The following is a 576,716-nucleotide window of genomic DNA, read 5'->3' as shown; positions in this document are numbered from 1 at the left end:
CCAAATGTTGAGCAGATTTACAACATTAGGAAATTAGGTACTTTGTGCGAGACATACGATAAGACAAACACTTAAATAAAAATAAAGATTGCTAAGCAGAATGATATATACATGAATGCAGGTGATCAGTGCAAAAATGTAACAGGTGTGGAGAACACAATACAGGGTCATGGGAATCCCCCAGCAGCCTACGCCTATTGCAGCATAACTAAGGGAGGATTCAGGGTCACCTGATCCAGCCCTAATTATAGAAAGGAAAGTTTTAAGCCTAATCTTAAAATTTGCAATAGTGTGTGTCTCCCGAATCCAAACTAGAAGCTGGTTCCATAGAAGAGGGGCCTGAAAACTGAAGGCTCACCTTCCATTCTACTTTTAAATACTCTAGGAACAACAAGTAAGCCTGCAGTGCGAGAGCAAAGTGCTCTAATATGGTGATATGATAATATATATATATATATTTTTCTTTATCTTAGGAAGGCTTTGCACCTCCAGATGATGAAGACCTCGATGAGCAAGCTCACCTGGACCAGGATGAATACTGAACCCATCGTGTCCCTCCCCTCAAGCATCTCCATCTTTCTTCCCCTCTTCTTTTTTCCCTCCTTTTTTTTCTCCTCTTTGCACGCTTTCTGTAAATACTCACCATCATCCCAGCTTTCTGTCTGTGTTTTCCTTTCTTTCTCATGTGTATATCTGTTGGTAACCTCCCCCTCCATCCTCTGGCCATCTACACACTCTTCACAACATCTCCGTATCATCATTTGCTGCTCCTCCCTGCCTCCATTTACACAGTAACAATAACAGTAATGTATGACACATCCCAGTTATTTCAGCATGAGTAATGCAGAAAATAGAGCCGAGAGCTGGCTGGCATGGAGGTTGTTATGGCGAGCAGTTGAGTTTAAGTCTGTAAATATTACTGACATTTTGATTACTGAAGGAACAACGTCTTTGCTCTTTATGGAGTAACTTATTTGCCTTTGGTGCGCTGTTAATACTACTGTTAGAGCACAGAACAACACTGCTCCAATGTGCAATCAGGACACTCGCTGAGCTACTAAAACTGTAACAAAACTGACTTTTTATTAACACTTTATTATTTATTATTTATATTTCATTTAACTTTCTGTAGCAAAATTGGTGCAGACCTACTGTACGTGAACTGAAAGCTGAGGCCATGTGTGTTACTCATATCGGTTTGTGCTTCAGTCAAGCTTTTGGTTTCTGCGATGGTGGGTCCATGGCATGTAGAAATGCTGAAGGAAATTCTTTGGTGTAATGACTCAAGACTTATGATAAGTGCTCTGCAATTATTCATTATTGATCAGCAACATATCTGAGCATGAGAATGTTACACATTGACTGTGAATGAGTGATATTTTGTATGTGTATTTTGTGTGCAGATTTTCTTGGATGTCGCACGATCCTGGTTAATTGCCATTGTATCTTTTTAGGCTGACATACCGCAGTCTATTTAGGTGTAAAATGTAAACGTCGAAAGGCACCTGGATTCTGGCAACTTGGTCTTGAGTGTAGCAGATCTAAAGGTTTAACTCTACAATATGAAGAAGCCTGACACTGAATTAAAAACAGAGACATTTTCACATGTTTTACTGCTAATCCTGCTGTGTTTATACTTTAAATTTGCTGTAAAGGGTTGCCCAGGGTTTTAGAGGTGTCTCAGAGAAAGTTATTATTTAGAGATCTAAGACCAGCTGACTGGTCATCAAACAAGGAACTCTCCTTGTCCTTCCCTAGCTATTTTTACTTTGCAAACTGGCTGTTATCTACTCTGGAACTTGCATTCATCGACCATATAAACATCTACAGAACACTCATCTTTTGAGTTTTGAATAAATAAACAGTTGTGAAACAAGTTGTTTTTGGTGTATTTGGGGTGATGCATTGTTGGTGAATGAATGGGATTATATTAGGAAAGTTAAAATGTGTTAACGTAGCTAAATTAAACCTTGCAAACTATACGTTTTTTTAGACTTTACCTGAAATTAGAAACTAATCAGCCAAGCCGTTAAAGGTGACTGATGAAGTGAATAAAATTGGTCACCTTTCTGTGCTGCTTCGTGACCTGAAATACAGCCCAGGGAAATCACAGTATACGTGTCAGAGATAATTATATCACAAAGTGTGCATTGGTTGTATAACTATAAAGCAAGGGTGTTGCTAGGATCTTGAAATCTCTGTGCGTCACAAAGGTTGAATTCATAGAATGATCCTGAAATAAAAAAAATCAGTGCAATTTGATGTCTTGGGAGCTTGGAAAGAAAGTCACTGGACTTCTGCAAGTTTGTTGAAGATGAGTTTCCTCTCATCAAAGACGCTTCTTCAGTTCTAAAACCAAATGGTGGAGAGCCCCAGGTATTTACACCCTAGTGGGAGTTGTCCCTTAAAAGGTCATGAACCACTATTGATCGTGTGCCTCATCCTCTTGACAGTTAATAGAATTATCCAAAATGTCAATACATAAACATATTTTTTTTAATATGGAATTTGCCATGTTTCCAGTCTTTAAAAAAATTTTTAATATTTTTTTCCTCAAGTGTAGTAAGTCATACAATCAAATTGTGTGTTAATAAAAGTTAATGTTCATAAGATTATTTTTGCAACATTAAAATGGTAAAAATTGATCACCTTCCCATTGATACTTTTACCCCTAAAATAACAGTTTAGTCATTAATCCTAGTGCTTATAATCATTGAGGCATGACGCTACAGTGCATGACAATACATTTACATTTAATAGAATTGAATGTATCATATAAAAACCAGTAGATGAACATTAGTGAATGTTTCAGAAAGATACAGGGACTCAAAATGGGTGCTACCAAGAACACCAGTGAACTGAAGTACAAACAATTTCCGGTATGAAAATACTGATAAATCACAGATTGGTGGATGGAACATTTGTATACGCACGATTTGTGGATATTTAACTATTAGTAAATATGGTCCAGTGACACTATACATTCTTTTAATGGCAGGAAAGAAATCTGCCACATTGTTTTCTAGCTGGTGCTTTTCCAAGGAGATATGATTGTGAAAATATGCACTTTTCACAACAGATGGCACTTCAGTGATTATTTTAACATTTATCATTCCTTTCATTTAGATGAGATAATTTCAGGATCCTGGAAGTCTGCAGAACTAACTTCTTAGGAATTCTGGTATAAAATGATAAAGTTAACCCTGTAAAGCCTGAACCACAAAACAATTGCCAGAAAATTCTAATTTGTTTATTTATTTTTGAAAATGCAGTGGTTATTGAATCTTCTGACAAAATAAGTAAATAAATATGTACTTTCCAACAAGTTTTGCTACATTTGGTCATTGCTTGAAGATATATTGTGCAATTTGTTTATTTTTTTTGGGGGGGGGGAGGGTGGAATCACTCTGATGACATAGCGATCTCAAAAACCCTAAAAAACCCGTGTATCAAATAGGATATTTTTGGCATTAGAGGGTAAAGGCTTGCTCAAATCATGTGATTTGTGAGTAGATGTCATAATACAGATGGAAACCAGAAAACTACTGATATCAGAAATCTTGCCTTTGACTACAGATTCTGTCTATTTATATTGAGATATCAGTTTATACTGCTTAGGGTCCTTCTGCTTGGCGTAATGGTTGTCACACTCATGGCTAACTGAGGTAAAACTGAGACATCACTAGTGAAATTTATCTCACTGTGCTTTAGTATCACATGTACCTCGATAAGGAGACATCATTTTGAAGGAACTGAACATGATTTATTGAAATACAGCTATTTAGCAATTACGCCCCCATAGTGCTATGTAGAACAGGAAGTAGAACAGGACCCCTGGAGTCTAGACGCTGGTGGTGGAGATGAAGCAGGTGGAGATAAGGGTGAAGATCTCTATCCGGCCAGAATGAGGTAGGGATGGGAAAGAGGCAGGAACTAACAATGATAGTCTAAAAGGCAGAATGACAGAAAAGCAGTGAGATTTAAAGATCATCAGACAGAGGCTGATTGGTTTGCAGAAGGGGGTCAAGAAAATGACCGGAGCAGAGTGATGAATACGGAGTTAAGTTAGACAGCAAGGGAAAAGTGAAAGTGTTGTAAGGAATAGAGCAGCCTGACACCCAGTAATGATGAAAGATGAGTGAAACTTGATCTTCCTTATTAATCTTGTGCATAGATTAATTCTAGGAATATTCAGGTCTTTTGCTTGTAGTCTTTTTTTGTGAATGAAACGTTTTCATTTTTTTTAATTGGAAGAAAAATGTTCTGAAGTTCTGCGTTTCAGCCCTCTGGTTGTAGTTGGAGGTGTAGCAGGTTTCGGTATTTTGAACAGCTCTTACTATGCACATGATTGTTTTATTGGTAAAATGAACACGACAAAAGAGGATTTCTGGGTTTTTTTGCGCATTCTTTTTTCTTATTCACCAACTCATCTTTGGTTTCCTGAACTATGCAATATGCACTAAAAAATCACAATATAATGATAACCCTTAGACACATAGTATTATGAAATTAGTGTTTGTTTTAGTCTGACTGGAGTAACAGATGAGATTGTTTAAATTTTCCAGAAACTTTAGACAATCACTGCAAACACTGAAACTTGTTGATGTATTTACTCAACAAGTTTCACAAATCCTTAGGACACAGTAATATACATCATTATGTGTTTTTTTAACACCTGTTCCAGTTAGAAATATGTGAGATTGAAAAGAATAATTTCTGGAACTGAATAAAATTTAGACAAGATGTAAATTGTAATTAAAGCTTGGCCTCAGAGATTTGGATCTCAATTAATGAGATGCATGGATAAACTGTTATGTTAAGTGACTGTCACACTTCAAACAAAGTGACATTTTTTGGCTACTCGGAGGTGAAAAATGACCATAAAAGGATGCAATAAAAATAAGTATGAAACAGGAAAAAATGACTACAAAACACTTCAAACAAATATGAGGTGTGGAAAAAAAAAACACCAAAAGGAAATAATTATGCATGTTAAGTGATGCAAAATACTGTAAAATAATATATGTAGATGCAAAACTGCAAAGAAACACAAACTCTCAACAAAGATCTTTACAGCAATTATTATTATTATTTTTAATATAGATGACTAGAAAGAGGCAGGGCATTTTTTTAAGTCACTCCTGTAATTTTGTGTGTCTTTCAGAGTCGCTCCGATGTCCAGTCTGCTTTTTGTATCAATTTGGTGGATTTAATTTTATGTGTATTCTCTTTTTATGACACAAGAGGGCACTATTTGTTTTCATATAAACAGAGGGGTATAATTTCCCATGCAGACTCTCCAGGTGCAGGTGTGTTCACTGACCTATGCTGTAATTTGAATATTTCCTATATATCCCATATTATCATCCCATAAAAAAACATTTTTGAAAAAAAGTTTTTATTATGCGATAATAAAAAAAATTTCTTTAAAAAATATATTTTTAAAATATTTTACTGGACAGACAGCTAACCTAGCTCTGATTCTGACACACAATTATCAAAGAAATCAGCTCAAACCTGTTGGGTTTTCATAGATTTATGCTATCATGAGTTGTGTAGAACTGAACATCTTTCTGCACATAGAAAAAGATAATATTACATCAGTTTAATATACCTTCCTTTTAATTGATATTCATGTATTTAAATTTTTTCTAAGTAAATATAGATTTGGTTTGTCAGAATGAGCAAAATGAACCAACCAGTATCTGGCGACCAACTAATATGGGCCCTGTTCCTCACATGAGCTCTGTGTTTTCTGTTTCATTGGAAGAAATGGGTGGTTTCCTCCTACAATGGGTTTTGCACACTTTCATGCATCACTGCTCCTCACAGTTTAAATTCTGCTGTCACACATGCTCTCATGCACTTCCACTGAAAACTGAGTCAGGATGGTGTTTCCAATGTTGGTGGTTCTTTTGTTAGGCTTTCTGAGTCAGGGTGAGAGAGTTTTGAAAACGTTTCTGACATATAAAACAAATTTTATGTTTGGTGACATGTTATCTGCTCTTTCTGTGTACATTTGTACAGTTTGAGAGTTTAAAATGCCTTCATGATGTTTACTATTTGAAAGTTAAAAGATGCTGTTAAAGTCTTTGTTTTATTTCTTCATTTCAGAGTCATTTGCCAATAATTTTCTGACTCAGACTGATAAAGCCAAGTCTGTCAGTCTTGGTGGGACTGTGACCATCAGCGCCACAGGGAGTTCAAATATTGGTGCTGATCTCAGTTGGTACCTTCAGAAAAATGGAGAGACCCCCAAACTACTTATATACAGCGCATCAACTCGCACCTCAGGAGCTCCGTCTCGATTCAGTGGCAGTAGATCTGGTTCTCAGTACACTTTAACCATCAGTGGTGTTCAGGCTGAAGATGCTGGAGATTATTACTGTCTGGGTGCCCATGGTGGTGGAGTGTTCACACAGTGATTTAGAGCTGTACAAAAACCTCCTTCAGCAAGACTGAAGGCTGCAGGTGCAGATAGTTGGTGCAGAGGCTCTGATGAGAGTTACTGGCCCAGTGAACACAAAAAGAGCACAAACACAATGAATCTAAATGAAACTGAAGAAACTAAAAGCTTAAATATGCTGATTTAACTCTGCTGAATAACAGTAAATGTAGTATCACAGGGTTGTAATGATGACTGCATTTTAATGTTTAGTCCTCTAAACTGGCACATTGACTCCTGTGGAGAGACCTTAGCTGAGTCCACTCTTCTCCTGAGTGAAAGCCAGACCAGATTTTGTTTCTCTTAGTCTGAGAATCCTTTAGATGCCTTTTACTATTTTTTCTGTACCCTTCCTCACAATAAGACTGTAACATACAAAATGTGGAAAGAAGTTGTTCCAAATATGTAAAATGACTACAAAAGGATGGTGTGCACAAAAATATGTGCAGATATATCAAATGGTATCAAATAGAAAAAGAAATAATAACAAAACTGATCCATGAGATTTTAAAATAACCACAAAAAGCAGAAAATCATGTAAAAAAAAATACAAATGACGTAAAACAGTGGAGGATATTTGTGTCTTGGTCATTGTGTATCATGGTTAAATTAGTACTGATAAAAATGCTAACAGTCATTTTAAGGGTGTTAGTGTGTTTTGATGTCTAGGTGAAGAACTAACCACAAAAGAATGGTGTTCACAGTAAATCAGTGCAAAGACAATAAACAGGAGTGTGAACCAGGAAAAACCCCCACAATGAAAACATGACAAAAAATATGAAATAACCACAAATAGCCTGCAATTATATAAAAAAATGCAAAATGGCATAAAACAATATAAGGAAATGCAAATAAGCAAACTAATAACCAAACAAGCCAAAGTATAAAAACACACTATAAAGAAATACATTGAATACAAAAGTCACAAAATGACAACTGAGACACAGACAGACAAAAAGGGTAAAAAAAAACCTTAAAAGAAATTAATTAAAAAAAAAATTACAATTGGCCAAAAAGAGACAAAGAAAATGTGTTTTTTCAATCAATCGCATCAATGTCCAGTCTGCTTTTTGGATCCATGTATCAGAGTCAATTTTATGTGTATTCTCTTATTTTGACATAAGAGGGCACTATTTGTACAGCAGCAATGTACAATTTCCACCCGGACTCCAGAGGTGCAGGTGTGTGCTCACTGACCCATGCATTAATTTGAATATCTGTCGTGCACCCTGGATGCAAAATAGTTTTCTATAGTTTCAGTATCACACTGAAATTTTTGTCCTTCTGTAAAATGACAGTTTTAAATGTTTTTCTGGGTGGACAGCTGTCTATAAGTCTATAAGGCCGTCTCTCTGAGCCGTACAGCCAGCACTGAAATCTGTAACCTCAACTCAGAACTTATGAAGACCTAGATTACTGCTGTGTTGAAACATATGTGTGAGAATAAGCACATTAGTTATACTAATATCAAATTAAACTAGGGACCGATGTGTTGCAGCGATGATCTCTCGGAGGAGATTAGAGACAGCACTGTTCCATAGAAACTCCCTGATACTCATTAAGGGGTAGTGAAATTGACATTTGTGCTCCTTTCAGCTTCACACTTCAGTTATGCAAACAGTTTCCTTCTGCAGAAACAAAGGTTGTTCACAGAATCTATAGCTCCAAAGAACAAGGTAATACTAACTCCAGAATACTGGGTTTTTTCTTTGGATTAGATTAATTTCATACCATAGACAGAAACCTGACTTTTTAAGTAAACATGCAGTAACATGTACAACCTGCTAGATTAGGAGTTAGTATGTTAAAACAAAACAAGTTTTACCTCACAGTCTGAGGATTTGGTCTTTTTGAGCTTCAATGATTATTATCAGATGAGTTTACAATCAAACAGCTCTGTGAGGTCTGAGCAAAAATGCCAACATCATCATGCTAATGCAATAATAATGCAGTTATTTTCAGGAATTCAAAGTGCATCTGAAACTGCAGAGTGTGTTATAAAAAAATATAAAATATTAAAATATGTTACTCATTCTTTCTCAGTAAAATTTGAGGTCAAAAAAGGTGGTTCTTTTGTTAGTTAGTTTTTATTTTTTTTTCATTTCAGGCTCATTTGCCAATAACTTTTTGACTCAGACTGATGAAGCCAAGCAACATTTCAAGCATGATGTGATGCTTTGTCTCTCATTTATTTTTGTTGATAAATGAATGATTTGTTTTCTAAGCTATTACCACTCAATTACCTGTGGTAGTTCCATGTAATAAGCATGGAAAATGCAAAACTGCCTGTTTCTATATAATAACATATTATTAACCTATTAAAAAACTTAATTGAATGAACTGGAAAAACATATGCAGAATCCTAATAATTAAAATTGAATGAAGAATACACATGAATACATTAGATTCACATATGCATGTAGAGGATACTCTTTCACAGCATAATTAATATCTAGATGACAATACATAAAATGGTAAAAATATTTCAGGTAGGAAAGAAAGTAGAACATATTCAAAATGTCCAATAAACAAAAATAAGATATATAAATTTCCTTCAGTGTGTTGAGAGCAGAGAAATCATTTCCATAGAGAGGAGGCTTTGCATCATCAGCGGATCCTCCAGAGAACTGAGAAGGTTTATAGTCCTGTCAGTTCAACACTGCAGGACTCACATCTGTCAGTCAACACAGCAGAAAGCACAACCACCATGACTCTCATCACCATCCTCATCTGGACGCTGACCTGCTGCTGTTTTACAGGTTCATTCACTCAGCAACATTTCAAACATGATGTGCTGCTTTTTCTCTCATTGATTTCTGCTGATAAATGAATGATTTGTTTTTGTCTGCAGGATGCAGCGGTCAGGTGACTGTGACTCAACCTCCAGTAGTGACATCTACTCCTGGAAACAATGTGACTCTGACCTGTAGGACCAGCCAAGCTGTTAAGAGATGGTCTGATGGTGACGCCATGTTCTGGTATCAACATAAATCTGGACAGGCTCCAAAGCTCCTAATAAAATATGCAAAAACACTTCAGTCAGGAACACCATCTCGATTTAGTGGCAGTGGAAGCAGCTCTGACTTCTCTATGACCATCAGTGGAGTTCAGGCTGAAGATGCAGCAGTTTACTACTGTCAGAGTCAACATTACATAAACAGTGCTTGGGTGTTCACACAGTGATTTGTAGTCATACAAAAACCTCCCTCAGTCAGACTGCAGAGACACTGAGCTGTTACAGCAGGAACTGACTGCAGCTGCTGAAGACGAAGAAACTCTGACACAGACCACTGAACACAGAGCTGACAGTAACCTCACCGAGCAATAAAAACAGTCAAGGGCATTTTAACACAAGGATTTAAATAAATAAATAATAACATTTTTAATTAAAATATTACAACTACTTTTTGGTTAGATTTCCTGACTGTAGTCACAACAAGAGTAGTCGTTCATATGAACAAATGAAATATATATTTATTACCTTTGTATTCATATCAAGTTTGCTCATTACGACACAAGAAAACAACAAAAACCAACTGTCTGTTTCAAGTTTTTTACTACTGTGCTGTGTCACATCATTTTCATACAATTCCTCACCATTTCCTAGCTATTGACACTCTACCAGGAGAATTATCAATTGAAATCATCTAGTAGATAGTTTTAATTGTAAATAATAAATTGAACCCATTGTGCTTGTCACTATATCTAAGACCCCCCCCCCCCCCCCGCCCCCCCAAACAAACAAAACCTAAGATATCATAAAGAGAATTTGTGGTTATTGCAAAAAGTTTGTGCTATGCTGACAAACATGAGTCAACCAGAGATTAAAGTGAAATTTTGAAGGAGGGGGATCCCTAAGAGTGGGTGTTGAGGTGCAGTGTGGGGAAAATAATTACTTAGAAATAAGTCACAACATAATTTGTGTTGTGAGCTCCAGTAGATTGCTTTTGCTTGTGTGTATGTGTGTGTAGCTGTGGTCAGCTGACCTGAACAAAATGTAAGTAGAGATCCATATGACTGATTTCCAACAATGCAGAGGCTATAAATATAATATAAAAGAGAAATTTGCGATAGCACTTATATTAATAAATGGTGGTAGTAGTAGAATAATAAGGCAGAAAAAGAAATTATCCATCCATCCATTTGCTTCCGCTTATCCTTTTCAGGGTTGCGGGGGGTGCTGGAGCCTATCCCAGCTGTCATAGGGCGAGAGGCAGGGTACACCCTGGACAGCTCGCCAGTCTGTCGCAGGGCTAACACATAGAGACAGACAACCATTCACACTCACATTCACACCTATGGGCAATTTAGAGTTACCAATTAACCTATCCCCACTAACTGCATGTCTTTGGACCAGTGTTGGTCAAGTTACTTGAAAAAAGTAATCAGTTACTAATTACTGATTACTTCCAGAAAAAAGTAATCCCGTTACTTTACTGATTACTTATTTTCAAAAGTAATTAATTACTTAGTTACTTAGTTACTTAGTTACTTTTTAAAAACACGATTTACAACCTGAATAGGTGATAAAGTGATAGATCTTTCAGCCCAATTCTACTTTTTCTGCATAATCCATCATACAAAATGTAATCAAATGGAAATGTTTCTTTTTAAAACTTTGAACTTTAAATCTTTTAACTTTATGCATCAAGCAAAAACTTAATTATATGCAACATTCTCTGACTGGAAGAAATTTGTTTAACATTTAAACCTATTTTCTGCACATTCCAGCATATAAATTAAAATATTTTTTTGTGTTTACACTCAGTCTTTCAAATAGATGCAAGTGAAACACAGCAGAAAATAAATAAAATCAAAGACTAGCGGTCCTGTTGCTCTATTTTCACCTGTAAAGCAGGAGTAGGTTAGGCGGAGGTTTACCCTGGTGCAGGTGTTCCGCAGCGGTCAGTTGAAGAATCCGCGAGTTTCTCTGTGAATTTCACATTACGTCGTAGCGCACTCGGTGCTTGCTTGGAAGTTTAGGGTTTTTTTCGCTGTAAAAAGAAGTTTTCTTCCCACGCACAACGGACACTAATGTTTTTGTCACTTTTTATGGAATCAAACTCAAAGTAAGGTCAGTACTTCCACGCTTTAAACGCTGCATGCTACACTCTCTCCCGCACTCGATATATTATGATCTGCAGACAGCTGTTGTCACGAATGTCGCACTTGCTTACGTCACTGTCATGAGACGTTCTCGCAAAAAATCACGGTTTTAGTAACGCAGTAACGCAGCGTTCCTACGTGAAAGTAACGGTAATCTAATTACCGTTTTTGCAATAGTAATCCCTTACATTACTCGTTACTTGAAAAAAGTAATCAGATTACAGTAACGCGTTACAAGTAACGCGTTACTGTAATCTGCGTTACTGCCCATCTCTGCTTTGGACTGTGGGAGGAAGCCAGAGTACCCGGGGAGAACCCACACAAACACTGGGAGAACATGCAAACTCCACACAGAAACACCCTGGCCTGGTGGAGGAACTGATCTCAGGACTTTCTTGCTCTGCAGCAACAGTGCTAACCATCGTTCCACCGTGCTGCTCCCCCCAAAAAGAAAATAATAATGTCATAAATTAAAAGCTATTACCACTCAATTACCTGTGGTAGTTTCTGTGTAATAAGCATGCAAAATGCAAAGCTGCCTTTTTCTATATAATAACATATTAATAACCTATTGAAAAAACTTAAATGAATGAACTGGAAACAGTTATGCAGAATCCTAATAATTAAGTTTAAATCAAGACTACACATGAATGCATTAGATTCACATATGCGTGTAGAGGATACTCTTTCACGACATAATTAATATCTAGACGACAATACATAATATGGTAAAAATATTTCAGGTAGGAAAGAAAGTAGAACACATTCATAATGTCCAGTAGACAAAAATAGGACATATAAATATAATGAAAAGGTTAAATGATCCTCTCCTCACATGAGCTCTGTGTTTTCTGTTTCATTGGGAGAGGTGGATGGTTTCCTCCTACAGTGTGTTTTGCACACTTTCATGCATCACTGCTCCTCACAGTTTAAGTTCTGCTGTCACACATGCTCTCAGGCACTTCCACTGAAAACTGAGTCAGGATGGTGTTTCCAATGTTGGTAGCTGAGTCAGGCTGAGAGATTCTCACATTTAAGACACAGACTATTTCATTTTTGATGAGATTTTCTTTGCTATTTTTATGTTTGTGTCTAAAAAACAAACTTGTCATTTCCCCCCTCATTTCAGAGTCATTTGCCAATATTTTTCTGACTCAGACTGATAAAACCAAGTCTGGCAGTCTTGGTGGGACTGTGACCATCAGCGCCACAGGGAGTTCAAATATTGGTGCTGATCTCAGTTGGTACCTTCAGAAAAATGGAGAGACCCCCAAACTACTTATATACAGCGCATCAACTCGCACCTCAGGAGCTCCGTCTCGATTCAGTGGCAGTAGATCTGGTTCTCAGTACACTTTAACCATCAGTGGTTTTCAGGCTGAAGATGCTGGAGAGTATTACTGTCTGAGCTACCATGGTAGTTCAGGGTTCATACAGTGATTTAGAGCTGTACAAAAACCTCCTTCAGTCTGGCTGCAGGTGTACAAAAGGTGCAGAGTGACAGACTGCAATGAAAAAAATTGGTACATCAAACACAAACACAATGAATCAAAACTGAAGAACTACATTGCTGGGATTATAAAGATTTTAATTAAATATTCATACATGAATAAGCCAAAAATGAGCAAAAAAAAAAATAAAAAAATGTGTAGGTTGGTTATTAGCATAGGTGCACAGATAGAAACTATATATGATATCTTTACATGCATAAAATACTAACCTGGTACATGTTTTTTTTAAATGAAAATGTTATGCTCATTTAATATTATTATATTAAAAAAACTATAAAATGTTATGTAACATTTACTGGACTTCAAAACTGTCCATATTTCAGATAGAAATATGATAGTTTAATAAGCATTTATGTATAAGAAAGTATTGGCAAAAGGATAACACAAAATTTATTTTTCAAAATCTTTTATTTTGTTATGACTTGTTTTTTTAAAACAGCATATTTTTAAAGCAGAATATTGATAAGATTGGTTGGTGAAATCTGCATGGATATCAATAAAGAATCAATTTTCTTCAGAAATATTGCAACAGAGGAAATAGTATTATTTGGAGACAGGAAGTGTTGCTGAAGCTCTACTCTGAGCAGTGGTCAGGGTCCAGGCTTTGAGTGACAGGGCTCTGTCCACTCAGGCTGGCCTCACAGCTCACTGAGCCCGCCTTCCTCCACTGGTCTGCAGAGAGGCTCAGGGTGCTGCTCCAGCTGTAGAGGCCGTCTGTCCCCAAGACCTCCAGGCTGGTTGACACACCTGAGGATGTTCTGGTGCTCTCCACCTTCCAGCCCAGCTTCTAGTTTGAGGGGAAGCCCCCGGTGGCCGGATACACCACAGTGGCACTGCACTGCTTCTCTTCCTCTTTGGATCAAGGGAGGACAGTGAGGGTGGGCCTCAAAACACCCACTGGAAGAGAAAAGGTGGTGGAGACGGGGAAAACCAGATACAGATGTAAGACTGAAGGCTTGTACAAACATTTGAAAAGGTGAAAGTGACAGTGACAATTGGCAAAACCTTCACTGCTAATAACACGTGTAAGTTTGTGTATGTGTTGAGATGATGTAATGATTTTCTTACTGTAGACAGACAGAGCTTAAACACTCTTAATACTACAGTTCAAATTTCCCATCTGTTCATTTCAGTTCCTTTAATCTATGTAAAATAATTAGTTAAAACTTTACTATCACCAAACATTAGTTTCATTCCATTTTAACTGAAAATATTTATAGAAGCTAATTTGACAAAAAAAAAAAAGTTTTCAGTAAATTTGGTTCTGTATCCAAAACTAAATAAATAATGATACCTTTAGCGTTACTTCTGAGTTTGTGAGATAAACATAATAATAAAATGGTCAATAATAAACAATACACTTGATCAAAGTTCTTTTCGGTATTAAAAGAAAATGCTTTATAAAGACTAAGTATTGTGAAAATAAAAATGTCTGGTACTCACAGTCAATGATGAGTTTGGTTCCTCCACCAAAAATGTACCACAGTGATACAAACTCACTAAGTGGCCGTACAAAAACCTTGTGCACTCTGGACAAACATTTTCTGGTATCAACAGAAATCTGGACAGACTCCAAACCTCCTAATTAAATTTGCAAAAACACTTGAGTCAGGAACACCAACTCGATTTAGTGGCAGTGGAAGCAGCTCTGACTTCTCTATGACCATCAGTGGAGTTCAGGCTGAAGATGCAGCAGTTTACTACTGTCAGAGTCAACATTACATAAACAGTGCTTGGGTGTTCACACAGTGATTTGTAGTTGCACAAAAACCTCCATCAGTCAGACTGCAGAGACACTGAGCTGTTACAGCAGGAACTGACTGCAGCTACTAAAAAAGGTGATACTCTGACAAAGACCACTGAACACAGAGCTGACAGTAACCTCACCAAGCACTAAATACAGCATTAAATTGAGATATTACATGTCTATTGGGGCATTTTGAAATAAGGAAATTAAAAACATCTGCTATGATCAAGTCTTTTTCTGTTTACATTACTTGAAGAGATTTGCTGTCTATAAACAGACTAATCATAAATGTTTATATTTATATTCATATAAAGAAACAATTTGCAATATAAAGCAAAAAAACAACAAAAACCCCAACAATCTTTTTTAAGATTTGTCTGAATATAAAACAGATTTTTTCCTTGATCATTGTGAAACTATTGAATCTACTGTTGGAATCTTTTTCATTTCAACTAATTTATCTGAAAGACCAAACATAATGTTACTCATCATTAAAAGCTGTATTTGCAGTAATAATCATACTATTACTAATTAAGAACATCTAGGCTAAGTTACACATCACTCTCTAAGTTGATGCTGCCAACTCTGTACATCAGGGTTTTTTTTTAAACCTTACACCACATATTGCTAAGAGTAGCAGGTTGCTTGTCTCACATTCATCTCCTGTCCTGACCATTTGTCATCACTGGCTCAGTACAGAGTCCTGCTGAAGGTGAGAGCAGAGACAAATGAGGACTTTGTTAGTTCATCTTAGAATAAACACTGAAAATGGATCTGAGGTTTGTCCACCTCTCTCCAAAACTTATAAATAAATAATTTTAAAGAAAAAGTTTGGCAAGAATGAAAAAATGAAAATTTCATTTGCATTTTTCTCATGTTTTTTTTTTGTTACTTAAGTGATTTTGTAGAAGAGCGTATTTGAAGGTATAAAATGTCTCTAATGTATTTCTGCTCATCTTTAAACTGAAGTGCAGCACTGCTGAGTCCACAGAGAGCTGCTTGGAGGAGGAGAGAGCAGAGACATATGAGGAGCCTGTTGTGTCAGTTTACAGTAAAAACAGGAAACAAGTCAAACATTTGCCCATAACCACAGCAAGATTTAAAGTTCACTAATATTCAGATAGTTGTTCATGTTGCTGGAAGCCAGCAGGAGAAGTTGCTGACAAGTTGTGGTTATCACAACAATCACATGACTGACTTTCATTACTGTCAACCTAATGTACGAAAGGAAAAATTCATGTGGTAGGTTAAAGGACCTTAGGCTACATATGTTTATTCATTTTTATGTTATTCCAGCATCCTTTCTAAGTGTAATAGATAAAATTAATGATGATAAAATTACATGAATAAACAAATAATTATTTTTATGCCTTACTACTCCTCTGATTTTAAGTTTTTTTAATGGACTCACACAGAAAACCTCATCAGGATGATTTTTCCAATAACTCTGTCATGTTGGGTTATCTTAGTTGCTGCAGATTATTAGTGTCTGTGTTGGCATGATGGTGGAGTGTTCACACAGTAATTTACAGCTTTACAAAACACATTGTTCACTTTGACTGAAGGCTGCAGGTGTAGATTGTTGATGAAGACTAATGAGAATAACTGGTCCACTAAAGACAACCAGAGTCATCAAGCAGAAACACAATGAATGAAAGAAATTAAATCAAGTCATGGATTTTAGATGCAGCATTTACTTGAATTTAAATATTTATGTAACTTATGTAAGTTTTTGTTCATGAATAAATTTAACAAACCCGGTAAAGCTGAATAAAAACCTTATTTGTCTGCAAAGATGTTTTAAATAACATGAATGTAACACAATGTTAAAGTGAAAGCAGTGAACTGTTGATTTATTTTGGTGTTAAGTTTTGGCAGACATCATCTATTTATATAGATTTATATAAGTTCTGATACTTGAGACTAAATGTCTTGTTGCTGCAGTTATATTCTTGATCGATTTGTGTACATATAACCACTGATTAGTTTGGTTCCTCCACAAAAAGTCCACCACAGTGATTCAAAGTCATTAAGTAGCCGAACAAACACCTGCTGGACTCTGAACAAGCATCTAACCACTTTTTTTGAGTAAAGCTAACATTTTACAACCTCTGTGTTGAAAAAAACTGTTTACCACCAAATCATTTTCATTTCTTTTCAAAATGTTTCTATAATAATTCTTAATATTTATTTAATATTTCTTTATGTTATAAAAATGACTTTGAATCCTGATAAAAAAAGAAGAAACTGCATATGTGCCAACCAAAGTGCCATTTTAATTCAGATGAATAAACAAGTGATTTATTTTACATTGCTCATTCGGGATCTTAAAAATGTGATAATAAAAATGAAATAATACAAATAATGTAATAATAAGAATGATGTAATATTAATTAATGTAAATCTAAATAATATTGTCCTTCAGAGAAATAGTTTGTAGTCCTGAAGATGGAGAAGTTTACTCCTGCAGAGCGACTGGGACTGTCTGTGGTCATGATGGTTGAACCTCCAACCACTTTCCCAGCTTAGCCTCAGAGTGCTGCTGCTACTGTAGCTGCCGCTCTTCTTCTCTGTACTCGTCAGAACATGCATTGTCACATCTGGGGATCCCAGGCCCTGCTGGAGAGGAGAGCTTAGCCTTGATGCTGACCTGCTGCCTGTAATTATTAGCCTTTTTCAAGCTCTTCTCCACATGATGCCTGTCTTTTTCAGGGACAATCTTCATCCAAAAATTCATAAAGTCCTTGTGAAGGGCCAGTTTCTTGATGATTGTTTGCCCATGGTACCTGTGGAAGATTACAGTTGTCATTAATTTTCATTAATTGTGTAAACTCACAGAAAATAAAACAAGACTCGTGCAGTAATGCACTTCCAAACCCTTTTAAAAGTACCCACCTGGCTTCAGGTGCAGCATCCCCTGCCATTCTAGAGGCAGCAATTAGAAAGCGTTCAGTGAAGCTTCCTGCTTTCAGGATGACGGCTGCTCCAAGTTTGTCAGCCAGCTGGTGCAGGTGTTGAGCCGTGCTATTCCTCACTGCCACACAGCGATGGCTGAGAAAGGACAATATTAGACACACAACTCAGTGAACATGATCTCTCTTTCATGTCTTCTGATAAAATCACTACAGACTCTTCTCTCCTCTTACTTCAGTCCTGTGTTAAACAGAGCGCTCAGAATCCGTCCATGGCTACAATTTTCCACCATGGCATCAAGCGCCAGATTGACCTCCTGATGAAGAAAGTTGTTGTTGGTCTGTGCAAGCTTCAGCAATAGAGCTCGGCCTGTTGTTTCAACTTCTGGGTCCATTGTTTTCTGGAGCTGAATGTAGAGCTCATCGATGGTATGTATGGCCTCACAGGCTACTGCTGAGCGTTGGTTTTTCACCTAAAATGTGAGTGATGATCATCAGTTGAGGCTGTAGTATGCACGTGAAGGGAAAGTAACTGCATGAAACACATATAAGAAACATAAAGTGTGCAATACCTCCTCAATGAGGACCAGACACACTTCATGCAGTTTAGTCTTCAGGATGTCCGAGTGGTGCTTTGCCAGAGACTGAATAGTTTGCAACCCCTGTCTTTTCTTTATCCTGTATTTACACGACACAACATTGAACATGACTTCAGGAACACCACAAATAACACAGCCTCATTATGCAGCACTGTTTCTGTGCAGTATTTAATGTCTCCTTGCTACATTTCTTACCAGTCGTCTGAAGACAGCAGACTAAAGCTGTGGGACAGGCTCTCTACAGGTGTAGCTAGAGGCGGGAGTTTGACCCTGCCCTCTCTTGGATTATTCTGACTGCACTGACTGTCTGCTTTCTTGTCTGATAATCAACGAGGTTAGTAAAAAGAAACTGTAATTTCTTCTAATTCAAAGCATTGTACATGATGCAGTGATTAATTGTTCATAAAAATCTTTTTAAAAAATCCCTTAATTTAAAGTTTGAGTACTCAGCATCTTCTACAGTTACTGAGGAAAACCACTTACCGTCTATAGGGACGACTTTTGCACAGCGCAGCAACGTCCCAAGCCGAGGTCCTCGTTTATGTGCTTTGGGAACTGTTGAAGGTTTTGGAGTCAAAGGCTTTACTGCAGTAAAGGTTTTGGTTGTTCCTGGGTGTCCAGGTGAGGTTATAATGCCATCCTGGAAATGCTGCAGTTTTTCCAAAATAGGCCCAAGTTTGTCTTTTGCTGTCAAGACTCTTATTCCACGAATGACCTTCGTGTCTGTTTAGACAAAAAAAAAAGTAAATAACTACAAATTGACATCTTAGTCAAAAAACAACAATAAACATTTTTCTTCCTGCTTTGTTTTTTTTTTTTTTTTTCAAAAAAGCACATTAGAAAATTAATGGATAACAAGAATATGTATAATTTAGCATTAAAACAGATAATCTACAGTGTAAAATTTTAAAATCTCAACTAACAGCAGGTGTAACCACTAAAGAAAAGCATCACCATTAAACTGACCTGCTCCTGATTGTTTAGTAGAGAAAACAGGCAGTTGAGATGGACGAGCTGCTCAAGGAGGTGGAGGAACTGGAGTGAGCGGTGTCATCTCAACAGGACTATTAATGAAAGAGATGGCCCTCAGATCACTGCGTGTGTCTGTGTCTGCAGAGCTGAGGCTACACAGACTTCTTTTAAGGTCCTCCTCATCCAAAAAAGGGTCATCATAACAGGGACTTAAGTTCTGTCTTCTCTGGACTCTCTGTGGAGAGTCTGCGCATCGCGTAGGTAAAGGTGGGATGTCTAAATCAAAGGCAGCTTATAATCTTTAATTATGATTTTCAATCACCAAATTTAAATCGACGTCCTAATCACACCCATCTAAAGCTAGATAACACTATACTCATATAAAATTATAAATTCATATTGTCAGTGGTAAGACATTATAAAACACATTGAAGGAATACAAAAACAGTCAGAGTTAGTTCGCAGCGCTACGTGCACGGGTGAGTGATCGGGTGATACTCACACCGAGGCGTTGTAGTCAGCTTTATTTATACTCAAGCATGTTTGCGTCACAGACACATGTAGGAAGAGATAACATACAACTCCTTACAAGGTGATAAGCATAAAACATATACGTTCAACTGCTAGTAAGTAACTGGTCAAGCCTATCTTAAGGGAAACAGAAGCCAGTTGGTTCCTGTTCCCAACGGCAGACTCAGCAAACTCAGCAAAGGTGAGGTTTCCTGTGGCAACCTCCTTATGCCAGTCATTTTCTTAGAAGTCAGCAAGGCTCACGTGCATGTGTAGTGACAAGATACATGTAGTATAAAATATATGAACATCATTGTACATTCACAAGTCTGTTTGGGGAAAAACATTAAGCAGTTGATTAAATAAAATCTTTTAACATTCCCTGCTGTTGTTCAAATATTTTCTACCTACTTCAACTTCCAGTCACTTGTGTATACTTTTCAACCAGAGTATCATTTAGCAAAATTAATATGATCAACATTTAGGTTTGTTTTCACTTTGTTGACAATAATTAAAAATTGTCTTCTTCTTCAAAGTCTGTGTTTCGGTCCTGATGTGTAAGCAACATCATCGTCTCTTGGTGGAACGTAACATGTGGTGTGATGGCAGTGGCTATGAATCTGTTGATTAATGCTCTAATGCAGGGAATACAACAACATCCACATAGAGTGAGTATTGCAGCAAATACAGCCATGGACACCAGAATTGATGACACCAGAGTACGGTACTTCCCGAACATGTCCATCCAGCTGTCCTACATCGAAGTATCGACTCCCGAATGTTCTTTCATTTTTTCATTTAGGGTCTTTAAACCCTCCAGGGCTCTGGTGAGGCTTCCATCCGCCGCTGTATTGTTGGGTATGAATGTACAGCATTGTTCTCCAAACATTGAACATACCCCATTCTTTTCACTCAGAAGCATGTCCAGTGCGATCCTTTTCTGAAACGACATTAAGGATGTGGCTCTCAGTTGCTCAGCTACTGCGTGGAGTCCGTTTCGTTACAGGGGTTCAATCCTTTCACCTGGCTCTTGATGGCCACCAACCACAAGAGTGTACATAGTACTGTGATGACAGGTGTCATTGTAGCACTTTTATTGTCTTTAAATATTCTTTTGTTTTGTGAGTGAGTTTCTTCTTGACCCCTTGTCACTCCCAGGGCCCCTGGTGAGTAGACCTCAGCCAGAGGAGTGGGATCCCAAGTGTTGCCACTGATCACCCTACTCCCCACCGAGCGAACACCAGAGGTTAGGGAGGACTGGAATCTAGGCTGTTGCTCACTTTAGTCTGACGTCGATGAATCCTGGAGTAGTTCGACCTTCTTCGTGTGGCTTTGGTGGATCCAGGAGGACTTGGTAGGGTCCTTCCCACCTCGGGGAACTCCAATTTTTCTTCTGGAGCACTTTTATCAGGATCCAATCACCTGCCTTCAACCTGGAAAATACTGGAGAAGAGTCACACAGCAGTTTGTTGTTCAACACAGTTTCTGTATTTTCTAGCAACTTTGCCATCCACTCTGCTAGAGTAGTCTCTCTAGCTGATTTGTTTACTGGTTCACTCAGTATTAGTAGTGGGAAAAGGTCTTCCATGAATTATTTCAAATGGCGTCAATTTTTGTAAGCCTGCCATTCAGGCCATGGTCTCCCTGTTACTTCCATGCATTTCCTCAGTCTCTGTTTTATCGTGCCGTTAGTTCTTTCCACTAGTCCGGCACTTTGTGGGTGGTAAGCACAGTGGTGTTTGATGCTGAATCCTAGTGCTTCAGAGACCTTGCTGATTACTTCATTTACAAAGTGTGTTCCATTGTCTCATCTTATTAGGGACGGTATGCCATATGTTGGAACAAAATGGTTGCATAGGCATTTTGCTACAGAGATTGCATCTGCCTTTTTCACAGGATAAATTTCCTGGCCATTTTGAGAACACATCTATAATCACTAGAGCGTCTTTTGAACCTTGGCTTCATTTAGCTCAATAAAATCCATGTGAATGGTATGAAATGGGTGAGGTGGTGTGGGAAAGGATGTGGCGGCGTTGGGAAATGGCCTCTCTTTGGCCTTAAATTTCCCTGTGCATTATGTTTTTGGCATATCATGCATGTTCTTATATATGCTTTGGCTGAGTTTTCAAAAATTTTTTGAGTAGAATTGAATTGTTTAGAAAGAATATCTACCTACCCTCCCTGCTGTTGACAAATGGCAATGCCCATGTGTCACTAATGCTGCTGTTTTATGTATGGATTTAGGTAGAACAGGTTTCCCATTACACGTCATAATATCATCTTTCAGAATTGCGCCATCTTTTAACCACGAGGATTTTTCATTTTGTGGTGCCGCCTTTTGTTCGTCTTTGAGGACTTCTATCGGTATCAGGGAGCACGAGGTTAATGTAAGAACATTTGTTTTTTGCTGTGCAGCCTCTTTTGCTGCTTTATCTGCAAAGTTATTTCCTTTAGTGATGTAAGAGTCATCTTTTGATGTGCAGCACATTTGCATAGTGCTAACTGTTTTGGCAATGTTATCACTTCCAACAGTGCCTTTAAAAGATTTCCGTGTTGCACTGGATTGCCAGTAGAAGTAATCATACCTCTATTCTGCCAAATTCTTGCAAAATGATGTACTGCTGAAAAAACATACTGACTGTCTGTGTGTCTCTCTGCCTGTCTGCGTCCTTGACACAGTCAGCTCCTTTTATGGGCATGTAGTTCCTGTTACACACACGATTTCCTGTCACAGACATACCACAGGCACACATATTTCCCGTTTCTCTAGACTAACCAAACTCTTTGTTGAACTTTCCATATAGCGACAATAAGTTTCCAACATTGAGAGTTGTCTCACATGTGTCAGGTAAGACAAATTGGCTTAGATTTACAATTGAAGTCACTGTATGGGGCACTTTGATGATTAAAGTGTGTCCTAAAACAATGTCAGCTGACTTTTTACTGCCTCTGTTGCGGCTACACCGGTTCACACACATGTGGGCAGGCCTGACGCAACAGAGTCTAATTTACAGAAGTAAAATGCAAGCATACGTTGTTTTTCTCCAAATGCCTGTGTTAAAACAGCTTTCATGTAACCTGCACTTCCATCTACATGTAAATAGAAAGGCTATTTCCAAGTTACTGAATGCTTCTTCTTTTTTCCCTTTGTAGATACAGCACTACATATTACTTAAGGCATTTTAGACAATTTCTATTTTGTTTTAAAAGAATTCATGTATCTCATACATGTTACATATGTCAAACTTCTAAGTTGGGAAAAACTTTGCATTGCTTACAGCTCATAGCTCCCAGCTCTAAAACTAGGCATTAGCAAATCATATGCTTAATCATTATGTGTCATTGTGATCCAGAGGCATGATCACAAATTTGTTTCCAAAAAAACAAAATAATCAAACCAAAAGAAAACATACATGAGTCAGGACACATAAAAAGAAAAAGCTGCTGTCAGAAACAAAGCAGAAGTGTAAGGAAAAAAACTGAGCTCACAGACAGCTGCATGTGTGAGCTTTAATATCATGCAGCTTCTGCTCTGAAAAACAAAAAATTAATACAATATAAAAAGTGTGTAACTTTGCTCATTAGCTTGGTAGTGTCCACATATTTAATTCAACTCCTCAAACCTGTAGCTTTAGCTGTTGTATACAGGGTTTGGCTTATTAGTTGTTAGTATAGGTTTGCTCTTCATCTTAACAAAATCTCATATATCATTATACTGAGTTTGAGCAAACCTTAAGCTTGATTCAGACTACTTTCAACAATTATCCACCTCACATCATAACTGAATAGGATGCTTCATCTCATTAATATTATGTCATTATTAATATTATTATTAATAATTATTTTCTCTTATTTCTATATAACATCAATAGTATATTACAATATACTACTATACTACAAATATACAATAGTCTATTATAATATTTCATATATATTTTATTATGTATCCATCAAGGGCTGGGGGTGATCTGCAGTTTCACCCCCACCCAAGCCGGAGACACACTTTCCTTAGCTGAACAATGACACAGCCATAATATACCTTATGGATCTCTCTTTTTTTTTTTTGATATACTTTCGTGTGAATTATCTGGATTTATGCATTCTATTCATTCTAGGCACGTTCGTCATGCCAACTATATTTCATTGTTAATACCAGTATACAGGTTGTTATCCTTCCTATTATTAGTTGGAATACATCAGATAAACTCTAATTTACTTTAACCTTTTGTTTATTCCACTACATTCCTCTTTCCATGCTTTAAAATATTACAGCTCTTATGTACTCTTTGGTTTCTTTTAGGATTATTTTCAGTATTTATTTCCGCTTGGAGGGTTTCTTTTAATTTAGTCAATGCGGAGGGGCTACATTGTCCCTCCCATGTAGGACATTTAGTTTTCTTTTGGATTTCTCCATCTACATGCACTAATTTGTCCGGCGCCTGGACATTCTTTCTCTAACCACTGCTCGTTAGCAGTGAGTTTTGAAGCTTCGTTACCCATTTTAATTTTATTTAGTCGATACAATATTTATATTTTATTTATTAATACTATTTTATTGATTTATTAATACTGCCAGCACACACTGTGAGACGTTCTGGTACTAGAGTCAGAGGAGGTTTATTAAGTCAGCCTTCTACCCTGAACTAAATTCAGGGCGGACTTAATTTTATGCGTTGATGCGCAACCTTTCTCTTCCTCACCATTCAGTACTCACAGGAAAACATTAGGAGTAGTGCAGGAGCCTAGAGTTCCTATTCAATGAAGCACTTACTCCTCAACAAACATACAGCGCGCTTAGAAAAATCCTATTTTTATTTGACACTCTCGTTACCTTTCACTCCCGGAGTGAAATGAAACCACGAGCTACCAACCTCTACTTTTGTTGCGGAATGGGCCCACACAAGGCGAATTATCCCGTCTTACACAGGCGAGCGTTTACGTGCGGGTCCACACAGGGCCCGGTCCACACAGGACGTTTTACAATAGGACACGTCTGTCCTTTTGGTCCACAAAGGACCCTTCTACTTTGAGCAGTGTCAATCTAAAAATCGATTATTCAACGCAAAGTGTTTCTGGCTGCTTTATATTCACCTTCAATGTTGCGCTGTGTTCTTTTTTCCGGCGTCACCGGGTCCTGGCGTCGTGGACCTGCATACGACACTGGCCAGTAGGCGAATCTACGACTCTGGGCTTTTCCTCGCTTCGCTGGAAGCGGTGGTTGCAGTGCAGGTACTAACGACGTCAGGATCCGGTGGCTCCGTCTGTGAATAGTTAGATGATATAATAATATCAATCAACCATCCGGCTCGAAGGACCAATTAAATGTCAGTGGTAAGACATTATAAAACACATTGAAGGAATACAAAAACAGTCAGAGTTAGTTCGCAGCGCTACGTGCACGGGTGAGTGATCGGGTGATACTCACACCGAGGCGTTGTAGTCAGCTTTATTTATACTCAAGCATGTTTGCGTCACAGACACATGTAGGAAGAGATAACATACAACTCCTTACAAGGTGATAAGCATAAAACATATACGTTCAACTGCTAGTAAGTAACTGGTCAAGCCTATCTTAAGGGAAACAGAAGCCAGTTGGTTCCTGTTCCCAACGGCAGACTCAGCAAACTCAGCAAAGGTGAGGTTTCCTGTGGCAACCTCCTTATGCCAGTCATTTTCTTAGAAGTCAGCAAGGCTCACGTGCATGTGTAGTGACAAGATACATGTAGTATAAAATATATGAACATCATTGTACATTCACAAGTCTGTTTGGGGAAAAACATTAAGCAGTTGATTAAATAAAATCTTTTAACATATAAAACAGCAAAAAGGAGATAAAAGCACTGTCATAAATAGAGAAGTAAGTACAGTAAATAAATAAATACAGTTTGAAATTTAAAAAAGAATACAGAAAGAAACATGTGTGCCATTTGCTACAACTTCTAGCAGGTTGGACAAAGCTGTTTCTTTAAGCTTCGTCTGCATTTAGGGGCCGCAAAGCTCCGTCTCAAAGGAAGAAGCTGAAATCCTCCAATGAGTGGGAGTCATTTAAAGTAGAGTTACTCATCCTCTGCAACTGCTTAGTATTCAAGGACTCTATGTTAACATGCTCTAACATGGTACAGTACCTTCAGAAACTCCCCAAATTTCTTATATACTGAAAATTAAAGCTCTTTTCAGGAACCTTATCACAGTTCAGTAGAAGTAGCTCTGGCTCTCAGTCCACTTTAACCATCAGTGGGTTTCAGTCTGAAGATGTTGGAGATTATTATTATTTGGGCTGTTGTTGTAGTCGAGTGTTTACACAGTGATTTATTGCAGTACAAGAACCTCCTTCAGTCTGGTTAAAGGCTGCAGGTGCAGCGTGCTGGACTGTGATGAGAATAACTGATCCACTAACACAAGAATCATCAACCACAAACACACTGAATAAAAATAAAACTAAAGAAGTATACAACTATGTTTACAGTGATTAAACCTTTATATTTATCATTAAATATGAGCAAAAGTTCATGAGTATGTCTTTTTTTTAAGTGCAATGATAGAAACTGATGTTTATGTATTTAATTACTTTCATAAATTGCATTTTTTGTAAAAGTTATAAATTATCATAGATATAGAATAAAAGGTTAAAACATTAGTGATTTTTCATGAACTGGGATTTCATTTTGTGATGCAGACTTGTTTTTTATAGCATGATTTCAAAGCACAACATGAACAAGCAAATGAAATCTGCATGCATAACAATAGAGAGTCAAATGTTTGCAGAAAAATATGAACAAGCAAAACCTGTAGCTTCATCTAGCACATCATATGCAAACAGGAAGTGTTGCTGAAGCTCTACTCTGAGCAGTGGTCAGGGTCCAGGCTTTGAGTGACGGGGCTCTGTCCACTCAGACTGGCTTCACAGCTCACTGAGCCCGCCTTCCTCCACTGGTCTGCAGAGAGGCTCAGGGTGCTGCTCCAGCTGTAGCGACCGTCTATCCCCAAGACCTCCAGGCTGGTTGACACACCTGGGGATGCTCTGTTTGTTTTCCTCTTTGGATGGAGGGAGGACAGTGAGGGTGGGCCTCAACACACCCACTGGAGGAGAAAGAGGGGAGAAGAGCAACCACAGACATAAGAATGAAAGCAGGAAAGAAATACCTACATGGTCTTTATTCATTGTTGATTGATGATTATTATTATTTCTATAAAGTTTTACAGTCAATAACTCATCTATTTGATAATTTTGAAACACTCATGTACAGTTTAAACTTTGTCATCTGCTTCTTTCACTTCCTTTAAACTACAAGTACAATCAATCATCCATGAACTCAAAGCTGGTCTGTGTTTACTGACACTTTTTTGTTTTTGGAAAAATCCATAAATTAATGTCTGAAAAAAGTTATTTTCAAAATATAAACAATAAAGAAATAGATCAACAAACACTATATTTCACAATTAAAGCTTGAAAATAACCAAACCTGAAATATTATAACTGGAAAATACTTAAAATATATTAATTAACATTTCAGAGAACCTTAAAAATGAAAAGGGAACAAAATATTTTTTGTTTTTTTAACATAAATTCTGATATTTGTAAAACTGAATGAGTTTTCATCTTAGGGAAGTTATTTCGCAGACTGTGAGATGTTTAAGTCTTTTTCATAATTTGATCTAAGATAAGATAAGATAAGATAACCTTTATTAGTCCCACACGTGGGAAATTTGTTTTGTCACAGCAGGAAGTGGACAGTGCAAAAGTTATGAAGCAAAAATTAGAATAAAATAAAATAAGAATAAATACAGTACACAACTGTACATTAGTGTTATTGCACATGTGTGGATGTGTGTGTTTGATCAGTTAAAGTCTTTGTTGTGCAGTCTGACAGCAGTGGGGAGGAAAGACCTGCGAAATCTCTCCGTCCCACACCGTGGGTGCCGCAGTCTCCCACTGAAGGAGCTGCTCAGTGCTGTCACAGTCTCATGCATGGGGTGGGAGATGTTGTCCAACAGGGATGACAGCTTAGCCACCATTCTCCTGTCACTCACCACCTCCACTGGGTCCAGAGGGCATCCTAGAACAGAGCTGGCCCTACGGCTCAGCCTGTTCAGTCTCTTCCTGTCCCCTGCAGAGATGCTGCCGCCCCAGCAGACCACACCATAAAAGATGGCTGAGGCCACCACAGAGTCATAGAAGGTCTTCAGGAGTGGGCCCTCCACTCCAAACGACCTGAGTCTCCGCAGCAGGTACAGTCTGCTCTGCCCTTTCCTGTAGAGGGCGTCTGAGTTATGAGTCCAGTCCAGTTTGCTGTTCAGATGAACACCAAGGTACCTGTAGCTGTCCACAGCCTCGATGTCCATACCTTGGATGTTCAGTGGTTGCAGTGGAGGATGTTTGTGCCTGCGGAAGTCTACCACCAGCTCCTTTGTTTTACTGGCATTGATCTGGAGGTAGCTCAGCTGGCACCAGTCCACAAAGTCCTGAGTCAGTCCTCTGTACTCCTTGTCGTCCCCATCAGTGATGAGGCCGACTATTGCAGAGTCATCAGAGAACTTCTGCAGGAAGCACTGGGTGGAGTTGTGGGAGAAGTCTGCAGTGTAGATGATGAAGAGGAACGGAGCCAGAACCGTTCCCTGTGGGGCCCCCGTACTGCAGACGACCCTGTCCGACACACAGCCCTGAGTCCTCACATACTGTGGTCGGTCGGTGAGGTAGTCCAAAATCCAGGTAGTGAGGTGATGGTCCACTCCAGAGTTCTCCAGCTTGTCCTTCAGGACCGAGGGAAGAATAGTGTTGAAGGCACTGGAGAAATCAAAGAACATGATTCTCACAGTGCTTCCAGCGGTCTCCAGGTGAGCGAGGGAATGATGTAGGAGGTGAATGACGGCATCATCCGCTCCAATGCCAGGCTGGTAGGCAAACTGAAGTGGGTCCAGTGATGAGCTCACAAGGCGCCGAAGGTGAGCCAGGACCAGCCGCTCCAGGGTCTTCATCGGGTGGGATGTCAGAGCCACCGGCCTGTAGCTGTTGAGGTCCTTGGGGCGTGAAGTCTTTGGCACTGGTACAACACAGGAGGTTTTCCAGAGCTGTGGGACTCTTCCCAGCCTCAGGCTCAGGTTGAAGAGGTGCTCGATCACACCACACAGTTGGTCCGCGCAGGACCTGACGACCCTCGAGCTGATGCCATCTGGACCTGCTGCCTTCTTGGCTTTAATCCTCCTCAGTTCCCTCCTAACCTGGGTGGTTGAGAGAGACAGGCTGGAGCCTTGTGTTGACTGTGTATTGGATGCTGTTGTTGGGGGTGGGGAGGAGTGAGCAGGGTGAATAGAGGAGGTGTGAAGTGTCTGAGGTGTCAGAGGTGGAACAGCAGCAGTGGGGGTGGGTGAGTCTGCAGCTGATGTTGGAGACTGGCTGAATCAAATCTGTTGAAGAAATGATTCAGTTCATTTGCCCACCTCACATCCCTCCCAGGCAGAGAGCTCTGATGTTTGTGGCCTGAGATGGTTCTGAGGCCTCTCCAGACTTCACCAACGTTGTTTTGCTGAAGCTGGTTCTCCATCTTCTGCCTGTAGCTGTCCTTCCCATTCCTTATCAGTCCCCTCAGCTCTCTCTGCACCCTTTTCAACTCCTCTTTGTCTTTGGATTTGAAGGCCCTCCTCTGCTGCTTGAGGACGGCTTTAATTTCTGTGGTAATCCAAGGTTTGTTGTTGGAGAAACACCGTACAGTCCTGGTAGGTACGGTGTTATCCACACAGAAATTAATATAGTCAGTTATGCATGTAGTAAGGCTGTCGATGTCCTCTCCGTGGTCGTCACAGATCACCTCCCACACAGTCGACTCAAAACAATCCTTAAGAGCCTCCTCGCTCTCCTCCGACCATCTCTGCACTGTGCAGGTGGCTGGTGGCTCCCTGCGCACTAAGGGCTCATACACAGGGACAAGGTGCACCAGGTTGTGATCAGATCTGCCCAGGGGAGGGAGAGGTGATGAACTGTATGCCTCTTCAGCATTGGCATACAGTAAGTCCAGTGTTTTATTGTCTCTGGTTGGGCAGGTCACATACTGGGTGAAGGTGGGCAGTGTGGAGTCCAGTGAGGCATGATTGAAGTCCCCTGATATTATGAGGAGGGCTCTCGGAGATTGTGTTTGCAGTCTGCTGACCACTGAGTGGAGAGTGTCACAGGCTGCGTCCGCGTTGGCTGAGGGGGGGACATACGCTGTTATCACGATAACATGCGAGAATTCCCGGGGCAGGTAGTACGGACACATGCTAACGGCTAACAGCTCAATGTCTGTGCTGCAGAGTTGTTCTTTTACAGTGATGTGCCCAGGGTTACACCATCTGTCATTCACAAACACTGCCAGTCCCCCTCCTTTCCTCTTACCGCTCTCTCTCGTCCTGTCCGCCCGCAGCAGCTGGAATCCCGGTAGTGTCACGCTCGTGTCCGGAGTTAGCGGTGTTAGCCACGACTCCGTTAGCATCATGATGCTACATTGCCGGTACTCCCTCTGTGACCAGGTTAGTGACGTGAGCTCATCCATCTTATTGGGCAAAGATCGTACATTTCCAACAATTACAGAAGGAAGAGAATCTATTACCAATTGAAAGAGAAGGGCAGACATAAAACAAAGTTATATTTAAAAAAACAAAAGAAGCAAAACAAAGAAACTGGAAAATGCTTCTAAAGCATGAATTATGAGATTTTGGCAATAGAACAGCTATAGAGGTGTAATCTCTGTATGAAGTAGAATAGAATAGAATAGCTTTTTATTGTTTATTATTTATTAAGTATGAAGTTCAACCAAACTGCTGTTTTGATCCAGATATCGAAAATGCTGATTTATATTTTCTTAATATTTTACTCTATTCCATAAAAAGTCAGTGGTATCATTTGAGTTTTATGTATAATAGTATTAATTCAAACATCTTTTCTTTTGATTTTGTGTCCCTCGTTTCCTTCAGTGTGTTGAGAGCAGAGAAATCATTTCCATAGAGAGGAGGCTTTGCATCATCAGCTGATCCTCCAGAGAACTGAGAAGGTTTATAGTCCTGTGAGTTCAACACTGCAGGACTCACATCTGTCAGTCAACACAGCAGAAAGCAGAACCACCATGACTCTCATCACCATCCTCATCTGGACGCTGACCTGCTGCTGTTTTACAGGTTCATTCACTCAGCAACATTTCAAACATGATGTGCTGCTTTTTCTCTCATTGATTTCTGCTGATAAATGAATGATTTGTTTTTGTCTGCAGGATGCAGCGGTCAGGTGACTGTGACTCAACCTCCAGTAGTGACATTTACTCCTGGATCCACTGTCACTCTGACCTGTAGGACCAGCCAAGCTGTTCACAGATGGTCTGGTGGTGAGGAGGGTATGTTTTTGTATCAACAGAAATCTGGACAGGCTCCAAAGCTCCTGATAAGATATGCAAAAACACTTCAGTCAGGAACACCATCTCGATTTAGTGGCAGTGGAAGCAGCTCTGACTTCTCTATGACCGTCAGTGGAGTTCAGGCTGAAGATGCAGCAGTTTACTACTGTCAGAGTTTCCACTACTTAAACAGTGCTCGGGTGTTCACACAGTGATTTGTAGTCATACAAAAACTTCCCTCAGTCAGACTGCAGAGACACTGAGCTGTTACAGCAGGAACTGACTGCAGCTGCTGAAAAGAAAAAAAAATACTCTGACACAGACCACTGAACACAGAGCTGACAGTAACCTCACCAAGCACTAAATACCAAAATGAAAGCTGTTGTTGTTGTTTTTTTAGGGGGCACTTTGAAATAAGGTTTTTTTTTTTAAATATCTGCTGTGACCAGTTCAATTTTTGTTTACATTACCTGATTGAATTCACATCAAAAGTGTTGATGTTTCTATAAACAGATGAATTACAAATGTTTACATTTATATTCCCATTAACCTTCTTGATCGTGTTGAAAAAACCCTGCTTTTCAATTTTTTTCCCACTGTATGTTGTCACCTGTATTATAAATATAAAACACATGTATTTCTTGATCATTGTCAAGCTTTTAAATCTACAGGAATCATTTGATTTCTACTAATTTTTCTCAAAAACTAAAGATAATAATACTGGTAATAAAAATGCTTTATTTGCAGTAATAATCATAATTCCAATTAAAAACATCCATACCCACCACCTGAGCTACGTATCACTCATTGACAGCGTGGAAAAGTGGGAGTCATGTGGAGAACAGAAAAGTTTGAACCCCCAGGAAAGCACGCAGATAAGTGATTACATCTCTTCCTTACCCAATGCACAGCCTTCATATTACTGTCTAAGAAGTTGTTGTTAGCACTGTTCCCTCAAACTTTACTATTTATGGAAGTAGCAGGCTGCTTGTTTTATACTGAACTCCTGTCCTGGGCTTCAGGTTAATCATTTGTCATCACTGGGGGAGCACAGAGCCCTGCTGGAGGTGAGAGCAGAGACAAATGAGGACCCTGTTAGTTTAATTTAGAATAAACACTGAAAATGGATCAGAGGCTTGTCCATCTCTCTCCAAAACTTATAATTAAATAATTTTAGGAAAAAGTTTTGCCAGAATGCCGAAATGAAAATTCCATTTCCATTTTTTTTGTGTTTTTTGTTATTTAGGTGGTTTTGCATAGGAGGAAATTTGAAATTATTAAATGTCTTGAATGTATTTCTGCTCATCTTTAAGCGAAAGTGCAGCTTTGAGTATGGATACCGGGCCTGCAAGGCTACTCAGGTTTTTCAGCTGTCAGAGGAATCTGGGTAGACATTTGGAGGACTTCAGGGCAGTAGTAATGGGCTTATTCCCTCACCCATTGCTCCATCTAAGCTCTATATTGGTTCCTGGGTAAGAATCATACAATCAGAGATTTAGTTAGACTGTGAGCCGATTCAGCCACCCTGTACTGGGGTGCTAACAGTGTTGTTCTGTCACACAAAGTTTTTCTTTCCTTCTAAAAACTTTGCAATTCATATTGATCCGAGTGAGCTCATCTCACACTGAGGTCCTCACCTGGGCTTTAGCAGCCACTGCACCCTGCACACTGTCTCCTGCAGAGGGACTGTCAGTGGTCATGATGGATGATTCTGATTTCAACCAGCTCTACCAGCTTAGCCTCAGTGTGTTACTGCTGCTCTTCTCCTTCGAACTGATCAGGATCCTCTCTCTCACATTTGGGGGTCCACAGGCCCTACTGGAGGTGAAAGCGGAGTGAAATGAGGAGCCTGCAAATTTAACTCATAATGAACACTAGAAATGGGTAAAAAGCTTAACAACCTTTCACTCAAGAGTCATAGCAGTCAACCACAGTAAGATTTAAAATTCATGAATATTTAGATTATTGGTTATGTTGCTTTAAGTCATTAAAAAAAAACCTTAAGGATGCAAAAAGACAAGTTGCTGTCCATGTTCTCTGATTTTAACTGATTCATTCTCTGTGATTCTTTCCTCAAGACTGAAATAATATTATTTGTTATTTCAGTCCTTTGACAACTTTTTTTTTTACTCAAACCAATACAGCAAAGTCTGTCAGTCTTGAAGGGACTCTTGCCATCAGCTCAGCAGGGAGTTCAGATATTGATAATGATCTCAGTTGGTACCTTCAGAAACCTGGACACCCTCCAAAACTCCAACCACAAAACTTTGTACATACTTGGCATTAAATTGCTTCTCAGGAACTCCATCTCAATTCACTGGCAGTAGATCTGGTTCTCAGTATTCATGAACCATCAGTGATATTCGGGCTGAAAATGCAGGAGATTATTACTGTCTGGGCTTCTATAATGATGACACATTCACACAGTGGCTTGGAGCTGTGTAAAACCCCTTCAGTCTCACTATTATGTTGAACTGTGACCAAAAAACCCCAAAGAGAGTCACTTTCTTCTTCAGTTCATAAGGAAAATCATCAGACCCTTCATTTCAGCAACATGGAAAGTTTTATAAATCCAAATAAGAATTTATCAGAAAACATCAACGATTGTTGATACATATGCATACCGAACCGAAAGCACTGTATCGAACGGTTCAATATCGATACGAGTATTGTTGCACCCCTAATATATATCTATATATATCTATCTATCTATCTATCTATCTATCTATCTATCTGTCTATCTATATATATATATATATATATCTATATCTATCTATCTATCTATCTATCTATCTATCTATATATATATATATATATATGTATATATATATCTATATATCTATATATATATATATATATATACATATGTATACACATATATATATCTATATATATATAGATATATATATATTAGGGGTTCGGTATGCATCGAACAATACAAAATTCTTTATTTATTTTATCAACTTTTCTTCTGACGATGCTGTCTGTGTTGAGCGCTCAGTGGATCTGCGTTCGACTACTCTGCCTAGGCTGCACTGTTGAGTGCAGATCCACTGAGCGCAGCGCAAGCTAGCAAGACAGAAGCTAAGCTCGTTGCAACATGGCAACTGCCTCAACGCTAGCCGAAATTGAACCTCCCCCACCCTCATTCAGATCTGGCGTTTGGAACTATCTTGGTTTTCATGTGAAGCATGACCCTGATGGTAAGCGCGTCATGGACAAAAGTAAAACAGTATGTCGGATGTGCCACGCAATGCTCAATTGGTGGGAACTAGTGCGTTAGCGCAGTTAGCTTGTTCACGTGTTGACGTCGTCCATCCCCAAGCACGGAACGATCCGCGGTAACTTGTTAATGGAGATTTGCGGCGTTATGGCGTTAATGTCATTTTAACGAGATTAATGCTGACATGTTCTTGCTTTTTTGCCATGAGGAAGAAGACAAAAAGTAAAATGCCTTCATAAATGGGGGCGATCGTGGCTCAAGAGTTGGGCGTTCGCCTTGTAATCGGAAGGTTGCCGGTTCGAGCCCTGGCTTGGACAGTCTCGGTCGTTGTGTCCTTGGGCAAGACACTTCACCCGTTGCCTACTGGTGGTGGTCAGAGGGCCTGGTGGCGCCAGTGTTCGGCAGCTTCGCCTCTGTCAGTGTGCCCCAGGGTGGCTGTGGCTACGATGTAGCTTACCAGTGTGTGAATGTGTGTGTGAATGGGTGGATGACTGGATATGTAAAGCGCTTTGGGGTCCTTACGGACCAGTAAAGCGCTATATAAATACAGGCCATTTACCATTTACCATAAATGATTTCTTTTTCATATTAAAGCTGAATGTGTAAGGGGTTGGGTACTCCGCCGCCGCCTTCCACGCGGCCGACCTCCGGACCTGCTTTGCCACAGTCACCAACACTGGCCCCGAGGCCGGACTCCTGAACTGTTTTTTCATGGACTCTGGTGCTGTTTGACCTCTGGAACATTGTAATTACGGATGCTTGTGCTGGAGAACTGTTTAATCTTGGACTTTTGTTCTGTCGACCTCTGGGTCGCCCCCCTGACCTGTTTGTTTTGGTCTTGGTCCCTCCATCCTGGACCCCCACCATCCGGATGGGGTGGGTTGTCTTTGTGTTTTGGGAGGGTTGTTTTTGTAAAAGTTTGGGCGTCTGGAATCAGCCCCTTGAGATGGGAGGGGCTTAGGATTTAGTTGAGGTGCTGGAGGTGCTGGACAGCCTCCCAGACTTCCTATTTACTTGGCATCAACTCCCTTCTCAGTTCAGAGGCAGTACATATGGTTCTCACTATACTTTATCCATCAGTGATATTCAGGCTGAAGATACTGGAGATTATTACTGTCGGGCTTCATACAATGATTTATAGCTGTAAAAAAATGGTCTTCAATCTGGCTTAAACACAAGACAAGTGCACCCTCCACCCCTAACCCACAGACTTCTTCTCAATCAAAGAGAAAGATTTAGAAAGTCAAATGATATAATACATGAGCAATTAGCAATATCCCATCAACTCAACCCTAACCCACTGATGAACAGTGAGCCTGCTTTTGAAATAAATTAAACATCACTCATATTTTGTGACTGCAATAAAATGTCTAAACAGTTTGAAGCTCTAAATGTATTTATATTTAGTATAAACTTGTAATGAACCACTGGTATCAGATGGCAGTTCGTCTATGACTCAGTCTCTTGTATTTAAGGCTGCTGCTTTGGGGCAGACGGTCTCTCTGAGCTGTACAGTCAGTAAAGGAGTTGACGATGATCTCAGCTGATATCTACAGAAACCTGGACAGCCTCCCAAACTGCTGTTTCACAAAATCAGCAGATTTGAATCTGATACTCGAAGTCATTTCAGCAGCAGTGGATCTGAGCCTGAATTCTGACAATCAACTGAGTTCAGGCTCCAGATGGAGGAGATTACTACTGTATGGGAGTGTATTCTGACCCAGCATGCACACACTGATATCAAGTCATGGAAAGTAAAGCACATCTTTTCTTCTTTTCAGTTATTAAGAATATTTAAAATGAAGTGGCACAATTTATCAGTTTATATTGTGGTGGCAGATTTCTTTTCTCATGTATTAATCACATATTTTAATCATATCACTTTAGTATAGCAAGATCACTCCTGTCACCAGCATGCATGCATGTGGAATGTTATCATAAGTGGGCCCCAGGTTTTATTGCACCTTCACCGAGGGTTCATTGTAGACTTGAAGATCTCCAGACATCCTGGTCTTAGAGAGGTGACGACTAAGCAGAAAACAAGGTCATAATTCTCTCTGTGAGGAAGGGGGTTTAAGAATGGGGCTGATGGTATAGCCGCCCCCCGTGAGATGAGCTAACATGTAAGAGTTTGTGGAATGTCTTTGTGTGTCTCTGTGTATAAAGGTGCAAGGACGACAGCCAGGATTCAGAGATGATCCTAGTGTTCTGGCTGCGATGTTTCTCTGCACATTGCAATGTGTTTATTGAACCATTTCAAAACGCTCACTGGGTGTGTTGCAGGTTAAAATTTCCATAACAATATTTACCTCATAACATCACTGTACATAATGAGGTAATATAAAAATAAAATGATTTTGTAGAGTAAATTGTATTATTCACATCGTTATAATGAGAAATAAAAAAATTGGAATAATTGGGTAGAAGTTGCTGATTTACATATTTGATTATGAGCACACTAACTAAGATACATTCTACACTGACATTTTTGAGCTTTTATTTTTTAGATCTCTTCATGGTTTTCATTTCAAGTGAAACATTTATTTACTGAATCAAACTGAAGTTATTTATTTTTCCACAAGAGTAAAGTTTGGAGATATTGTCTTCCTGCTAAAAGAAATAAATACATGACCACAAGCTTCTTTCAGCTTTTCTGTTAATTTTAAAAGATCAACACATATTTAATTTGTCCCAGATGTTCAGGCCAAATGCAGCCCTGCCATCTTCATCTCCTCCCAGTCTTGATTTTTCATGTGTTAGGCAAACAGGCTCTAAAATTATAGAGCAACTATATTTAAAAATGAAACAAAAATACTTAATAATATGGATCACTGCAAGCTTTATTGGCAAAAACATGAATCATTAATATGGCAGTTATTAGGCACACTCACATCCAGCTGATACACATGTCACTGTTTAAATTGTTGTTATCAAATAATTTCATCGGCAAACTTTCAAATTCATATTGATCAGAGCAGCAGGGATGTATCTCCTGCTTCCTCACACTAAGCTCCTGTCCTGGACTTCAGCAGCCCCTCTAGCCCTCACACCGGTTCTTGCGGAAGGACTTGGCCTGCCGGTCGTCATGATGGTTCACCCTGCAGGAGAACACCTCTGCGTTCATCCAGTTTTCTTGGCTCAGCATCAGCGTGCTGCTGCTGCTGTAGCGACTACTCTTCTCTTCTTCTAAGCTGTTCAGGACCCCCTCTGTCACCTCTGTGCCATCTACTTCCCATCTCACTTCAGCTCCCTGAGGAGAGTAGCCGGTCAGCAGGCAGGCCAGTGTGACTGGGCCTCCAGAGAGCTTCTCAGAGGAGGGTTGAAGCAGAGAGACTGAGGGTCTGACCATGGGGCCAGCTGGAGGGAAGATCACAGACACACAAGGAGTAGATTAACTTCTACTTCAGGACAGAGAGCTGACACGAGACAGTTATGATACATGACAGAGATTAACAGGCCTGTGGATTAACTGTATGATGATACTGCGATGAAACAAAGCAGAGAAACTAAGAAATAGTAAGATATTAGGCTTTGACAAAGTATAAATAATGAGTTAACGTGCCGCTGTATTTGATTTCTTGATGATAAAAATTGAAATGTCTTCAGGAAACATTAAAGTTTGTCATCTGTTTGTTTCACTTCCTTTTCATCACATCAGAGTAACGAACTGTAAAGTCACCCGTTAAAGTGCATCTGTACGAAAACTAATTCATTTAGTCAACAGCATAAAATGTTATATCCAACATGGTGTCTCATATCATATTTTCAGCAATACCCAAGTATTACACAGTTATGATACACGACAGAGATTAACAGCACCGTGGATTAACTGTGTGAATTATACCTTGATCAGACTGAGGAGAGGAGGTAATAAATAGGAGAACATAATGCTTTAATTAAATTGTGTTTTTACACTCAAGTAAAATCTTTGCAAAAGTTACAGTAATTTAGAGTAAATGTCTTGTTATTCTTGATGGAAAACAAACAGAGCTGGACTTTGTCATGTGTTTGTTTCACTTCCTTTTTACTACATCAGACTAATAAACTATAAATTCAGCAATGAAACTATTAATCTGCAAATAATAAAATGATCTTTATTAGATGAACGATATAATTGTGTTAACTGTTTGTATAAATAACTAAAATTCCTTGTGCTATATTTTCAACCTCAGATTTTGAGAAAAAAAAATATTTATTCACAGATAAGTACAAACCCCCCCCCCCCCCCTTACTTAAAGCAGATTAACTCAATACATTATTTCAATTTTCAGTACTATTTAAACATGATATATAAACATGATATACTGTATACTTATATGATAATACTGTATTATATATTTAAACTCTTCTGATAGTTTTCTGAAGTTTTCAATATCAGCCTCTATCACCAAACCCAATCACATCATGTAAAACACCCAGAATAAAATCTTGTTTAAATACATTCTGATGACATATTTCAAAAACTAATATTATAATATTTTGTAGTAATGAGTAGATTTAGATACTTACAGTGAATGATGAGTTTGGTTCCTCCACCAAAAGTGTACCACAGTGATACAAACTCATTAAGTGGCCGTACAAAAACCTCCTGCTCTCTGAACAAACCTCTAACCACTGAAAATGAACCTTTTTTCATGTAAAACATCACAGTACACCTTATTAAATACAGAAGATGATTTAACTAAAGTGACTTAAAATTATTTAATGCATTTAAATCATGATTATCATTATTGTATTTTTAGTATTAAGAACTGAAAGACAAAACTTAATTTTCACATTACACATATTTATTTTTTAAAAATACACAAAAAACTGTTTAAAACAGCAACAAGAAAGGCTTCAAGAAATCATGAATTATGAAACTATGACAAATACTTAAGAACGCTATACAGGTATATTGTATTTGTTGATACCAAAATCAAAAGTAAGCATACAAACCAGAGTGCCATTTTAATCCGGGTGTTAAAAATATGTAAATATGTTTCCAAATATGTTTTTCTCTATTGCATAAAATTATTAATGGTATTAATTCAAACAATTTTTCTTCTGATTCTGTGCACCACATTGCCCTCAGTGTGTTGAGAGCAGAGAAATCATTTCCATAGAGAGGAGGCTTTGCATCATCAGCTGATCCTCCAGAGAACTGAGAAGGTTTATAGTCCTGTGAGTTCAACACTGCAGGACTCACATCTGTCAGTCAACACAGCAGAAAGCACAACCACCATGACTCTCATCACCATCCTCATCTGGACGCTGACCTGCTGCTGTTTTACAGGTTCATTCACTCAGCAACATTTCCAACATGATGTGCTGCTTTTTCTCTCATTGATTTCTGCTGATAAATGAATGATTTGTTTTTGTCTGCAGGATGCAGCGGTCAGGTGACTGTGACTCAACCTTCAGTAGTGACATCTACTCCTGGAAACACTGTCACTCTGACCTGTAGGACCAACCCAGCTGTTTTCAAATGGTCTGGTGGTGAAGAGCAGATGTACTGGTATCAACATAAATCTGGACAGGCTCCAAAGCTCCTAATAAGATATGCAAAAACACTTCAGTCAGGAACACCAACTCGATTTAGTGGCAGTGGAAGCAGCTCTGACTTCTCTATGACCATCAGTGGAGTTCAGGCTGAAGATGCAGCAGTTTACTACTGTGAGAGTGAACATTACATAAACAGTGCTTATGTGTTCACACAGTGATTTGTAGTCGTACAAAAACCTCCCTCAGTCAGACTGCAGAGACACTGAGCTGTTACAGCAGGGACTGACTGCAGCTGCTGAAGTAGAAAAGACTCTGATAGAGACGACTGAAAACAGAGCTTACAGTAACCTCACCAAGTAGTAAATACAGAATTATGCAGATATATTCGTTTTGGGGTGATTTTCGAAAGGATAGAAAAAACCCAGACAAATCCACAAAGTCACTTTCTCATTGCATTTCCAACTGTATTCACAGGAAGAGTTGGCAGATTATACAAATAGATCAGATTTTCTTTACATTTATATTGCCTTTAAGCTTCTTGGTGATTATGAAACAAAACGATCTGAGTTTTTAATACTGTATGATCCCACGTCTATAATGATTTTAAAAAAACAAACAAAAACCAAATTTCTTCAGCAGTGAAACTATTGACTGTCCACAAGAAATCAGCTGAAACCAAATTAATTCTCCTGATTTATATCAAAGACCAAACACGTAATATTGCTGATCATAAAGCATTTTATTAGCAATAATAATCATATTAATTAAAAAATGGTAGGTACAAATACAGCGCATCTGGAAAGTATCTACAGTGCTTTACTTGTTCTGTATTGTGTCACATTACAGCCTTATTTCAAAATCAAATTAAGTCTTCGATGTTGAAATTCTACACACAACACTCCATAATAAACAAGTGACAAAATTTATGCTTGTAATTATTACAAATTTACTTAAAAAAACAGAAACAGCCTTTGGCATGACACTCAAACTTTAGGTCAGGTGCATCCCGTTTCAAAAAATAATCTTTTAGATGTTTCTACAACTTAGAGTTCAAATGTGGTAAAAATTTAGTTGATTGGACATGATTTGGGTGTTATAGCATAGGCTGTGAATACTTGTTATATTTCTTTCAATTTCAAACAAACTTTTTTTTCTCCACATTTTCGTTAAGGAATATTGTTTCCTTTTTATACAGAGATACATTTTCACACGTTCCTGTACTAGGAGTGCCTGAAATTCCACACAATTTAATTTACTCCATCATCCATAAAAGAACAAAGTTAGGAACCACCAGGACTCTTCTTACAGCTGGCTGCCTGGCCAATCTGAGCAATCGGGATAGAAGGGGAGGTGACCAAGAACCTGAGAGAGCTTTGTCAGAGGATATGGAGAGAGAACCACCTTCTACAGCACTCGACCAATCAGGCCTGTACAGAGGAGCGGTCACATGGCTGATGTGAATGTTCAACTTCCAACAGGACAATGACCCTAAGAACACAGCCAAGATAACAGGAGTGACTTCAGAACCACTCTATGAAGGTCCTTGAGTGGCCCAGCCAGAGCCCAGGCTTGAGTATCTCTGAAGGGATCTGAAAATGCCTGTACACTGACAGTACTGATCTAAACTGATTGAACTCAATATTGAAATTGAGGGGAAGAATTTGAGAAACTGATCAAAATACTACATCATTACACAAAAAGAGTAGTGAGCAAAGGCTGTGAATATTTATACATTTCATATTTGCTTTTTTATTTTTTTAAATTGCAATTTAATGCAGCCTTTTCTCACTTCATCATTATGGGGTATTGCTTAGAATGTTAAGGTGAAAATGACAAAATATGGAACTGAAGCGCTGATTACTTTCCAGATTCACTCTGAGTCTCCAAGTTGTTGTTGTCAACACTATAGTAGTGTTGTACCCTGCACGCTGGCTCATGTAGAGGGACGGGACTTCCTGTGTTCATTTTGGATGCCCCTGCAACTACCGTCACAGCATAGCTTTTTAATACGTTTTATTGAAAAGGGATTCACTCAAAGAAAGAGTTAGACCACTTTTTCAACCAAACCAAAAAACAACCACATCCTAAAATATCCTGGGAAAAGAAAACAAGATACTTAACCAAGTTACAGGTTTACTTCTGCAGCCAGCACAGAGCAGATACTCAGTAGGCACTCAACACCCAAAGCTGGACCACTCGCTGAGTCAGCAGTGCTTCACTGGCTTCTATACTTCTGGGTGGCTGATTGCTGAATGAATACAGTAGTGCACTGGCTCCTCAGGGGCAATGGGTGGCAGCTGAACTCCTAACACACAAAACTGCTAGAGCTGTAACAAGGAGAAATGGGTAAAAAGCAGGACAGCCTTTCACTTGAGAGTAATAAACTCCAACCACATGAAGATTTAAACTACAGCGATATTAAGATAAAACCCATTATTCCCGCATTCTGTCTAAATCTATGTGTGACAAAGAGGAGAAAAAACATTTTTTCACTTTAAGACTTTGGACAGTATGCTTTGCCATGTTGCTGCTTATTTTACCATTAGGAAGAAGAAGAAGACAAAAGACAAAAGTGAAACTGTATCAAGGAGAAAAAACACAAAAATAATATGTTAGCTCAATCACATGAACATTCATAATATCTACCTTTTCTGTTTTACAAGAACAGATGTGTGTTTGGCTCCTTAAATGTGTTTTGCATGATTTTTATGCCTCATTGCTTCTCAAAGTTCTTCTGTCACTGAGCGTCTGAACTGTTCATTCACTCACACTGAAAACTACATCAAAATCATGTTTTATATAACTCAGATTGTGATGTTGGGTTTTCTGACTCAGGGCGTGAGACATGAAAATTATATTGTTAGAACAATAAAATGTTCATGTTTTAACATCATATAGCTCTATATTTCTTTTGCCTGGGTGGCAGCTCTACACTTCCGTAATTTTCTATTTTTATTTTTCATAAGATTGAAATCAGTTTCGGAGTCATTTGCCGGCAATTTTCTGACCCACACTGATAAAGCTAAATTTGTCAGTCTTTGAGGGACTGTGACCCATGACTGCACAGAAGTGCAAATATTGGTGCTACTCTGAGTTGGTACCTTCACAAACCTGGACAGCCTCCCAAACTAATATACTGATCATCACATCGCTTCTCAGGAACTCTGTTTAGATGATCTGGTTCTCAAAAGACTTTATCTATTTATTAATGTCTGGTAGTGGAGAGTTCACACAATCATTTATAGCTGTAAAAAAAAAAAGCTCCTTCAGTAGCTGAAGGCTGCAGGTGTAGAGTGTTCAACTGCAATGAGAATAATTGGTCCACTTAAACACACCACAAGTGTACCCCCCTTAACCCCACAGACTTTATTTCAGCAACAGTGAAAATTTTATTAAGTCAAATGGCATAATAAGCGAGCAATTACCAATGTCCCATTAAGTTACTTCTCATTAAGGTGCCATAAAAACATATTAACATCAGAGTTACATAAATAACAGTAACTCCAGTGTGAGGGACCAAGCAGCCAAGGCATAGAGGACACAAGAAAAAAATGTCTTCAAAAATGGTTTCCTTTATTTTAACCCTCAAAAAGTTCAAAAAAGACAAAAAAAATAAAAATAAAAATAAAAAATAATAATAATTAGCAGGCCCATAAAAACGGTCAACTAAATATAACTCTACAAAAAGTAATTTCCAGAAACTTGAACAAACAAAGCGGACACAACTTAACTCATAAACTGACCTAATTACAAAGACACAAGTGGGGAGCTTTTATAGTGGTTTGGCCAAACCATTTACACACAATAGGAGGAAAACAAAAACACACTAATATTAACTAAGCACAGAATAACACACGTAAACCTAAAACACCCCTGTTCCTGATGAGCTCACGGTTGGTCCTTCTGAGCAGGCATTTTGTTCTCAGAATCCTCAGCCACGCCTTTTGCCCAGACAGGAAACAGCCACCGTCCAAAACCAGGTAACTCAAAGAAAGAGAAACATAATTAATATAATAGAAAACATTTTTAGAAAAACCACACAATGCTATTATGCACACGCCTCATAATATCAGTGTTAGGTTTAAATAAAATGATTAATGAATTATATTAATGAAGAAAACTGCAAAACAAACTAGTAAAGTGAACAAATGGACTGATTTACCCATTTATTATTTTTTTCACTCTTATTTATTTATTTATTTTGGGTAATATTTTTTTCAACTTATTCATGTATCATTTTTGACATGCAGAATATACAGCACTTTGTGTTCAGCTGTGTTGTTCTGAAAGTGCTATATAAATAAATTGCTTGCTTGCTTGTATGTGTGGCTGATGCCATCACAACCAGTGATGGTGCATGATCTTGTTGTTTGTTGGATACAATTCAAACATAACTGATTTTTGTTACTGAAATTAAATGTCTAAACAGTGTGAAGGAGCTTGTTACAGCCTCAAAAGACTTAAAACAGAAACGGATCAGATGATTGGAGAGACTGACTGCAATAAGAAGCTGGTAGCAGTGGTGGTGCATAAACAGGGGCCTGACCATGAAAGGCTTTAAATTTAATTAATAACATTTTAAAATTTATTCTATATTTTGTTGGAAGCCCACAAAGGGAGGCAAGAAAACATCCACAGAAAATACGTCTAGTAATCAAAACCAACTATTGAACCCAGACCCTGTACACAGTTCTTACTTAAATAAAAATCATCTACTTTGATTTGAATCAGAGAATGATTTGGTTTCATGTATCAAAATCTGTCCTGCACCAGTCCAACAGAGTTCATCAGTGTAAACTGCATTTACTGTCTAATAAAAAGTTTGAGTAAAGTGGAATATGTGTCATTCAATTTGCTTTCAAAAACATTTTAGAATATGAAAAACCCAGATAACTAACTACATTTTCTTATTACTATTGTTATAAAGAATTACTCATCTCATCTTTCAGCTTTTATATTTTCACCCCTGGTTGCAATGATGATTCATATTTTCTTTCTTATATTATTTAAAATTGTTTAATAAACCAAAACTCTCATTTGCTACCATTAAGATAAATAAACAAATAAATGACCAGAAGTTTCTTTCAGTTGATCTGCTAATTACCAAAGATCAATACATATTTGATTTGTCCCATTTTGTGTTTCTTTATTCCTGTTTTGGATCTTTCATGTGTTGGTAAATAGTTTAATCTACAGTACACTACAGTCCAGTTATATTGCTACTACATTTAAAAATAATTCATATTTGATAGCTGAACATGAGACAGTTATGATACATGAGAGAGATTTAAAGGCCTGTGGATTAACTGTATTATGATACTGTGATGAAACAGGGGAGGAATTGAGAAGTGAGATGATGTAAGGCTTTACCAAAGTATAACTAATCAGTAAATGTGTCGCTACATTTTTTTTCTTCTTATAAAAATTAAATGTGTAAAATTCATCATCTGTTCATTTCACTTGTTTTTCATCACATTAAAATAAACAAATGTAAACTCATCCGTTAAAGTGCATTTGTATGAAAGCTAATTAATTTCATCAACAACATAAAATGGTATATCCCACAGGGTGAGTGTCAAAAACTTCAAATATCAAAATATGTCATATTATATTTTCAGTGTCAGACAGCTGGGCATTAGGCAGTTATGTTACACGACAGAGATTAACAGCACTGTGGATGAAATGTGTGCACGACACTGTGATCAAACTGAGGAGAGAAGGTGATAAAGATGAAAATGTAAGGTTTTAACAAATGTTACTAAATTGTATTTTCACAGTCAGTTAAAAATGTAAATCCGTTATCATAATACAGAGATACTGGATGTTATCTGTCATGGTCCTGGATCGTTGACTCAATATTTTGGGCAACACAGTAAGGATATAATATAAAGCAGAGTACTGCGGTCTCACTCCAGAGGAGTCATTGTACCTGTTTCTGGGATTAGCTGTCTCCTCGCCACCCAGTTCACCCAACAGTTTGTCCTATTAACTAAATCCAAGTGGTCATCTCCGGAGAGCTAATAAAACTGTGTTTCCCACTTTTCAGGTGGCAGGAATTAACACTGAGTTTCCTGTTTCTGAGCGGACTAACTATAAAACTGGGATCACTGCTCCTGTGCTGCCTAATATTAAAACTGTTTTTTTTTCTCGTCAACCAGTTAAAAATAAATCTGGGTTTTGTGCTGGTAAGCTGCCTGAAAATAAAATTTATGTTGCTAAAAAAATAAAATAAAACAGTGATTCAACCCGTAATTGCAAAGACTGTTTCAATCTTCAGAGACCGAATCATGGCCACTAAGCCTGTAGAGGCTGACACAGATATTGGATTTGATGTTGCCAAAGCCGTTCTGGATGATGAAGAATTTTGTTTAAGACTGAGTTTAGTGTTTTCGCATGTGATCAGTCTGAACCTGCTCATTGTGTACCACCACCTGTTTGCAGAACAGCCTAACTAGTTAACAAAGAGACTGTATTTAGCTGCCCTGAAAAGCACCTGCAGAAACGGCTGCTCCAGTTGGAGCCTCCAGGAGACTGGGTTTTTTGTGGGTTTTTTCCAAAGACTGTGGTGCTTCTCCCTGTTTAGAGAGACTGGTACGGGTTTGATAAAGCATTTATATTTAATAAAGTATTGTGAAAAGGATCAGTTGAAAAGTGATTTTTCTTAAGCTGTGATTTTATTTTGTGATTTAGACTTTTTTTTACAGCACGGTTTTAAAGAACAACATGGATAATATTAGCTGATCAAATTAGCATGCACATCAATAGAGAGTCAAATGTTTGCAGAAATATTGCAAGAAAAGAAACATGTAGCTTCATCAAACTATCAAACACATCATATGCAAACAGGAAGTGTTGCTGAAGCTCTACTCTGAGCAGTGGTCAGGGTCCAGGGTTTGAGTGACGGGGCTCTGTCCACTCAGACTGGCCTCACAGCTCACTGAGCCCGCCTTCCTCCACTGGTCTGCAGAGAGGCTCAGGGTGCTGCTCCAGCTGTAGCGGCCGTCTGTCCCCAAGACCTCCAGGCTGGTTGACACCCCTGAGGATGTGCTGGTGCCCCCCACCTTCCAGCCCAAATTCCAGTTTGAGGGGAAGCCCCCGGTGGCCAAACACACCACAGTAGCACTACTCTGTTTGTCTTCCTCTTTGGATGGAGGGAGGACAGTGAGGGTGGGCCTCACCACACCCACTGGAGGAGAAAAGGTTGAAGATAATCAAAAAAATGTGAAGACATAGCAATAAATACATTGTCAGTGATTATTGATTGATCCTTTCTTTTTTTTTTTTTAATGTATTACAGTTAATAATTCGACACTATCATCATTTTCTTATTAGAAACATTTTTTTCTTATTTGAGCACAAAGCTAAAGCACTCATGAGAATACAGTTAAAGCTTCACATCTGTTTCTTTCACTTCCTTTAAACTTAAATTAAAATTGATCAACCATGAACACAAAATTGGCCTAAACAAACTGACAAAATTATTTTTTTTCTATAAGAAATCCACACAGAATAATTCAATATTTTTTTTATTTTAAAATTCATAAGTAAAGATTTTTTTTTAAATCAAAGTGAGCTAAAACTTCACAATCACAATTTTTAAAATCTTAACCACATAATATTTAAAGAAGCAAAATTAACCAAAAAGAATATGAAAAATTGTTTTCTGTAAGTTCAGTTCTTTCAAAGACTGAGTATTGATTTAAGAAATGTTTCTCCCGAAACTGTGACATCAACTTCATAATAATCACTGAATTTGATCAAAGTTCTGTTTAGTAGATTTTAAAAAATTCTTATTAAATACTTTGGTTTTAAAAAATGACAGATTTCTGGTACTTACAGTCAACGATGAGTTTGGTTCCTCCACCAAAAGTCAACCACAGTGATACAAACTCATTAAGTGGCCGTACAAAAACCTCCTGCACACTGAACAAACCTCTAACCGCTGAAAATGAACCTTTTTTCATGTAAAACATCACAGTACGCAGAAGATGATTTAACTAACATGACTTAATATTATTTAATGAATTTAAATCATAATTATCATATCTGTAATTTTAGTATTAAGAATTGAAAGACAAAACTTAATTTTCACATTACACATATTTATTTAAAAAACACACACAAAACTGTTTTAACACAGCAACCAGAAAGGCTTCAAAAAATAATGAATTATGAGACTATAAAAATATAATTAACAACTACACATATATATATCAAAAGGTAAGCATACAAACCAGAGTGCCATTTTAATCCAGGTGATATAAATACGTAAATATGTTTCCAATATATTTTCGTCTATTCAATAAAATCATTAATGGTATTAATCGAAGCAATTTTTCTTTTGATTTTGTGTCACAAAGTTTCCTTCAGTGTGTTGAGAGCAGAGAAATCATTTCCATAGAGAGGAGGCTTTGCATCATCAGCTGATCCTCCAGAGAACTGAGAAGGTTTATAGTCCTGTGAGTTCAACACTGCAGGACTCACATCTGTCAGTCAACACAGCAGAAAGCACAACCACCATGACTCTCATCACCATCCTCATCTGGACGCTGACCTGCTGCTGTTTTACAGGTTCATTCACTCAGCAACATTTCAAACATGATGTGGTGCTTTTTCTGTCATTGATTTCTGCTGATAAATGAATGATTTGTTTTTGTCTGCAGGATGCAGCGGTCAGGTGACTGTGACTCAACCTCCAGTAGAGACATCTACTCCTGGATCCACTGTGACTCTGACCTGTAGGACCAGCCAAGCTGTTTACACATTTGTTAATGGTGATGCTGCTATGTTTTGGTATCAACATAAATCTGGACAGGCTCCAAAGCTCCTAATAAAATGGACAAATACGCTTGAGTCAGGAACACCAACTCGATTTAGTGGCAGTGGAAGCAGCTCTGACTTCTCTATGACCATCAGTGGAGTTCAGACTGAAGATGCAGCAGTTTACTACTGTCAGAGTTACCACAGCGGTGATGGGGCAGGGATAGCTCAGTAGGTAGAGTGTCTGCCCCATGATCGGAAGGTCGGGGGTTCGACTCCACTGAACGGCTACCCTGAGGTACCCCTGAGCAAGGTACCGTCCCTATACACTGCTCCCCGGGCGCTGCATTGGTGGCTGCCCACTGCTTCACTGGGTGAATGGGTTAAATGCAGAGGAGTAATTTCCCTTCGGGGACTAACACAACACACTTTACTTTACTTTACTAATGTGTTCACACAGTGATTTGTAGTTGTACAAAAACCTCCCTCAGTCAGACTGCAGAGACACTGAGCTGTTGCAGCAGGAACTGACTGCAGCTGTTGAAAAAAAGACACTGACACAGACCACTGAACACAGAGCTGACAGTAAGCTCACCAAGAACTAAAAACAACAATAAATTGAGATATAATTTCTTAAGGAACATTTTGAAATAAGGATTTCAAAACTATCTGCTGTGATAAAGCTGAGTTTTGCTGTTTCTATAAACAGATGAATCTGAAATATTTATATTTATTTTCATATTAAGCTTCTTGATCAGGATAAAAAAAACAATCTGTTGCAAGATTTTTATCACTGTATGTTTCCACATTTACCAATATAATATAAAACAGATTTATTTACTTGATCATTGTCAAACTATTGAATCTACAGTTGGAGTCATCTGTTTTCTACAAATTTATCTGAAAGACCAAAGATAATGTTAGTCATCATCAGTGTTGGGTAAGTTACTTTAAATTAGTAACTTAGTTACATTACTAGTTACTTCCATCAAAAGTAACTCAGTTACTTCAAGTGCACTGTGCCACCTACCAATAGAAAGGAAAAGATAATGTGCATATTTCCATGAGAGAAATCCCACGCCTGGACCGTCGTTGACCGCCGCCATGATTCTAGCCTACGTCACAGTGTCATGTGCGCTTTTTACATCCAACACAAAAACTGCAGTCGTGGTGCTTCTGATTGTACTCAGAACTCAGAAATTCTGCCTTCTGAATAGGAAGATGTAGGTAACACCAGACTGCAGATGAGCTGCATACAGAGCTGGACTGGGACAAAAAATCGGCCCGGGCATTTTGACTAGAGACCGGCCCACCATTATAGGAAAAATCATAAAGCCTTTGAATGAAAATAAACACTGTTGTGACAGTGATGTACACTGTCTTGATGGTATATATGTATCAATCTATCAATCGTTTGTTGTAAGACTCAGATAATTATTTATTAAAAGCTAGACATTTTAAATGAGAATAAGAAAGTATTTCTTTGTGCCCCCCTCTCCCTGTTAATGCCCTACCTGGCCCCCTGGCAACACTTTGCTAGACCCGCCCCTGGCCCCCTGGCAAAACTTTGCTAGACCCGCCCCTGCACAGTTACCAGCTGTCAGCTACATAGAAAAGGATCCTGGTGTTATTTGTCTCTCAGAAACAGTTCATAACTTCCCTTCAACTCATCCATGTCACCTAAAAGGTAAACCTGTTTCTCCATCACCTGTTCAGCTCTGATGATTCAGTAAGGACATCTCCTGGTTTCATCTTCATGTTTCCCACTCACCAGATAACCAAACCAATATCATGACCAGCAGTTTTTACAGCTGTGGCTCCAGCAAACATCAGCTGATACTAGAAATTAATATTAAATAAATTCTAACAATAGCTGATCAAACGTGCTGCTGTTGTTTTAACGCGACATCCGCTGGTTTCCTCTTTCTGGCACGAAGTGGGCGATAAACAAACAAGGGAGAAAAAGCCGATCAGCTGATCATTGATCAGTTTCATGATTGAAGTAGAAACAGGAGAGGGAGGGGAGAGAATGAGAGAAGAAGAGGCAGCTGTGCAGCAAAGACACAGAATAACTCCAGCTTTGTGTCTTTTTCGTTGTAGCTGAAGTCCGGGACAAACTGTGTTTCTTTTCACCTCAATACGAAACGCATAATGTTTTTTGTCTGAATACGAGACAATTCCGTTTTTTAGGGGACGGTTGGAAACTCTAATAATAAACCTTATGAACAAAATAAAGTTCAACATCAGTAACATAGCACCCACCCAGCTGTATAGAAACTCTGTCATGCTAGCTAGCACGCAGTACGAAAAAGTCAGCATAACGAAAATAAACTCCACCTAAACTTGGTTTATATCTGACTCAGATAGACTGCAGGTCATAACTTCTTACCTGAAGTTCAGTTCACCTGACACTCGGACCGGTGGCCGCCTCGGGTCTCTCCTCTTGCCTCCCCTTTCTCTCATCCACCTGCTGGCTTCCACCACTTGCTAATGTTACTGAATCTGTGGAAGCTCCGCCATAGCCACCACACGAAGTAACGAATAACGAGCCTATCTAAATCCCAGTAACGGGTAACAAGTTCCTGATTTTGGCATAATAACTAGTTACCGTGCTCGTTACCACAATAATAACGTAGTTACTGTAACGCGTTACTTAATAACGCGTTAGTCCCAACACTGGTCATCATTAAAAGGTTTATTTGCAGTAACAATCATACTATTACTAATTAACAACATCCATACCCACCAGCTAAGTTACATATCACTCTCTAAGTTGATGTTGCCAACTCTGTACAGCAGTGCTGTTTTTTCAAACCTTACAGCACATATTGCTGTAGCCTGAGTAGCAGGCTGCTTGTCTCACACTAAAATCTTGTCCTTCCTGGGCTCCCACGTTTACTTGGAACCTCTCTCCTTGTACCTGCGAGACAAAGTCCTGAATGCATCCTTCAGTCTGAATGTTCAATCCATCAAGTTCCATCTGAAATGTGAAGAAAATAAACTCATCGTTTCCTTGGATTTTCAGAGTACCGTAATTTCCGCACTAAAATCCTTTAAAATCCCAATTTTCTCAAAAATCGACAGTCCACCTTATAATCCGGTGCACCTTATGTATGAATTCTGGTTGTGCTTACTGACCTTGAATCGATTTCATGTGGTACACGGTGATCAACAGGTAAGCTGGTAAGCTACGACAATCCATCAAGCTGCACTGCTTGATGGATTGTCGGAGCATTACGGCTACCGTCGTCAGGAGCCTCGCGGATTGATCTGGGTCTGCTTCAGGTCCTAAAGTCAATCGAACACTGCAGCATCACTGAGAGTTAAAAACTGTCTAAACCTCTCCTCTATTGCAAGGGGTTACTCATGGTGGTATGGAACATAGGGTTGCTCTATATGCAGATGATTTATTATTATATGTTACAAAACCAACAATTCATTTATCTTCTATAATGAAAATACTTCTAAATTTTGTCCTTTTCTCTGGGTTCAAGATTAATATACAAAAAAGTGAATGTTTTTCTATAAACCCAGCTGCACAAGAGCTTAGACAAACCGATTTTGATTTCCACCTAGCTTCTTCAGGCTTCAGCTATCTAGGAGTACATATTACCAGCTTTGGAAACTACAAATTTTAATCCTTTGCTGACATTTGTAAGGTTGGCTTTTCAAGGGTGGGCAAAGCTTCCTGTATCACTTCTCGGTAGGATTAATTTTTAAAAAATGAATATTCCACCCAAATTTCTCAATCTTTTTCAGTCTATCCCACTGTTTTTACCTAAATTCTTTTTCAAATCTGTGAATCGAATGATTTTATCATTTATATGGGCAAACAAGTCCCCCAGGATTAGTATGACGTCACTACAACAGGGTAAGTTCAGTGGTGGTCTCGCGCTGCCCAACTTGATGTTTTATTATTGGGCAGCTAACATTCAAAAGTATACCTATTGGCTGAATGATCCTCAGGCTACTTGGTGTTGCCTTGAGGCTTAGTCTTGTCTCTCTATCTCATTTTCAGCACTATTATTTTCATCCCTTCCTGTTTCCCTGTTACAATTTACAGATAACCCTGTTGTAATTGCCACTCTAAAAATATGGTGTCAATTCCGGCGTCACTTCAATTCAGTCTCTGCCTCTGTTCTGGCCCCAATCTGTAACAACCACCTCTTCCCCCCATTTCTGGTAGACTCCTCCTTCTCTATGTGGCCAAAAAAAGGTATTATATGTTTTTATGATTTCTTTGAAGATAACACTTATCTCAGCTTTAGTGACCTGTCTTTTTTGTATGATTTGCCCTCGTATTATTTGTTCCGCTATTTTCAAATAAGACACTGTGCATCTTCTATCTTGCCAGAGTTTCCAAGTCAGCCTCCCAAGCCTTGGTGGGAAGATTTATTTCAGTTGAAGCCTCACAGTAAGGCTCTAATATCACAAATATATACTTTAATTATGGCATCAGGTAATTACTCAACCAAAAAAATTGCTTCCAGTTGGAACTGGGTCTTAAGTTTGGGGAAGGTTACTGGGACAAAGTAATTGACAAAATGTATACCTCTTCCTCAAGTGCAAGAATCTCCCTTATCCAGTTTAAGACAGTATACAGATTACACTTCTCAAGATCTAGACTATCTAAAATATACCCCGGCATTCCTGACCTATGCAACAGATGCAACATCCCCCTGTGAATTAACTCATTATTTTTTTTTACCTTCCCCACACTTCAGTTATACTGCACTTTTTATTTTGAAGAGCTCTTTCATGTTTTGAGTGTTACACTCAAACCTTGCCCACTAGTTGCCATTTTTGGTGTTTCTGAGGATTCCACCGTAAACCGACTGTAAGCAGCTGGATGTTATCGCATTCACTTCACTGCTGGCACGACGTAGAATTTTGCTGTCTTGGAAAGCTCCTCACCCTCCAGGCCAAACACATTGGCTGGAAGATGATATGTTCTTTTTAAAAACTGAGAAAATAAAATTCAGACTCAAAGGAAATGCTAATAGGTTTTCACAGATGTGGGCATGTAAAAACTCTATAAATAACGAGGAAAAAAAATTTTAACTTGACCAGAAGGAAAAAAAGTGTTCATGTCCAGTCTGCTTTTTGGATCCGTGTATCGGAGTCAATTTTATGTGTATCTCTTGTTTTGACATAAGAGGGCACTGTTTGTACAACAGCAATGTACAATATCCACCCGGACTCCATAGGTGCAGGTGTGTGCTCACTGACCCATGCATTAATTTGAGTATCTGTCGTGCACCCTGGATTCAAAATAGTTTTCTATAGCTTCAGTATCACACTGAAATTTTTGTATTTCTGTAAAATGACATTTCTAAATGTTTTGCTGGGTAGACAGCTGTCTATAAGTGTATAAGGCCGTCTCTCTGAGCTGCACAGCCAGCACAGAAATCTGTAATTACCTCAACTCAGAACTGACAAAATAAGTTACTGTCAGTTTGGTTTGTTAGTTGTTTCAGCAGAATCAGATTTTTCCCTGAATTAACACTAACAATCAGTGGAGTTCAGGCTGAACATCTAGATTATTGTTGTGTTGAAACATATGTGTGAGAACAAGCACATTGGTATAGTTAAAACTAATCAAATTAAACTGGTTAGGGATTATTGTGCTACAGCGATGATCTCTCACAGGATATTAGAGACAGCACTGTTCCATAGAAACTCCCTGATACTCATTAAGGGGTAGTGAAATTGAGATTTGTGCTCCTTTTTTCAGCTCCGCGTGTTCAGTTATGCAAACAGTTTCCTTCTGCAGAAACAAAGGTTGTTCACAGAATCAAATTTCATACCATAGACAGAGACCTGACTTTATAAGTGTACACATGTACAACCTGCTAGATTAGGAGTTAGTATGTTAAAGAAAAACACGTTTTACCCCACAGTCTGAGGATTTGGTCTTTTTGAGCTTCGGTAATTATTATCAGATGAGTTTACAATCAAACAGCTCTGTGAGGTTTGAGTGGGGTCAAAAATGACCAATGACCAATCAATGCATTTTGCTATAAACTCGGTTGTTATTCTTCAAAATCTTTAAAACGAAGAGTTGTAATATTTTCATATTTGAGGTATTCCTCATAAAACATGTTTGTGACATGAGGCCCTTTGCATTTTTATCAATGTAAAGTCAATCAAATGAAGGCATCAAGCAGAAACACAATGAATGAAAGAAATTAAATCACATTAATGGATTTTAGATGCAGCATTAACTTGAATTTAAAAAATGTATTATTGTATTTAAATACATGATTATGGTTAATGTAGCCCAGTTGATATAATTTTCATATTATTGAATTTAATTAAATGTTTTACTTTACATATTTTTACCATTACCATCAAAAACAGTCTAATGTAAAGTAGGTATTTAATGTATTTTTATATTAATAAGATGAAAGTTCTAATACTTGAGAGTAAATGTCTTGTTGCTGCAGTTATATTCTTGATAGATTTGGGTACTTATAATGACTGATGAGTTTGGTTCCTCCACAAAAAGTCCACCACAGTGATTCAAAGTCATTAAGTGGCCGAACAAACACCTGCTGGACTCTGAACAAGCATCTAAACACTTTTTTTTTTTTTGAGTTAAGCAAACATTTTACAACTTCTGTGTTGAAAAAAAAAACTGTTTACTGCCAAATCTTTTCATTTCTTTTTTCTTTAATATTTCTTAGTTGGTTATGTTATAATAGTGACTAAATGTAATAATATTCATGTAAATCTAAATAATATTGTCCTTCAGAGAAATAGTTTGTAGTCCTGAAGATGGAGAAGTTTACTCCTGCAGAGCGACTGGGACTGTCTGTGGTCATGATGGTTGAACCTCCAACCACTTTCCCAGCTTAGACTCAGGTTGCTGCTGCTACTGTAGCAGCCGCTCTTCTTCTCTGTACTCGTCAGGACTTGCATTGTCACATCTGGGGGATCCCAGGTCCTGCTGGAGAGGAGAGCTTAGCCTTGATGCTGACCTGCTGCCTGTAATTATTAGCCTTTTTCAAGCTCTTCTCCACAGGACGCCTGTCTTTTTCAGGGACAATCTTCATCCACAAATTCATAAAGTCCTTGTGAAGGGCCAGTTTCTTGATGATTGTTTGCCCATGGTACCTGTGGAAGATTACAGTTGTCATTAATTTTCATTAATTGTGTAAACGCTCAGAAAAAAAACACAAGACTCGCACATTAATGCACTTCAAACCCTTTTAAAAGTACCCACCTGGCTTCAGGTGCAGCATCCCCTGCCATTCTAGAGGCAGCAATTAGAAAGCGTTCAGTGAAGCTTCCTGCTTTCAGGATGACGGCTGCTCCAAGTTTGTCAGCCAGCTGATGCAGGTGTTGAGCCGTGCTATTCCTCACTGCCACACAGCGATGGCTGAGAAAGGACAATATTAGACACGCAACTCAGTGAACATGATCTCTCTTTCATGTCTTCTAATAAAATCACTACAGCCTCTTCTCTCCTCTTACTTCAGTCCTGTGTTAAACAGAGCGCTCAGAATCCGTCCATGGCTGCAATTTTCCACCATGGCATCAAGCGCCAGATTGACCTCCTGATGAAGAAAGTTGTTGTTGGTCTGTGCAAGCTTCAGCAATAGAGCTCAGCCTGTTGTTTCAACTTCTGGGTCCATTGTTTTCTGGAGCTGAATGTAGAGCTCATCGATGGTATGTATGGCCTCACAGGCTACTGCTGAGCGTTGGTTTTTCACCTAAAATGTGAGTGATGATCATCAGTTGAGGCTGTAGTATGCACTTGAAGGGAATCTAGCTGCATGAAACACATATAAGAAACATAAAGTGTGCAATACCTCCTCAATGAGGACCAGACACACTTCATGCAGTTTAGTCTTCAGGATGTCCGAGTGGTGCTTTGCCAGAGACTGAATTGTTTGCAGCCCCTGTCTTTTCTTTATCCTGTATTTACACAACACAACATTGAACATGAGTTCAGGAACACCACAAATAACACAGCCACATTATGCAGCACTGTTTCTGTGCAGTATTTAATGTCTCCTTGCTACTTTTCTTACCAGTCGTCTGAAGACAGCAGACTAAAGCTGTGGGACAGGCTCTCTACAGGTGTAGCTAGAGGCGGGAGTTTGACCCTGCCCTCTCTTGGATTATTCTGACTGCACTGACTGTCTGCTTTCTTGTCTGATAATCAATGAGGTTAGTAAAAAGAAACTGTAATTTCTTCTAATTCAAAGCATTGTACATGATGCAGTGATTAATTGTTCATAAAAATCTTTTTAAAAAATCCCTTAATTTAAAGTTTGAGTACTCAGCATCTTCTACAGTTACTGAGGAAAACCACTTACCGTCTATAGGGACGACTTTTGCACGGTGCAGCAACGTCCCAAGCCGAGGTCCTCGTTTTTGTGCTTTGGGAACTGTTGGAGGTTTTGCAGTCAAAGGCTTTACTGCAGTAAAGGTTTTGGTTGCTCCTGGGTGTCCAGGTGAGGTTATAATGCCATCCTGGAAATGCTGCAGTTTTTCCAAAATAGGCCCAAGTTTGTCTTTTGCTGTCAAGACTCTTATTCCACGAATGACCTTCGTGTCTGTTTAGACAAAAAAAAGTAAATAACTACAAATTGACATCTTAGTCAAAAAACAACAATAAACATTTTTCTTCCTGCTTTTTTTTTTTTTTTTTTCAAAAAAGCACATTAGAAAATTAATGGATAATAAGAATATGTATAATTTAGCATTAAAACAGATAATCTACAGTGTAAAATTTTAAAATCTAAACTAACAGCAGGTGTAACCACTAAAGAAAAGCATCACCATTCAACTGACCTGCTCCTGAATGTCTGGAATAGAAAACAGGCAACTGAGACGGACGAGCTGCTCGAGGAGGTGGAGGAGCTGTAGTGAGCGGTGTCATCTCAACAGGACTATTAATGAAAGCAATGGCCCTCAGATCTCTGGGTGTGTCTGTGTCTGCAGAGCCGAGGCTACACAGACTTCCTTTAAGGTCCTCCTCATCCAAAAAAGGGTCCTCCAAAAAGGGACTTAAGTTCCACCTTCTCTGGACTCTCTGTGGAGAGTGTGCGAATTGCGTAGGTAAAGGTGGGAGTCGCACAGAATAATCCCTGGGTCTCTGTGTGATATGCAATGTGTCTGCCTGTTGAAAGAACACATTTGTCTTATTTATTTGAGCTTTGTGAAAGTCCAGGATCCTGGACTCTGTGGTGAAGTGCTGACAGTTGCAGCAAAATATAACACATCTCTCAGAAGCTTTGCAATTTGAACAGCAGAGAAATCAAGATTGAGTATGTTTAGTTACTTACATCTCCACCTGTGCGGTTTCTCTGGATCAAATCTCGAAAGCGATGGACAAAGTTTTTTGACATCTTTTCAGGCATGACTGACATAAAAATTGAACAAATTGTTTAGAAACAGAAAGTTTGTGAGTGCTTCTCAGTGTGTGAGTGGCAGGTTCTAACTCAGCTGCTCAGTAAATCACTGTTATGATGGAACTCACAGAGCATTCTGTGCATTGTTTGAAAATATTCATACATATACAATATTTTGTGTTTTACAAAAATATCAGACATGTCTAAATCAAAAGCAGCTTATGATCTCTAATTATGATCTTTAATCAACAAATTTAAATAGACGTCCTAATCACAGCTTCTAAAACTAGACAACACTATACTGATAAATTCATATAAAACGGCAAAAAGGAGATAAAAGCACTGTTATAAATAGAGAAATAAGTACAGTAAATAAATAAATACAGTTTTTAAAAAATACAGAAAAAAACATGTGTGTCATTTGCTACAATAACAACAACGACAACAAAATAGCAGGTTGGACAAAGCTGTTTCTTTAAGCTTCGCCTGCATTTAGGGGTCGCAAACCTCTGTCCCAAAGGAAGAAGCTGAAATCCTCCAATAACGGGTCGGAGTCATTTAAAGTAGAGTATCTCATCCTCTACAACTGCCTAGTATTCAAGGACTGTATGTTAAGATGCTCTAACATGGTACAGTACCTTCAAACCCCCCCCAAATTTCTTATATACTGGAAATTAAATCTCTTCTCAGGAACCTTTTCTCGATTCAGTAGAAGTAGATCTGGTTCTCAGTTCACTTTAACCATCAGTGGGTTTCAGTCTGAAGATGTTGGAGAATATTACTATTTGGGCTGTTGTTGTAGTCGAGTGTTTACACAGTGATTTATTGCAGTATAAGGCTGCAGGTGCAGCGTGCTGGACTGTGATGAGAATAACTGATCCACTAACACAAGAATCATCAACCACAAACGCACTGAATGAAAAAATAAAACTGAAGAAGTATACAACTACGTTTATAATGATTCAACCTTTATATTTATCATCAAATATGCGCAAAAGTTCATGAGCACGTCTTTTTTTAAGTGCAATGACAGAAACTGATATTTATGTATTTCCAAACTTTCTTAAATTGCATTTTTTCTAAAATGTATACATTCTGATAAATATAGAATAAAAGATAAAACATTAGTGATTTTTCATAAACTTATTTTGTTCCACAGACTTTCTTTTTATAGCATGGTTTGAAAACACAATATGAATAAACAGATGACATCTGCATGCACATCAATAGAGAGTCAAATATTTGCAGGAAAATTAGAACAAACAAAACATGTAGTTTCATCAAATACATCATATGCAAACAGGAAGTGTTGCTGAAGCTCTACTCTGAGCAGTGGTCAGGGTCCAGGGTTTGAGTAACGGGGCTCTGTCCACTCAGACTGGCCTCACAGCTCACTGAGCCCGCCTTCCTCCACTGGTCTGCAGAGAGGCTCAGGGTGCTGCTCCAGCTGTAGCGGCCGTCTGTCCCCAAGACCTCCAGGCTGCTTGATATATATATATATCTATATATATATCTATATATATCTATATCTATCTATCTATCTATATATATATATGTATATATATATATATATATATATATATATACCGGTAAGAACAAGATCCGGGCCATCAACACCTACGCCCTGCCCGTGATCAGGTACCCTGCTGGGGTAATAGGCTTGCCAAAGGAGGAGATAGAAGCCACTGACATAAAGACAAGAAAGCTCCTTACCATGCATGGAGGGTTTCACCCCAAGTCCAGCACCCTGAGGCTGTACGCTAAGCGGAAGGAAGGGGGCCGGGGACTGGTGAGTGTCAGCACCACAGTCCAGGATGAGACAAGAAACATCCACGAATACATCACGAAGATGGCCCCAACTGACAGCGTGCTCAGTGAATACCTCAGGCAGCAGAAACCCAAGAAAGAGGAGGAAGGCGAGGAACCATCATGGAAGGACAGGCCCGTGCACGGTATGTACCACCGGCAGATAGAGGAGGTGGCTGATATCCAGAAATCCTACCAGTGGCTGGACAAAGCTGGACTGAAAGACAGCACAGAGGCACTAATCATGGCAGCACAAGAACAAGCTCTGAGTACAAGATCCATAGAGGCTGGGGTCTATCACACCAGGCAAGACCCCAGGTGCAGGCTGTGTAAAGATGCCCCAGAGACAATCCAGCACATAACAGCAGGGTGCAAGATGCTAGCAGGCAAGGCATACATGGAACGCCATAACCAAGTGGCCGGCATAGTGTACAGGAACATCTGTGCCGAGTATAACCTGGAAGTCCCGAGGTCAAAATGGGAGACGCCCCCAAGGGTGATGGAGAATGACCGAGCTAAGATCCTGTGGGACTTCCAGATGCAGACGGACAAAATGGTGGTGGCTAACCAACCGGACATAGTGGTGGTAGACAAACAGAAGAAGACGTCTGTAGTGATCGATGTAGCGGTTCCGAATGACAGCAATATCAGGAAGAAGGAACACGAGAAGCTGGAGAAATACCAAGGGCTCAGAGAAGAGCTCGAGAGGATGTGGAGGGTGAAGGTAACGGTGGTCCCCGTGGTAATCGGAGCACTAGGTGCGGTGACTCCCAAGCTAGGCGAGTGGCTCCAGCAGATCCCGGGAACATCGGAGATCTCTGTCCAGAAGAGTGCAGTCCTGGGAACAGCTAAGATACTGCGTAGGACCCTCAAGCTCCCAGGCCTCTGGTAGAGGACCCGAGCTTGAAGGATAAACCTTCAAGCTATATATATATATATATGTGTATATATCTATCTATCTATCTATCTATCTATCTATCTATATATATATATATATATATATATATATATATATACACATGTATGTATGTTTATTAAATATAAATATAAAATTCAATTTACAGCCTATGAATGATAATGAAAAGTTATCTGCATCACATTACAGAAAACACTGTCACTCTGACCTGTAAACGTAGCCAAGCTGTTACAAATTCTGATAGTAAATTGTGCCTATGGTGATATGAACAGAAATCGGGAAAGCAAACAAATCTCCCAATAAAGCAAAGGAGCATGAGTCAACTCTGACTGCAGCTCCTAAAGAAGAAGAGACTCTGACACAGACCACTGAACACATGTAAGATGTATTTTTGGAGCATTTTTGCATCAGGATTTTAAAAATAAGTAGTTTGACCAAATCACTTTCTCTCTACATTTTTCTGACTCAGTGTGCTCACATCACACTGAGCTCCTGTCTCAGACTTGAGCAGCCCCTCTAGCCCTCACAATGGGGTCCTCCTGCAGATAGACTGGGCCTGTCTGTGGTGATAATTGATGACACTGCAGAAGTACACCTCTCCTTTCAACCAGCTTTCTCAGCTTAGCCTCAGTGTGCTGCTGCTGGTGTAGCATCTGCTCTTCTCTTTTGAACTTGTCAGCAGTGTTGGGAAGGTTACTTTTAAAATGTATTCCCCTACAGATTACAGAATACAGTGTTGATCCGTGGCACAAGGACTGTTACAGATGAACCTGCATACTGGGTTTTGCTGGGTAATATGACCAGGATACAGTCAGAGGTTGGCCATAAGATGGACTTCTCCTCTTTAGCTGTCCCCCAAAAAAGGCTCTCAATCAAAACATAAACAGACCATCTGTAGTGACAGGTAAAAGAAGCCGTCCTCAAAAAAGTTGGAAAAATTCCACCTGCTACTATGGAGGAGTTGTCTCAACTGATGGGAAAATATTTCTCCAAGCATAGTTCTGTTCTGAATAACTCATAATGTTGTATTTAGGGGGTCTAGATTTATGCGTGAAGTGCACTGCCATGACAATAATTTGCATTTATTGAATATGTACTGACTGAGTACCACTGTTCAAAAGTTGAATAAAGAAACAAACTAATGTTTGCCTTTTTTAAAATTAAAACCACTTTGTAGGACATCACATCAGTTACAATGTAGAATCAATTTCATATACAGTTTAAAAGTTACAAAATAAAATCATGACAGCATTTAAATAATATCACCCACTACTAGCATTCTGTAATTTACTGTCTCTTTTGAAAACTTATCATACACATACACAGCACCAGACTTTAAAGAGTATTTAACAAGAGCATTTTCCCCTGGTTTTACTACCACACTGTGGCACATGTTCACCAAAACGCAGCAAACCTTCACAATCTTATCCAGAAGGGTCACCTCTTCAGCCTCACATGGAGAAAGTAATCTGATTGGCATGGTGGTATATAGCATGTGGTTTGAAGCAGGGATTTTGTAGTGCCCCATGTGTAGGAACCCAGTCAGGATTTGTTTCATTCATTTCATAGGCTGGTTTGCCAGCAATAATTAAAAAAAACATTTGCAACTCTATAAATAGAACGTAAATCTACAAAATCCCTCATTAGGATGTTTGTTTTAATTTGCTATGACCTCAGAGCGCATTAAAAATAGAATAGGCTATAGAGAGTAATATGAACTTATCTGAATGAAAATGTCTGGCGCACACCAACAGATATCTGGGGATGGTAGAGAACTGGATATCAGCTGTCTCACGGCTGCTATCCAGGCTAGACGCCTTCTCTTGGTCTTGTCTTGGTCTCGCTGTCTCAATCGTGCTTTCTTATAATGTTCAGGAGATTTGGAGTCAACCATCAGTGGAGCGGGGGGATGCCTTACTGGGCTTCTGTCATTTTTTCAGAAGTATGGGGTCTTTTGGAGTGTAATTTGTTTCATAGTTAGATGCCTGACTGACAACTGTATAAAACAAAAACTACACACAATATTCGAAGCACATAGTGCACAGTCGTAAATTCCCCCTAATTTTGGTATGATCCGAGCTCAGGCACCAGGCGTTTGCTGCAGACAGAGGAGAGCTTAAGTTTGACCAGGTACCAAAGCAAATCATTCATACCGTACAAATAATGTAAATTTGACGGTGTATCACAAACTGATCACTTAGCCCATATTACGTTACTTGCTCTTCGAGTGAATCAACAGATGGTGAAATGAAATGCCAAAGAACAATGCAAGCCTTAGCTTACATGTGTGTTTATTTCATATTTTCAGTTGTTACCCTCCACGGCTAAACAAAGCACTCTAAATTGGTTTCAGTTATGTACTGATGAACACAACAATGGACATAAGAAGCTTCTTTCAAAGAAAAAACTCTGGTAAACATTATTTTATATATTATGCTTTGTATGTTGTTCAGTATATTTCTATGCAAAACAAGAGGAATTTCAATACACAGCAGTATATTCACAGTTTAAACCAGATATTTACATACACTTTAGGGAGAAAACATAAAAACATTTTTTTTACTGTTAAACATCAATTTAGAGTAAACTTTTTTTGTTTTAGATAAATAAATATTGAAATATCTTTTGAATTAGTTAAATGTCAGAATAAAGAGAGAGAGAGCTGTCTCTTTTTTATTACTTTCATCAAATTTAGGAGTACATGTACACTAAGTTTATTGTTAATTAATAAGAAAACACCAGACGATTCCATTCTGAGCTTAAGAAGCTTCTGATAGGTTAGTAGAGTCCATGTGAGTAAATTCGTGGCACACCTGTGGATGCATATAAGGTAAGCCCAAAACACAGAGCCTGTTTCTTTGACATTGGAAAATCAAGAGATGTCAACCGAAACACCAGGAAAAGAATTGTGGACCTCCATAAGTGTGGAGTGTGCAGTTCTGGGTCTGGTTGAATTGGGGTTTAGTCCACATGTCTTTATATAGCCCTGATTTTGTTCTGCCTTGCTGCTTAATTAAAAAAAAGTTAATCTAAAGTGTCTTGTATATGTGATATATATTTTTTCCTATATGAAGTCATTCTTTTTTTTTTAAACAAAACTCAAAACAGAGCCTATTAATCTTTCAGTCATTTCTTAGAATAAAGACTGGAAATGGATCCGAGATTTGTTCACTTCTCTTCAGAAACTATAAATTAATTATTTTTTTATAAGTAATTGTTCGCTTGTTTTTTTTATATCATACCTGAAATTTAAGTGATTTTTCCCCAAGACTTCTAATGTCTGTGATTCAAGAAGAGGACAGTTGGAGGTTTAAAATAATGTATTTCTGCTCATCATCATCAAACAAGACCAGCACTGCTGAGTCCACAGAGAGATGCTTGGAGGAAGAGAGAGCCGAGACTTATGTGGAGCCTGTTGTGTCAGTTTAGAGTAAAAACTGGAAACAAGTCAAATTTTTCCAAAACAACAGCAAGATTGAATACTCAATTATTTTCAGATTGTTGAAGAGAGAGGGAGATAAAACAAAAGATTACCTGTAAATGTTTTGTGTTGAGCATTACAGTTTGAAAACAGCCTTACATTACAAACATTTTTACTGTAACATAATAAAGTAAATAAATAAATTCCAAAAAGAAAATTGGCATGACAGCTATTTTCCAACTCCTCACAATCATAAAACTGCATTTTAGCTATCTCTCTCACTTGCTTAAAGGGATTAGAAGTTGTTGACCTATGTTTGAGCTTTCATCTTCTAGACTTCTTGTAATTTTAGCTTCAAGTGAACAATACATTTACTTGATCAATTCCAAATTATTTATTGTCCTGCAAGACTGAGGTTTGGAGATATTGTGTTCCTATTCACCATTAAAATAAATAAACAAATAAAGGACCAGAAGCTTCTTTCAGTTGCTTTGTTAATTACAAAACATCAGTACATATTTGATTTGTTCCATTTTGTGTTTCTTTCTTTCTGGTTTGGATCTTTCATGTGTTGGTAAATAGGATAATCTACACTACACTACACTCTAGTTATGTAGCTACTATATTTAAAAATAAATGATAGCTGAATACGAGACAGTTATGATACATGAGAGAGATTAACGGGCCTGTGGATTAACTGTATTATGCTACTGTGATGAAACAGAGGAGAGGAATTGAGAAGTGAGAGGATATAAGACTTTACCAAAGTATAACTAACCAGTAAATGTGTCGCTACATTTATTTCCTTATCATAAAAATTAAATGTGTAAAATTCATCATCTATTTGTTTCACTTTTTTTCCATTGCATCAAAATAAAGAAATGTAAACTGATCCATTAAAGTGCATTTGCATAAAAGCTAATTAATTTAGTCAACAACATAAAATTGTATATATCTCACAGGGTGAGTGTCAAAAACTTCAATCAAATATCTCATATTATATTTTCAGTGTCCGACAGCTTGACTCATAGGATCAGAGGTTAGAACTTTTTTAACAGAGAACAGAACCAGACGTCCTATATAAGGGTTGTGGGTCTCGCAGATTGACATTTGGCATCCAATATGCTCGGACGTTAAACCCAGGACCCTGAAAGTTGACATCTGGATCCACACCGTGTTCCCGACGTGTTTTGAGAAGAACTGTGTTTGGACCCTGAAGATTTGTAGTCAAATAACTATTATCTTATTTACTTTTTTACCAGCTTTCACTTTAACTCTTGTTTTCTTGCCCTACTCTACTTCCTCTCCCTCCTGCCACTCTCAACTGACTTATATTAAAAACAGTCATGTACTTGAAAACACAATAATTGTGGTGATATAAATTAAAGTAAATGCTACTATGAGTTTGCTCCAGTTCATTTAGATTCATTGTGTTCTGCGGGCCAGTTAATCTTAAGTTAATCTTATCACAGTCTCTTCACCAACACTTTGCCCCTGCAGCCTTCAAACTGAAAATTTAGAGGAGCTCTAAGTTACTGTGTAAACACTCCACCACCGTGAAAGCCCAGACAGTAATACTCAGCATCTTCAGCCTGAATGCCACTGATGGTTCAAGTGTATTGTGAACCAGATCTACTACCAGTGATTTAAGAAAAAGATCCTGAGAAGAGATTTGATAGAAGTCCTAGGACGTTTTTTTTGTTTTTTTTTTGCATATTTGTCGCACTTACTTGTTTCACATCACCAAACATTAATATGAATGGAATCTGACTTTTGGGATTTCCTTACTTGGATGATTGATCTTGCATCAAGACATAACCCAGCTAAATTAAAAATGCATTTTTAAATGATGATTTCATTTAATAAGAAAAAAGTTATCCAAACTGACATGGTCCTCTGTAAAAGAGTAATTTCCCCCTAAACCTAATAACTGGTTGTGTCACCCTTGGCAGCAATGAAGTGTTTGCAATACCTGGCAATGTGTCTTTCACATCACTGTGGAGGAATTTCTGCCAACTCTTCTTTTTGATTTGTTTAAATTCAGCATCACTGCAGGGTTTTTAAGTATGGATGACTGGTTAAAGGTCATGACAAAGCATATTAACTGGATTTAATTCCAGATTTTGACTTGGCCACTCCAAAAATATTCTTTTTAAAATCTTTCTTAACTGTTGTGAGGTGGACTTGCTGGCGTGTTTAGGATCATTGTCCTGTTGCATAATTTGAATTTTCTGGAGCTTCTGGGCACAAACTAGCTGGGCAATCTTCTTTAGGATTTTCTTGCAGAGAGCAGAAATCATTAACTATGACATCTCATCCAGATCCTGAAGCAGCAAACCAACAAAGTAGACCATCACACTACCAACATTGTATTTGACTGTTGGGTTGGTGCTTTTTATGAAATGCTGTCTTAGTTTTACTGCTATGCAAACTGGCTAAAAGTTCAACTTTTGTCTCATTAGTGAACAGAATATTTCCCCAAAAGTTTTAAAAGGGTATCAAAAAATATTTTTTGGTAAAGTTGAGCCGTTGAGTTCTTTTTGGCAGAAAATATTTTTTCAACATCATCAAGAAGCTTAATATGAATATAAATGTAAACATTTATGATTCATCTGTTTATAGAAACAGCAAAACCTTTGATTCAATTCAATTCAATTCAATTTTATTTATGTAGCGCCAAATCACAACAAAAGTCACCTCAAGGCGCTTCATAGGTAGAGAGAAAAACCCAACAATCATATGACCCCCTATGAGCAAGCACTTTGGCGACAGTGGGAAGGAAAAACTCCCTTTTACAGGAAGAAACCTCCAGCACAACCAGATTCAGGGAGGGGCGGCCATCTGCTGCAACCGGTTGGGGTGAGAGAAGGAAGGATGTAAATACAGTCAAGTAATGTAATGTCAACAGAAAAGGACTTGATTAGAGCAGATATTTTTAAAATCCTTATTTCAAAATGCCCCAAAAGACATCTAATATCTCAATTTAGTTCTGTATTTAGTGCTTGGTGAGGTTACTGTCAGCTCTGTGTTTAATGGTCTGTGTCAGAGTCTCTTCTTTTTAAACAGCTGCAGTCAGTTCCTGCTGAGGGAGGTTTTTGTACGAATACAAATCACTGTGTGAACACATTAGCACTGTTTATGTTGTGGATACTCATACAGTAATAAACTGCTGCAACTTCAGCCTGAACTCCACTGATGGTCATAGAGAAGTCAGAGCTGCTTCCACTGCCACTAAATCGAGTTGGTGTTCCTGACTCAAGTGTTTTCACATTTTTTATTAGGAGCTTTGGAGCCTGTCCAGATTTCTGCTGATACCAGTACATAGTAGACATGTCAACATCAACTAATATGTTAACAGGTTGGCTGGTCCTACAGGTCAGAGTGACAGTGGATCCAGGAGTAGATGTCACTACTGGAGGTTGAGTCACAGTCACCTGACCGCTGCATCCTGCAGACAAAAACAAATCATTCATTTATCAGCAGAAATCAATGAGAGAAAAAGCAGCACATCATGTTTGAAATGTTGCTGAGTGAATGAACCTGTAAAACAGCAGCAGGTCAGCGTCCAGATGAGGATGGTGATGAGAGTCATGGTGGTTGTGCTTTCTGCTGTGTTGACTGACAGATGTGAGTCCTGCAGTGTTGAACTGACAGGACTATAAACCTTCTCAGTTCTCTGGAGGATCAGCTGATGATGCAAAGCCTCCTCTCTATGGAAATGATTTCTCTGCTCTCAACACACTGAAGGAAATGTGAGGCACACAAACATGAGTCAGTTATTCTTCTACCTATATGTAAAACCTTGCAGTTCCATGGTGTCCTGTTTGTACTGCTATGACCTTCTTATAGGACCTACTTTGTACCATCATCTGATCTGTTTACTTTAGATGAATATATAATTTACTATTAATAGTTATTAATTAATTAATTAATTAATTAATTAATTAATTAATTAACTAAGTAAGTAATTAAATATTTTATGATATGAAATAAAACACAATTACCTGTATTTTATTTGACCTAAGACTCATAAGAATACACTTTAAAATCAGGGCTTGCAGTTGTAGAAATGTAAAACTAAACCACATGATTAGGAAAACTGTAGAATAACATAAAATAATTATTTTGTTCATTTAATAGGAAAATCTGAAATGTTTTCAGTGGTTAGAAGATTTTTGCAGGTGGTTTTTGTACGGCCACTTAATGTGTTTGTATCACTGTGGTGGACTTTTGGAGGAGGAACCAAACTCATTGTTGACTGTGAGTATCAGAAATGTTGTGTTTTTTTTATTTATTTATTTCTTTTTCATATTAGCTTCTATAAATATTTCCAGTTAAAATGGAATGAAACTAATGTTTGGTGATAGTAACGTATCAGAAATGTTTATTTTTCACAACTACTAGGAATTACAATACAGTTTATAAAATTTTGAAAGATATTTGATCAAGTTCAGTTGTTATTGATGATTTTCTTTATTTATAAAACAGTTGATCTCACAGTCTTTGAAATAACTTAACTCATTCAGATTTACAAATACCTAAATTTATGTTAAAAAAAAGAAAAAAAATATTTCGTTCCCTTTTCATTTTTAAGGTTCTCTTTAATGTTAATATATTTTTAGTATTTTCCAGTTAAGATATTTGAGAGTAAGGTTTGGTTTTTTTCAAGCTGTAATTGTCAAATATAGTGTTTGTGTATTCATTTCGTTATTGTTTTTAATTTGAAAATAGCTTTTTAAAAAAAAAAAACAAAACCCATTTCAAAAGATTTATGGAATTCTCCAAAAAGTAAAAAAGTGTCAGTAAACACAGACCAGCTTTGAGTTCATGGATGACTGATTGTACTTGTAGTTTAAAGGAAGCGAAAGAAGCAGATGACAAAGTTTAAACTGTACGTGAGTGTTTCAACTCTGTGAGTGTAGCATTGAAAAACATTACAGAAATAATAATATTCATCAATTATCAATAATTAAACACCATGTTTTTCTTTCCTGCTTTCATTCTTATGTCTTTGGTTGCTCTTCTCCCTTCTCTCTCCTCAAGCGGAGGAGCTGGAGCAGCTGTACGGTGGTACAACAACACTTCCTGTCTGCATATGATGTGTTTTATAGTTTGATGAAGCTACATGTTTCTTTTGTTGCAATATTTTGGCAAACATTTGACTCTCTATTGATGTGCATGCTAATTTGATCAGCTAATATTATCCATGTTGTTCTTTGAAACCGTGCTGTAAAAAAAGTCTAAATCACAAAATAAAATCACAGCTTATGAAAAATCACTTTTCTTTGGTCCTTTTCACAATACTTTATTAAATATAAATGCTTTATCAAACCTGTATCAGTCTTTTAAACAGGGAAAAGCACCACAGTCTTTGGAAAACCCCACAAAAAACCCAGTCTCCAGCAGGCTCCAACTGGAGCAGCCGTTTCTGCAGGTGTTTTTTCAGGGAAGCTAAATACAGTCTCTTAATTAACTAGTTAGGCTGTTCTACAAACAACTGGTGGTACAAAATGAGCAGGTTCAGACTGATCACATGCGAAAACATTAAACTAAGGGTTAGGGTCGCAAATGCGATTTCAATTTTTCAATAAGAAAATCTGTTCGGGTAACAAAAAATAAAATAAAATAAAATAAAAATCTCTGCAACTCTCCGTGTAGTCAACCACAGACACACATCATGCCCCTATGGTGGACTAAACCAATCAGAGATAGTCAGGGGCGGGACCTCTCTGATTGGCCGTGGTCCAGTTGAAAGTGCAGGTGGATAAAGAGAGGTGAGTAGCTTGAATAAAGCGATATCAAGCAACTTAAAGAAGTCCAGACACTTTTCTTTGCAAGCTCCTTTGACTACGATGACCTGGATGACTGAGAACCTTCACAGAAATAAAGCGATATCGATTCATTAAATCATGAATCGACTTTTAAATATAACTGTGTTTTGCCAGAAACGCTAGATTCTCAGATTAAAGCTCGCAAAACTATTCCAACAACCACCAAACAGCAAATGAGAGCAGCTACACGGATTCCACACAAAGACCTAAACACAGAGCGGATCTGACACGTCAGAATCAGCTTTCTCTTTCTCGGCTTTCTCACCCGATGGCACGTAGACGGACACGCTGTCGGAGTTCACCAATTCTGATGCATCAGGTCAGCGCTTTGTGTTTACGTCTTTTTGCGCTAGATTCTGAGCTGCAGATTTTGTCTCTCTCCAACCAAAATTCACCGAGCCAGCAGCAAAAGAAGCAGCGCTTCACATTTGATAAATGTCGTCATGAATCCCCTCTTACTTTTGCTATTTTGCTAATAAAAATTACACTTCATGCACAGCGCTCTCTCTCTCGCTCGCTCTGTACTTCAAGAACAGTTTCCCGTCTCAAATCTCTGTTTTCTGCATTATTCAGTGGCTTATTACGCACCAGTCTACCATTGTTTACAGCGCTGTCAGCCGCTGCCTTTTTCTTTTCTTTTCTTTTCTATTTTACTTAAATGACCTCGGACAAGAAAGTCTAATTTCTGCTGTTCAATACTGAAGAAATTTAAACTTTTTAAAATTATGCAAAATTGCAGAATAGTGCAGAATATTTTTAAGGTTATCTGCTATAAAAAGCCAGGCCAGGAAAATCTCCTTCATGTTTTCTGTGTTTTATTCTCAGTTACTTTTACACAAAGGCATGTGGTTAATTATGGAGTTCCACAGGGTTCAGTGCTAGGACCAATTCTGTTTACATTATACATGCTTGCCCTACGCATTATCATTAGAAGACATAGTATATATTTTCACTGCTATGCAGATGACACCAAACTCTATCTGTCCATCAAGCCAGATAACACACACCAATTGGTTAAACTGCAGGAGTGTCTTAAAGACATAAAGACCTGGACGGCCACTAACTTTCTGCTTCTTAATTTAGACAAAACTGAGGTTATTGTACTCGGCCCTGAAAATCTTAAAAATTTGGTAACTAGATTCTTACTCTGGATGGCATTACCTTGACCTCCAGTAATGCTGTGAGGAACCTTGGAGTCATTTTTGACCAAGACATGTCCTTCAATGCACATATTAAACAAATATGTAAGACCGCTTTCTTCCATTTGCGCAACATCTCTAAAATTAAAAACCCCTGTCTTAGAGTGACGCTGAAAAACTAGTTCATGCATTTATTACTTCCAGGCTGGACTACTGTAATTCGTTATTATCAGGATGTACTAAAAACTCCATAAAAAGCCTTCAGTTAATCCAAAACGCTGCAGCAAGAGTACTGACAGGGACTAGAAAGAGAGAGCATATTTCTCCTGTTTTGGCTTCCCTTCATTGGCTTCCTGTTAAATCCAGAATTGAATTCAAAATCCTGCTCCTCACATACAAGGTCTTAAATAATCAGGCCCCATCTTATCTTAATGACCTTGTAGTGCCATATCACCCTATTAGAGCACTTCGCTCTCGCACTGCAGGCCTACTTGTTGTTCCTAGGGCAATGGTCCCCAACCTTTTTTTCGCCACGGACCGGTTTATGCCCGACAATATTTTCACGGACCGGCCTTTAAGGTGTTGCGGATAAATACAACAAAATAAAACTAGTACCGGTACCGAAAAAAAGAAGATTTATTCATAACACATGTGAAAAAACCCAGGAAAACTGAGTTAATGATAAAAAACGATATCAAAATAACGCTGAAAACCGATAAAAACCCTGAAAACCATACATTTCACATCTGAGCCTCAACTCTCGCGGCCCGGTACCAAACGACTCACGGACCGGTACCGGTCCGAGGCCCGGGGGTTGGGGACCGCTGTCCTAGGGTATTTAAAAGTAGAACAGGAGGGAGAGCCTTCAATTTTCTGGCCCCTCTTCTGTGGAACCAGCTTGGATTCGGGAGACAGACACTATCTCTACTTTTAAGATTATGCTTAAATCTTTCCTTTTTGCTAAAGCATATAGGGCTGGACCAGGTGACCCTGAATCCTCCCTTAGTTATGCTGCAATAGACGTAGGCTACCGGGGGATTCCCATGATGCATTGAGTTTTTTTCTTTCCAGTCACCTTTCTCACTCACTATGTGTTAATAGACCTCTCAGCATTGAATTATATCTGTTATTAATCTCTGTCTTTCTTCCACAGCATGTCTTTATCCTGTCTTCCTTCTCTCACCCCAACCGGTCGCAGCAGATGGCCCCGCCCCTCCCTGAGCCTGGTTCTGCCGGAGGTTTCTTCCTGTTAAAAGGGAGTTTTTCCTTTGCACTGTCGCCAAAGTGCTTGCTCACAGGGGGTCATATGATTGTTGGGTTTTTCTCTGTATCTGTTAATGTACGTTCTACTGTACAATATAAAGCGCCTTGAGGCGACTGTTGTTGTGTTTTGGCACTATATAAATAAAATTGAATTGAATTGAATTGAGATTTCATATCACATTGAAACATGATGATATAAATAATTTCATGCTTCATCCATTTTTTGTAATTTTACTGAGATTAGATTTGTCCTAATCACATTCTGACATAAATATTTAATTAATTTTTGTTAATAATATTTGTTTGATATTTGATATTAGGTTTTAACAAAGTAAAGAAGATTTCAGTCAAATTCCTCATATTATGATATATGACAAATTAAAATTGAATGTGTAAAAGTTATGATAGTTTAAAGTAAATGTCTTGTTGTTACGGTTATATTCCTGATGGAAAAAAATCACAGCTGGACTTTGTAATCTGGTTGCTTCACTTATTTATTAATAATATCTATTATTATTTCATGATGTTAAACAAACAATGAACTCAACAATTACATTTTATCAGAATTAAAACTGTTTAAAAAAGGGTTGTTTTTATCTTTTGCACAATTTCAGTTCATTTTCTTCACTTTTATTTTATATTTAGAATTTATTTAGAGACTTGATGGAATTTAGAGTTTTAATAGTTACATTCAAATTAACTTAATGAATAAAACAAGCAAACTTAACAGGATGATAATAATGAAGGTTAAAATGTATTACTTTTTATTGATCTAAAAAGTCAATTTTTAAAAAAAAACAACAACCAAGAGGGCCATTTTAATCCTGATGTGAAACGATCACTTTTCTGATGTATTTTTCATTATTAATATTATAATAATGTAATAACAATTCATGTAACTGTATTTGTTCTGACTTTGTGTCCCCTCATTTCCTTCAGTGTGTTGAGAGCAGAGAAATCATTTCCATAGAGAGGAGGCTTTGCATCATCAGCTGATCCTCCAGAGAACTGAGAAGGTTTATAGTCCTGTCAGTTCAACACTGCAGGACTCACATCTGTCAGTCAACACAGCAGAAAGCACAACCACCATGACTCTCATCACCATCCTCATCTGGACGCTGACCTGCTGCTGTTTTACAGGTTCATTCACTCAGCAACATTTCAAACATGATGTGCTGCTTTTTCTCTCATTGATTTCTGCTGATAAATGAATGATTTGTTTTTGTCTGCAGGATGCAGCGGTCAGGTGACTGTGACTCAACCTCCAGTAGAGACATTTACTCCTGGAAACACTGTCACTCTGACCTGTAGGACCAGCCAAGCTGTTCACAGATATTCTGATGGTGATGATGCCATGTCCTGGTATCAACAGAAATCTGGACAGGCTCCAAAGATCCTAATAAAATGGGCAAAAACGCTTCAGTCAGGAACACCATCTCGATTTAGTGGCAGTGGAAGCAGCTCTGACTTCTCTATGACCATCAGTGGAGTTCAGGCTGAAGATGCAGCAGTTTATTACTGTAAGAGTCTCCACAAGATAAACAGTGCTTGGGTGTTCACACAGTGATTTGCAGTTGTACAAAAACCTCCCTCAGTCAGACTGCAGAGACACTGAGCTGTTACAGCAGGAACTGACTGCAGCTGCTGAAAAAGAAGAGACTCTGACACAGACCACTGAACGCAGAGCTGACAGTAACCTCACCAAGCACTAAATACAGATTTATATCTGTATATTAGATGTATTTTTGGGAGCATTTTTATTTATTATTTTAGTTTTAGTTGTTCATCATCCTATTTAAACAACACATGTGACAAACAAAAAACAAAGTTTTCAGATCATCAGGATCTTTCACCAGACGCTTTAACTTTTTCCTGCTTTTCTTTCCCACAAGAAAACAGAAAAAAACGCTACTTGCTGTCATGGAATTTTTTTTTTCTAAATAAAGCTGAATGAGAAAAGGATCAACTTACACATTACCTGTGTAACAACAACAGATGTGTGTTTGCCTATATTTCATATCAGTTCCATGTCTCTCTCTTTTAATGTCTCTGGTGTAATGCAGGTCCAAACCTAGCGGTGACCAAGGTTAGCACAAACTGTCCTACACCAGGCCAACAGAATTCATCAGTGTGAAATGTCAAATGACACAGAAGTAGTTTGTGTTATATATATATATTGATCTGGCTGAAACTCTGAATTTGAAATGAGCTGCAATGTCAAAAAAATGTACTCTCATTACACTCAATTTACTTCTAAAGTGAGAACCTAGATTTGATTACTCATTAATTAAGCTGCTGGTTGTGACTGAAACTTTCTTAAAAATGTTATAATGCAGCATAAAACATTTAGAGAAATTAGCTATTTCTAATTGTCTAGGTCTCTTGGTAGTTTTAATTTAAACTGAAGAGTTCAGTAACACTAAGATTTGGAGATACATGAATTGATTTTTTTGTGTTAGGCAAACAGGTTAATGTATTGTACCATATGCTCTAATTATCGAGCCACTATATTTAAAAATATGACAAAAATACTTAAGAATATGCAGCGGTCAGGTTACTGCGACTCAACCTCCAGTAGTGACAATTACTCCTGGATCCACTGTCACTCTGACCTGTAGCACCAGCCAAGCTGTTCGCAGATGGGATAGTGGTAATGAGGGTCTGTACTGGTATCAACAGAAATCTGGACAGGCTCCAAAGCTCTTAATAAGACATGTGAAAACACTTCAGTCAGGAACACCATCTCGATTTAATGGCAGTGGAAGCAGCTCTGACTTCTCTATGACCATCAGTGGAGTTCAGACTGAAGATGCAGCAGTTTACTACTGTCAGAGTTACCACTATATAAACAGTGTCATGATGTTCACACAGTGATTTGTAGTCGTACAAAAACCTCCCTCAGTCAGACTGCAGAGACACTGAGCTGTTACAGCAGGAACTGACTGCAGCTGTTTAAAAAGAAGAGACTCTGACACAGACCATTAAACACAGAGCTGACAGTAACCTCACCAAGCACTAAATACAGAACTAAATTGAGATATTACATGTCTTTTGGGGCATTTTGAAATGAGGATTTTAAAATGATCTGCTGTAATCAGGTCATTTTCTGTTGACATTACATTACTTGTCTGTATTTACATCAAGTGTTTTGCTGTTTCTATAAACATATGAATCATAAATGTTTACATTTATATTCATATTAAGCTTCTTGATGATGATGAAAAAATATTTTCTGCCAAAAAGAACTCAACAGCTCATCTTTGCCAAAAAATATTTTTTGATACCCTTTTAAAACTTTTGGGAAAATATTCTGTTGACTGATAAGACAAAAGTTGAACTTTTAGCAAGTTTGCATAGCAGTAAAAATAGGACCGCGTTTCATAAAAAGCACCATACCTATAGTCAAATACGATGGTGGTAATGTGATGGTCTACTTTGCTGGTTTGCTGCTTCAGGATCTGGATGAGATGCAACAGTTAATGATTTCTGCTCCCCGCAAGAAAATCCTGAAGAAGATTGCCCAGCTATTAGTTTGTGCACAGAAGCTCCAGAGCATTCAGATTATTCAACAGGACAATGATCCTAAACACGCCAGCAAGTCCACCTCCGAACAGTTAAGAAAAATTTTAAAAAGAATATCTTTGATGTGGCCTAGTCAAAATCTGGACTTTAATCCAGTTAAGATGCTTTGTCATTGTCACAGTCCTGGGTCATTTTGACTGAGCATTTTCAGTTCTTATATTCCTTTGAATTATGGTTTCTATTCTGATCCTTTTGTTATGCATTGTTTATTAGTATTATTCTATGTTTCAGTTATTCTTTGTGAGGGATTAGTTCTTAGGTTATGTCTCTTGTTTAGTATAAATTCAGTTCAGTGTCAAGTCTGTGTCTGTTTCTTGTTTCCTGTTTTATTGTGAAAGGTTGTGCCTCATCTCAGTGTGTCTAGCTTTGCGCCCCGTGTCTCGTTAGCCCAAACCCTCCCAGCTGTGTCTCCCTCCTGTTTTCCATTCCCTGATTACTCCCCTGTGTATATAAGTGTTAAAGCGAATTGTTAAATGTTTGTCATTTTTATGCTTACCATCTCTACATTGTTTTAACTCTGTGATGAAAGGAATTCTTTCTGTCCTCTGCTCCCCAGATTCTCGAGGTTCTGGGTGGGGGGCTGTAGTGTTTTTATCACAGGCAACATCCTTGTGAAGGTTTGTTTGATGTGTGGTTCCTGCCCTTTGTATGGTTTCACTTTGTTATCTATGGTAAACCATACATTGGGTGTGGGGGAGACTACCCTCTTTATGACCAAGGATGTTGCCTGCTGCACACACACACACACACACACATATACATACAGTGCCTTGTCTTTGTAACCAAGGGGGGTTACGAGGGGAGGTGTTTGTAAACTATTGTTTGAACGTTTTCAATAAAAGGCAGTGAGAGGAGGCCATCGTCGGGGTCATTCGTAATGAAATTCAAAGTGCGTTTCTGAGATACCGACGAGGCCTCTCTTGCAAGTAAATGGATCGATCACTGTTGCCTTGTTTTTCTTTCACGGGAATAAGAAGGAAAAAAGGTGCCCTGATTCGATGTCCAGTCTGCTTTTTGGATCCATGTATCAGAGTCAATTTTATGTGTATTCTCTTATTTTGACATAAGAGGGCACTATTTGTACAGCAGCAATGTACAATATCCACCCGGACTCCATAGGTGCAGGTGTGTGCTCACTGACCCATGCATTAATTTGAATATCTGTCGTGCACCCTGAATGCAAAATAGTTTTCTATAGTTTCAGTATCATACAGAAATTTTTGTCCTTCTGTACAATGAGATTTTTAAATGTTTTGCTGGGTAGACAGCTGTCTATAAGTCTATAAGGTCGTCTCTCTGAGCTGTACAGCCAGCACAGAAATCTGTAATTACGTCAACTCAGAACTGAAAAAAAATAAGTTACTGTCAGTTTGGTAGATCTTTGTTGTTTCAGCAGAATCAGATCTATACCCGAATTAACACAAACAATCAGTGGAGTTCAGGCTTAAGATCTAGATTATTACTGTGTTGAAACATATGTGTGAGAACAAGCACATTGGTATAGTTATACTAATACCAAATTAAACTGGTTAGGGATTGATGTGCTGCAGCGATGATCTCTTGCAGGAGATTAGAGACAGCACTGTTCCATAGAAACTCCCTGATACTCATTAAGGGGTAGTGAAATTGAGATTTGTGCTCCTTTTTTCAGCTCCACATGTTCAGTTATGCAAAAAGTTTCCTTCTGCAGAAACAAAGGTTGTTCACAGAATCGTATTTCATACCATAGACAGAGACCTGACTTTATAAGTGTACACATGTACAACCTGCTAAAATTAGTAGTTAGTGTGTTAAAGAAAAACACGTTTTACCTCACAGTCTGAGGATCTGGTCTTTTTGAGCTTCAGTAATAATTATCAGATGAGTTTACAATCAAACAGCTCTGTGAGGGTTGAGCAAAATGCCAACATCATCATGATAATGCAATAATAATGCAGTTATTTTCAGGAACTCAAATTGCATCTGAAACTGTTATGAAAAATATATAAAATATTAAAATAAGTTACTCAATCTTTCTCAGTAAAATTTGAGGTCATTGAAGTAACGGCAATACAGTCTGAGTGTAAGGAAGAGGACTCCCTTACTACATTTATTTGTATTATATTCTCTGTATAGCACTTTAGAGCACACTTTTCACTTTATTAAAAGCACCTTATCAAGCACTTTATTTAGCATTGCACTTTAGGCATGGATTTGCACAGTAAAACATTTGCACACAAGAAGTTTAAATATTTATTGATTATTTATTGGGAATTTTAAAATCAGTTGGTAGCCTTGATTCAGATCCTGCACAGCTGCTCCTCATCAAGGAATGTGGTGGTTGTCTGTCAGGAGAGAAGAATGGTGATTGAGATTATGATTAAGGTTTACCAGTAAGGAAAACTAATGCAAATGTGTGTGTGAAATCTAGGAAGAAAAGTGGCGCAAATAAGTGTTTGTAAGATAATGATTACTCACCTTTCTTGCCTGTGTCCTCTTCAGGGTGTTTGGGCAAATGTTTCCCCGGGGGTCCAGACACCATTTAAAGGTTCCGGGAGAGACCATTGGTAAAGAGAGTGTGGTGAATCTTTTTGTGCTTGGGTTTCTGGGTTTTTATAATATTGGGTTTGGTGTAACATTAAAGTGTGAACTATTTATTAATATGAAAATGTGAAATGTATTTATGTATTTATTTATTCTAATTGATATATTGTATACTGTGGTGGAAGGTTGGGATTTAAGAATTTACCTGAGAGTGGAATAATGGTTAAGTCGGTGACAGCTGAACATATTTAAGGCTGCTGGTTGTCATTAGAGGAGGATATATTGTGCTGTGAAGAAGCTCGACAAGTGAATTGTTGTAAGGAGAGCTGTATGGGAAATAAATACTTTTGTTCCACTGCACTTGCCTTCGTCCCTCTCGCTGTGTTTCCAGCCGCTAAGGGCTGCCCTGTTACACTGAGAAAAAGAAAAATAGCTGTGTGCAGGAAATTAGAGGAAAAGTTATGATATCATTAGAAAAAAAGAGAGTGAGAGAAAATTATTATTTGTTTTTTATTTTTTTTGTTTAGAAAAAATACAGTTCATCTGTACATGGTTCAAAATATCAAATACGTGGTTTATGGTTTTTACTATGGAGTACATACCCTTCTTCTCAGGGCTTTACAGAGCTGTACAGGACTAAACTTTTCAGAGAATTAAATAATCTTAGACCAGCTTGCTATTCATTCCTTTAAACCATTATTCATATGTGTCTCTTTTTCAAAATAAATGTAGATCCAGTTTGTCAGAATAATGAAAATCAATCAGTGTCTTTAGTGTCAGATGTATGACAGTAGGGGAACCATGCATCTGTTAATGAGACAAATATAATGAAAAGTTTTAATGACCCTCTCCTCACATGACCTCTGTGTTTTCTGTTTCATTGGGAGAGGTGGGTGGTTTCCTCCTACAGTGTGTTTTGCACACTTTCATGCATCACTGCTCCTCACAGTTTAAGTTCTGCTGTCACACATGCTCTCATGCACTTCCACTGAAAACTGAGTCAGGATGGTGTTTCCAATGTTGGTGGTTCTTTTGTTAGGCTTTCTGAGTCAGGGTGAGAGATTCAAAAAACTAACAATAATATTTCAGGAGAATGTTGTTTGGTGAAATTTACTCGGCTCGTTTTATGTGTACATTCATTCTGAAGTTTAAACTGTCTTCCTGATGCATGTTTTTGGGGAATAAAAATACATTTTAAATTTTTTTCCCTTCATTTCAGAGTCATTTGCCAATAATTTTCTGATTCAGACTGATGAAGTCAAGTCTGTCAGTCTTGGTGGGACTGTGACCATCAGCGCCAGAGGAAGTAGAAACATTGGTGCTGATCTCAGTTGGTACCTTCAGAAACCTGGACAGCCTCCCAAACTTCTTATATACAGAGCATCAACTCGCTCCTCAGGAACGCCGTCTCGATTCAGTGGCAGTGGATCTGGTTCTCAGTACACTTTAACCATCAATGGGTTTCAGGCTGAAGATGCTGGAGATTATTACTGTCTGGGTGCCCATAGTAGTGGAGTGTTCACACAGTGATTTATAGCTGTTCAAAAACCTCCTTCAGTCTGGCTGAAGGCTGCAGGTGCAGAGTGACAGACTGCAATAACTGATCAACTTCACACCGCAATAGCAAAAACACAATAAATCTAAACAAAACTGAAAAAATACACAGCTTTGTTTATAAAAATGTTACTTAAAGAAGTTTCAATGAATTTGTGCAAAATGATATATATATATCTAAGAGAAATATGGAGGTTTGATCAAGTATTTATATGCAAAGCAATGGAAAAACAATAACACAAAAGTGAATTTTCATAAGCTGCGATTTTATTTTGTGATCCAGACTTGTGTTTTCTTTCTTACAGCATGGTTTTAAAGCACAATATAATATGAATAGCTGATGAATTCTGCATTTAGATTAATAGAGTCAAACATCTGCAGAAATATCGCAACAGAGGAGACATGTAGCTTCATCAAAATATAAAACGCTTCACAGGCATGAAATATTGTTGAAGCTCTACTCTGAGCAGTGGTCAGGGTCCAGGGTTTGAGTGACGGGGCTCTGTCCACTCAGGCTGGCCTCACAGCTCACTGAGCCCGCCTTCCTCCACTGGTCTGCAGAGAGGCTCAGAGTGCTGCTCCAGCTGTAGCGGCCGTCTGTCCCCAAGACCTCCAGGCTGCTTGACACCCCTGAGGATGTGCTAGTGCCCCCCACCTTCCAGCCCAGCTTCCAGTTTGAGGGGAAGCCCCCGGTGGCCAAACAGACCAGAGTGGCACTACTCTGTTTGTCTTCCTCTTTGGATGGAGGGAGGACAGTGAGGGTGGGTCTCACCACACCCACTAGAGGAGAGAGAGGGGAGAAGAGCAACATAAGAATGAAAGCAGGAAAGAAATACCTACATGGTGTTTAATCACTGATCAGTGATGAATATTATTATTTCTGTAATGTTTTACAGTCAATAACTCATCTATTTGATAATTTTCAATGTTACACTCACAGAGTTGAAACACTGATGTGCAGTTTAAACTTTGTCATCTGCTTCTTTCACTTCCTTTAAACTACAAGTACAATCAATCATCCATGAACTCAAAGCTGGACTGTGTTTACTGACACTTTTTTATTTTTACCTTTTGGAAATCCATAAATTAATATTTGAAAAAAGTTATATTCAAAATAAAAACAATAAAGAAATAAATCCACAAACACTATATTTGACAATTGCAGCTTGAAAATAACCAAACCTGAAATATTTTAACTGGAAAACACTAAAATAAAACATTTCAGATGAATTTAAAAATGAAAAGGAAACAAAAGAAAAAAAAGGGAGATCAATTTTGTTTTATAAATAAATAAAATGATCAACAGCAATCCCCAAACCTGATCAAATATCTTTTCAAAATTTTATAAAATGTTTTGTAATGGTAGTAGTTGCGAAAACTATATATTTAATTTTAAAAAAACAAAAAACAAAAAAAACACATGAAAACTGTTTAAAACAGCAAAGAGAAACGCTTCAAGAAATATGAATTCCCAAAGTCTGACAAAATAATAAAGACAGTTTTACGGGTATATTGGATTTGTTGATACAAAAATCAAAAGTAAGTATACAAACCAGAGTACCATTTTAATCCAGGTGTTAAAAAAAAGTAAATGTGTTTCCAATATATTTTTCTCTATTCCATAAAATCATTAATGGTATTAGTTTCAAACTATTTTCTTTTGATTTTGTGCCTCCCGTTTCCTTCAGTGTGTTGAGAGCAGAGAAATCATTTCCATAGAGAGGAGGCTTTGCATCATCAGCTGATCCTCCAGAGAACTGAGAAGGTTTATAGTCCTGTGAGTTCAACACTGCAGGACTCACATCTGTCAGTCAACACAGCAGAAAGCACAACCACCATGACTCTCATCACCATCCTCATCTGGACGCTGACCTGCTGCTGTTTTACAGGTTCATTCACTCAGCAACATTTCAAACATGATGTGCTGCTTTTTCTCTCATTGATTTCTGCTGATAAATGAATGATTTGTTTTTGTCTGCAGGATGCAGCGGTCAGGTGACTGTGACTCAACATCCAGCAGTGACATTTACTCCTGGAAACACTGTCACTCTGACCTGTAGGACCAGCCCAGCTGTTCGCAGATGGGATAGTGGTAATGAGGGTCTGTACTGGTATCAACAGAAATCTGGACAGACCCCAAAGCTCCTAATAAGATATGTGAAAACGCTTCAGTCAGGAACACCATCTCGATTTAGTGGCAGTGGAAGCAGCTCTGACTTCTCTATGACCATCAGTGGAGTTCAGACTGAAGATGCAGCAGTTTACTACTGTCAGAGTGTGCACAGTGGCCCAGTGTCCACACAGTGATTTGTAGTCGTACAAAAACCTCCCTCAGTCAGACTGCAGAGACACTGAGCTGTTACAGCAGGAACTGACTGCAGCTGTTTAAAAAGAATAGACTCTGACACAGACCACTGAACACAGAGCTGACAGTAACCTCACCAAGCACTAAATACCAAATTGGAATTTGTTGTTTTACTAGGGGGCATTTTGAAATAAGGATTTTTTAAATATCTGCTGTGACCAAGTCATTTTCTGTTTATATTACTTGATTAAATTCCTATTAAGAGTTTTGATGTATTTATAAACAGATGAATTACAAATGTTTACATTTATATTCCACTTAACCTTCTTGATCGTGTTTGAAAAACAACAACAAATCCAGTTTTTAAATTTTTTTCCCACTGTATGTTTGTCACCTTTATTATAAATATAAAACACATGTATTTCTTGATCATTGTCAAGCTATTAAATCTACAGGAATCATTTGATTTCTGCTAATCCATTAATAATCATAATTCCAATTAAAAACATCTATACCCACCACCTGAGCTACGTATCACTCATTGACTGCGTGGAAAAGTGGGAGTCATGTAAAGAACAAAAAAGTATGAACCCCCAGGAAAGCAGGCAGATAAGTGATTACATCTCTTCCTTACTGAATGCACAACCTTCATATTACTCTCTAAGAAGTTGTTGTTATTACTGTTCCCTCAAACTTTACTATTTACGGAAGTAGCAGGCTGCTTGTTTCATACTGAACTCCTGTCCTGGGCTTCAGGTAAACCATTTGTCATCACTGGGGGAGCACAGAGCCCTGCTGGAGGTGAGAGCAGAGACAAATGAGGACCCTGTTAGTTTAATTTAGAATAAACACTAAAAATGGATCAGAGGCTTGTCCACCTCTCTCCAAAAGTTATAAATAAATAGTTGTAAAGAAAATGTTTAGCCAGAATGCCGAAATGAAAATTCAATTTGCATTATTTTTGTGTTTTTTGTTGTTTAAGTGGTTTTGTAGAAGAGGAGATTTGGAAGTATAAAATGTCTTGAATGTATTTCTGCTCATCTTTAAACTAAAGTGCAGCTTTGAGTATGGATACCGGGCCTGCAAGGCTACTCAGGTTTTCCAGCTGTCAGAGGAATCAGGGTAGACATTTGGAGGACTTCAGGGCAGTAGTAATGGGCTTATTCCCTCATCCATTGCTCCATCTAAGCTCTATATTGCTTCCTGGGTAAGAGTCATACAATTAAAGATTTAGTTAGACTGCGAGCCGATTCCGACACCCTGTACTGGGGTGCTGGAAGTGTTGTTCTCTCACACACAAAGTTTTTCTTTCCTTCTAAAAACTTTGAAATTCATATTGATCCGAGTGAGCTCATCTCACACTGAGGTCCTCACCTGGGCTTTAGCATTCGCTGAGTTTATTTCTCCTTTCAACCAGGTCTACCAGCTTAGGCTCAGTGTGTTACTGCTGCTCTTCTCCTTCGAACTGATCAGGATCCTCTCTGTCACATTTGGGGGACCACAGGCCCTACTGGAGGTGAGAGCAGAGAGAAATGAGGAGCCTGCAAATTTAACTCATAATGAACACTAGAAATGGGTAAAAAGCTTAACAACCTTTCACTCAAGAGTCATAGCATTCAACCACAGTAAGATTTAAAATTCATGAATATTTAGATTATTGTTTATGTTGCTGTAAGTCATTAAAAAAACACCCTTAAGGATGCAAAAAGACAAGTTGCTGTCCATGTTCTCTGATTTTAACTGATGTATTCTCTGTTATTCTTTCCTCAAGACAGAAATAATATTATTTCTTATTTTAGAATCCTTTGACAACATTTTTTTTACTCAAACCAATAAAGCAAAGTCTGTCAGTCTTGAAGGGACTCTCACCATCAGCTCTGCAGGGAGTTCAGATATTGATAATGATCTCAGTTGGTACCTTCAGAAACGTAGACACCCTCCAAAGCTCCAACCACAAAACTTCGGATTTTGTGGCCCCTCTTAGTCTACGAAGTTCCCATCTCAACAGTGGAAGGCTTCGAGATGAGGATCAGCAGGTTTCTGTGCAGGTGGTTGGTACTGCCACGAAGCCTGAGCAGCATCGCTCTTTATGGTCATAACAACAAGCTGAAGCTCCCCTTTAGCAGCCTAAGTGAGGAGTTCATGATGAGTCGGTCCAGGGAGCTGCTCCAATATCGGGAGTCCAGTGACCCCCGGGTTGCCCTGGCTGGAATAGAGGTTAGGACAGGGCGGAAGTGGAGAGCTGCTGAGGCTGTAGACATTGCAGTATCAAGACTACAGCAAAGGGTGCTGGTGGGTACAGTGGCCCAGGGGAGAGCAGGCTTGGGTAGCAGTAGAACACCTAACTATGACAAGGCACATGGGAAAGAGAGGCGGTCGCTGATCCTTGAGGAGGTGTGAGCAGGAGTTGAAGAGAAGTGGGCCAGCCAAATGGTGCAATTGAGGCAACAGGGGGCTTGGACAAGATGGGAGCACGAGCAAGCTGTAGAGCGCAAAGTCACATGGAATGAGCTGTGCAAAGCTGAACCCCAGCAGACAAAATTCCTGATCCAGGTGGTATTTGATGTGCTACCAAGTCCATCGAATCTCTTCACATGGGGGAAGGTGGAGACACCAGGCTGTGTTCTCTGTCAGAAGAGAAGAACCCTAGAGCACATTTTAAGCTGCTGCACAAAAGCCCTGGGCGAAAAGCGATGTCGCTGGCGAGACGATCAAGTCCTGAAGGCGGTAGCAGATTCCGTCTGCAGCGGGATCAGTCTTAATAAGAGCGTCTGCCCAGTAAAGAATACAGTTATGTTTATAAGAGCTGGGGAGAAGCCAGCAGCACCAGTCCGAAACATCTCGCCTGGCCTGTTGGCAACGGCGTACGATTGGGAGCTGAGAGCTGCCCTGGCAAAGCAGTTAAAGTTCCCCGAAGCAGTAGCCAAGGCAACTCTAAGGCCAGATATAGTTGTTACATCAGTTGTCTCCAAGCAGGTAATCCTTCTGGAGCTTACTGTGCCTTGGGAAGACCGTATGGAGGACGCTCATGAGAAGAAGAGGGCAAAGTATTCCGAGCTAGTGGAGGAGTGCCGGAGTAATGGCTGGCGGGCAAGATGCCAACCCACTGAAGTGGGATGTCGAGGATTTGCGGGTCAGTCCCTTTGCAGGGCATACAAAATGCTAGGCATCGTAGGGGCTAACCAGCGAAGAGCTATCAAGGTGGTCACCAACGCAGCAAAAGCGGCGTTGAGGTGGATGTGGATCAAAAGAGGAGAGGCGTGGCATGTAGGGAAGCGCTACCTGGACACAAGCTGGGGCTTGATCAACCCTGGCTGGGTCACCTGGGAGAGGGGGTGTGATTGTTGAAAGACCCGAAACCCCCAATGACCCCAGGTTACATCACTGATAATGTGTCCAGGGGCACAGGAGGGTGTATCATCAACTGTACATACTTGGCATCAAATCACTTCTCAGGAACTCCATCTCAATTCACTGGCAGTAGATCTGGTTCTCAGTATTCATGAACCATCAGTGATATTTGGGCTGAAAATGCAGGAGATTATTGCTGTCTGGGCTTCTATAATGATGACACATTCACACAGTGGCTTGGAGCTGTGTAAAACCTCTTCAGTCTCACTATTATGTTGAACTGTGACAAAAAACCCCCCAAAGAGAGTCACTTTCTTCTTCAGTTCATAAGGAAAATCATCAGACCCTTCATTTCAGCAACATGGAAAGTTTTATAAAGCCAAATAAGAATTTATCAAAAAACATCAACGATTGTTTGGAACTAAAAGAATAATAATAAAATAAAATTGTAAAAAAATTCTATGGAGTGTGATACTGTAATAAACCAATGAGCGCAGAGCTGAGGGATGATTTCACTTTGCAACTCAAACACTTTATCTCCCCTTACAAAACACACACACACACCTACACACACACACACACACACACACACACACACACACACACACACACACACACACACACACACACACATATATATATGTGTGTGTTCTCAACACACTTTATCCATCAGTGATATTCAGGCTGAAGATGCTGGAGATTATTACTGTCAGGCTTCACACAATGATTTATAGCTGTAAAAAACATGGTCTTCAATCTGGCTTAAACACAAGACAAGTGCACCCTCCACCCCTAACCCACAGATTTCTTCTCAATCAAAGAGAAAGATTTAGAAAGTCAAATGATATAATACATGAGCAATTAGCAATATCCCATCAACTCAACCCTAACCCACTGATGAACAGTGAGCCTGCTTTTGAAATAAATTAAACATCACTCATATTTTGTGACTAAAATAAAATGTCTAAACAGTTTGAAGCTTCAAATGTATTTATATTTAGTATGAACTTGTAATGAACCACTGGTATCAGATGCCAGTTCATCTGTGACTCAGTCTCCTGTATTTAAGGCTGCTGCTTTGGGGCAGACGGTCTCAGCAGATTTGAATCTGATACTCTGAGTCATTTCAGCAGCAGTGGATCTGAGCCTGAATTCTGACAATAAACTGAGTTCAGGCTCCAGATGGAGGAGATTACTACTGTATGGGAGTGTATTCTGACCCAGCATGCACACTGATATCAAGTCGTGGAAACTAAAGCATATCTTTTCTTCTTTTCAGTTATTAAGAATATTTAAAATGAAGTGGCACAATTTAGGGTCTGTATCATTTGATATTGTGGTGGCAGATTTCTTTTCTCATGTATTAATCACATATTTTAATCATATCACTTTAGTATAGCAAGATCACTCCTGTCACTAGTATGCATGCATGTGGAATGTTATCATAAGTGAGCCCCAGGTTTTATTGCACCTTCACAGAGGGTTCATTGTAGACTTGAAGATCTCCAAACATCCTGGTCTTAGGGAGGTGACGGCTAAGCAGAAAACAAGGTCATAATTCTCTCTGTGAGGAAGGGGGTTTAAGAATGGGGCTGATGGTATAGTTGCTGATTTACATATTTGATTATGAGCACACTAACTAAGATACATTCTACACTGACATTTTTGAGCTTTTATTTTTTAGATCTCTTCATGGTTTTGATTTCAAGTGAAACATTTATTTACTGAATCAAATTCAAGTTATTTATTTTTCCACAAGAGTAAAATTTGGAGATATTATCTTCCTGCTAAAAGAAATAAATACATGACCACAAGCTTCTTTCAGCAATTCCCTTAATTTTAAGAGATCAACACATATTTGATTTATCCCAGATGTTCAGGCCAGATGCAGCCCTGCCATTTTCATCTCCTCCCAGACTTGATTTTCCATGTGTTAGGCAAACAGGTTAATTTATAGTACACGACACTAAAATTATAGAGCAACTATATTCAAAAATACTTAATAATATGGATCACTGCAAGCTTTATTGGCAAAAATATGAATCATTAATATGGCAGTTATTAGGCACACTCACATCCAGCTGTTACACATGTCACTGTGTAAGTTTTGTTATCAAATAATTTCATCTACAAACTTTCAAACTCATATTGATCAGAGCAGCAGGGATGTATCTCCTGCTTCCCCACACTAAGCTCCTGTCCTGGACTTCAGCAGCCCCTCTAGCCCTCACACCGGTTCTTGCGGAAGGACTTGGCCTGCCGGTGGTCATGATGGTTCACCCTGCAGGAGAACACCTCTGCGTTCATCCAGTTCTCTTGGCTCAGCATCAGGGTGCTGCTGCTGCTGTAGCGACTACTCTTCTCTTCTTCTAAGCTGTTCAGGACCCCCTCTGTCACCTCTGTGCCATCTACTTCCCATCTCACTTCAGCTCCCCGAGGAGAGTAGCCGGTCAGCAGGCAGGCCAGTGTGACTGGGCCTCCAGAGAGCTTCTCAGAGGAGGGTTGAAGCAGAGAGACTGAGGGTCTGACCATGGGGCCAGCTGGAGGGAAGATCACAGACACACAAGGCGTAGATTATCCTCTACTGCAGGACAGATAGCTGACACGAGACAGTTATGATACATGACAGAGATTAACAGGCCTGTGGATTAACTGTATGGTGATATTGTGATAAAACAGAGCAGAGAAACTAAGAAATTTTAGGATGTTAGGCTTTGACAAAGAATAACGTATTAGAGAAGGTACCGCTGTATTTGTCTTCTTGATGATAAAAATTGAAATGTGTACAGGAAACGTTAAAGTTTGTCATCTGTTTGTTTCACTTCCTTTTCATCACATCAGACTAACGAACTGTAAAGTCAACCGTTAAAGTGCATCTGTACGAAAACTAATTCATTTAGTCAACAGCATAAAATGTGATATCCAACATGGTGTCAAACATTTCAGTGAAATTCCTCATATAATATTTTTAGCACAGTTATGATAAATGACAGAGATTAACAGGATTGTGCATCACACTGTGATCAGACTAAGGAGAGGAGGTAATACATAGAAGAACATAACACTTTAATTAAATTGTGTTTTTACACTCAATTAAAATCTTTGGAAAAGGTACAATAATTTAGAGTAAATTACTCTAAAACACGGGCGATCGTGGCTCAAGAGTTGGGAGTTCGCCTTGTAATCGGAAGGTTGCCGGTTCGAGCCCCGGCTTGGACAGTCTCGATTGTTGTGTCCTGGGGCAAGACACTTCACCTGGTGCCTACTGGTGGTGGTCAGAGGGCCCGGTGGCGCCAGTGTCCGGCAGCCTCACCTCTGTCAGTGCACCCCAGGGTGGCTATGGCTACAATGTAGCTTGCCATCACCAGTGTGTGAATGGGTGGATGACTGGATGTGTAAAGTGCTTTGGGGTCCTTAGGGACTAGTAAAGTGCTATATAAATACAAGGCATTTACCATTTTTTGTTGTTACAGTTATTTTCTTGATGGAAAACAAACAGATCTGGACTTTGTCATCTGTTTGTTTCACTTCCTTTTTACTACATCAGACTAATAAACTATAAACTCAGTGATGAAACCATTAATCTGCATATAAATAAAAATCTTTAATACAAAAATATTTTTAATCTGCTCACTGTTTGTATAAATAACTAAAATTCCTTGTGCTATATTTTTAGTCTCAGATTTTGTGAAAAAAATATTTATTCACAGATAAATGCAAAAAAAAAAAAGCCTTGCTCAAAGCAGATTAACTGAATGCATTATTTCAATTTTCTGTACTATATAAACTTGATATATAAACATGATATACTGTATACTGATATGATAATACTGTATTATTTATTTAAACTCTTCTGGTAGTTTTCTGAAGTTTTTAGTATCAGCCACTATGACCAAATCCAATCACATCATGTAAAAAACCCAGAATAAAATCTTGTTTAAAGAAATTCTGATGACATATTTCAAATAGCAATAGTTTAATATTTTGAAGTAATGAGGAGATTTAGATACTTACAGTGAATGATGAGTTTGGTTCCTCCACCAAAAGTCCACCACAGTGATACAAACTCATTAAGTGGCCGTACAAAAACCTCCTGCTCTCTGAACAAACCTCTAACCACTGAAAATGATCTTTTTTCCCCAGTAAACTTCACAGTTTACAAGGCAAAAGCATTTGCTATCAAATACATGCAACTATATATATTTTAAAAAATTTATGATCATTTTCATCATTTTTTTTTTTTTGCTGGTTGATCCAAGAAAGTAAAATATAGCATTTTAAACCAAATGTTAAAAAAATGCTCTTATCTTTCCTGAACTATTTAAATGTATTCTGTTAGAATCATAATTATATCATATTCATTCATTTAGATATCAAAAGTATTTCTTCTCACATTGTTTTGTGGATGTTGAGAGCAGAGAAATCATTTCCATAGAGAGGAGGCTTTGCATCATCAGCTGATCCTCCAGAGAACTGAGAAGGTTTATAGTCCTGTGAGTTCAACACTGCAGGACTCACATCTGTCAGTCAACACAGCAGAAAGCACAACCACCATGACTCTCATCACCATCCTCATCTGGACGCTGACCTGCTGCTGTTTTACAGGTTCATTCACTCAGCAACATTTCAAACATGATGTGCTGCTTTTTCTCTCATTGATTTCTGCTGATAAATGAATGATTTATTTTTGTCTGCAGGATGCAGCGGTCAGGTGACTGTGACTCAACCTCCAGTAGTGACATTTACTCCTGGAAACACTGTCACTCTGACCTGTAGGACCAGCCAAGCTGTTTACAGAAATTCTAATGGGGATTTCATATTCTGGTATCAACAGAAATCTGGACAGGCTCCAAAGCTCGTAATAAGATTTGCAAAAACGCTTGAGTCAGGAACACCATCTCGATTTAGTGGCAGTGGAAGCAGCTCTGACTTCTCTATGACCATCAATGGAGTTCAGGCTGAAGATGCAGCAGTTTACTACTGTAAGAGTTACCACAGCGGTGGGGGGTTAACACAGTGATTTATAGTCGTACAAAAACCTCCCTCAGTCAAACTGCAGAGACACTGAGCTGTTACAGCAGGAACTGACTGCAGCTGTTGAAAAAGAAGAGACACTGACACAGACCACTGAACACAGAGCTGACAGTAACCTCACCAAGCACTAAATACCAACTTGAAAGTTGTTGTTGGTGTTTTAGGGGGCATTTTTATTTATTATTTTAGTTTTAATTTTTCAGCATCCTATTTAAACAACACATGTGACAAACAAAAAACAAAGTTTTTCAGATCATTAAGAGGTTTCACAGGACACTTTGGCATGTTTCTGCTTTTCTTTCCCACGAGAAAACCAAAAAAAAAGCTGCTTGCTTTCATGGAAAAAAAAGTTTTGTTTTTTTTTCTAAATAAAGCTGAACGAGAAAGGGATTGACTTACACATTACCTGTGTAACAACAACAGATGTGTGTTTGCCTATATTTCAAATCAGTTCCATGTCTCTCTCTTATAATGTCTCTGGTGTAATGCAGAACCGAACCTAGCGGTGACCAAGGTTAGCACAAACTGTCCTACACCAGTCCAACAGAATTCATCAGTGTGAACTGAAACACAGCACTGCAAACTATCCAATATCTCATTGAAAAACTGATTGAAAAATAATAATAATATAATTATAATATAATTAGAACCCTACATATACGCTTTGCGTTTCTAGTTACTCAAATGACGCTTGATAAGCAGCCTTTGCCTTAGAAAAAAAATTCTAATCTCATCTTCACACTAATTATGTGTCAAATGACATTGAAGTAGTTTGTGTTATATATATCGATCTGGCTGAAACTCTGAATTTGAAATGAGCTGCAATTTCAAAAAAATGTACTCTGATTACACTCAATTTACTTCTAATGTGAGAACCTAGATTTAATTACTCATTAATTAAGCTGCTGGTTGTGACTGAAACTTTCTTAAAAATGTTATAATGTAACATAAAACATTCAGAGAAATTGGATATTTCTAATTGTCTAGATCGCTTGGTAGTTTTAATTTAAACTGAAGAATTAATTTGCTGAATCAAACTCATGTTGCACCCTCACAGAGGCATGACTCCATTCTCCTTTTGGCAACTTTATTCTCCTCAGTTTGGACAGGCTCCAAAGCTCCTAATAAAATTTGCAAAAACGCTTGAGTCAGGAACACCATCTCGATTTAGTGGCAGTGGAAGCAGCTCTGACTTCTCTATGACCATCAGTGGAGTTCAGGCTGAAGATGCAGCAGTTTACTACCGTCAGAGTTTACATGAAATAAGCTCTCACAGGACGCTTTGCCATGTTTCTGCTTTTCTTTCCCACAAGAAAAAAAGCTGCTTGCTGTCATGGGAATTTTTTTTTTTTTCTAAATAAAGCTGAATGAGAAAAGGATCAACTTACACATTACCTGTGTAACAACAGCAGATGTGTGTTTGCCTATATTTCAAATCAGTTCCATGTCTCTCTCTTAAAATGCCTCTGGTGTCTCTGGTGTAATGCAGGACCGAACCTAGCACCAGTTCAACAGAATTCAGCTGCGTGAACTGAAACACAACACTGCAATCTATCCAATATCTCATTGAAAAACCGACTGAAAAATAATAATAATATAATTAGAATATAATTAGAAACCTGCATATAAGCTTTGCATTTCTAGTTACTCAAATGACGCTTGTTAAGGAGCCTTTGCCTTAGAAAAGAAATTCTCATCTCATCTTCACACTAATTCTGTGTCAAATGACATTGAAGTAGTTTGTGTTATATATATCGATCTGGCTGAAACTCTGAATTTGAAATGAGCTGCAATTTCAAAAAAATGTACTCTGATTACACTCAATTTACTTCTAAAGTGAGAACCTATATTTGATTACTCATTAATTAAGCTGCTGGTTGTGACTGAAACTTTCTTAAAAATGTTATAATGCAACATAAAACATTCAGAGTAATTGGATATTTCTAATTGTCTATGTCTCTTGGCAGTTTTAATTTAAACTGAAGAACTGAAGAGTTCAATAAGACTAACATTTGGAGATACATGAATTGATTTTTCGTGTGTTAGGCACGCAGGTTAATGTATTGTACCACATGCTCCAATTATCGAGCCACTATATTTCAAAATAAGACAAAAATACTTAATAATATGGATCACTGCAAGCTTTATTGGCAAAAATATTAATTGGCAGTTATTAGGCACACTCACATCCAGCTTCTACATATGTCACTATCTAATTTGTCGTTATCAAATAATTTAATCTCCAAAGTTTCAAACTCATATTGATCAGAGCAGCAGGGATGTATCTCCTGCTTCCCCACACTAAGCTCCTGTCCTGGACTTCAGCAGCCCCTCTAGCCCTCACACTGGTTCTTGCAGAAGGACTTGGCCTGCCGGTGGTCATGATGGTTCACCCTGCAGGAGAACACCTCTGCGTTCATCCAGTTCTCTTGGCTCAGCAACAGGGTGCTCTTGCTGCTGTAGCGACTACTCTTCTCTTCTTCTAAGCTGTTCAGGACCCCCTCTGTCACCTCTGTGCCATCTACTTCCCATCTCACTTCAGCTCCCTGAGGAGAGTAGCCGGTCAGCAGGCAGGCCAGTGTGACTGGGCCTCCAGATATATATCCAACATGGTGTCAAACATTTCAGTGAAATTCCTCATATCATATTTCAGCGACAGACAGCTGAGTATTACACAGTTATGATAAATGACAGAGATTACCAGGCCTGTGGATTAACTGTGTGCATCACTGTGATCAGACTGAGGAGAGGAGGTTAATAAAATTGTGTTTTCACACTCAATTAAAATCTTTGTAAAAGTTACAATAATAGTAAATGTCTTGTTGTTACTGTTATATTCTTGATGGAAAACAAACAGAGCTGGACTTTGTCATCTGTTTGTTTCACTTCCTTTTTACTACATTAGACTGATAAGCTATTAACTCAGAGATGAAATTGTTAATCTGCAAATAAATAAAAGATCTTTAAGGCAAGAATATTTTGATCCTGCTGACTGTTTGTATAAATAACAAATTCCTTTTGCTATATTTTCAGTCTCAGATTTTGTGAAAATCTGACCCCTGTTCCTGATGAGCACATGGTTGGTCCTGCTGAGCAGGCATTTTGTTCTCAGAATCCTCAGCCACGCCTTTTGGCCAGACAGGAAACAGCCACCGCCCAAAACCAGGTAACTCAAAGAAAGAGAAACATAATTAATATAACAGAAAACATTGTTAGAAAAACCACACAATGCTATTATGCACACGCCTCATAATATCAGTGTTAGGTTTAAATAAAATGATTAATGAATTATATTAATGAAGAAAACTGCAAAAAAAAAACCAACTAATAAAGTGAACAAATGGACGGATTTACCCATTTATTATTTGTTTTCACTCTTATTTATTTATTTATTTTGGGTAAATCTTTTTTTTTTTAACTTATTCATGTATCATGTTTGGCATGCCAAGTGTACAGCACTTTGTGTTCAGCTGTGTTGTTGTTAAAGTGCGATATAAATAAATTGCTTGCTTGTATGTGTGGCTGATACCATCACAACCAGTGATGGTGCATGATCTTGTTGTTTGTTGGATACAATTCAAACATAACTGATTTTTGTTACTGAAATTAAATCTCTAAAAAGTGTGAAGCACCTGACCCCCCAGCCCCAATAATTTTAATAAAGTAACATATTTTAATTTCCAGGATCAGATGCCAGTTCATCTGTGACTCAGTCTCCTGAATTTAAGGCTGCTGCTTTGGGGCAGATGGTCTCTCTGAGCTGTACAGCCAGTCAAGGAGTTGATGATGATCTCAGCTGATATCTACAGAAACCTGGACAGCCTCCCAAACTGCTGTTTTACAAAATCAGCAGCCGTGAATCTGATACTCCGAGTCATTTCAGCAGCAGTGGATCTGAGCCTGAGTTCGCTCTGACAATCAATGGAGTTCAGGCTGCAGATGCAGGAGATTACTACTGTATGGGAGCGTATGAAGGCCCAGTGTTCACACAGTCGTACAAAAACCTCCCTCAGTTACTATTTGCAGTGTTGCAGCTGTGAGCTTCTGATACAGACTCTGACATGCATCACTGGTTCACTGAGTCCACTTTCAGAGGTGGGAACTAAAATATTTATTCATTCCTGATCACATCATTAAGAAGATGATGTGACACTGTTTAGAATCTGTAACATATTATGCTTATCTCACTACATTTTGTATTACTTCTAATTTCCTGTGCATAATAAGTTAACATAAAAATAATTTTGTTTGTACAATACATTTTAAAACATAAAGTTATAAGGTGCTTCACATTTTAAATAAAATATAGTTAGATGTAATAAGTTTTCATATCACAACATATCAAACATAAATACATATTTAGATACAAGTAACTGGTGACAACAAAGGCCAAAATTAAAAAGCTACATGATCAGGATAACTTAAACAAGCAGAAAATGCATAAAAATGTATTTGCTACAGCCTCAAAAGACTTAAAACAGAAACGGATCAGATGATTGGAGAGTCTGACTGCAATAACAAGCTGGTAGCAGTGGTGCTGCATAAACAGGGGCCTGACCATGAAAGGCTTTAAATTTAATTAATAACATTTTAAAATTTATTCTATATTTTGTTGGAAGCCCACAAAGGGAGGCAAGAAAACATCCACAGAAAATACGTCTAGTAATCAAAACCAACTATTGAACCCAGACCCTGTACACAGTTTTTACTTAAATAAAAATCACCTACTTTGATTTGAATTAGACAATGATTTGGTTTCATGTATCAAAATCTGTCCTGCACCAGTCCAACAGAGTCCATCAGTGTAAACTGCATTTACTGTCTAATAAAAAGTTTGAGTAAAGTGTAATATGTATCATTTAATTTGCTTTCAAAAACATTTTAGAATATGAAAAACCCAGATAACTAACTACATTTCCTTATTACTATTGTTATAAAGAATTACTCATCTCATCTTTCAACTTTTATATTTTCACCCCTGGTTGCAATGATGATTCATATTTTCTTTCTTATATTATTTAAAATTGTTTAATAAACCAAAACTCTCATTTGCTACCATTAACATAAATAAACAAATAAATGACCAGAAGTTTCTTTCAGTTGATCTGCTAATTATAAAAGATCAATATATATTTGATTTGTCCCATTTTGTGTTTCTTTCTTTCTGTTTTGGATCTTTCATGTGTTGATAGGTTAATCTACAGTACACTACACTCCAGTTAGTGTATAGCTACTGTATTTAAAAAATAATCCATATTTGATAGCTGAACATGAGACAGTTATGATACATGAGAGAGATTAACAGGCCAGTGGATTAACTGTATTATGGTACTGTGATGAAACGGGAGGAATTGAGAAGTGAGAAGATATAAGACTTTACCAAAGTATAACTAATCAGTAAATGTGTCGCTACATTTATTTTCTTATTATAAAAATTAAATGTGTAAAATTCATCATCTGTTCATTTCACTTCTTTTTCATCACATTAAAATAAACGAATGTAAACTCATCCATTAAAGTGCATCTGTATGAAAGCAAATTAATTTAGTCAACAACATAAAATGGTATATCCCACAGGGTGAGTGTCAAAAACTTCAAATATCAAAATATGTCATATTATATTTTCAGTGTCAGACAGCTCGGCATTAGACAGTTATGTTACACGACAGAGGTTAGCAGCACTGTGGATTAAATGTGTGCACGACACTGTGATCAAAGCGAGGACAGAAGGTGATAAAGATGAAAATGTAAGGTTTTAACAAATGTTACTAAATTGTATTTTCACAGTCAGTTAAAAATCTAAATCTGTTATGATAATACAGAGATACTGGATGTTATCTGTCATGGTCCTGGATCGTTGACTCAATATTTTGGGCAACGCAGTAAGGATATAATATAAACCCATCCCCATCTCCAGCTGCCTCCCTCTTCTCGCTCCACCACAGTCACCCACACATGCAGGGCCTTGGGGTAGGGGTGTGTCACCAGGGTGCAGGGGAGGCATCCCCCCCCTCTGTCCCCTTCTGGCTGCCTCTGCCTCAATTTTATCCCACAACTTAGACATTCACATTACTCACACTCTCATTACACATACATATAGGATCTTGGGGGTGGGCACGCCACACAGAATCCAAATTACCATCAGGGTGTACACCTCACCCCTGGCGTCGTTGCCCACCTCTCAATTTTAAATACACGTAGACATTGAGGGCTAGCAGGAGGGGCTATGCGCCTACCTGCTGCTCTGGCAGGTAGCTCCATGCCCTCCTGGGTTTTAAATGCACCTTAGAACACACATACATCAACACTACATATGAGCGGGTGGAGGGAGGTTTGGAGTCTTCACACACCCCCGTTCTCTGCGGCTTGCTGGAGCGGGGGGGCTAGGAGGAGGAGTTGGCCGTCCGACTGGGGTCTGGAATGTGGGGCCTCCCTGCTGCTGCGGAGTCGGGGCGGTCTGCTTCTCCCCACCGCAGGGAAAAGGGTAACACCACCTGGGTCTGGGTGCAGTTTCCCCCTCCAGGGGCAAGGGTACCCGGACCCGGTTCTTAGAGTACGCTTGGGGAGAGTGATTGTGTGTACAGCGTCTCTTTATGTCTGTCTCCGCGTTGGTTGAGTGTGGAATATTGCCTATGAGAGCATGAGGGTGGGAATGGATGTTTGTATCTGTGTGTGCCTGTATGTCTGTGTCTATATGTCAGGTTGGGTATCAGACGCCACCTCTCTGGGGACATCTCAGGCCCTCCAAGGTTTGGAGGCCTATCTCCCCCCACCACTTCCCCTGCCGGTGGTGGACGCCCTCAGACATCGGTGCGTTGGTGGTTCTCTGTGTCCGGGGGTGGGCGCCCAGGTACACACCGGCTCACTCCTTGGCGGCTGCTTATCGGGGCCTGGAGCCTGGGGCTCGCTCGGGCCACTTCGGAGGCGGGGTGCCCTCGGCCTCTCGGCCCGGGGCTCGGTCACTCAGGCACAGCTGGCTGCCGGCGGAGCTCACGGGCACGTCAGTGCAACCCCCCCGGCTTCTGCTCCGCGGCTGCTGAGTGACCCCTCATCTGGGACTCTCCTCAGCTCTTTCTGGGATAGTGACGCGGCTGCCCCTCTGTTGGTCTTCCTTGGTCTCTTGTGTTCTGGGGGCCTCTGGATGTCTGGAGTTTTGATCTCCTCCATACCTGCTTCATGCCCTGGAGGACGGGGCAGTGGCCCCCCAAACCCTCTAGCAGATCATTACATGAAGAAACCTTTTAAAAACAAGCGCGTTCATGCTCACAGGTGTACACACAGGTGATCACACACAAACTACACCCTTTTTGGCTCTTACCTCAAAGCACACTGTGCGCTGTCGATCTTACGTGCTGCACAATAATGTCTAACATTTAGTATTTACTGTCATATTCCCATAGATCATTGTGATGTTGTTTATTACTCTCGTTTTCTGCTTGCTCTCTCTTTCTTTCTCAACAGGTGAACCAGATGATCGATATATGTATTTTTTTGTCTGCTTATTTTGTTGGTTTTTGGTTTTTTGCCCTTTTTCCCCGTCCCTCTTCCCCGCTGTTTTTTTTTCCCTCTTTCTTTCTCCCCTTTCTTTCCCCCAGTTAAGTCTGTCCCGTATTCAGCAAGTGAAAATAAAATAAACAATAAAAGGTAAGTAAGTAAGTAAAATTTTATTTATATAGCACCTTTCAAGATAAAAATCACAAAGTGCTTTACAGAGGCAGAAAACAGACATTAAAATCCAAAACAAAACAAAATTAACCAAAAGCGAGTTTAAACAGAAAGGTTTTTAACTGCTTTTTAAAAGACATGACTGAGTCCACAGATCTCAAACTCAAAGGGAGCGAGTTCCAGAGTCTGGGAGCCACTGATACAAACGCTCTGTCACCTTTTGTTTTTAACCTTGTATGCGGGACAACCAGCAACCCCTGGTCACAAGACCTCAGGGACCTGCTGGGGTGATAAGAAAGAAGAAGATCACTTAAGTATGTTGGAGCTACACTGTGCAGGGCCCTATAAGTCATGATTAGGATCTTAAATTGGACCCTGAACTTGACAGGGAGCCAATGCAGCTGAATCAGCAGGGGAGTGGCATGGGAGTGTTTGTGATGCTTTGTCAGAAGCCTAGCAGCAGCGTTCTGAACAACCTGCAGCCGTTCCAGGGAGGCATTACTTAAGCAAGTAAACAAGGAATTACAATAGTCTAAGCGGGATGAAACAAAAGCATGAATAATCATTTCCAATTCGGAACGTGACACAATAGGACTCAGCTTAGCGATATTTCTTAAATGGTAAAAACAAGAGCGAACCAAAGATTTAACATGTGTGTCCAGCGTCAGAGCTGTATCAAATGTAACACCAAGGTTCCTAATGGATGATTTAATATAAGAAGCAAGAGGGCCTAGATTTTTAACCACATGGGGAACAAATTTCTCAGGAGCAAAGACAATGATTTCCGTTTTGTCAGCATTTAGTTGAAGGTAGTTACCAGCCAGCCAATCTCTAACGGAATCTAAGCAGGACTGCAAGATTTGGAGATTAGAAAAATCAGGTGGCCTAAAAGAGATATATAGCTGAATATCATCTGCATAACAATGATATGAAATATCAGAGAAAGAGCTAAGAAGTTGCAGAAGAGGGAGTAAATACAACAAAAACAATAACGGTCCCAAGACAGAGCCCTGAGGCACCCCATAGGCAAGAGAGCTGACAGCGGATTTGAACTTAGAGGTAGCCACAGAGAAAGATCGATTAGACAAATAGGATTTAAACCATTCCAATGCGGTACCCGATACACCCACCCAGTGGTTTAATCTATCTAACAAAATAAGATGATCAACGGTGTCAAAAGCAGAGGTCAGATCCAGCAACATCAAAACAGTGCACTCTCCAGCATCATAATTCATCAAAATATCATTAGACACTCTAAGAAGTGCAGTTTCGGTAGAGTGAGCCTTACGAAAGCCAGATTGAAATTTATCAAGAATGTTGTGTTCATCTAGAAAATTCGTGAGTTGCTTGGCCACAACCTTTTCTAAAATCTTGGCAATAAAAGGCAGTTTTGAGATGGGTCTGTAACTGGAAAGCAAAGAAGGATCAAGTTTAGGTTTTTTTAAAAGTGGGTGAATGACAGCACTTTTACAGTAACCAGGGACTTGACCAGAGAGTAGAGATGCATTAAGAATTTTAAGAACACTAGGACCAATAGACTCAGAAACATTTTTAAGTAAAGACCCAGATAAAATATCAAGGGGGCAAGAGGATGATCTCATTGAAGAGACCAGCTTCAACAACTCAGGTAAAGACACTGGTGAAAATCTTTCAAATATGACAGGCTTAATTAAAATCGGAACAGGCAAATGGTACATGGAGGGAGAGATGTTACTCCTTACATTGCTAACCTTTTCAACAAAGAAGGAAAGAAAATTTTCACAGTCTTCATTCGAAGAAATAGGGACAGCAGCAGAAGCCGGAGCAACAATATCCCTAATTGTGTCAAATAGAACCTTAGGGTTACCTCTGCTCCTAGAGACTAGGTTTGAAAAATAAGCAGCCCTTGCATCACGAATTGAAGAGTTAAAAGAAACTAAAAGGTCTTTTAAATTAAAGAGATGAACCTGTAAATGAGTCTTTCTCCACAAACGCTCAGCTTTACGACAAACACGCTTTAAGCAGCGAATGCTGTCGTTTATCCAGGGCGAGGGTTTTGTAACAGGTGCTAGTCTAGTTTTAATAGGACAAATATTATCAATAATAGAAAGACAGTAATTATTAAAAAGATTCGTTAATAAATCAACATCATTAGAAGCAGGCAGAACCAAATTAAAAACTTCAGAAAATTTAGCAGCAGTAGAAGAATCTAAGACGCGCGAGCTAAGAGCACGACGCTCAGGAGGAGGAGGCAAATAAAAAGACAAAATAAATATAATACAATGATGGTCCGAGATAAAAATATCCTCAGAACTAATACAGTCCATGGTTAAGCCAATAGTAAAAACAAGGTCCAGAGTGTGCCCTTTGGTGTGGGTGGGGCCAGATACATGCTGTGTGAAATGAAAAGAGTCCATGATGCTGAGAAAACCTCTGGCAAAGAGGTCAGAGTCATCATCAATGTGCATGTTAAAATCGCCAATTATTAGCAATCTGGACAACTTCAAGATGGAAGATAAAAAGTCACTGAATTCCTTTAAAAATTGACTTTTAGGTCCAGGTGGACGATAAACTACAGCACAGTAACACGGATCTTTAATTCCAATTTTAACCAGCTGTAGTTCAAACGTTGACATTTTTTCAACCATCAATGAGCGACAGTGAAACCAATTTCGATACACCACAGCCAGACCTCCGCCACGACCAGAAGTCCGCGGCCGACTGACGAAGGAGTACCCGCCTGGGCAAAGTTCGATAAGAGAAGAATAGTCACCATCACGCTGCCAGGTTTCAGTTAAAAATAATAAGTCCAGTTTTTTGGAAAGAATAAGATCGTTCAATAAGAACGTTTTATTTGTCATAGATCGGGCATTGAGAAGCGCCATGCTCAACGAGGAATAAGTCAAACCATTATCAACACTGACCCGTTTTAGGGGGCGTAGAAACTGGGGGTTCGATCCGTAACGATCATAAATACCGCTCGCTGCTGGGGCAGCGGGCCAAATAATAGGAGAGTCTGGATGAACACTCCTAAGAAAACACGATCTCATAAGTCCAGGCTTTGCACAATCCAGCAGGGACGGGGGAAACAGATTCACCTCCGAACAGGTAGTCTGAGCACAGGTAACCAGAAACGCTTGACGTCGCTTACCCGCTAATCCTCGTCTGAAGAGGAGTCTAAATTTCACCTGGACACCTGCTCTTTTACCTCTCCTCCTCCGAGATTTGCGTTGACCCAAAAGGGTGCTGTTGGCGACATCTGTCAAAAATCCAGACACCGGCGGCGGAGGAGGGAAGAAGCCATTGTATGAAGGAGCGATATCCAGGCCCACCATAGAGGAGCGAATAGACAGTAGTGTCAGACGATCATAGACAAGTGCAGGCAGTACATCAGAGACAAAGAAGGAGAGCAGGACAGTCAGAAACAGCAGCATAACGGAGCGAGGGAAATTGCAACCAGCAGCGGCAAGGCCGAACACAGGCGCCATCATACCGGAAGCGTTACTGAGTGAATCAAATGGACCATTACGGCAAGGCTGGGATGGTCAATTTGGTAAAGTAAATCCGTTGGGCATCTTTCTTCGCCTTTAGACAATAATTCTGATTGGCAAAAGAACCAAACGGGACAGGTTAAAAAAAAAAAAAAAAAAAAAAAAAAAAAAGGATATAATATAAACCAGAGTACTGCGGTCTCACACCAGAGGAGTCATTGTACCTGTTTCTGGGATTAGCTGTCTCCACGCCACCCAGTTCACCCAACAGTTTGTCCCATTAATTAAATCCAAGTGGTCATCTCCAGCGAGCTAATAAAACTGTGTTTCCCACTTTTCAGGTGGCAGGAATTAAAACTGAGTTTCCTGTTTCTGAGCAGGCTAACTATAAAACTGGGATCACTGCTCCTGTGCTGCCTAATATTAAAACTGTTTTTTTTCTCGTCAACCAGTTAAAAATAAATCTGGGTTTTCTGCTGGTAAGCTGCCTGAAAATAAAATTTATGTTGCTAAAAAAATAAAAATAAAACAGTGATTCAACCCATAATTGCAAAGACTGTTTCAGTCTTCAGAGACCGAGTCATGGCCACTAAGCCTGTAGAGGCTGACACAGATATTGGATCTGATGTTGCCAAAGCCGTTTTAGATGATGAAGAATTTTGTTTAAGACTGAGTTCAGTGTTTTCGCATGTGATCAGTCTGAACCTGCTCATTGTGTACCACCACCTGTTTGTAGAACAGCCTAACTAGTTAACAAAGAGACTGTATTTAGCTGCCCTGAAAAGCACCTGCAGAAACAGCTGCTCCAGTTGGAGCCTCCAGGAGACTGGGTTTTTTGTGGGTTTTTCCAAAGACTGTGGTGCTTCTCCCTGTTTAAAAGACTGGTACAGGTTTGATAAAGCATTTATATTTAATAAAGTATTGTGAAAAGGACCAAAGAAAAGTGATTTTTCTTAAGCTGTGATTTTATTTTGTGATTTAGACTTTTTTTACAGCACAGTTTCAAAGAACAACATGGATACTATTAGCTGGTCAAATTAGCATGCAATAGAGAGTCAAATGTTTGCAGAAATCTCACAAGAACAGAAACATGTAGCTTCATCAAACTATAAAACACATCATATGCAGACAGGAAGTGTTGTTGAAGCTCTACTCTGAGCAGTGGTCAGGGTCCAGGGTTTGAGTGACGGGGCTCTGTCCACTCAGACTGGCCTCACAGCTCACTGAGCCCGCCTTCCTCCACTGGTCTGCAGAGAGGCTCAGGGTGCTGCTCCAGCTGTAGCGGCCGTCTGTCCCCAAGACCTCCAGGCTGGTTGAAACCCCTGAGGATGTGCTGGTGCCCCCCACCCTCCAGCCCAAATTCCAGTTTGAGGGGAAGCCCCCGGTGGCCAAACACACCACAGTGGCACTGCTCTGTTTGTCTTCCTCTTTGGATGGAGGGAGGACTGTGAGGGTGAGTCTCACCACACCCACTGGAGGAGAAAAGGTTGAAGATAATCAAAAAAATGTGAAAACATAGCAATAAATACATTGTCAGTGATTATTGATCAAATCTTTCTTTTTTTATAATGTATTACAGTTAATGGTAAATGGTAAATGGTAAATGGCCTGTATTTATATAGCGCTTTACTAGTCCCTAAGGACCCCAAAGCGCTTTACACATCCAGTCATTCACCCATTCACGCACACATTCACACACACTTAATAATTCAACCCTATCATCATTTTCTTGTTTGAAACATTTTTTTCTTCTTTGAGCGCAAAGCTAAAGCACTCATGAGAATACAGTTAAAGCTTCACATCTGTTTCTTTCACTTCCTTTAAACTTATATTCAAATTGATCAACCATGAACACAAAATTGGCCCACATATACTGCCAATTTTTTTTTCTAAAAGAAATCCACAAAGAATAATTCAATATTTTTTTCATTTTAAAATTCACAAGTAAAAATAAAGTTTAAATCAAATCACAACTTTTAAAATCTTAACCACATAATATTTAAAGAAGCAAAATTAACCAAAAAGAATATGAAAAACTGTTTTTCTGTAAGTTCAGTTCTTTCAAAGACTGAATGAGTATTGATTTAAGAAAAGTTTCTTCCAAAACTGTGAGATCAACTTAATGATAATCACTGAATTTGATCACAGTTCTATTTAGTAGATTTTTAAAAATTCTTATTAAATACTATGTTTTTCAAAAATGACAAATTTCTGGTACTTACAGCCAACGATGAGTTTGGTTCCTCCACCAAAAGTCCACCACAGTGATACAAACTCATTAAGTGGCCGTACAAAAACCTCCTGCACTCTGAACAAACCTCTAACCCCTGAAAATGAACCTTTTTTCATGTAAAACATCACAGTACACCTTATTAAATACAGAAGATGATTTAACTAACATGACTTAATATTATTTAATGAATTTAAATCATGATTATCATATCTGTAATTTTAGTATTAAGAACTGAAAGACAAAACTTAATTTTCACATTACACATATTCATTTAAAGAAAACACACACAAAACTGTTTTAGCATAGCAACCAGAAAGGCTTCAAAAATAATGAATTATGAGACTATAAAAATATATTTAACAACTACACATATATATCAAAAGGTAAGCATACAAACTAGAGTGCCATTTTAATCCAGGCGATACAAATACGTAAATATGTTTCCAATATATTTTCGTCTATTCCATAAAATCATTAATGGTATTGATCGAAGAAATTTATCTTTTGATTTTGTGCCACAAAGTTTCCTTCAGTGTGTTGAGAGCAGAGAAATCATTTCCATAGAGAGGAGGCTTTGCATCATCAGCTGATCCTCCAGAGAACTGAGAAGGTTTATAGTCCTGTCAGTTCAACACTGCAGGACTCACATCTGTCAGTCAACACAGCAGAAAGCACAACCACCATGACTCTCATCACCATCCTCATCTGGACGCTGACCTGCTGCTGTTTTACAGGTTCATTCACTCAGCAACATTTCCAACATGATGTGCTGCTTTTTCTCTCATTGATTTCTGCTGATAAATGAATGATTTGTTTTTGTCTGCAGGATGCAGCGGTCAGGTGACTGTGACTCAACCTCCAGTAATGACATCTACTCCTGGATCCACTGTCACTCTGACCTGTAGGACCAGTCAAGCTGTTGCTACCTGTAGTGGTGAACAGTGTATGTTCTGGTATCAACAGAAATCTGGACAGACCACAAAGCTTCTAATAAAACAGGGGAACAAAATTCAGTCAGGAACACCATCTCGATTTAGTGGCAGTGGAAGCAGCTCTGACTTCTCTATGACCATCAATGGAGTTCAGGCTGAAGATGCAGCAGTTTATTACTGTATGAGTATCCATGTAATAAACAGTGCTAATGTGTTCACACAGTGATTTGCAGTAGTACAAAAACCTCCCTCAGTCAGACTGCAGAGACACTGAGCTGTTACAGCAGGAAATGACTGCAGCTCCTAAAAAAGAAGAGACTGTGACACAGACCACTGAACACAGAGCTGACAGTAACCTCACCAAGCACTAAATACAGAATTAAATTGAGATATTACATGTCTTTTGGGGCATTTTGAAATAAGGATTTTAAAAATGTCTGCTGTAATCAAATCATTTTCTGTTGACAATACATTACTTGAGTCTATTTATATCAAAAGTTTTGCTGTTTCTATAAACAGATGAATCATAAATCTTTACATTTATATTCATATTAAGCTTCTTGATGATGATGAAAAAATATTTTCTGCCAAAAAGAATTCAACGGCTCATCTTTACCAAAAAATATTTTTGATACCCTTTTAAAACTTTTGGGAAAATATTCTGTTGACTGATGAGACAAAAGCTGAACTTTTAGCCAGTAAATCTAAGACAGCATTTCATAAAAAGCATGTTACCAATAGTCAAATACAATGGTGGTAGGGTGATAGTCTACTTTGCTGGTTTGCTGCTTCAGGATCTGGATGAGATGCCATAGTTAATGATTTCTGCTCTCTGCAAGAAAATCCTAAAGAAGAATGCCCAGCCATTAGTTTGTGCCCAGAAGCTCAAGAGCATTCAGATTATGCAACAGGACAATGATCCTAAACATTCCAGCAAGTCCACCTCTGAACAGTTAATTTTTTTTAAAAAAGAATATTTTTGGAGTGGCCTAGTCAAAATCTGGATCCAGTTAAGATGCTTTGCCATGACCTTAAACCAGTCATCCATGCTTGAAAACCCTGCAGTGATGCTGAATTAAAACAAATTGCAAAGAAGAGTTGGTAGAAATTCCTCCACAGTGATGTGAAAGACTCATTGCCAGGCATTGCAAACACCTGATTGCTGCCAAGGGTGAAACATCCAGTTATTAGATTTAGGGGGAAATTACTCTTTTACAGAGGACCATGTCAGTTTGGATAACTTTTTTCTTATTAAATGAAATCATCAGTTTAAAAATGCATTTTTAATTTAGCTGGGTTATGTCTTGATGCAAGATCAATCATCCAGGTTAGGAAATCCCAAAAGTCTGATTCTGTTCATCTCAATGTTTGGTGATGTGAAACATGTTAGTGTCACAAGTATGCAAAAAAATGTCCTAGGACTTCTATCAAATCTCTTCTCAGCATCTTTTTCTTAATTTCTTAATTCACTGGTAGTAGATCTGGATCACAATACACTTGAACCATCAGTGGTATTCAGGCTGAAGATGCTGAGTATTACTGTCTGGGCTTTCACGGTGGTGGAGTGTTTACACAGTAACTTAGAGCTCCTCTAAATTTTCAATTTGAAGGCTGCAGGGGCAGAGTGTTGGTGAAGAGACTGTGATAAGATTAACTGGCCCGCAGAACACAATGAGATCAAGCACAAACACAATGAATCTAAATGAACTGGAGCAAACTCATAGTTGCATTTACTTTCATTTATATCACCAAAATTATCATGTTTTCAAGTACATGACTGTTTTTAATATAAGTCAGTTGAGAGTGGCAGGAGGGAGAGGAAGGGGAGTAGGGCAAGAAAACAAGAGTTAAAGTGAAAGCTGGTAAAAAGTAAAAAAGATAATAGTTATTCGATTACTGGTAAAATCTTCAGGGTCCAAACGCAGTTCTTCTCAAAACACGTCGGGTACCCGGTGTGGATCCAGATGTCAGTTTTCAGGGTCCTGGGTTTAGTGTCCAAGCATATTGGGTGCCAAATGTCAATCTGCGAGACCTTATACAGGAAGTCTGGTTCTGCTCTCTGTTAAAAAAGTTCTAACCTCTGATCCTATGAGTTTTACTCAGTAGGTAGTGCAGAGGTGAGCCGGAGCCGATGTAGATGAGGGGATTCGCCCCAGTGTCTTCCCTGTTTGCCCTGATATGAAGAAACCTGAGTAATCTTTAAGGTCAAATCTTAACACCATCGTCACACCTGTTTTGGCAGCTCCCCTCTAGATCGTGGCACTTCTTGTTTCTGGGAGCCTGGACAGCAGGCTCCAAGGAAGGATTATTTTAATAAGGCTTGGATAACCTGTAAGAGCAATTTTCACTAATAAAGAATAATGCTCAGACTTTTATCTTTACTGTTTCATTAAAGGTTAAAAAGTAAATGTCATAAACTTAGACATTAATTGCAGGAAATTGTATTAAGGCAATTTAGCAGGAGCAAAGTAAAATCAAAATCATTTATCAATAATCACAAAATAATAATCACTTAAACAATTAAATGGTAACTTAAATTATACTGATCTAACTAACCTACTCTGAACTAATGTTCCGTTTGTTCTTATCTTTGGTGAAGAGAGGTTGGAGGAAGGATGAGCACAACTGAGTTGATGATAATCACCCAGCAGGAAAGCAGCCAGGCATCCAGTGGAAATGTGATGTACATCAAAATCCTTCTGAATTAACCATTGTTGGGATTTAGAGATTCTTTTATTGCTGCCATATAATCTGCCTTATGATAAATGCATTAATAACATGTTCTACAGTATTATTTTATCAGTAATATTGTTTACAGGGTTCATATTGCATTGAATATGTTTGTCATCACATTCATTTTATTCACAGGTTTAGTTCATTCTATACACAATGCATAACTGTGCTTGTTTAGAGTTGATGTTCTATCCAAGAGGGTTTTAAGCTTCGCTGGTGAGAGTGTCCAGGTGATACATGTTGAGGGAAGATGAGAACATAGCAGGTTAATTGCATGCATGCTTACAATACACATAAATCTAGTAGCAGGCCTGAGCGAAGGCCCAAGTGTCTTCTGCTTCTTATTTGAGACCTGCGCCAATTCAGTCTACTTAGTGATTGAGGACGAGGGTCCATTATTAGCCCTTAGAGGCCCTGAAGCTTGAAGTTATTACCTTAAAAGGAAGGTGTTATCAAAAAGAGAAGTTATATGTCTGTTCATAGTTATTAGAGATGTACAAGATGTACCCTTGTCTGTAAACAATGACTGGACATAATGTATTTTTGACCTGTATTGACGTGTATGTGGGGGTGTGATCCTCTATGCTATAAAACCAGAACTCAGTGTATTTTTGTCAGAGCAAATAAGCCATATGCTGATGGTTGTTCTCCGTTGTCAATAAACTCATCGTTTGATTGCACTTTTCTGGGCCTCCGTCGTTTGTTGTCTGGTCTACAGTTGATTGATCTCGCTTCACCATCTAACACGGCAAAAATGAGCAGATGAAAAGACAAAATTTATTGTTACAAAGAGAATTCACATTACATTGAAACATTTAATCACATGTTCATATATATATTATTTTATGTTTAATCAATTTTATATAATTTTACTGAGATTAGAACTGTCCTTTTCACATTCTGACATAAATATTTAATTAATATATTAACTAATATCATCCTAACAAAAGAATGTCTTTTAGAATAAAATTGGGCCTCAGATTAAACTGCTAATACAAATCCTTTAATTTTTTGGGGTAAATCTGCTTGCATACATATTTGATTATGATTTTATATGTTTTTTCTAAAAATACTATAAAAACATGTCAGCTATTTTTCTAGACCTCTGTGTAACTTTGTTTTAAATGGAATAATAAAATGTCCGAAAAATGTCGTCCTTCTCACCTCTGAAGAAACAATACAAATGCATGAAATGCACAATCACATCCAACTGCTGAGCTACATATATCACTCAAAGTTGTTGTTGTTTCAGAACATGTCTGTGCAGGTTCTCAGTCATCCAGGCCATCGTAGTTTAAGGAGCTTGGAAAACTGAAGAAGATTCTCGGATGAGAGGTGAAACGTCTTCAAGCCACTTAAAGAAGTCCAGACGCTTTTCTATCCAAGCTCCTTAAACTTGTTTCAGAACAGTGTTGTTCTCTCACAAACAAAGCTTTATTTTTATCTACGAACACATAAAGATCAGAGAAGTAGGATTTTTGATTTGTCCCAGATGTTCAGGCCAGATGCAGCCGTTCCATCTTCATCTTCTCCCAGTCTTGATTTTTCATGTGTTAGGAAAAACAGGTTAATTTATAGTACACTGAACTCCAAGTATAGAGCCACTATATTTAAAAATAAGACAAAAATACTTAACAATATGGATGACTGCAAGCTTTATTGGCAAAAATACAAATCATTAATATGGCAAGTATTGGGTACATTCACATCCAGCTGCAACACATTTCATTCTCTATCTTGTTGTTATCAAAAAATTTCATCTACAAACTTTCAAACTCATATTGATCAGAGCAGCAGGGATGTATCTCCTGCTTCCTCACGCTAAGCTCCTGTCCTGGACTTCAGCAGCCCCTCTAGCCCTCACACCGGTTCTTGCAGAAGGACTTGGCCTGCCGGTGGTCATGATGGTTCACCCTGCAGGAGAACACCTCTGCGTTCATCCAGTTCTCTTGGCTCAGCATCAGGGTGCTGCTGCTGCTGTAGCGACTACTCTTCTTTTCTTCTAAGCTGTTCAGGACCCCCTCTGCCACCTCTGTGCCATCTACTTCCCATCTCACTTCAGCTCCCTGAGGAGAGTAGCCGGTCAGCAGGCAGGCCAGTGTGACTGGGCCTCCAGAGAGCTTCTCAGAGGAGGGTTGAAGCAGAGAGACTGAGGGTCTGACCATGGGGCCAGCTGGAGGGAAGATCACAGGCACACAAGTAGTAGATTAACCTCTACTGTAGGACAGAGAGCTGACACGAGACAGTTATGATACATGACAGAGATTAACAGGCCTGTGGATTAACTGTATGATGATATTGTGATAAAACAGAGGGGAGAATCTAAGAAATTGGAGGATATTAGGCTTTGACAAAGTATAACGAATTAGTGAATTTGCTGCTTTATTTGTTTTCATGATGATAAAATTGAAGTGTGTACAGGAAACGTTAAAGTTTGTCATCTGTTTGTTTCACTTCCTTTTCATCATATCAGACTAACGAACTGTAAAGTCAACCGTTAAAGTGCATCTGTATGAAAACTAATTCATTTAGTCAACAGCATAAATGTTATATCCAACCTGGTGTCAAACATTTCAGTGAAATTCCTCATATCATATTTTCATTAACACCTGAGTATTACACAGTTATAATACATGACAGAGTTGAACAGCACTGTGGATTAACTGTGTGCATGACACTGTGATCAGACTGAGGAGAGGAGGTCAGAAAAAGAAGAACTTAACACTTATACCAAACTTACAATAATCAAATGATCTTTTATACAAGAATGTTTTTATTCTGCTAACTGTTTGTATAAATAAATAAAATCAAAGATTCCTTTTGCTATATTTTCAGTCTCAGATTTTGTGAAAAAATATTTATTCACAGATAAATGAAAAAAAAAAAACTTATTTAAAACAGATTAAATCAATACATTATTTCAAATTTCTCTACAATATAAGTATCATATATAAACATGATATACTGTTTACTTATATGATAATACTGTATTATACAGTATACATCACTGATAGTTTTCTGTTTTCAATATCAGCCTCTATGACCAAACCCAATCACATCATGTAAAACACCCAGAAAAAATCTTTTTAAATACATTCTGATGATATATTTAAAATAGTAATAGTATAATATTTTGTAGTAATGAGAAGATTTAGATACTTACAGTGAATGATGAGTTTGGTTCCTCCACCAAAAGTGTACCACAGTGATACAAACTCATTAAGTGGCCGTACAAAAACCTCCCACACTATGATCAAGGATCTAACCCTTGAAAGTGATCTTTTTTCCCCAGTAAACTTCAGTTTACAAAATAAAAGCATTTGCTATAAAATACATGTAACTATATATATATATATATATATATATATATATATATATATATATATATATATATATATATATATATATATATATATACATATATATATTAAACAATTTTCTTCTGCTGGGTGATTTGTATTATTTTAGAATCATAATTCTATCATAATAATTCATTTTGATATCAAAAGTATTCCTTCTCACGTTGTTTTGTGGATGGTGAGAGCAGAGAAATCATTTCCATAGAGAGGAGGCTTTGCATCATCAGCTGATCCTCCAGAGAACTGAGAAGGTTTATAGTCCTGTCAGTTCAACACTGCAGGACTCACATCTGTCAGTCAACACAGCAGAAAGCGCAACCACCATGACTCTCATCACCATCCTCATCTGGACGCTGACCTGCTGCTGTTTTACAGGTTCATTCACTCAGCAACATTTCAAACATGATGTGCTGCTTTTTCTCTCATTGATTTCTGCTGATAAATGAATGATTTGTTTTTGTCTGCAGGATGCAGCAGTCAGGTGACTGTGACTCAACCTCCAGTAGAGACATCTTCTCCTGGAAACACTGTCACTCTGACCTGTAGGACCAGCCAAGCTGTTGTCAGATTTTATGGTGGTGTGGAGGGTCCGGGCATGTATTGGTATCAACAGAAATCTGGACAGGCTCCAAAGCTCCTAATAAAATTAGCAAAAACGCTTGAGTCAGGAACACCATCTCGATTTAGTGGCAGTGGAAGCAGCTCTGACTTCTCTATGACCATCAGTGGAGTTCAGGCTGAAGATGCAGCAGTTTACTACTGTCAGAGTTACCACAGCGGTAACGTGTTCACACAGTGATTTGTAGTCGTACAAAAACCTCCCTCAGTCAGACTGCAGAGACACTGAGCTGTTACAGCAGGAACTGACTGCAGCTGTTAGAAAAAAGACACTGACACAGACCACTGAACACAGAGCTGACAGTAACCTCACCAAGCACTAAATACAGATTTACATCTGTATATAAGATGTATTCTGGGGAGCATTTTTATTTATTATTTTAGTTTTAGTTTTTCAGATCATTAAGAGCTTTCACAGGATGCTTTGGCATGTTTCTGTTTTTCTTACCCACGAGAAAACAGAAAAAAAAAGCTGCTTGCTTTCATGGAAAGAAATTTTGTTTTTTTCTTTCTAAATAAAGCTGAATGAGAAAACGATCAACTTACACGTTATATGTACCTGTTCTGTTTCACAACAACAGATATGTGTTTGCCTATATTTGAAATCAGTTCCATGTCTCTCTCTTATAATGTCTCTGGTGTAATGCAGGACCGACCCTAGCGGTGACCAAGGTTAGCACAAACTGTCCTACAGCAATCCAACAGAACTCATCAGTGTGAACTGAAATGCAACACTGCAAACTATCCAATATCTCATTGAAAAACTGATTGAAAAATAATAATAATATAATTATAATATAGTTTGTAGTTACTCAAATGACGCTTGCTAAGCAGCCTTTTCTTACATTTTTAAAAAATTTGTTACTTCTAAAGCGAGAACTTAGATTTAATTACTCATTAATTAAGCTGCTGGTTGTGTCTGAAACTTTCTTAAAAATTTTATAATGCAACATAAAACATTCAGAGAAATTGGATATTTCTAATTGTCTGGATCTCTTGGTAGTTTTAATTTAAACTGAAGAATTAATTTGCTGAATCAAACTCAAGTTTTAAATTTTTCAGTAAGAGTAAGATTTGGAGATACATGAATTGATTTTTCATGTGATAAGCACGCAGGTTAAACCTCCTGCACACTGAACATGCATTTACCCAATTAAAAGAACTCAATTTTTTCTAATAAAGGACTAAAATACATACCTTATGTTATTTTCTAAAGATTTAAATCATATGGTTTAGAAAATATTTCTTTCAATTAAGTTTATTCCACTTTTCATATACTTTTGCATTTCCAAAATATGAAATATCACAACTACAATCTCGGCCGTACAAAAACCTCCCACACTCTGATCAAGCATCTAACCCTTGAAAATGAACTCTTTTCCCCAGTAAAGTTCACAGTTTACGAGGTAAAAGCATTTGCTATTAAAATCATGTAACTCTATGTTTTTTTAAACACTTTAAGATCATTTTCATCATTTTTCTTCTGCTGGTTGATCCAAAAAGCTAAAATATATATATTTACCAACAACTGTGGCATTTTAATCCAGATCCAACAAACTGATCTCATCTTTTCTGATCTATTTGCCAGCATTCTGTCAGAATCATAATTATGCAATAATAATTCATTCACATATCAAAAGTATTGCTTCTTATATTGTCTTGTTGTTAGAAAAGTAGTATCATTCAAGTTTTATGTATAATAAAATAATTCAAACAATTTTTCTTTTGATTTTGTGTCCCTCGTTGCCCTCAGTGTGTTGAGAGCAGAGAAATCATTTCCATAGAGAGGAGGCTTTGCATCATCAGCTGATCCTCCAGAGAACTGAGAAGGTTTATAGTCCTGTGAGTTCAACACTGCAGGACTCACATCTGTCAGTCAACACAGCAGAAAGCACAACCACCATGACTCTCATCACCATCCTCATCTGGACGCTGACCTGCTGCTGTTTTACAGGTTCATTCACTCAGCAACATTTCCAACATGATGTGCTGCTTTTTCTCTCATTGATTTCTGCTGATAAATGAATGATTTGTTTTTGTCTGCAGGATGCAGTGGTCAGGTGACTGTGACTCAACCTCCAGTACTGACATCTACTCCTGGATCCACTGTGACTCTGACCTGTAGGACCAACCCAGCTGTTGTCAGATATACTGATGGGGATCAGGGCATGTTTTGGTATCAACATAAATCTGGACAGACACCAAAGCTCCTAATAAAATATGTGAAAACACTTGAGTCAGGAACACCAACTCGATTTAGTGGCAGTGGAAGCAGCTCTGACTTCTCTATGACCATCAGTGGAGTTCAGGCTGAAGATGCAGCAGTTTATTACTGTAAGAGTCAACATACCGGTAACGTGTTCACACAGTGATTTGTAGTCGTACAAAAACCTCCCTCAGTCAGACTGCAGAGACACTGAGCTGTTACAGCAGGAACTGACTGCAGCTGTTGAAGCTGAAGAGACACAGAACACAGATCTGAGGAGCGCAAAAAAACAAAACAAAAAAACCAAAAAAAACCCCACTAATATCATTAATCACTTCATACAGATTCATACGGAGTGTAAAGAACCTAAAGAGATCAAATTATTTTATCTTCACATGTAATCACCACAAATAAAACATTATATAATATACAATATAATATAACATTTATTATATCAAATATTACCACATACAATGAAGTGATATACATTTTTTCTTTTGCATTTCACACTATATTTTTGCACAGATTAGTTTCAAAATAGTTTTCAAAATAACAATCTTTTGGTGTACTGTGTATTTTTGTCAAAAATGTCAAATAAAGAAACAATAACAAATGTATTTCTTAAAGGAACACAAAAATCATTGTACTCATTTGAAAATCTCATAACTTTCAACGAATAATGCTCGTGTTCAATCAGCTCAGAGTTTTTTAACACTAAGATGCCAAAAATTTAACAGAGTTTCAATGATACTGGTATATGGTGATTCTGTCACATTTGACCTCTGAGCTCACTTTTATATTTCACATCTGCCTTTTCTATCCAATTTAACACCAAAAAGCATTATATCTTTTCAAAAAGCTTTGTAAAGAGAAACAGAATGAAATTCAAATATACTCTAGTCTAAAAAATTATAATAAGCTCAAGTTATTTATGTCCAATTATATACAAACAATTAACTTTGTATGCTTTGAATTCAAAGTAATAATAATAATAATCATAAATGCTATCCCCTTAATTGTAAATAGTTCCCAGAGAGTGAGCTGCCTTCTGCCTCTTGCCTTCTTATTTTTTTTTTGTGTCTGACACAAATTTTCCATCCTGATTTCACTCTGACAGTCTGTCTGTGACGGTTCTCAGTCATCCAGGTCATTGTAGTCTAGGAGCTTGGAAAAGGAGCTTAACAGTCAGTTCAGGCTGATGATGCAGGGGAATAATGTAGTATGGGAGTGCATGGAGACCCAGTGTTTACACAGAGAAAATATATGTTATATAATAAAAAAGTACTATTATTAAGAACTGTAATCAAAGTTAAAGATGTCCATAGCCAGGGAAAATTAAACAAGCAGAAACTGTTTGAAATATTAGAAAATGCTAAACTATAAAAATATGTTTTCAGCAGAGTTTTAAAAACAACTCACAGAGTCAGCCAAGCTCATTCAACTATTAGGTGCTACAATCTCAAAAAGTGTCAAAACAGAAACAGATCAGATGATGGTACAAAGTGGGTCCTATACAAACAGGACACCATGGAACTGCAAGGTTTTCATATGAGTAGAAGAATAATTGACTGACATTTCCAACGTTAATTGACTATTATATGTGATGCAGTTCTTTTATTTTGAAGTCAGTTAAAACAAAACGAAATCAACCAATCTTATTGTTAGAAATGAATCTCTTTAGAATAAAATTGTGCTTTAAAATTCAACTTTTTATGCAAATTCTTTCATTAGAATTGAGTAAATTTGCCTGCTTACATATTTGATTATGATTTCATAATGTCTCAGTGGTTTTTGTAAACATATTAAAACACGTGGGGTTATGTTTTCTAGTCCTTTCTGTCATTTTGTTGTAAACAGAATAACGAAATGTCTGAATACTGTCTTCCTTCTCACCATTTAAGAAAGACAAAAAAGTTTTATAATATTCTGGATAACTGCAAGCTTTATTGACGCAAACATGAATCATTAATATGACAAGTACAATCACAACCAGCTGCTGAGCTACACATGTCGCTCTTTAGCTTGTTGTTCTTGTCAACACTTTACATCAGTGTCGTTCTCTCACACACAAAGCTTTATTTCCTTCTACAAACAAAAACACATATAGATCAGAGAAGCAGGGTCTTTCTCCTGCTCCCCACACACTCGGCTCCTGTCCTGGGCTTCAGTAACTCCTCTAGCCTTCACACCAGCTCCTGCTCAGGGACTGGGACTGTGTGTGGCCATGATGGATGACCTTACAGGAGTAAAGCTCTCCCTTCAACCAGCTTTTCTGGCTCAGGGTCAGGGTGCTGCTGCTGCTGTAGCGATCACTCTTCTTCTCCTCTGAGCTGGTCAGGACCCCTTCTGTCACCTCTCTGCCGTCCACCTCCCATCTCACCTCGGCTCCCTCTGGAGAGTAGCCGGTCAACAGGGAGGCCAGTGTGGTCGTGCACCCAGAGAGATCCTCAGGGGAGGGTTGAAGCAGAGAGACTGAGGGTCTGACCATGGGGCCAGCTGGAAGGGAGAGCAGGGACACACAAGGAGCAGATTAACTTCTGCTGTAGGACAGAGAGCTGAACATGACACAGTTATGATACATGACAGAGATTAACAGCACCGTGGAAGAAATGGAAAAATAACAATGACAAGTAATGACAAAGTTGTAATTTCACATTTAAAGTTGGAATTTTCCCCTATGTCAAATATCTTTTTTTTTCTAAACTTGCCATAAAAGTAATTATATTGTACAGCATCTAGTTCCTACATTTATTTTCTCAACTGAAAAAATAAACCATCTGTACAGACTGCCATCTGTTTGTTTCTCTTCCATTTTACTACCTCAAAGTACTGAACCATAAACTCAGCGATAGAACCGTTAAATTGCATCTAAATAAAGATATTTTAAGACAAGAATGTGAAACCTTTTTATCCAGCTAACTGTTTGTACAAATAAATAAAATCAAAGATTCCTCGTGTTATTTTCAGTCTCAGATTTTGTGAAACAATATTTGTTCACAGATGAATACAAAAAACTTAATTAAAATAGATTTATTCAAAATATAATTCAAATTTTCAGTATTATATAAACATTCAATCATGAAACTGTATTATATATTCACACTTTCTGATACTAAGTTTTCAATAACAGCTACTATGACTAAACCCAATCATATACACATCATGTAAAATGTAAAAGACCCAGAATAAAATTTAACACACAATGTTTAAATACATTCTGATGACATATTTTAAATAGTAATAATATAATATTTTGTAGTAATGAGAAGATTTAGATACTTACAGTCAACGATGAGTTTGGTTCCTCCACCAAACGTGTACCACAGTGATACAAACTCATTAAGTGGCCGTACAAAAACCTCCCACACTCTGATCAAGCATCTGGAAATGATCTTTTTTCTCCCCAGTAACCTTCACAGTTTAGAAAATATTTATCATAAAAGTGTTTGTGTTCAAATGGCTTTCTTTCTTTCTTTTAAAAAAAACAACAAAAAAAACCCAATTTGGAATTGTTTTCATCATTTTTCTTGATTCAAAAAGTAAAATCTACACTTTCCAACCAACCTGCCATTGTAATCCAGATGTTAAAAAGAATCACTTTTCTGATGTATTTTCCAGTGTTTTGTTAGAGTCATAATCATGTCATAATAATTTATTTAGTTCTAAAAAGTATTGCTTCTCACATTGCTTTGCTGTTTGTTGAGAGCAGAGAAATGATTTCCATAGAGAGGAGGCTTTGCATCATCAGCTGATCCTCCAGAGAACTGAGAAGGTTTATAGTCCTGTCAGTTCAACACTGCAGGACTCACATCTGTCAGTCAACACAGCAGAAAGCACAACCACCATGACTCTCATCACCATCCTCATCTGGACGCTGACCTGCTGCTGTTTTACAGGTTCATTCACTCAGCAACATTTCCAACATGATGTGCTGCTTTTTCTCTCATTGATTTCTGCTGATAAATGAATGATTTGTTTTTGTCTGCAGGATGCAGCGGTCAGGTGACTGTGACTCAACCTCCAGTACTGACATCTACTCCTGGATCCACTGTCACTCTGACCTGTAGGACCAGCCAAGCTGTTTTCAGAGATTCTGTTGATGATGATTATATATTCTGGTATCAACAGAAATCTGGACAGGCTCCTAAGCTCCTAATAAAATGGGCAAAAACACTTGAGTCAGGAACACCATCTCGATTTAGTGGCAGTGGAAGCAGCTCTGACTTCTCTATGACCATCAGTGGAGTTCAGGCTGAAGATGCAGCAGTTTACTACTGTCAAAGTTACCATGTAATAAACAGTGCTCGGGTGTTCACACAGTGATTTGTAGTCATACAAAAACTTCCCTCATTCAGACTGCAGAGACACTGAGCTGTTACAGCAGGAACTGACTGCAGCTGCTAAAATGGAAGAGACTCTGACACAGACCACTGAACACAGGGCTGACAGTAACCTCACCAAGCACTAAATACCAAATTGAAAGTTGTTGTTGTTTTTTAAGGGGGCATTTTGAAATAAGGATTTTGAAATATCTGCTGTGACCAAGTCACTTTCTGTTAACATTAGCTGATTAAATTCAGATCAGAAGTTTTGATGTTTCTATAAACAGATGAATTACAAATGTTTACATTTATATTCCCATTAACCTTCTTGATCGTGTTGATCTCAGCTGGTATCTACAGAAACCTGGACAGCCTCCCAAACTGCTGTTTCACAAAATCAGCAGATTTGAATCTGATAGTCTGAGTCATTTCAGCAGCAGTGGATCTGAGGCTGAATTCTGACAATCAGCTGAGTTCAGGCTCCAGATGGAGGAGATTACTACTGTATGGGAGCGTATTCTGACCCAGCATGCACACACTGATATCAAGTCATGGAAAGTGAAGCAAATCTTTTTTTCTTTTCAGTTATTAACAATATTTAAAATGAAGTGGCACTGTTTAGGGTCTGTATCATTTGATATTGTGGTGGCAGATTTATTTTCTCATGTATTAATCACATATTTTAATCATATCACTTTAGTATAGCAAGATCACTCCTGTCACCAGTATGCATGCATGTGGAATGTTATCATAAGTGGGCCCCAGGTTTCATTGCACCTTCACAGAGGGTCCATTATAGATTTGAAGATCTCCAGACATCCTGGTCTTAGGGAGGTGACGGCTAAGCAGAAAACAATGTCATAATTCTCTCTGTGAGGAAGGAGGTTTAATGATGGAGCTGATGGTATAGCCCCCCCTGTGAGATGAGCTAACATGTAAGCGTTTGTGGAATGTCTTTGTCTGTCTCTGTGTATAAAGGTGGAAGGACGATGGCCAGGATTCAGAGATGATCCTACTGTTCTGGCTGCGATGTTTCTCTCCACATTGCAATGTGTTTATTGAACCATTTCAAAATGCTCACTGGGTGTGTTGCAAGTTAAAATTTCCATAACAATATTTACCTCACAACATCACTGTACATAATGAGGTAATATAAAAATAAAATGATTGTGTAGAGTAAACTGTATTAATCACATTGTTATAATGAGAAATAAAACATTTGGAATAATTGGGTAGAAGTTGCTGATTTACATATTTGATTATGAGCACACGAACTAAGATACATTCTACACTGACATTTTTGAGCTTTTATTTTCTAGATCTCTTCATGGTTTTGACTTCAAGTGAAACATTTATTTACTGAATCAAACTCAAGTTATTTATTTTTCCACAAGAGTAAAATTTGGAGATACTGTCATTGTGCTAAAAGATATAAATACATGACCACAAGCTTCTTTCAGCTTTTCCGTTAATTTCAAAAGATGAACACATATTTGATTTGTCCCAGATGTTCAGGCCAGATGCAGCCCTGCCATTTTCATCTCCTCCCATTCTTGATTTTTCATGTGTTAGGCAAACAGATTAATTTATAGTAAACATCACTGAAATTATAGAACAACTATATTTAAAAATAAGACAAAATACTTAATAATATGAATCACTGCAAGCTTTATTGGCAAAAATAGGAATCATAATTACGGCAGTTATTAGGCACACTCACATCCAGCTGCTACACATGTCACTATCTAAGTTGTTGTTATCAAATAATTTCATCAACAAACTTTCAAACTCATATTGATCAGAGCAGCAGGGATGTATCTCCTGCTTCCCCAACACTAAGCTCCTGTCTTGGACTTCAGCAGCCCCTCTAGCCCTCACACCGGTTCTTGCGGAAGGACTTGGACTGCCAGTAGTCATGATGGTTCACCCTGCAGGAGAACACCTCTGCGTTCATCCAGTTCTCTTGGCTCAGCATCAGGGTGCTGCTGCTGCTGCAGCGATTACTCTTCTCTTCTTCTAAGCTGTTCAGGACCCCCTCTGTCACCTCTGTGCCATCTACTTCCCATCTCACTTCAGCTCCCTGAGGAGAGTAGCCGGTCAGCAGGCAGGCCAGTGTGACTGGGCCTCCAGAGAGCTTCTCAGAGGAGGGTTGAAGCAGAGAGACTGAGGGTCTGACCATGGGGCCAGCTGGAGGGAAGATCACAGACACACAAGGAGCAGATAAACTTCTACTGTAGGACAGATAGCTGACACGAGACAGTTATGATACATGACAGAGATTAACAGGCCTGTGGATTAACTGTATGATGATACTGTGATAAAGCAGAGCACAGAAACTGAGAAATAGTAGGATATTAGGATTTAACAAAGTAAAAATAATTAGTGAATGTGCTGCTGTATTTGTTTTCTTGATGATAAAATTTAAGTGTGTACAGGAAATGTTAAAGTTTGTCATCTGTTTGTTTCACTTCCTTTTCATCACATCAGACTAACGAACTGTAAACTCAACCGTTAAAGTGCATCTGTACGAAAACTAATTCATTTAGTCAACAGCATAAATGTTATATCCAACATGGTGTCAAACATTTCAGTGAAATTCCTCATATCATATTTTCAGCAACACCTAAGTATTACACAGCTAAGATACATGACAGAGTTTAACAGCATTGTGGATTGCATGATACTGTGATCAGACTGAGGAGAGGAGGTAATAAATAGGAGAAAATAACACATTAATTAAATTGTGTTTTTACACTCAATTAAAATCTTGCTGACTGTTTGTATGAATAAATAAAATCATAGATTCCTTTTGCTATATTTTCAGTCTCAGATTTTGTGAAAAAAATAAATGCAAAAAAAACCCCTTGCTTAAAGCATATTAACTCATTATATTATTTCAAATTTCTCTACTATGTAAACTTGATATATAAACATGATATACTGTATACTTATATGATAATACTGCATTATACATTTAAAAACTTCTGATAGTTTTCTGAAGTTTTCAGTATCAGCCTCTATCACCAAACCCAATCACATCAATGTAAAACACCCAGAATAAAATCTTTTTAAAAAACATTCTGATGACATATTTAAAATAGTAATAGTATAATATTTTGTAGTAATGAAGAGATTTAGATACTTACAGTGAATGATGAGTTTGGTTCCTCCACCAAAAGTGTACCACAGTGATACAAACTCATTAAGTGGCCGTACAAAAACCTCCCACACTCTGATCAAGCATCTAACCCTTGAAAATGATCTTTTTTCTCCCCAGTAAACTTCACAGTTTACAAGGCAAAAGCATTTGCTACAAAATACATGTAACTACATACATTAAACAATTTATGATCATTTTCATCATTTTTCTTCTGCTGGTTGATCCAAGAAAGTAAAATATATACTTACCAACAACTGTGGCATTTTAATCCAGATGTTAAAAAACTGCTCTCATCTTTCCTGGACTATTTGTCTGTATTCTGTTAGAATCATAATTATATCATAATAATTCACTTAGATATCAAAAGTATTCCTTCTCACATTGTTTTCTTGTGTGTCCCTTGTTTCCTTCAGTGTGTTGAGAGCAGAGAAATCATTTCCATAGAGAGGAGGCTTTGCATCATCAGCTGATCCTCCAGAGAACTGAGAAGGTTTATAGTCCTGTCAGTTCAACACTGCAGGACTCACATCTGTCAGTCAACACAGCAGAAAGCACAACCACCATGACTCTCATCACCATCCTCATCTGGACGCTGACCTGCTGCTGTTTTACAGGTTCATTCACTCAGCAACATTTCAAACATGATGTGCTGCTTTTTCTCTCATTGATTTCTGCTGATAAATGAACGATTTGTTTTTGTCTGCAGGATGCAGCGGTCAGGTGACTGTGACTCAACCTCCAGTACTGACATCTACTCCTGGATCCACTGTCACTCTGACCTGTAAAACTAGTCAGCCTGTTTACATTTGTGGTGGTGTTGATTTATGTCTATTCTGGTATCAGCAAAAACCTGGACAGCCTTTGAAACTTCTGATAAAACATTTAAAAACACGACACTCAGGAACGCCATCTCGGTTTAGTGGCAGTGGAAGCAGCTCCGACTTCTTGTTGACCATCAGTGGAGTTCAGGCTGAAGATGCAGCAGTTTACTACTGTAAGAGTGTGCATAGTGGCCCAGTGTTCACACAGTGATTTGTAGTCATACAAAAACCTCCCTCAGTCAGACTGCAGAGACACTGAGCTGTTACAGCAGTAACTGACTCTAGCTGCGGAAAAAGAAGAAACTCTGACACAAACCAGTGAACACAGAGCTGACAGTAACCTCACTGAGCACTAAATACAACATTAAATTGAGATATAAATTTTTTGAGGGGGCATTTTTAAATGAGGATTTTTAAAATATCTGGTGTGACCAAGTCACCTTCTGTTTATATTACCTAATTATTCTCACAGCAAGAGTTTTGATATTTCTATAAAAAGGTGAATTACAAATGTTTATATTTATATTCCCATTAAGCTTCTTAATCGTGATGAAAAAGCATAAGAAAAAAAACCCTGTTTTTTTTTTAACACTCTATGTTGCCACCTGTATTTTAAATATAAAACATATTTAGTTCCTGATCATTGTAAGGCTATTAAATCTACAGGAATCCTTTGATTTCTACTAATTCATCTCAAAGACCAAAGATAACAATACTGATCACAAAAATGTTTTATTTGCAGTAATAATCATTCAACCACCACCTGAGCTACGTGTCACTCATTGACAGCGTGGGTAGTTAATTAAAGAACAGAAAAGGAGGAACACCCAGGAAAGCAGGCAGATGAGTGATTACAAATAGTCCTTACTGTACACACAACCTTCATATTACTCTCTGAGCAGTTGTTGTCACTGTTCCCTCAAACTTTAAAACCCATATTGATGAGAGGAGTACGCTAAAAAAAAAAATGTATCAGTAGAAACACAGGAAATGTCCTGGTAATTTTCTGTCAGGACATTTTCTGTTTATTATGGAAGTTGACAGACTTTTCTGTAAATGGTCAAAATGAAAATTGTGTAGATTTACAGGATACTCTCTGTACTATTTACGGACGTTTCCTTCAAGTATAAAAATGCAAAATTCCACTTATTCACAGTATATTTGGCATAATGTATACGTGGCAAATTTTGACAAAACATTTAACAATATTTAATAATAGCTGCACATTTAACAATACCCAGAGTAGTTTTAAGCTAGAATCACTGCCTTGTGTTGAAGTTGAAAGAAAATAAACTCATCTTTTCTTTGGATTTTCAGAGTAGTTCAGTTTGAAGTTCCATACAGGGACTTCAGCAGTCTGGGTGAACGTGTTGCTGTTTTGTTCCTCCATCTCAGCCATTTGAGCCCGGTCAGGATTTATTCAGAGTAAACAAGAGCAACGAAAATAAATTTTAAAAGGTCAGCTTTTTTGTTGCTCTTGTTTACTTTGAAGCTAAAAATAAAATGAACAAAGCTACAAAGTTTAATATTGAGAAAGTTTAGATGGAAAAAACCTTTAAAATAAATTGAATTTAACAGATTTGCATACTTAGAGAAGGTGATCAGGCTTTTTCTTCATCTCCTGAGACCAGCTGCACTGGATCATCACCAGCTTCTTTCTTCATCCTCTTCCACTCAGTGAAGTCTGTCCTTTTCTTGGCCATTCCTCTGCACTGGTAAACCAAAGTGTGTAATCACAGGGGAAGTAAGGAATATTTTTCTAGTGCAGGGTTTAGTGTTTCATTTGGTGATAGCTGTTGAGCAAATTTTCAAAATAATCTCCAAGGATCTAAATACTCAAGAAAGACAAATATTTCTGCTTTCTGTTTGCCTAAAAGCTTGAAATAGACATAACACTTTCTAATGTGTCAGCAGTAGCCCCATAACACATATAACAGCCCTATACACCAGCACTATGCTTATATTAGACTTTAATCACAATATATTTATAATTTAATCACATTAGCTCAACAGTGTCTCAAAAATAAGCCACATACTTAAAATGGCCTGCTCAAGTTAGATTGAAGAAATAGGGACAGGAAAAATGTGTCATGGACATAATGATACATGTGCTAAGGTGAAACTGACCTTTCAGTAATCTCACCACTAAATTAGAGACTAATGTTAACATCAGTCAGGAAGGTCTGAGGCTAAAAGTGGGATTAGTATAACGCTGCCTGAAACTCTACAGTCTAAATTATAATAAGTGAAATCTAAATGCATTTAATTTTTTAAATCTCCACTGCTTTACCATTTGTATGTCATTATTTTTTTCAAATTTATTTGGTGCAAGATTTTCAGCCACAATGGCCAAACTTCAACAAATGTCTACATCATATCAAACACCCAAAAGAAAATCATGTTTAATTACAGTCTGATGATATGTTTTGAATAATAAAAATACAACATGTTGCAGTAATAAGAAAATGTAGATACATACAAAGAATGATGAGTTCACTTCCATCCATTCACTTCATTCAGCACCCCCCACTTATCCTTTTCAGGGTTGCGGGGGTGGGGGTGGGGGGGTGCTGGAGCTTCTTGCTGTGAGGCAACAGTGCTAACCACTGTTCACTTCCTCCACCAAAATTGTAACACATCCCTCATTTATCTAACACATAGCTTACTTATTAGTAAAAATGAACTGTTTACAAGTTTAGTGTAAAACCTCTTTGCATTCATTTTTTTAGGTCATTTTCTTCATTTTTGTTGTAATGTTGTAATGAGCTGTATTTTACAAATCAATTAAAAAAAATCAGTTTCACTGTATGTTGCCACATTTATCATGAATATGAAACATTGATTTCCTCTTAAACATTGTCAAATTATTGAATCTACAGTTAGAAAAATTTGATTTCGACTAATTCATCTCAAAGACCAAACATAATTATAAGTTCATGATCTAAGTTGATGTAGCCAACACAGTGTTGTTTTTTCAAACTGATATTGATCAGAGAAGCAGGCAGCTTGCTTCACACTGAACTCCTGTGCTGGGCTTCCAGTACACCATCTGTCATCACTGGGGGAGCACAGAGTCCTGCTGGAGGTGAGAGCAGAGACAGCAAGGACGCTGTTAGTTCAGCTTAGAATAAACACTGGAAATTGTTTAAAGGTTTGTCCACCTCTCTCCAAAACTTTTAAATAAATAGTCTGAAAGAAAAAGTTTAACAAAAATGAAAAAATGAAAATTCCAAATGAAATTTGCATTTTTTCTTTTTTCTTCCAAGTGGTTTTGTAGAAGAGCAGATTTGAAGGTATAAAATGTCTCTAATGTACTTCTGTTCATCTTTAAACTAAAGTGCAGCATTGCTGAGTCCACAGAGAGCTGCTAGGAGGAGGAGAGAACAGAGACACATGAGGGGCCTGTTGTGTCAGTTCAGAGTGAAACAAGTCAAACATTTGCCCATAACCACAGCAAGATTGAAAGTTCATTCATTTTCAGATTGTTGTTTATCCTGCAATCACATGACTGACTATCATTATTGTCAACCAATCGTATGAAAATTTTCTGTGGTAGGTTAAAGGATGCTGAGGCTACATATGTTTATTTTTCTCTTGTCTACTTAACACAAGTTTGTTAATCCACTATCTTCTCTAAGTCTAATAAATTAATAACATTTGATAAATAAATAATTACTTTTTTATTCCTTACTACTCCTTATATTTTAAGTTTTTTCATGGATTCACACAGAAAATTTCATCTGAATGATGTTTCCAATAACTGTTATGTTGGGTTTCCTGAGTTGGGGTGAGAGTTTGAAGATGCTTGAGATTATCACTGTTTGTGTTGGCATGATGGTGGAGTGTTCACACAGCAATTTAGCAGAGAAATAATTTCCATAGAGAGGAGGCTTTGCATCATCAGCTGATCCTCCAGAGAACTGAGAAGGTTTATAGTCCTGTGAGTTCAACACTGCAGGACTCACATCTGTCAGTCAACACAGCAGAAAGCACAACCACAGAAATCATTAACATCCTCAATTGTCACGGAAAAGAGGGACCCAGGCGCGGTTCTTCTTCACAAAAACACAGTGCGTTTATTTACAGTGAAACAGGCAGGCAAGTCCAACAATTCCCTCAAAAGTGCAATATTCCAATCGTGCTCGTCCCTTGCTCCCAGTGCGTTCCGTGCTGTAACTCCCTTAGTGTGTGTGCTCCCCAACTCGCTTCTCCGCTCGCTCCTCCTGGAGGAAGAAGGAAAGACCACCGTTAGCCACACGCTAGCCGAATAATAAGCACACACTGCTCGCACGGACTATACCAGTTCGGAGTAATAATCCCACGTCGACTGTCGCCGCGAGTCCAGGTTAAATACCTCTCTAGCCGGGAGGGACAATTACCAACAGCTGGTCAGGTAATCAGCTGCAGGTGGGCCGGTAACAGTGAAGAGGGACTCCCAATGACGACAGTCGCCAGGACACGCCTCTCCCACGGCGTGCACTTCTGTAAACAGCCCGAGGACCGGGGAGAGAGAGAGGGAGAAGCAAACACGCACAAAAAACAAAAACACAAGCAAGGTCGTCCGGAAAGGACCGTCCGACCGTGACATCAATTGAACTCTGAGCTGGCATACAATGGAAAGATTTCAGTTCAGTTGTATTTATATACTGCCAAATTACGACAACGGTCATCTCATGGTGCTCTGTTATTGTACAGTAAAGGCCTTATAGTAATAAAGAGAAAACCCAAACAATTAGATGACCCCTAAGCAAGCACTTGGGAACTGTGAGAAGGACAAACACCTTTTCAACAGGAAGAAATTAGCAGAAACAAGCTCAGGAAAGGACAGCCAGTTGATGCGACCAGTTGTCTCCTGCCACCTGTAGGGCCACTCAGTTTGGATACATTAATATAGTTTTGGATTGGAATACTTTTGAGATGGATGACCCTGCAGGAGTACACATGTCCTGTCAAAATGCTCTCCCAACTTAGCCTCAGGGTGCTGCTGTACTATTTGCTCTTCCTCTCATCTGATTGGGTTAGTGCATCCTATGTCACATGTGGATAGGGTACTGCTGAAGGTGAGAGAAGAGATAAATGAGGACCCTGTTAATTCAGCTTAGAATAAACATGGGAGATGGATTAAAATTTTGCTCAACTCTTTCAAAAACTAAATAAATCCAACCACAGGAAGCTTGTTAATTACTAATGGTTATTAATGAGAATTGCCAAAGATCATCTCAGATATCCACTAAAGCATACAGCCTATACTGTAGCTTGCCAGGATATCCATGCAGCTCAGAAAGATGTACTAAACCTGTCAGTGTAATCACACTGCGTCCAGCTAAAGATAAGTGTCAAATAAAAACAGAGATTTCAGGAAAATGTTTAACATTAACAAAGATGTTCGCTAAATATGCAATTTTTTTTCCACAGTGTCAAAACCTCCATTGTATACAAAGGAATGGAAGGGAAATGAAAAGTGACCTCACAGTTGTTAACATGAATGTAACACAATGTTAAAGTGAAAGCAGTGACCTGTTTATTTATTTTGGTGTTAAGTTTTGGCAGACATCATCTATTTATATAGATTTATATAAGTTCAGATACTTGAGAGTAAATGTCTTGTTGCTGTAGTTATATTCTTGATAGATTTGGGTACTTATAATTACTGATGAGTTTGGTTCCTCCACAAAAAGTCCACCACAGTGATTCAAAGTCATTAAGTGGCCGAACAAACACCTGCTGGACTCTGAACAAGCATCTAAACACTTTTTTCAAGTAAAGCAAACATTTTACAACCTCTGTGTTGAAAAAACTGTTTACCACCAAATCATTTTTATCCTTTTGAAAATGTTTCTGTAATATTTCTTAATTGGTTATGTTATAAAAATGACTTTAAATCCCGTTAAAAATGCAAAATCATGGGTTAAAAATGAAAACAAGAGAACTAAGAACGTACTGATTTTTGTTGACACAAAAACAGAAACTGCATATGTGCCAACCAAAGTGCCATTTTAATTCAGATCAAAAAACAAATAGTGATTTATTTTCCATTGTTCATTTAGGATCTTAAAAAATGTGATAATAATAATGAATAATGAAAAAATAATTCATGTAAATCCAAATAATATTGTCCCTTGTTTCCTTCAGTGTGTTGAGAGCAGAAAAATAGTTTGTAGTCCTGAAGATGGAGAAGTTTACTCCTGCAGAGCAACTGGGACTGTCTGTGGTCATGATGGTTGAACCTCCAACCACTTTCCCAGATTAGCCTCAGAGTTCTGCTGCTACTGTAGCAGCTGCTCTTCTCCTCTGTACTCGTCAGGACTTGCATTGTCACATCTGGGGATCCCAGGCCCTGCTGGAGAGGAGAGCTTAGTCTGGATGCTGACCTGATGCCTGTAATTATTAGCCTTTTTCAAGCTCTTCTCCACAGGACGCCTGTCTTTTTCAGGGACAATCTTCATCCACAAATTCATAAAGTCCTTGTGAAGGGCCAGTTTCTTGATGATTGTTTGCCCATGGTACCTGTGGAAGATTACAGTTCTCATTCATTTTCATTAATTGTGTAAACGTTCAGAAAATAAAACAAGACTCACACATTAATGCACTTCCAAACCCTTTTAAAAGTACCCACCTGGCTTCAGGTGCAGCATCCCCTGCCATTCTAGAGGCAGCAATTAGAAAGAGTTCAGTGAAGCTTCCTGCTTTCAGGATGACGGCTGCTCCAAGTTTGTCAGCCAGCTGGTGCAGGTGTTGAGCCGTGCTATTCCTCACTGCCACACAGCGATGGCTGAGAAAGGACAATATTAGACACACAACTCAGTGAACATGATCTCTCTTTCATGTCTTCTGATAAAATCACTACAGCCTCTTCTCTCCTCTTACTTCAGTCCTGTGTTAAACAGAGCGCTCAGAATCCATCCATGGCTGCAATTTTCCACCATGGCATCAAGCGCCAGATTGACCTCCTGATGAATAAAGTTGTTGTTGGTCTGTGCAAGCTTCAGCAATAGAGCTCGGCCTGTTGTTTCAACTTCTGGGTCCATTGTTTTCTGGAGCTGAATGTAGAGCTCATCGATGTATGTATGGCCTCACAGGCTACTGCTGAGCGTTGGTTTTTCACCTAAAATGTGAGTGATGATCATCAGTAGAGGCTGTAGTATGCACGTGAAGGGAAAGTAACTGCATGAAACACATATAAGAAACATAAAGTGTGCAATACCTCCTCAATGAGGACCAGACACACTTCATGCAGTTTAGTCTTCAGGATGTCCGAGTGGTGCTTTGCCAGAGACTGAACAGTTTGCAACCCCTGTCTTTTCTTTATCCTGTATTTACACGACACAACATTGAACATGACTTCAGGAACACCACAAACAACACAGCCACATTATGCAGCACTGTTTCTGTGCAGTATTTAATGTCTCCTTGCTACATTTCTTACCAGTCGTCTGAAGACAGCAGACTAAAGCTGTGGGACAGGCTCTCTACAGGTGTAGCTAGAGGCGGGAGTTTGACCCTGCCCTCTCTTGGATTATTCTGACTGCACTGACTGTCTGCTTTCTTGTCTGATAATCAACGAGGTTAGTAAAAAGAAACTGTAATTTCTTCTAATTCAAAGCATTGTACATGATGCAGTGATTAATTGTTCATAAAAAATTTTTTAACAAATCCCTTAATTTAAAGTTTGAGTTCTCAGCATCTTCTACAGTTACTGAGGAAAACCACTTACTGTCTATAGGGACGACTTTTGCACGGTGCAGCAACGTCCCAAGCCGAGGTCCTCGTTTATGTGCTTTGGGAACTGTTGAAGGTTTTGCAGTCAAAGGCTTTACTGCAGTAAAGGTTTTGGTTGTTACTGTGTGTCCAGGTGAGGTTATAATTCCATCCTGGAAATGCTGCAGTTTTTCCAAAATAGGTCCAAGTCTGTCTTTTGCTGTCAAGACTCTTATTCCACGAATGACCTTCGTGTCTGTTTAGACCAAAAAAAGAGTAAATAACTTCAAATTGACATCTTAGTCAAAAAACAACAATAAACATTTTTGATCCTTGTTCACATTAGAAAATTAATGGATAACAAGAATATTTATAATTTAGCATTAAAATAGATAATCTACAGTGTAAAATTTTAAAATCTAGATTAACAGCAGGTGTAACCACTAAAGAAAACCATCTCCACTCATCTGATTTGCTCCTGCTCCTGAATGTTTGGCAGAGAAAACAGGCAATTGAGACGGAACGAGCTGCTCGAGGAGGTGTAGTGACCAATGTCATCTCATCTCGAATTAAAAGAATGGCCCTCAGATCATTAGGTGTGTGAGTGCCTCCAGAGCTAAGGCTAGACAGGGAAGCTGCTGGGCTCCTGTCTGTCATTTGGTCTTCCTCACATGAACGTACGGCCAGCTGACCGCCACAAAGCAACTCCATCCAAAAGGAGTCCTCATCCAAACTTTTAAGACTTTTAACATTTCTTTTGAGGTCCTCCTTATCCAATCTCGAAATCGATGGACAAAGTTTTGTGATTCCTTTTCAGGCATGACTTTGACAAAAAAGTGACCAAATTGTTTAGAAAAAGGAAGTTCATGTGAGTGCTAAACAATGTTTTTTCAGTGTGTGAGTGAGCGTGCTGGACTGTGATGAGAATAACTGATCCACTAACACAAGAATCATCATCCACAAAAACACTGAATAAAAAAAAACTGAAGAAGTATAAAACTGTGTTTATAGTGATTCAACCTTTATATTTATCATTAAATATGAGCAAAAGTTCATGAGCAATGACAGAAAGTGCAATGACAGAAACTGATGTTTATGTATTTCTATATTTTGTAAATTGCATTTTTTTTTAATAAAAGTTATACATTCTCATGCATAAAGAATAAAACGATAAAACATTAGTGATTTTTCATGAATTTGTATTTTATTTTGTGATATAGATTTGTTTTTTTACAGCATTGTTTTAAAGCACAACATGGATACGCAGATGAAATCTGCATGCGCATTAATAGAGAGTCAAATGTTTGCAGGAAAATCAGAACAGAGGAAACATGTAGCTTCATCAAACACATCATATGCAAACAGGAAGTGTTGCTGAAGCTCTACTCTGAGCAGTGGTCAGGGTCCAGGGTTTGAGTGACGGGGCTCTGTCCACTCAGACTGGCCTCACAGCTCACTGAGCCCGCCTTCCTCCACTGGTCTGCAGAGAGGCTCAGGGTGCTGCTCCAGCTGTAGCGGCCGTCTGTCCCCAAGACCTCCAGGCTGGTTGACACCCCCGAGGATGTGCTGGTGCTCCCCACCTTCCAGCCCAGCTTCCAGTTTGAGGGGAAGCCCCTGGTGGCCAAACACACCACAGTGGCACTACTCTGTTTGTCTTCCTCTTTGGATGGAGGGAGGACAGTGAGGGTGGGTCTCACCACACCCACTGGAGGAGAGAGAGGGGAGAAGAGCAACATAAGAATGAAAGCAGGAAAGAAATACCTACATGGTGTTTAATCATTGATTATTGATGAATGTTATTGTTTGTCTAATGCTTTACAGTCAATATCTGATCTATTTGATAATTTTCAATGTTACACTCACAGAGTTGAAACACTCATGTACAGTTTAAACTTTGTCATCTGCTTCTTTCACTTCCTTTAAACTACAAGTACAATCAATCATCCATGAACTCAAAGCTGGTCTGTGTTTACTGACACTGTCTGAAAAAAGTTATTTTCAAAACAGAAAAAATAAATAAATACAAACACTATATTTGACAATTAGAGCATGAAAATAACCAAACCTTACTCTGAAATATCTTAACTGGAAAATACTAAAAAGAAGTTAATTAACATTAAAGAGAACTTTAAATATGAAAAGGGAACAAAAGATTTTTTTTTCCTGAACTGTGAATGAGTTCTGATCTTAGGGAAGTTAATTTGCAGACTGTGAGATCAACTTCGTTTTATAAACAACAAAATGATCAACAACAACCACCGAACTTGATCAAATATTGTCGAAATTGTATAAAATGTTTTGTAAATGCTCGTAGTTGTGGAAAGTAAACATTTCTGGTACTTAAAGTCAACGATGAGTTTGGTTCCTCCACCAAAAGTCCTCTGCAGTGATACAAACTCATTAAGTGGTCGTACAAAAACCTCCTGCACTCTGAACAAGCAGCTAAACACTGAAAACAACTCAGATTTTTTTTTTTTATTAAATGACTGAAATAAGTATTTTCTATTATTCTACTGTTTTCAAATCATGTGGTTTAGTTTCACATTTCTACAACTGGAAAATACACAAATGCAAGCCCTGATTTAAAAAGTCTTTTCTTATGAGTTTTTGGTCAAATAAAATATAGGTAATTGTGTTTGATTTCATATCATAAAATATTTCATTAATTAATTAATTAATTAATACTAATACTAAATTATGCCACATAAATTAATATAAAGTAAAGTTTGTAAGTAAGGAAGGTGCAGAGCAAAAAAAAAGCATTTGTGAGAACCAGAATGGACAAAACCTTCACCTCCTTTTCTATTGCTGTACTTTCATTAAGAACATTTTAGTGTATTTCTCATGTTTGTGTGTCCCTCGTTTCCTTCACTGTGTTGAGAGCAGAGAAATCATTTCCATATAGAGGAGGCTTTGCATCATCAGCTGATCCTCCAGAGAACTGAGAAGGTTTATAGTCCTGTCAGTTCAACACTGCAGGACTCACATCTGTCAGTCAACACAGCAGAAAGCACAACCACCATGACTCTCATCACCATCCTCATCTGGACGCTGACCTGCTGCTGTTTTACAGGTTCATTCACTCAGCAACATTTACAACATGATGTGCTGCTTTTTCTCTCATTGATTTCTGCTGATAAATGAATGATTTGTTTTTGTCTGCAGGATGCAGCGGTCAGGTGACTGTGACTCAACCTCCAGTACTGACATCTACTCCTGGATCCACTGTCACTCTGACCTGTAGGACTAGTCGAGCTGTTCAGAGTTGGTCTGATGGTGACGCCATGTTCTGGTATCAACAAAAATCTGGACAGGCTCCAAAGCTCCTAATAAGATTAGCAAAAAAGCTTGAGTCAGGAACTCCATCTCGATTTAGTGGCAGTGGAAGCAGCTCTGACTTCTCTATGACCATCAGTGGAGTTCAGGCTGAAGATGCTGCAGTTTACTACTGTCAGAGTTACCACTACATAAATAGTGCTCATGTGTTCACACAGTGATTTGTAGTCGTACAAAAACCTCCCTCAGTCAGACTGCAGAGACACTGAGCTGTTACAGCAGCAACTGACTGCAGCTGCTGAAAAAAAGACACTGACACAGACCATTGAACACAGAGCTGACAGTAACCTCACCAAGCACTAAATACAGATTTACATTTGTATGTAAGATGTATTTTGGGGAGCATTTTTATTTGTTATTTTAGTTTTAGTTTTTCAGCATCCTATTTAAACAACACAAGTGACAAAGAAAAAACAAAGTTTTTCAGATCATTAAGAGCTTTTACAGGACACTTTGGCATGTTTCTGCTTTTCTTTTGCATGAGAAAGCAGAAAAAAAAGCTGCTTGCTTTCATGGAAAAAAATGTTTTTTTGTTGTTTTTTTTCTAAATAAAGCTGAATGAGAAAAGGATCAGCTTACACCTTATATGTACCTGTTCACAACAACAGATGTGTGTTTGCCTGTATTTCAAATCAGTTCCATGTCTCTCTCTTATAATGTCTCTGGTGTAATGCAGGACCGAACCTAGTGGTGACCAAATTTAGCACAAACTGTCCTACAACAGGCCAAGAGAATTCATCAGTGTGAACTGAAACACAACACTGCAAACTATCCAATATCCCATTGAAAAACTAATTGAAAAATAATAATAATAAAATTATAATATAATTAGAAACCTGCATATAAGCTTCACATTCCTAGTTACTCAAATGAAGCTTGTTAAACAGCCTTTGCTTTAATTTTTTTTTATCTCATCTTCAAACTAATTCTGTGTCAAATGACACAGAATTAGTTTGTGTTACATATATCAATCTGGCTGAAACTCTGAATTTGCCTGAATTTGAAATGAGCTGCAATTTCACAAAAATGTACTCTGATTACACTCAATGTACTTCTAAAGTGAGAACCTAGATTTGATTACTCATTAATTGAGCTGCTGGTTGTGATGGAAACTTTCTTAAAAATGTTTTAATGCAACATAAAACATTCAGAGTAATTAGGTATTTCTAATTGTCTGGATCTCTTGGTAGTTTTAATTTAAACTGAAGAATTAATTTGCTGAATCAAACTCATATTATTATTTTTTCATAAAGAGTAAGATTTGGAGATACATGAATTGATTTTTCATGTGTTAGGCAAACAGGTTAATGTGCTGTACCATATGCTCCAATTATAGAGCTACTACATTTAAAAATAAGAAAAAACAATTAATAATATGGGTCACTGCAAGCTTTATTGGCAAAAATATGAATCATTAATATGGCAGTTATTAGGCAGACTCTCATCCAGCCGCTACACATGTCACCGTGTAAGTTGTTGTTATCAAATAATTTCATCGACAAATTTTCAAACTCATATTGATCAGAGCAGCAGGGATGTATCTCCTGCTCCCCAACACTGAGCTCCTGTCCTGGACTTCAGGACATCAGGGTGCTGCTGCTGCTGTAGCCACTACTCTTCTCTGCTTCTAAGCTGTTCAGGACCCCCTCTGTCACCTCTGTGCCATCTACTTCCCATCTCACTTCAGCTCCCTGAGGAGAGTAGCCGGTCAGCAGGCAGGCCAGTGTGACTGGGCCTCCAGAGAGCTTCTCAGAGGAGGGTTGGAGCAGAGAGACTGAGGGTCTGACCATGGGGCCAGCTGGAGGGAAGATCACAGACACACAACGATAGATTAACTTGTACTGCAGGACAGATAGCTGACACGAGACAGTTATGATACATGACAGAGATTAACAGGCCTGTGGATTAACTGTATGATGATACTGTGATTAAACAGAGCAGAGAAAGTGAAAAACTGGAGGATATTAGGCTTTGACAAAGTATAAATAATTAGTGAATGTGCTGCAGTATTTGTTTTCTTGATGATAAAATTTAAGTGTGTTCAGGAAACGTGAAAGTTTGTCATCTGTTTGTTTCCCTTCCTTTTCATCACATCAGACTAACGAACTGTAAAGTCAGCTGTTAAAGTGCATGTGTATGAAAACTAATTCATTTAGTGAACAGCATAAAATGTAATATCCAACATGGTGTCAAACATTTCAGTGAAATTCCTCATATCATATTTTCAGCGACAGACAGCTGAGCATTACAGTTATGATACATGACAGATATTAACAACATTGGGCATCACACTGTGATCAGACTGAGGAGAGGAGGTAATAAATAAGAGAACATAACACTTTAAAAAATATTAACCAATTGTGTTTTCACACTCAATTAAAGTCTTTGTAAAAATTACAATAATTCAGAGTAAATGTCTTGTTGTTAAAGTTATTTTCTTGATGGAAAACAAACAGAGCCTGACTTTGTCATCTGTTTGTTTCACTTCCCTTTTACTACATCAGACTAATAAACTATAAACTCAAAGATAAAACCATTAATCTGCAAATAAATAAAAGATCTTCAAGGCAAGAATGTTTTTAACCTGCTGACTGTTTGTATAAATAACTAAAATTACTTGTGCTATATCGTCTTGATGCATTCTGAATCATCCAGGAAAGTAAATCTCCAAAAGTTGAATCTGTTCATCTGGACGTAGCGTTTTGTGGGAGAAACGTTTTGTCACTCATCCAAGTGACTTCTTCAGTCTCAGCTGACTGCAGGTTTCCCCAAATCTTATAAACAGTACATTTGCATAATGACTGAAACCAGCCCACTGAAGGAACAATGGACTGGGAGGTCAGTTCCTTAATCTTAATTATGCAAATTCTCATGACCATTGATCAACAATCATTTTAGCAGTTACACTTGGTTGATGATGAATAAACCATATATTTGGCAGTTAAAAAGTTTACTGTTCTGAAGCACACATGGGTTGCTCTTAGCCAATGAGCAGCTCCAAAGTGGCACTGTCACTACCCAATCCGTACCGGAAGCTCGATGGGTACCACGCATGCGCAAATCTTACATCACTTCCTGTCTTTGCCAACACTGCAACAGTTAATGTATATGAGTGACACGGTTAGCGCCTAGTTAGCGCCTAGCATTTCTCAACAGCTCTGCCTGCTTTTCGACTGCCCGGGACATTTAAACAATGGATAATCAGTATACAAACAAATTCAAGCTTTTCTCCTCAGCAGAGAGCGTCCCCCGAGTGAACAACAGCGCCGTAAAATAAGAAGAATGGCGCCTAATTACAGACTTAATAATATTGATTTAGTAATATGTCACGTGAAGATTCATCAGCCAGATTAAGTGTTTACTGAAAATTGATCATCATCATCATCACTATTCCAACAATCCTCTCCACAAAGACAAGCATAAACACACTCGACTATCACTAAATCAAATTTAATACGCATTTGTAATGACGCTAGTTCATTTTACAATAGGGTTCATTTGCTGGGTCAGCAGGTGGCGGTATCCTCGTACACTGGGGAGTAAACTGCCATTAAATTAAACAGAAGAAGAAGAAAACATCTGCACATGTGCGGTACGGATCGGGGAGTCCCGATCAGTAACAATCTTTTTATTTTTCGTTTTTGTCTTCATTATATTGAAATGCTTCATTACTGCAAACAATTTAAAAGATACTTATTATTGTTAACATCTTAACAGATACTCTGACCCGTAACTGTCGTAAAATGCTTAGACCGGAAGTAGACACCTTTAGCACATGCGTGGTACCGATCGAGTTTCCGGTACGGAGTGGGTAGTGACAGGCACATTGTCCTGCCCGCCATCTCTGTCTGAGAGAGCACAGGCTTTTCCTCCTCTCTCACGGATGCCTAAACTGTTTCTAGCATTTACAGAAAAATGAAAAAAACTTGAGCTAGTGCCCTACAACTGTTTTTTATTCAGAATGTTATTGAAATTGTAAATACTTAAACTGCTGAAGAAGCATTTGAAACCGATGCAAAGATTATTATACATTTTACTGTCTTATTTTGATTGTAAACAATGGTTAATGGTTACCACTGGAGTCAGTGTGATGGGTCTGTAGCCTCAGTGACTACAGACCTATCGCACTGACTCCAGTGGTTGCAAAGTGCTTTGAGAAGCTGGTCCTAAAGCACATAAAGGACTGCCTCCCACCCAGCTTCGACCCCCATCAGTTTGCCTACAGGCCAAATAGGTCCACAGAGGATGCAATTTCCACTGCTCTCCACTCTGCTCTGCATCTCCTGGAGAATCCTGGGACATCAGTAAGGATGCTCTTTGTTGATTACAGCTCGGCCTTCAATACTATCATCCCAGACATTCTTATAGACAAGCTGGTAAACTTGGACTTCCCCCCCTCCACATGTGCATGGATCAAAAGCTTCCTCACAGACCGTTCACAATCAGTCAAGGTTGGCAACCAGCAATCATCCACCCTGTCGCTCAGCACTGGCTCACCACAGGGATGTGTGCTGAGTCCACTATTATACACTATCTACACCAGTGACTGCACCCCTACGCACCCCTGCAACATCATCATCAAATTTGCAGATGACACCACTCTGATGGGGCTCATCACCAACGATGATGACACCGCCTACAGGGATGAGGTCCAGCGGCTGTCAGAATGGTGTAACTACAATAACCTCACCCTAAACACCAAGAAAACCAAGGAAGTGGTCATGGACTTCCGCAAAACAAGGACTGATACTCCCCCCCTCTCCATAAAAGGTGACTATGTGGAGAGGGTGTCCTCCTTTAAGTTCCTCGGCACCCACATATCCGAGGACCTATCCTGGTCCACAAACACATCAGCCCTAGTAAAGAAAGCCCAGCAGCGCCTCCATTTCTTGAGGGTTCTGAGATGGAACAGGCTGCAGACTGAACTCCTAGTGTCCTTCTACCGTGCCATTATCGAGAGTGTGCTGGTGCACGCCATCCCTGTGTGGTACGCTGGTTGCACAACAGCTGACAAGAAGAGACTACAGAGGATCATCAGAACTGCAGAGAAGGTGATCGGCTGTCCACTCCCCTCCCTGGACTTAATTGCCAGCTCAAGATGTCTCTCCAGAGCCAGGGCAATTATAAAGGACCACCTCCATCCTAACCACCACCTCTTCAACATCCTGCCCTCTGGAAAAAGGCTCAGATCCATCAGGTGCAAAACCAACAGACTAAAGAACAGCTTCTTCCCGTGGGCTGTCAGAACTATTACTGGAAACTAAGAGTGTGTAAAGACTTCCCCAACACATCCACCCTGACACTGCTGTTGATCATCTATGTGCAATATCTCAGTCTTTCCATGTTCTGTGCAATACTTTTGGCTCAAGTGCAATTATTTTGGTCCCAGTCTGTTTCAATGTTCCTACACATACACCATGTATATAGTTCCACTCACACATGTATATATATACACTGCTTTTTATTTTATTCTATTTATTTATTTATTTTTTCCACCTTCGATGTAAATTGGTTTCTCTTTTTCTTACTTTAGCACCTTTGTGGTCCAGCTACCCAATTTCGCTGTGCAAGAAACTGCACAATGACAATAAAAAGCTCTAAGTCTCTAAGTCTAAGTCTTAATGTTATGACAGTACTTTTATGTGCTAACAAATGGTGAACTGTGATTATTAGTATACTAAGTGTGTCCTATGACACTGTCGTTGACAGGTCAGGTTTTTGGTTTTTATTTTTTGTCTCCTTTGATGCATTCGAATGGATCTAATATTGATGGCGAGCTAATCCCATTGACGGACCAGTTGATTTTGTTCCTGTGCTGCAAGGCAGAGTGTGGTAGGCCAGCTGCAACAAAAAATCCCACGCCAGTTGAGCTTGCTGTCCCCTTACACACACACACACTCACATTTTCCTGGACTTTTGGACGTTTACTATAAGGACTTTTACAGACTTTGACATCTCCACACACAGGAAGTGGACTTGTTCCTCCAATTTAAGGGTTTTGTTGCAATCAGTTAAGTCTACACAGTGTCAAATGAATGTTGTCATTTGGACTGTTGTCATTGAGATTGTATTTATTCATTTTGAACTGAAAACGTGAATTCTACATTTAGAAGGGTGCACCCATGTAAGATTTTTTTAAGGTGACTGCTGTGAATGTGCTGCAAGGTTGTCACTGAGGAAAATACTGGTACAAAAAAGGAAAATTTTTATTTAAAATATTTTATTGTGTGTTTGCTATTAATTTTCTTTCTTTTCTTTTAATGAGGAAAAATATACAAGCTGGCATTTTCACAATTCAAAGCTGTCTAAGTCTCATTCACTTCACTTCTTCTTCAGCAGTGATTACTTTGCAGATGCACCATGACTCCAACCCTGAAATCAAGAAACTGACCACACAACCCATTGTTCGTCATTGGCAGGCACGTGTAGACTGATGCAACAAATACCAGTAATTAGCGTGTATAGCATACGCTATAGTCTATAGCACACACGAGCATTAGGTTATTGTCAGTCAGTCAGAATGGCTTTTATTTGTCACAAGCAGGTTGCCCTGCAGTGAGATGGGACCCCCCCCGACCTTACACACATTTCACAGACATCACTTGGGGTTACAAGTCGGAGATCGGTAGCGTTACAGAAAAGAACACTGAAATGTACACAACAACGGGAAAGTACAAGAGGAAAAAAAAGAGACCTCCACTCATGCTGTGGCTCCATGGCAGGACAGCACGGGAGCAGGAAACAAAAAACACTCCTCTGCACAAAAAAGCACATGAATAACCACAGCACAACATTTGAAAGACATAACAAGCCACAGGGTTGGGTAGGTGACATCATAACACAATCAACACAGTGTGCACATCTGATCTTGAGCCGCTGCAAAACTGCGCCGCCAGTTGACCCGATGTCCACATCATGGGGGAGGTAAGCATCGAAGGCGTTGGGAGGGGATGGGATCAGTGAGTGCTAATCAGTGTAAGTGTATGTGTGTGTGTGTCCATAGTTCAGCGGAGACAGTGTCCTTCGCCCTATCAGGCTAAGTAAACAGTCAGCCAGCCAACCCAGGTGGCCTTGCATGGGATGGGAAGAATAGCCGTAACACAGACGTAATCTGGGAGAGATAATTTCGGCTCCAGCCTTGGGCCTGCAGCTGGCGCCGTTATGGGGTCCGCAATTCGATGTTGAATTTTGTAAATTTCCATGCGAGCAGCCCGGAGAATTTTCTGGCTGCCCTAACACTCCGACACTGGCCTCTCGATCTCCCGTTGGAGAGCCGCGAGCCTCCCCATGATGGTATCAAACTTCTGCTCCATGGTGTTGTCATTCCTTTGATTCTGAGACCTCACAGCTGCAGTGATCCGTTCCGCGATGTCTTCCAACTGTCGCTCAAGGGTCCCATTTTGAGCAGGCCTCTCTCTGATGTATCCCCCCATACGCTCAATGTTGTTGTTTTGAGCCTTCACAGCCGATGCGAGGGTCTCCAAGATGTTGGCCATATTACGTTCGTTGTGAGAGGTCGCGCCTCGTCCCGTCGCTTCGATTCCAGGCGGCAGCTTTGGGGGGGTTTGAACAGCCGGTTCCGCTCTCTTGTTTCTCTGATAAACCAGGGCTAAGCCAAGTCCGATCAGCAAGAACCCTGTTATCATGGTTCCGAATAGATAGATATCTTCAGCATCCTCGATCGACAGTCCCGCCAGGCACACGACCCTCCAGGTCTGCCACCCGTCCATCGTGTAACCGGCAGGGAAAGTCCCTCCAGGGCACTCAGGCTCTCCCGAGCCCAGGCTTCTCGTTGAGAAAATGGTGTCAATAGCATTCAGAGACCAGTTGATCAAATCCATGATTCTCTTTTAGGTTTTAGAGAACGGCTGTGTTAGTCTATTCCAGGGAAGTAATGCACATGAGACAAGACAAGGACATAGAGGCTAAGCAGGGAAGATAAGGGTGAGGAGGAGAGGAGAAAAGTGCGACCGCCTTCGCTGAAGGTGTACACAATGTTAAGTTGTCTTCTGTCTACTGGCAACTGATGACTTAATACAAACGAGCATGCTGTGTTTGCACTGCACAACAGCACAAAAGAACATTACCTGTCCCCTATTAACTGCACAAGTACCGTGTTTTTCGCACTATGAGAGGCACTTAAAATCCTTAAATTTTCTCAAAAAGAAAGACAGTGCGCCTTATAATAATAATATAATAAAATACTTAAAAAGAGTAATGCAATAGCAAATTTTGCCTTGTTCTCAGATGAAAGGCAAGTGGAGAGTGATAGATCAGATGAGGGGATGGAAAGAGGAAGAGAGGCAAAGTGTGAGTCACAGGCAGAGCCTAGTTTATTTCCCACTGTTTTTTTTTTTTTAATCTGTTGCCTTGTGGTTCCAGGCGCAGTCACCAATCTTTGCATTTTGTTATCATAACACTTTTTTAATCAGCTACCATCTCTCCTATGGACTTTTTGATGTCTACTGTCTCAGATCAACACAGCCCTGCTCCCCAAGCACTGTCAGCAGCAGGAGCAACAGCAACCTCTCAACAGCAACATTGTACCTATCAGGTAAAACATAGGCTATGTTTGCTTTGCATTGTCCCCAATCAACTTTTGGGGATTTCCTTAACTGGATGATTGAGCATACATCAAGACATCTATGACTCCAAGTTTAGTGTTGTACCCTGCACACTGGCTCTTGCAGATAGACTGGGACCCTGCAACTACTCTCCCAGCATAGCCTCAGGGTGCTGCTGCAGTAGTATGTCTTCTGTTAAGTGATCAAGAGGACCTCCTCTATCACATCTATTGGGCCACAGCCCCTGTTGGCGTTTAGAGCAGACAGTTTTATTTAAAAAGGTATTAACTCCAAGAAAGGGCTAGACCACTGTTTGAACTGAACCAAACCAAGATGGGTAACCAAGTTACAGGTTCACTTCTGCTGCCAGCAAATAACAGATACTCAATAGTAGCTTAACAACACGACTCTACATTAATACAGGCAGACTTTGTATGTTTGTTTATTTGTTTGCAGGTTGTGTTTTGAATGCTTCACTGATCCTAAAACAGTTTAAGAAGAACCAGTGGGAATCATCTGTGCAGACTCTTTGTACAGAGTCTCTGAGATTTATAACAATGATGATGATGTTACTGACTCAACTGCTGATCACACTCATGCTCAGACATCAAGGTGATGAGTGATGTGGTTCTATGTTCTCTGTTACACAGTATTTGATATCACACTGTCATTTTAATAAAGTAGCATATTTGAATTTCCAGGATCAGATGCCAGTCCATCTGTGACTCAGTCTCCTGTGTTTAAGGCTGCTGCTTTGGGACAGACGGTCTCTCTGAGCTGTACAGCCAGTCAAGGAGTTGACAGTGATCTTAGCTGGTATCTACAGAAACCCGGACAGCCTCTGAAACTGCTGTTTTACAAAATCAGCAGCCCCGAATCTGATACTCCAAGTCACTTCAGCAGCAGTGGATCTGAACCTGAGTTCACTCTGACAATCAATGGAGTTCAGGCTGCAGATGCAGGAGATTACTACTGTATGGGAGTGTATGAAGGCCCAGTGTTCACACAGTCATACAAAAACCTCCCTCAGTTACTATTTGCAGTGTTGCAGCTGTGAGCTTCTAAAACAGTATCTGACATGCATCACTGGTTCACTGAGTCCACTTTCAGAGGGGAAAACTAAAATATTTATTCATTCCTGATCACATTATTAAGAAGATTTTAATCTTCTTAATAATATGCTATCTGTAGTGAGATAGCATATTATGCTCATCTCACTACATTTTGTATTACTTCTAATTTGCTGTGCATAATAAGGTAATATAAAAATAATTTTGTTTCTACAGTACATTTTAAATCATAAAGGTGCTTCACATTTTAAATAAAATCAACTTGTAAGAAATAAGTTTTCATATCACAATACACATAAATACATATTTAAATACAAGTAACTGTTGACAACAAAGGTCAAAATTAAATAGCCAAATGATCAGGATAACAAAAAATGAGCAGAAAATCCAGAAAAATGTATTTGCTACAGCCTCAAAAGACTGACTGCAATAACATGCTGTTAGCAGTGGTGATGCACAAACATCAGCCTGACCATGAAAGGCTTTAAATTTGATTAATAAAATTTAATATTAATTCTACAGTTTGCCAGAAGGCCACAAAGGGAGGAAAAAGAAGATTTGATGTTCTTTGATGATATTTTAAGTGGATTTTTGCAGCATTAATTCCTTGCGAAAACAAGACTCTGCTAGCGATCGAAGATTTATGTAAATTTGACAAGCTGAATGCATTCTGTACTGTACAGGAGACACGGCACGATTCACAGTGGTCTACAGCCAATCAGGACACAGAACACAATGCACTGTAATGCATTGTTTTATCAGTTTCCTACCACAGTGTTTTAATCAGGTGTTAAAGTTGGATTTGGGAGGTGGGAAGTTCGGCATAGTGTTCCATTCACTATGATGGGTATTTTCCAACTGCTCACCAGTATAAAGCTGGATTTTAGTTGCTATCTTTATCTTTTGTTTCAAAGGTCAAGAGCAATCAGCGACATTGCACACAAATAAGCTTTTAAAAGCTTCTCCCCAAGAACAAAACAAAAGCGATTTTTCTTAAGCTGTGATTTTATTTTGTGATTTTTACTTTTTGTTTTTAAATGGTTTTAAAGCACAACATGGATAATGTTAGCTGATAAACTTAGCATGCACATCAATAGAAAGTCAAATGTTTGCAGAAATATCGCAACAGCAGAAACATGTAGCTTCATCAAAATATAAAACACATCATATGCAGACAGGAAGTGTTGTTGAAGCTCTACTCTGAGCAGTGGTCAGGGTCCAGGGTTTGAGTGACAGGGCTCTGTCCACTCAGACTGGCCTCACAGCTCACTGAGCCCGCCTTCTTCCACTGGTCTGCAGAGAGGCTCAGGGTGCTGCTCCAGCTGTAGCGGCCGTCTGTCCCCAAGACCTCCAGGCTGGTTGACACCCCTGAGGATGTGCTGGTGCTCCCCACCTTCCAGCCCAAATTCCAGTTTGAGGGGAAGCCCCCGGTGGCCAAACACACCACAGTGGCACTACTCTGTTTGTCTTCATCTTTGGATGGAGGGAGGACAGTGAGGGTGGGCCTCACCACACCCGCTGGAGGAGAAAAGGTTGAAGATAATCAAAAAAGAGATACAAATGTACAAACATCTGAATAAATATATTGTCAGTGATTATTGATCAAATCTTTATTTTTATAATGTGCTATAGTTAATAACTCAACCCTGTGATAATTTTCATATTTGAAACTGACAAAGCTAAAGCACTCATGAGAATACAGTTAAAATTTCACATCTGTTTCTTTCACTTCCTTTAAACTTCATTTAAAATTGATCAACCATGAACACAAACTTGATCTAAATATACTGAGTTAATTTCTTTTTTCTAATATAGCTCGACAAACCATAATTCAATATTTGTTTTTATTTTATAATTCATGAGAAAAAAGTACATTTTAAATCAAAGTGAACTAAAACATCACTATCACAGCTTTTAATATTGTAACCAGATAATATTTAAAGAAGTGAAATGAACCAAAAAGAACATTAAAAATTGTTTTCTGTAAGTTCAGTTCCTTCAAAGACTGAATGAATATTGATTTAAGAAAAGTTTCTTCCAAAATATTCCAAACATCAACTTAATAATAATCACAGAATTTGATCAAAGTTCTGTTTAATAGATTTTTAGAAAATGCTTAATAAATACTATGTTTATCAAAAATGACAAATTTCTGGTACTTACAGCCAACGATGAGTTTGGTTCCTCCGCCAAAAGTGTTCCACAGTGATACAAACTCATTAAGCAGCCGTACAAAAACCTCCTGCACCCTGAACAAACCTCTAACCACTGAAAATGAACCTTTTTTTTCATGTAAAACATCACAGTACACCTTATTGAATGCAGAAGATGATTTAACTAAATTGACTTAAAGTAATTTAACGAATTTAAATCATAATTATAATTACTGTAGTTTTAGTATTAAGAACTGAAAGACAAAACTTAATTTTCATATTACACATATTTATTTTTTAAAAATACACAAAAAACTGTTTAAAACAGCAACCAGAAAGGCTCCAAAAAAATCATGAATTATGAAACTATGACAATATACTTAAGAACTCTATACAGGTATACTGTAATTGTTGACACCAAAATCAAAATAAGCAATACAGACCAGAGTGCCATTTTAATCCAGGTGTTAAAAATACGTAAATATGTTTCCAAATATGTTTTTCTCTACTGCATAAAATTATTAATGGTATTAATTCAAACAGTTTTTCTTCTGATTCTGTGTCCCACATTGCCCTCAGTGTGTTGAGAGCAGAGAAATCATTTCCATAGAGAGGAAGCTTTGCATCATCAGCTGATCCTCCAGAGAACTGAGAAGGTTTATAGTCCTGTCAGTTCAACACTGCAGGACTCACATCTGTCAGTCAACACAGCAGAAAGCACAACCACCATGACTCTCATCACCATCCTCATCTGGACGCTGACCTGCTGCTGTTTTACAGGTTCATTCACTCAGCAACATTTCAAACATGATGTGCTGCTTTTTCTCTCATTGATTTCTGCTGATAAATGAATGATTTGTTTTTGTCTGCAGGATGCAGCGGTCAGGTGACTGTGACTCAACCTCCAGTACTGACATCTACTCCTGGATCCACTGTCACTCTGACCTGTAGGACCAGCCCAGCTGTTTACAGATGGTCTGATGGTGATGAGGGTATGTTCTGGTATCAGCAGAAATCTGGACAGGCTCCAAAGCTCCTAATAAGATTTGCAAAAAAGCTTCAGTCAGGAACACCATCTCGATTTAGTGGCAGTGGAAGCAGCTCTGACTTCTCTATGACCATCAGTGGAGTTCAGGCTGAAGATGCAGCAGTTTACTACTGTCAGAGTTTACATGAAATAAACAGTGCTTATGTGTTCACACAGTGATTTGTAGTCATACAAAAACCTCCCTCAGTCAGACTGCAGAGACACTGAGCTGTTACAGCAGGAACTGACTGCAGCTGCTGAAAAGGAAAAAACTCTGACACAGACCACTAAACACAGTAACTTCACCAAGCACTAAATACTCATCTACACTTCTTTGGGGGAATTTTGAAATAAGGATTTATTTTTAAACATCTGTTTCCACCAGCTCACAGCTTTCTTGTTTCTTTTTTACGTTCCCCTAATAGTCACATTGCATTAGTCTTTGTTGTTTGTTTGTGTATTTTTTAAGCTTTATATTCCCAATATCATCCTATGAAGATCATTAAAGCTTGAACGAAGCTTTAACTTGTAGTTGTCAACACTTTTTAGCAGTGATCTCTCTCACACTAAGTTTTCTTCAAAAATCATATTGCTCATATTGTTCCTTTTGCTTTTCCCACTGTGAGTTCATGCCCAGCCTCTCTGATCTTTGCATTACCACAGATCTACTTTCAACCAATTCTCTTGGCTAAGCCTCGGAGTGCTGCTGTATCAGTAGTTCTGTCAGTACAAAACCTGAAGTACCAAAAGGACAAGCTGTGGTTATCGCAACAAGCTCATGTTGACTATCGTGGGTGTCACTCTGTCATATGTAAAAAATCATGATCTCATCATCAGATCATGATGAGATTAGACTTAATAACCTTTCCTGGCACTGGACACCAGGTTCCTTTTTTGGTTTTTTGGGTTACATCATGTGGACAAAACATGAGCATGTGACAAAAAGAAAAAAGAAGTTTAATAGATCATAACAAGTTTAGGTAGTATGTTTTGCCAGCACACCAAAGCCATGTTCCTGTTTTTTTTTTTTCTAAAAAAAAATTGATTGATTGTCAGCAGATGAAAACACTGTAATGTCACTTTTTTCTTTTCCATATATATGTACGTATTTTGTATATGTATGTATTTTTTTCATTTAGTGTGACTGCATTTGCAGCCATCACACACACAGACAGATATTATTTACTTGCTATGCAAAAGGACTGTAAGAAGTTCTGTATTTACACCGATCAGGCATATCATTATAACCAATGACAGGGAAAGTGAATAACACTGATTATCTCTTCTTCTTCTTCTTCTGACCTGCAGTCAGCTGAGACTGAAGAAGTCACTTGGATGAGTGACGAAACGTTTCTCCTACAAAACGCTACGTCCAGATGAACAGATTCAACTTTTGGAGACTCTTCTTCTTATCTTATCTCACAGTTCGTTGTGTGTGTGGCTGCATAGCCACAGACCAGTCAGGGTGCCCACCACTAAAAGCGCCAACAATTATGTTAGTTTAAATGAATCAACACCCCCAAGAATCCTTGAAGGGGGCGGTGTGGCAGCAATTTTCCACACCAGCTTATTAACCAACCACAGACCAAGACAGAGTTTTAATTCATTTCAAAGCCTGATGCTTAGCCTTGTTCACCCTAGCTGGAAAACCCCCCAAAGAACAGTCTTATTTGTTCACATCTATCGTCCACCTGGGCCTTACACAGAGTTTCTGTCTGATTTCTCAGACTTTTATCTGATTTAGTGCTCAGCTCAGATAAAATAATTATTTTGGGTGATTTTAACATTCATGTAGATGCAGCCACAGGGAGCTGCTGGACTTAGTTAGTACCTTTAGAAACCTGGACAGCCTCCCAAACTCAGGAACTCCATCTTGACTCCAAGGCAGTAGATCTGGTTCTCAGTACACTTTATCCATCAGTGATATTCAGGCAGTAGATGCTGGAGATTATTACTGTCTGGGTTACCATGGTAGTGAAGTGTTCACACAATGATTTATGGCTGTATAAAAAGTTCCTTCACTTTGGCTGAAGGCTGCAGGTGTAGAGTGTTCAACTGCAATGAGAATAACTAGCCCACTTAAACACAACACAAGTGTACCCCCCACCCCCAACCTACACACTTCATTTCAGCAACAGTGAAAGCTTTAGAAAGCTAAATGAGATAATAAGTGTCACGACCTGCAGCATCGGCAAGGTGCTGATCAGAATCTCTCCACTCCTAGCCACCCTTCTCTTCCTTCTCTTCTCTTTTTCCTCTCTCTCTCCCTCTCCCCTTCTCTCCCCTGTTTTGCCGGGGTGGAACTCATGGCGGGTTCACGCCCTCGGTCCACGCCTTCCCGGATTGTGCACACCTGGGCCTCATCAGACCAGCTGGTATATTAGAAGGAGGAGATCAGCTGTTCAACGCTGGATTGTTGTGAAGGCTCTTGTCAGTACACGTCTAGCTCAAGTTTCCTGTGCCTCCGTCTCAGAGACTTAATGAGTGTTTCTTTGTTCCTAGACTCCCCGGACCCGTCCCCGTGTTTCCTCGTGTGGAGTGTGGAAGGAGTGACTGGTCGCTAGTGGAGAAGAGAGAGGTTGAACTGAGCGCGTGTGTGATTTCCCCGTTTTCCCTGGAGCCCTGGACCCCTGCCCCTCACGTCTTGTATATAGCACTAACCCCGCACTGTCTGTACATACAAGATCTGTAATAAACAGTCTCTGTTTGAACGATATTCAGGAGTCCTGCGAGTGGATCCTCTAAGCAACCCGTGACAATAAGTGAACAATCAGCAATTTCCCATCAGCTCACAAGTATTTTTCATTAAGGCCATTGCAACTTAAGTTTAATAAATAACCACTGATGAACACTGATCCTGCTGTTTGTTAGAAAAATTACAAACATCCCTGATCTTTTGTTACTGAAAAAATGAAAAATATCTAAATATCTAAACATTGTGACGCTCTCTAAGCATATCTGTTGATTTTGATTCTGTAATAAACTACTGAGATGATGATCACTGATAACAGTGTTGACAGATTATTTCACTTTGCATCTAACAATCCCCCCAACCCACCACTCTCTCTCCCTCTCTCTCACCCCCCCCCCCCCCCCCCCCCCCCCCCACACACACACACACACACACAGGTATTTGTTTGCAGGTTGTGTTTTGAATGCTTGCTGCGCTTCACTGATCCTAAACTAGTTTAAGAAGAACCAGCAGGAAACGTCTGTGCAGAGTCTCTGACAGTGAGATTAATCATAATGATGATGATGTTGCTGACTCCACTGCTGATCACAATCGTTGTCAGACTTCAAGGTGATGACTGATGTGGTTCTGTGTATTCTCTGTTATGTTGTACTTGACATTACACTGTCATTTTAACAAAGTAACATATTTTAATTTCCAGGATCAGATGCCAGTTCATCTGTGACTCAGTCTCCTGTATTTAAGGCTGCTGCTTTGGGGCAGACAGTCTCTCTGAGCTGTACAGCCAGTAAAGGAGTTGATGATGATCTCAGCTGGTATCTACAGAAACCTGGACAGCCTCCCAAACTGCTGTTTTATAAAATCAGCAGCCGTGAATCTGATACTCCGAGTCATTTCAGCAGCAGTGGCTCTGAGCCTGAGTTCACTCTGACAATCAATGGAGTTCAGGCTGCAGATGCAGGAGATTACTACTGTATGGGAGCATATAGAGGCCCAGAGTTCACACAGTGATACAGAGTCGTACAAAAACCTCCCTCAGTTACTATTTGCAGTGTTGCAGCTGTGAGCTTCTGATACAGACTCTGACATGCATCACTGGTTCACTGAGTCCACTTTCAGAGGTGGAAATTAAAATATTTATTCATTCCTGATCACATCATTAAGAAGATTTCAAATTAAGTAACACTGTTTAGAATCTGCAACATATTATCCTTATTTCACTACATTTTGTATTAATTCTAATTTTCTGTGGATAATAAGGTAATATGAAAATAATTTTGTTCATACAGTACATTTTAAATCACAAAGTTATAAGGTGTTTCATATTTTAAATAAAATCAAATTCTATGAAATAAGTTTTTCTATCACAGCATACATAAACACATATTTAAAAGTAACTGGTGTCAACAGAGGTCAAAATTAAATAACCAAATGATCAGGATAACTAAAACGAGCAGAAAATGCAGAACAATGTATTTGCTACAGCCTCAAATGACTGACTGCAATAACATGTTGTTAGCAGTGGTGCTGCACAAACATCAGCCTGGCCATGAAGGGCTTTAAATTTGATTAATAAAATTTTAATATTAATTCTACAGTTTGCCAGAAGGCCACAAAGGGAGGCAAGAAAACATGTGGTGTTCTTTGATGATACTTTGAGTCAGATTTTTGCAGTATTAATTCCTTGAGAAAACCAGACTGGATGTGCTTAGACGTTCAAAAGATAAGATAAGCTTTTAAAAGCTTCTCCCCAAGAACAAAACAAAAGTGATTTTTCATGAAGCTGTGATTTTATTTTGTGTTTTTACTTTTTTTACACCATGTTTTTAAAGTCAACATGGATAATATTAGCTGATAAACTTAGCATGCACATCATTAGAAAATCAAATGTTTGCAGAAATATCGCAACAGCAGAAACATGTAGCTTCATCAAACTATAAAACACATCATATGCAGACAGGAAGTGTTGCTGAAGCTCTACTCTGAGCAGTGGTCAGGGTCCAGGCTTTGAGTGACGGGGCTCTGTCCACTCAGACTGGCCTCACAGCTCACTGAGCCCGCCTTCTTCCACTGGTCTGCAGAGAGGCTCAGGGTGCTGCTCCAGCTGTAGCGGCCGTCTGTCCCCAAGACCTCCAGGCTGGTTGAAACCCCTGAGGATGTGCTGGTGCTCCCCACCTTCCAGCCCACCTTCCAGTTTGAGGGGAAGCCCCCGGTGGCCAGACACACCACAGCGGCACTACTCTGTTTGTCTTCATCTTTGGAGGGAGGGAGGACAGTGAGGGTGGGCCTCACCACACCCGCTGGAGGAGAAAAGGTTGAAGATAAAGACAAAGATAAAGATAAATTCCGAAAAAAGACATACAAATGTACAAAAATCTGAATAAATATATTGTCAGTGATTACTGATCAAACCTTTATTTTTCATGATGTGTTACACTTAATAACTTGACCCTGGGATTATTTTCTTATTTGAAACTGACAAAGCTAAAGCACTCATGAGAATACAGTTAAAACTTCACATCTGTTTCTTTCACTTCCTTTAAACTTCATTTAAAATTGATCAACCATGAACACAAAATTGATCTAAATATACTGACTTAATTTCTTTTTTCTAATATAAGTCGACAAAACATAATTCAATATTTGTTTTTATTTTATAATTCATGAGTAAAAATACATTTTAAATTAAAGTGAACTAAAACGTCACTAACACAGCTTTTAATGTTGCAACCAGATAATATTGAAAGAAGCAAAATGAACCAAAAAGAACATAAAAATGTGTTTTCTGTAAGTTCAGTTCCTTCAAAGACTGAATGAATATTGATTTAAGAAAAGTTTCTTCCAAAATGTTCCAAACATACACTTAATAATAATCACTGAATTTGATCAAAGTTCTGTTTTACTATATTTTTCAAAAATGACAAATTTCTGGTACTTACAGCCAACGATGAGTTTGGTTCCTCCACCAAAAGTCCACCACAGTGATACAAACTCATTAAGTGGCCGTACAAAAACCTCCTGCACTCTGAACAAACCTCTAACCACTGAAAATGAACCTTTTAACATAAAACATCACAGTACACCTTAATGCAGAAGATGATTTCACTAAAGTGACTTAAAATTGTTTAATGAATTTAAGTCATGATTATCATAATTGTATTTTTAGTATTAAGAATTGAAAACAAATTTTAACATTACACATATTTATTTTAAAAAATAACCTCACACATACACAAAACTGTTTAAAACAGCAAAGAGTAACACTTCAAGAAATCATGAATTCTGAAACTATGAAATTATAATAAAGATGGCTTTACAGGTATATTGTATTTGTTGATACTAAAATCAATAAGTAAACATACAAACCAGAGGGCCGTTTTAATCCAGGTGTTACAAATACATAAATATGTGTCCAATATATTTTCCTCTATTCCATAAAATCTTTAATGGTATTATTTCAAACAACTTTTCTTTTGATTTTGTGCCACAAAGTTTCCTTCAGTGTGTTGAGAGCAGAGAAATCATTTCCATAGAGAGGAGGCTTTGCCTCATCAGCTGATCCTCCAGAGAACTGAGAAGGTTTATAGTCCTGTGAGTTCAACACTGCAGGACTCACATCTGTCAGTCAACACAGCAGAAAGCACAACCACCATGACTCTCATCACCATCCTCATCTGGACGCTGACCTGCTGCTGTTTTACAGGTTCATTCACTCAGCAACATTTCAAACATGATGTGCTGCTTTTTCTCTCATTGATTTCTGCTGATAAATGAATGATTTGTTTTTGTCTGCAGGATGCAGCGGTCAGGTGACTGTGACTCAACATCCAGAAGAGACATCTTCTCCTGGATCCACTGTCACTCTGACCTGTAGGACCAGCCAAGCTGTTCGCAGATGGGATGATGGTGATGAGGGTATGTTTTGGTATCAACAGAAATCTGGACAGACTCCAAAGCTCCTAATAAGATATGTGAAAACACTTCAGTCAGGAACACCAACTCGATTTAGTGGCAGTGGAAGCAGCTCTGACTTCTCTATGACCATCAGTGGAGTTCAGGCTGAAGATGCAGCAGTTTACTACTGTAAGAGTTACCACTACATAAACAGTGTTCAAGTGTTCACACAGTGATTTGTAGTCATACAAAAACCTCCCTCAGTCAGACTGCAGAGACACTGAGCTGTTACAGCAGGAACTGACTGCAGGTGCTGAAAAAGAAGAGACTCTGACACAGACCACTGAACACAGAGCTGACAGTAACCTCACCAAGCACTATATACCAAATTGAAAGTTGTTGCTGTTGTTTAAGGGGGCCTTTTGAAATAAGGATTTCTAAAATATCTGCTGTGACCAAGTCACTTTCTGTTTATATTACTTGATTAAACTCACATCAAAAGTTTTGATGTTTCTATAAACAGATGAATTACAAATGTTTACATTTATATTCCCATTAACCTTCTTGATCGTGACGAAAGAACAACAAAAAACCCTGCTTTTCAGTTTTTTCCCACTGTATGTTGTCACCTTTATTATAAATATAAAACACATGTATTTCTTGATCATTGTCAAGCTTTTAAATCTACGGGAATCATTTGATTTCTACTAATTCATCTCAAAAACTAAAGATAATAATGCTGGTAATATAAATGCTTTATTTGCAGTAATAATCATAATTCCAATTAAAAACATCCATATCCACCACCTGAGCTACGTATCACTCATTGAATGAGTGGAAAAGTGGGAGTCATGTGGAGAACAGAAAAGTTTGAACCCCCGGGAAAGCAGGCAGATAAGTGATGACATCTCTTCCTTACTGAATGCACAACCTTCATATTACTCTCCAAGAAGTTGTTGTTATTACTGTTCCCTCAAACTTTACTATTTACGGAAGTAGCAGGCTGCTTGTTTTATACTGAACTCCTGTCCTGGGCTTCAGGTAAACCATTTGTCATCACTGGGGGAGCACAGAGGCCTGCTGGAGTTTAGAGCAAAGACAAATGAGGACCCTGTTAGTTTAATTTAGAATAAACACTGAAAATGGATCAGAGGCTTGTCCACCTCTCTCCAAAACTTTTAAATAAATATTTTTAAAGAAAAAGTTTAGCCAGAATGCTGAAATGAAAATTCCATTTTCCATTTCCATTTTTGTGTTTTGTTTTTTTTATTTAAGTGGTTTTGTAGAAGAGGAGATTTGAAAGTATAAAATGTCTCTAATGTATTTCTGCTCATCTTTAAATGAAAGAGCAGCTTTGAGTATGGATACCGGGCCTGCAAGGCTACTCAGGTTTTCCAGCTGTCAGAGGAATCAGGGTAGATATTTGGAGGACTTCAGGGCAGTAGTAATGGGCTTATTCCCTCACCCATTGCTCCATTTAAGCTTTATATTACTTCCTGGGTAAGAGTCATACAATTAAAGATTTAGTTAGACTGCGAGCCGATTCAGACACCCTGTACTGGGGTGCTGGCAGTGTTGTTCTGTCACACACAAAGTTTTTCTTTCCTTCTAAAAACTTTGAAACTTATATTGATATTCAATATTCAATATTCAACCAGCTCTACCAGCTTAGGCTCAGTGTGTTACTGTTGCTCTTCTCCTTCAAACTAATCAGGATCCTCTCTCACACATTTGGGGGACCACAGGCCCTACTGGAGGTGAGAGCAGAGAGAAATGAGGAGCCTGCAAATTTAACTCATAATGAACACTAGAAATGGGTAAAAAGCTTAACAACCTTTCACTCAAGAGTCATAGCATTCAACCACCGAAAGATTTAAAATTCATGAATATTTAGATTATTGTTTATGTTGCTGTAAGTCATTAAAAAAACATTAAGGATGCAAAAAGACAAGTTGCTGTCCATGTTCTGTGCTTTTAACTGATGTATTCTCTGCTATTCTTTCCTAAAGACTGAAATAATATTATTTCTTGAAGGGACTCTCACCATCAGCTCAGCAGGGAGTTCAGATATTGATAATGATCTCAGTTGGTACCTTCAGAAACCTGGACACCCTCCAAAACTCCAACCACAAAACTTTGTACATACTTGGCATTAAATTGCTACTCCGGAACTCCATCTCATTTTCAGTATCATCATTTTCAGCCTGAATATCAGGCTGAAAATGATGATACTGAAAATGCAGCAGATTATTACTGTCTGGGCTGTTACAATGATGGCACATTCACACAGTGGCTTGGAGCTGTGCAAAATCTCTTCAGTTTCACTATTATGTTGAACTGTGACAAAAAGAAAACAAAGAAAGTCACTTTCCTCTTCAGTTCATAAGAAAAATCATCAGACCGTTCATTTCAGCAACATAAAAAGTTTTATAAAGCCAAATAAGAATTTATCAGAAAACATCAACGACCGTTTGGAACTGAAAGAATAATAATAAAATAAAATTGTAAAAGATTCTATAGAGTGTGATACTGTAATAAACCTGTGAGCGCAGAGGGATGGTTTCACTTTGCATGTCAAATGCTTTTTCTCCCCTTACGAACAGAAACACACACACACACACACACACACACACACACACACACGCACACACACACACACACACACACACACACACACACAGATATTTGTTTGCAGGCTGTGTTTTGAATGCTTGATATGCTTCACTGATCCTAAACTAGTTTAAGAAGAATCAGCGGGAAACATCTGTGCAGAGTGACTGACAGTGAGATTTATCATAATGATGATGATGTTGCTGACTCCACTGCTGGTCACAATCATGCTCAGACTTCAGGGTGAGGAGTGACGTGGTTCTATGTTCTCTGTTACACAGTATTTGACATCACACTGTCATTTTAACAAAGTAACATATTTTAATTTCCAGGATCAGATGCCAGTTCATCTGTGACTCAGTCTCCTGTATTTAAGGCTGCTGCTTTGGGACAGACGGTCTCTCTGAGCTGTACAGCCAATAAAGGAGTTGATGATGATCTCAGCTGGTATCTACAGAAACCTGGACAGCCTCCCAAACTGCTGTTTTACCAAATCAGCAGCCGTGGATCTGATACTCTGAGTCATTTCAGCAGCATTGGATCTGAGCCTGAGTTCACTCTGACAATCAATGGAGTTCAGGCTGCAGATGCAGGAAATTACTACTGTATGAGAGTGTACTCTGGCCCAGTGTTCACACAGTAATACAGAGTCGTACAAAAACCTTCCTCAGTTACTGCTTGCAGTGTTGGAACTGTGAGCTTCTGATACAGACTCTGACATGCGTCACTGGTTCACTGAGTCCACTTTTCACTAATAGGTCACATTATTAAGAAGATGATGTGACACTGTTTAGAATTTGTAGCATACTATGCTTATCTCACTACATTTTGTATTACTTCTAATTTGCTGTGTATAATAAGTTAATATAAAAATCATTTTGTTTGTACAGTACACTTTAAATCACAAAGTTATAAGGTGTGTTATATTTTACATAAAATAAAGTAATATGAAATAAGTTTTCATATCATGATATACCACACATTAATACATATTTGGTGGTGACAACAAAGTGACAACAAAGTGACAACAAAGGCCAAAAATAAAAAGTTAAATGATCAGGATAACTTAAGCAAGCAGAAAATGCAGAAATATGTATTTGTTACAGCCCCAAAAGACTTAAAACAGAAAAGGATCAGATGATTGGAGAGACTGACTGCAATAACAAGCTGGTAGTGTCAGGTTTATATAGTGGATTGTCATTTATGTTTAGAAATATCTACTCATATATGCTTAGAGTTTTATAATCAATGTCATGTTGGTAGAGGTTTGATCCTTAGTAGTCTGTGGAGACTCTGTGTGCCTCCCAGAGCACTCTGGCATGCACACACAACTTAAGGTCAGGTGAGAGGTTATATCTGCTCTTACTGATATATGGTATAGCAAACACACGTGTATCTGTTTAAGTCTAAGTGCCTTTTGTTTAGATGAACTGCTGGACTTCCAGACCAGCAGCTTTAGGGAAGTCTTTATGGGGTCACACTCTGACCCCACACACACACACAAACACCACCACAAGCAGTGGTGGTGCATAAACAGGGGCCTGACAATGAAAGGCTTTAAATTTGATTAATAACATTTTACGATCAATTCTACAATTTGCTGGAAGCCCACTAAGGGAGGCAAGAAAAGATGTGGTCTTCTGGACTAACTAAAGACTTGGATGGAGAGGACTATGTACATGAAAGTGAGTTACAGTATAGAGAAGAGAACTAAAATGTGCATTATGCATTATGCAGTGTGCAAGAGAAGGATCGAAGACCACTTCAGCAACAACAACTCACGACAGGTATGGCAGGGAGTTCAGCACTTAACCAACTACAAACCTTGCAATACCACGATGACTGAGGGTAACGCAGCGCTTGCGGAGGAGCTGAACCACTTCTTCGCACGCTTTGAGGTGAAGGTACCAGAGGCAGCAGCATCAAAAACATCGGACAGCAGCAGGCCAAGCCTCATAGTGCAGGAAGATCAGGTGAGGCGCAGTGAACCCCAGGAAGGCTGCCGTACCAGATGGGGTAACCGCAAGGGTCCTTAAAGAGTGTGCAGACCAGCTGGCTGGCTTCTTCACTAAGATCTTCAACACTTTACAGTCCCAGTCCTGCATCCCACCGTGCCTAAAGTCAGCCACAATTGTCCCACTGCCAAAGCGTACTAACATTAGCAGCCTCAACGACTACCGACCAGTTGCTCTAACACCTGTTATAATGAAGTGCTTCGAGAAACTGGTCCGACCCCACATCATGTCCTGCTTGCCATCCAACCTCGAACTGCTCCAGTTCGCATACAGAGCTAACAGATCAACTGAAGATGCCATTGCTACAACGCTCCACACCACCATCTCTCACCTGGAAGTGCAGGGCCGTTACGCCAGGCTGCTCTTTGTTGACTTTAGCTCTGCTTTCAATACGATACTCCCGGACAGACTAATAGTTAAACTGCTGGAAATTGGACTTCCTTCTACCACCTGCCGCTGGATCAGAGACTTTCTCTCAGACCGTGTTCAGAGAGTTAGAGTGGGGCCTCATCTTTCCTCAGCCCTCAGCCTTAACACCGGCTCTCCACAAGGCTGTGTGCTGAGTCCCCTACTGTACACTCTGTACACACATGACTGTTTTAGTACCCACCTAGACAATGCAGTCTTCAAGTTTGGAGATGATACCACCGTGGTGGGGCTCATCTCTGGGGGAGATGAGACGGCGTACAGAGCTGAAGTTCAGAGGCTGTCAGATTGGTGTGTAGATAACAACCTGGACCTCAATACCACCAAGACAAAAGAACTGGTAGTTGATTTCAGTAGGAGGAAGTCTGAGCTGCAGCCTGTCAGCATCAACGGGGAGTGTGTGGAAAGGGTCTCCAGTTTCAAGTTTCTGGGTGTGCACATAGACACAGACCTCCAATGGAGCTCTAACATCTCTGCGGTTTTAAAGAAGGCCCAACAGCGTCTCCACTTTCTGAGAATCCTCAGAAAAATGGACCTGAAGAAGGAGCTGCTGACCATCTCCATTGAAAGTGTGCTGACATATTGCATCGGTGTTTGGTTCTCCAGCTGCACCACAGCACACAGAAAGGCACTTAAGAGGGTCATCAATATGGCCCAAAAAATCATTGGACATCCTCTTCCCTCCCTGAAGGACCTGTACACACTGTAAAAAAAATCCGTAAAAATACTGTACAATCTACCGTTTTTCTATGAAGGAAATTTCCGTTTTGATTTTTCACAGGTTTTTTTCCGTATTTCTTTAATTACGCATTGCATTCTGGGAACAAGAATCGACAAGAAGCGGGAAAATTTACAATCAAGGCATCCATCTTCATGCCCAGGGATTTGGAGACAATTTTGCACCTTTCTCAGGTAAATATCAAATATGTATTTGACATTTTAAAATGTATATCTTAAAAGACTTAATTTTATGTGCTTTTTGTTGAAAATTGTCCTAATAATGGTCATCTCGTGTCTGCCACATCGAAGAATTTGCTGAGTAATCTTGAAGTAAGGATAATTTATGTTTAATTTTATTTGTATTTGACGCTTTTTTGGCTGTTAGGCAGAGTTTCGCTATATAATCACCAGTTTTTATTTGGCAGATATTCGTATAAATAAATGCTTATGGTATGAGTAAGTTTATTCCCTGTATCGTATAGTTTATGCTTTGCTAAATGTAGGCCTTCTAGCTAACTAATGAGTTGACGGGAGTTTGATATACTTGGCTAGTTGGAGATTACAGTTGGTGCAAACAATTGGCCCGAAATGAGGAATAATTTGTTATCCGCTTGGTGATGAATTTAAAGACTCTGCGGGGGAAATAGCAGAAAATGGACTGTGCTTAAGAGGCCAACCACAATGTTTGCTAGCTGCGTCGACTGACGTGTGTTTCTGGGGAAATGCACCTTGCATTAAGGTGTGGCAGGGGTCTCAAACTCGCAGCTTGCGTCACCTTTACTTGCGGTCCATATTGACGTGACGTTTAAATATAAAAAAAAATATATATTATTCAAAAAAATATTTAACATGAAGACAATATTAGCAGAGTGTTACAAGCATAGCCGTTTAGAACATAGCCCGATGGGGATTGTAGTCCGTGCTTGAACGTGTGGGAAAGCCCCTCCCGTTGTGTGTGCGTGCGCGTTAGTGAGCGCGAGGGAGGGAGAAAAAGGAGATTCGAGAAGTTCTAGTTGTTACCGACGAGAAATAGAAGAGCATATAATTACAATAATAACCACTGCAGCAAAAAACGAGCCCAGTTGTAAGTAGGCTGTTAAGACTCGACTGTACACTGTGTTCGCCGCCTCCGAAACCAGAAAGTTCCGTTGGAGCAGCTCTTCAGCGCCTCTCTCTGTCTCTCGCTAGCAAAGTTTACCGAGACAGTAAAGCTAATTAACGGCTACGAGCCCGACACGGAACCTGACGTTTTAGCCAGAGGTCTCTTTACCACGGTTCAGAGCCGCAGACCTGGCCCAGGTAACAATAGAGTACAAACATGCTGGGGGATTAGCTGTGTTAGTTCAGTGAGAGATTTATTTGGAAAGAAAACAGTTTTCTGTGGCTGCTGATTTGGGGCAGACGGTCTCTCTGAGCTGTACAGTCAGTAAAAGAGTTGAAAATGATCTCAGGTGATATCTACAGAAACCTGGACAGCCTCCCAAACTGCTGTTTCACAAAATCAGCAGATTTGAATCTGATACTCTGAGTCATTTCAGCAGCAGTGGATCTGAGCCTGAATTCTGACAATCAACTGAGTTCAGGCCCCAGATGCAGGAGATTAATACTGTATGGGAGTGTATTCAGACCCAGCATGCACACACTGATATCAAGTCATGGAAAGTAAAGCATATCTTTTCTTCTTTTCAGTTATTAAGAATATTTAAAATGAAGTGGCACTATTTAGGATCTGTATCATTTGATATTGTGGTGGCAGATTTCTTTTCTCATGTATTAATCACATATTTTAATCATATCACTTTAGTATAGCAAGATCACTCCTGTCACCAGCATGCATGCATGTGGAATGTTATCATAAGTGGGCCCCAGGTTTTATTGCACCTTCACAGAGGGTTCATTGTAGACTTGAAGATCTCCAGACATCCTGGTCTTAGGGAGGTGACGGCTAAGCAGAAAACAAGGTCATAATTCTCCATGTGAGGGAGGGGGTTTAAGGATGGGGCTGATGGTATAGCCCCCCCTGTGAGATGGTCATTTTCATCTCCTCCCAGTCTTGATTTTTCATGTGTTAGGCAAACAGGTTAACCCTTTAAAGCCGGTCGGAGCGGACACGCTCCATTTTGCGTAACTATTTTTAAATCCCGGTAGCACTGCAACCACGTAAGCTAGCGATATAATTTTTTTTGCATATGAAACTGCAGGAGTTGTACTTACATGTTATGCACTCAGCTTGTTCAAGTTCACAGTTTCCTTCCACATATAGCTTTGCAAAAACTGCATAAAAAGCACTTGCAGCAACAAAAACATAATATTCCAGAAATACGCTTTGCCGATCCGATCAGCTGTTCGTAACACTTCCTACGTCCATCAGCGTCAACTCTCGCATGTCCGCCATGACCCGGCCAAACCCGGAAGTGACGTCATTTTGCGGAAATGTAGTTTTTTACCATCCCGGCCTTATGAGCCTGTACTGGTGTTTTTAAAAGTTATGTTTGACTTTATGACTTTCTGTGTTGTTTCTGGGATGCTTAGGACACATATTGCACTGCTGGAAATGCTTTATTTTGATGCATATGCTGTTATTTTGCAAATTTGCATTATAATACTTATTTTCGTTTTTCCTGCAATATATGAAAATTGGTGTATTTCAACAATAAAACTATGAAGACACTTAAAATGAATTTCCTGTGATGGGAAACTAGTTTGTGCAACTTTTTTGTATTTAAAGTTTTGAGGGATAAGCCTCTTAAATTTCTCTAACTAGAAATATATGTTAAAAAAACAAAAACGATTTTCAATTTTTTTGTAGTTTATTGCACTTTTTTGCAATTTATGTAATTACTATGCACTTAATGCATACATATTATTAAAATTTGAGCTATAATAGTTGTATTGATGTATAGCAACTTGAAATGCTCCCAAAAATGGCACTACAGCATGTAAAAATATAATATAAGCTCTGGCGGACTTGGTTCTATGGTAGGTCTTAAAGGGTAGTACTCGACACTAAAATTATAGAGCAACTATATTTTAAAATAAGACAAAAATACTTAATAATATGGATCACTGCAAGCTTTATTGGCAAAAACATGAATCATTAATATGGCAGTTATTAGGCACACTCACATCCAGCTGCTACACATGTCACTGTGTAAGTTGTTATCAAATAATTTCATCGGCAAACTTTCAAACTCATATTGATCAGAGCAACAGGGATGTACCTCCTGCTCCCCGACGCTAAGCTCCTGTCCTGGACTTCAGCAGCCCCTCTAGCCCTCACACCGGTTCTTGCGGAAGGACTTGGTCTGCCAGTAGTCATGATGGTTCACCCTGCAGGAGAACACCTCTGCGTTCATCCAGTTCTCTTGGCTCAGCATCAGGGTGCTGCTGCTGCTGTAGCGACTACTCTTCTCTTCTTCTAAGCTGTTCAGGACCCCCTCTGTCACCTCTGTGCCATCTACTTCCCATCTCACTTCAGCTCCCTGAGGAGAGTAGCCGGTCAGCAGGCAGGCCAGTGTGACTGGGCCTCCAGAGAGCTTCTCAGAGGAGGGTTGGAGCAGAGAGACTGAGGGTCTGACCATGGGGCCAGCTGGAGGGAAGATCACAGACACACAAGGAGCAGATTAACTTCTACTGTGGGACAGATAGCTGACACGAGACAGTTATGATACATGACAGAGATTAACAGGCCTGTGGATTAACTGTATGATGATATTGTGATAAAACAGAGCAGAGAAACTAAGAAGTTGGAGGATATTAGGCTTTGACAAAGAATAACAAATTAGTGAATGTGGTCCTTTATTTGTTTTCTTGATGATAAAAATTAATTGTGTACAGGAAATGTTAAAGTTTGTCATCTGTTTGTTTCACTTCCTTTTCATCACATCAGACTAACGAACTGTAAAGTCAACCGTTAAAGTGCATCTGTATGAAAACTAATTCATTTAGTCAACAGCATAAAATTTTATATCCAACATGGTGTCAAACATTTCAGTGAAATTCCTCATATCATATTTTCAGCAACACCTAAGTATTACACAGCTACGATACATGACAGAGTTTAACAGCATTGTGGATTAACTGTGTGCATGATACTGTGATCAGACTGAGGAGAGGAGGTAATAAATAGCAGAACATAACACTTCATTAAAATTGTGTTCTTACGCTCAATTAAAATCTTTGTAAAGTCCTGCTAAATGTTTGTATAAATAAATCAAATCAAAGATTCCTTTTGCTAAATTTTCAGTCTCAGATTTTGTGAAAAAAATATTATTCACAGATAAATGCAAAAAAAACCTTATTTATAGCAGATTAAATCAATACATTATTTCAAACTTCTCTACTACATAAATATGATATATAAACATGATATACTGTATAATAATAATAATAATAAACTTTATTTATAAAGCACACTTATAAACCAAGGGTATGCCAAGGTGCTTAACAAGTAACATAAGGAATAGAAGGAAGATAATAGAAATAGGACCAAAGCAAGTACTAAGTACTAAGTATGCAAGCAGGTAGCTGTCACTGATACATAGGAAAGCAACAGGTACAGAGCAAACAAGAAATTAAATGAGCATAAAAGTGCATAGTATAAAATCATACAAGAAGTATTAACTAGAGGGAAAGGCAAGATTGAATAAGTGGGTTTTTAGTCTTGATTTGAACAATGCAATGGAATCAGATGCGCGGATAATACTGTATTATACATTTAAACTCTTCTGACAGTTTTCTGAAGTTTTCAGGATCAGCCTCTATCACCAAACCCTATCGCATCAATGTAAAACACCCAGAATAAAATCTTTTTAAAAATAACATTCTGATGACATATTTAAAATAGTAATAGTACAATATTTTGTAGTAATGAAGAGATTTAGATACTTACAGTGAATGATGAGTTTGGTTCCTCCACCAAAAGTCCTCCACAGTGATACAAACTCATTAAGTGGCCGTACAAAAACCTCCCACACTCTGATCAAGCATCTAACCCTTGAAAATGATCTTTTTTCTCCAGTAAACTTCACAGTTTACAAGGCAAAATTATTTGCTATCAAATACATGTAACTATATATATATTAAACAATTTATGATCATTTTCATCATTTTCCTTCTGCTGGTTGATCCAAGAAAGTAAAATATATACTTACCAACAACTGTGGCATTTTAATCCAGATGTTTAAAAAATGATCTCATCTTTCCTGAACTATTTGACTGTATTCTGTTAGAATCATAATTATATCATAATAATTCACTTAGATATCAAAAGTATTCCTTCTCACATTGTTTTGTTGTGTGTTGAGAGCAGAGAAATCATTTCCATAGAGAGGAGGCTTTGCATCAACAGCTGATCCTCCAGAGAACTGAGAAGGTTTATAGTCCTGTCAGTTCAACACTGCAGGACTCACATCTGTCAGTCAACACAGCAGAAAGCACAACCACCATGACTCTCATCACCATCCTCATCTGGACGCTGACCTGCTGCTGTTTTACAGGTTCATTCACTCAGCAACATTTCCAACATGATGTGCTGCTTTTTCTCTCATTGATTTCTGCTGATAAATGAATGATTTGTTTTTGTCTGCAGGATGCAGCGGTCAGGTGACTGTGACTCAACCTCCAGTACTGACATCTACTCCTGGATCCACTGTGACTCTGACCTGTAGGACCAGCCAAGCTGTTTACAGATATTCTGATGGTGATGATGCCATGTCCTGGTATCAACAGAAATCTGGACAGGCTCCAAAGCTCCTAATAAAATGGGCAAAAACGCTTGAGTCAGGAACACCATCTCGATTTAGTGGCAGTGGAAGGAGCTCTGACTTCTCTATGACCATCAGTGGAGTTCAGGCTGAAGATGCAGCAGTTTACTACTGTCAGAGTTTCCACAGCAGTTGGGGGTTCATACAGTGATTTGTAGTCGTACAAAAACCTCCCTCAGTCAGACTGCAGAGACACTGAGCTGTTACAGCAGGAACTGACTGCAGCTGCTGGAAAAGAAGAGACACTGACACAGACCACTGAACACAGAGCTGACAGTAACCTCACCAAGCACTAAATACAAATTTACATCTGTATATAAGATGTATTTTGGGCAGCATTTTTATTTATTATTTTAGTTTTGTTTTTCAGCATCCTATTTAAACAACACATGTGACAAACAAATAACAAAGTTTTTCAAATCATTAAGAGCTTTCACAGGACACTTTGGCATGTTTCTGCTTTTCTTTCCCACAAGAAAACAGAAAAAAGCTGCTTACTGTCATGGAAAAAAATTTTTTGTTTTTTTTTTGTTTTGTTTTCTAAATAAAGCTGAAAGAGAAAAGGATCAGCTTACACGTTATATGTACCTGTTCTGTTTCACAACAACAGATGTGTGTTTGCCTATATTTCAAATCAGTTCCATGTCTCTCTCTTATAATGTCTCTGGTGTAATGCAGGACCGAACCTATAATTATAATATAATTAGAACCCTACATATAACCTTTGCATTTCTAATTACTCAAATGATGCTTGATAAGCAGCCTTTGCCTTAGAAAAGAAATTCTCATCTCATCTTCACACTAATTCTTTGTCAATTGACACAGAAGTAGTTTGTGATATATATATATATCGATTTGGCTGAAACTCTGAATTTGAAATGAGCTGCATTTTTTAAAAAAATGTACTCTGATTACACTCAATTTACTTCTAAAGTGAGAACCTAGATTTAATTACTCATTAATTAAGCTATTGGTTGTGACTGAAACTTTCTTAAAAATGTTATAATGTAACATAAAACATTCAGAGAAATTGGATAATTCTAGTTGTCTGGATCTCTTGGTAGTTTTAATTTAACCTGAAGAATTAATTTGCTGAATAAAACTCAGGTTTTAAATTTTTTAGTAAGAGTAAGATTTGGAGACACATGTATTATTTTTCATGTGATAGGCAAAAAGGTTCATTTCTAGTACCTCCAATTATAGAGCTACTACATTTTTAAAATAAGACAAAAATACTTAATAATATGGATCACTCCAAGCTTTATTGTGAAAAAACTTGAATTGGTAGGTATTAGGAACACTCACATCCAGATTTTACACATGTCACTATCTAAGTTGTTGTTATAATAATAATTTAATGTGCAAACTTTCAAACTCATATTGATCAGAGCAGCAGGGATGTATCTCCTGCTTCCTCACACTAAGCTCCTGTCCTGGACTTCAGCAGCCCCTCTAGCCCTCACACCGGTTCTTGTGGAAGGACTTGGCCTGCCGGTGGTCATGATGGTTCACCCTGTAGGAGAACACCTCTGCGTTCATCCAGTTCTCTTGGCTCAGCATCAGGGTGCTGCTGCTGCTGTAACGACCACTCTTCTCTTCTTCTAAGCTGTTCAGGACCCCCTCTGTCACCTCTGTGCCATCTACTCCCCATCTCACTTCAGCTCCCTGAGGAGAGTAGCCGGTCAGCAGGCAGGCCAGTGTGACTGGGCCTCCAGAGAGCTTCTCAGAGGAGGGTTGAAGCAGAGAGACTGAGGGTCTGACCATGGGGCCAGCTGGAGGGAAGATCACAGACACACAAGGAGCAGATAAACTTCTACTGCAGGACAGATAGCTGACACGAGACAGTTATGATACATGACAGAGATTAACAGGCCTGTGGATTAACTGTGTGCATCGCACTGTGATCAAACTAAAGCATATATTTTCTTTTTTTCAGTTATTAAGAATATTTAAAAGGAAGTGGCACTATTTAGGGTCTGAATCAGTTGATATTGTGGTGGCAGATTTCTTTTCTCATGTATTAATCACATATTTTAATCATATCACTTTAGTATAGCAAGATCACTCCTGTCACCAGTATGCATGCATGTGGAATGTTTTCATAAGTGGGCCCCAGGTTTTATTGCACCTTCACAGAGGGTTCATTGCAGACTTGAAGATCTCCAGACATCCTGGTCTTAGGGAGGTGACGGCTAAGCAGAAAACAATGTCATAATTCTCTCTGGGAGGGAGGGGGTTTAAGAATGGGGCTGATGGTATAGCCCCCCCGTGAGATGAGCTAACATGTAAGCGTTTGTGGAATGTCTTTGTCTGTCTCTGTGTATAAAGGTGGAAGGACGATGGCCAGGATTCAGAGATGATCCTAGTGTTCTGGCTGCGATGTTTCTCTGCACATTGCAATGTGTTTAAAACGCTCACTGGGTGTGTTGCAAGTTAAAATTTCCATAACAATATTTACCTCACAACATCACTGTATATAATGAGGTAATATAAAAATAAAATGATTGTGTAGAGTAAATTGTATTAATCACGTCGTTATAATGAGAAATAAAACATTTGGAATAATTGGGTAGAAGTTGCTGATTTACATATTTCATTATGAGCACACTAACTAAGATACATTCTACACTGACATTTTTGATCTTTTATTTTCTAGATCTCTTCATGGTTTTGACTTCAAGTGAAACATTTATTTACTGAATCAAACTGAAGTTATTTATTTTTCCACAAGAGTAAAATTTGGAGATACTGTCATTGTGCTAAAAGATATAAATACATGACCACAAGCTTCTTTCAGCTTTTCCGTTAATTTCAAAAGATGAACACATATTTGATTTGTCCCAGATGTTCAGGCCAGATGCAGCCCTGCCATTTTCATCTCCTCCCAGTCTTCATTTTTCATGTGTTAGGCAAACAGATTAATTTATAGCAAACATCACCGAAATTATAGAACAACTATATTTAAAAAAAAGACAAAATACTTAATAATATGGATCACTGCAAGCTTTATTGGCAAAAATAGGAATCATAATTATGGCAGTTATTAGGCACACTCACATCCAGCTGCTACACATGTCACTATCTAAGTTGTTGTTATCAAATAATTTCATCAACAAACTTTCAAACTCATGTTGATCAGAGCAGCAGGGATGTATCTCCTGCTCCCCCAGGCTAAGCTCCTGTCCTGGACTTCAGCAGCCCCTCTAGCCCTCACATCGGTTCTTGCGGAAGGACTTGGTCTGCCAGTAGTCATGATGGTTCACCCTGCAGGAGAACACCTCTGCGTTCATCCAGTTCTCTTGGCTCAGCATCAGGGTGCTGCTGCTGCTGTAGCGACTACTCTTCTCTTCTTCTAAGCTGTTCAGGACCCCCTCTGTCACCTCTGTGCCATCTACTTCCCATCTCACTTCAGCTCCCTGAGGAGAGTAGCCGGTCAGCAGGCAGGCCAGTGTGACTGGGCCTCCAGAGAGCTTCTCAGAGGAGGGTTGGAGCAGAGAGACTGAGGGTCTGACCATGGGGCCAGCTGGAGGGAAGATCACAGACACACAAGGAGCAGATAAACTTCTACTGTAGGACAGATAGCTGACACGAGACAGTTATGATACATGACAGAGATTAACAGGCCTGTGGATTAACTGTATGATGATACTGTGTTAAAGCAGAGCACAGAAACTGAGAAATAGTAGGATATTAGGATTTAACAAAGTAAAAATAATTAGTGAATGTGCTGCAGTATTTGTTTTCTTGATGATAAAAATGAAATGTGTACAGGAAATGTTAAAGTTTGTCATCTGTTTGTTTCACTTCCTTTTCATCACATCAGACTAACGAACTGTAAAGTCAACCGTTAAAGTGCATCTGTACGAAAACTAATTCATTTAGTAAACAGCATAAAATTTTATATCCAACATGGTGTCAAACATTTCAGTGAAATTCCTCATATCATATTTTCAGCAACACCTAAGTATTACACAGCTACGATACATGACAGAGTTTAACAGCATTGTGGATTGCATGATACTGTGATCAGACTGAGGAGAGGAGGTAATAAATAGGAGAAAATAACACATTAATTAAATTGTGTTTTTACACTCAATTAAAATCTTTGTAAAAACCTGCTGACTGTTTGTATGAATAAATAAAATCATAGATTCCTTTTGCTGTATTTTCAGTCTCAGATTTTGTGAAAAAAATAAATGCAAACAAAACCCCTTGCTTAAAGCAGATTAACTCAATATATTATTTCAAATTTCTCTACTATATAAACTTGATATATAAACATGATATACCGTATACTTATATGATAATACTGTATTATATATTTAAAAACTTCTGATAGTTTTCTGAAGTTTTCAATATCAGCCTCTATCACCAAACCCAATCACATCAATGTAAAACACCCAGAATAAAATCTTTTTAAAAAACATTCTGATGACATATTTAAAATAGTAATAATATAATATTTTGTAGTAATGAGGAGATTTAGATACTTACAGTGAATGATGAGTTTGGTTCCTCCACCAAAAGTGTACCACAGTGATACAAACTCATTAAGTGGCCGTACAAAAACCTCCCACACTCTGATCAAGCATCTAACCACTGAAAATGAGCTCTTTTCTCCAGTAAACTTCACAGTTTACAAGGCAAAAGCATTTGCTACAAAATACATGTAACTACATACATATATATATATATATATAGATATAGATATAGATACATTAAACAATTTATGATCATTTTCATCATTTTTCTTCTGCTGGTTGATCCAAGAAAGTAAAATATATACTTAGCAACAACCGTGGCATTTTAATCCAGATGTTAAAAAACTGCTCTCATCTTTACTGGACGATTTGGCTGTATTCTGTTAGAATTATAATTATATCATAATAATTCACTTAGATATCAAAAGTATTCCTTCTCACATTGTTTTGTTGTGTGTCCCTTGTTTCCTTCAGTGTGTTGAGAGCAGAGAAATCATTTCCATAGAGAGGAGGCTTTGCGTCATCAGCTGATCCTCCAGAGAACTGAGAAGGTTTATAGTCCTGTGACTTCAACACTGCAGGACTCACATCTGTCAGTCAACACAGCAGAAAGCACAACCACCATGACTCTCATCACCATCCTCATCTGGTCGCTGACCTACTGTTGTTTTACAGGTTCATTCACTCAGCAACATTTCAAACATGATGTGCTGCTTTTTCTCTCATTGATTTCTGCTGATAAATGAATGATTTGTTTTTGTCTGCAGGATGCAGCGGTCAGGTGACTGTGACTCAACCTCCAGTACTGACATTTACTCCTGGAAACACTGTGACTCTGACCTGTAGGACCAACCCAGCTGTTTACAGAGATTCTGATGGTGATGATGCTATGTACTGGTATCAACAGAAATCTGGACAGACTCCAAAGCGCCTAATAAAATATGCAAAAATGCTTGAGTCAGGAACGCCATCTCGATTTAATGGCAGTGGAAGCAGCACTGACTTCTCTATGACCATCAATGGAGTTCAGGCTGAAGATGCAGCAGTTTACTACTGTCAGAGTTACCACTTCATAAACAGTGTTAATGTGTTCACACAGTGATTTGTAGTCGTACAAAAACCTCCCTCAGTCACACTACAGAGACACTGAGCTGTTACAGCAGGAACTGACTTCAGCTGCTGAAAAAGAAGAGACACTGACACAGACCACTGAACACAGAGCTGACAGTAACCTCACCAAGCACTAAATACAGATTTACATCTGTATATAAGATATATTTTGGGGAGCATTTTTATTTATTATTTTAGCTTTAGTTTTTCAGATCATTAAGAGCTTTCACAGGATGCTTTGGCATGTTCCTGCTTTTCTTTCCTACGAGAAAACAGAAAACAAAAGCTAGTTGGTTTCATGGAAAAAAATTGTTTTGTTTTTTTTCTAAATAAAGCTGAATGAGAAAAGGATCAGCTTACACGTTATATGTACCTGTTCCGTTTCACAACAACAGATGTGTGTTCGCCTGTATTTCAAATCAGTTCCATGTCTCTCTCTTATAATGTCTCTGGTGTAATGCAGGACCAAACCTAGCGGTGACCAAGGTTAGCACAAACTGTCCTACACTAGGCCAACAAAATTGATCTGTTTGAACTGAAGCACAACACTGCAAACTATCCAATATCTTATTTAAAAACTGATTGAAAAATAATAATAATATAATTATAATATAATTAGAACCCTACATATAAGCTTTGCATTTCTAGTTACTCAAATTATGCTTGCTAAGCAGCCTTTGCCTTAGAAAAGAAATTTTAATCTCATCTTCAAACTAATTCTGTGTCAAATGACAGAGAAGTAGTTTGTGTTATATATATCGATCTGGTTGAAATGAGCTGCAATTTCAAAAAAATGTACTCTGATTACACTCAATTCAGCTGCTGGTTGTGACTGAAACTTTCTTAAAAATGTTATAATGCATAATCACTTTCTCCAGAGATGAACTGCTAAACATCAGGCAGTCGTCTCACTATAGTTCTTATCCATTTTTCACAAACCCGGAAAGTTTTTTGGAGATTTTAGTTGGAGGCGCAGCAGCTCTCTGTGGCTCCTGGAGGAGACGTAGACGGGGGACTCGTGCTGGTGCGCTGGTGAAACTACGTCGGCGAGGATTCCGCACGGCACTCCCCTCCATTCACCTCACGAATCTCCACTCTCTTCCAAACAAAGTCGATGAATTACTGCTCTTAAACCGAACTAACAAGGACTTTGCACGCTCTGCTGCCCTCTGCTTCACTGAAACCTGGCTCAGTGAGTGAGTCCCAGACGCTGTCTTAAATCTGCCGGGCTTCCAACTTCACCGGGCGGACCGCGAAACGGAGCTCTCAGGGAAAACAAAAGGTGGTGGAGTCTGCTTCTACATTAATGAAGGTTGGTGTACTGATGTCACAGTGTTACAGAAACACTGCAGCCCAGACTTGGAAAGTTTTTTCATCAATTGTAAACCGTTTTATTCACCGCGGGAGTTTTCTTCCTTCATGCTGGTCGGAGTTTACATCCCTCCTCAGGCCAACGCAAACAACGCACTGTGTGAGCTGGCTGACCAGATCACCACACTGGAAAGGAAATTCCCGGATTCCTTTACAATTATCCTTGGGAATTTTAACAGAGCAAACCTCAACACAGACAGCATATAGACTGCCCCACCAGGGACAAAATCATACTGGATCACTGTTACACCACTCTAAAAGATGCCTATCGCTCTGTGCCCCGGGCAGCTTTGGGACAATCTGATCACTGCATGGTCCATCTTATTCCAGTTTATAGGCAAAAACTCAAATGTGCCAAGCCTGTAGTCAAAACTCTGAAGAAGTGGACTAACGCAGCAAAGCAGGAACTGCAGGACTGTTTTGACTGCACTGATTGGACTGTTTTTGAAGCTGCATCTGATAACCTGGATGAGCTCACGGACACTGTGACATCATGCATCAGTTTTTGTGAAGACGTGTGTGTGCCAACAAAGACCTTTTGCACATACAACAACAATAAACCATGGTTCACTCCTAAACTCCAACATCTTCGTAAGGCCAAGGAGGAAGCCTACAGAAGTGGTGACAGGGCCCTGTACAAGCAAGCCAGGAACACACGGACCAAGGAGATCAAAGCAGCTAAAAGGATCTACTCCCAGAAGCTGGAAAAACGGCTCTCAGCCAACAACCCTGCGTCAGTGTGGAGGGGCCTGCAGGAAATCACCAGCTACAGACGCCCCCCACCCACTGTTGAAGCAAACAAAGACCTGGCCAACGAGTTAGATAAGGTAAGATGGCCTTTATTAGTCCCACAGGTGGGAAATTTGTTGAGTTAAACACATTCTACTGCAGGTTTTGAGACGGACAGACTCCCACGCCTCACCCTCCCCTCCCCAGAGAAATTGCTTCAGACACTGACCCCCAACACACCTTCCACCTCTCCCCCCTTCACCCTCACCCTCCCCAATCCAGTCTCAACGACCACTCCCACCCTCCCCAATCCAGACCCAATGACCACCACCACCCTCCCCAATCCAGACTCAACGACCACCACCACCCTCCCCAATCCAGACTCAACGACCACCACCACCCTCTCCAATCCAGACTCAACGACCTCCATCACACCTCTCACCCCCCTTTCCTCCTCCCTGAAACTCAGAATACACACTGAGGATGTGAGCTGACTATTTCAGAAACAGAAGTCCAGGAAAGCCCCCGGACCAGACGGTGTCTCACCCTCCTGCCTCAAAACCTGTGCTGAACAGCTGGCTCCCATCTTTACTCGCATCTTCAACAGATTCCTGGAGCTGTGTGAAGTTCCATCCTGCTTCAAACGCTTCACCATCATCCCTGTTCCCAAGAAACCCACCATCACAGGACTGAATGACTACAGACCTGTCGCCTTGACGTCTGTGGTCATGAAATCCTTCGAACGACTGGTGTTAGCCCATCTGAAGGACATTACAGGCCACCAGCTGGACCCTCTGCAGTTTGCCTACCGGGCAAACAGGTCGGTGGATGATGCAGTGAATATGGGGCTGCACTACATCCTGCAACACCTCGACCGCCCGGGAACTTATGCCAGGGTCCTGTTTGTGGACTTTAGTTCGGCTTTTAACACCATCGTGCCTGAACTTCTCTCTTCCAAACTCTCCCAGCTCAGCGTGTCACCAGCTATCTGTCAGTGGATCACCAGTTTCCTGACAGACAGAAAGCAACAAGTGAGGCTGGGGAAGATCACCTCTGAAACTCCGTCCCTCAGTATTGGTGCCCCTCAAGGATGTGTCCTCTCACCACTACTGTTCTCCCTCTACACTAATGACTGCACCTCCAAGAACTCGGCTGTTAAACTCCTAAAGTTTGCAGATGACAGCACCGTCACTGGCCTCATTCAGGATGGTGATGAGTCTGCATACCAGCAGGAAGTTGAGGGGCTGGTACTCTGGTGCAGTCAGCACAATCTGGAGCTGAACACTCTTAAAACTGTAGAGATGACAGTGGACTTCAGGAGACATCCCTCAACTCTGCCCCCCCTTACCATATCAGACAGCCCTGTGTCGACTGTGAAGATCTTCAAGTTCCTGGGTACCACCATCTCCCAGGACCTGAAGTGGGAGACCAACATCAACTCCATCCTCAAAAAGACCCAGCAGAGGATGTACTTCCTGAGACAACTGGGGAAGTACAGTCTTCCACAGGAGCTGCTAATCCAGTTCTACACTGCGGTCATTGAGTCTGTCCTGTGCTCCTCCATCACAGTCTGGTATGGTGCAGCCACTAAACAGGACAGGAGCAGACTGCAGCAGACTGTACGGGCAGCAGAAAGGATCATCGGTGCCCCCCTGCCCTCCATCCAGGATCTGTACCTCTCAAGAACCAGGAAACGGGCAGGGAAAATCATCACAGACCCCTCACACCCTGGACACAGACTTTTTGATCTGCTGCCCTCTGGCAGACGGTACAGAAGCCTGCAGACCAGGACCACCCAACATAGGAACAGTTTCTTTCCCCTCGCCATCTCCCTTCTAAACAGTTGACCTGTCACACTGCTCCCACTGCCAGACTGCAACTGCACCTTATGTACATTCTGTAGTATTCATTCCACCTCATTCATTTCTGTATTTTATGTATATAAGTTTAGATTAAAGTTATTTATAGTTGGTTTGCACAGCTTTGTGTATGTATGTGTATGCATGTGTAATGTATATATAGACACGTGTATGTGTGTGTGTGTGTGTGTGTGATTTACATTGCTGTGCTTGAGAGCCTCCATTTACCGGAACCAAATTCCTTGTATGTGTCTGCACATATACTTGACCAATAAACATGATTCTGATTCTGATTCTGAGTCTGATTCTGACTCAATATTTTGGGCAACGAAGTAAGGATATAATATAAACCAGATTACTGCGGTCTCACACCAGAGGAGTCATTGTACCTGTCTCTGGGATTAGCTGTCTCCTCGCCACCCAGTTCACCCAACAGTTTGTCCCATTAACTAAATGCAAGTGGTTAACTCTGGCGAGCTATTAAAACTGAGACCGAGTGATAGCCACTAAGCCTGTTGAGGCTGACACAGATATTGGATTTGATGTTGCCAAAGCCGTTCTAGATGATGAAGAATTTTGTTTAAGACTGAGTTTAGTGTTTTCGCATGTGATCAGTCTGAACCTGCTCATTGTGTACCACCACCTGTTTGCAGAACAGCCTAAATAGTTAACAAAGAGACTGTATTTAGCTTCCCTGAAAAAAACACCTGCAGAAACAGCTGCTCCAGCTGGAGCCTCCTGGAGACTGGGTTTTTTGTGGGGTTTTTCCAAAGACTATGGTGCGTCTCCCTGTTTAAAAGACTGATACGGGTTTGATAAAGCATTTATATTTAATAAAGTATGGTGAAAAGGACCACAGAAAAGAGATTTTTCATGAAGCTGTGATTTTATTTTGTGATTTAGACTTTTTTTACAGCACGGTTTTAAAGAACAACATGGATAATATTAGCTGGTCAAATTAGCATGCAATAGAGAGTCAAATGTTTGCAGGAATCTCACAAGAACAGAAACATGTAGCTTCATCAAACTATAAAACACATCATATGCAGACAGGAAGTGTTGTTGAAGCTCTACTCTGAGCAGTGGTCAGGGTCCAGGGTTTGAGTGACAGGGCTCTGTCCACTCAGACTGGCCTCACAGCTCACTGAGCCCGCCTTACTCCACTGGTCTGCAGAGAGGCTCAGGGTGCTGCTCCAGCTGTAGCGGCCATCTGTCCCCAAGACCTCCAGGCTGGTTGACACCCCTGAGGATGTCCTGGTGCCCCCCACCTTCCAGCCCAAATTCCAGTTTGAGGGGAAGCCCCCAGTGGCCAAACACACCACAGTGGCACTGCTCTGTTTGTCTTCCTCTTTGGATGGAGGGAGGACTGTGAGGGTGGGCCTCACCACACCCGCTGGAGGAGAAAAGGTTGAAGATAATCGAAAAAATGTGAAAACATAGAAATAAATACATTGTCAGTGATTATTGATCAAATCTTTCTTTTTTTATAATGTATTACAGTTAATAATTGAACCCTATCATCAGTTTCTTGTTTGAAACATTTTTTTCTTCTTTGAGCGCAAAGCTAAAGCACTCATGAGAATACAGTTAAAACTTCACATCTGTTTCTTTCACTTCCTATAAACTTATATTGAAATTGATCAACCATGAACACAAAATTGAACTAAATATACTGACAAAAAAAATTTTTCTAAAAGAAATCCACAAAGAATAATTCAATATTTTTTCATTTTAAAATTCATAAGTAAAAATACATTTTAAATCAAAGTGAGCTAAAACTTCACAATCACAACTTTTAAAATCTTAACCACATAATATTTAAAGAAGAAAAATTAACCAAGAAGAATATGAAAAATTGTTTTTCTGTAAGTTCAGTTCTTTCAAAGACTGAATGAGTATTGATTTAAGAAAAGTTTCTTCCGTGACATCAACTTAATAATAATCACTGAATTTGATCACAGTTCTGTTTAGTAGATTTTTAAAAATTCTTATTAAATACTATGTTTTTTAAAAATGACAAATTTCTGGTACTTACAGCCAACGATGAATTTAGTTCCTCCACCAAAAGTCCACCACAGTGATACAAACTCATTAAGTGGCCGTACAAAAACCTCCTGCACTCGGAACAAGTGTCTAACTGCTGAAAATGAACCTTTTCTCAAGTAAATCATTACAAATTAAACCTCATTAAATCCAAAGGAGGATTTAAGAAATGTAATGTAATTTTTTTGATTATTCTAAATCATTTTCAGAATTTTGAATCCTGAAAATGAACCTTTTTTTTATGTAAAACAACACAGTACACCTTATTAAATGTAGAAGATGATTTGACTAAAGTGACTTAATATTATTCAATTATTTAAATTATGATTATCATAATTGTATTTTTAGTATTAAGAACTGAAAGACAACACTTAATTTTCACATTACACATTAAAAAACAACAACACACGTTTACAAAACTGTTTAAAACAGCAAAGAGAAACACTTCAAGAAATATGAATTCTGAAACTATGACAAAATAATAAAGACAGTTTTACAGGTATATTGTATTTGTTGATACCAAAATCAAAAGTAAGTATACAAACCAGAGTGCCATTTTAATCCAGGTGTTAAAAATACTTAAATATGTTTCCAATATATTTTTCTCTATTCCATAAAATCATTAAAGGTCTTAGTTCAAAAGAATTTTTCTTTTGATTTTGTGCCACAAAGTTTCCTTCAGTGTGTTGAGAGCAGAGAAATCATTTCCATAGAGAGGAGGCTTTGCATCATCAGCTGATCCTCCAGAGAACTGAGAAGGTTTATAGTCCTGTGAGTTCAACACTGCAGGACTCACATCTGTCAGTCAACACAGCAGAAAGCACAACCACCATGACTCTCATCACCATCCTCATCTGGACACTGACCTGCTGCTGTTTTACAGGTTCATTCACTCAGCAACATTTCAAACATGATGTGCTGCTTTTTCTCTCATTGATTTCTGCTGATAAATGAATGATTTGTTTTTGTCTGCAGGATGCAGCGGTCAGGTGACTGTGACTCAACCTCCAGTAGTGACATCTACTCCTGGAAACACTGTGACTCTGACCTGTAGGACCAGCCAAGCTGTTTACAGATATTCTGATGGTGATGATGCTATGTACTGGTATCAACAGAAATCTGGACAGACTCCGAAGCTCCTAATAAAATGGGCAAAAACACTTGAGTCAGGAACACCATCTCGATTTAGTGGCAGTGGAAGCAGCTCTGACTTCTCTATGACCATCAGTGGAGTTCAGGCTGAAGATGCAGCAGTTTACTACTGTCAGAGTTACCATGAAATAAACAGTGTCCTGATGTTCACACAGTGATTTGTAGTCGTACAAGAACCTCCCTCAGTCAGACTGCAGAGACACTGAGCTGTTACAGCAGGAACTGACTGCAGCTGTTGGAAAAGAGACTCTGACACAGACCACTGAACACAGAGCTGACAGTAACCTCACCAAGCACTAAATACAGAGTTACATCTGTATATAAGATATATTTTGGGGAGGATTTTTATTTATTATTTTAGTTTTAGTTTTTCATCATCCTATTTAAACAACACATGTGACAAACAAATAACAAAATTTTTCAGATCATTAAGAGATTTCACAGGACACTTTGGTATGTTCCTGCTTTTCTTTCCCACAAGAAAACAGAAAGAAGCTGCATACTGTCATGGAAAAAACTTCTTTTTTTTTATGTTCTAAATAAAGCTGAAAGAGAAAAGGATCAGCTTACACGTTATATGTACCTGTTCTGTTTCACAACAACAGATGTGTGTTTGCCTTTATTTCAAATCAGTTCCATGTCTCTCTCTTATAATACCGAACCTATAATTATAATATAATTAGAACCCTACATATAACCTTTGCATTTCTAATTACTCAAATGCCGCTTGATAAGCAGCCTTTGCCTTAGAAAAGAAATTCTAATCTCATCTTCAAACTAATTCTGTGTGAAATGACACAGACGTAGTTTGTGTTATATATATATATCGATCTGGCTGAAACTCTGAATTTGAAATGAGCTGAAATTTCAAAAAAATGTACTCTGATTACACTCAATTTACTTCTAAAGTGAGAACCTAGATTTAATTACTCATTAATTAAGCTGCTGGTTGTGACTGAAACTTTCTTAAAAATGTTATAATGCAACATAAAACATTCAGAGTAATTGGATATTTCTAATTGTCTGGATCTCTTGGTAGTTTCAATTTAAACTGAAGAGTTCAGAAAGAGTAAGATTTAGAGATACATGAATTGATTTTTCGTGTAGTAGGCAAACAGGTTAATGTATTGTACGACGTGCTCCAATTATTGAGCAACTATATTTAAAAATAAGCCAAAAATACTTAATAATATGGATCACTGCAAGCTTTATTGGGAAAAATAGGAATCATTAATATGGCAGTTATTAGGCAGGCTCACATCCAGCTGCTACACATGTCACTGTGTAAGTTGTTGTTATCAAATAATTTCATTTTCAAACTTTCAAACTCATATTGATCAGAGCAGCAGGGATGTATCTCCTGCTCCCCCACACTAAGCTCCTGTCCTGGACTTCAGCAGCCCCTCTAGCCCTCACACCGGTTCTTGTGGAAGGACTTGGCCTGCCGGTGGTCATGATGGTTCACCCTGCAGGAGAACACCTCTGCGTTCATCCAGTTCTCTTGGCTCAGCATCAGGGTGCTGCTGCTGCTGTAGCGACTACTCTTCTCTTCTTCTAAGCTGTTCAGGACCCCCTCTGTCACCTCTGTGCCATCTACTTCCCATCTCACTTCAGCTCCCTGAGGAGAGTAGCCGGTCAGCAGGCAGGCCAGTGTGACTGGGCCTCCAGAGAGCTTCTCAGAGGAGGGTTGAAGCAAAGAGACTGAGGGTCTGACCATGGGGCCAGCTGGAGGGAAGATCACAGACACACAAGGAGTAGATTAACTTCTACTGCAGGACAGAGAGCTGACACGAGACAGTTATGATACATGACAGAGATTAACAGGCCTGTGGATTAACTGTATGATGATACTGTGATAAAACAGAGCAGAGAAACTGAGAAATTGGAGGATATTAGGCTTTGACAAAGTATAAATAATTAGTGAATGTGCTGCTGTATTTGTTTACTTGATGATAAAATTTAAGTGTGTACAGGAAACGTTTAAGTTTGTCATCTGTTTGTTTCACTTCCTTTTCATCACATCAGACTAACGAACTGTAAAGTCAACCGTTAAAGTGCATCTGTACGAAAACTAATTCATTTAGTCAAAAGTGTAAAACGTTAAATCCAACATGGTGTCAAACATTTCAGTGAAATTCCTCATATCAAATTTTAAGTAACAGCTGAGCATTACACAGCTATGATACATGACAGAGATTAACAGCACCGTGGATCAACTGTGTGAATTATACCTTGATCAGACTGAGGAGAGGAGGTAATAAATAGGAGAAGATAATGCTTTAATAAAATTGTGTTTTCACACTCAATTAAAATCTTTGTAAAAGTTATAATAATTTAGAGTAAATGTCTTGTTGTTAAAGTTATATTCTTGATGGAAAACAAACAGAGCTGGACTTTGTCATCTGTTTGTTTCACTTCCTTTTTAATACATCAGACTAATAAACTATAAACTCAGCAATGAAACAGTTAATCTGCAAATACATAAAAGATCTTCAAGGCAAGAATGTTTTTATCCTGCTGACTATTTGTAGAAATGAATAGAATCAAAGTTTCTTAGTGCTATATTTTCAGTCTGAGAATTAGTGAAAAAAATATTTATTCACAGAAAAATGCAAAAAAAAAAACCTTCATAAAATTGATTAACTCAAAACATTACTTACATTTTCAATACTATATAAACATTCTGTCATGGTCCTGAGTCTGAGGACTCAGTGTTTGGTGTTTCCTTATGCTTTTGTTCATTCCGAGTATGTATTCTGTTGTGATTTTGCCATTTGTTAGGTTTCTGTTCTTTGCCTGCCTGCTCCCACTTCTCTGTGTTCCCTCTGTCTGTCCATGGTGTTATTGTGTCTACTTATGAGTCCGCCTGTCAAGTTCAGTGTCCTGTCTGGTTCTGTCTGTTAGTTTCCTGTTTTATTCTGAAAGTTCATGTCTCATGTCAGTGTGCGCAGTTTTACCACTCCCCTGTCTCGTTAGCCTAATTTCTCCCAGCTGTATCTCCCTCCTGTGGCCCATTCCCTGATTACTCCCCGTGTATTTAAGCCCTGTGTTTTCCTGTGCTCTCTGTCGCGTCGTCTGTTCTACTCCATGTCCGTCTGCAGAATTCTGTGTAACCCGGTGTTCAGTCTGCGTCTCTCCGCCATCTTTCTTTGTGATTTTTGTTCCTCCTCCCGTGCGTGTTTGGTTTAAGTTGAGTTCTTTAGTCTTCCCCAGTTTAGGTTTGTTTACTCCCCGCTCTGCTCCTCCTGTTTTTGTCACCTTATCACCTCTGTAAATAAACATTCACTCGCACCCCAGCAGGTGCCTGCATTTTGGATCCTTTTCTCAATTCACCACACGACTGCTGCGCAGCCGTGGCACAGTCAGTCATGATACTGTATTATAGATTCACAAGGTTTCAACAACAGCTACTATGACAAAACCCAATCATATACACATATGAGAAACCCAGAATAAAATCTTGTTTTCTCAGGACATATTTCAAAAAGTAATAGTATAATATTTTGTAGTAATGAGGAGATTTAGATACTTACAGTGAATGATGAGTTTGGTTCCTCCACCAAAAGTCCACCACAGTGATACAAACTCATTAAGTGGCCGTACAAAAACCTCCCACACTCTGATCAAGCATCTAACCACTGAAAATAAATTATTTTCTGCAGTGAACTTCACAGTTTACAAAGTAAAAAAGCATTTACTATCTAAGACATTTAACTCTACTTTTTCTTAAACAATTTATGATCATTTTTCATCATATTTCTTCTGCTGGTTTAAATCTGCTGGTTGATCCAAAAACGTTAAATATATAGTTGCCAACAAATGTGTCATTTTAATCCAGATGTTAAAACAATGATCTAACCTTTTCTGATCTATTTGTCAGCATTCTGTTAGAATCATAATTATATCATATTAATTCATTTAGATATCAAAAGTATTTCTTCTCACATTGTTTTCAGTGTGTTGAGAGCAGAGAAATCATTTCCATAGAGAGGAGGCTTTGCATCATCAGCTGATCCTCCAGAGAACTGAGAAGGTTTATAGTCCTGTGAGTTTAACACTGCAGGACTCACATCTGTCAGTCAACACAGCAGAAAGCACAACCACCATGACTCTCATCACCATCCTCATCTGGACGCTGACCTGCTGCTGTTTTACAGGTTCATTCACTCAGCAACATTTCAAACATGATGTGCTGCTTTTTCTCTCATTGATTTCTGCTGATAAATGAATGATTTGTTTTTGTCTGCAGGATGCAGCGGTCAGGTGACTGTGACTCAACCTCCAGTAGTGACATTTACTCCTGGATCCACTGTCACTCTGACCTGTAGGACCAACCCAGCTGTTTACAGATGGGGTGATGGTAATGAGGGTATGTACTGGTATCAACAGAAATCTGGACAGGCTCCAAAGCTCCTAATAAAATTAGCAAAAACACTTGAGTCAGGAACACCATCTCGATTTAGTGGCAGTGGAAGCAGCTCTGACTTCTCTATGACCATCAGTGGAGTTCAGGCTGAAGATGCAGCAGTTTACTACTGTCAGAGTTTCCACAGCAGTGGGGGGTTCACACAGTGATTTGTAGTCGTACAAAAACCTCCCTCAGTCAGACTGCAGAGACACTGAGCTGTTACAGCAGGAGCTGACTGCAGCTGTTGGAAAAAAAAGACACTGACACAGACCACTGAACACAGAGCTGACAGTAACCTCACCAAGCACTAAATACCAAATTGAAAGCTGTTGTTGTTGTTTTTTTAGGGGGTATTTTGAAATAAGGATTTTTAAAATATCTGGTGTGACCAAGTCACTTTCTGTTTACATTACCTGATTAAATTCACATCAAAAGTTTTGATGTTTCTATAAACAGATGAATTACAAATGTTTACATTTATATTCCCATTAACTTTCTTCATTGTGTTGAAAAAACCCTGCTTTTCATTTTTTTTCCCCACTGTATGTTGTCACCTGTATTTTAAATATAAAACACATGTTTTTCTTGATCATTGTCAAGCTATTAAATCTACAGGAATCATTTGATTTCTGCTAATCCATCTAAAAAACCAAAGATAGTAACATTGATCATAAAAATGCTTTATTTGCAGTAATAATCATAATTCCAATTAAAAACATCCATACCCTGAGCTACGTATCACTCATTGACTGCGTGGAAAAGTGGGAGTCATGTGGAGAACAGAAAAGTATGAACCCCCAGGAAAGCAGGCAGCTTCCTTACTGAATGCACAGCCTTCATATTACTCTCTAAGAAGTTGTTGTTATTACTGTTCCCTCAAACTTTACTATTTATGGAAGTAGCAGGCTGCTTGTTTTATACTGAACTCCTGTCCTGGGCTTCAGGTAAACCATTTGTCATCACTGGGGGAGCACAGAGCCCTGCTGGAGGTGAGAGCAGAGACAAATGAGGACCCTGTTAGTTTAATTTAGAATAAACACTGAAAATGGATCAGAGGCTTGTCCACCTCCCTCCAAAAATAGTTTTAAAGAAAATGTTTAGCCAGAATGCAGAAATGAAAATTCAATTTGCATTTTTTTTGTGTTTTTTGTTATTTAAGTGGTTTTGTAGAAGAGGAGATTTGAAAGTATAAAATGTCTTGAATGTATTTCTGCTCATCTTTAAACGAAAGTGCAGCTTTGAGTATGGATACCGGGCCTGCAAGGCAAGGGCGTAGATTTGGTTTTGGCATTGGTGGGGACGGATGATTCAACCACCGAACCCCGCCCTGTTTCTTTTTTTTTCCTTTTTGTCTTTGCTTCTTGATAAAAAAAAGGAGAAATATACTTGCCTACATATGCTATTCTGCATGCTTTTAAACCATTTAAAATTCATAGTTTTATATGAGAATTATATAATGTTAAATTACTATTAAACAAATGGCTGATTTTAGACTTTAGTTTACTTCAGCCATATTCCATATAATTCAGGTATCATACAAAAAAAAAGCTTCAAATACAGTCATGACAATAAGAATATGACTTTAACGACTTAACAACATTACTTCAGTTCTAGTACACCAACATCTCTGATACATTAGCACTAAGGGAACACTGAATGACCTGCTGGTTTTTGTCCATAAAACTACTCATCTAAGATTACCACAAAGTAAAAGATCTCTCAGCAAAATTATGCAACATTTTAGGCACTATTGCCCCGATCAAATCAGTGAGCTGGGACTTTTTATTCTAAACATGAACTACTGTTACAGCAACAGACATGGACTACTGGTGCCCCTCACAACAACTCAATGGAGTCTATACTATACTGTCTATACTATACTGTCCTGGTGGACATGGCAACACTTTTTTCATGGTTACATACCGTTTTAGACTGATGAGGGCCAAAGCCTAGCACATACCTGCCAACCTTGAGACCTCATAATTAGGGAGACATTCAAAGGGGTTTTTACAGTGTTTACTTATCGGAAAAAAATAAGTTAAATGTCACCGGCCGTGGGGGGTGTCCAAATTCAGAGGCTGCGTCCACCTGAGGACCCGGCCTTCGCGGTCTAAGTGGGCATGGTCCTCCGAAAGCCGTGTAGACCGGAAATGAGCGACCGTGAAATTGGGGCGTCTAGCCTTCATAATTACGTCACCTCTGCCGTCTGCTCCTTGCTGTCTAAATAAAATAAAATATAACCGGACGCTTGCGTAGATTCTCGACCATCTCACACTTCTGTTTAATCAGTTTTCTGTTTGACATTTATTCAGCTGTGTGAAAATCCCAGAGGAACCCTCCCGAGGGATTAAGTTTAGTTTAGTTTAGTTAAGTTAAGTTTTATTTAATCTAATCTAATAAATTTCATCTCAGCCAAACCGATTTACTCACGAACAAATAAAACACTGAAAAAGGCCAAACAATAACATGTTTAAGTTATTTGAAGTTTACACAACTACATTCTCGCCTGAAAATATGTTAAAAGTTTATTTCGCGACCCAGAAAGAGTAATAAGAGTAATATTAATACTAAGTAGCTGCAGTAGCAGCTATTGTTGGAAACAGGAATTGGCTGGGCCAATCTAGGATATGGTTTTTCAATTTTGTTGTGGAAAATCGGGAGAAATTGGGGAGAATGGTGACTCCGGGAGATTTTCGGGAGGGGCACTGAAATTCGTGATTCTCCCGGAAAAATCGGGAGGGTTGGCATGTATGGCCTGGTATTGCCTGTAACGCTATTATGACGGACACATTTTATGAGTGAACTTGACTTTAAGTGACTTACAGGTTTCTTTGAAAAATACTTTCTTATATGCACGTTCTTCCTCTTTGCAACCGTCCTCTCCTCCTCGCAGCGCAGGCTTGCCGCTGCTAAAACTAAACAGAGCTCCCTGAAAGGCACAGCCAATCACATTGGCCATATTTGTCACATGAGGTCGGACTCCACTAGAGAACGTAATTTAACTCTTTCTGCACCGCTGGGTGAATGAGACACTGACAGATCGGTTTTTTTTCTTTCTATCGGGTTTGTATTTCTTTACTCGCAGAGATCAAATTATTGGTGGGGACAATTCAATAATCGCTAGATATTGGTGGGGACACGTCCCCTCCGTCCATGCCAAATCGACGCCCTTGCTGCAAGGCTACTCAGGTTTTCCAGCTGTCAGAGGAATCAGGGTGGACATTTGGAGGACTTCAGGGCAGTAGTAATGGACTTATTCCCTCAGCCATCGCTCCATCTAAGCTCTATATTGCTTCCTGGGTAAGACTGCGAGCCGATTCAGACACCCTGTACTGGGGTGCTAACAGTGTTGTTCTCTCACACACAAAGTTTTTCTTTCCTTCTAAAAACTTTGAAACTTATATTGATCCAAGTGTGCTCATCTCACACTGAGGTCCTCACCTGGGCTTTAGCAGGCGCTGTACCTTGCACACTGTCTCCTTCAGAGAGACTGCCTGTGGTCATGATGGATGGACCACAGGCCCTACTGGAGGTGAGAGCAGAGAGAAATGAGGAGCCTGCAAATTTAACTCATAATGAACACTAGAAATGGGTAAAAAGCTTAACAACCTTTCACTCAAGAGTCATAGCATTCAACCACAGTAAGATTTAAAATTCATGAATATTTAGATTATTGGTTATGTTGCTTTAAGTCATTAAAAGAAAAACTTAAGGATGCAAAAAGACAAGTTGCTGTCCATGTTCTCTGATTTTAACTGATGTATTCTCTGTTATTCTTTCCTCAAGACTGAAATAATATTATTTCTTATACTTTGTCCTTTGACAATTTTTTTTTACTCAAACCAATATCAATCAATCAATCACCTTTATTTATAAAGCACTTTAAAACAACCACAGCTGACACAAAGTGCTGTACATTGGAACCATAAAATAAAAAAAACATAAGATATAAATAAAAGCCAAATAAAAGAAAGAAAAAAATAAAATAATTAATTAAATAACTAATTTCATTTCAACGAAAAACTAAGTCTCACTGAGGTTAAAAGCCAAAGAATAAAAGTGGGTTTTAAGACGTGATTTAAAAGTGGACAGTGAAGAGGCCTCTCTAATGTGCAAGGGCAAATTATTCCATAATTTTGGAGCCACGATAGAGAAGGCCCTGTCCCCTCTGAGCTTCCTCCTGGATCTCGGTACCTCCAGGAGCAGCTGGTCAGCTGACCTGAGAGACCGACAGGGTGTGTGGAGATGAAGAAGTTCAGAGAGGTAAGGCAGGGCAAGACTGTGAAAGCATTTAAAAACAAACATAAGAATTTTAAAATGAACTCTAAAAGACACAGGCAGCCAGTGCAGTGAGGCCAGGACAGGGGTTATATGCTCTTTTTTTATGAGTTCCTGTTAGGAGTCGTGCAGCAGCATTTTGAATCAGCTGCAGACGTGAGAGCAATGACTGACTGACCCCCACATAAAGTGCGTTACAGTAGTCCAGGCGGGAAGAAATAAAAGCAAATAAAGCAAAGTCTGTCAGTCTTGAAGGGACTCTCGCCATCAGCTCAGCAGGGAGTTCAGATATTGATAATGATCTCAGTTGGTACCTTCAGAAACCTGGACACCCTCCAAAACTCCAACCACAAAACTTTGTACATACTTGGCATTAAATCGCTTCTCAGGAACTCCATCTCAATTCACTGGCAGTAGATCTGGTTCTCAGTATTCATGAACCATCAGTGATATTCAGGCTGAAAATGCAGCAGATTACTACTGTCTGGGCTTCTATAATGATGACACATTCACACAGTGGCTTGGAGCTGTGTAAACCCTCTTCAGTCTCAGGATTATGTTGAACTGTGACCAAAAAACCCAAAGAAAGTCACTTTCTTCTTCAATTCATAAGGAAAATCATCAGACCCTTCATTTCAGCAACATGGAAAGTTTTATAAAGCCAAATAAGAATTTATCAGAAAACATCAACGATCGTTTGGAACTAAAAGAATAATAATAAAATAAAATTGTAAAGAATTCTATAGAGTGTGATACTGTAATAAACCTGCGAGTGCAGAGGGATGGTTTCACTTTGCATCTCAAACACGTTATCTCCCCTTACGAAACACACACACACACACACACACACACATATATATATATATATGTAAGTTTTATAAGGCCAGAAAACAGACTAAGGATGCAAAAAAAAAAAGTTGTGGTTGTCACAATAAGGTCTTGATATGTTAAATAGTAGTGATGGGTCAAATAACACTGATTAGAGTCTAAGCTGATGTCAGAGGACTTTCTATCCCTTTGTGTAACCAGTTACATGTGCATTATTACAGGATGCTCTTTAAATCTACATGTGCCAAAAAAGAAAACATTTTTAGACAGTATGCATTGGCATGTTCTTGCTTTTTTGCCACGAGGAAGAAGACAAAAAGTAAAATGCCGTCATGAAGAATTTCTTTTTCATAATAAAGCTGAATGTGTCAGGGGCTGGGTCCTCCGCCGCCGCCTTCCACGCAAACGACCTCCGGACCTGCTTTGCCACAGTCACCTCCACTGGCCCCGAGGCTGGACTCCTGAACTGTTTTATCATGGACTCTGGTGCTGTTTGACCTCTGGAACATTGTAATTATGGACGCTTGTGCTGGAGAACTGTTTAATTTTGGACTTTTGTTCTGTCGACCTCTGGGTCGCCCCCCCTGAATTGTTTGTTTTGGTCTTGGTCGGTCCATCCTGGACCTCCACCACCCGGCCGGGGTGGGTTGTTTTTGTGTTTTGGGAGGGTTCTTTTGTAAAAGTTTGGGCGTCTGGAATCAGCCCCTTGAGAGGGGAGGGGCTTAGGATTTAGTTGAGGTGCTGGAGGTGCTGGACAGCCTCCCAGACTTCCTATTTACTTGGCATCAACTCACTTCTCAGTTCAGAGGCAGTACATATGGTTCTCACTACACTTTATCCATCAGTGATATTCAGGCTGAAGATCCTGGAGATTATTACTGTCGGGCTTCACACAGTGATTTATAGCTGTAAAAAAAAAATGGTCTTCAATCTGGCTTAAACACAAGACAAGTGCACCCTCCACCCCTAACCCACAGATTTCTTCTCAATCAAAGAGAAAGATTTAGAAAGTCAAATGATATAATACATGAGCAATTAGCAATATCCCATCAACTCAACCCTAACCCACTGATGAACAGGGAGCCTGCTTTTGAAATAAATTAAACATCACTCATATTTTGTGACTGAAATAAAATGTCTAAACAGTTTGAAGCTCTAAATGTATTTATATTTAGTATGAACTTGTAATGAACCACTGGTATCAGATGCCAGTTCATCTGTGACTCAGTCTCCTGTATTTAAGGCTGCTGCTTTGGGGCAGACGGTCTCTCTGAGCTGTACAGTCAGTAAAGGAGTTCACGATGATCTCAGCTGGTATCTACAGAAACCTGGACAGCCTCCCAAACTGCTGTTTCACAAAATCAGCAGATTTGAATCTGATACTCTGAGTCATTTCAGCAGCAGTGGATCTGAGGCTGAATTCTGAGAATCAACTGAGTTCAGGCCCCAGATGGAGGAGATTACTACTGTATGAGAGTGTATTCTGACCCAGCATGCACACACTGATATCAAGTCATGGAAACTAAAGCACATCTTTTCTTCTTTTCAGTTATTAAGAATATTTAAAATGAAGTGGCACAATTTAGGGTCTGTATCATTTGATATTGTGGTGGCAGATTTCTTTTCTCATGTATTAATCGCATATTTTAATCATATCACTTTAGTATAGCGAGATCACTCCTGTCACCAGCATGCATGCATGTGGAATGTTATCATAAGTGGGCCCCAGGTTTTATTGCACCTTCACAGAGGGTTCATTGTAGACTTGAAGATCTCCAAACATCCTGGTCTTAGGGAGGTGACGGCTAAGCAGAAAACAAGGTCATAATTCTCTCTGTCAGGAAGGAGGTTTAAAGATGGGGCTGATGGTATAGCCCCCATGTGAGATGAGCTAACATGTAAGAGTTTGTGGTATGTTTTGTCTGTCTCTGTGTATAAAGGTGCAAGGACGACAGACAGAATTCAGAGATGATCCTACTGTTCTGGCTGCGATGTTTCTCTGCACATTGCAATGTGTTTATTGAACCATTTCAAAACACTCACTGGGTGTGTTGCAGGTTAAAATTTCCATAACAATATTTACCTCACAACATCACTGTACATAATGAGGTAATATAAAAATAAAATGATTTTGTAGTAAATTGTATTAATCACGTCGTTATAATGAGAAATAAAACATTTGGTATAATTGGGTAGAAGTTGCTGATTTACATATTTGATTATGAGCACACTAACTAAGATACATTCTACACTGACATTTTTGAGCTTTTATTTTTTAGATCTCTTCATGGTTTTAATTTCAAGTGAAACATTTATTTACTGAATCAAACTCAAGTTATTTATTTTTCCACAAGAGTAAAATTTGGAGATATTGTCTTCCTGCTAAAAGAAATACATGACCACAAGCTTCTTTCAGCAATTCCCTTAATTTTAAGAGATCAACACATATTTGATTTGTCCCAGATGTTCGGCCAGATGCAACCCTGCCATTTTCATCTCCTCCCAGTCTTGATTTTTCATGTGTTAGGGAAACAGGTTAATGTATAGTACTCGACACTAAAATTATAGAGCAACTATATTTAAAAATAAGACAAAAATACTTAATAATATGGATCACTGCAAGCTTTATTGGGAAAAATAGGAATCATAATTACGGCAGTTATTAGGCACACTCACATCCAGCTGCTACACATGTCACTATCTAAGTTGTTGTTATCAAATAATTTCATCGACAAACTTTCAAACTCATATTGATCAGAGCAGCAGGGATGTATCTCCTGCTCCCCAACACTAAGCTCCTGTCCTGGACTTCAGCAGCCCCTCTAGCCCTCACACCGGTTCTTGCGGAAGGACTTGGCCTGCCAGTAGTCATGATGGTTCACCCTGCAGGAGAACACCTCTGCGTTCATCCAGTTCTCTTGGCTCAGCATCAGGGTGCTGCTGCTGCTGTAGCGACTACTCTTCTCTTCTTCTAAGCTGTTCAGGACCCCCTCTGTCACCTCTGTGCCATCTACTTCCCATCTCACTTCAGCTCCCTGAGGAGAGTAGCCGGTCAGCAGGCAGGCCAGTGTGACTGGGCCTCCAGAGAGCTTCTCAGAGGAGGGTTGAAGCAGAGAGACTGAGGGTCTGACCATGGGGCCAGCTGGAGGGAAGATCACAGATACACAAGGAACAGATTATCCTGCAGGACAGATAGCTGACACAAGACAGTTATGAAACATGACAGAGATTAACAGGCCTGTGGATTAACTGTATTATGATATTGTGATAAAACAGAGCAGAGAAGCTAAGAAATTGGAGGATATTAGGCTTTGACAAAGAATAAATAATTAGTGAATGTGCTGCAGTATTTGTTTTCTTGATGATAAAATTGAAATGTGTACAGGAAACGTTAAAGTTTGTCATCTGTTTGTTTCACTTCCTTTTCATCACATCAGACTAACGAACTGTAAAGTCAACCGTTAAAGTGCATCTGTACGAAAACTAATTCATTTAGTAAACAGCATAAAATTTTATATCCAACATGGTGTCAAACATTTCAGTGAAATTCCTCATATCATATTTTCAGCAACACCTAAGCATTACACAGTTATGATACATGACAGAGATTAACAGCATTGTGGATTGCATGATACTGTGATCAGACTGAGGAGAGGAGGTAATAAATAGCAGAACATAACACATTAATTAAATTGTGTTTTTACACTCAATTAAAATCTTTGTAAAGTCCTGCTGACTGTTTGTATAAATAAATAAAATCATAGATTCCTTTTGCTGTATTTTCAGTCTCAGATTTTGTGAAAAAAAGAAATGCAAAAAAAAAAAACCCTTGCTTAAAGCAGATTAACTCAATATATTATTTCAAATTTCTCTACTATATAAACTTGATATATAAACATGATATACTGTATACTTATATGATAATAGTGTATTATATATTTAAAAACTTCTGATAGTTTTCTGAAGTTTTCAATATCAGCCTCTATCACCAAACCCAATCACATCAATGTAAAACACCCAGAATAAAATCTTTTTAAAAAACATTCTGATGACATGTTTAAAATAGTAATAATATAATATTTTGTAGTAATGAGGAGATTTAGATACTTACAGTGAATGATGAGTTTGGTTCCTCCACCAAAAGTGTACCACAGTGATACAAACTCATTAAGTGGCCGTACAAAAACCTCCCACACTCTGATCAAGCATCTAACCACTGAAAATGAGCTCTTTTCTCCAGTAAACTTCACAGTTTACAAGGCAAAAGCATTTGCTACAAAATACATGTAACTACATACATATATATATATATATATATACTGTATATATATATATATATATATATATATATAGATATAGATATAGATATAGATACATTAAACAATTTATGATCATTTTCATCATTTTTCTTCTGCTGGTTGATCCAAGAAAGTAAAATATATACTTACCAACAACTGTGGCATTTTAATCCAGATGTTAAAAAACTGCTCTCATCTTTCCTGAACTATTTGTCTGTATTCTGTTAGAATCATAATTATATCATAATAATTCACTTAGATATCAAAAGTATTCCTTCTCACATTGTTTTGTTGTGTGTCCCTTGTTTCCCTCAGTGTGTTGAGAGCAGAGAAATCATTTCCATAGAGAGGAGGCTTTGCATCATCAGCTGATCCTCCAGAGAACTGAGAAGGTTTATAGTCCAGTGAGTTCAACACTGCAGGACTCACATCTGTCAGTCAACACAGCAGAAAGCACAACCACCATGACTCTCATCACCATCCTCATCTGGACGCTGACCTGCTGCTGTTTTACAGGTTCATTCACTCAGCAACATTTCAAACATGATGTGCTGCTTTTTCTCTCATTGATTTCTGCTGATAAATGAATGATTTATTTTTGTCTGCAGGATGCAGCGGTCAGGTGACTGTGACTCAACCTCCAGTACTGACATCTGCTCCTGGATCCACTGTCACTCTGACCTGTAAAACTAGTCAGCCTGTTTACATTTGTGGTGGTGTTGATTTATGTTTATTTTGGTATCAGCAAAAACCTGGACAGCCTTTGAAACTTCTGATAAAACATTTAAAAACACGACACTCAGGAACGCCATCTCGGTTTAGTGGCAGTGGAAGCAGCTCCGACTTCTCTATGACCATCAGTGGAGTTCAGGCTGAAGATGCAGCAGTTTACTACTGTAAGAGTGTGCATAGTGGCCCAGTGATCACACAGTAATTTGTAGTTGTACAAAAACCTCCCTCAGTCAGACTGCAGAGACACTGAGCTGTTACAGCAGGAACTGACTGCAGCTGCTGAAAAGGAAGAAACTCCGACACAAACCAGTGAACACAGAGCTGACAGTATGACAACATTAAATTGAGATATAAATTTTTTGAGGGGGCATTTTTAAATGAGGATTTTTAAAATATCTGGTGTGACCAAGTCACCTTCTGTTTATATTACCTAATTATACTCACAGCAAGAGTTTTGATGTTTCTATAAAAAGGTGAATTACAAATGTTTATATTTATATTCCCATTAAGCTTCTTAATCATGATGAAAAAGTATAAGAAAAAAAACCCTGTGTTTTTTTTTAACACTCTATGTTGCCACCTGTATTTTAAATATAAAACATATTTAGTTCCTGATCATTGTAAGGCTATTAAATCTACAGGAATCATTTGATTTCTACTAATTCATCTCAAAGACCAAAGATAACAATACTGATCACAAAAATGCTTTATTTGCAGTAATAATCATTCAACCACCACCTGAGCTACGTGTCACTCATTGACAGCGTGGGTAGTTAAGTAAAGAACAGATAAGTAGGAACACCCAGGAAAGCAGGCAGATGAGTGATTACAAATAGTCCTTAGTGTACACACAACCTTCATATTACTCTCTGAGTAGTTGTTGTCACTGTTCCCTCAAACTTTAAAACCCATATTGATGAGAGTAGCACACTAAAAAAAAAATGTATCAGTAGAAACACTGGAAATGTCCTGGTAATTTTCTGTCAGGACATTTTCTGTTTATTATGGAAGTTGACAGACTTTTCTGTAAATGGTCAAAATGAAAATTGTGTAGATTTACAGGATACTCTCTGTACTATTTACGGACGTTTCCTTCAAGTATAAAAATGCAAAATTCCACTTATTCACAGTATATTTGGCATAATGTATACGTGGCAAACTTTGACAAAACATTTAACAATATTTAATAATAGCTGCACATTTAACAATACCCAGAGTAGCTTTAAGCTAGAATGTGTTGAAGTTGAAAGAAAATAAACTCATCTTTTCTTTGGATTTTCAGAGTAGTTCAGTTCATACAGGAACTTCAGCAGTCTGGGTGAACGTGTTGCTGTTTTGTTCCTCCATCTCAGCCATTTGAGCCCGGTCAGGATTTATTCAGAGCAAACAAGAGCAACAAAAATAAATTTTAAAAGGTAAGCTTTTTTGTTGCTCTTGTTTACTTTGAAGCTAAAAATAAAATGAGCAAAGCTACAAAGTTTAATATTGAGAAAGTTTAGATGGAAAAAACCTTTAAAATAAATTGAATTTAACAGATTTGCATACTTAGAGAAGGTGATCAGGCTTTTTCTTCATCTCCTGAGACCAGCTGCACTGGATCATCACCAGCTTCTTTCTTCATCCTCTTCCACTCAGTGAAGTTTGTCCTTTTCTTGGCCATTCCTCTGCACTGGTAAACCAAAGTGTGTAATCACAGGGGAAGTAAGGAATATTTTTCTAGTGCAGGGTTTAGTGTTTCATTTGGTGATAGCTGTTGAGCAGATTTTCAAAATAATCTCCAAGGATCTAAATGCTCAAGAAAGACAAATATTTCTGCTTTCTGTTTGCCTAAAAGCTTGAAATAGACATAACAACTTCTAATGTGTCAGCAGTAGCCCCATAACACATATAACAGCCCTATACACCAGCACTATGCTTATATTAGACTTTAATCACAATATATTTATAATTTAATCACATTAGCTCAACAGTGTCTCAAAAATAAGCCACATACTTAAAATGGCCTGCTCAAGTTAGATTGAAGAAATAGGGACAGGAAAATGTGTCATGGACATAATGATACATGTGCTAAGGTGAAACTGACCTTTCAATAATCTCACCACTAAATAAGAGACTAATGTTAACATCAGTCAGGAAGGTCTGAGGCTAAAAGTGGGATTAGTATAACTCTGCCTGAAACTCTACAGTCTAAAGTATAATAAGTGAAATCTAAATGCATTTAATTTTTTAAATCTCCACTGCTTTACCATTTGTATGTCATTATTTATTTATTTATTTTTTCAAATTTATTTGGTGCAAGATTTTCAGCCACAATGGCCAAACTTCAACAAATGTCTACATCATATCAAACACCCAAAAGAAAATCATGTTCAATTACAGTCTGATGATATGTTTTGAATAATAAAAATACAACATGCTGCAGTAAAAAGAAAATGTAGATACATACAAAGAATGATGAGTTCACTTCCATCCATTCACTTCATTCAGCTCCCCCCGCTTATCCTTTTCAGGGTCGCCAGGGGTGCTGGAGCTTCTTGCTGTGAGGCAACAGTGCTAACCACTGTTCACTTCCTCCACCAAAAGTGTAACACATCCCTCATTTATCTAACACGTAGCTTACTTATTAGTAAAAATGAACTGTTTACAAGTTTAGTGTAAAAACTTATTGCATTCATTTTTTTTAGGTCATTTTCTTCATTTTTGTTGTAATGTTGTAATGAGCTGTATTTTACAAATCAATTAAAAAAAAATCAGTTTCACTGTATGTTGCCACATGAATATGAAACATTGATTTCCTCTTAAACATTGTCAAATTATTGAATCTACAGTTAGAAAAATTTGATTTCTACTAATTCATCTCAAAGACCAAACATAATGATAAGTTCATGATCCAAGTTGATGTTACCAACACAGTGTTGTTTTTTCAAACTGATATCGATAAAAGTAGCAGGCTGCTTGCTTCACACTGAACTCCTGTACTGGGCTTCCAGTACACCATCGGTCATCACTGGGGGAGCAAAGAGCCCTGCTGGAGGTGAGAGCAGAGACAGTGAGGACGCTGTCTCTGCTCAGGAGGAAATTTTAGTTCAGCTTAGAATAAACACTGGATATGGTTTATAGGTTTGTCCACCTCTCTCCAAAACTTTTAAATAAATAGTCTGAAAGACAAAGTTTAGCAAGAATGAAAAAATGAAAATTCCAAATGAAATTTGCATTTTTCTCTTTTTTCTGTTTTCTTTCAAGTGGTTTTGTAGAAGAGCAGATTTGAAGGTATAAAATGTCTCTAATGTACTTCTGTTCATCTTTAAACTAAAGTGCAGCATTGTTGAGTCCACAGAGAGCTGCTTGGAGGAGGAGAGAGCAGAGACATATGAGGAGCCTGTTGTGTCAGTTCAGAGTAAAACAAGTCAAACATTTGCCCATAACCACAGCAAGATTCAAAGTTCATTAATTTTCAGATTGTTGTATATCCTGCAATCACATGACGGACTATCATTAGTGTCAAGCAATCATATGAAAATTTTATCTGGTACGTTAAAGGATGCTGAGGCCACATATGTTTATTTTTCTCTTGGCTACTTAACACAAGTTTGTTAACCCACTATCTTCTCTAAGTCTAATAAATACATAAAATTATATAAATAAATAATTATTTTTTATGCCTTACTGCTCCTTATATTTTAAGTTTTTTCATGGATTCACACAGAAAATTTCATCTGAATGATGTTTCCAATAACTCTGTTATGTTGGGTTTCCTGAGTTGGGGTGAGAGTTTGAAGATGCTTGAGATTATCACTGTCTGTGTTGGCATGATGGTGGAGTGTTCACACAGTAATTTAGAGCTGTGTAAGCAAGTCTTTCAGTTTGACTGAAGGCTACAGGTGCAGAGTGTTGGTGAAGAGACTGTAATGGGAATAACCGGTCCACTGAACACAACACAACAAGAGTCATCAAGCAGAAACACAATGAATGAAAGAAATGAAACCAACTCATGGATTATAGATGCAACTTGAATTTCAATAATCAATTATTAAAATTTAGTTTTTTTGTTTGTTTTTTTTATCACCAAAAGCAGTCTAATGTAGTGTCTGTTGATATTAAGATTTTGTTATTTAGACTTTCCAGTGTTAATATATAAACTGTAAAATCAATTCTATAAACTTTATGTAATGTTGTTGAGACGTATTATGGAAATATGAGGTTTGATCAGGAGTACATGAAATAAAGATTGAAAATATCAGCCATGTCCTATAGGGAGACATTTTATTAAATATGAAAGGCAAAGTGTGCTTGCTATTTTTATTTTTATTTCATTTTTTTATTTAAAAAAATGGTGTTACTGCAGACTCTGTAAATGAAAAGCTCTGTATATTCAAATATCAGAATTGGAAGGTTTATCAAGACCTCCATTAAAGAAAAACAAAACATAATTTGCTGGCAGGAAGTGTTGCTGAAGCTCTACTCTGAGCAGTAGTCAGGGTCCAGAGTTTGAGTGATGAGGTTTGTTGCATTCAGACTGGCCTCACAGCTCACTAAGCCCACCATACTCCACTGGTCTGTAGAGAGGCTCAGGGTGCTGCTCCAGCTGTAGCGGCCGTCTGTCCCCAAAACCTCCAGGCTGTGTGACACACCAGAGGAGATGTTGGCGCGCCCCACCTTCCAGCCCAGCTTCCAATATGACGGGAAGCCCCCCTTTGCCAGACACACCAGAGTGGCACTGCTCTGCTTCTGCTCCTCTTTGGATGGAGGGAGGATGGTCAATGTGGGCCTCACCACACCCACTGGAGGAGAGAAGGTGGAGGAGAGGGAGGAAAAGACAAAGATGTAAGAATAAAAACCGTAAAAAATACTGAAAAAGTTTAAGTGACAGTGATTATTGATAAAACCTTCAGTGTTAGTAACTTATTCATGTGATAATTTTCTTACTTTAAAACTGACAGAGCTCAAACACTCATAAAAATACATTTCAAACTTCACATCTGTTTCTTTTACTTCCTTTAAACTACATGTACATGACGGTCAAGGTGGGCCACACCACCAAATCTTCATGTCATTTACATAATGTTTTACACTTTATAACTCATCTCTGTGAATACAGCGATACAGTAAAAATATTAAGTTGAGCTGATAGAGCTGAAACACTCGGGTGAATACAGTAAAAACACTCGCATCTGTTCCTTTCACTTCCTTTTAACTACATTTAAAATAAATGAACTGTGAACACAAAGCTGATCTGCATTTACTGATAAATGCATTTAATATTTTTAACAGAAGTCCACAAACATTTTGTTTCAATAAACTGTTATTTTCAAAATAAAAATACCAGCAAATGCTATTCTTTGGGAAACAGCGCTTAAAAATAACTCAACATTACCATCCAATAATATTTAAATAAAGTAATTAACATTTTAGAGAAATAAAAATAAAAATATAGAGACTATAAATATTTTTTTTCTTAATTTCAGCTATTTATAACAATGAATGAGTACTGAGCTCAGTGAAATTTCATCTCAGAGATCAACTTTGTTTATTAAACAATAAAAATTTATCAAATATCTCTGTAGTGTTTTATTAAATGTTTTATAAAATACGTTATTCAAAGTAAAGACTTCTGGTACTTACAGTCAACAGTCAGTTTTGTTCCTCCACCAAAAGTGTACCACAGTGATACAAACTCATTAAGTGGCCATACAAAAACCTCCTGCACTCTGAACATGCATTTACCCAATTAAAAGATCTCAATTTTTTCTAATAAATGACTAAAATACATACCTTATGTTATTTTCTAAAGATCTTAATCATATGATTTAGAAAATATTTCTTTCAATTAAGTTTATTTCACTTTTCATATCGTTTTACATTTCCAAAACTGAAAATGGCACAACTACAATCTCCAAATTAAAAAGTGTCATGTTCTCAGTTCTAAATGATTTGAATAACAGTCTATGTTTGAAATCATAGTGATAAATAATTACAAGAATTTGAATCTACAAGAAGCCTTGTAAGGAACTTAAATGCAGGAAAAAAAGATAATAAGAATGAGATTGGATTTTAAAAAATTAATAAACATACCTTCTTTTTTTTAAATGACTTTGTAATCATCTCAATTCCATGGAGATCATATTTAGCATGAATGTAAAAATATTTCTCTTGTCTTTGTATCTCACATTGTCTTGGGTGTGTTGAGAGCAGAGAAATAATTTCCATAGAGAGGAGGTTTTGCATCATCAGCTGATCCTCCAGAGAACTGAGAAGGTTTATAGTCCTGTGAGTTCAACACTGCAGGACTCACATCTGCCAGTCAACACAGCAGAAAGCACAACCACCATGACTCTCATCACCATCCTCATCTGGACTCTGAGCTGGCATACAATGGAAAGATTTCAGTTCAGTTGTATTTATTTATTGATGGGTTTAGATTTTATTATTGTCATTTGTATTAAGAAACATTTAACCATATATGCTTAGAGGTATATAATCAATTGTGTAGTGATAGGATGTGTGATCTTCAGTAGGCTGTAAAAGGCTTTGTGTGCATTCCAGGGTGTTCTGGTATTCAAACCCACATCCTGGGAGCATGGGAGAGGTCGTACCTTGTTTTATTGTTTTATGGTAGGATAAACGTATCTATGTCTGTTTTAGGCTAAGTGCATTTTGTTTAGATGAACTGCTGGACTTCCAGGCCAGTAGGTTTAGGAAGTCATTAATGGGTTCACACACACACACACACACACACACACACACACACACACACACACACACACACACACACACACACACACACACACACAGTGTATTCTTCTGAAGGCGAACCATTTCTCACTCACCATCGATAACTCCACAGTTTTCCCTTCTCCTCAGGTTAAGAGCCTTGGTGTCATCCTAGACAGTTCACTTTCCTATAAATCTCACATCAGTAATCTCACTCGTTCTGCCTACTTCCATCTACGTAACATTAACAGATTGCTTCCTTCTCTTTCCACCCAGTCTACGTCCATTCTTGTCCACAGTCTTGTTACCTCCCGTATTGACTACTGCAATTCTCTTCTGCATGGTCTCCCCCAAAAATCCCTCCATAAGCTTCAACTGGTTCAGAACTCTGCTGCTCGCATTATCACCAGAACCCCCTCCTACCAGCACATCACCCCTGTTCTTCAGGAACTTCACTGGCTCCCTGTTAAATTCCGGATAATATTCAAACTTCTTCTGCTCACCTTCAAGGCCATTCACAAGCTCGCTCCTCCTTACCTTTCTGATCTGTTAACCACTACCTGTTCTGCCCGTTCACTTCGATCTTCCTCTTCTATACAGCTTGCTGTACCTTCCTTCCGTCTCACCACCATGGGAAGCAGAGCTTTCAGCTGCTCTGCTCCCAGGCTGTGGAACTCTCTACCCCCAGAAATAAGAAACATTGGTTCTCTCCCCCAGTTTAAATCCCAACTCAAAACTCTTCTGTTCAAATCTGCATATTCACTGTGAATCCACTGTTGGTTGATTTAGCTTTTGCTTTTGTTTTATTGTTCTTATTCTGCCATTGTTTTACTATGTGTTTTATCCTATTGTAAAGTGTCCTTGGGTGACTTGAAAGGCACTTATAAATAAAATGTATTATTATTATTATTATTATTATTATTCTTTGTTCACATGCATACCTATGTTATATGTTAATGACCCTATGCATATTCAAGTAACCACAATAAAAGGAGTGCTATGGGGAACCTGGCTGAGAGTCTGACGGAGGTCAAGTGGGTGGAACGACACTTGGCTCCAGACAGGCCTCCCCGTGCACGGAAACATAAGAACTTTGCCTACTTGTGTCTTGTTCTTTGCTGTGTAGCAAATTGTCCTGAACGTTCCAGCGAGTAGGTTTATGCTATGAACCTATCACTGCTATTGTACAGTAAAGGCCTTATAGTAATAAAGAGAAAGCCCAAACAATCAGATGACCCCTAAGCAAGCACTTGGGAACTGTGAGAAGGAAAAACACCTTTTCAACAGGAAGAAATTAGCAGAAACAAGCTCAGGAAAGGACAGCCAGTTGTTGTGACCAGTTGTCTCCTGCCACCTGTAGGGCCACTCAGTTTGGATACGTTAATATAGTTTTGGATTGGATTACTTTTGAGATGGATGACCCTGCAGGAGTACACATGTCCTGTCAAAATGCTCTCCCAACTCAGCCTCAGGGTGCTGCTGTACTATTTGCTCTTCCTCTCATCTGATTGGGTTAGTGCATCCTATGTCACATGTGGATAGGGTACTGCTGAAGGTGAGAGAAGAGATAAATGAGGGCCCTGTTAATTCAGGTTAGAATAAACATGGGAGATGGATTAAAATTTTGCTCAACTCTTTCCAAAAGTGAATACATCCAACCACAGGAAGCTTGTTAATTACTAATGCTAATTAATGAGAATTGCCAAAGATCATCTCAGACATCCACTAAAGCATACACAGCTTATACTGTAGCTTGCCAGGATATCCATGCAGCTCAGAAAGATGTACTAAACCTGCCAGTGTAATCACACTGCATCTAGCTAAAGATTAGTGCCAAATAAAAACAGAGATTTCAGGAAAATGTTCAACATTAACAAAGATGTTCGCTAAATATGCAATTTTTTTTTCCACAGTGACAAAACTTCCATAGTATACAAAGGAATGGAAGGGAAATGAAAAGTGACGTCACAGTTGTTAACATGAATGTAACACAATGTTAAAGTGAAAGCAGTGACCTGTTTATTTATTTTGGTGTTAAGTTTTGGTAGACATCATCTATTTATATAAATACATGTTTCATATTTTTATGTATTTTCATATGAATAAAAAAAGAGTTATACTGAGAGTGATACTTGAGAGTAAATGTCTTGTTGCTGTAGTTATACTCTTGATAGATTTGGGTACTTATAATTACTGATGAGTTTGGTTCCTCCACAAAAAGTCCACCACAGTGATTCAAAGTCATTAAGTGGCCGAACAAACACCTGCTGGACTCTGAACAAGCATCTAACCACTTTTTTTCTAGTAAAGCAAACATTTTACAACCTCTGTGTTGAAAAAACTGTTTACCACCAAATTATTTTTTATTCCTTTTGAAAATGTTTCTGTAATATTTCTTAATTAGTTATGTTATAAAAATGACTTTGAATCCTGATAAAAATGCAAAATCATGGGTTAAAAATGAAAACAAGAGAACTAAGAATGTATTGATTTTTGTTGACACAAAAACAGAAACTGGATATGTGCCAACCAAAGAGCCATTTTAATTCAGATAAAAAAACAAATAGTGATTTATTTTCCATAGTTTATTTAGGATCTTAAAAAATGTGATAATAATAATGAAAAATGAAAAAATAATTCATGTAAATCCAAATAATATTGTCCCTCGTTTCCTTCAGTGTGTTGAGAGCAGAAATTTCGTTTGTAGTCCTGAAGATGGAGATGTTTACTCCTGCAGAGCGACTGGGACTGTCTGTGGTCATGATGGTTGAACCTCCAACCACTTTCCCAGCTTAGCCTCAGAGTGCTGCTGCTACTGTAGCAGCTGCTCTTCTTCTTCTCTGTACTCGTCAGGACTTGCATTGTCACATCTGGGGATCCGAGGTCCTGCTGGAGAGGAGAGCTGAGCCTGGATGCTGACCTGCTGCCTGTAATTATTAGCCTTTTTCAAGCTCTTCTCCACAGGACGCCTGTCTTTTTCAGGGACAATCTTCATCCACAAATTCATAAAGTCCTTGTGAAGGGCCAGTTTCTTGATGATTGTTTGCTTCATGCAGTTACTTTCCCTTCAAGCTTCAGCAATAGAGCTCGGCCTGTTGTTTCAACTTCTGGGTTTTAGTATGCACTTGAAGGGAAAGTAACTGCATGAAACACATATAAGAAACATAAAGTGTGAAATACCTCCTCAATGAGCACCAGACATATTTCATGCAGTTTAGTCTTCAGGATGTCCGAGTGGTGCTTTGCCAGAGACTGAATTGTTTGCAACCCCTGTCTTTTCTTCATCCTGTATTTACACAACACAACATTGAACATGACTTCAGGAACACCACAAATAACACAGCCACAGTTTCTGTGCAGTATTTAATGTCTCCTTGCTACATTTCTTACCAGTTGTCTGAAGACAGCAGACTAAAGCTGTGGGACAGGCTCTCTACAGGTGTAGCTAGAGGTGGGAGTTTGACCCTGCCCTCTCTTGGATTATTCCGACTGCACTGACTGTCTGCTTTCTTGTCTGATAATCAACGAGGTTAGTATAAAGAAAGTGTAATTTCTTCTAATTCAAAGCATTGTACATGATGCAGTGATTAATTGTTCATAAAAATCTTTTTTTAAAGTCCCTTAAATTAAAGTTTGAGTACTCAGCATCTTCTACAGTTACTGAGGAAAACCACTTACCGTCTACAGGGACGACTTTTGCACGGCGCAGCAACGTCCCAAGCCGAGGTCCTGAGTTTTGTGCTTTGGGAACTGTTGGAGGTTTTGGACACAAAGGCTTTACTGCAGCAAAGGTTTTGGTTGTTACTGAGTGTCCAGGTGAGGTTATAATGCCATCCTGGAAATGCTGCAGTTTTTCCAAAATAGGCCCAAGTTTGTCTTTTGCTGTCACGACTCTTATTCCACGAATGACCTTCGTGTCTGTTTAGACCAAAAAAAGAGTAAATAAATACAAATTGGCATCTTAGTCAAAAAACAATAATGCAAAATTTTGATCCTTGTTCACATTAGAAAATTAATGGATAACAAGAATATTTATAATTTAGCATTAAAATAGATAATCTACAGTGTAAAATTTTTAAATCTACATTAACAGCAGGTGTAACCACTAAAGAAAACCATCTCCACTCATCTGATTTGCTCCTGCTCCTGAATGTTTGGTAGAGAAAACAGGCAATTGAGACGGACGAGCTGCTTGAGGAGGTGGAGTGACCAATGTCATCTCATCTCGAATTAAAGGAATGCCCCTCAGATCACTAGTTGTGTGAGTGTCTCCAGAGCTAAGGCTAGACAGGGAAGCTGCTGGGCTCCTGTCTGTCATTTGATCTTCCTCACATGAATGTACGGCCAGCTGACCGCAACAAAGCAACTCCATCCAAAAGGGGTCCTCATCCAAACTTTTAAGACTTTTAAGATTTCTTCTGAGGTCCTCCTTATCCAATCTCGAAATCGATGGACAAAGTTTTTTGATTCCTTTTCAGGCATGACTTTGACAAAAAAGTGACCAAATTGTTTAGAAAAAGGAAGTTTGTGTGAGTGTTGAAGAATGTTTTTTCAGTGTGTGAGTGAGCGTGCTGGACTGTGATGAGAATAACTGATCCACTAACACAAGAATCATCATCCACAAACACACTGAATAAAAAAAAAACTGAAGAAGTATAAAACTGTGTTTATAGTGATTCAACCTTTATATTTATCACTGATTATGAGGAAAAGTTCATGAGCACCTTTTTTAAGTGCAATGACAGAAACTGATGTTTATGTATTTCTATATTTTATAAATTGCATCTTTTTTAAAATAAAAGTTATAAATTCTCGTACATAAAGAATAAAAGGATAAAACATTAGTGATTTTTCATAAACTTGAAGAGCAACATAAGAGTGAAGCAGGAAAGAAATACCTACATGGTGTTTAACCATTGATCATTGATGAATGTTATTGTTTCTTTAATGTTTTACACTCAACAACTCATCAATGTGATAATTTTCAATGTCACACTCACAGAGTTGAAACACTCATGTACAGTTTAAACTTTGTCATCTGCTTCTTTCACTTCCTTTAAACTACAAGTACAATCAATCATCCATGAACTCAAAGCTGGTCTGTGTTTACTGACACTGTCTGAAAAAAGTTATTTTCAAAATAGAAAAAATAAATAAATACAAACACTATATTTGACAATTACAGCATAAAAAAAACCCAAACCTTACTCTGAAATATCTTAACTGGAAAATACTAAAAAGATGTTAATTAACATTAAAGAGAACTTTAAATACGAAAAGGGAACAAAAGATTTTTTTTTTGTTTGTTACTGATCTCTGAATGAGTTCTGATCTTAGGGAAGTTAATTGGCAGACTGTAAGATCAACTTCGTTTTATAAACAACAAAATTATCAATAACAACCACCGAACTTGATCAAATATTGTCGAAATTGTATAAAATGTTTTGTAAATGCTCGTAGTTGTCGAAAGTAAACATTTCTGGTACTTAAAGTCAACGATGAGTTTGGTTCCTCAACCAAAAGTCCTCCACATTGATGCAAAAACTTCCTGCACTCTGTACAAACATCTAACCACTGAAAACAACTCAGATTTTTTTCTTATTTAATGACCAAAATAATTATTTTCTGTTATTCTACAGTTTTCCAAATCATGTGGTTTAGTTTTACATTTCTACAACTGGAAAATACACAACTGCAAGCCCTGATTTAAAAAGTATTTTCTTATAAATTTTAGGTCAAATAAAATACAGGTAATTGTGTTTTACTTCATATCATAAAATATTTAATTGATTAATTATAACTACTCATACTGAATTATGCCAAATATATTAATCTAAAGTAAAGCTTGTACATAAGGAAGGTGCAGAGAGAAAAAAAGCATTTGTGAGAACCAGAATGGACAAAACCTTAGCCTCCTTTTCTGTTGTTGTATTTTCATTAGGATCATTTTAGTGTAATTTTATTGTATTTCTCATGTTTGTGTGCCCCCCGTTTCCTTCAGTGTGTTGAGAGCAGAGTAATCATTTCCATAGAGAGGAGGCTTTGCATCATCAGCTGATCCTCCAGAGAACTGAGCAGGTTTATAGTCCTGTGAGTTCAACACTGCAGGACTCACATCTGTCAGTCAACACAGCAGAAAGCACAACCACCATGACTCTCATCACCATCCTCATCTGGACGCTGACCTGCTGCTGTTTTACAGGTTCATTCACTCAGCAACATTTCAAACATGATGTGCTGCTTTTTCTCTCATTGATTTCTGCTGATAAATGAATGATTTGTTTTTGTCTGCAGGATGCAGCGGCCAGGTGACTGTGACTCAACCTCCAGTACTGACATTTACTCCTGGATCTACTGTCACTCTGACCTGTAGGACCAGCCAAGCTGTTTACAGATATTCTAGTGGTGATGATGCTATGTTTTGGTATCAACAGAAATCTGGACAGACTCCAAAGCTCCTAATAAAATATGCAAAAACACTTCAGTCAGGAACACCAACTCGATTTAGTGGCAGTGGAAGCAGCTCTGACTTCTCTATGACCATCAATGGAGTTCAGGCTGAAGATGCAGCAGTTTACTACTGTAAGAGTTACCACAACATAAACAGTGCTTGGGTGTTCACACAGTGATTTGTAGTCGTACAAAAACCTCCCTCAGTCAGACTGCAGAGACACTGAGCTGTTACAGCAGGAACTGACCGCAGCTGTTGAAGAAGAAGAGACTTTGAGACAGACCACTGAACACAGAGCTGACAGTAACCTCACCAAGCACTAAATACAGAAATTAATTTACATACTTCATGTCTATTGGGGGCTTTTAGAAGTAAGGATTTAAAAAGTATCTGCTGTGATCAGGTCATTTTCTGTTCATGTTACATTACTTGACTGTATTCACATGAAGAGTTGTTTCTATAAACAGATGAATCATAAATGTTTATATTTATATTCATATTAAGCTTTTTGATCATGATAAGAAAAAAAACCCCAATCTGTCTTAAGATTTTTATCACTATATGTTGCCACATTTATCAAAAATTTAAAACACGTTTTTTCCTTGATCATTGTTAAACTATTGAATGTACATTTGGAATCTTTTGATTTCAACTAATTTATCTGAAAGACCAAAAATAATGTTACTCCTCATTTACTCAATCTCATTGACTCAACCACATCATCAAAAGCTTTATTTGTAGTAATAATTAAACTGTTACTAATTATGAGCATCCATACCCACCAGGTAAGTTACATATCACTCTCTACGTTGATGTGGCCCACACTGTACAGCAGTGAAGTTTTTTCACTGGGGGAGCACAGAGCCCTGCTGGAGGTGACAGTAGAGACAAATGAGGACCCTGTTAGTTCAGCTTAGAATAAACACTGGAAATTGATCTGAGGTTTCTCCACCTCTCTCCAAAACTTATAAATAGTTTTAAAGAAAAGTTTAGCCAGAATGATATGAAAAATTCAAATGAAATTTGAATTGTTCTCATTTTTTTGTTAGTTAAGCGGTTTTGTAGAAGAAAGCATTTGAAGGCATAAAATGTCTCTAATAGATCTCTGTTCATCTTTAAACTAAAGTGCAGCATTGCCGAGTCCACAGAGAGAGGTCTTATATACAGCTGGCCTAATCAACTCCATGTGAGGATCCTGGTTATAATGAAGATGACTCTGCCCAGAGGAGGAGGGCACCGTATCACTGTGAAAAAAAAAAATAATAATAATTAATGTATATATACATGTATATATATATATATACACATATACACATATCTCGAGCGAGAGAGAGAGAGAGAGAGAGAGAGAGAGAGAGAGAGAGAGAGAGAGAGAGAGAGAGAGAGAGAGAGAGAGAGAGAGAGAGAGAGAGAGAGAGAGAGAGAGAGATCTTGCTGGGAGTGTATTCTGACCCAGCATGCACACACTGATATCAAGTCATGGAAAGTAAAGCATATCTTTTCTTCCTTTCAGTTATTAAGAATATTTAAAATGAAGTGGCACTATTTAGGGTCTTTATCATTTGATATTGTGGTGGCAGATTTCTTTTCTCATGTATTAATCACATATTTTAATCATATCACTTTAGTATAGCAAGATCACTCCTGTCACCAGTATGCATGCATGTGGAATGTTATTGTTACGTAGCGCCCAAAATGGCCTCCGTACAAGGAAGTGGTAGCTCTAATATTGACCAGTAACGCACCACCACACTCACACTGCAATGGGTTACACAAGATTTATTTGTTCTTTCTCCGGGTAAAACTACTGGCTGAAGACAACTCTGGCCAGGAATCCAAGGCCCAAAGCCACCGCGGTCAGGATTATTAGCCTGGTTACAAACAGAGGAAAGGTGGATACTTGGAAGAACAGGCAGCCAAGACGTAACAATCCTGCATCTTCCTCAAAAAGGCTTGCCACCCACCTTTTCAGGCCTGACTTTGTTCGAGGCTGGGTCTCCACATCACATCCTGGGAGCTAGAACGTCCCCAAAACCGGTCCAGTTTCCTTGTCAGGGGCACAGAGAGTCTCCAGTCCAGTGTTTGTTTTCCTGCCTCCCAGCACATCCACTCACATCCCAATAAAAATGAGTCCTCCCTCCAACATCCTCAGATTATTTTAAAAGCAAAACCAGGCCAGGTTAAAAATCTTTTCCTTTAAAATGTGCACACGTCCTCCTGGAGTCTCCAAGGCTTCCCTACTGCACCAGTGTCCGACAAAAAACAATGAACAACCCCACTTCCTGTTTCCTCTCCCCTTTATAGAGAAGGGCTCCAATCCTACCCAATCAGCTGTTCCCTGTACTCAACTCCAAATAGCTGGCAGCTGGACTAGAGCAGAATCTCCACTCCCACATGGGTGTGGCCCACACTTCACATCAAACACCAAAAGAAAAACCACCAAAGCATGCAATTAAATACAAAACAAAATCTAACGTGATGCCAGCCCAAAAGCTTAGTGGGGGATTCTCTCCATCCTTTTCCACCGTGCTATACTCTGTAATATTATCATAAGTGGGCCCCAGGTTTTATTGTAAGTAAGTAGTAAGTAAAATTTATTTATATAGTGCTTTTCACAGATAAAAATCACAAAGTGCTTTACAACACAGGAAATGGGAATATAAAAACAATATAACAGTAAATAAAACAATGTAAAACAATAAAACTATAAGAACAGCATAAGAAGAAATTAATCAAATGCTTTTCTAAATAAAAATGTCTTCAGCTGTTTCTTAAAGGAATCAATGGAGTCCGTGCAGCGAAGAGACAGTGGGAGAGAATTCCACAACCGTGGTGCCACAGTCTGAAAGGCCCGATCACCACGAGTTTTAAAGCGAGTGCGCGGTACCACCAGCAGTCTCTGATCTAGTGACCTTAAAGCCCGAGAAGGTGTGTGTGGTTTCAGCAGGTCAGATAAATATTGAGGAGCCTGACCATGTAGGGCCCTAAATGTTAGAACTAAAATTTTAAAATGAAACCTAAAATTTACAGGCAACCAGTGAAGGGAGGCCAAGACTGGAGTGATATGCGATCTTCTCTTGGTGCCTGTTAAGAGTCGTGCTGCAGCATTCTGCACAGTCTGAAGACGACTTAAGGCTGATTTGTTAAAACAAGTAAAAAGGCCATTACAATAGTCTAAACGAGAAGAAATAAAAGCATGAATAATCATCTCAAGTTCAAGCTTGGATACCATTAGTCTGAGTTTAGAAATATTCCGTAAATGATAAAAACAGTTTCGGACCAGCTGCTTAGAATGCTGCTCGAGCGACATCGAGCTGTCAAATTTGACACCGAGATTTCTAAGGCTTGATTTTACATAAGGTTCTAAGAAGCTGATATGCTGTCTAATTTCTGGGACCATGTGGTCTGGAGCAATAATTAGAGTTTCTGTTTTATCAGAGTTTAGTTGGAGAAAATTGTCATGTAACCATTTGTTAATTTCTGTCAGGCAATTACTTAAATTAGACAATTTATAAAACTCAGACATTTTGAAGGAACAGTATAGTTGGATGTCGTCAGCATAGAGATGATAGGAGATATATTTATAGCGCTTAATAATTTGGCCTAGGGGAAATACATAAAGTAAAAAGAGAATTGGACCCAGGACAGATCCCTGAGGTACCCCACACGGCAAAACTGTTGATTCTGATGTGACATGATTCATGCAAACAGTAAAAGATCTATTGCACCTTCACAGAGGGTTCATTGTAGACTTGAAGATCTCCAGACATCCTGGTCTTAGGGAGGTGACAGCTAAGCAGAAAACAAGGTCATAATTGTCTCTGTGAGGGAGGGGTTTAAGGATGGGGCTGCTGGTATAGCCCCCCCCTGTGAGATGAGCTAACATGTAAGAGTTTGTGGAATGTTTTGTCTGTCTCTGTGTATAAAGGTGCAAGGATGATGGCCAGGATTCAGAGATGATCCTACTGTTCTGGCTGCGACGTTTCTCTCCACATTGCAATGTGTTTATTGAACCATTTCAAAAAGCTCACTGGGTGTGTTGCAGGTTAAAATTTCCATAACAATATTTACCTCACAACATAATGAAGTAATATAAAAATAAAATTATTTTGTAGAGTGAATTGTATTAATCACATCGTTATAATGAGAAATAAAACATTTGGAATAATTGGGTAGAAGTTGCTGATTTACATATTTGATTATGAGCACACTAACTAAGATACATTCTACACTGACATTTTTGAGCTTTTATTTTCTAGATCTCTTCATGGTTTTGATTTCAAGTGAAACATTTATTTACTGACTCAAACTCAAGTTATTTATTTTTCCACAAGAGTAAAATTTGGAGATATTGTCTTCCTGCTAAAAGAAATAAATACATGACCACAAGCTTCTTTCAGCTATTCCCTTAATTTTAAGAGATCAACACATATTTAATTTGTCCCAGATGTTTGACCAGATGCAACCCTGCCATTTTCATCTCCTCCCAGTCTTAATTTTTCATGTGTTAGGCAAACAGGTTAATTTATAGTACACGACACTAAAATTATAGAGCAACTATATTTAAAAATAAGACAAAAATACTTAATAATATGGATCACTGCAAGCTTTATTGGCAAAAACATGAATCATTAATATGGCAGTTATTAGGCACACTCACGTCTAGCTGCTACACATGTCACTGTGTAAGTTGTTGTTATCAAATAATTTCATTGACAAACTCATATTGATCAGAGCAGCAGGGATGTACCTCCTGCTTCCCCACACTAAGCTCCTGTCCTGGACTTCAGCAGCCCCTCTAGCCCTCACACCGGTTCTTGAGGAAGGACTTGGCCTGCCGGTGGTCATGATGGTTCACCCTGCAGGAGAACACCTCTGCGCTCATCCAGTTCTCTTGGCTCAGCATCAGGGTGCTGCTGCTGCTGTAGCGACTACTCTTCTCTTCTTCTAAGCTGTTCAGGACCCCCTCTGTCACCTCTGTGCCATCTACCTCCCATCTCACTTCAGCTCCCTGAGGAGAGTAGCCGGTCAGCAGGCAGGCCAGTGTGACTGGGCCTCCAGAGAGCTTCTCAGAGGAGGGTTGAAGCAGAGAGACTGAGGGTCTGACAATGGGGCCAGCTGGAGGGAAGATCACAGACACACAAGGAGTAGATTAACCTCTACTGCAGGACAGATAGCTGACATGAGACAGTTATGATACATGACAGAGATTAACAGGCCTGTGGATTAACTGTATGATGATATTGTGATAAAACAGAGCAGAGAAACTAAGAAATTGGAGGATATTAGGGTTTGACAAAGAATAATGATTTAGTGAATGTGCTCCTGTATTTGTTTTCTTGATGATAAAATTGAAATGTGTACAGGAAATGTTAAAGTTTGTCATCTGTTTGTTTCACTTCCTTTTCATCACATCAGACTAACGAACTGTAAAGTCAACCGTTAAAGTGCATCTGTATGAGAACTAATTCATTTAGTCAACAGCATAAAATGTTATATCCAACATGGTGTCAAACATTTCAGTGAAATTCCTCATATCATATTTTCAGTAACAGCTGAGTATTACACAGTTATGATACATGACAAAGATGAACAGCACTGTGGATTAACTGTGTGCATCACACTGTGATCAGACTGAGGAGAGGAGGTCAGAAATAGAAGAACTTAACACTTATAATAAACTTACAATACCCAAAAGATCTTTAATACAAGAATGTTTTTATGCTGCTAACTGTTTATATAAATAAATAAAATCAAAAATTCCTTGTGCTATATTTTCAGTCTCAAATTTTGTGAAAAAAATATTTATTCACTTATAAATGCAAAAAAAAACTTATTTAAAGCAGATTAAATCAATACATTATTTCAAATTTCTCAACTATATAAATATGATATATAAACATGATATACTGTATACTTATAAGATGATACTGTATTATACATTTAAACTCTTCTGATAGTTTTCTGAAGTTTTCAATATCAGCCTCTATCACCAAACCCAATCACATCAATGTAAAACACCCAAAATAAAATCTTTTTAAATACATTCTGATGACATATTTAAAATAGTAATTGTATAATATTTTGTAGTAATGAGGAGCTTTAGATACTTACAATGAATGATGAGTTTGGTTCCTCCACCAAAAGTGTACCACAGTGATACAAACTCATTAAGTGGCCGTACAAAAACCTATATATATATGTATATATGTATATATGTATATTAAACAATTTATGATCATTTTCATCATTTTTCTTCTGCTGGTTGATCCAAAGACGTTAAATATATACTTACCAACAAATGTCGCATTTTAATCCAGATGTTGAAAAGACTGCTCTCATCTTTCCTGAACTATTTGTCTGTATTCTGTTAGAATCATAATTATATCATAATAATTCATTTAGATATCAAAAGTATTCCTTCTCACATTGTTTTCAGTGTGTTGAGAGCAGAGAAATGATTTCCATAGAGAGGAGGCTTTGCATCATCAGCTGATCCTCCAGAGAACTCAGAAGGTTTATAGTCCTGTGAGTTCAACACTGCAGGACTCACATCTGTCAGTCAACACAGCAGAAAGCACAACCACCATGACTCTCATCACCATCCTCATCTGGACGCTGACCTGCTGCTGTTTTACAGGTTCATTCACTCAGCAACATTTCAAACATGATGTGCTGCTTTTTCTCTCATTGATTTCTGCTGATAAATGAATGATTTGTTTTTGTCTGCAGGATGCAGTGGTCAGGTGACTGTGACTCAACCTCCAGTACTGACATTTACTCCTGGATCCACTGTGACTCTGACCTGTAGGACCAGCCCAGCTGTTTACAGATGGGATGATGGTGATGAGGGTACGTTTTGGTATCAACAGAAATCTGGACAGGCTCCAAAGCTCCTAATAAAATATGCGAAAAAGCTTCAGTCAGGAACACCATCTCGATTTAATGGCAGTGGAAGCAGCTCTGACTTCTCTATGACCATCAATGGAGTTCAGGCTGAAGATGCAGCAGTTTACTACTGTCAGAGTTACCACAGTGGTGGGGTGTTCACACAGTGATTTATAGTCGTACAAAAACCTCCCTCAGTCAGACTGCAGAGACACTGAGCTGTTACAGCAGGAACTGACTGCAGCTGTTAGAAAAAAAGACTCTGACACAGACCATTGAACACAGAGCTGACAGTAACCTCACCAAGCACTAAATACAGAGTTACATCTGTATATAAGATATATTTTGGGGAGCGTTTTTATTTATTATTTTAGGTTCAGTTTTTCAGCATCCTATTTATACAACACATGTGACAAACAAATATCAATATTTTTAAGATCATTAAGAGCTTTCACAGGAAACTTTGGTATGTTCCTGCTTTTCTTTCCCACAAGAAAACAGAATGAAGCTGCTTGCTGTCATGGAAAAAACTTTTTTTGTGTGTGTGTGTTCTAAATAAAGCTGAATGAGAAAAGGATCAGCTTACATGTCATATGTACCTGTTCTGTTTCACAACAACAGATGTGTGTTTGCCTATATTTCAAATCAGTTCCATGTCTCTCTCTTATAATGTCTCTGGTGTAATGCAGGACCAAACCTATAATTATAATATAATTAGAACTCTACATATAACCTTTGCGTTTCTAATTACTCAAATGACGCTTGATAAGCAGCCTTTGCCTTAGAAAAGAAATTCTAATCTCATCTTCAAACTAATTCTGTGTGAAATGACACAGAAATAGTTTGTGTTATATATATATATCGATCTGGCTGAAACTCTGAATTTGAAATGAGCTGCAATTTCAAAAAAGTGTACTCTGATTACACTCAATTTACTTCTAAAGTGAGAACCTAGATTTAATTACTCATTAATGAAGCTGCTGGTTGTGACTGAAACTTTCTTAAAAATGTTATAATGCAACATAAAACATTCAGAGAAATTGGATATTTCTAATTGTCTGGATCTCTTGGTAGTTTTAATTTAAACTGAAGAGTTCAGAAAGAGTAAGATCTGGAGATACATGAATTGATTTTTCATGTGTTAGGCAAACAGGTTAATGCATTGTACGACGTGCTCCAATTATCGAGGCACTATATTTAAAAATAAGACAAAAATACTTAATAATATGGATCACTGCAAGCTTTATTGGCAAAAATATGAATTGTTAATATGGCAGTTATTAGGCAGGCTGACATCCAGCTTCTACACATGTCACTGTGTAAGTTGTTGTTATCAAATAATTTCATTTTCAAACTTTCAAACTCATATTGATCAGAGCAGCAGGGATGTATTTCCTGCTTCCTCACACTAAGCTCGTATCTTGGACTTCAGCAGCCCCTCTAGCCCTCACACCGGTTCTTGAGGAAGGACTTGGCCTGCCGGTGGTCATGATGGTTCCCCCTGCAGGAGAACACCTCTGCGTTCATCCAGTTCTCTTGGCTCAGCATCAGGGTGCTGCTGCTGCTGTAGCGACTACTCTTCTCTTCTTCTAAGCTGTTCAGGACCCCCTCTGTCACATCTGTGCCATCTACTTCCCATCTCACTTCAGCTCCCTGAGGAGAGTAGCCGGTCAGCAGGCAGGCCAGTGTGACTGGGCCTCCAGAGAGCTGCTCAGAGGAGGGTTGAAGCAGAGAGACTGAGGGTCTGACCATGGGGCCAGCTGGAGGGAAGATCACAGACACACAAGGAGTAGATTAACTTCTACTGCAGGACAGATAGCTGACATGAGACAGTTATGATACATGACAGAGATTAACAGGCCTGTGGACTAACTGTATGATGATATTGTGATAAAACAGAGCAGAGAAACTGAGAAACTGGAGGATATTAGGCTTTGACAAAGTATAACTAATTAGTGAATGTGCTGCTGTATTTGTTTTCTTGATGATAAAATTTAATTGTGTACAGGAAACGTTAAAGTTTGTCATCTGTTTGTTTCACTTCCTTTTCATCACATCAGACTAACGAACTGTAAAGTCAACCGTTAAAGTGCATCTGTATGAAAACTAATTCATTTAGTCAACAGCATAAAATGTTATATCCAACATGGTGTCAAACATTTCAGTGAAAGTTCTCATATCATATTTTCAGCAACACCTAAGTATTACACAGTTACGATATATGACAGATATTAACAGCACTGTGGATCAACTGTGTGAATTATACCTTGATCACACTGAGGAGAGGAGGTAATAAATAGCAGAACATAATGCTTTAACAAATTGTGTTTTTACACTCAATTAAAATCTTTGTAAAAGTTATAATAATTTAGAGTAAATGTCTTGTTGTTAAAGTTATATTATTGATGGAAAACAAACAAAGCTGGACTTTGTCATCTGTTTGTTTCACTTCCTTTTTACTACATCAGACTAATAAACTATGAACTCAGTGATGAAACAGTTAATCTGCAAATACATAAAAGATCTTCAAGGCAAGAATATTTTTATCCTGCTGACTGTTTGTAGAAATAAATAGAATCAAAGTTTCTTAGTGCTATATTTTCAGTCTGAGAATTAGTGAAAAAAATATTTATTCACAGAAAAACGCAAAAAAAAAACCCAACCCTTAATTAAAATTGATTAACTCAAAACATTATTTACATTTTCAGTACTATATAAACATTCAGTCGTGATACTGTATTATAGATTCACACTTTCTGATACCAAGGTTTCAATAACAGCTACTATGACTAAACCCAATCATGTACACACATAAAACACCCAGAATAAAATCTTGTTTAAATGGACATATTTCAAAAAGTAATAGTATAATATTTTGTAGTAATGAGGAGATTTAGATACTTACAGTGAATGATGAGTTTGGTTCCTCCACCAAAAGTCCTCCACAGTGATACAAACTCTTTAAGTGGCCGTACAAAAACCTCCCACACTCTGATCAGACATCTAACCCTTAAAAATCAGCTCTTTTCTCCAGTAAACTTCAGTTTACAAGGTAAAAGCATTTGCTATAAATTACATCTAACTATATATATATATTTATATATATATATATATATTAAACAATTTATGATCATTTTCATCATTTTTCTTCTGCTGGTTGATCCAAAAACGTTAAATATATAGTTGCCAACAAATGTGGCATTTTAATCCAGATGTAAAAACAATGATCTAACCTTTTCTGATCTATTTGTCAGCATTCTGTTAGAATCATAGTTGTATCATATTAATTCATTTAGATATCAAAAGTATTTCTTCTCACATTGTTTTCAGTGTGTTGAGAGCAGAGAAATCTTTTCCATAGAGAGGAGGCTTTGCATCATCAGCTGATCCAGGCAACACAGCAGAAAGCACAACCACCATGACTCTCATCACCATCCTCATCTGGACGCTGACCTGCTGCTGTTTTACAGGTTCATTCACTCAGCAACATTTCAAACATGATGTGCTGCTTTTTCTCTCATTGATTTCTGCTGATAAATGAATGATTTGTTTTTGTCTGCAGGATGCAGCGGTCAGGTGACTGTGACTCAACCTCCAGTACTGACATCTACTCCTGGATCCACTGTCACTCTGACCTGTAGGACCAACAGTGCTGTTGGAACCTGTAATAGTAAACCTTGTATGTTCTGGTATCAACAGAAATCTGGACAGACTACTAAGCTCCTAATAAAGCACGGCAGCATAATTCAGTCAGGAACACCATCTCGATTTAGTGGCAGTGGAAGCAGCTCTGACTTCTCTATGACCATCAGTGGAGTTCAGGCTGAAGATGCAGCAGTTTACTACTGTAAGAGTGTGCATAACGGGCCAGTGTTCACACAGTAATTTGTAGTTGTACAAAAACCTCCCTCAGTCACAATACAGAGAAACTGAGCTGTTACAGGAGGAACTGACTGCAGGTGCTGAAGAGGAGACACTGACACTGACCACAGAATACAGAGCTGACAGTAACCCCACCAAGAATTACCAATCAGTCAATTTATTCATAAGCACATTTAAAAACAACACAGGTTGACAAAAGTGCTGCACATAGTAAAAAAGTAAAAAGTAAAACAAACACATGCAAAGAACAAAACAAAAGCTCAGTCACAATTAAAAGCTAGTGAGTAAAAATGTGTTTTCAGACGGGTTTTAAAGATGTCGAGAGTTAGAGAGATCCTAATTTGAAGAGGCAGACTGTAGGCGCAGCAATCGCAAACGCCCGGTCTCCTCTGTGTTTTAGTCTGCTTCTAAATATTGTCATGGTATGCGCTGGCAGACCATGGTAATTTGGGGAAAATAAGACCCAAAATGCAGGAGTGTGCGATAAATGCAGTGCGTTTATTTACAGTGAAGTAAATAGTACACAACAATACATCTCTATGTGTTTCCAACTCCCATGCCGTGTCTTCTTCCCAGTGCTCGTGCTCCATGTCTCCGCTCCTGCTCCCGTTATACTTGTGGTCACTGCCCTCTTGTTCCCGCACTCGGGTATACGCAACATCGAGGAGCGCTCAGCCACACAGCTATGTAGCTCCTCCGACGATCCAGATCAGCTGCAGGTGTGTGTGTAAGATCCTTCTCCTTGGGTGTGACCAGCCTTCCAACGGGAACAACCCTCCAGGCCTGGTACAATAGACACACACCCCATCAAACATAAACAAGTCCATACAGTTGAGACAGTCCCTCGACCCAGGTCCTTGACAGGAACAGTCAGAAGTAACTTATCGGCAGACCTAAGAGTGCTGTTTGAAGTATTTCGGTTAAAAGATCAGAGAGGTATGATGGAGCTAATCCATTTAGAGACTTAAAAACAAGTAATAAAATCCTAAAATCAATTCTATAACATACTGGAAGCTAGTGTAAACGAGCCAAGACTGGAGAAATATGGTTGTGTTTATGAGTGCCTGTCAAGAATCTGGCACCAGTATTCTGAACAAGCTGAAGATGAGAGAGCAGAGCCTGGCTGATACCAAAACAGACACTAATACAGTAGTCAAGCCTGGATAAAATTAATGCATGACTCACTTTCTCAAAGTCAGCAGATAACAAAAGGTTTTTAATTTTAACAAGGGCCCTGAGCTGGAAGAAGCTGGCTTTTACAACAGAATTTATTTGTTTCTCAAATGAAAAACTGCCATCAAAGACCACTCCCAGATTTTTTTCTTTTTTTTTTTGAGTTCTGGACTTTTCCAGAAGGCCACAATCACCCTTAAGAGAAAAACGAGGATCAGAAGGTCCTAATCGTGTTTGAACAGCAGGAACTGACTGCAGCTGTTGAAAAAGAAGACACTGACAGAGACCACTGAAAACAGAGATGACAGTAACCTCACCAAGCACTAAATACAAAATAAAACTGAGATATTAGATGTATTTTGGGAAACATTTTTAAATAAATGGTAAATGGACTGATTCTTATATAGCGCTTTTCTACTCTCCCAGAGTACTCAAAGCGCTCTATATAACATGCCACATTCACCCAATCATACCCATTCTCACAAGCACTTTCTCTATACATAGTGCTTTCTAAGTACATACAAACTTTACATTTGTACTCCGATGGCTGCATCAGAGAGCAACTTAGTATCTTGCCCAAGGATACTTGACATGCAGACTGGAAAAGCCAGGGAGCAAACCACCAACCTTTCGATCAGTAGGTGACCTGCTCTACCTCCTGAGCTACAGCCAACCTCGATAAATTCCCCCTGGCTTCTTTCTATTTGCGTTCACATATGTATTTGCAGCAGTAGTTGGTGCTTTATATGAACAGATGATTTTTTTTACGTTTATAGTCCTATTAGGCTTATAGATCATAACAAAAAAGATCTATGGTATTATTAAATCTATTACACTGTCAACACAGAAATCAGTCATATTTTATTATAATTATTATTTGATTATTATTATTTGATTCTGGTGTTACTTTGCACCTGATAAATTGCTCTAATAAAATAATCTGCATCAAAAAGTCTAAATTGTTGACAATTCCACTTCAACCTTTTGCGGGTACATTTGAGTATTAATCCACATTAGTATAAACAGCTCTTACAGGTTACTCCAGCCTTCTAAAAGAAACAGACCCCCGGGGCTTTCTTTTCCAAACCACTACACTGAACCCAGTTATTCCAAGCACACTGATCAAGAGGTAGTAATGGGCTTATTCCCTCACCCCATCTAAGCTTTGTATTGTTTCCTGGGTAAGACTCTTACAATCTGAGATTTAGTTAGACTGCGAGCCGATTCAGACACCCTGTACTGGGGTGCTGGCAGTGTTGTTCTCTCACACACAAAGTTTTTCTTTCCTTCTAAAAACTTTGAAATTCATATTCATCCGAGTGTGCTCATCTCACACTGAGGTCCTCACCTGGGCTTTGGCATTCGCTGTACCCTGCACACTGTCTCCTACAGAGGGACTGCCTGTGGTCATGATGGATGATTCTGCAAAGTCCACTTCTCCTTTCAACCAGCTCTACCAGCTTAGCCTCAGTGTGTTACTGCTGCTCTTCTCCTTCAAACTGGTCAGAATCGTCTCTGTCACATTTGGGGGACCACGGGCCCTACTGGAGGTGAGAGCAGAGAGAAATTAAGAACCTGTTAATGTAACTCATAATGAACACTAGAAATGGGTAAAAAGCTTGACAGCCTTTCATTCAAGAGTCATAGCAGTCAACCACAGTAAGATTTAAAATTCATGAATATTTAGATTATTGTTTATGTTGCTGTAAGTCATTAAAAAACACTTAAGGATGCAAAATGACAAGTTGCTGTCCAAATTTCTTTGATTTTAACTGATATATTCTCTGTTTTTCTTCCCTCAAGACTGAAATAATTTTATTTATCATTTCAGACTGCTTTGACAATAACTTTTTTTTTTAAACTCAAACCAATAAAGCAAAGTCTGTCAGTCTTGAAGGGACTCTCACCATCAGCTCTGCAGGAAGTTCAGATATTGATAATGATCTCAGTTGGTACCTTCAGGAACCTGGACACCCTCCAAAGCTCCAACCACAAAACTTTGTACATACTCGGCATTAAATTGCTTGTCAGGAACTCCATCTTGATTCAGTGGCAGTAGATCTAGTTCTCAGTATGTTTCAACCATCAGTTATATTCAGGCTAAAAATGCAGGAGATTTTTACTGTCTGGGCTTCTATAATGATGACACATTTACACAGTGGCTTAGAGCTGTGTAAAACCCCTTTTATAAATCCAAATAAGAATTTATCAGAAAAGATCAATGATCGTTTGGAATTGAAAGAATAATGATAAAATAAAATTTTAAAAAATTCTATAGAGTGATGAGGGATGATTTCACTTTCGCTTGTTATGCGTCACTGATCCTAGACCAGTTTAAAAAGAACCAGCAGGAAACGTCTGTACAGAGTCTCTGACAGTTATTCATGACAATGATGATAATGTTACTGACTCAACTGCTGATCACACTCATGCTCAGACTTCAAGATGAGAAGTGATGTGGTTCTGTTATGTTCTCTGTTACACTGTAATTTACATCACGCTGTCATTTTAATAAAACATATTTTAATTTCCAGGATCAGATGCCAGTCCATCTGTGACTCAGTCTCCTGTATTTAAGGCTGCTGCTTTGGGGCAGACGGTCTCTCTGAGTTGATCTCAGCTGGTATCTACAGAAACCTGGACAGCTTCCCAAACTGCTATTTAACAAAATCAGCAGATGCAAATCTGGTACTCCAAGTCATTTCAGCAGCAGTGGATCTGAGCCTGAGTTCACTCTGACAATTGTTATGACCCGGCTCAAAAGCTACAACATGAAAAAGGAGATGAATACCAGAGTGTTACTAAGAAGAGGTTTTATCTTAAAATGGCATAGCAGGTTGGCTAAAATGGCCACCAAGGCAAAGACCAGTGAGCCTTCTGGAAAGACTGCCTCAAGTATGCTTTTATTCACACCTGACTAGGTGTGGCCAATTAGCAACAACTGAACACACTGAGGAGATTACGGGCTGCAGAGGGGCGTAACACCTCCTGCCTCAGAAGGGTTCCTCTACGACCCCTAACTTTATTAAAAGCCCCTCTGGACCTTGATCCCTCAAACATAAGCTTTTCTTCTTTTTAATGGATTCACACAGAAAACTTAATCTGGATTTTTCCAATAACTCTATCATGTTGGGTTTTCTGAGATGCTGCACATTATTACTCTCTGTGTTGGCATGATGGTGGAGTGTTCACACAGTAATTTAGACTAATGAGAATAACTGGTCCACTAAAGACAATCAGAGTCATCAAGCAGAAACACAATGAATGAAAGAAATTAAATCTAATTAATGGATTTTAGATGCAGCATTAACTTAAGTTTAAATAATCTATTATTGTGTTTAAGTACATGATTATGGTTAATGTAACCCAGTTGATATAATTTACATATTATTGAATTTAATTAAATGTTTTACTTTACATATTTTTACCATTACCAGCAAAAACAGTCTATTGTAGAGTGTGAAGATGTGAATATTTTATTATTTGGATTTTTTCAGTGTTGATATATAAACTATAAAAATCTACAGACCATATACAATCTCACTATGTAACTTATGTAAGTTTTTGTTCATGAATAAATTTAACAAACCCGCTAAAAGATGTTTTCCAAATATGCAATTGTTTTTCTAAAGTTGCAAAACCTGCACTGTGTACAACAGAATGAAAGGGAAATGAAAAGTGACCTCACAGTGGTCAAGTACTTATGAGCCTTATTCATGTTCATCAGTTTTCTTTTGTGAGCTGAATAAAAACCTTGTTTGTCTGCAAAGAGTTTTTAAATGTCCTTCTACCGTGCCACTATCGAGAGTGTGCTGGTGCACGCCATCCCTGCGTGGTACGCGGGTTGCACAACAGCTGACAAGAAGAGACTACAGAGGATCATCAGAACTGCAGAGAAGGTGATCGGCTGTCCACTCCCCTCCCTGGACTTAATTGCCGGCTCAAGATGCCTCTCCAGAGCCAGGGCAATTATAAAGGACCACCTCCATCCTAACCACCACCTCTTCAACATCCTGCCCTCTGGAAAAAGGTTCAGATCCATCAGGTGCAAAACCAACAGACTAAAGAACAGCTTCTTCCCATGGGCTGTCAGAACTATTAATGGTAACTAAGAGTGTGTAAAGACTTCCCCAACACATCCACCCTGACACTGCTGCTGATCATCTATGTGCAATATCTCAGTCTTTCCATGTTCTGTGCAATATTTTTTTGGCTCAAGTGCAATTATTTTGGTCCCAGTCTGTTTCAATGTTTCCTACAAATATACCATGTATATAGTTCCACTCACATGTGTATGTATATGTGTATGTGTGTGTGTATATATATATATATATATACACACACTGCTTTTTATTTTATTCTATTTATTTATTTATTTATTTTCCACCTTTGATGTATATTGGTTTCTCTTTTCTTACTTTAGCACCTTTGTGGTCCAGCTACCCAATTTCGCTGTGCAAGAAACTGCACAATGACAATAAAAAGCTCTAAGTCTCTCTAAATGGCATCAATGTAACACAATGGTGAAGTGAAAGCAGTGATCTGTTTATTTATTTTGGTGTTAGGTTTCAGTAGACATCATCTATTTATATAAATATATTTTTCATATTGTGATTATTTTCATATTAATAAAAAAGTTCTGATACTTGAGAGTAAATGTCTTGTTGCTGCAGTTATATTCTTGATAGATTTGGGTACTTATAATGACTGATGAGTTTGGTTCCTCCACAAAAAGTCCACCACAGTGATTCAAAGTCATTAAGTGGCCGCACAAACACCCGCTGGACTCTGAACAAGCATCTAACCACTTTTTTTTTTCTAGTAAAGCAAACATTTTAAAACCTCTGTGTTGAAAAAACTGTTTACCACCAAATCAAATTTCTTTTGAGATTGTTTCTGTAATATTTCTTAATTGGTTAAGTTATAAAAATGACTTTAAATCGCAATAAAAATGCAAAATCATGGGCTAAAAATGAAAACAAGAGAAATAAGAATGTCTCATGAAATAACCCTGCTGTCTTACTGCTTTCAGCTTTCTGAAAGTCCAGGATCCCGTACTCTGTGGTGAAGCGCTGACAGTTGCTCTGTCTAAAGCGACTAACAGTGGAATGTGCAAAGCAGCAAAATATAACACATCTCTCAGAAACGTTGACATTTGAACAGCAGAGAAGTCAAGAATGAGTAGGTTTGGTTACTTACATCTACACCTGTGCGGTTTGTCTGGATCCACTCCCGAAATCGATGGACAAAGTTTTTTGATTTCTTTTCAGGCATGACTGAGAAAAACAGTGACCAAATTGTTCAGAAATTGAAAGTTTGACTGCTGAACGATGCTTTCTCAGTGTGTGAGTGACAAGTTGTACCTCAGCTGCTCAGTAAATCACTGTTATAGTGTTGCCATCTGGAACTCACATAGAGCATTCCTTGCATGGTTGGAAAATATAAAGTTATAAATTCTCATAGATAAAGAATAAAAGGATAAAACATTATTGATTTTTCATAAACTGGGATTTTATTTTGTGCTGCAGACTTGCTTTTTATAGCATGGTTTGAAAACACAATATGAATAAACAGATGACATCTGCATGCACAATAGACAATAGAGAGTCATGAAAATGAGAACAAACGAAACATGTAGCTTCATCAAACACATCATATGCAAACAGGAGGTGTTGCTGAAGTTCTACTCTGAGCAGTGGTCAGGGTCCAGGGTTTGAGTGACGGGGCACTGTCCACCTAGACTGGCCTCACAGCTCACTGAGCCCGCCTTCCTCCACTGGTCTGCAGAGAGGCTCAGGGTGCTGCTCCAGCTGTAGCGGCCGTCTGTCCCCAAGACCTCCAGGCTGGTTGAAACCCCTGAGGATGTGCTGGTGCTCCCCACCTTCCAGCCCAGCTTCCAGTTTGAGGGGAAGCCCCCGGTGGCCAAACACACCAGAGTGGCACTACTTTGGTTGTCTTCTTCTTTGGAGGGAGGGAGGACAGTGAGCATGGGCCTCACCACACCCACTGGATGAGAGAGAGGGGAGAATAGCAACCAAAGACATAAGAATGAAAGCAGGAAAGAAACACCTACATGGTTTTTAATCATTGTTGATTGCTGAATATTATTATTTCTGTAATGTTTTCCAGTCAATCACTCATCTATGTGACAATTTTTAATGTTACACTCACAGACTTGAAACACTGATGTGCAGTTTAAACTTTGTCATCTGCTTCTTTCACTTCCTGTTAAACTACAAGTACAATCAATCATCCATGAACTCAAAGCTGGACTGTGTTTACTGACACTTTTTATTTTGGGGGGATTCCATAAATTAATGTTTGAAAAAAGAAACAATATAGAAATAAAGTTATTTTCAAAATAAAAACAATAAAGAAATAGATGAACATATTTGACAATTAAAGCTTGAAAATAACCATATATAACCATATAACCATATATAAATATTTTAACTGGAAAATACTAAAAAGATATTAATTAACTTTTCAAAGAAACCCTAAAATGAAAAGGGAACAAAAGATTTTTTGTTTTTTTCTGTTTTTTTTTTTTTTAACATAAATTCTGATATTTGTAAACCTGAATGAGTTCTGATCTTTGGGAAGTTATTTCGCAGACTGTGAGATCAACTTTGTTTCACAAATAATGAAAATGATCAACAACAATCACCAAGCTTGATCAAATATCTTTTAAAAATTTTATAAAATGTTTTGTAAATCCTAGTAGTTGTGAAAAGTAAATATTTCTGGTACTTACAGTCAACGATGAGTTTGGTTCCTCCACCAAAAGTGTACCACAGTGATACAAACTCATTAAGTGGCTGTACAAAAACCTCCTGCACTCTGAACAAACCTCTAACAACAGAAAATGAACCTTTTTTTAATGTAAAACATCACAGTACACCTTATTAAATACACGATGATTTCACTAAATGTGACTTAAAAGTATTTAATGAATTTAAGTCATGATTATCATAATTGTATTTTTAGTATTAAGAACTGAAAGATAAAACTTAATTTTAACATTACACATATCTATTTTAAAAAAACACACGTGCACAAAACTGTTTAAAACAGCAAAGAGAAACGCTTCAAGAAATATGAATTCCGAAACTATGACAAAATAATAAAGACAGTTTTACAGGTATTCGTTAATACCAACATCAGAAGTAAGTATACAAACCAGAGTGCCATTTTAATCCAATTGTTAAAAATGCGTAAATATATTTCCAATATATTTTTCTCTATTCCATAAAATCATTAATGGTATTAGTTCAAAGCATTTTTCTTTTGATTTTGTGCCCCACATTGCCCTCAGTGTGTTGAGAGCAGAGAAATCATTTCCATAGAGAGGAGGCTTTGCATCATCAGCTGATCCTCCAGAGAACTGAGAAGGTTTATAGTCCTGTGAGTTCAACACTGCAGGACTCACATCTGTCAGTCAACACAGCAGAAAGCACAACCACCATGACTCTCATCACCATCCTCATCTGGACGCTGACCTGCTGCTGTTTTACAGGTTCATTCACTCAGCAACATTTCAAACATGATGTGCTGCTTTTTCTCTCATTGATTTCTGCTGATAAATGAATGATTTGTTTTTGTCTGCAGGATGCAGCGGTCAGGTGACTGTGACTCAACCTCCAGTACTGACATCTACTCCTGGAAACACTGTCACTCTGACCTGTAAAATCAGTGAAAATGTTGCATATTGTGCTGATAGTGATAACCAGTGTATGTACTGGTATCAACAGAAATCTGGACAGACCACAAAGCTCCTCATAAAACAGGGGAACAAAATTCAGTCAGGAACATCAACTCGATTTAGTGGCAGTGGAAGCAGCTCTGACTTCTCTATGACCATCAGTGGAGTTCAGGCTGAAGATGCAGCAGTTTACTACTGTATGAGTATCCATGTAATAAACAGTGCTAATGTGTTCACACAGTGATTTGTAGTCGTACAAAAACCTCCCTCAGTCAGACTGCAGAGACACTGAGCTGTTACAGCAGGAACTGACTGCAGCTGCTGAAGAGGAAGCAAGACAGTCCAGTGAAGATAAAGCTGACTGTAATATCAGCAAGAAAACACAAAGTCATGTTCTGCACACATTTCCTGAAAAGAAAAACAAAAGTTGGCTTTTTAGATACAGGAATTTTATTTACATTATTAGTTTGCTAAATGTAGAATTCTCATAGCATCTAATTCAGTTTGTTGATTATGGCCAAAAACTATCTTTTAATTTTCTTAACTTGTGTGTAATATCGCCTGCATTTTATTCTAACAACAGTTCAAATCATTAGGATCCCCCTAAAAAAAGATCAAACACTGTAACATAACTGATAGTGACAAGCCTGAATAACAAAAATTAATGTGACAGTTATGAAGCACACTCGTGTGGGATACAGGTCAAAGGGTACTTTGTTTCATCAGACCAGAGAATTTTGTTTCTCATGGTCTGAGAGTCCCTCAGGTGTCTTTTACTGGGGAGTGGCTATCATCTGGCCAATCTACCATACAGGTCTGATTGGTGGAGTTCTGCAGAAATGTTTCTCCTCTCTCCATAGTAAGACTGGGCACACATGGGCCAGCAAAGGACCACCAGTGTGTCTGCAACTGGCCTTGTGCTGGCCCATGTGTGGGCCACCTTTGGCAAACCAGATCTGGGCCACCAAAGGGCCGTCATTCTTTGCGGTATGTGGGCCATGTGTAAGCACATTGTGTGGGCCAGATCCGGGCCATACCAATTTTGCTATGAGGGAAGAATGACCATCGAGTTCTTGGTCAGCTCCCCGTCTAAGGCCTTTCTGCCCTGATGACTGAAAGAGTCATGGTGGTTTCAATTCTTTGATATACAGAGAATGGAGGCCGCTGTGCTCTATGGTACCTTAAATGCTGCAGAAATTTTTCTGTACCCTTCCTCAGAATAAGACTGTAACATACAAAATGTGAAAAAAGTTGTGAATGAAATATTAAAAGGTAAAGAAAAAGATATGACTACAAAATGCTCCAAATATGAGATTTGAAATAACCACAGAAAGCACAAAATCATGTTAAAAAAAATAAAAATGATGTTAAACAGTATATTGAGATTTGTGTCTTGGTCAGTGTGTATCATGGTTAAATTAGTATTGGTAAAAATGCTAAAAGTCATTTTAACAGTGTTAGCGTGTTTTGACCTCCTAGGTGAAGAACTGACCACAAAACAATGGTGTTCACAGTAAGTCAGTGGAAAGACAATAAACAGAAGTGTGAACAAGGAAAAACCCCACAATCAAAACATGACAAAACATACAAAGTATAAAATAACCACAAATAGCCCACAATTATGTAAAAAATGCAAAACAATATAAGGAAATGCAAATAAGCAAACAAATAACCAAACAAGCCAAATTATAAAAACACACTATAAAGAAATACATTGAATGCAAAAGCCACAAAATGGCAAGCGAGACATAGACAGACAAAACATGTACAAACAGAAATTAATATTTTTAAAATTAAACTTGATCAGAAGGGGGAAAAAAAGGTGCCTTGATTCGATGTCCAGTCTGCTTTTTGGATCCATGTATCAGAGTCAATATTATGTGTATTTTCTTATTTTGACATAAGAGGGCACTATTTGTACAGCAGCAATGTACAATTTCCACCCGGACTCCATAGGTGCAGGTGTGCTCACTGACCCATGCATTAATTTGAATATCTGTCGTGCACCCTAGATGCAAAATAGTTTTATATAGTTTCAGTATCATACAGAAATTTTTGTCCTTCCGTAAAATGTGGTGGTGTTATGCTGTGGTGTGCTGGGGAGCAGCACAGCAAAGAAGGACTGGAAAAACTAATCAGGAAGGCTGGCTCTATGGTTGGCATGAAGCTGGACACTCTGGTGACAGTGGCAAAAAAGGACAGTAAAGAAACTGCTGGACATTATGGACAATGCTGGGCATTCTCTGCACACGGTCGTAAATAATCAGAGGAGCCTGTTCAGCGACAGGTTGCTTCTCCCAAAGTCAAGAACCAACAGACATAAAAACTAATTTGTCCCACACGTCATCAAACTGTTTAACTCCTCGTTGGAGGAGAGAGGGTGGGGAAACAGGAGGACAAAGGAGAGCGGGAACAACTGAGCTGTAGTGCTTTTTTTCACTGTGCAATATTTGCAATTTTTTTTCTTATATTCGACTGTGCAATAATCACTGTGCAATAGACTCACTCAAATGTGCAATCCACTGGTATTCCTATTTATCTCTATTATATATTCTGTATTTATATATGTGTATATGTGTATATATGGTATATTTATGCTCATATCTTTACTCTCATTCCCCTTTATTGTATCTGTAACTTGCAACTTCTGTCAGTGCGGTGGAAACGGAAACGGAATTTACCGGAGGAACCCACCCAAGGGATTAATAAAGTTTGATCTAGTCTAAAATGACAACTTTAATGTTTTGCTGGTTGGAAAGCTGTCTATAAGTCTATAAGGTCGTCTCTCTGAGCTGTACAGCCACCACTGAAATCTGAAATTATCACATCAGTACTTACAAAATAAGTTACTGTCACTTTGGTAGATCTTTATTATTTCAGCAGAATCACATCTATAAATTGATTAACAGTAACAACACCAACACCAGAGTTCAGGCTGAAGATCTAGATTAATTCTGTGTTGAAACATATGTGTGAGAACAAGCACATTGGTATAGTTATACTAATATCAAATTAAACTGGTTAGGGATTGATGTGCTGCAGCGATGATCTCTTGCAGGAGATTAGAGACAGCACTGTTCCACAGAAACTCCCTGATACTCATTAAGGGGTATTGAAATTGAGGTATTTCACAGAATCTAAAGCGCCAAGCATGAGGTAATATGAACTCCAGAATGGTGATTTAGTTATTTATTTATTTATTTTTATTTTTTTTTTTTTTTTTTTGGGGGGGGGATTAATTTCATACTATAGACAGAGACCTGACTTTATAAGTAAACATGCAGTGACATATATAACCTGCTAGATTAGTAGTTAGTATGCTAAAGAAAAACAGAAAAACACAGGATTTGGTCTTTTTGAGCTTCAGTGACTATTATCTGATGTGTTTACAATGAAACAGCTATATAAGGGTTAAGCAAAATGCCAACATCATCATGCTAATGCAATAATAATGCAGTTATTTCAGGAATTCAAAATGCGTCTGAAACTGAAGATTGTGTTATAAAAGAATATATAAAATATTAACATTTGTTACTGAATCTTTCTCAGTAAAATCTGAGGTCATCAAAGTAACGGCAATACAGCCTGAGGAAAAAAAATAGCTAGAAAAAGAAATAGAAGAAAAAGTCATGACATCATTGAAAAAAAAAGTGAGAGAGAAAGATGTTAAGTATGGAGCATATACCCCTTTTCTCAAGGTTGAATCATCCTCTCCTCACATGACCTCTGTGTTTTCTGTTTCATTGGGAGAGGTGGGTGGTTTCCTCCTACAGTGTGTTTTGCACACTTTCATGCATCACTGCTCCTCACAGTTTAAATTCTGCTGTCACACATGCTCTCATGCACTTCCACTGAAAACTGAGTCAGGATGGTGTTTCCAATGCTGGTGGTTCTTTTGTTAGGCTTTCTGAGTCAGGGTGAGAGATTCAAAAAGGAAATAATATTTCAGGAGAATGTTATTTTGGTGAAATTTATTTGGCTTGTTTTACATTCATGGCTTGTACATTCATTGTACATTCATTCTGAAGTTTAAACTGTCTTTTTGATGCATGTTTTTGGGGAATAAAAATAAGTTTTTGAATTTTATTCTTCATTTCAGAGTCATTCGCCAATAATTTTCTGACTCAGACTGATGAAGTCAAGTCTGTCAGTCTTGGTGGGACTGTGACCATCAGCGCCACAGGAAGTTCAGATATTGGTTCTGATCTCAGCTGGTACCTTCAGAAAACTGGAGAGACTCCCAAACTGCTTATATACTCAACATCAACTCACTTCTCATGAACTCCGTCTCGATTCAGTGGCAGTAGATCTGGTTCTCAGTACACTTTAACCATCAGTGGGTTTCAGGCTGAAGATGCTGGAGATTATTACTGTCTGGGCCTCCATGATGGTGGAGTGTTCACACAGTGATTTAGAGCTGTACAAAAACCTCCTTCAGTCTGGCTGAAGGCTGCAGGTGCAGAGTGACAGACTGCAATAACTGATCAACTCGACACCGCAAGAGGAAAAAAACAATGAATCTAAACAAAACTGAAGAAATACACAGCTTTATTTATAAAAATTTTACTTAAATATATCTCAATAAAAAAAATAATGTGCTGGTCTGTTAGGTGCCCTGATAGAAATTAATGCGTATAAAGTAATATTTCCATATTTTTTAATATTTCCATACATAAAAAAAAAAAACCTTCTGTATATGATCATGATTTACGAATGAAAATGTTATTCTTTATAAACTGTACTATATAAAAAGAAGATGAAAATGTTATAAAAAATTTACTGGACTTCAAAAATGTATATATTTCTGATAGAAATATGGAGGTTTGATCAAGTATTTATATCTAAAGCACTGGAAAATCGATGACACAAAAGTGATTTTTCATAAGCTGAAAGATTTTATTTTGTGATATAGACTTGTTTTCTCTTTCTTTCAGCATGGTTTTAAAGTACAAGATAATATGAATACCTGATGAATTCTGAATTTAGATTAATAGAGAGTCAAACATTTGGAAAAATATCACAACAGAGGAGACATGTAGCTTCATAGGCATGAAATATTGTTGAAGCTCTGTTGAAGGATGTTCTGGTGCCTCCCACCTTCCAGCCCAAATTCCAGTTTGAGGGGAAGCCCACAGTGGTCAAACACACCAGAGTGGCACTACTCTGTTTGTCTTCCTCTTTGGATTTAGGGAGGACAGTGAGGGTGGGCCTCAACACACCCACTGGAGGAGAAAGAGGGGAGAAGAACAACCAAAGACATAAGAATGAAAGCAGGAAAGAAATACCTACATGGTCTTTAATCATTGATGAATGTTATTATTTCGATAATGTTTTACAGTCAATAACTCATCTATTTGATAATTTCCAATGTTACACTCACAGAGTTGAAACCCTCATGTACAGTTTAAACTTTGTCATCTGCTTCTTTCACTTCCTTTAAACTACAAGTACAATCAGTCATCCATTAACTCAAAGCTGGTCTGTGTTTACTGACACTTTTTTATTTTTGGAGAATTTCATAAATTAATGTTTGAAAAAAGTTATTTTCAAAATAGAAAAGAATAAATAAAAAAGAAATAAATACACACACCATGTTTGACAATTACAGCTTGAAAATAACCAAACCTTACTCTGAAATATCTTAACTGGAAAGTTCTAAAAAAGATATTAATTAACATTAAAGAAAAATTTAAAAATGAAAAGGTGAAAAAAGTTTTGTTTTTTTTTTACATAAATTTAGATATTTGTAAAACTGAATGAGTTCTGATCTTTGGGAAGTTATTTTGCAGACTGTGAGATCAACTTTGTTTTATAAATAATGAAAATGATCAACAACAATCACTGAACTTCATCAATTATTGTTTCAAAATTTTATAAAATGTTTTGTAAATCCTAGTAGTAAAAGTAAACACTTCTGGTACTTACAGTCAACGATGAGTTTGGTTCCTCCACCAAAAGTCCACCACAGTGATACAAACTCATTAAGTGGCTGTACAAAAACCTCCTGCACTCTGAACAAACCTCTAACCACTGAAAACAACTCAGATCTTTTTATTAAATGACCAAAATAATGATTTTATGTTATTCTACAGTTTTTCTAATCATATGGTTTAGTTTTACATTTCTACAACTGGAAGCCCTGATTTTAAAAGTGTCTTCTTATGAGTTTTAGGTCAAATAAAATACAGGTAATTGTGTTTTATTTCATATCATAAAATATTTAATTAATTAATTAATAACTACTCATACTGAATTATGCCAAATATATTAATCTAAAGTAAAGTTTGTAAGTAAGGAAGGTGCAGAGAGAAAAAAAGCATTTGTGAGAACCAGGATGGACAAGACCCTCACCTGCTTTTCTGTTGTTGTACTTTCATTAAGATCATTTTAGCGTATTTTTAGTGTATTTCTCATGTTTGTGTGCCGCTTGTTTCCTTCAGTGTGTTGAGAGCAGTGAAATCATTTCCATAGAGAGGAGGCTTTGCATCATCAGCTGATCCTCCAGAGAACTGAGAAGGTTTATAGTCCTGTGAGTTCAACACTGCAGGACTCACATCTGTCAGTCAACACAGCAGAAAGCACAACCACCATGACTCTCATCACCATCCTCATCTGGACGCTGACCTGCTGCTGTTTTACAGGTTCATTCACTCAGCAACATTTCAAACATGATGTGCTGCTTTTTCTCTCATTGATTTCTGCTGATAAATGAATGAATTGTTTTTGTCTGCAGGATGCAGCGGTCAGGTGACTGTGACTCAACCTCCAGTTCTGACATTTACTCCTGGATCCACTGTGACTCTGACCTGTAGGACCAGCCAAGCTGTTTACAGGCGGTCTAGTAGTCAGGAGTGCTTGTCCTGGTATCAACATAAATCTGGACAGACTCCAAAGTCCCTAATAAGATATGCAAAATTTCTTGAGTCAGGAACACCATCTCGATTTAGTGGCAGTGGAAGCAGCTCTGACTTCTCTATGACCATCAGTGGAGTTCAGGCTGAAGATGCAGCAGTTTACTACTGTAAGAGTATCCATGTAATAAACAGTGCTGAAGTGTTCACACAGTGATTTGTAGTCGTACAAAAACCTCCCTCAGTCAGACTGCAGAGACACTGAGCTGTTACAGCAGGAACTGACTGCAGCTGCTGAAGTAGAAGAGACTGACACAGACCACTGAACACAGAGCTGACAGTAAGCTCACCAAGCACTGAATTAAGAATTAAATTGAGAATATTACATGTCTTTTGGGGCATTTTGAAACAAGGATTTAAAAAAATGTCTGCTGTAATCAAGTCATTTTCTGTTTACTTCACTGTTACGTTCCCCTAAAAGGGTCAAGGCGATGAGGAAAAGTAACAAAAAGCGTCCGGGTCGGAAAAAGGAGACAAGGAGGCAAAAGGGTTAAATTAAAGAGTTTTATTAAAGTTACTATTAATAGCTCAACTAAAAGAGACGGACAAGCCGCTATCACCATTTAAGGAAACAAACAAAACTCAAGCGTTGGTCAATAAACTGAAAAGTAAGTCAAAAAAGAGTTTAGTCACCAAACACTGGCAGGAGTAAACAGTCACCGAACGGAGCTCACTAGCTGCAAACTCCAAACACACAGCTCACTAGCTGCAACCACTTACATGGCACTCTGGCCCAGAGCTCACCTTTCTCTGGGCTTAAATACCTTTAATTGCTGATGTGAGTCAGCTGTACACCTAAGGCAGGAGAGCTGGTAGGGAACACCCACACCTACCAGCTCTCCTGCCTTAGGTGCCACCTTTTTCTTTTGTACAGCTGACTCACATGACTCCTGAAGTTGGCACCTGCCTTAGGTGCCAACTCAAGGAGGAGGCCCTGCTAGGGCCAGAACAGCCCCTCCCATAAATACAAACCTGTGGTTTGTCAAATGGTTCTGCCTGTTGGAATAACCAAAACAATTAATCAAGTCCGTAACCGTTGCACCACTGAATTGTAGGCTTTCCACCTACCAAACCCGATAGCAACGGTTAGGCATTGCCTAACCCCATCTCAATGGGTTCAAAACACTGACTGAGGGTGGCCCCAGACCCTCAAAACAATGTTCCATGTGATAGCCAGGGCTCTTTTCAGCCATCACATGTGGAGAACCCAGCAGGCAGCTAGTAGGCCTTACTGAAACGCTTTTCAGATGATTCCTCAGGTTATTGGTACAGGCATGTTTGTTAGCCAGGGGTGCGGGTCTGAGTGGTGGTTTTATATACAATCTGTCCCTCTGCAGGTCATTTTGAGGACCTGAGAAATGGCCAACCAGCGGCAGCTCAGGGTTAGTTGACCTCTTACACTGACCACAGGAGCCCCTTAAGCAACTATGCCCCAAGTGTAGTCTTTTGCTGGGCCTGACAACCTTGTCAGTTTGGGAACCACGACTGACTTTTCTCAAAGCAGGTCCTGTTTGCTTTGAGTGTGCTTTCTGTTTAAATTACATGATTGTATTCACATCAGGAGTTTTGCTGTTTCTATAAACAGATGAATCATAAATTTTTATATTTATATTCATATTAAGCTTCTTGATCAGGACAAAAAAAAACCCAGTCTGTTTTACACTATGTTGCCAAATTTATCATGAATATAAAAATAGCTTGATCATTGTCAAACTAATGAATCTACAGTTGGAATCTTTTTCATTCCAACTAATTTATCTGAAAGACCAAAGATAATGTTATTCATCATTAACAGTTTTATTTTCAGTAATAATCATAATATTACTAATTAACAACATCCATACCCACCAGCTAAGTTACATATCACTCTCTAAGTTGATGTTGCCAACTCTGTACAGCAGTGCTGTTTTTTCAAACTCATATTGCTAAGAGTAGCAGGTTGCTTGTCTCACACTGAACTCCTGTACTGGGCTTCCAGTACACCACTTGTCATCACTGGGGGAGCACAGAGTCCTGCTGGAGGTGAGAGCAGAGACAAATGAGGACCCTGTTAGTTCAGCTTGGAATAAACACTGGAAATGAATCTGAGGTTTCTCCACCTCTCTCCAAAACTTATATTTAAATAGTTTGAAAGAAAAAGTTTCGCAAGAATGCCAAAATGAAAATTCCATTTACATTGTGTTTTTTGTTATTTACGCGGTTTTGTAGAAGAGCAGATTTAATTCAATTCAATTCAATTCAATTTTATTTATATAGCGCCAAATCACAACAAAAGTCGCCTCAAGGCGCTTTATATTGTACAGTAGATAGCACAATAATAAATACAGAGAAAAACCCAACAATCATATCGTATGACCCCCTATGAGCAAGCACTTTGGCGACAGTGGGAAGGAAAAACTCCCTTTTAACAGGAAGAAACCTCCAGCAGAACCAGGCTCAGGGAGGGGCGGCCATCTGCTGCGACCGGTTGGGGTGAAAGAAGGAAAACAGGATGAAAGACATGCTGTGGACGAGAGACAGAGATTAATAACAGATATGATTCGATGCAGAGAGGTCTATTAACACATAGTGAGTGAGAAGGTGACTGGAAAGGAAAAACTCAATGCATCATGGGAATCCCCGGCAGCCTACGTCTATTGCAGCATAACTAAGGGAGGATTCAGGGTCACCTGGTCCAGCCCTAACTATATGCTTTAGCAAAAAGGAAAGTTTTAAGCCTAATCTTAAAAGTAGAGATAGTGTCTGTCTCCCGAATCCAAACTGGAAGCTGGTTCCACAGAAGAGGGGCCTGAAAACTGAAGGCTCTCCCTCCCATTCTACTTTTAAATACTCTAGGAACAACAAGTAAGCCTGCAGAGCGAGAGCGAAGTGCTCTAATAGGGTGATATGGCACTACAAGGTCATTAAGATAAGATGGGGCCTGATTATTTAAGACCTTGTAAGTGAGGAGCAGGATTTTGAATTCAATTCTGGATTTAACAGGAAGCCAATGAAGGGAAGCCAAAACAGGAGAAATATGCTCTCTCTTCCTAGTCCCTGTCAGGACTCTTGCTGCAGCATTTTGGATTAACTGAAGACTTTTCAGCGAGTTTTTAGGACATCCTGATAATAATGAATTACAGTAGTCCAGCCTGGAAGTAATGAAGGCATGAACTAGTTTTTCAGCATCACTCTGAGACAGGATATTTCTAATTTTAGAGATGTTGCGCAAATGGAAGAAAGCAGTCTTACATATTTGTTTAATATGTGCCTTGAAGGACATGTCCTGGTCAAAAATGACTCCAAGGTTCCTCACAGCATTACTGGAGGCCAAGGTAATGCCATCCAGAGTAAGGATCTGCTTAGATACCATATTTCTAAGATTTTCAGGGCCGAGTACAATAACCTCAGTTTTATCTGAATTAAGAAGCAGGAAGTTAGCGGCCATCCAGGTCTTTATGTCTTTAAGACATTCCTGCAGTTTAACTAATTGGTGTGTGTTACCTGGCTTCATGGATAGATAGAGCTGCGTATCATCTGCATAGCAGTGAAAATTTATGCTATGTCTTCTAATGATGCTGCCTAGGGGAAGCATGTATAATGTAAATAGAATTGGTCCTAGCACTGAACCCTGTGGAACACCATAATTGACCTTAGTGGGTGAAGAGGACTCTCCATTTACTTGAACAAATTGGAGTCTATTAGATAGATATGATACAAACCACTGCAGCACAGTACCTGTAATACCTACAGCGTTCTCTAATCGCTCTAATAGGATATTATGGTCAACAGTATCGAACGCTGCACTAAGGTCTAGCAGGACAAGCACAGAGATGAGTCCACTGTCAGAGGCCATAAGAAGATCATTTGTAACCTTCACTAAAGCTGTTTCTGTGCTGTGATGAGCTCTGAAACCTGACTGAAACTCTTCAAATAAGCCATTCCTCTGCAGATGATCTGTTAGCTGTTTGACAACTACTCTTTCAAGGATTTTTGATATGAAAGGAAGGTTGGAGATTGGCCTATAATTAGCTAAGACAGCTGGGTCTAGAGATTGCTTTTTAAGTAAGGGTTTAACTACAGCCACCTTGAAGGCCTGTGGTACATAGCCAATTATTAGAGATAGATTGATCATATTTAAGATTGAAGAATTAATTAATGGCAGGACTTCTTTGAGCAGTTTTGTAGGAATGGGGTCTAAAAGACACGTTGATGGTTTGGAGGAAGTAATTATTGAAGTTAACTCAGAAAGATCGATTGGAGAAAAAGAGTCTAACTTAACATCAATGGTACTAAAAGTAGCTGTAGATAATATTACATCTGTGGGATGATTATTGGTAATTTTTTCTCTAATGATAAAAATTTTATTTCTGAAGAAGTTCATGAAGTCATTACTAGTTAACGTTAAAGGGATGGTTGGCTCAGTAGAGCTCTGACTTTTTGTCAGCCTGGCTACAGTGCTGAAGAGAAACCTGGGGTTGTTCTTATTTTCTTCAATCAGTGACGAATAGTAAGATGTTCTGGCTTTGCGGAGGGCTTTCTTATAAAGCAACAAACTATTTCTCCAGGCTAAATGATGATCCTCTAAATTTGTGACACGCCATTTCCTCTCCAGTTTACGAGTTATCTGCTTTAGGCTACGTGTTTGAGAATTATACCACGGAGTCAGGGACTTCGGATTTGAGGCCTTAGTTTTCACTGGAGCTACAGTATCCAGAGTCGTACGTAGTGAGGAGATAAAATTATTAACAAGATAATCGACCTCTGTTGGAGTAGCGTTCAGATAGCTGCCCTGCTCTATGTTGGTACAGGGCATTGAAGATGATAACAGTGGGTGGATTATATTCTTAAACTTAGTTACAGCACTTTCAGAAAGACATCTACTTTGATAAAGTCTACTCTCCATTGCTGTGTAATCAATCATTGTAAATGTAAATGTTATCAGGAAATGATCAGACAGCAGAGGGTTTTCAGGAAACACTGTTAAATGTTCAGTTTCTATGCCATATGTTAAAACAAGATCTAGAGTGTGATTAAAGTGGTGGGTGGGTTCTTTTACATTTTGAGAGAAGCCAATTGAGTCTAATAACAGATTAAATGCAATGTTGAGGCTGTCATTTTTAGCATCTACATGGATGTTAAAATCACCCACAATAGTTATTTTATCTGAGCTGAGCACTAAATCAGATAAAAAGTCTGAGAAATCAGAGAGAAACTCTGTGTAAGGCCCAGGTGGACGATAGATGATAACAAGTAAGACTGGTTTCTGAGTTTTACAGCTGGGGTGGACAAGGCTAAGCATCAGGCTTTCAAAGATTTAAAGGTATAAAATGTCTAGAATGTATTTCTGCTCATCTTTAAACTAAAGTGCAGCATTGCTGACTCACAGAGAGCCGCTTGGAGGAGGAGAGAGCAGAGACACATGAGGAGCCTGTTGTGACAGTTTAGAGTAAAAACTTGAAACAAGTAAAACATTTGCCCATAACCACAGCAAGATTTAAAGTGCATTAATATTAATTTTCAGATTGTTGTTCATGTTGCTGGAAGCCAGTACAAAACCTAAAGCAGGAGAAGTTGTTGACAAGTTGCGGTTATCACAACAATCACATGACTGACTATCATTACTGTCAACCTAATGTACGAAAGGAAAAATTCATGTGGTAGGTTAAAGGATACTGAGGCTACATATGTTTATTTTCTCCTTGGCTACCAAACAAGTTTGTTATTCCAGCATCATTTCTAAGTCTGATAGATAAAATTAATGATAATAAAATTAGATAAATAAATAAATAATTATTTTTATGCCTTACTACTCCTCAGATTTAAGGTTTTTTAATGGACTCACACAGAAAACTTCATCAGGATAATTTTTCCAATAACTCTGTCACGTTGGGTTTTCTGAGTTGCTGCAGATTATTACTGTCTGTGTTTGCATGATTGTGGAGTGTTCACACAGTAATTTACAGCTTCACAAAACACATCGTTCACTTTGACTGAAGGCTGCAGGTGCAGATTGTTGACAAAGACTAATGAGAATAACTGGTCCACGAAAAACAACCAGAGTCATCAAGCAGAAACACAATGAATGAAAGAAATTAAATCAAATAAATGGATTTTAAATGCAGCATTAACTTGAATTCAAATAATCAATTATTGTGTTTAAGTACATGATTATGGTTAATGTAGCCCAGTTGATATAATTTTCATATTACTGAATTTAATTAAATGTTTTGCTTTACATATTTTTACCATTACCAGCAAAAACAGTCTAATGTAGAGTGTGATGATGTCGATATTTTATTATTTTGATTTTTTCAGTGTTGATATATAAACTATAACATTCTAGAGACTATATGTAATGCAACTATGTAACGTATGTAAATTTATGCTCATGGAAAAGTTTAACCCACTGGGCAACAGATGTTTTCAAAATATGCAAGTGTTTTCTAAAGCGGTAAATCCTGCATTGCATACAAAGGAATGGAAGGGAAATGAAAAGTGACTTCACAGTTGTCAAGTACTTCAACATACTTCAAAATAATTCACTTTTGTGAGCTGAATAAAAAACGTATTTTTCTGCAAAGATGATTTAATTAACATGAATGTAACACAATGTTGAAGTGAAAGCAGTGAACTGTTGATTTATTTTGGTGTTAAGTTTTGGCAGACATCATCTATTTATATAAATACATGTTTCATTTTTTAATGTATTTTCATATTTATTTTAAAAAAAAGTTCTAATACTTGAGAGTAAACGTCTTGTTGCTGCAGTTATATTCTTGATAGATTTGGGTACTTATAATTACTGATGAGTTTGGTTCCTCCACAAAAAGTCCACCACAGTGATTCAAAGTCATTAAGTGGCCGAACAAACACCTGCTGGACTCTGAACAAGCATCTAAACACTTTTTTTTTTCGAGTAAAGCTAAAATTTTACAACCTCTGTGTTGAAAAAAACTGTTTACCACCAAATCATTTTCATTTCTTTTCAAAATGTTTCTATAATAATTCTTAATATTTATTTAATATTTCTTTATGTTATAAAAATGACTTTGAATCCTGATAAAAATGCAAAATCATGAGTTAAAAATGAAAACAAGAGAACTAAGAATGTATTGATATTTGTTGAGAGAAAAACAGAAACTGTATATGTGCCAACCAAAGTGCCATTTTAATTCAGATAAAAAAAGTGATTTATTTTACATTGTTCATTCAGGATCTTAAAAATGTGATAATAATAATGTAATAATACAAATAAGGTAATAATAAGAATGATGTAATGATAATTAATGTAAATCTAAATAATATTGTCCTTCAGAGAAATACTTTGTAGTCCTGAAGATGGAGAAGTTTACTCCTGCAGAGGGACTGGGACTGTCTGTGGTCATGATGGTTGAACCTCCAACCACTTTCCCAGCTTAGCCTCAGGTTGCTGCTGCTACTGTAGCAGCTGCTGTTCTTCTCTGTACTCGTCAGGACTTGCATTGTCACATCTGGGGATCCCAGGCCCTGCTGGAGAGGAGAGCTTAGTCTGGATCCTGACCTGCTGCCTGTAATTATCAGCCTTTTTCAAGCTCTTCTCCACAGGACGCCTGTCTTTTTCAGGGACAATCTTCATCCACAAATTCATAAAGTCCTTGTGAAGGGCCAGTTTCTTGATGATTGTTTGCCCATGGTACCTGTGGAAGATTACAGTTGTCATTAATTTTCATTAATTATGTAAACTCACAGAAAAAAAAAAAAAACTCGCACATTAATGCACTCCAAACCCTTTTAAAAGTACCCACCTGACTTCAGGTGCAGCATCCCCTGCCATTCTAGAGGCGGCAATTAGAAAGCGTTCAGTGAAGCTTCCTGCTTTCAGGATGACGGCTGCTCCAAGTTTGTCAGCCAGCTGGTGCAGGTGTTGAGCCGTGCTATTCCTCACTGCGACACAGCGATGGCTGAGAAAGGACAATATTAGACACACAACTCAGTGAACATGATCTCTCTTTCATGTCTTCTGATAAAATCACTACAGCCTCTTCTCTCCTCTTACTTCAGTCCTGTGTTAAACAGAGCGCTCAGAATCCGTCCATGGCTGCAATTTTCCACCATGGCATCAAGCGCCAGATTGACCTCCTGATGAAGAAAGTTGTTGTTGGTCTGTGCAAGCTTCAGCAATAGAGCTCGGCCTGTTCTTTCAACTTCTGGGTCCATTGTTTTCTGGAGCTGAATGTAGAGCTCATCGATGGTATGTATGGCCTCACAGGCTACTGCTGAGCGTTGGTTTTTCACCTAAAATGTGAGTGATGATCATCAGTTGAGGCTGTAGTATGCACTTGAAGGGAAAGTAACTGCATGAAACACATATAAGAAACATAAAGTGTGCAATACCTCCTCAATGAGCACCAGACACACTTCATGCAGTTTAGTCTTCAGGATGTCCGAGTGGTGCTTTGCCAGAGACTGAATAGTTTGCAACCCCTGTCTTTTCTTTATCCTGTATTTACACAACACAACATTGAACATGACTTCAGGAACACCACAAATAACACAGCCACATTATGCAGCAGTGTTTCTGTGCAGTATTTAATGTCACCTTGCTACGTTTCTTACCAGTCGTCTGAAGACAGCAGACTAAAGCTGTGGGACAGGCTCTCTACAGGTGTAGCTAGAGGCGGGAGTTTGACCCTGTCCTCTCTTGGATTGTTCTGACTGCACTGACTGTCTGTTTTCTTGTCTGATAATCAACGAGGTTAGTAAAAAGAAACTGTAATTTCTTCTAATTCAAAGCATTGTACATGATGCAGTGATTAATTGTTCATAAAAATCTTTTTAAAAAATTCCTTAAATTAAAGTTTGAGTATTCAGCATCTTCTACAGTTACTGAGGAAAACCACTTACCGTCTATAGGGACGACTTTTGCACGGCGCAGCAACGTCCCAGGCCGAGGTCCTCGTTTTTGTACTTTGGGAACTGTTGGAGGTTTTGTACACAACGGCTTTACTGCAGCAAAGGTTTTGGTTGGTACTGTGTGTCCAGGTGAGGTCATAATGCCATCCTGGAAATGCTGCAGTTTTTCCAAAATAGGCCCAAGTTGGTTTTTTGCTGTCACAACTCTTATTCCACGAATGACCTTCGTGTCTGTTTAGACAAAAAATAACTAAATAACTACAAATTGACATCTTAGTAAAAACAAAACAACAACAATAAACATTTTTCTTCCTGATTCTTTTTCAAAAAAGCATATAAAATGAATGGATAGTAAGAATATGTGTAATTTAGCATTAAAATAGATAATCGACAGTGTCAAATTTTAAAATTTAAACTAACTGATTAACAGCAGGTGTAACCACTAAAGAAAAGCATAACCTTTGAACCGACCTGCTCCTGAATGTTTAGCAGAGAAAACAGGCAATTGTGAAGCTGCTCGAGGAGGTGGAGGAACTGGAGTGACCGGTGTCATCTCAGCAGGACTATCAATGAGAGGAATGGCCCTCAGATCACTCAGTGTGTGTGTGTCTCCAGAGCTGAGGCTACACACACTTCTTTTAGGGTCCTCCTGACTCAAAAAAGGCTCCTCCAACCGGGGACTTAAGTTCCAGCATCTCTGGACTCCCTGTGGAGAGTCTGTGCATTGCTTAAATAAAGGTGGGAGTCGCACAGCACAAACTCTGGGTCTCTGTGCGATATGCGATGGGTCTGCCTGTTGAAAGAACACATTTGTCTTACTGCTTTGAGCTTTGTGAAAGTCCAGGATCCTGGACTCTGTGGTGAAGCGCTGACAGTTGCTCTGTCTACAGTGACTTACAGTTGACTGTGCAAAGCAGCAAAATATAACACATCTCTCAGAAACGTTGACATTTGAACAGCAGAGAAATCAAGAATGAGTATGTTTAGTTACTTACATCTCCACCTGTGCGGTTTCTCTGGATCAAATCTCGAAAGCGATGGACAAAGTTATTTGATGTCTTTTCAGGCATGACTGAGCTAAAAAGTGAACAAACTGTTTAGAAACAGAAAGTTTGTGAGTGCTTCTCAGTGTGTGAGTGGCAGGTTCTAACTCAGCTGCTCAGTAAATCACTGTTATGATGGAACTCACAGAGCATTCTGTGCATTGTTTGAAAATATTCATATATATACAATATTTTGTGTTTTTACAAAAATATCAGACATGTCTAAATCAAAGGCAGCTTATGATCTCTAATTATGATCTTTAATCAACAAATTTAAATAGACGTCCTAATCACAGCTTCTAAAACTAGACAACACTATACTGATTCATATAAATTCATATAAAACAGCAAAAAGGAGATAAAAGCACTGTCATAAATAGAGAAATAAGTACAGTAAATAAATAAATACAGTTTTAAAAAAAGAATACAGAAAAAAACATGTGTGTCATTTGCTACAACAACAACAACAAAATAGCAGTTTGGACAAAGCTGTTTCTTCAAGCTTCGCCTGCATTTAGGGGCCGCAAACCTCTGTCCCGAAGGAAGAAGCTGAAATCCTCCAATAAGGAGTGGGAGTCATTTAAAGTAGAGTAACTCATCCTCTACAACTGCCTAGTATTCAAGGACTGTAGGTTAAACCTCTCTAACATGGTACAGTACCTTCAGAAACCCCCAAATTTCTTATATACTGAAAATTAAATCTCTTCTCTGGAGCCTTTTCTCGATTCAGTAGAAGTAGATCTGGTTCTCAGTTCACTTTAACCATCAGTGGGTTTCAGTCTGAATATGTTACACATTATTACTATTTGGGCTGTCGTTGTATTCGAGTGTTTCCACAGTGATTTATAGCAGTACAAGAACCTCCTTCAGTCTGGTTAAAGGCTGCAGGTGCAGCGTGCTGGACTGTGATGAGAATAACTGATCCACTAACACAAGAATCATCAACCACAAACGCACTGAATGAAAAAATAAAACTGAAGAAGTATACAACTGTGTTTATAGTGATTCAACCTTTATATTTATCATTAAATATGAGTAAAAGTTCATGAGCACCTTTTTTAAGTGCAATGACAGAAAATGATATTTATGTATTTCCAAACTTTAATAAATTGCATTTTTTCTAAAATTTATACATTCTGATAAATATAGAATAAAAGATAAAACATTAGTGATTTTTCATAAACTGGGATTTTATTGGGTTCCACAGACTTTCTTTTTATAGCATGATTTGAAAACACAATATGAATAAACAGATGACATCTGCATGCACATCAATAGAGAGTCAAATATTTGCAGGAAGATTAGAACAAACAAAACCTGTAGCTTCATCAAACACATCATATGCAAACAGGAAGTGTTGCTGAAGTTCTACTCTGAGCAGTGGTCAGGGTCCAGGGTTTGAGTGACAGGGCTCTGTCCACTCAGACTGGCCTCACAGCTCACTGAGCCCGCCTTCCTCCACTGGTCTGCAGAGAGGCTCAGGGTGCTGCTCCAGCTGTAGCGACCGTCTGTCCCCAAGACCTCCAGGCTGCTTGACACACCTGAGGATGTGCTGGTGCCCCCCACCTTCCAGCCCAGCTTCCAGTTTGAGGGGAAGCCCCCGGTGGCCAAACAGACCAGAGTGGCACTGCACTGCTTCTCTTCCTCTTTGAATGGAGGGAGGACAGTGAGGGTGGGCCTCACCACACCCACTAGAGGAGAGAGAGGGGAGAAGAGCAACATAAGAATGAAAGCAGGAAAGAAATACCTACATGGTGTTTAATCATTCATCACTGATGAATATTATTATTTCTGTAATGTTTTACAGTCAATATCTCATCTATTTGATAATTTTCAATGTTACACTCACAGAGTTGAAACACTCATGTACAGTTTAAACTTTGTCATCTGCTTCTTTCACTTCCTTTAAACTACAAGTACAATCAATCATCCATGAACTCAAAGCTGGTCTGTGTTTACTGACACGTTTTTATTTTTACTTTTTGGAAATCCATAAATTAATATTTGAAAAAAAGTTATATTCAAAATAAAAAGAGTAAAGAAATAAATCCACAAACACTATATTTGACAATTGCAGCTTGAAAATAACCAAACCTGAAATATTTTAACTGGAAAACACTAAAATAAAACATTTCAGATGAATTTAAAAATGAAAAGGAAACAAAAGGAAAAAAAGGGAGATCAATTTTGTTTCATAAATAAATAAATAAAATGATCAACAACAATCCCCAAACCTGATCAAATATCTTTTCAAAATTTTATAAAATGTTTTGTACTGGTAGTAGTTGTGAAAACTATATATTTAATTAAAAAAAAAAACACATGAAAACTGTTTAAAACAGCAAAGAGAAACGCTTCAAGAAATATGAATTCCGAAAGTTTGACAAAATAATAAAGACAGTTTTACGGGTATATTGGATTTGTTGATACAAAAATCAAAATTAAGTATACAAACCAGAGTACCATTTTAATCCAGGTGTTAAAAAAAGTAAATATGTTTCCAATATATTTTTCTCTATTCCATAAAATCATTAATGGTATTAGTTTAAAACTATTTTCTTTTGTTTGTGTGCCCCACATTGCCCTCAGTGTGTTGAGAGCAGAGAAATCATTTCCATAGAGAGGAGGCTTTGCATCATCAGCTGATCCTCCAGAGAACTGAGAAGGTTTATAGTCCTGTGAGTTCAACACTGCAGGACTCACATCTGTCAGTCAACACAGCAGAAAGCACAACCACCATGACTCTCATCACCATCCTCATCTGGACGCTGACCTGCTGCTGTTTTACAGGTTCATTCACTCAGCAACATTTCAAACATGATGTGCTGCTTTTTCTCTCATTGATTTCTGCTGATAAATTGTAGTCGTACAAAAACCTCCCTCAGTCAGACTGCAGAGACACTGAGCTGTTACAGCAGGAACTAACTGAAGCTACTGAAGAGGAAGTAAGATAGTCCAGTGAAGATAAAGCTGACTGTAATATCAGCAAGATTACACAAAGTCGTGTTCTGCACACATTTCCTGAAAAGAAAAACAAAAGTTGTTGTTGCTGTTTAGATACAGTAATTCTGTTTACATTATTAGTTTGATAAATGTTACATTTTCACAGCATCTAATTCATGTTGTTGATTATGGCCAAAAAATCACTTAATTTTCTTTACTTGTGTGTAAAATATTCAAATTTGATTCTAACAACAGTTGAAGTCATTAGCATCCCTCTAACAAAAGATCAAACACTTTTTAATATAACTGATAGTGACAAGCCTGATTAGCAAAAATCAATGTGACAGTTATGAAGCACACTCACATTCAGCTGTTGAGCCCTGACTAGTCCAGTTCCTGCTGCCAAAAGACATCCCCACAGCGTGATGCTGCCACCACCATGCTTGACTGTGGGAATGGCATTGGTCAGGCAGTGGACAGTGGACATCCTTTGAATAGCTGTCCACTGTAGTAACCACTATGCATGAAAGGGTTAGTGTGAAAATGACAAAATATGGAACTGAAGCACTGAATACTTTCCAGCACTCTGACTCTCCAAGCTGTTGTTGTCAACACTATAGTAGTGTTGTACCCTGCACACTGGCTCATGTAGAGAGACGGGACTTCCTGTGTTCATTTTGGATGCTCCCACAACTACCATCACAGCATTGCTTTTTAATACGTTTTTATTTAAAAAGGGATTCACTCAAAGAAGGAGCTAGACCACTGTTTCAACCAAACCAATAACCAACCACAACCTAAAATATCCTGGGAAAAGAAAACAAGATAGTTAACCAAGTTACAGGTTTACTTCTGCTGCCAGCACAGACCAGATGCTCAGGGTGTGAGATTTTATTTATTTTCTTTATTCAGTCTATGTTGTCTGATTTTTTTTTTTTTTTTGGATTTAAACTGATGTATTTTCGATTGTTTTTTTTGTTTTTGTTTTTTTGCATAACATTGAAATCGGTTTGCTCCTCACTCTGTTCCACAGAGTCATTTGCCAGCAATTTTCTGACCCACACTGATCAATCTGACAGTCTTGGAGCGACTGTGACTATCACGGCAAAATAAGTGCAAATATTAGCTCTACTCTGAGTCGGTACCTTCAGAAGCCTGGACATATCGCTTCTCCCGAACTCTGTTAAGATGATGTAGATCTGGCTCTCAACAGACTTTATCTATCAATGATGTTTAGGCTGAAGATACTAGATATTATTAATGTCTGGTAGTGGAGAGCTCACATAATCATTTATAGCTGTAAAAAAAAAAGCTACTTTAGTATAGCTGCTGGCTGCAGATGCAGAGTGTTCAACTGCAATGAGAATAATTTGTCCACCAACACAATGCAACTTCCCACCCAAAAAACTTTATTTCAGCAACAGTGAAAAATTTATGAAGTCAAATGACATAATAAGTGAGCAATTACCAATGTCCCATTTAGTTACTTCTCATTAAGGTGCCATAAAAACATGTTAACTTCAGAGTTACGTAAATAACAGTAACACTTGTGATGGCGAATGATCCTGTTGTTTGCTGGATACAAAAATTAAAACATCACTGATTTTTGTTACTGAAATCAAATGTCTAAACAGTGTGAAGCATTCATGGCATACGTAGCATTGGGTGTACTACAATAGTTAACCATTAACTCAAAAAGAAGCGGTCTGGGGTCATCTGGCTACAGCAAAAGCAAATAAAGTGTGGACAAAGATGCAAAAGAAATCGAAATATGAAAACATAAAAAAGAAAAATACAGTAGGCTGCTTTTGTTGTGTTTTTATGTGACATTAGTCTTGTAAGAAAAACATAATCACTGCTGTTTCTTTTTCTTTGCACACACCCACGGCCCCTGCAGCCTACCCAAACGTAGCTGTTCGCCTATTGGGTACATTATTAAGCAGAGAAAGGGGAGGAGGAGGTCAGCTCCCTTTCTGCATCCTGGTGTACCGAGAGCTGCAGTTCCATTTCATGACCGCCCCCGACCAGCTCAGTCTTTTCTCTCTCTCTCAGTACCAGGTTTTAGAAGTATCTGGTATTTTAATGAAGAAGTACAACCATTTTAATACTCATTTGCTCCTCCCACTCGTCTCTGCCTGACCGTGGAGTTCACACCGGAGCTGTTAAGAGAGAAGTTTAAACCCCAGCTGCTGCTCAGGAGACTGCGGTTACACCGTCCCACACCTCCCCTTTGTCGTCTCTAGTTGAAGATTTTTGGAGAATACAGTCCAAAAGTTTTTGGTTTCTTTTTTTCTGTGTACCAAGAGGACAGCAGAAGATGCTCGGCAGCATGACTCGGAAATCCTGTGCCATTTACACCATCGGCTTCGTCTGCGCTCATCTCCTGATAGTGGGGATCGCCCTGGTCATAGCTCTTTACATTATTTCCTCTCATTTGTCGCTCATTACATATGTCACACACAAGGGGTTCAAATGTTCATAGCGTTTGGTCTGCAGTAGCCAATCATGCACCTACAGCATCTCACCTGTGATGGCACATGCAGGGTCACATGACCGACTAAATTGTATGGATTAAACTATTCAAGTTATTATGGGCTGTTTTTGCTGCATTCTGCCCCTTCGGCATTGCAGGATGAACCCAGAGCCTCGCCACCTTCACAAATCCGCAGGATCTGAGGTTTATACATCTAAGTCTGTGGTTTCTAGGATTTTTTTGTTTTGTTTTTTTACAACTTGAATAAAGACAGGCGACAGACCGCTGTAGGTAGAAATCCCCTGTAACTCCCACAGTGAGGGAAGAATATGTTGAGGTGAGCCTGTCATGACCTTATCACAGTTCATAGTGATTACCTTAAATATTTTTTGTTTTGCATCTGTCCCCCTGGATTCAATTTGCTTTTATTAGATAGGGCTGACTTTTAGGGTAAAATTCGCGAAATACATGATCTGTTGTCTTTATATCATTTCATAACCTTTCCAGTACCAGGAAATGATGCCTGATGGCACATTTCTGTTCCTACATCATTTGATGCATCATATCATTTGTGTCTTCGCTGTGAGCACTTTTTTTATCTGGGTAAAAATTACTCAGTTTTGTGTAGTGATTTTACAAAATAACGTTGACTTGACAAATAAGTCAGGCTAAAAATTTATGTATTTTACTGTATTTGGATTAAAATTTAGATAGAAACAACTTCTGTTTCAAAAACCTGCTTTCACTATTGGACTTGCAGTTAAGTGTCTGCATGCCTGTGGACTGGTGGGGCATTAGGGGTGAGACAGCCTGAACCATAAATGTCTGCTTTTTATTGTATTTTAGGACATGGATGGTGTGATGGAGCGGCTGTGCTGCCAGTTGACACCCTCTCTCATGTCCTACAGATAAACCTGCTGCTCTCTGTCCTTTAATATCTCTCACATTCTTCTAACCAAGGGCGTAGATTTGGCATGGACGGAAGGGACATGTCCCCACCAATATCCAGCAATTATTGAATTGTCCCCACCAATAATTTGATCTCTTCGAGTGAAGAAAAACAAACCCGATAGAAAGAAAGAAAAAACGATCTGTCAACGTCTCATTCACCTAGCGGTGCAGAAAGAGTTAAATTACGTTCTCTACTGGAGTCCTAACTCATGTGACAAATATGGCCAATGTGATTGGCTGTGCCTTTCAGGGAGCTCTGTTTAGTTTTAGCAGCGGCAAGCCTGCCCTGTGAGGACCTGCAAGGAGGAGAGGAGGATGGCAGCAAAAAGGAAGAACCTGGATATAAAAAAATATTTTTCAAAGAAACCTGTAAGTCACTTAAAGTCAAGTTCACTCATAAAATGTGTCCGTCATAACAGGCTATGCTAGGCTTTGGTCTAAAATTGTATATAACCATGAATAAAGTGTTTTGGAAACTAGCTGCACAACATGCAGCACTATTAGTTATCTCAGTCTCCCAGAGTAGCATTTCTAATTTTGACTGAAACTGTCAGAGAAAACGGCAGCCTCGAGCAAGCCAGGATATTAGTTTACAGAGGCTGTTAAAATTATGTCTAACGTTAAAATGTTGGTGACACAATAATTTCATCCTAATGGTACTGACATATTCATTGGGTTAATTTTTGAGACAAAATCATGAGGTAGTCATGATTTTGCAAATATTCCACCTTGTAGTGCAGTTTGCACAAATTGTTTTAACAATGCACTCACCTTACAAACATTCCTGATGAGTCAAGATCTGCACAAATTGACAGACACACTGAAGCAGCTGCCCATTTTATTCTTATTGTCATGTATGTCCTATTTGTCAGGTGACAGAAGAACCAACACAAAGCTCAGAGAGTAATGGTGATACAAGATCACAGGTGAAATTGGATGATGACTTGTGGTTCATGTAGGCAAGTATATTTCTCCTTTTTTTTTTTATCAAGAAGCAAAGACAAAAAGGGAAAAAAAAGAAACAGGGCAGGGTTCGGTGGTTGAATCATCCGTCCCCACCAATGCCAAAACCAAATCTACGCCCTTGGTTTATATAGTACTTTCAATTTTCATAATAATACAGTTTTATTTGTATTGAGGTGTTTTATTGCTTCTTTTCCTAAAGGAATAATTTGAAAAATTCCTCCACCCTTCATCATAGTCAGCCAATAGTAACTAATTCTTTGGTAATACAGTGGGCATTTATTGAACTATAGATGAAATAATATTTGCCCCTTTCTGCATTCCTTTGTGGGTGAAGAATTGTAAGATGTCCATGGGGGGTGCAGCAAGCTGCAGGAGGCTGTCAGCATATTTAGAAAAATAAAAGACAGGCAGCACAGAACATCTTTTATTTGGTCTTGTTAACAGTGGAAACAGTGGAGTTTTTGTTTGTGTTAACTTGATTCATCTTATATTAAACAAAGAAGTCATACATTAACACATATATTACAGAGCATGAATTTATAAAACAAAATTTATAGTATTTATAATAGATTTATAGAAGAATACAGTCTCTATTGTCTGATAACTGCATAATTGAATGACACCCAATTGTACATTTGTGGAGGGAAAAAAAGGAACAATAAAATGTGTAAGATGTCTGTGAAAGTTCTCAGGCATCCAAGCCCATAGTCTAAGGAGCTTGGAAAGAAAGCATCTGGATGTTCATCCTCTCCCTAATCACACGAGCCAAGGTGTGAAAATGGTTGTGGGTCGCAATCAGCCAAGGTTTTGGGTGAGCTCATTGTGAAACCTAGTTAATTTGGCTCAAACTAACTTCCACTAGTATGAAAACTAGACGTGCTGATAATTCCTTACTCATACATGGAGTTTCAGACAGTATTTCATACAAAGAAAAGGAGACAGAAAGAAATGTGCCTCTGAGGGTCAGGGTGAAGAGTCACTGACTCCAAAAATACAGAGTTGGGTGTTATTATGAGCTCTGTGGACAAAAAATACTGAGAGTCCTTCAGTTAGCATGCTTAAAGGCAAATTAGACTTTTTGAAAATGCGGTTAAAATTAATTAATCAAGTTATGACTTTTAAAGTGTAATAACTTCCAGATGTTAATGCACATGCATTATCAGCTGTGATTCTTTGCTGTTAGAATGAAAAAAAATTCTTGATTGCAGTCCACCAGCTTGTTCTGTTCTCTGGTTCAACTTCATTCAGAAGTTCCTGTATCAGGTCACTTAGTTGTTTTTCATGTGTTTCCTGCAGAGTTTTCTTTTCCTTTGCAGCTTTTACATTCTTCATTTCCTTTTCCTGTGTATCCAGTAATTTGCTGATTTTTCTCAGACTGTCGTTTCCTTTGGACATTTTTTTCACAACATCACTGATTTCTGCATGGTGCTTTTTCTTTAGCTGTTCTTCAGTTTGAGCTTTCATTGCCTTCAACAGGTCATACTCCTTATCTTTGTCTTTCAGTTGGTTCTCATGCTTTTGCTTCAGAGCTGAAATTTCCTTTGTGTGTTTTTCCTTAAATTCATTGAACTCTTCAGCTTGTTTTCTGGCTTTTTCTTCATATGTTTTCTCCAGATTCTCCATTTCTGTTTTATAGTTTTCCTCCAGTTTTTTTTCGTTCTTTCTCCTCCTTTTCTCTCCTGATCTTATCTTCTTCTTTTCTTTTGTTTTCATAACTTTCTTTTTCCTGTTTGTACTTTTCTTCAAGTTTTTTCATTCTTTCTTCCTCCTCCTGTCGTCTCTGTTCATCTTCTTGTTTTCGTTTCTCTTCCTGTTCTCTTCGTTCTTTCTCCCACTCCTCGCTTTTCCTTCTTATCTCTTCTCTGCTCTCTTTCAGCTTTTTGTCAATATTTTTCTTTTCCTGTTTTTCTGACTGAATTTGTTTGTCCAACGTTTCAAGTTGCATTTTAAAATCCTGCGTACGTTTTTCTTCCTCCTCTTCCCGTTTCCTGTTTTCATTTTCTCTTTTTTCCTGCTCTTTCTTTCTCTCTTTACGCTCCTTGTTTAGATATTCTTTCATTTCCTTCAGTTTCTGGTCTCTTTCCTTTTGTATTTTTTTCTTCTCTTCTTCCATTCTTTTTTTGATGGATTTCTTTTCTTCCTCATGTTTTCTTTCTATTTCCTTTCTCTCTCTCTTCATCTCTTCTTCCTTCTCCTTCAGGATTTTTTCTATTTCTTTCTGGATTGCTGCTTCAGCCTCTTCCAGCATCTCATTAGTGAAGCAGTTTCCTCCATTGTCCTTCACCATGGTGTCAATCTTTGTTATCAGCTCACTCACTTGTGTGCGGTTTTGTTCCTCAGAGTTTTCAAACACATGGTATCTTCCTCCACAATCAGCAATCAGCTTCTTAAAGGAATCTTCACATCCAGTGTTAATATAATCTTCAATGGACATTTCATCATTTTTTAGTTTATTTCCCTCAGTAAAAAGAATGATGGTGGACTTTTCTGAATTCTTCCCAAAACCTTCCTTTATGAGTTTCAGAGTCTCCTTCTCCTCTGGTGTGAGACGACCAATTTTTAACACCAACAAGAAGACATGTGGTCCTGGAGCCAGGAGACTGACACATTTCACCATTTCCTCATGAAGTTCTTCATGGGTCAAAGTTGTGTCAAACAGACCAGGAGTGTCGACCACAACAACAGGACGACCGTCCATCTCACCGTGTACTTTCTCACACTGTTTGGTGACTGATATTTGACTAGACATGGCTTTAAACACTTTCCTTCCTAGAATAGTGTTTCCTGATGAGCTCTTTCCACTGCCGGTCTTTCCTATCAGCACAATCCTGAGAGGCTCTGTGTTCTGCTTCTTTTCATCACCTGTAAACATATGATTTTCTTTAAATGTGAACAGTTTATAAAGTAGATCTAAGAATATAATGTCGAACATGATTAATGATTTTTTTAAAAAAACATTCAATTACTTACGAGTGACCATATTTTTAGTTATCATATCTATCTGGGCTCGGGCAAATGTTACAGCTGTGTAGCAGCATGATTTGTTTGTACATCTCATCTGCTCCACAGTGTCCAACAACTTGGGGATTTGCTCTTTATCCTTGATGTTGACAATAAGATGCCTTTGTCCATAACGTTGACAGAGCTTCTGGATAGTTGGGTCTTTGCTTACAAAGTTAAGAAAAGCCGGATGTGTAGGATCTGAGTCCACAATGAACAGAATCATGGTGAAGTCATTGACTCGAGAGCTGAATGTGTTCTGGACGGTCTCTAACTCTCCCTTCTTTCACCCCAACCGGTCGCAGCAGATGGCCGCCCCTCCCTGAGCCTGGTTCTGCCGGAGGTTTCTTCCTGTTAAAAGGGAGTTTTTCCTTCCCACTGTCGCCAAAGTGCTTGCTCATAGGGGGTCATATGATATGATTGTTGGGTTTTTCTCTGTATTTATTATTGTGCTATCTACTGTACAATATAAAGCGCCTTGAGGCGACTTTTGTTGTGATTTGGCGCTGTATAAATAAAATTGAATTGAATTGAATTGAATCAGTGAGGGGATCCACAGGTAGGACCAGGATGAAGGCATGGACACCCTCAGGATCACAGAGGGAGATACACCTGAGTGATTCCTCCATCACTGTCTCCTGAGGTTTTCAAAACAAGGCAGGCAGCTCCACCAGGGAAACCCAACGTCCACACACCTCTCCCTGATGTTTAACACAATCTGATGAGTTGGAGACTGAATGAAGCTCTGTATGACCTAAAATGGCCTTGGCTGCTGAAGTCTTCCCTGCTCCTCTCCTCCCACACAGAACCAGGTTTAGAGGTGGTTTCATCTGTGTACACTCTGGTCCTGTGATGTTTTCAGTGAAGGTGAGGTACTTTTCTTTGTTCTCATGCACAATTTTCTCAATGCTTCCCATTAATTGTTTATGATCACTCTTATCCATGTTGTACGATTTACCCCTACAATCTTTTAGCAGCTGATTCACAGCAGGACTTGCCTGTGTCTCCTTGTGTGTTATGATGATCATTGTGTGTCTAAAGACATTTTGGCCAAACAAGTTCAGGATAAAATTAAGTCTTTCTTTGTCATTTTCATTGACCATTTTCAGTATTTCTGCTGTCTGTACTCAGTCTGTTTCCATACTGTTGGTTCCTTCTTATTACTAAATTTGTCCTCTGATAACCTTTGGGAGTCTTTATTATTATTATTATTATTGTTATTATTTAATTATAAAAAAAACAAACCCTGAAAGATGCTTGCTACTTGGTTTATGCACTCCTTTCATGTACTCGCCATATTTAATCTGATTTTACCTACTTACATTGTTTGGATAGACTTTCTTCTTCCTGCTTCCTGCTTTGTGGATTGTGAGATTTGAACACTGTAAAAAACAAACAAGCAAAAAAATCAAAAACCTTTTTGTGTCAAATAATAAACCAGTGCTATTTCAAACACACACAAGTCTCAAGTCACCCTGATTTCTTTGTATTTTGCGCCCAAGGATGTAGCATTTTGGGGGGCTTCTTGCCATTTACTATGAGAGGACATAATGAAAGCCTCTCATAATGTACTCTCTGCTCCACAGAGATTGATAGATAGACTTACTTAAACTTTACATGTATCCAGCACTTTTTCCTTGCATCTGCTCATTCCTGTTGACTGTAAGATAAAGAAACATTAAGTCTCTATTTTCACATATGCTCTCTAAATCAGACATTCTTAACCTTGTTAGGCACGTTCCCTTATTTTGAATATGAATATTTTCACAGAGTTGCGGGTTTTTGGTCTTTGATATTTTATGTTTGCTTATAACCAGAAAGCGTAGGTGTTGTCAGACTTTTACATCCACTCGTCATGGGCATGGATTTCATGGTAATTTGAGTCTTTTAATGATTTCTTTGAACTGTTCTTTTTCCATGGCAGAATGATTGTACAGCACACATTCAAAATAACCTTTAAAAACAAGAATTAGGTGCACAAATTAATTATTTTGAATTTTCTTCTAATCCATGCAGGTTCAAAAATACACATAGACCCCCAGTAATGTTTGGTTAAACGTTCCTTAGCAAGTTGGATCTCAACCAAATACTTTTGGTAGCCATCAACAACAAAACCAAAGACACCAAGAGTACATGAAACAAATAGAAACATTAAAAAACCAACACAGAATATTTGAATGAACACTAGTCCAAAAATACACAAACCATGGGTAAAAGGGCCCAGCACCATAACACTAACAAAAGAATAATGAAAGTGTACTTACTTTAAAATACACAAGCACCAATGTTAGTAAGGCAGTTAAACAAAGCCTCCTAATTTGTATCGCTTGTCTGGAGTAACAGCTTCTTAAATATCTCATCCTCAGACTGACCACTCACTTTTCGGCTTTGCTCAGTTGTAGTTCCTCTAAAGCTCACAATATCATTGCTGGTAATCTGAGTAAAGTCACTGTTTACATAGGAACTGAAGAATCACGCCCTTCATGCTGAGTTTTTGTCACAAATATATTTCAATATTTTAATTGATTTACTGACTTACAGTCAGGCCGCAGAATTTCTCGGCCCTTCCTGCGCCGCTTAGGTTTTACAACATCGTCCTCTGTAGAAAAAACAAACCTCAGAATGATATCTACACTTATAACTGAAGTCATCTTCTTTTTCAGGAAAAACTGAGGACAGATTTGCAGAAAACACAAGAAACAACAAAAAGAGAAACATGATTTAAGGAGATTGCAGAGAAGCTGCAACAGTGCTGCTGAAAGGCACCAAGTTTAGGACAATGAAATATGTTTATGTAACTCTTCTTCAATATATCTTGCTCTTTCCATTTCTACTGAAGACACTGACTTATTCAGAACAATAAAACATTACTCTACTCACCATATTCCACATTTGCCATAATGAATTCTGCTTAAAATATCAGTTACACCTTCATCTGCAAGGGCAAAAACACAACTTATCTGGTTAACAGGTAAGAAGGAGCTATTCATTAACTGATAACAACGTCTTTGGACAAGCAGTGAAAACTTTTGTTTTAGTAACTTAGTACTGGGTTACTTGTGTATTAGTGCAGTGTCCTCTGATTCCAAAGAGTTGTCAAAAGCTGTTCTTTCACCATCTAAATGGGACATAAATAAATTCAGTCATTTATAGCAAAGGTTTGTTAAGTGAAAGCAATGTTTATATAAAACCAAGTGAAAACTCTGTCACAGAGAGCAAGAAAAAATGTTGAGTTTTGTTGAATCATCATTATCATTGAGATTGAAACTCCACGCTAAATAAATGCTGGTTCTCTATTACAGTACTGATGAAACCTGACCGTTGGATGACAAAGACATTGGAATCATATTTATTTAAAAGTTGTTGACTTGGGTTCTGGACCCTGTCTCCTAGAGAGGGACTGGACTCTGTTCTAATCTGGAGTGAAAGACAGCAGGCAGGGGTTGGTATCCGGTTGTTCAGTCTGACGTCACTAGCCGTGTCTGGGCCTAAACTCTGCTCCAGGTCCATATATCAAATGATCACTGTGGCATTACTGAGAGTTAAAACACTGTCTAAAGTCTTTCATCTTTAATAAAATGATCAGCGTTCTTCTCTACCAGGTGTAACAATTGAGTTTAACATCCAGGCATCCATGAAAACGGAATTTATGACATTTAACGGAGTTAGAAGTTAGCAGGAAGTTAGCTCGCTAGCTTCCATCTAAATACAATATAGCATGTCCTGACTGCAGGGGTTTAGAAAAAAATTCAAACGTACAGCTCTGTTATCACTTCCAACATAAATGAAGACAGAAAACTAAACAGCAGTGACGTTTGTAGGGTTACTGAAGTTTGGCTAGCTGGTATATAAAGATGTGCTACGTGACCGCTAGCGACACAGCTATGTTAGCATAATATAAACAAGCTAACTTTTTTTCCACTCGATAAAAGTTAACGTGAGTGTTCTCAGTGGTCAGGAACAAATGTAATCGCATGGCAGGATGCTGTAAACGGACCAAACTTCAGCCAGGAGAACAACTGAGATAATCCATCCACAATACGAGGTTAGTTATTCATATACTGCTGCATGGGCTGTGCTGTAGTTACATCGTAAGGTTTTAAAAACTGAGCTTAAATAAATGATTAGCGGTAATAAAAGCCGAGGGAGGTCAACGGTGATCACTGACTGTTTTTAGGAGCTTTTTGAGATTAAATAGAAGAAAATACAAAGCATTAAACATGTTAACAACACAAAAGCCATATTAAACGCAGACTACATTAGGCCCGGAAGTAGGATTCGTCGCGTCATCACTGAACAACCGGATTCTTGTATCACCTTGGCTTGCTACTAGTACACTGGGATTATTGCTAGTGGAAGAGACAGTTTCTTCCCTTCACCTTCGGGTAGGGAACCGGTCATGACTAGGGATGGGTACAGATATGGTTCTGATATAAATGGTAATAACCAGACCAAAAAGCAGCACACATTTCAGTGCTTTATTTCTGTGCTTTTTTTCCCCTGAGATTGTCATACACTTTGGATTCTAGCCAATCATTTTACCTTTCCAAGGATAGTAGGTGGGCCCAGGTATGTAGGGGGCCCCAAGGCGAAGCAGTCAAAAGTCTGGCTTTACTTCACAGCAAAAGATGCAAACTCAGCAGCCTGCAACAAGTGCTTTAAGGTGATACTGTGCAAAGGAGGTAACACCTTGAATCTGATGAAACATCTGGCGACACATAGCGTTTTTTTAAAAGCTGAGAAATGCACCGTATTTGATAGCTTGCTGCAAGACCGCACACCAACCACATCTACTACGGGTGTGGTGCCTGTTATCGGACCCAGAGTTAGCAACATCCCCCAAGAACCCGAAGAGGAGAGTCCTGGCCCCTAGCCCTGCCAGTGTAGCACTGGTTCCAACCAAAGGAGGTATGTTGTATCAACAGAAAAGGCTAACTTGGTTATCATTTTGCAGAAAAAAAGAGACTGCTAAAATTAAAAATGTAAGAGGGTTTTGGACAAAGTTGGTGTTCTCCATTCTTTAAGCACCGGTTTGCGCACCGTTTCAAAAGTACCAGTTTGGCACCGGTATCGGATAAAACCTAAACAATACCCATCCCTAGTCATGACTGTTGTTTGTACTTGACAGTTCAGTGCATAAGCCTTGAGCCTTCTTGGAGTCACTGGGTGGTTTGCTCAAAGGTGCTCTATCTAGTGACTACATCATCCAGCTGGGAAATTTCAATGCTCATATGGGCAATGGCAGTGAGACCTGGAGTGGTGTAGCTGTGAGCAACAGAATGCTTGATCTGAGCCTGATATTCTGTTCTATTCTGGTATTCTGTTATTGGACTTGTCAATAACCAGCACCAAGAATCAACACAGCATAGTGATGTCCATAAGTGCATGTGGCACCAGGACACCCTAGGTTGCAGGTTAACAATCGATTTTGTAATGGTATCACAGATCTCTAACTGAAATGTCAGCTGATTACCAGCTGGTGGTGAGTTGGATCAGGTAGTCGGGGAGGATTTCAGACAGGCGTAATGCACCTAAACATTTAGTGAGGGTGGGTTGGGAATGCCTGCCAGAGGCCCTGGCCCATGAGATCTTCAACTCAAATCTCCATCAGAAATTTGACAGCATTTCGAGTCCAAATGGACGATGTTCCAGATCTCTGTAATTATGGCTGCAAGGTGGTTGGTGCCTGTTGTGGTGGTAATCCTCAAACCAAATTGTCCTATCAGGCTTGGCAAGCCTGTGGGACTTCTGAGGCAGCTGACAGGTACTGGCATGCTAAGCAGAATGCAGTTTGCTTTTGCTTCAGCTTTTGCCCAAAGACAAATGTTGGTTGAGAGAAGAGAGAGTGAGTGAATGTGATGCAGTTCTACAGAAAACAGACATTTTATCGGGCATTTGGGTTCTGTTTATGTTGTTTTTTCATTGTTTTGTTTTGGCTTTTTGCTGTGTTGTTTTCTGTGTTATTTGCTGAGGATATTTTGGATGTGGTGCTCTGCCTGGGATTACCGTAAAGACCCTAATATCACTAAAAAGAGCACAGTAGTTTGTATAGTACAGTAGTTTGACCTAAAATCAGTGGAAGCGCCCACACTTCCATCTGTTTCAATGGGTTAAGTATCTTGAGAACTTGTTCACAAATAAAGGTAGTACGACAATGACCAGAGGATTGGGGCTGCAGCTGCAGTGATGTGGATGCTGTACCAATACACTGTGGTAAAGAGAGAGCTGAGTGTAAAAGTGAAGCTGTCATTTTACCAGTTGATCTACAACTCTGCCCTTACCTATGGTTACAAGCTTTAGGTAGTGACCTAAAGACTGCGGATACAAGCGGTGGAAGTGTTGAGAATTCACTAAAGGGTGGCTGGCTTCTCCCTTAGAGATAGGATGAGGAGCACAATCATTCAAGAGGGCATTAGAGTAGAACTGCTACTCCTCCACATCAAAAGGAGCCTCTTGGGTGAGGGGTTTGAAGCATCTCCTGCTGGGAGGAGGCCCCATGGCAAACTCAGGACACACTGGAGAGATTATATCTGTTTGCTGACCTGACAATGTTTCAGTGTTCCCCTGGCTGGCCACTGATAAATGGCAGAAAATGGATGGATAGATAAAGTTGCCCTGTTATAATCGGTTGATCGTGTATTTATAGTTGACCAGGTGACAACACTGGGGTTGAAAAGTCATTGACTTAACTGGAAAATTAAAGCTATTATTATTTAGACTATTTTATCACACTCTCCTTCACAACATTCCATCTGTCCAGTACTGAAAAGTCAATAATAATTTATTGTTAACCAGGAGAAGATCCTGTGGTAAATGACATTACTGCACCTCAAAGATTTCCTCTGCAGATATATCAGGTAAACATTATTCTTTCTCTCTAACTCATCGTAGCAAACCTGCTATCAGCTAAGATATAAATTGTGCCAATAAGAGGGAGGACTGCCACTATTATTTGTTTATGATATATATTCTTATCAAACATATACTCAAAATGATAAAAAATATGTATCAGTTTATACTGTAAATAGGCATAACAAGGTGGATATTTACTTTAGCACATCAGTGAACCATTCTGAAACTTGAAAAAAAAAAGTTGACGAAAGAATGATAGTCTTAGTAGATGATTTCACACCCAAAACATATACAACTTACGTAAGTCATGTAAATAGAAGACCAATGAGGGGATCTATTCAGAAAGTTCTATTGTAAAAATAAAGAATTTTCAGATATATCCACTACCACTGGACAACTTTGGACACAGCTTCTCATTTCATGTTTTTTCTTTATTTTCATGACTATTTACATTGTAGATTGTCACTGAAGGCATTAAAACTATGAATGAACACATATGTCATATTTCTGGACTGCCTGACCTTCAGTCCTTAAAGTAATGATGTGCTGTCGTTTTTCTTTACTTAGCTGATTGGTTCTTGCCATAATATGAATTCTAACAGTTGTCAAATAGCGCTGTCAGCTGTGCACCAACCTTGCTACATAATTCCATATATCTTGCATCATATATTAGATGTCAGAAACAGGATAGAGATTTGAAGAGTGTGATTTAAGTTGAATAAACTGAGTGCGGTCTGAGAGATATGAGGTAAACCAGGCAAGGGGGGTGTGACTAATGCCAATAGATGCTTTTCTGCTCAGGAGGTTATTATGAGAAATTGTGTCAAATGCCGCACTAAGATCAAGAAGGATGAGAATGGTTAAAAGACCAGAATCAGCTGCCATCAGAAGTTCATTAGTAATCCTTAACAAAGCAGTTTCTGTACTATGATTGGGGCGGAAACCAGATTGAAATTGTTCGTAGAGATTATGGTCATTGAGGTATGAGTGAAGCTGGGAGGCAACAACTTTCTCAAGGATTTTAGAAATAAAGGGGAGGTATCTCTGGAGTAGGGATGGGATCAAAAACAGTAGTTCAATTCCTTTGAGTTGTTAGTGTGTTTGCCTTTCAATCCCGCTTATAGGTTCCACTTCTAGTGTACTTGTGCTACAATCAGCTAATTCCCGTTCGTGTGCAGGAGGAGGAAAAAAGTGGTGCAGCCTGCAGCGTGGATATGGACATTACTTTTATTTTTGTTGCACAAGAGCATGGTGGTAAAGTCCAAACTGTATGTAGAACAGAAACAGCCGCATTATGTTGCTATGTTGCACAGACAGCATGCTAACACTGACCTAGCCAAGAATCCAGAGTAATGTTAAAGCTGAGTGAATGCCGACACCAGCCCAACAGGCAGAGCCTGAATATCAACAGGTAACAAACTGATGAGCAGTCAGGCTGGAGCCTTCATTTCTACCTGTTCATGTTTCTAAAGTAGAATCACCATGATAATCCGTTTGAAGTGTCTCTGCTGGTTTTTGTCTTTGCTTCGTGTTCATAATTAAATACTAAGACCACACGAGTGTCCTCATTAGGATGGGGATTTGTGTTAGTGTGTGGAACTGTAGCCCCAGTTCATATTGTTAAATGGTTATAATGAGACAATGTGTTTCAGATCATTTTACGGAAAAACATAAAAATAATGTAAGGAGTAGTGTAGAGTTACTTTCTCCTGGGTGTAATTAAGTAAAGTACTGCATTATTTTAAAAAAAAATGTTCTGTGTAATATATGAAGTTTTTAAAGTTACGACTCCATGATCACAACAAAAAAGGAAAATACCCCCAACATGCACAAACATTTGACCATGCAGCATGTAATAAATTTGCATGAATGTAATGTCTTTGATATGCTGCTTAGGGATGGTGGTGACTCACAAAGTGGAGCCAATGAGAATCAAAAAGGAATCAATAAGTGATATTGATAATGGAATTGGAATCGCTAAATTCTTATCAATTCCTTTCCCTACTCAGAGTGTCAAAGTCAGCTTTACTGACAAAATCCACATGTACAGATCATACACAGGAATTTGAAATTGCAATGTTCCCATGACTCTCAGTGTGCACTAAAACAACATAAAGATAAAAAGATAAAAATAAAATAAAAATCTTATATACAACACAATACAATACAATCTTATATAGAGAACAGTGTCCAACACAATCCAGTATTTAGGTAACAAATACTCACCTTGTGCAAATACCAAAAACTGATATCAAAGTGGTGACAAATATGAATGTGTAAAAATACACATTTTGCCCCCTACAGTCAGAATTCAACACGGAGTCAATTACATTAAAGCTGCAGTCATCAGAAATACTGTTGAATTCCTGTTGATCTTTAGTCGTGATTTCAACAAAATATAGGGTTAAAGTGGCGATAAATGTCAGATTAAATTGGAAATCCAGAAGAGTATGGTTTGGAGCCACAACCAAGATTTTAGATAAGATATTAGCCTGTTTGTCATAATGTTGGACTTTAAACATATCCAACTTTACTGTCCTCTGCTGTGTGCCTCTTCTTCCTGGATTGCTCAACCCTCAGAAATCAGTAATGACGGAATCACCTTGAAGGGAAGTAGAGGAAGAACATTATATACATAATATATACATTAGGTGAATGTGCAGTAGTAGCATGTATGCATTAAATAAGAATAGACAATCTGACTATTTTACAGAATAGACAATATAAATGTGTGTGTGTGTGTGTGTGTGTGTAATATAGGTGTGTGTAATATATCAGTTCGGTTTTAAAGGGTTGAAAACTGTTTCTCTTGTATAGACTTGATGAAAATCTAATAAATGAATCTAGATGGCCACTTGTGGCTACGTGTGTAAAATAAAGATTTATTTTCCTGGAGTTAATATCCATTTTTCCAGAATATAGTGGTACGAGAGCCAACCGGGTCGGATTCGAATTCTCTTGGTTTGTGAAACTTTGATAATGATACTGTGAGAAAACATTGCCAGTGTTGAATGGCTTCCAGGTCATTTGTGGTTTGGGGGTTAGTATCACTTAAAACTGGTAAATCAAAGCAGTTGAGTTGCTTGCAGGTGCTTTTCTTCTCCGGTTAGCGCGCAACGCAGCCAAACAGGCCGTCGCCACTCAAACAAAACTGCTGGGAGCAAGAAAACCCATATATCTGGACTTTCCCAGTCCGTCTGGTTAAGAAATGATATAAAATCGCTGTTTAATAAGTCAGGACGTCGTAAAAGCTTTCAGCAACTGACTGAGACTGAATGACTAAATGAATATTGAGTAAAGTTTATTCTAATAACTTAAAAATGAAAAATGATTAACTATTAATAATCACTTAATTTTAGCAATGACTTATTCAGTAATTTCTTTTAAAGAGATAATATGTATCGTGCAAAGTAAAAGTTATTGGTACTTACAGTCAACGATGAGTTTGGTTCCTCCACCAAAAGTCCAAAACAGTCATTCAAACTCATTCAAACTCACCTCCTGCACTTTGAACAAGTGTCTAACTGTTGAAAACGAACTCTTTCTCAAGTAAATCATCACAGTTTAGACCTCATTAAATCCAAAGGAGGATTTAAGAAATGTACTGAAATTTTTTGATGATTTTAAATCATTTTCATAATTTTTTTTATTTATTACCAATTGAAAGACAAAGGCAGACATAAAGTAAAGTTTAATTAACAAAAAAAAGAATGAAAAAGGAAAAACAAAGGAACTGTAAAATGCTTCTAAAACATGAATTATGAGATTTTGGCAATAAAACAATAGAGGCACAATGTCTGTTAACAAAAGTAAGCTTACCAACCAAAGTGCTGTTTTGATCCAGATAAATGCAGAATTATACTTTCTTTATAATTTCCTCCATTCCTTAAAAAGTCAGTGGCATCATTCAAGTTTATATAATGTATAATAGTATTAATCCAAACTATTTTTTTTCTGATTTTGTGCCCCTCGTTTCCTTCAGTGTGTTGAGAGCAGAGAAATCATTTCCATAGAGAGGAGGCTTTGCATCATCAGCTGATCCTCCAGAGAACTGAGAAGGTTTATAGTCCTGTCAGTTCAACACTGCAGGACTCACATCTGTCAGTCAACACAGCAGAAAGCACAACCACCATGACTCTCATCACCATCCTCATCTGGACGCTGACCTGCTGCTGTTTTACAGGTTCATTCACTCAGCAACATTTCCAACATGATGTGCTGCTTTTTCTCTCATTGATTTCTGCTGATAAATGAATGATTTGTTTCTGTTTGCAGGATGCAGCGGTCAGGTGACTGTGACTCAACCTCCAGTACTGACATCTACTCCTGGATCCACTGTCACTCTGACCTGTAGGACCAGCCAAGCTGTTCACAGATGGTCTGATGGTGACGCCATGTTCTGGTATCAACAAAAATCTGGACAGACTCCAAAGCTCCTATAAAATATGCAAAAACACTTGAGTCAGGAACACCATCTCGATTTAGTGGCAGTGGAAGCAGCTCTGACTTCTCTATGACCATCAGTGGAGTTCAGGCTGAAGATGCAGCAGTTTACTACTGTCAGAGTTACCACAGCGGTGGGGTGTTCACACAGTGATTTGTAGTCGTACAAAAACCTCCCTCAGTCAGACTGCAGAGACACTGAGCTGTTGCAGCAGCAGCTGACTGCAGCTACTGAACAGGAAGGAAAACAGTCCAGTGAAGACAAAGCTGACTGTAATATCAGCAAGATTACACAAATTCATGTTCTGCACACATTTCCTGAAAAGAAAAACAAGTTGGCTGTTTGGATACAGGAATTCTATTTACATTATTAGTTTGCTAAATGTAAATTTCTTACAGAATCCAATTCAGGTTGTTGATTATGGCCAAAATATCACTTAATTTTCATTACTTGTGCGTAAAATATTCAAATTTGGTTCTAACAACAGTCATTAGCATCCCTCTAACAAAAAAAAAAAAAAAAAAAAAATCAAACACTTTTTAACATAACTGATAGTGACAAGTCTGATTAACAAAAATCAGTGTGACAGTTATGAAGCACACTCACATTCAGCTGTTGAACCCTGACTAGTCCAGTTCCTGCTGCCACCACCATGCTTGACTGTAGGAATGGCATTGGTCAGGTGGTGAGTTGTGCCAAATTTCCTCCACACATGATGTTTGGGATACAGGTCAAAGAGTTCTTTATTTCATCAGACTAGCGAATTTTGTTTCTCATGGTCTGAGAGTCCTTCAGGTGCCTTTTACTGGGGAGTGGCTATCATCTGGCCTCATCTGGCCACTCTACCATACAGGTTTGATGGAGTTCTGCAGAAATGGTTCTTGTCTTTCCATAGTAAGATTGGGCAACAAACTATGAAACACATCTTATGCAGACAGGAAGTGATCTTCCTGTCCCTAAGACCTCCAGGCATTGGGGAGAGGCCTTGAGACCTCCAAGTTCTTTGTCAGCTCACTGACATGCAACTTGTGGGGATAGGTTAATTGGATAATCTAAATTGCCACTAGGTGTGAATGTGCCAGTGAATGTGAGTGTGAATGGTTGTCTGTCCCTGTGTGTTGGCCCTGCGACAGACTGGCGACCTGTCCAGGGTGTACCCCGCCTCTCGCCCTATGACAGCTGGGATAGGCTCCAGCGCCCCCCGCGACCCTGAAAAGGATGAGCGGAAGCGGATGGATGGATGGATGGATGGATGGACAACAAAAGAATGGTGTGCACAGAAGTATGTGCAAATATATTAAACGGTAGAGAAAAGGATATGACAACAAAAATGCTCCAAATATGAGATTTGAAATAAACACAAAAAGCAGAAAATCATGTAAGAACAAAAAAAGATAAAAAATGATGTTAAACAGTATAAGAAGATTTGTGTCTTGGTCAGTGTGTATCATGGTTAAATTAGTATTGTTAAAAATGCTAACAGTCATTTTAGAGGTGTTAGCGTGTTTTGACCTTTGAAGAAGAACTGACCACAAATGGTGTTCACAGTAATTCAGTGCAAAGACAATAAACAGAAGTGTGAACCTGGGAAAAAAACAACAATGAAAACATGACAAAACATACAAAATATGAAATAACCACAAAGAGCCCACAATTAAAAACAAATAACCAAACAAGCCAATGTATGAAAACAAACAATAAAGAAATACATCGAATGCAAAAGGCACAAAATGACAACTGAGACATAGACAGACAAAACATGTCAACCCTGGATATTTATTATTTGGTGATTTGTATATATTGTATATATAGTGCTATTCCTTATATCTTAACATATTGTATTGCTAATAATCTAGTCTGTTTTTGTTTTTGTTTCTATTAATGTTACTGTACTGGAGCAACCATAACCCACATAACTTGCCTCGGGATTAATAAAGCATTCTGATCTGATTCAGATTCTGATTCAAACAGAAATTATTATTTTTTTAATTACACTTGACCAAAAGGAGACAAAGGATCCCCGCATCAATGTCCAGTCTGCTTTTCGGATCCATGTATCAGAGTCAATTTTATGTGTATTCTCTTATTTTGACATAAGAGGGCACTATTTGTACAGCAGCAATGTACAATTTCCACCCGGACTCCATAGGTGCAGGTGTGTGCTCACTTAGAGACAGAACTGTTCCATAGAAACTCCCTGATACTCATTAAGGGGTAGTGAAATTGAGATTTGTGCTCCTTTTTTCAGCTCCACGTCTTCAGTTGAGCAAACAGTTTCCTTCTGCAGAAACAAAGGTTGTTCACAGAATCTAAAGCACCAAAGCACAAGGTAATATAAACTCAGGAATACTGATTTATTTAATTTTTTTTGGATTAGATTAATTTCATACCATAGACAGAGACCTGACTTTATAAGTAAACATGCAGTAACATATACAACCTGCTAGATTAGTAGTTAGCATGTTAAAGCAAAAAAAGTTTTACCTCACAGTCTGAGGATTTGGTCTTTTTGAGCTTCAGTAATTTTTATCAGATGAGTTTACAATCAAACAGCTCTGTGAAGTTTGAGCAAAATGCCAACATCATCATGTTAATGCAATAATAATACAGTTATTTGATAATGCAGGAACTCAAAATGCATCTGAAATTGAAGAGGGTGTTATAAAAAAAAATAAATTTGTTACTGAATCTTTCTCAGTAAAATCTGAGGTCATCAAAGTAACAGCAATACAGTCTGACAATAAAAAGCTGTGTGGAGGAAATTAGAGGAAAAGTCATGACATCATTGGAGAAAAGAGAGAGAAGATTAGATTTTCTTGTTTTACAAAAGATCCAGTTCATCTGTACATGGTTCAAAATATCAAATACCTGGTTTATGGCTTTTACTATGGAGTACATACCCTTCTTCTCAGTGCTTTAAAGAGCTGTACAGGACTGAACTATTCAGAGAATGAAATAATGTCAAACCTGCTTGCTATTCATTCCTTTAAACAGTTTATTCATATGTTTCTGTTTTTCAAAATAAATGTTGATCCAGTTTGTCAGAATAATCAAAATCAATCAGTGTCTTTAGTGTCAGATGTATGACAGTAGGGGAACCATGCATCTGTTAATGAGACAAATATAATGAAAGTTTTAACGATCCTCTCCTCACATGATCTCTGTGTTTTCTGTTTCATTGGGAGAGGTGGGTGGTTTCCTCCTACAGTGTGTTTTGCACACTTTCATGCATCACTGCTCCTCACAGTTTAAGTTCTGCTGTCTCACATGCTCTCATGCACTTCCACTGAAAACTGAGTCAGGATGGTGTTTCCAATGTTGGTGGTTCTTTTGTTAGGCTTTCTGAGTCAGGGTGAGACATTCAAAAAACCAATAAGAATATTTCAGGAGAATGTTGTTTTGGTGAAATTTACTTGGCTCGTTTTATGTGTACATTCATTCTGAAGTTTAAACTGTCTTCATGATACATGATTTTTTTGAAAACAAGAAAGGATTTTATTTTTTTATTTTTTCATTTCAGAGTCATTTGCCAATAATTTTCTGACTCAGACTGATGAAGCCAAGTCTGTCAGTCTTGGTGGGACTGTGACCATCAGCGCCACAGGAAGTTCAGATATTGGTGGTTATCTCAGTTGGTACCTTCAGAAACCTGGACAGCCTCCCAAACTACTTATATACAGAGCATCAAGTCGCTTCTCAGGAACTCCGTCTCGATTCAGTGGCAGTAGATCTGGTTCTCAGTACCAGGGTTTTAATAGTTTTGCAATTTTCATTAGTTTTTATTTTTATTTCGTTTTGACTTCAGATTTTCAATTTTATATTAGTTTTAATTAGTTTTTACCAATTATTTGCTAGTTTAGTTTAGTTTTTATTTTTTTGAAAATCCTTAGTTTCAGTTTAGTTTTGATTAGTTTCAGTTATAGTTTTAGTTGTGTTTGCAATAATTAAGTGTAACAAAATCCCAGTTTCATCATATCAGTCATTCTCTTCTGCTTATCCTTGGGTATGTTGTTATTCCAGCTACCATACCCTGCACCCTGCACCGGTCGCCTGTCTGTCACAGGGTTAACACGCAGAGACAGACAACTCACATTCCCACCTATGGGTTCTTTAAATAAATAAATAAAGGCAGATGAACAACCGTTGATACCAGGCAACTATAAAATGTATATCTTGGCCCCAATGAGACTATTAACTCTTGCAGCACCGGGTGTAAAGGCAATTGACTCACACAGTTATGTAGATATCCCAGTCCTGTTGTCTCGGGATGCATCACGCTGCCTTGCCTGGGGTTAGCTTCTGTTTCTGGGGATGAGGGTTGGGCGTGCTCCCTTACCTTCTCAAGGTAAGCTAGGTTAGCCTTCTTGTGTGAGCTTTTCAAGTGCACTTTAAGGTTTGTGGGATTTCTTTCCCTTTAGAAATGTCCCTCATAATTTGTCTCGTTCCACTACAAGACACTTGCTTTATCCAAAACACAGTCATATTCAAAGTAATCCCAAATTGGACTCGTGGACGGAGCGGCAACACAGACGACCCGACTGAGGTACTTGCCACCTGCAGGCATAATAAGGCACAGCAAGAACATAACCTGGAAAATACACTTCATTCTCACCCTAGACTAACGTATGACACATACACATCAACGAAAACTAAACACATTTTCTCTATAAATTCAGTTAATTTTAGTTAGTTTTGTGAACGGTCATTTCAGTTTTAGTTAGTTTTCGTTTTTATTTTTATTTCCGTTAACGAAAATGTTTTTTATTCGTTATTTCGTTAGTTTTCGTTAACGATAATAACCTTGCTCAGTACACTTTAACCATCAGTGGGTTTCAGGCTGAAGATGCTGGAGATTATTACTGTCTGGGTGATCATGGTGATGGAGTGTTCACACAGTGATTTAGAGCTGTACAAAAACCTCCTTCAGTCTGGCTGAAGGCTGCAGGTGCAGAGTGACAGACTGCAATAACTGATCAACTCACCGCCACAAAAGAAAAAACACAATGAATCTAAAAAAAACTTAAATAAGTCTGAACAAATATGTGCAAAATAAAAAAAATCATGTGCAGGTCTGTTAGGTCCCCTGATAGAAACTAATATGTATAAAGTAATATTTCTGTATCTATATTTACTTACGTAAAATAAAAAAAAACTTACTGCACTTCAGAAATGTATATATATCTATGAGAAATATGGAGGTTTGATCAAGTATTTCCAAGTAATGGAAAAACGATAACACAAAAGCGATTTTTCATAAACTGCGATTTTATTTTGTGATATAGACTTGTTTTCTCTTTCTTACAGCATGGTTTTAAAGCACAATATAATATGAATAGTTGATGAATTCTGCATTTAGATTAATAGAGAGTCAAACATGTGCAGAAATATCGCAACAGAGGAGACATGTAGCTTCATCAAAATATAAAACGCTTCACAGCCATGAAATATTGTTGAAGCTCTACTCTGAGCAGTGGTCAGGGTCCAGGGTTTGAGTGACGGGGCTCTGTCCACTCAGACTGGCCTCACAGGTCACTGAGCCCGCCTTCCTCCACTGGTCTGCAGAGAGGCTCAGGGTGCTGCTCCAGCTGTAGCGACCGTCTGTACCCTGGGCCTCCAAGCTGTTTGACACCCCTGAGGATGTGCTGGTGCCTTCCACCTTCCAGCCCAGCTTCCAATTTGATGGGAAACTCCCACTGGCCAGACACACCAGAGTGCCACTGCTCTGGTGTGGGAGCACGGTCAGAGTGGGCCTCACCACACCCGCTGGAGGAGAAAAGGTGGAGAAGAGGGGGAAGAAGATAAAGAAGAAAGGAATGAAACCTGGTAAACACATCTGAAAAAGTGACAGTAATTGCTGATAAAAAAAAAAAAATCCCTGTTACAGTCAATAACTGATCTGTAGGATAATTTTCAGTTGATAAAGCTGAAACATGTGAATACGGTTCAAATGTCACATCTGTTTCTTTCACTTCCTTTAAATATAAAATAATTGAACCACAAAGACAAAACTGATCTGAATACACGGAGAAAATAGTTTTTGTTTTTCATATGTTCACAACAGAAATTCACACTTATATACTTATATTTAAATACTTATTTTTAAAACTCATAACTGAAAATAAATTAAAATCAAAGAGTTATATTTCAAGAGGAACAATTTCACTATTACCAAACCTTTTTAACTGGAAAATAATTATAGAAGAACAAATAATAACAAAAAGAATACTGAGTATTATTTTCAGCAACTGACTGAGACTGAATGACTGAATGTATATTGAGTGAAGTTTAATAATAACTTAAAAATGAAAAATGATTAACTATTAATAATTGCTTAATTTTAGCAATGTTCTGTTCAGCAAATTTCTTTTAAAGAGCTACTATGTCTTGCACAAAGTAAAAGCTTTTGGTACTTACAGTCAACGATGAGTTTGGTTCCTCCACCAAAAGTCCACCACAGTGATACAAACTCATTAAATGGCCGTACAAAAACCTCCTGCACTCTGAACAATTGTCACACTGCTGAAAATGAACTGTTTCTCAAGTAAATCATCACACTTTAGACCTCATTAAATCCAAAGCACGATTTAAGAAAAATTACTTAAATTTGTTGATATTTTTAAATCATTATCAGAATTTTATTTGAACTATTACCAATTGTAAGACAAAAACACACACATATATATAAATAAAACTATATTAACAAAAAAAAGAAAAAAGAAAAGCAAAGGAACTGTAAAATGCTTCTAAAACATGAATTATGAGATTTTGGCGATATATTTAGAACAACAATAGAGGTGTAATGTCTGTTACCAAAAGTATGAAGTAAGCTTACCAACCAAAGTGCTGATCCAGATATTTAAATGCTGAATTATATTTTCTTTATATTTTACTCTATTCCATAAAAGTCAGTGGTATAATTCAAGTTTAATGTATACTAGTATTAATCCAAACAATTTTTCTTTCTTGAGCCCTTCGTTTCCTTCAGTGTGTTGAGAGCAGAGAAATCATTTCCATAGAGAGGAGGCTTTGCATCATCAGCTGATCCTCCAGAGAACTGAGAAGGTTTATAGTCCTGTGAGTTCAACACTGCAGGACTCACATCTGTCAGTCAACACAGCAGAAAGCACAACCACCATGACTCTCATCACCATCCTCATCTGGACGCTGACCTGCTGCTGTTTTACAGGTTCATTCACTCAGCAACATTTCAAACATGATGTGCTGCTTTTTCTCTCATTGATTTCTGCTGATAAATGAATGATTTGTTTTTGTCTGCAGGATGCAGCGGTCAGGTGACTGTGACTCAACCTCCAGTAGTGACATTTACTCCTGGATCCACTGTCACTCTGACCTGTAGGACCAGCCAAGCTGTTCAGAGATGGGGCGATGGTAATGAGGGTCTGTACTGGTATCAACAGAAATCTGGACAGACTCCAAAGCTCCTAATAAAATACGCAAAAAAGCTTCAGTCAGGAACACCAACTCGATTTAGTGGCAGTGGAAGCAGCTCTGACTTCTCTATGACCATCAGTGGAGTTCAAGCTGAAGATGCAGCAGTTTACTACTGTCAGAGTCAACATTACATAAACAGTGCTTGGGTGTTCACACAGTGATTTGTAGTCGTACAAAAACCTCCCTCAGTCAGACTGCAGAGACACTGAGCTGTTACAGCAGGAACTGACTGCAGCTGCTGAAGTCTGTGACACAGACCTCTGAACACAGAGCTGACAGTAACCTCACCAAGCACTAAATACAACATTAAATTAAGATATTACATGTTTATTGGGGGCATTTTGAAATAAGGATTTTAAAAATATCTGCTGTGATCAAGTCATTTTATTTTTATATTACATTAGTTAACTGTATTCACATGAAAGGTTTTGCCGTTTCTATAAACAGATGGTCTGATGGTAAAGAGGGTATGTTTTGGTATCAACAGAAATCTGGACAGACTCCAAAGCTCCTAATAAAATTTGTGAGAACACTTCAGTCAGGAACACCATCTCGATTTAGTGGCAGTGGAAGCAGCTCTGACTTCTCTATGACCATCAGTGGAGTTCAGGCTGAAGATGCAGCAGTTTACTACTGTCAGAGTGTCCATGTAATAAACAGTGCTTATGTGTTACAGCAGGAACTGACTGCAGCTGCTGAAGAGGAAGCAAAACAGTCCAGTGAAGACAAAACTGACTGTAATATCAGCAAGATTGCTTGTGTGTAATTCAATTCAATTCAATTCAATTCAATTTTATTTATATAGTGCCAAATCACAACAAAAGTCGCCTCAAGGCGCTTTATATTGTACAGTAGATAGCACAATAATAAATACAGAGAAAAACCCAACAATCATATGACCCCCTATGAGCAAGCACTTTGGCGACAGTGGGAAGGAAAAACTCCCTTTTAACAGGAAGAAACCTCCGGCAGAACCAGGCTCAGGGAGGGGCGGCCATCTGCTGCGACCGGTTGGGGTGAAAGAAGAAAAACAGGATAAAGACATGCTGTGGAAGAGGGACAGAGATTAATAACAGATATGATTCGATGCAGAGAGGTCTATTAACACATAGTGAGTGAGAAAGGTGACTGGAAGGGAAAAACTCAATGCATCATGGGAATCCCCGGCAGCCTACGTCTATTGCAGCATAACTAAGGGAGGATTCAGGGTCACCTGGTCCAGCCCTAACTATATGCTTTAGCAAAAAGGAAAGTTTTAAGCCTAATCTTGAAAGTAGAGATAGTGTCTGTCTCCCGAATCCAAACTGGAAGCTGGTTCCACAGAAGAGGGGCCTGAAAACTGAAGGCTCTGCCTCCCATTCTACTTTTAAATACTCTAGGAACAACAAGTAGGCCTGCAGAGCGAGAGCGAAGTGCTCTAATGGGGTGATATGGTACTACAAGGTCATTAAGATAAGATGGGGCCTGATTATATAAGACCTTGTATGTGAGGAGCAGGATTTTGAATTCAATTCTGGATTTAACAGGAAGCCAATGAAGGGAAGCCAAAACAGGAGAAATATGCTCTCTCTTTCTAGTCCATGTCAGTACCCTTGCTGCAGCATTTTGGATCAGCTGAAGGCTTTTCAGTGAGTTTTTAGGACATCCTGATAATAAAGAATTACAGTAGTCCAGCCTGGAAGTAATAAATGCATGAACTAGTTTTTCAGCATCACTCTGAGACAGGATATTTCTAATTTTAGAGATGTTGCGCAAATGGAAGAAAGCAGTCTTACATATTTGTTTAATATGTGCATTGTATCGCCTGTATTCAAATTTGGTTCTAACAACAGTTGAAGTCATTAGCATTCCCCTAACAAAAGATCAAACACGTTTAAATATAACTGATAGTGTCAAGCCTGATTAGCAAAAATCAATGTGACAGTTATGAAGCACACTCACATCCAGCTCTTGAGCCCTGACTAGTCCAGTTCCTGCTGGTCAGGTGATGAGTTGTGCCGAATTTCCTCCACACATCATGTTTGGGGTACAGGTTGTTGTGGAAGTTTTCCACTTAAATAAAGCCTGCAGATGAGCGGTGAGCGGTAGCTAACATTCTTTAATCAAAACACACAGAACAGAAAACCAAGCTTGTGGAGAGCCTGCATGACCACGGGGCAGGGTCAGCAGAGTCTCACTGAGCCTAGTGTGGCTCTCAGTTAAATACCTTCTCCAGGAACAAAAGGCAGTACACAGCTGTTTCACACCTTAAGGTTCACACTCCCTTGCTACCTCCCAGAGTCCTTGCAGAGACAAAAGACTGGTCCTCTGGAGTTCCTGTTTCCCCCAACATCCTACTACACCCCCTACCATTTGTCTTAAGTATGAGTGTCAGACATGCTAAAATCACCAAGGCATTACAATAACGTGATTAATACATAAGTGAAAGAAATTCCATTACAATCCCACCCTTTGATTCTTAAATCAAGAATCACAATAATACCAGAATTTCTTTCCCGACATTCTGTACATCACATCAACATTATTGTACACTTAAAGGAGTTTCACACTGTGTATCCTCACTTCACTGTTCTCTCATCACCCTTTGTTCATCTGTAATCCTCCCCACAATCTAAGCTCTCACATGCAAATGGCAACAACAATGATACAGGGGAAAGGACTTCTCCAGAGTGTCAAAGTACTTTGCATGGCAAAGTGAAAAAGCATTAGATGGTCATTCTCAGTCCCCGGTCATGGCTCCTGGTGTCTGTGCCATTTACAGAGTCATAATTCCAACGCTGGTCTCCCTCTGTGCTGTCACCTTTGGAGCTTGGCACGCTCTCTTCATCCCTTGATTTCCGTTCCAACGCGGCTGTAGATTTAAGGCAGAGCACGTCGTACACCTTAGTTGTCTTCCTCAACGTCAACGTAGAAACTTTTCATTTCATTTTTAAGATTTTGCTGTTCAAAATCTTCTCGTGACAATCCTTTGGAAGCCCAGTGGTGCAGCCCACTGTCGCTTGTCTGCTGTCCTGCAGATGGTCCCTGCTTCTCACTGGTCCTGTTGAAGCGTTCTCTCCCAGTCGTGGTCTGGATCTGCACTTCAGTCTCTTCTTCCATATCTCTCATGTCACGGTCTCTGCAATTTAAAAATGAAAGCTTCCCCGGAAAACCCTCTTTTGCCCTATGTCAGCTTAGCACAATTAGACATGCACAATGAAGTTGTACGTTGTCTCTTAAAAATTCACAGGGCTTCTCCCCTGGAGTAGTTTCACTCCAGGCCCTGTCATAATGAAAAAAAAAAACATTAGCCAGTGGTGTGCCCTGCTGTAAATCATGTGATTAGATCCCACGATTAACCCTTTGCTGTGGAAAAATAGATGTTATGCACACTCTCTCACAGTGACCTCTGCACTGTAAACAATACAAGGTCATGAATAACACACTGCTGGTAAATTCAAAGACATAGAAAGTGGCAATTAAAAGGTTAAATCAGCACGGCCTAAAAACCCATGCAACCTGTTGCTGTCATCTTTCTGCTCCTGTAAAAAGAAACATACGTACATACATACATCCACCCTTTGGTCAGGTCAAGGTGGAGGTGCAATCTTGCATACTGGTGTCAAGTCAGTGAAAGCTTTTGTCAGTCCAATCAGTCCCCATTTTTTATTTGCTGACAGTAGAACCTCGTGATGCAATAAGTTTCTACTGCCAGCAATGACGTCATTTCAAAAAAGAAAAAATAATTTAGACTGGATTACATCGCTGAATCCTTTTTGGCAGGGACTTGTTTTCTGATTGTCCCAAATAAGTGGCTTTCTCCCGAGCCCATTTTAATTTTTTTGGAGAAACTCACTTGCGATTGTTCAACATGTTGTGTAGCGCTTTCGGTCCCGATCTTGCAGGCCTGCTTCAAAAGAGAAAATTGCTAAACAAAAAAATATCTCAGTGCACTGTTAAAAATCAAAAAATATGAAGGCCTCTTTTTAGAAGTTGTCTAAGCATGCTCTTAGAATGATAGATCCAAACAAAACTAATTGGCAGGTTAAAAGTGGTACCAAAAGAAAATGCATCAGTAAATCTCCCAAACTTTCATCCACCAGTCACACACCTCACACAACAACAATATTCTATTAGATAATGAGTTTTGTTTTCCCCCATGTACCCAGACGTGTGTCATGATAAGACCTCCCCCACACATCAGAAACCAGAAACTCAATAATCTATTAGTCTCCACTCATTTGACCCCCATGCAGCATTCTGTTCACCCCTGCAATGATTCAATCATCCTTCCCCAAAATAATACTAGTTCACTAGTCTATGTATCACTTCTTAACCTACTAAGTGAACCAGACAAGATGATGGTAACAGCAATGCATGCTTAAAATGCTATTTGGTCTTCATGAGCTTCATTGCATGTGTGTTTGTGTTAGTAGGATTAATGCATTTTTCTTGTTTGTGTAATTTTGTGTACCTCTCCTCTTTGCGGTGCTCCAGACACTTTTCAATTCTCCACGCAAGGCAGTCGTTTTTTCTTCCCAGTTTCCTAAACTCAAATTTCATTTCCCACACTAAAACAGCCATGTTCTCCATGTTCTCCCCTGCTCCTTCCACTGTGGTCTCATCTCATCTCTCCCCCTTTGCAGCAGTCCAGTGAGTCAGTTGTCTTTCAGCTTTGTCCTGTCTTTTCCACTGTCTCATTTTGCCATTTTGCTCCAAAAGTGGCAAATGTCCAACTCAGGCAGTCTTTTCAAAGGTCCATTCACACACAGTGAAGTTGTAGCTCGTTGGAAATGCACATCCATCCATCCAGTCATGATGATGCCATTTTTCTCCTTGCTGCCACTGTCTTGCACAGCTGCTGAACCTTTTCTTCACTGCTCAGGACACTGCTGTGAGCTCTTGATATCCATCTCGTTGTTCTGGAACTGCATTTCTTGTCTTCAGGGAGAGATTCTTGGAGCTTGTGTTCTCAGGGTGACAAACACATGGAAGTTAGGCTGTAAAACAATTCAACCAAAACTTGGCTTGAGTGTTTCTAATGATGTTAACCTATAACTTTCTTCCGACTGCTGCACGTGAAAAATTGATCAGGGTCTGCTCTTCACCTGCAAGTGACACACTGAGACATTTTGATCATTCTTATCACTGCTTAAAGAAACACGTCTCCCCTCTCTGGTTATGAAGTCCCCTTTCTTAAAAACCCAGAAAGATTGTAGTTGTTCTACACTGAAAATCACCAAACCCTCTTCCTATTTTTGCTTATTTTCCTTTTTTGCTTATTTTCATCAACAAGTCTGCGAAATTCTTGTGTGTCATTTTTACACACATTTCTACACTCCTCTCTTTTTTTTTCTTTCTTGTTTTTGTTCCCTATTTTTCACTGTTTTTTTTTTTTCACACACATCAACTTTTCCCACACAACCATTCTCTGCAATCTTACACACCACACATTTACTCAGTTCTTACCATACAGTCAAACATTGAGTTTTGTTCCTGGCCGCCTGGTGGAAGGCCTGCCGCTTTACTGGACCCAGTTTCCCATTACTACACAAGGCGTCCCCCGTGAGGCCCTTGCCTTCTACGGACCAAGGAACGAACACCGCCACTCTGCGCACTGTAGTACGCAGAAATGGTCCCCGACAGTGTACCCGAACCGCCGTTCCTGTGGCGTACTTGGACCGAACACAGGCCTGGGCCGGCTTCTCCCCAACTGCGTGTTCGAACCACTGTCCTTGTGATGAGCCGTTCCCAACACAAGCCTGGGGTCTCAAACCACCAGGATTTTCCCCGACAGTGTACCCGAGCCGCTGTCCCTGTGACGTACTTGGACTGACCACAGGTCTGGGCCGGCTTCTCCCCAACAACGTGTTCGAGCCACTGTCCTTGTGATGGGCCGTTCCCAACACAAGCGTGGGGTCTCAAACCGCCAGGATTTTCCCTCCGGAGACTCGAACTCCGGAGTCGGCCAGCGTTCCCCCCCTCGGCCAGACAAAAAACTCTCCATGACTGTATACAAGTTAGCTACAACTCACCCATCTGCAGGAGTCCCCTCAAAGTTGATGGTCTCGGTGGTGGCTAAAACACACGGCTCCGTGACTCCTCCGTTTCCTTTGCTTCAACAGCTGGTAGGACAAAGGTACCTTTTTCCTCAGGGGTGATCAGCCCATCCACGGAACCGTTGTTCAGCGACCACACGGACCACCCTGCTCACAGCGCCATTCTGTTGTGGAAGTTTTCCACTTAAATAAAGCCTGCAGATGAGCGGTGAGCGGTAGCTAACATTCTTTAATCAAAACACACAGAACAGAAAACCAAGCTTGTGGAGAGCCTGCATGACCACGGGGCAGGGTCAGCAGAGTCTCACTGAGCCTAGTGTGGCTCTCAGTTAAATACCTTCTCCAGGAACAAAAGGCAGTACACAGCTGTTTCACACCTTAAGGTTCACACTCCCTTGCTACCTCCCAGAGTCCTTGCAGAGACAAAAGACTGGTCCTCTGGAGTTCCTGTTTCCCCCAACATCCTACTACACCCCCTACCATTTGTCTTAAGTATGAGTGTCAGACATGCTAAAATCACCAAGGCATTACAATAACGTGATTAATACATAAGTGAAAGAAATTCCATTACAATCTCAAAGAGGTCTTTGTTTCATCAGAGCAGAGAATTTTGTTTTTAATGGTCTGAGAGTCCTTCAGGTGCCTTTTACTGGGGAGTGGCTATCATCGCATTCTTGTCTAAGCTCACTGTCTAAGCCCTTCTACCCTGATGTCTGAAAGAGTCATGGTTGTTCTTTGATATACAGATAATGGAGGCCACTTTGCTCTTTGGGACCTTCAGTGCTGCAGAAATTTTAATGAACCCTTCCTCAGAATAAGACTGTAACATACAAAATGTGGAAAAAAGTTGTTCGAAATATGCAAAATGAATACAAGAGGATGGCGTGCACAAAAATATGTGCAAATATATTAAAAGGTAAAGAAAAAGATACAACAAAAATGCTCAGAATATGAGATTTGAAATCACCACAAAAAGCAGAAAATCTGGTAAAAAAAAAACAAAACAAAAAAAGATAAAAATGATGTAAAGCAGTATAAGGAGATTTGTGTCTTGGTCAGTGTGTATCATGGTTAAATTGGTATTGGTAAAAATGCTAACAGTCACTTTAACAGTGTTAGCGTGTTTTGACCTTCTAGGTGAAGAACTGACCACAAAAGAATGGTGTTCACAGCAAGTCAGTGCAAAGACAATAAACAGAAGTATGAACAAGGAAAAAAAACGACAACGAAAACATGACAAAAAAACCATGAAATAACCACAAATAGCCCACAATTATATAAAAAATGTAAAATGGCATAAAACAATATAAGGAAATGCAATTAGGTAAACAAATAACCAAACAAGCCAAAATATACAAACACACTATAAACAAAAACATCGAATGCAAAAGGGAAAAAATGACAAGCGAGATATATACAGACAAAACATGTTCAAACAGAAATTATGTTTTTAAAATTAAACTTGACCAAAAAAGAGACAAAGGATCCCCGCATCGATGTCCAGTCTGCTTTTTGGATCCATGTATCGGAGTCAATTTTATATGTATTCTCTTATTTTGACATAAGAGGGCACTATTTGTACAGCAGCAATGTACAATTTCCACACGGACTCCATAGGTGCAGGTGTGTGCTCACTGACCCATGCATCAATTTGAATATCTCTTGTGCACCCTGGATGCAAAATAGTTTTCTATAGTTTCAGTATCATACAGAAATTTTTGTCCTTCTGTAAAATGACAATTTTTAATGTTTTGCTGGGTGGACAGCTGTCTTTAAGTCTATAAGGCCGTCTCTCTCAAAGCTGCACAGCCAGCACTGAAATCTGTAATTACCTCAACTCAGAACTGACAAAATAAGTAACTGTCAGTTTGGTAGATCTTTGTTGTTTCAGCAGAATCAGATCTATACTTGAATTAACACTAACAATCAGTGGAGTTCAGGCTGAAGATCTAGATTACTGCTGTGTTGAAACATATGTGTGAGAACAATCACATTGATATAGTTAAAACTAATATCAAATTAAACTAGGGATTGATGTGCTGCAGCAATGATCTCTCACAGGAGATTAGAGACAGCACTGTTCCATAGAAACTCCCTGATACTCATTAAGGGGTAGTGAAATTGAGATTTGTGCTCCTTTTTTCAGCTTCATGTGTTCAGTTATGCAAACAGTTTCCTTCTGCAGAAACAAAGGTTGTTCACAGAATCTAAAGCACCAAAGCACAAGGTAATATAAACTCCATGAATACTGATTATTTTTTTTGGATTAACTTGATACCATAGACAAAGACCTGACTTTATACGTGTACACATGTACAACCTGCTAAATTAGTAGGTAGTATGTTAAAGAAACACACATTTTACCTCTCAGTCTGAGGATTTGGTCTTTTTGAGCTTCAATAATTATTATCTAATGAGTTTACAATCAAACAGCTCTGTGAGGGTTGAGGAAAATGCCAACATTATCATACTAATGCAATAATAATGCAGTTATTTTTAGGAATTCAAAATGCATCTGAAACTGAAAATTATGTTATAACAAGTATATGAAATATTAAATAATATTACTCAGGGTTCTACAGAGCTGTACAGGACTAAACTATTCAGAGGATGAAAAAATGTTAGACCAGTTTACTATTCATGTCTTTAAACAGTTATTCATATGTTTCTGTTTTTCAAAATAAATGTTGATCCAGTTTGTCAGAATAATCAAAATCAATCAGTGTCTTTAGTGTCAGATGTATGACAGTAGGGGAACCATGCATCTGTTAATGAGACAAATATAATGAAAAGTTTTAATGACCCTCTCCTCACATGAACTCTGTGTTTTCTGTTTCATTGGGAGAGGTGGGTGGTTTCCTCCTACAGTGTGTTTTGCACACTTTCATGCATCACTGCTCCTCACAGTTTAAGTTCTGCTGTCACACATGCTCTCAGGCACTTCCACTGAAAACTGAGTGAGGATGGTGTTTCCAATGTTGGTGGTTCTTTTGTTAGGCTTTCTGAGTCAGGGTGAGAGATTCTCACATTTAAGACAAAGATTATTTTATATTTGATTACATCTTCTCTTCTCTTTTTACATTTGTGTCTAAAAAAACAAACTTGTCATTTTATTCTTCATTTCAGAGTCATTTGCCAATAATTTTCTGACTCAGACTGATGAAGCCAAGTCTGTCAGTCTTGGTGGGACTGTGACCATCAGCGCCACAGGAAGTTCAAATATTGGTGGTACTCTCAGTTGGTACCTCCAGAAAACAGGAGAGACTCCCAAACTTCTTATATACTTAACATCAAGTCGTTTCTCAGGAACTCCGTCTCGATTCAGTGGCAGCAGATCTGGTTCTCAGTACACTTTAACAATCAGTGGTGTTCAGGCTGAAGATGCTGGAGATTATTACTGTCTGGGCTACCATGGTAGTGGAGTGTTCACACAGTGATTTAAAGCTGTACAAAAACCTCCTTCAGTCTGGCTGCAGGTGTAAAAAAAGGTGCAGAGTGACAGACTGCAATGAAAAAAACTGGTCCATGAAACACAAACACACTGAATCTAAACAAAACTGAAGAACTACATTGCTGGGATCATAACAAATTTATTTAAATATTCATAAATAAATAAGCCAAATATTAGCAAAACAAAATATGTGCAGATTAGTTATTAGCATAGGTGCAAAGGTAGAAACTATTCTATTTTTTATATTTACATGCATAAAATACTTACCTGCTACATGCTTTTCTGGTGAAAATGTTATGCTAAACACTACAATATTAAAAAAAAAACTACAAAATGTTATATAACATTTACTGGTTTTCAAAACTGTCCATATTTCAGATAGAAATATGAGGGTTTATTAAGCATTTATGTGTAATAAAGTATTGGCAAAAGGATAACACAGAAATGATTTTTCAAAAGCTTTTATTTTTGACTTGTTATATTTTTAACAGCATGGTTTCAAAGCACAATATGAATAAACAGATGACATCTGCATGCATATCATTAAAGAGTCAAATCTTTGCAGGAAACTCCAAAGAAATGAAACATGTAGGTTCATCAAACACATCATATGCAGACAGGAAGTGTTGCTGAAGTTCTACTCTGAGCAGTGGTCAGGGTCCAGGGTTTGAGTGACGGGGCTTTGTCCACTCAGGCTGGCCTCACAGCTCACTGAGCCCGCCTTCCTCCACTGGTCTGCAGAGAGGCTCAGGGTGCTGCTCCAGCTGTAGCGGCCGTCTGTCCCCAAGACCTCCAGGCTGCTTGAAACCCCTGAGGATGTGCTGGTGCCCCCCACCTTCCAGTCCAAATTCCAGTTTGAGGGGCAGCCCCCGGTGGCCAGACACACCAGAGTGGCACTACTCTGTTTGTTTTCCTCTTTGGATGGAGGGAGGACAGTGAGGGTGGGCCTCACCACACCCGCTGGAGGAGAAAAGGTAGAAGATAACCGAAAAAAGAGATACAAATGTACAAACATCTGAATAAATATATTGTTAGTGATTATTGATCAAACCTTTATTATTTCATAGTGTGTTACAGTTAATAACTTGACCCTCTGATAATTTTCTTATTTGAAACTGACAAAGCTAAAGCACTCATAAGAATACAGTTAAAACTTCACATCTGTTTCTTTCACTTCCTTTAAACTTAATTTGAAATTGATCAACCATGAACAAAAACTTGATCTAAATATACTGAGAAAATTATTTTTGATTCTAACAGAACTCCACAAAACATAATTCAATATTTGTTTTTATTTTAAAATTCAGTGGTAAAAATACATTTCAAATCAAAGTGAAGTAAAACGTCACTATCACAGCTTTTAATATCTTAACCAGACAATATTGAAAGAAGCAAAAATAACTAAAAGAACATTACAATTTGTTGTTTTGTGTTATGTAAAAGACTGAATGAATATTAATTTAAGAAAGGTTCATTTCAAAATTGTGACATCAACTTAATAATAATCACTGAATTTGTTCAAAGTTCTGTTTTGTACGTTAAAAATATGCTTAATAAATACTACATTTTTCAAAAATGACAAATTTCTGGTACTTACAGCCAACGATGAGTTTGGTTCCTCCACCAAAAGTCCACCACAGTGATACAAACTCATTAAGTGGCCGTACAAAACCCTCCTGCACTCTGAACAAACCTCTAACCACTGAAAATGAACCTTTTAATATAAAACATCACAGTACACCTCATTAAATGCAGAAGACGATTTAACTTATGTGACTTAAACTAATTTAATGAATTTAAATCTTAATTATAATAATTGTATCTTAAGTATTAAGAATTGAAAGACAAATCTTAATTTTCACATAAACCTAAACATACTTTTAAAACACACACAAACAAACAAAAAACTGTTTAAAACAGCAAACAGAAAAACTTTAAAAAATCATGAATTATGAGGCTATGCTGAAGACAGTTTTACAGGTTTATTGTATTTGTTGATACCAAAATCAAAAGGTAAGCATACAAACCAGACTCCCATTTTAATCCAGGTGTTAAAAATACGTCAATATGTTTCCAATTATTTTCATCTATTCCATAAAATCTTTAATGGTATTAGTTCAAACAATTTTTCTTTTGATTTTGTGCCACAAAGTTTCCTTCAGTGTGTTGAGAGCAGAGAAATCATTTCCATAGAGAGGAGGCTTTGCATCATCAGCTGATCCTCCAGAGAACTGAGAAGGTTTATAGTCCTGTGAGTTCAACACTGCAGGACTCACATCTGTCAGTCAACACAGCAGAAAGCACAACCACCATGACTCTCATCACCATCCTCATCTGGACGCTGACCTGCTGCTGTTTTACAGGTTCATTCACTCAGCAACATTTCAAACATGATGTGCTGCTTTTTCTCTCATTGATTTCTGCTGATAAATGATTTGTTTTTGTCTGCAGGATGCAGCGGTCAGGTGACTGTGACTCAACCTCCAGTAGTGACATTTACTCCTGGATCCACTGTCACTCTGACCTGTAGGACCAGCCAAGCTGTTTTCAGATTTGATGATGGTGATGATGCTATGTACTGGTATCAACAGAAATCTGGACAGGCTCCAAAGCTCCTAATAAAATATGCAAAAACGCTTCAGTCAGGAACACCAACTCGATTTAGTGGCAGTGGAAGCAGCTCTGACTTCTCTATGACCATCAGTGGAGTTCAAGCTGAAGATGCAGCAGTTTACTACTGTCAGAGTGTCCATGAAATAAACAGTGCTGGAGTGTTCACACAGTGATTTGTCGTCATACAAAAACCTCCTTCAGACAGACTGCAGAGTCACTGAGTTGTTACAGCAGGAATTGACTGCAGCTGTTTTAATAGAAGAAACTCTGACACAGACCAGTGAACACAGAGCTGACAGTAACCTCATCAAGCACTAAATACAGAAATTATTTCAAATACTTCATGTCTATTGGGGGCTTTTAGAAGTAAGGATTTAAAAACTATCTGCTACAATCAGGTCACTTTCTGTGTTGTAATCTTGTAATTGGAAGGTTGCCGGTTCGAGCCCCGGCTTCGACAGTCTCGGTCATTGTGTCCTTGGGCAGGACACTTCACCCGTTGCCTACTGGTGGTGGTCAGAGGGCCCGGTGGCGCCAGTGTCCGGCAGCCTCGCCTCTGTCAGTGCGCCCCAGGGCAGCTGTGGCTACAATGTAGATTGCCATCACCAGTGTGTGAATGTGTGTATGACTGGATGTGTGAAACGCTTTGGGGTCCTTAGGGACTAGTAAAAGCGCTATACAAATACAGACCATTTACCATCTGTTAGTTCAGCTTAGAATAAACACTGAAAATGGATCTGAGGTTTCTCCACCTCCCTCCAAAACTTATAAATAAATAGTCTTAAAAAAAAAGTTTAGCCAGAATGCAATGAAAATTTCAATTAAATTTTGAATTGTTCTCATTTTTTTGTTAGTTAAGTGGTTTTGTAGAAGAAAGCATTTGAAGGCATATAATGTCTCTCTGGTCATCTTTAAACTTAAGTGCAGCATTGCTGAGTGCACAGAGAGGTCTTATAAACAGCTGGCCTAATCAACTCCAGGTGAGGATCCTGGGTATAATGAAGATGACTCTGCCCAGAGGAGGAGGACACCATAGCACTGTGAAAAAAAATATAAACAGAGTTCAGGCTCCAGATGGAGGAGATTACTACTGTATGGGAGTGTATTCTGACCCAGCATGCACACGCTGATATCAAGTGATGGAAGCTAAAGCATATCTTTTCTTCTTTTCAGTTTTTAAGAATACTTAAAATGAAGTGGCACTATTTAGGGTCTGTATCATTTGATATTGTGGTTGCTGATTTCTTTTCTCATGTATTAATCACATATTTTAATCATGTCACTTTAGTATGGCAAAATCACTCGTGTCACCAGTATGCATGCATGTGGAATGTTATCATAAGTGGGCCCCAGGTTTTATTGCACCTTCACAGAGGGTTCATTGTAGACTTGAAGATCTCCAGACATCCTGGTCTTAGGGAGGTGACAGCCTCTGGATGTCTGGAGTTTTGATCTCCTCCATACCTGCTTCATGCCCTGGTGGACGGGGCTGTGGCTCCCCACACCCTCTAACAGATCATTACATGTAGGAACCTTTTAAAAACAAGCGCGTCCATGCTCACAGGTGTACACACGGGTGCTCAGACACACAAACTACACCCTTTTTGGCTCCTCCCTTAAAGCACACTGTGCGCTGTCGATCTTACGTGCTGCACAATAATGTTTAACATTTAGTATTTACTGTTATATTCCCATAGATCATCATGATGTTGTTTATTCTATTGCTCTCGTCTTCTTCTGCTTGTTTTCTTTTTTTCTTTCTCAACAGGTGATCCAGGTGATTGATATATGTATTTTTGGTCTGCTTATTTGGTTGGTTTTTGTTTTTTGCCCTTTATCCCCGTCCCTCTTCTCCGCTGTTTTTTCCCCTCTTTCTTTCTCCCTTTTGTTTTCCTCATTCAAGTCTGTCCCGTATCCAGCAAGTGAAAATAAAAAATAAAATAAACAATAAAAGGTGAATCAAATAGACCATTACGGCAAGGCTGGGATGGTCCATTTGGTAAAGTAAATCCGTTGGGCATCTTTCTTCGCCTTGTTAGGAAATCAGTTTCGCCCCGGTTCTTTGATTCGTCGAGGGATCCAGAAAACACCGGAACTCAGTAGTTATTTTTACAAAATCTTTATTCATCTTTATTCACCTTCATTTAAGCATGCACTTCTAGAAGGGAAGACGAGGCCGGTGTCCCTCTGAAACAATCTTCACCCCTTTGTTAGTTCCACCCAGCTTTATAGGAGCGACCCCATCATAAATCCCCATGTGTGCTGCAAACTCTGTGTCTGTGTCTATGTGCACGAGCACATGAGTGCCTGTGTGTGCGCGTACCCGCGTGTCTATGTGAGTGCACGTGAGTGAGTGTGCATGTGGATGTGTGAGTATATCAGTTAAAACACTGTGGGTGTGTGTCTCTTCCTAGGGGCCATAAATACCATCTCCCCTCCAGACCACAGTTATCAAGTTAAATGTTGAGACCCCCACACAGGTATCCTCTGGGGAATTTCCACTCAGCATTAACTCCTCTTTGTATTACTTTCACAGTTCAACTGGGGAGGGTCTCCTAAGATCTACTCCTAAGTTCATGACACAGTCAGGCCTTTATTTATATCCAGGGCAGTGTCAGTGTCTCTACCATAATTCTACATTCTATCTTAACACATTTCTAAACTCTAAAATAAGCTAAACATTCCTACAGCCTTTAGACAATAATTCTGATGGCAAAAGAGCCAAACGGGACAGGTTTAAAAAAATAAATTAACAAATTAAAAAAAGGGAGGTGACAGCTAAGCAGAAAACAAGGTCATAATTCTCTATGTGAGGGAGGGGGTTTAAGGATGGGGCTGATGGTATTGCCCCCCCCCCTCCCCCCGTGAAATGACCTAACCTGTAAGAGTTTGTGGTATGTTTTGTCTGTCTCTGTGTATAAAGGTGCAAGGACGACGGCCAGAATTCAGAGATGATCCTAGTGTTCTGGCTGCGATGCTTCTCTCCACATTGCAATGTGTTTAAAATGCTCACTGGGTGTGTTGCAGGTTATTGTTAAAATTTCCATAACAATATTTACCTCACAACATCGCTGTACATAATGAGGTAATATAAAAATAAAATTATTTTGTAGAGAATATTGAATTAATCACATTGTTATAAAGAGAAATAAGACATTTGGAATAATTGGGTAGAAGTTGCTGATTTACATATTTGATTATGAGCACACTAACTAAGATACATTCTACACTGACATTTTTGAGCTTTTATTTTCTAAATCTCTTCATGGTTTTAATTTCAAGTGAAACATTTATTTACTGAATCAAACTCAAGTTATTTATTTTTCCACAAGAGTAAAATTTGGAGATATTATCTTCCTGCTAAAAGATATAAACAGCCTTCTTTCAGCTTTTCCATTAATTTCAAAAGATGAACACATATTTGATTTGTCCCAGATGTTCAGGCCAGATGCAGCCCTGCCATTTTCATCTCCTCCCAGACTTGATTTTTCATGTGTTAGGCAAACAGGTTAACTTATAGTAAACAACACTGAAATTATAGAACAACTATATTTAAAAATAAGACAAAAATACTTAATAATATGGATCACTGCAAGCTTTATTGGCAAAAATATGAATCATTAATATGGCAGTTATTAGGCACACTCACATCCAGCTGCTACACGTGTCACTGTGTAAGTTGTTGTTATCAAATAATTTCATCTGCAAACTTTCAAACTCATATTGATCAGAGCAGCAGGGATGTATCTCCTGCTTCCTCACACTAAGCTCCTGTCCTGGACTTCAGCAGCCCCTCTAGCCCTCACACCGGTTCTTGAGGAAGGACTTGGCCTGCCGGTGGTCATGATGGTTCACCCTGCAGGAGAACACCTCTGCGTTCATCCAGTTCTCTTGGCTCAGCATCAGGGTGCTGCTGCTGCTGTAGCGACTACTCTTCTCTTCTTCTAAGCTGTTCAGGACCCCCTCTGTCACCTCTGTGCCATCTACTTCCCATCTCACTTCAGCTCCCTGAGGAGAATAGCCGGTCAGCAGGCAGGCCAGTGTCACTGGGCCTCCAGAGAGCTTCTCAGAGGAGGGTTGAAGCAGAGAGACTGAGGGTCTGACCATGGGGCCAGCTGGAGGGAAGATCACAGACACACAAGGAACAGATTAACTTCTACTGTAGGACAGAGAGCTGACACGACACAGTTATGATACATGACAGAGATTAACAGGCCTGTGGATTAACTGTATGATGATATTGTGATAAAACAGAGCAGAGAAACTGAGAAATGGAGGATATTAGGCTTTAAACAAGTATAAATAATTAGTGAATGTGCTGCTGTATTTGTTTACTTGATGATAAAATTGAAATGTGTACAGGAAATGTTAAAGTTTGTCATCTGTTTGTTTCACTTCCTCTTCATCACATAAGAGTAACGAAATGTAAAGTCAACCGTTAAAGTGCATCTGTACGAAAACTAATTCATTTAGTCAACAGCATAAAATGTTATATCCAACATGCTGTCAAACATTTCAGTGAAATTCCTCATATCACATTTTAAGTAACAGCTGAGCATTACAGTTATGATACATGACAGAGATTAACAGCACCGTGGATTTACTGTGTGAATTTTACCTTGATCAGACTGAGGAGAGGAGGTAATAAATAGCAGAACATAACGCTTTAATAAAATTGTGTTTTTACACTCAATTAAAGTCTTTGTAAAAATTACAATAATTCAGAGTAAATGTCTTGTTGTTACAGGTATATTCTTGATGGAAAACAAACAAAGCTGGACTTTGTCATCTGTTTGTTTCACTTCCTTTTTACTACATCAGACTAATAAACCATAAACTCAGCGATAAAACCGTTAATCTGTGAATGAATAAAAGATCTTCAAGGCAAGAATATTTTTATCCTGCTGACTGTTTGTAGAAATAAATAGAATCAAAGTTTCTTAGTGCTATATTTTCAGTCTGAGAATTAGTGAAAAAAATATTTATTCACAGAAAAACGCAAAAAGAACCCCAACCGTTAATTAAAATTGATTAACTCAAAACATTACTTACATTTTCAGTACTATATAAACATTCAGTCGCGATACTGTATTATAGATTCAAACTTTGTGATACCAAGGTTTCAATAACAGCTACTATGACTAAACCCAATCATATACACACATAAAACACCCAGAATAAAATCTTGTTTAAATGGATTCTCAGGACATATTTCAAATAGTAATAGTATAATATTTTGTAGTAATGAGGAGATTTAGATACTTACAGTGAATGATGAGTTTGGTTCCTCCACCAAAAGTCCTCCACAGTGATACAAACTCATTAATTGGCCGTAAAAAAAAAAACCTCCCACACTCTGATCAAACATCTAACCCTTAAAAATCATCTCTTTTAAAAGCATATATATATATCGTTAGATGTATAAAATACATCTAACGATATATATATATATATATATTTTAAACAATTTATGATCATTTTCATCATTTTTCTTCTGCTGGTTGATCCAAAAACGTTAAATATATAGTTGTCAACAAATGTGGCATTTTAATCAAGATGTAAAAACAATGATCTCATCTTTTCTGATCTATTTGTCAGCATTCTGTTAGAATCAGAATTATATCATATTAATGCATTTAGATATCGAAAGTATTTCTTCTCACTTTGTTTTCAGTGTGTTGAGAGCAGAGAAATCATTTCCATAGAGAGGAGGCTTTGCATCATCAGCTGATCCTCCAGAGAACTGAGAAGGTTTATAGTCCTGTGAGTTCAACACTGCAGGACTCACATCTGTAAAAAGTACTATAGCTTACCAGGGTAAATTAGACTTAACAGTTACTATACACAGTAATGGACTTCTATATATTTTACACAAGATTAAAACTTTGGGTGTAATATTCAGATATTTATTTATTAAAAGCTAGACATTTTAAATGAGAATAAAAAAGAAAAATATGTCTTCGTGCCCCCTTTTCCCTGTTCATGCCCTATCGGCCCCCCTGGCTAAACTTTGCTAGATCCGCCCCTGCACAGTTACCAGCCGTCAGCTACGTAGAAAAGGATCCTGGTCTAGAAAGTAATATTAAATAAATTCTAACAACAGCTTATCAAGGTTAAACGTTCTGCTGTTGTTCAGCCGCTGGTTTCCTCTTTCTGGTGAGAAGTGGGCCAAAAACAAAGAAGAGACAGACTCGCAACAGAAAGCTGATCATTAAGCAGTTTCACGATTGAAGTAGCAGCAGGTAGAGGCAGTCGCTCCATATGTCGGTTGTTAAGCTTAACGTGGGAATGCTTTACTAACGTTCAGAGATGAACTTACACACTTGCTTTACTTCTCTGGGATAACTTCCTCGGAGATGAAATGCTGGTTTGGTAGGGAAGCTCCAAATACACACAGCCGCTCTATCACCTGAGGCATACTGCTCTGACGTGCTACGGTTATGAGCCGAGTAACGCGTGTAGCAAGTTTTGTGAGGTGCTTTTTTGATATTTAATGGATTGGATTATATTTTTTATTTCTCGCCGATATCCGATCCAGTAATTTAGGTCAGTATCGGACCGATACCGATACGTAATATCGGATCGGTCCATCTCTAATACATAGTGCTTTCTAAGTACATTCACACACATTTATACTCCGATGGATGCATCAGAGAGCAACTTGGGGCTAGTATCTTGCCCAAGGATACTTGACATGCAGACTGGAAAAGCCAGGGAGCAAACCACCAACCTTTCGATCAGTAGGTGACCTGTTCTACCTCCTGAGCTACAGCCAACCTCGATAAATTCCCCCTGGCTTCTTTCTATTTGCGTTTACATATGTATTTGCAGCAGTAGTTGGTGCTTTATATGAACAGATGATTCAGATTTTTTTTTTTTACGTTTATAGTCCTACTAGGCTTATGGATCATAACAAAAAAGATCTGTAGTATTATTAAATCTATTACACTGACAACACAGAAATCAGTCATATTGTATTATAATTATTATTTGATTATTATTATTTGATTCTGGTGTTACTTTGCACCTGATAAATTGCTCTAATAAAATAATCTGCATCAAAAAGTCTAAATTGTTGACAATTCCACTTCAGCCTTTTATGGGGACATTTGAGTATTAATCCACATTAGTATAAACAGCTCTTACAGGTTACTCCAGCCTTCTAAAAGAAACAGACCCCTGGGGCTCTCTTTTCCAAACCACTACATTGAACCTAGTTATTCCCAGCACACTGATCAAGAGGTAGTAATGGGCTTATTCCCTCACCCCATCTAAGTTTTGTATTGCTTCCTGAGTAAAACTCTTACAATCAGAGATTTAGTTAGACTGCGAGCCGATTGGTGCTGGCAGTGTTCTTCTCTCACACACAGTTTTTATTTCCTTCTAAAAATTTTGAAATTTATATTGATCCGAGTGTGCTCATCTCACACTGAGGTCCTCACCTGGGCTTTAGCATTCGCTGTACCCTGCACACTGTCTCCTACAGAGGGACTGTCTGTGGTCATGATGGATGATTCTGCAGAGTCCACTTCTCCTTTCAACCAGCTCTACCAGCTTAGCTTCAGTGTGTTACTGCTGCTCTTCTCCTTCGAACTGGTCAGAATCGTCTCTGTCACATTTGGGGGACCACAGGCCCTAGTGGAGGTGAGAGCAGAGAGAAATGAGGAGCTTGCAAATTTAACTCATAATGAACACTAGAAATGGGTAAAAAGCTTGACAGCCTTTCATTCAAGAGTCATAGCAGTCAACCACAGTAAGATTTAAAATTCATGAATATTTAGATTATTGTTTATGTTGCTGTAAGTCATTAAAAAACACTTAAGGATGCAAAATGACAAGTTGCTTTCCAAATTTCTTTGATTTTAACTGATATATTCTCTGTTTTTCTTCCCTCAAGACTGAAATAATTTTATTTATCATTTCAGACTCCTTTGACAATAACTTTTTTTTTTTAAAACTCAAACCAATAAAGCAAAGTCTGTCAGTCTTGAAGGGACTCTCACCATCGGCTCTGCAGGAAGTTCAGATATTGATAATGATCTCAGTTGGTACCTTCAGGAACCTGGACACCCTCCAAAGCTCCAACCACAAAACTTTGTACATACTTGGCATTAAATTGCTTGTCAGGAACTCCATCTTGATTCAGTGGCAGTAGATCTAGTTCTCAGTATGCTTCAACCATCAGTGATATTCAGGCTAAAAATGCAGGAGATTTTTACTGTCTGGGCTTCTATAATGATGACACATTTACACAGTGGCTTAGAGCTGTGGAAAACTCCTTTTATAAATCCAAATAAGAATTTATCAGAAAAGATCAATGATCGTTTGGAATTGAAAGAATAATGATAAAATAAAATTTTAAAAAATTCTACAGAGAGATGAGGGATGATTTCACTTTCGCTTGTTATGCTTCACTGATCCTAGACCAGTTTAAAAAGAACCAGCAGGAAACATCTGTACAGAGTCTCTGATAGTTATTCATGACAATGATGATAATGTTACTTACTCAACTGCTGATCACACTCATGCTCAGACTTCAAGGTGAGGAGTGATGTGGTTCTATTATGTTCTCTGTTACTCTGTAATTTACATCACACTGTCATTTTAATAAAGCATAATTTCCAGGATCAGATGCCAGTCCATCTGTGACTCAGTCTCCTGTATTTAAGGCTGCTGCTTTGCGGCAGACGGTCTCTCTGAGTTGATCTCAGCTGGTATCTACAGAAACCTGGACAGCTTCCCAAACTGCTGTTTAACAAAATCAGCAGATGCAAATCTGGTACTCCAAGTCATTTCAGCAGCAGTGGATCTGAGCCTGAGTTCACTCTGACAATTGTTATGACCCGGCTCAAAAGCTACAACATGAAAAAGGAGATGAATACCAGAGTGTTACTAAGAAGAGGTTTTATCTTAAAATGGCATAGCAGGTTGGCTAAAATGGCCACCAAGGCAAAGACCAGTGAGCCTTCTGGAAAGACTGCCTCAAGTATGCTTTTATTCACACCTGACTAGGTGTGGCCAATTAGCAACAACTGAACACACTGAGGAGATTACGGGCTGCAGAGGGGCGTAACACCTCCTGCCTCAGAAGGGTTCCTCTAGGACCCCTAAATTTATTAAAAGCCCCTCTGGACCTTGATCCCTCAAACATAAGCTTGAGCCAAAGCACAAACTTGAGCACTTTATTACCAGTTCTCCTAACACAAAACTAAATACTCACATTTCTTTAGTTGGCATTTTTAACTGGGTATACCCCTGCATGAAGATTTTGAAGTTACCACTCTGAACGCACAAAAAGAAACATGTGACCAACACAAAGGAGCACAACAGTCAAACCCAAAACGATTACATGACCTGCTACAACACAAAACCAAAAGTAGCAACAAATAATCACAACCAAGTGATCTGTTGTCTCCCCCACACAAATGGTCACATACAAGTGGCCCTATACCACAACAAGTTACTTTAAACTCCAAAGTTCAGTAAAGCAAGCATGCTAGCGACCAACCACAAACAGAGAGCTATGGCCACACAATGATCACTCAAAAGTGATCTAACCAAAGTAGCCACATTCTCCGCAACACTAAAGGCCACAGCACAAAACACTCACCACACAAAGATCTCATTAGCATCCATCAACACTGACATATTAGATGCACACACGGTGTACATGCTGTGCCAACTTAAAAACGGCCTACCTGCCTCACCCTTAAGACCATAGTTAACGAATGTCTTAATCCCCTGCCAAGTTTGGTGCCACTGATTCACTTTGAGCAGCTACCAACCTTAAATGCTAAATACAAAACTTTACCTGTCTAGTCTCACACTGATGAGTTTGGTTCCTCCACAAAAAGTCCACCACAGTGATTCAAAGTCATTAAGTGGCCGCACAAACACCTGCTGGACTCTGAACAAGCATCTAACCACTTTTTTTTCTAGTAAAGCAAACATTTTAAAACCTCTGTGTTGAAAAAACTGTTTACCACCAAATCATTTTCATTTCTTTTGAGATTGTTTCTGTAATATTTCTTAATTGGTTAAGTTATAAAAATGACTTTAAATCACAATAAAAATGTAAAATCATGGTTTAAAAATGAAAACAAGAGAAATAAGAAAGTCTCTTGAAATAACCCTGCTGTTTTACGGCTTTCAGCTTTGTGAAAATCCAGGATCGTGGACTCTGTGGTGAAGCACTGACAGGTGCTCTGTCTAAAGCAACTAACAGTGGATTGTGCAAAGCAGCAAAATACAACACATCTCTCAGAAACATTGACATTTGAACAGCAGAGAAGTCAAGAATGAGTAGGTTTGGTTACTTAAAGAATAAAAGGATAAAACATTATGTGATTTTTCATAAACTGGGATTTTATTTTGTGCTGCAGACTTGATTTTTATAGCATGGTTTGAAAACACAATATGAATAAACAGATGATATCTGCATGCACAATAGACAATAGAGAGTCATGAAAATTAAAACAAACGAAACATGTAGCTTCATCAAACACATCATATGCAAACAGGAAGTGTTGCTGAAGCTCTACTCTGAGCAGTGGTCAGAGTCCAGGGTTTGACTGACGGGGCTCTGTCCACTCAGACTGGCCTCACAGCTCACTGAGCCCGCCTTCCTCCACTGGTCTGCAGAGAGGCTCAGGGTGCTGCTCCAGCTGTAGCGGCCATCTGTCCCCAAGACCTCCAGGCTGTTTGAAACCCCTGAGGATGTGCTGGTGCCCCCCACCTTCCAGCCCAGCTTCCAGTTTGAGGGGAAGCCCCCGGTGGCCAGACACACCAGAGTGGCACTACTTTGTTTGTCTTCCTCTTTGGAGGGAGGGAGGACTGTGAGGGTGGGTCTCACCACACCCACTATAGGAGAGAGAGGGGAGAAGAGCAACCAAAGACATAAGAATGAAAGCAGGAAAGAAATACCTACATGGTTTTTAATCATTGCTGATTGCCGAATATTATTATTTCTGTAATGTTTTACAGTCAATAACTCATCTATGTGACAATTTTTAATGTTACACTGACAGAGTTGAAACCCTCATGTACAGTTTAAACTTTGTCATCTGCTTCTCTCACTTCCTTTAAACTACAAGTACAATCAATCATCCATGAACTCAAAGCTGGTATGTGTTTACTGAGAGTTTTTATTTTGGAGGGATTCCATAAATTAATGTTTGGAAAAAAGTTATTTTCAAAATAAAAACAATAAAGAAATAGATGAACATATTTCACAATTAGAGGTTGAAAATAACCAAACCTGAAATATTTTAACTGGAAAAAACTAAAAAGACATTAATTAACTTTTCAGAGAACCCTAAAATGAAAAGGGAACAAAAGATATTTTGGTTTTTTGTGTTGTTTTTTTTTTACATAAATTCTGATATTTGTAAATCTGAATGAGTTCTGATTTTTGGGAAGTTATTTTGCAGACTGTGAGATCAACTTTGTTTTATAAATAATGAAAATGATCAACAACAATAAACCAAACTTAATCAAATATCTTTTAAAAATGTTATAAAATGTTTTGTAAATCCTTGTAGTTGTGAAAAGTAAATATTTCTGGTACTTACAGTCAACGATGAGTTTGGTTCCTCCACCAAAAGTCAACTACAGTGATACAAACTCATTAAGTGGCCGTACAAAAACCTCCTGCACTCTGAACAAACCTCTAACCACTGAAAATGAACCTTTTTTTCGTGTAAAACATCACAGTACACCTTATTAAATACAGAAGATGACTTCACTAAAGTGACTTAAAAGTATGTGATGAATTTAAGTCATGATTATCATAATTGTATTTTTAGTATTAAGAACTGAAAGATAAAACTTAATTTTAACATTACACATATTTATTTAAAAAAACACACGTGCACAAAAATGTTTAAAACAGCAAAGAGAAACGCTTCAAGAAATATGAATTCCGAAAGTATGACAAAATAATAAAGACAGTTTTACAGGTATATTGGATTTGTTGATACCAACATCAGAAGTAAACATACAAACCAGAGTGCGATTTTAATCTAGGTGTTAAAAATACGTAAATATGTCTCCAATATATTTTTCTCTATTCCATAAAAACATTAATGGTATTAGTTCAATACAATTTTTCTTTTGATTTTGTGCCCCACATTTCCTTCAGTGTGTTGAGAGCAGAGAAATCATTTCCATAGAGAGGAGGCTTTGCATCATCAGCTGATCCTCCAGAGAACTGAGAAGGTTTATAGTCCTGTCAGTTCAACACTGCAGGACTCACATCTGTCAGTCAACACAGCAGAAAGCACAACCACCATGACTCTCATCACCATCCTCATCTGGACGCTGACCTGCTGCTGTTTTACAGGTTCATTCACTCAGCAACATTTCAAACATGATGTGCTGCTTTTTCTCTCATTGATTTCTGCTGATAAATGAATGATTTGTTTTTGTCTGCAGGATGCAGCGGTCAGGTGACTGTGACTCAACCTCCAGTAGTGACGTCTACTCCTGGAAACACTGTGACTCTGACCTGTAGGACCAGCCAAGCTGTTTACAGATGGTCTGATGGTAATGAGGGTATGGCCTGGTATCAGCAGAAGTCTGAACAGACTCCAAAGCTCCTAATAAAATTAGCAAAAACGCTTCAGTCAGGAACACCATCTCGGTTTAGTGGCAGTGGAAGCAGCTCTGACTTCTCTATGACCATCAGTGGAGTTCAGGCTGAAGATGCAGCAGTTTACTACTGTCAGAGTTTCCATGTAATAAACAGTGCTGAAGTGTTCACACAGTGATTTGTAGTCATACAAAAACCTCCCTCAGTCAGACTTCAGAGACACTGAGCTGTTACAGCAGGAACTGACTGCAGCTGCTGAAGAGGGAGAAACTCTGACACAGACCACTGAACACAGTGACTTCACCAAGCACTAAATACTCATCTACACTTCTTTGGGGGAATTTTTTTAAATAAGGATTTATTTTTAAACATATGGTTCCACCAATTCACAGTTTTCTTGTTTCTTTTTTACATTCCCCTAATTGTCACATTACATTAAGATTTTATAGTTTGTTTTTGTATTTTTTAAGCTTTATATTCCCAATATCGTCCCATGAAGATCATTAAAGCTTGAACGAAGCTTTAACTTGTAGTTGTCAACACTTTTTAGCAGTGATCTCTCTCACACAAAGTTTTCTTTAAAACTCATAGTCATGCCCTGGGCTGGAGCCTCTCTGATCTTTGCATTATCACAGATCTACTTTCAACCAATTCTCTTGGCTAAGCCTTGGAGTGCTGCTGTATCAGTAGTTCTGTCAGTACAAAACCTGAAGTACCAAATGGGCAAGCTGTGGTTATCGCAATAAGCTCATGTTGACTATCGTGGGTGTCAGTCTGTCATATGTAAGGAATCATGATCTCATCATCAGATCATGATGAGATTAGAGTTAATAACCTTTCCTGGCACTTGACACCAGGTTCCTTCTTTGGTTTTTTGGGTTACATAATGTGGATTAAACATGTGCATGTGACAAAAAGAAAAAAGAAGTTTAATAGAAGTTTAGGTAGTATGTTTTGCCAGCACACCAAAGCCATGTTCCTGTTTTGTTTTTTTCTAAAAAAAAAAAAAAAATTTGATTGATTGTCAGCAGATGAAAACACTGTAATTCACTTTTTTCTTTTCCATATATATGTATTTTTTTTCATTTAGTGTGACTGCATTTGCAGCCATCACACACAGAGACAGACATTATTTACTTGCTATGCAAAAGGACTGTAAGAAGGTCTGTATTTACACTGATCAGGCATATCATTATAACCAATGACAGGGAAAGTGAATAACACTGATTATCTCTTCTTCTTATCTTATCTCACAGTTTGTTGTGTGTGTGGCTGCAATGCCACAGACCAGTCAGGGTGCCCACCACTAAAAGCGCCAACAATGGGCATGCCAATGTGGTCTGATTAATCACATGTTCTTTTAAATAACATGTGTGTGCATTGCTTAACTGGAGAACACCAGGATTCACTATAGGAGGAAGAGTGATCTTTTTGGGAAACCTTGGGTCCTACCATCCATGTGGATTCTACTTTGGCACTTACCTCCTACCTAAGCATTGTAGCAGACTTTTCATAGAAATCATATTCCCTATTCGCTGTGGCCTCTTTCAGCAGGATAATGTGTTCTCCTGCAAAGCAAAAATGGTTCCGAAACGGTTTCAGGAGCACAACAATGAGTTTGCAGTGTTGACTTTGTCTCCACATTCTCCAGATTTCAATCCCAACAAAACATGTGTGAGATGCGCTCGAAAAACATGGATCACAATCCATGGATGCCCCACCTTACAACTTACAGGAATTGAATGATACAGCAGGACACTTTCAGAGATCTAATGGAGTCCATGTCTCAACTGTTCAGGGCTGTTTTAGCAGCAAAAATGGGACCAACCAATAGCAGGCAAGTTTTTTGCCTGATTGATGTAGTCCTGCTGAAGACAATTCCAGTTCTGTATTAAAGAGCAGGAAGAATAAGTCTGAGTTACAGCAGGATGATTAAGTTAGTTTAAATGAATCAACACCCCCAAGAATCCTTGAAGGGGGCGGTGTGGCAGCAATTTCCCACACCAGCTTATTAACCAGCCACAGACCAAGACAGAGTTTTAATTCATTTCAAAGCCTGATGCTTAGCCTTGTTCACCCTAGCTGGAAAACCCCCCCAAAAAACGTCTTATTTGTTCACATCTATCATCCACCTGGGCCTTACACAGAGTTTCTGCCTGATTTCTCAGACTTTTATCTGATTTAGTGCTCAGCTCAGATAAAATGATTATTGTGGGTGATTTTAACATTCATGTAGATGCTAAAAATGACAGCCTCAACAAGGCATTTAATCCCTTATTAGACTCAATTGGCTTCTCTCAAAATGTAAAAGAACCCACCCACCACTTTAACCACACTCTAGATCTTGTTTTAACATATGGCATAGAAACTGAACATTTAACAGTGTTTCCTGAAAACCTTATCTTGTCTAATCCTTTTCTAAGTACAATAATTGATTACACAGCAGTGGAGAGTAGACTTCATCACAGTAGATGTCTTTCTGAAAGTGCTGTAACTAAATTTAAGAACATAATTCACTCACTGTTATCATCTTCAATGCCCTGTGCCAACACAGAGCAGAGCAGATATCTGAACGCTACTCCAACAGAGGTCGATCATCTTGTTAATAATTTTGCCTCCTCTCTAAGTATGACTCTGGTTACTGTAGCTCATGAGAAAAAGAGATCCTCAAATCAAAAGTACTTGACTCCGTGGTATAATTCTCAAACACGCACCTTAAAGCAGATAACTTATAAGCTGGAGACAAAATGGCGTATAACAAAGTTAGAAGATCATCATTTCGCTTTAGTTTGCTGCATTATAAGAAAGCCCTCTGTAAAGCTAGAACATCTTTCTATTCATCACTGATTAAAGAAAATAAGAACAACCCAAGGTTTCTCTTCAGCACTGTAGCCATGCTGACAAAAAGTCAGAGAGCTGTTGACTCAACCATCCCTTTAACGTTAACTAGTAATGACTTCATGAACTTCTTCACAAATAAAATTTGAACCATTAGAGAAAAGAAATACTCATAATCATCTCACAGATGTAATATTATCTACAGCTACTTTCAGTACCATTGATATTCATTTAGAGTCAGTTGGTATTTCTGAGTTAACTTCAGTAACTGCTTCCTCAAACCATCAACATGTCTTTTGGACCCCATTCCTACAAGACTGCGCAAAGAAGTCCTACCATTAATTAATGCTTCAATCTTAAACATGATCGACCTGTCTCTAGTAATCAGCTATGTACCACAGGCCTTCAAGCTGGCTGTAGTTAAACAGTTACTTAAAAAGCCTTCTCTTGACCCTGCAGTCTTAGCTAATTAGTCTTAGTTTCCTTTCATATCAAAAATTCTTGAAAGAGTAGTTGTCAAACAGCTAACAGATCATCTGCAGAGGAATGGCTTATTTCAAGAGTTTCATTCAGGTTTCAGAGCTCATCACTGTACAGAAACAGAATCTTCTTATGGCCTCCAGTGTTAGAGAGTAATGGAATGCATGTATCGGCATCACATATTTAATACAAAATATGGGTAAATGTATTTTGTTACAGTTACCATTTTAAAAGGTGTCCCTCACCGCAACCGGTCACAGCAGATGGCTATGGCAGCGCTTTTTGTGCCTCTATTATGAGCGCACATAAAGAAAATTTGCAAGCGCAAATGTTGCATTTTGAGGAGAAAATGATTTTGAGTGAAGAAAAGTTTAATTTGAGCAAACAAAATTCATTGTTGCGTGCAAGAAATGTATTTCAGTGTTTGCTAATATCCATATACACACATAATAACAGCTCCTCTCGCTGAGTTGTTGGTATTTGCTCTTGCTCAGATCTCTCCTCTGTGTGCTCACAGACATCTGCAGACCTAAAAGCTAAACAACCTGAAACATGGAAACGTAGCTGGAAAAACACTGGGGTAGATGAACAGGATGAGCAACAGGCATGATACACAGAACGATACGCAGACGCTCCGACAAAGAACAGAGGTAACCACGCACTAAATATACACACAAAAGTAAAAAGATAATGGCACACAGGAGGGAGACACAGCTGAACCTAATTAGAAAAGACAACAGTGAAGCAAAACCCAAAACACTGAAGACCGGACGTGGGTGTTTTAAAAGAGGTAAAAGAGGAAATACAAGACAGAAAGCCACAATTCCCAGAATAAAACTTAAAACAAAAACAGAAAACACTGGGTCGCAGTGTAACTGCTGAAGCTCTACTCTGAGCAGTGGTCAGGGTCAAGTGATGTTTCCAGTAACTCTGATTATAATGTTTGGCTTTCTGAGTCAGGGTGAGAATTATTTTATTTGTTTGTTTTTAATTCTGATCGTGATGTTCATGTTTCTCCGATTTAACCTGATACATTTTCTGTTGTTCTTTCTTCAAGATTCAAATCATTTTAGTTCTCATTTCAAAGTCATTTGCCAATAGTTTTCTGACTCTGTTAAGCCAAATCTGTCAGGCACTGTGACCATTAGTGCCACAGGGAGCTGCTGGACTTAGTTAGTACCTTTAGAAACCTGGACAGCCTCCCAAACTCAGGAACTCCATCTTGACTCCAAGGCAGCAGATCTGGTTCTCAGTACACTTTATCCATCAGTGATATTCAGGCAGTAGATGCTGGAGATTATTACTGTCTGGGTTACCATGGTAGTGAAGTGTTTACACAATGATTTATGGCTGTATAAAAAAATTCCTTCACTTTGGCTGAAGGCTGCAGGTGTAGAGTGTTCAACTGCAATGAGAATAACTAGCCCACTTAAACACAACACAAGTGTACCCCCCACCCCCAACCTACACACTTCATTTCAGCAACAGTGAAAGCTTTAGAAAGCTAAATGAGATAATAAGTGAACAATCAGCAATTTCAAATCAGCTCACAAGTATTTTTCATTAAGGCCATTGCAACTTAAGTTTAATAAATAACCACTGATGAACACTGATCCTGCTGTTTGTTAGAAAAATTACAAACATCCCTGATCTTTTGTTACTGAAAAAATTGAAAAATATCTAAACATTGTGACGCTCTATAAGTATTTCTATTGATTCTGATCCTGTAATAAACTACTGAGATGATGATCACTGATAACAGTGTTGACAGATTATTTCACTTTGCATCTAACAATCCCCCCAACCCACCACTCTCTCTCTCTCTCTCTCTCACACACACACACACACACACACACACACTCTCTCTCTCTCTCTCTCTCTCACACACACACACACACTCTCTCTCTCTCTCTCACACACACACACACACACACACACACACTCTCTCTCTCTCTCTCACACACGCACACACACACAGGTATTTGTTTGCAGGTTGTGTTTTGAATGCTTGCTGCGCTTCACTGATCCTAAACCAGTTTAAGAAGAAGCAGCAGGAAACGTCTGTGCAGAGTCTCTGACAGTGAGATTAATCATAATGATGATGATGTTGCTGACTTCACTGCTGATCACAATCGTGCTCAGACTTCAAGGTGATGAGTGATGTGGTTCTGTGTATTCTGTTATGTTGTACTTTACATCACACTGTCATTTTAACAAAGTAACATATTTTAATTTCCAGGATCAGATGCCAGTTCATCTGTGACTCAGTCTCCTCTATTTAAGGCTGCTGCTTTGGGGCAGACGGTCTCTCTGAGCTGTACAGCCAGTAAAGGAGTTGATGATGATCTCAGCTGGTATCTACAGAAACCTGGACAGCCTCCCAAACTGCTGTTTTATAAAATCAGCAGCCGTGAATCTGGTACTCCGAGTCATTTCAGCAGCAGTGGCTCTGAGCCTGAGTTCACTCTGACAATCAATGGAGTTCAGGCTGCAGATGCAGGAGATTACTACTGTATGGGAGTGTATGAAGGCCCAGTGTTCACACAGTGATACAGAGTCGTACAAAAACCTCCCTCAGTTACTATTTGCAGTGTTGCAGCTGTGAGCTTCTGATACAGACTCTGACATGCGTCACTGATTCACTGAGTCCACGTTCGGAGGTGGAAACTAAAATATTTATTCATTCCTGATCCCATCATTAAGAAGATTTTAAATTAAGTAACACTGTTTAGAATTTGCAACATATTATCCTTATTTCACTACATTTTGTATTAATTCTAATTTTCTGTGGATAATAAGGTAATATGAAAATAATTTTCTTCATACAGTACATTTTAAATCACAAAGTTATAAGGTGTTTCACATTTCAAATAAAATCAACTTATAAGAAATACATTTTTATATCACAGCACACATAAATACATATTTAAAACTAATTGGTGACAACAAAGGTCAAAATTAAACAGCCACATGATCAGGATAACTAAAACGAGCAAAAATTGCAGAAAAATGTATTTGGTTAATTTTATTAATTTGATTAATAAAATTTTAATATTAATTCTACAGTTTGCCAGAAGGCCACAAAGGGAGGCAAGAGAAGATCTGATGATCTGATGATACTTTGAGTCAGATTTTTGCAGTATTAATTCCTTGAGAAAACAAGACTGGATGGGCTTAGAGGCTCAAAATTCAAGTCTTAGTCAATAAACGGACAGAAAATTCATATAGGCATCAAAACCAAATATTGAACCCAGACCCTGTACACAGTTTTTAACTGAAATAAAAATCATCTACTTTGATTTTAACTTAACAATGATTGCATCTCATGCATGAAAATGTTGTTTTTGTTGTTTTATCAGTGTCCTACCACAGGGTTGTAATCAGGTGTTAAAGTTTTATTTGGGAGGTGGGAAGTTCAGCTGTAGCAGGGCAGCAGAGACTCAGCTACATTTGGCAATATATAAGACAATGTTCGATTAATGATGGCTATTTTCCAACTCCTCACCAGTATACAGCTGGATTTTAGTTGGTAACTTTATCTTTAGTTTCAAAGGTCAACAGCGATCGCCGACTTTGCACACAAATAAGCTTTTAAAAGCTTCTCGCCAAGAACAAAGCAAAAGTGATTTTTCTTAAGCTGTGATTTTATTTTGTGTTTGTTTTGTGTGTGCAAGAAAACATGTGGTGTTCTTTGATGATACTTTGAGTCAGATTTCTGCAGTATTAATTCCTTGAGAAAACCAGACTGGATGTGCTTAGACGTTCAAAAGATAAGATAAGCTTTTAAAAGCTTCTCCCCAAGAACAAAACAAAAGTGATTTTTCTTAAGCTGTGATTTTATTTTGTGTTTTTACTTTTTTTACACCATGTTTTTAAAGTCAACATGGATAATAGTAGCTGATAAACTTAGCATGCACATCAATAGAAAGTCAAATGTTTGCAGAAATATCGCAACAGCAGAAACACGTAGCTTCATCAAACTATAAAACACATCATATGCAGACAGGAAGTGTTGCTGAAGCTCTACTCTGAGCAGTGGTCAGGGTCCAGGGTTTGAGTGACGGGGCTCTGTCCACTCAGACTGGCCTCACAGCTCACTGAGCCCGCCTTCTTCCACTGGTCTGCAGAGAGGCTCAGGGTGCTGCTCCAGCTGTAGCGGCCGTCTGTCCCCAAGACCTCCAGGCTGGTTGAAACCCCTGAGGATGTGCTGGTGCTCCCCACCTTCCAGCCCAAATTCCAATTGGAGGGGAAGCCCCCGGTGGCCAAACACACCACAGTGGCACTACTCTGTTTGTCTTCCTCTTTGGATGGAGGGAGGACTGTGAGGGTGGGCCTCACCACACCCGCTGGAGAAGAAAAGGTTGAAGATAACCGAAAAAAGAGATACAAATGTACAAACACCTGAATAAATATATTGTTAGTGATTACTGATCAAACCTTTATTTTTTCATGATGTGCTATAGTTAATAACTCAACCCTGTGATTATTTTCTTATTTGAAACTGACAAAGCTAAAGCACTCATGAGAATACAGTTAAAATTTCACATCTGTTTCTTTCACTTCCTTTAAACTTCATTTAAAATTGATCAACCATGAACACAAAATTGATCTAAATATACTGAGTTAATTTCTTTTTTCTAATATAAGTCGACAAAACATAATTCAATATTTGTCTTCATTTCATAATTCATGAGTAAAAATACATTTTAAATCAAAGTCAGCTAAAACGTCACTAACACAGCTTTTAATATTGTAACCAGATAATATTTAAAGTGAAATGAACCAAAAAAAAACCATCAAATTTTTTTTCTGTAAGTTCAGTTCCTTAAAAGACTGAATGAATATTGATTTAAGAAAAGTTTCTTCCAAAATGTTGCCATGAAATTAATAATAATCACTGAATTTGATCAAAGTTCTGTTTAATAGATTTGTTTTAAATGTTTAATAAATACTATGTTTATCAAAAATTAGAAATTTCTGGTACTTACAGCCAACGATGAGTTTGGTTCCTCCACCAAAAGTCCTCCACAGTGATACAAACTCATTAAGTGGCCGTACAAAAACCTCCTGCACTCTGAACAAACCTCTAACCACTGAAAATGAACCTTTTTTTTTCAAGTAAAACATCACAGTACACCTTATTGAATGTAGAAGATGATTTTACTAAAGTGACTTAAAATTATTTAATGAATTTAAATCATAATTATCATTACTGTAGTTTTAGTATTAAGAACTGAACGACAAAACGTAACTTTCACATTCCTTTTCTCATATTAATTTTTTAAAACACACAAAACACTGTTTAAAACAGCAACCAGAAATGCCTCAAAAAATCATGAATTGTGAAACTATGACAATATACTTAAGAACACTATACAGGTATATTGTATTTGTTGATACCAAAATCAAAAGTAAACATACAAACCAGAGTGCCATTTTAATCCAGGTGTTAAAAATACGTCAATATGTTTCCAAATATGTTTTTCTCTAATGCATAAAATTATTAATGGTATTAATTCAATCAATTTTTCTTCTGACTTTGTGCCCACATTGCCCTCAGTGTGTTGAGAGCAGAGAAATCATTTCCATAGAGAGGAGGCTTTGCATCATCAGCTGATCCTCCAGAGAACTGAGAAGGTTTATAGTCCTGTCAGTTCAACACTGCAGGACTCACATCTGTCAGTCAACACAGCAGAAAGCACAACCACCATGACTCTCATCACCATCCTCATCTGGACGCTGACCTGCTGCTGTTTTACAGGTTCATTCACTCAGCAACATTTCAAACATGATGTGCTGCTTTTTCTCTCATTGATTTCTGCTGATAAATGAATGATTTGTTTTTGTCTGCAGGATGCAGCGGTCAGGTGACTGTGACTCAACCTCCAGTAGTGACATCTACTCCTGGATCCACTGTCACTCTGACCTGTAGGACCAACCCAGCTGTTTACAGATGGTCTGATGGTGATGAGGGTATGGCCTGGTATCAGCAGAAGTCTGAACAGACTCCAAAGCTCCTAATAAGATATGCGAAAAGGCTTCAGTCAGGAACACCATCTCGATTTAGTGGCAGTGGAAGCAGCTCTGACTTCTCTATGACCATTAGTGGAGTTCAGGCTGAAGATGCAGCAGTTTACTACTGTCAAAGTTTCCATGAAATAAACAGTGCTTATGTGTTCACACAGTGATTTGTAGTCGTACAAAAACCTCCCTCAGTCAGACTTCAGAGACACTGAGCTGTTACAGCAGGAACTGACTGCAGCTGCTGACGAGGAAGAAACTCTGACACAGACCACTGAACACAGTAACTTCACCAAGCACTAAATACTCATCTACACTTCTTTGGGGGAATTTTGAAATATTCACTCACTGTTATCATCTTCAATGCCCTGTACCAACACAGAGCAGAGCAGATATCTGAACGCTACTCCAACAGAGGTCGATCATCTTGTTAATAATTTTGCCTCCTCACTAAGTATGACTCTGGTTACTGTAGCTCATGTGAAAAAGAGAACCTCAAATCAAAAGTACTTGACTCACTGTTATAACTCTCAAACACGCACCTTAAAGCAGATAACTTATAAGCTGGAGACAAAATGGCATATAACAAAGTTAGAAGATCATCATTTAGCTTTAATTTGCTGCATTATAAGAAAGCCCTCTGTAAAGCTAGAACATCTTTCTATTCATCACTGAAATAAAATCAGCAGCCGTGAATCTGATACTCCGAGTCATTTCAGCAGCAGTGGCTCTGAGCCTGAGTTCACTCTGACAATCAATGGAGTTCAGGCTGCAGATGCAGGAGATTACTACTGTATGGGAGCTTATGTAGGCCAGCGCACACAGTGATACAGAGTCGTACAAAAACCTCCCTCAGTTACTATTTGCAGTGTTGCAGCTGTGAGCTTCTGATACAGACTCTGACATGCATCACTGGTTCACTGAGTCCACTTTCAGAGGTGGAAATTAAAATATTTATTCATTCCTGATCACATCATTAAGAAGATTTCAAATTAAGTAACACTGTTTAGAATCTGCAACATATTATCCTTATTTCACTACATTTTGTATTAATTCTAATTTTCTGTGGATAATAAGGTAATATGAAAATAATTTTATTCATACAGTACATTTTAAATCACAAAGTTATAAGGTGTTTCATATTTTAAATAAAATCAAATTCTATGAAATAAGTTTTTCTATCACAGCATACATAAACACATATTTAAAAGTAACTGGTGTCAACAGAGGTCAAAATTAAATAACCAAATGATCAGGATAACTAAAACGAGCAGAAAATGCAGAACAATGTATTTGCTACAGCCTCAAACGACTGACTGCAATAACATGTTGTTAGCAGTGGTGCTGCACAAACATCAGCCTGGCCATGAAGGGCTTTAAATTTGATTAATAAAATTTTAATATTAATTCTACAGTTTGCCAGAAGGCCACAAAGGGAGGCAAGAAAACATGTGGTGTTCTTTGATGATACTTTGAGTCAGATTTCTGCAGTATTAATTCCTTGAGAAAACCAGACTGGATGTGCTTAGACGTTCAAAAGATAAGATAAGCTTTTAAAAGCTTCTCCCCAAGAACAAAACAAAAGTGATTTTTCTTAAGCTGTGATTTTATTTTGTGTTTTTACTTTTTTTACACCATGTTTTTAAAGTCAACATGGATAATATTAGCTGATAAACTTAGCATGCACATCATTAGAAAATCAAATGTTTGCAGAAATATCGCAACAGCAGAAACATGTAGCTTCATCAAACTATAAAACACATCATATGCAGACAGGAAGTGTTGCTGAAGCTCTACTCTGAGCAGTGGTCAGGGTCCAGGCTTTGAGTGACGGGGCTCTGTCCACTCAGACTGGCCTCACAGCTCACTGAGCCCACCTTCCTCCACTGGTCTGCAGAGAGGCTCAGGGTGCTGCTCCAGCTGTAGCGGCCGTCTGTCCCCAAGACCTCCAGGCTGGTTGAAACCCCTGAGGATGTGCTGGTGCTCCCCACCTTCCAGTTTGAGGGGAAGCCCCCGGTGGCCAGACACACCACAGCGGCACTACTCTGTTTATCTTCATCTTTGGAGGGAGGGAGGACAGTGAGGGTGGGCCTCACCACACCCGCTGAAGGAGAAAAGGTTGAAGATAAAGACAAAGATAAAGATAAATTCCGAAAAAAGACATACAAATGTACAAAAATCTGAATAAATATATTGTCAGTGATTACTGATCAAACCTTTATTTTTCATGATGTGTTACACTTAATAACTTGACCCTGTGATTATTTTCTTATTTGAAACTGACAAAGCTAAAGCACTCATGAGAATACAGTTAAAACTTCACATCTGTTTCTTTCACTTCCTTTAAACTTCATTTAAAATTGATCAACCATGAACACAAAATTGATCTAAATATACTGAGTTAATTTCTTTTTTCTAATATAAGTCGACAAAACATAATTCAATATTTGTTTTTATTTTATAATTCATGAGTAAAAATACATTTTAAATTAAAGTGAACTAAAACGTCACTAACACAGCTTTTAATGTTGCAACCAGATAATATTGAAAGAAGCAAAATGAACCAAAAAGAACATAAAAATGTGTTTTCTGTAAGTTCAGTTCCTTCAAAGACTGAATGAATATTGATTTAAGAAAAGTTTCTTCCAAAATGTTCCAAACATACACTTAATAATAATCACTGAATTTGATCAAAGTTCTGTTTTACTATATTTTTCAAAAATGACAAATTTCTGGTACTTACAGCCAACGATGAGTTTGGTTCCTCCACCAAAAGTGTACCACAGTGATACAAACTCATTAAGTGGCTGTACAAAAACCTCCTGCACTCTGAACAAACCTCTAACCACTGAAAATGAACCTTGATGTAAAACATCACAGTACACCTTATTAAATGCAGAAGATGATTTAACTAAAGTGACTTAAAATTATTTAATGAAATTAAATCATGATTATCATAATTGTATTTTTAGTTAGAAGAACTGAAAGACAAAACTTAATTTTCACATCACACATTTTTATTTAAATATAAAGAACACTGTTTAACATAGTAACTAGAAAGGATTAAAAAAATAATGAATTATGAGACTATGACAATATAATTAACAACTATACAGCTATATTGTATTTGTTGATAGCAAAATCAAAAAGTAAACATGCAAACCAGAGGGCCATTTTAATCTAGGTGTTAAAAATATGTAAATGTTTCCAACATATTTTCGTCTATTCCATAAAATCTTTAATGGTATTAGTTCAAACAATTTTTCTTTTGATTTTGTGTCACAAAGTTTCCTTCAGTGTGTTGAGAGCAGAGAAATCATTTCCATAGAGAGGAGGCTTTGCATCATCAGCTGATCCTCCAGAGAACTGAGAAGGTTTATAGTCCTGTGAGTTCAACACTGCAGGACTCACATCTGTCAGTCAACACAGCAGAAAGCACAACCACCATGACTCTCATCACCATCCTCATCTGGACGCTGACCTGCTGCTGTTTTACAGGTTCATTCACTCAGCAACATTTCAAACATGATGTGCTGCTTTTTCTCTCATTGATTTCTGCTGATAAATGAATGATTTGTTTCTGTCTGCAGGATGCAGCGGTCAGGTGACTGTGACTCAACCTCCAGTACTGACATCTACTCCTGGATCCACTGTCACTCTGACCTGTAGGACCAGCCAAGCTGTTCACAGATTTGATGATGGTGATGATGCTATGTACTGGTATCAACAGAAACCTGGACAGGCCCCAAAACTCCTAATAAAATGGGCAAAAACGCTTGAGTCAGGAACACCATCTCGATTTAGTGGCAGTGGAAGCAGCTCTGACTTCTCTATGACCATCAGTGGAGTTCAGGCCGAAGATGCAGCAGTTTACTACTGTAAGAGTTACCATGAAATAAACAGTGCTGCAGTGTTTACACAGTGATTTATAGTCGTACAAAAACCTCCCTCAGTCAGACTGCAGAGAAACTGAGCTGTTGCAGCAGGAACTGACTGCAGCTGTTGAAGTAGGAGAGACTCTGACACAGACCACTGAACACAGAGCTGACAGTAACCTCACCAAGCACGAAATAAAGAAATTAATTTACACACGTCGTGTCTATTGAGGCATTTTGGAATAAGAATTTTAAAAGCATCTGCTGTGATCAAGTCATTTTCTGTTAACATTACATTACTTGACCGTATTCACATGAAGAGTTTTGCTTTTTGTATAAACAGATGAAGCATAAATGTTTATATTTATATTCATATCAAGCTACCTGGTCATGATAAAAAGCAATCTGTTTTAAGATTTCATTATCATCATCATCATTATCATTGTATGTTGCCACATGTATAATGAATAAAAAACACTGATTTTCTCTTGATCATTGTCAAAATAATGAATCTACAGTTGGAATCTTTTGATTTCAACCAATTTATATCTGAAAGGCCAAAATAATGTTACTCATCATTGAAAGCTGTATTTGCAGTAATAATCATACTGTTACTAATTAACAACATCCCTACCCACCAGCTAAGTTACATATCACTCTCTAAGTTGATGTTGCCAACTCTGTACAGCAGTGCTGTTTGTTCAAACCTTACAACACATATTTCTAAGAGTGGCAGGTTGCTTGTCTCACACTCAACTCCTGTACTGGGCTTCAAGTACACCATTTCTCATCACTGTGGAAGAGCCATGCTGGAGGTGGGAGCAGTTACACATCAGGACCCTGTCAGTTCAGCTTAGAATAAAAAATGGAAATGGATCGGAGGTTTGTCTAACTTTCTCCAAATGTATATATAAAGAGTTTAAAAGAAAAAGATTAGCCAGAATGCCAAAATTAAAATTCAATTTGCATTGTTTTCATTTTTTTGTTGTTGTTAAGCAGCTTTGTAGAAGAGCAGATTAGAAGGTATAAAATGTGTCTAATATATTTCTGCTTATCTTTAAACTAAAGTGCAGCATTGCTGAGTCACAGAGAGCTGCTTGAAGGAGGAGAGAGCAGAGACACATGAACATTTGTCCACAACCACATCAAGATTTAAAGTTCATTAATGGGGCAGAAAAGAAAGTCCACCACAGTGATTCAAAGTCATCAAGTAGTCGCACAAACACCTGCTGGACTCAGCATCTAACCACTTTTTTTTTTTCTAGTAAAGCTATCATTTTACAACCTCTGTGTTTTCTATAATATTTCTTAATTGGGTATGTTTTTAAAATGACTTTCAAACTCTATAAAAATGCAAAATCGTGGGTTAAATATTAAAACAAGAGAACTATAGATTTTGTATTGATTTTTGTTGATCCAAAAACAAAAACTGTTTATGTGCCGACCAAAGTACCATTTTAATTCAGATGAAACAAAAAAAACCTTTTCAGATTTATGTCTTATTGTTCATTTGGGACCATAATAATGTAATAATAGTAATGAATAATGTAATAATAATTCATGTAAATCCACGTCCCACGGTGTCCTCATTGTTTTGAGAGCAGAGAAATCATTTCCATAGAGAGGAGGTTTTGCATCATCAGCTGATCCTCCAGAGAACTGAGAAGGTTTATAGTCCTGTGAGTTCAACACTGCAGGACTCACATCTGTCAGTCAACACAGCAGAAAGCACAACCACCATGACTCTCATCACCATCCTCATCTGGACGCTGACCTGCTGCTGTTTTACAGGTTCATTCACTCAGCAACATTTCAAACATGATGTGCTGCTTTTTCTCTCATTGATTTCTGCTGATAAATGAATGATTTGTTTTTGTCTGCAGGATGCAGCGGTCAGATGACTGTGACTCAACCTCCAGTAGTGACATTTACTCCTGGATCCACTGTCACTCTGACCTGTAGGACCAACCCAGCTGTTGGAACTTGTAGTGGTAAACCTTGTCTGTCCTGGTATCAACAGAAATCTGGACAAACTACAAAGCTCCTAATAAGGCAAGGCAGCATAATTCAGTCAGGAACACCATCTCGATTTAGTGGCAGTGGAAGCAGCTCTGACTTCTCTATGACCATCAGTGGAGTTCAGGCTGAAGATGCAGCAGTTTACTACTGTTTTAGTGTGCATAACGGGCCAGTGTTCACACGGTGATTTGTAGTCGTACAAAAACCTCCCTCAGTCACACTGCAGAGACACTGAACTGTTACAACAGGAAGTGACTACTGTCACAGCCGGGTGGCCGGTACATGGTGTGAAGCCAGTAGCAGACACTTGAAGCAGGAATAACTTCATGAAAAGCAAGCCATTTATTGATGGCAAACAATATAAACAAAAAGTAAAGAAAAGTAGAACTATGTTAAAAACCAGAAAAGGGAAACGAAAACAATGACATGACTGTATGCAGAGCACAAGGGAATGAGCAACACGAAGGGAAGAGAGAGAGCGAGGGGACAAGAACTGAGGTTGAAGAGCTCAGGAAAGGGAGAGGGACATGACTGGCTTGGGAGAACATGCATAAACACACATGACAGACAGGGGAGACATGAAATGAGACACAAGGAGGGGAACATGTAAACAGAAAAAGGAGACAAGATACACTGACAAGAAAACATGGAAACAGAAATATAACTAAAGCAAGGACTAAAGTCAATAATAAATGATAGAAAACTGAAACATTACAACACCATAAACTCTAAATGCTGGGTCAAATGACCCAAAACCATGCCAGACTACAGCTAGGGAGGAGACACAGACTACTGAACACAGAGCTGTCAGTAACCCCATCAAGCATTAAATAAAGGTTTACATGGATACATGAGGAAGGATTTTTAAAAATGTGTTTCTCTTACATTTATTGACTGTATTTGCAGCAACAGTTAGCTGTTTATATGACCACAAAAAACAAGATAATTTATAAAATCAATATTCCAATTAATTTAAAATTTTTCTGTAGTACTATTTAATACCACATCTTTTATGAATATAAAAAACAAAGAGATGTTTTATTGATCAGTGTCAAACTACTGAATATTCACCTGAAGAATGATCAGTTAAAATGATTTCTATTGATTTATCTCAAAGACCAAACACATGATAATTTTACACATAATAAAAAGGTTTATTAGCAATAACAACCATACTAATTTTAACCATGGCATTAAACACGTTCACAAGCATGTTGTTGTTGTCAACACTTTAGGACGCAAAAAGACAAGTTGCTATTATAACAATAAGCTTATGATATTTTGACAGACATGAGTATTATGTATGTATCTGTCATGGGGATGGAACAGACTCAGGTGCAGACCAGCTTGTTCAGAATGAAAAGTCAACAGTACAATAGTAATACAAAAACACCAGGTGAAAATATATACAGTGTAAGGGGTTGGGGCTCCAGGGATCCAGGGAAAGAAGGGAAAGAAGGAAACAAGGTCCATGAAACACACTCCACTCACACGCTCTCCACACTCTGCTCCAAACTCCTCTTCCGGCACTCAACTCCAGGCCACACTACCAGACTTGGGAACAGGACAGGAAACAGGGATAGTTTCTGTTGTTGTTTTCTCATGTGATGTAAAATAAATAAACAAGCAAATCTGACAACATTATCAGCAACAATTCATAAGTAGGTCTGCTATTGGAATAACTGCACGAAAAGAAATAGGTTTTTATTGTATTTTCCATTTATCTGCATAAAATATTAAACTGGTATACATTCTAATGATTTAGTAATGAAAAATGTTATTATTCATGAACTATACTATACTGATAAAAACTACTTAATAGAATATAGCATAATAGCATTCACTATATTTTGGAAAAAAAAGTATTTCTGATACAAATATGAGGATTAATCAAGCATTTTAAAAACTGTTGTGAAAAGAACAAAACAAAAGTTATTTTTCATAAGGTGTGATTTTATTTTATGATGTGGAATTGGTATTCTTCTTTAAAGCACTTCAGCTGTAGAAGCAAGGTGGTGCGGCGGGTTTAGGTGGTAATGTTCATCTACTCATGCCTCCCCTATTTTAGTAGCACTCTGGGGTTTGGAGGAGAGAGGAAAACTGAGTGGGCGCTTTGCAAGCAAACAAAAGATTGAGGGATACACAAATTGTACTCTGCCAACTGGTTCTGCACTCGAGTCCAGTTCTGCACAGGCCTTCGGCCTCTTTTCACAATAAGATGATCATTTGTAACCTTCACTAAAGCTGTTTCTGTAATGCAATGAGCTCTGAAACCTGAATAAAACTCCTCAAATAAGCCATTTCTCTGCAGATGATTAGTTATCTGTTTTACAAAACAGCTTTTCAAGATTTTTGAATATAAAAGGAAGTTGGAGATGGCCTGTAATTAGCTAAGAAAGCTGGGTCAAGAGATGGCATTTTAAGTAATGGTTTAACTACTGCCAGGTAGAAGGCCAGTGTCAAATAGCCAGTTATTATAGATAGGTTGATCATATTTAAGAATAAAGCATTAATAAAGAAAGAATAAAGGCAGGACTTCTTTGAGCAGTCTTATATGAATGGGATCTAAAAGATACGTTGATGGTTTGGAGGAAGTAATTACTGAAGTTAACTCTGTAAGATCGATTAGAGAAAAAGACTCCAAATAATTGTTAGTGGTACTGAAATTAGCTGTATATAATGTTACATCTGTGAGATGCTTATGAGTGTTTTTTCCTCTGATGATTAAAATTTTATTTGTAAAGAAATTCATGAAGTCATTACTAGTTTACATCAAACAATGTTTTTGTCATTCTTGCTACAGTGCTGAAGAGAAACCTAGGGTTCTTCTTATTTCTTTAGTCAATGATGAATAGTAATATGTTCTAGCTTCACAGAGGGCTTTCTTATAAAGCAGCAAGCTTTTTCTCCAGGCTAAATGATCATCTTCTAAATTTGTGATGCCATTTCCTCTCCAGCAGAGTTATCTGCTTTAAGGTGCACGTTTGAGAGTTACACCAGGGAGTCAAGTACTTCTGATTTGAGGCTCTCTTTTACAGAGGAGCAGTATCCAGAGTCATATGCAGTAAAGAAGTAAAATTATTAACAAGATAATAGACATGATAATAGATTTTCTAGCTAGGGTGGACAAGGCTAAGCATTAGGCTGCCTGGGTCTTTAGTTGATTAATAATGCTGGTGTGGAAAATTGCTGCCACACACCCCCTCGGCCTGTGCTTAGAGGATTCTGAATTTTAGTATGACTTGGGGGTGTTGATTCATTTAAGCCATCCTGCTGTAACCAGGTTTCTGTAAAGCAGAGTAAATCGATTTGTTGTTTAATTACTAATTCATGTAATAACAGAGACTTGGAAAGGAGAGACCCAATGTTTAATAATCCACATTTCACTGTCTTACTCTTTGGTGCAAATGTGGATACTGTATTGTTCTTTCTTTGTTATTTTTTATGTTTAAGTCATTTTTTGCAGATTTTTAGTTTATTTTTTTGGGACCAGACACAGTCTCTAAGGGGATGGGGGTTTCAAGAGATAACAGGAAGAGAGAAGTGGCGTGTAAGACTGCAACTCTGCTTCCTGGTTCCAACTCTGGATAGTCACGTTTTGTGGGGTTTAATGCATTTGGGCAGATTTCTAGAAATGAGAGCTGCTCCATCCAAAGTGGGATGGATGTCACCTCTCCTAACAAGACCAGGTTTCCTCCAGAAAGTTTCCCAATTATCTATTATCTAAGCCCATAGAATTTTTTGGTCACCACTCAGACAGCCAGCAATTTAAGGACAACATGCCACTAAGCATGTTACTCCTGGGCTGATTGGGGGGGGGGGGGGGGGGGGGGGGGGACCAGAGAAAACTACAGAGTCTGAAATTGTTTTGGTAAAGTTAAAAACCGATTCAATATTAACTTTAGTGACCTCAGATTGACATAACCAGGAGTCATTACTGTCAACATGAATAATTTTAGTGGATTTACATTTGCCAGGACAATTCTGCTGGCAGTGTCTGCTGATGGAGATGGGATCTCCAACACCTTCCAAGATCCAGGAGAGATGTACAGTGTTTCTGTAATGTGCCAAGGGGGTGTATGCCAGTTATGGTGGACTTGGCATGCATGCAGACCCTGGTCCACCAAGCCTTGGTTCATCTGGGGGCATTCTTGGAAGCAGAGTGGTTAGGAGTTAGATGCGTGCATTGGGACATTCATAAATATTCCTTAGTGCCAATGGAAATTAAATATAAGGGCAAAATGCATAGACTTAGGGCTGCAGTTAACTACTTTCTGGTGCATCCCTTAATTCTGTGAACAGATTAGCCTACTTTTAGTAAGTCAATGAGGCAAACTGATATGGACATGTGATGTCTGTGCTGTATTCAGCAGTGATGAAACATTATCTGACACTGAATGGAGGAAGAAGCAGCCAGCGATTCATGTACTGAAGTTTTTCCACTGCAGCCTTTGACCAAGTGATGAAAATTAATGGTCAAACGGTGTGCCCTGACATAGCACTGACATTTTGTGATGATGAGGGACAGACTGTCCTCATCTTTAAATTGTAAGGTACATCCTACAATAATACATAAAGGGAAAAACCCAACAATCATATGAGCCCCTATGAACAAGTCACACTCTGAGAAAATTGTCTTTAAAGGATAATTGATAAAAGCAACCAGGGGATCAGGGGCCAGATCAGAACCATCACCATTCGTTATTTTCAGTCTTAAACTCAGTAGTTTGTCATTTAAATCCAGGTAATGTGATCCAATTCCTGGCACGTGAAATTCCAGGGGTCTTCTGTCTGTCATTGCTGAAATATGTAGAATCTCTGTATAAGATTTGTCTTCAATTGAAAACTGGGTCAGGGGGGCTGTAAAGAGATCCAACTCGCTAAGCGTACACTCACTAGACCTCTCAAGTAGTGCAGCCATATTTTTTTTCTTAGTTAGAAAATATCTTAGTTAGACTTCTGTGCTGAAGGCCTGCCGACTCTTTTGAGGTTTTTAAAATCCGTGTCAGTCTTTGACCCGGTGGGAGTTTTAAAGGGCGACATGAGATTATGCTTAACCCAGAGCCCTCTTGGCCTTCTGTGTCCGGATGACTGAATTTACTGACGGCTTTAGTCAGAACGTCTGAGGCTATGTTCTTCACCACCGCCTTTATGTGTGGTTTTGCGACACTGATGCCTAATTTTTAAAAAGGTGCAACAAATCTGAACAATTTTGAGAAAATACATGCTAAACAGCAACCATAAATTACCGGAGCGCCCGAAAAACCCAACAACGCATTTCCAGCCTGTGACTGATAATATGGAATAAACCTAGCGTTGTCCATCTTCCAAATGGTTTATAGCTCTTTTTACTAGCCGGAAATGTAGCTTCACTATCATTTTATGGTAGGTAAAATTCGCTGTCTCGTTCTGATCCATCTTGATTTCAATATGAACATTTTTGATATGGTTTCGGGCCACAGGAATGTAAGCTGGCTTGTTAAAACTAAGCATAATAATATCTCTGTAGCCTCCTTCTATTTCAACTGTGCGTAAAAGAGGCACATAGCTGTCACCTACCAGCTGAGATGTTATGATGTAGACAAATGGTAGACACCAGCCTTTATATCAGTGTGGTATGGTGCACATTTCTGCTCAAACCTGAGCCAGACTCCTGGCATCACACACAACTTATAGGCAAGAGGAGGAACAATTCTCAGACGATATATTCCACCTGCCATGAATTCAAATTTTTGATTCAGCTTGCCCTCCACCATCTTCACTTGCTTCACGCTTCCTCACTCTTGCTCATAAAAACTCCTGGTAGTTGGCTCCCCATCCAAGTCTTTGATTTTATACACCAGAGGATCCCTTGGTACGCATTCATCTATAGTAAATATTTCATCCGTGAAAGTCTGTTCATAGCATTTATCAAACACATCTCTCACTTTAGACAATCTCACTGGATCACCCTTTTTAAATTTCATCATCTTATTTCCGGATCAAATAGGAAAGGTGCCATTTAAGTTTTGAAATACTTGTGGGGTGTTGTCTGACCTTACTTCATTAGGAGACATTTTTAACCATCTATGATAACTATTGTTATAACTGTATAAAAAATCTTGCAAGATATCCACATATCTCAGAGTATTTTGAACTGTGAAATATCTATGCATTTTACTTTTAAGAGTTCTATTAAAACTTTCACACACTGAAGCTTTAAGGTCACTTCCTGTAGCAAAGTGGTTTATACCATACATTTTCATTAAAGAGTGAAAAGAAACATTAAAGAACTCTATCTGTTTGTAACTTTTCAGGAATTTCGCTATCTTTTAAAACAGATAGCGACATAAGCTTTTTTAGAGAAAACACCAGTAACTGTCAGTAGATATTTAAACCCATCGTTATGAATGGATAAGGCTTGCATGTCGCATAGGTCCACTTGAAACTGATTTAGTGGTCTGGGGAGAAACACTCTGTTTCTCTGAAAGCATAATCTAGCTGGCCTGTGTAAAGTGTAAGCATTTTGCTCTGAGAGGAAGTCATTAGCTGTTTGCATGTTAATCTCTCTGTCGGTTTCATCTTTACATACGTTCCTCTATGTTAATTGAATATTTCAAGTAATGACAAAGTTGTAATTTCACATTTAAAGCTTGAATTTTCCCCTATGTTAAGCATCTTTTCTACAATTATATTGTACAGCATCTAGTTCCTACATTTATTTTCTCATCTGAAAAAACAAACCGTCTGTACAGACTGCCATCTGTTTGTTTCACTTCCATTTTACTACCTCAAAGTACTGAACCTTAACTCAGCGATGGAACCATTAAATTGCATCTAAATAAAACTCTTTCATTTTTTAAGGTAAGAATGTAAAACATTTTTATCCAGCTAACTGTTTGTATAAATAAATAAAATCAAAGATTCCTCGGGCTATTTTCAGCCTCAGATTTTGTGAACAAATATTTATTCACAGATGAATACAAAAAAAAATAATAAAAATAGATAAATTCAAAATATGACTAAAATTTTCGATATTTTATAAACATTCAGTTGTGATATTGTATTATATATTTAAAATCTACTGATACTAAGTTTTCAGCATCAGCCACTATGACCAAACCCAAATATACACATTATGTATGTGTGATGTGTGTATGTATTATGTATGAATAAAATCTTGTTTAAATACATTCTGATGACATATTTCAAATAGTAATAATATTTTGTGGTAATGAGGCGATTTAGATACTTACAGTGAATGATGAGTTTGGTTCCTCCACCAAAAGTCCACCACAGTCAGACAAACTCATTAAGTGGCCGTACAAAAACCTCCCACACTCTGATCAAGCATCTAACCACTGAAAATTAAGTTTTCCCCAGTAAACTTCACAGTTTACAAGGTAAAAAGCACTTGCTATCAAATACATGTAGCTCTATTTTTTATGATCATTTTCATCATGTCACGGTGAATGTGCTCTGTGAAGGCAGGCAGGAAAGGACCCAAACGCAGGGCGGAGGCAGTAACTTAAACTCAAAAAACCACAGCTTTATTTGCTGGCAGCATACAAAGCATACAAAAAACTATACTGGGAGATCTAACTTCAGGAGGAAACACCGGGAGAGTAACACACAGCAATGAGGGACTATGTGACCTTGAACACTGGAGGACACACACTATAAAATAAACAGACAAGAACATGAGGGAACAAGGAACAGGTGGGAACACAGCAGGGAGAAATAAGACCTAAGGAGACAGAGGAAGCTAAACTAGAAACATTGACATAAGACATGGACCTTCAAAATAAACTAGGAAACAAGAAACAATTCACAAAGCGACAGACTTGACACTGAACTAAACCTACACTAAACATGAGTGCACAAGAACAAAACCTAAGAACTAAACCCTTAACCAGAATAAACTGAAACATGGAATTATAATAATAATCAACAAAGCACAAATAAAGAATCAGAATACAGCCCATAATGCAAAATCGAACCAAAACATAAGATATCAAAATGCTGGGTTAAAATGACCCAGAACCGTGACACATTATTTTTCTTCTGTTGGTTTAAATCTGCTGCTTGATCCAAAAAGTAAAAATATATGTTTACCAACAAATGTGGAATTTTAATCCAGATTTTAAGAAAAACTGATCTCATCTTTTCTGATATATTTGCAGGATTCTGTTAGAATCATAATTATATCATAATAATTCATTTAGATATCAAAAGTATTGCTTCTCGCATGGTATTGTTGTATACTGAGAGCAGAGAAATCATTTCCATAGAGAGGAGGCTTTGCATCATCAGCTGATCCTCCAGAGAACTGAGAAGGTTTATAGTCCTGTCAGTTCAACACTGCAGGACTCACATCTGTCAGTCAACACAGCAGAAAGCACAACCACCATGACTCTCATCACCATCCTCATCTGGACGCTGACCTGCTGCTGTTTTACAGGTTCATTCACTCAGCAACATTTCAAACATGATGTGCTGCTTTTTCTCTCATTGACTTCTGCTGATAAATGAATGATTTGTTTTTGTCTGCAGGATGCAGCGGTCAGGTGACTGTGACTCAACCTCCATTACTGACATCTACTCCTGGATCCACTGTCACTTTGACCTGTAGGAGCAGCCGAGCTGTTCACAGATATTCTAATGGTGGTGCCATGTACTGGTATCAACATAAATCTGGACAGGCTCCAAAGCTCCTAATAAGATATGCAAAAACACTTCAGTCAGGAACACCATCTCGATTTAGTGGCAGTGGAAGCAGCTCTGACTTCTCTATGACCATCAATGGAGTTCAGGCTGAAGATGCAGCAGTTTACTACTGTTTTAGTGTGCATAATGGGCCAGTGTTCACACAGTGATTTTTAGTCGTACAAAAACCTCCCTCAGTCAGACTGCAGACACACTGACCTGTTACAGCAGGAACTGACTGCAGCTGCTGAAGAGGAAGAGACTGACACAGAAAACTGAACACAAAGCTCACAGTAACCTCACCAAGCACTAAATACAGAATTAAACTGAGATATTACATGTCTATTGGGGCATTTTGAAATAAGGATTTTAAAAATATCTGCTGTGATCGAGTAATTTTCTGTTTACTTTACATTAAATGATTGTATTCACATAAAGAGATTTGCTGTTTTTATAAACAAATGAATCACAAATGTTTATATTTATATTCATACAAGCTTCTTGATTGTGATAAAAAAAAATCAGTTTCAGTGCATGTTGCCATCTGAATCATGAATAAAAAACACTGATTTTCTCTTAAACATTGTCAAATTATTGAATCTATAGTTGAAACAATTTCATTTCTACTAATTCATCTCAAAGACCAAACACAGATATTGATAAGTTTATGATCTAAGTTGATGTTTCCAACACAGCATTGTTTTTTTCAAACTCATATGCTTGTCTCACACTGAACTCCTGTCCTGACCGTTTGTCATCACTGGGGGAGCACAGAGCCCTGCTGAAGGTGAGAGCAGAGACAAATGAGGACTTTGCTAGTTAAGCTTAGAATAAACACTGGAATTGAATCAGAGGTTTGTCCACCTCTCTCCAAAACTTTTAGATAAACAGTTTGAAAGAAAAGGTTATTGACAAGGATGCTCTGGGTTATCACAACAATCAGATGACTGAGTATGATTGGTGTCAACCTATTGTATGAAAGGAAAAGGAAAACAAGTTTGTTACTCCAGTGTCCTCTCCAAGTCTAATCGATAAAATGAATGATGACAAAATTAGATGAATAAATAAATAATTATTTGTTATGCCTTACTACTCCTCAGATTTTAAGGTTTTTAATGGACTCACACAGAAAACTTCATCAGGATGACTTGAAGTCTGTCATGTTGGGTTTTCTGAGTTGCTGCAGATTATTACTGTCTGTGTTGGCATGATGGTGGAGTGTTCACACAGTAATTTACAGCTTTACAAAACACATCGTTCACTTTGATTGAAGGCTGCAGGTGCAGATTGTTGATGAAGAGACTAATGAGAATACTCTTTAACTCTTTACTCTTTAACTCTTTATTGTCATTGCACAGTCATACATAGTATAATAGTACAATGAAATTGGAAAACTGTCCTACTTCGGCACTACATATAACAACATGACACGATACGACACATCACAACGCAACACAAACAACACAAACAACACAACACAGTATAATAACTTAGTAATAAAAAAGAAGAAGAAGTGTATTTGTATTGCACACTGTTATTATTGCACATTAATTATTATTGCACCTTGTTATAAATATAAATATTATTATTGTTACTGTTTTTACCGTTGTTACCTCTCCTCCCAAAAAGTCCAGGTAGGTAGCCAGTCAGGTCAGCTATTTGCATTGATTTACATTGAATAACTGGTCCACTAAAGACAACCAGAGTCACCAAGCAGAAACACAATGAATGAAAGAAATTAAATCAAATAAATGGATTTTAGATGCAGCATTTACTGGAATTTAAATATTTGATTATTGTGTTTAAGTACATGATTATGGTTAATGTAGCCCAGTTGAGAGAATTTCATATTATTGAATTAAATGTTTTACTCTACATATTTTTACCATTACCAGCAAACACAGTCTAATGTAGAGTGTGATGATGTCAGTATTTTATTATTTAGATTTTTTCAGTGTTGATATATAAACTATAAAAATCTACAGACCATATACAATCTAACTATGTAACTTATGTAAGTTTTTGTTCATGAATAAATTTAACAAACCCGGTAAAAGATGTTTTCCAAATACACAATTGTTCTTCTAAAGTTGCAAAACCTGCACTGTGTACAAAGGAATGGAAGGGAAATGAAAAGTGACCTCACAGTTGTCAAGTACTTATGAGCCTTATTCACATTCATCAATTTTCTTTTGTGAACTGAATAAAAAATCTTATTTGTCTGCAAATATGTTTTAAATAACATAAATGTAACACAATGTTAAAGTGAAAGCAGTGACCTGTTGATTTACTTTGGTGTTAAGTTTTGGTAGACATCATTATTTATATAAATACATTTTTCATATTTTAATGTATTTTCATATTTTAAAAAAAACGTTCTGATACTTGAGAGTAAATGTCTTGTTGCTGTAGTTATATTCTTGATACATTTGGGTACTTATAATGACTGATGAGTTTGGTTCCTCCACAAAAAGTCCACCACAGTGATTCAAAGTCATTAAGTGGCCGCACAAACACCTGCTGGACTCTGAACAAGCATCTAACCTCTTTTCTTTTCTAGTAAAGCTAAAATTTTACAACTTCTGTGTTGAAAAAACTGTTTAACACTAAATCATTTTAATTTCTTTTCAAAATGTTTCTATAATTTTTCTTAATATTTATTTAATATTTCTTTATGTTATAAAAATGACTTTAAATTCCGAGGCAAAAAAAAAGAGGCAAAAGGGAATATTTTGCAAATCTTATTTCTTCCAACTGTCATAACCTACGTGTGTTATTTAGGACCATTGACACTGTTCTTAATACGCCACTGAATGTCTGTTTGGACGTTTCTCCTGATACTTGCAATAATTTTCTGAACTTTTTTATTGAAAAGGTTGTCTTCACCAGGGCTCCTGATTCTGTCTCTGTCCCTTGCACTGCTGTTTTTACTCAGTTTGATCTTGTGACACTCTCCACTTTAGAGTATGTGGTCTGCCATATAAGGCCCGCAGGTTCCCCTCACAATCCTTTCCCTCCACAATTCTTTAAAGAAATTTCTAGTATAGGACAGTATGTCCTTGACATTATTAACAGCAGTCTCTCTTCTGGTGTGGTTCCTGCAAATTTCAAACATGCAGTAGTGCAGCCACTGCTTAAGAAACCTGGCCTTGATCACACAGTTTTAGCTAATTATAGGCCTATTTCCAAGCTGCCTTTACTTTCCAAGGTTTTAGAGAAAATTGTTTTTCGTCAACTGAAATATTTTCTAGATGATAATGGCATCCTTGAGGTTTTTCAATCAGGTTTTAAAACCCTTCATAGCACAGAATCTGCATTATTAAGGGTTTTTAATGACATCCTTCTGGCATGTGATTCTGGTAACCATGTTGTTCTTGTCTTGCTTGACCTAACTGCTGCCTTTGACACAGTAGACCACAATATTTTAATTTCTCAATTAAATAATGTAGTGGGTATTGGTGGCACTGCACTCAATTGGTTTAGGTTTTATTTGGCCAATAGAGCTTTCTCTGTCAGCCTTCTCGGTTCCGAATCATCCTCTGCTTCTCTGTCATGCGGCGTCCCACAGGGCTCAATTTTAGGGCATCTTCCCTTTTTACTGTATCTATTGCCTCTGGGTTCCATCCTTAGAAGGCATGGGATCTCATTTCATTGTTATGCCGATGGCTGTCAAATTTATTTGCCACTAAAGCAGAAGGATGGCATTTCCATAAAACCTTTCTTGACAGGTCTAGATGACATTAAAACTTGGTTGGCTCTAAACTTTTTAAATTTTAATGACAAGAAAACAGAAGTGTTGGTGTTTGGAGCCAGTGGTCCCTGTGAGTCCTCCTCTGTTGATTTGGGATCCCTGGAAGTCTTTTTTAAACCTTTTGTTACTGACCTTGGTTTTAAGTTGGACAGTGATTTTAAATTGGACAACCGAATCAGAGCAGTGGTGAAGTCCAGTTTTTATCATTTAAGGCGACTGGCAAGAGTAAAATCTTTTCTTTGTAGGCAGCACTTTGAAACAGTGATCCATGCTTTTATTTCTTCCTGTTTGGACTATTGTAACTCACTTTATGTGTGGGTCAGTCAGTCGTTGCTCAAACGTCTGCAGCTGGTTCAAAATGCGGCTGCACGACTCCTAACAGGAACTCATAAAAGAGAGCATATAACCCCTGTCCTGGCTGCCTGTGTCTTTTATAGTTCATTTTAAAATTCTGTTCGTTTTTAAATGCTTTCACAATCTTGCCCCGCCTTACCTGTCTGAGCTTCTTCATCCCCACACACCCTGTCGGTCTCTCAGGTCAGCTGACCAGCTGCTCCTGGAGGTACCGAGATCCAAGAGGAAGCTCAGACGAGACAGGGCCTTCTCTATCGTGGCTCCAAAATTATGGAATAATTTTCCCTTGCACGTTAGAGCGGCCCCTTCACTGTCCACTTTTAAATCACTACTTAAAACTTTTATTTTTCGCTTTTAACCTCAGTGAGACTTAGTTTCCCTTTTTAATTGAATTAGTTATTTAATTAATTATTTAACTTTTATTTATATCTCATGTAATTTTATTTTACAGTTCCAATGTACAGCACTTTGTGTTGGCTGTGGTTGTTTTAAGGTGCTTTATAAATAAAGGTGATGATGACGATAAAAATGCAAGATCATGGGTCAAAAATAAAAACAAGAGAACTAAGAATGTATTGATATTTGTTGACACAAAAACAAAAACTGTATGTGCCAACCAAAGTGCCATTTTAATTCAGATGAACAAACAAAAAAAAGAAGAAAAAAAAAGAAAAAAAAAAAAAGCGATTTACCATTGTTCATTCAGGATCTTAAAAATGCAATAATAATGTAATAATAAGAATGTAATAATTCAAAAAAAATCTAAAAATAAAATAATATTGTCCTTCAGAGAAATAGTTTATACTCCTGAAGATGGAGAAGTTTACTCCTGCAGAGCGACTGGGACTGTCTGTGGTCATGATGGTTGAACCTCCAACCACTTTCCCAGCTTAGCCTCAGAGTGCTGCTGCTACTGTAGCAGCCGCTCCTCTTCTCTGTACTCGTCAGAACATGCATTGTCACATCTGGGAATCCCAGGCCCTGCTGGAGAGGAGAGCTTAGTCTGGATGCTGACCTGCTGCCTGTAATTATTAGCCTTTTTCAAGCTCTTCTCCACAGGACGCCTGTCTTTTTCAGGGACAATCTTCATCCACAAATTCATAAAGTCCTTGTGAAGAGCCAGTTTCTTGATGATTGTTTGTCCATGGTACCTGTGGAAGATTACAGTTCTCATTAATTTTCATTGATTGTGTAAACTCACAGAAAATAAAACAAGACTCGCGCAGTAATGCACTTCCAAACCCTTTTAAAAGTACCGACCTGGCTTCAGGTGCAGCATCCCCTGCCATTCTAGAGGCAGCAATTAGAAAGCGTTCAGTGAAGCTTCCTGCTTTCAGGATGACGGCTGCTCCAAGTTTGTCAGCCAGCTGGTGCAGGTGTTGAGCCGTGCTATTCCTCACTGCCACACAGCGATGGCTGAGAAAGGACAATATTAGACACAACTCAGTGAACATGATCTCTCTTTCATGTCTTCTGATAAAATCACTACAGCCTCTTCTCTCCTCTTACTTCAGTCCTGTGTTAAACAGAGCGCTCAGAATCCGTCCATGGCTGCAATTTTCCACCATGGCATCAAGCGCCAGATTGACCTCCTGATGAAGAAAGTTGTTGTTGGTCTGTGCAAGCTTCAGCAATAGAGCTCGGCCTGTTGTTTCAACTTCTGGGTCCATTGTTTTCTGGAGCTGAATGTAGAGCTCATCGATGGTATGTATGGCCTCACAGGCTACTGCTGAGCGTTGGTTTTTCACCTAAAATGTGAGTGATGATCATCAGTTGAGGCTGTAGTATGCACTTGAAGGGAAAGTAACTGCATGAAACACATAAGAAACATAAAGTGTGCAATACCTCCTCAATGAGGACCAGACACACTTCATGCAGTTTAGTCTTCAGGATGTCCGAGTGGTGCTTTGCCAGAGACTGAATAGTTTGTAACCCCTGTCTTTTCTTTATCCTGTATTTACACAACACAACATTGAACATGACTTCAGGAACACCACAAATAACACAGCCACATTATGCAGCACTGTTTGTGCAGTATTTAATGTCTCCTTGCTACGTTTCTTACTAGTCGTCTGAAGACTGCAGACTAAAGCTGTGGGACAGGCTCTCTACAGGTGTAGCTAGAGGCGGGAGTTTGACCCTGCCCTCTTGGATTATTCTGACTGCACTGACTGTCTGCTTTCTTGTCTGATAATCAATGAGGTTAGTAAAAAGAAACTGTAATTTCTTCTAATTCAAAGCATTGTACATGATGCAGTGATTAACTATTCATAAAAATATTTTGGAGTCAAAGGCTTTACTGCAGCAAAGGTTTTGGTTGTTACTGGGTGTCCAGGTGAGGTTATAATGCCATCCTGGAAATGCTGCAGTTTTTTCCAAAATAGGCCCAAGTTTGTCTTTTGCTGTGAAGACTCTTATTCCATGAATGACCTTCATGTCTGTTTAGACAAAAAATAAATAAATAACTACAAATTCACATCTTAGTCAAAAACTGACAATGCATAATTGTCTTCCTGTTTTTGTTTTGTTTTTTTCAAAAAAACAACATTAGAAAATTAATGCATAACAAGAATAATTTAGCATTAAAATAGATAATCTAGAGTGTAAAATTTTAAAATCTAGAGTTACAGCAGGTGTAACCACTAAAGAAAAGCATTACCATTCACCTCTGTGCCTTTAGATTTACTGACCCGCTCCTGAATGTTTGGCAGAGAAAACAGGCAATTGAGACGGACGAGCTGCTCGAGGAGAGGAAGGAGCTGTAGTGACCGGTGTCATCTCAACAGGACTATGAATTAAAAGAATGCCCCTCAGATCAGTAGGTGCGTGAGTGTCTCCAGAGCTGAGGCTACACAGAGAAGCTGCTGGGCTCCTGTCTGTCATGTGATCTTCCTCACATGAACATACGGCCAGCTGACGGCCACAAAGCAACTCCATCCAAAAGGAATCCTCATCCAAACTTTTAAGAATTTTAAGATTTCTTCTGAGGTCCTGTCATGGTTGGCTGTGTGGCAGGCAGGCAGGAAAAAGGACCCAAAATGCAGGACTCTCGGAGACAGGACTTAAACTGAAAATGCAGCTTTATAGCTGGAAAAACTTTCTTATAAAGTAAAACTCAAAGCAAAACAAGACTTAGAACCAAGGTGCAGTTAAAAATGGACATAAGAAACACACAGCATGTTGAGGGTACAACACAACAGAGAGCACAACAAACACAGGGCTTATATACACAGGGGAGTAATCAGGGAATGGGCAACAGGAGGGAGACACAGCTGGGAGAAATTAGGCTAACGAGAAGGGGGAGAAGTAAAACTGAACACACTGACATGAGACAAGAACTTTCAAAGTAAAACAGGAAATAAGAAACAAATTACAAAAACGCAAACTTGACACTGAGAGAGACAGGAAGAAATGACACATAAAACAGAGAAGACAGTGACTTAAACTAAAGGCCAGAACACCAAATAATGCAAAGAGCACAAAACCAAGAATAACCCTTAATACAAAATCAAACCAGCACAACTCGAAAACCCACCCAAAACAGTAACAGAAAAAGCTGGGTCAAAAATGACCCAGAACCATGACAGGTCCTCCTTATTCAAAAAAGGTTTATCCAAACAGGGGCTTAACTTCCATCGCCTCTGTGGAGACTTTGAGCATCTCTTGGGCAAAGGTGGGAATCGCACAGCATAATTTCTGGCTCTCTGTGCGATATGCAATGTGTCTGCCTGTTGAAAGAACACATTTGTCTTACTGCTTTCAGCTTTGTGAAAGTCCAGGATCCTGGACTCTGTGGTGAAGCGCTGACAGTTGCTCTGTCTACAGCGACTAACAGTGGACTGTGCAAAGCAGCAAAATATAACACATCTCTCAGAAACGTTGACATTTGAACACCAGAGAAATCAAGATCTAGTAGGTTTGGTTACTTACAACTCCACCTGTGCGGTGTGCAATCCCGAAATCAATGGACAACGTTATTTTCAGGCATGACTGAGAAAAACAATGAACAAAATGTTTAGAAATAGAAAGTTTCTGATTGCTGAAGAATGTTTTCTCAGTGTGTGAGTGACAACTTCTAACTCAGCTGCTCAGTAAATCACTATTATAGTGATGTCATATGGAACTCACAGAGCATTCTGTGCATTGTTTGAAAATATTCATATATATATATATATATATATACACTATTTTGTGTTTTTACAAAATATCAGACATGTCTAAATCAAAGGCAGCTTATGATCTCTAATTATGATTTTGTAAGTGCTTTACATGGTTAAAACCAGCCCAGTGCAGAGAGCCCCCTCCAAGGAAACACTGGAGATATGACCCAATAAGAACATATACAGGATAAAAAGATAAAATAAATAATAATGGGATACAATATAAATATAAATAGAGTAAGAAGATAAAAAAATGAATAAGAATAAAATCAATAAATATTAGGTAAAACCTAAATTAATAATATAAATAGAATAACAGGATAGAATAAATAAGCATAAAATAAATAAACGCCAGGAAAAAGCTAAATTAAAAAGGTGGGTCTTGAGCCTGTTCTTAAAAACATGTACGTTCTCTGCGGCCCTGAGCTCCTCCGGCAGGCTGTTCCACAGACGAGGACCATACCACTGAAAAGCTGCCTCTCCGTGAGTATGTGTCCTGACTTTAGGAACAATCAAAAGGCCAGTACCAGAGGACCTCAGGGTCCGCGAGGGCTCATATGGTAAAAGCAAATCTGAGAGATAAGAAGGCCTATAAATAAACGAATACAGTTTAAAATTAGAAAAAGAGTACAGAAAGAAACATGTGTGCCATTTGCTACAACTTATAGCAGTTTGAACAAAGCTGTTTCTTTAAGCTTCACCTGTATTTAGGGGCCGCAAAACTTTGTCCCAAAGGAAGAAGCTGAAATCCTCCAATAAGGAGTGGGAGTCATTTAAAGTAGAGTTACTCATCCTCTACAACTGCCTAGTATTCAAGGACTCTATGTTAAGATGCTCTAACGTGGTACAGTACCTTCAGATACCCAACCAAATCTCTTATATACTGAAAATTAAATCTCTTCTCAGGAACCTTATCTCGATTCAGTAGAAGTAGATCTGGTTCTCAGTTCACTTTAACCATCAGTGGGTTTCAGTCTGAAGACATTGGAGATTATTACTGTTTGGGCTGTCGTTGTACTCGAGTGTTTATACAGTGATTTATAGCAGTACAAGAACCTCCTTCAGTCTGGTTAAAGGCTGCAGGTGCAGCGTGCTGGACTGTGATGAGAATAACTGATCCACTAACACAAGAATCATCAACCACAAACACACTGAATAAAAAAAAACTGAAGAAGTATACAACTACGTTTATAGTGATTCAACCTTTATATTTATCATTAAATATGTGCAATAGTTCATGAGCACGTCTTTTCTTAAGTGCCAGACAGAAACAAAACAAAAAAAGTGACAGAAACTGATGTTTATGTATTTCTACATTTTTCATAAATTGCATTTTTTATAAAAGTTATAAATTTTCATAGATAAAGAATCAAAAGATAAAACATTAGTGATTTTTCATAAACTGGGATTTTATTTTGTTCCGCAGACTTTCTTCTTATAGCATGGTTTGAAAACACAATATGAATAAACAGAGGACATCTGCATGCACAATAGACAATAGAGAGTCATGAAAATGAGAACAAACGAAACATGTAGCTTCATCAAACACATCATATGCAAACAGGAAGTGTTGCTGAAGTTCTACTCTGAGCAGTGGTCAGGGTCCAGGGTTTGAGTGACGGGGCTCTGTCCACTCAGACTGGCCTCACAGCTCACTGAGCCCGCCTTCCTCCACTGGTCTGCAGAGAGGCTCAGGGTGCTGCTCCAGCTGTAGCGGCCGTCTGTCCCCAAGACCTCCAGGCTGGTTGAAACCCCTGAGGATGTGCTGGTGCCCCCCACCTTCCAGCCCAAATTCCAGTTTGAGGGGAAGCCCCCGGTGGCCAAACACACCACAGTGGCACTGCACTGTTTGTCTTCCTCTTTGGATGGAGGGAGGACAGTGAGGGTGGGCCTCACCACACCCACTGGAGGAGAGAGAGGGCGAGAGAGGAGCAACCACAGACATAAGAATCAAAGCAGGAAAGAAATACCTACACGGTGTTTAATCATTTATTGTTGATGAATATTATTATTTCTGTAATGTTTTACAGTCAATAACTCATCTACGTGATAATTTTCAATGTTACACCCACAGACTTGAAACACTCATGTACAGTTTAAACTTTGTCATCTGCTTCTTTCACTTCCTTTAAACTACAAGTACAATCAATCATCCATGAACTCAAAGCTGGTCTGTGTTTACTGACACTTTTTACTTTTGCAGAATTCCATAAATTAATATTTGAAAAAAGCTATTTTCAAATTAAAAACAATATGGAAATAAATCCACAAACACTATATTTGACAAATAAAGCTTGAATATAACCAAACCTGAAATATTTTACCTGGAAAATACTTAAAATATATTAATTAACATATCGGAGAACCTTAAAAATGAAAAGGGAAAAAAATATTTTTTGTTTTTTGATTTTTTTTAACATAAATTCTGATATTTGTAGAACTGAATGAGTTTTGATCTTAGGGAAGTTATTTTTCAGACTGTGAGATCAACTTTGTTGAAAATGATCAACAACAATCACCGAACCTGATCAAATATCTTTTCAAAATTTTATAAAATGTTTTGTAAATGCTAGTAGTTGCGAAAATTAAAAATTTCTGGTACTTACAGTTAACGATGAGTTTGGTTCCTCCACCAAAAGTCCACCACAGTGATACAAATTCATTAAGTGGCCGTACAAAAACCTCCTGCACTCTGAACAAACCTGTAACAACTGAAAATGAACTTTTTTTCATGTAAAACATCACAGTACACCTTATTAATGCAGAAAATGATTTAACTAAAGTGACTTAAAATTATTTAATGAATTGAAGTCATGATTATCATAATTGTATTTTTAGTATTAAGAACTGAAAGATAAAACTCAATTTTAACATTACACATATTCATTTATTTATTTATTTTTAAACACACGTACACAAAACTGTTTAAAAAAGCAAAGAGAAATGCTTCAAGAAATATGAATTCTGAAACTATGACAAAATAATAAAGACAGTTTTACAGGTATATTGTATTTGTTGATACCAAAATCAAAAGTAAGTACACAAACCAGAGGGCCGTTTTAATCCAGGTGTTAAAAATGCGTAAATATGTTTCAATATATTTTTCTCTATTCCATAAATTCATTAATGGTATTGGTTCAAAGCAATTTTCTTCTGACTTTGTGCCCCCCGTTTCCTTCAGTGTGTTGAGAGCAGAGAAATCATTTCCATAGAGGAGGCTTTGCATCATCAGCTGATCCTCCAGAGAACTGAGAAGGTTTATAGTCCTGTGAGTTCAACACTGCAGGACTCACATCTGTCAGTCAACACAGCAGAAAGCACAACCACCATGACTCTCATCACCATCCTCATCTGGACGCTGACCTGCTGCTGTTTTACAGGTTCATTCACTCAGCAACATTTCAAACATGATGTGCTGCTTTTTCTCTCATTGATTTCTGCTGATAAATAAATGATTTGTTTTTGTCTGCAGGATGCAGCGGTCAGGTGACTGTGACTCAACCTCCAATAGTGACATCTACTCCTGGATCCACTGTCACTCTGACCTGTAGGACCAACCGAGCTGTTGCCAGATATAATGATGGTGGTGCCATGTTTTGGTATCAACATAAATCTGGACAGACACCAAAGGTCCTAATAAAATATGTGAAAACACTTGAGTCAGGAACACCATCTCGATTTAGTGGCAGTGGAAGCAGCTCTGACTTCTCTGTGACCATCAGTGGAGTTCAGGCTGAAGATGCAGCAGTTTACTACTGTCAGAGTCATCATAACGGTTACGTGTTCACACAGTGATTTGTAGTCGTACAAAAACCTCCCTCAGTCAGACTGCAGAGACACTGAGCTGTTACAGCAGGAACTGACTGCAGCTGTTGAAGCTGAAGAGAAACAGAACACAGATCTGAGGAGCGCAAAAAAACAAAAACAAAAAACCAAAAAAAAACCCACTAATATCATTAATCACTTCATAGAGATTCATACGGACTGTAAAGAACCTAAAGACATCAAATAATTTTATTTTCACATGTAATCACCACAAATAAAACATTATATAATATATAATATATTATAACATTTATTCTATCAAATATCACCACGTACAATGGAGTGATATACATTTTTTTCTTTTGCATTTCACACTATATTTTTGCTCAGATTAGTTTCAAAATAGTTTTTTAAAATAATCTTTTGGTGTACTGTGTATTTTTGTCAAAACAAGCAAATAAAGAAACAATAACAAATTTATTTCTTAAAAGAACACAAAAATCATTGTACTCAGTTGAAAATCTCATAACTTTCAAAGATTAATGCTCGTGTTCTATCAGCTCAGAGTTTTTTTACACTAAGATGCCAAAAATTTAACAGAGTTTCAATGATACTGGTATATGGTGATTCTATCACATTTGACCTCTGATCTCACTTTTACGTTTCACATCTGCCTTTTCTGTCCAACTTAACACCAAAAAGCATTATATCTTTACAAAAAGCTTTGTAAAGAGAAACAGAATGAAATTCAAATATAGTCTAAAAAATTATAATAAGCTCAAGTTATTTATGTCCAATTATATACAAACAATTAACTTTTTATGCTTTGAATTTAAACAGTAATAATAATAATAATCATAAATGCTATCCCTTTAATTGTGCCCAGAGAGTGAGCTGCCTTCTGCCTCTTGCCTTCTTCTTATTATTTTTTTTTTTGTGTCTGACACAAATTTTCCATCCTGATTTCACTCTGACAGTCTGTCTGTGAAGGTTCTCAGTCATCCAGGTCATCGTAGTCTTAGGAGCTTGGAAAAGGAGCTTGACATCAGTTCAGACTGATGATGCAGGGGAATAATGTAGTATGGGAGTGCATGAAGACCCAGTGTTTACACAGAGAAAATATATGTTATATAATAAAAAAATACTATTATTAAGAACTGTAATCAAAGTTAAAGTACATAGCCAGTGAAATTTAAACAAGCAGAAAATGTTTTAAATATTAGAAAATGCTAAACTATAAAAATATGTTTTCAGCAGAGTTTTAAAAACAAATGGTAAATGGTCTGTATTTATATAGCGCTTTCCTAGTGCCTAAGGACCCCAAAGCGCTTTACACAACCAGTCATCCACCCATTCACACACTGGTGATGGCAAGCTACATTGTAGCCACAGCCACCCTGGCGTACTGACCCAGGCGGGGCTGCCGGACACTGGCGCCACCGGGCCCTCTGACCACCACCAGTAGGCAACGGGTGAAGTGTCTCGCCCAAGGACACAACAACCGAGACTGTCCAAGCCGGGGCTCGAACCGGCAACCTCCCGATTACAAGGCGAACTCCCAACTCTTGAGCCACAATTGCCCCTTGGCGACAAAACAACTCACAGAGTCAGCCAAGCTCATTCAACTATTAGGGGCTACAATCTGAAAAGTGTCAAAACAGAAACAGATCAGATGATGGTACAAAGTGGGTCCTATAACAAGGTCATAGCAGCTTTCCTATACAAACAGGACACCATGGAACTGCAAGGTTTTACATATGAGTAGAAGAATAATTGACTGACATCTCCTACATTAATTGAGTATTATATGTGATGCAGTTGTTTTATTTTGAAGTCAGTTAAAACAAAACAAAAAAATCAGCCAATGTTATTGTTAGAAATGAATCTCTTTACAATAAAATTGTGCTTTAAAATTAAACTTTTTATGCAAATACTTTCATTAGAATTGAGTAAATTTGCCTGCTTACATATTTGATTCTGATGTCATAATGCCTCAGTGGTTTTTATAAACATGCTAAAACATGTGAGCTTTTGTTTTCTAGTCCTTTGTGTCATTTTGTTGTAAACAGAATAATGAAATGTCTGAATACTGTCTTCCTTCTCACCATTGAAGAAAGACAAAAAAGTTTTATAATATTCTGGATAACTGCAAGCTTTATTGATGCAAACATGAATCATTAATATGACAAGTACAATCACAACCAGCTGCTGAGCTGCACATGTCACTTTACATCAGTGTCGTTCTCTCACACACAAAGCTTTATTTCCTTCTACAAACAAAAACACATATAGATCAGAGAAGCGGGTGTCTTTCTCCTGCTCCCCACACACTCGGCTCCTGTCCTGGGCTTCAGTAACTCCTCTAGCCTTCACACCAGCTCCTGCTCAGGGACTGGGACTGTGTGTGGCCATGATGGATGACCTTACAGGAGTAAAGCTCTCCCTTCAACCAGCTTTTCTGGCTCAGGGTCAGGGTGCTGCTGCTGCTGTAGCGATCACTCTTCTTCTCCTCTGAGCTGGTCAGGACCCCTTCTGTCACCTCTCTCCCGTCCACCTCCCATCTCACATCGGCTCCCTCTGGAGAGTAGCCGGTCAACAGGCAGGCCAGTGTGGTCGTGCACCCAGAGAGATCCTCAGGGGAGGGTTGAAGCAGAGAGACTGAGGGTCTGACCATGGGGCCAGCTGGAAGGGAGAGCAGGGACACACAAGGAGCAGATTAACTTCTGCTGTAGGACAGAGAGCTGAACATGACACAGTTATGATACATGACAGAGATTAACAGCACCGTGGAAGAAATGGAAAAATAACAATGACAAGTAATGACAAAGTTGTAATTTCACATTTAAAGTTGGAATTTTCCCCTATGTCATATATCTTTTTTTTTTCTAAATCTGCCATAAAAGTAATTATATTGTTGTTAATAGAATGTTAAATATAATGTCAGTATTACCTTTTAATTATATAGGTTTACTTATGGTAGAATGCTGCATGTAATCATTTGTGTTTAGAAGTATGTAGTTGATAGTATCCTGAAAGGATGTCTCATCCTAGGAAGCTTGTGTGCATTCCAGAGCACTCTGGCTTTCACACCCACATCCTGGGAGCATGGGAGAGGTCGTACCTTGTCTTATTGTTTTATGGTAGGATACACGTATCTATGTCTGTTTTACTCTAAGTGCATTTTGTTTAGATGAACTGCTGGACTTCCAGGCCAGCAGGGTTAGGAAGTCATTTTATGACCACACACACACACACACACACACACACACACGAAGGGTATTCTTTGTTCACATGTATACCTATAAGATGTCATATGTTAATGAATCTATGCATATTCATGTAACCACAATAAAAGAGCAGTGTTACGGGAGAGCGGACGAGAGCAACTGAGGTCAAGCGAAGGAACAGCGCCTGTCCAGTTCTCTCCCGTGCACGTTAATTTATAAAACCTCTCTGAGTGTCATTTATTCCAATCTGAGTTGAATTTACAGGAAAACTCCTAACATTTATTTGGTCCTCCGAGCCGGAGTTAGGACATAACGTTTTGTGTGCTCTTACGGGAAAACCTCATCGAGTCCTGAAGTCGTGAGAAGCCCGCGCTGAAGTCTGTCGACAGCTACTGTCTAGGTACAGTATAAAAGACCAGAGACGTGAATTCGGGTTCTGGCTGGCGTTATTACAAGTGGTACACGACGTTGGGGGTTGATAAGGCGGACCTGAGAGACCGGCAGTGAATCAGCAACCAGGTGAATATTGACACTCTGAGACACCTCGCGTAAAACGTTTAAGCTCGCCCAGAGGGGTTGGTAGCATTCCTAAAAGTAAAGGCTCGCCTGAAAGAGGGCTGGAAGCATTTTTAGGCGGATTTCTAAAAGTAAAGGCTCGCCTGAAAGAGGGCTGGAAGCATTTTTAGAAGGGTTTCTAGAAGTAAAGGCTCGCCTGAAAGAGGGCTGGAAGCATTTTTAGGCGGATTTCTAAAAGTAAAGGCTCGCCTGAAAGAGGGCTGGAAGCATTTTTAGATAAACCTTGTCCGTAAAACGTAGTACGCGTTGAAAAGGCCTATTTTGTGTTGTTGTTGTTGTTGTTGTGTGAATGACTGCAGAGCAGGCGAGGTCTGTGACACGGTTGTTGTTGTTATCATGGGTTCCCGAGCAAGTAAGACTGTCTCACAGGGAGACGACACATTCATGTAAGGATTTACTCCCGGCAGTGCGAGGTATTTATATGCTCATAACTGTAATCACCGTAAACCAGTGGTTGGAGAATGTCACATGTTAAAAGTTGTCAGAAAACACAGCAGCCTCGAAGAGCGTGTGGAGAAGGCCAGCCCACATCAGCAGCCTTTAAACTATGCTCTGGTGAATGGCTTCCCCCACCCCTTGCTGACACAAAATATTTAGATGATTCTTTAGCTTGCCCTGATCAACAACAGCCTGTGCTCCAGACCACAGATTTGATTGAGGTGGATAAGTGTTAAAAGTAATCTGCATTAAGCTTAAGGTTGCTCAAATACAGTACAATGACATATGAGATGAAGTAAAATAGGCAAATATTTTACCTAATTACGTGCATAGAGGCACTTGACCTGTTTAAAAACTGTCATTCTAATATGAGCCATTGTTGAGATATAGAGCACACCTATGAAAACAACTAATAAGCTGAACCCTGTATAAAACAGCTAAAACTACATGATGGAGAAGTTGAAATTAATATGTGTAAGTCTTTGCCACTGTGGGCAAAAGCACGCAACCACTGTGTGAGGTTGCGTTACTGTCTCTTCTGAGCTGATGAGCAAGCTACACATTATCAGATCAGGAGCTGGCTGAGAACTCATCAAAGAAAGGGGAAGAGAACTATGATAACTCGAGTATGTAGCGTATCCGTGAGTTCAGCTTCTTCTTTCAGATGCGCAGCAGTTTTCCTGGATCTTGACTCGTGTGTAGAGTGTTCATAGCATCAGCATCATGTTTTTGTTTATTTGCTTTGTTGGGTTGAAAAATAATTAAATAAACTTGTGATCATACTTATGGATCACCATGGCACATGTCATCAGCCATATGATTATTTATGCAGATGAAAAAAAAGTGAGTGTGAATGTGCCTGACGTCGCAGTGTGTGCGTGTGTTGTGTAAACGTAATTGTCACAAATTATGAGAGCGGTGATTCTGCAGGTCACCAGCTAGTGTAAAGAAAAAAGAGTAAAAAGAGACAGAATCTACATTATAGATGAAAAATAATCATAGGAAAAAGGTTTTGTGTTTATCAGCCAAGAGCAACCACAGTCTTAGTAACGACTTATGAAAATCACACTATCCCACTGTCTGTACTGCAGGATGAACAAGAAGCAGCACAATTAAAAGAACAAACGCAATGGCTAAAACACGGAGCATTATTAGACACTGATGACATATGAAATAGCAGGAATTCCCATTCTTCCCAAATCATTACACAAAACAGCCACTCTAGTGAGCCATGCTTTAAATCATGTCTCGACAGGAGGGAAGATGATCTCTATAATAAATCAACAATTTTACACTTTATTTTTTAATTTTATTTTTTATTTTTTTTGTTTTAATTTTGAAACTTCAGTAAAAGAATATGTGAGAACATCTATGACCTGCCAAAAACACAATACTTAAGGTTGAAGCCAGGTGCTAGAAAGACTACTTATTGGAGTTGGACTATTTTTTACTTTTATTTTGTGACTTTGTAACATGTATCCTGCCATGTCTAAAACTCATGATTAACCGTATAATATCTTCCAGTGTTACTGCATACATAGTTGTGACAAATGATGATAATGACTCTGACCTGTTGGAACGTGAAGATTTTGTGTGATTAATGAGGATGTGACAGAAATGTACAACAAGATGTTACATAATGATATCTCATTTAAAAGTTAAACTGACAACAGGAGGGAATGTTAATAGAATGTTAAATATAATGTCAGTATTACCTTTTAATTATATAGGTTTACTTATGGTAGAATGCTGCATGTAATCATTTGTGTTTAGAAGTATGTAGTTGATAGTATCCTGAAAGGATGTCTCATCCTAGGAAGCTTGTGTGCATTCCAGAGCACTCTGGCTTTCACACCCACATCCTGGGAGCATGGGAGAGGTCGTACCTTGTCTTATTGTTTTATGGTAGGATACACGTATCTATGTCTGTTTTACTCTAAGTGCATTTTGTTTAGATGAACTGCTGGACTTCCAGGCCAGCAGGGTTAGGAAGTCATTTTATGACCACACACACACACACACACACACGAAGGGTATTCTTTGTTCACATGTATACCTATAAGATGTCATATGTTAATGAACCTATGCATATTCATGTAACCACAATAAAAGAGCAGTGTTACGGGAGAGCGGACGAGAGCAACTGAGGTCAAGCGAAGGAACAGCGCCTGTCCAGTTCTCTCCCGTGCACGTTAATTTATAAAACCTCTCTGAGTGTCATTTATTCCAATCTGAGTTGAATTTACAGGAAAACTCCTAACAATTGTACAGCATCTAGTTCCTACATTTATTTTCTTAACTGAAAAAATAAACCATCTGTACAGACTGCCATCTGTTTTTTTCTCTTCCATTTTACTACCTCAAAGTACTGAACCATAAACTCAGCGATGGAACTGTTAAATTGCATCTAAATAAAATTCTTTTATTTTTTAAGGCAAGAATGTAAAACCTTTTTATCCAGCTAACTGTTTGTACAAATAAATAAAATCAAAGTTTCCTCGGGCTATTTTCAGCCTCAGATATTGTGAAAAAATATTTGTTCACAGATGAATACAAAAAAACTTAATTAAAATAGATTTATTCAAAATGTAATTTAAATGTACTATATAAACATTCAGTCATGATACTGTATTATATATTCACACTTTCTGATACCAAGTTTTCAATAACAGCTACTATGACTAAACCCTATTATATAAACATCATGTAAAACACCCAGAATAAAATTTAACACACAATGTTTAAATACATTCTGATGACATATTTTAAATAGTAATAGTATAATATTTTGTGGTAATGAGAAGATTTAGATACTTACAGTTAACGATGAGTTTGGTTCCTCCACCAAAAGTCCTCCACAGTGATACAAACTCGTTAAGCGGCCGTACAAAAACCTCCCACACTCTGATCAAGCATCTAACCACTGAAAATTAACTATTTTCCCCAGTAAACTTCACAGTTCAGAAAATATTTATCATAAAAGTGTTTGTGTTCAAATGACTTTCTTTAAAAAAAAAAAAAAAAAAACAATTTAGGATTGTTTTCATATTTTTGCTTGATTCAAAAAGTAAAATCTACGCTTTCCAACCAACCTGCCATTTTAATCCAGATGTTAAAAAGAATCGCTTTTCTGAAGTATTTTCCACTGTTTTGTTAGAATCATAATCATGTCATAATAATTTATTTAGTTCTAAAAAGTATTGCTTCTCACATTGCTTTGTTGTACGTTGAGAGCAGAGAAATCATTTCCATAGAGAGGAGGCTTTGCATCATCAGCTGATCCTCCAGAGAACTGAGAAGGTTTATAGTCCTGTGAGTTCAACACTGCAGGACTCACATCTGTCAGTCAACACAGCAGAAAGCACAACCACCATGACTCTCATCACCATCCTCATCTGGACGCTGACCTGCTGCTGTTTTACAGGTTCATTCACTCAGCAACATTTCAAACATGATGTGCTGCTTTTTCTCTCATTGATTTCTGCTGATAAATGAATGATTTGTTTTTGTCTGCAGGATGCAGCGGTCAGGTGACTGTGACTCAACCTCCAGTAGTGACATTTACTCCTGGATCCACTGTGACTCTGACCTGTAGGACCAACCCAGCAACATATTCCAACTGTGGTGATAGTCGTCAGTGTATGGCCTGGTATCAGCAGAAATCTGGACAGACACCAAAACTTCTAATAAAGCAAGTGAGCATAAGTCATTCAGGAACACCAACTCGATTTAGTGGCAGTGGAAGCAGTTCTGACTTCAGTCTGACCATCAGTGGAGTTCAGGCTGAAGATGCAGCAGTTTACTACTGTCAGAGTGTTCATAACATAGACAGTACTTGGTTGTCCACACAGTGATTTGTAGTCGTACAAAAACCTCCCTCAGTCACACTCCAGAGACACTGAGCTGTTGCAGCAGGGACTGACTGCAGCTGTTGAAAAAGAAGATACTCTGACACAGACCACTGAACACGCAGCTGATAGTAACCTCACCAACACTCCCAAAGTTGATTCTGTTCATCTGGACGTAGCCTTTTCAGTGGGACAACTGACTTCTTCACTCTCATCCGACTGCAGCTTTCATTCATTCATTTGCATAATGAATGAAACTAGCACCACTGCCGAACAATGGCCTGTGAGGTCACTTTCTTGATCATTAATATGCAAATTGTCATGACCATTGATCAACAGCCAGTGATCAAAGACCATAAATCCATGATCAATGACCACTGCTCTATGGCCATGAGTACCATACACAGAGAATTAGGGAATGGCTGCAATCACAGCACTGTAAGATGGTGAAAGATGTACCCTTGGGCTCCCTCCTCAATCCAGAGATGGCCTTTCCCTTTCATGTAAATGGATTCTGTGACTCCACGCTCAAACCAGCGTTCATCCATGTTCAAGATGTGTACATCTTCATCCACTGGCCTGTGACTCCCCCCAGCTCAGTCTGGGGGGAGTTATTTTTTTCTCCTTATCTTTCCTCATGTGGTGCATTTTCCATTGTTATACCTCTCTGCCCTGTCTTCCCCATGTGATGTTTTTGTGTAATGTATGTATGGTCGGAGGGTAAGATGGCGCCGCCATTGCGTGCAATAGGTCGGCAGCCTTAACATGAAATTTCCCCTTGTGGGACTAATAAAGGTATATCAAGATAGGTGTAAATAGACTGTGGAGTCCTGGCCTGAAGAGTTAGGTCTTCTGTGTTGTGCCATCCGCTTGATATGATGTTCTTCTGCTTCCCTGGCCACTGTATCTTTGGGGATGATGTTCTCTGATGTGTTGTAGTGTCCTGATCACACCCATTTTGTGCTCCAGTGGATGATGAGAGTCAGACCTTAAACGCTCATCCGTATGCGTTGGTTTACAGTACACATCAGCTTCTAAATGTCTCCCATTACTGATGGAAATCTTGCAGTCTAAGAAGGCCAACCTGTCATTTTTCATATCCTCCCTTGTAAACTTGATGTATTGGTCCAACGAGTTAATGTGATCCGTGAATTCTGGTGTGTCCTGCGATTTGATTTTGGTTCTACATTTTTCTATCATTAAATTATTATGGATTAGGTGCACAAGCTGTTAATTGCGGATACTTAAATAATAGATTAATGCAATAGCAAATTGTGCCTTGTTTTCAGATGGAGAGCAAGTGGAGAGTGATAGATCAGATGAAGATGAGGTGGAAGGAGGAAGAGAGGCACAGAGTGATTCACAGGCAGAGCCTAGGTTATTTCCCACTGTTTTTTCAATCCGTTGCCTTATGGTTCCAAGCACTGTCACCAATCTTTGCATTTTATTATCATCTCATAACACTTGTTTTATCAGCTACCATCTCTCCTTTGGACTTTTTTATGTCTGCAGGCTCAAATCAACACAGCCCTCCCCACCAGCACTATCAGCAGCAAAAGCAGCAGCAACCCATCAACAGCAACATTGTACCCCATCAAGTAAAACATAGGCTATGTTTGCTTTGCATTGTCCCCACCTGATGACAGTGATGTAGTATGATGTGATTCCATGTTAGATTCTTGATAAATGTGTGTTTTCTCAGCCTGGTTCTATGTGTCCTCTTTTAACTTTAAGCACCCGCCCCTTTAAATGTCTCTGCACGTACTCCTTATAAAGGTTGGGGAAACCTGCAGTCAGCCTAGATTGAAGAAGTTACTGGGATGGGTGACAAAATGTTTCTCCCACTGAAAATGCTACGTCCAGATGAACAGAATGAACTTTTTGGGATTTCCTTAACTGGATGATTGAGCATACATCAAGACATCTATGACTTCAAGTTTACAGCAGTGTTGTACCCTGCACACTGGCTCTTGTAGATAGACTGGGACTGCCTAAGGTCATGAGAGATGACCCTATAACTACTCTCCCAGCATAGCCGCCAGGTGCTGCTGCTGAAGTAGTATCTCTTCTTCACTTAAGTGATCAAGAGGAACCCCTCTATCACATCAATTGGCCCACAACCCCTGCTAATGTTTAGAGCAGAGAAACGGAGTAAACTGTGAAAATCAAAGTTTTATTTAAAAAGATACTAACTCAAAGAAAGGGCTATACCACTGTTTGAACTGAACAAAACCAAAAAAACAACCACAACCTGCAATACCCTGGGAAAAGAAAAGCAGATGGTTAACCAAGTTACAGGTTCACTTCTGCTGCCAGCAAATACCAGATACTCACTGGGAGCTCAACACCACTCTCCATTAATACAGGCAGACTACACCACTAACACTCAGCACCCAAAGCTAGCCCACTCACTGAGTGAGTGGCACTTCACTGCCTTTATACTTCTGGGTGGCTGATTCCTAAATGAATACAGTTGCGCACAGGCTCTTCAGGAGAAATGGGTGGCAGCTGAGCTCCTGGAAGAGACTGGGCACACCCACACAACACACAAAACTGCTAGAACTGTAACAAGGAGACATGGGTAAAAAGCTGGACAGCCTTTCACTAGAGTAATAAAATCCAACCACACAAAGAGTTAAAGTGCAGTGATATTAAGATTATTGGCTATTTTGCTGTAAAGTGGAAGTGGAAGAAAAAATATGAGGCTATAAAAAGAAGAGCCGTTGTCAAAATAAGTCCATGATATTTTGATAAATATAAGTGTCAACCTAGCATGTGAAGAAAAAATTCAGGCAGTGGGTCAAATGCCACTAAGTACAGTCTAAGTTTAACTCAGGAATTTATATTCCTTTGTGAAACCCATTATTCCAGCATTCTATCTAAATCTATATGTGACAAAGAGGAGAAAAAAATTTCACATCAAGACTTTGGACAGTATGCTTTGACATGTTGCTGCTTGTTTTGCCATTAGGAAGAAAACAAAAGTGAAATTCTGCCATGAAGAAAAAACACTTTTCGAAAAGAATATATCAGCTCAATCATGTGATTATCAATAATATCTACTTTTTCTGCTTTACAAGAAAAGATGTGTGTTTGACACCTAAATGTGTTTTGCATGATTTTTATGCCTCACTGTTTCTCAGAGTTTAAGTTCTTCTGTCACTGAGCATCTGAACTGTTCATTCACTCACACTGAAAACTGCATCAAGTCGATGTTTTCAATAACTCTGATTGTGATGATGGGTTTCTGACTCATTTTTTTATTCTGTTATGCTGTCAGAGTTTTTCTGATTTAAAATGACATATTTTGGGATATTTTTTTCTTAAGAATGAAATCAATTTATTTTTCATTTCAGAGTCATTTGACAGCAATGTTCTTACTCAAACTGATCAATCTAAATCTGTCAGTCTTGGAGGGACTGTGACCATCACTACACAAGGAGTTCAAATATTAGTGCTATTCTAAGCTGATACCTTCAGAAACCTGGACAGCCTCCCAAACTTCTAATATGCTAGGCGATACATCTCTACTCAGGAACTCTATTTCAGTTTAGAGGCCGTAGATCTGGTTCTCAATAGACTTTATCCATCAGCAATGCTGGAGACTATTACTGTCTGATAGTGGAGAGTTCACACTGTGATTTACAGTTGTAAAAAAAAATTCTTCAGTCTGGCTGAAGGCTGCAGAGCTTTCAACTGACATGAGAATACAGGTATTTGTTTGCAGGTTGTGTTTTGAATGCTTGCTGCGCTTCACTGATCCTAAACCAGTTTAAGAAGAACCAGCGGGAAACATCTGTGCAGAGTCTCTGACAGTGAGATTTATCATAATGATGATGATGTTGCTGACTCCACTGCTGATCACAATTGTGCTCAGACTTCAAGGTGATGAGTGATGTGGTTCTATTGTATTCTCTGTTATGTTGTACTTTACATCACACTGTCATTTTAACAAAGTAACATATTTTAATTTCCAGGATCAGATGCCAGTTCATCTGTGACTCAGTCTCCTGTATTTAAGGCTGCTGCTTTGGGGCAGACGGTCTCTCTGAGCTGTACAGCCAGTAAAGGAGTTGATGATGATCTCAGCTGGTATATACAGAAACCTGGACAGCCTCCCAAACTGCTGTTTTACAAAATCAGCAGCCGTGAATCTGATACTCCGAGTCATTTCAGCAGCAGTGGATCTGAGCCTGAGTTCACTCTGACAATCAATGGAGTTCAGGCTGCAGATGCAGGAGATTACTACTGTATGGGAGCATATACAGGCCAGTGCACACAGTGATACAGAGTCGTACAAAAACCTTCCTTAGTTACTATTTGCAGTGTTGCAGCTGTGAGCTTCTGATACAGACTCTGACATGCATCACTGGTTCACTGAGTCCACTTTCAGAGGTGGAAACTAAAATATTTATTCATTCCTGATCACATCATCAAGAAGATTTTAAACGAAGTAACACTGTTTAGAATCTGTAATATATGTTACAGATTCTAAACAGTGTTACTTCAGTGTTACTTTGTGCTCATCTCACTACATTTTATATTACTTCTAATTTGCTGTGCATAAGAAGGTAATATAAAATAATTTTGTTTGTACAGTACATTTTGAATCACAAAGTTATAAGGTGCTTCACATCGTAAATAAAATCAACTTATATGAAATACGTTTTCATATCACAGCATACATAAATACATATTTAAATGCAAGTAACTGTTGTCAACAAAGGCCAATATTATATAGCCAAATGATCAGGATAACTAAAACGAGCAGAAAATACAGAAAAATGTATTTGCTACAGCCTCAAACGACTGACTGCAATAACATGTTGTTAGCAGTGGTGCTGCACAAACATCAGCCTGGCCATGAAGGGCTTTAAATCTGATTAATAAAATTTTAATATTAATTCTACAATTTGCCAGAAGGCCACAAAGGGAGGCAAGAGAAGATATGGTGTTCTTTGATAATGCTTTGAGTCAGATTTTTGCAGTATTAATTCCTTGAGAAAACAAGACTGGATGGACTTAGAGGTTCAAAATTCAAGTCTTAGTCAAAAAACTTGCACAGAAAATACATCTAGTCATCAAAACCAAATATTGAACCCAGACCCTGTACACAGTTTTTAACTTAAATAAAAAGCATGTACTTTGATTTGAACTAAACAATGATTGCATTTCATGCATGAAAATGTTGTTTTTCTTGTTTTATCAGTTTCCTACCACAGGGTTGTAATCAGGTGTTAAAGTTGGATTTGGGAGGTGGGAAGTTCAGCTGTAGTGGGGCAGCAAGACTCAGTTACATTTTGCAATATATAAGACCATGTTACATTCATGATGGCAATTTCCAACTCCTCACCAGTATAAAGCTGAATTTTGTTGGTACCTTCATCTTTTGTTTCAAAGGTCAACAGCAATCGCTCACTTCGCACACAAATAAGCTTTTAAAAGCTTCTCCTCAAGAGCAAAACAAAAGTGATTTTTCATAAGCTGTGATTTTATTTTGTGATTTTGCTTTTTTTACACCATGGTTTTAAAGTCAACATGGATAATATTAGCTGATAAACTTAGCATGCACATCATAAGAAAGTCAAATGTTTGCAAAAATATCGCAACAGCAGAAACATGTAGCTTCATCAAACTATAAAACACATCATATGCAGACAGGAAGTGTTGCTGAAGCTCTACTCTGAGCAGTGGTCAGGGTCCAGGGTTTGAGTGACGGGGCTCTGTCCACTCAGACTGGCCTCACAGCTCACTGAGCCCGCCTTCCTCCACTGGTCTGCAGAGAGGCTCAGGGTGCTGCTCCAGCTGTAGCGGCCGTCTGTCCCCAAGACCTCCAGGCTGGTTGAAACCCCTGAGGATGTGCTGGTGCCCCCCACCTTCCAGCCCAAATTCCAGTTTGAGGGGAAGCCCCCGGTGGCCAAACACACCACAGTGGCACTACTCTGTTTGTCTTCCTCTTTGGATGGAGGGAGGACAGTGAGGGTGGGCCTCACCACACCCGCTGGAGGAGAAAAAGTTGAAGATAACCGAAAAAAGAGATACAAATGTACATCTGAATAAATATATTGTCAGTCATTACTGATCAAACCTTTATTTTTTCATGATGTGTTACAGTTAATAACTCAATCCTGTGATAATCTTCTTATTTGAAACTGACAAAGCTAAAGCACTCATGAGAATACAGTTAAAACTTCACACCTGTTTCTTTCACTTCCTTTTAACTTAATTTAAAATTGATCAACCATGAACACACAATTGATCTAAATATACTGAGTTAATTTCTTTTTTCTAATATAAGTCGACAACACATAAATCAATTTTTGTTTTTATTTTATAATTCATGAGTAAAAACACATTTTAAATCAAAGTGAACTAAAACGTCACTATCACAGCTTTAAATATTGTAACCAGATAATATATAAAGAAGTGAAATGAACCAAAAAGTACATAAAAATTTGTTTTCTGTAAGTTCAGTTCCTTCAAAGACTGAATGAATATTAATTTAAGAAAAGTCTCTTCCAAAATGTTCCAAACATCAACTTAATAATAATCACTGAATTTGATCAAAGTTCTGTTTAAAAAAAAAAAAGAAAAAGAAAAACTTAATAAATACTGCATTTTTCAAAAATGAGAAATTTCTGGTACTTACAGCCAACGATGAGTTTGGTTCCTCCACCAAAAGTGTTCCACAGTGATACAAACTCATTAAGTGGTCGTACAAAAACCTCCTGCACTCTGAACAAACCTCTAACCACTGAAAATGAACCTTTTTTTCATGTAAAACATCACAGTACACCTCATTAAATGCAGAAAATGATTTAACTAAAGTGACTTAAAATTATTTAATGAATTTAAATCATAATTATCATAATTGTATTTTTAGTATTAAGAATTGAAGACAAAACTTAATTTTCATATCACACATACTTATTTTTTTTAAATACACAAAAAACTGTTTAACACAGCAAACAGAAAAGGCTTCAAAAATCATGAATTATGAAACTATGACAATATACTTAAGAATGCTATACAAGTATAGTGTATTTATGATACCAAAATCAAAAAGTAAGCATACAAACCAAAGTGCCATTTTAATCCAGGTGTTAATATATATGTTTCCAAATATATTTTTCTCTATGGCATAAATTCAAACTTTTAATGGTATTAATTCAAACGATTTTTCTTCTGACTTTGTGCCCACATTGCCCTCAGTGTGTTGAGAGCAGTGAAATCATTTCCATAGAGAGGAGGCTTTGCATCATCAGCTGATCCTCCAGAGAACTGAGAAGGTTTATAGTCCTGTGAGTTCAACACTGCAGGACTCACATCTGTCAGTCAACACAGCAGAAAGCACAACCACCATGACTCTCATCACCATCCTCATCTGGACGCTGACCTGCTGCTGTTTTACAGGTTCATTCACTCAGCAACATTTCAAACATGATGTGCTGCTTTTTCTCTCATTGATTTCTGCTGATAAATGAATGATTTGTTTTTGTCTGCAGGATGCAGCGGTCAGGTGACTGTGACTCAACCTCCAGTAGTGACGTCTACTCCTGGATCCACTGTGACTCTGACCTGTAGGACCAACCGAGCTGTTTACAGATGGTCTGATGGTGATGAGGGTATGGCCTGGTATCAACAGAAGTCTGAACAGACTCCAAAGCTCCTAATAAGATTTGCGAAAAAGCTTCAGTCAGGAACACCATCTCGATTTAGTGGCAGTGGAAGCAGCTCTGACTTCTCTATGACCATCAGTGGAGTTCAGACTGAAGATGCAGCAGTTTACTACTGTCAGAGTTACCACTACATAAACAGTGCTTATGTGTTCACACAGTGATTTGTAGTCGTACAAAAACCTTCCTCAGTCAGACTGCAGAGACACTGAGCTGTTACAGCAGGAACTGACTGCAGCTGCTGAAGAGGAAGAAACTCTGACACAGACCAGTGAACACAGTAACTTCACCAAGCACTAAATACTCATCTACACTTCTTTGGGGGAATTTTGAAATAAGGATTTATTTTTAAACATCTGTTTCCACCAGCTCACAGCTTTCTTGTTTCTTTTTTGCACTCCCCTAATAGTCACATTGTATTAAGTCTTTGTTGTTTGTTTGTGTATTTTTTTAAGCTTTATATTCCCAATATCTTCCCATGAAGATCATTAAAGCTTTAACTTGTTGTTGTCAACACTTTTTAGCAGTGATCTCTCTCACACAAAGTTTTCTTCAAAAATCATATTGATCAGATCAGCAGGTGTGTTCCTTTTGCTTTTCCTACTGTGAGTTCATGCCCAGCCTCTCTGATCTTTGCATTACCACAGATCTACTTTCAACCAATTCTCTTGGCTAAGCCTCGGAGTGCTGCTGTATCAGTAGTTCTGTCAGTACAAAACCTGAAGTACCAAAAGGACAAGCTGTGGTTATCGCAATAAGCTCATGATGACTATCGTGGGTGTCACTCTGTCATATGTAAGGAATCATGATCTCATCATCAGATCATGATGAGATTAGAGTTAATAAGCTTTCCTGGCACTTGACACCAGGTTCCTTCTTTGGTTTTTTTGGGTTACATAATGTGGATTAAACATGTGCATGTGACAAAAAGAAAAAAGAAGTTTAATAAATCATAACAAGTTTAGGTAGTATGTTTTGCCAGCACACCAAAGCCATGTTCCTGTTTTGTTTTTTTTTCTAAAAAGACTTGATTGATTGTCAGCAAATGAAAACACTGTAATGTCACTTTTTTCTTTTCCGTGTATATATATATATTTTCATTTAGTGTGACTGCATTTGCAGTCATCACACACACAGACAGGCATTATTTACTTGCTATGCAAAAGGACTGTAAGAAGGTCTGTATTTACACCAATCAGGCATATCATTATAACCAATGACAGGGAAAGTGAATAACACTGATTACCTCTTCTTATCTTATCTCACAGTTTGTTGTGTATGTGGCTGCATAGCCACAGACCAGTCAGGGTGCCTACCACTAAAAGCGCCAACATTGGGCATGGGAATGTGGTCTGATTAGCAAAATGTTCTTTTAAATAACATGTGTGTGCATTGCTTAACTGGAGAACACCAGGTACCAGGATGCACTATAGGAGGAAGTGTGATCTCTTTGGGAAACCTTGGGTCCTGCCATCCATGTGGATTCTACTTTGGCACTTACCTCCTACTTAAGCATTGTTGCAGACTTGTCATAGAAATGATATTTATTCGCTGTGGCCTCTTTCAGCAGGATAATGTGTTCTCCTCCAAAGCAAAAATGGTTCCGAAACAGTTTCAGGAGCACAACAATGAGTTTGCAGTGTTGACTTTGTCTCCAAATTCTCCACATTTCAATCCCAACAAAACATGTGTGAGATGCGCTCGAAAAACATGGATCACATGGTTCACAATCCATGGATGCCCCACCTTACAACTTACAGGAATTGAATGATACAGCAGGACACTTTCAGAGATCTAATGGAGTCCATGTCTCAACTGTTCAGGGCTGTTTTAGCAGCAAAAATGGGACCAACCAATATCAGGCAAGTGTTATGCCTGATTGATGTAGTCCTGCTGAAGACAATTCCAGGTCTGTATTAAAGGGCAGGAAGAATAAGTCTGAGTTACAGCAGGATGATTATGTTAGTTTAAATGAATCAACACCCCCAAGAATCCTTGAAGGGGGCGGTGTGGCAGCAATTTCCCACACCAGCTTATTAACCAGCCACAGACCAAGACAGAGTTTTAATTCATTTCAAAGCCTGATGCTTAGCCTTGTTCACCCTAGCTGGAAACCCCCCCAAAACAGTCTTATTTGTTCATATCTATCATTCACCTGGGCCTTACACAGAGTTTCTGCCTGATTTCTCAGACTTTTATCTGATTTAGTGCTCAGCTCAGATAAAATAATTATTGTGGGTGATTTTAACATTCATGTAGATGCTAAAAATGACAGCCTCAATATGGCATTTAATCTGTTATTAGACTCAATTGGCTTCTCTCAAAATGTAAAAGAACCCACCCACCACTTTAACCACACTCTAGATCTTGTTTTAACATATGGCATAGAAACTGAACATTTAACAGTGTTTCCTGAAAACCTTATGTTGTCTAATGCTTTTCTAAGTACAATAATTGATTACACAGCAGTGGAGAGTAGACTTTATCACAGTAGATGTCTTTCTGAAAGTGCTGTAACTAAATTTAAGAATATAATTCAATCACTGTTATCATCTTCAATGGCCTGTACCAACCAGAGCAGAGCAGCTAAATGAACGCTACTCCAACAGAGGTCGATTATCTTGTTAATAATTTTGCCTCCTCACTAAGTATGACTCTGGCTACTGTAGCTCATGTGAAAAAGAGATCCTCAAATCAAAAGTACTTGACTCCCTGGTATAACTCTCAAACACAAACCTTGAAGCAGATAACTTATAAGCTGGAGACAAAATGACATATAAAAAATTTAGAAGATCATCTTTTAGCTTTAGTTTGCTGCATTATAAGAAAGCCCTCTGTAAAGCTAGAACATTTTTCTATTCATCACTGATTAAAGAAAATAAGAACAACCCAAGGTTTCTCTTCAGCACTGTAGCCATGCGGACAAAAAGTCAGAGCACTGTTGACTCAACCATCCCTTTAATGTTAACTGGTAATGACTTCATGAACTTCTTCACAAATAAAATTTGAACCATTAGAGAAAAAAATACTCATAATCATCTCACAGATGTAATATTATCTACAGCTACTTTCAGTACCATTGATATTCATATAGAGTCTTTTTCTGCAATTGGTCTTTCTGAGTTAACTTCAGTAACAGCTGGCAATAGTTAAACAGTTACTTAAAAAGCCTTCTCTTGACCCAGTCTTGACGCAGTCTTAGCTAATTAGTCTTTGCTTTCTTTTGTCTCAAAAATCCTTGAAAGAGTATTTGTCAAACAGCTATCAGATCATCTGCAGAGGAATGACTTATTTGAAGAGTTTCAGTCAGGTTTCAGAGCTCATCGCTGTACAGAAACAGAATCTGCTTATGGCCTCCAGTGTTGGGGAGTAACGGAATACATGTACCGGCGTCACATATTTAATACAAAATATCAGTAAATGTATTTTGTTACAGTTACCATTTAAATAGGTGTCCCTCACCCCAACCAGTCACGGCAGATGGCTATGGCGCTTTTTTTTTGTCCCTCTATTCTGTGAGCACGTAAAGAAAATTTGCAAGCGCAAATGTTGCATTTTGAGGAGAAAATTATTTTGAGCGAAGAAAAGTTTAATTTGAGCGAACAAAATTCATTGTTGCGTGCAAGAAATGTATTTCAGTGTTTGCTAATATCCATATACACACATAATAACAGCTCCTCTCACTGTGTTGTTGGCATTTGCTCTTGCTCAGATCTCTGCTCTGTGTCCTCACAGACATCTGCGGACCTAAAAGCTAAACAACCTGAAACATGGAAACGTAGCTGGAAAGACACTGGGGAAGATGAACAGGATGACCAACAGGCATGATACACAGAATGATACGCAGACGCTCCGGCGAAGAACAGAGGTAACCACGCACTAAATATACACACAAAAGTAAAAAGATAATGGCACACAGGAGGGAGACACAGCTGAACCTAATTAGACAAGACAACAGTGAAGCGAAAACCAAAACACTGAACACTGGACGTGGGTGTTTTAAAAGAGGTAAAGAGGAAATACAAGACAGAAAGCCACAATTCCCAGAATAAAACTTAAAACAAAAACAGAAAACACTGGGTCGCAGTGTAACTTCATCAAGCTATAAAACACATCAAATGCCAACAGGAAGTGTTGCTGAAGCCCTACTCTCAGCAGTGGTCAGGGTCAAGTGATGTTTCCAGTAACTCTGATTATAATGTTTGGCTTTCTGAGTCAGGGTGAGAGTTTTTTTATTTGTTTGTTTTTAATTCAGTTTGTGCTGTTCATGTTTCTCTGATTTAACCTGATACATTTTCTGTTGTTCTTTCTTCAAGATTCAAATCATTTTAGTTCTCATTTCAAAGTCATTTGCCAATAGTTTTCTGACTCTGTTAAGCCAAGCCTGTCAGGCACTGTGACCATTAGTGCCACAAGGAGTTGCTGGACTTAGTTAGTACCTTCAGAAACCTGGACAGCCTCCCAAACTGCTGTTTTACAAAATCAGCAGCCGTGAATCTGATACTCCGAGTCATTTCAGCAGCAGTGGATCTGAGCCTGAGTTCACTCTGACAATCAATGGAGTTCAGGCTGCAGATGCAGGAGATTACTACTGTATGGGAGCATATAGAGGCCCAGAGTTCACACAGTGATACAGAGTCTTACAAAAACCTCCCTCAGTTACTATTTGCAGTGTTGCAGCTGTGAGCTTCTGATACAGACTCTGACATGCATCACTGGTTCACTGAGGCTACTCTCAGAGGTGGAAACTAAAATATTTATTCATTCCTGATCACATCATTAAGAAGATTTTAAATTAAGTCACACTATTTAGAATCTGTAACATATCATGCTTATCTCACTACATTTTGTATTACTTCTAATTTGCTGTGCATAAGAAGGTAATATAAAAATAATTTTGTTTATACAGTACATTTTAAATCAAACAGTTATAAGGTTCTTCACATTTTAAATAAAATTACTTATAAGAAATAAGTTTTCATATCACAGCATACATAAATACATATTTAAAAGTAACTTTTGACAACAAAGGTCAAAATTAAATAACCAAATGATCAGGATAACATAAACGAGCAGAAAATGCAGAAAAATGTATTTGCTACAGCCTCAAACGACTGACTGCAATAACATGTTGTTAGCAGTGATGCTGCATAAACATCAGCCTGGCCATGAAGGGCTTTAAATTTGATTAATAAAATTTTAATATTAATTCTACAGTTTGCCAGAAGGCCACAAAGGGAGGCAAGAGAACATGTGTTGTTCTTTGATGATACTTTGAGTCAGATTTTTGCAGTATTAATTCCTTGAAAAAACAAGACTGGATGGGCTTAGAGGCTCAAAATTCAATTCTTAGTCAAAAAACTTGCACAGAAAATATGTCTAGTAATCAAAACCCAATACTGAACCCAGACCCTGTACACAGTTTTAAACTTAAATAAAATTAATCTACTTTGATTTGAACTAAACAATGATTGTGCTTCATGCATGACAATGTTTTATCAGTTTCCTACGACAGGGTTGGAATTAGGTGTTAAAGTTTTATTTGGGAGGTGGGAAGTTCAGCTGTAGTGGGGCAGCAGAGACTCAGCTACATTTTGCAATATAAGACATTCACCATGATGTCAATTTTCCAACTCCTCACCAGTATAAAGCTGGATTTTAGTTGGTATCTTTATCTTTTGTTTCAAAGGTCAACAGTAATTGCTGACTTTGCACACAAATAAGCTTTTAAAAGCTTCTCCCCAAGAGCAAAACAAAAGTGATTTTTCTTAAGCTGTGATTTTATTTTGTGATTTTTACTTTTTTTTACACAATGGTTTTAAAAAAACAACATGGATAATGTTAGCTGATAAACTTAGCATGCACATCAATAGAAAGTCAAATGTTTGCAGAAATATCGCGACAGCAGAAACATGTAGCTTCATCAAACTATAAAACATATCATTAGCAGACAGGAAGTGTTGCTGAAGCTCTACTCTGAGCAGTGGTCAGGGTCCAGGGTTTGAGTGACGGGGCTCTGTCCACTCAGACTGGCCTCACAGCTCACTGAGCCCGCCTTCCTCCACTGGTCTGCAGAGAGGCTCAGGGTGCTGCTCCAGCTGTAGCGGCCGTCTGTCCCCAAGACCTCCAGGCTGGTTGAAACCCCTGAGGATGTGCTGGTGCCCCCCACCTTCCAGCCCAAATTCCAGTTTGAGGGGAAGCCCCCGGTGGCCAAACACACCACAGTGGCACTACTCTGTTTGTCTTCCTCTTTGGATGGAGGGAGGACAGTGAGGGTGGGTCTCACCACACCCGCTGGAGGAGAAAAGGTTGACGATAACCGAAAAAAGAGATACAAATGTACAAAAATCTGAATAAATATATTGTTAGTGATTATTGATCAAACCTTTATTTTTTCATGATGTGTTACAGTTAATAACTTGACCTTGTGATAATTTTCTTATTTGAAACTGACAAAGCTAAAGTACTCATGAGAATACAGTTAAAACTTCACATCTGTTTCTTTCACTTCCTTTAAACTTAATTATAAATTGATCAACCATGAACAAAAATATATCTTGATCTAAATATACTGAGAAAATTATTTTTGATTCTAACAGAACTCCACAAAACATAATTCAATATTTGTTTTTATTTTAAAATTAATTGGTAAAAATACATTTCAAATCAAAGTGAACTAAAACGTCACAATCACAGCTTTTAATATCTTAACCAGACAATATTGAAAGAAGCAAAAATAACTAAAAGATAATTACAATTTGTTGTTTTGTGTTATGTAAAAGACTAAATGAATTTTAATTTAAGAAAAGTTCATTTCAAAATTGTGACATCAACTTAATAATAATTACTGAATTTGTTCAACATTCTGTACTAAATACTACATTTTTCAAAAATTACACATTTCTGGTACTTACAGCCAACGATGAGTTTGGTTCCTCCACCAAAAGTCAACCACAGTGATACAAACTCATTAAGTGGCCGTACAAAAACCTCCTGCACTCTGAACAAACTTCTAACCACTGAAAATGAACCTTTTAATATAAAACATCACAGTACACCTTATTGAACACAGAAGATGATTTAACTTAAGTGACTTAAAATTATTTCATGAATTTAAATCATAATTATCATAATTGTATCTTTAGTATTAAGAATTGAAAGACAAAACTTAATTTTCACATTACACATATTCATTTAAAAAACACACACAAAACTTCTGGACTTCTTTAACTTAAAGAAGTCCAGACGCTTTTCTTTGCAAGCTCCCTTGACTACGATGACCTGGATGATTGAGAACCTTCACAGACACACACAAAACTGTTTTAGCATAGCAACCAGAAAGGCTTCAAAAAATAATGAATTATGAGACTATAAAAATATAATGAACAACTACACATATATATCAAAAGGTAAGCATACAAACCAGAGTGCCATTTTAATCCAAGCGATACAAATACGTAAATATGTTTCCAATATATTTTTCTCTACTGCATAAAATTATTAAAAGTATTAATCGAAACAATTTTTCTTTTGATTTTGTGTCACAAAGTTTCCTTCAGTGTGTTGAGAGCAGAGAAATCATTTCCATAGAGGAGGCTTTGCATCATCAGCTGATCCTCCAGAGAACTGAGAAGGTTTATAGTCCTGTGAGTTCAACACTGCAGGACTCACATCTGTCAGTCAACACGGCAGAAAGCACAACCACCATGACTCTCATCACCATCCTCATCTGGACGCTGACCTGCTGCTGTTTTACAGGTTCATTCACTCAGCAACATTTCAAACATGATGTGCTGCTTTTTCTCTCATTGATTTCTGCTGATAAATAAATGATTTGTTTTTGTCTGCAGGATGCAGCGGTCAGGTGACTGTGACTCAACCTCCAGTAGTGACATCTACTCCTGGAAACACTGTGACTCTGACCTGCAACACCAATCCAAAAGTTAAAACTTGGACAGATGGAGATAGTAGAGTAGCTTGGTATCAGCAGAAATCTGGAGCAGCTCCAAAGTTGGTCATTTACTTGGGTACAAAACCCACAAGTGAATTTTCTTCTCGATTCTCTGGCCGAGGAGACGGAGTGAACGCAGCAATGACCATCAGTGGAGTTCAGGCTGAAGATGCAGCAGTTTACTACTGTCAGAGTGCTCATCAAATAAACAGTGCTTGGGTGTTCACACAGTGATTTGTAGTCATACAAAAACCTCCCTCAGTCAGACTGCAGAGACACTGAGCTGTTACAGCAGGGACTGACTGCAGCTGCTGAAGAGGAAGAAACTCTGACACAGACCACTGAACACAGAGCTGATGAGCACTTAAAGACTTAAGCAAGCAATAATAATCATTATTTACTTTATTTCTGAAGTTTAATTTATTGAAAGATATTTTAAAGAATCTAAAGACACCACATAACTCATTTATGTTCCCATTTAATCACCACAAAACAAAACAGTTCTTACTCGAGTACACATTTCAGTTATTAAAACTGAAAATGAAAACATTCTACTTTTCCCTGCTATCAAATATCACCAGATACAAAAGATATGGCAATCTAGAGTCACATTATTTTTTTTTCACTGACTGGTTTAGGATTCCCAATAAAATAAGAAAAAAGGGAAAAGGAAAAGAAAACTCCACAGCCTCAAACAGAAGCCTCAGGCATTTCTTTTTAATGCCTGTGAAAGATTTATAAGCAACACAATTATAACCATCAAAATTAGACTTAGTGAATCCGATAAATCTTTTCTGTGAGATTTCCAAAAATTAAAAAAAAAAAAATACCAGTAACAAATTAATTTTCTATGTTAGGAAATACAGTAAAAATCCTTGTAATAATTTGGATGATCTAATAATATTTGATCTGTTTCAAAGCATAATGTTAGTGCTTTCAATTAAAAATTATTTCTTATGAAGATGCAACAAAAACTCAAGTATTACTGATCTTTTGTAGGGTGTGAACAGTCTGACGTTATAAGAGTTTTCTGTGATTTTGGTTTTTAACAGGTTCATCAGGTCACTAATGTAACAAAGCTGAATGATTATATCACTTTGCGTCTCATACAAGAATTTTCTCTCCTTGTGCAAACACGGTATTGGTTTGACTATAAGGGTTTTTTTTTGAATGATTGTCAGTTTTACCAGTTTAAGAAAAGTTCATCTTTAATCATCAGTGATATACAGGCTGTAGATACTGGAGAGTGTTTTGCTCACTGTAACCTCACTAAGTACAAATTACAGATTTAGGTTGATTGATTGTATTACATGAATTTTGTCTGAATTTTGAAATAGGGATTTTTAAAATTCTTACAACAAGTTCTGTTCTGTTCACATTTCCTGACAAAGGTGGCTGTTTAAATAGAATAATAGTAATAGTAATAATAATATTAAAGGTCATTTTATGTTTACAATGTAACATGACCTGTAAGATTGCTGATCATGATAAAATCATGTCCAACATGTTCCAGCAGTTCCACCATGACTCCCATCACCATCCTCATTCACACTCTGACTTACAACTATTTAATAGATCAGAAATACTTTAAACACAGAAAATAATTTCATCACCCAAAACCCAGATTAGCGCTTATATAAATTCATAAATTTGCAGGCACTATGTTAATCTTACAGATATAAACATATTTTCTGGCGTTAAATAAAGACATAGTGCATTATCATTCATCACAATGTTCAGTCAAAATTTAATTTTACAAATTTGAGGCAAAAATGTAAGTGTATAAAATGTGTTGACAGAAAACACAATATTACTTTTACTTTTTAAACTTGAGGCAATGTTTGCAGAATATGCCTGCATTTGTAGCTGTAAAAAATACTTTTACAATTTTTACCAGTTGTTTGAGTTAGACCTACTCATCTATCACTGATCGTGCACTGTGGCACAATCAAAAAATAACTCTCACTTTGTCGTAATTTCGCTTAAATTCACAAGAGGGCAGTGTTGACATAAGCTAGGATTGCAAAAGGAAGGTAGGGGTCTGCTCGAAAAAGTAACGTTTTCCATTTGCGACACAGGTGAGTGCAGATATACGGAGGTGAAATACACCAAGCGTTACAAAAGCAAATGCACAGCGTGTGAGGTCTTGTGCAGGATTTCTTACTTCGAGTATGTGACTGAACTGGTGATTCCACCTTAAGTTAAACAACCACAAAATATTTACTGGAGGCTTAGTGGAGCTTCTATTACGTTTTTACAATAAAGAGGTTTCCGCGTTCTTTCGGGAAGTTGATCTTTGGCCAGTGCGGAAGGGAAGTTTAACTAGTCTACGTTCCCGTGAAGACTAAGGTGCTTCCAGGCGCACGTCGTTTTATCAGATAGATTGTCTTTACTTTGCATAGACCCACAGAGGCTTCGCGATTCATTTATCATTATGCCATCTTTGCTTTGACGCATCCGCACCTGGCGTCGATTATTGCGCGCTCTCTTCTCTCGGCTTATATAGGCTACTCTGAAAATGAGTCATCAGAGAACAAACTGTTTAAAAACAGCGCTTCAGTTGACGTCTCAACTAATGTTGGTAGGTGAGACTTTTTCAGCCTTGCTACAGCTTTTACTGTATTATCTTGCTTTCTCCTTCCAATCATATTACCAAAATGAACTTTATTAGAGTGATTAATATGATTTTTACTTTTGCCAAGTGTTGATTCTTACTTCTGTTTAAAATAGTAAATAGAGTATTTAAAAAAAGCTACTGATATAAAAGATGTTGTTTGCGATTTTACATGTAAACCTTACTGCCGTGTGAGTCACATGTCACGCGACAGAGAAGGTCATGTGAGAAACAGGAACTACAGACAAATCAGAGTAAGGGAGAGTGGAAGATTCATTATTATATTGCTTTTTATAATCATGCCTGTTAAAAACCGTGTTTGTACATTTTAATAATCCATGTTTACTTCCCTTTATTTTATTTTATTTTATTTTATTGTTACAAAGTGCAAACCTATGATTAGTTCTGTGATAACTGTATGAGTTTTTTAACAAAGTTAGTAACATAAAAAAAACAAGCTACACACCTGAGAACAGTAGAAAGAACCAATGCTCTCGTTGCTCTTCAAATAATTCATTTTAAGCCATTCATATTTTAATTTTCCTCTGAATTTCCTGGACAAAAGAATAAATGGTAAATGGCCTGTATTTATATAGCGCCTTTATTAGTCCCTAAGGACTCCAAAGCGCTTTACATATCCAGTCATTCACCCATTCGTGATGGCAAGCTACATTGTAGCCACAGCCACCCTGGGGCGCACTGACAGAGACGAGGCTGCCGGACACTGGCGCCACCGGGCCCTCTGACCACCACCAGTAGGCAATGGGTGAAGTGTGTTGCCCAAGGACACAACGACCGAGACTGTCCGAGCCGGGGCTCGAACCGGCAACTTTCCGATTACAAGGCGAAGTCCCAACTCTTGAGCCACGATCGCCCATCTATAACTGTTGTCAGTTATTTTTTAAATTTGATCATACTTCTGTGATTTTCTTGAAACAGTGTTCAATTAAATTAACGCACAGTTATAACAGCTAGGGTAAGCCAACAGCAATGCATCAGTGGGTGGAAGGTTGCAAGCTGAATTCCCAGAACTGTAATGTGAGGCATGTAGCCCAACTGGTGTAGTAACACTTCTGTGGCTGTTAGGTTAGAAAGCTTCCAGGTGAAAATAGGTTTGAACAAAGTATCTTGTAAAAGAAAGAGTTATTCTCTTTGGACACGTTGTTGTGCGAAGGTCAATGCCATACTTGTTCTGTAGGATGAAACCAGAAGAGTTGGCAGATATTGAACTTAGCAAAGATGGCTTGGCAAAACAAGAGACCTCTTACTAAGTTATAAATATGTTCTTTTTTTATCATAAAGAAAAGATGTGTGGTTATCTGTGGTGATAACCCACAAAGCTGTATATCAATAGCATGTGTAAATATAACTTTTATAATTTTTTATTCTAATTTATCAGGCAGTGGGGATACTGGTGTGCCTGAATGGAGTTTACCTGCTGATGAAGTATGGAGAGAATAGCCGTTTTTTTTCAGAGTCCTACATGACCCTGACCGCTTTGGTCACAGTCACCAGTGCTGCGTTGCTATTGGTCACCGGATGCCTCGGCTCCTGGGTGAGCCTCAAGGATTCCATCTGTCTACAGGGACTGGTGAGGCTGTCAGTCTGTTTGGGACTGTGATTATCTGTACAGGTCCTTCTCAAAAAATTAGCACATTGTGATAAAGTTCATTATTTCCTGTAATGTACTGATAAACATTAGACTTTCATATATTTTAGATTCATTACACACAACTGAAGTAGTTCAGGCCTTTCATTGTTTTAATATTGATGATTTTGGCATACATAACTCATGAAAACCCAAAATTCCTGTCTCAAAAAATTAGCATATTTCATCCGACCAATAAAAGAAAAGTGTTTTTAATACAAAAAATGTCAACCTTCAAATAATTATGTTCAGTTATGCACTCAATACTTGGTCGGGAATCCTTTTGCAGAAATAACTGCTTCAATGCGGCGTGGCATGGAGGCAATCAGCCTGTGGCACTGCTGAGGTGTTATGGAGGCCCAGGATGCTTCGATAGCGGCCTTAAGCTCATCCAGAGTGTTGGGTCTTGCGTCTCTCAACTTTCTCTTCACAATATCCCACAGATTCTCTATGGGGTTCAGGTCAGGAGAGTTGGCAGGCCAATTGAGCACAGTAATACCATGGTCAGTAAACCATTTACCAGTGGTTTTGGCACTGTGAGCAGGTGCCAGGTCGTGCTGAAAAATGAAATCTTCATCTCCATAAAGCTTTTCAGCAGATGGAAGCATGAAGTGCTCCAAAATCTCCTGATAGCTAGCTGCATTGACCCTGCCCTTGATAAAACACAGTGGACCAACACCGGCAGCTGACATGGCACCCCAGACCATCACTGACTGTGGGTACTTGACACTGGACTTCAGGCATTTTGGCATTTCCCTCTCCCCAGTCTTCCTCCAGACTCTGGCACCTTGATTTCCGAATGACATGCAAAAGTTGCTTTCATCCGAAAAAAGTACTTTGGACCACTGAGCAACAGTCCAGAGTTGCTTCTCTGTAGCCCAGGTCAGGCGCTTCTGCCGCTGTTTCTGGTTCAAAAGTGGCTTGACCTGGGGAATGCCCATTTCCTGCACACACCTGTACACGGTGGCTCTGGATGTTTCTACTCCAGACTCAGTCCACTTCTTCCGCAGGTCCCCCAAGGTCTGGAATCGGTTCTTCTCCACAATCTTCCTCAGGGTCCGGTCACCTCTTCTCATTGTGCAGCGTTTTCTGCCACACTTTTTCCTTCCCACAGACTTCCCACTGAGGTGCCTTGATACAGCACTCTGGGAACAGCCTATTCGTTCAGGATTTCTTTCTGTGTCTTACCCTCTTGCTTGAGGGTGTCAATGATGGCCTTCTGGACAGCAGTCAGGTCAGCAGTCTTACCCATGATTGCGGTTTTGAGTAATGAACCAGGCTGGGAGTTTTTAAAAGCCTCAGGAACCTTTTGCAGGTGTTTAGAGTTAATTCGTTGATTCAGATGGTTAGGTTAATAGCTCGTTTAGAGAACCTTTTCATGATATGCTAATTTTTTGAGACAGGAATTTTGGGTTTTCATGAGTTATGTATGCCAAAATCATCAATATTAAAACAATGAAAGGCTTGAACTACTTCAGTTGTGTGTAATGAATCTAAAATATATGAAAGTCTAATGTTTATCAGTAAATTACAAGAAATAATGAACTTTATCACAATATGCTAATTTTTTGAGAAGGACCTGTATGTGTATGTAGTGCTTGGAGTTTACATAAAAAAGTGTTTTCTTCTCCAGTTTGTTTACCTCCTAGTTGTGGTCTTTTGTGTGAAAAGTACGGCTTCAGCGCTGGCTTATTTCCATTCAGTGACGGTATGTAAGATTACTTAAAAATTAATATGCATTGGACAATTGTGCTTTTATGATAAGAGAAGATTATTCTTGGGATAAAGAGGCATATGTGTTTTTGCTCCTTGTCTCTTCCAACTTTTTCTTTAGCTGGATACAGAGATGGCTCCCTTCAGTGGAGTGTTTGAGAATTACACCGGCAGCAGCGAGGACTCCAATTCTCGGTCTGTGGATGCTATGCAAGAGGAGGTTTGTACTTTAATATGTCACATGGACATGACTATGAATCCCTACAAAAGCTTTTTTTTTTTTTTTGTAAAACTTGTGTAGCTTGTGCAGCAGTAATACTAAAACAACAGCTATATCTGATCCACTATACATACTTTTAAATAGATGATGTTTTAAAAATCAAAATATATAATCTTTCCTTAATGACAATTTTCACTCAAGAGTATATTTAGGTATTGACTGAAAGCGTCCCATAAGATGCCTATAAAGTGCTATAATTTTCAGCCCTGATCTGCTTTACCTCATCCAGAAAAATCAGGACTAAAGTAATTTGTCCATAACACATGGCACAGTCAGATATATTAAGAAATTCTAATAAAAAACAAATCCTGTTTATACTCATATCAATCAAATATAATATATATACATTTTGACAGTTTCCACTGTCTTTTACTAACTTGTGGTGATTTTTTTGGTCTCCGTTAGCTCAAATGTTGCGGTGTGAAGAACTACACGGACTGGCTGGAAACCACCTGGTTTAATAAAAGTGGAGGACTCAGGTTTCCTCACAGTTGCTGCAACGTTACTTTCCCCACTTGTAATGGCACTGTTCACCAGCCATGGCAAATTTACACACAGGTAGACATGTGCATCTTGATAAATTCATCAAGCTTCTTCATGAAGGTTTGATTAGACCCATCTGTTTCTCTGATTTTCTTGTTCATTGTTTCAATCTTTCAGGGCTGCCAAGAGGAGCTGTGGAAGGTCATACAGTTTGCGCTGAAAATGGTCATCTGGAGCTCCCTATTGGTTTATGTAGTGGAGGTTCGAAAGACTTTAAACATTTCTGAACTGCATATTGTGTATACATTGCATATGAAATGCACACCTGAAAGAAAAATGAAACACTGGCATTGTTATCATGAGAGCAAGCTTTAATCTTATCTTTAATTTTAGTTTGGCCAAATATTTAGCACAATATCTAATATGTAAATTCAATTTTATTTATACAGTGCCAAATCACAACAACAGTCACCTCAAAGTGGTTTATATTGTAAGGTAGACACTATAATAATACATACAGAGAAAAACCGAACAATCATATGACCCCCTATGAGCAAGTACTTTGGCGACAGTGGGAAGGAAAAACTCCCTTTTAACAGGAAGAAACCTCCAGCAGGCCAGGCTCAGGGAAGGGTGGCCATCTTTCTTCCACATGCTGTGGAAGAGAACAAGAGATTAATAACAAGTATGATGTCAGAAAATAGACAAACGCACAAAAAAATTTCCAAAGCCTGGACTGACATATTGAATTGACCTCTTTTGTCAAACAAAAAAATCTAAAATCCAACTCAATTAGTAGCAACCTTTTAACATTAAGGACTGTTTACAAAGATGTGCTGCATTTACTGCTGTGTTCCGCGCATTGTCCAAGGGCGCTGCAGAGGTGAAAGCACGATAGGCAGAGCTTTCAAAATTTTCACAGGCCTCTAGTAAAATATCCTGTATGGAAACTATATCTGAGAAGCTATATTAAATGTGTGCATTTATTGGTAGGAACACATAATAAATGTAAGTTATGTTTAGCCACATTGTTAACTTACAAACTGTCAGCTGGATGCCGAGCAAAGCTCAACAACTTTCAGGTCCTAAGCTTATGACATTGGAAATAACATTTCACTGCGCACCATTATCACTGCCTGTGTGGAATTCCATTTGGCATATAATGTTATTTGTTCCATTGGCAAAATAAAAATGTTGTTTAAAGCAGTCGTTAAAAACATGAACAATAATTTGATAGTTTTTTATTAAAATCTTTAAAATGTGTCACATTTTAATGAATATTTAAACTTTTCACACTCCATTTTCTCTATATCACACATGTTAACTAAGGTGGTTAACGAGATAAAAGCTCATCTGTTACAATGATAAATCCACCTAAACATCTTCTGCATCTGCATCATGCAATTTATACATGGTTTTACTCTTCATTTAGTGGTGTTAGATTGCGCTTTTAATCATAAATTATTACACATGTTTAACACAGGCTGCAGAAGGTGATTATTTGCCAATAACCAAAATCCTGCTCTTTTTCTTTCTTCTCCTGCAGATTGGGTTGTTTGTGACGGTGACACAGCTCATGAGAACAAATAGATTTACAAGGTACCAAGTACTGGAGAAAAACTAAAGATGCTCTAATGGATGAAAGATCACTACACTTTGAATAGATATTGTTCAAATCTCAAAACTATTGAGTCATTTGCCGGTACACTATGAAACATGTAAAACTGGAGAAAGTCATTTTGTGTAATACATGTGTAATAAGACTGACAGTTTTTTTGCAATAAACATTAGAATCAGAATACTTTAATAATCCCTAAAGAACTTATGTAATTATGTAAACATACTGCAGAACTGGCCAGTTTGGACTTCTGGCCTGAAAAAATGTAGGCAAAGATGGGGCAAAGGGCTTAGAGATATATCCTAGCTTAGGTTTGATGAATATGAGTTACTGTCACAGACTTTTTTGGCCTACAGAGGGCTGGCACATTTCTGCTATAGCTCTCTCAAGCAATATCTGTGTTGAGTGTGTGTGGTTGAATTGTGTTATGTTTGTATCTTGATTGTCAGTGCATTACTGTATGTGGAGAATTCCGTCACTGCCTGTGTAATAATGTTTTGTTATTAGACTGAAAGTGGTGCATACAGAATTACTTTATAAAAGAAATATAAATGAATTGTATGCTTTACATGGCATTTAGCAATTTATGCTTCTCTGCACTGATATTCACATGTGATCCCTATCCCTATGGTCACTAAATTGTGACATGGACTTTTAAGATATAATAATATTTTTCAACAAGTCAACCAACAAACTATTTTTCGTTCTCCTTTAGACCCAGAGAAATATTCACGCTTTGCCAAAACCTGGGGTTTGTCCATTTGATGGAGGTGAAAAATAAACCCAATGATGCCATTGTTGGAACGCCAAATTATTATTATTTTATTTTCTATTTTATATAGACGTGCCTTTAACAATAATGCCCTCTGATCAAAGAAGCTTGGAAAGAAAGCAAGTTTTGTGAAGATGCTTCGCCTCTCATCCAAGAGCCTTCTTCAGTTCTAAAACCAAATACTAGAAAGTCCCAGGTATTTAAACTCTACCGGGGGGTTATCCCTTATTTATCACGTGCCTCATCATGTGAGCCAAGGTGAGAAAAAAGGTGTGGATTATTACCACCAGATGTTTCGGCTGAACCACTGTGAGATCCTATCATGTGATCTATTGAGGTCACCTGACACAGGAATGTAATGTAATGGCCTGCTAATGGCCTGTATTTGTATACCGCTTTACTAGTCCCTAAGGACCCCAAAGCACTTTACACATCCAGTCATCCACCCATTCACGCACACATTCACACACTGGTGATGGCAAGCTACATTGAAGCCACAGCCACCCTGGGGCGCACTGACAGAGGCGAGGCTGCTGGACACTGGCGCCACCGGGCCCTCTGACCTCATGAGGTCATGTATTTTTGTATCTGTATAGATTTCCCTTACTAATTGAATTTTTGCTGCAAATGATTAGCCATTTCAAACTCCACTAAGTAAAAAAAGAGCAACTTTTCTGAAAAGTTTTTATGTTGGATTTGCATGCTGGGAATTTAGTTACTTGTACTTCTTGATCCTACTCCCAATCATTTGTCTGAAATGTCCGAACCTGTCAAAATCAACAATTTGGTTTTCAAGTATAGTAAGCCAAGTGAGAGTCATTTTAAATTATGTTAAGCAAGCAAAGAAAAAAAGGAATGCTCAAAAAAAGAAGGGGAGGAGAGGGCAGTGTGAGTGTAGTGCTAGGACTTTGGATGTGAGCAGTGCTGGAATTAGCACAAAACATGAAGTTCTGATTGATGAGTAGCTTGTGTTTTTGTACTCATACTGTAATAGTTTGTGTGTGTGTGTGTGTGTGTGTGTGTGTGTGTGTGTGTGTGTGTGTGTGTGTGTGTGTGTGTGTGTATGTGAGAGAGGGAGAGAGGGAGAGAGAGAGAGAGAATATGAGATGCTGTGTTTTCAGGGCCCAAGAAAATATCTGCCTGTAGCAAATTTTCAATAGGGGTTGGGGTCAGTTTTTGTGGGAAGGTTATAAGGTTTATAAGCCAATAAGACTCCCTAATGTCAAGTATTTATTTTAAAGGGTTAAAAAAGGAAAATAAAAATACACGTTACCTCCTTACAAAGATGTTTTAGTGATAATGTTATTAATAAAAATATAATAAATAATAAAAAAAACATAGATAAATATAATTACAAAATTAGAAGGATTGGTGTTTATTATTGTTGTTGTTGTTGTTGTTGTTGTTGTTGTTGCAGAATTTAGAATTAAGTCGAAATTAAGTCGAAATTTCGAGATAAATCGTGAAATATTATTTTGAGATTAAATCTAAAATAGTATAGGAAAAAAATTAAAAATATTTTAGTTTATTTTCAAAATAGTAATATAATATTCCTTTTTTCTCATACTCCTCGGTAATCTCTTTATCTCTAGAGTATTTGTGCTTTTATGTGTTGCAGCATGCCTTTTACCGTTTCATGGGGTCCGGAGTTTATTCAAATTAATCATATCTACAGAGGAAATATTTTTAGCTTTGATCGAACTAGCCATACTGGATGCGGATCCCACCGTCGTCTCCTGCAGAGGCGTGCCGATTTAACAGCTCGTCTTTCAGATCCGTGAGGGGGCGTGGCTGTTTCCGTCACTTAGCTTCGTTCTGGGTTCCTTCGTTACGTGAGGCCGACTTGGAGGGAAGTGGACGTTGCCAAGAAGAAAAGAAATAGGTGAAGGGAGCAGAAACAGCAAAAACCACCACTTAAAAGCTGGTAAGAGCTTTCATGGTAGCAAATGCTTCCATGGAGTCTTTGAGCCTTTGCTTCGATATTTCGACGTGCAAAGGTTTGTCAAAGGCAAATGACTGCCATGCCGCTTTCGCGGCCCGTATAGCCGTTGGCTAGCATTGGTTAGCGTTAGCCTCTGTGGCCTGTTAGCAGGCCGCTGGGGTTTCGGCACAGGGACAGAAAAGCATTCATGTGACGCTCTCAAAAATGGGGCAGCGGTGCTTTGTGCTAGTTATCCGGCGTCGGTGTCGCTTTGCTTTTCACATTGCGACCCTTTACGGACCCTTATAGCATTTAAGTTAGAATAAGAAAATTACCTTCTGTTTGCTAATCCCGATGTACACATTTGTCCTTGTAATCATTGTAAGCACAGAAAAGCGTGGAGTATGCAGCTCACTAGTTTGCTAATGCTATTAAATTTTGCTAGCCGGGCCTGTGCACGTTTCCGATTTAGATTTTGAGCTCGTGAATCGATGTGTTGTTCACCCGTGTGTTTAAAACAAAAGTGCAGTATTAAAGCGGAGTCACTGTAGAAAATATGCTAAGATCTATCAATAGTGCTTTTTTTTTTTATTTTAGCTGCGTTAAATAGTGAGCACAGTAGCTTGCAGTTCCCTTGTTCTTGGAAGCTGTTCATTCAAATATTGCACATTCAAATTCTGATCTAACTCTGCTGCTACATCAGCTCCACTCCATTGCTCCATATCCGACTAGATAATATGAAAAAAATATACTAGTGCGCTAGCCCAGTTTTTCATCAGGATTACTGATTCACTGAAAAAATGTAAGAGCATTTTAATTTGAGACCTTCCATGCTTTCTCCAAGTTAACTATTAATATTCAGCAACTGCTCTAAAAACGATTTATCTTGCACGGCAGTTCTGCTTGTCTGGACTCATTGTTTAAGTTGTTATGTGGTGAATAGTTTTGCTAGTTATTTGGTGTGTATTCCCTTAACCCTGTCTTTGCAGAGTCAACAAGCCCTTTCTGTTCTCACAATAGTTTGGTTTTATTTGGAGGTTATGTTAGGAAAATAAAATTTGATCCGAAAGTTATGTTTCCTATAAAAGATGTGTGTCACAAGAGATAAGAGTGGAATTGGCTGGTGACCTCCATGTATGCCCATTTTTGTGAGACTTGCCCCCATGTTTAGCTTTACTGCAAATTAAATCATCTGCATTGATTACTGTTTTTTTAAGGTGTTTAGCCATTTGTAAATATATATAGAGATGCATTTAATGTAAAATTAACTTGCACTTTTTATGGTCTCTTTACACAATGTGCATACCAGTCCAGTTTGTGACTTCATTCATAGGCGCCTCATGTGAGAAACAAAGTAAACAGGAGAGCATTTAAGCTGGGAGAGCTGCCTCCTTCAAAGCATTATAGACAATCTGGTCAGCATGATTTTCAAAGAATTTGTAGAGTTTTAACGTCCAATACAATGTTCTGTATTATAAGACGTGCATCTTCTTAATGTCATGTTGATCAGATTGTAGGTTTGCTTGTTGAGTCGCCCTGACGTTGTTTGATATTTGTTTTTTTCTCCGCGTAGCTTCAGGAGCAGTGAAGTGTCTTCATGGCAGTTCGTCGAGGACACATTAAGTATATGAAAGTGAGTACGAATGCCAGCTTTCATTTCAGTGGGTACTGTAGTATCTGACCATATTGTTTGGCATTATGGCCAGTGTACAACATATTAATGGCATCAAGCAAGTTGGCTCTTATAATATAGTAGGTAGGTACAAGAACAGCGTAACAAGTTTCTAAAAGATGATAAAAAAATCCAAAAGGCACACTGCAATTCAAGCAAATAATCAAAAGTTATCAGCCAGACACACACAAACAATATTATGTAGCTGAAATATTGACTCTTGGCCCAATCCCATTTCAGTCTTCAACTAGTGTATTCTGTAGTGCGGGCTGTGAAAACAGCAATTGAATTGGCATTTAAAAAAAAAAAAAAAAAAATCATTTTAAGACATTGTCTAGTCATCTAAAGTAATGTTAGTCCTTTCAAATATGTCATTAGACCACATTGCAGACAATTCGTGTTAGACATAATCATGAGGATTAATGTTAGGTACCAGCTTTATGTTTTTAATATGTGCATATTCATGTCAGCTTAGTGTAAATCACTGCTGTGACATAGTTAAAGTTTCCATCCATTCACATCTTTGTCTAATGTATTTGGGATTATGACTTAATTGTATTCCAGTATTTACTATCCTTTCTAGACACTTATAAGCAGTATGAATGGTCTTGGCCTTTTTGACCTGAAAGTCCCAGGATTAATGAAGTTAAGGGAACTAAAGTGTGAATTCAAAGTCTCTTTTGCACCTAACAATTGGTGTCTCTACTGTACTTGAAAGACTGGTATAGAAAGTGAATCACACACAGGAAAGTTGAAAAGTTGTTTGGTAGGTATTTGGCATTTGCTTTCTATTACAGTTTCTGCTTCCAATGATTACAGAAACAGACAAGAAAAATCACATTTCTTTTCATACTCTTGTGAGGAACGTGGTCTGCTGTGTGCTGTCACTCAGCCTGTGACTGCCATGCAGATCATCTTGAGACACGCAAGTTTGCTTTAGGCAAACAGGGACCACTATTTCTCTTTGGGTGACAGGCTTTATGGTCAAAAATTGCCACGTTATAAGAGTCATGGACTTTGAATGATGAATAATTAAAGTTCAACTAAATCCTCTGAAAAAGACAGATGTTTTAAGTCCAGCAGATGAATAAGTGATGGCTAACTAAGATTACTGTGTTGACTACAATAATCAGATTTTACTTGGTGTGACCTCTTTTCTTATTAACCGTATAGTTGAAAAGGAGGCATCTGGATCTTGTACAGGAGCTTTTTGTTAATTTGGTGCAAACCAAATTTATTTATTTATTTTTAAATCTAGTAACTATCAAAACTGTCCAGTATGCCCACTATTATTACAAATTTTTACTGCATTATTTTGTTTTATAAATAGTTCAAAATCTAAAGGTTACTACAGGTCACGTACTTACAGTTAACGGCCTGGGGTAAACTTTCAAATGACTGTCTTCTGTAAGTAATTAAATCGGTTTCAGCAGCAGTTCTGTTCTACCCAACGTGCTTACCTTGTTTTGTGTTTTTGGCCCACCTGGCTGACTTGCAGGAGGTGTATGACATGTCGAACGGTTATGAAGACCACATGGGAGGGGATGAGGGGAAGGATGCCAAGACCAACCTGATCGTGAACTACCTCCCTCAGAACATGACGCAGGATGAGCTGCGGAGCCTCTTCAGCAGCATTGGGGAGGTGGAGTCTGCCAAGCTAATAAGAGACAAAGTTGCAGGTATGCAAAGTTTTGAAGCAATAAATCATGTCGGATCAGATCCAAACAAGATCTTGGATTAAATGGAAAAGGATTCCTGTTAGACTTGGCCAAAAATACATGCTGTGGCATTGCCAGATCATGTCGAGGTGGAGATTTGTGTTATAATAATTTTATTTATTTGGACGCTGTTTATTAATGGCCTGTTTTCTGCCCTCAGTGATTCTGTAACTTTTATTTGAGAGATCTCCCAAATTTATTTCCTGCTCACGCTGGGAAGTAGTTTCCTGAACATTTTTGATTATCATAGCCTTGTTTTATTGATTCCAACCAGCCCAGCCCTGTTTAATTGTTTATTCTAGCATGCAATGTTTGAGATTTGTTTTTATTTTTAATATTTATTTGTTTGCAGATTTTTTTGAACTATACAACGTTTTTTTGTTTTATTTTATTGTTTTCCTTTTTTTTTCTCTAGGCCACAGTTTAGGGTACGGATTTGTTAACTATCTTAACCCTAGTGATGCAGAAAGAGCTATCAGTACACTGAATGGACTAAGGCTACAGTCCAAAACTATCAAGGTAACGTGCAATAAGGTGTTCTACAATTCTCAAAGCAAAGATGTTATGTCATTTAACTTTGCTGTGGCTCTTGTGCTGTCCGCTATCTAGCTAGTACATGTCAGCCCGAGGAAAGAAATACTGCTTTTAACGCTCACTTACTGCCCTATCTTATAAGTCTCTGGTGTTTGACTTTAATTCAACTTATTTTATTTGACACATTCTGTCACAGTGAGTGTATTAAATGTATTTAATTTTCAAAATGATCAATTTGATTTCTTTTTTTTATCGCTGTAATGTTCTGTTGCTTCTGATCCTCCCCCCTCACCCATTTTTGTTTTATTTTATTTTTTTTACTCAGACCAAAAACTTGATGTCTAAAACAACCAGATTATTTTGTAGTTTTTTTAGTCCAAAATGTTGCTTTTTGATGGACAGACACAGCAGTGTTCAGCTGAATAAAAAGATGTATAAATATGACCAAACCACTGCTATATTAATCTCTGTTCAATCAAACTACTGTTTAGATGTTTTTGTTTTACTTTGGTAATTCTTTTTCAATTTCTGCATGCATATCAGAGTTTTAATCAGGCGTTTGTTGCTTCCTGTCGCCAGGTGTCATATGCACGGCCCAGCTCGGACACAATAAAGGATGCTAACCTGTACATCAGCGGACTTCCCAAGAACATGACCCAGAAGGACGTGGAGGACATGTTCTCACGTTACGGGCGTATCATAAATTCCCGGGTACTTGTTGATCAGGGTACAGGTACGCAAGGTGAATGGCTTCCTTGCTTTTTTCCAAAAATTTTGTTGAAATTAAATAAACAGTTTGTTTTTACAAAGTGATATCAGTTACTGTTAAGTAGCTAAATGTAGTTCATGCTGCTTGTATCAGAATAGGTGGTTACAGCTGCTCTCTCAAACCTAGGTTCATCCCGTGGAGTGGCTTTTATCCGCTTTGACAAGCGTGCAGAAGCGGAGGAGGCTGTCAAAAACCTAAATGGTCAAAAGCCACCAGGAGCCTCGGAGCCAATCACAGTAAAATTTGCAGCCAACCCAAACCAGGTGAAGAACACACAGCTCCTCTCTCAGCTCTACCACAACCAATCCCGACGCTTTGGAGGACCCTTACACCACCAGGCACAGCGGTTTAGGTGAGGGAAGAGCTACATACATATAAACTAAATGGTGCTGATGCTTGAAATGTTACCATTTTGATATTTCATTGATTGTCTAAGAAAAAAAAAAAACAATAATCAGTCACGTTATCATTCTTAGTGACAGCAAGTATGCTAAATACTCTCACTTTCAGGTTTTCTCCCATGGGTGTCGATCACATGGGCAGCATGGGAGGCGTCAGTGTCCCTGGAAACTCCACCTCTGGCTGGTGCATCTTTATCTACAACCTAGGCCAGGACGCAGACGAGAGCATCCTGTGGCAGATGTTCGGTCCCTTTGGTGCCGTGACGAATGTCAAGGTGATCCGAGATTTCAACACCAACAAGTGCAAAGGCTTCGGCTTCGTTACCATGACAAACTACGAGGAGGCCGCCATGGCCATCGCCAGCCTGAATGGCTACCGGCTCGGAGACAAGATACTGCAAGTGTCCTTTAAGACCAGCAAGGGCCACAAGTAGAATAAGCCGGACAATCAGGTGTAGAAGAAAGCGGGAAGTAACCCATGTCAGGCTTTTATTGCAGAAAGCTTAAGTTTTCAAAGTTAGACACACCAGTTTCAGTTTCATCATATTCAGAGTTAAGTGACATGTTCACTCTTCTGCACCTTTGTAATTGTCTAAAAAGTGTCTAGGGTTTTCTTTTCTTTTCTCCATTGTTGTGTTTGTTTGGGGTTCAAGGACACTCAATTTTAATTTGGAGTGGATGGAGAGGCTAAAATCCCAAATTACCACCAACATCATTTTTTTGTGAAACTTATCTCAAAAACTAAAATCCTGTCTATATGTGTTGCATGTAAAGCTGTGGGAACTGCATAAAGGAGGCAAACCAATGATTCTTAGCAGTGCACTAAAAACAAACAAATCAGAACATTGTAAAAGATCCAAGTGTGAACTTTTCAGTGAATGATTTAGTGTAAAGATAGGGTAAAAGACTGCCCTTCCCCTTTTAATGAGACAGTTTTACTGCGGAAGAGCAGTGCTCTGTCCTGGTTCCTCATCACAAGTAGAAATAGATGCCTTAAACTATCATACAGTGGACATCCAGTAGACCTTTCAACTACTCACTACAAGTCAGTCTAAGAGCATAGCACTTTTAGCCAGCCAGCTTTAGGTTGCTCTGTATATCAGTCTTTTTGATGGTAATCTATTACTTCTGTATACCTTCCAGGCAGGTTTAAGAGTTCTTAAAAGAAACAGTGAGCCCTAGGAGGGAAATGTTTGTTTTGTTATCCGTATGTAAAGTGTCTTTAATTATGAGTTGTTTGATGCGAGTTGCAAATGAACCCCAGTCAGTGAGTCACAAATTAAAATGGACCAAAGGCAGGGAGAGATACTGATAACCTCGCAAGAGTTTTTCTAAGCAGATGTTCAAGATAAATATTTTGGAGCCCAACTGATACTGGATTCTCATTGGCCAATGTTTGGTTTTTTGTTCACCGTAATCTGCAGATACTTAAAACTTCTGTGATTAAGCTGAGATTTACAGGTATCAGCTGAGCTCTACTTATTAATTTTTTTTTCTTTTGTTCTTTTGATGAGGTACTAATTATATACACATAATACTGATTCTTACTGAGAGCGACGCCAATAGCTGTTTGCTGATCTGTTGATTTTTGTTTTGTTTTTTTCCTTTTACTTTTGAGTTAATTTTTTTCTTTTCTTTTGATTATATTTCTTTGTAGATTCATACAGTTTTGTTACCGTATTAAGTTACAAACTTGTTTTAACGAGTGCTTATCTCGAATGGCCTTTGTTATGGATTTCAGTTTAGATTTAATTTTCTTCCTTTCTTTTGTTTTGCTTGTTTCCCTTTGAACATAAACCATTAAATTTTATTTTGTTTTGCTGCAAGTTTTGTTTGGTTTGTTTGTTTGGTTTTTTTATTTACCCTTTTAGAATTGTTTTTCAGTTTTGTTTTATTTCCCTCGGTAGCAAATTTAGAGCGCTCCTAACACTTTGCTCGTCAAGCAAAAGTTTCTTCACTGGAAGCTTTTACACTTTTGAGATGTTAACAACTTATGGACCAATGTAGGTTGAGAGGATTTGATGCTACTTAAACAAAACAGATATTTTAAGGCAAGTAAGCATCTGTCAGATGTTTTCCACAATGATTTTTGAAACATGACACAAGTTCAACTGCAGAAGAGCAGCAAACTGAATCAGTCTGTTGGCACTGCTGATAGTTTTGCTGCCTGTAGTTAATCCGATTTCAGTATCATCAATAGGCATCTGGCTGTATGAAGCTGCTTTTAATATCTGGCTGTTAGTTTTGTATTCACACTAAATTGTCCACTTGTCAGTGTAGGTATCTAATGAAACTAGTGATTGTACACAAGCTAGTTTCCATATTTTAACTAGAAGTGTCAAAGATTTAGGCTTTTAAAACCAAACGCGCTGCTTTGATCTTTAATGGAGATTACTTTTTACCACATGGCTTTCTTCACCTATTAGTAAAAGACTCACCCAGTTAGAAAAGAATTATGTCCAGCGTAGTGTATGTTTCTTTAAAAATGCCGTTAGCATCGGTGCTGCAGTTGTTCTGATTCAAGCTCAGCAGGAGTTGAAAAGCATAACACTTGGAGATGTATTTCTAAGAAGATACTTGGCTACAAAACTTGTTCACAACTTTTCGGATTCTGTTTTAAAACTGTTTTTCTTCCTCCCCAGCAATAATTCAGCTGACACTTGAGAATATAGTTAAAATTGTCTGGCCCATCATAAAGGAGTGCTCACATTGTGAGCTTCAAACTTTGGTCTTATTGTGCATCTTGATTTAGTATCTCCATGTTGTTATTATTGTGTCAGGATCCTTAACTTTGTGCAATATTTCATGACTTGCTCAGTGCAGGTAATAGACATTTGTTATAGTCATCGACTGTCATTTTGGGTTTTTTAAAAAATATATAAAATTTTCTATTGACGTTACTGTGTAGTTATGTCGGCAGTCTAGTTCAGTTTGCATGAAAGGTGCAAGTGAGTTTAAGGGGCAGTGAAAATAAACTGCATTCCGCCTTAATTTATAAGAGGAAATAGTGTATTTTACATCAGAGGAGGCGCATTTATTTATTTGACAGTGTTTGTGGTCATACTTGATACTTATTGCAGTGTTTTTAATGGATTGTTTTGTTTTCTTGGTTTTGAACACTTTTGACACTAAGCTGAAGTCCGTTAAATGTCTTCTAACATTTCAATAAAAACATGGTGGCTTTTAAAAAAAAAAAAAAAAGAATTAAAGGAAAATTAAATGTGTATTTAGAAGCTTGTTGTGGATTTGATCTACGTGATTCTCTTGAAAAAAGATGAGTAGATGTGCACTTGCACTTTTATGTACATGTTACTAAAGTTAGTATTGCTGTGACAGGACAGTGTTGTTGCACATATTCTTGGTAATATGGAGATGTGATTTAATAGTAGACTTGACATGTAGATCGGAGTTGGAACCTTCTGCAACCAGATGGTGGGGACAGTGAGCAGAGTCAATCCTGAAGCTTATTTTGTCTCAGTTTTCCTTCAACTTCAAAATTAAGGCCACAAATTGAGTTTTCTAAAGTAGAATATGAATATACATTTTCAGACACCTTATACAATATATTTAAAAAAAACAAACAACTTCTTCAAAATGGCTTGGAAAGGAAAGAGAAAATTGAAACCAGTCTGGCTATTCTGTTTTTAGTGACTTTGGAATGCTAAAAACTCTTTTATTCAGATACTTAAATAGCTAAGTTGTAGCAAATTTTGTCATTTCAAGCAGGACCCTTTTTCTTTGTCTGTTTTGAGACTCGCATCCTTTTCAGAAGAACTCGCACTTCTTGTGAGCGATGATGTTTGAAAACTAGAAGTGAAAACTTTTCTTGGCAGTGAAATATGGTACAGGATGACCAGCGTACAAGACAGTGCATGGGCTCATCCTGAACAACAACCAGCTAGAAGAATGCCAGAAATAGTGGTTTTATTTTACGTTTTTACTCCCCAGGCCTTGGTTTGGATAGATATGGTCCGTTTTGAATTCAAATTACCAAAACGTAAAGCATTGTCTTTGTCTGTTTGTTATTTAAATAATAAAAATTAAACCAAAATGCTGAAATGGTGTTTGTGGAAAATTTAAAGCACATCCTTACTGCTTCCACAGGAACTAAGACAGTAAGCAGCTCTGTACAAAGTTTTGGCAAATTGCTGGTCTTGGGGTATTCATGTTGCCAAAGAGGAAAGACCTGAGCAATGATCTTAGAAGCAATTGTTGCTGCCCATCAATGTGGGGATGTCTGTCAAAATACAACTGTTAATGTGTTTAGAGTGTGGGATTAATCCCTGACCTTTGATTATACCTTTTTTTATTTTTAAGACCCAAGTTGTGCTCCTGAGCCACTAATTTTTTCTGCCCTGTACCAGTAATTTTTTTTTTAAGTGACTGCATATTTGTACATAAATCAGTGCACTGTTGGATCATTCAAAGAACTTTCCATTTCCATTGGTGTATTTCTACCAATGCATGATCATGCTAATTACCCCAGAGGGAGCTTTCAGTCACAAAACTAACAATGGGCCTTTTTGTAGACAACAGAGGTTTTCTAGAAACTTACTAAATCTTGCCCTAAATATCATGACAGCTTTGATCAATTATTTTGTGCTTGTCAACTTTCTTGCATGAAATATTCTATAAAAATCCAGCTAAATTTCAAGCTAAGTGTACAGAATTTATTTCTCTTAGGAAAAAGGGGAAAAAAGGAAAGTTGAGCACATAAATTCATACATAACACAATTTTTTTAAATCATTGCTGCTTTTAAGTCATTGCTGCTTAAGGTGGTTTTGCAAGCTGTTGAATCACTGGGTGCACTTAGTTTTTCACACACTGCTTCTGCATTTTGGTTTAATTTTGGTTTAATAACACTGTAATATGCCATGTTGTTGTTCATCAGAGGTTGTATTCAAAGAATTTTAAGATCTCCTGAAGGACCAGATTATGTAAAAACCTTATAACTGACAGATGCTATACTTTCTTTTTACCTTGCCAAGTATAATCCAGCATGTATCATGAGCACTGCATATACTTATCTGAAGCTTAATAGTCTCTGAGGTTAATTATTAAAATAAAAACTCTCACAGCACTGGTATGTAGCAGGTTTTTATTAGAAATGAACACAAAATTAAAAGCAGTGGTATAAAAACACAAATTATCCTATAATTTCCATTTGCTAGGTATATGTTGGTATATTTCTTAATGTTGCTTTAATATTTATGCATAAACACCTTGTCTAACAGAGAGAAAACCCCTGTTCTGTTGCTCTTTGTCTATTAGCTCCTTATAACATTCAAGTCTTTCAAGGTCTCAGCATTATTGTCAAAAATGAGGCAACGTTAAGGCATTTCAAAACCTAGACTTAAGTTAAAACTGCAGTCATGTTTCATTATGACGGGTCTACTGTGGATGTTTAATTGTCCCCCTGGAACTGATAAACACTGATCTCCATCCAATGCATGTCATCGTGACGTATGTTCATGTCTGCAAGTGCATTCAGACAATGTGCATTTAAGATTTAATAAAATGCATCTCCTCACATCACTCTACATGCAAAGCTGAATAGAGACATGCTGTTTTGTACATTGTATCAAGTAGTACAGGTTTCTGCATGGCACAGGCTTTGAGTGAACTTTTAGAGCCTCGGTTAGTGCCTTTGTAGGTGCATCTACGTGCTGTAGAAGGCATCGTGTAAAAGTGTCTCAGACTTGACAGAGGTTGTAGCAGGGCACGGGTTTCTCCAGCACGTTGTCTCCATCCACTTCAAACACATAATCGCAGCGATGTGTGATCAGCGGAGCATCAGACAGTGCCACGCTCTGATTGCCAAAGGAGATTACTGTGTCTCTCTGTAGGGAAGATGACAGCGGTAGGTCTACAGTTAGTTCAAAGGTAGGAGGTGTTGGGGAGGACTGATAAGCCAGGGTTTTTGGCAACATGCGTACATATTGTCATTAACTATTTGGTTCACATATATTGAGCTCCAGCTATGGTGTTTTCATTTTCCATTGCCAAGTTTGACGTTATATTTGATTTGTAGTTCAAAATAATTACAGCATGTACCTTACCTAGGTACTTATGGACCAAGGTTTCTCTACTGAAGGGCAGGTGGTTTAGCACCAGCGGCTTCTCCAGCTCTTTAAAGCTCACTTTCTCTTAATTGGCTGCCCCTCATAAACAAAGGGATGAACAGCAGGTGGGTGGGGCTTCTGTCCTCACCAGAACTGTTTTCCGTAGATGACTCTGAAGCCTTAGCATTTGGTTTATGGAGACTACTTGTACATACCCCGACCATATATTTGAAACTTGGTCGTGGTTAATATAAACATAAGAAAATGAAAAAAATAATAATCGGTCTCCTTTAATTTTCTCCCACCTTGATTATTGCGATTCACTTTTCACACGCTTCTCTAAGTCTTCCATAGCTCGTCTCCAACTGGTGTAGAACGCAGCAGCAAGACTGCTAACAAAGCCTAACCAGCAGTCACATATTACACCCATCCTTGCCTTCACTGGCTTCCAGTGAAATTTAGAACTGTTATTAAGCTCTGCTTGGACAGGCCCCTGCTTATATCCCAGAGCTTTTAAGACATTATCATGTAGCCGGCCTCTCCGATTGTCTAACGGGGTCTCCTAACTGTTCCAGGCTCTGATTTTAAAACCAGAGGTGATCATTGTTTATTCCGTCCAAACTGTGAACCGGATTTCTCAGTCAGTCAGATCAGCTAACTCTGTTATTTGTTTCAAACGATTGCTGAAAACTCGATTTTTTTGTTTGCTTAATCTTATCCCCTTTATTTTTGGCCATAGTTTGCAACTATTTGCATGTATGTGTGTATGTTGGAATGAATGTATGTCAGTATGGCTGATTATGTGTCTGTATGTATGTTTAAACATGTACACGTATCATCAATATGTGGCTTTATTTAAACTGCACTTTGTAACGCTGTGTTTTTAAAAGTGCTATACAAATTGTTATTGTTATTATTTAAGGATAAATACCTGCAAACTAAGGTTGCAGACTCTTGTTTCTAGTTCATTAACTATATACAGGATTGGATTTTGGGAGAATTTTTGAAATCTTTCATTTATGTGAACTTTGATATATACTAACAGAAACGGTCCTTACCCGTTCTTTATTGGCAACAGCAGGTACAGCAGCAGAAGCAGCGGTTGCTGATTTATCAAAGTCCTTCTTGCATATATGAGCCATAATCCCAGCAGCTAAGGCATCACCCAGAACATTGATCATTGTCCTGAATCGATCACTGATGAAATGAGAGGGGAAAAGTTCATCACAAATTGACCAATTTAGCTAAATAGTAAGACTTACTGAAAGATAATAACTTTTGTGGGACTTACAGCACCCAGTCAATGGCTACAATCAAGGAGATGTCAGCAGGTGGTAAACCCACAGAGGTCAGGACAATCACCATTGTAACCAAACCCGCTTGAGGTATCCCAGCTGCTCCAATGCTGGCTGCGGTTGCTGTTATACTGATGAGACAGAGGAAAAGATGTTAGGGAAACAGATTTTCAACACAAGGAACTTCTCAGGGGAGCATCTGTTCTCAGTATTTATTCTTACCTGATAGTGACCAGCTGGCCAAAGTCCAAGTCATACTCATTGACTTGAGCTATGAAGATGGCTGCCACTGCTTCATACAGGGCTGTTCCATCCATGTTGATAGTGGCTCCCACTGGAAGCACAAATCGAGCAATTTGCCGGTCAACTCCACAGTTCTCCAGGAGACACTTCATAGTGATTGGCAGCGTGGCTGAGCTGCAAAGAAAGAAATCAGAGGATATAAAAGGATGTCAGGTTAGTCAGCAGACTTCAATCTGAACCAAGGACTAGTAAAATGTCCTAGTTAGAAATGTAGAAAGATCTACATTGGTGGGATATAACACATAAAAACGTCTGTTTTCTCTTACCTTGAAGATGTAGCCAGTGCAATGACAAGAGCCTGCAGCAGCCCTCTGATGAAGGTGAATGGATTTTTGCGGGTAAAGAAGAAATAAAAGAGAGGCAGCAGGATGAGGCCATGCACTAAGAGACCACACAGGACAGTGATGAAGTACATGCCCAGCTTCTCTCCCAGATGGGCTGGGTCGTGCATGTCCAGGATCTTTCCTGCCACCAGGAACACAATGCCGAAGGGAAAATACCTTCAAAGAAGAGAAGATAGAATATGAATTACATTCATTTTCTTACCACGTTGACTTCTGAAAATATATGAAAGTTTTTTTGTTTCTTTCTGTGTGTGCGTCCCTACAGGAAAGGATTTCCATCCTGACCTTAACCCCAAACAACTCCATTGGGATTATTTGAGACATCAACTGTGATCCAGCATCAGTTTGCTGACCTCACTAATGCTCTTCTGTCTGAATGGGAGTAAATCCCATGTTGTATGCTGCCAGGCATCAGAAGAGTGCCAGCTGTTATAGCAGCATGCTGAAGCTCATAGACGTGACTTTACATGTTCAAAATCACATATTGTACACATGGATACGATCAGTCTTTGAAGCTCCAAGTTTTTTCCGACGTACACTGCATGGTGCTTCCCACAATTCAAGTGAGTTGCCTGATGTATTTACTTATGAGTTTGTAGCACTAATTTTATATAGAAAGAGTCCTCTTTGCTCCATTCATATAACTGTATTTCAAGAGTCAACTCATTTCCAATGAGAAGCTTTGAGGTCACTTTAGATACACCACTGAGTTTTCCTTGAATCGCCATGAGATCTATTTTTGGATGTAATCTGGCTCTGCTGTGTGAACTTTGTGTAGTCTGTCTTTTATTGGATGCATGTGCGTGATACAGTAGCGTGTATCAGTGTGTGTGACAGAAAAAGAAAAAGGGAGACAGAGAGAGTGCAGCCTTACCACATAGCAGCATTGATGATCTTCATGACACACTCGTTGATGCACTGGCACACATTGACGAGTGGTGTGCCACGTTCCCCCATTTTCCCCAGCAGCAGACCTGAGAACAGATAACACAGTCGCATGTTTGTTTGTTAATAGTTGTGGTGCAACCTTCTTATCCCAATAAAGGAAAAAAGACTGTACAAGTTTTAACTAACTGCGTAGTAGTTAGTTGGTTAGTCAAATAAATAAGCTATAAGGCAGAGCAGCTCTTGCTTTGCTGACATTGCTAATAAATCTCAAATAATTTTACTTTTAGCTCCTTTTAGTAACTCTAAATGATCTGTGAGAGTACAATATTTCAATGTGCCCTTTCAGATGTTCAGATCCAACATTATGCAGTGAGTGGGAAAAAATTCTTCTTTTTTTTAGCTTTTTAACACATCCTTATTTATTTCTTTTTTACTCTTGTATTAAACTTCCCATAACTTATTTTCCTTTCTAGAGAGAACTATACAACTGAAATGTGTAAAGTAATTTTACATATATGACATCAGCCAATGCATCATCACATTTACTTTTGAAACTTTAAGCACATTGTGCTGATAATAGAGACATTACTTCTGATATCAAAAGTCATCAGTTTATCACTTTTGAAATGGAGACGTGGAGAGATGGCATGAGACAGCCTGCCAGTGCAAAAGTTGTTATGTTCTGTAATATAACCAATGCAATAATGTTTGATAATGTATCTATGCATTTGCATGCTCAGCATGTAACTTATTTATGATCTTGAATAGGCTGGCTTATTTTAAAATCCCATGGTTATAGTTATATAAAACATTAAAGTTGAATGGTGATTGTCTTACCCATTGTAGCTGAGAAGATGACAATCCCCAATACATTCATGCCTTTGCTTGTACTTGGGACAATCTTGTACTTGATGTCAGGTGCAGGGGTGATCTCCAGGAAGACTGGATGACCCAGGCGAGGGTTGTGGTAATCGGGCATGACGTATACATAGTTGGCCTGAGACACTTTTGCGTCATTATTCTGTACAATGGGTACCAAATCTGTCCGGTACTGGCATGAAATGAAAGAACAACCATACAGATCTTTTACTACGGGCATCTTGAAATTTGAATATTTGAAATTTGAATAATATTGCGCAGTTCTCAATCAGTAACTCCATGTTGTCGACTCACCTGCTGAAAAGTTGCTTCAATCAGGTTTGATGGGATCATGTTCCTGCAATGTACAATAAAAAGAAAGAAGCCATATGATCACATGTGTAGGATGATATACAGTTCAACTGATGGCAGCTAGATCATTTTAATTGTGTGTGACAGATTCTGAAATGATGGTCAGCACTTATTGTTGACCTTGAAAACAATAATTGGTTGTGTTAGACACCAAATAAGCACGGACAAGAAGTGCTTGGATTGCTCAGGTAAAAGAAAAAAAATTGCCGTAGGTGATTTTCTATAATTCTTTTACAACTGGCCTCATTTATGCATCTACTTGTTAATAGCATGAAAAGCTAGATACTAAATGTGTGTGGTGAGACAGCTTTTTAATTTTTTAAATATTTTAATCTTGTGTTTGAACAAAGTATGTACTGTTTGTGATGGCTTTTAAGGGGAAAAACATATTAACAACAAGTTGTTTTTATTTTTTCAGTATAACATATTGGGACGCACAAATACAGTTTTTCACAGTAGAAATGTTCAGAAGCTTAAAATGTAAAAATATGCAATGGGTATGTAAATAATTAGGCTCAAATAATCAATTAAAAAGTGTCATGGTGTTCAGTTATTGAACATTTAGACTTTGTTGTATGAATATGATAATGATAAGATCAATGATTAACCAGCTATTATACTGTAAACCTTATAAATAAAACACAGTCTCACATTTGTTTACAGTAGGAAGTTCTTGTAGCTGGTAAATCTAACTGCTAGTACTAAAAATGAAATTGTATATTTTGCATCATTTTGTAAAATAGATCAACTTATAACATACTGTTATCATTAAAATGAGCCAGTAGAATATAAAAAAGCTCCTTGAGTGGCTTGAACAGTACCGCCATTTCTCAATTTCTCTTACTTCTGGAGTATGTTAACTTTTGATACTTCCATTTATTCTTACAATAATAAGTTTTACATAGCAGATATTTATTTGGCCCACTACTTGCACTCATATATCATCATATTCCGTAAATATCTCCAGTGGCCGAACTCATTAAAGTAGAATAGTTTCCTAGATTTAATGAGCTTTTATAAGAATAGTGAGAAAAACACAGGTTACGTTTTCACATAATATAACAGCACAGAGAGTTTCACATGTTAAGGTTGATGGAAGCTGAACAAGTAGAGCCAGCATCATTAGACTGTTTTTATTCAGCCTGCGTCAGTGACACTGGCACCAAACACATAAGACGACTGAAACGCGCACCTCACCACAGCTCTCCAGTTTAATCTCATTTAAGAATAAGTGGATCTTTGACATGAATGGCCCGTCAATAAGCCTGAGCCTGTACAGGAGTACAGGTTCAATCTAACAAAGTGACTCTGCAGTAGGATCTTCTGAGAAAGTGTCAGCTTAAAGAGTCACAATTAACTCTTTCCCTATTCTTAGTCAAACTGCTGCAAGGGTAATGACATTGCAACAATGCTACAAGGATTTTAAAGGATGATTTTAAAGCTTACCATTTAAATTCTGTGTTAAAATCCCCCCACTGTTTCCAGAAAGAGTTTAATATCAAATGTGAATTAATGTTTTGATGAATATAGATTTCTGCGAAGCTTTCGTGTCTTTCTGGAAATCTAACCTATCTGAGGAGATTTTGTGATTAGGTAGCTTTCTGATACAGTGGTGCAAAGGGAGTTCACAAGAGCTAAACTGTATCTGTACTGGGTTCCTTGAGTGTTTAAGGCTTTAGAAGACAAACCTTCATCCTGGAGGACTACATTAATAAGATTGTCTGAAAGAGACCAAACTTGAATGAGGGTTTTTCTGCATATTTATAAAGTACTGCTTGTGGGAAATGTGATTTTCCAAATAATACCAAATTAAGACTTTTTCTATTTATTTATTTTAGTTTGATATTAATTAAGGAATATAAAACAGATATAAGAGAGATCACTTTACCGGGAGCTCTAAAAAGCTGATCTTATGAAATTGTCTATTAAAACATATATATATATATATATATATATATATATATATATATATATATATATATATATATATATATATATAAATATAAAAGAGAAAAAGCTTGCTGAAAAAGTAATTATTTACAGAGTTTGCAGCTCTGTTTGCAGCTCTGTTAATGTTCACTGCAACATTATACAATTCAGATTCAGATTGCTGCTAAGTAATTTGCCATATTTTTTTTTTTGCCAAGCACATCCTGGTGACACAACTGCTAGCTTTCATCCAGCAGCATCAGCGTTTTAAAATTTCCCAATTCAGTGACAAATCTTATAATTTGTTAGATAATCTCTGGTGCCACTGCAGAGATGATATGTTTGAACGCCAGGTATGGCATGTATTGCTATGATTAGTAGTGTGAATAGATGAAAGACTGAAATCTTTCATTTCTGTGTGAATGTTAACCTGATGAGGTCCAGCAGAGCATCAGCAGAGGTCATAACAGGCCCTGAATGTGAATGGTGACTGTCTTTTTCAGAGCCGGTCCCTGGGTGAACGATGATAACCAGCACGATACCAACGATGACAGCGATGAAAGTCGTCCACAGGTAATAAGTGATGGTCAGGACTCCCAGACGACCGCTTGCCTTGGTGTCCATGGCTGACAGGCCAGACATAAGACTGGATAGGAAAGTAGAAGAGGTGTGATTATGGATGTTGGCTTTACGAAAAACTAGAACTGAAGTAGATTTGAATTAGTTGTTTGGTTTTCTAAGGCTGCAGATTTTCAATAGATTTAGTGACATTTAACTGGTGGTGTTCAAACTGAAGTGGAGCAATAGGAAGTATGACATCCAACACATGTCCCAGACCAAATTCAAAGCCAGCATCTCAGCTCTTGAATGAATCTACCATTAATCTTTGTGGAAGACCAGGACATCCCAGACCTCTAAATTCTGTAAAAATATTTTCCTTCAAATATATATTTGATTTAAAAATCAAAGCTATCGTTTACCTGGAGGTGATAAGTGGGAGAATCAACATCTTCAACATCCTCATCAGCAGTTCTCCAGGGAAGGAGAAGTAGATCTTGGCCTGTTAAAGACAGGAACAGTTAAGCTTTGGACTTGTTTTTTATTTTTTATTTTGCCTTCAATGAACTCAATACAGTTTTAAAAAATCATTATTTACAAAAAATATATACAGAATATGTCACCTGTTGTAGTGTAGTGTAGTGAGGTTAGGGGTAGACACTGGACAGGTTGCTACCTCATTAGATGGTCAACACACAGAAAAAGGAAACCACACACTATCGTATCCAGACTTAACCCAATCTTAGAATCACCAATAAATTACATTTAGGTACTAAAATGAATTTAGTTAATCTAACGTGGATGGCTTTGGACTGTGGGAGGAGGTCAGAGTATCCAGAGCTGGCACAGAGAGAACATCCAAGTCACATGTAGTAATTTTGATTAATATCAAATTCTTAATAATAAAGAAAGTTAGTATTATGCTTGTGTTTCACAGATTCTTTCATTGATCATTGGATGGAAATAAAAATGTACTTTTATAGCATTCCTGCTACTAGACAAGATTACATTGAGGATCCACACTGGACACATAAGCTTCTCGGTTTAAGAGCGTCTTACATCACAGTGACTTCATGGTTGTAGTATGTAACCTTGAATGAGACATTGCTACACATCGAAATAAAATCATAAATACAGGCTGGAAAAAAACAAAACATTGAGAGGAATTCAGTATGGAATGACAGACTAATTCATTAATTTTCAGCTACTACTGGGAAAAAAACTAAACTTATTGAATCTGGAAATTATGTTTATTGTTTATTTTACATTATGAGGCTCAAATAATGGACGAGTTATTTCTTTGTACCACTGTATTTCAAAGGAAACAGATTAATTTTTCTTTCTTTTGGTGAATCAAACCAATAACATTTCATAAACTCCATAAAACTGTTTGAATCCTGGGTTATTTCACATACACACATATATATATATAATCCAGTATTGATATTTAAATTTTTTTTACAGTTGTTCAGTTGTTTATGCTCATCTTCTCTTACCTCTGGCCTGATTGTCTGCGTCTGCGTTCTTTCTCATTATTGCATAACGGACCTTAACTACAGCCTCAGTGCAGACATGTCAACATGTCAAGAGTACTCATTGCCTATTCCTTTTATCTTAACTGTTCTGGTAATTTTTACATATTCGGGACTAAATTCTAATGTAACGAATGTCTGTCAGAGCCTAAGTGAGTCACTTTGTCGTTGTTTAATTTTCTCTTTATCCATCCATTCATCCATCCATCCATCCATCAATTCATACCTGTGTGGAGAGGTTGAATGACCGGAGAATAAATCCAAGCACACAGCCGGTCACTACCGCAAAGACCGAGAGTGTCAGCAGACCATTCCTCTTGCAGTAGTCCTTCACGTACGCCCTGACTTTCAGAGACACTATATTTTCTAATAACTTCTGCAGACATTCCATCCTGATTCAGGCTCAGTCTGTATCCCAGCAAATCCCCCCCACCCCCGTCACTGGCAGCAGATATCCGAATCTCTTGATGAGTGAGAAATGTCGGTATGTATCTCTCGAGATCCACGGCAGCAGAGAGCAGGTGAACCTGAAGAAATGTGGGTCCTGTTTAACTCTGAGGAGCTCATCCAGTCTGAGGGAGGAAACGTTGACTGACTTATTCCTGGTAAAGCAGTGTCTAAAAGGATTATCCCTATCCCATGCGAACATAGTCTCCTTTAGAGACACTCAGGCTTATTAAAGAGGCTAAAGGTAAGACTTCAGCACAGCTCATTATGAGTTATTACTACCTGTGTCCAAGTCATCCCATTCACAAATGCACCTTCATGCACTTTGTCATCTGCAACTTAAGCTCTTGAGTGGATGTTTACTCACATGTATGTAATTAAATAGTTACATTGTACTTGCTGAGAAGCATAATGTAAGAATTACAGGAAGGTTTTATAAATTAATCGCAAGGTCTCTTTTAAATAATACAGCAATGATTTCTGCTCATGAACAAAATTGTTGCTTTCTTGTTGTAGAACACAACAGTCTTTTTTTTTATTTGACTGAGTTATGACCTGTCCTGTCAGGATTACCAGAGGCAAGGCATGACGCCAGCATCAGCGCTCGCTATTCAGCTATGACGTGAAACTGATTAACAGGTCAGGACATACACTGGGTAGCATTAATGTCATGATTTGTCACTTAAACTAGTAAATAATACCACCTTGGTACAGAAAGAAAGCTCAAATTAGTTTGAAATTGAAGGCATGAACTTTAACCCTGCAGGCTGTAAAGGAGAAGTTGACCACTCTCACACTAGCATGGTTTACATACTACAATCTACACTGTTATTCAAGCAGAATTTAATTTATAGCTAGTGACACCAGATTGATCATATAAAGAATCTAAAGGAAAAATATAAAGTATTGTCTTATGAAGTGGGAAACAAGTGCATTGTCCAACAAATGCATTGTCCAAGCATTTAATCCTTGGACAATGCACGCAGTAAGATTAGTGCATGGAACAAAAGGCAAACAAATACTTACTACTTATCTATTTATCTCTGCTTTTAAATCTTAATCCTCCAGCCAAAAGCCCCAAATTACTTTCAAATGCATCATACACTAACATTAACAAACAATAACTATTATTCTTATTAAAAATATAATTTTATTTAAATATTTACAGAACCATCAGTGCTAAAACCTCAATGTGGGTGTAAAACCTCTTATAAGTGAAGCGAATAGCAAGTCACCCCTAGTGTCTGTGTATGACTTTGTTGCTTTGTTAGCTGTCACCACTTTATCATCTAGAAACAATTTTATTTTATATATATATATATATAAATATGTTTTTACACTATATAATTTAGAGAAATAACCTTTATCTTTAAGTGTTTCTGATGTTGACGATAGAAATTACAACAGTTAAAATATCTCAAATGAAATGAAATGCAAATCTTGTCAGAAGTTTCATAATCTTACTTTTAGATTACATTGCAAGTTGTCACATGGGCTATAATTGATGTCATCTGCAGTTGAAAACAAACATACATGATGTGACGTCTTAGAAGTGTGTTAACCCTTTAACAAAGGATTAAATGCTATTGGACTGGTTAAAGGTGATGTAGGCAGACATTGTTAGAATGCTCAGTGTCAAGTTTGGATCTCTTTCCAGGTCAGTGTGGACTAAAAGGATTAGCAGACATCAACAAAAAGCATTAAAACAGCATGCAAACAGCACACTACAACAGACAGCTGGCATGCTCAGAGTACTCAGCTGTATTGATCACTTGTTTCCCACTTCATAAGACAATACTTTAACAAAGGGTTAACACATCTTTTCAGATGATGGTGTTGTTGTTGTTGTCAGTGTTGACATTGTGGAGGACTATAAATACCTTGGAGTACACATTGACAATAAACTGGATGGGCTACAAACACCACAGCACTTTACAGAAAGGGCCAGAGTCGTCTCTATTTTTTGAGGCGACTGAGGTCCTTCAACATCTGCCAGAAAATGCTCAGGATTTTCTACGAGTCAGTTGTGGCCAGTGCGATCCTCTATGCTCATCCTGGGGGAGCAGGCTGAGGGTCGCAGATGCCAACAGACTCGATAAACTAATTCGTAAGGCCAGTAATGTTGTAGGGATGGAGCTGGACTCCCTCAAGGTGGTGTCGGAGAGGCGGATGTTCTCCAAGATAAAGACAATGTTGGATAACACCTCCCACCCACTCCATGACATGCTGGTCAGTCACAGGAGCACATTCAGTGAAAGACTGAGAGTACCGAAAAGCACCACTGAATGACACAGGAAATCATTCCTGCCTGTGGCTATCTCCCTGTACAACTCATCCACTTAACACACTGTTTACTGCAACAGCTACACCCTTCTTGCACATGTTCTTTTTCAGCTATTTATTATTACGTGACTTTTATGTATATATATGCCTGTATATACTGTGCTATTCTTAGTTAGTGTATTGTCTGTCTTTGTTAATGTTTGTTTATAATGGAGCACTGTAACTAAAAATAAATTCCCCTAGGGATCAATAACGTATTCTGATTCTGATTCTGATTCTGATGATCAGAATCAAATATTTAATTTAATGTATCTTTAAATAAGAAATGTATACTCAGTGAGGTTACTGTCAGCTCTGTGTTCAGAGGTCTGTGTCAGAGTTTCTCTTCCACTTCAGCAGCTGCAGTCAGTTCCTGCTGTAACAGCTCAGTGTCTCTGCAGTCTGACTGAGGGAGGTTTATGTACAGCTACAAATCACTGTGTGAACACATCAGCACTGTTTATTACATGGATACTCTTACAGTAGTAAACTGCTGCATCTTCAGCCTGAACTCCACTGATGGTCATAGAGAAGTCAGAGCTGCTTCCACTGCCACTAAATCGAGATGGTGTTCCTGAATGTCTTATGCTCACATGTCGAATTAGGAGCTTTGTGGTCTGTCCAGATTTCTGTTGATACCAGTACATACACTGACCATCACGACAGCTAGCAACAGCTTGGCTGGTCCTACAGGTCAGAGTGACAGTGTTTCCAGGAGTAGATGTCACTGCTGGAGGTTGAGTCACAGTCACCTGACCGCTGCATCCTGCAGACAGAAACAAATCATTCATTTATCAGCAGAAATCAATGAGAGAAAAAGCAGCACATCATGTTTGAAATGTTGCTGAGTGAATGAACCTGTAAAACAGCAGCAGGTCAGCGTCCAGATGAGGATGGTGATGAGAGTCATGGTGGTTGTGCTTTCTGCTGTGTTGACTGACAGATGTGAGTCCTGCAGTGTTGAACTCACAGGACTATAAACCTTCTCAGTTTTCTGGAGGATCAGCTGATGATGCAAAGCCTCCTCTCTATGGAAATGATTTCTTTGCTCTCAACACACTGAAGGAAACGTGAAACAACTGAAGAAAATATTTACATTGGGAGTGCAACTGAGGTGTCCATGGCTGCAAATGATAAGTTTTATTTCGAGTGTGATTAGTATGAAATCTAAAGTACAGTAAATTGTGATTTTTTTTAACTTTACTTTAAATTTGCTTTGTTAGTAGTCATTATTGAGAAGTATTTTGTTAAATCCTCTGTTACAAAGACAGTAATTGTTTCTCTTTCCAGTTTGTAGATAGTCAAGATATTATCTTTATTTGTAGGAAAATTATTTTGTCCTTTTTAAAGCATTTTAGATTAAAACTAGCATGAATTTAGCCGTTTAGATTAAGTATTGGGGTAGCAGACATTTTCTATGTGCGTAGATGCTTGTTCTGAGTGCAGGAGGTTTTTGTGTGGCCACTTAGTGAGTTTGTATCACTGTACACTTTTGGCGGAGGAACCAAACTCATCGTTGACTGTAAGTACCAAAACCTTTTACTTTGCACAACATGTAGTATTAATAATACTACATATACTAATAATAATACTAATTAATCAACTTTAGGTTTTTGTATGTTGCTAATAATTAAGGTTAAATTGAAAAAATGCTGATATCACAAAATGAGAAAAAAACGTCTTCTTTCCAAGCTGCAGTTAGTTAAATTCATTGAATCAGAAAAGAACAATTATCTATTTTCATCATACTTTATACTTTTAAAAAATATTTAGAAAAGTCAAAATAAACTAATAAATTAAAAATGTAACACTGCAGAAGAGCAGCAGTAATATTTTAGCTCATTATTCAAATATCTGCTTATTTTTAGATTTAAAATGTGATCCGTAGTTTTGCCAAATTAAAAAGGTGATTTTTTAGAGTAACTGCAGATCATCTTGGTGTTCATGGTTCATTAACTTTAAATGTAGTTTTAAAGGAAGTGAAAGAAACAGATGACAAAGATTTGACTGTTGATTTGACATGAGTGTTTCAGCTTGGTTCATTTATATGTAGGAACATTATCACAGAGATGAATTATTCACTTTGAAGTATTATTCAATAGGTATAGGAATAGATTACCATATAACTGCCTTTCAAAGTTTCTTCACCTTTTTGACTCTCTCCTCTCCCTGCGCTGTCTCCTCCAGTGGGTGTGTTGAGGCCCACCCTGACTGTCCTCCCTCCCTCTAAAGAGGAGGAGAAGAAAAGCAGTGCCACTCTGGTGTGTCTGGCCACTGGAGGATTCCCCTCAGGTTGGAAGCTGGGCTGGAAGGTGGGGGGCTGTAGCCCATCTTCAGGGCTGTCAAACAGCCTGGAGGTCTTGGGGACAGATGGCCGCTACAGCTGGAGCAGCACCCTGAGCCTCTCTGCAGACCAGTGGAGGAAGATGGGCTCAGTGAGCTGTGAGGCCAGTCTGAGTGGACAGAGCCCCGTCACTCAAACCCTGGACCCTGACCAGTGCTCAGAGTAGAGCTTCAGCAACACTTCCTGTCTACAAATGATGTTTTCGAATCTACAGATCTCTGTTCCAGTGTGTCTGTAAAACTATGTTTGATGTTTCGAGAAATGTTCATATTCATGTTCTGCTTCTTGCCCACTATAATAAGGAATGTAACTTACAGCATGAAATAAAAGTACAATAAAACACTGTGTTTGTATTTACTTAGTTTTGCAATAGATCTTTTATGTTTAATTATTAAACCTTATGCTGCATTGTGAATCTCATACTTTTGCGCAACAGAGTTAAAGATAAAGCTTAACATGTTCATTATATTATAATTACAATAGCGGTAGGGGAAAATTATGGGGATTTAATATTTTTTCTATCAATGCATCCATCGCAGCAGCCATGTTTTAGAAAAGATAAAATTAAATGATATACATTTTTATGTTAAAACTTCTTATTATAAACTTTTATTTTGTGTATGTGTTTGATGACTCTATTGTTGTGTTCAGTGGACCGGTTATTCTCATCACAGTCTCTTCACTGCACTCTGCACCTGCAGCCTTCACTCAGACTGAAGGAGGTTTTTGTACAGCTCTAGATCACTGTGTGAACACTCCACCAATATGCACACCCATACAGTAATAATCTCCAGCATCTTCAGCCTGAAACCCACTGATGGTTAAAGTGTACTGAGAACCAGATCTGCTGCCACTGAATCGAGACGGAGTTCCTGAGGAGCGAGTTGATGCTCGATATATAAGAAGTTTGGGAGGCTGTCCAGGTTTCTGAAGATACCAACTGAGATCAGCACCAATATCTGAACTTCCTGTGGCACTGATGGTCACGGTCCCACCAAGACTGACAGGTTTGGATTTATCAGCCTGAGTAAGAAATTTATTGGCCAAGGAATCTGAAATGATAAACAAAATTAAATCTGATTAAAAAAAAATCTTGATAATCACCAGCGAAGATTACGATAAAACTAAAACACTTAAATGAAAAAGTTAATAAATGTTCAGAAATTCTCACCTTGCATTAGAAAACCCAACACGAGAGTCAGAGTTGTTATCAACATCATCTTGATGCAGTTCACAGTGTGAGTGCATGAAAACAGTTCAGACTCTCACTTAAAGGAGAACTTAAACTCCAAAGATCAGTGATGTATAAAATCATGCAAAATGCATTTGAGCACATCTGTCCCTGTGAAACTGAGAGAGGGGGGAGTAAGATAACTCTGCATATCCCTGTGGACTGAATATGCAGAAATGTGACTTCCCACTTCCATGCCTGTGGCTTTCTTATCTTTGCAAGATTATCCAAGGAAGCCTTAGGTCTTTTCAACCATAGATAGTCGCAGACTGCCTTCTGCTGACAATCCAAATTCACAACAACTATTGGTAAATGTCCATGATCATGTGTATCAGTTAATCTTGGTGCTTGATCCGTGACATTAGAAACACTGCAGAGACCAAGATTGTATCGCAACAAAAGTGTTCCAAGCTTTAAATGTTCATGTATGAGTTTTCAGTGGCTCCTAGATTACCATTAATATCATGTCAAAATCCCAGTATTACATCTCATTCTATAAACTAAATTTAATGAGTCAAGAAACTGGTTTGGTAAAACCTTTCGGCAAAACTCTGAACATCTTCTCTTGCAGTCAAACACAGTTTTTGTAGTTTTCCCATTGTGATGTATAATGATAACCACTGAAGGCAGAATTTCAACACAGCTTATCAATTATTATTGATAAGCATTATTTCTTGAACAAACATCTCTAAAATTGTTGCATTTTGTTGCTACTGATGTGATGAAACTAATGTGAGTGAGTTCAGAGTGCAAAGAAGGTAAATCTGAGCTGAAGGTGGATCCAGAAATAGATGGAAACCATTTGAAAGAAATGATGAAGATGAAGACGGAGACAAAGATCAGTAACAGCAATTTCAAATGAAATTTTAGTAACCGTGTTGGACTATATTTTTGCACATGCAATGAAAACCCATATGAACAGAATTCAAAAAAGCACTGGCCATTTTATTAAGTACACTGGATGCCACAGCATAACACAAATATCTCAAGACACAGTGACATGGCAGCTACTCACTGTGTTTAGGCACGTAGTCATGTTCAAGATGATCTGCTGAACTTCAAACTGAGCAGCAGTTAAATCAGGTGATTTAAGTGACTTTGAATTTGGCACAGTTGTTTGTGCCAGCTGTTTGTTCTGTTTCCCACAAAGAAATTTCTAGGGTTTACAGACAATCATCTTATGATCTGAAAAAAAGAGAATGCCCAAGGAGAGGCAGTATCAATGTATTTGTTTTCTTTATTTGCATGTTTTTGGGGAGTTTTTTGATACCAGAGCTCAAAGGAGAATGGCCAGACTGCTCTGAGCAGATAGCAACAATAATTCAAATAATCATTCATTACGACTAAGTAATGCAGAAGTGATCCTTCAAACCTTGAACCAGATGGACTGCAGCAGTGGAAGACCACACAGGATGTATCTCCTCTCAGGTAAGAACAGGAAACAAACTACAATTCACCAAAACTGAACAAAATAGGATTGGAAAAAGTTTGCTGGTATAATAAGTCTCAATTTCTCCTGTGATATTCGGATGGTTTGGTCAGAATTTGACATACACACATGAAAGCACAGATTCATACTGGCTTGTATCAACAGTTCAACCAGTGCCAGTGATGTACAATAATGATACGAGTGATATTTTCTTGGCATATGTTGGGCCCCACATCTTTATTATTTTTGTAGAACTGAAAACAGCAGAATTTGGAAAGACCTGTGTTACAATTCGTGAAAACTGTTCTTTTATTTACACTTTTTGAAGTATTTGAAATGGTGTGTAACGAATGTGTTATTATTTTTGGCTGGTTATTTGTATTATCTAATGACTGTTTTACAGTTTCTCTCTTAAAGCAGTTCTCAAATGTGTAATGCAGATTTTTAAGTTCACCATTCAAATTTCCTCTTCAATCACATCCCAAAGTTGCTCTACTCGACTGAGATGTGATGACTGGAGGTATCATGAAGTATTGTGTGCCAGGCAGTGGACCCAAATGCAGGACTCGGCAGACAGACTCATAACACAGCTTTATTAGCTGGCAAATGGCAGACTTAATAAAGAGCTAGGTCTTCTGCTGCTGTAGCCCATCTGTGCCATGCGCGTTCATAGCTCTTCTTTTGCATACCTTGTTTGTAACAAATGCTTATTTGAGGTGCTGTTGCCTTCCTATCAGGTCAAGGTACTCATTCTCCTATGACCTTGAGATCAACAAAGTACAGTGGCTTGCAAAAGTATTCGGCCCCCTTGAACTTTTCCACATTTTGTCACATTACAGCCACAAACATGAATCAATTTTATTGGAATTCCACGTGAAAGACCAATACAAAGTGGTGTACACTTGAGAAGTGGAACAAAAATCATACATGATTCCAAACATTTTTTTACAAATAAATAGCTGAAAAGTGGGGTGTGTGTAATTATTCAGCCCCCTGAGTCAATACTTTGTAGAACCACCTTTTGCTGCAATTACAGCTGCCAGTCTTTTAGGGTATGTCTCTACCAGCTTTGCACATCTAGAGACTGAAATCCTTGCCCATTCTTCTTTGCAAAACAGCTCCAGCTCAGTTAGATTAGATGGACAGCGTTTGTGAGCAGCAGTTTTCAGATCTTGCCACAGATTCTCGATTGGATTCAGATCTGGACTTTGACTGGGCCATTCTAACACATGGATGTGTTTTGTTTTAAACCATTCCATCATTGCCCTGGCTTTATGTTTAGGGTCGTTGTCCTGCTGGAAGGTGAACCTCCGCCCCAGTCTCAAGTCTTTTGCAGACTCCAAGAGGTTTTCTTCCAAGATTGCCCTGTATTTGGCTCCATCCATCTTCCCATCAACTCTGACCAGCTTCCCTGTGCCTGCTGAAGAGAAGCACCTCCAGAGCATGATGCTGCCACCACCATATTTGACAGTGGGGATGGTGTGTTCAGAGTGATGTGCAGTGTTAGTTTTCCGCCACACATAGCGTTTTGCATTTTGGCCAAAAAGTTCCATTTTGGTCTCATCTGACCAGAGCACCTTCTTCCACATGTTTGCTGTGTCCCCCACATGGCTTGTGGCAAACTGCAAACAGGACTTCTTATGGTTTTCTGTTAACAATGGCTTTCTTCTTGCCACTCTTCCATAAAGGCCAACTTTGTGCAGTGCACGACTAATAGTTGTCCTATGGACAGATTCCCCCACCTGAGCTGTAGATCTCTGCAGCTCGTCCAGAGCCACCATGGGCCTCTTGGCTGCATTTCTGATCAGCGCTCTCCTTGTTCGGCCTGTGAGTTTAGGTGGACGGCCTTGTCTTGGTAGGTTTACAGTTGTGCCATACTCCTTCCATTTCTGAATGATCGCTTGAACAGTGCTCCGTGGAATGTTCAAGGCTTGGGAAATCTTTTTGTAGCCTAAGCCTGCTTTAAATTTCTCAATAACTTTATCCCTGACCTGTCTGGTGTGTTCTTTGGACATCATGGTGTTGTTGCTCCCAATATTCTCTTAGACAACCTCTGAGGCCATCACGGAGCAGCTGTATTTGTACTGACATTAGATTACACACAGGTGCGCTCTATTTAGTCATTAGCACTCATCAGGCAATGTCTATGGGCAACTGACTGCACTCAGACCAAAGGGGGCTGAATAATTACGCAAACCCCACTTTGCAGTTATTTATTTGTAAAAAATGTTTGGAATCATGTATGATTTTTGTTCCACTTCTCACATGTACACCACTTTGTATTGGTCTTTCACGTGGAATTCCAATACAATTGATTCATGTTTGTGGCTGTAATGTGACAAAATGTGGGAAATTTCAAGGGGGGCGAATACTTTTGCAAGCCACTGTATTTTCACCCACTACCGCTCACTGACACTTTCTGTTTTTCAGACCATTCTCTGTATTGCATTAACGAGCAGTTTAGAAAGATCTGAGTTACATGTCCTGAACAATATTTGTTTTGTACTTTGGCTGTTTGATGTAAGGTTTTGTCTACTCAGATTGCTGTGACTCAGCTTGTGAACACACAGAAATCCGTGGGTGAGGTGGTTTTTGTTACACAAATGTAAAGCTGCAAGGCTGCAGGCAGTGGCTACTTCCACTGTTACAATAATTATTTTCTTTTATAAAAAACATGACTGGTTTTATTATATAAAAATTTCAAATGCTTTTTAAAAATTTACTTTACTGCAACAGCTTATTGCAGGTTTTTAATATATCCTGGTTGCCAACATTGAAATCACAAGATAACTGCATAAACACCCTTTTTCCTAAGAATCAAGACCTGCCTAGACAATTGTACTCTACATACAACTTTTACTGTCATAAGCTACTGGAATCAAGAGTCAACACTGGGATATTAAAGTTGTTCTCAATCACTTTGGTATAATTCTCACATCAGGAATATCACTCTTACCACTCTTAATGCAGTTTTCAAAACAGTTAAGGCATTTTAACTGACTCATCCTTGCAAAAGGCTAGTAAATCAATTCATCTCTGTGATTACTGAATAAAAACCTTGAAATGATACAATTATGCAACTCTATGCATCAGGAAACACACAAAAAATATATACAAACTCAGAACATAGCACCAATTACAGTGTAGTCCAGTAAAGTCATGCTAGCAAGATTCAGCAACCACTTTATTAGGTACAACAGAGTACTTCGAGCTGAGAGGGAAACAGTAACCACTTGTTACAAACAAGGTATGCAGAAGAGCATCTCTGAACTAACGACACATCAGACCTTGATGCAGATGGGCTACAGCGTCAGATGACCACACTGGGTGTCACTCCTCTCAGCTAAGAACTTTAAACTGAGGCTACATTTTTCACCAAAATTGCACAGTAGGAGACTGGGAGGGGGGAGGGGGGGGGCTGTATTCAAATGACCTCCCCAATCACCAGATCTCAGTCCAGAAGAGCACCTTTGCCACGTGGTCAAAATTGGAATGAAAAGGTGAGCGCAACTGTGTGATGTTATCATGCCAATATGAAGCAAAATCTCTAAGGAATGTTTCCAGCACCTTTTTGAATCTAATTGACAAAGAATTAAGGCAAAAGGCGGTCCAACCCAGCACTACCAAGAGTATATGCTTGTGTGTAATTAACATTCCTTTAATGTGCACCGGTGACACAAGAGTATGTGTTTCTTTTTGTTTCAATAAAACCTCTTCTGAGAAAATGTGTTTGTATTTGCTTTCAGTTGAAGGGCAACTTCACTGCTACCACTGACAGTGACTGGCCTTACTCTTTCTTACATTGCAAGAACTTTTTATACATGTATACAGCTTTTTAGTATATTCTGGTTAGCAACAGAGAGAGGTTTTCTGATAGAAATGTAAACACCTCATGCAGATTTCCCAAGTTTTTCTGAAAAATTCTTACCTGCCTGGACAAGTGTACTGCCCAAACAACAGTTAAAGTCATAGGCCGCCACGATCGAGAATTAGCACGTTTATTAGTGTGCATGGATATACACTGATAAAACTTAGTAAACAGTCAAGCCTTGTAAGTCAAATATTAAATTCATCCGGTGTAACTGCAGAAGTGGATGTGTGGGGAAATTAAAGCATTTTAAGGATGATAGCGGCCCAATAGACTAGCAATGTTTCCTGGACCTCCAAATGACTGAGCTTCTTCTGCTGCTGCCCTGCAGCACCAGAACGTGGGCAGCACAAACCGTTTATTTCATCAACTGTAGCGGCCAGCTTTTGTCAGACGAGCTTTGTGATTGGTCAGACACATCCAGGCTCCTCCCCTCTGCCGCCACAGCCCGGTGGAGTCATCGGACACTCTCACAGCGGCAAGTTTTCGGGCAAGTTATCAAACAAAGGTTAGTAAGTCAACCGGCCGTTTTCTTATAAACTGCTCGAATTTGGGGTCATGTAACATTTGTTTTGTCTTCTGTACGGTTTTGTTTCGGTCGCAGGCTCGGGAAGGCCCGAAAATGAGTCACTTTAAGGAGCGCTTCGTGACTCTGCTCCATGAGAAGAACTTTGTGACTGATCAGTTGGCAACACTGGAGCAAAAAACGGGAGTGAAGAGAGAGTATATCGCTTTGGGTATGTTAACAGCTCACGAGAATAAACAGCTAGCTACAGAAATGTACTTTAAAACACTGGAGGTGTTTATTAACTTTTGCTTAGGAGTTACCCCTCTCCTCCAATACTTGGCACAACCTTCGTGTTAAACAAGTATGCCAACGTTAGCTTTTTAGCTGATAAGCTGTCACTCAAACGGAAACTGGCACACAGTTGTGGTTGCAGTGTTCGTGAGTAGTAGATGTTTCATATCCTCCCTCTCTCTGTTAGCTGGCTCATTTTATTTCTCTCTCATGCAAGAATACCAAAGTTCATCCAGCTCAGGCCCTAATGCTTCACTACTGCGTTTGACCTGGTTTAAAAGTACAAACACACACACCTATATGTACACACACAAATCTATTTCGAAGCGTTGCTGCTGAATGAACTGCTTCTAATATTCGAGATCCACCACCAGCTGATCTCAGGGGTATTTTTATCATGTCCTGAAATATCCAGGGTCAGAAATGGAGGGAGATTCTAGGATGACTGGTTATACAGCTGCAAACAGATCCACTCCTTTATTGCGAACGACGCCTCATACTCCTTAGCTGTTGGGAGTTTTGTTTTGACGCTACTTTGTAGTCAGTTTGCACAGTTAAAGTCAATAAATGTCAGACACCTCAGGCAAGGTTGTGCTTAGGATGCCACTCAGCTACAGGAAACACCAGGGTGACCTACATTCAAACTCACTGTCTTTACTCTCAATTGATCAAAAACAATTGTCTGTTCATGGCAGAACAATGGCATGCCTTCAGGATAACCAATTTCAAGGTCGCAAAGGATGAGAATCTTTAGTACTGTATGTGAAGTGCGTTGTTTGAATACTACACACTAAAACCTGAGTACAGGCAAAGATAAGAAGTTCTAACAAACAGTACTCTGACATAAGTAAAAATGTAAAGATGACTTTTAAAAAGTACATTTGGTGACTAATGTTGATAATTAAAGGTTTAAAAAGCTCTATCACCAATATTTCACCAGCAGATTTATTTTTATGTAACAAATACTACATATTTTGGGAAGGATCCTTCAAAAGAACTATGGCTTTTATATATGTGTATACACAAAACAAAACATGTCATACTTTTTCATTAATGTAAAAATAAAATTACACACAACATTTCAAATCTATACACAAGTGTATCATAGAAAAGCCAAACGATGCAATCGAATGACATATTAAGCACAAGCATTGGTTTTTTTGTAGCCTTTTTTTGGTTTTACTGGAAGTGGTTAACCGTTAAACATGTGGCAGTAAGCCTTAGAACCATTTTGTTAAACAAGCCGAACATATAAATTTGGGCATGGCTGCTGTTGTTATATGGGCTTATATTTTCATATATATATATATATATATATATATATATAGGCGATTTTGTACTCAAGTTGATGTTGAATACTGTCTATCTCAAGTACTTTAGAATAATTCGAGTTACACAATTGCTCTCAAAAGATTGATAAAACAACCACTTGCACATACAGTTGCTGTCAGTCAGTGTTTCTGTTGTTTTTTTTTCCCAGACCCTCCAGCAGACTGAATTGCAAAACAAATACTCTGGACTGTATGTAAACACTTCTACCTGTCTCTACCCTATAATTAATTAGTAGAACCACACAGAGCAGCTAAATTATACCATGCCCTGTCCTGTTTGCAGAAATATCTGCTTAACATCTGGCCAATTTGTAAGTGCCATTATAATGCTTACTTGATATTACGTCCACATTTTGGGGTAAAAATGTGTTGTACACTGAAAAACATTTGAGTACAATAAATTCTTTTCTGATGGCTCACTATAATGTTGTACTGGACTTCAATTTGATCTGAGCTAGTTCAAGAACCAAGCGTTGCAACTGTCTGCTGTTTAGCTGAGAGACATCTCAAGTTCATGCTGACTCCTGCAACACTCTGAAGTGTGAATACTAATGTGCTGACTGGAGTAGAGATGCCTCAAGTCAGCTGTGTGCAGCCAGTTGACTGGGTGTTAGTAGTTGTGCATAAACTTCATGTTTTTAAAGCCAACCTCCACCCCTCACCCACTGTACTCATAACAATGGGTCTTTGTCATCATTTGAAATTAAGTCAAACTGGATTTTTAGCTGACCTTCAAAAATTATGTAAAAAATACTTTTGAGTCATTCATCACAAGATCACACACCAAGAGAAACTCCATGAGTTTCTTTGTCCTATTATTTACTGCTATAATAAAAATCAAGCAGTTGTGGTTTCATTATTTATCCAGTTTCTTAACTATTACATTTCAGGGTTATGAAGTAATGACTCTATGTAAGCTGTCAAAATCTAGTGGGGAAAAAAGCATTTTCTTTATTGCTGGCACATTGGTTTGAAAATTACCATATGCTTTTAGTGCTTTGTGGTGCAGCTGGTGTGTTTATTTACACTGGCCATTGTCTGTAACCTAGCCTGGGGTCTTCGCTGTCAACCGGTTCTTCCAGTTTGGTCTTCATTAGGGAGGGAGAGAGAGAGAGAGCGTGAGCTGGATAGGCTGGGATCAGCACAGATATTTGTATATGAGCTGTGACAAACAAATGAGATGTAAAGAGCAGGCAATGGTTACAACAGGATCATATGCTTTTAGTGCTTTTGATAATGTATGACCTTTTATATTAGCTGAATTTAAATGAACAGTTGAGTTTTGCATAAATTTTAATAGTATATTGAAGTACTAACATCTACAGTACCTTGGAGATTACACAATGTTTATTTTTGTTCTGTTTTACATCAACTCGCGACGGAGTCACCTTAGTTACATTTTATACTGACTCTCTGTGTGTTAATCAACTCTGCATTGCTTGAAACTCCACCTGCCTCTGAAAGCTACCACCCGTTCATCTCCGCAGAGATCAGTAGCAGGGATATAGTATTATTAATGTATTTAGTAAGCAGTAACTGGGCTACAAGCTGTGTCCCAATATTCCTCGTTTGTTTTCTTGACAATTTTGTGGTAGCAAATATTTTTATGATTAAAAATATTGCAAGTGCACATATAAATATGTTGCAGGGATGAGAGGTGACCCCACTTGGCCACTTAGAAGTTTAAACCTGTTTTTTCAGGTTTACATGAATAGAGTTCCTACGAAATTTTGATAAGATGTTAATTAAAACTCAGTGTTGAAAAAGCTGAAGAAATATTATTGGGAAAATCTCGAGTATGTGACAGAAATTGGTAGGTAAACCTTTGCATGCTAAACTGTAGTGTGTATCTGCTGTTTGTTAATCGAATTCAAAGTTACCAGTTGGCAGTTCTGTAGTATTTCTGGTTTTTCAGTTACATGTTTATTATCTTTATTCATGGCTATATCATACCTTAATGCTGTGTTCTAGACCATATTATATTATCCATATACCATTTTCATCATTGTATTAATTTGGCAGTTATTAGGTTATAAAATGACAGAAAACTGTTTCAAAAATCTGAGTCACGATGATGAAATTTATGACGATGCATTCCCAGAAATACTCAGTTTACTTTTTAGCATGGCAGAGAGTAATTTCGTGCCAGTCAATAAATAAGGAACTTGAGTCATTTCCACTCAAAGTCAGTCTGTTTCCTTAGACACAAAGTATACACACTAAATTGGGAAGTCATGTTTTTAAGATACTGATTGAATTATAGTTTCACATACTACACACTATCATAAACATATTATTTTAAGTTGCATAAAACCTGTGGTGTTTGTGGAGTCGATCATGCCTGAGGTGTGTAGGCTTGAAGTTTATACTTTCCTGTGGCTTAATGAGCTTTGAAATGTATTTTAAAACAAATCAACTCTTGTTTTGGCTGCATTAATATCAGTGTTTGGTGTGTGTTCAGTGCTCCTCCTGATCCTGGTACTGTGTTTTTCTCATATCCTGCTGTGAGACACACAGTAATGTAGCTTGACATTAGAAGTGTTTGTAAAGTAACTGGATAACCTCACACTCCCCTCCCTGTCGCGCCGTCTGCTCTCAGCTCACTGCCGCCTCTCGTGTTTCTCTCTCTGCAGGTTTCCTGAGTTTTGTTGCGATATATCTTCTGTTTGGATATGGAGCCTCACTACTCTGCAACCTGATTGGATTTGTCTATCCAGCATATTTCTCGTATGTATGACATCTGTTCAAAAAAATGTCCACTCTAATATATGAACACTTCTTTTAGAATCCAAAGTTCAATGTCAACCCAACCCAAGACTGCTATTACTAATACTAATTGTGGGTTTTTCAAGGTAGTCAGTCTGATAATACCAGTTCATATCTGTGTTACTGATGTGTTTTAGTGGAATGCTGCATTGTTAATCATTAAATATCCTTGATAAGACTAGTGTTTTACCTGCTGTTACATGAAAATGAACATGACAAAAGTCTATTTTGCCTCTTGTATTTAACAGACTTTTAGAGATTGCTGACCATTTCCTATTCTTTCAGTGTTATTATGAAAGGCAGGTTAGATTAAATTAGTGTAAACATGCATTGCTTGCATGCCTGTGTCTATGTTGAAGCATGTATGGGGCAGTGTCATTTCTTTACTTCTTACTGGCTGTAAAATTTGTTTTTTCTGATTTTCTTTTCTACAGGATTGTTTCTTTGTGTAACTGAAGCTCAATAAGACAATAATGCGGGAAAAGAAAAAGCTTTACTAAAAAAGGCTACATTGGAAAATAAGTTTGACTAACTTTGCTAAAGAATTTATTTTTACATAGAAGAATTTTGGTGTGGGATGATTACAGTGGACAGTAACTCATTCAGTGTACATATTGGCATAAATTCTGATATTCTTACTGTTGACCAACTTTCAGCTCACCAAATCACATCATGCATGTCCCCATGAGACCACCTGTACTACAGCCACGAATTTTTGTAGAAACTAACAGAGCTACATGTAAGAACGTAAATGTCTGATGGAGACTGGAGCAGTCTTTATCAGCTCTCTAATACAAAGTGATGTGCAGTGATGTGCACTGATGGGAGAGAAGCACAGATAATAGTTGAATTTGTGGTTTTCAAGTGGTCATCATGTGTACCTTCTGCTTCTGGCAGCATTCTGGTGTTAATGAAGCTACTTCCAGTAGTGAATTCATCTCCAGCTCTGTGTTTACGAAAGGGCAACTTGAGACAGTGTCTCTACAAGTTTTGGGGTTTTTTTCCCCCTATAGTTCATGTAGCTTTGCAGAATACATTGACCTTCTCCTTTCATGAATTTCTTGTTGTACAGTGCTGCTAATTGTCACATTCGCATAATAACATCATATCAGGTTTAGAGTTTAGACTTTTAATGTTAATGTACCATGAATGTCGTGACCTCATCAGTCTCTTGTTCTCCTCTCCATTCAGTATTAAGGCCATCGAGAGCAATATTAAGGAGGATGACACACAGTGGCTCACCTACTGGGTTGTTTACGGACTCTTCAGCGTTGTTGAGTTCTTCTCTGACATCTTCCTCTTCTGGTTCCCCTTTTACTATGCTGGCAAGGTAGGCTGACATTTTAATATGGTTTTTGTGGTTATTTTGTACATTATCACTGTATGCAGGTGACACTGGCCCAAGTCTGCTCACACTGTCATGCCATAGATAGTCATACTGTCTTGAATTACATAAGGGCAGATGGCTTTTCTTTTACAGTGGCGCTTGCCAACACCACCCTCTTGTGGACATTTTGTGTAACTGCTAAATAAAGAATGCACTCTGCAGAAATGTTTTTCACATATTAAAAAAATTAATAACAATAATAATATGACATAATGGAAACAAAAAGCCACCATACTGATGAAACACTGTGGTCTTATTGTTATGACGATTTTGGCTCACCATCATTTAAACACTATGCTTATATTGAAAACCATAATCCCAGTATACATTTATTGATTGAACTTCTAAGACTGCAGCTAACCCTTCATTTTCATTATCAGCCAAGAACTGCATGCTTGTACCATCTATCAGTATAAAATGTATAGCTCTCCCTTTTATTATAACTGAAATTTTACTCTTTTCAGTGTTTGTTCCTCATATGGTGTATGGCTCCAGTAACGTGGAATGGCTCCGAAATCCTGTACAAGCGCGTGATCCGACCATTTTTTCTGAAACACCAGGCCACCATGGAGAGTATGGTCAGCGATCTGAGTGCCAAGGCTAAGAACATAACCGAGACCGTCACAAAGGAGGGTGAGCCCTTCACAGTGTACATGCAAGTACAGCCACGTTTATACTCTGCATGTATCGCAGCAACACATTAATACACCAGACAAACTTGTGCATGACCACACAGTTTCACACTGTCAAAACATATCCTTATATACAGCAGTCTTATATTTTTCATGTATTTTCTATAAAATATTATGTTTTTTTCTGTTCTGTTTTGTCCTTCCCCGTATTTTTCATCAGCTGTTAACCGGGCCCTCAACCACGAAAAGGACCAGTAAGAAACATGGGAAAGCTGAGTGACAGGAAATATATGTGATTTCACTTTTGGATTGCCCTCCTCCTTCTTCTATGACACTCTGGTGACTGGTTTCCATCCTCTCTTCACATCATGGAAGCGTCACACTTCTAAAATAAATAAAGCCGTTTTTACTTCTACATCAGTTTACTCCTGTTGGTACTGCTAAGGCAATTGGTGAAACTGTGACCTGTTTTGTGAGCTTTTCTTTTTGTTTGTTTGTTTTAGTGTGACAAAATATGTTAACAAAAAAGAAAAATACAATTTTATACCTGCAAGTACTCTGAGTAGTGGGCATGTCAGCAGTGTTGTCTAACTGAGCCACTAGTGACAGAAAACCAAGGCTGAATAACAGTATAGTTATAAAAGCAGGTTACCCTAAGATGTGTTCTTTTTTTCTCTTTGTTTTTTAAAATTGACAATCAAAACTGGAGCGCTTGGGTCATTGGTGTCTTCTTGCTTTTACAAGCTTTATTTTTGTCTGTGCAAAGCAGAATTTAAAGCTTGTTATGAAGGTTCTCAGTCTTTAACTTGACTTCTATGTTTTTTGATGTCTTAATTTATCACCCTATAATGATGAAGCAATAAAACTGGACCCCTGGTGCTGCTGCGTCTGTCTTTACTATCTGTTTCTTTGAGAATCCCTTTTCCAATCACTTCACATAGTGCCAAATGGGATTTTATTTGTTCTGGATTGCAACATTCACGCAACAGCGATTTTTATTTTTTATTTATTTTTTAGCAGAGGTAGGGAATCGTGGAAATTGTGCCACTGGATCTGTAACCTGTGAGGATTTTGGTCTTTACAGCAGTATATATATATTTTTTTTAATATAGAATTTTATCTGCAGTAATTTTAAAACTGGCGTATACCTACCTAAGATTTAAACATGTTTACCAGTTTCTCATTTGTGTATAATAACTTATAGTGTAATTTCAGACCAGAGGTCACAGGAAATGTTATTTAATGTTTTTATTTTGGGGTTTGTTGCAGGGAAAATACCACTGTCACAGTCTCTTTATTACTTGATCTTTTGACCTGTCCCCTGTAGTACATTTACCAGCTTTCAGATAGCCCAACCACCCACGCATTAATTTGTGTTTTCCTCTTTATTCATGCTTGAGGAGCTCTGAATGGGAGTTCCTTTGTGATTGTGCGCTGGATATAATTCTTTGGAAATGGTGGATGGAGCCAGTGCGGTGGCCACACTCCACCTCAGGGAGAAAGGAAGGAACCCATCTGGAAATGGCTCCTGTGAAGATGTGCCTGCTGGGCGTTTTGTTGTTGTGTAGTCCCTCAGCCGATGGGTTATTGATTTAACAGAAATGGGACCCAGACACCAGTTATTGCACTTTGTTGCTGTGTGGTTTGAGAAAAGGCTTTTTATTGAGTGTGAGGGCTGTAATGGCTTAGAACAGTGGAAGAAGAGCTAAACGGAAGGAGACAAAGCATGTGTTGTACAGTCACGAATCTTTCTCAACCACCTTTGTGTTTTCACAAAAAGCTTCATAAATGTGAATTATTTGTCACGTAGCTCCACTAGAAGGTTAAAGCTTTCGCTTACTGCTATACTAACTTACTCCTGTTTGCATTGCTGCATACAGGTAGAAAGTACTAATGAAAATGTGCCATAAATGTCAACATCTTCACACACTTGTAGGCAGGTCTGATTGTTTTGAAGTCTTGTTTTAGTTTTTTGGTTTGGTCTTGTCTTCTGTTTAAACCACCTCCTCCTCCCTGGTGTTTTCCTCATTATCTCCTCTCCTCAATCGATGCTGCTTGAAAGAACCACGCACGTATGGAATTGCTCCCCGCTCTCCTAAAGCATCTGTAGTTCCGCTTCTTACCGTCAGAGGGGGACAAAGACAAGACCTTGCAGATGGAGTTGGTGAGTCATACAGCGAGACCGTCACGTACAGACACCACAGCTCAAAACAAGGCTTGGTCTGACTTGGCCTTGGACCTATATTACCGTGAAGTCGATGCTTATTCACACTTAGCTGTGATGTTACCTGACACTGTCAAGCGGATATTGACATGGGCTGATGATTTATTTAGACTTACTGTTATATCGACGCGTGTTTGTCATCACGTCATTCATTTTTCCATTCTCCACGCTCTGGTTAGCTTTGTATTATACACACCAGTCTACTGCATTCATACGTTCCCGGCGCTCTCCACGGTGCTGAAACACAAAGGGGTCTCTGTCCGTGGTGCTGAAACAGCATCGAGCACGGGATTTTCTTTTTCATTAAAATCTTTCCGTGTCACTTTAAATATATTTGATTCCATTACAGATAGCTCTTTAACATCACCGACTTAATATGCCAGCTTCACATACCTTTGCTCTAAGTGATACAGGACTGATTTGGATGTAATCTTTGCATTTATACTGGCATAGCTTATGTTGGTTGCGATGCCAGCCGAATATTAAATGAAAACCCTGGCCTAATAAATCCAACGAGTCTGACATTTTTCATCTTGCAATTTCCATCTCAGGACTTCAGCAGTCTGCAGCTTTTCATTTATGCGGCCCCAAGTCAACAGGAAATGCCACAAGTCTGCCATGGCCCTGGGGATGTCTGAAGGCTACAATATATTTGTCTGTGGCTGAGACGTTTTGAAAGAAATGGGCCCCTTGTTGGTTTATATTTTGGACCATAAATTGCATTTCACCCATTAACTTAAATATGATTTGTTGCTTAGTGGTCACCAATGATTCTGCCTCCAGCTATTAAAAATATATTATATGCATTGATCCATATGTATCTCTATGCAGTGATATATTCTTTATTCTTATATTTCAGTGCAATTTCTTTCCATTTTGGGGGGCAGGTGGTTGATTACATTTAATCAAATTCCCACACATCCAGCCTTCACAGAATATTTTTTAAGAGGAAGACGTTTTAAAATAACTTATTTTGCTGGCATCCAACCACTAGGAAGTGTATGAACCGAAAGAAAATCAAGTGTAGATAGAAAAGGGAGAGAGCATAGCACCTCCCACGTCCTATGTGCGAGAAAGAGAGAGGGAGAGACTGACAGAGAAAGAAAGAGAGAGAGAGGGGGGGAGAGAGAGAGTCTGCTGTGGTGGTGTTGGGAATCGGACGACATGAGCTCTACATGAAACGAGTAAAATGCTCTAAGACGCTTTCGGCGTTTGTCTTTCATCCTTCCGAACCAAGGACGAGCCAGAAGCGGAGCCGTTCTTCACGATCAGGTATCGAGATGCTCCTCAGCCTCCACATCTTACATAGAGATCAGATGTTGGTATTCAGTGGCGTAACCGCGGTCCTTCTGGCTGGCTGGTTGTTATGCGCACACGATTCCTGCTGCTCACGGCCAACCCGGGACAGCAAATCTCACTTTCTGCATCCATCTCGCCGCTGTTGTATCACAAGTTACATTTCTGCTCTTCGCTAACCTCGGTCGTGTCAGTTGCAAACTACTGCCTGTATCTTCGTACAGCCATATTGGCAGTAAGCTGGAGAGGGAGATGGAGAGGGAGGGCAAATATATGAAGGTATTGGGGTTGTCATATTGCTTTGAGGAGTAAGGGAGGTGAGAGGGAGAGAGTTGGGAGGAGGGGGCTCGCTGCGACTGCGAAATGATGGCAGCACTGCGAGATGGCGATCCTCCGGTATTTATGAATGAACCACGCAGAGTAGGGTGGTCTGTAATGGCGTTGCGCACAAATCTGCGGAACCACGGCAAGCCCTCTCCCGCCACCGCTTCCTGACTACAATCGAGGAGGAGAATGCACGTCAACATTCATGCACATACACTAATAATGACGCCAGCGTGACGAATAAAGCTCGATTTCTGTGGCAAATGCTACAGTTAATCCTCCATCTGCATTTGTGCTCCCCCCTGGATCTGTGATCTTAGTTGTGGGTTTCAAGACTGGAAAGGAGATCCACCGTGAAATGTAAAGGAGCTGTGAATCATTTAGGTCCCCCGTGCGCCGGCGCGTGTGTGCGTGCTCGCACGCATATATGTGAACTTCCTGTATGGGTTTAACACTGCCAGTCATGATTGTGTGTGTGTGAGAGAGAGAGAGAGAGAGAGAGAGAGACAGGGAGAGAGAGAGAGATGGAGAGGAGAGCAGAGATGTATGGCAGTAAATCCTGTGAGTAAGCTTTAAAGTGTGTGGTTGAGAGTAGTTAGAGATGCAGACTGCATTAAAGCATTGGAGGAAAAGTGGACATGTAGGGGGAGTGTCCTGCCTGTCTGCCTGCCTGTCTGTCTCTCTTGAATGGCCACGGTTCTGTTGCATAAGAACATGTCTCTCTGCTGAAACAGGACAAAGAAGTGATTCAGTGGTAACAAGCAAAACCAAAGCGAGTTTATGAAGGTGATGATGCTTGAGATGAGTATGGGAGTGGATACTCAGTGGTGATGATGATGATAAAGGACCAGTAAAAACATAGAGCTAATGTGAAAAAGAAAAAAATCCATAAAAACCTAAAAGATCCAGAAACGACTGGATGACAGGAAGGTTGTTAGCTGATGAAATCTGAATAAAGAAAGTTTATTTAGAAAAAAAAAATGTCTCTACTACCATTGTGTAATGTTTCATCCATGGACTGGAGCCTGTGTGTGGTTGCTGTGTGTTGGATGACTGCCATTTGTCAGTGAATGAAACAGTGAGAATTTGAACTAGTTTGAGTTTTTCAGAAAGCATATGCATGCTCAGTGAACAGTTTACGGCTAATTAAAAGATCAATTATGAATCATTTTAGGCATCTTTTTCATCACATTTGAACCCTCCTGTGGTGTCTTAAATTTACCATTTTATGAAATGGTCATTACACGAAACTAGAAAAAAAATCTATAAAACATAAAATTTGAAGCTTCATTGAGAAATCAGCAAGTGCCATATGATGAAAGAAAACGTGGCAGCAGAGGCTTTATCTTCACCTGCTCATTTATAGTCTGCCTGTTGCTTTGACAGCACAAGTCTGGTCAAGTGCACCATCCCCGCTGAGTACCTCTGAACTATATATGGCATAGTGTCTGCTTTAATATTGGAAAAGATCAATGCTAAAGCATTTTAGCTCTTCTGAAAGCATAAGCTCAGCTAAAAGATTTATATTGTCTTACTTATTCATATCATTAAGCAGAACTGCCTGAGTCTTGTGAATAACTAATCATGGCCCAGAATAGCTGCCATGGTCGTTTAAGCACACTGCAACCTGGAATATAACCAATATTTTAATTAAATTTTTTTCTCACATATCAGCCTTTCAATGCCATCCATCTTCAGCGCTCCTAAAAATACATATATTTTTCTACAATTTGAGGTTTTAGATGAGGAAAAGTTAAAGGTCAGTTTCTTATAATCCCAACTGCGTCATGTCAGCATCACAAGCAGTCTGGACTGGAACGCCTGTGTTGTTTCCTCCTTTAACCATCTGCGTTGTTATCAAACCTGGATCAACTACTTATAAAAAAGAGAAAGAAAAGGGGGAAAAAAACTATGTTCGGTTGATCTTGCCAGTAGAAACCAGTGGAGCCAATCCAAAACGACCAACCCTGTCACCATCTGTCACTGCAGGCAGGATTCTGCAGCACACTCCACCGGTCTGCAGTTAGTGCTTCAGTCAGGTCAGGGCCTTTACTGTGTCTAAAAATAGTCTTTCTTGAAAAAAATAACACATTATGGCAGCTTTGAAAACGAGCTTAAGTGTTTTGTCACAGAGTCAGAATCTCAGTTTCTTTACTTTTCCTCGGCTGAATTGCAGTGCGATTAGCCAGGTGCCTGTGTGTCTCCCAGATTGCCAGGCTGATGTATTAACAGGGTTTTACAGAGAGGCCAGACGGAGCAATCCATGGGTTCCCCCGGTCACACTAATACTCAGCGCTAGTAAACACTTAAAGACTAATTACACAGAAATGTTACACACTGTCCTGTGTAAAAGTGCTGCATAGCAACAGCATGATTAAGACAAATGCTGGTTACAGCTCAGGAATGAATCACCGTGAGAGGGAAACATTTTCCTCTTAAATTCTTTTAAAAGTGCACATTTAGATATATTAAGGAGAAAGTGCAGGTAGAGGGGTGTTTATGTTAATCACAACTATTATCAAATCAGTCATAGTAGTATCAGCTTATGAATGCTTATCATCTCTCAAAATGCAAAGCTCTTTGGCTTATGTGTGAGGCTATCACCATAAAAGTGCTATGTGCAATAATCCAGACCTTGTAAATGTATATGTGTTTTCTTAAAACTACTGAAAAAATATTTTTCATTATTTGTATTTTAAATGTTTCTGTGAAATCTGGGGTTATTTTAATTACCTCTTCTAATGATATTCTGACTTTGGATAGTTAAAGTAGTCATGTTGGTCACTAATAAAGCATCTGAGGATTTTTTTTTCCTTTCCTACTCACTCAGGGCAGGTCTGTACAGTGCACACCACCTTGATGAACTTATGCCAAGGTGAGAAATTTGGGTGCTCTGATGAGTCCTTTTTGAACTACACACAGGCAGACCTTTACAGTTTTGTGGCTGAGCTGATGTTCCCGTGGCTCTATTTTAGTGTCAGTTCACACTGAATCAAAGAGATGCTCCAGGGATATCAGAGGGCCTCAGGGTACGTGTAGTCTTATACAGAGACTGCTGGTAACTTAAGTCCTGGGAATTGGGTCAATGTAGAGCTGGCCACAAGCACAGAGGAGGTTAAGCTCAATGATTAGCTACTAAGCCAAGACCACAGGGCATTCAATCTCTTGGACAGTGTAGCACACACGCTCCATGCACGAACGGTGCCGTCTGCCCAGTCACAGTATAGACTGACAGGGGTGATACCTGTAGTCACACACATAGCTTCCAGGATAACCATAGGCATTTTATCATACATAAATCATTTACAGTGAGTCTAAACTGAACTTTATCGATCACCATCCATATCATATGTGATACATGAGCTTTTGTGAAGTTTTTTTTTTTTTGACACATCAGCATGTTTTTTTCCCCCCTGAAAAATATGCATAAATTGCACAATAAATGTTTAAGCAATAAATTACACAAAGTGCCAGATGTAAGGACATTAACACAAATTAAAATTCATATATATCAGACAGTTCAATAACTGTTCAATAACTTGGTTTTGTTTTGTTTTGTGTGTGTGTGTGGGGGGAGGGGGGGTGTCAAACAGAATTTTCTGGCAATTATTTCATGGTTCAGGCATTATGGGGTTAAAACAAATTTTCACTTGGACAGTAAAAGTTTTTTATAATCACATACTTTCATACGGGGAACTACTTACTTGCTTTCCTGACAAGAACTAGATGGGAACATTATTGCCAAACTTATAAGTGTCCATTGAATATAAAGCTGGAGCCAGGAGGCAGTTAATTTAAGACAAAGCCTACAAGCAGAGAGAAACTGCTAGCCTGGCTTTTGCCGGAGGTCACAAAATTTACTAAGTTTGCGTAAATTGTACAAAAACTACGTAAGCCTTTTTTCTTGGCTTGACCGAATAACTCTCCAAACTTGGATGGAGTCAGGCTAACTGTCTTCTCTCATTTTCAGTCTTTGTGCTGAGCAAACTGGCTGCTGGCTGTAGCTTACCCAGAGAAAGGTATTGTTATTTTCACCTAACTCTCAACAGCTAATATCAGAATTCTCCAACCTAGTCTCCTAACTTCAAAAATGCACCGTCATCTAACTAAAGTGGCCTTTTTTCATCCAACAGAATCAGAAGAATCAGTGTTTGGATTCACTGGAAGGACAGTAGCTGTATCAGGGGATAATAATCCAGAAAGTAAATAGAGAAAACTGCATATTCTATAATTCTGTGCAAAGCACCACACATAATATTTTAACTTCTATGGATGCCCTGTCTGTGCATCATCATGCTCCAACAGACGCACACACACACAGTAAAGGTGACAAAAATATGCGGCTTCGTCAGTCTTTTTTTAGGAAACTTATGGAGATGAGTTTTCACATTCAAGAGCTGTAAATGAAATCCAACAGAGACTCTAAGATAAACACATTCTGCAGGCTTTCCATGTGTGTGTTTTAGCAGGTGTGAGTGTGGCGAAGCAGAAGTGGCGACAGCGTGCCTGAATGTGTGAGACTGAATCAAAATTTATAAATCGAACCTCTACTGTCTGCTCAAACCTAATGAAAACGCCCGTGTCTAAAAATTGCCTTGCCAAGAGCACAGATTACATCCCGTGGTAAAACACACACATACATACACACTTTTGAAAAGACCTGAGCTGATGTGTGCACCGAGAACAGGGAATCTTCTGCTTCACTGCACAGAGACAGACACACATGACACACACATACATTCATACAGCAACTGACAGGCTGACAGCTTAAGAAACTTTGTGTAGGTTTCACTGTGGCCAGAAAAAGACAAAATATTTCAGGCTGATAATCTGTTGATCCTGTAAAACACTCATTGCCAAATAGCGGTGTATTCTCAGCATTCCACTATGCACAGCCTGATTAAAATCCTTTCTCTACAAGATACCATGGGACCGCTTTGTGGGTGTCTATTTAATCACGCTCTTGATCTGTTGAATGGCATTGTGTTTGATGTTGGTTAATGCGCTTCCTTTGTGCCGCTGCGTAAGTGGCTCTCTTGAGGGAAATTATGTGCATATTTTTGTTAAAGGTGACATTTCCTTGCTCGCTCTGTGAAATAAACGAGTGGAGAAGGCTGCGTTGCAGCTATTTTCTGGCGGAGAAGAGCAGAGGCCTCCTTGGTCTGTGCCAAATGCTATCTGCTAATGGAGTTTGGCTGCACTGATGCAGATGCATTTATAGTATACCATTAATTCATTAAAGAACTGCAGTCCTCTCATTTCAAATAAAACCAGAGAAGAGGACGGGGGAAAGGAGAGAGACAGCTTGCATTTGGGAAGAGTGTCATAAATCTCAAAAGCCTGGTATCAAGGACAAATGGTGAAGGAGCGGAAGTACAGTATGTGTGCCACTGTGAGGTTGCACCTGTGTGTGCAGTTATAGTTGCTGACAGAGGGAGGGAGAGAGCTAATTATAGCTCAGGTGAAAAGTGGGGGAGGTTTTGATGAGCAGGATCTTTGTCACAGAGCTAAAATCCACATCCAAAGAAACCAAACAGACACCAACTGAGGCAGGACAACAGACTGACGGGGCCCACAGAGACAGGGCCCCATCGATTAAAACCAGAGCGGCTTTAGTTTATTGATCAAACACCATGGAGACCTGGGGAGTGACGGATCAGCAAGAGGAAGTTTATGTAGCAGCTCAAAGAAAGACTAAAGTTGCGGATAAGTAAAGAGAATATTCAAGAGTGTATCAGAGCATGCATGTATCAGATGCACTGATAGATCAGCTTTAAAACAAAGACATCATACCAGTCTGTGTGGCTTTGTCTAGATAGGTGGCTGACGGCGGATCTTTGTGGACTTTTGTGATGGTGTTTGCTGCAGTATTTCATTAAAAATAGATCTGGTTTATTACCAGAAACTAGTAACTTGGGTCATATTTTAGCAGCAGTCACCATAATTTCTCCCTGTAATAATAACACTATACTCTTCACATTGCTGAGCTCTAGAAACACTGCTACACTAATCAAACGGTATACTTTGATTATCATTCCACAGTTTGCAGATGACTCCTTGGTTCTGTATTTAAATGCCATTTCTGACGCACTGTAAGATTAGCTCTATGTAACGTGTTTGAGTTAAACCGTTGGCTTGTTTCTGGGGTGTTTTCTGTTTCGGGCCTCTTGGAGGCAGCAAAACAAAATGGAAACAAAGCAAAGCCAAATGCAAGTCAAATGTTTACACTGTTTTTGTTTTGGTCTCTACCAGCTCCAGAGGGAAATATCAGATTCCCCCAGGAGCTAAATGCTCCACTGTGTTCACCAGTTAGGTGCGAACATTGTCAGTCTGCCATTTGGTGCCTGCTGCCACCATATACTGCACAGATTAGAGCAGGAAGCCAGAGTGTACTGCAACACTCATGCCAGTTTTACATAATGAGTTAAAAGATAGATGAAGATGCTAAAATGCTTTGCAGATCTGAGATGGACTGCAGAGTTGTGTGATAATTCTACGTGGGTTTATCACAACTTTCATATAAACAGCCATTTTAACCACCAGTAGGAGAAATATAAACTGTAGCAGCTTTAAAGACGGCAGCATTGTCTCAAGAATTAACTGTAATAAACTATTAATCCTCTCTAGATGCCGAATTACATCCAAGAAGGCCAAAATAAATTCACTTAGAAATTGGCTTTTTAAACTATGTTGAGGCATCATTCCTGCTTATGTGTGTGTCTGTTATTAAGCAGGTTAAGCAAAAATCACTGTGCAGCTTTTACAGCTACATGGCAATTTTTAAAGTGTTACCTTTTTTTTTTCATCACTGACTGCCTCATTAAAGCTAAGAGTAAGGCACTGTAGACGACTATTGTTTCTGGCAATTTTACAGCAGCGCCTTGTAGTTATGTTGCACTTAAGAGTTGTAAAGGTTAACATGACCCTCACTGCACATGTTTTCATTACCGCAGCCACGGTCTGAAAGAGAAATACGACAGGCTTGAAGTCCCAAGAGGTTAAACTTCAGTTATACACCCCTCTATCTAAAAAATGCAGTTTCAAGTTTATCACCCTTCTGAAGTATCAAGAGAGCCATTAGGGAAGATTTTCTGCTTCTTCCAGACCCGAGTAAAACAGTAGCCACAGGCTCACCTGAAATCATACTGTGGTGGTGTTCTCAGCAAGATATGAAGCAGTCTTATACGTCACACATGCTTACAGCTGAGAGACAGACTATAAAATTCAAGAGGCACTCCCCAAATCCTCATTTATTTCGAACTCCTGGACTGATATTATCTAGAACCCGGCAAAGCAATTACAGGCACCCCGCCATCAATAGTGGGTTCCTGCAGTGCAAGCATGACAGAAATCCACTTATTCCATATGGTATTGATGTCGATTTACCGTTTTCATTATGACTGCAGCTTAGAGAGCAGCATGATCACAGCTGATAGAATATCTTATTACGGAACATTAAAGCACGTTTAGCACCAAAGCGGATAAATAATGCAACAGATACGATGTGCAATCATGTGCAGACAGCACAAGCCCTCACAAAGATAGCAGTAGATTCTGTGCGAGGACATTGTTTAGATGCATATGCATGAGCTGCAGCAGGTAATGTTAGGAGTGATTAATTGTAGAGTCTTTCACAGCGCTGTGCTGCTGCTGTCTACAAACTGGGCTTTTTCAGTTAGTTGTGTTCATTTGCATGTTATCTTTATTACCTGATATATATAATCTGATATCACACAGTGTGGATTTAGCATTTTTACTTTGATGACCGAGGATGAAATCTGCTGTGAATTATGCAATGCAACACTTTCTTTAAAGCCCTGAGCTTGTGTTATTTTGTAAAGCAAACACTAAACCTGGACTCTTTTCCAATTTTTAATACCATAAAACCATCCTAACAAGCACTGGCCACTTGCAGCAGCAAAGCTGCAAATGTAACACTGACAGGTGTAACACTGAAGCCGGTTTGGCGTAAATCAGTATGCCTTTGTGATGTGTTTAGCCAACTGGTGAATTCAAATCCAATAGTCCATCTATTTTCTCAAATAGATTGCTGTGTTTACCCTTCACACACAACTGGTTTTCATCTTTTTACTTTTAATTCAATTCACTTGTATTTATACAGCACCAAATCACAACAACAGTTGCCTCAAGCTGCTTAATTTGTAAGGTAGACCCTACGATGGCTTTAGTTGCTCTGATTCACTCTGTTTGGATCCATATTAGTGGAAAGCACAGTGATCGGTGTTAGCCATGCGCAGTGTTTTGATGTACTTTTGTTCTTTGAGGCTTCTATGTTGGCTTGCTGATTAATTAGAAAATGCAGGATTGTTTTTGGGGCTGAAACCGAGGAACTGTGACTATGCGAAGGGTATTGATTAGGGAAATGTCTGCATGAGGTGAAACACTTGGATCATCACCAAACTCATCTTCTCTAATTTGTACTCTGGCTCATAGTCAGACCACGAAAGATGGAGTGTTTTAAAACCCACTGGCCTGAGGTTAAGTTCTGCCAGCATATACTCCTCCTGTTCTGATTCATTAAACAAAAGCTCCAGATTTTCTGTTAGAATCTTATCTTCTCATGTTCCCTTTCCTAATCTCATAGGTGTAAGACTATCTTAAACCCGAGGGGACAGAATGCCAGAACAGAGCAACGACTATCGTGTGGTGGTGTTCGGTGCTGGGGGAGTGGGGAAGAGCTCCCTGGTTCTGCGCTTTGTGAAAGGCACATTCAGGGACACCTACATCCCCACGGTGGAGGACACCTATCGCCAGGTGATCAGCTGTGACAAGAGCGTGTGCACCCTCCAGATCACAGACACAACAGGCAGTCACCAGTTCCCTGCCATGCAGCGCCTTTCCATCTCTAAAGGCCACGCCTTCATCCTGGTCTACTCGATCACAAGCAGACAGTCCCTGGAGGAGCTCAAACCCATTTACCAACAGGTGAGGAGTGTTTGTGTGTCTTTGGATGGCTGAGCTTGTTTAATCGCACTGGGCTTTTATACTGAAACGTGCTGCTGATTTTTTTATACATTGTACTAAATATAAAGAGCAAAAATAATGATGCTGTCTGGGGTAATCTGTATTGCATTAGTTCCTCAACTTTGTCACTGATGATGTCTAAACCACAAACGCTTTCATTTGTAATGATGTATTCTCTTTGGGTGCTAAAACTACAGGCAAAATTCCCAGAAAATAACAAATCCATTTGCTTGCCTTTGCAGGTCCTGGCTATAAAGGGCAATGTTGAGGCTATCCCAATCATGCTTGTGGGAAATAAAAGTGATGAGACCCAGCGAGAGGTGGAAACCAAGGACGGAGAGGCCCAGGCCAACCAGTGGAAGTGCGCCTTCATGGAGACATCAGCTAAGACCAACCACAACGTAACCGAGCTCTTTCAAGAGCTACTCAACCTGGACAAGAAGAGGAACATGAGCCTCAACATCGACGGCAAGCGCTCTGGGAAGCAATCCCGTGCCGAGAGACTGAAGGGCAAATGCAGCGTGATGTAAAATCCAAGAGAGGAAAGGAAAGGGAGGTGGAGGAGAGAGAGGGAGATGAAATACGGAGAAGTAAAGAAGGAGGACGCCAGACACCAAACGTATCATCCAGAGCAACAAGGTTTTTGACGGCAGCGGGGTTCTCATCATCGACACGCTCCTCACAAACACAACTTACATACAGGAAACGTTTCAGTTCGGAGCATAAATCCATGCACATCCTGCTTAACAGAGAAACAGATGAGTGGGATTGAGATGACAAGTAGTGTGTGACACAGATGAATACAGAAATGGCAGGGGTGTGGACTTTGTATCCTCCAAGTGTCACAAAAACCTGGATGGAGCACTCTTCGAGAACTTGAATGAAAGTACTGACCACGAAGACCAGAAGTCCATAAAAACACAGAAGGTTTCTGATCAGTGCAAAACCTTAAATATCTTCTCTCACTTCTGCACCTCCCTGCTCAGCTCACACTTCACCCTTCTCATCTTTTTCATACCCTCTATTATATCAACTGTAGAGAAACGTAATGTACAAGTAAGCGAGTTCCAAAGCTCACTCATCTGGTAGAGACCCTGTTGTAAGTGACTGAGGTGTCTATCATGCTAGTACACAGAGGACTCAAAAGTTTGACACTGCTAGCATGAAGCATACAGCAGCAAAACACATGACCCAGCCACACCCCAAGGACTTTGATGTATATAAATGGGATATTTAGATATATTCCATCCAGTCTGCACATCCTCAGCCCCAACTAGTATATGATATTGACTCAAGTTTGATGCTCTGAAGCTCAATTTTCAATTGCCATTGTCATATGAAAACACTTCTTTGCGTTTATCCCCCAAATCCTTATGGTAAAAGGTCATCTATGAACCCTCGAAATGTCCTCATCTGATGTGGAGAAACATCCAGCGGCAGGGGCTTCACGCATGCCATTGATACGACGCAGCAATCCTTTTAAAACTCTCATCAAGTGTAGAGTAACTCTGGCTGAAAGGAAGCTGGACTCTCATTAAAACATGAAACAGAAATACGAGTCTGCCTTGCCTACGAGGTTAATACACTTAGATAATCATTGCCAAGCTGGTAAGATGAAAGAGAACTTTTGGTTCTGAGAATGTCAGTTTGCTTTGGCACTTTTCATGTGAGAGTTTCTCTTTTTGCCTTTTTTTCTAGTTTTCTTTATGATGCTCTTATAAAGTTACATTTAAACACATCTCCTTTAACAAAAAGCACACAGGGGAGAAAAAGGGGAGGGTGGATCTTTCAAGCTCCATGCAGATTATCCAATGCACCCTGATGCATCTCCGTACACTCATCACCTGTAATTCCAGGCATCAGGAAACAGAATGGGTCACAGAGATGTGCAGACACAACACGCACATGATGCATCCATGCAAAAAGAAAAGAAACACACACACATTTAGCTCTCTGATAGTCAATCTGAGTAACATCGTTGACTGAGTACATGAAGAAGAACAGGGCTCACTCAGCCTAAATGCCCTCACATTGCACTTTATATCACCACACACAATTTTATTTGCCATGTTTCCGCCTACATGTGTATTAATAATTATCTCTGTTGTGCTGTATGTCCAAAGTGCATATATATATATATATATATATATATATATATATATATATATATATATATATATATATATATATATATATATACCCTTTTTTTCATGTAGGACCTCTAAAATTGTACACAGTGTATACAGAGCAGCCAAAAGCACAATACTTTTTTCCAACATATCTAATTCTATTTTTTTGTTTGTTCTTTTATTGTATTTGTGTGCAGTTTCCATCCTTAGCTTTCATTCACCAGTCCTGAACATGGATTGCATAGGTAGCATGATCACAGGTAGCTCTCTGTCTTGATGTATGGCGCTTTATTTTGTCTGGTTCTTGGCACAATGAGGTTGTGGTTCTGCTGAACAACAGGGTATTGTGATGTGACCGGTTAGCTGTGGACACAAAGAGCGTAAACGTTATGTAACATCAACCCCCACACCACCCCCACAGGATCACAGGTTGTGGGACGACGATGAGGGGTCAGATTATTTGTCTACTTTTCTCCATCTCTCAGGCGGTTTTGACAACAATTAGCGTGGCGGATAATCTGCTCCTGTACTGTTAAACCCAAAGACACAGATGATAACCCCTTTTAACTGTGTGTTCATTTCTCAAGAAAAAAGGAAGAAAAAAGAGAAAAAGCACAGCAACTAGTCTCGTCTGTCTCCTTCTCTGTCTTTATGTGTGCAGCAGGATCAACAACTGGGCACTTTAGGGTGACATTTTACTTGAAGACTTGCTTATTAATCATTCATAAGCACCGTGTAAAATGTCCTACCTTTATCATTCATGCCCACAAACCAATATAAAATGATTTCAGACGTGTAGATAAGCAGATGGAAGTTCACCGAAATGTTCACAAGAGCTTCAAGTAAGATGTTACCCATGTAAAGAAATACTGTACCCACTGTCTTTCTGGGAAATGTTGTTACAGTAGAAGGTTCAGTGTTGCTATGTACTGTAATATACGGCTTAATAACGATACTCATGATCTATTGTATTTGACGCATCCACTCTTCAGATCTATCAATTAGATAGCACTAGCAAAATGTGAATATGTAACTAAAAGTTCCACTCCAGGCTGTAATTTTGTTTTTCTGTTTATTTTGAAAGCTGAATGAATCTGTTGTTATTACTGTGTTGTACTTTGCACTAATGTGAGGTCCTGTTAAACCCAAACATTTATATTGTAAACATACCCTTTACTTGTTAGATGCCAGGGATGCTCACTTGTACTCTCTTATTTTCTTTTTTGAAAATCTGTTTAAATTCCAAAAACAAAATGTGTAAAACAGATATATAAGTTGTATTTTAATCACTTTCTTTTCTTTCTTTTTTTAATTAATTCATTTATTTTTAACCTGCTCTATATAGATAGAGTGCAATCTACAGGTTGTGGCCATTTGACGAGCTAAAATTTGAAAAAGAGAACCTTAAAAATCGCCTGCAATGATTTTCAGACTGAGTTCTTTTCTGGTCTGACGCAAAGCCACCGGCAGTGGTGCACATGCTGCATAAATATCAGTTTGACACGTCTGGTTGCTTCACGCAAATGCCAGATTGTGTGCGCATGTTTGTGCAAACTGTGGTTCTGCTGACGTTAACAGGAGACTGTCATTGTTCATGTTCTTGCATGGAATATGATACAACAGGGAAGGAAAAACAACAATGAGGCAGCGTGAGAGAGCACTATGGACAACAGGCTGGAGCGAGGGGGGGGCAGCTGTGCTATTAATAGACATAGAGCGAATATAGGAAGTTCAACTGCACTAGCTGTGGCCTGTATAAGAATCGTTCGAGCCTTCATGTGGGAGCCTTGGAAAGAAGATGGTGTGCATGTGGAGTGTGTGAGCTATTGAGTTTGTGGACTGTGTGAGTTAAGTGCTCGCAAGAATCAGGACAGACACTTCTGCCCCTGTCCCTCCATGGCGCGTCTCATCTCATTTATCCATGAACCATGTTCCCTGTTCTGTGTGTTTAACCGGGAGTGCATTCATGTACATGCACATCCATCCACCTTAATTTATATATTTTTTTTCATGTTAATTCACTCTGGCCTGCACGGGTGTGTATGTGTGCGTGCTTGTGTTGTTGTTGCTGTTGTACAATCTCATGAAGTGTCTGTCAGATGTTTGCAGCTTTCCCGTGGAGAGTGCCTACACATTCTGCATGAGTCATCCTGCACAACACACACACCCCTATACGCACACACACTAGTATATAAATCAGGCATGGAGCTGAAATAGAATGACTGCATGCCCTCGGTTGCACACACACACACACACACACACGTACACACATATTACATTCACACAGGCCTTGTCAGTGAAACATCATTCGCTCTCTGGCTGTTTTCCGCTGTTGTACGGTCACTTCTGTCAGCATTACTTCTGCACAAATCCGCATAAATTGTGAGCCGTTTTCATATTCATTCTGCATGTTTCTGCTTGCCGTTTGCACTTGAACATACTGAAAACCAACCCTCCTCGCATCTGATTGTAGATAGCTGTAAATATTGTTCAAAGGTTTCAGAGAAGCGAAGGGAGAGCGTGCAGATAAAAGATGCTGTGGTAGGAGCACGCAGCCTCCTGCGCATTCTTTGTATAGTCAAAACCTCCAATCAGAAGTAGGACAGTTAAAGTTTTCTTCATGTGAAAGCTTTATGTTGGGCTTTTTTTTGTATGCTGTAGCAAGAGAAGCACTAACTTACTTTAAAGGAGGAACTCTATGGAGACCAGCTATGTTAAAGGTGACTAAATGATAAGTTATAAAATGAATAATCATACGACTGGATGCAGAAAGATGTAATTGAACCATGAAATTGTGGAACTTGGTGGATATTTTAAATTCAGAATCATTTTTGCAATTCCACACTCTTCTTTAATTAAAAAATGCTGCAGGTATTTTCATTAAAATGTTACTTGTGCGATGATATTTTCATGGTTAAATTACACATTTAGTCTTAATATTGTTGGTATGATTACTTATTTTATAACATCAAATATACTTATTGCCTAGTAACAGCTATAGTTTGGGCCTCCATAGATAACTACATTGGTGGCACAGATTTTTGTGTAGGACCAGGTAAAGTTTACTTGAGTTGTTTGCCACCAGTGAGGTCACAGGGTACTTTCTGTTCATCTTGCTGAGGAGTCTCATACAATAAAGGGAGTGGGGTTCGGATTTGTTCTTCTGTGGCTGCAAGGGAAACCTCAGACCACGTGAAGCTTAAAGAAAGAGCACTAAGTTGAACCTTTATACTCAAGAAAAGCTGTGGTTTTCTGACACACCAGGCTTTTTGTTACCAGCGAGGGGCAGGTTGTGCTCCTGTCCAGCAGGGCTTCATGTCACAGGAGCTAAAGGAAATCGGTACCGGAGGATCAAAATAGAAAAGAACTCCCACTCTTCCTGCCAATCACTCAGGCTCACCCCTTTACATTTCATCTGATCGCCTCAGATCCTAATGAGCAGTGTACGGCGAGGAATTTAGCCTAGACTTTGTGGGTAACGAGTCGCTCTGGCCCTTCATTCCTGCATGGTCCCTATTGGTGTTCCAGCCAGCATGAGAACAAGGACACAAACTGTGAATCAACTTTGTGTTTTTTAAATAAATTCCTCTGCAACATTTATGGCTTTGGTTTTGCAAATGGGTTATTTCTTTTAAGCTCTCATTGTTTTTGTAAAAGATTTTTCTTTGGTTCTTCTTTTTTTTCGTTGGGATTTTTTAATTTTTATTTTTATTTGACTAATTATAATGTATAGATATTTATTCTAGCAATAGTCTTCCTATTAAAATATACTGTGCTGATGCATCCTCTGAATAACTGAAACTAACATATATAAATATATATACATATATATATATATATATATATATATATATATATATATATATATATATATATATATATATATATATATATATATATATATATATATATACATAGAGAGAGAGAGAGAGAGAGAGAGAGAGAGAGGTGATAATAATAATCAAATCTGCAAAATGATTTTCCTAATAAAATTATGAACTGAGGAGTGTTTCCTGTCATTTTTAAAAAATTCTCACCTTTTGCTTGCCGTTTGTATCCATGCAGTGATGTGGATCTAAGAAAATCAGTGATATTCAGTCCAAAGACTTAGGGAAATCACGCAGGATAAATACATATAAGGGGCAACAGGGTAACAAGGAACAGGTGGACATACGAAAGGGAGGGGAAAGAGCAAAGACAGGAAGTAAAAACTTGGCAGAGAAAAAATAAAGCAGCCTTCTAAATAAGAGAGGAAATAACTGAAAGAATTAAAAGCATGCTGTAGAAACCCTCTGTGTAAGCATCATAGGATACAGCATATTCCTTGAGGAAGTATATGTGGATATAGTTTTGGGGGTTTTACCCTATAAAATGTACGATATTTTAAAGGGAGAACATTTAACAGTGTGCAATATTTCCATCTTATCTAACATACAAATAGAAAAACGGCTTCCATCTGCCTCATTTTTCATTTAAGAGTAAAACACTTAGTATTCAGTTACATTTACAGTAGTGGGCCAATATTTTCCCACAATCATTTGCCATTTACAGTACATTACTGTTAAAACCTACTACAATATCTTACTGTTTGTGTTACATTGTAGATGCTGTTTAAATGACAAGTTACAGTGCAGCAATCTTCTCTGCTTGTTGACTAACATTCATGTAAAAGCTCTGCTGCTGGCATGACTTTGGAAGGGGTTTATTTCTTTTCAGCGACTCTCAGTGATTCTCTTTGATAGTTCTTTTTTCTCATTTTTTTAATTTATAAATTTTACTAAAATAATTTAAATTATTTTTCCAACTCGGGATTGTTGACTTCTTTCACCCATGTCGTGCTGCCATGACATGCAGACTCTTTACAGTTTATTAATTCATCACACAGAGATACTGGCTTGCCCCCCTACTATTTCTTTCATTCTCTCTTCTCTCTTAACCCTCCAACATCTGCTCGGAGATGCTGTGCCCGGCACGGTTGCTATGGAGACAGTGTGACGTTGACGGCGGTTGTCGCATCAGTGTGGTGTGACCCTGGTGGCGGAGATGCGGCGACAAGCGGGTCTCCCATCCTGCTCCTGGGGTGGATTAAAAAACATGTCATTCCCCATGAAGGCCAGTGTGGCAACCCCTCTGCTGGGTCTTAATTAGACAATCATCGTGTCCACATACACACATAATAATGAAGCACATGTGACACCCTGGGAAAGTCTGTGTTTCCCTTTGGGTCTAAGATTAGGCTGCAGGAGTACACGTGGCATACGACAAAAAAAAGGTGTGGGTGGGTGGATGCCACCTGTCAGCCTGTGAACATCTTTAAGTGGTGACTCATGGGCTTCCACCGCTGATTTCTTAGAAAATGAAAAGTATTGCTCTAATCCACTGTAACCTATGCTGCTTCCTCACACACACACACACACACACACACACACAGGATGGAGAGGGAGGGAGGGAAGCACGGGGTCTGAAATGGAAGAGAGAAAAATGAAGAGGGGAGAGAGAGCCAGCAAAGGGAGAAAAGGGGGAGATGAGAAAGGTGAGGAAATGAAAGGGAAATGTATAGGCATCAGCATAATTTCACTGGTCGCTGAAAACGAGGCCAATGCGGTACTCTGTGTGAGATATAAATAGCTCTCCTGTGTTTATAATAAGCAGGAAGGAAAAGGTTGCTATACAACCACTGAGACGTATATGCGCATCAAAACCAGAATATAGATCAGAATTTCCATCTCCATCAGCACCACCAGGGTTTAAATGGGCTAAAACAGAGAATCTTTGTGTAAAAATGAGATCCTGCACACATCAGACCTTTTCCCTCTTAGCGCAGTGAAACCGGCCCATGTTCAGCCGACAATCACGGAGCAGATGCAGCGCTTTTTAGCTCTGTGTGGAGGAGTGGACTACAGCTTGGTGGAAACGGAGGTTGCGTTTGTGGGGCCTGCCAGGAATAGAAGGAGAGGCCCACACCTCTCTTGAGAAAGTCAGAACAGCAGATGGGTCAATGGCGCCATCACGTGGTAACACAACGCACTGGAGTCACGTCGAAACCAGTCATTTTTACTGTAATGTAGGTACACAAATCCAGATGTGCATGCCACTATCTGTTATCTCGTGTCCGTGGGGAATACTGGTGGGAAATGAACAAGCCAGTGGTCTTTAAGAGGACACTAGCTGTTGTCCAAACGTGTATTTCATATAGAAGTCGTGTGGGTCGTGCACTACAGTCTTTATTTAACGCATTTGACATGACTTAAAGTATTTTCTACCACAAACACGGTTATCACAATTTCTGCAAACAAAACTAAAGTATAAAAAGTATTAAATTATTACTCATTTTATTTATGAAGTGAAAATAGTAATTCGGATTTTATGGCATTTCTTTATTTATCTGCAATCTGCAAACGGCAGAAAATTTACAGCAAATAAAAGATCAGATTAGATTGGCCCAAAGTTCCTAGAAACTGAGATTTGGTCATCACTGTAAATAATAATAATAATAATAATAATAATAATAATAATAATAATAATAACACTGAGAGGACGTAAAGAAATGCATTTTAACAAAATTTCAATGGGGCTTTGGTTCGTGCAAGTGCCCAATCTACACTTCACAATACAGGAGCCACTAGGAGCCCCCGTCATTGTATACATGACTTGCATTATTTATTTATTTGTGAACGTATATCTGGGAAATCTAGTCTGCCATTTAAAATTCTGTTGTTTGGAGGATACTTTCCCAGGGTTTATATAGGTATAGATCTTTAAAAATGCTTCTTTGGGAGCCCCTTGCTAAATCTGCTGTCACCCCATCGGATCGAGGGTGGGAGAAGGAGAGAGGGAGGAAGAGAGCAGGAGGGGGGTAGAGGAGTGGACAGGCACTGGTAACGGAGGGGGAGGCGTTTGGCTCGGTGAAAACGGGGAGTGAACGCGCAGAGAGGGTGAGAAACCAGCGGATCTGGCCCTTTAAATCACCAATACAGCACATTCGGAGGTGAGTTTGGAGATATTTGGCTATTTTTCTCCCCGTGCATAATATTTGTAGCGCCTCTGTGTGCTGCTGCAGCCCCGCATTCTCGCAACCGAGGGCGGCTGCAGCGAAAAGGGGGCTCGTCAGTGTCACGAATCCGGATTTCCCCAGCCCTTTGCCGGCAGAGAGGGTAGGGAGGACCGGGGACAGGGTCAGTGGAAGATTTCCTTCAGCTCGGCTGGACTCTGAGGACGCACGAGCCACAGTAACTGGATCTTATATGCCGAAGTAGGCCGTATGCCCATCAATTTGCATAATAGCGGAATATAACGGCATGCGCTCCGGTCTTGTGCTCGTTGTCGCTGGATGGGTTTATATTTGCTGGAGCTTGCCTCCCTCAAAACATGTCACCACCCTGCTCCCACGGCTAACAATCAGGGCCTATTTGCAGACCCGGAGCGGTGTAGTCTGGTATTCACTGGGATAAATATATCTGGCTTTGATATGTGCACTGTGTTTGCGCTCCCGTGCGTATTCGTCTGTATGTTGGCGTGTGTGAGAGTCTATGCGTTTATGTGTGTGTGGTACGTGGATAGCCACGGGAGAGAGGACATGCTGTTCTATCCATCAAAATGCCCGCATTGTGTTTTCACACGGTAGAGCAGCGAGCAGGCCCTATAGCAGAGGACATGGCTTCGTACTGTAGGCCCGATCAACGCTCAGGAGCTGCTAGGATCAATAAGGATTGATGCAGTTTTGCGCGTCTTGAGAGCCTCTGTGTGCTCGCTGGTTGAGGCCTGTCCAGCTCTGATGGTGTTTATGTTGTCCAGGCCGAATCAAATGATCAGCTTAGTGTATATGTTTTGCTTCTGCTAAGAAGAAAGCCGTTCAGTTTGGGGCAAGAAGGGAGAGATGTGGCTGTGTTAGGGGAGAATTTCGTCTGCTGTTTTTAAAGGCTTCGCTTCTCTCGGCACGGTATGCACCATAGCAAAAAGTTTGAAAAATCAACAGGCTGAAGAAATTAAAGAACTAGGTTAGTAGTGTCTATGAAGTGATAAATGAGTCATTTAAGTATAGCTGGTACATTTTTGTATGCAGCGGCCGTGCCAGTTGAAACTACCGTGGTTTACCCACTTGATAGAGCAGAAAAAAAGCACATACTTATGTTTCAAAGGTACAGCAGCTTATAACTAAAGAGGATGCAAGTGCTGCCATGTCCTTTAATGTTAGCACGTTTGTGTCAAAAGCATGCAACAGCATGTGAACAATCCCTGCAATAAGTCTTATAGAGTTGAGTTTTTATTATATTCATATGCATATACTCTGCTCTTGGCTTCCAGTGATGCTGCACGCTGTGATTTAGGAGCATTCATTAAATCCTGACAGATAATGAGAAGCGTAGAATGTGTTGTGAGGGAACAGGTGTTTGTCTCTGTTTATTTGCACTTGTTATAGACACATCTGAGGGATATCTGTTCACACAGCCATAACCAAGGGACTCACCCCCCATTGTTGGACAAAGGCCCATGTGTGTACATTATGTTTTAGTTCTGGGGTCAGTATTGGGTAATGCCAAGTAAGGCTAGGGTCAGTATTTCTGTCTCTTACAAGCAGTTCATTTAGGAAGAGTCATGTGCCACAATTTGCCAAACATGATGCTTTTCTTTTTGCTATCTTCAGTTTCTATGAATATGTATACTCCTAATCTAGGAATAAATCGAAATCAATGCAACTCTTAAGTCCCGTGAGTGTCTAAATGTGAAAAGAAAAAAGACGGAAAGGAAAAAGAAATGAAGATATGTTGTTCCTGAATTAGGATTTGGGTTCAAGATTCAAGATTAGGATTAAAAATTAGAATTTGGATAGAGGAAAGTCAGCAAATATCCTCATAAGTCTGTTAATACCAACGTGCAGGCAAAGACAGAATGAGAATTTGTTCAGGTGTTACAGTGGTAATCTCTAGCTTCATTCACTCTCTCTCTTTCTCGCTCTCTCTTTCTCTCTCTCTCTCTCTCTCTCTTACACACACACACACACACACACAAGCTCTAATTACAGACATGAATCTCTGAGCGACTCCACAGCAGGAGTAATTAAAGCAGGACTCTCCTCCTTAGAGAGGGAGACAGACAGAGACACAGACTGAGAGACCCGGTAGTAACATGCTCATTGTGATGCATTTGAGGTATGTGTTGTTCACATCTACTGAAGCAAGTTTCCTGCTGTGCTAATCTGACAGAATGTCCCACCACCCATTCAGAAAAGTGGTCTTACAGGTGCTTTGCGAAAGAAAATGAGGTTGTGATGATGGATATGATAGTTAATGGATATGATGAGTATGACATTTTCTTGTGTTTGAAGTAGCAGCTGTGTCATAATAATATTTTTTATTGCAGTTTTCATATTTGCAGTCGTTGTCTCACCTTTAGTTTTTATTATTTTGCTAACTCATTGCTAAAACAGTAAAACCTCTCTGTATGTGGAGATGTGGAAGTAAAATTGAAACCTATTTGTAAAAGCAAACAGAAGCAAACATTTTGAAATGTGTATGACTACTGAACTGCCTGTTTATAACGTAGCTTTGTCAGCAGGCAGCTCACTTGTTTGCCCATTCTTCTTTTACACAGAGACAAGCCAATGTAAGCTCAGCCGCCGTCCAGCTCTGTCACTGTGACTGCCGTTCCTGCACTGCCCAGACCTCCTCCATCCATTCATATTAGTGTTCAGAGGGAGTCCTGTCTGCACACCATCAGTCAGGTAATACTCTGTTTGCTGTGGTCACTGTATCACGTTCCACATTCCCAGGCTGCTTAATCTGCAAAGTATCTTAAACTCAAATTTTCTTGTGAATTACCCAGTGGACTCAGGAGTCCCTGAGGCAGTGGAATGTGGAATGAATTTATTTGAATGTCTGGATCACAACATTCTCAATCCCAAAGATCTCACTGATGTTTATTACAATAACCTAATAATGTATTCCTATTTAAACATGTTGTTTGTGCAGAGTGTGAATTACATTCAGAAGACAAATATCAGATGCTGATGCGGATTAGCATCTTTAATATAAGGGCTTTTATTTAATTGCTTTTTTGTTAAATATCAAATTCATTTTTGGTTACATTGTCGTTACACTGTTGCCTTCAATCGTCATATTATGAATTAAAATGCTGCTATGTTTCACTCTAAATTTCTGCTGCACTACTATGTAGTCACCTCATGGTGGTGCTATAGCGCCGCAGCTGAGGTTCCACACAATCCTCTTAACTGATTTAAATTTATGACCCATAACACTAAAAAGGGAATTTAAGCCATCATTTCATTTCTGATCTAATGGCAAAAAACCAAAAAATATTACACTCTTAGTTGTGCTTTGTTTATATTTGATCCTCTGCAGGCTTTCTTTTTTGTTTGCTTTTGTGCGATTCATTTTGATATGATATCACAGCAGCAGTGCTATAAAGGACAGTTTCAGCGAATAATCAGGGAATTATCTAGTACTTAAATCCACATCTCTATTAAGTATACATGAAATTAATGTTTCTTGGTCTCTGACAAATCTAGTGAAGTAAACCAAACACATCTCATTCTGTTTTTTCACTCCTTCAGTTTTCTCCTGTGTTGGTGTATTCTCATGGATCAGTATGTCTACCACTAATAATATCGCCCAGGCCAGGAAACTGGTGGAACAGCTGAGGATTGAGGCAGGGATTGAGCGCATTAAGGTAAAACAACCGTTTTCTGCTGTGTTAGCAAATGTGTGTGCGTAATTATTCATACACATTTAACTGTTCTCCCTCTCTACTCATTCTTGTTCCCCCTTTGCTGCTTCTTCCTTCATTTACCCTTACAACTTTATTATTTCTTCTATCTCCAATGCCCTCCTTTTAAATTTCACACCTTCTTATCTATCCCCTTTTTGCCTTCCCCCATCCCCTTCCTCCTTTTCTCTCCCTCCCCCCTCTGTCCGGTCAGGTGTCTAAAGCAGCAGCAGACCTGATGAGTTACTGTGAGCAGCACGCTCGTAGCGACCCTCTGCTGGTTGGTGTTCCCACCTCTGAAAACCCTTTCAAGGACAAGAAACCTTGCATCATCCTATAGCTGCATCCCGCTTCTCCTACCCCTCTCACGCACACACACACAAACACACATTCTCACACACTCTTGCACATACATATACACGCTAACACATAAACGTACACTTTTGCCATTTAACTAGATCCCCGCATTTACCGAGACACACCTTGGAGCAGCCCTGTCTGATCTTACAGGGCTGTCGAGCATCCACACACACAGAGAAACACACACGCTCCCAGAATCGCCACTCTGGAAAAGCGCCATACCCCGGAGCAACAGCTAGGGGGCGGGTATGCTGCACTCACAGTGGCTGAGATCAGTATATCACTGAGTATGATCCAAGGTGCTTTGGTAATATTCACATATGCTGGTGAATTAACTACAAGTTTCAGCTAAACTTGAAAAGGGATTTGGACATTAATGATCGATAGGAAATCAGCATTTTCTTTTTTTTTGTTATCGTGAAATGAGGTGTTGGTTCAGTGATGGGTAGCTGTGCCATAGGCAGGCAGTGGGAGGATGCATGTGCGAAAAAACAGAATGAGTGGTAGGCGCTAGGCCAATCGTGCCAAACTGGACCTCGTGTCCTATTAAAAGTTCAATAAATGCTTCTTTTTCTGTGGGAGATTTAAAAAAAGTATGAAAGCTTCATTCTTGGGTCATTTTGGAGCAAGTGGCTAAAGCCTTTGCCTTTATCAGGCCATAGCATGTTCCCACCCAAACCTGTATCAACAGACCTTCTCTGCCTGTGGCCTCACAATGGCTGCCTGCAGCCTTTGGCCAAGCCTCCAGCTGTGCCAACCTGTACAAAAATTCCTCTCTAGATGCCGATCTGCTGTCACTGATTCCACTGCGGCTCATGATAGCCGCCGCTGGCTGATGTCTAAGCTGATCCCAGATCTGCACCTATGAGAGCAAGCAGTGAACGGCTCTACACAGAACTCAAGCTATTAACCGCAGATGTTTACTGCATTTTTTCTTAAGAAATACTTGTTTGTGAATCAATGTACGTTTTAGATATTTTGTTGAAGCATTACTTAACAGATAGGACAATACATTTTTTAGATCGTTTTCTTTTCACTCAGGTGTTGCCCCTGGCGGATCAGGTTTCTTTTTCTGCTTGCATTAATGAAATAACAGGATATCTGGTTGTAAGCCAGGGGTAATACCTAACCAGATCTACTGTACATCAAGCCTCCCTGTGCTTTACCCCAAGAGAGTGCGAGGCCACAGAATGATCACATCAGAGAATCAGTCTGTAAGGGAGTGCGAGGCTGGAGGAGATGACCCAGACATAGAAAGTAAAAATGAAGGTGCCCTCTTCCCACCCTCTCAGCCCATATATGAGTATTTCGATTACTAGCTCTTGTAGGGTGAATAGAACGAAAATGAGATGAGTGGGTAGTCTGAAAATAAGGAGGCACCTCTCTGTTCAAGGGGTTTACATCTTGTTTTAATGCTTTGCAATTATGGCTATTAATCAGATTACCTGCCTTCACCAGTCTAAAGGTTCCAGTTTCCCCAGCATAAGAGCTCACTCTGGCGTTACCCCAGCTTGGTCACAGGCTGGATCAGTAGGAGCTGGCAGTCTCCTTTCTGTGTCCCTCCTTCCTCGTCTCCTCCACAGCGCTCCTCCTGTCTGACAAACCAAACTTGATTGTAAAAACTGAAACATGAAGAAGAAAAAAATCAAGTTAAGAGAAACAAACTAAGTGTATAAACTTTCTTTCAGACATGTGCAGAAGTGATAAGTTGAAGAGTAGCTGTTTTGGCTTTCTTTTTTTTCTTTTTCTTTTTTTTTTAAGTTCTCTTCTTTCTATGGAGTCCATGGAACCTGGTCAGTTGAGTATTACCCTGTACAGTGTTTGTAAGATACAAACTCAAAACACAGATTTCCCCTCTGTGGATGTTGGATTTTTTTAGTACTACTTATTCTGTCAATCAGGATCACGTCTGTCCTTTTCTTTTTCCTTTTTTACATCAATCAGGTTTTAGAGGCCTGCGATAGCTGAGGTTGGTTTCGGCCACAGATAAAACCGATGAGGATGAAGTAATGTACCGGAAACAAAAGCTGTGTTTGGTTTAGAGTCATGCCCCGTAAGAAGATGAATCAACATCGGACCTCATTACGGTGGTGCAAAACCAACCTCCTGATCTGACCTTTAACACCAAAGCTGTCCTTGTTTTTTTTAGTTTTTGTTGTTTTGGGGGCAACAGGCATCTAGACCAACATGCAACACACACCTACATCCTGTGCTTTGGGTGCTTTTCAAGCTTGAATGATGTTTATCAGAGGCAAAAGGTTAATAGCTGTAAGGAGAATTGGTGAGAGAGGGGATCTTCCTTCCATCATATTTACACTTTAGCATTTAGCCGAGGGTGGGATCATTTGGACATGGCTTATATCTGCTGACAGAGAGTCACAAGGGTTCATCCTACTAGTTTTCTGCTTTCATGTCACTTAAGGTCAGTGTGACCCAGCTGCTATACAGACTTTGGAGGTGGGTGGAAAGAGTTGTTTGCATCCACACGTGCTCATGCGTACCTGGGAATGTGTGGGGTTTACACAAATCGGCATTAGAATAATTGTAATTGTTACCTTTAGCAATCTCAAACTGTGTGAAAGAGAACAAAAGAGAATAAGCGTATTTCCCAAAATGTCAAATGATTCCTTTAAAAATTCAGCTTTGTGATTAATTACCAGTTTAAATCACTGCTTAGCATCTGTGTTTTTGCACTGTAGGCAATGGCTTATGATACAGACAAAGATAGAAGTATAGAGAGCAGGAGCTGGAGAAAGGCCATAGAGAGGGTGTGCAAGTGTGTGTGCGTGTGTGTGGGTGCTTGTGTTTGGTAGCTGAAAAGGGATGATTTGGCAGAGCAGTAGGTGGAGAGGAGAAAATAGAGGAGCGTGCAAGTGTGTGCTCGTGTGCATGGTCTGTGTGTGTTTGTGCAAGTGACACAGTGCGTAAGAACGAGCAGTGCCTCCAGTGCTGCAGTGTTAGACTGTAATGTTATAGTACTGCAGTCCTGCAGTTCTAGGTCAGGGTTAGTCTGACCAGAGGAGAGGTCATGTGATACCACAAGTCAGAACAACATGTATGGCTTGCACTTCCTCCTTTTCTCACTTAGTCAGTCAGCATATTTTGAAGAGTGAAAAGGGGGATTGTGTCGCAGGCTAAAATTGATCAGGTGAAATGTGGCAAAACAAATAATTTCATTACCACTAACCTAAGCCTTGGATACGTAAAGGAACATGTTGACATTTGAGGAAATGTGTATATTTGCTTTCTCCTGCAGCTGGTTAGCTTACCTTAAAGACAGGAAACAGGGAGAAACTCCTCTGTTCACCTGCAAAAAAGGCCACCTCTCAGCTCTTCTAAAGTTCTCAGTCAAGGTGTTATATCACTTTGATGTTTTGCCATTATCGCAGTGAGCCATAGAGGTGCTGGTAGACAGGTTTTGTTGCTGCTAGCCTGGCTGTTTCAAGCTGTTTATCTTTATGCTAAGCTAAAGCAGGTAGCCCTAGAAGCAGATATGATGAAAGGGATGATTGAAGAGATTATTTAGGCTGATATAAATGAACGGTGCTCTTTCTTTGAAAGGAACTACCTAAAGATGTGATGGCATAGCAACAGTATTGACTTAACTCATACGTACTTATTTGGCCTGGGTTTGCTTTTCAAGGACCTGAACTATTCTAAGATGAAAGAACTGATTCCCTGTCAGTTTACAGGAATGTGACAAACACTTTCCTTTCATTTCTTTGCAAGCTAAAGTGAAAGAGAATTCTTGCTGCAGAGGTTTAACACAAGGAAACATACATGCATAACTTATCATCAGACAAATGCACATACACACACACAACCACACACACAGATGTCCTGGTATTGCCGAACATATGCTATTTTTTAATTTTTATTACTATCATTCCATCCCTGGTTGGGCTGCAATCAGAGACAGACAGCTTGGATTGCTGGTTTGTCTGATTGATTGGTTGTTAGTTTGCCTTATAGTGGTGTATATCATGTAAATGCTGGACTTGGGGGTGGGGGGCAGTCTTAAACAGTCTTAAAAGTGGAACACACGGCTCAAAGTGGAAATTTACTGGTGTTGTGCGCAAAAATGCAAGCCTCTCGAAATTCATTTCAGGCCTGGTGAGGAGAGCCGAGGCTCCTCCCTGGTGGACTTTCATATCAAGCTTCTCTGATTTGGCTCCGAGCCCTTCCTGAGAATCATCTTTTGTGCTCTGATCTCCTGTGTATGCATACAGTATATGTATCTTTTTGCCTTGATTGATTATGAAGAAAATATATCTATTTTTTGTAACTGTTCTCTGATGTGCCATAACTCATGTTTTCTTGCACACTGTTAATATTTTGTGGATATTGCTGTTTAAAAAAGATGATATTGAGAAGTAGATAACATTAATAAAAAGATGATATAATAACAGACTTTTCCTGTATTGTTTTTTTATTTTGTTTTGATGTTAACATCAGTGTATTTCAAGTTTACTGGGCAAATCACAAACATCAGATACAATACCAGTATGAGCCTTGCAGAGCTGCTGGTATAGCTGCAGAATATTAGTGTTTTTGATTATTATCTGCAGTTTATTGGTTTAAAAATGCAACTGCAACTCTACAATGCACTTGCAGAAACATGCTCTCTGGCCTGCTGGGTATACGGTATGCAGAGCATGATGCATGTAATAGAATGCATCAAACAGAGTAAACAAAGAGCAGAGCTAGGTAGAAGTCTCCCAGTTTGGTCATTTCACAGGAATTCCATTGTTGTAGCCGTCTCAGGCCTTCACTGTGCCCTTTTGAGTGTGCTTTCAACCGTCACAAGCTTGTCTCCTAGTTTCAAACCATACTTCCCATGACCCTTCTGCAAGTCACAGCCAATCAGATTTACGCTGGATGAGCCACAGCCTTTGAGAAGACACTCCCCTCACCAGTCACTACCCTGTGTGATTGTAAACAAGTGTGAGGTCCATGTGCCTCAATATGTTCCTCTCTCCTCTAGCTGCAGACAGGGCTGTGAACAGCCATGTGAGAGCAGAGGGTGGAATAGATTGCAAAGCAGAGGGAAGATCCTGAGATTAAGCAGAGATAATAGAGGGATCAGAGGCTTCACCCACACACACGCACACACACACATTAATACACATTATGTTATTTGCATGCAACATTGTTGCAGGGCTTTAGCTGCAATATATAATGCAAAACGTGCATTTTTAAAAGATTCTTGTTATGCACGTATGGAATCTGGCTTGGGAATAAATAAAAACGTTTGACACGCAGGTAATGCGTCTTTCCTGTAATGCTTCATTGCTTCCTGACTTGCAGGGACAGTAGGTCTGCATGAGCTTGTTATGCTTGTTTTAGTGAGTTTCTGTCCCCACCCCAGTTTCATTCTCACTGACTTATGCTCATGACAATAGAAGGGGCTGGCAATGACAAAGACTTTGCCCTAAGTGTGCATGCATTTTCCATGACTTCAGCCCGAATGTAAACTCTGGTTGCGTGACTCAGCAGGTTCCATGACGCACACATGGCTTTTGTTTTGAAATCTGAGCAGAAGCCCCAGGAACAAGAAGAATTTATGAATAAAATAATTTATTTACTTAGATAACAGAGCACAAAATAGATTACAAATAACTACAAAAAAACAATACAATCAATAAATTAACAGTGTAGCCACTTTACATTAGTTATTTATCAGAAAGGCAGCACTCTTGAAGGCACAAAGAAGTTGATATTTTTACAATACATTTAAAGCTGACCTGTCCGGATCAGACGGCACAGGCGTTCTGCATCATTGGGAATTTCGGATCCTGACTAAAATATATCATCCTCAGAGTCTCTTTACATTGTTTTTTCTTTTGTTTCTTCCAGTGTCAATAGGTCCTGTGTGTCTTTAACATTATTTCCATTTCAGTTTCCATAGTGACAATTCCCCAGCAGCTTTCAGCTGCTCATTTTAAGAATGCACACACCGCACACCCAGCCTTTTCTACAGAAAAATACAAGTATTGTAAATGCATACCACACATAGACATACCACACATACAAACACACACCTCTCCTCTCCTTTCCTGGGACTCTCCCAGGAATGTCTGGTACAGTTTCAGCACTGCAACATTCCTGTCCAGTCAAACAAACAAGACTTCCAGGTATAAGCTGGGTGTGGATGTGTTCCTTTCAAAACTACTACTCCTCTTAATGTTTACTATGTCACACCCCATAGAGATTGTGAGCACCCAGAGAGCAGCACAAAACAGATTGTGTTTTAATGGCATTGTAAAAACATTGTGACTTTTCTCTCTGTATCTTTTGCACAAGTACAGATTTTAGAAACCAGTGTCCAGTCCAGCTGTTTCACTAGTCTTTGAGTGGGAGTCCATGGTTTTGCTGGTCATTAAGGATAGTGGACTGGAGCGGCTACACTCCAGGTCATCCCTGCTTAAGCGTAAAGATCCTTCAGTGTATCAGTATCTGGCCACAAAAGTTCCTGTATGCAGACCCTTCAGCGTTCCTGCAGGACTAGTTCAGGCACCCACTGGTCAAGGCGCCGACTCTCCTGGCAGTAGGTCCCCACTTCCTGCAGTCTGCAGTGCTCTGCCTGAGGATTCTGTGTGGGAGAAAAAAAGAATCATGTTCAGCGTTCAATTTGAATTGAACCTGCAAAGTAAAGTAAAAATCACAAGGCGATGACAAAGAAAAGGTGCAATATCTTAGCTGAAAATTGTGCATGAAAAAGATCACCATCTGCCTTTCAGTTACATAAGAGGTAGCCACTATGCTGAGTCAACACACCGTAACCAGCATGCAGTGAAGGTCTCTGTGCTCTTCCTGGTTCCTGTTGGCATCCACAGCTCCCAGCAGCCGCTGGAGTCGCTGAAACCCAGAGACTCGCAAGATGGTGATGCCGCTGTCGCAGCAGAAGGACTGTAGCAATGTGAAGTGGATCTGCAGCGCCACATCGTTTTCATCGTCGGCTGCCAGCACGCATAGCACCACGCTGTCTGGATCTCTGAGGGGGAAGAGAAAAGAAAAAAAATGAGGAAAAACCTGTATTCACATGTCTGGGATGATCAGTTTGGGTAATGAGAAGAGAAGCACAAAACAAATTTAATACTTTCAACTCACACATTAAGAAGCTTGGCTGATTCATAAATGCCAACAGTGAGGCAGCCTTGTTTCTGAGCAGTTACCAGCAACTCCTCCAGAGCCAGACCTACAGACTGCATCCTAAGGGATAAGGACAGGACATTTAGCCTTTTGTATTCTGCAATATGACAAAACATTAGTGGTATTAAATATATGCAGTACTGCTTCAAAAATTCCCCCTCTTCCATATTAATTGAATTAAAAGTCAGAACACTAAAATACAAGCTCAGATCAGTTTCATTATCAGTTTCATGCATGGGGATGATTGTGGTGATATAAAACAAACCATAAATGCGCATTTTACAGTTTCAAGGAATTTCGCTGCAGGTTGTGCAACGTGCATGCGTAGTATTGTGTATGCCAGTACAAAGATATTAATACTGAGGTCTTATGACTCATAATAATTCATGCATAATCTCTGGATTTTGGCTTTTACGAGCATGCGGGTGTCAAACTTTGACAGCACAGAAAAGATTGTAACATTTTGTGCACCCAGATGTTAAATAACAGAAAGTCTCTGCGTTTCAGTCTCAAATCAAAGCTTTCAAAAAGCACTTTAATTACATCAGCCTAAACAATCCACACAACGGAGGGGTCAAAGGACGATCAGCATACCTTTCCAGCACATGATCACGCACATGCACATGCTGAACCAACATAAAAATAGAGCTGAAGCAAGAAATCTTACTTGTTCTCGATGGAAGCAAAGCTTTCTTCGGGAATCATGATTGCAAATTAAAAACCGATCCCACTGCGTAAATGCGTGACAACTGCCGGTGTACCAAAGTTATGCCAGTCTCTTCTGCGTTTGTTGTTGGCAACGTTGCGTCACAGTTTTATAGTGAAGCTGGAAGGTGGGCGGCACCGAAACTAGGCGAGTTTTGCAATTGGCTCAAAGGAAAACCAACATCTTTTCTTGTCATGTGGCCTCGTGGGTTTGTTTGGTTACAGTGAGTGATGACTTTACGGGACAAAAGTACGCTTGTCATTCTGACATAACTGACATTGTGCATAAACAAATACATGCATCTGTTCAAGTAAAATGATCCAACTAGCTCCCGTGTTGGACTATGAGATAAAATTGTGTAACAAGAGCCTCACCTTTTCATAACAACGTCTTTACAGGACTGATGTGATTATGTAATTATGACTGACATCTAGTGGCTGAATGAAGGGGGAACGTCTATGTAACCCTCCCACTACTGAAAGACTGCAATCATGCATATAAAGCAAGCAAGCGATTCGTGGAAATATAACATCAGTAAAAATTGACCTATAGTCAAATTTGCAATATTTAACAAATTGAAATAAAGCATATGATAAAGCATATTGACTTTCTCTGTTTTCCTTTATTTTTATGTTTTTACACAAAAAGAGCAGGACAAGGATGAATATATTTGCAAATGAATATTTTCAGAATATCCAAAAGAAGTGCACACAACAGACTCTGCTTCTAAGGATCTGAAACTCAAGCCTGACTTAAGGGTCTACCTCAAAGCTGACCAGGACCCATGATTGGATCACGTGGCATCTGTTAATGACTTTAACTGAGCTCAATGATTTTAGCCTCAGAGCACAAAAAGATGGCATTTTGACCCAGTGGCTTTTAGTTTAGAGAAAGCAGCATGCAATATGCTGGCACATCTTTGGAGACATGAAATGAACAGTGAATATTTATAAATGTTTTTATTGTTTCACTCGTGAAACAAACATAGTTTCAGTTTGCCTACAATACAAGGGTTTTACTTTAAGGTAATTTGTTGCAACCATTATGGAGAACCTAATTAATTGGCAGTTTGGGAAGCTTATATGTTTTGGATTTCAAATAATCTGATGTTCTTTCTGTTCTCGATAATCAGGGCGGGAAATATCACTGGATCTGTAAAGCTCCATCTGATCATTCCCTTCCTGAATTTCAGCCTGGTTCTCAAAAAAGCTGTCTGCAAAGTTCAGCATGTGCTGCACAGCACCAAACAGTAGAGTGTCAGTGTCCTGGTCCAGGTCCAGCTCCTCACTGTAGTTCTTCACCGGCAGTATACAGGATAACGGGATGCCCAGAGACTCACTCAGCTCACGCGCCTGATTACACAGATAACACAGGTACACAGATTAAATGAGCATTATTGCTATGTCAAATTTTGACCTGCTACTGTAAATGCATCTAAAAACATCACCTTCTTCTGGATGTAAAAACTGCGATAAACATTCTTCAAGTCTTCCGCCACCAGTGGACAGGCCTCGTCTACTTTAGTCATCAGCAACAGCTGAGGAATTCCTTTGAGGGACCGGAAATACAAATCATGACTGAAACAGTTTACTGACACCAAGAAAAGGGTTACCCTGTGTTGTATTTCCCTAATATTGCCTTACGTATTTACATATATATAAAACTGCTTGCTGCACATGCTGTTTTCAATGTTTTCTAAAAATAAATAAATAAATCAAAAAATTTTCTGCTGACCCAGCTGATTAGTCTTTCTCCGGATGGCACAAAGTTTTTCCAGCATTTTTTGGCTGAGAATAGAGACCTTGCAGGTGTCGACCACATAAACCACACAGTGAATCCTGTCACTCAGAGTCACATGCTTCTTATAGCCAGGAGCATCTGTTAGGATAGGGCCAGATGTGCTAAACTGAAGTACAAAAAACATAGTTGTTATTTATCAATCAGCTGCCTACGTTTTTAGTATTTAATCGTTTACTATTTAATCAGTTAACATGAAATGCACCTGGTAGCGATCCTTGATGTGACCTTTATAGATGTTGACCAAGTCCTCAATGTCCAAACCACCATTTTCCTCCAGCCCCATTGTGTCACAGAGGATCAGGGGGACAACGCAACCACCTTTCCCTGCCTTGATGGTGTAAGTGCGAAACTACAGAAAAGATAGAAAATGTCATTTAATGGGAAAACACTGTACAGTACAGGTAGAGCATGCAGATTCAGTTATACAGAAAATCCCCTGCCAGTACCTGAGTGGTCACACTCGCCCCCGCTGTGCCAGCGATGGCCTGGGAAGTCATGTTGCCCCGAAATGCTGAGTTGATGGAGTTGAAGAAGCTGGACTTGCCTGCTCCAATCGGGCCTACCAACAACACACGGGCTTGGTGTACTGTTTTGATGTCAGGCTTATAGTTCAGGATGGCCTTCATCAGTTGCTGTTTTTGTCTAAAAGAAAGAAAATGTACCCACACCACCCAGAGTGCAAGCATAAAAAAGTTTACATGATGACAAGCTAAAAAAGATATGACATAACCTTATACTGATGATGAACATATGATGAACAATTTAGTTTTTCTTAGAATTACAAAATCCAAACATAAATTTATATATTTTACACAAACACCACCAATAACTGTGCTGCAGGTTTCCACATACTCAGCTGTCCATTCGATGTTCCTCCAGGGCTTGGGCAAGAGATCTTCTAGGTCTATAAGTGAAAAATCGATTAATAAGAACAGGATCACTTTTTAATCATATCAATATTAATTCTCTAAAAAATGCACAGTAAAATTACAAGCCTTGCTTTAAGCATATGCTCATGAGTGCACATGGTCATTTCTGCAAGTAGATGAGCACGCTTCGTAATGGTCATGAAATGTCTGCTTTGAAAGTATAACCATGGGAGACATCTTTTTAATTGTATCAAACTCAGGGATTAGTTTTACACACCTTCAACTCGATACACCTCGAACTCTGTCAGTGTCAAGTCATTTCCATGCATATCTGCAGCCTGAAAGTTGAAGCCTGTGCCTGGATTTGACTGCACTTCAGGTTTGTCATCATGCAAGAAAACCAGAGCACCGTAATTTGGACCGGTGCCTCCATCAGTGAAAGCACACTGCCCACTGATAGCTGCTACCCTCAGTGGTTTGTTTCTCTCAGCACTGATGCTGTAGAGAAATGTCTTCTCATCATTGACACCCTCTCCACCTTGAGTGTAATCTTTGGAGGTGTAAGCTCCATAGATGAACCCGGCAGCATTGTAGGCTACAATAACAGTGGGCCCTTGATTGTCACAGTGTCTGTGGAAGACATCAGCAGTGAACCCATGGATGCTGGCTTTGTGGAGCAGATGGAGTTTGACACGACCGAGAAGAGAGAGGAGCTGCTTCTCCTGATCCTTAGACAAGGCGGATTTCATTGCTGCCATGATGGAAAATCACCTGATGATGTAGACAGATTAGATCAAGTTTAACAAGTTATCTCAGAAAACCACAAGTGCACAAGCAGATGTTATAATCTGTGACCGTTTATGTAAAATATTATTAAGGTTTTTTGGTTTTTTTTAATAAAATGTCATGTAAACCTGCAAGTGGATCATCCCACCCCCACCTTACTGAAAACTCTTTTGCTTGTGAAACACTTTTTTGAAAGGGCATGTTTGCTGCCTTCTATTAACCCTCTCGAGGCAGGCGTTGCCGATTCGCAACCTGATTACCCCACATACATATTTTATGATTTTTTTTACTCAGAAGTACCACTGCAGGACTTGGTTGTGCATTAGCAACAAAAACTTAATTTGAGCCTGAGAGGGTAAAAAAGTGTAAAATACAATCACCACCAGACATTATCAATAAGTAAATCTACTGAAAAATACATTATAGCACAAATTTTGGGGTTTAATGACAGAACATGCATAGAATAAAATGCATACAATAACCACATTATAAGACATTAACATTTAGACTTATATGAAGAGATGTATTTTTATTTACTTTAAAGTAATGCTCTGAGAATTTGGGGTTTTATTTATCACGGGCTTCACTTTTCCTAGTTTTACATTTTTGCGGAGAAAAATGGAGAAAACATGTTAATTTACAGCTACCAATCTTATTATGCAGGATAATCAGCAGAGAAAACATTTCATGTTTGATTCTCAAACAAAAAATATAATGGAAGAAACATTTTCTCAGACTAAGAGAAACCAAAAGTAAAGCCTCAGTTGCCATAAAACCACCTTCAAGAAACCCGCTGAAGTAATAAAAGTCATACTTGCAGCAGAAAGTTGCGAGTGCATAGAGATGCTGCTGCATATGCATACTGTGGATGAAGTTAGATGTTATCAAACCAAACTCACCTTCAGAAGACAAACTGATGCGGGAAAAATACAGTCCGTGGCACGCCGCAGTGGTTTAATATGTGCTGTGGAGGTTCAAACAGGAATGAAAGTAAAAATAAACCTTTTTCCTTTATCCCTGTTGTGATTGGTCACATTGTAAAGGATATAAAATGACTGCAACCAATAAGATTTACATGAAACATGATTCTTCTGTGATACTGAGTTTTGCAGTTCAGTCAGTTATGAGGAATATATAGTATAATAAGCCTTATTAATAAATTATTCAATTAGTTTGTATTTGTTAATTATTCATGTGTATTTTAGTCATTTTCAGAGTTTTTTTTAAGTATAATCAAATTCAGATGCATACACATACACACAGTAATGTGAAAAAGTCTTTAGTTACTTTTTTTTTTATACTTTGCCTTCAAGGAACCACGCCTTGTTGATTTTTTAAACCGGTCTTAAGCAATAGTTTTTCAGGCTTTCCAAAAGACTTTTAAACTTTTTCCTTTGGACGCTGGCTGCTTTTCCTCTAAAAAACAACCTTGTAGGTTTACCCCTTCCCCAATAACAACCTCGGTCATGATTGTCCTGTTTTGTTCCTGGAAGACAAGTCCGTATGTTACATCCTGTGAGGCTGTGGGAGTGTGTGGGCATGGTGTTGTCCTCTTCCTCTCCTCCTCCTTCTTTCTTGTACCTCCCCTTGTCTCTCTCTGCCCCTGCCTTCTCCTTTAGGACACACTTGCTGCTCATCTGCCCTTGTTTACCACCAATTACCCTCCAGAGGTGATATACAATGGCTTGCAAAAGTATTCGGCCCCCTTGAACTTTTCCACATTTTGTCACATTACAGCCACAAACATGAATCAATTTTATTGGAATTCCACGTGAAAGACCAATACAAAGTGGTGTACACATGAGAAGTGGAACGAAAATCATACATGATTCCAAACATTTTTTACAAATAAATAACTGAAAAGTGGGGTGTGCGTAATTATTCAGCCCCCTGAGTCAATACTTTGTAGAACCACCTTTTGCTGCAATTACAGCTGCCAGTCTTTTAGGGTATGTCTCTACCAGCTTTGCACATCTAGAGACTGAAATCCTTGCCCATTCTTCTTTGCAAAACAGCTCCAGCTCAGTCAGATTAGATGGACAGCGTTTGTGAACAGCAGTTTTCAGATCTTGCCACAGATTCTCGATTGGATTTAGACAGCAGACAGGTCAAAGATAAAGTTACTGAGAAATTTAAAGCAGGCTTAGGCTACAAAAAGATTTCCTAAGCCTTGAACATCCCACTGAGCACTGTTCAAGCGATCATTCAGAAATGGAAGGAGTATGGCACAACTGTAAACCTACCAAGACAAGGCCGTCCACCTAAACTCACAGGCCGAACAAGGAGAGCGCTGATCAGAAATGCAGCCAAGAGGCCCATGGTGACTCTGGACGAGCTGCAGAGATCTACAGCTCAGGTGGGGGAATCTGTCCATAGGACAACTATTAGTCGTGCACTGCACAAAGTTGGCCTTTATGGAAGAGTGGCAAGAAGAAAGCCATTGTTAACAGAAAACCATAAGAAGTCCTGTTTGCAGTTTGCCACAAGACATGTGGGGGACACAGCAAACATGTGGAAGAAGGTGCTCTGGTCAGATGAGACCAAAATGGAACTTTTTGGCCAAAATGCAAAACGCTATGTGTGGCGGAAAACTAACACTGCACATCACTCTGAACACACCATCCCCACTGTCAAATATGGTGGTGGCAGCATCATGCTCTGGGGGTGCTTCTCTTCAGCAGGGACAGGGAAGCTGGTCAGAGTTGATGGGAAGATGAATGTGAGCCAAATACAGGGCAATCTTGGAAGAAAACCTCTTGGAGTCTGCAAAAGACGTGAGACTGGGGCGGAGGTTCACCTTCCAGCAGCACAACGACCCTAAACATAAAGCCAGGGCAATGATGGAATGGTTTAAAACAAAACATATCCATGTGTTGGAATGGCCCAGTCAAAGTCCAGATCTAAATCCAATCGAGAATCTGTGGCAAGATCTGAAAACTGCTGCTCACAAACGCTGTCCATCTAATCTGACTGAGCTGGAGCTGTTTTGCAAAGAAGAATGGGCAAGGATTTCAGTCTCTAGATGTGCAAAGCTGGTAGAGACATACCCTAAAAGACTGGCAGCTGTAATTGCAGCAAAAGGTGGTTCTACAAAGTATTGACTCAGGGGGCTGAATAATTACGCACACCCCACTTTTCAGGTATTTATTTGTAAAAAATGTTTGGAATCATGTATGATTTTCGTTCCACTTCTCAAGTGTACACCACTTTGTATTGGTCTTTCACGTGGAATTCCAATAAAATTGATTCATGTTTGTGGCTGTAATGTGACAAAATGTGGAAAAGTTCAAGGGGGCCGAATACTTTTGCAAGCCACTGTAAGATGGAGGAGAGCAGTGTGGGTGTGGGAGAGGCTTCTGGTGGATTTCCTCTGTGCTGGTTAGTGTATGATTCTGGTCTAGGTGTGGAAAAGGCCTGCTGTGTGTGTGACCAGCCCCACTGTGCATGGCTCTTTGTGAGTAACTCTCAACTGAGCAGTGGTTTTCCTTAAGCGACGCGTCCTCCATTTCTTGGTTTGGCCTGTCTGGTTCATTGCTAATAGCAGTGTTGCTGTCTTTTTCTGTTGAATCCTTATAGTTGTTTTTTTTTTTTTAGTTGCGGCCACCGTCTCTTTGAGTTGGCCTGTTTAATTTATCATTAAAGCAGCGTTGCTGCCTCTTTCTGTTGTTACTGTTTATACGATTATTGGGTTAACTGATTATAATAAAGATTTATTTTGTGTTAAACACCTCTGCCTGGCGCCCTATTCATTCCAATCCGGATCCAATTGTTACTGTCCCCCACCCTCTTCGCCTAGCTTTTATGTGGGGACGTAACAAAGTATAAACCAAATTCATTTTTAAACTCACTGACTTTTATGGTAACATACAGCAGAAATAAGAAACAGACTGCCTATACGAAAAGTGACCACACCGTACATTTACTGACTTAATCCAGGGGTTGTTACTATGTAATAAGACGCTTTGGTTAATCTTGTGTTATGTAGTATCCTAAATTACAGTTCTTTGTCTCTTTTAATCAAAATTTTAGAATCCTAAGTATGTAACACCATCCAAAGCATTTCCAGAAATATAAAATTCAATAAAATGTAGCTACAATAAGTAAAAGTGGGTAATTTGTTCTATTGTGTTGTAAGATTATGATAATTTGATTCAACATCCACAGGGCAACTCTCAGCAGACCATTGAATGGTGATGCACATTCTTTATTCATACATTGCTCACTGCCCTACAACCCACACATTTTGACATTGTTATTGTATGTTCTTACAGACAATTACAAAGTGACACTTTCCCATTGCTCACAACACCTTGCTCTGCCCAGTCTCCCACAGTGCTTTGCTCTCTTTCTTCATGAATATCATGAATGAACAACAACATACAGTACATATTTTATACATGCAGGACACATACACGTAGTTACAATTCACTTGGAGGTTCAAGTAGTCAATCGTTTAAAACCTCAAACTGGCGCCATTTTGCAGAAAAAAGGCAGTCGTGAGTTGTTATAAATTAGCACTGGACATCATTGTAACATTATTGGGATGAGTGATGAGAAATAAATCATTTTTTTCTCAAGTATAATAAGAACTTGTGACTAATTTTTATAGCGTTTTTAAACAATTGAAAAAAAACTTGGATTTAAAAAGCAAAATGGGTCGTTGTGTCTTTGTGATCATTTGCTTTGGTATTAATCAAACTCTGCATTCCACATGCACATTCATGTGACAGGAACAGAGAGCACTGATGATTTCTTATATATCCCTCCATGGATTCGTGGATATCTAGTCTGGGCTCAAGTAAAAGAAGGACCTGTCACTGTGACTACACCAGTTTTTCTGATGTGCAGACGCAATAAAAAATCAACACTTACTATTGAGAGACTGCATTGACGGTACTTTGGACACATTTCCTTGTACTTTGCACTTCCATTGCAATTTCTTTGACCTTTTGTAACGTCTGTGCAATTGATTTAATTAGTTTAGAATCTTTTTTTTTTTCAAGAACAATTTCCTTGAGGGTAAAGCTGCATTTAAATATTTACCTTCAAAAGTGATAAATTGCGCATTTATGTGTAGCCAGACTGGATTTAATGTCTCAGTTATAATAATTATAATCTGGATATGCATTGAATATGTTCTTTATTTTCCCTTTGTTTTGTTTTGGCTTTTTTAAACTTTTTTCAACATGAACAAGAAATACAAATTTTAAATGAAAAAAATGATGTCACTATATTAAACAAAGTGCCCTGTGTACTGTAGTCTATTTTATTAAAACTGTTCAGTATTAGGGTGGAGTGGGGGGGTGGGTGCTTTCCACCTCTGGGATGTCTTCACTGTTTAAATACAATCTGATTGTTAAGTTATTCTTATTTACACTTTGGCAAGCACAACAGACCGTGTGATCATATCCACAATCCAAATACATATCATTAACAAGTCTGAGCCTCACACGCTTATGATCATAAGCATTTTTAACTGATTACAATTGCAGGACTAATATTAATATCACGATTGCTGTAAAGCTGTTAAATTTAATCTGGTACTCTAATCCCTTCTGGCAGATTTGCACACTCATTTTCAGTAATCTCAGAGTCAGTAATTGTCATTTTCAGTATTTCTGAGAGTCTGTTTGCTCAGCATAGTTGACACTGCCACCAATGTGGCGCAATACTTTTTTAAAGCAGTTAAAACACAAGCGCAGCAAACATCACATGTACTTACAGTGCTCAGAACAAAATGCTTTACCACTCAATATGAATATTTGTTGTTGGACTCTCATTAAGAAATAAATGATCAAATAAGTCTAATTAAAAGAAAAATAAACAAATGCACGGCTTTCATAATTAATAGTTTGCACACTTTCACCAGTTGCATGTAATATGGATAAATGTTGTTAGAAAGCTGTTAATGCTAAAAGCAGCAAAACGGGCCCAGCTACACAGCACAAACTACGATCACGTTTCAGTGCAAGCCTACACAAAGTGCCATTAACCCCGTGTACATTATTTTCAGTAATCTATAGCATCAGCTTTCATGTAAATCTACATTTATGCAGGCTGACATGCTTCTCTTGCAGCCAGTATGACCTCCTCTACTGTTTTGCATAGGGTCATGGGTCAGTGAAGTCATGCATTACCCCCCGGAGGGAAGAGATCTAAGGGCCCCTCGGTGCAACAACACCCTAAAGGAAGTGTTATACCAGGAGGAGTGAGGCAAAAGCCTCTTATCGTTATCTACTCAGTCGTGAATGTGCAGAAAGAGTTGCACTTTTTCCCGTAATATTTGTTTCTAACTTCCTATTGCGTCACTCCATCAGTCCTCAAGCTCTCTACCTTAATGTCACAGTTTAATTTAGCCCAGATCCAGCTTCCATCCTCCAGGCTGCAGATCCTAGTTTGTCTCAGAACTCTATTTTGCAGGCGGGGAAAGTTTCATCCTGCATGGCAACGGTGCTGTTAGATCCCAGGACGGTGATTCCTAGTTCACGCTGTTTGTCCAAGGTCTGCTGGTACCACTCCTGCATCGACACCGACTCGAAGGTAGGGATCACTGTTACCTGGAGAAATACAAAAGGCTGCCTTTAGCCATTCAGTAATAGCTGATGATTTTAGCATTTGGAGGGATCTACAGAGTGTGGTTTGGGATTCAGTAACAGCCCAATTTTCATGGAAATGATCTCTGTGATTGCATTTTACATTTTCTCATTTTGGGGGAAAAAACACTTACATAATAATCTACTGTATAATGTTTCTACCTGCATAGAGTCTGGCCATGATATCTTTCCATCCAGCAGAGCATCCAGGGTTTGCCTCATTAGTTCCTCCCGCTCCGGGCTGTCACCGCTGATGATGTAGCAAGAAGAGCGAACACACTTGAAGAAGTCCACACTCACTGTGGGAGAGGAGGCTCCAGAGGGGGTATAAGCCAGGTCCACATACACACTGACTTCCCCAGCAGAGGTAGCCTTAGAGCCTGTGGCCGAAAGGAGAGGAGAAATTACAGCCTAATAGAGCTCATACCGAGACACAACGCTTAAATGTTGCCCTTAAATTACGCAGGGTATGAGAAAAAATCCCACTTCACAGCTCATACCTGGACTGGACGAGGATTTTGCTGGTGCTGATCGAGTGCTGGTGGAGGGTGTACGAGCTAAAGAGACGCTTCCTTTTGTGACTCCACTTTGGCTCCCTGTCCTGCTTTTCCCTGAGCCTGACTTTTGGGAGGCCTCAATGACCTGATCACAAAAAAGATCAAACAGTAGATTTTGTTTAAATAGATTATGATTTAGACAATTTTATGGCCCAAAATTTTAAAATAATAATGAGGTTTTTTAGGTTACACTTTACAAATAAAAATAACATGAGTCAAAAGGTCCACTTTGAGTATTTTGATGGGTTTTATGAAGTAACAGAAAACACTCCTTGTATCATATCAAAATGTCAGATATGTTGAAGCAGCCATTCATATAATGATCATTTTTACTCTTCTAAAATAAAGACACAGGCTTTAACCTGTGGCCAAACCAATCAGTTACGCTGATAGTATAATTAATCTTTCATATATTTTCATAAATCACATATTTTGCCTTCAATCTAGCAGACGAGACAAATTCAGTAATTGCTCGGACCTCTTTCATTAAGTGTGTGACAACACAACAAAAAAATTCAACCTGTCTTCAGCTTAGAAATACCACAATCCACCTGAAGCCACAATAAAACTCATACGTGGTCTTAACACAGGCATGTGTTTCTGCTCACAAGACAAACTCACCCCTGCAATTTTTTTTCCTCGCATGCCCGTGGCTTTAGCTCTCTTGCCATGAACATCTGAGTCAAACTGGGGAACTGGCATGGAGGCGTCAGGATGTGGAGGCAGAGGTGGACTGTCCCTGAGAGGTGCTGGAAGAGGGTCTGGCGGCAGAGCCTGATGGGTTAGGATGTTTTGTGGAGAATTAGAAGGCTCGCTACATGACTCATCCTCATCCGAGTCCAGAGCTCCATCAGCAGTGGTGGACGGGCAGTCCTCAGTGCAGACAGGGGCATTTGAGTCACTGGGTGACGTGTCCTTGGTGTTGTTATTGTTGTTGCCGTGATGATGCGGAGTAAAGGCTCCTCTGGAGGCCTCGCTGGTGCCTGAGCCGGAGTCGGGCTGTTTAAAATGTTTAAACTCACAGGGAGAAACCAAACACAGGTCTACATCATGACCTGAAGCCTCGAAATGAAGTGTGCTGGGAGCCAAAGGTCGTGCTGCCTCTGAACCCTGACCTAAAGATTTGAGAGGCTTCTTCATTTGTAAAGACATTCCTACAAAGTGGCTGCCATTGGAGTGAGAGTGATAAACGCTGTCATCGCCCTCTCTCTGGCTCCCAGTGGTTGGTCCCTGCTCAAAGGACATGGACAATGATTCATCTACCTCTGTGGACTGAGGTGAGCTCACCTCTGCTGGCATGGAGTGTGTAGTGGTGGTGGCAACAGAGGGAGACGGGTCTGAAGAAACTTCCTTAAGTGCCCCCAAAGGAAGAAAACTTAAATGCTTCTCTCTGGGATGTGTGGGGTTCTCTGGGGTGCTTTTAGGCTGGCATAGCTGCCCCTCACTTTGCCTGGATGACCCATTTGGCTGGTTAACATCAGCAGAATCTAGGCTACTCTGGGCTTGTAGCCGGCTAAGAGCAGACCTGTTGCACCAAACATCGTCTGGGGACAAACAGTAAGGAGTGTGGCCTGCGCTGTTGGGCCGTGAGTCGGGGGACGCTGGTTCTACGGTCTCCTCATCGGGGCTGACAGGAGCCTGGTTCTCTGGAGAGGATCGCGAGGGTGGACTATATTTCAAAGCCCCATCAAGAAGTGTGTACTCAGTTGGGGTTAAGTCTAACTGGACTGTACGGTCATTCTTTGGTGCCTTGTTCAAAGGAGATGGAAATCCTACAACTTTTGCAGGTTTTGTAGCATTTCCAGGCTGGTCTTCAAGGCTTTTCTGCAAGTCTGTATCAGCTCTCTCACCAGTTCCAGGCATATGTTGCACTCCATTATCACCACTCCCTCCACTACCTGCTGCTTCTTCTACTGATCTGTCAGCTGTTTCATTACAAGTGTCTTCTTGGCTCAGGCCTCCTAGGCTCTTTTCATTTCCTGGATCACTGCTTTTCTGCTTATCTACCATTTCCACCTGTGCCTCTTCTCGTTCGATTTCCTCCCTCAGCTTAAGAAAATCAGCTGTCATATCTTCAGGGGTAGACATTTTGGAGCCACAGGGATTTTCCTCGGGGTCCATTTTTTTATTTTCCTGCTCAGTAACAGTGCACTCTGGATCAAGGATTTCTGGCACAGCTCCAGTGTCAGATTTGGCTGAGTCATTATTTGGCAGTGCACTGTTGACATGCAGCTTCTTGCCATCATTTGCTTCCTTTCCTGATGGCTTTTTTGCTTTCTTCTCTCCTATTTTAGAGTCATTCTTTGCTTCTTTTTTGAGCTTCATTTTATTTTCGTTCTTTAATTTGGAGGGAACACCATCCTTCTTGCTCTGACTGTTCTTTCTAGCTATGCTCCCTTCTTTGTTGTCAGCCTTCTCCTCTTTTTTCCCATCCTTTCCTCCTCCTTTTTTTGAAGTATTCTTCTCTGCTGCTTTATCCTTTATGCCTGTCTCTTTTATTTTGGTTTTATCAGTATCCATCATGCCAGTTCCATTTAATGCTTTTCCTTTTTCCTTTAAAGACACATCCTTACCATCTCCACGCTCTTTCCTTTGTTTTTGTGTTCCCTCCTTTCCTTGTGACTTGACACTGTCCTGGCTCTCTGTCCTCTTGGTCTTTTTCTCCTCTCCTAGTTTCTCTAAGTCTCCCGTTGTCACTGTGGGTTTCTGGAGAAAGGCCAGCCCCTTTAGCTTTTCCAGCCCCTGCAGCAGCTTTGCTTGTGGGGTAATGCCAGGGAAAAGCACCCTGACCACCTTCTCTTGAGGACACGCTGGATGCCACACAAGCAGAGCACACACAGAGGTGAGGGCGGTGAGAGGGAGCGTTTGGGATTTAGATGCTGATGATACTCCATCAGGCCAATTTTGCATGAATGTCTGGTATTCCTGGTTGTTTTTGCCTGGGTTTAGGATGTATAAATCCAGCTGTCCCACTCCCATCTTCTGGAAAAGGGTTAAGGGCTCAAAGGGGACTCCTTGCGGTCGAAACATTGGTTGCGGTCTGATGTCTAACTTCTTTAACAGCTGTAGGGTTAGAGCAGCCTGCTGGGTGCTCTTCAGTACATTGTCCACACCTGACAGGAGAATAATAATAGTTTATATAACCAATCAGTCATATCATTGTTTTTAGCAGTTAAAAATTGTCATGAGATAACATGCACAAGTAGATGTTGTTGGTGCTTGAACATTACACTAATTGCTTAGTGCAAAACAAAACAAAAAGTAAATAAATGAACAAATGATATTAATATAAATGCATTTATCAGCAAAATGATTGATAGCTCATATTAACAGTTTGGTTATTTTTTCACTTTTTACTCTATTGTTGTTTTATTGCAACACTCACAGGGCTGTTGTTCCACCTGCAACCTGCTGGGAGCATTAAAGAACACAACCCCAAGCTCTGGAGAGATGAGCCTCTTACATGAGTCCTCTGTGGAGCAGTATAAAGAAAGAAAGAGAGCCACAATGTGTTATTTCAGAAAATGAAACAAATAAAGAGAGCATAATTTTCTCATTATCCCCTGTTATGCTACCTATGACGTCAGTTCTCAGCTCCTGCTCAGCCACCTTCCTCTCCAGGAAGGAGATGACACCAGGGAGGTTCTCTGTCCCGACATGCGTCAACAAAACAGCATCAACTCTGTCGAGGTGGCGGACCAGCTTCCAGAAGCAGGCCTGAGAGTCCGAGCCTCCGTCCACCAGCACCGTAAACCCGTTAACGGCAAAGAAGGCACAATCACCACGGCCAGCAGGGAATACGTAACAGCAGGGGCGGGACAGCTTGAGGAAACCCACAGTGGTAGGAGGCGGCAGCAGGTCAAAGGGGGAAGAAGGACAAATGGTGCCAGAGATGAGTGATGTGAATTCCCCCAGAGCCTCCATCGCAGGCAGCACCTCTGGGGGATTGATGCAGAGAGTGAAAGGACCTTGCAGGGGCTGGTTTTCTACGAGAGTCTTTCTCCACTGGCCAATGTTGGGACAGCTGAGGGTCAGATGGATCCTGCTGGGTGGAAGTGAGGAGGCAGAGCTCTCCTGGTCAAAAAACTGAAGAGAGACAAGTTCCCAGCATTATAGATACAATTTTTAATTTTATCCTTCACAATTTACAGTAAAGTCACTCAAAGCTATATCTTAGTCATGTCAGTGGATAGCTCCTCACATTTATTAAACAGGCAAATTATGGGTTGGTCATTTTAAATGCTGATCATATTATGTGATTATGATTTTTATAAAAAAAATGAGAGGATACTAAATATTGTTTGGGATCTTTATAAACTCTCAATATCAGGATCATCCTCAATAATACATTACAGCCCTGTTTTTAAAGCATCATTTGGATGTTAGGTCAAACTGCAAAACACTCATTGGAGCTTCACTGTTGTGAGAACTTGATGTTTACCCTTCACTGCAAATTTTAAGAGTTTTGCACTATTTATTAAAAGATCATTTTTCAAGACCACAGTCCAGGAACTTTTAACAGTTTTCTGACCCTGAAACTGAAAGAATGATCAGTAATATGAGAAGATAATCATTAGTCACTGCTCTGAATTAAGCCTGGATTTGTAGGTGGTAATAAAGGTTTACTTTAAAACTGTACTATTGTTACATGTATAATTTTAAAACCTCTGTTGTAATTTCAAAGAGTGTGCTTGAAAACATGATGCTTGTTCTTAAGCGTGTACCCTCAACATATTCTAATATTGTCTATATGCAGTGTTCAGGTCATTTGGGCTTCAACATGTGGCAAGTTTGTGCATTCAGAATTATAATTGCAATTTTGTGGTTAGGTGTATACCTGTTCTCTTAAGATTTGTTTCAGTTGGTACGGTGAAAACAGTCCTCTGTTAAAAAGCACGTCTCCGCTTTCCTCCTCACTCAAGCCAGCCAAGATCAGCAGCTTATGAGCCGATTCTCTGGACAGGAACGCAAACACCTGACCAGAGAACAGAGATGGAAAAAATCAGGCCTAATCGAAAGTCAATAGAAAAGCAGTGAAGATAAATGTAAAAATATAGATGGAGAAAAATCAAAGAATAGTAAACAGTACTGTGAAAATGCATGAAATACTCTTAGGCAGGCTTTCTTGTAATTTCTTTAAGAAATGTTCTGCAAGCATCTTGAAAGACATTCAAATCACCTGGTTGGTGCAAAAAAAAAAAAACCCAGTATTTTATGAATATTAAATTATCTTAACTTTGGCATTATTTGTAGGTTTGACTAAAGAAATTGGAACAAATGTTGTGTTTTATAACAGACTGCTAGTAATGAAGTGCCTGAAGATACAATTTAAAATTGGCTCTTTTCTATGTTGTCTGTTATGTATTCACACCAAACCGGTTCATGTCTTGAATTAGGTGTTGTTTTATGCTTGAATGATTCATAAATCAGCATTGAATAGCTTAAAAAGATCTTCTAAAATGCTCAGGTACAAGGACTGGACCAAAAATGAGTGAAAAGGCAATGTCAATGTCAAAAAGACAAACTTTATAAGAGCTTCAGAAATCCTGGAGAACTATTGCTCAAGACCACTTTTTTAAAACAAAGTAAATGAGTAGCTACAGGCCTCATTTTTTACCATGCAAAAAAATGTGTATATTGAGTATAGACCAATCAGCCATCACATTTAAAACGCTGATAGTGTTTATCACTGATCATCTAATTGCAGCGCAATGTTGTGAATTGAAATCTTGGATTTGAATTTGTTGCCGCTGTGAATTCTTTGTACTTTCTTAACTTTATGCACAATCTACTACATGGTTATTTTTATTTTTGGAGTCTTGCGTTTAGGTCACAATCGTGCAAAAACATAACAAAGGTAACATGTCTGTGCCCTGATATGACAGAGCTGTGATATTAGGTTAGGTTAGGTTCCTCTGAAGACACATGCATAACTGCACACTGGTCTTCATCAGTGTGCAGTTATGACTTTGGTCAGTTTGAAATTTAGAGCAAAAAGTAAATGCACCGCAAAAAATATTCAACAGATTTTCAAAAATGCAGTATATTATCATAATATTTCTCAATATGATGGAGAGGCAAACTTTTGTGCATGGAAGAAAATGTAATTGATTGAGCCCCAACATCCCCTCTCTGGTCTGTGTTAGGCCAGAAATAGTCAATAACAGCCACGGCCAGACAGCCGGGGAAATGTTCCAAAACCAGTGAACTGCCACATGGCCCTTTTATCTATCTGACTGGTGTGCGAACGTGTTGGACTGTCTGTGCTTCCACATGACAAATTGTGTGCTAATTGGGTTCTGGCAGTGATGATTTGAGTTAATTGTGTTTTAGAGCATGCCGGTGCTTTTGATATGAACACGAGGTGACATACGAGGTTAGAGTTTTTCACAGAAAGCTCAACAAATCTGGATCCCACGTGAAAACAGGGGAATAGTGTTTATAGTTTGGGGGGAAGAGGGTGTGTGTTTTGGTATATTGCACCTTGCTTTGAGATGTTGCATATTATACATATTATACTACATACAGTAGCCCAGTTATAGTGTGGAAGTATTTGAGATAATAATGTTGTAATTTTGCATAGTTATTCAAGGCATCTGCAGCCTAATGAAAATAATGTACATGTATAAACTCCTGTTGCACCTGCTTTAACACAGTGATGGCAATAAAACAACAATTCATACATTTGGGAAATTATTATATTCAACTTATTTCTGAATAACTGAATCATTTTAACACAGCATTATTTTGTCAGCTGCCACCCGAGGATTTATCCCCTCACCTCTGAATGAACCTGTTCCTGAGATGGACTGATCACCACCTGAGTGTCCAACACTCTGGTACAGTGACGTAGACACTTATGCCCTGAAGAGGCAGAGAGAAAAATAAGAAGAGATATAAAGAGAAAGACAAACAGACAGCCACAGGGATGCAAACAAGAGGGAGATAAGCCGACAGATCCGAGCATTGAGTGACAGGCTGGAAGCAAATAGGAGAAGAGCTCAAAGAGGAGAAAGTGAACTGGGCTAATCGGACGGGTGATTGACTCACTGGGTGAAAAAGAGGAAGTAAGAAAAGTGGAACAGCTGAGTCAGAAGGATTGTCTGAGGAAGAGATGCCAAGTTTCCTCAATCTGAGAAGGACATCCAGTCTGAGAGGCTGGACTGAGTGCTAAGAATACAGAGGCGTACTCAGCCAACTGGAATTTCATGACCCAAATATGAACAAATGTTTCTCAGTCTTTTTACACAAAGGGAAACAGAAAGGGCTATTTTCCCTACATGACATTTTGCATAATTCAACCAAACATTTAAAATTCTGGGAGAATATGTCTTTTCCTTTCCTTGACAATAATTAGACATATATCTTTGTTTCTATACACTAAAAAATGAAACTACAAACACCATCTGGCTAACTTAGCTTAGCATAAAGACTGGAAATGGGAAAATGACTAATATTTCTGTAACACATGTAAAAATTAGAAAATAGCATCACATATGTGCCATAGCATGTGAAGGCTGGGAGCAGTGACTTCCTGGAGTCTCCACTGGTGGTTAATGTAAAACCTCAACATGCTGATTCACCACTCTGGTAAATGTGAGGGCTCAGGAGGCAGGATTGTTAGTATTATTAGTATTATAGCGAGATACATAGTTTTGACACTGAATGCAAGTGAGTGCTATTGATTGTTGTCTAACTTTTGGACAAGAAATTAAATAAATGCATGCCTCACACTATTCATTTCTGTAGTAGATCTTATTATGGAAGCTATACTACAGTGCAGGCAACCTCTCTGGATAGACAAATGTCTGCTCTTGACCATTTACATCACTTCACTTTACACGGATCAGCTGTGACACAACTGTTTAATTCTTTTTGTCTGTCTTTTTTCCTGTGCTCAGCTGTCCTTAATTGCCAACCATACAGAGAGAACGAGAGGTGGCAAAACTTGGCTGCAGGTTTCTATTGTTTTCTGTGTCGAGGGCCCACCCATGCTCAACAATCGCCCTGTCTGACTGCTTGTCCACTTTCCTTCCTTCCTTCCTTAGTGACCCCAGATTAGCTGAGTTGAAATATTGCCATGGCAATGGGAGTTTCCCCAGTAGGGCCAAAGAGTTTGGCAAGAACGATGACTTAAATCTTACCTGCACCCTTGAAAGATGCCGTGTGATGGGAGAGGAATTCTTGGAGGTAGAGGTTCAGGTTACAGGATTTTAAGTCCACATCCCATGACCGAATACCTGACAGCAAGAAAGTTAGAGGCTATACTGTCACATGGTGCAATGTGATAAAAGCCTACACATGTCCAAGTATTCACAAAATATTAAAACTGGTTGTTATAATCGTAGCTATCCCATAGTATATTTTATTTCAATATTTAATGCATTCAACCAAATCTGCTCTCTCTTTTTAACATAGTGCAACGAGTATCATTGTATCATTCCAAATCTGTCATATAAACACGATAAAGAGTCTGTAGCATTTCCTTTCTGCTAATTATACACATTAAAAACAGAATGTACCATCTTATATTGTACATTTAAATGTATTTGCTGTTTTTAGCTGACAAGTGAGGAGAATTTGAGGTTTTTCTTTGAAACACGTGACAGTAAGCTGAATGTGGTTGGCTTATAGACTGCTAAAGACACATGATGAAGACTGAAAAACTGGAGGACACTATAGCAGACGATTTTCCCAATCTGTAGGACAAACAGTATGATTAACCGATGAAGACATAATCTTTAGCTACAGATGTACATTCAAAAAACTGGGTTGTTTGTTCAGTTCATGAAAAGTTGATGACATTTTTGAAGTACATAGCTTTCACCAGACTGTAATGAAATGTTAATTGGCCCAGTTAGCTACAGTGCAGGAATATGAGTCAGTCTGTTTTTCTATCTGTGTCTGTCCTCGTGGTTTCTCTTTAATTTCCCTATCTATCCTGTTTTACATGAACTGTCTGCTACACATGCTGGCTTCCATAAAATGTCTACAGCTACAAAACAGCAAAGCAATAAAACATAGACTGTAATGGATCGTTATGAGTACGCACTGTCTGGTCTGCAGTATCCACAATTACAGCTGTGCATAAATGCACAAAGGTTAATGGGACATCGCTTACAAGTGGCTGTGTGTGGACTGAAAATCCCCGGCCCAACATTTCCCTCAAAGCTTGTCCTTACATAACTAAAAACTAAAACTGAGGCGAAAGGCAAAGCACCCACTCCAGACAGCTTTTAATTATAATGTGTCCGGAGGGATGAGGGGGTGATGCTGATGGTGGAGTGTCGCCAGATGACGCATCCTCGGTCAGTACGGTGGGGAAAAATTGCATAAAAAAACTGCAGTGTGCTCAGTATATCACCCCCAGTGATGATTTAGTCAAGAAGAACTTGCAGGAAGCTGATTTTTTTGTAATACAATTGTATAGGAAAAAGCAAAATGGCACACAGCAGCTATGGGACGCGGGCTGAAATAAACCTACCTCGCTCTATCTCCCTGCTGATGTGTTCCGTCTGCCTGAGGCGAGCGGTCCGTCCGATTATGATGAGCAGGGAGTATTTGTGGAGGCAGAAGTCGAGGTTTGCGGTAGCAGCGCGCTTCGGCTCCTCCTGGACCTCCCTCTCCAGCACCCGGCTGGACGCCATGTTGGAAAATTGCGCTTCTATGTGATGTCATTGAAAAAGCCTGACAGCGCCTTTTATTACTGTGATGACAGCTGCTGTACTGGAATTCAGCCGCGCATCAGTGAATGGGCAGGAAGAGGCTGAATTATTGATCACACGTGGAAAAGCGATCAATATATATTTTTATTAATCGCCGATCCCATTGTAAATTACTTCCATGTATATTTTATAATATCCCATGCAATATTATTACCGCAAAGGTGCAGCAGTAACACTCTACAGACCCTTGAATTCAAGTTCATTTATTGGTATTTTCATCTTACAAATCTATTTATAAACTAACTGTGCGGTATTTCCAACAATCAGGGGAAAAGAAATAAATATATTAAAATATTATGACCAAAAAAAGTCTTCCACAAGATGCCGCAATCATTAACACAATGATGTGACACAATAATTAACACGGACGAGAAAAAAATAAAAATTAAAACGACAGACTCACAAAAACCCTTATTCATAACAGTCAATGTTTATAAAGGCAAAAAAAAAGTCACATTCTACAGCATTTTATTTTCTATCACAAATGTATTGAACAGTAGAAGCAGACCTTCCTGTCATTTCTCACATTCATCTTTTTTATCAGCCCTGAACTCTTCCGTTATTTCTTGCATTTCTGTTATCTTTTTTTTTCCTCATCACAAACATTTCAGAACATAGAAGTTACAAGTAGTCCCCCGTGGACAGCTACACAGCGTGCCAATACGCGCGCCTTTACGCACGGCGCACGGCTCCCCTGCGTCACACTGAAAGGGTAACATAAAATTAGTACACTGTAGACAAAACATTGTACATTTTTTGCGATTTATAGAATTTAAGAATCTTGATTAGATAAAAACAAACGTCTAAAAATCCTCATTTTTTCCTGACTTTTGTAAATTCAGAGAATCTTAAATAAGAAAATGAAATACTCTCTTCTTCGATAACCGAATTAATTCGTTGTCCTGAAATCTAACAGGTTTCGTGCTGTTTTATTTCTCATTTGTCTGCTTACCGAAGGTAACCATCCATGCTTTTTCTCCAATGGCATCTCTTTGCTCCTCAGTTTCTCCAGAACTTCTTGCAATGCGTCAATCTGCACAGGGGAGATAAAGAGTCGTATTATCAAAAAACGTTTACTATGGACTTTGTTTTTAAGAAAATTGTTGTTCAAATAATTTAAATACCCTAAATACAGAAAAATCAACATCCTTCTTTATACTAATTAAAATGTATAACTTAACCTACATCTCCAACAAAAGCTCTCACCAAGTCTTTCTCTTGTTGAGTTTTCAGGGTGAAATCCAGCGAGCGCGTCTCCAATGAGGAGTCCTCTGCGCGAACGAGGTACAGGTAGGCGTAGCAGCAGGTGACCGCGAGGAGGAGAGTCCGCGCACTGACCATTGTGTCCAGACACATAAAGGAGGAGTCCTTCTCTTCAGCGGGTGGAGCTCTTTTCCAGTAGACAAACGCTTCTTTGAAGTGTGGAGGATGGATGTCTTTTGTCCACAGAAGCTGTCTTTATAGGCTCTTTGCAGATGCTGCTGACATCAGCCAGTCTTTGAAATATTCATGGAAACTTTGACATGGATGACACTGTTCGGCACCTTTGCATCTTTAACAGGAAGCGATAAGAGAAGATGAAAACCAAACGTCGATGTGAGACATTAAAATTTGTGATGATGAAACCAAAGAGAAATCAAACTCCTTTATCTAAAACTTTTTTATTCCAGTCTTCCAATCGATTTCAGTTAACTGATCCAATTGAATTCCCAACAAATCACATTTTTCCCCTGTTTCTGTGGCCTTTTTGGTTAATCAGATATCTGACTCACTGATGCGTCACATTGATGTGTCAGAATCAGAGTGAGAAATCAAGTAAACAGCGAATCTGCATTTTGATTGCACAGTTATCGAAATAATAAAACAACAAAAAAGACAACAACAGAATTTTTTCCAATTTTTGAAAGTGGTGTTTTGCAAAGCCCTGATAATTTCACTGAAAAATACAATTTACTGCGTGAATGAAATGCACAACAAGGAATCCACTGGGGATATTTTATGACTTGCATTTGACACTATAAATTACAGATTACTAATGAAAAGGTTAGGAATTTACAATATTAATGGGATAGCACACTCATGGCCACTGTTATCTTGATGATAAGGGTCAGTATGTGCAAACAAAATATTTGTTTTTGTGTAATTTATTATTTTTCTTTCATGTTTGCTATTGGTGAAGTCTAATAAAGGTGCTCTCATTCAGAAAATAGACCCTAAAAGGGTAGTTCTAAGAGGTTAATGCTTCCACCTATACCTTTTAAGTCAATAAATTGTGTTGTCTACTTTTAATTCAATTATTTGTCTTTAAAAAATAGTAATAATAGCAGAAACAAAAATCCTTAATCTTAAAGTCAAACTTTATTCATATCTTATTCTTATTTAACGATCTGCCCTTCTGATGTCACTGCTGTTCTGCAAAGTTTAAATCAAACAGGCTGACCAACACAGAGACCAATCTGTAATCAAGATCCAATTTCCTTTTGTAGGAATAACCTTAACCCTCTCCTTACCCTCCCAAGAGTAATGGGAATGAATATGTGTGGCTGTCAGGCTTCTGTTTACACACCAAACCATATTACTGACCCCCATATCACTGACAAATCTTTTTACCCCATTTACCATGCTGGTCATGATCCCTTTCACTATGTTGGAAAAAAAGACACAGCGCCTGAGGGCTCTGTTCAATATATAAAGCTTATATGAGTCATTCAGGTAGAATGGCAGCAAAGGATAAAGGAATTTGGAGGGGGTTTGAAGGAGAGAACTGTAAAAATTCAAGTAATTCAAGTCGTTATACATGTATTTCCCTTGACAATGATTTTTTTTATAATAAATGTATTCAATATTCATTGTCAAAATATTTTGTTGTTGCTGTTGTTTCTCACTTATACCGCGCGGGGGCGAGCGCGATTTGGAGGACGGAAGCAATTGAACGAGCAACCGGAAGCTTATCTTGCAGTTTGCAAGAGGTGTTGCGACTTTCCAGCGTTCCTTTCTGTACGTCTGGGTAAAAGCAACAGCAAAAATGTCCGAAAGAAAAGTATTGAATGTAAGTATATGAACTCTGAAACTGGTACTTCACTGCTGTTATTAAAAATACTATAGGACCAGAGCAGGTTGACGTTAGCATTGAAGCTAAGTGTGGCGTTTTTTTTATAGTTTCTGTTTAATTTAACTAAAAGCTGGTAGGTAGCGTTGCTTTTTCAACTACTGTTACTACGATAGTGTGTATCAAGACTATATTGTAATAAAATTAGACATTATTAGTCTAATGGCTACAAGTTTGTAAGCTAACCTGTGTGTTTTGCTATCCACAGAAATACTACCCTCCGGATTTCGATCCGTCCAAAATCCCAAAGCTAAAGCTCCCCAAAGATCGTCAGTATGTGGTCAGATTGATGGCTCCATTTAATATGAGGTATGCTTGTCTTACCCACGTATATCTAAGAAGTTGTTTCTACATTCCTGGATACACTACTGAAGTTTAACTTTCTTACAATGGAATGCAGCTGATGTTGTAAAGGATGCTGTTATGAATACACAACCAGACAACATGTGAGAAGGTGAACAAAAACGCCCCCTGCAGCGTTTGAATGGACTGGTACCAACAGTTGTGGTCAGACATATACACTCATCATGGGCATGACTGTCATGGTAATTTTGGGCTTTTAATGATTTAATTGAACCGTGCTTTTTTTTTTTCCCAGGGTGGAATGATTTTCAAATTACATTTTTAATTATTTAAAAAAATGTATTTGTCTTGGATTTTGACTAATTTACAATATTATAAATGCACTAAAGGTGAGGCTGTCAAGCATGGCGGTGGTAGTGTCATGCACTGCTGTAGTTTTTGCTGCCAGTGGTACTGATACACTGCGCAAAGTGGATGGAATAGTAAAAAAGGATGAGTACGCCAAAATTCTTCGACTTCACCTCAAATCAACAGCTTGATATTTGAAACTTGGACACAGTTGGGGGTTCCAGCAGGACAATGACGCCAAATAAACATCAAGATATTAAGCTTCTGGAATGGCCCCAGCTTCAATCCGGTTGAAAATTTGTGGACTGTGTTTAAAAGTCAAGTTTCTGCTAGGAGACCCACCGATTTAAATTAACCCTACCAGTTATGCCAAGACGAGTGGTCAGATATCCAGCAAGAATTATGCCAGAAGCTTGTTGATGGCTACCAAAACAGTTACTTGCTCTAGGGATGTTTAATCAAGTATTGTGTGTATATATTTGAGTCTGTATGTATACTTTTGATCCAATGTGGATCTAAAATCCAAAATAAATCAAAACATGTGCATCCATTTTTTTCATTTTCTAAAGTCATTAAAAATGTATGCTGTGCAATCATTGCAAGCCTACAATTACCATGACTTTCATGCTCATGACTAGTGATGTAAACTTCTAAACAAAACTGTATGTATAGTGTTTTTTACTCTTACTGAACATGCAAAGCAATCTTTAGAACACATTCACCCACTCACACAGCCACTGTTAGCCTTTTAAATAACATTAGTAACCCGGGACCTCATGACTGTTTGCATACTTCGGTTCACATCTGTTTCAGAGATTTAACAAATAGGATTTTAAACAGTGGGATGTGTTCAAAAATGTAAAATCTACTGTTCTTAATAACTCTGGTAAATGACCTTCATCCAGCACATAATAATAATCTTTTAACATTTTTTCCAGTTTCAGAAAAAATGATAGTATATCATGCTCTTGGATTGACTATATGACACAAACATTGTATTTTTCAAGTTGTTGGAGAAGGTAGAGCTGTTGTAGAGCTTCTTTCCAAATGGAGACTTCCAGGTCCAGTTTAGTCATGGCCTTAATATATGTTTCTGCTTTTTAGTGACTGGAGAGTACAGTGTTAAGGTTATTTCTGACTGTCAAAGCAGGAGTCTTGGTTGGTTTGTTTTATATGAATGTAAGAGTCTATTCATTGGATATAGGGCTTATTTGCAGTAAAACAGGGTTGCTGCTCTCTTATGGGACCTTTTTTTGGCTTCTCTAAATTACTCTTGCCACTACAGTGTCATCATTTCTTCTACTTTGCAGGTGTAAAACATGCGGTGAGTACATCTACAAGGGGAAGAAGTTCAATGCACGCAAAGAGACTGTTCAGAATGAGACCTACATGGGACTGCCTATCTTTCGTTTCTACATCAAATGTACCCGCTGTCTTGCTGAAATTACATTTAAGGTAAGTGTGAATGATCTGATCATCGAAGTTGCAAGAGATATCTCAGAGATATCACTTATATTGGGAATAAAATACCCGCTGACAATGCTATATCTTATGATGACGTCATAGACTGACCCGGAGAACACAGACTACGCCATGGAGCACGGCGCAACGCGAAACTTCCAGGCAGAGAAACTCATTGAGGAGGAGGAGAAGAGAATCCAGCAGGAGAGGGAAGAAGAGGAACTGAACAACCCCATGAAGGTTAGTGTTTTAAAAGTCATCCACTGTTCTTACTTAGATTGGCGCATGAAACACAAAATGAATGGTTTCCCAATCCTCGACCAGGTGCTAGAGAACCGCACAAAGGATTCAAAGTTAGAGATGGAGGTTTTGGAGAACCTGCAGGAGTTGAAGGAGCTGAATCAGAGACAGGCTCTGGTGGACTTTGAGGGAATGATCGACCAGTACAGAGAGATGGAGAAGAGGGAGCGGGAACGGGAGAAAGAGGAGGATGAGCGTGAAATGAAGTGAGTTGTGCATGCTCAGAAAAATGGTCTGTAAAACAAAAAAAAACAAAAAACTCAATCTCAAGCATGTTTCATATTTAATTGAAAATGTTTTTGCTATAATATCTAATACATAGATGTATATGTGGAAATTTAAAATTACACTGTGCTTTGTTCAACAGGGAGATGTTGGAGCGTGCTCTCGTGAAAAGACTTAGAGAGTCTGACTCTGATTCAGAAACAGAAGAAGAGAGCAGCAGCAAACAGTCGAACAAGTCCAGCTCAGACAAACCAACAGACATCCTCACTACTGACAAACCAACAGAGGCAGAGGTCTGTATAGCCACCCACATGTGACATATCTAAATATCTGTCATAATCATCAAGGTTTCAGTGAATGCCTCTTCATTTTCCTGTTTTACCTCCAATGTTTCAAAGTTTGAATAAAGAACTATGATTTTGTTTTTATAGTTTAGAGTCTGGAGATCAATATATTGGGCTGGGTTTTCATAAACCTAGTCACCTAACACAGACCTCTCATGACATATGTGAACGTGATCCAGAAATACAGCCATCTTCTGTGGCCCAAGCCCAACTTAAAATTGACTGAGGCAAAGTGAAAAGCAACAATGCTGAAAAGGTTTTAGAGCAACATATTCTTCCATCCAGACCGTGTCTTTCTGGGAGGGCTTTGCATATTTCAGCAAGACAATGCTGCATCTGTTACAACAGCTTGGCATTGTAGTAGAAAAGTCCAGGTGCTGACCTGGGCTGTCTGCGTTCATCAGTGGAAAACATTTGCACAATCATTAAATGAAAAATATGGCAAAGACTGCTGAGCAGCTAGAATCTCTTATCAGACGAGAATGAGACAAAATTCCTCTCCTAAAGGTCCATCAGCTGGTTGTTAACAAACTATTGTTAAAAGACGAGGTGATACTACACAGTGGTTTTCAGTTTAAATGTTAAATATGATGTTCTGTTTTCATTTACATTTTACACACTTTCTCAGCTTCTTTGGAAGTGGGTTTATATGTAAGGTTGTGGCAGTTAAGGCCAGTGACTTTCACAATGCTCATTGTCTTTAAATACAGAATTCCACAATCACAATGTACATAATGAGAATTTTCTATGTGTTGCTGACCGAAAAGCTTCGGGCTGTATTTTCCTCATCCTTTCTACAGGGAGCTTCAGCTGGAGGAGCAAAGAAGGCCAAGGTGGAGAGCTGGGAGAGGAGTGTCGGGACACTGGGTGGTAAAGGAGCATTAGGTTCACTGGTTGTCCGAAAGAAACCAGCAGTGACTGTGAGCAAACCCAGTTCAGTAACGGAAACTGCTGCTCCTGCCGCACAAACAGGTAACACATTGATATCCTGCACACTTTGACCTCTTTTATTTGAAGTCTCTGGCATTTTGTACTTGACTTTTGTTTTTCTCTCACCAAACTATGTCCTTCGTGTTGGTACTTGTTCACATCTTTAATCAAAAGTTAGCTTTTTCTTCATTGTAAGACAGTCTTTGTTTGTCTTGTTTTTCAGATTCAAAGCCAGCGACGACAGACTCCACAGACGCTTCTAAACCCATCACCACACAAAATGGGTCATCATCCCTCAGCCTGTTGGGGGCGTATTCAGACAGTGACAGCAATGACAGCGAATGAGAACAAGATGACTCAAGTGACTGACATACAATTGTATGAATGGTGCAGAAAGGAATACAGTGCTTAAGCCCTGTTTGTAATGCTGTACAGATATTGAAATCTCATATAAATCAGCTTAAGGATTTTTTTTTCCCCCCCTAGTTGTTTAAATCCAGTCAGATCCACAGAAAAATTGGTCTGTTTGTCCTGTGACTATACCACCTGTATATTTTAATGTTTATTAAAATGTCTGTACTGTTTGTATGTAGCATTCTTTTAACTTGGTGTCTTAAAAGCATATTATAATGCTGGTGTTTCCAAGCCAGCAGAGACATATATGTGCATGTCCTTGGTCTCGAGGTCCATGCCCAAAACGCACCACCTAAGAGCCATCCAGGTCCAGGAGGGGGCAGCCTAATCTAGTCCCCAAACCAATTCAACTGACGTCCTTCATTGTGGAACAGTAGAAGTTCTGCTCTTGTAAATGAACAAGCTCCCCACCTTGCCTCAAAGGGAGAGCCCAGACACCCTTCAAAGGAAGCTCATTTTCAACATTTGACCACAAAGCCAAGATAAAAGTCAGTAAATCAGTAATCCAAATTCATTTGTGTAGTTTTTTTTTCTCCCTCCACAGATGGGATTAACTGGATTTAACTTTTATTTCATATACATAAAGTGGCTCCACCTCAGGCAGCCAGCATTATTAAAAATCAAAATACATACTGTAGTCTAACTCTCAGAGCCCAGAATAAATTAAGTAGTTGTGGAATTGTTCCAGGGTGGAATTATTGTACAGCATCTTTAATGATCTTTGTTAAACAAAGTTGCACCTTAGCCATACTTTTCTGCTAGCCATCAACAAGCTTCTGGCAAGATATTTGATCACTGTTTTTGGTAGAATTAGTGCAATGAAATTTGTTAATTTCCTCACACCAACCCCACTTTTAGGCATAGTTCACAAATTTCCAGCAGGACTGAGGTTTACTTTGGGAAGGCCGTTCCAGAAGCTTAATTTTAGCTTGCTTTTTCCGTTCCCATAGGACCGTAGTCCTATTGGAACACCCACTGTGTCTAGCTTTTGAGTTGAGGTGAAGTAGAAGAATGTGGAGGTAGGCCTAGTTCTTTGCACTTTGTGAAATGAACTAGTTCAACTGACAACAAAACAGCTCCAGAGAATGAACCACCATCATTTACATTTGGTACCCTACAGTGTTTTTAGATTTGAAAGTCTCACCTCTACTCCTCCAAACATACCTCTTGTAATTGTGGCCAAATAGGTCAGGCTTTCTCTTGCCTGACAATCCATTTTTTTTTCTCCAGAAGGCATTTGACTTGTTCATGTGGTCAGCTTCACATTTCAGTCAAGCTTGAATGTGTTGATTTTAGAGTAGCGGCGTCTTTCTTAGTCAGCACCCTCTCCGTCTACAGATATGTAAAACACTCTTCGCTGTGGACCGTGACACTGTGTTTCAGCAGTTTCCAGTTCATGGCAGGCATGAGCCTAGGTGCTTCTTGGGTTGTTTCTAACATCTTAACCAATTTTTTTCTCATCTGAGGATGACAATTTTGGTCTTCCTCCAGTCATTGGCGATTACGTACAGCTGTAAGTGAAAATCTTGGAATATGCAGTTATTTTGAAGTGGTTCCGAAATACCTTTGCCTCTTCTATGTAATTTTCTTTCTTATTTTCACTGAGTTCCTTGGACTTTTCTATTGTTATGAGAATTGGTCAATCCAATGTGCGCTGTCAAATAAATCCTTCATATGCTGGCAAAGAGAAACTACCAGATGTAGTCGATTGTGATCACCAATGAGAACTTAATAGGCCTTGGCCTCGTCAAGTTATTAGATGCTGTAGAACCTTCAAACACCACTTATTAAAATACATGGTGAGTGTATTTATATATTTAAGGCTGTATGTATATTTTTGACCCAGTGTGGATTAGAAAAAGCAAAAATAGATTAAAAAATTTTCACCCAATTTTTGTTTTTAAAAGTAATTAAAGATGTATGCAGTACAATCATTTAAAGCCCAATTCAAAGTTCAAAGATAATCTAAAATTTAGCATATGTGAACAATGTTGCAGGTTAAAGTTCACAGTGATACGTCCAGTGTAGAAAACAGATGAAAAGCAAAATATTCCACGATGGCGGGGATTATTTTTGAAAGAATGAGGATTATTCACAGCGCTACAGCTTAAACAGTGGATTAGGCAGGGTTCGAAGGACTTTAATGTCGACTCACAAAAATAATGAACAAATAAGTAAGTAAATAAATAAATAAATGTGTGTCCCCTCCCCTTTAATCCAGTCCGCCGTGGCTCTGAGTGGTGTGTCGGAGACGGTCTGCTCCAGTGTCTCCTCTGGTCCGACTAGCATTAGCTGTCTGACCTGCTTGGCTCCGAAGCAAATTTTAGCGATTGCATATGTTTTACTTTGAGGCTGGACAGCATTAACACTAAAACCCGGATGGTAACAACAAAGACATAACTGGAACGGGTGACCGTCAATGCAAAGAAAAAGGGTGAGCCTAAAGAAGTAACGTTAGCAGAAACTGACGGTAGCTGCTATTCGGCTAACTTAGCTTAGACATGTTAACACTGCAGTGACTCATATTTAACTGCACAGCTCAATACTCCAACTCATAACTTCTTAAACTAAAAGACAATGGGATTCGTTAGCTGTTAAGCTCTTTAAGAGTATTTTTAGGAGGGAAATGCTACCCTTAATCCAGTGTTATGAGAAAGTGATTGATTGAACCCCCTTAATTTACAACCTAATGCTAACTAGCGATTGTCAGTGGACGCTGAGATCTGCTTTGCTGTTTATTAAACTAGAGGAAATCTTATGCAAGCTAACCACATGGGTTCAAGATTAGGGGTTAATCTTGCCTAACCTGTTGAGTATATTGTTGTAACAATAGCTCTCTGTTTTGGGGGTGACTTTGTCAGGGAATATAAAAACAAAGGTGGAAGAAATTTGTGCAGATTTGTGCATTTCTGTTAAGTAAGGTGGTGTCCAAATGTAGCAGCTGAAATGGCCAATTTTAATAATCACTAAACAGCCCCTATAATGTGATATTTACTGCTTCATCCCCACAGATCCATGGCAAAGTGGCTGAAGGACTACCTGAACTTTGGCAGCAGGCGTGATCCTCCACAACCCCCGAGGCCAGATTACAGCGAGAGCGAGATTTTGAGGGCCTACAGAGCTCAGAAGGAGCTAGATTTTGAGGACCCGTACCAGCACACTGATAAGGAGCATCAGAATGGCGGTTTCGGCTCCTGTAATGCCACTGTGAGCCTTCCCTCTTTCCCTGCATTTGGTTCAGCACTGCCTAATGGTGTAGAGGTATGACTTGGACTCCTTTTTTTACAGTCATGCACACATGCAGCTTATGTTCCCTCCCCAAAAAAGCCATGTGTCCCTACATAAATTGCCTCACAATGACCACTTTTAAATGCACATGCTCCAAAAAAGATATGCGCATGTTTGATTCATTATCTAATGTGTTCTCTATCCATGTCTTACATTTAGGTAAAACTTGTGTCTCCAAAACACAGACTGATTAAAGTGGACTCTCAGGAGTTTGGTCGCTGTAAAGTCCCTCTGAGCCCTGTGACTGTTCAGGAGGAACCTGTAAGCATTGTTATTTCAGACAATCACAATCTCAAAACACTTGGGTCCAATGTCATTGCATTTCATTTGTGTAATTCGCTTTGTTTCTATCCCCTCACTAAGGTGGTTCCTTCTGCCCCAGCAGCGTCAGAGGCCGACGCAGATTACTCGGATCCTTTTGACGCACATCCACACCCAAGAGCCAGAACAAACTGGGAGCCCAAATCTGCACCAGCAGACTGCTGCAGTTACATGGAGCCATTTGAGGCCCAGCGAATCATTTCAGGTTTCCTCTACATAAAAGTTGATACTTGTATATGGTGAAATACTTACCGTACCATAAATAATTCACATTTATTGTGCATTTTATTGAGGTACAAGTGTTTTGGGAAGAATTACTTACCTAATTCTTAGGAGGGGTAAAGGTGAAAAGTTTTCACCTTCTATGTTTCCTGTGCAGAACTACAGCACAACATGATGGCCAACCGGTCTGGGAGTGGAGATGGCAGTCAGCTATATGACAACCCATATGAGGAGAGGACTCGGTACCACCATCGAGCTGGTCCGCCTCAGAAGGTTGAGGGTGGGGTGATAGACAGCAAGGAGAGCAGGCTACCTCAGGATGACGAGAGGCCGGCTGATGAATACGACCAGCCGTGGGAGTGGAAGAAGGACAACATCTCTAAAGCCCTAGCAGGTAAATTGGGGATTTCCTGGTATTACAGTTCTGTAGCTACTTTTCTTTGACTTATCATTTTCTCTCTGTGTGCCCATAGTTCAGTTTGAAGGGACCGAAAGAGAGCGATCACGAGGTCACACAGAACAATCCAGGCTTACCATGACAGGCGCCACATCAGAGGCAACTACACTCCGTCTTGTAGGTGACACTCCTTCGCTCTTGGGAGAGAGGGTGGATCCATCTCTGCCGCTGGAGAAGCAAGTGTAAGTTGAGATTCATAGTCTTAACCTTTGATGTTGGCTCTACTAGTTTTTTGCTTTTTTATTCTACTTCCAATAAATAGCAGTCTTTCTTACACAACATACCCTTCCACTTTCATCATGCTTCTAAGTAATTAATTGGCTTTTGTTTTTAAGTGAAGTTCCTCAAAATCTTTTTTTTTCTTTCCCCAAAATGGGGGGGGGAAAGGTCATTCAAATAAACCAAAACAAAAAACGGCCTTGAACTGGTTTAAGTTCAAGGCCGTTGGTCCAGACATGCATCGTCTTGCATTTAACAAAGAAAAAAAAAAGAAAAAGAAGTTCGCAGGTTTAGTTTGTTTTGTTAAGTTTCTTTAGATTACGTGTGTGTGTGTGTGTGTGTGTGTGTGTGTGTGTGTGTGACAAAGTAAAAGCCAGTACTTGTTAGGCTACACAGTTTTCAGTTACTGTTGTTGTAAAGGGAAATTTTATGTACTGACAGCCATCCCAGACGAAATAAACTTCATAAAGGAAATGCCTACAACTTAACGACTTGAAAAATTCATCCCGACATTCCCTTTTTTCTTTCTTTTTTTAAATTGAAACATGCAAAACTTGGCTTAAGAACAAAGTCTGACCTGTGTGACTCACAGAATAAATCAGAAATGGAGGCTGGAGCTTTGCATTGGCGCTCGCATTTGCATCTGCAGAACACAACCAGCCGCACTTGGCTTGGCTTATTTTCTTTTTTTATTTGATTATAAAGAAATTGTGGCGATTACTGTCACATGTTTGGTGTTGTCTTGTCTTCTGCATTTCACATCCTAAACGTGATAGGTTACCATCAGCGACAACAAAAGGAAAACAAATATTTTAAGTTCAAGCTGATATAAAGCTGGCTGATATGCACTTATGCCCATTGCTGTAAACAATGCTTGCTATGTATAAAATTTTGCAACTGGTTTATGAAAAGATTAATGCAGTTATGACTTTATAAAATGTTTAGCTTTGTGTTATGCTGTCCTGCTGCTTGCCTGCAGGTGGTACCATGGAGCCCTGAGCCGCGCAGAAGCAGAGAGTCTGCTGACTCTGTGCAAAGAGAGCTCCTACCTGGTGAGAAATAGCCAGACGTGCCGAAATGACTACTCTCTCTCCCTCAGGTAAACATGAGTGTCCCTGAATGCTTCGGTGTGGAGTGCATCAAAAAGAAGGAAAAAAAACCCTTCATGTTGTCTTACTTCAATATTACCGCAGTCTGTTAAAGGGTAATTATTCCCTTGTGTACTACTTGGCTTTAGGCCCTTCCCAAATTTATGTGATCTGGTCCCCCCCCACGCACCCACCCATTTGGGTATTGTTGCACATCATTTTCCTAGTTGCTCTGTTCTCACTTGGTTACAACAACCTTTTTTCCCGGCTTTTTTTACTCAGCAAGTGTCTTTTTTTAGTCTCTTTGATAACCAACATGGAAACAGCTGCTTGGAAAAGATCATAGGCATGCTGGGAATTGCTCCCAATCTCACATCTGTATTATTTTGAAGCAGTGAGCTGAAAGAGCACAGGAATTTGTTTGGACTCCAGTGCAATGTTTTACCAAAAATATTTGTGGATTCTCTGAGCATATATGTGCTTAAACCACTGATCAAATCAGCAAATTAGCAAAAGGGAGAAAAAAAAAAAGTGAAATGTAGCTGCAAAATGGAGGAAAGGAAACTAGAACAAACTGCTGCCAAAGCCCTGTTTTGGTAATGCGATAGAATCTGATCTAAAATATTGTTTTGATGGAAGAAAGCCAGATGTGTAAAAGCTCAAGCGTTCAGAATAAAAACGCATTTTTCAGATGCTCGAGTTTGCTTTCATACCACATGCGTGTTGGGTTAAGTAAAGGGTATTTGTAGAAGGTGACGACATATCAAATACAAGGAAAAAGAGAGGTGCAGGAAAGACCTGTTTGAACTCAAGATGTTGTCTTTAATGATTGCTATCTTTACCACCAACGCACCAACAAAATTACGGGAAGACGAACCCAAGCTTCTCTAAGCGATGATTTTGGCCATTGTTTTTATCTTGGATCCCTGAACTTCTCTTTGCAGAATGAATAAGTTGACATTAAAGTTAGTTCTGAGGGTGCATAGTGAGATTAATGGTACATTAATTATATCAATTAATAACCTATCCCCAAACAGATTTTCTGTTTCACAGACCCTTCACTAATACCACAGAAGGAAGCCGTGCAGTAAAAGTTACAGCAGTGTGTATGTGTGACATAGTCCCAGAGACCTGAACACATTTGGATTGAATACCTATAAATGAGTTTAAAACACAGTATTTTTATACATCTAAGTGCGTCATGTGACTCTTTACGTTAGAGGAGGAAAAGTGAAGGATTTTTATTTATATGTTTGACGCCAATTTCAAAGTTTGACATTTAGAGATTGAGGCTCGGTTATATAAACAGGCAGCAGTGATTCACAGTGAGAAGGAATAAAACTGTCGGCAATTCATACCAAAATAATAGGCACAGATGCTGACTCCTGGTTGAATGACAACTCTCCAGTTCCCTTTACAGTTTTTTGTTGTTGTTGTGGTTCATTTTCAAACTTTTTAATTAAGCAAAACTGAATGGGCTGATTGTGTGCAGCCCACCCCAAGCAATGATGATAACACAATTGGTATGTTGATCTGAGACTGCAGGAATACTTTCATCACAGAAAGCTGTGTGGCGCTCCGATTGTTGTACGAAACATAACGTGACATATTTGTTCCAGGTGGCAGTTTTGATAATTATAAGGTCTTAAAACATTCTGTAATGCTCATGCACACACACAAACACACACACACTTTCATTCTCAGTCTTTCAGTGTACTAATTAACATTCCTGTCAGGCAAGTTGAGGCTCATCTGCACTGTCTCTTTATTGTCAGGAGCTGCAAAGGCTTCATGCATATGAAGTTCACCCAGTCCCCAGACGGCCGCTACGTCCTCGGAGAGAACAGCCCTCCGTTCTCGACCATCCCTGAGGTCATCACCTACTACACGACACACAAGCTGCCAATCAGAGGAGCCGAGCACATGTCCCTGCTGTATCCTGTCCCAGTGCAGACCCTCTGACGGTGACATACACATCCCGATTTTCATGGTGCTACTGAATATATTCTTATATACATATATATTCTTAGTATTTACCTATTTCTACCTGTGTCCTACATGCTATGACACTGCCATTCTACCTGCACAGCTTGCAAGAGATTGGACCATCTGGTGCCATCTTTTCTGTTTTTACTTTAATCCCTGTATCTACACTGGCCGCTTACAAGAGAACTCAGTGCTTAAGGAATCTGTGAAACAGTACATCACTGAAATCCCTCTATTTATCTGTCATGGACTCTTGAAAGTCAGCAATTGTTGATAATAGGATTGTTAGCTGAGTACTTTCACCTCACAGAGGAAAAAGACAAAATCTAGTCTTGAGACGGTAGAATTTATGTAATCTTGCATGGAGTTTTGTCTTTATTGCTGTCAGATGTGAAGCAGACTTAAAGAATATTATTGGTGGGGTCAGGGTGGCCTTAGCTTGTGCCAATAATCCAGTTTTTTGTTTTTGTTTTTTCTTGTCACATGAATTTCATGTTTTAAACTGACAAAAAAAGGTCAAAGTGATTGGAGCTCTGGTGTGAGGATTGAGAACTAAGTTTGAAAGGTTGCAAATGCAGTTGAAATCATGCTGTGACTACAAGCAGTATTGTTGTTATATTTTTTTAAGTTTTAGTTACAATTATGAACCAAACACTACATATTTAAGCCGGACCATCTCTGCGCCCTGGGGTTTTCTCTCTGCGCGTTTCAGAGACCTGCCAATGTTACTTGATGCTGTAGCCGTTTTGCCCTGCAGTGTTCTTGGCTCCTCTTGTTAATGTGTGAACAACACAAAGTTGACTGCGTCACACAATAACAGATTCCTGCAATACTAGTTTAGAGAATATTAACTACAGTATTATACTGAAAGCTTGTGGCTTTGTGAACATGATTATCAAAGAAGCTTTGGTAGTTTAATTACTGTGCTATTTTATAAAATTTTAAAACCCTGTAAAAATAAAGGTTGTGGTGTTTTCAATTTGTCTCTGCATTCTTTTTTTTTTCTTTCTTTTTTTTTTTATTTAATGTTTCATATGAGCTTCATAATGACTCCAGGTAAGGGGAGGTAAATTAAAATTTGGAATTGAATTAAAGGTAAGTTCAAGTTACTCCTCCAGCACACAGTTTAGCTTAGAAAATTAGACACGCTTCTTTTTTCCCAGATGGAATGATGGATTTTAAAAAAAATATATAAGAATATGGTGCACAAGTTCAAATTTATTTTGGATTTTTTTCTAATCCACACAGTGTCAAAATTAAACAAGTTTAAATGGGTAAGATTCCTTGAAGCTGAATATTCTTTTTTCTTTTAAGCAGTCCATAAATTGTCACCGAGGTTGAGGTTGTGGCTTTAGTAAGGAAATTCCGGATGTCTTGTGTTGGTCTGCTTTATCAATTTATGTGCGATTACAGTCCCAGTCCTGTTGGAACCCCCAGTTGTTGTTGTTGTTGGGGTTTTTTTTTTGTTTTTGTTTTTGTTTTTTTTTCTTTTTAAGTGCCCTTTCTCACTGTCCCTCTTCCCCTCTGTTTTTCTTTTCCTTTATCTTTCTTTCTCACTTTCCTGTCCCCCAGCCATGTCTGTCTCGTCTGTAACAACTGAAAATAAAATAAATAACAACAAAGGTCGATCGAATGGACCAATATGGCAAGGCCATGATGATTTACTTTCCACTTTGTAAAGTAAATCCTTTGGGTATCTTTGTTGGCCTTCAGACATCAATTCTGATGGCTAAAGAACCACAAGGGACAGGCAAAAAAAAGGAAGACCCAGTTGTGTCCAACCACCACCATACCTGATAGCTGTTGATGTTTGTAGGTTTGACAGCCTCACCTTGTCATTCTAGTCAGCTCAATCTTTGTCTCGTCTGACCATCAAACTTTTCTTTAGGGGGTTTTCGACTTCTTTATGTGGTCAGCTACAAATTTCAGTCGAGCTTGTGGACATTAACCGATTTCCTCTCATCTGACGATGACAGTTTGGGTCTTCCAGTCCTGTACAAAGTGGTGATACATCTGAATAACTTGTATTTATGCGCAATTGTTTGATAGTTGTACATAACTACAAAGCTTAACAATGTTTTACATGTTGGAATGTGCAGTTGTTTAGAAAGAGGCCCTTCCATCTTGTGCACAGTTTTCCATCTTAGCTCTTCCCAGAGTTCCTTGGAATTTCCCATTGTTGAGTATTGATCACTCCAGTGAGTGCTGTCAAACTTTTTATACCGATGATTCTTTTTATATGACTGATAAGTCAGTCTCAATCACTGATGAGAAATTAATTTGCCTTGGCCATGTCAGTTGTCTGGACTGGAGAAATGAATCCAAATTTGTGCATCTAATTCTTGTTTTTTAAAGTCTATGCTATACAGTCCTTCCAATATAGGGAAGAAATGTTCAAAGGAATCATGATATTCATGCCCATTTGGAGTTTATGTAAACAAAAATATAGTAACTAAATCTTTAGTATTTTTGCAGTTGAAGTATGAGTGCTAGTTAAAGTTAAATGTAGGTCTTATCTCACATTGCAGCTGTTCACTGCCAATGACAAAGTGAGAAATCTATGCGAGCAGCAAGTGGGAGACGATCTCGCTTTGCCAAGCACATTCAAGATAGGCAGGTGTACTATCACCTGTTACCACAGCAACCAGCAGGTTTCGGTGTCAACACAGAAAGCTGCTACCTCAGCTGCAGGACAGGTAAGTATAGCTTTAAGGTAACTGAAAAAGTACTGTTATATGTTAAAGGTAATTGTGTGAATTGGTTTCTGCTATTTATAGTGTAAGCAGTTTTGGAAGGGTATAATGCACTTGGCTTTGTAATGGTAGCTACAGACAAAAAATTATACATAAGTATTAAAACTCTCTCGTTTTGCCTAGACAACAAATCAGGCTTCTTACACTACTTGGAAAAAGTCTTGAGTCATTCCTCATGCGTTATGTTTTGCTTCCAAACAGTCAGACTTTCGGTTGTTTTTCAAAAGTGATTTCAAGCAATAGTTGATGCCAAGATTTTCATTGGGAGCGACAATCCCCACAATGATGAATGTGTGTTGTGGTTAAAAATATCAGACAACTTAACAAAAAAATTATTTTAAATATTATCTTTAGACACTTTTTATAAAAGCCGATCATTTGTTCCCATTTCTTTAGTTGGTTCTATGAAGAAAAAAAAAAAAAAAAAAAGCCAAAGAGAACATAGTTTGACAGGCATAAAATAACATTTATGCACCAACAAGGTGATTCCCAATGAAATATTGGCCAAAAACTTGGCATATCTCAGCATGGTGTGTAATGTGTTCTTAAAAATGTTTAGGAAACTTGACAAGGGGAGGACAAACGAATTGCCAGGCCTAAAAGACTATCTGCAGTAGATATACAGTATGTGAAAGTCATGTCCTTAATAAAAAAGGGAAAAATCGAGCCGTTGCCTGAAAAAGGACCATATGGATCTGACTCATGACCTATCAGAAACGGTCTTAGTGGAAAAGATGTCAAGTTATTTTTTTAGGAAGTGAAACGAGGAGAAAAGAATCCGAGTTTGGAATTTTTAAGCTGACAACATCAACTGTATGTACAGTAAAGGTCATCAGAAAGGCGCAACAGTTAGTGTCTACAGCATCAGTAAAACATCTGTAGAACATAGCTCTGTCATTGTTTGGGGCCGTTTCAGTCAGCGTTGTTGGAGATCTTAAAAAAAAAAAAAAAAAAACGACTCAATTATGAACACAGAAAAGTATTGTCAGGCTTTGATCCATCATGTATTATCATGGAAAGCATGTGATTGGCAACAGCTTGATTTTTCAAGATGATAGTGATCTCTGTCAGTGAAGTAAAAGCGTACCTGGATAGAAAAACAATATTAAAAACTATATCAACATTATTGAAGCATTGCAGGATCATCTTGATAGAAAATGGAGCAAAAGTTAGCCAACATCTAAAGAGCTTTGAATACCCTCCAAGAACACTGGAGAACTATACCAAAGTCCTTAACAATCATCCTAATGCTTTTATCCAGACATTGTATCGTCATCTTTAGGCAACTAAAAGTTATGAATCCCAAGCAGCTCAAGCATTTCAGCTTCATCCGAGACTACCATTATGATAATGATCGACCAGAACTACAGACAAATGTACTGTCTCAGATATAAAAGTATGTGGTTGTAATTGAGAAACTCTCTTTTGTTACAACTGAATCATTTTAGCAGCAAAGTGTTCTCCCAGTTGCATAAAGTGTTTCCATGGCGACTCGGATACAGCAGTTGGCTCAACCCAAACCAAACAGACTAAGATATCCAGACCGGTAGGCCTGAATCACACCCTTTAACGAAGCTCTCTGTCTTTGTCGCCTTCTTTTTCTCAAATGGCCTCTTTTCTGTTTTTCAGTCGGTCTGTTTACTGGCTGGATAAGCTTCCACCAGAAAGGAGCGGATTAACCACTAAAATTGGTCTGTGTACCAATCTTTTCCTTTTTCCTTCTCTTGGCAAACTTGATCTTTGCTGCCTTTTTGTAACACCGTGCATAATTGTTATTTTGTTTTCAACAGAGTTAACCCCCTGCTGGTCGGACTTGTGCATAAGTAAAAAGTTCTACAATCAAGTCACGTAAATATAATAAACTTCTAATAAATGTGCGACCCATTTTGGGCAGTTTCTTAATAACTTTGTTTTTTTCAGAAACGTTTATGTGCTCTTATACGTACGATATGAGTCAGTTTTCTAGTTTCTTGTTCCTTTTTTTAAAAGTTTTTAATGTTAGATTTCCCCACAGCTTTGTCACCCTGTCCCCATTAAGATCTCTTATGTTGTACTAATATTATTAGCAAGATAGTACCAGAAAACCAAGATAAGAAACTTGTTTGATTGGATTCAAGTGATGAAACTTTCATCATCAGTATTTGCAATCAGAGCTCTCAGAATTTTCTGTGTGCACATCTGCAGCAGAGTAAAGTGCAGACCTTCATGAAGCCTGAAGCCTTCCCTTTAGAGGCCTTGGCCCTGACATAACGAGAAAACCTATTTATAGTAATTTTCTTGGCACTACACATGTCACAAACAAACACGTCAAATTAGGCAGTGGCTAAACTGTACCTGCAAGACCTTTTTTTTTTTTTTTATAGCTCTCTCCATCTTTATGTCCTTCCTCAGAATTTCTCCCATATGGCAGGTCAGTGAATGGGCTCTTAAGGCCGTCCCGTCCAAACGGGTGTGTCATCTGGCTCAACCTCGGGCGCCTGCAGCTGGTTGGCAGCCCGCCTGCCCGTTGTCGGTCCCTGTGAGTAACACAAACTATTTCCTGAGAGAAAAAAAATGAATATTGTTAGATGACTGCTAGTTTACCATACCTGCCACAAAGTCTTTTAAACTCCACAGCCTACTGTGTTAGTTAGGCCAGAATGTCCGGTATTTAAAGCACTTGACCAAAACTTTAAAATATATTATATAATTATATTATAACTTTCAACAGAGCCGTCTTGTGTTTTTTACTGGTTTTGTATTCTGAAAGCATGAATAGGTCCAGGTGTTTTGTGGTTGGCTTTGACTTTCCCTTCAAGGAAAGTTAGGATGATCAAAGTTAATAACTTTCCTAATCCTGAGACGTGTGATTGCCTGTATAACCTTTCAACTTAATTTATCTAATTAGGTGTGATACATTTCAATTTAAGGTGTGTGACATGACTATAAATCCATGTTTCATATGGACAGGATGAAAAATACCTGACTGACACCATTCTTCTTTGTGTTTAATAGGCTTATTTACAAATTTGATTCCAGGTAAGCACACAGACAGCTGTTGCCACTTCACGGATCTGCCAGCTCGCCCAGCCAAAGCGAAGGCAGGTTGTGGAGAAATCCAGGCACAAATCTAAACATGTACAAGTAATCCACCTGCCCTCTAAAACATCTGCACACATAGAGCTACTTGCCAGTAAGCCTATTTTTTTCTACCATGCAATTTTCACCTACTCTCTTTTCTTTGCCTGTCTAGGCTCTCAGTCACCCAGGTAAAGGTTCTGTAGAGAGCTTGAAATAAAGGCAACTGGACTTCTTTAGGTTATTGAAGTAGTTCCACTTCTTGTCCGTGGGGTTTCGTCTGAATACAAATTTGTTTTTAGAATTGAGTTGCTTTTTTTTTTTTTTTCAAGCTCTCTAGACTTTTTTTCGTGTGTTTAAACTTGCATTGTATTGTCTGCTAGTTGACACAATCACCTTTGTTGCCCTAGCTCCGAAGAATGACCACCCCGAGTTCAAAGGAGACCGCCCAGTGTGCTGGTCCATTTCCAAAGCTGCAAAGAGCTACATAACCAGCCAAAGACTTCTTGATCTGTCCAGTCCTAAAGAGAGAAAGGCTCTATATGAGGGATATGACCCATACATGATCAGCCGGGCAGCCCGATCAGCCAGCCCCTCTCCCAGAATACAACAGCTCTGTTTGCCTCTGTCTCGCAAATGCAGCTCAGAGTAAGAGCAGTGACGGCAAACACCGGTCCCCAGAGAGCTGTTGATTGTTCCATTTTCCTTGCCGAAGACTGTAATCGTGATGAAGTGTTTTCCTTGTGAAATAATGACTAAGCTTTGTTATTTGTTCTGCTGCGTGAATAGCTATGCACATAGGTAAAAGACTACTGCAACATCTTAGTTTTTAAGCCCTTGGATATTTGCCACTGTGGACTTACTGTATTAACTGAAGAATTCCTGACTTTTACCCGTCTAATTTTTGCCAGGATAAAGCTGCTCTTAAGTTAAAGTATAAAATTTCTTACAGTATAATTATTCTCCTTATTTTCCTTAAACACATGCTTGTGTGTGAAATATCTTTTTTAAAGACTATTGTTGTGCATCTTTAGTAATGATTAACAACATGCTTAATTGCAGGTTGATTAGACAAACTGGGGGAGGGGGGATATTTTTACCCACAGATGAAGTTTCTTTGTGACATTATGCAGCACATATCCTGTAGTACATCCTTCACGTCTTAATTGCTTTTATAGTTATTGTTAACAGAAGCCCCATCCGTCAGTTTTACACACTGCAGACTTATTGCGAGGCTAAGTAAGGTAATAGCTGAAAAGATTGTTATTATTATAGTGCAGATGCAGATGCGGGTAATGGTTTTAGAGTAGTTTCTGTGTAAATTGGCCACAACATAGAATGCGGGGAAAGTGAAACCTGGTTTAATTTTTTTCCTCCTTTCTTTTTTTTTTAAATGAGTTATTTATGACGTGTAAATGTCATGTGGTCTCCATAAAAGTGAAAATATTCCCACCTTTTGTAAAACCTTGAAAGAAAGCTTTTCGTGACCCTTTGTGGGACCTCGATCCTCAGTAAGGCAACAGCACGCCACACATTGGGCACGGAGTGGGGCGGTACTGGTGTGTTTACTTCGAGGTGACAGGCGGCAGATTTTGCGCAATCGCTGTGGATGAACTCTACGAGACGGGTATCGTTCGGGCATAATCCGGTAAGAGGAGTTCGGGTTTTGACATTTTGCAGCCGCTCGTTTCGTTTCATGAATTGCAACTTTGATTGAAACTCAGTGCATGTTTGTTCTGCTGTTTAACGTGATTAACGCTTCAGTAAGCAAACAAAAAGACAACCTGTCAAGCTGCTCAAGTGTTAGTGGTTTGTTGACGAGAAAATCTGCTACCACACTTCTTTATGAATGATTAAAAGTGATTGTTGCTTTATTCCTTGAGCTCTCATTGGTGCTTTCGCGCATCGTTATTAGTGAGTTGGTTGAGAAGTTGGCTTTTTCAGTTTTGAAAAAAAAAAATCGCTCATTATTTGCAAATTTCGAGTTCACTTCGTTGCGATGTTTTACCCAAATCTATTTTGATCAGCTAGTCAAAAAGAAAGAAGAAAAGGGAAAAACAAAAAGCATCGTAACCATTTCGCTATAACGCATTTTAAATTAAATTCAATAAATGTGGAAAGTGATCAAGAATGTCCAGAAAGCCAGAGTACTCCAGCTGTTACTGTCCTGTTATGAACCTGCTGAGTTACAATAGAAACAGATTGCGAGAGCCCATTAAATAAAAATTGGAGAAACAGTGATCCAATAAAAATTTTTTTATTGGGGTCAGTGTAGTCCAGTGATTCGTTTATATGCATAATAAAAAATAAAAAAAAGGAACACTTGAGCAATGTTTAACTCTGACTAACTTCCAACCTTCAAAGATTTGGTGATTTTGATTTCATTAATAAAGATCCAGTGTGTGACTTAAGAATTTCCTGATTTTTTTCTTTTTCTTTCTTCAATACATTTAAAGCATTTTACGTCTAGTAATAATGCTATTCGTGCAAAGGTGCAATACTTGAAAGCTATGCTATATCATTTCTGTGCTTAGAAGCACTAAACACAGTAAATCAGCGAATAGTTTATAATCTTCTATATATTACACACACTGTGCTTTAGCTGAAATTGAGCTTGTTTTGAATGATTTCTCAAAGTGTTTTATGAACCCGAAACAAGTTGCATCTAAAACTCTGTCACTGTCTCCTCAATCTGAAAACTATGAATCTAGCACCAATGTAACTTTAGATTTCAGAGTGAAGTTTGTTATGGGCAGATTCTGATTGGCACCTTTTTGCACATAAAAGTTCTGATATAAGTACATCAATAAATGTATAAAGTTCACCATGTTTTTAAAGCACAACATCTGGGCCATTGTTTACTTTGCTTGCAGTTTAACTAGTTAGCAGTATCAGCTTACTGCGATAACCCTTGACTCAGGCTGCTATGTATGCAGATACCAATATATCAGATTGTGAGAGATGTATTAGATGGGCTATAATGATGGTCCATTTTAAAATGCTGTTTTCTATTCTGACTTTAAATAACCAAAAAATCTGGAATGGCTTTGTATTGGTATGCGCCAACACACTGAGTAAGATCTCTCACCCTGAGGGGAGCTTTGTTTTCTGTCAAGGGGGAAAAGTCAGATGTGAAATTGTTTATTGTGATCGATCTAGTCACCACTTGCAAACTTTCACAAACTTTAGGAAGTCACTTGCACAAACTGCTATGTGTCACATTGGTTGGTGCGTTTCCTATGGTGCAATGCCAAGGAACTCAAAGCAGTAAAAAATGTTGTAGTGAAACAGTTTTTAACTTACAGAAATGCATTCAATGGAAATGATGTAATCTAACCACTAAAGCTATTCATTATCAGGCATCCTGTGCTGACAGTTCACAAATCTTTTTAGCAATTTTGCGGAACAGCGTGCAGAGTCCTTGAAGAGTCCTTGATTTGCATGTAGCATGATGGGAGTGAGTGGGTGAAAAAGCAGTTGGTCTTCATGGAGCGGAGTCCAGCTGTGATGTGGACCTGGCTGCTGGGGGCTGGACTCGTCCTGGGTAATGTTTAACTTTGTTATCTTTCTGCTGTTTGTTATCATCCAGAGCAAATTTTCAAACAATATGTGAGGATGTGCTGGTATTTCTGGAAGTGTCGTTAGTGGAACCGGGTTATAATTTGTTATTTAAATGACAGAATCTCACCAAGCATGAGAAAGTTACAACCACAACATGTCACACCACATCCCTCTACTTTCCTCCCAGGTTATTGTTTTTTTGTTTTATACCACACCGTTTTGCTATTCTACTGTATAATACCCATATAACACCAATTAGCAGACAAGCTTATCAACAAGTGAGTGAATGCAGTGGAACACAACATTTTGTTATTTAAGCCGGTGAAGACCAAAACACTGAGTGCGTAATTCGGCAAGCATTTGTCGGATGACTAGAAGCATGTCGTAAGTGGCACATTATTATTATTATTAACATAGGTGACAGGGGACTTCAATAGCACTAAACCTCCTGTTACAATGCAATGTTCCGCTTGCAAGACATTCACGAAAGTGCTACTTGCACTAATGCACACCCATCACACGAGCTCTGCCTATCAGCAGTGTCCTCCCCCAGCAGTGGAATGCATCCTGCCACTCCAGAAAAACAACTGAGGAATAGCTTGGAAACACAACTAAGAGCCCAAGGTGTTGAATCTCTCTGCAGTCTCCCCCTTAGCCCAGTGCACTCGACCATCTACACTGGAACTAGCCTGATCCATGCAGCCCCAGTGTGCAACCCACTGGATTCAAAGGATCCCCGGTATACACCCTGAGGCCAGAAACTGCAGTTCAGCCCCAGATCCCCTATTTATGCGTCATCGGTTTGAGGTTTTGCCTTTTTTTTTTTTAGCTTTAATCTTGCAGCAGATTGGTGTGTTTGAGACAGCTAAAAGTCCCCAAATGTCAGCATTATCATCATTCTGAAGAAGTCAGTCCACCTGTACCAGCGTATGATTATGTTGGCTTACGACAGGTATACCCAGCAGGCAAGACAAGCTATGGCAGTAGGAGCCAAGAAAGGATATTGTACCGTCTTGCCTGAACTACTGTTGTAACCTCAGGGAAAATAACATACAGATGGCTCAAAGCTAATTAATTCCTCTCATCATCTCTTTTTCACCATCCCAAATTTGAAAACAGTGAGTCAGACTTGGGCAGTGGAGGTTTTGCATACCTGAGTCACATGAAAGCCTTTCTCTGCACTGTGTTCACACTCTGAGATGATAAAACAGTTGCGCTGATGCTTAAAATGTGCGTAGCCTCATTTTTTTTGAGCACACATAATCAAAACTCCAAAAGAGACTGGCATCAGTATAAATCCTGCTAATAAGGATGAGTCTGCTTAATAAAGGTACCACAAGGCACGAGTGCTGACATGCAACGACTGGCTCATAGATAAAAGGTCCTTATTTTATTTTATTTTTTTAAAATCCACTTTTACCCACCTACACCACACAATAAACTAAAAACCACACTCTTCCTTATCAATGAATTGCAGCATGTGCTTTTCCATGTCATTAACTTCAGCTACTCTCAATGCTTCCAGTGTTTTGCATTACAACATCCACGGCCTTCCCCCGACCCCCTCGGCTAATCGGCTGTGTGTTCATACATCGAGTTAATGTCACCTGCCACTGGGAGCCCAGAGACACGCCAACAACGAAATACACTCTGCAGGTTGAGAAGATATCTAGGTGAGACAAAATGTTCTTTTACATAAAAAGAAAAACAAAGGCATTTGAATAATATGTAGATAAGGAAAGTGAAAAAGAAACAACGTAAAAATCTATTTTGTGATCGTGATTTTATAGACCCTAAACAGAGTATCTAATCAGAATCAGTGGTAAGGTTTAACACAATCCTTTGAAAAAAGTTTATAATACAGTTCTTTAATTTTGGAAAGGCCATCACACACAAATCTTCAGTGTTGTTCTTCGGAGATCTGATGCCTGCAGCCTATAATTTACATCATTTTTCATATTCATCACCCTGTTGACTAGGTCTTTTGTTTCCCATTTGTTTTTTTTCTTGTTCTTTCATTTACTCAAGTTCTCCCTTTTGATCTATAACATTGGTAGATTAACAATGTCCACTAAGCCCATGAAAAGTCCAAAGTACTACTCAGTCTTTTTGAAGATGTATCTTTTTTTAAAAAATGTTTGAAATTGATCATTTTCTGTGCCTAAAAAAACAGCTTTTCTCAATAAAAGAACTCGCTGTTGATGTGTTTTGGGGCAATGGTGGCAAAGACGAAAAACTCTTACAAGAATTAGCCTTTGGCTACACGGAAAACCTTTTGTATTTTTATTTTTTTAATCTTGCATCTTTATTCTACACTGCAACAAAACATTCAGTGTATAACAACATTGGGCATGTTATCATTAACCTCCAGGGGACTTAACACCTGAGCTCTGCTCAGCTTTACGGGGCTGTAAGGGAAAGTTTCAGGTCATTGTTTCACAGACTGACTCATAATTTTACTATTATGATGAACGCTTACTGCTCTTACCTGTCTTTCAGGCTACAACATGCAGCTGTTTGCAAAGAAAAACAAAAATACCAGTTAAAGAAACAAAACGTATAGCTAAAAGCAAACTTATACAAGTGTGAATGTTGCACTTTTGCCAGGAGACCAGTAACAGATCTACAAGTAAGCGATAAAGCTTGTCCATAACCGCTAATTGCGCTTGTCGGTGCGTTCAGCACTTGCGTGCGCTGTCTGTGAGTGGAAAAGACAGATCAGTTATTGCAAGTTTAATTTGTTAAAGATTTGTGCTACTAATCATTCTGTATGAGTTTGCGTCACCAGTGCCAAATCCTTTATCACTGTTATTATTAAAGAGAGGTCGTTATTAGAAAGAGTTTGACAAACGGCTTTAATTTAATGTTTTATTGACAGTGAAATTCAACTTGAGAAATGGCTTTAGGTCCTTTAAAAAAATTTTCTGCAGCTGCCGCTAAGCAGGAAGCAAACTGTCTGATACTGTCTTAGATGTAAGTTTGATATCTGACATGGCTGGCTCAGTTTTGTTTTTTGTTTTTTTCTTTGCATTTTTCTTCTCAGTGAGATGTTGCGTGTACTGCTCGTCAACTTGACATTGATTTAGCAATCTGCAGTGTTTATCGGTGCCTGTGGTGGATTCAGAATTATCCATTTCAATGAGATTACCCAAGTCTACGTTCAGCAGTGGTCCACTGTTGTGCTTTGGCACGCAGGCAGGTTTGCAAGTTGGAGCTGGTGTTGTTGTTTGATGGTAATTCATTGTGCCTATGCAAATCCTTTTGTGTGTAATCACCTTTGAAAATGACATTCGTGTGAGGCTTTGATGGGAGATTTGATATGCTTTGATGGTGGGAGTCACACAGTTTCCACTTCCTCAGTGTTTTTTTGTTGTTCTAGGTTTTTTTTATATATAGCTGATATTACTGTTCAAGATATATGCAAAACTGTGAATTTGAACCTGAACCTGACACAGCATGTTTCTGTGTGGGTTTGTGGTTTTATGCCTTTTTTGGTACATCACTCTCTTTTTGTGTAGTAGCGCTCCGTTGACCTTGTATGCGCATGTTTGTTTCTGTCAAAATGCCAACAGGTCTGCAAAAAAGACATTCACCTGCACCACGCATGAAACCACCTGCACAATAGGACTTAATGGTTCAACTTCAAGGATTGAGTTTTGCATCACAGTCACAGCACACGGTGGAAGCGAGAGCTTTTCATCACGCCCTCGATGTCAGCCTGGCAGGACAGAAGGTACGGTAGTTTTGCTTTCCGTTTGCTTATCCCATCTCATCGCTCATGCCTCACGTCTCTCTTCCCATATTTCTCAGTGATGCTGCCTCCAGCCATCCTGAACAACGTAACAGAAGTTCATGGTTCTCCTCAGTGTCTGAATGTAACTTGGAGCCGCATATCATCGGACTTTCCTGTGTCTAACAATGAAATCCAGCAGGGAAATCTGAATTCACAAATTGAAATAACAGTGACTGAGCAGGTGAGCCGCTACTATAACTGCATGCACATGCAGAAATAAGACATCCATTCATTTTCACACCTGCAGAAACCAAAACTTCACACATCCTGTTTTCTTCCTCTTCAGCACCACTTCTGTGTTTAGAATGTTACATTTTTAAGCAGCAGAACGTAGAAAAAAAAGTGCAAGACTTGGAAAGCATAATAAGTCACTTTAAATATTTACTGATATTAAATTGTTTCACAAAACATCAGACTGTATGTATTGCTTCTTCACAACCTCATTCTTTTTTGTTTTTGCTATACAGCTTGATTTTCAGATCAGAAATGTAACAATGGAAGGCTACTCTGTCCTGGTTTGTCACCTTAGACCTGATACAGAATACATCATCAGGCTTCGCCACCGTTACCGTGGCCCTGCAAGTCCATGGAGCATGTGGAGCAAAGCACTTCAGGGAAGGACAGCAGAAGATGGTGAGAGGAAATGGTTGCTATGCTTCTGCTTAAATCCACTGTTGGATCCTAGTAATAATGATAACTAAAGGAAGATTATAAAAACAACAATCATAGGGGGAGGAAAAGGCCCCTATATATATATATATACACACATATATATACACATATATATATATATATATATATACACACATATACAAATTTCCCACGTGTGGGACTAATAAAGGTTATCTTATCTTATCTTATCTTATATATACACACATATAAATATATATATATATATATATATATATATATATATATATATATACACACACATATATATATATATATATATACACACACATATATATATATATATACACACACATATATATATATATACACACACATATATATATATACACACACATATATATATATATATACACACACATATATATATATATATATATATATATATATATATATATATGTATATATATATATATATATGTATATATATATATATATATATATGTATATGTATATATGTATATGTATATATATACGTATATATATATATATATATATATATGTATATATATATGTATATGTGTGTGTGTGTGTGTGTGTGTGTGTGTGTGTATATATATATACATATATATATACATATATATAAATAAGTCTGCAGGATGTTCTCTTCCCAGTTGCATACGTTTAAAAAGATGTCCTTATCAATTACTCATATTGCCTCATCTCTCTCCTTTACAACTGATTGTACTCCAGAAGGAGCTTGTTTTCCATTTAGTGCTTCCACAGCCTTCCCATGATGCTTCCCATCAAGAACACTAATTTACTAATGAAAATGGCTAACAAATACACTTTGTGCCCTAGTTCTAATGAAGCCAAGATGGTTTAGTGCTTAGTGCAACACCCCCAGCAACTTTCTGTTGCTACTGTTCCCCGATCACAAAGTTGATATGTCCTAAGTAAATGGTAAATACACTGATTTTTATATAGCTCTTTTCTACTCTCCTGGAGCATTCAAAGTGCTTTATACAACATGCACCCATTCAAGAAAGCACTTTTTCTATGCATTTTCTATCCATTCACACTCCGATGGATGGAGGTTAGTGGGGGTTAGTATCTTGCCAGCCAGGGATCAAACCACCAACCTTTCGATTAGTACATGACCTATTCTACTGAATGAGCTACAGCCACCCCACTCAGTCAGTCCAAAAACCAAATGTGGACCAGCTACACAAACCTGGATGATCCTTCTAGAATCTTTTTGTGCGTTCCTCATTTCAAATGCATTCATATGCTTTTTTACGCTATTCTATTCTATGGACAGTGGGAAGCTGTCAGAAAACAAGGATGCGGAGAGACAGTTATTATTCATTTATTTATATTTCTCTTTCAGTACCAATTTTCAGGTCAGCGACGTGCAATCATTTTTTGAGATGTTTGACTCTACCTGTCATGTAAATGGTGGACCAGCTGCCCCTCAAATAAACCAACCCCGTCAGTACCATGACATAGAATGAATACTTGGGCACCCCTGTCTATGCCAGCTCCCAGGCTCTGTTTCTGAACTAGATTTGATTATGTGGCAAAAATAACAGTGAAGACAGCCATGTGTTAAAGACATCATAGACACAGTTCAAATAAACTGCAGTATCACATCCGTCATGTCTCCCACCTGTGTTGTTATGTGTCAGCAATTGCTGACACAAATGACAAAGAGCCTTATCATTCCTTAACAGGAAGCACCCCTGCTGTAGAAGACAAATCTGAAATTGTTCACTGCCAGCAGGTAGTTTCACTGTGTCCCTCGATGTTCTGGTGGATCTCATTCAGATTATTTTTGTATGTTTTCCCCTCTTTTCACCTATCAGCTCCATCTGCAGCACCAGTATTCTGGAGACAAGTGAAACAACATCACAGGAATGGATGGAGACTTGTCTCTCTGCTTTGGAAGGTGTGTGTGTTGAATTGCATGGGAGTTTGAGCTCGCTAGTTTAATATCTTATGACTATCACTCTGAGCTTTAGAGTTTTACCGTTTAATAATCTTTGGGATTCAATTTGTTTTTAATCACCATTCCACCCTTACGCTGTCTCTAATTTCTTTTATGTCTCCCTAAACTTACTCGTTTATTGCATTTAAGTTTGATTCAGGTTTAGAGTAAGAATGAGACAGCCCGAGAAAACGGAGAGAGAATTTAAAAATCTGTGTTTATATAACAGGATTGCTTAATTAAAATCTCAGTAATATTACATCGCTTTGAGTCACTGCTTTCTCTTTCTGTTTTTAGCCCTTACCTCACTTTCTGGCCAATGGCAAAATAATCTTTTACAACGTGACCTGCCAGACAGAAAGCACTCCGATCTTGAGTGATCATGGGAGCTGCAAATATTTGCACCATTTGAGTACATCCTGTAGCTTGCTCCTTCCTCCTGGGCGTTCCTTCTGCACTCTGACGGCCTCCACCTCTGCCGGCATGTCACCAAAATCTAAGATTTTGCTGCATGGATCCTCTGAAACAGGTAAGCATCGCTGTTTAGTAAGAGATGGCTTTCTGCATTATTATCATTATCTGATAATTACTAAAGTTGCACACAGTGGACCAAATGCACTTCTAATACATTGTCTTTGAGGATTATACTGAAAGTAACTTGTTAATTATTGGTCTCTGACAAACTTTCCAATTAAACGTGACATGTTTATTGACATGCCATGGTAATGTCATGAATCTTACATGTTTCTAATAATACGGTTCCTACTTATAATGACGACATTTGGCAGTTGGCTCCCACAAAAGGTTTTTGCGGAGTACTTAAAAGATCTCTGTCCGTATTTTTATCTGTAACACAAAGATGCCCGAGTTAGGAATGCCACCCCACCCATTATTTCTCTTTTCCCTATTCTTTCCAAGTTGTAGACCAGAGTATTCATGTTTCACTCAAAAGAGGCAACCACATAATTCAGTCTAATTAAATTTTTATTTATATAGAGCAAATTCGCAATGACAGTTGCCTCAAGGTGCATTGTATTGCAGGGTAAGGACCACCTGCTGCGACCGGTTAGGTGAGAGGAAACAGAAGAGAGCAGAGGGGAGGATAAAAGACACATTCTGGAAGAGAGTAACAGAGTTTAACAATCGCCAACAATTAATGCAATCATTGTGTGTAAACACGGGGGTCAGTGCATCACTGGAGCAGCCTGAGCCTATTGAAGTATAACTAAGGGATGAAGCAGCTCTGTTTCACCTGGAAGGGGCCATAAGGGGCCAGTGCAGTGTGGATTAGGCAGCTGTCAAAGACTTGACAATCTGATTCTCAGTTGCTGAAACTGGACTAAGAGCCTAGTTGTGTACTAGGCTCTTTAGCCTGAGCCTAGTACTTGAGGTCAAGTGATACTAGCTAGATATAGTTGGGGTTTTTGTTACTAAACATTGGGGTTTTCCCCACTGGACGAGAAGGTTGATTCCCTGCGCCTTTGGGTCGGTCGAGCAGAGTACCTGGCCTTCATCAGGTCCCTTACTTGTCCTACTTGTGGACTCCAGAGCCCATATGGACACTGACAGTGTAACCTGGAGGATGTGAGTGGGAGGAACAGCCTGCCCGACCTGAACCTGAATTCAGGAAGCAAAAATACTTAATAACGGGACACGCCAGATGTCATGCGGCTGATTCTTACTACAAAATAATAATAATAAAAAAAATAACTTTATTTGTATAGGACTTTTAAAAACACAGAGATTATATAATATAAACATGACACAATATAAACAGTATAAAGGAAAGACTGAATAGTGTGTTATTATCCATGTTTAAAAGAAACAGCAGACAAAGTTCTTTTGAGGAGCAAAGCATGACAGGGCCCAAAGAAGGTCTTTGAACCTTTCAAAGCCTTTTGATGCATTTGTCATCCGCATTTGTTAAAAGTTAATTCGTCGGTCATAAAGAGATCTTTCATTGGCGGAAGGACAGGTATTACACTAAAAGAAATCCTGTGAACAAATTAGACAGCAAACTGTACTAATAATGGTGCAGATACACCATTATTTACCGACACCATTGTTTAATCTGACTTTTGGTAATTTATGACATTATAAAGGACCAATATCAAACAAGAGACGCCAGAAAAATAAGAACATTAAACAGTGCATGTATTTTGATGCACTAACAATTGGTTTTCAAATCCTGTGGTAGTCATCTTGTTCCTCCTCGCTCCACAGAGCCACCATCCCCGAGCCACATTACTGCAACTCCTCTGAACGACAGTAGCTTGGAGGTTCGGTGGGTGGCTCTAACTGATGCATCTGTGAGCAGCTATGTGGTGGAGTGGTTTGCGGTGAGAGAGAAAAATAGCAGCACGCTACACTGGGAAAAGCTGAATCGCTCCCGGACATCGCTGGTTATCACAGGTAATCCTGTAAAATACAGCTCTGCCTGTTTAAAACTGCGGCGCCATCAATCTTAATATCCACTTATCAAGATAATGATTTATGAGGAAGACACAGAGCAGAGAAGTAAAGTGTCTTTCACGTTTGATCTCTTTTCAGAGGGATTAAAGCCAATGGAGCGTTATGCTGTTTCTGTGAGAGCCGTGTATGGCGAACGAGGAGCGGGGAAAAACACAACGCTCTACACGTACACACGGCAAGGAAGTATGTAGTCTGTGCAACACTGCAGTTGATTCATGCTGAGCTTTAAAGTAGCCTTTCAACCTCGATGTGATTGTTATTTGGCTTTTGAGGGTTGTGTATTTTTCTTACTGTGGAAAAATACAGTAAGAAAAATACACAGTGCTTCACGATTTCCCCATCGTGCGTGTGACTGCTACTCTCAAGGTCGTCTGTTAAAGATGAACTTCTGTTTTTTAAACTAATATTTTCGCAGATACAAGGGCGAATTTCAAGTTGGCTCAAGCTCCACTTCTTAAAAAAATGTTCTAGCAAATTAGTTCCAAATATTCTCTTTTACAAAATTGTGCAATTCATGTGGATGAATAGTAGAAATATATATATAAATATTTTCTTTGAAGGTAAATCAGAAGTTGAAAGGCAGCAATGATGCTTAAGATGAGTTGCACTATAATCTCTGTGCATTATGAAAGCCAATGGCTTCGTGTTGTATATCATGAAAACCATCATCACGCCATTGCTGATAAGGATGGTAAGGCTAATTGCAACACAAACAAGTCGCATATGGTTTAAAGTCACTTTTAGCTGCTGTTTTAATTTTTGCTTTTGTTGGCTCAATCTGTGTTGGTGCTGATTAAGTCATGACAGTGATCTAGATCAACGCAGCATATTTTTTATTAAAAATAAATAAATAAAAATCTCACAGTCCGTCTTCACATATAGATAGGACAACTACACCCCAACAAACCCAATGCGTAGCAACAACAATGTGTGAACAATGTTTGGATGTATGCAGATATATTAGATTTGAATACAGAATTTGCAACTTTCACTGATTGGCATCACATTAGATAGATTTAGGCTAAAACTCGATTTCATTAAAATAAAAAGGCAGACATTAGAAAAGTGCATGTTCTGCAGAGCCAGTCAAAATGAGGGACATTGTCTCAAGATGTTGAACAGGGGTAAATGGACTGGTTCTTATACTCTATCTGATCACTCAAAGAGCTTTAGAAATGCTGTGCACTGTCACGGAAGGAGGTCACCTACTCCTGGGCAAGATGATATCATCTCAGTTTCCTGGTGCAAACAATTTAATCAGATTGGATGGTGTTATTAAATAAGGGTATAGCCTTTTTCTTACAACATGCGGTTTAGTTATCATCGCCATCATTGCACTGCCTGCTTTCGTTTCTGTCCGCACAGCACCCTCAGCTGGTATTGACGTAAAAGTGCAGCAGATCTCAGGCGGCATGGTGGAGCTCACCTGGAGTCCTGTACCTGTGGAGCTCCTTCATGGTTTCCTCCATAACTACACTCTGTACTACAGAACCAGAGACCAGCCCGCAAGGAGTGAGTCCCTCACACACATATGAAGACACACCTGTACTTTATACACAGCCGCATGTGTACAAAACGAAAGTGATCAGCAACAAGATGAAAATGGCCTTACATAGTATCTGATTTTTGTTTCATTTCACTCCAACAAGCCTCAATTGTCTTTTAGTTTAACATCCAGCATCTACTTGGCAAACATAGATTTACTGATAATGGCAGACTTTTTCATGAACTTGGCACATTTTTAGTGACATTTCCAAACTATAATAGTAAAAAATGTTGTGAAATGTAACAGCATATCAACCATCAGGGTGATCATTTTTGCATTACTTTGGTTTGTGCAAATACTAAACCTTCTAAACATCGGGATGTTTTTATTGTCACCATTAGCACGTTAGTGTGCAGACATTTAGTCAAATCACTGCTGTAGCAGACTCCAGCTTCACAGGTGCTTTTTATTGTAAAGACCCTATACTTGTTATTTTTTACAACTCCATCCCTGTATAAATGAGTCAGCAGTTTATGAGTACTTCATTGTACAAAAAAAGAATGTGGTCCTGAGGAATAGTTCTCCATATTTGGCTGCAAATTGGCTGCTTTTTACAAATTTTAAGTTCGGTCCTTGTACATGATATATTTTTTTATATGAATGGTTTTTTTGTATTGTTTCTCAAGCCATTTAATCCTTTTTCCCCATTTCTTTATTTGAATGTAAAAAAAATGCCAAAGATAACACAGTCATAAAATAATGTCTTTGCACCAACAAGGTGATCTCCTAAGAGGTATTAGCTAAAACTTTTGCATATTCTCAGAAAAAGGAGAGTGGGAGAGAAACCTTTGCATATTCTGGCATGGTGTGCAGTGTGTCCTTAGGCATTTGAGACAACTGGACAAAGGAAGGACAAAAGAAGACGTGGCAGGCCAAAAAAAAACCCAAAAGCTATCTACAGGAGATGAGCGGTATTAGTTTTGGTTCAACTGGTCATCAAAACATATGGAGAAGTTCAGGAGAGGTATAACAGTGAGTGTCAACAATCAACTGTAAAACACAGGAGGCTCTGTCATGGGTTGGGGCTGTATTTTAGCCCAATCTCAACGAGATTGATGAAATTACACAGAAACTTAGTCAGATTTTGATCTGCCTGGAAAGCATTTGATTAGGTGTCTTCATTTTGTCAATATGAGAAAAAAAAAAAACTCACACTGCCAGTGCACTATAAACGTTCTTGGATAGAAACCCCTCCACCCCCTCACAGTGGCTTCCCCAGAGCCCCGACCTCAACATTTACATAGATACTGTATTTCCATGTCTGTTTGCATATGTTTCAATAAGTTGGTGCACCTGCTTCCCGTTTTGGTAGCAAAATAAAAAGAAATGAGGGGTAAGACTTTCTCACAGTACTGTAAACTACCATAATCACGAAACAGCCACTCTCGGATTTACACAGCAGAAACACGACTAACAATACTAAACCTTTACTATGCAGCAGTCTGAGCCACTTCATGTCCTCAGACTCATAAAAAAACACGCTACAATGCAAAAGGATATGTGAAGCATAGATGAAAAACTACAGATTAAATACATCATGCATTTTTTTTAAACACCGCTTTATTAAAAGCAATCCTTTTGGAAGTGCAAGGTTAAACCGACTTGTCTTTGCTTTCCTTTGAGGATGAAGTTAACCGAGAAAAAAGGGATAAAAGGCTTGATGTTTGTTTTTCCTTCCATTTGTTATGACTTGATGGATCGCCTACCTTATCACATTTTGCCAATTATAGCTTCTCATGTTTATTTAGGTGTTTTTGTGCCTGGTCACGCTCACAGCTACACACTGCAGAATCTGTCACCCGGTAACTACGCCATCTTCATGCAGGCCAATACTGAGGCTGGCGCCGGAGAAACTGGGACCATGGCTAATGTGCACATACGTGAGGACAAACTTAAATGAACCTTAAAAGTAAAAAAAGAAAGAAAGAATAAAACACACACCTTTATATTTAATAACTTTATGTGTTTTTGAAGGCTCTGAGGAAATCTCGGTAGTGATGTATGTGATCGTTCCACTCGTGCTGACGATATTGGCACTAATACTGATGGCCTGCCTAGCACAGCATGGAATGTAAGATATCCATTTAAATATCTATTTTATACAAACATATAGCTATTGCATGCAAAGCCTTGAGATGAATTTTTATGTTTTTTATTTACTTATTTATTTATTTATATTTTCTGTGATGTTTAGTGTGAAAGAGAAGCTGTGTAAAGATGTCCCTGATCCTTCCAACAGTAGCTTGTCCCACTGGGCCCCTAAAACTACCTTGGAGGTAAATCAGGTTTTTTCAGCCAATCACAATAAAACCAATAATCAATTGATCCTTCTTTCATGTATTGTTTGAGTTGCAAAAGCCTGACATTTGTTCTGTTTGTTCTATGGAGCTTACCGCTATTCAAAAGGGCAGACTTTATTGTACCAATCTGTGGCTGGAAATACTGTAAAACAAATCACTGCTGTTAAATAATGTTTGATGAGAAAAAAAAAATGCTGCCTAATTAGTTAATACCCGTTGTCGATGCATTTTAAGGCTACTGTCAGTGGGAACCAAGCCACATAATGCAAAGTGCCAAGAACTGCAATTCCTCAGATGGCCACTTGAGGCTGTCTCCCAAAGTGGGTCATTGGAGCCAAACTGATAAACTCTCTCTGGCCGGTCACTTGTGTATTCAACTTTTTAGATCAAAGGAGAGTTTAAAAAAAAAAAAGATTCTCTGGACAAATGCAGAGTTCATTGCAATGTTTATTGAGTTTCTACAAAAAGAGCAGAGTCAAATAAACGAAAAAACATCAGAACAGCGAAGCTAAACTCCAGGGTATCAACCTTTAAGCACATGCACATCAGCGGAAAAAGACAGAAAAGACCAGAGACAGACCAAAAACAAATTTAAAAAACAAAGACACAGACAGCTCTCCTGGGTGCTCACTTATACAGAGTAAGGAGTCATTGTCACCCCCTTTCGTTGTTACAGTAACATCCAGCATAGTCCAGCCTTTCCAGTGCATTCAGCATACCAACTACGCAACACCTGACACCGCCTCTGACTGTCATACAGCCTCCCTTCAAGTCTAATCTGCTGTGCTGGGGCCAACATTTAATGATTACAACACAGCACAGCTTCCCAAGATTATGCATTTTTACTGCATTTTACTTTAAACCTCGTTGTGACTAGCCAAAGTTAGCATCACAGCAATTATCACACTAGCTGATATTCGAGTTTTTTGGGATTTGATGTCAAAAAAGGAAATATAAACATTAATACTTTTATTTGAACAATACACAACTACTCAGAGCCATTTTTATGAAATTGCAGTTGTTTTGCCAGCTGAAATGACAATGACCCATTCAGATTAAAGAGTCTTTCAAAGTAGGTTAATTTCAGTTTGAATTTCTGTATTTCACATTTCAGCTGCCACATACGTGAACAGGAGACACAAGCAGACAGAGAAAGTAGTCTGTGCTTTTTTGCCATTTTTACAGTTCTTGTTCGTTCAGTTTTAAAATTCTAAAGTACAGTGCTTAGCAGTGGCAGTACAGAGAGCTTGGAATAGAGATAGCATGTCTGACTTCAATGCTTTTTTTCCCCACAGAGTATGACTCCTCTTGTGCTGCTGGAGAAGCCTGCAGTCAAATACTCTGAAGTCATTGTGCTTGGTGAGCTGGAGAACTCCAGCCTGGATCAGGACCACAGCTATCAGGGCATCTCTAATCTGCGAACATATTCCAGTCTCCGGTCTCCACTTGACATTAGTAGATCAGGGAAAATATTAACCAGAAGGTCTGCAACTGATCTTTCCCCCTGCTGCTCAGATTACTCCAGTGTCATGTTATCCAGACCGCTCCAGAATACTCCCGGGCCTCTTGTGCACCTCTCCTGTGACCAGTACAACTGGCAGACAGCTAACGTCAATGATGTTAAGTTGCAGCTAGGTGGAGCCAGCGAGCCATCTCAATCACAGCCCAAGGATGAACAGAAAACCTCACATCATTTTTTGCAGCACCATCAGATCCCTGCTTCCTTCTCTGACTTAAACAGTATATCTTCTTCTGCTGTTTTACCTTCTCACACAACAGAAATCAGTTCCCTCAAGCATCCTTTTTCTCAAAGCAGCTTTAACTCGTTGCTGCAGTCTAACAACTTCCGTCAGCCCAGTGATTCTTCAGATAATTTCACTACATCATTTTCACAGTTTCTCCCTTCTATCTTTGTGGATTTCTCCTACTGTCCTGTGGAGTGTGATCCTTACATTTCGTCAATGATTTAGTGTCATGGAAGGGAAGTACATAATATTTATTCATCAAAAATGTCATTATTATGTTTTATTTATATGTAAAGACACATTCATACATCCACCTTGTGCTTATCCAGTTGCCGGGGCGAGTGCTGGAACCTATTCCGGCTGTGTCATAGGGCAAAAAGGCAGAGTAAACCCAGTACAGGTCACCAGTCTAACCATTTACACTCATGGCAAGTTTAAAATCAACAATTAACCTAACCCCATACATATCTCTGGGAGTAAGCTGGAGTATCCAGAGAGAACATACAAGCTTCATACAGAAAGGGCCCAGGTGGCCAGCGGACTTTAATCCAAGGAACTTCTTTCTATGAGGCAAAAATGGAAACCACTTTAATTTTTGTAGTCAAATGATTTCAAAGTCAGGATGTAGTAACTATAATGAGTTTAAAGATGAGTAAGGTCGGCTGACAACGGTCCAGTTAACATTAGCCCCTTTCATGCAACTGGGAATTCTCCAATGATGGGAATGTTCTCAAGCTTTGGCTGGGGAATCTTTCCCATCAAAAATGATGTGAACAGGAATCAGTTGCCTTTGACATTTAGGGAAATGCACTTATACGAGTTCTTCCTAAGAAGGAGATGAGAACGTGGATACCACTTTTCTACAGTAAATGTGAAGCCATACTCTGCAGAAGCATAGGAAGTGAAAACAGAGGGTAACAGCTGGCCTGGCTCTGTAAAGAACATGTTTTTCATTTGACAAGATAAATATGAGCAGTCAAAGGGAGGATGGATTATTTTTATATATATGTAAACACGCTCATTTGCGATTGATTTGTTACTTTTTTGTACATGTTTTGAGGCATTATGAAGTTTTTTTTCTTGTTTTACTAATATGCACGCCGCATGTTTTGGCTGTCAGTGCTGAGGAATTTTAACGCAAACTGCTCCCTGTGTTTTACTGATGTTTGACTTGGCTGTTATTTTTCGATTTTTAGTGAAGTGATTTATTCTTGTTGCTTATATAGTTGAAATCAGGTATCTGAAAGCTTTATGTGTGTGCCTATGAAGAAAAAAAAAAGCATACACTCACTGGGTGCTCTTTTAGATACACAAGTTCCACTGGTTAGTCTAATTAGCCAGTTCAGTACATTTAGACACGTAGATGACAATCTGCTGAAGCTCAAACCGAGCATTAAAATGAGGAAGAAGGGAGATTCAAATGACTTTAGTATGTATGGTTATTGGTTTTAGGGTTGGGCTGGTCTGAGTATTTGCAAAACTGCTGATCGATTGATATTTACAGAGAATGGTCCAGAGCAAAAAAAAGAAAAGAAAATATCTAGTGAGCAGCAGTTCTCTAGGTAAAAATGCCTTGTCGGTGCCAGAAGTCAGAGGATATTGGTCAGACTACTTTGAGCTGACAGGAAGGCAACAGGAACTCAAATGGCCACTAATTAGAACCAAAGTTTTCAGAAGCATATATCTGAACGCACAGATGTTACGCCTTGAAGTATGCATCATACCTCAGCAGAAGACCACATGCCGTGCCAAAATGTTGCCTAATCTGATGAGTTTTGATTTCTTTTGTGAGATTCACATGGTAGCATCAGAATTTGGAGTAAGAAAGATAAAAACATGAATCATTCCTCCATTATATCAACAATTTAGGCTGGTCATGGTGGTCTTATGCTTTTTTTGGCACACTGCACATTGTTTAATTACCACCTGAATATTGCTACTGATAACATCCATCCTTTTATGACCATCTTCTGGTGGCTGTGTCCAGAAAATAACATGCCGTGTCAGAAAACTGAAATCATCTCAAACTGATTCCTTGAACATAACAATTAGTTCATTGTACTTAAATGGCCTCTGGTCACATTCCAGTAGAGAAGCTTTGGGATGTAGTGGAATAAAAGATTAGCATCTTTGGATGTGCAACCAACAAATCTGCAGCAGCTGTGTGATGCTCTCACATCAGTATGGCCCAAAATGTTTCCAGCACTTTGTTGAATCTAAAGACCAAATGAGGCCTAACCCAACACTAGCAAGGTCTATCTAATAAAGTGCCCAGTGAGTGTATATATCTATATCTGTATCTGTCTAAGTAGGAAGATATAGATTTAGTTATATATAAAAAGGACTTGAACTAGTTATAAATACTGTGAACAAATACTAACTAGACTGTCCATTAACAGCATTTCTTATCTTTCTGATTCTGTTACCTATTTTCTGTTACACGCCTGCAGTTTGGAAAGTGGGCTCATGTTTTAAAAATGTACATGTCTCAGAGTCAGACCCCTTAAAATGCTGCTGCTGACTTGAGTTTATCCAGTAGAATGAGCCATCTTTGTAACTGTGAATACTTCCAAGCTGAGTTTGTATTTGGTTTACATAATTTGTACGTTGTAAGAATTAAAATATCCACTTCAATGTATGAACCAGAATTTCAAGGGGAAAATATTAAATTTACTGTGTGCTAATTCTGTGTTTCGATTCATCACTCCAACAAAATATATAAATATTATTTTTCAGCAAACCACATTATAGTTACTGTAAAGGAATCTTTATTTAGTCTGTGTGTAAATTGTGTGTAAAATTAAAGAGACTAACTGAAATTCAGCCATTACGACAAGCAACGAAAGGCAAGAACATAAAAACAGAGATAAGAAAAACTTATTAGGGCCGAATTATGAGATGGAAGCTTTTTCACATTAATGAAATTAATATTTAATTAGATACATTTTGATAATATAAATCACTCTCTGCAAGCAGCCTGCAAATCAAGCACGTGGTCAGAATTGTGCACTTGTAACTGTTTAAATAACAGCACTGTATACTATTTTTGAAGCTGATTGTTGACAAGTACAATATTACCTAGACAGCAAACACACCTCATCTGTGTCTTAAGGCTCAGGTGTGTGGAGACTTGAGCTGTTATAGTTTAAAGTCTAAGTGCTGATTGTGATTAAATGTGGACACCAAATGTCCCAAAACAACCAACATCTGGATCCTACGGGGTGGTATCTGTGTTCCGGTAGCCAGACCCACCTTGACTTTAGTATAAATGTAATTTAACCTATAGAAAACTGCACATGTAGGCCATGTTTGGGCCAACCGTTCATCGTTATCCAACTTCGTTTACAGCAACTAGTGTTTGCCACTCATTTTAAGTGCAAAATAAAATAAAATTTAAAAAATGCGTTGATTCCCTTACAACTGTGCGTCAGCAGGTCACAAATCCTCGGTAAATGTGGTATACTTTACCTAAGTGACTCTCTGTTAGTGCGAAACCAGGCCAAAGTTGGGTGAAATCGCTGCAATCTTTATTATTAGTTTGGAAAAATAATAGGGTGTCATGATTTTACCCCAAAAAGTCTCAGCACTGGAGAGAACATTGCCGAACTTTTAATTACCCTGCAAACTAAGCAGAGAAAGGGAAAGTAGAGAGAAAGTCGGGGAATGTCCCTTTTTTCAACATCTAGCGTTTTGGGACGATAAATTATCTGTTAGCTTTCTCTTTTTTTCTGTAAAGACAGACGCGCCCCCCGTGCGTAAAAAAGGCAGGCTAAACCAAAAAGTGCTTCCTCTGCGACTTACCTGCCAACAGCGAAGTGTATAGCAAGACAGACGGACAGATAGACAGGCATAAAGGGAGGCGGGCAGGTAAGGATCACTGGAGGCGGAAGAGCGAGCAGGTTATTCTTTCCTGTTAGTACTTTGTCCACAGTTTCTCCAGGTGTTCAGTTTACAACCCTCCTGCCTGCTTTTTTCTTTTCTTTTTTTTTCAAACGCGGTTTTTATTTACTATTTATAAAAGTGGCGAGCCGTCTGAAGAAGCATGGGAGAACATGGGAAGAAACTGATTTTGGTTGCGGTGGATATTCTGTGCGTCTTTGCTGGTAAGTGAAAACCCCCGTTCTGCCCTCCTCCTCCTGACAATATGGCTGAAAACATGATTAGTTTCTGGACGTAGGTTATTGACTGTGGTTTAATGTTCACTGATGATTTTTGTACGGACGGAACAACAGCATAGTAAGTCCACATTAAAAGTAGAATGGCCTTCAAAGTGACGCACAGAGGATTGCACAACCGTACGCACAGGTCTGATCTATATATCTCTGGTAGATAACCCACATGTTGCTTCATGGGTCGCTGCAAGATTACAGAAACTTTTAACGCCTCTTTAAGATTTTACTCCCGGATTCGGGAAAAACATGCATGTCAGGACCATGACTGGCAGTGGTTTTAAAGTGTGCAGTACTGTTAAACTGTGCGAGTCGGTATCGGTCTCTACCTTGTTCGAACAAGCCAAGAATCTTTCCCAGGACTGAGTGTGAATGCTGCCTGGACTTCTGTTTATCTCTGGGTGTCACTGCACCGATTTCTTCACTGAAATGATCGGGGTTAAAATAGGACACACGCTATCTCATATCACTGTCAGCCAGTTAGCGACAGTTCATGCACGTCAGTGTATGCGTGTATGCGTGCGTGCATCTCTACCTCCCCTTGATTGCATTCATACTGCCAAGAAGTGCAGGGTTGTTCCTCCTTTTTTTAAAACTTAAGGTTAAGAGGAAAAGCAAAGATCAGTGTCACTGAATCTCTCCCTCTCTCTGACAGTTAAAATCCTGTCATGGGAACTGCTGAAAGGTGTGTTTATTTTTGCGTCTTCAAGTGTGTATGTGAAGAGGGTGGGCTCCAGAGACTGAATATGTCAGTCTTGAAAGACTAGAACCAAAATGGCTTGTTGCGACTTGCTGTGATCTACCACAAGGGCACAAATCCATTAATGAAGCTAGTATCTTCCAGCTGTTGGTGTCACACCTCTCACATTTTTGTCACCCTGACAGTTTGTACCACATGGTGGAAGAAGAAATCTGGACACTGATGTTGAATTCTCATGGTATTAGATTTTTCTGGAGTGAAATATGAGGGAGGAACTGTGTGTGTGTGTGTGTGTGTGTGTGTGTGTGTGTGTGTGTGTGTGTGTGTGTGTGTGTGTGTGTGTGTGTGTGTGTGCGTGTGCGTACTTTTTCAATGTATACATCCAATTGTGGACCCATCTGGTGGCTGAAAGGGAGGAATGATAATAACCATTATGCATCCTGTGTGTGTGTGTTTGTGCGCGTGCCTTAAAGAAGTTCCTTGTAAAAAACCTGGTGGGGTGAGCTGGTGGATCTTATTTCATTATTTCGCCATAGTCTTTTTCTCTTTGGCTGAAGATCTTATAAACATGTAGAATGAACTTTTAAAACATTGAACCATTCTGTTGTGAAATACCAGATGAAGCCTTTCTCAGGTCATAATTATTATGATTAAGGCTGACCAAGGTTTTTATCATTTTCCCTTTTCTCCTGCTGACTAATCACGGTATAAGGATGATTAGTCAGGACTGTGAAAGTGATTATGAATTCACATGAAAACATGGTTCTAAATCTGCAGTTGTTTCAGGACTTCTAAACTAAATGCATATAAAATGTGGTGACTAAACTAATAACACACAAAGACTGTACTTCTCATGTATTTATTGAACACAAAATGAATAATCCCCCACCACAGTCCAGCATGAAGAATATAAGTAAACCTTTAAAAACTAATTTATTAGAAACAACCTCAATTAGATATTTCCTCATAGGTGCTTGTGAGGCTCTCACAGTGAAGAGGAAGATTTTTTTTTTCTCTTCCCACTACTCTCCTGAAAAAATAAACAGTGTTCAACATTCATATGATTTATTGAGAAAACGGCTTTCTTCAAATCAAGCCTCAACATTTTAGTAAAGGTCAGCATTCAGACTTGGTGTTCCCCATTCATTCATGTATTTCTTTTTAACCATTTTGTTGCTGCATTGATGCTGCCTCCACCGTGCTTTAAAGCTAGGTTGAGGTATTGGTGTGTGTCAGATATTGTCTTGTGCATTTTCACCAAATAGTTCATCCTCCCTGTACTGCTTCATTTAACGTGCAAGTAGTCATTGGGACATGATTCAAACCAGAAAATGCGTTTATTTATACGGAAGGGAACCTTTCCAACATCAGTGTAATTCGACCTCAAAGAGACAGAAAAAGAATGTTTTAAAATAATAATCGGTAAGATAGGATTCCCCGGCTCGCCTGTATTTATGTTTTCACAATAACAAAAATAGATAGTGTTATCTTGATGAACAAACTAACACTTGATCACCATGTCTTCAGTCTTCCATTCAAAAAAACAAAAAAACAAAAACGTTTTTAAAATTACGTAATCTGCCATTGGTCTGCGAGTGACTGCAAGTGTAAACTATAATAAGGTTTCATCCTCTTAATTAACTTGATTATAGAGGGTTTTGAAGTGTGTGGAGGCGTGTGTGTGTATGTGTAATAGCGTACATGTCCAAATTAACTGATAGGGGAGTAAAATACTGAACTGAATACTGAACATCCACCATTTTAACAGTATTTGACAGAATACAAGGGGAAAAAAATTGAATGTGCACTCCATTAAACCTTCTGTACATACATATCATAACGGATCCACACTGTTCCATCCGCTGACATTTTGTTTTGGCTGTTTTACATCAAAGTTAAACTAATCCATCTGAAGGAAATGCCTGAACTCACTGCTTTTATCACTGACATTGTTGTAATGTTGTCTCACTTAAAACACTGTTTGTGCATGAAGAGTATCTCGAGTTGTAGCCTTTCCAGCTGCCCGTCAGCGAGATAGCAAGAGCTATCCCAGCTGTTGCTGACCAGCAGCTTTTAGCTATCTAGAAGTTGCTTCGCTGGTTCTAATAACTTTTTCCTCCTCTCTAAAACCAAAAGAATATCAAAACTCATTTGCTGATTTCAGACTGAATCTGTTTCAGAAGCTTGAATGCATCAATGCACATCCAGTCAATTTGCAAATAAAGGGGGAAAACCTAAGCTTCTGACCCCCTACAGTGAGGGGATCTGCTTTGTTATGCTGAAGGAAGAATTTTGCTGACATGATATGGGTCCATCTAGTTGTCCCTTTTTAGAGGGAAAAGTCACTTCAAATCAATACGAAGTTGTTCAGAGTGATCACCTTTACCCCATCATCAAACACTTCTGTCCTGCCGGGGGTGGACTCTTACTACTACAACAACAACAATTCCCCCACCCATCTGCTGAATCATACTCATATCCTCCATATCGTTCAGCAGCTGAGAGGTTCTTTTAGCATCAAGAAGCTGATGAAGGCAGTTCATAAGTAGTTATTGCTGCCCATGAATTGGCAGTGGAATTTAAAGCCCATTATCCTATAGTGTGAAAAGAAAATCCACAAGTGGAAAACACTGCAGATGGTTCCCAGTATTCCCAGGAGTCGGCATCCCTGCAAAGTCACCCCAATGCCAGACCATGCTATGATCAGAGAGGGCAAAAATCCCATCTCAGACTCTACAGACTACAGTTAGCAAGGCAAATGATAAAATCCCAGACAGTACAATTAGAACAAGACTGAACGAGTATTGTTTATTTTGAAAATTGCCAGAAGGAAACCTTTTCTATGCTTGAAAGAAGCAAAACAAAAAAACAACATGGTCACGTTTGCAGAGTTGCATCTGAACTTTGCAGACCAAAGTCTTGTCCAAGAACACTGGACAGCATACAAACTGTCAAACGTGGTGATGGAAATGTGATTATTTGGGTTTGTTTTGCAGCAAAAAGGACCTGGGCACCTTCAGTCATTGGGTCCACCATAAACCCCTCTGCATACCAAAGTACTCTAGAGCAATCTATCACTATAGAAAGTCTAGAGTGAGGCCATCTATCTGATAACTGAGCCATTGCAACACCTTGAGTCTTTTCCTTTTTCAAAGACCAGACCTTAACAAGACTGAAATGCTGTGGGAACCTTAAAATAGTGATGCACAGACTAATGCCCGAAAACCTCAAAGAACAGAAACAACGTGGTAATAAAAAGTGTACCAAAATTCATACAGGAAATGATTACTTCGCATTACTATGGCTAAAGGTGGTTTTACAAGTTACGTGGCGTGTACTTCGCTTTTCGAACCTTGCTTCTGCATTTTAGCTCAGCTTTCGTTAAATATGTAATGACATAATATAAGTCATGTATTGTTGTTTGTTTGTTTTTTACCCAATTTTTAAATTATTCTTTTCGTAATGTCCAAGTATGTAAAACTTTACATTTGACAGAGGGTGTATTTTTCTTTTCTTTCAAAAACCATTGTAAACCCAAACTTATTCAGTTCCCTACCACATAAGACTTTAAGCAACGCAAAGGCAGGGCAGATTTTTTAGTTTTTGTATCGATGACTTATGGTTTCATACCTAAACGTATCAGATGAAACTGAAAATGCTCATGTGATACCTTTAACACAAAATTACCGTCTGCGTTTAATAAGCGTGAGCTATAAGGAACAGAAACTATACGTGCTTTTTGTTTCTAGGGACTGAAGCATAGAAGAGCTGCAGTAGTGCGGAAATGACAGCCAGTGACTGACAACAGCTGTTTGGCTCGAGAGCTGTTATTTATATGCCATTTTTGACAATTTGTTGACATGTATGGGACACACACACAGTCGTGTTTTCATATCCTTGTGGGGACATCTAATTGACATAATGCTTTCCCTAGCCGCTTACCCTAACCATCAAAAATGAATGCCTAACCCTGACACTAAAACCACATTTTGAGTCTCAACATGCCTTTAAACTCATGGGGACATGGATTTTGTCCCCATAAGGGCTGTTGGTCCCCACAAGTATAGTAAACTTCCAATTTCTGGTCCCAACAAAGATATGACAATGTAGTGTACAAAAAATACACACACACACACACACACTGTATCTGCTTCTGCCAAATGCGTGTCAGAGTCAAGTGGGAAGTGCTGACCTCTGCTCTCTGACATTCCTGCGTGAAAATGGAAGCGAGATATGATTGTTGTGTTGGCATACATAGTACAGGCTGTGTGTGCGTAGTTACATTGTCCTCCGTGGTCGTTTCATAAAGGAAGAATTATTTCTGTGTGTGTGTGTGTGTGTGCAAACATTTTATTAAAAGGTCGAAGCCACAGATCTGTAAGATGAGAGCTTTACGAATGTGGAGTAATAAACTATTGGCTTGGATATCATGCAAACTAAACTAAAGTGTAATGTAAATCAAACGCATGGTAAGAACAACCAATGGACAAAATGACCAGATTCTTATGAAAGTTTGACCTATGGACAACGAAATCTAATGGCCTAATTCATGCTCTGTACTCTTCTTTTTACAGAAACGTTTAAGCAAGAAAAGAGATGATTTAAAAAAAAAAACAAAAAAAAAACACTAAAAAAGCCACTAAAAACATGATCCAACATTACTGCACTTGAAATGACCCTATGAAGTGATATATTACAGGCTTTCAGTATGTGCTGTTCCTGGGAATTCGATCAGAAGATTAATCCCGCTTTTGGAGAAATGCACTGATTGTGAAATATGTTCAAATATTGGTATTTGGTACACATACAAGAGCCTGACTGATTTTTAAGACACCAATATTTGGTTATTTTAAAAATCAAATATTCTGATATAGCCACCGATATATCTTTTTTCTTTTTTTTTTGTCTTTCAGGTGCAAACAGATGTAACATGGCAATTGTTATGCCTAGTTATTTATTTACTTGTGTACCCTATTGCTGTTGGTCTTTGGCCGGCAGGGAGCTGCAGAGCACCCTCTGGTGGACAAACTAAGCAATGTTGAAGGGTGTTTCACATGCCTCTTCTGCATGTTTACAATACATTTTCATTTATTGGCTGTTTAAAAATGGCTAAAAGCAGACGATAATATTGGCCTGCTGATAAATCAGTTGGCTTCTAGTACATATTTTTGTGTCTTTGAAGAATATCTGAAATATCTAAATGTGACTGAGCACAGGAAAAACTTTTTTCAAACATTCAGCCAGCCCAAAACTGATAAATGATGTCCACTGACATTGATTAATGTTTAATTTGCAACAATCAGCCATATTGACCAATATCAGAATTTGGCTAATATGTATCATACATCCACCACATGGCAGACAGTAAGTCTGGAGTCGATTTAATTTAGCACAAAGACTGGAAATGAGGAAAACTGTCTAGCCTGACCCTGTCTAAAGGTAACAAAAGCAAAATGCTATCAGCTCTAAAACTCAAAACAGACAGTTTGCTATTTTCTTCTTCTTTTGCAAAATAAAGCTTTTATCAGCCAGTGTTGTCTAGGACTTTCCCAGGAAAATCCCCAGCCTCACAGGAAGTGATCCACTTTCTCTGCAATTCCAGTTTTCCGGGTTTATGAAGAAAAAAAACTGAACAGTGCTGACTATTGTAGACAGAATGGATAAAAATATGAAAATGTTACAGCATTGGACTGTTGATTTCACACTATTCTCTTGCTGTGCTAACTTCTTAGGAATGTATCATAGAGAAAGGAAACAGCAATGAGAATTTGAAAAACTTGCCAATATAAACAAAAGTTAACAAGTTAAATATTGCTTTTAAGATCACCTCCACACAACCCCTGTTAGCTGACAAACCATGAGGTTACTCAGCAGGCTCACAGATCTCACAGTCATCTGTTGAGATGTGCAGATACATGTTCACATACGTTGCCGTTAGCTGTTAGCCGTTTGTGGTTCTGTTCCCAGCAAATGTCTCAGTAGTTCAGTTCTCAAGATGAGCCACAGTATGGACTTCCGTCACTTATCTCGAATGCTGAATAACAGGAACATTTTCCCCTTCCTGCTGGGTCAGAGGTCAAGGGGAAGTTGCACTTGTGTCTGATCCCAAATTCCATTATGTTTATTTTCTCAAAGTGGAATCGGGGTGCATGCTCGCCAGAAGGGATTATGAAAGCCTAAAACAATACTGTCTCTCCTTCCTTTTTTGAATCTCCTGTGGTATTTTTTTTTTTTAAACTAAAGGCAAAAGTTATCAGAAACTTGGTGTGTGTGTGTGTGTGTGTGTGTGTGTGTGTGTGTGTGTGTGTGTGTGTGTGTGTGTGTGTGTGTGTGTGTGTGTGTGTGTGTGCGCGCACCTCTTAGCAAAGAGATTTGAACAGTTATTACAGTGTTTGCAGCTGTAAAGGTTTATGGACAACATAAAACTCGACAGCTACATGTAAAATTTCGGAGTAGGATGATACAAACTTTCAGTCGACCAAATAACATTTTTCTTCTATACTCAGATAGTTTCCTTAGTTTAAAATGAAAAGGGAGGGAGAAGCAATCCAAAAATAGCAATGTTTTATGATCTCACATTCAAAACTGGGTACATTTTATGAGTAAAATGCTTTGTTTGCAGTTTAGTTTCACTTTCACATTAAAACAAAACAAAAACAAAACCTTGAGTTTACTTGAGTTTAAACATTAAAATAAAGAGGGAAATGGGTAAGATGGAGATGAATGGAAGGGAAAATTGAAGAAAAAGCAAAAAAGCATAAAATGTTTAGGACAGTGCAACTTTATTGTTAAATATATGTTGCTGAAGTGCAGCAAAACTGTACATAAAAGCTAACTTTTTTTGAAATGGGAGATGTTTGCGTTATGCTAAAATTAAATGGGGGATGTTTGATTATATAAAGTAGTAAGTAAGTAAGTAGAAGGAGCTAAAACCTGCATCTACTAAATTAACTGCTAGAATCGACGACGACCGCCCCAGTGCCCCAGTGCATGTTGGAGGTCGCTGCCTGAAGAAGCCAACCATCATACACAAAAAGCAGAGAGTTGATCCAGGGGCCACCAAAGTGGAACATCTTCACCACTTGACTATAACAATGAAGTTCTCTCCATAAGTTATGAACTAGAGTGACAAACAACAATCTTGATAGAGGCCAACTCCCACTGGGAACAAGTTTGACTAACATCTGAAAGCACCATATAATTTGTAAGGTATTTGCTTGAGAACCCTAATAGTCAGACAGTCTCCTATGAGCAAGCACTTTGCAACTGTAGGGAGGAATAACTCCCTTTTATGTCTGTTGGAACTGAGTCAGATATTTTTGTCCTCAAATACAGCTAAGCTATAAAATTAAGACTCAGGATTTCAAGATTTGCTGTGCATGTAAGAACAGAGTAGGTAATACTGTTCATTACTGGAAGTACATAAAGTGTATAAACCTCTTTACTAATGATTTCTCTTCCAAGTACCAAGGGGAGGGGGGGTTAAATTAAAGAAATGAGATTGGAACCAGTTACTGAAACTCTGCTTAAGACCAGTGTCATTTTTTATTGGACATTAGAAGAAGCAGTGTATAAAGCCCAAGTGTAAATCAGTCTATAATGAGACTTTGCCTTGAAAGGGAGGCTCTCTTGGAGTCCTGAAAAGATCTCAAAATTGCACACAAAGAGGTGAAAAAGAACCCAGGAGTAAACACAAAACACTTGGAGGAATCTCCATAAAAGCATAAGCCTTTTTCACGTGTCCACTCTAAGAAAATTGTTGAAAATAATTATGTTAATTTAAAGACACCACAAACATTATTGTCATTCCTTTAACCATTTAAATCCAAGAGTATCATATTTGATACATGGGTTTTTGAGACTTCTACGTGAGTTTGCCCCCCACCCCCTTTCCCCCACAAAATATATATATAAAATTGCAAAATGCTTTTATTTATTTATAGAAATAAATTACAAGACAAATGCAGGATGTAGCAAACATGATGCAAGTGAAAACTAATTTGCAAATTAATATAGATCATCGGAAGAGTCGATAAACACTCCAAAAACAAAGTGTTGCAAGGCATTTCAGGCTTGCAGCTGTGAAGCATGGTGGAGGGAGCATTATGGTTTGTGGGCATACTTTGCTTCCTTAGAGCTGGGGTGCCTTGCAGTCATTGAGGAAACATCAGTGACTTGAATTTCCAAGCTCTTTGATGGCATTTTTATAGGAAAAATTCAGGGAGGTAATCTATAGTCTGAAGCTTGGGAGAGGTTGGGTGAAGCAACAAGTAAATCAAGAGGCTGGAGTCCTGACGTCATGGTGCTGTCTTGAGGTATGTTCAAGTAAAACATACTGATGAATTGAAAGAGTTTTATAGGCGTACTGGACAACAATTCATCTTTTTCACCGTGCTAGTTAAATAAGGAGCCGGAGGAAACGCCTACCGAAGGCATTCGCTACTATAGAAGGTTCAACAAGTTATTCAAGACGGTTTAAATAAGACATTAAAAGTGCAACTGTTTGGATTATTTTTCTGGTGATATTGTTTTTCTAACCACATTTTACGAGTAGCATTTCCTACCTCAAATGCAAGAGAAGCCATCTATGATGACAACCACACTCAATGTTGGTGCTTATTTTATTGAAGTTTAAAGTTTCTGATAAGAATGTGGGTTGCTAAACCATACATTTAACCATGTAATTAATAACTAGAAAGAAAACAAAAGGTTGTTAAGATCTTGAAACGAGAAATGTCCTTTTACAGAATGAAGAATAAGAAATATAAAAATTTATTTAAACAATCCCTTTTAAGTATGCCTTACTTTTGCAAGTAGTTTTGGTGCATGAAAAATTTGATTTGGGATAAATTTGACCTAGACTCTAGCATGGGAGGCCGCCCCGCCAGCACAAGCCTACAAAAACATGTCAGGCCTTCTGTAATAATAGAGCCAGTCCAGATAATAGTTTCACCCCCCAGCAACTCGGAGCAAGTCTGATTTGGGTTTCCTCACCAAATCTGTTAAGCAAGCTGACCAGTGGTTATCATGTATGTTTTAAAGATCATTGCTCAACACATCTCCACCCTGGCAATGTGTAAGCCACTGGAGATTTGTGTCAAACAAATAGTCTCTTATCTAAATGTTATCCTTATGCTCTGCAGAATAAACAGTGGCTTGGTTTGACTTCAAAGTGGAGCTGAAAGCATGCTTGACCTACAGGAACAATGAATATGAGCGAAGGGAGAACTTTCATGAAAATAATTTCTCCTTAATGAGGAAACTGCTTGTCATCAAATATTATTAGTGGCGCTTGTTCAGACTTGTAACAAATGACAAATCAGGCGTTAGGCTATTTAGGTCAGGGAGACTTAAAGCGTCCCTTATATGGTGACAAAGTAGGAGGTGTGGCAGACCAATAAGTGTTTAAAGAGATAGACAGTAGAACAAAACGTACATGGTGACATGAGCAATTCAGTGTTACGTTGTTAAAAATGGCCTACAAAAACAGTCACTTCAGTGATCTGCAATCGTTTTTTGTGTTACTAAACTGCAGTAGAGTTCGAGATTTGTCACAAAAAGCATAACTTAAATGCTTGAATTATCTTCACCCATATTTTTATAAGCAGGTTAGAAGGTACTTTAACTTGTATGTGTTTGCTCTTTAAATTCCTTTTGTGTACTTTTCATTTATATATTTTAAGACATATTTACATGTACAGAACATGCCCCCTGTGGTCTGTGTTTTCATCAAAAACTGAATTGTACCTCATTTTCCGAAACCTTAGTATATAGTTACAGCTACAGATATGACGTTGTGGTGCCATGTAACAGGGTCCAGCAGCTTTATGGTATAGTAGTAGTGATGCACCATAAGGATGTAGTTTTCCCTGGAAGAGGCACAGCCCAGTTTGAACAAACATTGTTCAAAGTATGCATTTACTAGTAGAACAATAGCATCTTACCTGTTTTTTAAATTTTTCAGCTCTTCATCACACAATCCTTGAACATTTGGCCAACATATAATTGAAGTAATCACACAACACATAATACCTTCTTATCTGCAGACAGACAAATGTCCATCAACAAGGCTGGTATTAGCCCATATATCAGTGCATCCCAGGGTTAATCTTATAAATAATGAAGATCTTAAAGTTTGTGGAAGTACCAAATCTGTCATGCTTTGGGGAAATGTGTATAAAAGATGCACAAAAATCATCACAAACGGAGCCACATTCAAGAACTGTATGAGCTGGCACCGGACAGGGGTAGTCGGGATGTGACACACATCCTCCCAAACAAGAATAAGACTACAACAAACAGATGCAGAAGGGAGTCTAGATAATTTCCACCAAAGTTTATCTGTGCTTTTAATGTAATCTTATGTGAATTGTCAGGCCCATACAGTAGAGGAAGGAAGCAATCTGTCAGTGGCGAGCAGCTCTAAACCCATAAATATACAATAGTTTTTGAGCAAACAAACACCATTTATCCATCTCTTGCTGTTATTATATTCAGCAGGAAGCTCTTGAAAACAGGAAAACGATTTAAGTGTTGTGGGGTAGAAAGTTTCTGACATTAGGCCTTTAAAGTGGACTATTGTCCTGCTCTGATTTAGGAGACAGCTTTATGTCCTCCTGCAGATGCCCCACTCTTCGTCTTGTTTGCACAGACAGAAACTGCTGAACCCAGTTTTCTTTTTGTCCTTCGCAGCTCTTTATAGCTTTTATACATGTATGCATGGCTTGAAATAACTCATTTATATCTGTCGCTGGTGTGCATGAGCACGTGCGAATGTCTTGAGGTATGCAAGTGTGTGTCCCGCTCCAGTCGTCAGTTCCCAGGCCCCTCACATTGTGAACGCTGCCCTGGTGTCAAAGGTGTTGGCTGTGATGTCCCGTGTGTTGCCATGGTGACAGTCAGTTCCTCTATAGAGTAAACGTGACTTGTAGAGGTGAAGCCGTTGCCACCGATGACAAATTCATTTACCACATAGCGCCGCGGCTTGTGCGCAAAGCCAAAAGATGAGTCCGCCAGTGTGTATTTAGCTGTTTCCTGAGTTGCACCTTCACTGTGTAGTCACACTTAAAGACTACAGTAGTAATTTTCCAGTCCCTGCAAGGGTTTGCAAAAGCTCGATGAAAACCCCTCTACAGCAACATGCATCACCCCAAACCAGCCACAGTTTCCATTTATTTGTTTTTTTTAATTTTTGATATGGCTTTTTGATGTCACCTATTTTCTTTTATCTGGCCAATGTGAAAACCATTTGTGTGACCTTAAGTCACCAGGAAATCATAATAACATGAGAAACTTCTCTTGTGGTGAGAAAAGTGATTGGATTTCTGGTGCAGATTTAAAACAACAGCAGACAATGAGGGATTTATTTCAGTATAAAAATGAGTGTGTGCTGTTCATACTTCCTGTTCTTTCTTGCAATTGCAAGGACGTTTTCACTGGAGCAGTTTTCACACTTAAACTCAATACAATATCAGGAAAATGAAATTATTTAAAGTTATCCTTTTTCCACACGCAGCACCCAACAGGAAATGCGTCATTACTACTGGAAATACTTAAATGTGGTTTAAGTTCAGCACACGTGACTACAGATAATCACTGTGAATACAATGAACAAGTAACAGTACTATCTCCACACGACCACACAGTCTGAAAACTGCAGTCTTGGATTACTGCATTATTTGAGTTAATACTGTTTTGAACAGTAGAAAGCATACTGCAATTTTAAAACAAAGCTCAAGGTGTATTCTCTCTCTCCCTTTTTTCTCCCCCTTTTCCAGCGGCTCTACCCTCAGCCATTCTCACATTGATGTTCAAGCCTTACCAGAGAGGAATCTACTGCGATGATCAGAGCATCCGTTATCCCTACAGGAGAGACACCATCTCTCATGGGACGATGGCTGCAGTCACCATCACCTGCTCCATAGTCATTGTAAGCCCATGTGTCTCATTTGGCTGAGCCCCTAGTTACTGAAAAATAAGACTAACCTCGTGTCGTTCTACAGGCAATCTGCAAAGAATCTTATTTTCCAAATAATAAATCTTGGCCCCTTCCTTCCACAGATCACAACAGGAGAGGCCTACCTGGTGCACACCAATCGTCTGCGCTCCAATTCCCCGTTCAACCAATACCTGTCAGCTCTCTACAAAGTGGTGGGCACCTACTTGTTTGGAGCCGCTATCAGCCAGTCGCTGACTGACTTGGCAAAGTTCACCATAGGCCGTCCTCGTCCAAACTTCATAGATGTGTGCAAGCCAGTGGTCTGTAATGGATACATGTTGGAGATCAAGTGCAACGGCAGCCTCCGCAATGTCACTGAATCCAGGTGGACACTTTACGACACCTATCAGATTTGTTATAGAGTGCAGTGCAAAGAGCTAGAAGTAAATGGATGACTTGAAAAATGCCATGAATTTTCATCCCTTTGGATGTGTGAGCTCCTCAACTTATTTCTAAGGCTGAGGCCAGCCACTGTACAGAGGAAACTCATTTTGGCAGCTTGTATTACTCTTTGAGTCATTACCGGGATTTCATTCTGGCTGGGAAGCAGATGGACTGGTAAATCAAAAGCTTTGCCTTTCGGCTTAGCTTATTATTTCTTTATTACTGCTGAGGCCGCTTCAGTCCTCAATCCATTTTCCCATCACTCATGAATAAGATCCCAAGGTGCATCCTGGTTTGAGGCAGCCTCTCTCTCGAAACCCCAACTTACTGACAGCTTAGCTTAAAATCTTTAAGATCTGCTCTCTCCATGGCCTGATTTACTAAGTTTGACCTTATCGATTTTATAGCTAAAAAACTATTTAGATTAGCAATAACAGGTTTAATTTCATCTCGTCAAAGAAATATAATATAATCAAGAGCCTAAGCTGATGTTTACAAACTAATTAACAAGGATATCGCTACGTCATAAATTCATATTTGAAAATCTCTCATTTGTAATTCTTCTGCATTTAGTTTTTAATATAAAACTCAAATATCTCTTTGGTTTTTGCTGGAGTGTTGGAGTGTCCACACTAATGGATACACGAGGAAGTGGATACTATCAGTTTTATCAGGTTAAATTTAAATAGACTGCAACTTGCATGTTTCCATTTCCTGGATGACTGTTTATTTGTTTAGTTTGGACATAATACCCAGAAATAAAAATATTCAAAAATGTATGCTGCAGATTACCCAAACTGTTAAGATTGTTTTACCTTAGATTAAATGGTAAACAAGCTGACAAGTAGGCCTAGTTTTAATGCTGGTTCCCATTCATATTCACTGAAAACCATTACTAATGCTGCCATTTTGCCCCCTAGGTTATCGTTCTACTCCGGACACTCGTCCTTCGGGATGTACTGCATGATCTTCCTGTCGGTGAGTGTGTCCTCATAGCGTGAGACTTTCTGCAGCTCTGAAATGGTTGTTTACCAAAAAAACACACATGACTAAGCCAAACAGGAGAGTGTGGTCGACACAGACAACAAAACACCATTGTTGCTATACCACACGTGGCACAATGGCCGGAAGGTGACAGATTTAATGGTTTGATCCCTGTTAGGGGTTTTCAGGAGTGAATTATGAGCTGCTCAAACTCCACAGGAATCAGTATTCTGCACCTTTTTTTTTGGGGGGGGGGGGGGAGTTGGATGGATAAAGTGGATAAAAAAAGTGTATAAATTTTTTTTTAAGGGGGGGAAAGTCAGGAAATTTGCTATAGGTAAATGGCTCCGATCTTAACCTTAATCTTGTTTGGGTTTTTTCCCACAAAAGAATTGGTTCTTTAATGTGCGCAACCTTCGAGCTGAACTCGAATCTGTACTTTTGTGTGTAAAGCTCTATGTCCAGGCCAGGATGCAGGGGAAATGGACGAGACTGGTTCGACCCACCATCCAGTTCTTCCTGGTGTCGTTCTCTCTGTATGTGGGATACACGCGCGTCTCTGACTACAAACACCACCCGAGCGACGTCGTGGTGGGACTGCTGCAGGGCGCTCTCATCGCTGTGCTCACAGTGAGTGCATTTCTGAGTCATGTTTATTGATTTATACGATTATATAAGGTGAAAACTGAAAATCCTCTATTTTAAAGTGTAGATAAACATTCCACTTTTGAATCATTACTTCTGAATCCAAAGGCTGGCTGAGCAGCCTCTTCCTAAAGTAAAATGGTGTAGATTGACAAGTATAAAGACCTAATGAGGGATTTTGGTGAGTTTTGCCAGCTTTCAGGTTGGCAAAGAAGTAGTGGGACCCACTTCTTAGAGCTTCACTGAGTTTCTTGGACTTTCCCACTGTTCTGAGTATTGATCAGTCCAATGCAGGGGTGGGCAACTCCAGGCCTCGATTGCCAGTGTCCTGCAGGTTTTAGATATCACCCTGGGTCAACACACCTTAATCAAATGATTAGTTCATTATCAGGCTTCTGGAGAACTTCAAGACATGTTGAGGAGGTAATTTAGCAATTTGAAACAGCTGTGTTGGATCAAGGACACATCTAAAACCTGCAGACCTGCAGGACAGCTGCACTCGAGGCCTGGAGTTGTCTACCCCTGGTCCAATGAATGCAGAAGCAAATGCAGCTGAATGCAGCAGAGCCTTTTAATGATGGCAGAGAGGAACAACAACTTGCAGTTAATCGTGATTGCCAGGGAGAGGCGAGAGCTCTTGACCTTGTTAAGACATTGTAGAACCAAGTGAAAAAAAATCCAAACTAAAATTAAATATCTGCAACCATCTTTATTGACTTTAAAAGTTCGAGTAGCTTAGCTTACACAACATCATGATCATCCCTGTAAGAATGGGCTGCAAATGACAATGGTTCATGCCATAAATGTGACGTACATTTGGAGGAGCCTCTGTAATTGGGAATAGCACCTGGCTATTGCAAAGAACACCTATTGCCTTTTTGGGCTATAACTGTTAATTGTGTGTTTGTGACTTTACTCTGTGGTATAATGTGAAGCTGAATCCCAACATCTAAAAGGTATAATTTAGACTGCTGAACTATTCATTTACAGTGTAAAGCAGTAGCGTCAGCTGTAAGCAATGCTAACACTTCTATTAAGCAACGTGATAGCCTATAATTGTTACTGTGTTTGTTCCCAAAGGTCCGATATGTGTCCGATTTCTTCAAGCAGCGCCCTCCAGTTTCTGAGCCGCAAACACCAGAGACTGAACAACTCGAATGTAAACCGAGGCCTTCAGATTCAGAACACAGAAATCACAGCTACAGCGCATCAGTATGAGTGCACCACCCTACAGCTACTCTCACCAGCCCGGCCCGCGCACTCTATAACAGCAGCTCCGTTATCAAAGAATGTGCACAGAAGAAAAAACAACGAAAGCAGCAGAGCACAGTCTGCTATTAGATCTCCCTAACACTTTCACAGCTATGAAAACTCCAGGGCCTCTATAAGTTTGTGTTTATATGCTGCAAAGATGTGATTGAGTTGTTGTTGTTTTTTTATGTTTTATAATGAGTGGGTTTTGTGTGAGTTCATTTTTTTCATTATGTTCATTTTTTTTTTAAATTTTCTTAATTATTTCTTGCAGAAAGATTCAGATTTGTCTGAGAAATTGATGCTGTGAGTCAAACTTAAGAGTGGCTGACAGTTGAAGAGATCGGTCCGATTTCAATTCCAAAGATTTTGTTCTGCCCTTGAATTGAAGAACCGATCCTTGGAGGCTGAATAATGTTATACACTTTGCTACAGTCTGATAAGACTGTTGATGTTTTACCTACTCTCGAGCTCGACTGCCTCTTTGTGACACCCATTAGTTTTTGTTGTTGTTTTTTTCTACAGACATCTCTTTATTGTCTTTAAAAGATATGCAAGTGTAATTATGGAGTGCTTCCACTGACATAATATACATACAGGATGATTTGTAGCACTAACACTATTTTAAAAAAATCTTCTATATCTAATAAATTGTGCAATTTTTTTTTTTCAAGAATGTATGACCACTAATTTACTGAAGTTATGGCGATATTGTTCCTTCTGTCACTTTTTCTCAGACTTGAAAGGGACGGCCAAGGACAAATGGAGATGTTCCTGAGGCATCTTCATCCTATAACCTTCCTCTTTTGATACAAAGTAAATACACCTTCATGGACCTTTTCCTTCCCATTTATACCAACGTGTGTAACCTATTGTGAAATTGTACATAATGTAATCACTTACTTCCTTTAGCCTTCAGGGTGTTTTACAGTTTTCCATAAATACTTGCCAGCATATTCACCTTCCGTGTGTGATTATTTTATCAGCATGAAGAAAGACATGCAAAGCAGTCTTTTGTGTGGATTCCCACAGAGAGAATGCCTTCTTTTTGGGTTGTTTCCATTGAGCTATTCTCTGCTGCGTTCTTAGCGAAAGCTCTGTACAACACAGTGACGCAGGGTTCAAGTCAGAACCTGCAGCTCACGGCCCTTTCTACCAGAGGAATGAAGCTGGTGAGCCAGTGCATGAAACAGGAAGTTGTTTGTTTTTTTCCCCCCCCTTTGTTAGCAATTATTCATAAATTGTCATAAGCAAAGAATCTTTATTACAAAACCATGTTTAGCGTCATTTCAGCTAAATTGTACAAAAGGTTCCCAGTTGCCCTTAAAAGGTAGTCTGATAGTTTTGATTTCATTATCCCGGCTGAGCCGTTATGATTTCACATCCATGCCAGTACACTGTAAATTAGATTTATGGTGCACACAGTAATTAAAAATCCACAAATATTTCTCCAGAGACTGGTTAGGCTACAAAATATGCTAAATCTACTTGTTTATCAAATGCTGCTTTGAAGAGATTTGGGGGATTCTGATTAGAAACAAAAATCAGTTGTTTGGCATCAAACTCAGAAATGCTGAACTACAGCTACAGGGGTACTAAGTCTGGATAGAGATGTTGCAGATTAACTTTCTAATACATTGTCTAAGTAGCTCGGAAAGAAAAGAAAAAAAGCGTTTTAAGTTGTTTGAAGACGTTTCACTTCTCATGTGAGAAGCTTCTTCAGTTCTAAGGTCAAATGGTGAAGAGTCCCAGATTTAAGCCCTATGGGAGTCTCCCCCCAAGAGGGACATGGACCCCCTATTGATCCTCTACCTAATCACACGAGCCAAGGTGTGAAAATGGGTGTAGGTCACAGTCAGCCAAGGTTTCAGATGAACTCATAGTGAAACCTAGCCCCACCCTATCATGTGATTTCCTGAGGTCAAAGGCTTCTTGTTTTATGGATTTCAAGTCTATTGTAGTTGAATCATTCGCTCTTTTATACAACCAGCAACAAAAGCATTTCTTTTCTGTTTAATTCATTTTAACTTAAGGGAAAATGTTCACTTGGTCTGCTAGGCAAGAAGTTTCGGCAGCTTGCTCGTCTGGAGCATTCAGGTCCTGCTGCAATCTTCCCAGAACCACAAAGTCATCCCAAGAGAAACTGACAAAAATAAATTTAAAAAAGCCCAACTGCTACATCAATATCAATAGGCCTCAGTTAGGATGGAAAATGTTAACGTTCATGGTAATAATGGGTGATGATTTGGGCAGTAAGGAAAAGACAAAGTTTACTTGTTTAAAAGGGTTGCCAGGAGAAACATGGCAACACAGCTTAGGTTTGCAAAACTGCATCTGAAGAAACCACAAGACTTCTTCTAGAAAGTCTTCTACCAGAACGCAGAGTACAAACTGTCAAGCATGGTGGTGGAGGCCTATGATCTGGGCTTGTTGAACTACTCTGTACACCAAAGTATTCTAGAGTTAAGAGGCCATATGTCCAACAACTAAAGTTTAGCTGAAATTGGGTCGTGAACGACCCCGAGCCAAGTTTGCTGCTAAAAGATGGTATAAAAGCTAATGAATGATGGGGTGTCCTGTGAAAACTTTTCCCCACAAAACTATAATTTGTTTTTTTTTCTTCAAATAAGGAGGATCAGACTAACAGCACTGAACCATTTCAACAACTTTTCACATGAGAAATATTGATTAGAGCAGCTTCAATCTGACCTGGTCACAGTTATACCTCGACTCATCCAAGAGGAATTTTTAGTTGAGTCACTCCTCAAAACGCCAACATGTATCTCAGTGTACTGGGAGTACAAAACACTCATGCCTCAACTATTCCATCAAGCTGCAGAGGAGTTGACTATCAAGCAAAACACAAATGTTTCATTTCAGCGCTGACTTAATATGTATCAGCGCAATAACGACAGCGATGCCCTTTACTGTTTTTCCCTTCCCATGTGCGTTGCCAACAGAAGAAAAATGACCACTCTCAATCACATCTTTTATTGTAAGGCACCAGAGACGCTTCCTTACTGCTAAAAGGTTGATTCATTCTCAGAGTACACAGTTGCTTGTTTACATCTTTTTTTTGTTTGTTTTTTTGTCCCGGGTATTTTGAAATGAGACTGTGTTTGTAGACACATTTAACAGTTTTTCATTTGCACAGAAAAAAAGGATAAAACATTTACAAATCTAGAAAACAAAGTTAAGTGTTACAGCCTACTGAGAGAGAATGAATGGAAGAGAAAACAGGAGAAAAAAAAACGACAGGATATACAACATTGTGCCTCTCGTAGCGTAGGCTTGTAATGCACGCGTACAACAACGAAGTCCTCCATGATACACACACATTAAAAAGCAGCTTTGAAACATACAAAAATGCTTTAAAAAATATGTATATTGATATATTCATATGTATACAAATTGGCCCTTCACAGCAAAACAAACACACATACCATTCACATGTCTGAGTTTTGCCAAGGGAGGATTTCTACAGAGGCTGACGTCAGTATAAAGAGTGCTAATGATTAAATGATCTGTTCTCGCACTCGATATATTGAAGTCAGATCTCCAGGGAGGGAGATACTCCAGCTCCCCAACACTTGCACAGACAGGAAGAAGAAAAACAAAAGGAGCAGTGAGCCACAACTTAAGTGCTTTTCAAATTAAAACAGAGGGAAAAGGGTTATGCTTGGACATTAAAAGCTGGGTTATCAAAGCTCTGGAAAGCACTCACATTACAGGGGAGGGACAGCTGACACACCTGCAGTGTACCTGTGGTCAGCATACAATCATAAAAACGAAAAGAGAGGAAAGCAATAATGTGGCTGAATACGACAGATAAACCTGGGGCTGTTTCCATGCTTTTTATAACCCATAATAAATCACTGAAAGAGCACTGCTGCCCTCTGCTGCCTAAAAAATGAACATTTCTCAGCCATAAACTTGAGCTGTTCACCAGTTTCACACCACATACCAACTGCAAACATTATGCATACAAGTTTTGATATATAAGATCACAAAAATGGGAAATTATCAACACGCATATAACCTCTTGGGTAGCATTTTCAAAAACGGTCATCTTCATTTTCTTAGATGTCACTTGAATCATTTCCCTATTCCCCAACCTGAAAGCTGGCAAAACTCACCAAAATCCCTCATTAGGTCTTTATACTCGTCAATCTACACCATAAAGTTGAAAACATCTGTGAGCAGCTGCTCCTTTTCAGATATAACAACATAAAAATCCAACAGTCTGCTTTCTGCTTTTACCTCTAGGACTGAACCTACACTACTAAACTAGCAGGTTTGGAGTTGTTGAGTGTGTGTAGCCTGGATCTTATTTACTAAAGATTCATTTTACTGTTATTGTTCAACTTTTAGTCTAAATTAGTCTATCATGGCTAAACTACCAAAGAATGCCTCCTGATGTTTCCAACATCAATACACTACATTTAAAACATATTATAGTAATTGTAAGCCACTTCAAATTACATTCACCAGCCACCTTATTAGGTACGCCTTGCTAGTATTAAGTTGGAATACCTTTGGCTTTCAGAACATTTGTCATAGATTTAACAAAAAGCTGGAAACTTTGCTCACAGATTATGATCCACATCGACATGACAGCACCACACAACTGCTGCAGATTTGTCGGCTACACTTCCATGACACGAACGTCCCGTCCCACTGCATCCCAAAGATGCTCTATTGGATTAAGATCTGGTTTCTCTGGAGGGCATTTGAATAAAGTAAACGCGCTGTACTCTGGGAAAATCCCAGTAGAACAGCAGTTTTGGAAATACTCAGTTTAGCCCGTCTGACACCAACAACCGTGCCACGTTCACGGTCACCTTTCCTCCCCATTCTGATGCTCAGTTTGACCTTCATGTGACTGGTTGGAAGTGGTCAGCTGAACTGCTGCTCTTTAACACTGCAGATCCAATTCATTTTAATTATGCTTCTTTCAACAATAACATTTTGATATCTTAATAATCTATATTAATGAATGAGTCAAATGGATAATTGCTATTTGTACATAACATCCTTATTTATATTAAAGGTGATAAAGCTATTTATAGCTATACTACTCAACTTATCTTTATTATTACTAATAATAATAATAATAATAATGATGAAAGTGAATTACAGCTCTGTTCAATAATCACATTTGTCAGAATTCAAACAAAACTGGGAGGAAATGACTGTCCAACAACAAGAAATTATACGTGGGAGCTGATCACAGGTAGAAAAAGCCGAAAACAAAATCTCGCCACATCTCCATGATGGTAACAAAGCTAAGAGAAGTCACTCTCATTAATACAAAAACAGCATATTTAATTTTTTTGCATATTACCTACATGAAAAGCTTGCTACCCATAGTGTATAATGAAGACAGTAAGTATGTGGTTGGAATACAGCTCATGTTTCAAAATGCTGAGAATGTCAGGCTCGATAAAAAGAAAGGTGGTACTTAACGCAATCTCACCTGAAACTAAAAAGCTCTGCTAACCTATAAAAACACAACGCTTGGCTATATGTCAAAACCACACTGTTTTAACATTTAGATCCTATTTTTGGATCAATTTTCTGGACCCGCAGGGGGAAAGGGCAGGAACAAAAGGGGGGGAGGGGGGTGCAAAGGAGAACACAAAAGGTGCTTAAAAGTAAAGTTAAAGTGTTTTCTTCTTTCCAATCACATTCACTCGAACACACAGGAATCTTTATGGTTTTATAAGAACCTGTCTCAGTTTACAAAAACAAGATGAGTTGGGGTTTTTTTTTTTTTCAGAGGATCTATTCTTATTATTTAAAGACGCGGGGTCCATGATCTTATGTCAATGGTCCACATCCCATGTGGAGCTCACAGGAGCAGCTAGGCCTACCTACCACATATCAACTTCCAAGCTGGCTACTTTACCATTTGTACAAACTAAAGATCTTTCTGAAATTAAAAAAAAAACAACTTGATTTATGTGGGACTAATGCACACAGCTCTGGTAATGCATCCAACGGTTGGGAATAATGAAGAACATAACACTTAACAGAGTAAATTAATGGAATTACTGACAAAACTGCTCCAGTTAACGTTTTGGAAAAAGATGATTTAATTTAAGCAAGTCGTGAGCAACAGTGAAGCAGTATGTGGGGAGTGGAGTTGTTAAAACTGCTTTTTATGACTGGCAGACTGCATTGAGACTCAATCAGAGGGACTACAGAGGACGTGGAAATAAACACTAAACAGATCTGATAACAAAAAGATGGAAGAGAAAATAAATCTGACGGTTATCTACCAGGGTACTGCTATTGTGTTTCCTTCTTAGCTCTCTCTCCAAATGGGAAAACATTTATCTTGATTAAGCCTAACAACAGCGGCTTGAACAAAAATTTTTTTTTAAAAAAACCCCGCACATCTATTAAAGTCTAGAAGCCTGAACCAAGTCTATTACCACTAAATAATAAGAACATTTACTCTCAGCCATTCAGGAGTTTCATCTTCAGCACTTACAAAAGTTTAAGCTCGGTCCTTTTGCTAATCATCCTTGCAATTACTCTTCTACATTGACACTCAGTAGACAGGCCTCCAGACACCCTTTCCTTTTTTTGTGACATTTATTACACCCCATACCATCCCTCTCCAAACCTCCTCGCTCTGTCTGCACTAGTCTGACTTGTCTCCATCGTCCCCTCTAGGTGCTCTCTCTGCAACATCTCTGGCCTTGTCCTCCTTCGCTACCGGGGGCTGGCCGTGGGAGTAGTTGGCCAGGATGGAGGAGAGGGACAGCAGGCCGGAGCTGGAGGAGACGGCAGGCAGAGTGGGTGGGGTGAGGCCCAGAGGAAGCGGGGCTACTGGCAAAGCCAGGCCCTGAAGCTGGGACAGGTGTTGCACCTGAAGCTGTTGCTGCAAAAACAACACATTAGATAATATAAGTTTACCATCTGTAAAAAAAAGAAGTGTGAACACTATAAAACTAGTGTGATCAGTTATCACACTTGCAGCACAAACTCCAAACACACAGGACAGTGGTGATCATTATGCTAAAGAAACCCAATGTGGCATTTTATCTCCGTTTCATATCTCTATTACTCAAAATTTGCAGAAGGCAAACCACACCACACCATTTATTCTCTTGCTATTAATACGGTTAAACAGAAGTGACACAAAAACAACAATGTGGTAAATGTTGTTCGCACAGCCAACAGAAACCTGACAATTAGAAATAAGCATTCACAGACAAATTTCCATCAATGAGGGAGCAAAACGGGCCCATCCCCAGTCAAAATTACCTAACCAGCATACTACGAAGCAACATCTGGTGGACATTACAAATGACAAACTCACACGTATGATGGAGTTCATCTCAGGAGGTGTGACCTGCTTGGCTCTTTCAATAGCGCCCATGACTTGTTGTTGATGCTAAAACAAAGATCACAAGTTCAGAGACAAATATGCACAAGAAAAGCTTGGACAAAAACAGTCAGGCACGTAAGATTTCCTCTTTAAAACATAAAGTTGGAGTAAAAAAAAGAAAAAGAAAAAGAAAACTTTCTCATCAATATTATGAGAACATACACTCATCGACCACTTTGTTCCACACACTAGTTCAACTGCTTGCTAACACAGCCAATCATAAGGCAGCACTGGGCATTTAGTTATGTAGACATGACCAAGACAACCTGCTCGAGTTCAAACTGAGCATCATATAGAGGAAAAAAGGCGACTTAAGTCGTGATTGTCGGTCTGAGTATTTCAAAAACTGCTGATCTACTGGGATTCTCCCAAACAATCGTCTCTAGGGTTTATGGAGAATGGTCGGAAAAAGAGAAAATATCTAGTGAGCAGCAGTTCTCTGGGCCAAAATGCCAGAGAAGAATGACCAGACTGTTTCCGGATGGGTCCAATCTGGTACTCTCAACGTGTACCAAATAAAAGGGCCAGTGGGTGTAAAGTTTAAGTAAAAGGCGAATCATTACCTCCTGTGACAGGTAAGGCAGCACCTGAGCACAGATCCCATTTAGTCTCTTCACTATTTCAGCCTACAAAAGAAAAAGAAGAAAAACAAAAATGGTCAGACCAACACACAAAGAAAGCCGGGTTACTAGACAGATGGATGAATGAAGACGATGATTACCTGTTTGTGCATTTCAATGTTCAGCCCGTAGGACATTTCATAGTACTACAGTGCACAGAGGATGACAAGTAAAAGAATTAGAACACGCCTACACAAAGACACGCGCACACACACAACAACCCTTTTTGATTAATTACTCTCTCTTTCATGTATGTATTTTATACTCTATTTTGAGATGTGTAGTCATTTTTTATCTGTGCCTCATCATGCAGTGAGTAAACCTGAGGATTTCTGCGTATCTATTGCGACACTATGAGACTGTGGTGGGAGATTTAAAAACTAAATACGCAGCATACCACAGAAATGAGTTACCACACTTACCATGATATAGTGACGCTGCATCTCTGACTTTTCAGAAGCCAGCTTATCGCACTCCAGCTTCAAACTGGGTAAAAAGAATAGAAATATAATATGAGAAAGAGCAGCTCGAAAGCAAATGTATGTATTCATCCTGTTTGGGGATAACTGCACTTTGGGGGAATTATACTAATTCCACAACTTGTCTTGTTTACTCTGAGCTAAGCTGACAGCCTGCTGGCTTAAGCTTCATGTTTAGAATACAGACATGAGAATTATATCAATCCTCTCATCTACTTTCCAGCAAAAAAAGGGCATTCAGCATTTACTGTAATATGAAACCATTTGTTTAAATAACCTTACAATAATAAAATGAACATTCCTTAAATATATTTTATTTACTGGATACCCATATCTAGGACAAGTTCATTTTGTTTCACCAAAATCTAGAAGGAGCAGCGGTTCTGAAAACAGAAACATGCCTATAAAATGACAAAAATGACTTTGAGGATAGTTTGAGTGAAAAAGGTAAGTTCACTAAAAGCTGACTGACATTACAGGAGGTGAGGAAAGTCCAGCTCAAAATGAAATGCATTTCTGAATAATTAGCTGCCTTAAATAAGGCCATTTCACAAAAGACAGTAACAACAAAACACTGCAGGAAGAAAGTGTGTGACTTATATTAGAGATTAAATTAGGTGTGTATGGATGTGTTAAATGAATACCTGTGGTACTGTGCTTGGAGGAACTGGAACTCGTCCTTGATGCGGTCACAGGAATCAGAGGTGGTGAACTTGAGAGGTTGGCTGGACTGAGAGGATGCCTAAGAAACACAACAAGATAGCTGGTTTATTTTCAGCTTCGAGAAGGCGACTTAGAAATTCTCCTACTTTATCGTGCACCAGATGCAAATCCTAAGGTTAAAAAAGAAAAAGAAAAAGGAGTTTGCTGTGCTTTCTACTTTCGAGTAAGAAAAAAAGCTATCATCATCCTTTACATGAACATATGAGAGCTCCCTGCTGCAGAGCATGTGTGTTTTAATGAAGGTTTGTTTGAAAGCAACAGTTTGACCTTGCAGATTAACCCTTTGAGAGGATAGCTAAAAGAAAGCTCAGACTCAGCCGTACCATGTACACACAGACATGTGTCCTACGATGTACACATGTCTGTGTGCACATCATAAAATGAGATAAAGAAAGCAGCTGGGTGTTTGATTAACAGCACACAACTGTGAATTGTCTACAGACAGCCACAGCTGTCTTAAAGGTACGGATATGAAACATCTGTCTGGGCCACAAAGTGTGTTGATTGAGGAAATGTGTTTACAGAAGTGTGTCCATGCTGACCATATGTGAGAGGTATTTAGAGGCTGCATTAGAAGTCCGGTTATGTATAGACTACACTTAAACCAACAGTCCAAAACTGTAATCCATGGTTTATCTGGTTCTCTAAACCTCATTACTCGCTAAATAAGTGGCACAAGAGCAAGAGGTTTCCAGCCGGATTATGGGATTGAAGAGAGAGGCCCGATGCAGCCGGTTACACGGAGATCACAGAAATCACAACTCTGCACGAATGCGACCAGTTTCAGGTGTGCAAAAATGAAGTGATGAAACTGGCTAGATTGGAAATGGGTGGGCCTGCAGTAGCAATGAAATGATCAGCATTAGCTCAACCTGTAGACATGAAACAATTAGTCAATTCACTGATTGAGCAACATATTTTTGAATTTGGAAAAATGGAAAAGAGAGAGAGAATGTGTAATGGTAATTGAAGGAATCACTAGGTGGGTCTGGAGAAGTAAAACAGAAGCACAGCATGCAAGTTGTTCCATGGTCACGTTCAGAGAGGAAAGACATATGACACAGCCCACCCCCCTCAGAAAGAGGAACAGCAAACAGCAGTCACATGTTGAAACTAGCCAACAATCATGCACATGTTCTTTTTTTTAACAGAACTTGGCATATAAACATATATGAGGTTGCATGCCAGCCTTCTTAATTCGTACTTGTTTCACATTCACTAATAGCTATTGCTAACTATTAGTGAAAGTAGACATATCTGTCTACATTTAATATACCATTAAAATATAGTTGACTAAAATGATTTGAAACTAACTGAATTTAGATTTTGTTTTAACAAAAATGCCAGGCACACTCTGGTTTGAGTTTCTCCAGTATCTTTGTTTTTAAATAAAATCTTCTCCCACCTGATTTTTTTTACAGTAACTTTAGCATATTTAATGAATTGGTGCATAATTTTACATTCATACTATGAATATTTTCAGACAATCGTGTACATAGGAGTTCATTTGAGCCCTGAGAACCTCCGAAGTACTCAGAAGCTTTGGAGCCTTCAGTGCTTGTCTAAGAATTTCTCTTTTTCATAATGCCAAGCCCTTATCTGTCGACCTGCTTCTATCATCAGACCGTGAACAACAGCAATGACTGAAGATCTTAGTATCGGATACTTGTCATTTCTACAGGGCCAGGACAATGACTGTCACAGAATGTCTAGATGAATATCTTCATTCTCTTCTTTTCATATCTAAAACTGTGCATCGTAATAGGCAGTGGTCACATACTGATCAGTGATACCTTTAACGTTGCTGCCGTTTACGCAATAATGTTGCTCACGTGGACAATGGCTGTACATTCTTTTCAGCATTTCAGCTTTCATGTACTTCAGACGTTATGGGGGCTTAAGAGTGCCTTAAAAATGATAACTTATTTCAACCAATCTGTACGCACTTCAGGGGATTTAACTCAGAAAATATCGAGAGTATGAAAGTAAGATTTTGCATGGCTTCAATAGAGGTTATTGAACAAACACAGGCACACAAAATCAGCTGATCCTGAGGAGGGTCAGGTGGGACATATTTTTTTGTAAGAGTCTGACTCTACACAACAAGTAATGTGCCATTTGATCTAGAAAATAATCAGTACATTTGTAAATAATCGCACTTTTATGTACTCACACATTTATGCACTTATTGTTACACATTATTATACTAATACTAGCAATTGATCGTTTTAAATTAAAGTGTTAATTCCCAAAAGTCGCCAATAAACAAAGTCCTATAATAGTTAACAAATGTTCAGTGAAAACCTGCCCTATTTTTGCAACATTTAAAGTATATTTTCTCAAAATGAATGCATGCTTAAATGTGCGTTGTGGTTTGCTGCAAGTAGCAAAAGGGGTGTTAAAACCGTCTAAACAATGCACAACATCACTCCAACTTTCTTGGTCTTAAGTGAAGCTAGCTAACGATAGACTGTGTCTGCACATAAGTGAGCCGTATAGCTCGCCGTGTGTTCGAGGTAAAGAGCTAAGCTGCCACAGTGCCTGCACTGTGACGATGACAGCTACCTGCAGGAAGCAGCGATATGTATCAGCTGTGCGTTGCTAGCTAGCGTTAGCTCAGTTTCCACCCGGGGAGAAGTTCAACCGGCCAACTTACCGAGTGCCTCGATTGAGGAAACATCATGTCAGCAGTGTGTTTCGCCGCCTTTCCTCTGTCTAATCGAACTACCAGGCTAGCTGGCTAAGCTAACGTTTCCCCAGATGTTATTAAATGACCGGAGACGCTATTCGCACTTTGTACTCTGTCATCCTTTAAAATAACGTTAGCTAACGTCAAAGCAGCAGGAGCCTTAGGTCGTCTTCTGGTCTTTGAAGTTAAAAAAACCCCGATACTTCCAAGGAGTAATTTGTTAACAAAAATAAAAGGTTCTTCAAAGCAACATCAGGCGTTTTTGAGTTTTGTTTTGTTTTTCTTTATTTGGAATAGCGCTAATGCTACTCCTCCCCGGGGAAACCCTGGATGTTGACACATGAGCCCCTGACTTTCCTCGGCTTTGAAGAGAAGAGCAACATCACGCGGAAAACAAAGTGAGCCGCGGAGGAGCGGGCGCCCCGTGTGACACAGAGCTGAACTGACCGGCTCGTGGCTGCAGCCAGGGCCGGAGATAGGGGGGCTGGGGCCGGAAAATAAGGTCTTAGACCCGGGACTGGATTACTAAAAGGGCTCCCTAAAAGTCACAATTTGTCCATGTTTGTGTCAATAGATTTTTTTTAATTAAATTATTTTTTAAAGAAACATTTGTGTAGCATCTACAAAGTTGTTTTTTATTTCATCTGCAAAATGTACAGTACTATACAAAGTCTTGATCGCATCTAACTCCTACGAAGATATATACATGTCAAACTGTGACATTTCTGGCATGTTTCATTCAACTACAGAAATATGAACAAATTGTGTTTTTGTGACAGGCTGCGAGTAGTGGCATACAGCAATGCATAAAGTGATTCGTGTGTCTCACAGAAACAGCTTACCACTTGGGGGTGCCAATCTCTACACAAGGTGAAATTGTTAAATTAGAAATTACTGAAATTGACATCATTGCCCAGCCTTGCCAGACAAATGTTGTTCCAGAGTTTTTGCTCAGTTTCATATTTCATACTACAGTGGTCTGATTTCATTCCTGGAAACTTTTAAAGGATGCCATTGTTAAATTATGCTAGAAATTGTGCAATTATGAATGTGTAATAAAACAACATAACTGCTTAGATCAATTATCCGAGATGGGTCTGGAGGCACTTTTTGGATCTTTGTGACTGACCTACTTCTGCTGATGACACGCAGCACTGACCCTGCAGGATTCCTCCTGATGTGAATGTGATTTGATTTGGGTCTGGTTTTTTTGGGAGCTTAAACATGCGCATACCACCTGGTAGTGGGTGTGATGCTGACAGTCGGACGACTAGCCGTTTAATTAGAACATGTACATATTTGGACTTTGTACTAGAAAAACATCCTTACTGAGGAGAGCTATGTGTAATGCTAGGGCCTATGGCCTATGAATAAAAATGTCTGTATTCCTAAACAGTTTTACCGAGTGTCTTGAGTTAAAGTTGAAAGTTTCCACTTTAATCACATCTTGACTGTATGATCCACTTCGTTGGTGGTGTACAGGGGCAAAATTACAAATCATCTGCCACTGTTCAAATACCTAAGGACATAATTGTATTTAAAAAATGCAAAAATGTTTTTCTGAAGATGGAATGAAGCCTTTGGTTTATATCTGCAGCAGCTTTACTGTGACTACAGGTGGAATCCCATTTATCCCACCTTCCTCCCATGGGTCCTCAGGCTTTTAACACAAGTTCTATGACTGCATGGATAGTCCCTCTGGAGGTTAGGAATGTGGCCTTTCACTGTGCACAGACTTCCTTAATATTACGCTGAACAGCTTTTGGTATCTTACAATGAAATCAGAATATGACATAGGAAGGTTTAAAAAAAGAAAAAAGAAACCACAAAGGTTTTAAAATCTAGAAAAAAGTGAATGTGGTCATTTCACTGTCCAACATAAAATGTTCATTTTCATCCTAAAGAATAAAAGAAGACATCTAAACTGGGATTTCTGCTATTACACTGTACAGGTTCCAGACTTAAATCATATAGAAAATCTGTAGAGAGAGTTGAAGCATCAAGTTGCCTTACAGCAGCTAAGAAAGCTAAAGGATTTAGAGTTTTTTGCAAAGTCTCTCAGGTTTGCACACATCTCTCTTGGGTGTTTGGAGGAAGAGCTCTCACCTGACATGTGTGCAAACCTGGCGAACAGCTACAAGAAAAGTCTTACTGCGGTACTTGTCAACAAGGGTTTTTCCACCAAGTACTAAGTTATGTTTTGCTTTTTTTTTCCTGAAAATTTGTGGGCAACTAAAGCCACAACATTACTGTAACATCAGGCTGAATGATTTAACTCAGCAGTCACTGTTAGAATGTTTCATTATTAGTTACATGTGACAAAGCCACTTTGCTGCCACAGTAACACACTTACACATCATGAGGAAAATATTAATCTGCTGACCTGTCTAGTAGTAGCTGTGGTAAAAATACATTGCTTAAAGGCTTTTCCAAGTATGACATGGGTTTTCTCTTCTAAACCCTACATGTTAACATTGGGATGGTTTTCCTACAGGGAAGTCTTCAGTTGAATCAGGCTGAACATCTATCTTCTTTATCATCATCATCTTCTAAGGATGCACAGTCCCTAAAAACCTGTGACTGGTCAAAGACCCCAGGCAGGAAAGCCATGTACCTATAATCCTGGGTTCACGTTTGTGACACTCACCCTCTCACGATCCCATTTAACCTACATAGTCTTGTCTAACAAAGTATAATATGCCCCCAAAAATTAAGTAAGGAAGAAAAACGAACCCAGGTCATGCTCTTTCAGATCTCAAATAAATACTGACTACCCCGGCTTTAATCATCAACTTGACATTACCAATCAGAATTAGATTTTTATTCAACTGAAGATATAAAATCCACGCAACACATCATCAGCAAGTATAGGAACAAATTTATTTCAATTTAAAACAGATACCTTGTCATTATGTTTCTCTCTTAGAAGGCGGCAATGATCATAAGTCATGTTCATGTTTGAATGAGGATCAGGCAACAGTGGTTGAAACAAATACATGAAACACATTAAAAAAAAAAAATATGGCAAGAGTTATGTAAATCAATAAATTGATAATAACCAACTGATTGAAACCCCTTCGTAAAGGGCTCTGCTTCAGTGAAAACATCCAAGCCCTCACTTCCAACACAAAATAAACAGCACATGCAATTATAATTACAGTTTCTTAGAAAACAGCAGATTATCTCCTAAATCTTCGATCTTAAATACAGAATAAAGTCTTCGTGTGTACTTAAATCATGGATCCTTTTAGTCTCTGGTGTGTTTTATTTAAAAAGGGGGACCATCTCGGGTGGTGGCCCTTTTGATAAATGACCACAGCGTTGGCACTTGGAGAGAGAGCCTGGCTCTAGAGAGAGTGGGGTTGGCACACTCAGTATAATACATAATTTACATTTGGTTTACATACAAAATAAAGAGAGAAAGAAAAAACCCCCAAAACAAAACAGCATTTTATACACACCACTACACAATTGACCTTCAGGTTTCACTGGAGTGAGGGAAATTAAATCAAGTGGTCCTAAAAATAATAGTGTTCTGGTAATGTCTTATCATACAGAGAAAGAGGAAGAAGAAAAAAATAAATCACCAAAAAAGAAAAAAAGAAAAAGAAAAAAGGGAGGGGGAAACATTTGAGTATGCACCAACTTCACACTGATGTCCAAAAGATACGTTTGATGCCCCTTAGTCCAACAACGAGCCCACGGGAAGGGGGCGCCACACAACCCTGATCGCCCAAATGTGGCAAAAGGAAAACCGCACAGGGCCAGGTTTACCATCTCTTGTTAGTCAAGGCAATGAAAGGCAATAAATAAGTGTTGTAGTGAAAACACAACAGTCCTTTTTTGTTTTAACAAGTTAATGCTAAAGACAGGGAATTATTTATCATAACAACTGCCTTCCCCCTTTCCCGCTCATATGTTGAGACAAAAATGTGTCACAAAAATAACATGCTGTGCAACGCTGGCCTGCTAACAAGCTAACAAACCCACACCAACAGCCACGCGGCCCTTCGCCATGTGCCAGAGTTGAAGAGTCAAGTTTGAAATGGTTCATCACCAATAAAGTGAGCTGCACTCCACACACAGTAAATAATAACACAACTACTGATAAATACTTGGGGATTTATACCGATTTAGTCATCCCACTTCATTTCCTCCTTAAGACAGCAGTCCAAATAGTTGGCTGTCACCACAAAAAGCAGGGTCATTTTCAGCAGACAGAAATGGCCATTAAGAACCACACTGGTGTTTTTTTTTTCCTTTAAATATATATGTATACATTAATGTTCAGACTTTATTTTACCACTTAGCACTTTTGAAGCATACCGACACTTTTTAAGTTGAACTACTGACTTGTGTAGCCTTTGGTTTCCGCTCATTTAAAAGAAAGAGAAAACAAAAATAAAATAAAATAAAACGAACAAGTCGCTTCAGAGAAACTGTAAATTTCCACAGACCTCTGCTCTTGGATAGTGGATGAGGATTTCAAGAAACTTAAATGTTAAGGGACTTTAAAAAAAAGTTCCCACTTCTAAGGGAATATTTAGTGTTGTCTATGTAATTACGTGATAATGCAGCAGAGTCTGACAATGCAGAAAAGTTGCCCAAGTTTATGTGCTCAAGTCCATGATTTAAGAGGTAGCTATCACACGGCAACAACTTCTACGCAAAGAAAGGCCGAATTCGGAGCAAATCAGACCCCTCTACTGGCTTCAGCTGACAGTAATGGCTGCCTAGAAAATCAACATCTAAATGTGGACAGGTGAAAATATGCACACACTAAAAAAAAAAAAAAAAAAAAAAAAAAAGGAAATTCCTGGCTATCATCTATAGCTCAATAGCTCAAATACTCTGGAAAACACACAATACTTGTCCTGGTAGTAGTGTCTTTACTGATAAGTGTTTCTATACTGCACAGGGCATCACAGGTAACTCTGTGATACCAATGCAAACAAAACGTAGTGAAGATCAGGTTGGCCGTAGGGCCCGATACTTAAATGCATTAAGAAAACTGCTTAGTGGTGGTAAACTCTCTCTACACACACAAACACCCTGCCTATACTTCTTAAAGCACATACTGCAAGTAATCTCCATTTATAAACACATTAGTATTGGATGACTTGGTTCACTGTGGTCCTGTACTCCACTCCCCACTGTCTGATGCCTTATGCACTGTGATAGCCCTTAATGAGGATGAAGGGTAAGTCACCTGTAGAAAAGGTCAAAGACACTGGAAGGGAAAAAAAAGGAAGTATATCCATACTTCACTGGCACTACTCAAGAGCCAGACCCAAAAAAAAAGAAAAAAAAAATCCAACTATGTTCATACTGTACATTTTCTTAGGTATTCATTACAGCACTGCATCTATAAACAGAGAAAAATGTGAATTTCTTAAAAAAAAAAAAAAAAAAAAAAAAAAAATGTGAGGGCTCCTAAAGAAAAACAGTTTCATCATGAATGGAGATGTCATCGCAAGTACAACTGGAAATGTCTCAATAAGAAAGAGAAAGCAGAAATAAGATCCTTACTATACCAGACATTCATTTTTACAGCAGTTCAGACTCAAGTTAGGCTCCGCCAGGAGAGGAAAAACAAAACAAAACCCAAAAAGGAGCCTTTAAACTCAACAAAATCGAAAGCAGTCAAATTATCAACACCTTCAAACCTGGTCCATAAATTATATAAATAAAAAAAATCTTTAATTACTTTTAAAATCATCTTGTCACCATACTGTGAAGATTTTTTTTTTTTTTTTTTTTAAACCAGCCCTAGTTAGAATAACTCTGGAGACAGAGCTAATGCAGTAGTGAGGTGTTCTGAGGCTGGTTGGGAGTAAATCCCCCTTTCTTGCTCCCTTGCCGCTTGTTTCCTAAACACCAATCAGCTGCGTGTAGTCCTATTAATCAAGTGGAAAAAAAATCCATAATCACAGTATCAATACTACCATAAATTCATAGGAAAAAAACAAAAGAAAAATATGTATGCTAATACTTTTTTTTTGTACGTTTGTTTTTTTTGGCCAAAGATGGTGTACCACAGAGCGTTTCTGTACAGGAGTGTTTTGTGTATATGTATTTACAAACAGATATACACAAACATTTGCAGACTTTAGTGTGTTTTCTGTGAAGGGTTCATAATCATCCCTTCCTCTAAATCACTCAACATTAAGCAATATTTTTTTTTCTTTTTATAAACAAAGTGACTATACAGTTTAAAAAAAAACAAAACAAAACAAATTAAGGAAAGTAAACAGAAGCACCTCCCGTTATAGGAAGTGTGTCTGATTGGACGGCTGAGTGACGTCATCAGATGTTACCGCATGGATTCTACTCGTGCCTTAGAGTGCGGGCACTGCAGCTTTTTTTGTTTTTGTGGAATTAAGCTACTCGCAGCCCGAGCTGCAGATGTGCTCTGAACACTGATGACATCAGCTCCCCTCCGCATCCGCTTCCACCAATCAGAGCAGAGCCTCATTGAAAGCAGCTGTCCTCTCACCCACTACTTAGTGTTTCATAATGGGGCATTGGGTGTGTACCAGTGGAGCCAGATTCACTGATGATACTTTGGAAGATTGTTCCTGTGAATCCATATAGATAACATCTGGAGGAGGGAAGCATGTGATCAACTTAAACATAAAAAAGAAAAAGAAGATCTTAAAAGGATACCTATTGTCAAGTAAATTTCTGGTTGCTTCTTTAAATTTTTTTCTTTGTCGCCTTGCAAAATTTTCTTACAACCACTCCATTTAATCATACTTGTTAAATACATTAAAAAGTGTTTTTTAAAAATCTCAGCAATTAACAGATTTTGATTAGCCATCTCCTGCTCCCTGACCCCCTCCCCCCTTCATGTTTTAAGTGTTTACATATGCATTTACTTCATAATATATTTTTTTCTATTTTTTGTGATTGCGATGCTCACACTGGTGGGTACATTCATTGACGCAAGATGGAGACAGAATCCTCAGTCCCGTCCCCCACCGAGTCGCTCTGAAGTACCTCTCAGGTCCTCGGATGGTGTCAGAAAATATGGAACTCTGTTAATTCCACACTGGCAGGAGCGTGCAAAGGAGACGACGGAGGATCTGCTCTCGCACCGCTGAAGGTAAACTCCGAAGGGCCAGGGGGTATGATGCCACTATTCACCGAAACACAGATCCTCTCTAATCAATGATGCCCCCAATACACAAACACACACAATCACACTCACACCAAAATCCCCTCCAGTCACTGTACAGCTCGTGTGAAAGGTTTGTGTGCCAGAGCCAGCAGCCGGGGCCAAATCCACACCCACACCCACACACACAGAGCAGCTTTGGGAGGACTGAAGACTAACACAGCAAGCTGCCGAGAGGAGGAGGAAGAGGCTTTGGTGGAAAAAAAAAAAAAAAAAAAAAAAAAAAAAAAAAAGAGGGGCAACGTCTGCAGGTGGGAGGATCTGTGGGTTCACTGTACTGGGAGAAAGAAAAAAAAGAAAAAAGAAAAAAGAAAAAAAAAGCCACGGTTCTGTTGGGGGAGGGATTGTGTGCGTGCATGCGTTCACATCTGCGTCTGTGTGTGTTTGTGTATGTGAGCTGGAGTGATGTGCTGTGTAATGCATGTGGAGCTGACGGCACATTCCCAAAGAGGTGTGCATTTGTGCAGTGGGGGAGGAGATGTGCGTCGCATTTGAGCCCTCACACCAGGTTGTACTCTTTGAGATTGAGCTGTAGGATGGTGTCTTTGACAGCTGCAAACACAAAGCGGATGTTCTCAGTGTCCGTGGCACAAGTGAAGTGAGAGTAGATGATCTTGTCGCTGTCTGGGTTTAAGTCCACAAACATCTTGAGGATGAACTCCCGCGCCGCCTGTGCATCTCTCTGGGGACCTAAAATGCAGAGATGGGTGAGGATGTGCGAGTGTGCATTGTACTTCAAGTCACCTTCACAACTTTGGTCCACACTAAGGAAAAGTTGCCTCACACTGATTTGTGGATTAGCTCAGCAGAGTCAAACCCAGTTTTACTAAACATCACACTGGCACATATGTTGCTTATCACTTTATTAACACTGCTATCATCCGTGTCTTTGACAGAATAACCAACACAGTGCACATCTTTAAATCCCTTATCTGAATATCAATCGAAAGCAATGATATTGTGACAAGTCTGATTTCTAGCAGGAACCAAACGCATGTGGTAATCACTCAACGCAAACACGTAGATGATCTCACCATCAAACTCGGGAAAGTAGTCCACCAAGTGCGAGTAGGTGATCTTCTCCTCTAGCAGGTCTTTCTTATTAAGGAAGAGGATGACAGAGGAGTTTTGAAACCAGGGGTAGGTAATGATAGTCCTGAACAGAGCCTTACTCTCTTCCATGCGGTTCTGATGAGAACAGTGTGGAGCAGAAACAGAATGTTAATTTGGCGTCAATATTAAAGTCATCTTCAGACTAAAATATCCAAAATACTCTAAATACAAACAAACCATTTGTCGCACTTACCTCATTGTCCGACTCCACCAGGACCTGATCATACTCACTCAGCGCCACAAGAAACATAATGGAAGTGACATTCTCAAAGCAGTGAATCCACTTCCTCCTCTCTGACCTCTGGCCCCCTACATCTACCATCCTGATGGCAGGATGAAGGCGAAGGAGGATAAAAAGTGAAAAAAAGAAGGGGGGAAAAATAAATTAGCATGCAAGTTTGGGTGGCCTAGTTTATGGTAAGTGATTAATAGAACTAAAAGAGTGCTTAGTGTTAAACAAAAGTTTAAGCTCTCAAGAGTCCTCGCGCTCTAGCAAGGCTTGAGAAGCTTATTTTTACAGATTCTGCAAAGATTTTGAATCCATCAAGACGCATTTAGTGAACTCATACAAGTGTAAATCCTGCATATTCTATGAATTACTAATACACAACTTAATAACCTGGCCTTTTCAACACGATACACTTTTGTTTCATTCCATTTTGTGTAACAGAAGAACTCTATATCTCACTGGAGTACATCTCCCTTAAACATTTTCTGCATATGACCTACATAAAAGATTCAGCCTTTCATCCAGGGACCCATCAAAGCATATTTTCACTGTCATTTAAGAGACATCAGAAATAGGCCCAACATTTATTCTGGGTCCTGACCATTTGTTAAAAGATCTAGTCCTATTAACTTCATTTTAAAGTTGCTGAAACAAGAACCCTGATGGATTCAACATCTTCTTTGAAATACTTTCAAGTGTATCAGTGTAAAGATCTCTCTATACAGGAAACAAAACAAAACCCACACACAGACACACATGTGGAGCGTGCACGTGTTTTTGTTGTGTGTGACTCATGCACGCCACCAGGCAAGCTTTCCATTTAAGACAGACAATAGAAACAGGAAGGAACTTAGGAAGTTGTGTTACTTTCACTGTTTGCTAAATGCCTAAATTACAAACATGAACCAAAGAAACTACAAAAACAGTCATTTCAGTTATATCCATACAAGAAATTGTTGCCTCCTCAGTATTGCTAACCCCACCCAGTATGTAACAGGTATTATAGACCACGAATATGCACAGGTGGGTGCATAGGTGAATTTTAACTGTGTTCAGTAGTCTCATATAGCTAGTAGCGTATTGTGGCATATTCACCTGAAACTCTTTATGGCCCTAGCAACAGTTAACTGTTTTAGCTGATAACAGATCAGTCTGTACTTCTGTTTGTGTGTCATGTTGAAAATAGAAGCTCATAACACATTTTTCACTACTACAAAGCTTTCTCACCCTTCCCCAGTGTGTGCGATAGAGTAGAACATAACAGTTGTAAATGCTTTGAAGCACAGTTAAAGACAAAAAGGACACCAGAGAGACATAAGACAAAGGATAAAACAAGAACTGGGGAGGGGGACGTGACAGAGGACAGGAGGCAGAGCCGAGAGCGTGTTGGAAGCAAAGATATGGAAGGCAAATTACAAAATAAAAAAATTTTGCATTTCAGTTTGATTTCAGCACATGTGCTGGCAGTAGGTAAGCCAAAATTAAAAAAAAAAAAAGAAGAAGTCTGAAGCCAGTCATAGGCATAGCATTTAGAGTCAAGATTAAACCTAACAGATACTCTGAGTCTTCATGTGGTTTCAGGTTTCTTGAGCTTCTCCTTGACAAGGTCAGCCTTCACTCATCTGGGACTGTAGGTCCCAGTTTCATTAAGCCCCTTTGTGACAATTGATTGAATTTAATCTTTGAAGTCAAGAACATTTGCCTGATGAAACAGCAGATAAATGGCATCTCTCCATTTTATATCAGAGTATTTTCAAGCACCTCTGGATGCACAGGTACTTGCCTTCAGAGCAGTTGTACAAAGCTTAAAGTCACAGCTCACTGGTGCCCCCTGGTGGTGGCCCAGTCCACAGTGGTCCACAGAGACCCAGGGCCAATATAGGCCCTGCAGGACCTGCTGCCCAAAATAACATTCCTCCACCGCGGAGAGGACGACCTCGTTTCTTCTGCCAGCCGGAGAGGAAAGGAGGAGAGGAAGAGGAATAGAGGAGGTGACCCATTTACAGAGACCGGGCACCAAAATGTAGGACTTTGTGTTCATTAGGGGACTGTGATTTGTGTGCGTGTGACTGTTGTTCATAGCGCCAGGTAGGTACGTAACTATGGGAGACTGTAAAAAGATGACAACTTCTACTTTTTAATGATTGAAGAGAGTATGGGATGGGATACAGACAAAGAACCCGCATGGATAAATCAAAAGTATTGAGTTATTTTCAGTTATTGTGAGGAAAAATAGATGGTTTATTTGGGACTTGGGGGAGAAGAAAAATAAAACATCAAATGAGTTAATGACGTCACGACAAAACATGAATGGACGCAGCCAAAACAGCCGTCTTTCTACCTGAAAATGATGCTTTGCAAGTCGAAGGGGTACTCTATGATTCCTGTAGTGGGGATGCGCACCCTGAGTACATCCTGCTGTGTGGGAAGATAGTTGGAATCTGAAATACGATCCAGATCCGAAAGATAACTACAAACGAGCCAGTCAGGAAAAAGGAATATAAAAAAAAAAAAAAAGAAAAAAAAAAAAAAAAAAAAAAAAAAAAAAAAAAGAAGAAGAGGGAGGGGAGAGACAGGAAAACAGTTATATAAAGCGTGGCAGGCAATTACCGCAACACCACAGCCATTCCAGGAAAGTGTGGATCAGTCCTGTTGAAGAAGACTCACAGAAAAGGCCGCATCACAGAAACAAAAAGGTGTTAGTGCCACTGCTCCATCAACACTATTCCCAGAGCTTTGACATTAGCCGTTTATCTTTAACTGACCATGGACACTGAGGTCAAGACATTTGTGGAATATGGTGGTGCAGACAGTGTAGGTGGCGTCAGTGACAGCAGCAGTGACTTTAGCAGCGGAAACAGCAGCACCTGTATCAGATAAACAAGGATCGGACAAGTCTGACATCAAGGACAACAGGAAACATATTCCCCTTTGTTTCTTTAAAGGTTAAATTCTTCTGCCTTTCAATGTGCATCCAATTGTCTAATATTTCATGACAAATTCCTGGAGAATCTTTGACATCTCTGCCTAATCCTTCTTTATCTGTACTTTGTTGCTGCTCCCCACACACTTCAGTGCAACATGTCTGGCCTTAGGTTCTCCTTTTCCCCTTGGGGCCAGAACTAGAAGACGATGCTACACACAAACCACTGATAGCCTCATAGGACAAAGCAATCTACTCATGCTAGTATCCTTTGTCCCAGCTTTAATCTTTTTTTTGGAAATAAATGATTCTGAGCTACTTCTTTTACACTGACAGTCATCAGTGGTTTGTGTCCTCTAGTCATGGTGACGCTGCAGTCCTGGTGCCTTGAGGGGGTACCTGAAGATGACGTTCTCCAGGTCAAACGGGTACTCTATTATACCCGTGGTGGGAACACGGACCCTCAGTACATCTTGCTGGGTGGGAACATAACCCTCCGCAGTCACACGGTCTATATCACTAAGGTAACTGGAGATATACACGAACAGTGTGGATAACACTGAACTGAAGACATCATTCAATGATTTACTTGCATTTCATTCTGTCATACGCATGCTTAAACAAATAAAAACCTTACACATTTGAAGTCAAACTGCAAACGCATCTGCATGCACACAAACTTGACCTGCAGTACAGAGCAAGCACAACCAGGGGGCACTAAAGAGTGAGCGATCGCCTTTGGCTTTGCACCCTGGAGTCATGTATTGTGACACAAAGGGTGTACACCTTACCAAGTTCTTTTTTTAAAAATAATTACTAGCAGTGCATCTTTTGTCTAAAGACAAATAGCACTGTTTCTAGCCAATCTGGGCACAGAAATTGGAAGCTACTGTAAGACTTACTTTAGTGTGTTTTCACTGATGACTGCATGAAGCTCAAGCTCAGATTAAAATGAGGGGCACCATAGTGGTTTCAGTGTATCCGTTTATTCTTATTTATTCGGATGGGACAGTGAAATCAGTCTCTCCAATAACAAGTCTTTTTTTCTCGTACAACTAATTACACTAATGTCAATTAAAAGCTAAATAGTGCCATTTTCATGAGAGATTGTCAAATAAACAGGAGATTTTTGTCATTTGTCAGCCAAATTTTCCAGTGGACAAAAGGCTAATGTGCTGCTCTGCCCAGCATATAAGCCGAAACCCACACAGAACCTGACACCAACCCCACACATCCAACCACACCTTAATTACTCTGAAAATTAGCATCTTGACCTCTGAAGACAACTGTGTCCCTGCTACACACAAAGTGTCAGTTCCCCCCCCAAAATCATGAAATATATATTTTTAAACTTACGTCAGGCTGAACCTAGCTTCGCAGAGAGAAACAATGACCTTGAATTTGGTGAAACGGCTCTTTATATTGCAGCTGCTCAGTCTCACATTAATTAAGCACAGGCACACCCGCATCATATTTCTCATTTCATGGTTGGTCTCATTTCATTTTCACATGAGATGAGACCAACACAACATTTTTAATGCAGGTTTGGGAACAGATTTTTATTTTTCATTTAAAAAAACAACAACAAAAAAACAAACAAACAAAAAAAAAAAAAAAAAAACATACATCAGTCACTGACTACACTTAAATTATAGTAATTTAAAACGGATACCAAACAAGATGGGTCTTACACAAGGCCAAAAATAAAATGAAATGGTTAAATAGGTGACAAATGTTCCCAAACCAGCAATACAGACAAAAATTACACGCAGCTCATAAATAACATTCTGAAACATTACACAGATACCATGACCATCGTCTGCAAAGCGAGGTGAAAAGACGTACTATTTTGTGGAGTCAGAGAGCTGGTATTCTCTGCGACGGTCGTAGGCCTCCTGGATTCCTGGGTCAGCCCACAGGCTTTTAATAGCTGTAATGTATGGTTGCTCAAAACTATTGATCTTCTCAATGTCCACCTCCTTCACAAGCATAGCATTAGCCTGGGAAGACAAAAGGTGAGGTAAGTAACAAGAGATCTGACATGCATGGCCACAACACAGCAAACAGAAATATATATCTATGTTTTTTAAAAACTACAAGAATTATCCAGTCATTTCAGTTTTCAGCTGTAGACTTTTGATATTTCTGCAAATAGCAGATTTTCTCCACTGTCTGTTTAGACCAAGCATCCGATCCCAACCACCCACCTATTCTACTTTTTCCAAAGATAATGTTTCTGCTAGACAAACTAAATGCATCACTTCTTGCGTGCCAGAAGTTCTTTCTTGGAAAGATTTTAAAACAAACACAGTTGGTCAAACTCTGAGAAAGAAAATGGCATCTGCACTGAGGATGTCGTCAAAAAAAAAAAAAAAAAAAAAAAAAAAAAAAAAAAAAAAAAAAAGGGCTACACCGCTTCAGTTTCACTTTTGACGAACTAATAAGTTTCATTCCTGACCCATCCCTATAAATGAAAGCAATATAAATAAATCTGTACTAGTCGATTTCTTACTGAATCTTACAAAATCCTCATTGCAGAGGCATGGAAGCTCTTTTAAAATAATAAAAGTTAACAGGAGAAAACCACAATAGTCCTTACCCGGTTGTCTTCATATTTGTAGGGGATCTTGAGGGTCTCAGTGGCGCGGATCATGGACTGCATGGAGGTGAAGATGTTTTGGTAAACAAGTCGAATGAAGCCTCTTTTATCTTCATCCGAGTATCCAGCTCCATGGATGATCCTCATCTGCTTGATGAAGGTGCTCTTGCCACTTTCTCCTGTACCTGAGCACAAAGACACAGGATCATAGTTACAGTGTGGGTAACACCTGCTGTTCAAACCTATCGTGAGGGTCCCCAATCAAAGCAAAATTGCAACAGTAAGCAGACCAAGGCTCGATCAAGACAAAGTAAAAGATGAATTGGGATTATTTTGAACTTTAGATCATGCAAAGCTACTCTAGTATAGTCCAAAAATGGCAACACCAAACTGGTAAAGAGCACAGTAAGAGAAAGTCCCACATGTGCCAAGGAAACAAAAATCTTAGCTTTCCTTTTCGTTCTCTACCTCTGACTGAACACAAATTCAATCATACCTGAACATAAGATATCCAGAACCGACAGGTCAACTATTTATTTGAAGATAGCCGATGGCAGTTAAGGATAATGAGCCGATGCCAATGCTCCGCCAATAAATTTGTGCAGTGGAAGTTTGAGAAAACATTCAACTGTGTCCCTTAAGGTGTCCTGTGGGAGTATGGGTACTTGCTTGTTGTTACCAACCAATTCCTCCATGTTCATCTGTCCTAAGAGTCTGGTTCACATTGGTACTTCTACCGCTGACACCATGCTTCTCAGCCGGAAAAAGGGTGGACCACCCAATCTAAACTCGAGATGAAGTTCTTCCCAAGTGGAAGAATTAAAGTATCTTAGGATCGTGTGTAAGAGTGAGGACTATGGAGCGGGACGCTAACTGATGTATTGCTATAGTATCAGCAATGATATGCAAGTGGTGCCGATCTACTGTGGTGAAGAAAGAGCTGAGCATGGACATGAAGTTGCCAATTTACAGATCAACCTATGTTCCCACCCTCACCAATTACTATCAGCTCGCAGATACGAGTGGCAGAAATCAGCTTCCTCCAAAGAGTATCTCTGCTCTCCCTTTGAGACATGTTGAGGAGGTTGATTGTTCGGGAGGAGCCGAGATTAAAGCTGCTAATCCTCCACATTGACATGAGCCGGGTAAGGGGATGCCTGATGTGCACTTCCTTAGGTGAGGTAAGGTCCTATCAGGAAATGGCCCGGGGGTAGACCCAGGACACATTAGAGCTCGCTGCTGGGTATGAGAGCTTATAAATTACTCATCACAGTATACACTACTACTTAGTCTACATTCATATAAACGTGGCAGACAAGAAATGAGAAATAACCCATAGCACAGGGGGGAAAAAAAAAAAAAAAAAAAAAAAAAAAAAAAAAAAAAAGGCTCCACAAAAACCAAATCCACAAGACAAGATGTTATGGTTCCCTCTTCATGTGTCACCACCACAGCAATGAGCTACCAGTGTGTTACACACAGAAAGCCGCAAAGATTTTAATAGTAAAAAAACAACAAGAAGAGGAAATATATTGTGAATAAAATTGCATCTGTTGTCACTGAGGTGTTAATCTATATCACTACCCAGTCCTATTCGATGCCACTGAACTGTCCCATTTTCATATTGAAAAATCAGACCCCTCATTTCTGCCAAGACCCCGAGCTGAACCTGTAACATGAACGCAGACATGCTGCGGTCCGTTTTTCTATTTAGTTACTCGACATTTGAGGTAATTAATAGGATAGACAATGTTTTTCTCAAAATTATATTAATACGGGATGCTCATACAAGTCCTTAGTCAACTTGTTATAAAATCCCTTGACTGACATTCCAAACTGATTAACTAAACTCATTAGGGGTGCACATATGTCAAAGCTTCTTTGTCTAGTGTCAGGAAGTTGCTCCACAGTTTGGCAAGTAAACAATTCAAAAAATATTTCTAGGAAAAAAAAGGGGAGGGATGAGTGAGGGAAATATGAGCTAATTTAATGAAAACGATTAAGACAGCTTGCCCTACTATGTCCAGCATCTAACAGTGAACTGCCTCTGACAACGACCCCTGCTGTCATCTTTTGGCAAAGGGCGAAACTCACTCAGTGAGTCTTTCCTGCCCTCCTGATTCCATATTTGGAAGTAAAACTACTACAATATTTCAAACATCATAACAGCCAAGATAAAATGTGCATTTTGATACTAAAACATCCCTGATTTCACCGTCAGAGTCGCATACTCTTCCTTCAGTTAAAGAAAACAAAAACAACACTTTAAGCCTTTCTATATACCGAACCCCCCCCCAAAAAAAAAAAACCCCCACTCGATTGGTGGTCTGTTAGGCCTAACCTATATTTCACAATAGCCCTCTAAGGTCTGCATACTGCCTAAAAACCTTACCCTCAGGCCATGAAAATAAATAAATATTAAAAATAAACAGGCTGATGGCATTTGAGTTCTCAGTGATATCAAACAGGATCCAGCACATCAATGATATCTGCAGAACTGAGAGGGAAAGACGAGGTGGGAAAAAAAAAAAAAAATACACACATAGGCTACACTCATCTCACCACCACCTACATTCAAGGTTTTTGAAGAGCAGCCATATTTCCGTTACCATAGCAACCCCTCCTCTGTCTCCCTCTTTTTTTGTTCCTGTGGTTTTTTTTCTTCTTCTTCTTCTTCTTTTTTAAACCCCTCCCATCCGCCCCTTCTCTCTCTCCTCTCTTTCGTAGCAGACAGTAAATATAACTGCGAGCCCCTCAGGCTCGCTCTGTGCTCTTCATATTTTGGTTCACCGCAGAGAAGAAGGGCCTCGGTTAAGCAGAACATTTGGATGGGCGGGAGAGGGGGTATGGTCTGAGGTCAGGGGGTTCTGACACCTTAGGACAGTGAAAGGAATGGGAGAGATAGGCACTTTCCTGTCAATGGAGAAGAAACGGCTTAATCTCAAAAATATATTTCTTATATCTAAAGTCTTTATCCATAAGGGGAAAATGGCTCTCCTCCATCCAACAAAATGTCCAATTTAGGATAACAGACTAGACAGGCTTTATAGTTCAGTGTTTTGTTTTGTTTTAAAAAAAAAGAAAGAAAAAAAAAAGAAAAAAGCACCATCTTCATTTCTCCTGGATGAATCAATGCACTGCAGTGAAGGCTACACGCTGGTCGACCTAACAAAAGAAGTCAAACACAGAGAGCGTATTCTTTGCAACAGGGCTGCAGTGGCATTGACTGCAGACTGGCTCACCGAAGGAGCAAGAAGATCACTCTCCAGCCTAATGTCTGATTTATTTCTCGTGACCCCATCACAAGATCTCCCTCCGCTGTGTTCCTTTAACTATCATGTCCCTCTTTTCCCCAGACAACACACTACAAGCCTCTGTCCTCACTTTTTCCTCCCCAGAAATTGTACTAGTGCCAGCCACAGCCATTTCCATGCCCTCACCAACTCTTCCCCACTAATACGCCCCCACCCCTCGCTCCCCTCATAACCTCCCTGAGGCAAGAAATATGCCTCGCCATTCTCATCCCTCTCTGTCAAGAATTTTGGATATTCATAACTAGAATCCATCCATTCTTTTTTGGTAATGACCTAGAAAAAGGAGGTCACCTTTTAATAGCACACACACACACACACACACACACACACACACACACACACACACAGCTCTCTTCTAGGTACTGTGAGAGAGAGCGAAAAAGAAAGAGTGGAGATTGTGTCCCAGTGCAACAGTGCAAGGTACACTACACAGCCCACACACACACACCAACACTACTCTCTTCGCAGAACTGATGAGCTTTGTTCCAAAAAACCAAAGTCTCACTCGAGGGTAACCCGATGACAATAAGCACACAACAAAAACTTGCTCTGAACACCCAAATTACAAAGAGGCGCTGAAATAATAACAGTACGCAAGCAGTACAGCTCCCCATCAACTAAAAAGGCAGCAAGCACTACACCTGTATATTCCATTGCCAGGATAGCTTTCATAAGCCTTTACATAACGCAACTGATGTCAGCTTGTGACACAACCCCTGATAGACTTGACACACTGCTGTCTTGGTGCAGCAGTTTTGGTTGAGCCCCGGCTGCTACGCTGTCTATTAGGTTATAAGCGTGTGCGTGCACACCTACACCTACATGCAGGCATTGCTTTGTTTACAGAGTCTGCTCATCTTATAAATCTCCCATCCTGCTTCAAACGCAGCCGCCACAGGGCCTTGTTCACAAGCGTGCCCATTTCTGCTAAACCTGACCTCCCCATGCAAAACAAAGAAAAACGAGTCGCTGCTTTCGATGAACAGGAAGTCATCAGCATTGCTGTAAATTTGCATGCAAAAACACACACACACACACACACACACATCGAAATATAACTGTCCACTGCTATGAACAGCACTGGTTTATCTGGGTTTATGAACGGTCCTTTCAGTCAGCACGTGGCAATCAAATCTCAGCACGGAGAAACCGTCTGCATAAACACAGCCAAGGTTAAAATACTGACAAAACTGGCATCGTGTAGGCATTATAATTTTTTGTCAGCACCTGGGAAAATTTTTAAAAAATGAGAAGGCTAAGCAAAAATGTAGCGAGGGTCTTAAGCTTTCACATATTCATCTTGGAAATTGGCCTCTTTCAGGCTTACAAAGGAAAGGGACTGAGCCAAGGCAGCCTGCAGCTATGCAACACACACACCACCTGCCTAACCAACTGTGGACACACACACACACACACACACACACACACACAGATCCTGTGGTCAACCTCAAGGCATGGATGTTACCTCCACTGTGATGTCCCATTTCTACCCCCTTTCCCTGCAAAGACTTCAAAAAAAGGACACAGCAAGGAGGGCCATTTCTCCCTGTCAGATATATGGCCGCTTGCTCTGTGTTCATTGTGCTTCCTTCCGTCAAAATCTCGGCATAACTCTACGGCTTTGAGCCGATGCCTCTGCATCTGCCGAGTGCTCCACGTACGTGGGTGTCGGAGCTGTAAATCGAACATGCATGCTATAGCAAGCGCTGCACATAATACACACAGTCTCACGCGTCTTCATCTCACCACCTTAGGATGGCCTTGTCTGTTTACCAGTGTGTATGCAATGAGTGTTGAGTAGCATAGTGGGAGTGGGTGAGCAACAAAAATGGAAGGAAAAAGAAAGAATAAAAGAAACCTCGCTCGACAAAAGATTCAACACTTTGCAGCAGTATTTTTTTTTTTTTTTTTTTGAAATCTACAACACACAGTGTGCTCAGCTGCTCCAACTAAAACCAGCCAAATCCTTGACATTGATATCGTTTCTTAAGCTGTGGTTCTTATTTTAGGGAATCTCATCACAGACAGAGAGAGAACATCACTCTGTCCACACATGGGCAGTAAACGTACGCCACGGCTATTTGCTACAATTATTTAACAAATCCACTTTATGCAGAGCGTAAGCATGGCGCAGCCTTCCAAATCCAACTCGAAACAGAAAATTGAAGTGACAGAAGTTGAAACGGTGCGATGAGGGAGAAGTGTGGGCTTTACTGTACGCGGCAGCTGGTGGGAGTAAACAGGAATGAACATGCCACTCTGTCACCACAGAGAGGACTGAAGATGCTGGCAGAGAACAGAAAGGCAGGCTACGTACCCGTCCTGTCTGGGGACTGTGGGGGGAAGCAAGCAGTATGTGGGACAGCCTCCATCTAGCCTCAAATCTCTAGAGAACCTGCCATGACCCTCTTTTAAGAACGCTTGTGTGTGTGTGTACTTTCATCTGCGTGCTAGAGAGCAAAATGTGTAAAAGACACGGTGTCATAGAGCGAGACAAGGAACGTGTGCAAGGCTGGCTGAGAAAACGGTGAAAGGAGACACTATCCAAGTTCGATGATGGTGAATTTGTGCATGCGTACGTCTCTATAAAAGATTTAAACTGGGCATCCTAACCAGGCAGGAGACAGAAAGGTGCACAATTATACAAAACGTAATATGTAGCCTGAAATATACTGCCTCATCAACTCATCCCACTGCAGTTTTCTGAGACCTGGCTGTGAACCTTTTCTAAAAGACATCACATAAACAAGACAGAAAAAAAATGATGAATGGAATGAAGTCTGGGTGGATTTCTCATTATCCTCATATCTGTCTTCTTTACACATTCACAAAAAATATGATGAAAAACACTGAAAATAACAAAAAATGTTTTGTCAAGTACAGCTTGGGGTCTCCCCACAGAATGTACGAGGCCTTAAAGATGTTTAGTGAGAACTGCTTTTGCTTTCGATCTTTTTTCTTGCAAGTAGATGCGTCAGTCTTGCAGGCGATGAGATAAAATGAAGAACTGTCAGAGAGAACAGATTACCAATTGTCACATTTTAAGGGTTTTTAATCGTGCATATTAGTTTATCTTACATTTCTGTGGAAAATTAATCGCCTAAATATGGTAAACAGATTTTTCGAAACTCTCAGATATGCAGAGCACGTCTCACGTCGACCTTCATATTTAAAAAGCGTTAGATCTGACCATGATAAAGGGGATTTGAGGAAAAGCTGCAGAACTTCACATTCACTGGCATTAAAGCCCCCCCGAAAAACTGCGCGCGCACACACACACATCCATCTAGGAATCCCTATTGCCATATATGATCAAAATAAGATGGCTTGGCAGGAGAAGTAAGGTCAGCAATAAACGTGAGCCTAACCCTTGATCCCCTTCCTGGTTCAATCACACTGCTCATCTAAAAAGGATGCCTTAACCTGGTATAACAAGAAGTACTGCTGACACAGGAAAGAACAATGAAATCACTGAGTACTTGGCAAACGACTTAAACAATGCCTGGAATGATATGCCGTAGAGAGGGCCACAACTTTTTGGTGTCAGAGTTAACTTTAGCCCCAGCCAGACTTGATTTATTTTTAAGGATGTTTTTCACTAATCAGGCACATACACAAATGCCAACTGACAGCCTGTCTGGGAGTTTGAACTCTGAAAAAACATCCTGGAAAAGCACTTTAGGAAACCTTAAAATGTTTAACCTAACAGCTCACTTTACTGACCGTTTGCTTGCTCCAGCAGTTCATTTACCCGATGCAGCAAAAGCCACAGCTCTTAGTTCACTTTGTTTTGACCAAGTAGAGGCAAACCATTGGTCTGTGGAGCAGGAAGCTGTCAGTATGGCCTGATATGGCACTAAGCAACAGGCAGCCACACTGTGGTACTGCTGCAGCCCTGGCAGAGCGGTTATTCTCCGAGTTAGCAGTTTAACAACGTTAACATTTAACATTTACCCTCCCTGTATTCTTAGACTGGAAACTTTGAGCTTGGGTCTGGTGTAAGATGTAACCAAACCACATAACTGTTCTGGCACATACACCCTGGCCATGTAGCAAATCCTGCCAGTAAGCGAGAGTGGCACAGAAGGAGGGTGGACCTTCATTAGTGAGAGGAAAATCTACGCTGTTACGGGAATGCAATATGCAGTTACAGTAACATCAATCTAGAGTTAAAACAATTACAAGACTTTACCAATCTGCATTATGTGGTTCCAGATCTACAACAAACATGAGAAGCTGCTACAGTGGTTAGCACAGTTGCCTTGCAGCAAGAAGGTCCCGAGTTCAATTCCAGGCTGGGGACTTTCTGAGTGGAGTTCTTCTTGCATGTTCTCCCTGGTTACTCCACAGACATGCATGGGACTAGGTTAATTGGTGATTAGCCAGTTATTATTAGACTAAATTAGCTGTAGGTGTGAATGTGAGCAATCGTTCATCCCTCGCCCTGTGACAGAGTGGTGACCTGTCCGGGGTGCCTCTCACGCCATGACAGCTGGGATAGGCTCCAGCCCAACTGCGATTCTGAATTGGATAAGTGGGAGAAAATGGACTGATGGAAGGATGGAAGGAAGACCTTACTGGTAACGGAATCATCTTAGACTTCTGGGCAGGCAAAAATCAATTTTAAGATTGGGCTTTAGGACGGTAATTTGCCAAGTATTTGCCCTTTCTTATGTCAGGCTGCATTTCATTGTCAGTAAGCTGGAGTTTTCTTGCACGCAAGCACAATTCATCCACATTTTTTTTCTGGTAAAGAGTCTGCTACTTTGTTTTACAGAAGTCTCAAGCATCTTCCTGACTGTACTGGACATTTGATAAACAAAATGGACAGTAAGCCTGGGTAAATTAGACCCCATTTACACACACAAAAGTTACATTTAACTTGCAGACCTGATATTTCCGTCAATGGAGGGCCAAAAATCACTTCATTTTTTAAATACACAAGGAAATCTGCTGCTCTATTATGTTAAAGCTCAAACCAGCAAAAAGGTTGTGTGATATTTTACCTAATAAAGCATATCTACTAATTTCATGTGTAACGCTGCAGGAGTCTGCAGTTGCACATTATATATTAAAGCTAAAGCTGTGCACACTGAGCCGTGGGGTAGAAGATCAACTGACATGTTGAACACATCCCGTACGTGCTGAAATCCAGGGTAGCCAATTACGGGAAAAAAAAAAAAAAAAAAAAAAAAAAAAGAAGGGAAAAAAACTTCTCAATCATGTGAGATGGTGCTCAATATCATTCCACCTCTCCTGTGCAGTTTCTTGGCAAAAATTCCCCAGACTGTTCCCAAAGGTCAGGGCTGGGCTTTGCCACAGCAGGTTCCTGCGATCAGTATGTACAAGCTGGTAAATGAGTGCAGACTGTAAGGAGCCTTATAAAAAAATGTAAATAAATAAATGCAGCCATTTTGAAATGCGATGGTTAAATGTTCAAAAACGGAGACCGTCTCCATCCTCCAGTGAGGTGTGGAAAGGCCGAGATCGCACGGAGTGTTGTGGGCTTGAGAATTATGCCAGGGGATAATAGGAGTCAGTGACACCTTAAAAAGTCTGAGCAGCAGATGTGTTTAACCAAGCCTATTAAAACCAGGACTAATCCTGCCTTACACGTCCTTATCCAGCCGTCCACTGACAGCTTTAGCTTGCACAGGACAGTCCACTTACAGCGTGACTGGTTTCCATTTGCGCTTGCTTTCAGTCCTTCAGACTGATGCACCCATAAAAGTTTGTTTAAAAGACTGCCGTTGGAATCAGCTCGATTAATCCAGCTCATCACCAGGCATGAGTAGCAAACGCCCCTTCTCACCTGCTCACCTTGGCAGCCAGGTAGAAGAACGTGCAGCAGAGACGAAGATGTACGACACACGGCAAACTATGTCCCATCAATGGCCTACTTTACCTAGTTGAGGTACTCACCAGGGAAATAAAAAGGAGACACACATGTCAAATAACCAGGGCTGCTTTTAGTGAGCGTGAAATGGGAGCAAACGTTTTGAAACTAAGGATGCAACCTAGATAATTCCAATTGTCCTAAAAAGGGAGATTCTTTTATCAACCCCCTCCCCAAGCTCTTACACCAAGCATTAGTTCAAGTAGCCAGGGAGGGAAGGGGGTGGGTCACATAATGGACAAGAAGTTAGTCTGTTATAATATGGTAGGTAAGCAAGTACATTCGAGAAAGCACAGTCCACTGTTCCCTTTTGTGTCCACAGAACTATGAATCAATGCAGTACAGAGCAACTTATTCAACAGCAGCTCCCACCTGCCCACACACTTGCTATAAAAATAGCTAACCTACTCAGCTAGACTCCAGGATGAGGGGGCCAGCCCCTCAGTATCCTTGTCCTCTGCAAGTGTAGATTTGTGACACTAGTTACTCATTAAATAATAACAGAAATGTAGCAATGAATGAGTGGGCACCATACAAGGTCTAGCTGAGGGATCTGAAAGGTCTTCCAGTTGTACAAATGTTATGAAACCTATTGAAACCAACTCAAAGCCCCCCTCCTCCCCCCGATTAAATCAAGTGGCCATCTTCACAGTTAACCAGCGCCTGCTGACAAACGACAGTAGCGGTTTTGCAGCTGGGAGATGAATCAGACCGTCATAACTTAACATGTGGTCGCCTGCAAACGGTGACATCTTCGCAACTTCGATGCCAAATGAGCCTGTTGTCTCCACGCCAATGCAAAAGCCACTCACACACACACACACACGAATAAAGAGACGGATCCGCTGGTTAGGCATGCCATGCAGATTCGCACCTGCACACGCCAGATAGCCAAATCCAACGCAAGTTGCAAAAACAAGCCCCGCATTTCGGAAAATCATGCCATAACGTTTACTCATAATCACACCAGGCTTCCAGCTAGCAACCTTAACTAGCAGCATATCTGCTAGCATCGCCAAGAAGGCCCAAGGAGGTTGGCTGTCCACATAAACGACACAAACATGGCTATTAAAAAGGGCGTTTGGGATTTAGCATGCTACATACCGAGCAGCAGTAATTTCAGCTCTCTCCTGGAGTCTCGCTTGTCTCGGCGGAGTTGTTTGTCAATTTCTGCATTGATTCGTTTCGACTCCTTCGCCTCTTCGCTCAGGCAGCAAGCCATCATGGACTCCAGAGTCATCCCCTCTGGTTTTTGGCAGCCCGGTTCAGGCGGGACCTAACGAACACTTGCCCACGGTTTCAGCTTCTCCCGAACCCCGGTTTCCTCGCTTCTGTCTCTAGCGAGGAGGTGGTGCTGGTGGTAGTAGTAGTGTCGGACCGGACGAGTGGATGGATGGATAGGACTGGGGGAGGGGGTGGGGGGGAGACTAGCCAAGGGGCCTCGCTGTCAAGTTGTCCCCCCGGCCGAGAGCAACTGCGACTTCAACCGGGCGATCTCAGCAAATCACGGGAGATTCGGACAGGGAGGAGGGAGCCAAGAGACGGTGGGGCCTCCCCGAGATGCTCTCAGCCTGCACACCTCTTAATACAGCTAATATTAAAATGACTCCAGCTGCCACAGATTAGCCACTTAATACCCGTTTATATCATTAACCCCTCGTGTGTCACTGGGAGATCCAATTCTACCTTCTTTAATTTAATCTTCTCAATCCGCTAAAAGTGGTTTAAGACCGCAGAGTCGCCACATCCGAACCCGTAACAGCTGATATCTGTGCACTCTCCCCAACGCTAGATAAGCCCGTTTAGGCTGTAAAAGTAAAGACCCCTTGTCAGCAAGCTAATATTAGAGTGGTAATCTATATTGCACTATCCACACCGCAGCACTGCGCCTATTTTCCGAGTAACTACATCAGCTAACGCTGGCTAAATTAGACGTAACGGCTACGGAGGCTGCCCTGCTAGCCCGCTAGCTCACTAAACAGCGCCTCGGCTAAAATGTGTCAACCCGCAGTGATTGAAGCAGCAGGCTGCTGGTTGAAGGAATTTGACTGCCTAGCTAGCAATAACTACACAGCAGCCTATTACATCTTGGCTCATTTTGACGATAAAATAAAAGGCTACGACAACGGCCGAAAACAAATCTGAAAAACGCGTGCCGAGCCGGCGGCTTTTGCTAGAAATATATTCACTTCAAGCAGAAGGCTTTCGGGTCGTTCGTCGCTGGAACTAGGTGGGCACACAACAGGATGATGCCAAGCGAGGAGGAGGATACAGTAGTGTTGACTGACAAACGGCGGATTTCACCAAACAGGTTCGTGGCAGACCAATTGAATGAACGAGGCGGGTCTCTGGGTGGGCTCAAGTTAGATCCATGATATATGCAGGCTAAACCTAAAAAGCATGACCAGATAAAAGCTGGGGGTTTTTTTTATTGTCGTCCAAGTCAGAGCACCTGTTGCATATATGCTATCTCCAGCTTAATAATATGTTAGAATATATAGGAACGCTTAAATATGTAAGCACTCCTTATCCTTCCATCAATAACCTGCAGAGTATTGGAAGCGAGCGTCAAGTGTGCTGGAATAACAGCGGCATCTAGTGGCCTTATAGTAGAATTGCAAGTGTCGCCTGTTAAAACTGTGTTCATTCATTCACTGAGTCCATGAAGCAAATGAGGACACTTGGCATTCATAAATGGGCCATTCTGCAATTGCAGGACAATTTCTGTCCCACCCATGAATTTCAAAGTAACCCCTGTACAAAATACTAAAACACGCATTTGTTGTGTAAATTAAACATGTCCCGAGGCAGGTGTAGAAAAGGGGTTCCAAAATATTATTTAAAATACAAAATATCTCCAGGGAAACCTTCAAAAACTGTCACTTGTCTCTCGTCACAACTTCTTGACAACCAATTTGCATGTCAAATACAACAATTAACATAAGTTATAAATCCACCTTTTCTTTTTGACTATGCTGACACGTGTCTCTTATACTTGTTAAACCATTTTATTTACATCAACATATTTTAAAGAAGACAACATGATATTATGAAAAGATAAATTCATTTCTTTCTTGTATTTCTTTATTTCTGCTACTCTAATTTTATTACTTTTTAATAAAATAATCATAAATGTTATTATTAACTCACAAGGGTTTAATCTTTTGCCTTTGTAGTAGTTTGAATTATTGTATGAATAGCGCATTTGAGCAAAATATATACAGGAGTTTGTTACCATAAAAAAAATAATAAAAGGAACCCATTCACCAAAGTGCATCATAAATAAGTGTAATGTTTAGAAATGCTTGCTTTGCCTCTGCCTTTTATAAGATTGTTGCCAACACACAGTATGGGAAATGTGAAATTTTAAGGCTAATCTGGCAGACGGATTTAAAGCTGAACATTGATAAAGACTCTTGGAAAAGCATGGTCTCTAGTGTGGGTGGGCTCACAAGAAGAGCTCAGGGAAAACTGACATGTTATAAGATACTTCACTGTTTTTCAGTTTAATTCTGTTCTGTTATCTGTACTGTTCTCTTTGAAGAACAGTTTGAAGAAAATTCAAGAGCCCAATAAAAATTTGAATGACATAAATTTAAGTAAAGTTAGGTAAATATAAAAAAAAAAGCAACAGATTGAGATTCTTATCTCAGTAATCCAGTCATGCTGGTAATGTAACAAAAGGTATAATTGCACATGGAAAAAAGTGTTCAATTATTTAGCTTATTTTGCTCTTCAAAATAGTCACAGAAGAGCTGCCTGACTTCCTCATTATTACTTTGGTTCATGCTAGTAGAGAGAAGCTGTTTGTGGCTGGGTTGGGGACTCTCTGCCTCAGCCACCTCCACCTGCCACTCCGCTTTAAATGCGTCCCCGTGGGACTCGCACATGTTGTGCAGAATGCAGCAAGCCAGGATCATGGTGGGCACCACGTCCAGTCCGCAGTCGTTCCTCTTGCTGAGGCACTGCCAGCGTGCCCTCAGCCTCAGCAGCGCCTCCTGAGACACGCGCAGCGCTCGGGCAAGCCGTCCATTAAACAGCTGCTGCTGCTCCGTCAGTGCCGCGTAACTCGCCGTCCTGCCCTGTTCCTCAGGATAGGCCTTCATCAGCCAGCTCTGGAGCGGGTAACAGGCCTCACCCAGCAACACATACCTGGATGTGATAAATGAGTGTCATTTATTTAATGCCTGGAACACCTGAAATACACAAAAACACTCAACACTACTACATTTCACAGTTTGCAAATTTGCATTATCTTTATTGGCCAGCAGGTGGCAACATTAAAAAGACGTGCAGTTGTTCAGAAGTTTATAGGAAAACAAGCTTAGGTTTCCCTTGCCCTGTGACCTCAGTAAATATAAGAGTCAGAAAAGAGGATTACAGTGTCCTTGGGTTCAAAACATCAATGTGGCAACAATAAAAATGCTCAGTTTGAGCCTTCATAGCAACATTTCACCAACTAAAGGATGACATCACAGTGTCTACATTTGCTTGTTACACAAAGGCCATGTGAAAACCTGACATACATGAGGAAAAAAACAACTTAAATGCCTGAAAAATGTGACTGAATTTCTTCTGTTAACTCTACCTGAGTGATTTTCCCATGAAGGTAGGTGGTGGGGCAGGTGAGAGTCCACCCTCGGTGGCTGTTGCCCATAGCGAAGAGTTCTGTAAGATCTCAGCTGGATCTGTCCCGCCTGGGAAACTGGCACATACATCCCAGAAGTGCCCCCGACCGCTAACAGCCACCTAAAACAGTGAAGGCACACAGAGGCAAACGGTCGGACTCTGATTGGATAACCCGCAAGCTTGTAATTGCAGTGACATAAATGGGCGCTTTCGTCACCTGGGACATGACTGAGAGCCAGCCGGCAGGGTTGGCGTAGTCAGACGCGTTGTTTGATGGGGTGATAATAGCTGTGTGGAGTGTTGCTATAGCAGCGACGCAGTGAGGGAAACCCCAGTGAGACAGGAACAGCTGAGCTGAATCCTCCAGCTCCTGCTCACCTGGCGATCGGAGGTAGATGGAGCTGAGGAGCGCCACGATGGCGTGACACATGTCTCTAACGCACCTGCACACAGTCGACTTCCCCACACCAAACAAGGCGCTGATGGTGCGGTACTCGATGTTGGATGCCAGGCGCCACAAAGCTACAGCTACGCGCTTCTCCACCGGCAGCGCCAGGCGGAAGCTGGTGTCCCGTCGAGCCAGGCGGGGCCTCAGCTTGTCGCAGAGGTAGAAGAACGTCTCCCGGTTCATGCGAAACTTATCCAGCCAATCAGAGGGCTGGAATTCTGTCATGACAACCCGCTCCCACCAGTCTGTGCTTGGAGTGGTGGTCCAGGGACGAGTGCGGATGCGGGCATTGGAGCGGATACCTCCCGCTATCATCATCTACAGAGAAAAAGATACATTTTTTTAAAATTACTTCCCTCTGAAATATCCAGAATCTGTCACATTTTTTAACATAATGTTTGCTTTTTTGATCTCAGCAGTAGTTATTCAATCAGATAATTTTTTGAATTCATATTTACCACAAAGGGAATTTTAGTGATCTATTAAGTCAGCACCTTTTTGGCAAGCCCCTTGTTTTAAACATGCTGCCGTTGATATAGCAGAAAATTTGAGGATATTGTATTCTTGGACTCATGTAATAATATGTCAACATTTAATATGGTTTTGGCACAATCAAATGGTTAAACTGAGTTTACCCATGTAACAAAATATTATTTTCCAGTAAATTATGTAATAACTGGGGAGATATGAAGTTGGTCCTAGTGATGAAGTTTACAGATTTTTTGATAGTTGTCAAATTTAAATTGTTGCTCATTTGATATACAAATGCAAATGGTGAAGCAGATTTTTTAGAAATATAAACTATAAAGCTTATTACATTATTATTACATAACACATTTATTAGAGCACCACCCAATGTAAGTTTATGCCACAGCTATGCTACATTAACAATACTGGTAAATACCAAAAACATAGACATATATATATATTTTTAATTTCCTGCAAGGGTTAATCCACCAATATGCACAAGCTCTTTCATCAAAATAATCTATTTACTTTGTAATATTATACTAACCAGAAATTCTGAGTTAGAGATGGCAAAAAAACAAAAAATAACACAAAAAACCTTCTTGTGTCAGTAACAATCTTCCATACTTGTACTTGTTTTCAGTGTAATGTTGTATATTTGATGACTATCTTTTTCATTATCCCAAGATAATATCATCAAGGTTGCTGTGATTTTTAAAATGTATCTGTATAAGTAGATATAGAAATTTCCCAAATATACCATAAAAACAAAAGTTTACAGGGGGAAAATCCAACAGCTGGTATCTGCATATCTAACTGTCTTTTTTTTTTTTTAAATGAATTGTGAACATTTCAGAAAATTTAACACCCTATTTAACAAGAACAAAAACCTGCATATAACAGACCTAATTTATAGCTAATGGACAGCTTTTAGCAGCTTGACTGTGGCTGATCTGACACATTTTCAAGTTTAAATGCAGGTAGGCCCATAGTCTCTGGTTTTAGTGCTTTTATATGACTGTAAATGTGAGATTTAAGAGTTTTGAAGTGTTGGTCGTGTACAAGATATTGACTTTATTAAAAGCTTTGACGTTTTGCAGACAGATAATACACTATATTAGTTAAGAGCACTTGACATGTTGACATGTTATTATTTTAAGCCCCAATAGAGGGGGACTGACCATGAGCATCCTCCTCTGTCTCTGGAAGAAGTACTGGCGGTGTCTGATGCGTCTTTGGATCTCGTTGCGTCTCTGAATATTTGCGTCGTTTATGTCTCTCATGCGCTTCAGCAGCATGTAAGTCACGAGAAACATCAAAGAGCGCAGCTGCTCCTCCTCTTCCATTATTCCAGCTTTACCCGGGAGGCGACACTACTGCGGGTAACATGTCAGCCTGGTTAAAGCGCAGCCTCTGTCATTCCACTTCCGCTTTCTGCTTGTTTATGTCTGGGTGTGAGTGGTGCTGCCATCCAGTGGCTGTCAAGACGAGTAGCGTACTGCACATCTCTCAGTGCTGATGAAGCTCTGTATATTGTTTTAGCATTCAGGGTTGTAGTGCTTTGGAAACAGTGATGTAAGCATCTGACATTCTTCGAGACTGACAGAAACTGGTTATTATTAAATGCGTTAGGTACTAGAAACGGGTTCCTCCCAACATACCTCTCATAATATAAAAAAACAAAGGAACACCTATAGGTCATTTTGTAGGACTTGGGCAGTGCTTCTCCTGTTCCTCGTCACATACAGGACCAGATACCAGCTCTCCTCATGTAAAGGCCAGTCTCCCGATGTCTCTTCCACACTCTTGAAACTTTGCAGAGAGACATGGAAAACCTTCTTTTGACAGGACATGCAGACGTGCCATCCTGGAGGAGCTGGACTACCTGTGCAGCATGAATCCAAGTACCATCTCATGCTACCACTAGGAGCGTTGATAGGAAGGATAAGGAGATTGCAATAGTCTGTGGTCACCACCTGCAAAATATTTCATATTAGGGGTTGTCTTGTTGCCACTCTGTGCAACTGTTGCGACTTTCATTTGCACCAAAGCAGGTGAAACGGACTCACAGTGGTTTATACTTCCTAACTGGACAGAATAATATCCCTGAAGTTTAACTGACTTGGTCTTATACTCTGATGCACTGTGTTGTCTCTCTACACTCCCCAGTGATCTTTTACTTTGTAATTTAAAAGTTCATTTAACATCAAACCTCTTCAATGTGTAGATGGCTTATTTGATGCTTTACTGTTATCATCTGGCAATGTTTTCACTATTTAAGTCATACATGATGAATGATGTTATATTGTGTACGCATTAAACAAAAATAGTTCAGTACTTCCCTAAATGCTTCTTCCTGCACTGCCTTTTGTGTTCAGTATAGCCTCAGTGAATGACAAAAAGTGAGCCATTTAAAAGAGGACCATTTATTACAGCAGTGTTTATTTCACTAGTAATGCTCTCTGCTCCAAGCATTTCAATAAATAGCTTCAAAAACAGTGACTCTCCGTCAGAAGAAATACTGATTTCAAGGAATAGGAACTCCTCTTTTGCAAAAAGAACTCCTTGTCATCGATACACCAGTGTGCAGTTCCCCAATAGTGCTATGAATAGTGAACAAACAACATGTTTTCGACTGGACTTGCTGTGTAATGTGAGCCTTAAGAGGAGATGATGTCTGTGCAGGTGTTTATTACTGGATAACAGTAAGGTTAGAGGTTACAGAAGGTGAATATTAGCGAATTATTTACATGTGGATATGCTTTAGATTCTTGTACATTCTTCAGTCATACAAAGACTTAGGACACAACTTTCACTCGAGTGATGAACAACTCTGCAGCTGCGTTTTCAAACTCTTTTGCATCCATGTTTCCGCCAGGCCCCCGTGTCTGTGCACCAGCCATGGCCTGAGCCAGCTTGCAGGGAGAGATCTTGGCACTGGCCTCGAGGTAGCGGATAGCCTTCACATTAGCTTCAGGGCAGGAATTCACTTTAGTGTTTGCGTTGGCACAGTAGTTTGTGTCAGAGCCCTGGGAAGTCTCTAGCGCTTCTTTCAAGGTCCCCAGTACGGCCAGGCACAGCGCCCGAGAGGCAGTACCCTCACCTGGGCAGCACACCTCGGCGTAAAGCCTTTGAGCCTGTCGGATGTAGTCTGAGAAAACGGCACACGTGAGCACGCCATGACGGAAGACATCATAGGGGACGGCTTCATGGTCGTGACAATGAAGGCGTCGCAGGAGGGGAGCAGAGGTGGACGCAGGGACTCCACCCTCGCTGCACAGGCATTGCAAGGTCTGAGTGTAGAGGCCGCCTCTTACTCCTCCTCCAGCGGGGCTGTCGGTGCAGGGGCCATCGGGGCCTTCAGAAAACTCTCCTGCACATGTTTGAGGTCCAGTGAGGTTTAGGAGGTCGTAGGCCACGCGGACATTGTTGCTGAATGCTGATCTGGGGAGAAAGGTGGAATAAAAGAGACCAAATTATTCTTTAGTCTGTAGCAGAGTTATTACAATTTCATATTTTCTGATTAGTTTTTATTTTTATTTCATTTGGATTCTTTGTTTTTAATTCAGTTTAGTTTTAGTTAGTTTCCAGAGTGGAAGTTGTTGTCTCAGTTTAGTTTTTATTGTTTTAAAATGTTCACTTTAAATTTGTTTTCTATAACCTTTAGCTTTATTTTTAGTCTTTTTAATTATTATTTTGTGGATGGCATATTTCACAGGAAAGACTCAGGGAAAATCAGTACAAATATTACATTAAAAACATTTTTGAAAGCAGTTGACACACAGACATCCAGACTCTGAATAAACATGCCTATCAGTGCCTCGTCAGGCAAGTTGTAATAACATTTTACCAGAGTAAGAAAACTAATGATATTTTCTCTATATATTTCTTTTATTCTAATTATTTTTCCAAATCCACAAAATTGTTTCAATTTTGTTTAGTTTTCCTTTCATTTTATCACTGACAGGAAATAAATCATAATCAGGAGAGAGATGATAGAGCAGTTTCTTACGTCTCTAAACCAGAACACTACGGCAGGCTGTAAGGACTAATGAATATGCAAATAATGGATATACAGCATAAAAAAAGCCTGTTTCTGGAGAAAGATGACTTTTAAAATATTAGTTAAAATCTAACTACTTCTAAAGCTGCTGAATAGAGCTTATATAGGGAAGAACGTTAATGCGAGAAACAAATTCTTTTGACATGTATGTTCCACCCTGTTGCTGAAAAATATACAGCATGTTGTCCATCACCATACTTTTACTTTTACATTCATTTATTTTTAAAATTCCAAAGGAAAACAAAATCAAGAGAATAAAAGAGAACATGAGATTCAAACAGACTATTAAGCATTAGTCAGTCTGATAGTCTGACAGAGGTTTTTCCCATAAAAATAATATAATATAATACAATAGCTGCTCTTATAAATGCTGATATGTTATGTTATGTTTGAAAATTCAACAGTTCTCCGTCAATACACACTGCTTTCATCCGCATTGCTGTCGAATATAAGACCATAAACCTCTGTATTTTGTCCGGACCTCTGGGAGTGATGGGCCAGCCGCAGGTGCCACAGAGCCCGGTTGAGACGCTGCTGCTCCTGCGCTCCTGCGCTCACAGTGCCAGTGTTCACCTGCTCCTCGTCGCCGCAACCACCCGAGCCGGCGGCTGTCACGGATGCGAGGTTGCAGAAGTGGTCTGCAAGGAACCCGATGGGATCGTCTGATCTGGCTTCGACCATTTTGAGGATAGCCCCGCGGAGCAGGTCTCCCACCCCTGCCTGCGACAGAAACTCCCTGTCGCTGTCCGATTTGGTGGCTTTACCCGCGGGCATCCCCGGAGGATTAACCCCGGACCGGCGTTTCTCCTTGTCCGCCATTACTGTTGACGTCCCGTGTCGCAGCAACGGCAGCGGAAGTGATGAAAACCCGGTTGGCGTTCAAGAAAACGTCACAAAATTAAACCACCTCTTTGTCTGGCTCGTTGTAAACAATATACAAGTCGACTGTTTATTCTACCATTCACATCACATCAAAAGGCATTCTTAAAACAAAAATATAAACATATTCAAAAAAATATTTAATTAAATTCCACATGCACATATTCAGATGTGCAAAATTAGATGCATAAACCTTTGAATTATTGAAAGTAACATTTATGCAGTTTGTAATTAGCAAGTTAAACTTCAATCAATTCCGAAACTTCAGTCAAAGAAACAAAAAGTAATGTACTCTAAGAGTTTAACGTGATTATCAATTTAATGGTCTTAGGTCCTCAAGAATAGGGTACATTTTCAGTTGGCTTACATCACTGGAATTGTGATTTCCATCACATTATGTATTTACCATTATTATAAAAAAAAAAGTGATGGAGGTGAGTGTGGTGGGAATTACATTCCCTTACAGAGCAGGTTGTCTACTACAGGTCCTTCTCAAAAAATTAGCATATTGTGATAAAGTTCATTATTTCCTGTAATGTACTGATAAACATTAGACTTTCATATATTTTAGATTCATTACACACAACTGAAGTAGTTCAAGCCTTTCATTGTTTTAATATTGATGATTTTGGCATACATAACTCATGAAAACCCAAAATTCCTGTCTCAAAAAATTAGCATATCATGAAAAGGTTCTCTAAACGAGCTATTAACCTAACCATCTGAATCAACGAATTAACTCTAAACACCTGCAAAAGATTCCTGAGGCTTTTAAAAACTCCCAGCCTGGTTCATTACTCAAAACCGCAATCACGGGTAAGACTGCCGACCTGACTGCATCATTGACACCCTCAAGCAAGAGGGTAAGACACAGAAAGAAATTTCTGAATGAATAGGCTGTTCCCAGAGTGCTGTATCAAGGCACCTCAGTGGGAAGTCTGTGGGAAGGAAAAAGTGTGGCAGAAAACGCTGCACAACGAGAAGAGGTGACCGGACCCTGAGGAAGATTGTGGAGAAGAACCGATTCCAGACCTTGGGGGACCTGCGGAAGCAGTGGACTGAGTCTGGAGTAGAAACATCCAGAGCCACCGTGTACAGGTGTGTGCAGGAAATGGGCTACAGGTGCCGCATTCCCCAGGTCAAGCCACTTTTGAACCAGAAACAGCGGCAGAAGCGCCTGACCTGGGCTACAGAGAAGCAGCACTGGACTGTTGCTCAGTGGTCCAAAGTACTTTTTTCGGATGAAAGCAACTTTTGCATGTCATTCGGAAATCAAGGTGCCAGAGTCTGGAGGAAGACTGGGGAGAGGGAAATGCCAAAATGCCTGAAGTCCAGTGTCAAGTACCCACAGTCAGTGATGGTCTGGGGTGCCATGTCAGCTGCCGGTGTTGGTCCACTGTGTTTTATCAAGGGCAGGGTCAATGCAGCTAGCTATCAGGAGATTTTGGAGCACTTCCATCGGCTGAAAAGCTTTATGGAGATGAAGGTTTCATTTTTCAGCACGACCTGGCACGTGCTCACAGTGCCAAAACCACTGGTAAATGGTTTACTGACCATGGTATTACTGTGCTCAATTGGCCTGCCAACTCTCCTGACCTGAACCCCATAGAGAATCTGTGGGATATTGTGAAGAGAAAGTTGAGAGACGCAAGACCCAACACTCTGGATGAGCTTAAGGCCGCTATTGAAGCATCCTGGGCCTCCATAACACCTCAGCAGTGCCACAGGCTGATTGCCTCTATGCCACGCCGCATTGAAGCAGTCATTTCTGCAAAAGGATTCCCGACCAAGTATTGAGTGCATAACTGAACATAATTATTTGAAGGTTGACTTTTTTTGTATTAAAAACACTTTTCTTTTATTGGTCGGATGAAATATGCTAATTTTTTGAGACAGGAATTTTGGGTTTTCATGAGTTATGTATGCCAAAATCATCAATATTAAAACAATGAAAGGCTTGAACTACTTCAGTTGTTTGTAATGAATCTAAAATATATGAAAGTCTAATGTTTATCAGTACATTACAGGAAATAATGAACTTTATCACAATATGCTAATCTTTTGAGAAGGACCTGTATTTTACTAACTGGAAGTTCAGTGGTTTAACCCACAGCTCCTCTAGTTTGAACAAAGCATCACTGGGCAAGATACTGAACCCTGAGTTGCCCCCGTTGCATCCATGTGAGTGTTATCATGTATAGGAAAAAGGCACTTATATGATTGCATGTGTGAATAATTGTAGGGGAAGGAAAACTACAGGAGGAAGATGGAAGAGCAGCTGCAACAGGACAACATCAGAGGGGTTTGGAACAGCCTGAAGACAATCTCAGGACAAAAACCAACCCCCCAGGCTGCAGGAGACTGGGGGTGGGTGAATGACCTAAATAAATATTTTAATAGGTTTGATCAACCACCCACCCCTCCCACAGCATCGTCTCCCCTGCTGCAATCTCCTTCATCTTCAGGGACTGCCTGTCCTTCATCTCAGGACTTCACACCTCTCAGCTTCACACCTCCCAGCTCCCAGTCATTACACCCACCCCCGGCTTCTGTGGACTCCAACATACACACCCCTCCCCCAAAACCCCCTCTCTCCATCTCAGCACTTCAAGTGAGGAACGAGCTTCGCAAGATCAAGGTGCGGAAGGCTGCAGGTCCAGATGGCGTCAGCTCCAGGCTCCTGAGGTGCTGCGCAGATGAACTGTGTGGCATCCTAGGTTATCTGTTCAACCTGAGCCTGTCACTGGGGAAAGTACCACAGCTGTGGAAGACCTCCTGTGTGGTACCGGTACCAAAGACCTCCCATCCCAAGGACCTCAGCAGCTACAGGCTGGTAGCCCTCACATCGCATCTGATGAAGACCCTCGAGAGGTTGGTTCTAAACCATCTGCGCCCCCTGGTGAGGTCTTCATTGGATCCGCTGCAGTTTGCTTACCAGCCTGGCATTGGGGTGGAGGACGCCATCATCTACCTCCTGCACCGAGCTCTGACTCACCTGGAGAAGCCTGGAAGCACTGTGAGGATCATGTTCTTTGATTTCTCCAGTGCTTTCAACACCATCCAGCCACGACTTCTGAGGGACAAGCTGGAGCTATCGGGAGTGGACCACCACATGTCCCAGTGGATACTGGACTACCTCACAGAACGTCCACAGTATGTGAGGTCACAGGGCTGTGTCTCTGATACGCTGGTCTGCAGTACGGGGGCCCCACAGGGAACTGTGCTGTCACCGTTCCTCTTCACCCTCTACACTGCAGACTTCTCCATCAACTCCCCACGCTGCCACCTACAGAAGTTCTCTGACGACTCTGCCATAGTCGGCCTCATCACAGGTGAGGACGACTCAGAGTACAGACAGTGGACTCTGGACTTTGTGGACTGGTGCCAGCAGAACCAGCTGCTGATCAACGCCGGGAAAACCAAGGAGTTGGTGGTGGACTTCCGGAGACGCAGACCCACCACACTGACACCGGTGAACATCCAGGGAGTGGACATTGAAATAGTGGACTCTTATAGGTACCTGGGTGTTCACCTGAATAATAAACTGGACTGGAGCCACAACACTGATGCTCTTTACAGGAAGGGTCAGAGCAGACTCTACCTGCTGAGGCGGCTGAGGTCATTTGGAGTCCAGGGAGCGCTTTTAAAGACCTTCTATGACTCTGTGGTGGCATCTGTCATTTTTTACAGTGTGGTATGTTGGAGCAGCGGTTTATCGGCAGCTGAAAGGAAGAGGTTGGATAAACTCATCAGGAAAGCCAGCTCTGTTCTGGGATGCACCCTGGACCCAGTGCAGGTGGTGGGAGACAGAAGGACTCTGGCCAAAATAACATCTCTGATGGACAGAGTCTCCCACTCCATGCATGTAAATGTTGCTGAACTGCAGAGCTCCTTCAGTGACAGACTGCTACATCCTAGATGCATGAAGGAGCGTTTCCGCAGGTCCTTCCTCCCTGCAGCTGTCAGACTGTACAATCAGAACTGCTCCCAACAAACATAGATGTTTACATCAGCACTGTAACTGCAATAAGTTAATTAACCGAGTTGCACTACAACCTGGTTTGCCTCTTATCTGTAGTTATTTTTATTTAATTTAATAACTGTACAATACTCTGTATATAGTAACCATTGTCCTTAATGTAAATATTTAAGAAAAATTGTGTATGTTTCTGTTCTGTGTCCTGTGTACTGTTTGTTTGTATATGTGTCTTTTTGCTGCTGTTACAACCAAATTTCCCCTTGTGGGACAATTAAAGGATTATTCTATTCTATTCTATTCTATTCTAATAAGACCTGTGGTTAGAAAATCCTCTGAGTGCTTATATAGAGTGGAAGAAGTGCTATGTAAGTAGTGCTTTAAATGTTTATTTTAGAGTTCATTTTGCTACTGGTAGGTTCAAAGGAGATATCAGCTGTTTAGAAATGACAGCCAATAAAATTATACTTGATGTAACTGAAAAATTTGACTTGATTTATTTATATTCAAGAAAATATATAGTATATTTATATTATTTATTATATATTTATATTTCGGTTCCTTCAATGGATGTGACAAGAACAGAAGTCACATGACTATTGCTGTACTCACCGAGTGACCCAAAGGGACATGTTTGTTTTATGAAAATACAAAAAATGCTGATATATATTAGAACAAGTGATGCAGTTTATTAAAATAGATGTGCATGTATTCTTTTTATTTAAAGATAAGATTAGTTGACCAATAAATTTTTAATTTTCCAACACTAAATGTCAAAAATGTGGCTGTGGGGCAAAGCAAATATAAAGAAACATCACATAAAAAGTGTAGTTTTATGTAGTTTTTCATATTAAAAAATATCAACTTATCTGTGATTACATTTTTTGTGCTTTGCTTCATATATTTAATGGTACTTTTGTATTTTAGTGCATGTGCAGCAGATTTGAAGTTACTTTTCTTTACGCTAATCCACACAGAGATAAAAGTATACATACCCGCTCAAAAATAGACTAATATTTCGATAAAGGTTCCAAGCAACAAGCCTTTGGCATTATTCAGACTTGATTTTTGACCAGTCTTCTCAGCAGAATTGGTAGAGTTCATTTAAATTGGTTGGTGAAGAGAGACCTGAGCGTAGAAGTAAAACTCTGGATTTCCTGGTAAATCTACATTCCTACTCTCACCTGTGGTAGTGACTGAAAGAAGGCTGTTGTGGATACAAGCAGAGGAAATGAGTCTCCTTCAAATGGTGACTGGACTCTACCTTAGAGACAGGGTAACGAGCTTGGTTATTTGAGAGGGACTTGGGAGGGAGCCGCTGCTCTTCCACATCAAATGGAGCCAGTTGAGGTGATTTAAGTATCTGATTAGGATGCCTCTTGAACACTTAGGCAAAACAGTTTGTCCCAGGACTGGAGAGATTACACATCTCTCAGGTGGCTTGGGAACAACTCAGTGTCCCCCTGTATGAGCTTGAAGGTGACAGTGGGATGAGTGAAGTCTGGGCTTCTCGGTTTAGATTTCTGCCCCCGCGGTGTGAACCTGGATAAGCATTAGAAAAGACTGGTGTTTCAGCAGTTTCTGTTTCATGGCAGGCTTGAGCCTTAGTTGTTCATGAACATCTTAACCAGTTTCCTCTCATGTGAGGGTGACAGTTTGGACCTTTGTCAAGATCTTAGTAAAGTGGTGACACATCTGAATAACTTAGGTTTAAATTGTAGCTCTAGGAATCAGCGGTCATTCTCTCCTCAAAGCAAGGGAGATAGTAATCAGTTTTGTTTGTTTATTTTTCTGTCTGTCTGTTTGTTAGCAGTCTAATGGCCACAGTTTTTAAGATATCATGTTCAAATTTTGTATGATGGTAGATACCAATAACATCTCAAGACGATTTTTGGTGAAAATCAGGTCGAGGTCAAGGTCACACATAATGTGAAAATCAGTACGAATCTTTTATTTATGGATTGGCTTTCCAACTTGTGAAAATCTACAATTTTACTTCTTTGAGCTTCAATGAGTTTCTTGGACTTGTCATTATTCTGAGTATTGTATTAGGCCTCGGCCAGGTCAAGTGTGTATGTGAACTTCTGACCATAGCTATAGACATTCTCTGTTTTTCATCTATATAAGTTATATGTATAAGTATATTTGAAAATCCAAAAATGAATGACTCAAGACAATGTAGGTTCAGATGACACCATTCAAGAGTTTATTGTATATAAACAGTTCAAGACACTACAAAAAAGTAGTGATAGACTGCACTGTTGTACAAAAACAGTAAGGTAAAAAGATGGTCCAGTGTAATGTTAATTTAAATAACAAATACAGCAGGTACTACATCCGTTTTTCACAGGAACAGCTGTTTCACAGATAAAAGATAGTGTACAATGTGCAAATGTAAATTACTTTGAAAACTACTGTGATTTAAACACAAGCAGTTAGAAAATTTACTCAAGTTTACTATTGTAAAGTTAATACTTTAAAATATGTAAACAAACTAACAAACAAACTTGCCTTTTCAGGGCCCATATAAGTGCTGTACGTGGGCTTTATAAAGCACACTGAAACTCAGTAAATCTAGTTAACTAGGCCAAATTGATGTCGCAACAACAGCTTAATCAATGAGGGAACTTGTTCTTTTGATTCAAAGTTCAGTTTGGTTCTGCAGTGTTTCAGTTATAATGCACATGCTGTGTGGTCCATGTGTGCATATACGCCATTTGTTAGAGGAATGTGATTTCCGTTGACTACGGGAACTTTCTTCAAAGAAGCCACATCATTGTTGACACAGGTTTCATGTGGGGGCAGGAAGCTTCTCTGCAGCTTGTGCTCCAGCAGCATGTGGTTCTGAGGAGGAAGACCAAGGCACGCCCTGAAAAGAAAGGAGACAGATACTGTAACTAAATGAAACTGAGGAATATCAATCGCCTCATTCCTGAAAATCCCTCTGTTGAATCAACATGCAGCCTTTTAGACACAGAAATCAAACAGATCAACTCGCCTCATGATGTTCTCAATGGAGGCCCTCTGGCGGAAAAAGGCATTGACAACTGGAGTTCCTGATGGGACAAGAGGAGCCTTGCATAGGAAGGAGAGCAGTGATAAGACGCTGTGGAAAGACTGGAAGTTCTCTTCACCCTGGGGCTTTACAGTCACGCGCTGGCAAAGCTCTGTCAGCATCACCAGGTCCAGGATGATTGGGCTGGCAAGTAGAGAGTCCTGTTAGAGAGGAAGCAAGAAGAAGTGAGTGAGCACTGTGTACTAGAATTAGAAGGTATACATATGCATAGAAGACAAACACCATTCTTTTTAATGACTGGACCAAAATATATGCACAACTTTGAACAATAAGCTAAATAATCATAATCAAAACCAAAATAATTTAAATTATTATTTTTTATCATAAATAATTAGTCATAGTAACACATCTACAGAAGATTGGTGCCGTCTATTAGTTTCTAAAATTGTCTGTCAATGTGGCATTTTTTACCAGTAGAGGGAGCCAAGGTTCTGCATTAAAATATACTCCATTACATTTTGTTGCTATAAATTCTTAATAACAAGTAAAAATGAACCCAAATGGACTGAATTAGTGGGAAATAACATGCTCATAAACATAAACGAAATCGATGTGATGTTTTTGTGTAAGGGGGGTGAGGAGCTTCATCTGTTGAACAATTCAGATTTGGTGGAACCTCTTTGTTTCCGATGCTGTCAACAGAAACAGACTGACCTCACAGGTATTGTGCAGCGCAACAGTGTTGATCCCTCCCATCATTATTTCAGAGGTGTATTCATCCATGGCACGCTTGCTGTCTCCCACATATGGGACATATTTGATAACCACCTGAAAGAAAATAGAGACAGTCTGTCAGCTGATGTCTGTAAATACTGACACGGAGCTTGTCATCTGTCTATGTTTGCGTCGCTCTCACTTACACAGTGGTCAGGTTTCTCCCCTGGCTCGTACAGTATGGGGTTGGACTGGACCATGTCGTCCACCACATTGCTCTTAGAGATCTCTTTGGAGCGGAACTGCTGTGGAGCCGACAGGTTTTTCCCATCGTTGTTGCCAAGGTGATTATAGCTGACAATGGATGTTGGCTGTCAAAAGCAGAGAAACTTATTAAGTTGTGGTTTATAAGATAAAGTTACACTTTAATTGTATATACCTATAATATAACAGATGCTAATTCTCTTTGGAGAATTCAGACAAGTAGCTCAGTCTCATTAATCCTCACCTTGATCCCTGCACTGACCAGGAAGTCCACAAACACTGACTTGATCTTAGTCTGACCAGACTTGAAGTCATCACCGCCGATGAACACGCCTCTCTGCATGGCCAGCTCTACTGCTCCTGGGACAAAAGTGTTCTGTGGGGAGCCATTGATGTAGGCGCAGCCCTCCAGTATACTGGCCGCTGCAAACAGAGTGGAGGGGGAGACCTCTGCAGCTCCGGCCTGATGGATGAAGGGAAAACAAAGACACGATAGCTGTTACTGAGCATGTCATCATATTACGCTTAGTAGGAAAGCTTGACTACAGTTCCCCTGAGACTCTTTACATCACCTCGGTAAAACATCTCTCTTGTTGACTTCATGACTATCTTAAATTGAGCTATTTGCTGAGGATCAGAAGTCTGTGAAATAGACTCTTATCATTGCTGACAGCAGTACAAGCATGCTCAAGGAAGAAGATAAAATAAGAACTTGGCCAAGAGGGGCGAATCATAATTTTCTTTCCCCTGATCTGATATAAAAGGAATTGCTGTCTCTTTCAGACTCATTAAGACATTTCATTTACAAATCCAAAGTGTGTTAGAAGGGCTAATCTTTTCATCCTCTAAGCTTCATTAATCACTAAATGTAATGAAGGATTACTGTTTGGTCCTAAGCATTAGAAAGAAATTAAAGTTGAGTGGGTGATTGATGATAACCACTGACCACCAACACAGTTTAAGTTGGCTCATTATTGTGATTTGCACTCAAACTTGATTCTGGATTTATTCTTATGGCCATTGATCTCACCTGGATTGCAGCCAGCAGGTTCTTGGCAGAGTCGTTGACCCCTGGGATGATATCACAGAAGCGCTCGGTGTTGGCGGTCCACAAAACAATGACTTTGTCCACACCACTGGCCTGATGGAAGTCTCTTATGTCAGCTCTAATTCGCTCCATCTGGAAGATCATGTACTCTTTGAGACAAATTGCAAGAGAAAAAAAGTAGACAGATGAATAAAAAGGGGAGTGAGAGACTTTTATTACCTGCTCCGCCATGGTGCCAGTGAGGACATTGTCTGCGCGACTCTCCTGATTTGCAGCAATGAACTCTGGAATGTAGATCGATGGTCTGGGTTTCAGGCAGCTCATGTGTGGTCGCAGCTGCACTTGTAAAGACCAGTCAAGCACCTGAGCTCGCTCCATTGCACTGCCCAGATCCAATGAAGAGATATCCCAACCTAACAAAAAAAAAAAAAAAAAGGGGGAGAAAAAAATTATTTTTCAGAACTAAACAGGAAGGCTCACCTCTTTCAGCAATCCATTTTATCCTAAACTAGATTCTAGCATCTCTATGAAAGTGCTGGCTGTGCATGTGCTTCCTATAACATCATATGCACAAGTCTGTAAGTAATCCTGTTAAATAATCATAATAAATATTGACCAAAATAACTGTAATAATTTACAGAAGATCAGAGCAGTAACTTTTAGTTAAAACCTTCACCTTATGGAGACTCCCTATCCCTTTGATATGTTCTGGGATCAGTTTTCACAGCTGTTAACACTCCTGTACTTGTCTGAACTTTCTCTCACACCCACACACCCCAGTCTTAAGTGTGTACACCCTGAGACGACTGTGTGGAATTGTTCTTACCATCAAACACAATGTCGTTAGGGTGCACCATGGGCAGGAGGTCCCGGAAGGGCACGTTAACCTCGCCCTCAAGCCCTGATCCCAGACAAACAGTAGAGGACTGCAGGAGGGAGCCGAAATAGTTCGCTTTCTGAGGGCAGAGAAAGCAAAAAGAATGTGATTTTAATCTCTGTATCGAATGTAATTCCCTATTTTTAATGGTAATTATAAATATATTAAGTAGTAATAACCAAAAATAGAAGGAACCAGCTCATAAATATTACTACAGATGTCCTTATAAGGGAAAATCCCTAAGTAAGTTAAGCCTTTAACCCTCCATTGAACATGTCAGTATAATCAGCTTATAATGAGGCTGTACTTCTGCAGCAGGGGACATACAGCACACTGTGTTTATACAACAGGACAAGAAGATTTGCTATTCATTCTGCAGTGGTAATTTTCACATCTCATTATAGCGTGCTGGTGGAATTCATTCTCTTAAGTATTTGTGTTTCTTTTGTGTTATTAAATTGTACATACTTACCATATGTCATATTCAATGAACTCGATTATTTGTGCAGCATGCGCTCTATTTCAATGCAATAACTCACAAAGTTGATTGGGAGGAGTTATTGTGCAGCAGGAACATCATATTACATTTTCTATTTGGTAGGTTTTTACTAATGTGTGGCTTCTTCATTTCAAATAGTAATACCATAAAAAAAAGTCTATGCAAATCCTTCCGGAGCATACACATATGTGCGTATTTGTGACACCCGTCTCACCTTTACTCCGTTTTTGGTCTTCCAGGTAAGACCCAGTTTGTTGGCCAGTACGGCCGCTGTGACTGTGGTCCCGTTATTGCCTCCCCAGCCCACCAGCATCACTCCCAGCCGAGGCACACGGCGCTCGGTGCGGATCGTCATCTCAGTGGTGCGGGGGGTCACCTGTGACGGACAGAGCGCGGGTTAGCTGGAGGCTAAACGCGCACAGACGCACACACATAAATGTAAATCACTTACCGTGACTTTGTTCCCATCTCTGTGCACCGACGAGGTCTGGTAAGAGTACTGAGCCTCAATGTGAGAGTCAGTGTACTTCACATTAGGGCTGTTGACGTGAACGTTCACGGACATGGCTGCAGGGTCTGAAAGAAAGAGGAGGAACAATTACATCATCTCCACACGGAAATGAACCTAGCGGAAAAAGCTGCCTTTCACTAACACATCACATTTAATCGACGATACTGGCACACATGCGGAAAACAACAATTGGGTGTTATTATTATAAGCCTGAGAGCTCTAACGCCTTCTAAGAAAAGCCGTTTTTTTTGTCCTCTGCCCTCCGATAGACAGCTGGTAAACTTTCTACGAAAATCCTAACAAACCGGTTTTTGTGTTTGGTCGTTCGATGGTGGAGCTGTCAAATTAAGTGAAAGCGGAAAATAAGTGAACTAAACCGGTAAACTCCCTCACCTTTGCACGGAATAAGTGTAAAAGTATCTAAAATGAGACTGCTTCCCGGCGTATCGCTGACAGCTCTTCGCTTCAACGACTGTAAATTTCCGCTCTCTTTAATTTGAAGGCGTCGGTTATCGTCTTCGTCCAGTTGGTGTCAGCCACGAGCTCGAAAGGTTCCCCCGTAGGACGGCTTCAGTGCCACAAGCCAATCCGAGCGCTCGGTCGCTCTTTTATAGCTGATGCTGAGGGAGACGTCTGAGGACATCAGCAAATGGCCGGGCTTGTTTCCACTCACGTTTCTTTACATGAGGTGAAAAATTTCCATTCTGGAGAGTTCTCGGTGAAACCACAAAGGCCGGTGGTGAGGATTTGCTGGCTTATATATGTTTCTCGATTTTCCTGCAACTTCCCCTGCAGCGTCTAAGTATTTTTCCATAACATGTAGTAGAATAAAACAAAGAATGATATTGTATCGTATTAATCTAATGCATATTTCGGCTGTAATTGTTCATTGTAGTTCATAAAATACATCTGATATTTTTGAATATGATAAATTACAATAGGTCACAATGTTATGCGTTTATTTTATTTTTTCTTCCTAAAGGGTTTTGCTGCGAATTTTCCTACATTCTTAAATGCAAAACATCTTAAAACGCAGAAATATCGAGTTGGGAAATTGCAGGACGTTTAACTGAGAATAAAAAATGATAAAGAAAAACTTTAAAATGTGAAAGGTGAACCGCGTTATAGCGAGGGACCACTGTAATTTTGAAGGTAAGTCACAACATACCCTTCGTAAATACTAATGTACAGAAACCCTTACCAGCAATCATTCATTTTTTGTGTGGCTTTTTTTCACGGTTTGTTGACATGCTATGTAGGTGTGTACTTGACTAGCTGATATCGACATAACGGGGGAAACATCTGTGATGATTTTAAAACATTGCTCCTCAGTGAATTCTACTCAAAATGAAGGTGTATGAAAAAGACTCCAGCACTGTAAATGTAAATAATCATTTCATTTATGTATATCGAGTTACTGATGTAAATGATGATCCAAATGTGAACCAAATTATTCCAGTCTTCCCTTTCTAAAAATGGCAAATAGACAAAATAATGATATTAATAATATAAATTCTAAAAATTATCATTTGGTAACTTGCCGAGGTACCGAACTGCACATACTGCCTTTATAACCAGCATCATTCCTACCATAAAGAGTATATCTAATAATCTGGGTGACTTTGAGGAGGGGTTTCAGGTCAAAAATCTGAAGCCAAAATCATAAACCTCTTAGACTTTAAAAAGTAAAAACACTAAAAAAAAAAAAAGATCCCCTGGGGAAAAGCTGAGTTCTTTAAAATGAAGTTTACATTGTGCAGAGCCAAATAAACTAAGGAACAAAAGCAACAGCAAAGCAGCAAAGACTGGATAACTTGGACTCTCCCGGACCCTTACTTGTATAGAGCACAGAACCACTGACTCCTGTCCATAATGCAAAAAAACCAAAAGTATTGGTGCACAACAGCAACCAAGTATTGACATGTTTGTTAGAATCTGAAGCACCTTTCTCATTGCAAACATTTCAGGCCTGACCCGGTCTTTCCAGTGCATTACAGTCTGCCTATTATAGACACCTCTCCTCAGCGTTGAGCACTTTCAGTATATTAAGTTTGCTTCCCAGTGCAAAATGCCCATTGACTGTATGTCAAAGCATCTGCAAGGCAAATCTACTAGTCTCTAGGGCCCCTCCTTTACATTATGCTAGATGCTTATATCCACAATGCGCCGGTAACGTTTAAGTCATGGTTCTGTCTCGTGAACTGTGTTCTGTCTTGTGTATTTACTCAGTCATTTTACATTCCACTGATTTAAAACAGGCACCTTTTCTGAGAGGTTTTAATGGTGGAGGGGCAAATATATTGTTGGGAAATTTAGTAGATGTACTTCCTGACCTTGCTCCTTGTTATTTGATGAAACTGCCTGCAAGCCTGTTGACTTTGCAGAGTGCAAGGCCTGAAAGATGAAGTTCTGATTCATGAGTAGTTTGCGTTGTTGTAAAGAACAGAAACATTGTTACTGTCACTTACGTGTCGAAAATATGCACTTATGTTGTTATATATGTATGATTCTATCTAGACCAGGGGTGTGCAATTTTCCCACGGGGCCACAGGAAACTGGGACTGTTATAAAGAGCGGTGCTAATAAGCTGAACTCAGTTCTGCTAATGGTACTGGAGCAGATGTTACAACTACCCAATGAAGGTCTTCTATGTTCCTCCGTTCTTTGTTTTTTTCTTACAGGTGCACCAGTTGACGATACATCGTGCTTTTCTATTTGTGCTCTATTCTTTTATTATGCTTTCTCCTATTTTCTCCATCTTCTTTTTTTCCCCTGCCTGTAAGCTTAGATGTTGTCATACTAAACATAAATTGTTATTACCTGAAATAACACTAATAGAAATTGATAAATAAACAGGTAAAAGAAACACACAAGCAAGAGGAGGCTATAGAGAATTTATAGAGCTCATCTTGGAAAAGCAAAATGTGTTTGGCACAACATTGCATTCAGATCATAATTCTGATTGCAAAAGCTGCAAGACAAGACAGGTTTAAAAGTAAAAAAAAAGAAAAGAAAAAAAACAATTAGGCAATCTAAATGTTACATAGGCATAGTTAAAAACACCAACTTTTTTTTTAAATCACTATGTAATATTTCATGCATTTAAGTCAGGTTCAATGTCTGTGGTGGAAAACAAAGGACAATGGACAGGTTATCTTTACTGAGAGAGGTTCTGGATTTCTTAAACTTTATCAGGGCGAATGCTTTTTCACATATGAAGATAAAAAGAAAAGAAAGGTCCTCATGTGGAAAATTCTCCTCTTTGAGAGAGAATTAAAAATCTAGCAGTAATACTGAAATGAAGTAATCTACTAGTAGTGAATCAGTCTGTGATTCAGTGCTCTTGCCCTGATTAAGCTAACCATTTTAGTTACATCATCAACAACAAAGTTAATTTTTAACACTGACTTACACAACACCTGGTGTGTAATACAATGGAAAAATACCAATGTCACTTCTGTGTTCATTTCAGTCTTTTTAACTTGCATCCGTTTCAAAAGAAAGTTGGAAAACCTATCCAAGCATGCAGTTGTCCTTGT

General features: G+C 39.0%; 21 protein-coding genes, 3 pseudogenes and 40 gene segments (V, D, J or C); 26 read left to right on the top strand and 38 right to left on the bottom strand.

Moving 5' to 3' along the window:
* The window catches only part of mapre3a (microtubule-associated protein, RP/EB family, member 3a), a 6,953-nt gene extending 5,077 nt beyond the window's left edge, over positions 1 to 1,876 (top strand). Inside the window, exon 7 of the mRNA XM_063498822.1 lies at positions 474 to 1,876. Coding sequence (XP_063354892.1) covers positions 474 to 542 — 69 coding nt within the window. The 3' untranslated portion in view covers positions 543 to 1,876. The remainder of the gene's footprint in view (positions 1 to 473) is intronic.
* Positions 1,877 to 37,412: 35,536 nt separating this feature from the next.
* Positions 37,413 to 67,739, bottom strand: LOC134645490 (Ig kappa chain V-III region MOPC 63-like). The segment is given in 4 exon segments: positions 37,413 to 37,742; positions 47,707 to 47,748; positions 67,262 to 67,582; positions 67,675 to 67,739. Coding segments are annotated over 4 exon segments (735 nt in total).
* Positions 67,740 to 80,483: 12,744 nt separating this feature from the next.
* On the bottom strand, positions 80,484 to 81,865 carry LOC134644703 (Ig lambda chain C region-like). The segment is given in 2 exon segments: positions 80,484 to 80,806; positions 81,829 to 81,865. Coding segments are annotated over 2 exon segments (360 nt in total).
* Positions 81,864 to 85,635, top strand: LOC134644702 (uncharacterized; annotated as a pseudogene).
* A 2,168-nt stretch (positions 85,636 to 87,803) lies between these two features.
* Positions 87,804 to 89,765, bottom strand: LOC134644700 (Ig kappa chain C region, B allele-like). The segment is given in 2 exon segments: positions 87,804 to 88,222; positions 89,697 to 89,765. A coding segment is annotated over 1 exon segment (312 nt).
* A 470-nt stretch (positions 89,766 to 90,235) lies between these two features.
* LOC134644699 (immunoglobulin kappa variable 4-1-like) lies at positions 90,236 to 90,702 on the top strand. The segment is given in 2 exon segments: positions 90,236 to 90,287; positions 90,380 to 90,702. Coding segments are annotated over 2 exon segments (375 nt in total).
* A 12,298-nt stretch (positions 90,703 to 103,000) lies between these two features.
* LOC134644698 (Ig lambda-3 chain C region-like) lies at positions 103,001 to 104,789 on the bottom strand. The segment is given in 2 exon segments: positions 103,001 to 103,323; positions 104,732 to 104,789. Coding segments are annotated over 2 exon segments (381 nt in total).
* Positions 104,790 to 109,602: 4,813 nt separating this feature from the next.
* On the bottom strand, positions 109,603 to 111,433 carry LOC134644696 (Ig kappa chain C region, B allele-like). The segment is given in 3 exon segments: positions 109,603 to 109,922; positions 110,913 to 110,996; positions 111,397 to 111,433. Coding segments are annotated over 3 exon segments (441 nt in total).
* Positions 111,432 to 111,907, top strand: LOC134644695 (Ig kappa chain V region BS-5-like). The segment is given in 2 exon segments: positions 111,432 to 111,483; positions 111,576 to 111,907. Coding segments are annotated over 2 exon segments (384 nt in total).
* A 3,965-nt stretch (positions 111,908 to 115,872) lies between these two features.
* Positions 115,873 to 117,258, bottom strand: LOC134644693 (Ig lambda-1 chain C region-like). The segment is given in 2 exon segments: positions 115,873 to 116,428; positions 117,216 to 117,258. A coding segment is annotated over 1 exon segment (312 nt).
* A 518-nt stretch (positions 117,259 to 117,776) lies between these two features.
* LOC134644692 (immunoglobulin kappa variable 4-1-like) lies at positions 117,777 to 118,255 on the top strand. The segment is given in 2 exon segments: positions 117,777 to 117,828; positions 117,921 to 118,255. Coding segments are annotated over 2 exon segments (387 nt in total).
* Positions 118,256 to 119,902: 1,647 nt separating this feature from the next.
* On the bottom strand, positions 119,903 to 121,490 carry LOC134644691 (Ig lambda-2 chain C region-like). The segment is given in 2 exon segments: positions 119,903 to 120,441; positions 121,401 to 121,490. A coding segment is annotated over 1 exon segment (312 nt).
* A 9,825-nt stretch (positions 121,491 to 131,315) lies between these two features.
* Positions 131,316 to 132,977, bottom strand: LOC134644690 (Ig lambda chain C region-like). The segment is given in 2 exon segments: positions 131,316 to 131,638; positions 132,920 to 132,977. Coding segments are annotated over 2 exon segments (381 nt in total).
* Positions 132,978 to 143,957: 10,980 nt separating this feature from the next.
* Positions 143,958 to 145,786, bottom strand: LOC134644688 (immunoglobulin lambda constant 2-like). The segment is given in 3 exon segments: positions 143,958 to 144,421; positions 145,067 to 145,249; positions 145,750 to 145,786. Coding segments are annotated over 3 exon segments (543 nt in total).
* Positions 145,787 to 150,630: 4,844 nt separating this feature from the next.
* LOC134644686 (Ig lambda chain C region-like) lies at positions 150,631 to 152,428 on the bottom strand. The segment is given in 3 exon segments: positions 150,631 to 151,075; positions 151,715 to 151,831; positions 152,392 to 152,428. Coding segments are annotated over 3 exon segments (477 nt in total).
* Positions 152,429 to 161,547: 9,119 nt separating this feature from the next.
* Positions 161,548 to 163,400, bottom strand: LOC134644683 (Ig kappa chain C region, B allele-like). The segment is given in 2 exon segments: positions 161,548 to 162,029; positions 163,332 to 163,400. A coding segment is annotated over 1 exon segment (312 nt).
* Positions 163,401 to 163,886: 486 nt separating this feature from the next.
* Positions 163,887 to 164,356, top strand: LOC134644682 (immunoglobulin kappa variable 4-1-like). The segment is given in 2 exon segments: positions 163,887 to 163,938; positions 164,031 to 164,356. Coding segments are annotated over 2 exon segments (378 nt in total).
* Positions 164,357 to 165,657: 1,301 nt separating this feature from the next.
* On the bottom strand, positions 165,658 to 165,969 carry LOC134644681 (Ig kappa chain C region, B allele-like). The segment is given in 1 exon segment: positions 165,658 to 165,969. A coding segment is annotated over 1 exon segment (312 nt).
* Positions 165,970 to 167,223: 1,254 nt separating this feature from the next.
* Positions 167,224 to 168,803, bottom strand: LOC134644680 (Ig kappa chain C region, B allele-like). The segment is given in 2 exon segments: positions 167,224 to 167,728; positions 168,700 to 168,803. A coding segment is annotated over 1 exon segment (312 nt).
* A 7,826-nt stretch (positions 168,804 to 176,629) lies between these two features.
* LOC134644678 (immunoglobulin kappa variable 4-1-like) lies at positions 176,630 to 177,108 on the top strand. The segment is given in 2 exon segments: positions 176,630 to 176,681; positions 176,774 to 177,108. Coding segments are annotated over 2 exon segments (387 nt in total).
* A 1,247-nt stretch (positions 177,109 to 178,355) lies between these two features.
* LOC134644676 (Ig kappa chain C region, B allele-like) lies at positions 178,356 to 178,667 on the bottom strand. The segment is given in 1 exon segment: positions 178,356 to 178,667. A coding segment is annotated over 1 exon segment (312 nt).
* Positions 178,668 to 181,055: 2,388 nt separating this feature from the next.
* On the top strand, positions 181,056 to 181,525 carry LOC134644675 (Ig kappa chain V-III region PC 4050-like). The segment is given in 2 exon segments: positions 181,056 to 181,107; positions 181,200 to 181,525. Coding segments are annotated over 2 exon segments (378 nt in total).
* A 7,573-nt stretch (positions 181,526 to 189,098) lies between these two features.
* On the bottom strand, positions 189,099 to 190,679 carry LOC134644674 (Ig kappa chain C region, B allele-like). The segment is given in 2 exon segments: positions 189,099 to 189,606; positions 190,576 to 190,679. A coding segment is annotated over 1 exon segment (312 nt).
* An 18,775-nt stretch (positions 190,680 to 209,454) lies between these two features.
* Positions 209,455 to 210,966, bottom strand: LOC134644673 (Ig kappa chain C region, B allele-like). The segment is given in 3 exon segments: positions 209,455 to 209,774; positions 210,771 to 210,846; positions 210,952 to 210,966. Coding segments are annotated over 3 exon segments (411 nt in total).
* Positions 210,967 to 211,244: 278 nt separating this feature from the next.
* Positions 211,245 to 211,714, top strand: LOC134645513 (probable non-functional immunoglobulin kappa variable 6D-41). The segment is given in 2 exon segments: positions 211,245 to 211,296; positions 211,389 to 211,714. Coding segments are annotated over 2 exon segments (378 nt in total).
* A 1,270-nt stretch (positions 211,715 to 212,984) lies between these two features.
* LOC134644672 (Ig kappa chain C region, B allele-like) lies at positions 212,985 to 214,964 on the bottom strand. The segment is given in 3 exon segments: positions 212,985 to 213,304; positions 214,450 to 214,535; positions 214,864 to 214,964. Coding segments are annotated over 3 exon segments (507 nt in total).
* Positions 214,965 to 222,109: 7,145 nt separating this feature from the next.
* On the bottom strand, positions 222,110 to 223,385 carry LOC134644670 (immunoglobulin lambda constant 6-like). The segment is given in 2 exon segments: positions 222,110 to 222,605; positions 223,354 to 223,385. A coding segment is annotated over 1 exon segment (306 nt).
* A 19,112-nt stretch (positions 223,386 to 242,497) lies between these two features.
* Positions 242,498 to 252,565, bottom strand: LOC134644665 (GTPase IMAP family member 8-like; annotated as a pseudogene).
* Positions 252,566 to 266,045: 13,480 nt separating this feature from the next.
* Positions 266,046 to 267,657, top strand: LOC134644664 (Ig kappa chain V region 120-like). The segment is given in 3 exon segments: positions 266,046 to 266,110; positions 266,279 to 266,506; positions 267,539 to 267,657. Coding segments are annotated over 3 exon segments (396 nt in total).
* A 474-nt stretch (positions 267,658 to 268,131) lies between these two features.
* Positions 268,132 to 269,260, bottom strand: LOC134645880 (Ig lambda chain C region-like; the record flags this gene model as incomplete). The annotated part of the segment is given in 2 exon segments: positions 268,132 to 268,521; positions 269,173 to 269,260. Coding segments are annotated over 2 exon segments (393 nt in total), but the record flags the coding sequence as incomplete, so codon positions are not given.
* Positions 269,261 to 269,892: 632 nt separating this feature from the next.
* LOC134645764 (probable non-functional immunoglobulin kappa variable 6D-41) lies at positions 269,893 to 270,371 on the top strand. The segment is given in 2 exon segments: positions 269,893 to 269,944; positions 270,037 to 270,371. Coding segments are annotated over 2 exon segments (387 nt in total).
* A 9,952-nt stretch (positions 270,372 to 280,323) lies between these two features.
* On the bottom strand, positions 280,324 to 282,012 carry LOC134644663 (Ig lambda-3 chain C region-like). The segment is given in 3 exon segments: positions 280,324 to 280,659; positions 281,297 to 281,413; positions 281,976 to 282,012. Coding segments are annotated over 3 exon segments (477 nt in total).
* Positions 282,011 to 282,485, top strand: LOC134644662 (probable non-functional immunoglobulin kappa variable 6D-41). The segment is given in 2 exon segments: positions 282,011 to 282,062; positions 282,151 to 282,485. Coding segments are annotated over 2 exon segments (387 nt in total).
* Positions 282,486 to 286,107: 3,622 nt separating this feature from the next.
* On the bottom strand, positions 286,108 to 289,817 carry LOC134644661 (Ig kappa chain C region, B allele-like). The segment is given in 4 exon segments: positions 286,108 to 286,427; positions 287,579 to 287,613; positions 287,976 to 288,073; positions 289,755 to 289,817. Coding segments are annotated over 4 exon segments (516 nt in total).
* A 3,032-nt stretch (positions 289,818 to 292,849) lies between these two features.
* Positions 292,850 to 294,602, bottom strand: LOC134644660 (Ig kappa-b4 chain C region-like). The segment is given in 2 exon segments: positions 292,850 to 293,172; positions 294,566 to 294,602. Coding segments are annotated over 2 exon segments (360 nt in total).
* Positions 294,601 to 300,769, top strand: LOC134644659 (Ig kappa chain V region 3381-like). The segment is given in 3 exon segments: positions 294,601 to 294,652; positions 294,745 to 294,864; positions 300,459 to 300,769. Coding segments are annotated over 3 exon segments (483 nt in total).
* A 1,287-nt stretch (positions 300,770 to 302,056) lies between these two features.
* LOC134644657 (immunoglobulin lambda constant 2-like) lies at positions 302,057 to 303,346 on the bottom strand. The segment is given in 2 exon segments: positions 302,057 to 302,565; positions 303,208 to 303,346. Coding segments are annotated over 2 exon segments (462 nt in total).
* A 582-nt stretch (positions 303,347 to 303,928) lies between these two features.
* On the top strand, positions 303,929 to 304,407 carry LOC134644656 (immunoglobulin kappa variable 1D-16-like). The segment is given in 2 exon segments: positions 303,929 to 303,980; positions 304,073 to 304,407. Coding segments are annotated over 2 exon segments (387 nt in total).
* A 1,504-nt stretch (positions 304,408 to 305,911) lies between these two features.
* On the bottom strand, positions 305,912 to 307,688 carry LOC134644654 (Ig lambda chain C region-like). The segment is given in 3 exon segments: positions 305,912 to 306,344; positions 306,984 to 307,100; positions 307,652 to 307,688. Coding segments are annotated over 3 exon segments (465 nt in total).
* Positions 307,687 to 308,165, top strand: LOC134644653 (immunoglobulin kappa variable 4-1-like). The segment is given in 2 exon segments: positions 307,687 to 307,738; positions 307,831 to 308,165. Coding segments are annotated over 2 exon segments (387 nt in total).
* A 20,385-nt stretch (positions 308,166 to 328,550) lies between these two features.
* On the bottom strand, positions 328,551 to 388,529 carry LOC134645481 (Ig kappa chain V-III region MOPC 63-like). The segment is given in 5 exon segments: positions 328,551 to 328,988; positions 337,909 to 337,943; positions 385,999 to 386,001; positions 388,067 to 388,385; positions 388,478 to 388,529. Coding segments are annotated over 5 exon segments (732 nt in total).
* Positions 330,558 to 390,247, top strand: LOC134645480 (immunoglobulin kappa light chain-like; annotated as a pseudogene).
* Positions 344,470 to 346,301, bottom strand: LOC135932126 (Ig lambda-3 chain C region-like). The segment is given in 3 exon segments: positions 344,470 to 344,939; positions 345,588 to 345,704; positions 346,265 to 346,301. Coding segments are annotated over 3 exon segments (477 nt in total).
* Positions 352,466 to 354,343, bottom strand: LOC135932125 (Ig lambda-3 chain C region-like). The segment is given in 3 exon segments: positions 352,466 to 352,908; positions 353,529 to 353,645; positions 354,286 to 354,343. Coding segments are annotated over 3 exon segments (498 nt in total).
* On the top strand, positions 356,974 to 363,396 carry tspan37 (tetraspanin 37). The gene is made up of 7 exons (XM_063498934.1): positions 356,974 to 357,146; positions 358,579 to 358,770; positions 360,461 to 360,535; positions 360,662 to 360,760; positions 361,226 to 361,378; positions 361,481 to 361,564; positions 362,850 to 363,396. Exons 1-7 carry the CDS (start codon positions 357,084 to 357,086, stop codon positions 362,925 to 362,927), a joined length of 744 nt encoding a protein of 247 aa, XP_063355004.1. The 5' UTR covers positions 356,974 to 357,083; the 3' UTR covers positions 362,928 to 363,396.
* On the top strand, positions 365,490 to 372,534 carry elavl1a (ELAV like RNA binding protein 1a). Of its 4 annotated transcripts, none has more exons than XM_063498933.1 (7): positions 365,490 to 365,617; positions 367,188 to 367,247; positions 368,785 to 368,965; positions 369,420 to 369,523; positions 370,118 to 370,271; positions 370,434 to 370,659; positions 370,818 to 372,534. In XM_063498933.1, the coding sequence occupies exons 2-7, from the start codon at positions 367,212 to 367,214 to the stop codon at positions 371,140 to 371,142; spliced, it is 1,026 nt and encodes a 341-aa protein (XP_063355003.1). In that variant the 5' UTR covers positions 365,490 to 365,617; positions 367,188 to 367,211; the 3' UTR covers positions 371,143 to 372,534. The 4 variants fall into 4 exon arrangements, with proteins under 4 accessions (XP_063355003.1, XP_063355002.1, XP_063355001.1 ...); XM_063498932.1 differs by having other exon boundaries at positions 370,118 to 370,280; XM_063498931.1 differs by having other exon boundaries at positions 367,188 to 367,248; positions 368,774 to 368,965.
* Positions 375,794 to 385,401, bottom strand: slc1a8b (solute carrier family 1 member 8b). Its single transcript, XM_063498929.1, has 11 exons — positions 385,077 to 385,401; positions 383,741 to 383,820; positions 383,191 to 383,406; positions 380,775 to 380,817; positions 380,439 to 380,652; positions 379,588 to 379,687; positions 378,636 to 378,869; positions 378,289 to 378,483; positions 378,063 to 378,197; positions 377,830 to 377,968; positions 375,794 to 376,549 (listed from the first exon to the last, which is right to left on the bottom strand). The coding sequence occupies exons 1-11, from the start codon at positions 385,239 to 385,241 to the stop codon at positions 376,403 to 376,405; spliced, it is 1,668 nt and encodes a 555-aa protein (XP_063354999.1). The 5' UTR covers positions 385,242 to 385,401; the 3' UTR covers positions 375,794 to 376,402.
* Positions 390,248 to 396,925: 6,678 nt separating the features above from the next.
* Positions 396,926 to 403,821, top strand: zgc:101744 (Receptor expression-enhancing protein 6-like). Of its 2 annotated transcripts, none has more exons than XM_063498937.1 (6): positions 396,926 to 396,999; positions 397,096 to 397,228; positions 401,255 to 401,348; positions 402,579 to 402,717; positions 403,239 to 403,407; positions 403,627 to 403,821. In XM_063498937.1, the coding sequence occupies exons 2-6, from the start codon at positions 397,114 to 397,116 to the stop codon at positions 403,662 to 403,664; spliced, it is 555 nt and encodes a 184-aa protein (XP_063355007.1). In that variant the 5' UTR covers positions 396,926 to 396,999; positions 397,096 to 397,113; the 3' UTR covers positions 403,665 to 403,821. The 2 variants fall into 2 exon arrangements, with proteins under 2 accessions (XP_063355007.1, XP_063355008.1); XM_063498938.1 differs by having other exon boundaries at positions 403,239 to 403,429.
* A 2,913-nt stretch (positions 403,822 to 406,734) lies between these two features.
* On the top strand, positions 406,735 to 421,958 carry diras1b (DIRAS family, GTP-binding RAS-like 1b). The gene is made up of 3 exons (XM_063497423.1): positions 406,735 to 406,902; positions 415,856 to 416,196; positions 416,478 to 421,958. The coding sequence occupies exons 2-3, from the start codon at positions 415,888 to 415,890 to the stop codon at positions 416,763 to 416,765; spliced, it is 597 nt and encodes a 198-aa protein (XP_063353493.1). The 5' UTR covers positions 406,735 to 406,902; positions 415,856 to 415,887; the 3' UTR covers positions 416,766 to 421,958.
* Positions 421,959 to 425,239: 3,281 nt separating this feature from the next.
* LOC134644313 (guanine nucleotide-binding protein G(I)/G(S)/G(O) subunit gamma-7) lies at positions 425,240 to 433,854 on the top strand. 3 transcript variants are annotated; one of them, XM_063497228.1, is made up of 4 exons: positions 425,240 to 425,352; positions 427,956 to 428,085; positions 428,935 to 429,050; positions 429,301 to 433,854. In XM_063497228.1, the coding sequence occupies exons 3-4, from the start codon at positions 428,970 to 428,972 to the stop codon at positions 429,424 to 429,426; spliced, it is 207 nt and encodes a 68-aa protein (XP_063353298.1). In that variant the 5' UTR covers positions 425,240 to 425,352; positions 427,956 to 428,085; positions 428,935 to 428,969; the 3' UTR covers positions 429,427 to 433,854. The 3 variants fall into 3 exon arrangements, with proteins under 3 accessions (XP_063353298.1, XP_063353300.1, XP_063353299.1); XM_063497230.1 differs by lacking the exon at positions 425,240 to 425,352 and adding an exon at positions 425,379 to 425,593; XM_063497229.1 differs by lacking the exon at positions 425,240 to 425,352 and adding an exon at positions 425,379 to 425,616.
* Positions 433,855 to 434,036: 182 nt separating this feature from the next.
* LOC134644853 (growth arrest and DNA damage-inducible protein GADD45 beta-like) lies at positions 434,037 to 437,876 on the bottom strand. The gene is made up of 4 exons (XM_063497972.1): positions 437,266 to 437,876; positions 436,557 to 436,658; positions 436,224 to 436,440; positions 434,037 to 436,038 (listed from the first exon to the last, which is right to left on the bottom strand). Exons 1-4 carry the CDS (start codon positions 437,301 to 437,303, stop codon positions 435,934 to 435,936), a joined length of 462 nt encoding a protein of 153 aa, XP_063354042.1. The 5' UTR covers positions 437,304 to 437,876; the 3' UTR covers positions 434,037 to 435,933.
* A 522-nt stretch (positions 437,877 to 438,398) lies between these two features.
* LOC134645740 (interferon-induced protein 44-like) lies at positions 438,399 to 440,731 on the bottom strand. The gene is made up of 7 exons (XM_063499308.1): positions 440,251 to 440,731; positions 439,957 to 440,008; positions 439,551 to 439,746; positions 439,307 to 439,453; positions 439,039 to 439,210; positions 438,752 to 438,852; positions 438,399 to 438,656 (listed from the first exon to the last, which is right to left on the bottom strand). The coding sequence occupies exons 1-7, from the start codon at positions 440,729 to 440,731 to the stop codon at positions 438,399 to 438,401; spliced, it is 1,407 nt and encodes a 468-aa protein (XP_063355378.1).
* Positions 440,732 to 444,954: 4,223 nt separating this feature from the next.
* On the bottom strand, positions 444,955 to 457,597 carry LOC134644847 (microtubule-associated protein 1S-like). The gene is made up of 10 exons (XM_063497967.1): positions 457,394 to 457,597; positions 456,054 to 456,149; positions 454,691 to 454,773; positions 452,747 to 452,884; positions 451,485 to 451,995; positions 451,295 to 451,381; positions 448,531 to 451,022; positions 447,853 to 447,994; positions 447,515 to 447,732; positions 444,955 to 447,316 (listed from the first exon to the last, which is right to left on the bottom strand). The coding sequence occupies exons 1-10, from the start codon at positions 457,554 to 457,556 to the stop codon at positions 447,161 to 447,163; spliced, it is 4,086 nt and encodes a 1,361-aa protein (XP_063354037.1). The 5' UTR covers positions 457,557 to 457,597; the 3' UTR covers positions 444,955 to 447,160.
* Positions 457,598 to 457,954: 357 nt separating this feature from the next.
* LOC134645805 (cocaine- and amphetamine-regulated transcript protein-like) lies at positions 457,955 to 459,041 on the bottom strand. Its single transcript, XM_063499403.1, has 3 exons — positions 458,841 to 459,041; positions 458,587 to 458,667; positions 457,955 to 458,338 (listed from the first exon to the last, which is right to left on the bottom strand). The coding sequence occupies exons 1-3, from the start codon at positions 458,988 to 458,990 to the stop codon at positions 458,231 to 458,233; spliced, it is 339 nt and encodes a 112-aa protein (XP_063355473.1). The 5' UTR covers positions 458,991 to 459,041; the 3' UTR covers positions 457,955 to 458,230.
* Positions 459,042 to 460,562: 1,521 nt separating this feature from the next.
* yju2 (YJU2 splicing factor homolog) lies at positions 460,563 to 465,553 on the top strand. The gene is made up of 8 exons (XM_063498506.1): positions 460,563 to 460,683; positions 460,952 to 461,052; positions 462,705 to 462,849; positions 462,961 to 463,095; positions 463,180 to 463,361; positions 463,523 to 463,673; positions 464,525 to 464,696; positions 464,878 to 465,553. The coding sequence occupies exons 1-8, from the start codon at positions 460,660 to 460,662 to the stop codon at positions 464,997 to 464,999; spliced, it is 1,032 nt and encodes a 343-aa protein (XP_063354576.1). The 5' UTR covers positions 460,563 to 460,659; the 3' UTR covers positions 465,000 to 465,553.
* Positions 465,554 to 467,300: 1,747 nt separating this feature from the next.
* LOC134646190 (SH2 domain-containing adapter protein F-like) lies at positions 467,301 to 473,614 on the top strand. 2 transcript variants are annotated; one of them, XM_063499967.1, is made up of 8 exons: positions 467,301 to 467,502; positions 468,080 to 468,329; positions 468,516 to 468,617; positions 468,720 to 468,882; positions 469,057 to 469,293; positions 469,373 to 469,538; positions 470,555 to 470,627; positions 472,439 to 473,614. In XM_063499967.1, exons 2-8 carry the CDS (start codon positions 468,084 to 468,086, stop codon positions 472,532 to 472,534), a joined length of 1,083 nt encoding a protein of 360 aa, XP_063356037.1. In that variant the 5' UTR covers positions 467,301 to 467,502; positions 468,080 to 468,083; the 3' UTR covers positions 472,535 to 473,614. The 2 variants fall into 2 exon arrangements, with proteins under 2 accessions (XP_063356037.1, XP_063356036.1); XM_063499966.1 differs by having other exon boundaries at positions 470,555 to 470,674.
* Positions 473,615 to 476,857: 3,243 nt separating this feature from the next.
* spmap2 (sperm microtubule associated protein 2) lies at positions 476,858 to 479,290 on the top strand. Its single transcript, XM_063497738.1, has 7 exons — positions 476,858 to 476,948; positions 477,032 to 477,093; positions 477,193 to 477,250; positions 477,794 to 477,920; positions 478,421 to 478,519; positions 478,635 to 478,650; positions 478,843 to 479,290. Exons 1-7 carry the CDS (start codon positions 476,887 to 476,889, stop codon positions 479,109 to 479,111), a joined length of 693 nt encoding a protein of 230 aa, XP_063353808.1. The 5' UTR covers positions 476,858 to 476,886; the 3' UTR covers positions 479,112 to 479,290.
* A 754-nt stretch (positions 479,291 to 480,044) lies between these two features.
* On the top strand, positions 480,045 to 499,167 carry LOC134645430 (interleukin-31 receptor subunit alpha). The gene is made up of 15 exons (XM_063498858.1): positions 480,045 to 480,107; positions 481,853 to 482,003; positions 483,546 to 483,693; positions 485,593 to 485,753; positions 485,831 to 485,994; positions 486,281 to 486,446; positions 488,309 to 488,391; positions 488,728 to 488,959; positions 490,654 to 490,842; positions 490,981 to 491,085; positions 492,268 to 492,414; positions 494,197 to 494,328; positions 494,423 to 494,519; positions 494,643 to 494,724; positions 496,044 to 499,167. Exons 2-15 carry the CDS (start codon positions 481,946 to 481,948, stop codon positions 496,716 to 496,718), a joined length of 2,439 nt encoding a protein of 812 aa, XP_063354928.1. The 5' UTR covers positions 480,045 to 480,107; positions 481,853 to 481,945; the 3' UTR covers positions 496,719 to 499,167.
* Positions 499,168 to 500,281: 1,114 nt separating this feature from the next.
* Positions 500,282 to 517,603, top strand: plpp2a (phospholipid phosphatase 2a). Its single transcript, XM_063498048.1, has 6 exons — positions 500,282 to 500,596; positions 513,140 to 513,291; positions 513,423 to 513,685; positions 514,665 to 514,722; positions 515,182 to 515,358; positions 516,454 to 517,603. Exons 1-6 carry the CDS (start codon positions 500,536 to 500,538, stop codon positions 516,589 to 516,591), a joined length of 849 nt encoding a protein of 282 aa, XP_063354118.1. The 5' UTR covers positions 500,282 to 500,535; the 3' UTR covers positions 516,592 to 517,603.
* A 1,996-nt stretch (positions 517,604 to 519,599) lies between these two features.
* On the bottom strand, positions 519,600 to 528,911 carry LOC134645431 (TLE family member 5-like). Its single transcript, XM_063498859.1, has 7 exons — positions 528,502 to 528,911; positions 525,767 to 525,864; positions 525,066 to 525,129; positions 524,745 to 524,789; positions 524,587 to 524,649; positions 523,955 to 524,029; positions 519,600 to 523,513 (listed from the first exon to the last, which is right to left on the bottom strand). The coding sequence occupies exons 1-7, from the start codon at positions 528,526 to 528,528 to the stop codon at positions 523,274 to 523,276; spliced, it is 612 nt and encodes a 203-aa protein (XP_063354929.1). The 5' UTR covers positions 528,529 to 528,911; the 3' UTR covers positions 519,600 to 523,273.
* A 7,047-nt stretch (positions 528,912 to 535,958) lies between these two features.
* gna11b (guanine nucleotide binding protein (G protein), alpha 11b (Gq class)) lies at positions 535,959 to 554,089 on the bottom strand. 2 transcript variants are annotated; one of them, XM_063498444.1, is made up of 7 exons: positions 552,890 to 554,089; positions 542,576 to 542,760; positions 541,822 to 541,976; positions 540,376 to 540,504; positions 537,018 to 537,147; positions 536,746 to 536,899; positions 535,959 to 536,401 (listed from the first exon to the last, which is right to left on the bottom strand). In XM_063498444.1, exons 1-7 carry the CDS (start codon positions 553,023 to 553,025, stop codon positions 536,211 to 536,213), a joined length of 1,080 nt encoding a protein of 359 aa, XP_063354514.1. In that variant the 5' UTR covers positions 553,026 to 554,089; the 3' UTR covers positions 535,959 to 536,210. The 2 variants fall into 2 exon arrangements, with proteins under 2 accessions (XP_063354514.1, XP_063354513.1); XM_063498443.1 differs by lacking the exon at positions 540,376 to 540,504 and adding an exon at positions 539,395 to 539,523.
* A 222-nt stretch (positions 554,090 to 554,311) lies between these two features.
* Positions 554,312 to 558,734, bottom strand: LOC134645383 (putative nuclease HARBI1). Its single transcript, XM_063498805.1, has 4 exons — positions 558,512 to 558,734; positions 556,632 to 557,180; positions 556,374 to 556,534; positions 554,312 to 555,937 (listed from the first exon to the last, which is right to left on the bottom strand). The coding sequence occupies exons 1-4, from the start codon at positions 558,674 to 558,676 to the stop codon at positions 555,496 to 555,498; spliced, it is 1,317 nt and encodes a 438-aa protein (XP_063354875.1). The 5' UTR covers positions 558,677 to 558,734; the 3' UTR covers positions 554,312 to 555,495.
* A 1,021-nt stretch (positions 558,735 to 559,755) lies between these two features.
* Positions 559,756 to 562,233, bottom strand: tpgs1 (tubulin polyglutamylase complex subunit 1). Its single transcript, XM_063498812.1, has 2 exons — positions 561,875 to 562,233; positions 559,756 to 560,774 (listed from the first exon to the last, which is right to left on the bottom strand). The coding sequence occupies exons 1-2, from the start codon at positions 562,210 to 562,212 to the stop codon at positions 560,129 to 560,131; spliced, it is 984 nt and encodes a 327-aa protein (XP_063354882.1). The 5' UTR covers positions 562,213 to 562,233; the 3' UTR covers positions 559,756 to 560,128.
* A 6,198-nt stretch (positions 562,234 to 568,431) lies between these two features.
* Positions 568,432 to 573,763, bottom strand: LOC134646140 (inositol-3-phosphate synthase 1-A-like). Its single transcript, XM_063499869.1, has 11 exons — positions 573,571 to 573,763; positions 573,118 to 573,242; positions 572,881 to 573,042; positions 572,117 to 572,246; positions 571,510 to 571,703; positions 571,273 to 571,422; positions 570,487 to 570,705; positions 570,185 to 570,349; positions 569,979 to 570,092; positions 569,247 to 569,464; positions 568,432 to 569,117 (listed from the first exon to the last, which is right to left on the bottom strand). Exons 2-11 carry the CDS (start codon positions 573,229 to 573,231, stop codon positions 568,922 to 568,924), a joined length of 1,662 nt encoding a protein of 553 aa, XP_063355939.1. The 5' UTR covers positions 573,232 to 573,242; positions 573,571 to 573,763; the 3' UTR covers positions 568,432 to 568,921.
* Positions 573,764 to 576,716: the final 2,953 nt, after the last annotated feature.

The sequence above is a fragment of the Pelmatolapia mariae genome, linkage group LG16_19 (assembly GCF_036321145.2).
Source record: "Pelmatolapia mariae isolate MD_Pm_ZW linkage group LG16_19, Pm_UMD_F_2, whole genome shotgun sequence".
NCBI lineage: Eukaryota > Metazoa > Chordata > Actinopteri > Cichliformes > Cichlidae > Pelmatolapia > Pelmatolapia mariae.
The sequence above is the reverse complement of the archived record's forward strand: the minus strand, read 5'-3'. Positions and strand labels throughout refer to the sequence as shown.

What these genes read in the sequence shown, in the direction of transcription:
- slc1a8b (XM_063498929.1), bottom strand. Translation starts at nt 385,241, where the DNA reads ATGGAATGTCTGCAGAAGTTATTAGAAAATATAGTGTCTCTGAAAGTC. An exon ending in CTCCCACTTATCACCTCCAG is followed by an intron (nt 383,407 to 383,740) that starts GTAAACGATAGC and finishes TTTCCTATCCAG; the next exon opens with TCTTATGTCTGGCCTGTCAG. An exon ending in GGCCAGCTGGTCACTATCAG is followed by an intron (nt 378,198 to 378,288) that starts GTAAGAATAAAT and finishes CTGTCTCATCAG; the next exon opens with TATAACAGCAACCGCAGCCA.
- diras1b (XM_063497423.1), top strand. Translation starts at nt 415,888, where the DNA reads ATGCCAGAACAGAGCAACGACTATCGTGTGGTGGTGTTCGGTGCTGGG. An exon ending in TCAAACCCATTTACCAACAG is followed by an intron (nt 416,197 to 416,477) that starts GTGAGGAGTGTT and finishes TTGCCTTTGCAG; the next exon opens with GTCCTGGCTATAAAGGGCAA.
- LOC134644847 (XM_063497967.1), bottom strand. Translation starts at nt 457,556, where the DNA reads ATGGCGTCCAGCCGGGTGCTGGAGAGGGAGGTCCAGGAGGAGCCGAAG. An exon ending in CAGCAGGGAGATAGAGCGAG is followed by an intron (nt 456,150 to 457,393) that starts GTAGGTTTATTT and finishes TCTTGCTGTCAG; the next exon opens with GTATTCGGTCATGGGATGTG. An exon ending in AGGAACAGGTTCATTCAGAG is followed by an intron (nt 452,885 to 454,690) that starts GTGAGGGGATAA and finishes TTCTCTGGTCAG; the next exon opens with GTGTTTGCGTTCCTGTCCAG.
- LOC134645383 (XM_063498805.1), bottom strand. Translation starts at nt 558,676, where the DNA reads ATGGAAGAGGAGGAGCAGCTGCGCTCTTTGATGTTTCTCGTGACTTAC. An exon ending in GACAGAGGAGGATGCTCATG is followed by an intron (nt 557,181 to 558,511) that starts GTCAGTCCCCCT and finishes TTTTCTCTGTAG; the next exon opens with ATGATGATAGCGGGAGGTAT. An exon ending in GGCTCTCAGTCATGTCCCAG is followed by an intron (nt 556,535 to 556,631) that starts GTGACGAAAGCG and finishes TCACTGTTTTAG; the next exon opens with GTGGCTGTTAGCGGTCGGGG.
- LOC134646190 (XM_063499966.1), top strand. Translation starts at nt 468,084, where the DNA reads ATGGCAAAGTGGCTGAAGGACTACCTGAACTTTGGCAGCAGGCGTGAT. An exon ending in CACTGCCTAATGGTGTAGAG is followed by an intron (nt 468,330 to 468,515) that starts GTATGACTTGGA and finishes TCTTACATTTAG; the next exon opens with GTAAAACTTGTGTCTCCAAA. An exon ending in CTGCCGCTGGAGAAGCAAGT is followed by an intron (nt 469,539 to 470,554) that starts GTAAGTTGAGAT and finishes GCTTGCCTGCAG; the next exon opens with GTGGTACCATGGAGCCCTGA.
- LOC134644853 (XM_063497972.1), bottom strand. Translation starts at nt 437,303, where the DNA reads ATGATTCCCGAAGAAAGCTTTGCTTCCATCGAGAACAA. An exon ending in TCAGCCAAGCTTCTTAATGT is followed by an intron (nt 436,441 to 436,556) that starts GTGAGTTGAAAG and finishes CTTCCCCCTCAG; the next exon opens with AGATCCAGACAGCGTGGTGC. An exon ending in TTCACTGCATGCTGGTTACG is followed by an intron (nt 436,039 to 436,223) that starts GTGTGTTGACTC and finishes TCTCCCACACAG; the next exon opens with AATCCTCAGGCAGAGCACTG.
- LOC134645431 (XM_063498859.1), bottom strand. Translation starts at nt 528,528, where the DNA reads ATGATGTTTCCTCAATCGAGGCACTCG. An exon ending in ACATTGAAATGCACAAACAG is followed by an intron (nt 524,650 to 524,744) that starts GTAATCATCGTC and finishes TTTCTTTTGTAG; the next exon opens with GCTGAAATAGTGAAGAGACT. An exon ending in TGCCTTACCTGTCACAGGAG is followed by an intron (nt 524,030 to 524,586) that starts GTAATGATTCGC and finishes TCTTTGTTTTAG; the next exon opens with CATCAACAACAAGTCATGGG.
- LOC134644313 (XM_063497228.1), top strand. Translation starts at nt 428,970, where the DNA reads ATGTCTACCACTAATAATATCGCCCAGGCCAGGAAACTGGTGGAACAG. An exon ending in CAGGGATTGAGCGCATTAAG is followed by an intron (nt 429,051 to 429,300) that starts GTAAAACAACCG and finishes CTGTCCGGTCAG; the next exon opens with GTGTCTAAAGCAGCAGCAGA.
- LOC134646140 (XM_063499869.1), bottom strand. Translation starts at nt 573,231, where the DNA reads ATGTCCGTGAACGTTCACGTCAACAGCCCTAATGTGAAGTACACTGAC. An exon ending in AGACCAAAAACGGAGTAAAG is followed by an intron (nt 572,247 to 572,880) that starts GTGAGACGGGTG and finishes CTCTGCCCTCAG; the next exon opens with AAAGCGAACTATTTCGGCTC. An exon ending in TCCATTGAGAACATCATGAG is followed by an intron (nt 569,118 to 569,246) that starts GCGAGTTGATCT and finishes CTTTCTTTTCAG; the next exon opens with GGCGTGCCTTGGTCTTCCTC.
- tspan37 (XM_063498934.1), top strand. Translation starts at nt 357,084, where the DNA reads ATGAGTCATCAGAGAACAAACTGTTTAAAAACAGCGCTTCAGTTGACG. An exon ending in CCATCTGTCTACAGGGACTG is followed by an intron (nt 358,771 to 360,460) that starts GTGAGGCTGTCA and finishes TTTCTTCTCCAG; the next exon opens with TTTGTTTACCTCCTAGTTGT. An exon ending in TGGATGCTATGCAAGAGGAG is followed by an intron (nt 360,761 to 361,225) that starts GTTTGTACTTTA and finishes GGTCTCCGTTAG; the next exon opens with CTCAAATGTTGCGGTGTGAA.
- tpgs1 (XM_063498812.1), bottom strand. Translation starts at nt 562,212, where the DNA reads ATGGCGGACAAGGAGAAACGCCGGTCCGGGGTTAATCCTCCGGGGATG. An exon ending in CTGGCCCATCACTCCCAGAG is followed by an intron (nt 560,775 to 561,874) that starts GTCCGGACAAAA and finishes CTTTCTCCCCAG; the next exon opens with ATCAGCATTCAGCAACAATG.
- spmap2 (XM_063497738.1), top strand. Translation starts at nt 476,887, where the DNA reads ATGGCGACTCGGATACAGCAGTTGGCTCAACCCAAACCAAACAGACTA. An exon ending in AGACTAAGATATCCAGACCG is followed by an intron (nt 476,949 to 477,031) that starts GTAGGCCTGAAT and finishes TCTGTTTTTCAG; the next exon opens with TCGGTCTGTTTACTGGCTGG. An exon ending in CCTGCCCGTTGTCGGTCCCT is followed by an intron (nt 477,921 to 478,420) that starts GTGAGTAACACA and finishes ATTTGATTCCAG; the next exon opens with GTAAGCACACAGACAGCTGT.
- zgc:101744 (XM_063498937.1), top strand. Translation starts at nt 397,114, where the DNA reads ATGAGTCACTTTAAGGAGCGCTTCGTGACTCTGCTCCATGAGAAGAAC. An exon ending in GTCTATCCAGCATATTTCTC is followed by an intron (nt 401,349 to 402,578) that starts GTATGTATGACA and finishes CTCTCCATTCAG; the next exon opens with TATTAAGGCCATCGAGAGCA. An exon ending in CCTTTTACTATGCTGGCAAG is followed by an intron (nt 402,718 to 403,238) that starts GTAGGCTGACAT and finishes TACTCTTTTCAG; the next exon opens with TGTTTGTTCCTCATATGGTG.
- gna11b (XM_063498444.1), bottom strand. Translation starts at nt 553,025, where the DNA reads ATGACTCTGGAGTCCATGATGGCTTGCTGCCTGAGCGAAGAGGCGAAG. An exon ending in CTGGAGAACGTCATCTTCAG is followed by an intron (nt 537,148 to 540,375) that starts GTACCCCCTCAA and finishes TCCTGCCATCAG; the next exon opens with GATGGTAGATGTAGGGGGCC. An exon ending in CTACTTTCCCGAGTTTGATG is followed by an intron (nt 536,402 to 536,745) that starts GTGAGATCATCT and finishes TCTGCATTTTAG; the next exon opens with GTCCCCAGAGAGATGCACAG.
- LOC134645740 (XM_063499308.1), bottom strand. Translation starts at nt 440,731, where the DNA reads ATGGCAGCAATGAAATCCGCCTTGTCTAAGGATCAGGAGAAGCAGCTC. An exon ending in CGAGGTGTATCGAGTTGAAG is followed by an intron (nt 440,009 to 440,250) that starts GTGTGTAAAACT and finishes TTTCACTTATAG; the next exon opens with ACCTAGAAGATCTCTTGCCC. An exon ending in GTTTTTACATCCAGAAGAAG is followed by an intron (nt 438,657 to 438,751) that starts GTGATGTTTTTA and finishes CTGTGTAATCAG; the next exon opens with GCGCGTGAGCTGAGTGAGTC.
- LOC134645805 (XM_063499403.1), bottom strand. Translation starts at nt 458,990, where the DNA reads ATGTGTCTGGACACAATGGTCAGTGCGCGGACTCTCCTCCTCGCGGTC. An exon ending in CTCAACAAGAGAAAGACTTG is followed by an intron (nt 458,668 to 458,840) that starts GTGAGAGCTTTT and finishes TCCCCTGTGCAG; the next exon opens with ATTGACGCATTGCAAGAAGT. An exon ending in AGCATGGATGGTTACCTTCG is followed by an intron (nt 458,339 to 458,586) that starts GTAAGCAGACAA and finishes TTACCCTTTCAG; the next exon opens with TGTGACGCAGGGGAGCCGTG.
- elavl1a (XM_063498930.1), top strand. Translation starts at nt 367,212, where the DNA reads ATGGCAGTTCGTCGAGGACACATTAAGTATATGAAAG. An exon ending in TACAGTCCAAAACTATCAAG is followed by an intron (nt 369,524 to 370,117) that starts GTAACGTGCAAT and finishes TCCTGTCGCCAG; the next exon opens with GTGTCATATGCACGGCCCAG. An exon ending in CACCAGGCACAGCGGTTTAG is followed by an intron (nt 370,660 to 370,817) that starts GTGAGGGAAGAG and finishes TCTCACTTTCAG; the next exon opens with GTTTTCTCCCATGGGTGTCG.
- plpp2a (XM_063498048.1), top strand. Translation starts at nt 500,536, where the DNA reads ATGGGAGAACATGGGAAGAAACTGATTTTGGTTGCGGTGGATATTCTG. An exon ending in TATTCTGTGCGTCTTTGCTG is followed by an intron (nt 500,597 to 513,139) that starts GTAAGTGAAAAC and finishes CCCCTTTTCCAG; the next exon opens with CGGCTCTACCCTCAGCCATT. An exon ending in TCACCTGCTCCATAGTCATT is followed by an intron (nt 513,292 to 513,422) that starts GTAAGCCCATGT and finishes TTCCTTCCACAG; the next exon opens with ATCACAACAGGAGAGGCCTA.
- LOC134645430 (XM_063498858.1), top strand. Translation starts at nt 481,946, where the DNA reads ATGGAGCGGAGTCCAGCTGTGATGTGGACCTGGCTGCTGGGGGCTGGA. An exon ending in CACGTACACACGGCAAGGAA is followed by an intron (nt 491,086 to 492,267) that starts GTATGTAGTCTG and finishes CTGTCCGCACAG; the next exon opens with CACCCTCAGCTGGTATTGAC. An exon ending in TGCCTAGCACAGCATGGAAT is followed by an intron (nt 494,520 to 494,642) that starts GTAAGATATCCA and finishes TGTGATGTTTAG; the next exon opens with TGTGAAAGAGAAGCTGTGTA.
- yju2 (XM_063498506.1), top strand. Translation starts at nt 460,660, where the DNA reads ATGTCCGAAAGAAAAGTATTGAAT. An exon ending in GAGGATGAGCGTGAAATGAA is followed by an intron (nt 463,362 to 463,522) that starts GTGAGTTGTGCA and finishes TTTGTTCAACAG; the next exon opens with GGAGATGTTGGAGCGTGCTC. An exon ending in ACAAACCAACAGAGGCAGAG is followed by an intron (nt 463,674 to 464,524) that starts GTCTGTATAGCC and finishes TCCTTTCTACAG; the next exon opens with GGAGCTTCAGCTGGAGGAGC.